The sequence below is a fragment of the Choloepus didactylus genome, chromosome 21, assembly GCF_015220235.1.
Source record: "Choloepus didactylus isolate mChoDid1 chromosome 21, mChoDid1.pri, whole genome shotgun sequence".
NCBI classification, from domain to species: Eukaryota; Metazoa; Chordata; class Mammalia; order Pilosa; family Megalonychidae; genus Choloepus; species Choloepus didactylus.
Window position 1 is genome coordinate 48,025,940 of NC_051327.1, and position 487,587 is coordinate 48,513,526.

At 44.5% G+C, this 487,587-nt stretch overlaps 2 protein-coding genes, 1 long non-coding RNA gene and 2 pseudogenes across 7 annotated transcripts; 2 read left to right on the plus strand and 3 right to left on the minus strand.

The window, feature by feature from the left end:
* Nucleotides 1-46,227: 46,227 nt before the first annotated feature.
* On the minus strand, nucleotides 46,228-48,073 carry LOC119517288 (annotated as a pseudogene).
* Nucleotides 48,074-79,081: 31,008 nt separating this feature from the next.
* Nucleotides 79,082-210,683, plus strand: XPO6 (exportin 6). Of its 4 annotated transcripts, none has more exons than XM_037814490.1 (24): nucleotides 79,082-79,689; nucleotides 113,915-114,005; nucleotides 117,085-117,197; nucleotides 118,036-118,233; nucleotides 123,102-123,261; nucleotides 125,596-125,673; nucleotides 156,460-156,913; nucleotides 160,204-160,330; nucleotides 168,672-168,781; nucleotides 176,978-177,086; nucleotides 178,558-178,650; nucleotides 180,671-180,740; nucleotides 186,930-187,089; nucleotides 190,329-190,421; nucleotides 193,824-193,968; nucleotides 195,566-195,712; nucleotides 196,418-196,607; nucleotides 200,691-200,846; nucleotides 201,980-202,094; nucleotides 202,271-202,442; nucleotides 203,856-204,017; nucleotides 206,664-206,762; nucleotides 206,927-207,157; nucleotides 209,947-210,683. In XM_037814490.1, the coding sequence occupies exons 1-24, from the start codon at nucleotides 79,687-79,689 to the stop codon at nucleotides 210,046-210,048; spliced, it is 3,378 nt and encodes a 1,125-aa protein (XP_037670418.1). In that variant the 5' UTR covers nucleotides 79,082-79,686; the 3' UTR covers nucleotides 210,049-210,683. The 4 variants fall into 4 exon arrangements, with proteins under 4 accessions (XP_037670418.1, XP_037670419.1, XP_037670420.1 ...); XM_037814491.1 differs by having other exon boundaries at nucleotides 178,561-178,650; XM_037814492.1 differs by lacking the exon at nucleotides 113,915-114,005 and having other exon boundaries at nucleotides 79,083-79,689.
* Nucleotides 167,325-167,795, minus strand: LOC119517626 (annotated as a pseudogene).
* A 16,410-nt stretch (nucleotides 210,684-227,093) lies between the features above and the next one.
* LOC119517880 lies at nucleotides 227,094-237,782 on the minus strand. Its single transcript, XR_005213649.1, has 3 exons — nucleotides 237,670-237,782; nucleotides 230,923-230,991; nucleotides 227,094-227,749 (listed from the first exon to the last, which is right to left on the minus strand). It is a non-coding gene; the product is annotated as an uncharacterized LOC119517880 (long non-coding RNA).
* Nucleotides 236,374-485,698, plus strand: GSG1L (GSG1 like). Of its 2 annotated transcripts, XM_037814945.1 has the most exons (7): nucleotides 236,379-237,015; nucleotides 319,152-319,199; nucleotides 391,843-391,995; nucleotides 440,513-440,624; nucleotides 456,755-456,922; nucleotides 471,813-471,883; nucleotides 485,235-485,332. In XM_037814945.1, exons 1-7 carry the CDS (start codon nucleotides 236,685-236,687, stop codon nucleotides 485,330-485,332), a joined length of 981 nt encoding a protein of 326 aa, XP_037670873.1. In that variant the 5' UTR covers nucleotides 236,379-236,684. The 2 variants fall into 2 exon arrangements, with proteins under 2 accessions (XP_037670874.1, XP_037670873.1); XM_037814946.1 differs by lacking the exon at nucleotides 456,755-456,922 and having other exon boundaries at nucleotides 236,374-237,015; nucleotides 485,235-485,698.
* The last annotated feature ends 1,889 nt before the right edge of the window (nucleotides 485,699-487,587 follow it).

Sequence of the window (487,587 nt, forward strand, 5' to 3'; positions counted from 1 at the left end):
AACAAAGAAAAGTTCAGGATCAGATGGCTCCACTGGTGAATTTTAACAAATATTTAAAGAAGAATTAATACCAATCTTTTTCAAACTCTTCCAAAAAATAGAGGCCAGTATTACCCTGATACCAAAGACAGGTAGGTAAAGACAGCAAAAAACAAAAACAAACAAACAAACAAACAAAATAACAAAGGAAAAAAAACAAAAAAGAAGATTACATTCTTTGCTGGTTTGAAACTGTTGAAAACCATTCTTAATCCAGTCTTGTGGGTGAGGACTTATTGTGGGTGAGACCTTTTGATTAGATTATTTCCATGGAGGGGTGACCCTGCCCATTCAGGTTGGGTCTTCATTAGATCACTGAAGTCCTTAAGAGAGCTGAGAGCCCACACAGACACAGATACTTGGCGATGCTCAGAGATGCAGACAAATGGACGTTTAGAGATGCTAAACTAAGAGATGAAGCCAGGGTTTGCCCTGGAGAAGCTAAGAGAGGACTCCCAGATGCATAGAGAGAAATGCCCCAGCAGAGAGCTGAGAGAAGCTAAGAGAGACAGAAGCCCAGAGACATTTTGGAGAAAGCCATTTTGAAACCAGAACCTGGGAGCAAAGCACCAGCAGATACCAGCCACATGACTTCCCAGCTGACAGAGGTGTTCTGGACACCATCAGCCTTTCTTTGGTGAAGGTATCCTCTTGCTGATGCCTTAGTCTGGACACTTTTATGACCTTAGAACTGTAAATTTGTAACCTAATAAATCTCCTTTATAAAGCCAATCTATTTCTGGCATTTTGCATAATGGCACCTTTAGCAAACTGGAACACAGTCCAAATACCCTTTATGAATATAGAAAATCCTCAACAAAATACTAGCAAACCAAATCCAACAGTCTATTAAAAGGATTATATACTGTGTCCAAGTGGGATATATTCCAGGTATGCAAGGGTGGCTCAACATAAGAAAATTAATCAATGTAATGCAGCCACAATAATAGAATGAGGGGGAAAAAAAACACATATGACCAGCTCAAATGATGCAGAAAAGACATTTGACAAAATCCAACAACTTTCATGATAAAAATACTCAGAAAACTAGGAATAGAAGGGAACTTTCTTAACATGATAAAGCGCATTTATGACGACCCTACAGCAAACATCCTACTCATTAGTGAAAGACTGAAAGCTTTCCCTCCAAGATCAAGAGCAAGACAATGATGCCCACTAACACCACTGTTATTCAACATTATTCTGGAAGTTCTAGCCACAGCAATCAGGCAAGAAAAAGAATAAAAGTTATCCCTGTAGGAAAGGAAGAAGTAAAACTATCCCTCTTCACAGCTGACATGAGCCTATTATAAAAAGTCCCCAAAAGTCCCCAAGAAAGCTACTAGAACAAATAAACAAATTCAGCAAAGTTGCAGGGTAAAAGATAAACACACAAAAGTCAGTTGGATTTCTATACACCAGTAATGAACAATCTGAAAAGGAAATCAAGAAAACAACTCCGTTTTCAATAGTATCTAAAGGAAGAAAATACCTAAGATTAAATTAAACCTAGAATGTGAGAGACTTTTATATTGAAAGCTACAAAACACTGAAATGTAAAAAGATGTAAATAAATGGAAAGACAACCTGGGTTAATGGATAGGAAGACTTAATATCATTATGATGTCAATACTATCTAAAGCAAACTACAAATTCCATGTATTTCCTATCAAAATTCCAGCAGCCTTTAAAAAAATTTTTTTTTGGCAGAAATGGAAAAGCTGATCCTCAAACTTACATAGAATTGCAAAAGATCTGAATTGCCAAAACAATCTTGAAAAAATATTGGAGGACTCACATTTACTGATTTCAAAACTTACTATAAAGTACAGTAATTAAAACATATTGATGTAAGGATAGATATAATCAAATGGAGTAGAGTTGAGAATCCAGAAATAAACCCACGTATCTGTGGCCAGTTGATATTCAACAAGTGTGCTAAGTCCATTCAATGGGAAAAAAAATAGTCTCTTCAACAAATGGTACTGGGACAATAGGAAATCTACAGGCAAAAGAATGAATTTGGACCCCTACCTCTCAGTTTATATAAAAATTAATTCAAAATTGATTGGCACGCTGGCTAATCTTTAGAAAACTCTTACAAGAAAGCATAGGGAAATATCTTCAGGACATCGTAGTAGGCAATAGATCCTTAGATTTTATAACAAAAGCACAAGTAACAAAAGAAAAAATAGATAAATTGGACTTCATCAAAATTAAAACTCTTGTGCATCAAAGGACATTATCAAGAAAGTGAAAAGGCAATCTACCAAATGGGAGAAAATATTTGGAAATTTTATATCTGATAAGGGTTTAACATCCAGAATATATAAAGAACTTTTACAACTCAAACAAAAGACAAACAACCCAATTAAAACATAGCAAAGGAAACTTTGTTAAGGATGATGACTGTACTTAATAGTACAGATATAAGAATGTTCTTTCATGAATTAGAACAAATACATGTCACTATTATAAGGTGTTAATGATAGGGTGCTATATGGGAAAAATGCATCTAATGCAAAGTATGGGCTACAATTAATGGTAGGTAATATTTTAATATTCTTTCATCAATTGTAAGAAAGGTAACACATGAATGCAAAGTGTCAATAATAGGGGGGTGTAAGGGGAATGGGGTTTTCCTTTTTGGAGCAATGAAAATGTTCTCAAATGGATTGTGGTGATGAATGCACAACTCTGTGATTATACCATGAGCCATTTGGATGGATTGTATGGTGTGTGAGTATATCTCGATCAAACTGCTTTTAAAAAAATTAGCAAAGGATTTCTCCACCGAACATGTATACAAATGGCCAATAAGCACATGAAAAGTTGCTCAACATCATTAGCCATTAGAGAAATGCACTTCGTACTCATTAGAATGGTTCTTATTAAAAAACAAAACAAAACAGAAAATAACAAATGATGAAGATGCAGAGAAACTGGAGCCCTTTCTACGTTGTTGGTGGGAATGGAAAATGGTGCAGCCACTGTGGAAAAGTTAGACTGTTTCTTGGAGAGTTAAACCTAGAAATTCCATATAACCCAGCAATTCCACGCCTAGGTATCTATCTGAAAGAACTGAAAGCAAGGATTCAAACAGATATTTGCAATGTTCATAGCAGCGTTATTCACAACAACTAAAAGTTGGACACAATCCAAGTGTCCATCAATGGATGAATGGATAAACAAAATGTGGCATAGCCATACAATGGAATATTATGCAGCCTTAAAAAGGAGTGATGTTCTAATACATGAGACAACATGGATGAAACTTGAAGACATCAGGTTGAGTGAAGTTAGACACAAGGGAACTGATATTGTATGATTCCACTCATATGAAATAGCTAGAATATGCAAGCTCATAAACACAGAAAGCAGAATAGTGGTTATTAGGGGTGGCAAGAGGGGAATGAGGAATTATCACTTAATGGGTGATAATTTCTGTTTGGGAAGACAAAAATGTTTTGGAGCTAGATAGTGGGAAAAATTATAAAATATCACCAATGTCCTTAATGTCATAGAATTGTTCACTTAAAATGGTTAAAATTATACTCTATGTATAGTTTACACAATAAAAAAGGTGAAAAAGAAACCCAGAAAAATAAATGGCAAACTATTTTTTAACATTTGTAATAGGAATAACAGATAGGAGCTAGTTACCTTAATACAAAATTAGCTCTTACGAATCAGAAAGAAAAGGACCATGAACCCAATAGAACAACAACAACAAAAAAAGGCAGAGAGCATGAACTGGAAGCTCCCAAACAAAGAGAAACAGCCAGTAAAAATGTGTGGCCAGATGTTTAACATGTCTCATGACTAAAGGGTCTTTGCACTTCTGTAGCTTTACCTGGAACACTCTACCCCCAGGTAGCAACATATCTTGCCACTTAGCTGCTTCAGGTCTGTGCCATTGTAAAAGTGAGGCCATCCTTGGCACAGTCTAGGGACTATGTAATGACCCAAGGGTCTGAATTGCAGAATATCTCAGGTGGGAAGGATTCTTCAAGGTCACCTGGGCTAACCTCTCTGAGGCAGGTAGGCAGGGATCCTCTACAGCAGTGAGATGAGCCTGGCAGGGACTGGACCATGCCAGCAGGTGAGGGTTTTCATCAGACACAAAGGGACAGATAATATAAGATTCCACTTATAGGAAATGGCTAGAACATGCACATCATGGAGACGGAAAGCAAAGTACAGCCTACCAGGGCTGGTGGGCAGGGGGAATGAGGAGATAATGCATCGTCAGTGTAGGGTTTCTGTTTGAGGTCATGGGAAAGTTCTGGTAATGGATGATGGTCAGGAGACTGCAACATAATGAATTTGATTAGTCCCACTAAATGGTAGATTTGGGAGGGGTTGAGATGGGAAAGATTATGTTGCATTTATGTTTCTGCAATTAAAAAAAACGAGCAACTTAAAAAAGAAGACAAAGTGCACTGGATTTAACTCAGCTGGCAGAGGTGACCTCAGTGCAGGGTTTTTCAGCCTTGGCACTGGTAGTGTTTGGCTGGATCATTCTGCTACAGAGGCTTGTAGTGTTTTGAGCAGCATCCCTGACACCCGTAGCACCCTCCTACCCCCTGGTTATGACAACCAAAATGTCTCCAGACATTGCCAAATGCTTCCTGGGGGGCAAAGTAGCCCCCAGTTGAGAACTCCTGCCTTGGCAGCGAATTGAGAATAGTGATGCAAATGGAAACAGTGACACTAGATAATTGTTTCTAGAAGGTTCCCTGGGGAGAAGAGAAGAGAAATAAGGCAGTGCCTAGAGCGGGGCCAGGGAGAGTTACCTTATTTCTTTAAAGGGGAGAACTCTGAAAATGTACAAATGTTGATGAATTGTCAAACTTTCGGACATTTTTTCTTTTGGCCACTCTTCAATATGTGAAAAATAGCTTCTCAATATGGTTGTGATGTACATTTCTCCTATGATGAGCAAACTTGGCATCTTTTCATAGGTTTAGGAATAATTTTTCCTTTGAGAACTATCTTTTTCATGTTCTCTGCCCATTTTTCTATTGATTTTCTTATTGATTTCATGAATTCTATATATTAAACAGAGTAGCTCTTCATTTGTGACATGAGCTGCAAATATTTTCCCCGAGTTTGTCATTTTTCTTTTACTCTAGTGAGGTGACAGAGGCACAGGGACTTGGATATATTTCTGATGCATTGTACCAATTGGTTCAATTCCCATAACTGACAATTTGGCATTATCTATCAAAACTACAAATGCATTTATCCTTTGGCTCAGTAGTCTTACTTCTGGGACTTTATGCTACAGAGCTACCTGACATGGATGGAAATGTGTGTGTGTGTGTGTGTGTGTGTGTATTCACTGTTGTTCATTTTTTTCTTACAAGATTGGAAATACCTTAAGGCCATCAATAGGGGACTGATTAAATAACTTATGGACCTTCCGCAAAATGGATTTTTTTTTGCTATAAAAAAAAGGAGGAAGGTCTCTATGTGCTCTAATGGAAAGATCTCTAGAAAGTACCATGGAGTGAAAAAAGCAAAGAGAAGAAGAGTGTATTTGGTGTGCCACCCTTAGTGTAAGACATGGAGGAGATGAGAAATATAAAAATATATTTGTATTTGCATAAGAAAACACTGGAAAAAATTAAAAAGTAGTTAACACAAAGAGGTTGGTTTATAGGGGAAATAGGGAACAGGGATGGCAAATGTAACCTGATTTTTGTTTTTATTTTTATTTTTTAACCATGTGCATTATCTATTTTTTTTTAAGCTAATGGGATGGATCCCAAAGGAAAAAGAAAGTGGTTGGAAATACAGGAGAGGAGTCCCTGAGAAGGTGGGAGGGGGTGGAATTCAAGGCCCAGGTGTAAGGATTTGTCCCCGTTTCTCCATCCAAGAAATGAGGATCTGCTGAGTAACCATGAAAAGCACTGACCTTCTTCGAACGTAACTCTCCATCCCTTCTTGAGGCCCAGGGTAAGCTGGGCTCAGGGTCACCAGGCAGATTTCGGCCCCAGGACTGGCCTTACCCGGAGCCCCTCCAACTGCATCCTAGGAGGACAGGCAGCGGTCAGCTGAGGGTCTGAGCCAGGCCTGGAGACTCGCTGTGGGAGAGGGAAGGAGGCACTGAGCGAAGCTGGGGGAGAGGAGGCTGCAGGCTTGGCACAGTCACTCTGAGAGTCCACCCACAACCCTCTCCAGCTACACTGAGCCCACAGAGGGGACAGATTGGCCCTAAATTTAGCCGAACAGCAGCCCCAGAGGGAGCTTTTGAGAAGTGAAACACACAACAGCAGCCAGCAACATGTTGAGGCCTTTGGTCACAAAAGAGGAAACTGAGGCTCAGAAAAGGCAGGGAGTTATTTTCTCAGAGCTGCACTGCAAAGTAGGCCTGACATCTGCTGGAAAGTGTATTTCCTGTTCATGTAAAATAAGCCTGGAGGCAGGCATTCCAATATGGTATGAACATCGCAGAGACTCAGGTCCAGCTCCGCTTCCGCCTTCCATTTCCAGGGCCAGGATGGCTGCCAGAGCTGCCTCATTCCAGGCAGCAACAAGGAAGAAGGGATAAAGCATGTGTCCCTCTCTCTTAAGGAGACTTCCTGCGAGTCCCGTGCAGCACTTATGCTTTCACCTTATTGGCTAACCGCACAGTCACACGATGATGCCTGACAGCAAGGGAGGCTGGGAAATAAGCCCAGCCAAAAAATAAGGGTCTATTCCTAAGAAGGAAGGGCAGAATTCACCTTAGGGGATACAACTGGTGGTCTCTGCCACAGACTGTGATCTCAGCCCACATACTCAAGTGTACATGAAGAACTTTCTTTGCTCTTTCCTGAACTCAGCATCATTTCCCTGGTAAGCCAGGATGGTACGTCAGGTCCTTTTTTTTTTCTTTTTTTTTTTTTAATCTTCATTTTATTGAGATATATTCATATACCACGCAGTCATACAAAACAAATCGTACTTTCGATTGTTTACAGTACCATTACATAGTGGTACATTCATCACCCAAATCAATCCCTGACACCTTCATTAGCACACACACAAAAATAACAAGAATAATAATTAGAGTGAAAAAGAGCAATTGAAGTAAAAAAGAACACTGGGTACCTTTGTCTGTTTGTTTCCTTCCCCTATTTTTCTACTCATCCATCCATAAACTAGACAAAGTGGAGTGTGGTCCTTATGGCTTTCCCAATCCCATTGTCACCCCTCATAAGCTACATTTTTATACAACGGTCTTTGAGATTCATGGGTTCTGGGTTGTAGTTTGATAGTTTCAGGTATCCACCACCAGCTACCCCAATTCTTTAGAACCTAAAAAGGGTTGTCTAAAGTGTGCATAAGAGTGCCCACCAGAGTGACCTCTCGGCTCCTTTTGGAATCTCTCTGCCACTGAAGCTTATTTCATTTCCTTTCACATCCCCCTTTTGGTCAAGAAGATGTTCTCCGTCCCACGATGCCGGGTCTACATTCCTCCCCGGGAGTCATATTCCACGTTGCCAGGGAGATTCACTCCCCACGTCAGGTCCTTTTGTATGTGAATGCATCTAATTCCTGGGTGGCTTTCCTAATTGCCAAGGTCTGGAGGGCACTGTCTGTTCCAAAGTCCTCTGTCCGTGCAGGTGTGCCCAAGACATCATCCCTCGGCTTTGACCCCTTGGTTTCTGGGACACAGTCAAGGCCCAGGGGTCACTCTGCAGCCCCCATGCCCACTGGGAACAGGAGCGCTCAGGGGAGTGTTCTCTCTGCCCTGCTTTGGGCTTCTGAGCCCCTCTGTGGGATCTCACTGCTTCCCCCACAAGAAGTAGGGTTCAGATCTCCCTCTGAGACCTCTCACATTCTCTTTTGTTTTTCATTACCTACCCTCTCTCTCTCTCTTCCTCCTCCTACCCCAGGATAATCTTCTGTATCTGGAGGTGGCAAAACATATTTTTGGCCTTTATGTTTCTCTAGTAGGAGGACTTGAGCTATTGGGACACCAAAACCAGAGACTCATGGTTTTTTATTGCTCTCCACCCTCTCACATCCCACTCCTGAGGTGAGGAGCACAGGTTTTGGCTTAACAGCAGGGAAGAAAAAAGAAAAGAAAATACCAGGAAATGAAAAAAACAAAACACCAAAAAAAAAAAAATAAGTTAACATCTTAAAAATATTATCCTGCCATATTCACAGTAAACTTTCCTGGGACCAAATTGTTTGGCCATTCCTTACCCTCTTCTTTCTTGCTACTGCCACTGTACAGTCTAGAATAGCTAAATATTTCCTTTCCTAGCCTCTCTTGCAGCTTGCAGATGTCATGTTACCCAGTTCTAGTCAACAAGATGGGAGTGGAAGGCTGCCTGGGGCTTACAGGAAGCCTTTTGCTTTATCCAAAAAAAAAGGGCCAGGTGTGGCTGGCACCAATCTTCCCGCTCTGCTTCCTGCTTAGAATGTGAATGCAATGGTTAGAGCTGCAGCAATTATCTTGCCACCATGAAGGAGGGGCCAAGAGAATCATAAAAATGCCATGGCATCATTGAACAGCTGAGTCAATATAGCATCACTTATTTACTATTAAGCGAGAGAAAGAAATCCCTATTTTTGAATCTTTGCTACTTGCTGCTGAGAGCATTCCTAATGTATGTGCTATCACTTTATTTACATTAGCACCAGTGGGTTTCTCTTTCCCATCACAAACTGTGCTCTGACAATGAAAGGCATCTTGACTTCTGGACCACATGAATGCAGAACAGTTCTTAACCACCCTGTGTCTTGCCCAGCTGAGGCCCAGCCACCATTTCTGTCTTGCTGGTCCCCTAGCCAGGCCCTATTTTTCAAGTCAGTTGCATTGGTAAGGGAGTGAGAGGGACTGGGCAGAAAGTCTTGGTATTTCAGGCAGGCTGATGGGAGGAGATAACCCCCAAATATTGTCAACCTTGGGACTCACCAAGTTCCCTTGGCCCCTTTTCCAGGCAGCAGAGGGTTCTGGTCACTGAGTGTTTGAGGGAAATCCAGACCTGTCAACTAGAGGTCTTCTACAGGGTGTGTCATGATGCATTGGGCAGACTCCTGACTGCTTGCAGGGGAGGTGTCAGACTAAGGTCTTCCTTCTGCAGCCTCCCTCAAATGAAGTCACCAAGATCTGGAAATGGAGGGGTGACACAGTGCAGATATCATGTAGCCCCAGCGTTTCAAGTCAGATTCCAGCCAGCTCAGAAGTTGTAGTCCAAGTCAAGCCAACCAGAATAAGTTGGGACTCCTTCCAGAACAATTCAGGAAGAAAAGCTCTCTTTCGTTTGGACTTAATCCCAAGAGAATGACAGTGTGGAGCAGACAAGGGGAGAGCCTGCCCAAGAACAAAGCAAAAGCTGAGAGATGGAGAGACTAAGTCCCAAGGACATTGTGGTGTTCCTGGATCAAGCTATGTCTGAAGGCCACCTAGATCTTTTACATATGTGCATCAGAATATTAGTTTAATATTTGTTAAGAGTAATCACAAGAGACTGAAAAAGTCTTGAGGATTTCAGTCCATGATAAACATTATGGACTGCAGGCAGCAAAACTGGGACCTAAAGCCCAAGCTGTCTGCTGTTGATTCCATTGTAATGCACTGATTGACCAAAGCCTGAATCCAAAGTGTCCCTGGAGAATTTGTATGTACAACTTATCTTGATGTTTGAGCTCTGCCTTGTCTCTGAGGATTTCCCAGACTACAGAGTTCAGCCCAAAGTGCATCTCTTTGCTCTCCACATTTGTCTGGCAGTGCATTTGGCACTGAAGTTTGTGCCATCTCATCTCTTGTTGTCCTCACCAGGTGCTTAAATCTTGGCAAACTTTGGTTGCTCTTTGACTTTTCTCTTTTGATGTGAGCTCCTCCAGGTCAGGGGCTGGCTATTATTGATTTCATTTTCCCACACAGCTCTTAGCACAGGACTTGGTACACAGATGAAACTTTCAGGAGGCAGTATGGGGTTATGGAAAGAACACTGGCTTTGATTCTTTTCTCTGCCACTTAATAGCTGGGTGATGTTCTGCAAGCTACTTAACTTCTCTGAACATTATAAGGGTGATTGTGAAGACTAAACAATGTAACAATATGTCATTCATTCATTGGTTTGCTCATTCAATAAATATTTATTGAGTGCACATTCTGTGCCTGGGTCTAAGAATACAATGCTGAGTGTATCAGTGAAGATTCTTTGGTTGGTTGCAAACAGTGCTATGCATTTACTCTGCTTCTTTTTTCTTCTGGGAACACAGCTCGACCAAACTTATTACCCTTCTTTGTAGTTGGGCAGAGCTATATGACTAAGTTCTGGCCAATGAAATTTGGGCAGGAGTGATATATGTCACTGTTTTAGTTTCCTAGGCTGCTTAAAGCAAATATCATGAAATGAATTGGCTTAAATATTGGAAATTCAATCACTTACAGTTTGAGGCCAAGAAAATGTCCAAAATCAAGGCATCATCAAGGTGAAGCTGTTTTAGTCAGGGTCCTCTAGGGAAACAAAATCAACAGCAGATATCTGTAAATATTATGTGATTTTATTAAAGTGTACCAAGATGGTGGACTGGTGAGCTGTATGTTTTAGTTACTCCTCCAGGAAAGTAGGTAGAAAGCCAGGAACTGTGTGGACTGGACACTGCGGAGCAGTTTGACTTTGGGCATACTTCATACAACACTCATGAAAACGTGGAACTGCTGAGATCAGCGAAATCTGTAAGTTTTTGTGGCCAGGGGACCCGCGCCCCTCCCTGCCAGGCTCAGTGGCATGGGAGGAGGGGCTGTGAGTGCTGGGAAGGAGAAGGGAGAACTGCAGTGGCAGCTCTTATTGGAAACTCATTCTACTGATCCAAACTCCAACCATAGATAGACTGAGACCAGACACCAGAGAATCTGAGAGCAGCCAGCCCAGTAGAGAGGAGATAGGCATAGCAAAAAAAAAGCAAGAAAAACTCCAAAATAAAAGTGGAGGTTTTTTGGAGTTCTGGTGAATATAGAAAGGGGAAGGGCAGAGCTCAGGCCCTGAGGCTCATATGCAAATCCCAAAGAAAAGCTGATCTCTCTGCCTCCTGGATCTTTCCTTAGTGGCCCTAATTGCTTTGTCTCTTAGCATTTCAATAACCCATTAGAACTGCAAGGAGGGCTTTTTTCTTTTTTTTTTCTTTCTGTTTCTAAAACAATTACTCTAAGAAGCCCAATACAGAAAGCCTCAAAGACTTGCAATTTGGGCAGGCCAAGACAAGAGCAGAACTAAGAGACCTCTAGACAAAAGGCAATAATCCAGTGGCTGAGAAAATTCACTAAACACCACAACTTCCCAAGAAAAGGGGGGTGTCCGCTCACAGCCATCATCCTGGTGGACAGGAAACACTCCTGCCCGTCGCCAGCCCCATAGCGCAGAGCTGCCCCAAACAACCCAGTGTGACGGAAGTGCTTCAAATAACAGGCACACACCACAAAACTGGGCGTGGATATTAGCCTTCCCTGCACCCACAGCTGGTTGTCCCAGAGTTGGGAAGGTGGAGCAGTGTGAATTAACAAAGCCCCATTCAGCCATCATTTCAGCAGACTGGGAGCCTCCTTACACAGCCCAGTAGCCCAGAACCACCCTGGGGGGATGGCACTCACCTGTGACATAGCACAGTCATCCCTCAACAGAGGACTGGGGGGTGCATGGCCTGCAAGAGGGACCCACTCGCAAGTCTCAGGGGCCATACGCCAATACGAAGGACTTGTGGGTCAGTGGCAGAGACAAACTGTGGCAGGACTGAACTGAAGGATTAGATATTGCAGCAGCTTTAAAACTCCAGGAACACCAGGGAGATTTGATTGTTAGAGCCACCCCCTCTCCCTGACCGCCCAGAAACACACCCCATATACAGGGCGGGCAACACCAACTACACACGCAAGCTTGGTACACCAATTGGACCCCACGAGACTCACTCCCCCACTCACCAAAAAGGCAAAGCAGAGGAGAACTGGCTTGTGGAGAACAGGTGGCTCGTGGATGCCACCTGCTGGTTAGTTACAGAAAGTGTACTCCACGAAGTTGTAGATCTGATAAATTAGAGATAAGGACTTCAATTGGTCTACAAATCCTAAAAGAACCCTATCAAGTTAAGCAAATGCCAAGAGGCCAAAAACAACAGAAAATTATAAAGCATATGAAAAAACCAGACGATATGGATAACCCAAGCCCAAGCACCCAAATCAAAAGATCAGAAGAGACACAGCACCTAGAGCAACTAATCAAAGAACTAAAGATGAACAATGAGACCATAATATGGGATGCAAAGGATATCAAGAAGACCCTAGAAGAGCATAAAGAAGACATTGCAAGACTAAATAAAAAAATAGGTGATCTTATGGAAATTAAAGAAACTGTTGACCGAATTAAAAATATTCTGGATACTCATAGTACAAGACTAGAGGAAGTTGAACAACAAATCAGTGACCTGGAAGATGACAAAATGGAAAATGAAAGAAAAAATGAAAGAATGGGAAGAAAAATCAGAGAAGTCGAAATGGACCTCAGGGATATGATGGATAATATAAAAGTCCGAATATAAGACTAATTGGAGTTCCAGAAGGGGAAGAAAAGGGTAAAGGTCTAGGAAGAGTATTCAAAGAAATTGTTGGGGAGAACTTCCCAAATCTTCTAAACACCATAAATACACAAATCATAAATGCCCAGCAAACTCCAAATAGAATAAATCCAAATAAACCCACTCTGAGACATATTCTGATCACACTATCAAACACGGAAGAGAAGGAGCAAGTTCTGAAAGCAGCAAGAGAAAAGCAATTCACCACATACAAAGGAAACAGTATAAGACTAAGTAGTGACTACTCAGCAGCCACCATGGAGGCGAGAAGGCAGTGGCATGACATATTTAAAATTCTGAGTGAGAAAAATTTCCAACCAAGAATACTTTATCCAGCAAAGCTCTCCTTCAAATTTGAGGGAGAGCTTAAAGTTTTCACAGACAAACAAATGCTGAGAGAATTTGCTAACAAGAGACCTGCCCTATGGGAGATACTAAAGAGAGCCCTACAGACAGAGGAACAAAGAAAGGAGAGAGAGACTTGGAGAAAGGTTTGATACTAAAGAGATTCAGTATGGGTACATTAAAGGATATTAATAGAGAGAAGGGAAAAATATATATGACAAACATAAACCAAAGGATAAGATGGCTGATTCAAGAAATGCCTTCACGGTTATCACGTTGAATGTAAATGGATTAAACTCCCCAATTAAAAGATATAGATTCGCAGAATGGATTAAAAAAAATGAACCATCAATATGTTGCATACAAGAGACTCATCTTAGACACAGGGACACAAAGAAAGTGACAGTGAAAGGATGGAAAAAATATTTCATGCAAGCTACAGCCAAAAGAAAGCAGGTGTAGCAATATTAATCTCAGATAAAATAGACTTTCAATGCAGAGACGTTTTGAGAGACAAAGAAGGCCACTACATACTAATAAAAGGAGCAATTCAACAAGAAGAAATAACAATCATCAATGTTTATGCACCCAATCAAGGTGCCACAAAATACATGAGAGAAACACTGGCAAAACTAAAGGAAGCAATTGATGTTTCCACAATAATTGTGGGAGACTTCAACATATCACTCTCTCCTATAGATAGATCAACCAGACAGAAGACCAATAAGGAAATTGAAAACCTAAACAATCTGATAAATGAATTTGATTTAACAGACACATATAGAACATTACATCCCAAATCACCAGGATACACATACTTCTCTAGTGCTCACGGACCTTTCTCCAGAATAGATCATATGCTGGGACATAAAACAAGCCTCAATAAATTTAAAAAGATTAAAATTATTCAAAGCACATTCTCTGACCACAATGGAATACAATTAGAAGTCAATAACCATCAGAGAGTTAGAAAATTCACAAATACCTGGAGGTTAAACAACACACTCCTAAACAATCAGTGGGTTAAAGAAGAAATAGCAGGAGAAATTGCTAAATATATAGAGACGAATGAAAATGAGAACACAACATACCAAAACCTATGGGATGCAGCAAAAGCAGTACTGAGGGGGAAATTTATAGCACTGAACGCATATATTAAAAAGGAAGAAAGAGCCAAAATCAAAGAACTAATGGATCAACTGAAGAAGCTAGAAAACGAACAGCAAACCAATCCTAAACCAAGTAGAAGAAAAGAAATAACAAGGATTAAAGCAGAAATAAATGACATAGAGAACAAAAAAACAGTAGAGAGGATAAATATCACCAAAAGTTGGTTCTTTGAGAAGATCAACAAGATTGACAAGCCCCTAGCTAGACTGACAAAATCAATAAGAGAGAAGACCCATATGAACAAAATAATGAATGAAAAAGGTGACGTAACTGCAGATCCCGAAGAAATTAAAAAAATTATAAGAGGATACTATGAGCAACTGTATGGCAACAAACTGGATAATGTAGAGGAAATGGACAATTTCCTGGAAACACATGAACAACTTAGACTGACCGGAGAAGAAATAGAAGACCTCAACCAACCAATCACAAGCAAAGAGATCCAATCAATCATCAAAATTCTTCCTACAAATAAATGCCCAGGGCCAGATGGCTTCACAGGGGAATTCTACCAAACTTTCCAGAAAGAACTGACACCAATCTTACTCAAACTCTTTCAAAACATTGAAGAAAATGGAACACTACCTAACTCATTTTATGAAGCTAACATCAATCTAATACCAAAACTAGGCAAAGATGCTACAAAAAAGGAAAACTACCAGCCAATCTCCCTAATGAATATAGATGCAAAAATCCTCAACAAAATACTTGCAAATCGAATCCAAAGACACATTAAAAAAATCATACACCATGACCAAGTGGGGTTCATTCCAGGCATGCAAGGATGGTTCAATGTGAGAAAATCAATGTATTACAACACATTAACAAATCAAAAGGGAAAAATCAAATGATCACCTCAATAGATGCCAAAAAAGCATTTGACAAAATCCAACATCCCTTTTTGATAAAAACACTTCAAAAGGTAGGAATTGAAGGAAACTTTCTCAATATGATAAAGAGCATATATGAAAAACCCACAGCCAGCATAGTACTCAATGGTGAGAGACTGAAAACCTTCCCTCTAAGATCAGGAACAAGACAAGGATGCCCGCTGTCACCACTGTTATTCAACATTGGGCTGGAAGTGCTAGCCAGGGCAATCCAGCAAGACAAAAATAAAAGGCATCCAAATTGGAAAAGAAGAAGTAAAACTGTCATTGTTTGCAGATGATATGATCTTATATCTGGAAAACCCTGAGAAATCGACGATACAGCTACTAGAGCTAATAAACAAATTTAGCAAAGTAGCGGGATACAAGATTAATGCACATAAGTCAGTAATGTTTCTATATGCTAGAAATGAACAAACTGAAGAGACACTCAAGAAAAAGATAACATTTTCAATAGCAACTTAAAAAATCAAGTACCTAGGAATAAACTTAACCAAAGATGTAAAAGACCTATACAAAGAAAACTACATAACTCTACTAAAAGAAATAGAAGGGGACCTTAAAAGATGGAAAAATATTCCATGTTCATGGATAGGAAGGCTAAATGTCATTAAGATGTCAATTCTACCCAAACTCATCTACAGATTCAATGCAATCCCAATCAAAATTCCAACAACCTACTTTGCAGACTTGGAAAAGCTAGTTATCAAATTTATTTGGAAAGAGAAGATGCCTCGAATTGCTAAAGACACTCTAAAAAAGAAAAATGAAGTGGGAGGACTTACACTCCCTGACTTTGAATCTTATTATAAATCCACAGTTGTCAAAACAGCATGGTACTGGCACAAAGATAGACATATAGATCAATGGAATCGAATTGAGAATTTGGAGATAGACCCCCAGATCTATGGCCGACTGATCTTTGATAAGGCCCCCAAAGTCACTGAACTGGGTCATAATGGTCTTTTCAACAAATTGGGCTGGGAGAGTTGGATATCCATATCCAAAAGAATGAAAGAGGACCCATACCTCACCCCCTACACAAAAATTAACTCAAAATGGACCAAAGATCTCAATATAAAAGAAAGTACCATAAAACTCCTAGGAGATAATATAGGAAAACATCTTCAAGACCTTGTATTAGGCGGACACTTCCTAGACTTTACACCCAAAGCACAAGCAACAAAAGAAAAAATGGATACATGGGAACTCCTCAAGCTTAGAAGTTTCTGTACCTCAAAGGAATTTGTCAAAAAGGTAAAGAGGCAGCCAACTCAATGGGAAAAAATTTTTGGAAACCATGTATCTGACAAAAGACTGATATCTTGCATATATAAAGAAATCCTACAACTCAATGACAATAGTACAGACAGCCCAATTATAAAATGGGCAAAAGATATGAAAAGACAGTCTCTGAAGAGGAAATACAAATGGCCAAGAAACACATGAAAAAATGTTCACCTTCACTAGCTATTAGAGAGATGCAAATTAAGACCTCAATGAGATATCATCTCACACCAATTAGAATGGCTGCCATTAAACAAACAGGAAACTACAAATGCTGGAGGGGATGTGGAGAAGTTGGAACTCTTATTCATTGTTGGTGGGACTGTATAATGGCTCAGCCACTCTGGAAGTCAGTCTGGCAGTTCCTTAGAAAACTAGATATAGAGTTACCATTCGATCCAGGGATTGCACTTCTCGGTATATACCCGGAAGATCGGAAAGCAGTGACACGAACAGATATCTGCACGCCAATGTTCATAGCAGCATTATTCACAATTGCCAAGAGATGGAAACAACCCAAATGTCCTTCAACAGATAAGTGGATAAATAAAATGTGGTATATACACACGATGGAATACTACGCGGCAGTAAGAAGGAACGATCTCGTGAAGCATATGACAACATGGATGAACCTTGAAGACATAATGCTGAGCGAAATAAGCCAGGCACAAAAAGAGAAATATTATATGCTACCACTAATGTGAACTTTGAAAAATGTAAAACAAATGGTTTATAATGTAGAATGTAGGGGAACTAGCAATAGAGAGCAATTAAGGAAGGGGGAACAATAATCCAAGAAGAACAGATAAGCTATCGTGGGTAAATTTAACGTTCTGGGAATGCCCAGGAATGACTATGGTCTGTTAATTTCTGATGGGTATAGTAGCAACAAGTTCACAGAAATGTTGCTATATTAGGTAACTTTCTTGGGGTAGAGTAGGAACATGTTGGAAGTAAAGTAGTTATCTTAGGTTAGTTGTCTTTTTCTTACTCCCTTGTTATGGTCTCTTTGAAATGTTCTTTTATTGTATGCTTTTTTTAAAAATTATTCTTTTTTTAATTCTTTTATTTTTCATACAGTTGATTTAAAAAAAAAAAAGTTAAAAAAAAAACAAGGAAAAAAATATGTAGAGCCCCCTTGAGGAGCCTGTGGAGAATGCAGGGGTATTGGCCTACCCCACCTCGATGGTTGCTAACATGACCACAGACATAGGGGACTGGTTGTTTGATGGGTTGAGCCCTCTACCACAGGATTTACCCTTGGGAAGACTGTTGCTGCAAAGGAGAGGCTAGGCCTGCCTATAATTGTGCCTAAGAGCCTCCTCCCGAATGCCTCTTTGTTGCTCAGATGTGGCCCTCTCTCTCTAGCTAAGCCAACCTGAAAGGTAAAATCACTGCCCTCCCCACTACGTGGGATCAGACACCCAGGGGAGTGAATCTCCTTGGGAACGTGGAATATGACTCCTGGGGAGGAATGTAGACCCGGCATCATGGGATGGAGAACATCTTCTTGACGAAAAGGGGGATGTGAAAGGAAATGAAATAAGCTTCAGTGGCAGAGAGATTCCACTCTGGTGGGAACTCTTACGCACAATTTAGATAACCCTTTTTAGGTTCTAATGAATTGGGGTAGCTGGTGGTAGATACCTGAAACTATCAAACTACAATCCAGAACCCATGAATCTCGAAGGCAATTGTATAAAAATGTAGCTTATGAGGGGTGACAATGGGATTGGGAAAGCCATAAGGACCACACTCCCCTTTGTCTAGTTTATGGATGGATGAGTAGAAAAATAGGGGAAGGAAACAAACAAACAGACAGACAAAGGCACCCAGTGTTCTTTTTTACTTTAATTGCTCTTTTTCACTTTAATAATTATTCTTGTTATTTTTGTGTGTGTGCTAATGAAGGTGTCAGGGATTGATTTTGGTGATGAATGTACAACTATGTAATGATACTGTGAACAATTGAATGTACGATTTGTTTTGTATGACTGCGTGGTATGTGAATATATCTCAATAAAATGAAGATTTAAAAAACAAAATAGAGTGCTTCACACAACTGTTGGAGATGAATGAGTACCAATTCCATAGGGCACGCTGCAAGCTGGCAACTCTGATGAAGGTTTCAATGAATTACCCAGGAGAAGCTGGCTGGCTGAAGTAGAAACGAAAATTCTCTCTTCTGACTCCTGAAGTCCTCACCTCTCCTTTTAAAGTCTTCAACTGAATGAATGAAACATCTCTCATTGCAGAAGACAATCTCCTTAGTTGATTGTAGATGCAATCAGCCATAACTGCAATCACCTTACTGATAATTTAAGCCCAAGAAATGTCCTTGCAGTAAGAGTTAGGCCAGTGCGGGCTTGACCAAGTTGACACATGATCCTAACCATCACAGTCCATCCCTTGTTAATTTGGTAGCTATACACCTCACCTTAAACTATATGTAAAAACTCTAAATAAAAGCAATCACAGACATATTTTTCACCTAATAATACTCAACTGTCCTGCATACACCCAGAAACACACTGAATCTCTCCAGAATAGGGGTGCAAGTCCTTGGATAATATTCACTCTTAAACTTGATATCCTATACTGCAAATACCACGACATGAACAATACAACTTATGTCACATGATAAGGAGGTAAGATAGAGAAGAAAATGAAGATATCTGCTTTATGAGCATATTCAAACATACACAAAACAAAACAAGGAAGAAATATTCATACAATTACAGTCCCTGTTTCTATAACTGGTCAACTGGTCCTGGTTCATATTTATCACTACCTTCTTCCACTATCCATTCCATTCCCTTTACCCTCAGCAGGCTGTGGTTCTTTGCCTGGTGGACTGACCCAACTCTTCATTCCTGAAGTTTCTGGGCCATTGGTAGTCCTTACTGGATTGGGTTGTTGCAGTTTTCCGTTGACTTTCATCACAGGGCATGGTAGTAGTAAGAGATGCCCTAGGGGATCTCCTGTATTCCAGCTAGACTCTTCTTTACTTCCATTGTGTAGTTGCAGTCCCATTTCCCCTTGATAGTCAGGATCAATCACCTCAGCCAGTGTAGTAATTCCCTTCTTTGCCTGTTGATTCAGAGGCGTGAGGAGCCCAAAGTGTCCAGGTGGCAGGCTTAACTTCCAGTTCAATGGAATTGTTGTGTCTCCTGGCGGAAGCACTCCTCCTTTTGGAACTAAGATCTGTAGACCAGCAGAGCTTAAGGTTGTGGGGACAGGAAGCAAAAATATTTCTCGTGGATCACTAGGGGTAATAGTGAGTGGTGCCAGTCCTATTTCCATGCCTTAATTCCTGGACCCATGCATCCTGGCTGTGGGAGAAACAGTACCACAGAGTGCACTCTTATTTAGAGCATGCACAGCTGTGCTGGTTTGAATTTATTATGTACCCCACAAAAGCCATGCTCTTTTAATCAATCTTTGTGGCTGCAGACTTATTGTGGGTGGGACTTTTTGATTGGATTGTTTCCATGGAGATGTGAGCCACCCAATTGTGCATGGGACCTTTTGATTAGATTATTTCCATTCCAGGTGGGTTTTAATTAGTCTACTGGAGTCCTTAAGAAAGCTCAGAGGTGACACAGACCCAGACTCTTGGAGATGCAGACAGAAAGATGTTTGGAGATGCTAAGCTAAGTGATTAAGTCCAGAGTTTGCCCAGGAGAAGCTAAGTGAGAACCCACAGATACTTAAAGAGAAAGCCACTGGAATCGGAAGCTGAAAGCAACACAACTTGGGAGCAAAGGACCAGCAGACACCAGCCAACTGCCTTCCCAGCTGACAGAGATGTTCCAGATGCCATTGACCTTTCTTTAGTGAAGGTATCCTCTTGTTGATGCCTTAGTTTTGGACATGTGATCTAATAAATCCCCTCTATAAAAGTCAATCCATTTCTGTTATTTTGCATTTTGGCACCTTTAGTAAACTGGAACAACAGCTTCCTGGAGAACACTGCCCCAGCCCTGCAATGTATTGCCACCTAGTTAGCGGCATAATTAAATCTTCAAAATGCCGTTCCACCATTCTATCAGTTCAGCTCCTTCAGGAAGATGGGGAACATGGTAAGACCAGAGAATTCCATGAGCATGTGCCCATTTCCACACTTCATTTGCTGTGAAGTGGGTTCCTTGGTCAGAAACAATACTGTGTAGAATACCATGACGGTGAATAAGGCATTCTGTGAGTCCATGGATGGTAGTTTTGGCAGAAGCATTGCGTGCAGGAAAAGCAAATCCATATCCAGAGTATGCATCTATTCCAGTTAAAACAGTTGCTGCCCCTTCCATGATAGAAGTGGACCATTATAATCAATCTGCCACCAGGTAGCAGGCTGATTACCTTGGGGAATGATGTCATGTCAGGGACTGAGTGTGGGTCTCTGCTGCTGGCAGATTGGGCACTCAGCAGTGGCTGTAGCCAGGTCAGCCTTAGTGAGTGGAAGTCTATGTTGCCGAGCCCATGCATAAGTTCCATCCCTACCACCATGACCACTTTGTTCATGAGCCCTTGGGGAGATGACAGGAGTGGTTGGGGAAAGAGGCTAACTGGTATCCACAGAATGGGACATCTTATCCACTTGATTATTAAAACCTTCCTCTACTGACATGACCCTCTGGAGAGCATTAACATGGGACACAAATGCCTTCATGTTTTTTTTCCCACTCAGAAAGGTTTATCCACATACCTCTTCCCAAGACCTCTTTGTCACCAATTTTCCAATCATGTTCTTTCCAAGACCCTGATCATCCAGCCAAACCATTGGTGACAGCCCATGAATCAGTATACAAATGCACCTCTGGCCAGTTCTCCTTCCAAGCAAAATGAACTACCTGGTGCACTGCTCATAGTTCTGCCCATTGGGAGGATTTCCTTTCACCACTGTCCTTCAGGGACATCCCAGAAAGGGGCTGCAGTGCTGCAGCTGTCTACTTATGGGTGGTACATGCAAATCATGCAGAACCATTTGTAAACCAGGCCTGAGTTTTCTCTTCCTCAGTCAAGTGTTTGTAAGGAACTCCTCAAGAGGCCATAAATGTGGGCTGGGAAAGAGAAGGCGGGAATGGGGGTCATGGGAATTTGGCCTTTCCATTTAAGTTACTTGTGCCTTCAGGACCCACCTGAGACGTATCTCAGAAATACCACTTCCATTTTATAATGGAGTGCTGCTGTGTATGCCAGCTTTATGGCTTTGTGGGTCAGACAACACCCAGCTCATAATAGGCAACTCAGGTCTCATGGTAACTTGGTGGCCCACGGTTAAGTGTTTGCTCTCTACTAAGGCCTAATGGCAGGCCAAAAACTGTTTCTCAAAAGGAGAGTAGTTATCTGTAGAGGATGGCAAGGCTTTACTCCAAAATCCTAAGGGTCTACATTGTGATTCTCCTAAAGGGGCCAATGAAATGCTCCAGACAGCATCTCTATTTGCCATGGACACTTCCAGCACCATTGGATCTGCTGGATCATAAGGTCTAAATGGCAGAGCAGCCTGGACCTGTCACAGAGCCTCCTCTTGTTCTAGTCCCCACTCAAAACTAGCAGTTATTCTGGTCACTTGGTAAATGGGCTAAAGAGGCACTTTCGAATGAGGAATATGTTTTCTCCAAAATCCAAAGAGGCCAGCTAGGCATTGTGCCTCTGTTTTGGTTGCAGGAGGGGCCAGATGCAACACTTATCCTTCACCTTAGAAGGGATAGCTTGACATGCCCCACACCACTGGACACCTAGAAATATCACTGAGGTAGAAGACCCCTGTATTTTTGTTGGATTTATCTCCCATCCTCTGACACGTAAATGCTTTACCAATGTTTAGAGTAGTTGCTACTTCTTGCTTACTAGGTCCAATAGACATGATATCATCATTATAATGGACCAGTGTGAAGTCTTGTGAGAGGGAGAAATGATCAAGATCCCTGTGGACAGGATTATGACATAGGGCTGGAGAGTTGATAAACCCCTGAGGTAGCACAGTGAATGTAAACTGCTGGCCTTGCCAGCTGAAAACAAACTATTTCTGGTGGTCCTTACTAACAACAGTTGAGAAAAAAGCATTTACCAGATCGATAGCTGCATACCAGGTACCAGGGGATGTGCTGATTTGCTCAAGCAATGATACCACATCTGGAACAGCAGCTGCAATTGGAGTCACCACCTGGTTAAATTTATGATAATCCACTGTCATCCTCCAAAATCCATCTGTGTTCTGCACAGGCCGAACCGGAGAGCTGAATGGGGATGTGGTGGGAATTACCACCCCATGTACTTCAAGTCCTTAAGAGTGACACTAATCTTTGCAATCCCTCCAGGAATCCAGTATTTCTTTTGATGTACTATTTTGCTAGGTTGGGGCAGTTATAATGACTTCCATTTGGCCTTTCCTACCATAATAGCCCTCACTCCATAATTCAGGGAATCAGCGAGGGGATTCTTCTAGTGTCTGAGTATGTCTATTCCAATTACGCATTCTGGAACTAAGGAAATAATCATGGAATGGGTCTGGGAACCCACTGGGCCCACTATGAGATGGACCTGAGCTAAAACTCAATTAAACAACTGACCTCCATAAGCCTCTCCACTGCCTGGTGGACCACAGTGATGTTTTGGGTCTCCTGAGGTTAATGTCACTTCTGAGCCAGTGTCTAATAATCCTGGAGTATCTGATTATTTCCTTTTCCCCAATGCACAGTTACTCTGGTGGAAGGCTACAGGTCTCTTGGGAAGGCTGGAAGGAAGATTAGCAGTACAAATATTTGGCAATATAGCAGGGTCCTTCCCCATGGGGACCTGGCCTTTCCCTCATTCAAGGAGCTCTGAATCTGTAAACTGCCTCAAAGCTGGGAATTGATTTAGGGGGTGTGACTCTCCGTTTTTGTAATTCAAGTTAGACTTTTGTTTACTTGACCTAGAACTCTTCTGCCTATACAGATCAAGTAAAAATTTTGTAGACTGCCCATCTGTTTTACTTCTAGGTACTCTGTGATTTACTAGCTAATGCCATAAGTCTCTGGGAGTCAGATTATTTTGATTGCTGCTTTGAGCCTGTCATCTATCATGGTAGCTATGTGCACCTTGTCTTTGGTGATTAAGTGCTGCCACTTGGCTTCTGTGAAGTCAGGATCCAATCATCCCCTCTGTGTTTAAGGATTCCAGTTCAGTGACAGCAGTTCCCACAATAATATCTGAACTACACGGGAGGGTGATTACAGAGCTCTTCAGAGATGACGGAGTTAGTCTTACAAATGAATTCCTGACAGTCCTGTTGAAAGGTGTGTCCTCAACATTCCCGGTGTGGGTGAGCAGGTCTTACATGGTAAGTCCACAATAACCTTCCAATCTCTCTAAGCCTTTGGATTCCCTCATCTACATTATACCAGGATGGTTCTGGCATTTTGACCTCAGGTAATATAAGCCACCTGAAATATTTGTCCATATTTCAGCCAACTACTCAGTTAATGCCTTTTCTAATCTCTCGAGCTACAACCTTGAATCCAGAATCTCTGCTTAGTGGGCCCATATTAATAAATTCAGCCTGATCCAACTTTATATTCCTTCCAGCATTATCCCACACCATTACTATCTGTTCTGGTTTGCTAATGCTGCCATTTTGCAAAACACCAGAAATGGATTAGCTTTTATAAAGGGAGTTTATTTGGTTACACAGTTACAGTCTTAAGGCCATAAAGTGTCTGGGGTAAGACATCAACAACTGGGTACCTTCACTGGAGAAAGGCTATTGGAATCTGGAAAACCTCTGTTAACTTGGAAGGCACATGGCTGGCATCCACTTGCTCCCAGGTTGTGTTTCAAAATGGCATTCTCCAAAAAGTCAGTATCAGCTTCCAACAGCCATCTTAAAAATGTGTCTCTCAGCTGTAGCTAGCAGTGAGCTCCTTCTGTCTGAGCTTTTATAGGGCTCCAGTGAACTAATCAAGGCCCATACTGAATAGGTGGGGCCAAGCCTCCATGGAAATTATCTAATGAGTTATCATCTACAGTTGGGTGGGTCACATCTCCATGGAAACAACCTAATCCAAAAGTTCCAACTTAATCAATACTAATACATCTGCCCCTACAAGAATGCATTAAAGAATACATAGCTTTTTCTGGGGGACATAATAATATACAAACCAGCATACTATCCATTGCTCTGATTTCTGTCTATAGAAATTGGAAAAGCCGTATTATCTTTTGGAGTATAGCCTCCCTCCACATGGGTCACACTTTGTCCTCACCTTTTGGAGCCTGTTGGGACTTTAGTCTAGTTATAGCCTGGAAGAGAAGAGGGGTGGTGGGGGTGGGTCAGAAGAAGAGTTAGAAGTGTCTTACAAGCCAATTACCTCAGGGCAATCCATTGAGGTTTCATCTGGTGAAACAGGATTAATCTCTCCACACAGAGGAGTTAGGGCTGCTTCCTCAGGAGTGGTTTATCAGGCACTGTAGGGTTAATATCTTTAGGTGGAGGTTGGATGGCAGATTCCTCAGAGCTGACTGGAGGTTGAGTGACTCTCTCCTCAGGGCAGGCTAGAGATTGGGTGGCTGTTTCCTCAGAGCAGACCATTACATCTTCATCTAGGAAGGACTCAGCAGAATCTAGAGTTTCAATGTTCCCACTGCCATCATTAACAACCCATATTTCCCTATTCCAGTTTTCAGGATCCCATTGCTTTCCAGTCAATGCCCTCACTTTAACAGCAGATACCCTGCCAGGTTGGGAATTTAGTTTATGTTATAACTCTGTGACCAGCATAATGAAACTCTGGGTTTGGTCTTTGGAGATCTTGGGTCTGCAGCTATAGGAAATAAGATATTTCTTTCAGAGCCCAAATAGGAACTTTCCCATCTTTCATGCAGCACTTAGTTGCAAATTTGAAGCCTTCAGCTCATTCCTTTCTTTTATAACTGTATCCAGCATCTCTAGGAACAACCAGGCAACATCATTATAACTTTAACTCCACAAAACTCTGTGAAGGTATCAAAAACACTCTCAAGTCTAAAGGTGTATGTAATGGTGCCTAAGAGTCTCCTCCTGAGTACCTCTTTGTTGCTCAGATGTGGCCCTCTCTCTCTCTAACTGAGCCATCTCGACAGGTGAACTCGCTGCCCTCCCCGCTATGTGGGACCCGACTCCCAGGGGTGTAAATCTCCCTGGCAATGCAGAGTATGACTCCCGGGGATGAATGTGGACCCGGCATCGTGGGACTGAGAGTATCTTCTTGACCAAAAGGGGGATGCAAAATGAGACAAAATAGTTTCAGTGGCTGAGAGATTCCAAATGGAGTCAAGAGGTCACTCTGGTGGACATTCTTATGCAGTATATAGATAACACCTCTTAGGCTTTAATGTATTGGAATAGCTAGAAGTAAATAACTGAAACTACCAAACTCCAACCCAGCAGTCTGGACTCCTGAAGACAATTATATAATAATGTAGATTACAAGGGGTGACAGTGTGATTGTGACGACCTTGTGGATCACACCCCCTTTATCTAGTGTATGGATGAGTGGAGGAATGGGGATAAAAACTAAAGGACAAATGGGGTGGGATGGGGGGATGATTTGGGTGTTCTTTTTTCACTTTTATTTTTTATTCTTGTTCTGGTTCTTTCTGATGTAAGGAAAATGTTCAGAGATAGATTGTGGTGATGAACGCATAACTATGCTATCATACTGTGGATAGTGGATTGTATATCATGGATGATTGTATGGTGTGTGAATGTATTTCAATAAAACTGAATTTAATAAAAAAAAACAAAAAACAAAAAACAAAAACAAAAACAAAAAAACACTCTCACCCAAAGCCTTGGCTCTTATAAGCATGTAGGTAGCAGTATCCAATGGTGATATTTTCTGTATCTCCAACTCATGCCATGGACTATCAGTGCCATCTTGATTATTGGAAATAGAGTCTTTAGTGTCTTTGAATCAAATCAGAGTAGAGAACCAATCGCAAAAAACCCCAGAAGCAATTCAGAAATCCTGTTTTTAACATTCTGTTTCTCAAAAACCACTTCTGTTTCTGTTGATGCCTTAGTTGGGACACTTTGACAGCCTTAGACTCTAAATCTGGAAGTTAATATATTCCTATTGTTAAAAGCCAATCCATTTCTGGTATATTGCATTTTTTTCAGCTTTACAAACCAAAACAGGTTTTGGTACCAATAGAGTGGGGTACTGAGATGCAAATACCAAAATTGCTGGAACGGCTTTATAAATAGGTAAGGAGAACATTCTGGAGGAATTGTGAGATGCTTGATAGAGAAGGCCTAGATTGTTTTGAAGAGACTGTTGGTAGAAATATGGATGCTAAAGTTACTTGTGATGAGGTCTTAGACAAAAATGATGAATGTGTCATTGCAAACTGGAAGAAATGTGATCCTTGTTTTGAAGTGGCAGAGATTTTGGCAAAATTGAGTTGTGGTGTCAGATAGAAGGCAGAATTTGAAAGTGATGAGCTTGGATATTTGGTCAAAGAGATTCCCAAATCAAATGGGGAAAGTGTGGCCTGGCTTCTCCTTGTAGCTTATAGTAAAATGTGAGAGGAAAGGGATAAGCTGAGAACTGAATTCTCGGGTCCAAAGAAACCAGAAATTGATGGTTTGGAAAATTCTGAGTTTCTGGAAAACAAGTCCCCAGAGAATAGAGCCCCATGTGAGGATTTAACTGAACATGGAACAAGTCAGTCATTTCAGTGCGAGTCAGGATTGGAGATGATGTCCAGAAAGGATTTGTGGAAAGTCCAAGTGTCTGCTGGTTGGGGCCTGTGCCAGTTTGAGTGTATTATGTCCCCCAGAAAAAGCCATATTCTTTGATGCAGTCTTGTGGGGCAGACGTTTTAGTGCTGATTAGATTGGAATCCTTTGAGTGTTTCCATGGAGATGTGACCCACCCAACTGTAGGTGATAACTCTGATGAGATAATTTCCATGGAGGCATGGCCCTGCACATTCAGCATGGGCCTTGATTACTGGAGCACTATATAAGCTCAGAGAGAAGGAGCAAACTTGCTACAGCCAAGAGGGACACTTTGAAGAATGCACAGAAGCTGAGAGAGTAGCTGCAGATGAGAGAGTTTGAAGATGGCCTTTGAAAGCAGACTTTTGCTCCAGAGAAGTTCAGAGAGGACAAATACCCCAACAGCAACTGAGAGTGACATTTTTGAGGAACGGCAGCCTAGAGAGGAACATCCTGGGAGAAAGCCATTCTGAACCCAGAATTTTGGAGCAGACAACAGCCATGTGCCTTCCCAGCTAACAGAGGTTTTCCAGACACCATTGGCCATCCTCCAATGAAGGTACCTGATTGCTGATGTGTTACCTTGGATGCTTTATGGCCGTAAGACCATAACTGTGTAACCTAATAAACCACCTTTTATAAAAACCAATCCATCTCTGGTGTTTTGCATTCTGGCAGCATTAGCAAACTCGAACAGGATCCCTTTGTGATGCATGGGAAACTGACACGTTTGTTGTGGAATAGAACAAATTTCTGGTATAGACTAAAAGGTACAGAAAAGGAAAAATGGCTTCAAAGGCAAAACCATGAAAGCTGAAGTCTGGAGCAAAGACCCCTCAGGCCAGGAGAGTGGACCCACCCACGTAGGTGGAAAGGGTGAGTTTGCCCCAGAGCTTGCAGAGGGCGGGCCTTCTGCTTCATCGTTCACTGCCTCAGCTTTCGGAGAGGGTGGAGCACATTCCCTGGAGATTGGGGAGGTTCTGGCTGCCACCCCACTGTTCTAAGAGAGTTGAGCCTGTGACCCAGAGTTGGCAGAGAGTCCAGCCACCACCATAAGGCTCCAGGAGGGTGGAGTCTAGAGTCCGGTTGCCGCCCTGATGCTTGAAGTGGGTGGAGCCAAGAACATGGCATCTCATCTCCCCAGTGCTTGGAGATACTGGAGCCCTCACCCCAGTGTTTGGAGAGAGCAGGGCTGCTGCATAAGACCTTGGAAAGGGTGGGGCTGCCACTCTATCAAGCCCTGAGGAGAAAATGTCATTCTCAGGTCTTGAAATCTAATGAAGAATGCCCTGAAGGTTTTTTTTGGAATGGTTTGGTTCTGGTGACTCCTGTCTTCCTTCCAATTTCTCCCTATGGAAATGGGAATGTTCAGTCTATGACTCTCCCTCCATTGTATATTGGAAGCAGATAACTTGTGCTAAGTTTCGCAGGTCCACAGCCTGAGGGGAATTTTGCCCCAGGACAGACCATGCCTTTAACTGATTTTGAGGAGACTACTTTGTACTTCATATTGTTACTGAAATAATTGAAGCCTTCTGTGATATTGTGATGGAATGAATGTATTTTTAATCATATTTTTATTGTAGGATAAAACAAATATATATAGAAGTGATAACTTTCCAAATGCAATTTAACAAGTAGTTAGAGAGCAAATTTCAAAGAATATTATGGGTTACAGTTCCACAGTACCAGTTATTTCCTTATAGTGAAATATAGCATATATGTAAAAAATTGATAACTTTCAAATTACAATTTAACAAGTAGTTGTAGAACAAATTTTAAAGGATGCTATAAGGTACAGTTCCACCATTTCAGTTCTTTCCTTCTAGTTATCCTAATGCCCTAGCAACCAAGAAAAAGAAAATGATATAGAGATTCAGTATTCATAATCCTCCATCAAATTCCATCTTGTCTGTTGCCAACCCTTCCTCTGGTTTAATCATTTTCACAAGCCTCAGGGATGTCTAGGCATTGACCACCCCAACTTGTTCATGTTGAAAAGGGGTGTTAAAAGGGGGATGTGAAAGGAAATGAAATAAGCTTCAGTGGCAGAGAGATTCCAAAACGAGCCGAGAGATCACTCTGGTGGGCACTCTTACGCACACTTTAGACAACCTTTTTTAGGTTCTAAAGAATTGGGGTAGCTGGTGGTGGATACCTGAAACTATTAAACTACAACCCAGAACCCATGAATCTCGAAGACAGTTGTATAAAAATGTAGCTTATGAGGGGTGACAGTGGGATTGGGAATGCCATAAGGACCAAACTCCACTTTGTCTAGTTTATGGATGGATGTGTAGGAAAGTAGGGGAAGCAAACAAACAGACAAAGGTACCTAGTGTTCCTTTTTACTTCAATTGCTCTTTTTCACTCTAATTATTATTCTTGTTATTTTTGTGTGTGTGCTAATGAAGGTGTCAGGGATTGATTTAGGTGATGAATGTACAACTATGTAATGGTACTGTAAACAATCGAAAGTACAATTTGTTTTGTAAAAAAAAACAAAAAAAAAAACAAAAAAAAACCTGATGTTCATTGCTTTTATGTGGTCAATAAATCTTTTACAAACCCAAAAAAAAAAAAAAAAAAAAAAAAGAAAAGGGGTGTTGACTTTATGAGAAAAGGGAGCACATCTATTGCCCCTGGGTTTTGGGACTTAGCTGGCATAGGAGTTCTCTGACGGATTTAAGTTTCTGAAGAATAAACTTAGTGAGTGAAACTTTTATAGAGTCTCAGATAGGGATCTGGATATTCTTTAGGGTTTTCAGGACTACTGTTGACTTGGGCTTATCATACTGTGGTCATTTGGCACAGCTAGATGAAGCTAACATAGGAGTAACTGCCAGCCTCTTGACTCTATTTGAATTCTCTTAGCCACTGGAATCTTATTTTATTGCCTTTCTTTTCTCTCTTCTGGTCAAAAAGGCATTCTCATCCACTCGATGCCAGGGTCAGGCTCTTCCTGGAATCCGTGTCCCACATTGCCAGGGAGACTCATTCTTCTGGGGGGTCCTGTCCCATGTCAGGGGGAGGCTGATGAATTTATTTGCAGAGTTGGGCTTAGAGAGAGAAAGTCCACATTTGAGCAACGAAAGAGGTTCTCTGGAGGTGACTCCCAGGCATAATTATAGGTGGGCTTAGCCCCTGTACCAGTTTGTATGTATTATGTCCCCCAGAAAATGCCATGTTCTGATGCAATCTTGTGTAGGCAGACATATTAGTGTTGATTAGATTGGAATTCTTTGATTGAGTGTTTCCATGGAGATGTGACTCAATCAACTGTGAGTAAAACGTTTGATTGAATAATTTCCATGGAGGTCTTACCCCGCCCATTCAGGATGGGTGTTAATTGGATCACTGGAGTCCCATAAAGGAGTTCACAGGCAGAAGGACCAGAGAGCAACTGAGAGTGACATTTTGAAGAGGAGCTGCATCTAAGGGAGGACAAAACACCCCAAGAGCAACATTTTGGAGAACACCATTTTGAAATGCAACCTGGGAGCAAGCGGACACCAGCCACGTGACTTCCAAGCTAACAGAGGTTTTCTGGATGCCAGTGGCTTTTCTCCAGTGAAAGTAACTGTTGTTGATGCCTTACCTTGGACACTTTATGGCCTTAAGACTGTAAATTTGTAACCAAATAAACCCCCTTTATAAAAGACAATCCATTTCTGGTGTTTTGCATAATGGCAAACTTAGCAAACTGGAACAGCCCCCTTTACAAACATGAGTTTCTCCAGAGCAAGCCTCAAGATTGAGGGCTTGACTTATAAAGGGGGGGGGGGGAAGGGAGAGGGTCCTAACTTCACATAGCATATGTTATGTCCATGATACTCCATCTATATCTCACATTATCATCACTTAGTTGTACAATCCTCTTCACTCTTCATTTCAAACAATTCTCATGACCCCAAATACTTTGTAGCTCTTTTCAGCCCTTAATTATTTGTCCCTAGTATTTGTGTTGTACTGGTATGGTATTCCTATTAATCACAATCTCTAGTAACCAATCAAACGTTTTACTCACAGTTGTTTGAGTCACATCTCCATGGAAACACTCAAAGAATTCCTATCTAATCAACACTAACATGTCTACCCACACAAGATTGCATCAGAATAACTTGGAATAACTGAGAGCAGGGACACAAATGGACATTTGCACACTGGTGTTTATGGCAGCAGTATTCATGACTTGCAATGGATGGAGACGGCCTAAGGATACAATGACTGATGAACAGAATAGTGAACTGTGGTGTATGCATACACTAGAATATTGAATGGCTACAAGAAGGAATGAAGTTATGAGAATACAAATAGGTGAATGGATCTTGAGGACAGCATTTTGAGTGAAATGTGCCGGAAACAAAATGACAAACATTATAGCACCTCACTAACATGGACTAACTATGATGTGTAAACTCTGAGAATTGAATCTTAGAGCACAGGTTATCAGGGGAATGCTTATTGTAAGGATCCCTAGATTGTAAGATCTTACAGCAGTCACATCTGTTCCTGAGTTGTGACTATGGTTATCTCTAAATTCTGAGATCCTGAGTTCTTTGTGTATAATCTGATCAGTCTCTGGAACTTTGAGTATCTGTGTGACATCTGAAACTCAGAGCTAGAGCTTGGCAGCTATGAATGTCAGTATTAGCGCATATAGCAACTGTTAAAAAAAAGCTGAAAAACAGTCCAGACTTCAATTAGAGATATTAATGAAGTGGATCTGGTAGGATTAAGGCAAATCAGGCCAAAGGGTAAAGGATGATATTGACTGTGTTTTAAAACCTCAACTTCTGTGTGAGACCAAGGGAAGAGATGTTTATTTGGTGCAGGATCTATATTTTCTGTAGCACACTAAACAATTTATCTTGTGTGGTCAATTTATACAAAACCATAATTACATAGAACTTAGAATAGGAAGTGAGATCTGGTAGGTTTGTATAGGTTAGTGTGAAACCCCAATATATCCCAAAGTAATCTGGGCAGGGAATAAAAATGTGTTTGCAGGGGCCTCCTGAGGAACTGGGGAGAAATGTGGAAATATTAAACTTCCCCACCTGGGGAATTACTGATATTCTCACAAGCATTGAGGACTACCATTTTAGTAGGCCAAGCCCTCGATCTTGGGGCTTGCCCTTATGAAGCTTGTTACTGCAAAGGAGGGACTAACCCTACTTATAATTGTGCCTAAGAGCCTCCCTCAGAGAACTTCTTTGTTGCTCAGATGTGGCCCCTCTCTCTCTAAGCCCACTTGGCAGATAAACTCACCGCTCTCCCCCTCTACGTGGGGCATTACTCCCAGGGATGTAAGTCTCCCTGGCAACACAGGATATGACTCCCGGGGATGAATCTGGACCTGACATTGTAGGATTGAGAACATCACTTGACCCAAAGGGGGATGCAAATGAAACGAAATAAAGCTTCAGTGGCTGAGAGATTTCAAATGGAGTTGAGAGGTCACTCTGGTGGGCATTCTTACGAACTATATAGATAACACTTTTTATGTTTTAATGTATTGGGATAGCTAGAAGTAAATATCTGAAACTATCAAACTGCAACCCAGTTGCCTTGACTCTTAAAGATGATTGTATAGCAATGCAGCTTATGAAGGGTGACAGTGTGATTGTGAAAGCCTTGTGGATCACACTCCCTTTATCCAGTGTATGGATGGATGAGTAGAAAAATTGGGACAAAAAACTAAATGAAAAATAGGGTGGGAATGGGGGGTGATTTGGGTGTTGTTTTTTTACTTTTATTTTTTATTCTTATTTTTACTTTTTCTGGTACAAGGAAAATGTTCAAAAAATAGATTGGGGTGATGAATACACAACTATATGATGGTACTATAAACACTTGATTGTACACTTTGGATGGTTGTATGGTATGTGAATATATCTCAATAAAATTGAATTTAAAAAAAGTGGAAAAAAAGTGAGCAACAAAAACAACAGCAACAACAAAAAAAAACCATGGCATTTTGGGGGACATAATAATACATCCAAACCAGCACACTGAATTTAAAAAAAAAAAAAGGTTCCATCTACAATGTACAATGGGTCCACACTCACAGGAATGGATTAAATTTAAGCACATGTTTTTCTGGGGCATATACAACTTCAAATCACCACAGTCACTTCCAGGCCTGGCTCCTAAGACATCTCCAGTGGGATCTTCTCTACTGTTTTTCTGTCTCCCAGCAGATGCAGAAGAGCTAATGGAGGTCTCTAAGTACCTAAAGGAGAGCCAAGTCACAAGGCTGAAAGGGCCTGGGATCCCTGAATAGCCACGTAGAACAGAGCCCCACTGTGCCTGTAACATGAGCAAGAAATCAACTTTAATTGTGTTAAGCCACAGAGATTTTGGTTGGTTGTTACAGCAGCACAGCCTACCCTGACATCAACTGTGGCTAACTTAAGCAAAAGTGAATTTCTTAGAAGGAAATGGGTTGCTCATAGAATCAACAGAAAATTTGGAAATGGCAGCTCCAAATGCTAGGAAGAAGGAATTATAGGATGCACCACGTAGAATGGGCACTATTCCTGGAACCAGAAGTCTAACCATTTCAATCTTTTTGCTTTTATATTCAAATTCCTGGGATGGAGGGTCTGTCTGCCCTAGTTTTGGTCATGTGCCCCTCCCCTTGCCTGGAAGATGGCAGACCTTTGATTTAAATCTCCATTAACTGCATTTAATGGGTGGGGGAGAACCTCAAAAGGAAATTGAAAGGGAGATGGATGTTGGGTGGGCTGAAAACAAATGTCTCCTCCAGCGAGCACACTCCTTGTCCTCTTCGGGATCTCAGCCCGGGGCAGGTCCATGCTCATCGCTGACTCCTGCAAATGTGGTACAGTGAACTGGTGTGATCTCCATGAAGGAGAAATGCAGGGCAACCAGACCTGGGCTGTGAAGTCAAGGAGAGCTTCCTGGAGGAAGTGACATTTGAGCTGGAGCTTGAAGAGTGATGGCATCTGCTCTGTAATGAGAAAGGGAGAGACACCAATGGAAGAGCCTGTGAAAAGGCCTTGAGCTACTGCAGTGGATATTGAATAAATGCAAATTTCCCTCCTCTTCCTTTTTACTGAATATGCTGAGCATTTGCTCAGCCTGGAATGCCCTTCTTGATTTTCGACTACCTCTAAAAAAATGGAAAAGGGGCGTCAAATTAATGTAATTTGCAGATGGTACAGCTTTATACCTGGAAAACCCAAGTAAATTTGCAGAAAAACAAACAGTAAGAATGGTCAATTAGATGGCCGGGGCCAAAATTAAGATAAGGAAATCAATAACTTTGCTATTTATACCAAGAGCAGCCACTTAGCAGATATAATGGAAGCGGCGACCCCATTTACAACAGTAACACAAAAGGTAAAAGACCTAAGAATAGACGTAATAAGAATAATAAGACGTAATAAGAAATGCATTAAATCTAGATGAAGGAAACTTCAAAACACTGCTGAATGACGCAAAAGAAGACCAAAACTCATTGGAATTGCAGACCTTATTCTGAAAGAGGAAAGTCAACAGCATAAAAAAGATGTCACTTCTCTCTAAGAGGATCTATACAATTAATTCTATTTCAATTTTTTAAAAAATATTCCATTTATTAAAAGCTCACCAGTCCTTACTGCAAAGGAGAGGCTGGGTCTGCTTATAATTGTGCCTAAGAGTTTCCCCGAGTGCCTGTTTGTTGCTCAGATGTGGCCCTCTCTCTCTAGCTAAGCCAACTCGGAGGGTGAACTCGCTGCCCTCCCGCCTACATGGGATCTGACTCCCAGTGGTGTGGATTTCCCTGGCAATGTGGGATTTGACTCCTGGGGATGAATCTGGACCCTACATCGTGGGATTGAGAACATAGTGACCAAAAGGGGGATGCGAAATGAAACGAAATAAAATTTCGATGGCTGAGAGATTCCAAATGGGGTCGAGAGGTCTCTCTGGTGGGTATTCTTATGCACTATATAGATAATCCTTTTTAGGTTTTAATACATTGGAATAGCTAGAAGTAAATACTTGAAACTGTCGAGCTGCAACCCAGTAGCCTTGACTCTTGAAGACGATTGTATGGTAATGTAGTTTAAAGGGGGGTGACAGTGTGATTGTGAAAACCCTGTGGATCATACTCCCTTCATCCAGTGTACGGATGGATGAGTGGAAAAATGGGTGTAAGAAACTGAATGAAAGGGTGGGGGGGGGATGATTTGGGTGGTATTTTTTTTTACTTTTATTTTTTATTCTTATCTTCACTTCTTCTGGTACAAGGAAAATGTTCAAAAAATAGATTGAGGTGATGAATGCACAGGTATATGATGGTACTGTGAACAACTGATTGTACACTTTGGATGGTTGTATGGTATGTGACTATATCTCAATAAAACTGAATTTAAAAAAAAGCTCACCAATTCTTTAAGACTCAGCTCAAATGCCATCAACTCCTCCATGAAGCCTGCTGTGTCAGAAATTTTTTTTTAAACAGATGAATTTTATTGCATCTTTAAAATCACAAATAGGTCTGGCGTCTTGTCATTTCTGCACAACTCTTGGATCTTATTCATCAGCCTGCTGAGCTGTTCCTTTTTCAGAGACATAGATGCCATCCCCAAGTTTTCTTATATCCTTGACTTTCACTGTTGGGGCTTGCTGAATCAAAGTAGCTGAATTTGATACAAGTTCAATGGCACTTCCTTCAAGAATTAACTCATCTTTCTGGGCTTGAGATACTGAACCAGCCATACCTGGCCTCATCCGAACCCTGTGGAAATATTTTTCACCCAAGAAGTGTCAGATTCCAACCAGAGACCCACTCTTCTGACTCACAATGTTGCTGGGGAAGTGAGCATCTGCAAACCTCATCTTGGAACTTGGAAGCAAAGTGTCACACCCTTGGTCATGTTCCGTACATGATAACAGATAGTGCCAACTGTAGCCAGCTCCTTTCTATTTCCCACCATTTGTCAAGCCGAAGCCTCTTCCCAAGTACACTGAGTTCTACAGTGATATGATTGAAGTCCCTCTGCAGGGCTCCTTGGGGCCCTTCACAATAACTGTGCATCCCTGGACATTTTCTGAAATGTTGACAGTCCGGCTGCTGAGAATGGTCTTCATCCTTGCAGTAGATGCAGCAAAGAGAGCTCTGGGCCAGAATTTATTGCTCATTTTTCTTTGGACCTTTATTCTTCTTTCAGTCTTTTATTAGGAATGGTGGCTGATATATGTGACTTCCCCTTAAGAATGGAAACTTTTTGAGGGCAAGGACTCTCTCCCGCCATAGTAGTGTTTAGGGTAATGATGACCTTAGCTTGGGGGGTGGGGTGCTGCAGCCCCAGGATTTCACAAAGGTCAGGCCACATGCAGGCTTTGTCTGGGATGAGAAGCAGCTTTCCAGTCCTTCCGGGCTCCTTGTCCTTCTGCTGGCTAGGACTTTAGGCTTGCCTCTGATTCTGCTTCCTGCCATCACCCCTGCTGGGACATGGTGTTGCCTTCTGCTGATCTGGAGCCTACACTTGGCCAATTCTGGACACTTCTTTTGTTCCTTCAGGTCCTGGCTACTGGCCTGGCCTCCTTCAGGGAATTAAGTCACCTTAGTCTGTCCCTGGTTTGGGTTTGGCTTCTCCCCTTTCCTGTCTCAGCTTGGATTCCTTTCTCACACTGTTCCCCCAGACAAACTCCAAGTTGTTCAAAGATTTTACATGTTTAAAAAAAAAGCTATAAAGTTACTGGAAGAAAGCATAGGCAAATTCCTTTCTAAATCTGGCATGGGAGGAACTTCCTAATTAAACTATGACTCTAAATCCAGAGGCCATAAAAGATTGATAGAGTTCAACTATCAACAATAAAAAAATAACTTCATAGGAGGAGGAAAAAAATCACAGGCAAAGTCAAAAGACAAACGACAATTTGGGAAAAACATTTGCAAATTGTATCACAAGCAGTTGACCTCTCTATCACTAAAAGAACTCCTAGAGATCTTGACAAAAGTGCCCAACAACTCAATAGAAAAATTGGTCAAAGGCCATCAGCAGACAGTTCACAAAAAATCATGATGACACTGCGATACTATTTTTCACCTATCGGTTTGGCAAAGATTCTGAAGTTTGACAATGTATCTTGTTAGTGAGTCTATGTGGAAATAGATACTTTCTGCGTCGCAGGTAGGAGTACATGGAGGACGTTTTGGCACAGCTCATCAAAAACACGAAGGCATTTAATCTTCGACCCATCAATTCCTCTTCTGAGAATGCATCTTACAGATGTGCCTGCACACTTAAGCACCTATATGTATAAGGTTATTTTTTACAGCATCGGTTTTGTTAGTAAAAGAATGGAAATCATATTAGCTTGGGTCATATGCTCACCCCTGACATCAAGGGGTGGGATCATCCCCATTTAAACTTCAAGGACTCAGTTGGGGAAGGGGTTGGTACTTCATAAGAAAATTGAGGTTATCAGAAGAAGGAGCAGGAAAAAAAAAAAAAAAAGCAGCCTCCTGCATCATCTGTACTCTTTCTGAATAATAAGATGTGGACAAAGTAAGTCACCAGCTGAGGAAGGATTGAGGAAAACAGAAATGGAATGACTGGTTTTAGGTTGATTGCTATGGGGGTGTGTGATGTAATTTATCTCTTCTTTCTCTCTGTGAAACCTTCAGTAAAAATGGGTCTCTTTTGCTTTGGTGCAAGGGTTCTCAGCTGGGGACACCACTGTCCCCAGGGGTAATGGAAACATGGGATGTTTTACTTGTCAATGACTGCTGGGGAGGTGCAGTCATCATTGGCTTTTGGTACCAGGCTAACACAAGGAGGAGATGACTCTCACACAAGAACCACTGAGAAACACTGTTTTCTGTGTGTGGATTGTTTGGGGAAACGTAAAGATGTGCTGAGATTTTCTTTTTCTTCTTCTTTTTTTTAAAGTTTTCTTTGTACCAGAAAAAGTAAAAATAAGAATAAAAAATAAAAGTAAAAAAGAACACTCACGCAACTCAGACTCCTCCGTAGTCCCCCACTCCCAGCCCGAGGCCAAGTGCCCACCCCGCACTCTGCGGTAGTCAAGAAAAAGCCACCCCTAGAGCCTGCAACCTACTTCCTCGGGGCTCGCACCAGTCTGCGCAGCCGGATCCCAGCAGCCAGGGGCTGTCTTACCCGCCCACATCTCCAGCCGCCTCAGGCCTCAGCAGCCACCAATGGCAGTTCCCGCTGCCTCCAGAGCCCCGCCCACCGGTGCTCAAACTTCAGACTGTACGCTCCGTACAGGGGACCGCGGGGAGGGGACACAAACGAGCGAAACGCGCCGAGCCCCAGCGCCACTCTTCCTAGGAGAGAAGATGGGTAGGTTGTACTGCTGTGATTCATCACCTTCTCAAGATGCATCCCGGCTTATCTCCACACTTGCACACTGAAGAATGCAACATCTTGATTAACTTGCTAAAGGAATGTCACAAAAATGTATGAGTTCAGAAAAATGACCATGAAGCAAAAATGAAATTTAGGTACTACACACTAATATACAATGTTATCTCTATTAATGGAGGGAATGATAATGTGTTAGTCAATATGGATTTGAGAGCTTATTAAAGATTAGCAGTCGATATTTGTGATTTTTTTCAGAAACCACCTCCTTTGTTGAGTAGTAAAACTCGAGTATGACAGTTTGTAAGGGAACTCCTTAAGATTGTATGTAATAGTTGGAATCCATGTTCTTACAATAAAATGCTTTCTTCTTACTAATTATAGGGAGCTAAAACAACGTTCAAGTCTGACTCTTCTGAACATAATGAAAATAATCCAGGATTTTCTGCTTCCTTATGGTCACCATTCTATATTTAAAGTAAATTGAAACATTTTAAAATTAGATGTTAACAAGATCTAATTTATATTTGGCTTAATTTGACAGCTTCACTTAATTGTTAGTGGAATAGAAAAAAATTCCATGGTTAAAGCCAAAATAGAAAAGAAGTCCATGCTTGGAATGTATTAAATCAGGCTGATATCTTTATAGACGTAGAATATCTAGCCTTTTTTTCGTGTATTTGATGCATGACGGAGTTGTTTTAAGACAATTAATGGAGGGAATGGTTTTTCTTCAACTTCGAATGATGCATTATTTTTCTCATATTCATAAACTACAAACATATCAAATTATAATAATAGCAAGCATCATTTAAATGAGTAAAGTTTAAAGACCAGAAGTAATGTAGTAAGTAATATCCATGACCAGTGAAGTCAGGTATTTTTACTGGATCAAAACATGTCGTTGATGTTAATATACTTTAGGCAAACTATGTTCACCATACATTTGGGTGAAAAATTGGGAACTGTTCTCACATTCTCCCCACTTACTGACACAACTGAAAACAAATCACAGTACATAAGTAAAACACAACTTTAGATTTTTAAAAGGAAAGATATAAATTTTTACTTTTTTAAGACTAGGAACAGATTACTTTCATTCACTTAATATTTCAGTTTTATTTATGGTCATTTACAGGCAGAGGCAAAAGTAGAGAGGATCTGCTGGCAGTAAAAAGCACAGTGAGGAGAAGGAGACTGTCGGGAATAACATTACACTTTAGTGTTTGAGGATTTTTTCCACTATAGCCCTTTAGATATGTGTCATATTTTTCATAATACTAGACATAAATAAGGATATTGTCTCTTCATATTTATTTCGTAGGCCAATTAAATTAAGGCAAGGACCAGAAATTTTTAGTCTTTCCTTTTAAGTAAGTTTTGTTAGATGATTATATTTGCATATTGCCTTTTGGTCCGTGACTGTTTTTAAATTGGAATCAAATTTAACATTTGCCCCTTTCAAAATGATTTCTTATAATAAAGGTGGCATCTCAACTCACTGGAACTAAAGATGGACTTTTAAACAAATTAACTGTATTGAGGTTTAATTTACATACAGTAAAATGAATTTTTTTTCTCATTACTTTTATTATTCCCAAAGCATATGCTCTTAACTAAGAGTTGTCAGTAAGGAAAGAAAAGAAGACAATAGACAAAGAAGACAGAAAGACCTTCTGTGAGCATTCAGAGGAAGTTTTTAAGTTCTTTCCTGTAGCTAGGCAGGCAAAGGAGCTGTCTGGATATGGTGGAGATTATTTCTTCCAGATCTTTTCAATTTGTGGCAACACTGATGAGTTCCTCAAATGAAAGTTGGGAAGGTCTTTTATACCGTTGATGCAAATACGTTCTGTGGCTTCTTGTGGTAATAAGCAATATAATAAGAGAGATAAAATTAAAACTCATCAACCATATAATTAAGCATAAGAAATAAAAATTCTGCAATTGTATAAACACCTGAGATTAGCTTTACAAACCTGATGTGTAGAGATGTGAATTTTCCTGTATACTATATTTACAATGCATAGGTTTTTTTTTTTTCCTTATTATGCATTTTTTATCATCATTTTATTGAGATATATTCACATACCACGCAGTCATACAAAACAAATTGTACTTTCGATTGTTTACAGTACCATTACATAGTTGTACATTCATCACCTAAATCAATCCCTGACACCTTCATTAGCACACACACAAAAATAACAAGAATAATAATTAGAATGAAAAAGAGCAATTGAAGTAAAAAAGAACACTGGGTACCTTTGTCTGTTTGTTTCCTTCCCCTACTTTTCTACACATCCATCCATAAACTAGACAAAGTGGAGTTTGGTCCTTATGGCTTTCCCAATCCCATTGTCACCCCTCATAAGCTACATTTTTATACAACTGTCTTCGAGATTCATGGGTTCTGGGTTGTAGTTTGATAGTTTCAGGTATCCACCACCAGCTACCCCAATTCTTTAGAACCTAAAAAAGGTTGTCTAAAGTGTGCGTAAGAGTGCCCACCAGAGTGATCTCTCGGCTCGTTTAGGAATCTCTCTGCCACTGAAGCTTATTTCATTTCCTTTCACATCCCCCTTTTGGTCAAGAAGATGTTCTCCGTCCCACGATGTCGGGTCTACATTCTTCCCCGGGAGTCATATTCCACGTTGCCAGGGAGATTCACTCCCCTGGGTGTCTGATCCCACGTAGGGGGGAGGGCAGTGATTTCACCTTTCAAGTTGGCTTAGCCAGAGAGAGAGGGCCACATCTGAGCAACAGAGAGGCATTCAGGAGGAGACTCTTAGGCACAAATATAGGGAGGCCTAGCCTCTCCTTTACAATGCATAGGTTTTTAATATCCCCTGACAGGGTACATTAAAACGTATATTCTACAGATAATATGAAATTTTCGTATTTTTTTTCTAACTGGTTCTTATACCAGCTTCAATATGTTTTTTTTTTTTTAAACAGTTTTATTCACACACCATACAACCCATCCTAAGTGTATAATCAATGGCTTTTAGTATAATCACATAGTTATGCATTCACCACTACAAATAATATGAGAACATTCTCATTTCTTCCAAAGAAAAAAAATCCTATACCCTTTATGTCCCCCTATTATTGACATTTGGCTTTGGTATAGTGCCTTTGTCACCATTAATACAAGAATATTGCGATGTTGCTGTTGACTATAGACCTTGGTTTCCATTGTGTCTTTTACCATATACCACCCCATTATCAAAACTTGTAATATTGACATACATTTGTTCTAGTTTCCTTCTCACGTGTGGGAAGAACAAATGAACGTCAACCAAGCAAAGTGTTGAGAAAGGGAAGGTATTTGGGAAAAAAACATAACAAAAGCAAACTGGAGTCTGTGGTCAACAGTAACACTGTAGTATGCTTCCATAGAATGTAACAAGGGCAATATACCAAAGTTAAACGTGTATGAGAGGGAGATACAACGGAGGATTATGGGATTCTTCGTAGTGGTGTTGTTTTCTGTCCTTAACAACTGATTGTACCCTGTGGATAATTGTATGTTATGGGACTATATCTCTATAAAATTGTAGGAAAAAGTATGAATAGAGGTAAAAGTGCTGGAGAAAACATGGAGAGAGGGATGTACCTATTTACTGTTGATGAGGAGGCAGAATGATGTAGCCTTTCTGGAGGTCACTGTGGTGGTTCCACAAGAAGCTAAGTATGTGGGGGCCATAAGGTCCTGCAACCTCATTATGGGGTATGTACTTGGAAGATCTGAGAGCAGAGACATGAGTGGACATTTGCACACTGGTGTTCATGGAGGCAGTATTCGTGATCTGCAGTGGGTGGAGGTGGCCTAAGGGTACACTGACTGAGGAACAGAATGGTGAACTGTGGTGTACGCTTTCAATGGAATATTGAGCAACAATGAGAAGGAGTGAAGTTGTGAGACACACAAGGAGGTGAATGAATCCTGTGGACAACATGTTGAGTGAAGTATGCCAGAAACAAGGCAAATACTATAATGCCTCACCGATATGAACTAACTACAATGTGTAAACTCAGAATTGAATCTTAGGGCACAGCCTAACAGGGAGATGATTATTGTAGTGGTCCCTAGATTGTAAGCTCTTACAGTAGTCAAATCTATTCCTGAATTGTAATGGCTATCTCCAAACTCTGAGATGTTGATCCCTTGGTGTATAACCTGACTGGTCTCTGGAACACTGGGTATCTATGTTACACCTGAAACTCAGAACTAGAGCTCGGCAGATATGAATGTCAGTATTAACACATACAGTAGCTGTTAGAAAAAAAAAAGCTGAAAAAGAGCCCAGACTTCAATTAGAGGTATGAATGAAGCAGATCTGGTTAAGACTAGGGCAAATTGGACGAAAGGATAAAAGTTGAAACTGACTGTGTGTTAAAACTTCAACTTCCATGTGAGACCAAGGGAAGAGATGTTTATTTGGTGTAGGATCTACATTTTCTGAACAATATAACTTCTACAGTCAGTTTATTCAAGCACCACAATTACATGGAATTTTGAATAGGAAGTGAGATATGGCAGGCCTGTATAGGTTAGAGTGAAATAGCAACACATCCCAAAGTAATTTGGGCAGAGAATAAAAATATATATTCCGGGCCCCCCTGAGGAGCTGGGGGAGGATGCGGAGGTGTGGACTTCCTCACCTGGATTGTTTTGCTGATGTTTTCGCTGGCGCTGGGGACTGACAGCTTGATGTGCTGGGGCCTCTGTCTTGGGGCTTGCCCCTGTGGGGCTTGTGGCTGCAGGGGAGAGGCTAAGCCTGCTTATGGTTGTGCCTAAGAGTCTCCCCGAGTGCCTCTTTCTTGCTCGGATGTGACCCTCTCTCTCTGGCTGGGCCGCCTTCGCAGGTGGTCTTGCTGCCCTCCCCCCTGTGTGGGACCTGACTCCCTGGGGTGTGGATCTCCCTGGAGGCGCAGGGTGTGGCTCCTGGGGAAGGGTCTGGACCCGGCATCGTGGGATTGGGAACGTCTCTTTGACCAGGAGGGGGATGCGGGGTGGGGCGAAGTGGAGCTTCAGTCGCTGGGGGATTTCAGGTGGAGTGGGGGGCAGCTTTGGTGGATGTTCTTGCACACTGTAAAGATAACACTTTTTTGGGTTTTGTCGTGTTGGAGTGGCTGGAGGTAAATGCCTGGGGCTGCCGAGCTCTGGACCGGTGGCCTTGACTCTTGACAACTGTGTGACGGTGTGGATTGCAGGGGGTGACAGTGTGTTTGTGGGGGCCTTGTGGATCGTGCTCCCTTTGTCTGGTGTGTGGATGAATGGGTGGATGGATGGGGGACAGGGACTGAATGAAGGGTGGGGTGGGATGGGGGGATGATTTGGGTGTTCTTTTTTGTTTTCGTTTTTTGTTCTTGTTCTGATTCTTTCTGGTGTAGGGAAGGTGTTCGGGGGTGGATTGGGGTGATGGATGCACATCTGTGTGATGGTGCTGTGGGCAGTTGGTTGTGCACCATGGATGATTCTGTGGTGTGTGAGTATATCTCAGTAGAACTGAATTTGGAAAAAAAATTAATAAAGATGGCAGTGAAGGTAAAAAAACAAACTAAAACAAAAACCACCCAAATCAACCCCCCTTCTCCTCCCACTCTATATTTCATTTAGTTTTTGTCCCCATTCTTCTCATCCAGCCATACACTGGATAAAGGGGGTGTGATCCACAAGGTTTTCACAATCACACTGTCACTGCTTGTAGCTACATTGTTACACAATCGTCTTCAAGACTCAAGGCTACTGGGTTGCAGTTTGATAGTTTCAGGCTATTCCGAGGCATTAAAACCTAAAAAGGGTTATTTGTATAGTGCATAAGAATGCCCACCAGAGTGACCTCTCGACTCCATTTGGATTCTCTCAGCCACTGAAACTTTATTTTGTTTCATTGCAAGATGTGCTGAGTTTGCATCCACGTGGACATTGGGTAAAAAACAGAGCACACAGGAGCCAGGGGATAAGGGACCAGCTAGCACCTGCATTGCACCTGTATTTAAGGCTTTGTTTATATCGTAGCTCACCTTCTCTTTTGTCGGCACCATATTTTTTGATCCATTTGTAATCTTTTATTAACCATACAGTTTTTGTCTGCCATTAAAAAAAGTAATTAATGTTCAAAAACATACTGGGTTTCCTGAATTTAGATCTTGTTGGGAAATAATTTAGATAAAAATAACTATTACACACACTGTTCGGGATTGAGGTATTGCAGTTTCTCAAAATTTTATTCTATTAATGACACATGCTCTGATTTATCCCTTTATGATTTCCTCCAACATTTTCCATGCCAACAGAAATCCACTGATTCTGGCAACTAGCTAATACTGAAGGTGGGAGGTTGGGTTCAAAGTGTGTGTGTGTGGGGGGGGTTGTCTCATAATCTGAAGGTTTGGGAGACTTGGGTTGGATTGGGGATGTAGTTGTCAGGAGTCTTACAGAATGTGAGCTTCAAGCCCTTGTTTTTTTGTTGTTTTTTTTTTTCTTTCAAGGTGCCAAAAAAGTTTATTGCGCATGTGTGGGAGCAGAACTAAAAGAAAGTTACTGCTCAAAGCAAAGTGGCAGGGAAACAGTTTATAAACCTGCTTAGAACAAAGAAAGGGTATGAAGGAACGGGGAGGGGGAGGCAAGGAGGACATGAGCTATGTGCATTGTCTAGGGCAGGACATCCTTGGGTACCACAAATCTGCAAAAGCTGCCCAGGAGAATGTTTATGTAGGGATGGGCCTATTTGGTGAAGATAAACCGACTTGGTGGTGTCAGGTGACTTGTTTATCACAGTTCCTCCTTTCCCATGGAGGCAGGGGTCTCAATTAGCACCACAAGGGGTCTTTGGCAAGTCAGTCGGCCTCAGTTGCTTTTTGTTTCTTCCTTGTAGTTTTTGGAGTAAAGTGGGAGTTTAAGTATTAGTAAAGCTATTTACCATTCCAATGCCACATATTATAGTAACAATTCTCAAACTAACTGCTAAATTTATTTCCCTCAAAAGATATCATCCCTTATGACTCCCAGGGATGAACCCAGACCCAGCATCATGGGACCGAGAACATCCCCCCAACCAAAAGGGGGATGCAAAATGAAACAAAGTAAAGCTTCAGTGGCCAAGAGACCCCAAACGGAGCCGAGAGGTCACTCTGGGGGACACTCCCACGCACCATATAGGCAGCACCCCTTAGGTTCCAATGCATTGGAATAGCTAGAAGTAAACACCCGAAACTACCAAACTCCAACCCAGTAGCCCCGACTCCCGAAGACGATAGTACAACCATGTGGATTACAAGGGGTGACAGCGTGACCGTGAAAACCCTGTGGATCTCACTCTCTTTATCTGGCATGTGGATGGATGAGTGGAAAAATGGGGATAAAAACTAAATGTAAAATAGGGTGAGATGGGGGGTCTGATTTGGGTGTTCTTTTTTATTTTTATTTTTTATCCTTATTCTGATCCTCTCTGGTGTAAGGAAAATGTTCAGAAATAGATTGGGGTGATGAATGCACAACCATACGATGGCACTGTGAACAGTCGACTGTATACCATGGATGACTGTGAATATATCTCAACAAAACTGAATTAAAATAATAATAATAATAAAAAATTAAAAAAAAAGATATCATCCTTGGCAATTTGTATAAATTACTCTTCCCACAATCCTTGCTATTTACGTATACTAGACCAACCCCCTTCTGACTTCAAGGATCCAGGAAATGCAGAGTGGTGCTATTAACCTTCCAGAAGGCTTTGGGGGTGGGGATGTCTGGATAATTACTGCCTACAGGTGCTACAGATAAAAATATCTATAATTTGTTGAGTGCCTACTATGTGCTCATACTGTGTTGGTGCTTAACAAAGTCAGAGCTCCATCTGAAGGCTTTTCCACATTCATTACATTCAAAGGGCTTTTCTCCACTGTGAATTTTGTTGTCAAGATCTGAGCTCTGATTAAAGGTCTTTGAACATTCATGTTTTCTTTCTGTTATGAATTCTTTGATGCTGGATAAGTTGTGAGCTCCCTCTAAAGGCTTTCCCACATTCACTACATTTATATGGTCTTTTGCCAGCGTGGATTCTCTGATGCTCTATAAGGAGTACGTTCCAATTGAAGGCTTTTCCACGTTCACTATATTGGTAAGGTTTTTCTCCAGTGTGAACTATTAAATGTCTATTAAGATCTGAGCCACCTTGAAAGGTTTTTCTGCATTCATAAGGTTTCTTTCCCTTATGAATTCTCTACTGTACATTAAGTTCTGAATCTGAACTGAAGGCTTCTTATATTCTAGTTTCTCTCCAGCGTGAAGTCTTTGGTGTTTAAGAAAAACTGTGCACCCACTGAAAGCTTTCCCACATTCAGTGCATTCATAGGGTTTTTCTCCACTATAGATTCTTTGATGCTGAATAAGGAGACAAGTCTGCCTGGATGTTTTCCCACAATCCCTACGTTCATAGGGTTCCACCCCAGTATGAATTCTCTGGTGGGTAACAAGATGTGAGCTCTGACTGAATGCTTCCTCATAGTCATTATATTCATAGGGTTTCTCTCCAGTGTGAATTCTGTAATGTATAACATCTGAGATTTGACTGAAGTCCTTCCCACACTCACTACATACAAATGGCTTCCCTCCACTGTGAATTCTCTGGTGCAGGATAAGGTTTGAGCCTCCCATGAAAGCTTTTCCACATTGATTATATTCACAGGAATTTTTTCCACTATGAATCTGCTGATGTTGAATGAGATTGAAATTCTGACTGAAGTCTTTGCCATAGACACTACAAACACAAGGTTTCTTTCCTTTGTCAATTCTTTGATATATACCCAGGTTTGAGCTTCTACTGAAAAACTTTCCACATTCATTATACTCATAGGTTCTCTTTATGGTATGGATTTTTTGATGCTAAGTCCTGACTTTTGTTTGAAGCTCTGGCCACATGCCTTGTACCTACAGGTTCTTTCCTCTGCAGAAACTCTTTGATGTATAACAAGTGGGCTCAGATCACAAATTTTCACTTTCTTATTACATTTGAGGTTTCCCTCTCCTCTAAGGGTTTTTTTTTTTTTTTTTTTTTTTTTTCAAGGGTAATGCTCACTTGGCTGAACCTTCTGTCCTCAAAAGGGGATTGCTACAGTTCAGTCTCTGATGAGTTTACCTGTTGCCTCTCCAAGCTGTTTTCACATTACTAAGAATTTAGATCCCTGGGATATTTGTTTTTGTTCTCCTGATTCTATTTCTTCAGAAATTTTCTTCTTTAGCTTTCATTCTTTCATCTTAGTTTTCTTTTCATTATCCAGCGAGACCCGGTCTCCACTGTCATGCACGCTCCTGCTTACAGGGGTCGCCTTGTGCGTGGAGTGGTCGCCCAGGCCCCTGGGGACAGCACCCAAAGGCATCCCACAGTGTCTTTGGACATTGAATAACAGTTCTCTAGGTGCCAGGGTAGAAAGCCATCCCGCAGGTCCCCGGCTAGGAGCTGGCGGTGCCCGAGGGCTAGGGGCTGGGTAAGTGCCTGGGAGGACCCCAAAGCTGCAGGGCCCAGATGATGGGGGTACGAGTGGGAGCCCGAGTCGTGGGGGCCAGGCCAGACGAGGGACCCGGTGTTTGGCCAGATAAGCAGAGCTGGAAGACCCGTGCCGGGCGCCCAGCTCTGCACACACGGCCCCTGCCCCATCTCATCTCCAGGCCACTCTCTGTATTCCCCTCACTCCGCGTTATTTCCGAGGCCATTGCACCCAGCCCCGACTCATCACTGGGATGCTCGCTGTGATGGCTTCCCCAAGCCCTTGTTTTTTAAGGACACAGTCAACGAAGGATTAACCAGATTCAATCTTGCACTGTTGCCCAGCTGTTGAATGGGGTTGTGGACAACTGCTGTTTCATAGTTCTACAGGAAAAGAGCTGTGATGGCTGCTTATTCCATCCAGACCTTTATTCCAGTGTTCTGGTTATCTATTGCTGCATGACAAACCAAGCCTAACATTAATGATGTAAAACAACAATTTGTTATTCTCTCTCACAGTTCTGCACATTGGGTCTAGCTGGGCACTTCTCATTTGGGGTCTCACAGGTGGTTGTGTTCAGAGTGTGGCTGGGGTGAAGTCATTGGGAGGTGTGGACTGGGCTCAGCCATCCAAGATGGCATCTTCACTCATGCGCCTGGTGCCTCATCTGGGCTGGCAGGACTAGATGGAAGCTGGTCAGGCAAATCTCTCTTTCTCTGTACAGCCATTCCATGTAGCTGTTTGGAACTTCCTCAGAGCATTAATCAGACTGCTTACATGGTGGCTGGCTTGCCCCAAAGGGAATATTCCAAGAGACTCAGGAAAAAACTGTAAGCTTTTTATGATCTAACCATGAAAGTCATGCAACTTGACTTCCACTCTATTTTATTGGTCAAAAGTGAGTTCATATGAATCTGGACCTGGCATCGTGGGATTGAGAATATCTTCTTGACGAAAAAGGGGATGCAAAATGAGACGAAATATTTTCAGTGGCTGAGAGATTTCAAATGAAGTCGAGAGGTCACTCTGGTGGACATTCTTACACACTGTATAGATAACACCTCTTAGGTTTTAATGTATTGGAATAGCTAGAAGTAAATACCTGAAACTATCAAACTCCAACCCAATGGTCTGGACTCCTGAAGACAATTGTATAACAATGTAGATTACAAGGGGTGACAGTGTGATTGTGAAGACCTTGTGGATCACACTCCCTTTATCCAGTTTATGGATGGATGAATAGAAAAATGGGGATAAAAACTAAATGACAAATAGGGTGGGATGGGGGGATGGTTTGGGTTCTTTTTTCACTTTTATTTTTTATTCTTATTCTGATTCTTTCTGATGCAAGGAAAATGTTCAGAAATAGATTGTGGTGATGAACGCATAACTATGTGATCGTACTGTGAACAGTTGATTGTATACCATGGATGATTGTATGGTATGTGAATATATTTCAATAAAACTGAATTAAAAAAAAAAAGTGAGATCACACACCAAGCAGCATTATTCACAATTGCCAAAAGATGGAAGCAATCTAAGTGTCCATCAACCAATGAATGGATAAACAAAATGTGGTACATTCATACAATGGAATATTATTCAGCTGTAAGAAGGAATGAAGTCCTGGTGCATATGACAACATGGATGAACCCTGAAGACATTATGTGGAGTGAAATAAGCCAGACACAAAAGGACAAATATGGCATGATCTGACTAATATGAACTAAATATAATAAACAAACTCATGGAGTTAATATCTAGAATGTAGGTTACCAGAAAATAGAATGAAGATAGAGAATGGGGAACTGATGCAGAAGTTTTTTTTTTTTTAATTTTCATTTTTAATGCAATTTTATTGAAATATATTCACATACCATACAATCATCTAAATTGTACAGTTCACAGTATAATCATATAGTTGTGCATTCATCACCACAATCAATTTTTGGACATTTTCATTACTCCAAAAAATAAAAATAAAAAAGAACATGCAAAACATCCCATACTCTTCCTCCCTCCCATTATTCATTTACTTTTTGTTCCCATTTTTCTACTCATTTGTCCATACACTGGGTAAAGGGAGTGTAAGCCATAAGGTTTTCACAATCATACAGTCACACCATATAAGCTATATAGTTATATGATCATCTTTAAGAATCAAGGATACTAGATTACAGTTCAACTGTTTCAGATATTTTCTCCTAGCTATTCTAATAAACTAAAAACTAAAAAGGGATTTCTATATAATGCATAAGTGTTACCTCCAGAATGACCTCTCGACTCCATTTGAAATCTCTCAGCCACTGAAACTTTATTTTGTTTCATTTCACTTCCCCCTTTTGGTCAAGAAGTCTTTCTCAAACTCATCCCCAGGAGTCATGTCCCATGTTACCAGGGAGATTTACACTTTTGGGAGTCGTGTCCCATGTAGGGGGGAGGGCAGTGAGTTCACCTGCCAAGTGGGCTTGGAGAGAGAGAGAGGGCCACATCTAAGCAACAGAAGAGGTTCTCTGCGGGTGACTCTCAGGCACGATTATAAATAGGCTTAGCCTCTCTTTTGCAGTAACAAGCTTCATAAGGGCAAGCCCCAAGATTGAGGGCTCAGCCTACTAAATTTTGATCCCCAGTGCTTGTGAGAATATCAGGAATTCCCCAGCTGGGGAAGTTTAATATTTTCACATTTTCCCCCAGTCCCTCATGGGGGCATTGCAAATACTTTTTATTCTCTGCCCAAATTACTCTGGGATGTATTGGGGTTTCACACTAACCTGTACAAAACAACCAGATCTCATTCCCTATTTAAGGTTCCATGTAATTATGGTGTTTGAGTAAACTGACCATACAGGTTAAATTATATAGTGTGGTACAGAAAATATAGATTTTGCATCAAATAAACATCTTTTCCTTTGGTCCCACACAGAAGCTGAAGTTTTTTTTGTTTTTGTTTTTAAATTAAATTCAGCTTTATTGAGATATATTCACATACCATACAACTATCCATGGTGTACAATCAACTGTTCACAGTACCATCATATAGTTATGGCTTCATCACCCCAATCTATTTTTGAACATGTCCCTTATACCAGAAAGAATAATAAGAATAAAAAATAAAAGAAAAAAGAACACCTTGTCATTCCCCTATCCCACCCTATCTGTCATTTAATTTTTGTCCCCATTTTTCTACTCATCCATCTATACACTAGATAAAGGGAGTGTGATCCACAAGATTTTCACAATCACACTATCACCCCTTGTAAGCTACTTTGTTATACAATCGTCTTCAAGAGTCAAGGCTACACAGTTGGAGTTTGATAGTTTCAGGTATTTACTTCTAGTTATTCCAACACATTAAAACCTAGAAAGTGTTATCTATATAGTGCCTAAGAATGTCCACCAGAGTGACCTCTCGATTCCATTTGAAATCTCTCAGCCACTGAAACTTTATTTCGTTTCATTTTGCATCCCCCTTTTGGTCAAGAAGGTGTTCTCAATCCCACAATGCCGGGTCCAGATTCATCCCCAGGAATCATATCCTGCGTTGCCAGGGAGATTTACACCCCTGGGAGTCAGGTCCCACCTAGGGGTGAGGGCAGTGAGTTCACCTGCTGAGCTGGAAGCTGAAGTTCTAAAACACAGTTAATATCATCCTCCACCTTTTAGTCAGATCTACCCCAATCTCTAACAAGTTCATTTTGTTCATATCTCTAATTGAATTCTGATCTCCTTCTCAGCTTCTTTAACAGTTGCTGCATGGGGCAAAGCCAACATTCACAACCGCCAAACCCTGGCTCTGAGTCCCAGGCACTCCACAGATACCTGAAGCTCCAGGGACTGACCAGGTCACCCACAAACAGCTCAGCATCTCAGAATTTAGAAATAACTGTTACAACTTATGAATAAATGTGACTGCTGTAAGAACTTACAATCTAGGAATCTTTACAATAAGCCTTCCCCTGATAACCCATGCTCCAGATTCAATTCTCAGAGTTTGCACATTACTGTTAGTCCATATTAGTGAAGTGTTATAATGTTTGTCTTTTCATTTATGACTTATTTCACTCAACATATTGTCTTCAAGGTCCATTCACCTAGCTGCATACTCACAACTTCATTCCTTCTTGCTGCAGCTCAATATTCCATTGTATGTGTACACACAGTTTGCCATTTGGGTTATCAGTTGATAAAACGTATGACCCATTGATATGCTATTTACAAGAATAGGGTGTAAGTCCTTGGGTAATATTGTCTTAAACTTAATATCCTATAGCTTAAACACTACAACATGTTCTAATACAACTTTTGGTGATATGTAAGGGGATAAGATAGGGTAGAAAACAAAGATATTTGCTTTATGTACATATTCGAACATACCCACAAAAAAACAAGGAAAAAATATTCATACTATTACAGTCCTTATTTCTGGAACTGGTCATGTGTGCATAGTTTGTATTTATCACTGCCTTCTTCCACTACCCATTTCATTCCCTTTACCCTCAGCAAGCACCTCAGCAGGTTGTGGTTCTTTGCCTCATGGAATGACCCAAATCTTCATTCCTGAAGGTTCTGAGCCATTGGTAGTCCTGTCCAGTTTGAGTTGTTGTAGTTTTCCATTGACTTTATTTCTTCTTGGTTAATTGTCCCTTTTATTAATATATAGGTGTCCTTCTTTGTCTTTTAGGACGTCTTTGCATTTAAAGTCTATTTTGTCTGATATTTGTATAGCTACCCCAGCTTTATTTTGGTTGCAGTTTGTGTAGAATTTTTTTTTCCGTCTTTTCACTTTCAGTATCATTGTGTTGCAGGGTCTAAGATGAATCTCTTGTAAGTAGCATATTGATGGGTCATACTTTTTAATCCATTCTACCAGTCTGTATCTTTTAATTGGAGAGTTTAATCCATTCACATTCAAAGTTATTACTACGAAGGGAGTTCTTGAACCAATCATCTTATCCTTTGGTTTTCAGTTATTAGATAGTTTCCTTTAAGTTCTCTTACTAATATTCTTCATTTCTGTGCCCTTCTCCAGACCTCTCTCTCCTTTCTTTCTCAGCTGGTAGAGCTCCCTTTAGTATTTCTTGCAGGGCAGGTCTCTTGTTAATAAATTATCTTAGCACTTATTCATCTCCCTCAATTTTGAAGGAGAGCTTTGCTGGATAAAGAACTCTTGGCTGGGAATTTTGCTCTTTTAGAATCTTAAATAAGTCATACCACTGCCTTCTTGCCTCCCTGGTGCCTGCTGAGTAGTCAGTCCTTAGTCTTATGATGTTTCCCTTGTATGTGGTGAATTGCTTCTCTCTTGCTGTTTCCAGAACTTTCTCCTTCTCTTTGGCATTTGACAATCTAATCTGTACATATCTCAAAGTAGGTTTACTTGGATTTATTCTATTTGGAGTTTGCTAGGCATCTTTGATTTGCATATTTATGTTGTTTAGAAGGGTTGGAACATTTTCCCTGACTATGTTTTGAAACACACTTCCTAGCCCTTACCCTTCTCTTCTCCTTCTGGGATACCAATGATTCTTATATTTGTTCACTTCATGTTGTCCATCATGTCTCTGAGCTCTATTTCACATTTTTCGATTTTTTTCACCATTTGTTCTTTTGTGCTTTTGCATTCAATTACTCTGTCTTCTAATTCACCTATTCTTTCTTCTGCATCTTCAAATCTGCTGTTGCGTGTCTCTAGTGTATTTTTTTAAATTTTATTTTGAAATAAATTCAAAGTTATAGGAACAGTTGCAAAAACAATACAAACCCCATACACAGAACTCCAGCATACCCTGACCTCCCTCCCCCGATACCCCGATCCACCAACTTTAACATGCCATCACACTGCCATTTCTCTTTCGCTCCCTCCCTCCCTCCCTCCCTATCATCCATCATCTATTGCTCTGTCTTCTAAACATATGAGAGCAAGCTGCACACATCCTTGAACAAACACTGTAATTCACATATGCACTTCCCATGAACAAGAACATTCTTTTATGCAATCCCATTAAGCGCAGCTGAGAAGTTCAAGAAATTCAACATTGATACAAAGCTTACATTCTATATTTCCTTTTGTTTTTTTTCTTATGTCTCAATTGTGTCCCTTTGAGCCTCCTGTCCTCCATCCTCAGATCCCATCCAGGAACATCCTTGGCATTCAATTGTCATCTATTTAGACTGTCTTTTTTTTTTTTTTTTCAATTGTGGAAACATATATACAGCCTAAATCTTCCCATTCCACCCCCTCCCCAGCATTCCATTAGTGGGATTAATCACATTTAGAATGTTGTAATGCTATCACCTCCCCACCATCCATTACTAGAAATTTCCCTTCACCTCAAGCAGCAACCCTACACTCATTTCTTAACTCCCCATTGCCCCTTCCCCTGGTTCTTGTAACCCATACTCTACTTTTCATCTCTATGGTCATATTCTCTGATAATTTCTTTGTGTTTACTGTGGGGCTTAAAATTGGCCTCTTAATTCCATAACAATCCTGTTTTTCTTTGTTACCAACTTAACTTCAATAGGACACATGAACTGTGTTCCTATACTCTTCCATTCCCCCACCTTTATATAGTTCTTGTCAAAAATTACATATTTTACATTGAGTCCATAACCACTGATTTGCCATTAGAGTTTGTAGTATTTTATATCATGTAGTAAGTAAATAGTCGAGTTACAAATCAAAAATTATTGACTTCTGTTTGTATTCCATTGTGGTCAGAGAATGTGCTTTGAATATATTCAATTTTTTTTTTTAATTTATTGAGGCTTGTTTTATGTCCCAGCATATGGTCTATTCTGGAGAAAGATCCACGATCACTAGAGAAAAATGTGTGTCCTGGTGATTTGGGATGTAAGGTTCTATATTCGTCTGTCAAAATTCTCTCTCTCTCCTTTCTTTGTTTCTCTGTCAATAGGGGTCCCTTTAGTATCTGAAGTAGGGCAGGTCTTTTATTGGCAAACTCTCTCAGCATTTGTTTGTCTGTGAAAAATTTAAGCTCTCCCTCAAATTTGAAGGAGAGCTTTGCTGGATAAAGTATTCTTGGTTGGAAATTTTTCTCTCTCAGAATTTTAAATATGTCATGCCACTGCCTTCTCGCCTTCATGGTGGCTGCTGAGTAGTCACTACTTAGTCTTATGTTGTTTTCTTTGTATGTGGTGAATTGCTTTTCTCTTGCTGCTTTCAGAACTTGCTCCTTCTCTTCAGTATTTGACAGTCTGATCAGAATATGTCTTGGAGTAGGTTTATTTGGATTTATTCTATTTGGAGTTTGCTGGGCATTTATGCTTTGTGTATTTATATTGTGTAGAAGGTTTGGAAAGTTTTCCTGAACAATTTCTTTGAATACTCTTTCTAGACCTTTACCCTTCTCTTCCCCTTCTGGGACACCAATGAGTCTTAAATTTGGACGTTTTATTTTATCTATCATATCCCAGAGATCCATTTTGATTTTTTCAATTTTTTTCTCCATTCTTTCTTTTGTTCTTTCATTTTCTGTTCTGTGGTCCTCTAGGACACTGAGTCGTTGTTAAACTTCCTCTAATTTTGTATTATGAGTATCCAGAGTCTTTTTAGTTTGGCTAACAGTTTCTTTTATTGCCATAAGATAGTCTATTTTTTTTATTTACTGTTGCAATTTCTTCTTTATGCTCTTCTAGGGTCTTCTTTATGTCCTTTATATCCTGTGCCATGTTCTTCTTCATGTCCTTTATATCCTGTTCCATGCTCTTGTTCTTTGATTGTAGTCCTTTGATTAATGCGCCAAGTACTGTGTCTCTTCTGATATTTTGATTTGGGTATTTGGGATTGGGTTCTCAAATAATGTCTGGTTTTATCATATGCTTTAAGATTTTCTGTTGTTTTTAGCCTCTTGGCATTTGCTTTGCTTGATAGGGTTCTTTCAAGTTGTAAAAAATACAAATTGTGGGGCATGTGTCTGGGTGGTTAGGGAGGCAGGGCAGCTTTAATAATCAAACCTCCCAGGTGTTCCCAGAGATTCAAGGCTGTTGCAAGAGTCTAAGCCTTCATTTCAGTTTTGCCCCTTTTCTCTGCCACTGACCCACAAGTCCCTGGCATTGACGTAGCATCCCTGGGTTTTCTGAGTGGGCCCCCCTTCTCAGCTGTGATCTTCCAGGACCTCTGCTGAGGGAAGGCTGTGCTATGTCACAAGTGCGCACTGTCCCTCAAGGGAAGCCCCAGGCCACCGGGCAGTGCAGGGGAGCTCCCAGCCTGATGCAAAGATGGCTGAATGGGTAGTCTCAACACTTCCCCCTTTTCACACAGCTTTGCCTTCCCAACTCCGGGACAACTAGCTGTGTATGCATCCAAGGCCACTGTCCACAGCCAATATTGTGGTGTGTGCACTGTGCCATGGGATACACTCCCCGTCACACTGGCTTTCCTGGCGTGGCTCTGGGCTGCGGATATGGCCCCAGGCAGGAGTGTCTCCAGCCCACTGGGGAGCCGGCTGCAAGCAGTGCAGTCTCTTTCTCCTTTTGGTTCTCCCCTCTGCCCCTGGCCCTGAGGGAATCAGCAGTGGTCTATCTTCCATGCCAGATGCCGAGAGGTTGGCATAGCCCACTCCTGCCATGCTTCACTGCGTGGTTCCCACCGTTGTAACTGCAGCTGCTCCTGTTTTTTTTTTTTTTTTAAAGAAATAACCTTCCCCAAATGCTAGCCCCCATTTTCCCCACATCACAGCATGGCCATGGGACTTTCAGCCTGCTCACTCACTCATTTCACAATGCAGACTCCCGGTTTTACCAAGTGCACGGTCCCTGTGGTTTTAGCAAACCTTGTCTAGCTGGTGCATCACTGAAACTGGTGTTCTGGGTCACTTTCTGGTTTTTATCTAGTATTTTTCATGGAGGTGTTTTATTGCCCTGTCTCACCTAGCCGCCATCTTAGGTTCTCCCCTCTAGTGTATTTTTAATTTGATCTACAGTGTCCTTTTTTCCATAAGTTCTGCTACTTTTAAATTTACTCTTTCAAATTCTTCTTTATGCTCTTCTAGAGTCTTCTTGATTTCCTTTATGTCTTTAGCCATCTCAGTGAAGTTGTTCTGGAGATTTGTTTGTACTTCTTTAATTAATTGCCCCAAATTTTGTGTCTCTTCTGGTTTTTAATTTGTTCATTTGTGTTCTAGTTTGCTAATGCTGCAGAATGCAAAACACCAGAGATGGATAAGCTTTTATAAAATGGGGGTTTATTTCACTACACAGTTACAGTCTTAAGGCCACAAAACGTCCAAGGTAACACCTCAGCAATCGGGTACCTTCACCGGAGGATGGCCAATGGTGTCCAGAAAACCTCTGTTAGTTGGGAAGGCAGCTGGCATCTGCTCCAAAGCTCCGGCCTCAAAACGGCTTTCTCCCAGGACGTTCCTCTCTAGCAAGCTTGCTCCTCTTCAAAACATCACTCCCAGCTGCACTCCATATCCTCTCTTTGAGTCAGCTCATTTACATAGCTCCACTGATCAAGGCCCACCCTGAATGGGCAGGGCCATGCCTCCATGGGAACATCTCATCAAAATTATCACCCACAGCTGGGTGGGGCACATTCCAAGCAAATCCAACCAGCACCAAAAACGTCTGCCCCACACAAGACCACAAAGATAATGGCATTTGGGGGACACAATACACTCAAACCAGCACAGTTTGGCTTGTCCATATCTTCTAGATTCTTCAAGTGCTTTGTGATTTTTTTGTTGGCTTTGGGTAGTTTGCTTGTCTTGATAAGATTATTTTGGGAAATGCAGGATTATTTCAGCTTTTATATATAATTTGGGAGAGCGAGGGCTTGCTGGAGTGCAGTTTCTCAATCCTACCAGCAGGTGGCACTCTCAAGCCAGTCCTCCTCAAACTTCTTTGGTGCGGTGGGCGAGGTTCAAACCAACTGTGGAACCAATCAGTGCACTGGTTCTCCTTGCGATTTGGGGACTGCCTGTCCTGGGGCTGCGATGTGGGCCCTAAGCAGTTAGGCAGGGAGTCCACTCAAAGGCAGCCTGCAGATAGAACATGCCCCACTCCCTGCCTGCTGTGCACCCACCAGTCTTTGGGGTGTGGGAGGGGCTCCTGATCATCGGTATGGCACCCTCTCCTTTCCCCACCTCTTGCCAGTGCACCCTGGATTTCCGTGGATGGAGAGAAAATGCTGTCTCCTGCGTTTTCTCACAGAAGCTCCTGTCAGTCTGGCTGTGAAGGATTCCTCCCTAGCTAACTTCCATGGTAGGTGCACAGGAGTAGAGAGCCGCTGCTCACTCCCTTGCCTGGAGGCAGCCTTGCTGCTGCCGGCCTGGAGTGCGGTCCCAACTGGAACAAACTCACCCCATCCTTCAAGGTGCTGTCTCTCACATTTTTGTTGGGGTCTCCTCCATGTCCTGTGGGGGACACTCTATGGCCAGTCACATCCTGAAACATTGGTCCTGGGTGCCCTTCGGTCTCTCTCTAGTTACTTTCGTGGAGGAGAAGCCCATTCTGCCTCACCTACTCCACCATCTTCCTGGATGTCCCTCCATTGACTTTAATCACAGGGCATAGTAGTACTAAGAGACGCCCTGGGGGAATCTCCTGTATTCCAGAAAATTCTTCTTTACTTCCATTGTATAATTGCGGTCCTATTTCTCTTGATAGTCAGGATCAATCACCCCAGCCAGTACAGTAATTCACTCCTTTTTCTGTTGATTCAGATGCATGAGAAGCCCAAAGTGGCCAGATGGCAGTCTCAACTTCCAATTCAATGGAATTGTTGTGTCTCTTGGTAGAAGCACTCCTCCTTTTGGAATTAAGACTTGTAGACCAGCAGAGCTTAAGGTTGTGGGGACAGGAAGCAAAAGTTTTTCTAGTGGATCACTAGGGGAAATAGTGGTGCCACTCCCATTTCCACCCCTTGTTTCCTGGACCCATGAATCTTAGCTATGGGAGAAATATCACCATAGAGTGGACACTGATTTAGATCATACACAGCCTGCTGGAGAACATTACCCCAGCCCTGCAAGGTATCACCACCTAGTTGACACCATAATTGAATGTACAAAATGCCATTCCACCATTCTATCAGTCAAACTGTTTCAGGAAGATGGGGAACATGGTCAGGCCAGAGAATTCCATGAGCATGTCCCCATCCCCACACTTCATTAGCTGTGAATGGGTTTCATGATCAGAAGCAATGAGGTGTGGAATACCATGATGGTGGATAAGGCATTCTGTAAGTCCACAAATGGCAGTTTTGGCAAAAGCATTGTGTTCAGGGAAGGCAAACCCATACCTGGAGTATGTGTCTATTCCAGTAGGAACAAATTGCTGCCTCTTCCTTGATGGAAGTTATTCTGGTTTGCTAATCCTGCCATTATGCAAAATACCAGAAATGGATTGGCTTTTACAAAGGGGGTTTATTCAGTTACAAACTTATAATCTGAAGGCTATGGCAATGTTCAAATTAAGGCATCAACATGAGTATACCTTCACTGAAAGAAAGCCAATGGTGTCTAGAAAACCTCTGTTCTCTGGGAAAGCATGTGGCTGATGTCTGCTGATCCTGGGCTGTGTTCCAGCTCCTCTCTCAGCTCCTGTGCATTCTTCAAAATGTTGCTCTTGGGGCATTTTTCCTCTTTTAGCTTCTCCAGAGCAAACTCTTGGCTAGCATCTCCAAAGTTTTAGCAAGTGTCTTCTTTCAACGGCCATCTCCAAAATGTCACTGTCAGCTGCTCTGAGGTCCTTTGTGAACTCTTTTATAGGACTCCAGTGATTAAATCAAGAACCACCCTAAATGGGTGGGATCCATGTCTCCATGGAAATAATTTAATCAAATGTTTCACCCACAGTTGATTGAGTGACATCTCCATGGAAACAATCAAAGGATTCCATCCTAATTAACACTAATACGTCTGCCCTCACAAGATTGCATTAAAGAATACGGCTTTTGGTGGGACATAATATATCCAAAGTAGCACAGAAGTGGACCAATATAATCAACCTGCCACCAGGTAGCAGGCTGAGCACATTGGGGAATTGTGCCATATCAGGGACTGAGTGTGGGTTTCTGCCGCTGGTAGATTAGGCACTCAGCAGTGGCTGTAGCCAGGTCAGCCTTGGAGAGTGGAAGTCTATGTTGCTGAGCCCATGCATGACCTCCGTCCCTACCACCAGAACCACTTTGTTCCTGAGCCAATTGGGCAATGATAGGAGTGGCTGGGGAAAGAGGCCAACTGGTATCTACAGAACGGGTCATCTTGTCCACTTGATTAGTAAACCCTTCCTCTGCTGAAGTCACCTCTGGTGAGCATTCACATGGGAGACAAATGTCTTCATATTTTTTGTCCACTAAGAAAGGTCTATACACATACCTTTTCTTCAGACCTCTTTGCCACCAATTTTCCTTCCAAGACTCTGACCAAACCATTGGTGACAGCCCATGAATCAGTACACAAATGCACCTCCGGCTGGTTCTTCTTCCAAGCAAAATGAACAACCAGATGCACTGCTCAAAGTTCCACTCACTGGAAGGATTTCTCCTCACCACTGTCCTTCACAAACATCCTGGAAAGGGGCTGCAGTGCTATAGCTGTCGACTTATGGGTGGTACCTGCATATTATGCAGAACCATCAGTAAACCTGGTCCGAGTTTTCTCTTCCTCAGTCAACTGATTATAAGGAACTCTCCAGGAGGCCATAGGTGTGGGCTGGGAAAGAGAAGGTAATGTGGCAGGAGTGGGGGCCATGGGCATTTGGGCCACTTCCTCATGTAATTATTTGTGCATTCGGGACCCACTTGAGCCGTATCTTGTATATACCACTTCCATTTTATAATGGAGTGTTACTGTGCTCACCCAACTTTGTGGCCTGGTGGGTCAGACAACACCCAGCTCATAATAGGCAACTCAGGTCTCAGGGTAATTTCGTGGCCCATGGTTAAGCATTTGGTCTCTACTAAGCCCAGTAGCAGGCCAAAAACTGTTTCTAAAAAGGAGAGTTGTTTAAAAAAAAAAAGAAAAGAAAAAAGGAGAGTAGTTATCTGCAGTGGATTGCAAGGCTTTGTTCCAAAATTCTAAGGGTCTCCATTGTGATTCTCCTATAAGGGCCTGCCAATGGCTCCAGAGAGCATCTTTATTTGCTACTGACACTTCTAGCACCATTGGATCTGCTGGATCATATGGTCCAAGTGGCAGAGCAGCTTGCACAGCAGCCTGGACCTATCACAGAGCCTCCTCTTGTTCTGGTCCCCACTCAGAACTAGCAGCTTTTCTGGTCACTCAGTAAATGGGCTGGAGTAGCACACCCAAATGAGGAATATGTTGTCTCCAAAATCCAAAGAGGCCAACTAGGCATTGTGCCTCTGTTTGGGTTGTAGGAGGGGCCAGATGCAATGGCTTATCCTTCACCTTAGAGGGGATACCTCAACATGCCCCACACCACTGCACACCTAGAAATATCACTGAGGTAGAAGATCCCTGTATTTTTGTTGGATTTATCTCCCATCCTCTGACATGCAAATGCCTTATCAATGTTTAGAGTAGTTACTACTTCTTGCTCACTAGGTCCAATCAACATGATATCATCATTATAATGGACCAGTGTAATGTCTTGTGGGAGGGAGAAATGATCAAGATCCCTGTGGACAGAATTATGACAAGGGCTGGAGAGTTGATATATCCCTGAGGTAGAACACTAGTATTGCTGGCCTTGCCACCTGAAGGCAAACTTTCTGGTAGTCCTTACTAACAGCAATTGAGAAAAATGCATTTGCCAGATCAATAACTGCATACCAGGTGCCAGAGGATGTGTTGATTTTCTCCAGCAATGATATCACATCTGGAACAGCAGCTGCAATGGGAGTGACCACCTGGTTAAATTTGTGATAATCCACTGTCATCCTCAAAGACCCATCTGTGTTCTCCACAAGCCCAATAGGAGAGTTGAATGGGGATGTGGTGGATATTACTACCTTGCATACTTCAAGTTCTTAAGAGTGGCACTAATCTCTGTAATCCCTTCAGGGATCCAGAATTGCTTTTGATGTACTATTTTGCTAGGTTGGGGCAGTTATAATAGCTTCCATTTGGCCTTTCTACCATAGTAGCCCTAACTCCATAATTCAGGGAACCAATGAGGGGAATCTAGTAGTTGCTGAGTATGTCTATGTCAACTATGCATTCTGGAACTGGGGAAATAATCATAGAATGGGTCTGGGAACCCACTGGACCCACTATGAGATGGGCCTGAGCTAAAACTCCATTAAACAACTGACCTCTATAAGCCCCTCCACTGCCTGGTGGGTCACAGTGACATTTTGGGTTTCTTGAGATTGATGTGACTTCTGAGCCTGTGTGTAATAATCCCTGAAATGTCTGATTATTTCCTTTTCCCCAATGCACAGTTACCCTGGTAAAAGGCCATAGGTCTCTTTGGGAAAGCCTGGGAGGAAGATTAGCAGTACAAATTTTTGGCAGTGTAGCAGGGTCCTTCCCCAAGGGGACCTGGCCTTCCTCTCATTCAAGGAACTCTGGGTCTGTCAACTGCCTTAAATCTGGGAATTGAATAAGGGGGTGTGACTCTCTATTTTTGTAATTCAAGTTAGACTTTTGTTCACTAGACCTAGAATTCTTCTGCCTATACAGATCAAGTAAAAATTTTGTAGACTGCCCATCTATTTTACTGCTAGGTACCCCGTGATCTACTAGCCAATGCCATAGGTCTGTGCCAGTTAGATTATTTTGATTGCTGCTTTGAATCTGCTATCCATCATGATAGCAATGACCACCTTGACTTTGATGACTAAGTGCTGCCCCTTGGATTCTGCCAACTCTGGATCCTATCATCCCCAATGTATTTAAGGATCTAGTTCAGGGACAGCAGTTCCCACAGAAATATCTGACCTACAGAGAATGGCAACTACAGAGCTCTTCAGAGATGATGGAATTTATCTTACAAATGTATTCCTGACAGTCCCGTTGAAAGGTGTCCTCTGAACATCCCTGGCATGAGTGTGCAAGTCTTACATGGTAAGTCCATTCTAACCTTCCAATCTCTCTAAGCTTTTGGATTCCCTCATCTACATCACACCAGGGCATTTCTGGCATTTTGACCTCAGGTATTATAGGCCATATTTTGGTCCATTTTTCAGTCAATCACCTGAACAAACTTTTAAAGCCCTTTCTAACTCCTTGAGCTACAACAGTGAATCCAGAAAGTCTGGAAAACTCAGTGGGCCCATATTAATAAATTCGGCCTGTTCCAACTTTGTGTTTCTTCTACCATTATCCCACACCCTTAATATCCATTCTTACACATAGTCCCCTGATTTCTGTCTATATAAATTGGAAAACTCATGCAGTTCTTCTAGAGTATATCATACCTCCACTTGGGTCATACTATGTAATTCACCTTTTTTTAAAAAATTCATTTTTATTGAGATATAATCACATGCCATACAATCATCCAAAGTGTACAATCAACTGTTCACAGTACCATCATATAGTTGTGCATTCATCACCCCAATATATTTTTTTAAATCTTCATTTTATTGATATATATTCACATACCACACAGTCATACAAAACAAATTGTACATTCAGTTGTTCACAGTATCATTACACAGTTGTACATTCATCACCAAAATCAATCCCTGACACCTTCATTAGCACACACACAAAAATAACAAGAATAATAATTCAAGTGAAAAAGAGCAATTACAGTAAAAAAGAACACTGGGTGCCTTTGTCTGTCTGTTTGTTTCCTTCCCCTATTTTTCTACTTATCCATCCATAAACTAGACAAAGGGGAGTGTGGTCCTTATGGCTTTCCCAATCCCATTGTCACCCCCCATAAGCTACATTTTTATACAATTGTCTTCGAGATTCATGGGTTCTGGGTTGTAGTTTGATAGTTGCAGGTATCCACCACCAGCTACCCCAATTCATTAGAACCTAAAAAGGGTTGTCTAAAATGTGCATAAGAGTGCCCACCAGAGTGACCTCTCGGCTCCTTTTGGAATCTCTCTGCCACTGAAGCTTATTTCATTTCCTTTCACATCCCCCTTTTCGTCAAGAAGATGTTCTCCATCCCATGATGCCAGGTGTACATTCTTCCCCAGGAGTCATATTCCACGTTCCCAAGGAGATTCACTCCCCTGGGTGTCTGATCCCACGTAGGGGGGAGGGCAGTGATTTCACCTTTCAGGTTGGCTTAGCTAGAGAGAGAGGGCCACATCTGAGCAACAAAGAGGCATTCGGGAGGAGGCTCTTAGGCACAATTATAGGGAGGCCTAGCCTCTCCTTTGTAGCAACAGTCTTCCCAAGGGTAAATTCTGTGGTAGAGGGCTCAATCCATCAAAAAACCAGTCCCCTATGTCTGTGGTCATGTTAGCATCCATCGAGGTGGGGTAAGCCAATACCCCTGCATTCTCCACAGGCTCCTCAAGGGGGCTCTACATATTTTTTTCCTTTTTTTTTTTTTGTTAAATCAACTGTATGAAAAATAAAAAAATAAAAAAAATAATTAAAAAAAATACAATCAAAGAACATTTCAAAGAGACCATAACAAGGAAGTAAGAAAAAGACAACTAACCTAAGATTTTTACTTCCAACATGTTCCTACTCTACCCCAAGAAAGTTACCTAATATAGCAACATTTCTGTGAACTTGTTGCTACTATACCCATCAGAAATTAACAGACCATAGTCATTCCTGGGCATTCCCAGAACGTTAAATTTACCCACGATAGCTTATCTGTTCTTCTTGGATTATTGTTCCCCCTTCCTTAATTGCTCTCTATTGCTAGTTCCCCTACATTCTACATTATAAACCATTTGTTTTACATTTTTCAAAGTTCACATTAGTGGTAGCATATAATATTTCTCTTTTTGTGCCTGGCTTATTTCGCTCAGCATTATGTCTTCAGGGTTCATCCATGCTGTCATATGTTTCACGAGATCGTTCCTTCTTACTGCCATGTAGTATTCCATCGTGTGTATATATACCACATTTTATTTATCCACTCATCTGTTGAAGGACATTTGGGTTGTTTCCATCTCTTGGCAATTGTGAATAATGCTGCTATGAACATTGGCGTGCAGATATCTGTTCATGTCACTGCTTTCCAATCTTCCGGGTATATACTGAGAAGTGCAATCGCTGGATCGAATGGTAGCTCTATATCTAGTTTTCTAAGGAACTGCCAGACTGACTTCCAGAGTGCCTGAACCATTATACAGTCCCACCAACAATGAATAAGAGTTCCAATTTCTCCACATCCCCTCCAGCATTTGTAGTTTCCTGTTTGTTTAATGGCAGCCATTCTAATTGGTGTTAGATGGTATCTCATTGTGGGCTTAATTTGCATCTCTCTAATAGCTAGTGAAGCTGAACATTTTTTCATGTGTTTCTTGGCCATTTGTATTTCCTCTTCAGAGAACTGTCTTTTCATATCTTTTGCCCATTTTATAATTGGGCTGTCTGTACTATTGTCATTGAGTTGTAGGATTTCTTTATATATGCAAGATATCAGTCTTTTGTCAGATACATTGTTTCCAAAAATTTTTTTCCCATTGAGTTGGCTGCCTCTTTACCTTTTTGACAAATTCCTTTGAGGTACAGAAACTTCTAAGCTTGAGGAGTTCCCATGTATCCATTTTTTCTTTTGTTGCTTGTGCTTTGGGTGTAAAGTCTAGGAAGTGTCCTCCTAATACAAGGTCTTGAAGATGTCTTCCTACATTATCTTCTAGGAGTTTTATGGTACTTTCTTTTATATTGAGATCTTTGGTCCATTTTGAGTTAATTTTTGTGTAGGGTGTGAGATAGGGGTCTCTTTCATTCTTTTGGATATGGATATCCAACTCTCCCAGCCCCATTTGTTGAAAAGACCATTATGATCCAGTTCAGTGATTTTGGGGGCCTTATCAAAGATCAGTTGGCCATAGATCTGGGGGTCTATCTCCGAATTCTCAATTCAATTCCATTGATCTATATGTCTATCTTTGTGCCAGTACCATGCTGTTTTGACAACTGTGGCTTTATAATAAGCTTCAAAGTCAGGGAGTGTAAGTCCTCCCACTTGGTTTTTCATGTTTAGAGTGTCTAGCAATTCGAGGCATCTTCCCTTTGCAAATAAATTTGATTACTAGCTTTTCCAAGTCTGCAAAGTAGGTTGTTAGAATTTTGATTGGGATTGCATTGAATCTGGAGATGAGTTTGGGTAGAATTGACATCTTAATGACATTTAGCCTTCCTATCCATGAACATGGAGTATTTTTCCATCTTTTAAGGTCCCCTTCTATTTCCTTTAGTAGAGTTATGTAGTTTTCTTTGTATAGGTCTTTTACATCTTTGGTTAAGTTTATTCCTAGGTACTTGATTTTTTTAGTTGCTATTGGAAATGGTATCTTTTTCTTGAGTGTCTCTTCAGTTTGTTCATTTCTAGCATATAGAAACATTACTGTCTTATGTGCATTAATCTTGTATTCCGCAACTTTGCTAAATTTGTTTATTAGCTCTAGTAGCTGTATCATTGATTTCTCGGGGTTTTCCAGATATAAGATCATATCATCTGCAAACAATGACAGTTTTACTTCTTCTTTTCGAATTTGGATGCCTTTTATTTCTTTGTCTTGCTGGATTGCCCTGGCTAGCACTTCCAGCACAATGCTGAATAACAGTAGTGACAGCGGGCATCCTTGTCTTGTCCCTGATCTTAGAGGGAAGGCTTTTAGTCTTTCACCATTGAGTACTATGCTGGCTGTGGGTTTTTCATATATGCTCTTTATCATATTGAGGAAGTTTCCTTCAATTCCTACCTTTTGAAGTGTTTTTATCAAAAAGGGATGTTGGATTTTGTCAAATGCTTTTTCAGCATCTGTTGAGATGATCATTTGATTTTTCTCTTACAAATTGTTAATGTGTTGTAATACATTGATTGATTTTCTTATGTTGAACCATCCTTGCATGCCTGGAATGAGCCCCACTTGGTCATTGTTCTGGTTTGCTAATGCTGCAGAATGCAAAACACCAGAGATGGATTGGCTTTTATAAAAAGGGGGTTTATTTGGCTACACAGTTACAGTCTTAAGGCCATAAAGTGTCCAAGGTAACACATCAGTAATTGGGTACCTTCACTGGAAGATGGCCAATGGTGTCCGGGAAACCTCTGTTAGCTGGGAAGGCATGTGGCTGGTGTCTGCTCCAAAGTTCTGGTTTCAGAATGGCTTTCTCCCGGGACGTTCCTCTCTAGCAAGCTTGCTCCTCTTCAAAACATCACTCACAGCTGCACTGAGTTCCTTCTCTTTGAGTCAGCTCATTTATATGGCTCCACTGATCAAGGCCCACCCTGAATGGGTGGGGCCATGCCTCCATGGGAATATCTCATCAGAGTCATCACCCACAAATGGGTGGGGCACATTCCAAGCAAATCTAATCAGCACCAAAACGTCTGCCCCACAAGACTACATCAAAGATAATGGCATTTGGGGGACACAATACATTCAAACTGGCACAGTCATGGTGTATGATTTTTTAATGTGTCTTTGGATTTGATCTGCAAGTATTTTGTTGAGGATTTTTGCATCTGTATTCATTAGGGAGATTGGCCGGTAGTTTTCCTTTTTTGTAGCATCTTTGCCTGGTTTTGGTATTAGATTGATGTTAGCTTCATAAAATGAGTTAGGTAGTGTTCCATTTTCTTCAATGTTTTGAAAGAGTTTAAGTAAGATCGGTGTCAGTTCTTTCTGGAAACTTTGGTAGAATTCCCCTGTGAAGCCATCTAGCCCTGAGCATTTATTTGTGGAAAGATTTTTGATGACTGATTGGATCTCTTTGCTTGTGATGGGTTGGTTGAGGTCTTCTATTTCTTCTCTGGTGAGTCTAGGTTTTTCATATGTTTCCAGGAAATTGTCCATTTCCTCTACATTATCCAGTTTGTTGCCATACAGTTGCTCATAGTATCCTCTTAGAATTTTTTTAATTTCTTCAGGATCTCCAATTATGTCACCGTTTTCATTCATTATTTTGTTTATATGGGTCTTCTCTCTTCTTGATTTTGTCAGTCTAGCTAGGGGCTTGTCAATCTTGTTGATCTCCTCAAAGAACCAACTTTTGGTGATATTTATCCTCTCTTATGGTTTTTTTGTTCTCTATGTCATTTATTTCTGCTTTAATCCTTGTTATTTCTTTTCTTCTACTTGGTTTAGGATTGGTTTGCTGTTCATTTTCTAGCTTCTTCAGATGATCCATTAGTTCTTTGATTTTGGCTCTTTCTTCCTTTTTAATATATGCGTTTAGTGCTATAAATTTCCCCCTTAGCACTGCTTTTGCTGCATCCCATAGGTTTTGGTATGTTGTATTCTCATTTTCATTCATCTCTATATATTTAGCAATTTCTCCTGCTATTTCTTCTTTAACCCACTGATTGTTTAGGAGTGTGTTGTTTAACCTCCAGGTATTTGTGAATTTTCTAAGTCTCTGATGGTTATTGACTTCTAATTGTATTCCATTGTGGTCAGAGAATGTGCTTTGAATAATTTCAATCTTTTTAAATTTATTGAGGCTTGTTTTATGTCCCAGCATATGATCTATTCTGGAGAAAGTTCCGTGAGCACTAGAGAAGTATGTGTATCCTGGTGATTTGGGATGTAATGTTCTATATATGTCTGTTAAATCCAATTCATTTATCAGATTGTTTAGGTTTTCAATTTCCATATTGGTCTTCTGTCTGGTTGATCTATCTATAGGAGAGAGTGATGTGTTGAAGTCTCCCTCAATTACTGTGAAAACTTCAATTGCTTCCATTAGTTTTGCCAGTGTTTCTCTCATGTATTTTGTGGCATTTTGATTGGGTGCATAAACATTGATGATTGTTATTTCTTCTTGTTGAATTGCCCCTTCTATTAGCATGTAGTGGCCTTCTTTGTCTCTCAAAACATCTCTGCATTTAAAGTCTATCTTATCTGGATTAATATTGCTACACCTGCTTTCTTTTGGCTGTAGCTTGCATGAAATATTTTTTTCCATCCTTTCACTTTCCATTTCTTTGTGTCCCTGTGTCTAAGATGAGTCTCTTGTATGCAACATATTGATGGTTCAGTTTTTTAAATCCATTCTGCGAATCTACATCTTTTAATTGGGGAGTTTAATCCATTTACATTCAACGTGATAACCGTGAAGGCATTTCTTGAATCAGCCATCTTATCCTTTGGTTTATGTTTGTCATATATATTTTTCCCTCTCTCTATTAATATCCTCTAATATACCCATACCGAATCTCTTTAGTACTGAACCTTTCTCCAAGTCTCTCTCTCCTTTCTTTGTTTCTCTGTCTGTAGGGCTCTCTTTAGTATCTCCCATAGGGCAGGTCTCTTGTTAGCAAATTCTCTCAGCATTTGTTTGTTTGTGAAAACTTTAAGCTCTCCCTCAAATTTGAAGGAGAGCTTTGCTGGATAAAGTATTCTTGGTTGGAAATTTTTCTCACTCAGAATTTCAAATATATCGTGCCACTGCCTTCTTGCCTCCATGGTGGCTGCTGAGTAGTCACTACTTAGTCTTATACTGTTTCCTTTGTATGTGGTGAATTTCTTTTCTCTTGCTGCTTTTGGAACTTGCTCCTTCTCTTCCGTGTTTGATAGTGTGATCAGAATATGTCTCAGAGTGGGTTTATTTGGATTTATTCTATTTGGAGTTTGCTGGGCATTTATGATTTGTGTATTTATGGTGTTTAGAAGATTTGGGAAGTTCTCCCCAACAATTTCTTTGAATACTCTTCCTAGACCTTTACCCTTTTCTTCCCCTTCTGGAACACCAATGAGTCTTATATTTGGATGTTTTATATTATCTATCATATCCCTGAGGTCCACTTTGGTTTTTTTGATTTTTTTCCCCATTCTTTCTTTTGTGCTTTCATTTTCCATTCTGTCATCTTCCAGGTCACTGATTCATTGTTCAGCTTCCTCTAGTCTTGTACTATGAGTATCCAGAATCTTTTTAATTTGGTCAACAGTTTCTTTAATTTCCATAAGGTCCTCTTTTTATTTAGTCTTGCAATGTCTTCTTTATTCTCTTCTAGGGTCTTCTTGATATCCTTTGTATCCTGTACTATGGTCTCATTGTTCATCTTTAGTTCTTTGATTAGTTGCTCTAGGTGCTGTGTCTCTTCTGATCTTTTGATTTGGGTGCTTGGGCTTGGGTTATCCATATTGTCTGGTTTTTTCATATGCTTTATAATTTTCTGTTGTTTTTGGCCTCTTGCCATTTGCTTAACTTGATAGGGTTCTTTTAGGATTTGTAGACCAATTGAAATCCTTATCTCTAATTTATCAGATCTACCGCTTTGTGGAGTACACTTTCTCTAACTAACCAGCAGGTGGCAGTCCACAAGCCACCTGTTCTCCACAAGCCAGTTCTCCCCTTCTTTGCCTTTGCAGTGAGTGGGGGAGTGAGTCTTGTGGGGTCCAATTGGTGTACCAAGCTTGCGTGTGTAGTTGGTGTTGCCCGCCCTGTATATGGGGCACGTGTCTGGGTGGTCAGGGATGGGGGGTGGCTCTAACAATCAAATCTCCCTGGTGTTCCTGGAGTTTTAAAGCTGCTGCAATAATCTAATCCTTCAGTTCAGTCCTGCCACAGTTTGTCTCTGCCACTGACCCACAAGTCCTTCGTATTGGCGTATGGCCCCTGAGACTTGCCAGTGGGTCCCTCTTCCAGGCTGTGCACCCCCTGGTCCTCTGTTGAGGGATTATTGTGCTATGTCACAGGTGAGTGCCATCCCCCCAGGGCAGTTCTGGGCTGCTGGACTGTGTAGGGAGGCTCCCAGTCTGCTGAAATGATGGCTGAATGGGGCTTTGTTAATTCACACTGCTCCACCTTCCCGACTCTGGGACAACCAGCTGAGGGTGCAGGGAAGGCTAATGTCCACGCCCAGTTTTGTGGTGTGTGCGTATTATTTGAAGCACTTTCGTCACACTCAGTTGTCTGGGGCAGCTCTGGGCTATGGGGCTGGCGATGGGCAGGAGTGTTTCCTGTCCACCAGGATGATGGCTGTGAGCAGACACCCCCCTTTTCTTGTGAAGTTGTGGTGTTTAGTGAATTTTCTCAGCCACTGGATTATTGCCTTTTGTCTAGAGGTCTCTTAGTTCTGCTCTTGTCTTGGCCTGCCCAAATTGCAAGTCTTTGAGGCTTTCTGTATTGGGCTTCTTAGAGTAATTGTTTTAGAAATAGAAAAAAAAAAGTTAAAAAAAAAAAAGGCCCTCCTCGCAGATCTAATGGGTTATTGAAATGCTAAGAGACAAAGCAATTAGGGTCATTAAGGAAAGATCCAGGGGGCAGAGAGATCAGCTTGTCTTTGGGATTTGCATTTGAGTCTCAGGGCCTGAGCTCTGCCCTTCCCCTTTCTATGTTCATCAGAACTCCAAAAAGCCTCCGCTTTTATTTTGGAGTTTTTCTTGCTGTTTTTTGCTATGCCTGTTTCCTCTCTGCTGGGCTGGCTGCTCTCAGATTCTCTGGTGTCTGGTCTCAGTCTATCTATGGTTGGAGTTTGGATCAGTAGAATGATTTTCCAATAAAAGCTGCCACTGCAGTTCTCCCTTCTCCTTCCCAGCGCTGACGGCCCCTCCTCCCATGAGACTGAGCCTGGCAGGGAGGGGCGCGGGTCCCCTGGCTACAAAAACTTACAGATTTCGCTGATCTCAGCAGTTCAACGTGTTCATGAGTGTTGTATGAAGTATGCCCAAAGTCAAATTGCTCTGTGGTGTCCAGTCCACGCAGTTCCTGGCTTTCTACCTACTTTCGTGGAGGAGTAACTAAAACATACAGCTCACCAATCCGCCATCTTGCCCTGCCTCCCCAATATATTTTTGAACATTTCCCTTGTACCAGAAGAAGTGAAAAAAAAGAAAAATAAAAGTAAAAAAGAACTCCCAAATCACCCCCAAATTCTATTTTTCATTTAGTTTTTTGTCACCATTTTTCTACTCATCCATCCATACACTGAATAGAGGGAGTGCGAGCCACAAGGTTTTCACAATCACACTGTCAGTCCTTGTAAGCTGCATTGCTATACAATCATCTTCAAGAGTCAAGGCTACTGGGTTGTAGATTAATAGTTTCAGATATTTATTTCTAGCTATTTCACTGCACTAAAACCTAAAAAGGATTATCTATATAGTGCATAAGAATGCCCAGCAGAGTGACCTCTCGACTCCATTTGGAATCTCTCAGCCACCAAAACTTGGTTTCATTTTATTTCGCATCCCCCTTTTGGTCAAGAAGATTGTTCTAGTTTGCTAATGCTGCCGGAATGCAAAACACCAGAGGTGGATTGGCTTTTATAAAACGGGGTTTACTTGGTTACACAGTTACAGTCTTAAGGCCATAAAATGTCCAAGGTAACATATCAGCAATCGGGTACCTTCATTGGAGGATGGCCAATGTTGTCCAGAAAACCTCTGTTAGTTGGGAAGGCACATGGCTGGTGTCTGCTCCAAAGTTCTGGTTTCAAAATGGCTCTCTCCCAGGATGCTTCTCTCTAGGCTGTAGTTCCTCAAAAATGTCTCTCAATTGCTCTTGGGGTACTTGTCCTCTCTCAGCTTCTCCAGAGCAAGAGTTTGCCCTCAACAGCCATCTTCAAACTGTCTCTCATTTGCAGTTCCTCTCTCAGCTCCTGGGCTTTCCCCAAAGTTTCCCTTTTGGCTGTAGCTTGTCTTCAAAATGTCACTCTCAGCTGCACTTCAAAATGTCATTCACAGCTGCACTGAGTTCCTTCTGTTTGTCGTCAGCTCATTTATGTGGCTCCAGTGATTTAATTTAGACCCACCCTGAATGGGTGGGGTAATACCTCCATGGAAATTATCCAGTCATTGTCATCACCCACAGTTGGGTGGGGCGTATCTCCATGGAAACACTCAAAGAGTTACAATCTAATCAACACTGATACCTCTGCCCACACAAGATTACATCAAAGATAATGGTGCTTTGGGGGACATAATACATTCAAACTGGCACAAAGATGTTCTCAATCCCATGGTGTCAGGTCCAGATTCATCCCTAGGAGTCATATCCCCGGCTGCCAGGGAGATTTACACCCCTGGGAGTCAGATCCCATGTAGGGGGGAGGGCAGTGAGTTCACCCGCAGAGTTGGTTTAGCTAGAGAGAGAGGGCCACATCTGAGTAACAAAGAGGTACTCAGGGGAGACTCTTAGGCACAATTATAAGCAGATTTATGTAGCTCACCTTTTGGGGCCTGTTGGGACTTCAGTCTAGTTATAGGTGTGAATGAAAAGAGGAGTGCAGGTGGGTCACGAGAACAATTAGAAGTGTCTTGTGAGCCAATTACAGCAGGGCAATCCATGCAGTTTCATCTGGCGAAACAGGATTAATTTCTACAGACCAAAGAGTGAAGGCTATTTGCTTGGGGAAGGTGGTTACGCATTTATCAGGTACTGTAGGGTTAATCTCTTCAGGTGGAAATTGGATGGAAGATTCCTCAGAGCAGGCTGGAGATTGGGTGTTTGTGTCCTCAAGGCAGACCATTACGGGTTTATCTAGCAAAGACTCAGCAGAATCTAGGGTTTTGAAGTCCCCACTGCCATCATTATCAACCCACATGTCCATATTCCAATTTTCAGGATCCCATTCCTTTCCAGTCAATGCCCTCACTTTAACAGCAGGTTAGGATTGTAGTTTACTTTGTAATTCTGCCACTCACACAGTGAGACACTGCATCTGTTTTTTAGAGATCTCAAGTCTGTGACTACAGGAAATAAGATTTTCTTCCGGGGTACACATAGAAACTTTTACATCTTTCATGTGGCTCTTAAATTGCACATTAGAGGCCTTCAGCTCATTCCTTTCTTTTATAACTGTTTCCAGTATATTTAGGAACAACCAGCCAAAATCATTATACCTTTTAACTTCACAAAGCTCTGTTAAGGTATCAAAACCATTCTCACCCTGAGCCTTGCCTCTAATAAGCATTTGGGTAGCCATATCCAGTTGCGATATTTTGTGTATCTCTATTGCCAAATAACACCATGTACTGTCAGTGCCATCTTTATTGGAAATAGAGTCATTAGTGCCTTTGAATGTAATCAGAATAGAGAACCAATTCAGAAATCCTGCTTTTAAGATTCTGTTTCTCAAGAACCACTCCTGGTTCCAAACTGTATTCAGGGTTCTCTAGGGAAACAGAACCAACAGGAGATACCTGTAAATAGTATGAGATTTTATAAAAGCGCCTCATGCAACTGTGGAGATGCACGAGTTCAGATTCTATAGGGCATTGTTCCGGTTTGCTAATGCTGCCGTTAAGCAAAATACCAGAAATGGATTGGCTTTTATAAGGGGGTTTATTTGGTTGCAAAGTTACAGTCTGAAGGCCATAGAATGTCCAAGGTAAGGCATCAACCATCAGGTACCTTCACTGAAGGATGGCCATTGGCATCTGGAAAACCTCTGTTAGCTCGGAAGGCATGTGGCTGGTGTCCGCTCGTTCCCGGGCTGCGTTTCAAAATGGTTTTCTCTAAAACGTTGCTCTTGGGGTGTTTTGCCCTCTCTTAGCTGCAGCTCCTCTTCAAAATTCACTCTCAGTTGCTCTCTCAGCTCATGTGTGTTTTTCAGAGTGTCCTTCTTGGCTGTAGCTGCATCTGGGCCTGTGAGGCTCTTTTTAAAGTACTCCAGTGATCCAATCAAGACCCACCCTGAGTGGGTGGGGCAACATCTCCATGGAAATAATCCAGTGAAAGGTCTTGCCCACAGTTGATTGAGTCACATCTGCATGGGAACACTGAACCAATAGGTTCCAACCTAATAACACTAATACATCTGCCCCCACAAGACTGCATCAAAGAATATGGCTTTTCCTGGGGGACATAATATATATGATCTGGCACAGGCATGCTGCAAGCTGGCAACTCTGATGAAGGTTTTTGACAATTTCCCCAGGAAAAGCTGGGTGGCTGAAGTAGAGACGAAAATTCTCTCTTCTGATTGCTGAAGTCATCACTTCTCCTTTTAAAGCCTTCGACTGATTGGATGAAACATCTCTCATTGCTGAAGGGAATCTTTTCTGTTGAATGCAGATGTAATCAGCTATAGACATAATCAGCTTATTGAGGGTTTAAGTCCAGGAAGTGTCCTCACTGTAACAGGACAGTGCTTGCTTGACCAAACAACTGGGCACCATTACCTGGCCAAGTTGACACATGAGCCTAACCATCACAGTGGGCTTGTAGAGGGAGACAAGACTGGAGAAGTAGGCTGGGACTAGGATGGAAATTGTGATTCATAACTAAGATTTATTGAAAAACTTTTAATGTGCCAGTCCCAGTTCTAAAGACCACACTCGTATCACCTTAGTAATGATGCTGGGCTGGTTCTCTTCCCTCTGAACCTCTGGAGTCTTGCTTCTCCTTCTCTGCCTGATCCTGTGCTCCAGGAGGCCAACCTTTATCAACTGCATCACCAGGCTCCTTTGATCTCTGACTTCCAGCTGGATTCGTCCAATGGGGAGCCCCAACAGGAGGTAGGGGGAGGGAGAGGTGTGAGGCTAGTTTCTTTTATCCACTGGCTTCTTTTGCAGGATCACCTTGGAGTGGCTGCTTCTCTCAGATTCTCTCACAAGATTCTCCCTTCCCAGATTCTGGTAATCATTCCTTCTCTGGCTTAGGGGACTAATAGCCCTGCTGTTACTAGACTTGGTGTATTAGATTTTTCTTTGTAGGATTTCATATACCCTACGCTTTAAAAACTGTCCCTTTTGCAATTCTTCAAGTGCTCACTTGAGTTTCCTGATGAAACCCTAACTGATATAGGAAACTTCCCAGCTGGGTAGGTACTATTATTATTCCCATTTTATGGGTAAGGAAACTGTGGTACAGAGAGTTTAAAACCATACAGGTAGAGAAGTGACAGAACAAGGACTCAATCCAGACAGTCTGGCCTTGGAGACATCAAAGATGTCCAAAGGCCTTGAATGCCAGGCCTCTTGAAGGCCAGAGTGTGTTCCCATCCTCTACAGAGGGGGCCGGACTCTCATCCTTTCTTCTTTCATTAAATCCATGTTGAATGACATCGTTATTCCTGTATCTGTCGAGGAACCAACTTGTTTTATCATCTGTAAAAAGGGAGAATTCCCAGGCTCTCACTTCCACACGGAGCTATGGTAGGGCTCAGAGATCTTGGTCATTAAAAGAGCTATACTGGAGCCTGGGGTGGAGCTTGTGACCCAAGTCCAGCCAAACAGAGCCTCATCTTCCCCTGGCTGCAATGATTTTTTCAGGAGTGGGCATGTGTCCAATCAGAGCATATGGGATTTTTCCTCCACTGGACATTTGTAAGAGAGGCAAGCCATCATATCTACCAGGTGTAATCTCGGGAGCAGGTAAAATCTGGATATGCCAGGGGTCACCATGTAGATAAAGGCCCCCAAATCAAGGAAGCAAGAACCAAGAAATGGTGAGAAACTGGGTTCTGTGATATCGTTTCAGACCCTGAATCCAGCCATGTCTGAAATCCACCCAACCCTCTGGATGGCTCTTTTACATGGCCAACATAGCCTTTTGAGAGTTAGAGTCCCAACTCTTAGAGTATCAACCTTGCCACCTGCAACCAAAGGAGTCCTGGTTAACTCAATCCTGAAAACAGCTTGGGGTGGGAAGAGGACGGGGGAGCCAGGGAGTCTCCTATTCATCCATCAAGACCCAGTTGAAATGTTAACCATCTTTTGTTCAGACTTCCAACTGGGAGCTTTGCTGCCTCGCCACTTCCTGGTGTGCTTAGGTTTGTACATGCCTCTATCAGAGCATCTCTCACACTGTGCTATAATTGTTTGGGTGGCTGTTTCTGCCACTAGGCAGTGAGCAATCTGGCTGAATCTTCTTCATTTTGGAATTCTTCATTTTTAGCAAAAGGCCTGGCAAAAAGTCTAGCAAAGGCACAAAATTGATACTGACTCACTGAATGTTTGTTGAGTGAATAACTGAATGAAGGAGACCAGGGCAGCAGCAGTTGGAAAAGAGCAGGAGGAAATGGATGGGGGCTATTCCTGCAGTGCCAACAAAAAGTAATAGCAGCTTTAAATCTTTTTTTTTTTTTTTTGGAATAAGACAGGCTTGAGATTAATATTAATAACAAAATGTTGTTTAGTTGACTTAGATATAATCCCTGGAGTAAAATTAATAATAGCTATGATTTATTGCCTGCCTTATGTGCCAGGTGTTTTAGGTACATTAAATTCAATGTTCAGTGGAGCCTGGCAATGGAGGCATGGAAGACAACTAGTAGACCCCACAAATTCTAGTCTCTTCTGGAGAACTGAAATCAATCTCAAGGGAGGATTCTCTAAGCCAATCCCACCTTCCTCCAAAATGGCTAGTTCAGGGAAGGGAATGCCTAGGCTGCTTACTGCTGTGAGAAAGGATGTGTGGGCACAGGTGCTCTTTCTTGCTGGATGTGAACGGGGAAGTCTGTGGCTTTGAGAGTTTCTGGGGACCACCTTGAGCACAAGGCTGATATATGGAGGAGAGCAGAGGCAAGAGCATCCAAGGAGAATGGATGCAGGGCTCCCCTCACATCCAGCCTGAAGATGACCTACCTCTACACGTCCTGCTACATGAGCCTTTAAGTGAGTCTGTGTCATCCAATTACAAAGTGAGGAAACCCATACTTCAATGTCACTTGCCCAAGATACCTCAGCTAGTGAAGTAAGAGCTGGGATTCCACCCAGATCTATCTCATCCCAAAGCCTTTGCTCATCTCTCTAAATCGGGCCAAGAAAGGACTAGAAACTTGGCCTCGTTCCTCATTCATCTGTTTCCCTACCTACTGAGATGACTGCTCCTACACATGCAGTTCCCTCTGCTTAGAATATTCTATGCCCCCTCTCTTTCCCTAGCAAACTCCAACTTGCCTGGCAGGCCACAGTGTAAATAAATGCCTCTGCACTGACATCCTCTCCTCTCCACCCCCCATATTAGCTTAGATCCCTCAGCTATTAACTCTCATGGGTAGCTTGTAGTTTTCCTTCATTGCCCTTATCACAGTTATAACAGATTAGTTACTGTGTAATAATTTTTAAAATCATTTGCCCAAATTCCTTAGGGGCACAAGTGTGTCTGTTTTGCTCGGTATTGAATGCTCAGAACAGTGGTAGTCACTTAATGGGCAACAATAAATATTTGATGAAAGAATAAATGAAAGCTGTTGCTCTCTGAGGTAATGAGTTACACCAGAGAGTCTCAAAGTATGGTTCCCATACCTGCAGCATCAGGTGCTTGTTAGAAATGCAAATTATTATGTCCTACCCCAGACCTACTGAATTAGGAACTTTTGGGGTGGGGCCCAGAAAATGTGTTTCAAAAGGTCCTCCAGGTGATCCTGACTGATGCAAGCTAAAGTCTGAAAACCACTGGGTTATACAGATTTGCTCCAATCTATGTATTTGGAGCCCAGCCTAGGGCCCATCCCCTGCTGCTTGGAACTATTTCCTGACTTTTAAAATCAGCCCTTTCACAAATAAAGTGGCTTGGTGGTTAAAACGGGATCCACTACATTCTTTGGCCTCTCAAAACCCTCGTGATGTCTGTTCCATCTGCTTAGATCCCCGCTTCCTGCAGCTGACTTCATTTTTCTCCTTCAGGTCTCAGTCTACATTTTCATCCTTCTCCTCCATTTTCTATCTCAGCTACCTGAGCGTCTGCTTCATTCTCAATGCTCACAGCCCTTCTCGTTACTTACAGTTAGTTTATTCATTTGCTCTTTACTTGTGGAAGATTGCCTCCTGAGGGCAGTGTCTACAGCAGCTTTGCTTACTGCTGTAGTCTTAGCACCTTTTTTTTTAAACATAAGTCTGGATATATTTATTTCTCTCAAATGCACACAAGACAATGCAGAGCAACAAATTCTAGCCTGGTGCTTGGCACGTAAAAGGTGCTCAATAAAGATTTGTGGAATGAATGAGCTAACGGAGAAAGGGAAACCACCCCTTTACTAAAATGGCAGGCTCGCCTCCCTGTACCAAGATGGCCGCCGGCCCTCGTGGGAGCAGGGCGGGGCGAGGCTGGAGGCGGGGCCGGGCGGGAGCCGTCAGGTGCGACCCCGCCCCGCCCGCCCTCCCCCTTCCCCCTGTCCCTCAGCTCGATTCCGGATTGGTCCGGTTCCAGCGCCACAGCCCTGCGGCCGCGCTGTAGGGCCGCGCTGGGCGCTCGCCACTTCCGGCGCGCGTTGGGGCTGTTGGTCCGGGTCGGCTGTGCGGCGCCAGCGGGCGGCTTCGAGCGGGTGGACGTACGCAGGGATGCTCCGGGGGTGGTGGCGGCGGGGGCCGTGTGGACTGAGGAGGCGAGGATAGCGCGGGGCCCCGGGCTTCTCCATTGAGGGGCCGCCGGAGTTGTGCTGCCCAGGGCCCTTCAGCTTCCTCCCCTTCAGCCTCCGGAGCGGCCCCGCCGCCGCCTCTGTCCGCGGAGGCCGGGAGCCCCTGCCTGGGTCCGCAGCCTCCCTCCTTGGGGGTCGGGCCCGGGCGGGGGCCCCGAGCCGGCCGCCTTCCTTGCCCGGCCTCTGAGCCCCACTTCCTGCTTTTTCAGTTTCCTTGCAGAGAGGCGGGTGGGTCTGGATGAATTGCCCCGGGGGCCGCCGTTGAGGCGGGCCGGGGGGCCGCGCTCTTTTTAGAGGGTCCTCGCGGGGCCCGGCTGGGGAAGGGGGTTTTCTTTGCATGGGCGGGGGATTTCCCGAGCCTGCTGGGACCATGACCTGAGCTGTGCCAGCCGGACGTATCCGAAGCTCGAGAGCCAGCTCACCTGAGCCGCCCCCTTCCCTGGCCAGCATGGTAAGTGGGGCGGGAGCCGCCTTCTCTTCCCCTGGTGCCGGGACGGAGGGGTGAGAGCGGGCCTCGGTGCTGCTGAGCCATCGCTTCTCTCCCCGGGGCGGGGAGGCGCGTGCCGAGCCCGGTCGGTGACACATGCGTGCAGGGTTTGCAGCCCCAGTTCTGAGCTCCCATCCCCCCCGGGGACGTCTCAGGGCTGGGAGGGACCTGGAAGCGCAGCAGGCACAACCCTTGCACCTGGCGTTTGCCTGTTTTATCATAATAGCCCATCATGGTGAAGGGTCTCGTCTGTTGAGGGCTTACTGTGTGCTAGGCCCTGTGCTAAGTGATTGGATTATTTCCTTTAATTGTTATACCAACACTCTGCAATAGCTTACGTGGGGAAATTGAGGCACAGAGCTATTAATTGCCCAGCTCAAGGTCAAGCGACTCTTTAAGTGACGATGGCATAATTTGAACCTAGGCAGTCTGACTTCAGAGCTCCTATTCTGTATAACACATTTAGAGAGCTGGGTGCGATCTTGGGGAAACTGAGGGGATTTGTGATTTGCAGAGGTTGCTTGGGTAGATAATCAGCAGAGTCTTATTCTTTGGACACTTAGGCCACTGTTCCTGTTATATGCTTTGGCTTTTTTCTTGGTAGTGCCTGGAGAACTATTTATCCTTCCAGAAGCCACCTTTGTTGAAGATGATTTCCAAATTTTCAGACCCATAGATACTCTCGGTGCCACCTTAGATTTGTGTACTCACATCTATTTGTTAAGTATTTACTTTTTTGTTATTGCACTTGTGTCTGACTCCTCTCTGTCTACTGCAGTAGATCCAGCTCCCTCAAAGATGAAATTGAACCTTTATCTCCCCTAGCCCTTGGCCCATATTAAGCCCATGGTGGAAAGTTGATGGCCCAGCTTGGGTTTGAGTATCTTAGTGACATAACTCTTCTTAAGGCCCCTTTATACTCCTGCAAAGTTTGTGGTGTAGTAGAGAAAGAGATGTGATTGTGTCTTCTGTGATACAGATGTTCAGGCCAATGAGATTTTCAGAACATTCAAGGGGACCTGTGGGTGGTGTGTTAGGTCCTGGACATAGGAAGAGGCCTCTTGCCCTCATAGGGCTTACAAACAGTTGGATCAAGTACTATGCTTAGTATACTGGCAGATGGGTTAAGAGTTCCGGTTTCTTCATATGGAGACTGGATTATTCATTGGAGAATTCTTAAAGCATGGGGCATAACATTTAGTGATTGATGAGAGTATACTCTGTATTTCTTCCTTCATTTATTATTTCAGTGAATTTTGAGTAGCCGTTCTATGCCAGACCCTAGGGAATATACAGATGAACAAGATAGACACAGTTGCTCCTCTCAGGGAGCTTACACCGCTGCTTTAGGACCCTCAGACAGAATTTCATTTTGTTATTGACTCTTATATTCAGGTTTTGTTTTAAACTGGTAGATAGTAGAGCATTGTGGAATGACTACCTTTGAGTCATTATTTAATTGTAAAGTAGTTGACTTTATGGCCCCCCCCATGCACACTTCTTTCTGAGGTAAATTCCCAGCCAAGATTTTGTAACCTGTTCCTCAGTTACAGCGGGTGGCCACAGGATGTGAGATGGATGGGATCATCTAATCAGGACACCAGTGGCTCATCTCCTGTAGGTACCCTAGAGTTCAGGGGCGTGGGTGGGGCAGGCCTTGTCCCAAGAAAGGCAAGGAGGCATTACCTAGAGGGTGTTTTCACTGAGATCATCATAAGCTCTTATTTATTCCAAGAATTTTTTTCCTCTTCATTTCTTATTGACAATGTTATTTTTAAGAGAACTAATTGACATTTAAGTTTGAGCTTTTTAAGTATATTCTCTTTAAAACTGCAACTCTAATAAAGGACTAGAAAATGGTGTACTAGTGATAAAAACTGCCATTTATTAAGCATCTGTGATATGCTAGCTATTTTTCATTTATTCGTTTTTCTTTAGTTGTACAGTATCTGGTAACCACACCAACCCTGCTGGGTTATACTATTGCTCTTGCTACCAGAGGGGGATTTTTACAGACCTGCTTTAGCATACCTGTTTAACAAGTGATGGAACTGGCCTTTGGACTTCAGGTGCTCTATGCATGATGCTGTCTCATGTGGAAGATGATTCGGAATGTGATTCTCCTATTTTTTGTTAGGTTCTGAGATAGAGTTGTGGTGGAGGTTGGGGAGGTGGGGTGTGGGGAATTTCCTTTAAACTATCCCTCTGGGAAGAGAGATCTTGACCTACAAATTTAAAACCAGGTGAAAAAGATTTGTAGTTGCAGTCCAGAGTTACTAAAACAGCTATACCGTAACTACTTTTGGTTAAATCATCATTTTTCCTTGAATTTTCAGGAGTTCTTAAGTGAGGTAATATGTTACAAGTTCCCACTACTGCTCTGAAAGTCATTACTTAACAGTGAATGAGCTGTTGCTTAATATTGATGTTGTGTGCAAAATCGAGTTCCTACTTAAATTAGTGTTTTTTAGTTGCTTAGAAGTTACTTTGGTTACAAAGGCTTCTTATTTTTCAATGTCACCTACGTGAGTGGTCTCTGTAATGGAGGCAAAATCAGACCCTAAGTGTGGCCACTTTGATGGTGTGTCTTCGACTTGTTTATCAACAGTGTTGTACTGTACACCATGCAGTAGGAGATATGAAGGAGTCGTGGGGGTATAGGGAGATGTCAGAGAAAGGTTCAGCAGTACCCAGAGTTTTGTTGTATGTCAGTACATGATTACAGATAGTCTGGGAAGGCAGGTTAAATACCAAGGAATGACTTTAACAGCTTTTGAAAAAATTTAGTACATGACATGGTTCTAATGATGAAATTGTCTGGTAAAGTAAACAAAACAAAAACCCTATTAGTATGGTATGGAGAAGTAATTCTCTACAAAAAGCCAGAGATTTTTTTTGCCTGTTAATTCATTCATGAAATAATTTGACTTCCTGCTATCAATCTTAAAATCCTAGGTGCTGTGGATACAATGTAATAATTCAATAGTTAATATATATATGTATAGGGCTTATATATTTGCCAGATACTTTACTTTCATTAACACATTTACTCTTCCAAATAGCCCTATGAGATAGAGGCTATTTTTATTTCCATTATATAGATGAGGACATTCAAGGCACAGAAGTTAAGCAGCTTCCAATGTCACATTGCAGCCAAATGGTGGACTTGGGATTCAAACCCAGGCAGTCTGGCCCAAGAGTCAGTGCTCTTAACCATTACACTTTCACCCTAAGAGGGGTAGTACTATTCCAGCCTCTATGAGTCAGTTTGGTGGGGAAGATCATATATATATTCTGATAATCACAAGAGACTGTGGTTAAAGTAGAGGAATGGGTTAGTACAAAGGGAGCATATCTGAGGGAGATTAACTGAGGAGAGGGATCAGGAAAGGTTTTCCAGGAGGGTATATTTAAGTTGAGTCTTGAAAGATAAGGAAGAGATTGACAGTTGGACAAGGAAAAGAAGGTTGTTGGCAGACAGTTTTGAAGATCAGATATATATTAATAAAAATAATAGAAAATAACAGGTGTAAAGAGAGTAAAGGAAGGAACAAAATTTGTTGGATGCTTAGGACTTTCTGGGGCTTTATATGCATACAGACATGCAGCACACAACCATGCTATTTTTTTCTCATCATCCTCAGCCCCTACTTTGCTGACTAGCTACTACCTTTTTTCTTTGTTTCTCCTTTGCAGCAAAACTTCTGGGAAAGAGTGGTTTATACCCAGTCTCACCTTCCATTCTCTCTTAAGTCCACTTGTCAAAGTCCCTCCCACCTCTGTCACTAAATCCAACAGTTAGTTCTCAGTTCTCATCTTACTGCATCTACTGACAGTATTGGACAAGTTGAACACTCCTTCTCCCATTAAGTAATTCTTCCTTTGGCCTCCAGAACACTAAGATATGCTGTTGGTTTTCCTGCTACTCTCTCTGATCTTTATACAGCTGGAGTACTGCAGGCCTCAGACCTAGTAAACTCTTCCGGGTCACCTATAAACCAAGAACTACCAGTCCAGACCTCTCTCCTTAGCTCCAGTTTTCATATACCCAACTGCCTGTTTGACATCCATGTTTGTTTGTCAGACATGTTTAAAACTCAGCTCTTGAATTTGCCTTCCAAGTCTTCATCTTCTCTATCTCAGCCAAGAGCAGTTCCATCCTCCTAGTTGCTTGTGCCAAAACTTGTGGCAAATCTTGGAAGTCATCCTTGACCTTTCTTCTCTCACACCCCACATCTGGTCCATATCAGGAAATCTTGTTGTTTTCTGCTTTCAAAATGTAGCCTGGATTTGATGCCTTCTTTTTCCCTCTACTGCTGCCACTCCATTCCAAGCCCTCACCATCTCTTGCCTGGATAACTGCAGTTCCTTCTGATTGTTCTCCAGCTTCTGACTTGCCCTTTTATAGACTGCTTTTAAAATGAGAGCCTAAGTGATCCTTTTAAAAGTCCAAGACAGATCATGTCTTTCCTCTGTTCTAGTGCCGCCTCCTTTTACTAAGAGTAAGAGCCAAAGCCCTTGCTGTGGCCCACACAGTCTGACATGACCTAACTGTGCCCTGCTTGTTCTGGTCTGCTGTGATTTCTGAACTCAAAGGGGAGCTTTGCTCACTTTATTCCTGCTATCCTGGCCCCTTGCTTTTCTTCAAACAGTTCAGGTGCCTTCCTGCCCCAGGGCTTCTGCCTGACTTTTGCCTCTGCCTGGACTGTAGCATGACTAACTTAACCTTCTTCAAGCCTTCTCAAGAGTCACCTTCTCACTGAGGCCTATCTTTACCACCCTATTTAAAATTGTAATCTTATGCCAGATCCTCCTGTCCTTCATGTCCTGCTTTACCACTTCTTGTAGCATTTACAATTTTTTTAAACATTTTGTATGTTTAGCACATTTATGAGGTCTAGTTTTTGTTGTATCCCTCTGCTAAAATATTAGCTTCATAAAGTTAGGGATCATCGTTTTGTTCACTGATGTCTAGAACAATTCCTGGCGTAGTAGACAGTTAAAAAATATTTGTTAAAATAAGGGATGAAGTAAATTGTGGCAGGAATGCTGTCCAAGTCTTGTTCAGAGGGGGCTTTAGAGAGAGAGGGAGAAAACTAGGTTCCCTATGATGAGTAGAACTTAGAGAGAGAGGATATTTCAGAAGAGGAGGTGGGTATAACTAAATGCATAGTGCTAAAAAAGGGGTGAATAGATTGGTTTGGTCATGGTGGAGGTTTTTGTGAAAAAGCTGGAGAGAAGGGTAGTTCATGCCTAGATTATGGAGGGCCTACTCTAGGAAGTTTGACTTCATTTTTTGGCTGGTTCTTTGTTAAGGGAAAACTAATCCATCTGTAGTATGTAGGTTAGGTTGGCATGAGAAGCCAGCTATGACAACAAGCTGTGTTGATATGACAAAACCCTGTTCTTGGATGTGGAAAATAGTGGAGAGGAAGACTTGAGTAAGACTGATTCCAGATTCAAAGGATGAAAAAAAGGGAGAAGCTCAAGCTGATTTTGGAAGCCTCTAACCTTGAATAACTGGGAATAGTGGGAGGCTTTAATTGTTGGTGGTTTGGAATTGGTGGGAGTGGAAGAGATGACAGAAAAACTGACAGCAAGAGATGACAGTAAAAGGGCATGTGTTGATGACATATGGGATTTGGCTATGTTGGTAGGTGTTGGGCAGTTGCTGCTGTGTTGAGATGAAGATAATTAGCACTGGGCAGGAAGAAGATCCTGAAGATTTTAGGTAATTGGATTGTTAACATTAATGTCCAAGTCAAAGAAGATGTGTTAGCACAGCCTGGGGTGGAGAGGGAGGGAATTCCTGAAAGTGTAGTCTCTTACTTTTTCAGCCCCCTGCTTCTCCACTTCCTCACCCCATTCATTCATTCTACAGCCCATTTAGACTGACTGTTGTCTTTACCACTTTTCAAAATTCCTATAACCTCTGGATGCTGAATCCAATATAAATAGCCTGTATTCAGTCCTTATGTTCTCTGACGTCTTGTGGCTTTTGGCAGCTGTTGGTCTCCTTTTCTTTCCTTGAAACACTGTTTCCCTTGGCTTCCATGATGTTACTGCCTTGATTCAGCCTCCTTTGATCTTCTTTCCCGTGACTTTAGCTGCGACCTGTGTACCAGTGAGAACTAAACCTTTCGCTTCAGTCTTGGAGAACCACTTGAGTATTCTGTAGCCATCAAATTAAACATGCCTAAACCAAATCCATCCTCTTTCGTTCAGGTCAGCACCTCCTCCCTTGTTCTGTTAATGACCTTATCCATTGAACACTCATACGATAAACCCGAGTCATGTTGGACTTCCTCTTCTTCAGCTGCCAACTTTCAGACCTCTTGATGCTGCTGCTAACATATTTGTCTCCCAACCCTGGCCTTTCCCTCCATTCTCGCTGCTTTGCTCAGGCAGCCATTGTCTCTCGCTTTGACTGTTGGTACCTTGATGGAGCTCCAGCTTCCGGGTCCTGCCGGACCGGATAGAGCCCAGGTGTGATTGTGGCACTTGACCCAAAGCCGTTCTTCAGAACAGAGTGTCTGTTGTCGTCAGAGACCAAATTTTATCAAGGCAGAGGCATGGAAAAGTACATGGGCCCTGGATTCTCAGATATAGTTTCACTCATTTTTTGTTTTCTCAGTGTGGGTGAAGATGATTTATTAAATCCTTAAAGTGATTTATTTGAAATATCTTCTAAAATTTTCCAAATCGTACCTTGTTCTCTAGCCACCACAACTTGTTCCCGGGACATGGAGTATGCTTTCATACTTCTCTGTCTTTGTTCTGCAGTTCCCTCTACTTGAATGCTTCTTTTTTGCCAGGTGAGATCTTACCTAGTGTTTCAGGGTCCCCATAAACAACACCTTTTTGAGGCTTTCCAGCCACTAGTTAAGCACTTACTATGTTTGATTATAGTTAGGTGTTTTGGCTTTTTGTTTTGCCTTTATTATTTTTATTTTCATTATGTAAGAATTACAAGACTACATTTTTATTGTGGAAATGTCAGACATTTCAAAAGTTTGAAGAGTAAAATGTGAAGCTCTTCCATCCTTTCCTTTGCCCTGTCCTCCTTCCTCCCACCCCCACCCCCAGGCTGGGGGTAGGGGAGATTTGTTCTTTGAGTCCTTGTCAGGGTGAGTCTTACTCTTTGCTTCTCCAATGCCTGCTAAGCATTCAGTAGGTAGTGGCTAATTGAAAGCGTCAGGTGTGAAAACAAATCCAAGAAAGTCAGTGTAGTCAATGACGGTAGCAGTATTTGGAGTGTGGTAAGATTGCAATAGAGGATGAATATGGTAAACATACTTTTTCCAAAATCCATGCAACCAGCCAGCTCAGATAACTGCATTCCCCTCAATCCCTGCGGGGTGGTGGAGGTGGGGAGCAGGTGAGCAAGGAGAGTTGTTAGAACAAAATGTGTGTAGATGGTATGCTTGCTTACTAGGAGCTCCAAAAACTAATTGCTGCTGGAAGAACAGCTGGGGAACAGTTGGGAGTGGGGGTAGGGTGAGGTGCGGTAGTTGGTAGATACTAATCCAGGAAACTCAAAAGGTGTAGAAGTTGAGGGAGGTTAAAGAGGCTAATGGGAAGGGAAGGAAGCTGGGGGATAGAGGAGGAAAAAAGGTCCACATATGTTTCATAGTACACTCTGTGCCAAGCACTGTTTCGGGGGCCCTCATGTGTACTGCATACTGAACCTCATCTAACCTCTCACAGCTGCTCTGCAATCTAGGTATTTTCTGTAGGTATTTTAGAGTTGAGAAAGATTACACTGAAGCTTGGGTAGGTTAATGTTAAGTAGCTTGTCCAAAATGAGTGAGTTGGTAGAGACCCAAGATTGTAACTCCAAAGCCCATGTTTTTTCTATATCACTGTGTCTTCTTAAGCCTGTGTGTATAGGCAATACCCAGGTAGGCATATTGTCCCAGGAAAGTCCATCTAGCCATCTGACCATAAAACTCGCAAAATATGATTCATATTAGAAAGGGCAAGATGGTAAAAGTTACGCTGCTAACAAAAGAGATACCTCTGCATATCCTATAATGTGAGAGAATAGAGAAGGTATGACAGTTGAGGGCACAGAGTTCTGGTCCACATTACAGGACATCAGCAGACAGGAAGGTAGCTTGATTTCTTTTGAGTTTCAATTCAGGTAAACCCATTAGGCTTAGCATGAGCAGTAGTCAAATTAAAGCAGCCTGCTGGGGTTTTATGTGATTATAATGAAAAAGATCTCTGGTCTATGGCTTCCTGAAAAGGTAAAGTATTTATGAACTAAACGTACCTGGAAAAAAAAAATCATTGGTGTCTAAATTGACTAATAATTGTGCCTGGGAAGATCTGTTTTTAAGAGTAACAACTTTAAATTTTTAAAAAAATGACGTTTGCTCATTAAAACTAAACAAAACAAGCAGTATCAAAAGGTAAAAGAAAATGCAAAAAAAAGACCACGAAAAACCCCAAATCCTACTACCCTAAACTGTGATTAACATTATATAAACATTCCATCTGTCTTTGTACCCATACATCTATTATAGAAGGATAAATGTGATGAATACCTTAAATAAGCACTTTTATTCAAAAAAGTGATCATGCTGATTTTTCAGATTGTGCTAGTTTTAAAATAAAAAAAAAACCAATTTATCACTTGAATTTTTAGAAAACTTTTTATTTTGAAATAACTAGATTCACAGGAAGTTGCAAAAATGGTAGAGTCCCATGTACCCTTCACCCAGCTACTCCCAATGGTGACATGTAGCTGGGTGCAGTAAACCAGGAAATTGACATTGGTACATGTCAATCAATTATTAACTAGCCTACATATCTTATTTAACCTGCATTCATTTGTACATGTGCATATGGTTCTGTGCTACTTATTCCATTTATAGATTCATAAACCTGCCAGTACAATCAAGGTACAGAACTGTTCCATCTCTGGAAAAGAACCCCGTCAATACAAAGAGGTAGTACTCTTTGTATTAGCAGCCACCTGTACCCCCCTCCCACCTCCAGTCACTAATCATTTCACTATCTCTATAGTTTTGTCATTTCAAGAATGTTAAATGAATGGAATCTGTATTATGAAACCTTTTGGGATTGACTTTCACTAAGCATGTAGCCCTTGGGGTCCATCCCTATCACTTGGATAGCAGAAAAAGAAACGAGTGAAATGAAAGGAATTGTCAAATTTCAAATGAATTTTTGCTTCAGTAATGATTAGGTCCTGATAAATCCCTGTATGGTTAAAAAGGATTATGAAAAACATTAAGATGATGGTATCCTTTGTCATAGATATGTATTCCATGTTTCAGCTCTAGACAGCATGAATGAACTTCATAATAGGAAAAAAAAATGTGCATTCCTTCCACTGCCCCTCTTTACTCCTGATTATTATTTTTACTTTTGTAAAAGTCTGTTCTATAACCATAATTCTCTCCATGTTACTGTTAGTTTTATATTTTAAAGGATTTGGTGTTCCCCATGGGAAACCCTTTATAGTTTTTGTATTTCTGAATTCTTATCTCCCTGTTGACTGGATTTTTTTTGGGTGGGGGGGACCACTGGATTTTTAAAAAAAATTGTATCCTCTTTCTTTTTAAATACAGTTTTATTGAGATATATTCACATACCCTACAGTCATTCACAGTGTGCAATCAACTATTCACAGAGCCATGATATAATTGTGCATTCATCACCAGAATCAACTTTTGAACATTTTTCTTAAAAACAAAAAAAAAAGTGAAAACACCCCAAACATTCCATCCCACCCTATTTTTCATTTAGTTTTTGTCCCCATTTTTCTACTCATCTGTCCATACACTGGATAAAGGGAGTGTGAGCCATGAGGTTTTCACAATCATGCAGTCACACCATGTAACCTACATAGTTATGCAATCGTCTTCAAGAATCAAGGCTGCTGGGTTGCAGTTCGACAGTTTCAAAGTATTTCCTTCTAGCTATTACCATACACTAAAAACTAAAAAGGGTTTATGTGTTAGCACATAAGAATGCCCTTCAGAGTGACCTCTCAACTCCATTTGAAATCTCTCAGCCACTGAAAACTTTTTTTTTTTTTTTTCCATTTCACTTCTCCCTTTTGGTCAAGATTTTCTTAATCCCACAATTCCATGTCTAGGTTCATGCCCAGGAGTCATGTTCCATGTTGCCAGGGAGATTTCTGTCCCTGGGAGTCAAGTCCCACGGAGAGGGGAGGGCAGTGAGTTCACCTGCCGTGTGGGCTTAGAGAGAGAGGGAGAGCGAGCAAGAGGCCGCATCTGAGCAACAAAGAGGGTCTCTGTGGGAGACTCTTGACACAATTATAGGTAGGCTCAGCCTCTCCTTTTCAGCAACAATCTTCACAAGGGCGTGCCCCAAGATCGAGGCCTCATCCTACCCAGCTGTCAGTCTCAGTGTTTGTGAGAATACCAGTAAGATTTCCGCATTCTTCCCCAGTTCCCAGGGGTCGCTGCAAATATATCCTCCTCCTCTACCCAAATTACTTTGGGATATATCAGGATTTCACACTAACCTGTACATATCTACCAGATCTTGCTTCCTAGTCAAAGGTCCATGTAATTAATGGTGTTTGAATAACTGACCATACAAGTTAAATTATTTAGTATGCTACAGAAAATATAGATCCTGCACCAAATAAACATCTCTTCCCTTGGTCTCACACAGAAGTTGAAGTTTTAAAACGTTATCAATATCGTCCTTTACCCTTTGGCCTGATTTGCCTTAGTCCTAACCAGCTCTACTTCATTCATATCTCTATTTGAGGTCTGAACTCTTTTTCAGCTTTTTAAAACAATTGCTGTTTGAGATAACATTTACTGATTTTATTGTCAATTTTTTTAAGGTTGTTTGCTTTTTTATTTGCTGGATACTTGGCTGGGTGTAAAATTCTTGGGTTGCATTGTCTTTAGGTTTTGTAGTCATTGCTCCACCATTTTCTGGAGTTGAATGTTTTGATGATTCTTTTAATCCATTTAATCCATTTAATGTTGATTGGCTATATTATGTCACTGGTAATTTTTTTCAAAAGAGTTCATGGTTGCTACATTCCTGAATTGTTTCATGTCCAAATTGTCTGTCTATTGTCCTTATCCATGAATGATAAGGGTGTACAATACTTATGGGACGTGCATTCTTTTTCTAGGAACTCTGTAGACATTTCTCCATTGTATTCTGCCACTGATAATGATGTGTGGAAAAGCCTGGTTAGCTTAATTCATGTAACATCCTCTCCCATCCCAGTCAGCTAACTTGCCTCTTCTTCCTAGTTGCTTGTAAAACTAATGTTGGAGTTCAGTTACTCAATCAGGATATCTCTTAATGTGGATCATTTTTATCAGTTTCCTTGGAACATGGTGTCCCTTAATGCATTTGCCCAGTTCCCTAATGTTGGTTATTATGTATTTTCAGCATTTGCTGATAATACCATCAATACTACAACAAACAAATCAAGTATATCTTTGCATACTTTGTGAGACTGTAGGATAAATTCCTAGAGTGGAATTGTGGGATGAGTAAGTGCATTTAAAATTTTTGGTAGGTAGTGCTAGTCCTTCAAAAAGGTTGCAACAGTTTATTCTCTCACTGGTAGGAGAGTTTCTGTTTCCCCACACTCTTGTTAACACCATTAAAAATTTTTAAGTGGAAGGTGAAAATAGCACCTCATGAATTAAATGGGAAGTCTTTAGTTGTGTGTTAAGTGGCATATCTTTGGTTGTTTTATTGCTATAAGTATACATATATACTTTTTCCTGTGTCAACTACCATTCCTGATCTCCTGATTGTTGTATATTTTTCTGTTGGGCTGCTCAACTATTTTTTTTTTTTTTAATGTAATCCGGCTGACTAATTTTAGAATGTTGACAAAATTGGTCACATTTGGAATAGCTTGCACATATGGTCAAGCTGTTGCAGGATTACTCTCATGCCGCTGATTTTAGTCAGAATAAGAGCACTGACATTTCATGTGTACCGATAGTCTTGGTGATGGGACAAGTGTAATCTGATAGTTTTCTAAGGCATCACAGATTTACCTTTTGTCTGATTGTTTTAGTTTGCTAATGCTGCAGAATGCAAAACACCAGAGATGGACTGGCTTTTATAAAAAGGGGGTTTATTTGGCTATACAGTTACAGTCTTAAGGCCATAAAGTGTCCAAGGTAACACATCAGTAATCAAGTACCTTCGCTGGAGGATGGCAAATGGTGTCCGGAAAACCTCTGTTAGCTGGGAAGGCACGTGGCTGGCGTCTGCTCCAAAGTTCTGGTTTCAAAATGGCTTTCTCCCAGGACATTCCTCTCTAGCAAGCTTGCTCTTCTTCAAAACGTCACTCACAGCTGCACTCCGTTCAGTCTCTTTGAGTCAGCATGTTTTATATGGCTCCACTGATCAAGGCCCACCCCGAATGGGTGGGGCCACACCTCCATGGGAGTATCCCACCAGAGTCACCTCCCACAGCTGGGTGGGGCACATCTCCATGCAAACAACCTAATCCAAACATTCCAGCTTAATCCCCACTATTATGCTTGCCCCACAAGATTGCATCAAAGAATATGGCTTTTTCTGGGGGACATAATACATTCAAACCGGCACACTGATGATTCATGTTATTGAGGCATGTACTCCCACCCCTTGCTTGGTTTCCTATTTGTCATAATGTAAGAACCTTCTAGGAATACAGGCTTAATTGTAGAGTTGTGGGAAAGATGATCCATTGCCAGAAAGTTGTCCAACTCACCTTGGTGAAGTGACTTCCTGGTGGTCATTAACCAGTTTGTTGCTGGTTCTGTTAATTGGGTTTATCAACTAGAGTGTGAATTTAGGATGTGAAAGGATACAAAGTAGCTTGTAAGCGAGTTTACCAGTTATGCTTCCGGTTTCTCTGATTTTCCACTGAAATTCTCCTAATATGCAGAGAGAGCCTATGCTAGTTAAAGGAAGGCAGCTATCCTGGGACTAGCAGTTGTAACAGCTTTCTGTTAAACTGAAATTTCTTTAAGATCTTTGGTTGTGCCTTAAACGTTTATTGTTTAAAAATTAATATTTAATGTGTGTGTGTGTGTATGTATATGTGTGTGCTTATTTATCTGACTGTAACTTAACTATGTTAATGTTCACGCTCAAAAAATTAAAGGTCCAGGCACATGTGTTATGTTTGAGGAGCACAATGTGGCCTTCGTCTGTCTTACTGGGAGGGTGACTGGCCCATGTTTCCTGAGCCTGTTGAACAGGCAGTATATTACTGAGAAGTTCTGAAATATCACATCTTGGTGTATCTGTAAAGGAGAGTTCTTATGAAGAGAGAAAAACCTTGATGGCTTTTGAAAAGACCTCAAAGAAACCTATGAAAACATTTTGAGAAACACTAGCAAGCCCCCCTTTATACATCAGTAGTGAATAGATTGAAAGTAAGAGCTCTGAGTTGGCAGTTTTTATTGGCACACTCAGTAGACCCTTGATATTTAACATTTGCATTTTTGCGTATTTGTCAGTAACCTTCAAAGCCTTTGGTAAATAATTTATTTTGAAGAGGTATGACTTGAATTGCCTTTACTTGTCTAGAGCAAGCCACTTAGCTGGCTCTAGTGAGTGAGTCTACCTGACTGCAAGCTCAGTACAGAGTTCTTTACTTTTCAGGCTTATGACTTGGGAGTTGTAAAAATCTTCATTACCATGTGGAAAATAATCCCCTAAAAGTTTTTCTACTAATCGCATTGGTGATGAAAAAGAAAAAATATGAGGAAATTAAAGTCCTTAGGAAATATAAATTATGAAGAGAGAAAATTATAGAATATTAAAAGTAGGTGTCTTGGATTGATCCTCTATACAACTGTGTAGAAAGAAAGAAAAGCCGTTCCTAAAATTGGGTGAGTCCTGAGCCGTTGCAAAAATTGTCGAATTAGAGAAAGTTGAAAAGGCACTTAACTTGTAGAGTGAGTCTGCACTGGAATGTGTATAATTCTTTACTGAAATGGGCAGTCAGGAGCCTGAGGAAGCATAGTTGGTGCATTTGGGGATCCTTTGCAATATGGTTGAAAAATAACTGGGAATTCATCAAATCTATAGCTATTGAATATAAGGATGGTAAAGGGTAAATAGAAGTTCTGGAAGTTTTTAACCCTGAATGAGGAGCTGTACAGGTGAGCATGTGATTACAGTGCTAGGAGATAAGTGCAGAAATAGAACCTTTTACGGGGTGAAACAGTACTGTTATTATTTTTTAAAGCCTGACTAAGTTGGGGATGGAAGGGTTATATCAAAGAAGGCTTCCCAGAGGAGGTGACCACTGAGTTGGGTTTCAAAGGATATGTATGAAGTCACTAGGCATAGAGTTTGGGGATGAGGTGGGGAAGCAGAAGGACATTTTGGGCAGATGGTGTCAAAGATACACATGGAAGGGTAAAACAGCTCAGTGTGTTTGGGTCAGTTCTTGAGGATGAAAGCTTTGAAATGTTGAAGAACAGGGTGCCTAACAGGCAGTACAGGTGGTTTCTGTGAAGTCAGCTACTCCAGGAAAGGCTTTTGTTTAATTCATGAGGAAAGGAGCCATGTGCTTTATTATTACCCAGGAAATTATTCATCTATGCATTCTACATTTGGAGAAAAACAAATTAATCTGTCAGGAATTTATTTACTTTAAACATTTTATTCTGACATAGTTTTAGACTTACAGAAGAGTTGCAAAAATAGTACAGGGAGTTCCCGTATACTCTTCTCCCATAAAGATTTGTTAGAAAAGAAAATACTGCGGTAGCCAAGCCTTCCAAGATTTGTGGCCAATAATTTAGCTAAATCTCTGCACCTTTTTCATTCTATTACTGTTTGACAATTAAAGTAGGTATTGATGTTACTATAGAATTACAAACTCTTCTCTGTTTTGTATTGATTTTGCTAATTTTTTATTTTCCTGATTATAAAAAGTATTTTGAACCCTCTAGAAAATTCAGTTAAGTATAAAAAAAGATAAGAAATTACCACCATCTGATTCATCTCTAATAACATTTTGGTTTGTGTCCTTCTAGTCTTTTTTCTCTACTTTTAAAATATGGTTGAGATCAAACTGTAAATGCACTTTTTTCTTCTGCTTTTTCCACTTAACATTATAGCATTAGTGGTTTTCTAAATCATTAAATACTTCATAAATATTTACCATGGCTGAGTAATATTGCATTGCATGGATTCTTGGGCAGTTATATTGTTCCATTTTTGCCATTATAAATAACATGTGATTAATGTCTTTGCAAAAAGCTTTTTATGTATTTCAGAAAATTGCCTTAGGATAGATTCCCAGAAGCATCCAAGAATGTGGACCTTTCCTTTTTTTAAAATAACTTTTATTTTAGAATAGTTTTAGATTTTGCATGAACTTTTTAAGAAAATTTTTTTTTATTGTGGAATGTAACATACATACATAAAAGTGATAAGTTCCAATGTACAATTCAACAAGTAGCTATAGAGCAATTTTCAAAGAATTTTATGGGTTACAATTTCAGTTATTTCCTTATTGTGAAATATATATGCAGAAAGATGATAACTTTCAAAGTACAATTTAACAAGTAGTCATATAGGAAATTTCAAAGAATGTTATGGGTTACAGTACCATAGTTTTAGTTATTTCCTTATTATGAAATATAACATACATGGAAAGATAATAACTTTCCAAGTACAATTTAACAAGTAGCTATAGAGTAAATTTCAAAGAATAATATGGGTTACAGTTCTACCATTTCAGTTCTTTCCTTCTAGCTATTTTAATACCCTAACAACTAAGAAAAAATATATATATATGAAGATTCAGTATTTGTAATCCTTTGTTAAATTCTGTCTTTTCTGTTGCTACCCTTCCTCTAGTCACTTTCCTGATCTTCAGGGATGTCTAGGCAGTGACCACCCTAACTTGTTCATGTTGAAAAGGGGTGTAGACATTATGGGAAAGGGGGATGCATCTGGTTGAGGTTATTGAAGAGGCTGTTGCTTCTGGGTTTGGTGACTTCTCTGGCAGAGGAACACTCTGAAGAATTTAAGTTTCTGAAAAATAAACTTAGTGAGTGAAACTTTTATAGAGTTTCAGATAGGGACCAAGGTATTCTTCAGGATTTTCAGGACTACTGTTGATTTGGGCTTGTCATGCTGTGGCCATTTGGCATATCTAACGAAGCTTGCACAGGAGTAACCTCCAGGACAGCCTCTCAACTCTATTTGAAATCTTGTAGCCACTGAAACCTTATTTTGTTGCCTTTCTTTTCCCCCTTCTGGTCAAAAAGGTGTTCTCAAACCCTCGATGCCTGGGTCAGGCTTATTCCTGTGTTCTGTGTCCCGCATCGCCAGGGAGACTCACTCATAGTATGAACATTTTAAAAGTACTTACCAGATGTTTCCCAGAGCAATATACCAGTTTATGCTGTCTACCAGTTGCAGATAAATACACTCAAAAGTACTGAGTAGTCTTAAAAAGAATGGTTGCTAATTTTATAGGTTAAAAAATGGCTCCTCATTATTTTGTTCCTTAATAGCTTTTTTTTTAAAATAGGGAAAGTTATCATTGAGAAGTCTTTATTTTTCTCTCCCAAATAATAGGGTAATGGTTGTAGGAGAGAAAACCCTCATGCTTACTTTGCTTACTGTTTAATATTTAAGTATCTTATATTTAGTTTAATGTCTTAGAAGTGGTGCCTAAGCATATTTTGATTTTTTTCTCAGTGGTAAGTTGATTCTCTTTTTTGTTATAGTGGTAAAATACATACAACATAAAATTGACCTTTTAACCATTTAAAACTGTACAATTCTATGGCATTAAGTACATTCACAATGTTGTGCAACCTTCACCGCTGTCTAGTTCCAGAAATGTTGCATCACTCCGAACAGAAACCTTGTACTCATTAAGCAGTCATTCGCCATTCCCTGCTAACCCCGGTCCTTGGCTACCACAAATTTGCTTTTTGTTTCTATGGATATGCCTATTCTGTAGAGTAAATATAAATAGTTTCATGTAGTATGTGGCCCCTCAGTGTCTTTTAAAGCAGATGAATTAATTAGGTAAAATTTGTATTGAATCTGTGTATTTTAGTTTGAAAATTGATAATTATCTGTGGCAACTGTAATGAATTCAGCGTATTTAGTTGACGAGGATGCTCCGTTCTCGAACCATAAAGTAGTTTACAGTTGTTGTCAGAGGACAGAGGGCTATAGCCCTTGGGTTAGGATGGCATATGAAATCAGGACAAAGATAGGAAAGGTGTGGTACTTGGAGAGTGAAAGCCAGTGAAATGTCACACATTTCATAGCTGGGAATAATGAGGAAAACCCCTCTAGAAGTTAACCTTTAAAGCAGCATGATTTGGAGAGCTTGCCAGGTAAAGCACTTGCCTCTCTGTCATCAAAAAAAAGCTAGCCTAGAAATGAACAAGTTTGTTGGCAACAATGCCTAATACATAGGACCTCAGAACATGTGTGAATTTTGGCTAAACAACAAGAGTGGGGACAAGGACAACCAGAGAGGGTCCAGAGTAAAAGAAAACGGGGCATCTGTTTCTCAGTGTTTGATTTCTTCTTCGGGGTTTCTGCGTGGTGGGGGAGTATTGTGCTTCTAGGTGGAGTGGTTTTCATTCTTCAGGGAGAATTTTTTCCGAATTGGGAATGAGGACTTCAGAGTTTGATCAGGCATTCTTTACTGTAATTTGGTTTCCTGAGGATACTTAACACACCGGAATGGAGTACTAAGGGAGAGCTTGGTGTAGGTGGAGGACTTTATTGAAACAAAAACAACTTCTGTAGTAAATTCATAGGTGGGCAAGACAGTGTCTTGTTTATTACCCCCCCTTCTTTTTTTAATTAGTGTGGTACATTTGTTATAATTGATGAACCAGTATTACTAGAATTATACTACTAGCTAAAGTCCATAATTTGCATTAGGGTTCATTCGTGTTGTACAGTTCTGTTTTTTTTTTTTTTTAATTTTTATTGTGGTAAAATATATAGAACATAAAATTTCCTCTTGTAACCACTTTCAAATATACCATTCAGTGGTATTAGTTACATTCACAATGTTGTGCTACCATCGGCACCATCCATTACCAAAACTTTTCCATCATCCCAAACAGAAACTGTACCCATTAATCAATAACTCCTCTGCACCCCCCTGTCATCCACCCTTGTCCCTGGGAACCTGTAGTCTACTTTCTGTTTCTATGAATTTGCTTATTCTAGTTATTTTATATAAATGAGATCATACCATACCATAGCTGTTCTTTTGTTCCTGGCTTCTTTCTTTTTTTTTTTTTAATTCAATTTTATTGAGATATATTCACATACCATGCAGTCATACAAAGTGTACATTCACTTGTTCACAGTACCGTTATATAGTTGTGCGTTCATCACTAAAAATAATTTTTGAACATTTTCATTAGCACACATACACGAAAAAGAACACTGGGTGCCTTTTTTGTTTTTGTACCCCCATTTTTCTACTCATCTATCCATACACTGGACAAAGGGGAGTGTGGTCTATGTTTTGCCTGGCTTATTTCAACATGATGTCTTCAGGGTTCATCCATGTTGCAGCATGGATCAGCACTTCATTCCTTTTTTGCTGCTGAATAATATTTCATTGTATTTACCACATTTTTTGTTTATCCATTCATCCATTGATGGACATTTGTGTTGCTTCTACCTTTTGGCTATTGTGAATAATGCTTCTGTGAGCATTGGTGTACAAATATCTGTTTACGTCCCTCCTTTTACTCTTTTGAGTATATACTTAGAAGTGAGATTGCCAGTTCATGTGGTAATTCTATGTTTTACTTTTTGAGGAACTGCCAAACTGATTTCCACGGTAGTTATACATTTTACATTCCTACCAACAATGCATGAGGCTCCCTATATCTTCATATCCTTGTCAGCACTTACTATTTCCCATTTCTTTTTTTTTTTTTTTTTTTAATAGCCATTCTAGTGGGTGTGAGGTAGAATTTCACTGTGGTTTTGGTCTGCATTTTCCTAATGGCTAATGATGTTGAGCATCTGTTCATGTGCTTTTTGGCCATTTGTATATTTTCTTCCGAGAAATGTCTTTTGAAGTCCTTTGCCCATTTTTAAATTGGGTTGCCTGTCTTTTTGTTGTTGAGTTGTAGTGTCTTGTTTTGATTAACCTATTAATCATTTCCCCAGAGACTTATCCCCTCTGGGGAGATGTGAATCAGCAAAGCCATGGATCAGAAGTTGTATATGGATACTTCAGTGTCTAGTGGGCAATGTATTCTTTCATCATTGTTTATGATTAACCAGTTATGGACAGGAAAATTTTTTTTCAATTTTATTGAGATATAATCACATACATACAGTCATTCAAAGTGTACAATCAGCTGTTCACAGTATCATCATATAGTTGTGCATTTCTCACCACAATCAAACTTTGAACATTTTCATTATCCAAAAAATAAAATAAAGATTAAAATAAAAAAGAACATCCAAAATGTCTCATTCCCCTCCTACCCCCATTGTTCATTTATTTTTTTAATACAGTTTAATTGAGATATATTCACATACCCTACAGTCATCCACAGTGTACAGTTATTCACAGCACCATCATATATTTGTGTGTTCATCACCAGAATCAATTTTTGAACCTTTTCCTTAATCCAGAATAAAAATAAAAGCAAAAAGGTCTTTCCATCTCCTCCATCCCACCCTATTCTTCATTTAATTTTTGAACCCATTTTTCCACTCATCTGTCCATACACTGGATGGAGGGAGTGCAAACCACAAGGTTTTCACAATCACACAGTCACATTTTGCAAGCTACAGAGTTATACAATTGTCTTCAAGAATCAAGGTCATTGGGTTACAGTTCGACAGCCTTAGATATTTCCCTCTAGTCATTCCAACACACTAAAAACTAAAGAGTAATATCTATATAGTGTGTAAGAATACCCTTCAGAGTGACCTCTTCACTCCATTTGAAGTCTCTCAGCCACTGGAACCTTATTTTGTTTAATCTCTTTTCCCCCTTTTCGTCAAGAAGATCCTCTCAATCCCACAGTGCTAGCTCCAGGCTCATCTCCAGGAGTCATTTCCCACATTGTCAGGGGGATTTACACCCCTTGGTGTCATGAAAGACAGGAAAATTTTGCAGCAAGTATTCAGTAAGTCATGCACTTCAGTGTTTATGATTTTGATACCTTCCTAGGTATCTGGAGAGCATTGTAACCTCATGATTAAGAGCACGAGCTCTTAGGATTACTCAGGTGTGTGACCTGGGACAAGAAACTGAGAAACAAGCCTCAGTTTCTTTGTCTGTGGAATGGGGTTGTGAGGATGAAAGGAATTAATGATGTCAAGGCCTTAGGATGGTGCTTGGCATGTACTGAGTGCTAAGTAAATGCTGGCATTTTTAAGTTATCACCATTGAGTAAATTGTTTATAGCCTTGCTTAAAAGATGAGGAGTTAAAATAATTCCTGCAGGAAACATTTATTAAGTACCTACTGTGTGCCTAGCCTTGGGCATGCAAAGATGAGTGAGTAGTAAGTAGTCTGCCTGTGCACTCCTAGGCTACTGGAGAGATGTGCACATTATTAGCAGGTCATTTGTTTTTTCTCTAGTTCTCTCTCTAGCTCTGTCTGTTCTTTTTTTCCCCCCTTCTTCTTTTAAACAAATGCACTATTTACAAAGCTTAAATGGTACAAGAGGATGTACAAAGAGAAGTTAGCCTCCTTCCTTTTCCCTTTCCCCAGAGCCCCATTCACTTCTCTAGAGGCAACCACCATTACCAGTTTAAAGAAATAGATAGATACACATTTGTGTTGTGTATGCATATATGTGTGTGTGTATCCATATTCCCCATGCTTCCCCCACTGATAGATAGTATATTACACATACTTCACTGTTTTTGTGTCTTTAAAAAAAAAAAAAGAGTAAATTGGGTATAGTTCTATGTCCTTTTTTTTTTTTTTTTTTTTTAACAATCCACAAGTCTTTTGTTTCTTTTTTATACCTTTTGTGCCGTGAATTCATAGGGAATAGGCTCCAGTACCTCAGGTTCCTTTCCATTGGTTCTCACAAAATGTGCTTCTCTGGGTGGAGCAGGCTAGCGCTTCAGTTGAACCCAGGTACCTATCTCTTTGGCTTCCTTTTTTTTTTCTGACCATTTTCCTTCACATGCTTCAAGAAGCTATCTCGGCTCTTAGAATGCTTAATATGCTCAATATGTACATTAATTCTCTTGGCAAGAATCTTGCCCTTCACTTGTTTGTTTACAACGATACCAGCAGCATGCTGGGTAACATTGTAGACTCTTCCAGTTTTGCTATGGTAACATTTGTGAGGCATTCCTTTTTGAACAGTGCCCATTCCCTTGATGTCTACAAGATCACACATAGCGGGTGCCTCTCCTCTTCCCTTTGTGTTCGTCATTTTGGCGAATGACTGCAAGATGGCAGTTCAGGCCGAATAGCTCTACGTCCATTTTTATACAGCTTCCTCACTGTTTTTCATGGTTGCACAGTATTCTAATGTATGGATTTAAACAAAAGATTGGAAACAACATAAATTTCCATCGAAGCAGGATTGGTTAAATAAGATACAAGCAGGGAAGATCTTTTTACATGTAAACTTTTGCTCATGTGAAAACGTCTAGAAGAAAAGTTGCTAAATGTGTACTTGCTGGGACATTTTGTATGTGCATTTAAAATTTTGATGATGCAAGTTTTCTTCCTGTTGAGGTGGCACCAGTTTATGCACTCATCAGCATCGTGGGAAAGTGAAGAGGTAATTTCAGTTCACTGTATTCAGTGTAATGTAATGAAGACCAGAAGGAATGGCCAGCTCTGCTAGGGGAAACTGCTGTAGGCCTCACAGAGGTGGTGACATTTTCAAGGGGTCTTAAAGGATAGGAAGGGCTTTTCTAGGCAGAAAAGAGAATTCTAGACAGGAAATTTTGCATGTGTGAAGACATGGAACTATTATGTGAAGGAAAAAGTGAGAGTTAGGTCTGGCTGAGGCATAGGATGGATGAGGGGACTGGATGGGGAGTGTCGGGACAATAAAGCCAGGCGGTAGGTTAGGGCCAAATGATGGATTGATGTGATCAAATTTATTTTTTACATGGTCACCCCTGATGATCAGGTGGCAAAGACCCTGGTTGGTGGTGATATGGCTTGCAGTAGAAAGATACTTGAGAGAGACTTTGCGAGTCATTCTTTCAGCAACCATTTGTTACCCAAAGAGAGCTTTATAGACTTGGCAGAACCTGAATCATAAAAGTGGATGAGCACTAAGAGGCTATATATATATATATATATATATATAGTGCAGGGGTTTTCTGTGCTCTATAGGTCTGTAAGGTTTCTTGGAGGTATTCCAGGTACTGAGACAAGCATTTGGGACCCTTTCTCCCAGCTCCAATAATTAAGCAGTCTCTGACTGAATGTCAGTTTTATGTATATTGGGGTTCTATGCAGTATTTCTTTCTTGCTTTTTTGCTATCTTGCTTTTCTTTACTTTGCTTTTTTTTTCTTTTCTTTTTTCCTTTTCCTTTTCTTTTCTTTGGCTTTTGCTGCTAGAATCATGGATCTAGTCCCAAACCCTTAGTGTCTCAAAAACAAATGGAGGCCTAGAGGATGTGTGGAGTCATTCTTACATTTTTATTGTTTTTACTGCTGTTAAGTGATCTGAATAAAAATGAAAGTAAAGGCAGTTGGCATTCTTGGGATTTTTTTGAGCTTTTAGTTGACTTGTGTGAGATTTTTGTTTATTTGGTTTTTCCTTTTTTAAAAAATCATATTGACTCAACAGTTTTGCTCATTTATGGTTAAGGGTGCTAAAGGGATTTAGATACATTATGTCATTTAATTCTCACACATACTGGTGAGGGTCGGTACTGCTTGTTGTATGTTCATTTTGCAGTTGAAGAAATTGAGGCTCAGAGAGGGTAATTTGCTTAAGGTCATGGAGATAGTTGTAGGAATCAGGTACAGATCTGTGGCAGATTTCAGAGCCCACACCCTTCACAGTTACACAGTATGAACAGTTGATTTTAGAGCAGTCTTAGGACAGAGGTGGAGGGACACAGGTGGAATGGTGTGGGATTTCTAGTCCTTGGCTTTGCGCTGTTGCTTATAGTGAAGGAGCAGAGCTGGATGCGGACTGAGTCAAAAGCAGCACTTTATCTTTACCTCTCTTCCTCTCGTTTCCCACATATTTTAGCAGGGTTGTTTGAGAACTGTGGGAAGGGTGATACCTGTTCCTCCCCCACACTAACTATACCTGCTATTACACCTGCTCTGTGGGGATTGGAGGCCATTGGAAAACTGCATGTAAGGATGTGGGCAAGACCAAGGTTCCTGGCAGGGTTGGGTAATTGGACAGCAGCCAAGTACCTGTTGCCTTTCTCCTGCATATCGTGCTCCTCTCACCCCGCCTGCCTCCACACACAAAATAAAAGCTGCAAGCCAGTTTTCCTTCTGTTGCCACCATTAACATTCTGCCTCTCTAACCCAGTGAATTTTCAGGGGAATGGAGAAAAGGAACCAAGTTCCAATATTCCAGTATAGTTTTCCATATTGTAAAAGTTATAGCTTTATACTTGGAAAATGAAGAAGAGAGTCATAGTTTTGATCACCTAGCCTAGTAGTGAAAGTAAAACTTAAAGTTGCATCACCTGGTAGTACTGTGTGCACAACGCAGAGCACATGAGAGTCCCTGGTTGGAAAGAGGCTTTTATGTTTATGAAAAGGGAGCAGGGTGAAGATGGAGAGTTGTTCTCACCAGAGCATGCAGTGTCTTCTTCCTTTGTGGCTAGAAAACATCCACAGTGATGGGAGGAGCATTTACAACCCTTCCTGGCCCTGGAGAGTCACTTCCTACCAAATATAGATTTTTGCTTGTGAAGCTCCAGTCACACTTCCTGCATAATGCCATCCACAATCCCCAGCAGCTGTTCTCCTGGACATGATTGTTCATACTGTGTGCGGTACACATTACCCTTTGGTAATTGGTGGTGATACCTTAAGGTTCTTGGAGGAATGTGAATGATGGTGAATTAAGAATCAAAGTATTAAGGTAGTGCTGGCTATATTCTGAGGGGCAAGATGGTGACAATTTAGAGGACTTTGCCTTTACAAAAGCAAATCCACACCTGAAATTTGAGTAAGAGAAACTTGTAGTGAGGGAGGGATGTATTGGCCAACACTTGCATATACTTTTTAATCAATGACATATACACCTGATTGCATTTAATACCAAGGATGTGCCAAGAGCTTACAGAATTTGCCCGGAGTTACACAGACTGTACTCAGTGGAGCCAGGACTGACTCTAACCTGGTATTTTTTTTGCCTTTTATACTGTTGCTGTGTACTCTCTGTTTCCCATGAAGCCTATTAGTGTTCTCATTGCTTGTGTTAGCGGGTACCCTTTCTGTGTCCCCTCATTCTTGGCTTGGCCCACATTCAAGGGGTGGTTATCTGTACCTCAATGGGAGCAGTACTGGAGTGCGTACATTTGGTTCCTGTCTATCATGTTTTCCTTCTACATAGGACTGATTTATCTGATTGGTGGATAGGGGAGAGCCTAACAGCATTGGTCCACATCACCAGGTGAGAGGGTGCTGCATCAGAGTACTACCTAGTTATGTGCTGGAGTCTCACCTGCTTATACTCTGCTGCTTTCTGCCTTCCTGTTGTGGGTAGGCCCAACTTTTCTCCTAGGCCTGGGTGGGAAGGAAGAGGCATTGCAACTTTGTAAAAAGGAGCATATTATACTTTGATCCAAACTCTGTTCCTTGGGACTAGAGAGCAACTGGATAGAACCTGTAGGGGAGAAAGGAAGTAATTATGCATCCCCAAATCCCAATAGGCTGTTATATAGTCTGGAGATTTTTGCCAAAATGAAACACGTTATTTTAAATGTTACTTAACATGCCACTCCTGTCTGGGAATAAGTCAATAGGAAAGTGGTATGGGTTTTACAAAAGATACTTGCTCTTTAACAGTACAAGTGATGACAGCAGCTGAAATGAAATTTACATACGAGCTGTAATGTTATTTGTGATTTAATTTTACATTTGCAGCATGATTTTATACTGGTCCATCTACTGCACACTCATTACCTGATTTCACCTGATGCAAGGTAATATCACTCATTGGTCATTCTTACAGTCTTTGGAGCAGAAATCTTTGCTTCTTCAAGGAGTAGAGGAACTCTCATGGGCAAGGGCTCTGGGGCCCTGTTTGGTGACTTGACCAGTAACTTGCTGACTTGGAGCAAGATACTCTCTCTGAGCTTCATTTTCTTCATCGGTAAAATGAGGTTAGACTTGCTTTCCTGTAGGGTCTGTTTATTTCTGTCTTAAGATTCTGTGATTCTCACTTTAGGATTTCTGGATAGCATGCCTTGCCTTAATGTGCTCAGTAAGTGTCTTTTGTTTGACTGGGCATGCAGATATAAACATCCCTCCTCCTAGAATATGTACCTGGGAAAGAGAAGCAGATGGGATTGTGAAGAGGGAGCCTATTCTTGGGTATGTTACCATATTCTCACTTATTTTAGACTGTTTCTTACAGAATAACTATTTTTATTCTCTTTTGGCTCTCTAATTAAAGTCTTCTTACTGAACTATAAATAAATACAAATATAAAGTATACATATTTTAGCTCCTGGTGGGATATGGTTGTTACCCAGCCAGCATATGCAAAATTTTTAATGTCTAGGCTGTTTAACAGCTTTTTTCAAAAACAGTGAGTGAAAATAAACCTGACATCTGAGAGAGTTAAGTAATCTTTTTCTCACTCTCTGTTTTCCATTTGCCCAGTTAGCTTAGAGCATAGAGGAATGGGGTGGAGAATACCAATCCAGTAGATAAGATAAACAAAACAAAACAAAACAAAACATTGCAAGGAATAAGTAGTACAAAGAACACTCCTGTACCCTTTACCCAAACTTACCTATTGTTAATATTTTGCCTTGTTTGCTTTATTTGTATGTTCTATCTCTGCATGTGTATTTACACACACATGCACACATAGTATTTTTTTCTGAACTCTTTGAGAATAAGTTGCCATAGTGTATTTCCTAATAGGGATATTCTCTTACATAAACTTAGTGCAGTTATCAGCTTCAGTCAATTTAACATTGATACAGTACATTTATCTACCATCCCTATTCCAATTTTGTCAGTTGACTCAACTGTGTCCTTTATAGCATTCTTTTCCCCTCCAGTACAGGATCATAGATCAGTCTGTGATCAGGTTTTGCATTTACTTGCCATGATTCTTTGGTCTTTTGATTTGTTGTTTTAAATTTTTGAGACCAGCATACTTGTGCAGTGGTAGCTAAATTGGTAATTCTTTTTTTAAAAAAAATGTATTGTCGAAGAGTACATGGATAGGTTTTCTTAGCATTAAAAGGGCTGTCCTTTGTGTACAAGATCTTTCCTCTCATTGGTCCCTATGGGAACAGAACCTGCTGTCTTGACCTTATGGCTACCACTGTGGGACCCTTTGAGCTTTCTGTCCCAGCCACCTGGCAGTCACCCTGCTTCTGTCTAACTCATGGTCCTCAGTGGTAATCATATCCCTTTTGTTCATGGAAGAGACAGATAATCTGACTAGGTACTTTGTGCAAATCCAAGAAATACTAGGGAAATGTTCTGCTTTTTAATGAGTAAAATTTTGTTTAGATGGTGCCAAAGTATGTGTTTTAATCAAAGAGTAAGTATCTGCATGGAGAGGTTGTGCAAAGTTATGTTTATAGTTATTAAAGGGAAGATACTGTTCAGGTTTAAACAAGACAACAAAGAACGCTTCTGAGGCAAGTGAATAATTTTAATAGTTCTAGACACATGGTAAAGGAATTGTGGTAAATATGTCTGTCTGCCCCAGCCTTACTTTCCTGTTAACGTGGTGTGACTCTGTTTCTTTGCTTCAATAGAAGACTTTTTTTCCTTGCAACTTTTGCACATCATTTTTAGAGTTAATTACATCAATTTATATTTGTACCCCGATCTCCCTTCTGTTTAGTCTTGTTCCTACCCCTCTTTCAGAAAGGCTAAGGGAGATGACCTCAACCTGGGTGTACAGGGGATTGTTGTGGGAGACCTGGTTTGCCACTTGCTGCCTGTGAGTCTTTGAGCGAGATGTTTCTGGGTTTCAGTGACTGCACTTTTGAGGGAAGACTTTGAAGGTTCAACTGGTTTCATCATTTTGTCTCTAGAAAAATAAAGTGAGATTTCTATTTCAATGTGATGTGTTTATTTTTATTTTGGTTCTTTAAAAGGGGAGTGTCTGCAGGTTGATACACAAAATATTAGTGACTTATTCTGAATATCGTTCTCCTGCCTGGGCTTCCTCCATGCGCTTTCTTGTTCTCTGGCTTTTTGAGTTGAATGAGAGGGGGATAGGTAGGTGTCACAATGATTCACATCGTGTGTTATTTTAAACTTAGTGTTTCATTTTATACTTCTATGCAGGCCTAAAGGCCAAAGAGATTTTTTCTCTTTGTTTTCCTTGCAGGGGTGAAGGGTGTAGGGAAGAATGAGTATTCTTATGAGCGATTAGGCATCCATGATAATCCTTTTAGCTTTTAGGGGAAGGGTATGTGAAGTTGCATTTCTTTGCTAATGGCATCTGTTGTAATATACCAGGTATGTTTTGCATGCTTTTAAAGCAGCTAGTATAGAATCAATTTTCTCAGAAACCTCCTTTGTACACAAGTAAATAGAAGAGTAAAATTGCAGCAGGAATAGTCAAATGGGACTCTGGGACTGTAGTTTTTATTTTCGTTTGGGTTTCATATCAAGGAGGCCATGAACTTGAATACAAGAGGCCCGTATGATTCACTTCATAATAGAATATACAACATAGGCTCCTGGAAAAGGTGGCAAAAAGATACAAACTTCTTTAAAGGTAGCCATCTCCCCCCTCCCCCATCAATTTGTGAAAAGGTTATGCTGTATAGGAGAGTTGGTTTAGAGGCCATAGAGTATAAGTTATAGATTTAATCAGGGTTTGAGAAAACCATCTTCTGGGTGCATTCCCTTAGGGGACAAAGGCACCATATTATCCCCCTTCAGTCTCAATTCCTTTTGGGTAAATTGTTAGCGGTCTCCTATTTTTCAAAACAGATTCATTGAGTCTGTGAGCAAAGGTCAGTATGATCAGAACCCTTAAAGGGGGAAATTTAAGCTTATTCACATGTACTTTAAATTTGGAGGGGTTACCATTATTCCTGAAAAACTGAAAGTGATACCAATACTTCCTTTTATTCTCCTGAATTTAGTCTGTGAAATATTTGAGCACCAGTCCATGCTGGATGTTATAGAAAATACAATCCTATTAGGCAGTCTCTTTCCAGTTAGCTTACGTTCCGGTTAGGGGGACACAGTTCATGTATATGAAGTATTAACAGTTATGGTTAGGACTTCCAGCTCTTTATGCTTGGCATTGTGTTTACTAAGTACTTTGTCTACATTATTTAATCCTCAGAACAACCCAATGTGGTTGGCATTCTTACTGTCCCCAGTTGTGCACAGGAAAGGTGGCACATTAAATAACTAGCCAAGGTTGAGGCACATTCGTATTTGAACCCAGGGAACTTGATGCCAGATCTTCTGTCATTCTGAAATGACCTGAGAACTATGCTGTGGGCAAAACTCTGATACTGAATACAAGGCAGAGACAAAAGATGGAAACAAAGAAGGGATCTATGCTGTAAACTTTGTAAGATATTTCATGAAGGTTGAAGCTGTGACTTGCAGATGCAGGAGCAAATGCAGGAAAGGAATAGACATTTGCTTATGAAGCCTGAGTGTTCAGACTGGAGTGAAGGCTTCCTGTGGTGAGTAATGAGTGAGTCAGGCATACTTTCCTTCTTCTTTACCTCCCTGTAAACTTCTCGCATTCTTCAAAATCCAAAATGTATTATCACCTCCTTGAAGCTTTCCATGTCTACCTCAGGCATAGTTAGTATTCCTTTTGGGCTCCTGAAGCCCTTTATATACATGCCACTCCCGTAGGATATAACCATTCTAGTCTAATTTTTTATTCACAGGTCTGTCATGTCCGTGACACCCCCCACCCCCCAATTCTTTGAAGGTGGGATAGTCTCAATTTGGATCACAGGGCCTTAAATACAGTATCAGTTACTTAGTGAATGTTGAATTCATTTGTTCAATGAATAGCTAAGTTTCTCAATTGGTCCAGATTTAAAGTCTCTTTAGAGATAGGTTTAGAATAATTTGGGGCAGAAAATATATATTTAGGAGAATTTATCTGGTGGTTAAATACAGATTGGATTGGAATTGGAAACAAGGAGACCATGTAAAAGATTGTAATCTAGGTCTGAGGTGATTAGGGCCTGGAGGAAGTCATGGTGAGGGAAAAGGTACAAAGCCCAGAAATAGTGAAAAGCAAGAATCGGCAGACCCGATAACACTGTTTGAGGGACAGGGGATATGGGGAAGTCAAGGATGATTTCAAATTGTTTACCCTCTCCCTTCTTTCAAGTTTTTATTAAGTGATTATGGGTCTTGGCTGACTTAATACATGAGTCAGTATTGCAGGTTCTTGGTCTCTGAACTGCTGAATCCATGAGCAGAGCAGTAAAAGGAGTGGATAACAAAGTTAAGACAGGCAAAGCTGAAAACTCCTCAAACTTTGCAGATTTTAAATGTTTTTGTAACAGAAAACTTTGGTTTGTTTTAGATATATACATGGCTCCCCAAGAGTCTATTCTGAGCCAAGCTTAATTTATCATCCTGCCGGAGGATTTTAATTTTAAGTCTATAGGCCATTTGCTGTTAAGGTAAATCAACTAATTCTTGGGGGAACATAGGCTTATGGGGTTGTAATACCTTGTGTGCCACCCTGACAGGTCAAATAAATTATGGTTCCTAGGAATCTAGAGACTTCATGGTCAGACTTACCTGTCGACTTGTTGCAGGTCCCCAAACTGCCCTGAAATGTTGTGCAAGAAGATGAAAACTACATTTTCTAAACTCAGAATCTGAAAATACCAACCTAATTTTTAAAAAATATGTATGACATTAAGTTTTTTTTAATTGAAGTGTAGAACACTTACAGAAAAGTGCAGAAATCATAAGGTAAAGTGATCATCCTTGGGTACCTACCAAACAGATCAAGAAATAGAATGTTAATAAAACCAGCACCTCAGAATCCCTTCTCTCCAAAGGTAACCAGACATCATAGATCAATTCTGCTTGCTTTTAAAGTTTATGTAAAATGAACCTTGAAGGATGTGTTCTGGCTGCATTGTGTTTGTAGGTTTCATCCGTGTTGTTCCATGTAGTAATATTCATTCATTCTTATTATCTTATAGTATTCTAGGGTATGAATAAGCCACTATTTATTTATCTGTTCCTCTGGTGATGTACATTTGGATTCTTTCCATGTTTTGGATATTATGGATAATGGTGTTATGAACATTTGTTTACATTTCTTTTGGTATACTGTACAACTTTCTGTTGGGTTTTATATCTAGGAGTAGAATTGCAGCATCATAATGTATGCATATGTTCAGCTGCCAAACAGTTTTCCAAAGTGGTTATACCAGTTTAAACTCCCACCAGCAGTATAAGCAAGTTCCAGTTGCTTGACCTCCTGACCGCTTGTTACTACTGTCAGTCTTTTAAATTTTAACCATTCTGGTAGATGTGTAGCACTTCTTCGTTTTTAATTTGCATTTCTCTGATGACTAATGAGGTTGAGCATCTATTTTGTATATTTATAAAAGATCTTTTGTATACCCTCTTTTGTAAGTAACTGTTGGCCTGTCAAAAACATTGTCACCTTTTTTTTTAAATTGGTTTGTAGGAGTTATTTTATACTTTGATATGAGTTGTCTGTTGGATATCTGTATTGCAGATATCTTCTTATTTTGTGGCTTTCTTTTACACTGTCTTTATTGTGCCATGTAATGGACACTCTTATTTATCAATCTTTTCCTTTATGTTTAGTGCTTATTGTGCCCTGTTTAAGAAATTTTTCCCTACCCCCAAAATCATGAAGGTATTCTTCTATATTGTTTTCTGGGCGCTTTATTATTTTATCTTACACATTTTTTTAATCTACAATCCAACTGAAATTTTTGTGTTTGAATGTATCTTACCTGATTTTAAGGTAATTTTATCTTTCCTCAGTTCTTCAAGATCTGGGGTTTAAATCTCAAGCACAAGATGGGAATTAGTCAGGTGTAACTGAATCCTGAGTGTTCTTCCTAAACTAGTCAGTCCAGTGCAGGAGACAAAGTTTACATAAAGCCATTGCCCTTGGTTTTTGTTTTATGTTCTTTGTCCCTTTCATTAGTTGAAAGTATATTCTGCCCTGAATATTATCACTTCTTCACTTCCCATTAATTCCTTAAGCACTGCAGTCTGGATTCTGGCTTTACCACTTGCTTGAAACAGGTAGCAGAAGTTCCTGTGGCCTTCCTGCCAAAAGGAAGGGATTCTCCAATATCCTTCAATCATTTGGACGTCTTGAACACAAACTTTATGTCTTTCTGTGTCTCTTCTGATTGTATGACCTTGCTAAAGTCTCCGCTTTCTTTTCTTCCCCTGTAAACTTATGCAGTTTCATTTTTAAATCTAGTTGAAAAAGCCCCACTGGAGAGGTTTGGGAAAAGCCCTTAAGCCTGTGGACGTGAGTTTCTAGTTTCAAAGTAGGCGTGACCACTTCTGTTTTGCTTTGGTCTCTTTTCATTTGTTATTTAAGACCAAATAAAAATGATAGCAGCCAAAGCTATGACTGAGATAATTCCTTACAGTTTACATGATTGCCTCTTTTGAGCCTCGTATTTAAATTACAGAAGTGATTGAAAGTGCAAACAATGCATTATTTGTTTTCATTGAGAAGCATTTGGTGATGCCACTGGATTAGGTTTTGAAGTTTTCCTTTTTCACAGAACCATCATTTGATGGAAGTTTCCATACTGTGATTCTTGTGGGTATTTTTGTCTTTCCACCTTCTGCAGGAATCTTGGCTTCTTGGATTGGGGCAGTATGTGGGGGTGGCAGTGGGACTGGGAATGGGGATAGAGTTGAATTCCTTTGGGAGATTGCCAGGAACTTGCTGTAGCAGCCTTTAAGGCATGACTGGTAATGGACAAGTTCAGAAAACTCTGCTTCAAGAACTAGTATGAAATAACCTTGGTGGTTGGCGTGATCACTTTGCCTGAATGTGATGGGCTCAGTTTTTTCCCAGGATCTACTAAAAAATGATTCGTCTTAAGAAAAGTTTATGAAGCAGGTGTGCTTTGAAGATAGCTTTCAGGAACCCATTTTGGCTTCAGAAGAACTATTGGTTTATTTTAACAAAATAGCTGATTTTAATTAAAATATTTCTTGATTTATGTTACCAATTTTTTTGCCGGTAAGTTTAACATACACTGTTTTCCTTGATACTGGTTCTTCTAAATCTTTCCACACACTCTTCTTTTTTTTTTCCAAAACAGCAAATCCTTTTTTTCAAATGAAATAGCACACCAATCATGATTTATAAAACAGAGTATTCTTTTATTTATAAAAAATCGTCTTAGAAGTTTGTTTATAACATTTACTTGTAAAGTCAGTTGGTGAGAAAAGTGAAGCTGTTTTGATGAACATAAGTTTGAAGCAGGGCAAAAAAAGACAGTTGCAATCTTATTTTATTTAGCACATATTCCAATTTATTTCAGCATTTGAAAAAAATTGTGTAGATAGTTTTAATAAAACAGCTTGGCTTGAGATCTAAGGATATTTTTCAACTAAACTGATGAAGAGGTTTAAAAAAGGAGTAGAGAAGGCTAATATTTATCAGACAAGAAATATATAAGATTCAGACAAGAAAGTCCCTCAAACTCTCAAATACTAAAACTATAGTACCATAATTCATCACTCAGCATGTCAGAGTTCAGTTGTCATTGCATGGCTGGCATATTCTGATCGCCGTATGCGAGGGCCATCTGTGCCTGACTCAGCTTGAACTTGGCCCACATGTGTTGAACAGTGTACTTGCATATGCTAGTTGATGTAGATGGACTTGTGCAGGAAGTTCTAAGAAATGCTGGTATATCCACAGAGATGGCAGAAGAAGCTTTAGTTCCTCAGTCTCCAAAAAAGTAAAGTACCATGGGGGAGGCCTCTAATGTTTTATAATTTGATATGTAACATATCTGAGTGTGGGTTTGTTATTTTAAAATTCAGTTTTTAAAGTGGTTAAAAATATAATCAGCTCTTACTCTGAGTGTACTGGAGAGGATGTAGGAAAGAGGAGGGTTGGGGGTAAGTAGGAAGAAAGGAATTAAGAGATAATTAAAAAAATCAGAACTGCTGTTGGCTCTAGATTATCTCTGGGGTAGATTGATGGCAGTGAAGATTCAGAAATGGTCTGGGAGTGGTTTCCTTTTTGTACATGGGTTGTATGATGGAGAGTTGACTCAAGTTCACTGCTTCAACTGACGTCCCCCTACTTAAGTGAGAAAGAGGAAGCATGTGTCTTGGAGCCCATGTGGAAGAGGGGGGAAGGATGAGTGTTGGGGGCCTTGGGCCCTGTCTCCTGTCATTGTCAACCTGAGTAATTCTGTTGAGCGTCTGGTTCTCTTTGTGTGTCGGTGGTTTGGAGGGGCTGTCTAATTTTGAGCCCCTGTTTGGCTTGGCTCTCAGTTGCACCTTCATCTTTGTTGGCTGTTCCTGCAAGACTAACCCCCTACCCCCCATCCCTTGTGCCTCCTCTCCAGTTCCCCAAGAATCCATTCAGTAGTTTGACAACAAATGCTTTGAATCAAAATATGACTAATTAATCAGACAAGGAGAAATGTATTGAGGGCAGATAGTCTATAAAGAGCCCCAGCCTTCTCCCTGAATCTCTTCACTCTGCCTGTTCAAGCAGAGTCAGGGACTGTTAATTTGCTTTCGACATGTTTCCAGAATTGAATTTTGAATTTCCTCTCTTTTCATTAGCATAAGTAATTGGAAATCATCATTAGCGTGGATTTTATAGCATATACCAGAACTTTGGGTTTCAAGCCAATGGGTAAATTTCCTGCAGTTTTTCAGCTTTATATCATGTATTTGACGAATGTTGAACCAAGATGTTTTGAGGAAGTATATTGCTATTGCTGTTGACTAAGACTTGGAAGGAACTGAGGAACTGTAGAACTGAAGATGAGTTTATTGATTTATTTCAAATTCCTTTGTTAGGCATCTGAAGAAGCCTCCCTCAGGGCTTTGGAAAGTCTGATGACAGAGTTTTTCCATGATTGTACGACCAATGAAAGAAAACGTGAGATAGGTAAGTGAAGTGTTGAGTTATAAAGTCATTTGTTATGAGAAGGCCCCAGTGGGAGGAAGGAGTTGGCAGGTTTGGCTGGTCAAGCCTGCTTGTTTCCCTCTTCACTTCTTGCTCTGTGCGCTCTGGTTCTGCTGGTTGGTAGCTGGTGAGGTCTGCAAACCTAGCTAAGAGAGGCATAGGGATGGGATTTTCTTTCCTTTGGCCAAGTATGAGACACCCCCCCCCCCGTTTGTTCTTAGTTACAACGTTGTTGGTGAACTTTTATAAGAAGTATCAAAATGAATATGTTTTAGGTATGTAAAAGTCTGATTTGAATCTTATCTAGTGCCCCAGAGTTCCTTTAACTGCTATTAACTTTTGGGGGCTTCTGGCTTCTTTTTCCTTTTATCTATTTTTATCTTGCCCATTCTACAAGTTTTGATGAAGAAAGCCTTCAGAAAACTGAGAGATGTAAGTTTAATGACTTCAGGTCTTCTGGCATCTTTAGTACCTTCTAGAACTTACTTAAGAATCTTATATTCATTCACACAAACAATATTCACCAAAGCATACGGTGAACTAGAAAGTGTGTGTGTGTTAGATCTGTGCCTCAGGGACATTCTGCACTGTGGTCTTTTTTTTTTTTTTTTTTTAATCTGAGTCTTCCCTTACCCCTGTACTTAAGAATGAAACATGTTTTTCTCTGTCCAAACCTAAAGGTTGTTGTTGCCTCAGGTGTCTGACTGCTATGTACTGACCTTTATTCATTGCTTCCACTTCATTGGAAGTCTTTTTCTGTAGCTCTGGGACCCTGAAGCCCATTTCTCAGTTCCATTTGGTTTCTCTAAATTACGTTGGCCAGTTAGATGTTATGGCCAGTTCCACCTTTGTCCAAAAATCCATTGGGGTTCAGATTTCTGGGTGGCCAGTAGTCTTTTGACCATAGCCCATTTTTCCCTGACTCCCTTAAGTATCACATCAACAGCTCCTGGTAGATGCTAACTTATCTCTTTTTATTTTAAACCTGGTGGTGATCCCTTTTGGGCTTATCCCCTTCATGTCTTTCTTTTCTGGAAGAGTACACAATATAGAACTAGAGCATTTGTAAACAAAAGATAGTTGCCAGAAGCTGAGACCAACAGATGATTAGGCATCTGATTAGAAGATCCACCTTGCACACTTCGCTAGATTTGCTCTCACTACTCAGTTGGTCTGACCTTCCTCTCGCCCCCCAGAGTGAAATCCTCCTTAGTTTTATGCTACCCAAATACTTTATACTTATAGTAAAGATACCAGAAGTGATTTTTAGCAAAGGAGGTGGAGGATCTTTCCCTTGTATCAGTCTGCTACATTCCAACACGTTTAATTTCTTGTAAGTCCTGTTTTTAGCTTGTAATTGAGATGCTTTTGGTTTTTCTCTTAGGTTTGGTTTGCAGAACAAATATTGCTCACCTTGTGTGTTCATGAATTAAAAATGGAACCGTCTGAACATGTTCATATTCTAAACTAATTTTAAAACAGCTTTAAATAACCAGAGGCTACAAATGTCTAATTTAAATGCAGGCTAAGGGGAATCCGGGGGTTTGGTTCTATACAGTGGATGTGTCTTAGTTCAGTTCTCTTTGTACCTAGTCTTTGTAGCTGAATTTCAGTGTGTGGACTGGAACTATTTCGTGCTTCTTTTTTGATGTCCTAGGTTATACTAAAGGCTTTTCTAGGTGAGAGAAAGGAGGGAGGCCTTTTCTTAAAAGAGCTCTAACTCCCACCCTCTTCCTTCCAGCCAAAGCTGAGCTATTAGTGCTGATAGAGCTATTAGCAGGGAACCTCAAGAGACAATCTGGTCATTTTAATAGTGGAGAAAACTGAAACATCCAAAAGGAATGACTTGGTTGGGGCTGTGCATTAGTGGTGGAGTCTAGAACAGAGCCCAAAGTTCCTCATTTCCAGCCAGAGCTCGTTCTCTCTGGCTTGGTTTCACCTCTGGGATTCGTAGAAACTTTTACTTAATTATAAGGACAGGCCATCAGTTTCTTTTTACGGAACTTTTATTGAGGCTGCCTTGTTGTATTTGGCCTAAGTTGTAAGGAGCTAGCTAAGCAGTGACTTCAGACTAGAAAGGGATTCTGTACATCTTGCTTTTCCAAGAGTTTCTTAGAGTCTCTCAGGGTTGTTGCCTTTGTATTTTTACCCTTTTTGTCTAATATTTCATGACCAGTGCAACAGGTCAAGGTGCCTGAGGTGCATGTCCAGAAACATGGTGACAGACTGTTAATGCTAGCTGCCTTTTAGATTCTGGCTGATGCCGGAAGGAAAACCATTTCTGACTGATTTGATGAGTAGACAAGGTTGCTTCTGAAAACTTCCATTTGATTGCTACTCTTATTTAACACATGTTTCTTTATGGTATATAGAAGCAAAACCACACTCAAATGAAGACAGTTAGTATTCTTGAATCTCTTGCATTTTTCTCCTGTCCAGTCTTTATAAGGTTAGTTTTAACCTTGTCTTTTTATGCTTCTCGAGCCTTCATTTTTTTTTTTTTTTGGCTTTTATAAAGGGGGTTTATTTGTTTACAAAGTTATAGTCTTAAGGCCATAAAGTGTCCAAGGTAAGTCATCAACAATTGGGTACCTTCATGGAGGATGGCCAATGGCATCTGGACAACCTCTGTTAGCTGGGAAGGCACGTAGCTGGTGTCTGCTCCAGAGTTCTGGTTTCAGAATGTCTAGCCTTCATTTTAAGAAGGTGAAATGGTACTCTTTTAACTCTGTCCACACATTAGGTGTTCAGTAAGAACTTTTAACAACGAAAGTTTCTCTGTCTAAAAAAATGTCCGTAAGAGAGGTTGTTGGCTTTTTGATGGCTAAAAACACTGTCAGTGTTCATGGTCCCTTCTAAATCCATACTCTCAGTCAGAAAAATACTGTATAATTTGTCCCTTCTGTCTCAAAGAATTGGCTGAGCCTTGTGGTTGATTTTGATAGCATTTACCTTACATGGAGAGATGTGTTTTTAAGGGGGGGAGGGGGGAAATAACAAAGCCCCATATTAATTTTGTGTATTTTCATAGCCTTCTTTTGTTGCTATTTAACTTTTCCAGAGGAGCTTCTTAATAACTTTGCCCAGCAAATAGGAGCCTGGAGATTCTGCCTGTATTTTCTCTCCAGCACTAGGAATGACTATGTAATGATGTACAGTTTAACAGTTTTTGAGGTAAGTTGCCAGACAATTGTATATTCTTCCATTAAGTATTTTGTATTCACTTTGCCATGTTGTTGGCACTAGACTCTAGCTTTGAATGAGCAGATGGCTGGGAAACAGTGGTAACTCAGCTCAGGGATGTCTTCCCACGTACTCCCTTTATCAAGATGGCAGGTGTTTGAGGGCATCTTTACATTTTTGACACCAAAAGGGTAAGATGATGGTTGTTTTTAGGGTTTTTAAGTGGGTTCTTCATGGTAACATGTGACTTTTCCATCCCTGTTATCAGTTAAAAGAGAAAGATAATTAAAAACATTTTGGAAGGAGGGATGATACCCATAATGCCTCTATCTCAACCACAAAAATTTTCATTTCTGTCAACTCTCTTCCAGTCTTTGTCTTACTGTGCATAGCTTTTTTTTGTTTTGTTTTGTTTTAACCTAATTATAATCAGAGTGCTAATGCCATTTTGCGTTCTGCTTTTTTTTCACTTGCTTTATATTATAGCCTCCCAAGTGGTTGCACCATTGTTCACCAAACCATTCTCCTATTTTCTGACAGTAAGGTTGTTTCTGGCATTACTTTTTGGTGGCCATTAGTGAAAATGGTATAATAAAAAGTTTTTGCAACATACAGCTTTTTGTTTCTCTTCAATTATTTATTTAGCAGATCATCTGAGTAATGGGATTGTTCTATCACAGGATTTGAGTATTTTTATTGCCAGAGTACTCCAAACTTGTTTAAAGCAGGGTTTCTTGTTTATTGAGGTTATATGGCCTAACCATTGGATGAAAACCAGTTATTTTTCTGTATAGGTTGCTAACTTAAAAGATGTATCTTTGTTTTTCAGAATTTGATCAATAAAATGTGGCTTGGGGTCCCCTCTCAGGATAAGATGGAAATCCGTAGCTGCCTGCCCAAACTCCTTTTGGCTCACCATAAAACCTTACCTTATTTTATCCGGAACAAGCTCTGCAAAGTTATTGTTGATATTGGCCGTCAAGATTGGCCCATGTTCTACCATGACTTTTTTACTAACATTTTACAGGTAAGAATATACCTAAGGAGACTTTGAAAACAAACCCAGGAAACTTGGGTATCGTGTACATTGTTTGGAAGCAATTATTTTCTTCTCTTGAAGAGTAATTTTAAGATTAGCATGTTGGAACTGTAGTAGCGAGGTCATTGTAGGATCGATTATCTCATTCACTTAAACTTTTATTCTTGACATGTTTATACCTTTGTACATTGGAGAAAGAGGAAAAAAAGGAACAAAACTAATTGCTTAGTTAGCCTCTTGTAAAATTTTGTTCACCAAGTGCTTGAAAGCCTGTTAGGTGTTGTACCAGGTGTTGGTGGTACAAGGATGAGGCCTTCAAAAGTTTCATAGTTTAGTGAGGAGATAGCTATATAGACAGTAATTATCCAATGATAAAATAATTACTGTAGTGGAAATATATGCAGGATGCAGTGGTGGTTAGCATTAAGGCTCAAGGAGCTGAAGTAGTTTCAGTATTGTTGGTGATGAGGTGATGGATGGAGGAGTGGCAGAGTAAGATGCTGGACTGGTAGGCAGGGGCCAGACTTGGAGGGGTTTAAAAGTTAGTTTATAGTCCTTCTTTGGGAGCTAATGAAAAGTTTTGAGAAGGGTGAAAACATAACTGCATTTTTTATGTTGGAATGACAACTGTTCAGCAGTGTGGAGTCTGGATTGCAGAGGAGTGAGGCTAGGGGGAAGGAGATCAGCAAGGTTGTTGTTGCAGTCTGAGTGAGAGGAGGAGGATGTGAGCCAAGCAGAGACCCACCTGGTGGATGGAGGCGAGCAGAGAGATTCTAGAGGCGTTGGTCAGTGGCTAGATGGTAGGGGTAAATGGAGGGAAGAATCTAGAATGACTCCCAAGTTTTTAGCTTAAATAGCAGAGGTGAGTTTTGGTGCCATTTACCAACCCAGGGCTGAAGGAAGGGGAAGTGGGTTTGGGCAGAAGATGGTGAATTCAGTTTGGCAGAAAAGGGATTTAAGATTTGTGTGTGCCTACTGTGTGATATCTAGTGAGACTTTGGGAAATGTCTCGGGGTCAGGAAAGAGGTCTGACTAAAGTTCAGGATTTGGAAGTCATAAGGAGTAGGTCGGACCTAAAAGCCAAGAGGGAGATGCTCACTTGAATCCTGTGATTAAGATGGAAACATTTTCATGTTCTTGTAGCAGTCTTTGGTCATGCAAGGAATAGGTATTATTTACAGTTTATAGAAATAATGTTTTTGAAAATTGGTTATAGTGTCAATTCAGGATTTTCCAGAATAATACCAGCTTTTGATGTTATGCCTGCTTTCTCTACAAAGAATTAGAATGATGCAGCAATTAAAAAAAAATCAGCATCCTTATTTCTTCTCTCAGATTACCTCTAAAAGTGGCACAGAAATCCTTCATTCAAATTTGTCTAGTTTTGTATAGTGATTTATTTATCTATACACTTAGTGAAATGATGCATCAAAGGAGATGGATGCATTTTTTCAGTAAACTGTTTGCTGAGCACCAGCCGTGTGCTAATTGCTAAGCATATGGTGGGGATATAGTAATGAACAGAACGAAGTCCTGCCTTTGTGGCGCTTATAATCTAGAGGGAGAGACCATCAGTAAACACTAAGAAAATAAATGCCTTCAGATAGTTTATATGTATTATAAGTTTATAAGAATTATAAAGAAAATTATAAAGAAAACTAAAGCCAGGTAAGAGGTGTTATCTAGATGGGATGGTCATGGGCGGCTTTTCTGAGGAGCAGACATCTGAAGTGATGGAGTGAGTCATGTGGGGTGTCTAGGGGCAGCGTGTTTAGGCCAGGAGAAGAGCAAGTCCAAAGACCCTGAGGAATGGCAAGGAGGCCATTGAGCCAGGAGTGGTAGGAAATGAGGCGAGGCACATTTTCTTAGCTTCTTCTCTGATACACTTGCCTTCACTCCAAGCTGAAGACAGTTCTGGTAACTATCTGTGGCTCTCTTAAGAGGGAGCCAGGGAAATCCTTTGGAGATGGAAGAGATCAGGAAGGATAGGGTCTAAAGGAATTCATTCCTTGGTTGGGTCAGTGGCAGGGCCTGTGAGAAGAAACAAAGGAACATGACACAGAGGACCACGGTCCTGAGGTGAGGAAGAGCTATGTCTTCACCCAGCTGGAAACCAGTTTCTTTGATGAAGAACAAAACATTTCCTGCCTACTCCTGAAGTAGAATTAATTATAAGTAAGTGAGAATTTGGAAGAACATTTTTAGGTGAAGCACTTACAGAAGTTTAAAAAGTCTAGTTGTCCCTCTCTGTTTCCCAGCACTTCCCCCTTTCCATCCCTTCAAAATTGACTCCTTTAGCCTCATGGAGCCTTCATAACTTTGAAACTCCCCATAGTGGAAAGGGTTCTGGACTGGGAGGCGCAGCGGGTTTAGGTTCTGTGGCCATCTTTGTCAAAATCATTTTGATTTTAGCAACTCCTACTATTTGTGTGAGTGAGTCTCTGTTTCCTCCTTTGTAAAACAAGTGTTGGGCTAAGCAATCTTTAAAATCCTTTCCAGTTGTAGTATTCTCTACTTCTTATATGTCCATGAGAACTTGTTGGCATGGTATGTAGGCCATGTCAAAAATGATTGGTGGTCAGTTGCTGGCATTTCTGACATAAAGAAAACCTTTTCATCAGGTATTGGTAAACAAGGGCAAACTGGTTCTGGGATCAACTTAGCTGTCAACAGTCCTTTGATTAAACTTTCATACCAGGAAGAGAGGATTTAATTTGGGACCCCAGAAGGATTATTGCTGTTCTTAGTGTTGGTGGGCCACTGAAGAAGAAAGTAGTTGAGATCAAACTCACCCCATTCTCCACCCCAGCCACCCCCTACACCCCCACCCCTGCAGACACACACATTCATCTCACCTTTCTTCAGTCTGTTCTGAGGTGGACCTGTGGTTGTGTTGTGACTGGGGCCATATAATTTAGGGCAAGCAGCATAGAAAAGAATTGCTATTTCTTCTCTGATTGGGTGATGTAATAAAAAAATTATTGAACCTTTTCAGAAACACACCCTAAAAACCTGAACTTGATCTTCAATCTGAAGGTACTTATTATGGTCTGTTAAAATAAATTGTAGAGATTACCTGTGTTAAGACCCTAAATAAGATATGTGCAGACAGTAAAAGGAATCACCATTTTAATAAAAAGCTTCCTGGACACAAAGCTAGTGAGAAGAAAAATTACACTTTTTTTTTTTTTTTTAAATCAGGCTGTTCTCTCAAGTAAAGAATAACTTTCCTTTCAGCCACCTTGTTGCCTGACCTTTTCCCTTTTCCCCAAATGACAAGAGAAAGGAGAACTTTAAGATACATTTTTATTTTTTTTCCTATGTTGGAGGAACTTTTTACTGCTAGGGAGCTCAGAAGCATTCATATCTACAGGAATATATTCCATTTTGCAATAATAAGCATTCTCAGCCAAGAGAATAAGAATGAAGGCTTGGGGGAAAAATAGAGACAAAAGAGGTAGAGGAGAAATAAATGAAAAGGTAGAAGTAACGTAATCTTTTGCAAAACAGATTGATAAGCCAGAGGTCTCTGAATGGAAAGAGATGTTTACAATGCTACTTTTTTTTATGTAAAGAAAAATTTTTAGAGGTTGCGGGACATTATCTGGATATAAGCAGGTGTTAAAAATAGTCTGGACTTGTAAAAAATGAAGGGAGAACTTGTGGAGGATTGTTGTGGCTTGCTAAAGCTGCTGTTATGCAAAATGGCAAAATGGCTTTTATAGAGGGGATTTATTAGGTTACAAATTTACAGTTTTAAGGCCATAAAAGTGTCCAAACTAAGGCATGAAGAAAAGGATACCTTTACTGAAGAAAGGCTGATGGGTCTGGAACACCTCTGTCAGCTGGGAAAGCATGTGGTTGGCATCTCCTGGTCCTTTGCTCCTGGATTCTGGTTTCAAAATGGCTTTCTCCAAAATATCTACGGGCTTCTGTCTTTCTTAGCTTCTCTCTCTCAACAACTGTGCATCCTTGCTTGTAGGTGCCATGTATTCCTTGAAGTGGAGAATTTATGGTTTATACAGGTACAGTTCCTGGGTGCCCTCCTCTACCTTAAAGCTTGAGTAAATTAAAAACTTGCTTGTGTCAGGAAGTGAACTCCATTTAAAGTTAGTTATTAAAGAAAAAGGTCAAGTACTCCTTAAATTGTTGACAACTCACTTATATTTTTACTACTTCTGGAGCTAAAAAAGAAATGTAATAATAATGCTTTGAATTTTGTGAAATTAACTAGAGAGATGTAAGTAGAGTTAGGCTATTGAAAGTGTACTGCTTGTTTCTCTCGTTTAACGAAACCACCTCAGTATGGTACAGAGGATATAGCAGGTGATAGAAAAAGTAAGTTAATTTGCTATGTGGGGTATTTGCAAAATCATAACTAGTCACAGGTTAATGACATGTATGCATGTTTCTGCTCTTTTATGTTTTGAATCCTGAGAACTTTTTTGAAGTGTGCAATGTTTAGAAATGTAAAGTTGATTAAAACCTGAGTAAAATTAAAAAGATACCATGAATTGATTTATATATATTTTAATCACTAATGTGTTAACCTATGCAAGTTAACTGAACCTCTGTTGGGAATTTGGATGTGTATTAAAATTGCCAAAATAGGTGTTAAAGAACTTTGTTATCTTGCTCTTTTTAAGTTCATGGTATTAGAATTTTGTTCTTAAAATAAGATGGGAAAATATTTTGAGTTGTTAAAATAGCCACATAAATGCCATTTTTCTAAAGCATTGATTTATGTGGCCTGTTATGTAATTAAGCACATGGAGGTACTTCACAGGTTTACTGCTACTCAGTCTTCCTTGTATCTTATTAGCCAGATCTGTTCAGAACTCACTTTTTCCTGGCAGTTGATCCAGTCCCCTGTGACAACCCCCCTCGGGCTGATCATGCTGAAGACCACTTCGGAAGAGCTGGCTTGTCCCCGGGAGGACCTCAGTGTGGCTCGGAAGGAGGAGCTGCGGAAGCTGCTGCTGGACCAGGTGCAGGTAGTGCTCGGGCTGCTAACAGGTGAGCAGTTGCTTGGTGCTGTGCTCTCAGCACTGGGCTCTGTGTTTAGCACACTGTAGACCTCAAAACATTTTTGTAACTTCTTTCATAGTATTAATTGGTCCTTGTTATATCAATGATAATAGGAATGTGACTGAAATACCCGTTACTGCATTCTAAGTAAGGCGAGTGGCAAGCACTGTATTTAAAATAATTTGAATTTAAGATTAGGAAAAGTTGGAGGTGGAGGCAGCTGAGAAGATTTCAGTTTCTGAGGAGGGGAGTGAGACAAGGTGTGGAGGCAGCCCCGGGTACTAGGTTGTAGTAGTATGGAGTATTTTCCTACTTAAATCTATTCTGTTTTCTTAGAGCCTCATGACAATGGGTGAAGGGTAAGAACAGACTGAAAGCAAACCACAAAATGGACAGAAAGATGGGGTGAGAGTGAGGGAACTGGAGTCATGAGGCCACGACTGCCACACTGCCACTAGAACTTGCTGGCCCGGGAGGCTCCCGTGTAGGAGGTGCCCATACTGGGCAGGGTGGTGCTGGGAGCCTACCCTTGCTACCTCAGGGAATGTTGTGCTGAAAGGAAGTGCTTTTTTTCCTCTAGCTCCCCTACCCAGTGTTTCTTCTTGGATGTCTAACAAATTTTTTCTTTTGTACATTCAGTTCAGTGTATGTCATATAGTGGGCATTTAAAATTATTTGGTTGAAAGAATGTTCAAAAGTGAACTTGTGATTTTCCTTCAGCATCCTCCAGATCTACAGGGGGAAACCCAAACTTTAGCATTCATTTCTTCAAAGCACTTTTATTGACACCCTCAACTAGATGTTAAGTTTCTCGAGTTCAGGACCATGTCTTATACCTCTATGTCCTGCTGTGCCCAGCAGCATTTTAAATATATAAAACCTTGAGACATTCACATACATAAAATTCACTATTTAAAAGTGTTCATTTCAGTGGTTTTTAGTAGATGCACAAGGTTTTGCAACTATCACTACTATCTAATTCCAGAACCATTTCATCACCTCTAAAGAAACCCTTTACCCTTTAGCAGTCACTTCTCATTCTCCCCTCTTCCCCAGCCCCTGACAACCTGTAATCTACCTTCTGTTTCATATATATTTTAATATTAAATATTTTGAGAACAAGGTATCTTCAGAAAGTTTTATGAGCATTTTATGTGCCAGGTTCTCTACTGGGGATACAAAGAGTAATAAAACACAGTCCCTGCCATTTAGTCATTTACAGTCTAGCAGGGGAGATAGACAAGTAAACAGATAGTTAAAATATAGTATTTTAAGTGTCATAATAGAGATATGTTCTAGGTATAGGCAAAACTGAGGATAGAAGACTTCATGGAGGAGGTGACAGCTGAATGAAATCCTCGTGGACAGACAAGCAGCAGTTAGTCTGGTGGAAAGGTCAATTTGTGATTAGCCAGGAGGAGAGCAGGTTAGAGGTTGTGAAAGAGAAGGACACATGTTCCAGGAACAGCAAACAGTTCAGTGTGATGAAGCCTTGTGTGTGGGGTGGGCTGAAGTCTGGGAGAGGGTGAGCAGAGGCCAGATGCTGAGATTGGTAGGGTGGTGCCATTTACTGAATGAGAAACGTAGGAGAGGTAGTGGCAGGTTTGTGGGGGAAGGTAAGTTGAGTTTAGGACACTAAGTGGGGATGTCCACGAAGCAGTGATACGCAGGTCTATGAATGCCTTGGCTTGTTTGTAAATCTCTGACATATGACACAGAGCTTGGGATACATGGGCAAGATGAGTTTGGGCTGAGAGAGAGATGTGAGACTTCAGAATATGTTTTGTTGAAGCCACAGCAATAGATAGTCATCCCAGAAAACAGTGAAATGAGAGGACAGGAAGGCCAATGTGGGAACCTGGGGGAGATGTGCATTTAAGTGATAAGCATAAGGTGAAAGAGACCGAATCAAGTGCAAAGAAACAGGAGAAAAACCAGGAAAGAGTGGTGTTATGGGCTTTAGGCAGTAGCCTGGAGTGCCACAAAGTGGCAAAGGAGAATCAGGATCAAAGTGGCTGCTGAATAGACTCAGCAACCAGGTGACCCTGGCAAAGAACACTGTTGATGGAAATAGGGGAAGAGAAGCCACATTGCAAGGTTGAGGTTAGGCAGTAGAGATCTTGAGTGGGGACAGTACTGTCTCTAAGATAGCTGGGAAGTGAAGTAGACACAGTCATTAACTAGAAGGGGCCGTTTGGATGAGAGAGGGATGTTTAAATACTGATATTTGGTTAAAGGTACTAGTAAACATTTTTTTCTAAATCTGATTTTCATATGCTGGAGTTTATTTTTCTCTTAAACCCAGTTTCTTCTTTTTGGTAGGTATCTTGGAGACTGTCTGGGACAAGCACAGTGTAACCGCTGCCACTCCACCGCCATCCCCGACCTCAGGAGAAAGTGGTATGGTCTGCTGCCACATGTGGGGCTTCTCTTCTTAAATGCAATTGGGGGTCTCAGCAGGGTAGTAACAGCTTATCTGGGCCAGATACAGATGATTCCTCCTTAATCTATTTTTGGCCTCTTCCTCATGTTCTCTGAGTTCTAGCCTTCTTAATTCCTCATAAGTAATTATGCTTTCTCATATAACGTGCTCAGCACATTTTTGCTCCTTCCTTGTCCATTATGAAGATGGCATCTTTGATCTTCTATCTCCTCCCCCCTCCTCCCTCCCCCCTCATTCCCTTCAGCTTCCAAGTGCATTCCTCCTGGTTTGTTGCCCTGATTTTTCTCTTTTTCTCAAAATTCATGGCTGCATTTCTTTTGCTGAAGTTGATACGAGCCTGTGAGCTTGCGGCTCTGCAGGGGCTGCAAGAGGTGAACGGCAGCCTGAAGAAGAGAACATCTAAATGCAGGGTGCTTTCTTCCCCACCTGATGCAGGGAGAAGTCATGTTGGCCAGCACAGATGGGGACCAGTATGCAGTCAGATTGTTTTTCAATCATGAATTGAGTAACAGATGTATCATTTATATTTAGTCAGCATTGAATTTGTATCAGTGAAGAATAACTTGGTAATGTTTGGGCATTTGTGATGGTTAGTCAGTACTGTACAGGTTGCTAGTTATTGATCACAACATCTTAATTTCTGTTTCAAAAGTCAGAATGCAGTTTATTTAAAATGACTACTTTCAAGGAGGGATGGAAAGAGGAAATTGTGTCTGAGCAGGAACTCTTAGTTTCTAAATGCTTCTGTTTACACTAAATGGTCACAAATACATTTCATGTAGAGTACATCCTGTAAATTGGCACATGCTTCTTCCTCTACTGTAAAGTATGATGTGGCTAATGAAAAATATTTCTACATCTTTCTCCATTAACCCAAGGAAAGAGTAGTTCTTTTGAATTAGATTTGTTTTTACATTATATAACTTGAATATTAGCTTAGCATCCAGTTTAAGTTAGCAGCAGCCATTTACTCCAGTAAAACTTATTTTTTGAGATCATTTTCTAGTACCAAGAACTATGTGTTTTAGTTGGCTTCATTCAGGTATATTTTCTCAACTCAATTTATACTTTGGGGGCCAGCCAGAGGGAGTCAGATAATACACACCATATGTTTCACCTCTTTTATTTGTTGCCTAGCTTTTATTTATGAGGTTAGGGAAAATAATGTATGAGCTAACTGGACATTTCCATGCAAATAAAATCCAAAACATGCTGCTTACATCTTGAGAATTGCCTCTTAGAATCTATTAAGAATATTTGAAATCTTGAATTTTAGTATTTGAGGAAAATCATTAATAAATTGAGACTATGTGGACCTGGGAAGTTAAACTTTAAGCTGATATACTTCCCCTTTGAAAAAAAAAAAAAAAGGAAGATATTGCGTATTCATTTGTTATGCTTTTTTTTTCTTTCTCTTTATGACAATTGCCAAGTGAAGTCATCAGCTCTTGTTCATTATTTGGATAGTTTTGATGAGTTAATCAACATATATTTTGCTGCTTTTGCTCAACTGCCTTTGTGCACTCTTTAAGACACCAAGTTAAGCAGAGAATTTATTAGGTTTCTTGACCGTAAGCTCAGTTTTCTAGAGGAAATTCATTCTGAGAAACTTTAGGGTCGAGTGAATAAACAGAATTGTTCCCAAACACCCTATTAACATTCGTTCCCTTCTGGGCTCTCCCTGCCTGGGCTTCTTGTGACGCTCCCTGGCAGGTGTAGCACCCTTGGGATTTTGGTGTTCTTTCTTACGCAGTTTCTTTTAATATTGTTTTCTTCTGATCTCTTTCAAGGAACAAGGCCCAGGGACTGGTCCTCACAAAAACTGCTGTAGGAAATGGTTTGAAGGGGTGTATGTGTTTTATTTCTCAGAATATTTCCCCAAATTGTTGCCTCATCTCCTAAGCTCTCTGCAATAGTGATTACTCACCTCTTCTAGACCAAAATCTGGTGAAATAGATGATGGTTTCATCTCTCATTTACAAATGAGGAAACTGGCTTATGGAGACTAGCTCCCTAAGGTCACATTGCCAATAAATGGTGGAGTAGGGACTTGAACCCCTCACTCCCCATCTGTCCTGACTTTGCTTTCTTGGTCATTGCCCACTTGTGCGTGCCTCTTCCTTCCCCTGGTTTAGAGGCCTGCTTCTAACTTGAGAGGATCCTCCATACCTTCTCTGAACGCCTCTTTGGCTATGAAAGGAGAATAGCTATATCCTTTGGATGATATAAGGGAAGATGTGGTTACCACCCTCTGCACATTTTGTCTGTTCCTTCCTGCTGCGTGTGTAGAGCTGCAACTCTCTTCCTTAGTTATTGTCCTCTGCCCCTCACTTTTTTTTGTTTGGGCAGACGGAAAAAAGTGAACAAAATTATGTAAATATTGCAGTCCTGAGATAGCTTTGTTTGCTCTGCAGTAAAAATTACAGACGTCTTTCTCATCTACATGGTATATAGTTTCAAATATAAAGATCTGTTTACACAGTGGGGTGATGAAAAGTTTTCAAGGTGAGCATGTATTAGAGAGCTAGAATTGACGAATTTATACCTTCCTACTTTATCCCAAGCTCTTTCCAAATTGTTTACCTTTGTGCACTTGCAAATCTTTTCACATGGTCCCTTATAAGCCTACTTATAGCAAGGTGGGACTTGTGAAGGTCACTCACAAGTCTTGTGATCTCATTTCCTTCTCCCGAGGGCTCTCTGAATAGAGACTGTTCCCCTCCCCCCCCCATTTTACTAACCAAGGGTACTGTTAGATCATTGGTTCTCAACCAGGATAATTTTGTCTCCCAGGGTACATTTTACAAGGCCTGGAGATATGTTTTGGTTAACACAACTCAGGGATTACTATTGGCATCTAGTGGGTAGAGGCCAGGGATGCTGCTCAACGTCTTTTGCTGCACAGGGCAGCCTATTGTACATAACAAAGAATTATGCAGCCCAAAATGTCAGTAGTGCTGAGACTGAGAAACCCTGAGTTAGTAAACACAGAGCTTAATAGAAAACATATGAGATTTCAATCATTTAAAGAATGAAAATTAAAAAAAAAAAAGCTGAGGTGGTCTTTGCATGAAAGCCCCATTACAAAGTGTTTTAATCATATCTGGGTTGCTACTAAGTCAGTAGATAATACCAGAATCCACACACTTCTTTGAGCACTGGCACATACTGGCCCAATTCAGGGAAGATAAAGTCACTTCCCAGCTTTTATAAACAAGGTACCCTGTTATATAGATAACTTGTTAAAGCTCTCTTAAGTTTGTATTAGAAATGCTGCAGTTCACTGTATTCTGTGGCAGTTCCTTTCACTTTGATTAAAATATATTTTTGAAAAACTTTCCCATAATCAAAAATATCTTAAAATATTTAAATTTGAATAAAATAATTTTTATTGAAAAACAACATGAAAAGTTTGGTTTTTTTTTTTTTCTTTTTTAGGGGAAAAAAAAAACAAAACACAGGTCGTCATATCTCCCTAAACCGTTTTTACCTTTGCATAATCCTGGTCAGTCTTTGTCCATGTGCACCCATCCATCTATCTTTCTGTAGTTGCAGTCATGGTGTATACCCACCGTGGACATTCTGCTTGTTTCCACGTGACTTTAGATCATGCATATTTTTCTACATTTGAATGAATATTGCCTTTTTTATTTATTGCTTTTCCTGGCTACATAATCTTTTCTGTTGACTTGTCTTCTGGAAAGGAGCATAGGCTTTGGGGCCAGACCTTGGTTTCAGTTCAGCTCTACTTCTTCTTAGCTGAGGGCCTTTGAGAAACACTTATTCTGTCTGTGCCTTAACTCTTTTAACAGTCTGTAAATGTGGATAATAATACCTAACTTTTAGTTGTGAGCATTAAAAGAGAATATGCATGTAAGGTGCTTAGTGCAATGCTAAGCAGATAGCAAATGGTGGCTATTGTTATCATTTTCATTGATGTTTTGCTTTTTTTTCTCCCTTAGCAATTCCATTCTAGAAAAACTCTTCTGAGCCATAGAATAGGGCAAATTTTTAACCTTCTTTTAATAATGGAAATTAAACCTCTTGCTAATAAATCACAAAATCCTCATTTTAATAGCCTAGGAAATTGAGGTGAGAAAAGATTAACTGACTTGTTCATATTCATCTAACATTAGTATAAGACAGTGGTTCTCAGATCTGGGCAGGGGGTCCCAAAAGTCAGATATGTATTCATAAATATGCTAAGACATTGCTTGTCATTTTTGCTCTTATCCTCTCCTGAGTTTATAAACATGGTTTCGGGTCCCACATTGAAGTTAACCTTTAAGAAATTACTAGTCAAATTTTAATATAATATCAAGGAATAGCCACAGTTTATCTGAAAAGGCCGTTAAAACATTTCTCCGTTTTCCAGTTGCATGTGTGAAGCTTGATTTTCTTCATGTACTTCAATGAAAACAACGTATTGCAACAGATTGAATGCAGAAGCAGATATGAGAATCTAGCTATCTTCTTTTAAGTCAGACATTAAAGATGTATTTAAATTTTTTTACATAAAAAATGTAAAAGGTGCTGTTCTCACTAATTTTATGAGGGTATATATATATTTTTTAATTTAAAAATGTTTTTTATGGTAATATGTAATCAGTTTATTAGAAATGAATTAATAAATATTTAAAAATTTTCTCAGCTTTGATTTCTAATGTGGGCAAATATCAATAGAAATAATCCACATAAATAAAAGCTCTTTGGGGTCCTCAATACTCAATACTTTTTAAGAGTGGAAAGAGGTTCTGAGATCAAAATGTTTGAAAAGAAGCTGCCAAAGTACAAAAAAAAGGGGTGGGGGGCGGAATCTGCATACTGAAATAAAATCAGGTAACATTTGGTGATCATTCTAGACTTCTCTCTATACAATGCAGATACAGACAGGATAGATTAGATTAGATAAAAAGACAAAATGGCCTCATGTATTTTCTTTTTTAATAGAAACAACAAATTTTTAGTTATATTTGAATTTAATAGATGGTATTAAACTAAAGGAATTGCTGATCTTGATCTGCATTTTCTGTAAGGGATATTAGTTCCTAAAAGATATCTCTAAGGTCAAGAAAAAAAGATTATGAAAACAATTTCTTATTACGTATTTTAGTTTTAGACCATGTCTTTTGATACTTCTTACTTGTGAAAGATGAGAAAATTAAGCAAGCACGTCTTTCTGTAATTCCTACATTTGTTTAATCTTGATTCTGTATTTAATTCAATGCTTATACCAATCCTTTTGCCACAGTTCTCCATTCCTTAATCCCGCCCCCACTTAATTATTCATGTTGATTTATCTCTATCCGGTTTCATTGACAGCATCCTCTCTAAGAAGAATTTGTAGGTAATATATTATCTGAGTTTTTGCATATTTGAGAAAATGTCATCTGCTTTATTACTCAGAGGATAACTTAGGGCTAAGTCATAGTTTCCCCAGAACCTGTAGGCACTGTACTGCTGTCTTGTGGTTTGAATGTTACTGTGGAGAAATATGAATTAGGCATAAGTTTTCTCCTTTGTATACATGATTTTTCTGTCTAGATTCTTTCTTTATTTCTAAAGTTCTTTGTATTGATCACTCTTACCATTTTTCCTTGGGGTACAATATGCCCTTTCATCTTGTGAAGTCACATCTTTATTTCAGGGAAGTTTTCTTTATTTTGTTTTGAATATTTTTCTTCTCTTGTCTTCTCTAAAATCATTTTTTGTTTTTTTTTCCATTTCATTTTGCATGATTTACTTTAGCCCAGTGCTTCTCAGAAATAAAGCACAAGAATCAGCTGGAGGGCTTGTAAAAACACAGATTCCTGAACCCCATCCCGAGGTTCTGCAGTAGGTATGGTGTGGAATCTGGTAATGTGCATTTCGGACAAGCTTACAGATTATGCTGATGGTGTAGGTCCACAAAACACACACCTTGAGTAGCCCAGCAGTTCTCAAAGTTTTGGTCTTGGAATCCCTTTATTGCTTTAAAAAATTATTGAGGTTCCTAAAGGGCTTTTGTTTATGTGGGTTATGTCTGTTGATATTAAAACTGAGAAGATTTAAAAATATTTATTAATTCATTTAGAAATTAAAATAAGCCATCACATATTAGCATAGATAATATATTTTAATGAAAAATAATTTTCTAAAACAAACAAAAAATGTACTGAGAAGAGTGGCATTGGTTTACATTTTTGCAAATCTCTTTAATGTGTGACTTCATGAAAAGTAGGCAGATTCTTTTATCTGCTTCTGCAGTCTCTTTTGCAGTGTTACATGTAGTGTAGTCTCTCTACTTGCTGTGTATGCCACTGTATGCTTGTGAGATAATGACAGTGAGAAAGGTAAAGATGTTAGTCTTCTCATTTTTTTATTTTATAATTTTTTTTATTAGAGAGGTACATTTACAGAAAAATCATGCAGAAAATACAGGGCTCCTATGTCTCCTCACTCACAGTTTTCTTTATTATTAACATTTTGCATTACTATGGTAACTTTGTTACAGCTTATGAGAGAATATTATTACAATTGTACTATTGTTTATAGTCCATAGTTTACGTTAGTGTACCCTATGGTTGGTTTTTTTGTTTTTGCTTTTTTTTTAATTCCAGTAGCATGTATCTATATACACACAAGCTAAAATTTCTTCATTTAACTACATTCTCATACATAATTCATTGGTATTAATTAAATTCACAATGTTGTGCTACCGTCACCACCGTCCATTAATCATGACTTTTGTATCACCCCAAACAGAAATTCTGTACCAATTAAACATTAACTCCCCATTTCCTACCCCCACCATGGCCCATGATAACCTGTTTTCAAGTTGCTGACTCTGTGAATTTGCTTAATATTATTTTGTATCAGTGAGTTCATACAATATTTGTCCCTTTGGGTTTGGCTTATTTCACTCAAAATGATATCTTCACTGTTCATGCATATTATCACATGTATCAAAACTTCATTCCTTTTTATGGCAGAGTAATATTCCACTGTTTTTTGTTTTGTTTTGTTTTGTTTTTTTTTTTTTGCATAAACCACATTTTGTTTATCCATTTCATCAGTTGATGGGCACTTGGGCTGCTTCTACTTTTGGCTTTTCTTCATAATGCTGCTATGAACGTGTGTGTGTGCAATTATCTCTTTGAGTCCCTGCTTTTAGTTCTTTTGGGTGTATGTCAAGAAGTGGGATTGCCAGGTCATATGGTAATTCTATATAAAACTTTCTGAGGAACTGCCAAACTGTTTTCCTCAGCAGCTGCACCATTTTATATCCCCACCAAGAATGAACGGGTGTTCCTATGACTATACATCCTCTCCTCACTATTTTTCCCCATTTAAATATTTTATTTATCCATTCATTGGTTGAAGGACACTTAGGTTGCTTCTGTTTTTTGGCACTTGTGTACATTGGTATGGAAATATCTGTTCAAATCCCAGCTTTCAAATCTTTTGGTTCTATACATAGAAATGAGATTTCTGGGTTATATGATAATTCTGTACTTAACTTCCTGAGGAAATGCCAAACTGTCTTTCACAGTGGCTTCACCATTTTGCATTCAACAATGAATGAGTGTTCCTATTTCTCTGCATCCTTTCCAACACTTGTAATTTTCCATTGTTTAAAATAGTAGCCATTCTAATGAGTGTGAAATGATATCTTATTGTGGTTTTGATTTGTATTTCCCTAAAAGCTACTGATGTTGAGCATTGTCATATCCTTTTTGGCCATTTGTATATCATATTTGATGAAATGTCTGTTCAAGTCTTTGGTTCATTTTTTTTTTTCAAATGCAATTTTATTGCAATATATTCACATAACATGCGGTCATCCAAAGTGTACCATCAGTTGTTCACGGTATCATCACATACTTTGGCATTTATAACCATAATCAATTTTTTGAACATTTTCATTACTTCCATAAAGAAGAATAAAAATAAAAGTAAAAAAGAACACTCAAAACATCTCATACTCCTTATTCCCCCCTATTATTATTTTAGTTTTTGTCCCCCCCCCCTTTTTTTTTTTTACTCATTTGTCCATACACCGGGTAAAGGGAGTATGACCCACAAGGTTTTCACAATTACACAGTCACACTGTATAAGCTATATAGATATACTATCGTCTTCAAAGATCAAGGATACTGGATACTGGATTGCACTTGGGCAGTTTCAGATATTTCCTTCCAGCTCATCATCTCAGAATTTAGAGATAACTGTTGCAACTCATGAATAGATGTAACTGCTGTTAAAAGCTTACAATCTGGGAACCTGTACTATAAGCCTTCCCTTGATAACCTGTGCTTTCAGATTCATTTCTCAGAGTTTGCACATTATAGTTAGTCCATATTAGTGAGGTGTTATAATGTTTGTCTTTTCAATTCTGGCTTATTTCACTAGTCTCTAGTCTCTACTAGTGTAGAGACTATTTCACTAGTGTACTAGTCTCTAGTACACTAAAAACTGAAAAGGGATATCTATATAATGCATAAGAATAACCTCCAGAATGACCTCGTGACTTCATTTGAAATCTCTCAGCCACTGAAACCATTTTGTTTGATTTTCTTTCCCCTTTCGTTCAGTAAGTCAATCCCACGATGCTGGGTCCAGGCTTATCCTTGGGAGTCATGTACCACATGGTGGTGGGGGGCAGTGAGTTTACCTCCCGAGTGGGCTTAGAGAGAGACAGGCCACATCTGAGCAACAAAAGAGGTTCTCTGGGGGTGACCTTTAGGTCCCATCATAAGTAGGCTTAGCCTCTCCTTTGCAGTAGTAAGCTTCATAAGGGCAAGCCCCAAGCTTGTGGACTTGGCCTACTACAATGGTAATCCCCGATGCTTGTGAGAAGATCAGGAATTCCTTAGGTGGGGAAGTTTAATGTTTCCACATTTTTCCCCAGGCCCTCAAGGGGGCCCTGCAGATACTCCTTATTCTGTGCCCAGTTTACTTTGGGATGTATCAGGTTTCACACTAATCTGTACAAACCAACCAGATCTCACCCCCTATTCAATGTTCCATCTAATTATGGTGTTTGAATAAACTGACCATACAAGTAAAATTATATAGCGTGCTACAGAAAGTATAGATTTTGCACCAAATAAACATCTCTTCCTTCGGTCTCACACAGAAGTTGAGGTTTTAAAACATAGCCAATATCATCCTTTACCCTTTAGTCTAGTTTGCCTTAGTTCTAATCATGTCCGTTTCTTTCATATCTCTAATTGAAGTCTGATCTCTTTTTCAGCCTCTCTAACATTTGCTGTATGGGGTAATGCTGACATTCATAGCTGCTGAACTCTGGCTCTGAGTCTCACATATCCCATAGATACCGAAAGTTACGGGGACTGACCAGCTCATCATATCAGAATTTAGAGATAACTGTTGCAACTCATGAATAGATGTGACTGATGTAAGAGCTTACAATCTGGGAACCTTTACCATAAGCCTTCCCTTGATAACCTGTGCTTTCAGATTCATTTCTCAGAGTTTGCACATTATAGTTAGTTCATATTAGTGAGGTGTTATAATGTTTGTCTTTTCAATTCTGGCTAATTTTACTCAACATACTGTACTCAAGGTCCATTCACCTAGGTGTATGCCTCGCAACTTCATTTCTTCTTGCCACCGCTCAATATTCCATTGAATGTATACACCACAGTTATTCTGTTTATCAGTTGATGTAACCTTAGGCCACCTCCCTCCATTGTGTATCGTAAATAAGGCTGCCATAAACACCATTGTACAGTGTCCACTCATGTCCCTGCTCTCAGTGCTTCCAAGTCTATACCCAATAATGGGGTTGCAGGACCATATGGCAACCCCATAGTTAGTTTCCTGTGGAGCCACCCCACTGCCCTCCAGCTGTGCTGTGCCATTCTACCTCCCTGCTAACAGGGAATAGGTACATTCGTCTCTCCATATTTTCTCCAGCACTTGTATCCCTCTGCTTATTTTTTTAACAATTTTATTCACACGCCATGCAATCCACCCTAAATAAATGACCATTGATTCCCAGTATAATCACATAATTATGCTTTCACCACCACAATGTATATGAGGACGTTTCTATCTCTTCTCCAAAGAAAGAGGAAAAGGAGGAAAAAAAATGAAGAATAAAAATACAAAAGATAGAAGAAAAATAAAAATAAGATTCAATGAAAAGGTCAGACAACATCACCACCACCAAGAATCCCTTATATCCCCTTAAAGACATTTAACTTTGGTATATTGCCTTTGTTACAATTAATGGAAGCATCTTTCAATGTTACTGTTAAGTATAGACTCTAATTTGCATTGATAGTATTTTTTCCCCTATACCATCCAGTTTTCAGCACCTTGTAATGTTGACATTCATTTGTTTTCCCTCATTTAAAAATATTCTTATATTTGTACATTTAATCACCATCATTGACCACTCTAGGTTTCGCCAAGTTATACAATCCCATTCTTTATCTTCTATCTTTCCTTCTGTTGTCATAGATGCCCTCAGCCTTTCTCTTTCAACCGTACTGAGGCTCATCTTTGTTCAGAGTACTTAAAATATTGTGTTACCGTCACACAGTATGATGGTATCCATTCCATTTCTGGACCTATATAATCAGTCCTGTTTAACCTTCTTTGCTTCTTCAGCACCAAATGCCCGATTTCTAACCTCTTTCTATCTCCTGATAACCTATGTTCTCAACTCTAAAATTTTGCTCATCAATGTTAGTCCATATTAGTGAGACCATACAGTATCCTTCTTTTTGTTTCTGTCTAATTTCACTCAACATAGTGTCTACCATCCACCATTTTGTCTTTTGAATTTTATGTCATATTTTATTTTATTTTTATTTTTCCCCCTCTCTTTTTACCCTTACTAATAGTCTTCATTTCAACACTCTTCTCCAAACCTCTCTCCTGTCTTTTCCTATCTGTCTATAGTGCTCCCTTTACTATTTCTTGTAGAGCAGGTATTTTGTTCACAAACTCTCTCAGGGTCTGTTTGTCTGAAAATATTTTAAATTCTCCCTCATTTTTGAAGGACAGTTTTGCCAGATACAGGATTCTTGGTTAGCTTGGTTAGCAGTTTTTCTCTTTCAGTATCTTAGACATATCATACCATTGCCCTTCTCGCCTCCATGGTTTCTACTGAGAAATCGGCACGTAGTTTTATTGAGCTTCCTTTGTATGTGATGGATCACTTTTCTCTTGCTGCTTTCAGAATTCTCTCTTTGTCTTTGATATTTGGTAATCTGATTATTAAGTGTCTTGGAGTTGGTCTACTTGGATCTATTCTGTTTGGGGTATTCTGCGCTTCTTGGATCTATAGCTTTATGTCTTTCATAACAGATGGGAAATTTTGAGTGATTATTTCCTCCATTATTCTTTCTGCCCCTTTTCCCTTCTCTTCTCCTTCTGGGACACCTATGACATGTATATTCGTGTCCTTTGTGTTGTCATTCAGTTCCCTGAGACCCTGCTCATATTTTTCCATTCTTTTCCCTCTTTTGTGTGTAGGATTTCAGATGTCCTGTTCTCCAGTTCATGAATCCTTTCTTCTGCCTCTTAAAAATCTGCTGTTGTATGTTTCCATTGTGTTTTCCATCTCTTGTATTGTGACTTTCATTCCTGTAAGTTCTTCCAATTGTTTTTTTCAAACTTTTGAGTTTCTTATGTTTGCCCAGTGTCTTCTTTATATTCTTCATCTGTTTTGCCATATCTTCCCTCAACTTATTGATTTGATTTTTGAATTGATTTAGCATATTTGTTTGAAGATTTTAATTAGTTGTTTCAACTCCCGTATCTCCTTTGAAGTGTCAGTTTGTTCCTTTGACTGGGCCATATCTTCGTTTTTCCTAGTGTGATTCATAATTTTTTGTTGTCTAGGCATCTGGTTTCCTTGATTACCTCAAGAGACTGTTCTTTCCCAAATTGAGTGAACTTGGCACCCTTGTCAAAAATCAGTTGGCCATGAATGTAAGGTTTTATTTCTGAACTCTGAATTCTATTCCTTTGGTCTATATGTCTGTTCTGTGCCAGTACCATGCTGTTTTGAGTACTTTGGCTTTGTAATAGTTCTAAAACCAGGAAGCGTGAGTTCTCCAACTTTACTCTTCCTTTTAAAGATGGTTTTGGCTATTTGGGGCCCCTTACCATTCCAAATAAATTTGATGATTGGCTTTTCCATTTCTGTAAAGAAGGTTTTTGGCATTTAGATTGGGATTGTGTTTAATCTGTAATTTGCTTTGGGTGGAATTGATATCCTAACATTTTAATCCATGAACATGGAATGTCCTTCCATTTTTATAAGTTGTCTTTGATTTCTTTTAGCCCTGTGGTGGTGTTTTCTGCATATAATTCCTTTACATCCTTGATTAACTTTATTCCTAAATATTCGAGTATTTTAGAATTTAGAATTTTAAATGTAAGTTTTTCAGATGGTTCATAACTAGTGTATAGATATACTACTGCTTTTTACATGTTGCTCTTGTACCTCACCACTTTGCTGAATTCTTTTATTAGCTCTAATAGCTTTGTTGTAGATATTTCAGGATTTTCTCTTTATAGGATCATGTCACTTGCACATAGGGCAAGTTTTACTTCTTTTCCAATTTGGATGCCTTTTATTTCTTTTTCTTGCTTGATTGCTCTGGCTAGAACTTCCACTACAGGGTTGCATGGCAATGGTGATAGTGGACATCCTTGTCTTGTTCCTGTAGAGGGAAAGCTTCCAGTCTTTCACTATAGAGTATGATGTTAGTTGTGGGCTTTTTGTGTATGCCCTTTATCATGTTGAGGAAATTTCCTGTTGCTCCTAGTTTTCTAAGTGTCTTTATTGAGAAAAAGAATTTTGTCAGATACCTTTTCTGCATTAATAGAGATCTTTTTTTTTTTTCCTTTTGTTCTGTTAATGTGGTATATTACATTAATTGATTTTCTTATGTTGAATCACCCTTGTATACCTGGGACAAGTTCACTTGATCATGGACTATAACTCTTTTTAATGTGCAGTTGGATGCAATTTGCTAGTATTTAGTTGAGAATTTTTGCATTATATTCATAAGGGATATTGGTCGTAATTTTCCTTTCCAGTGGTATTTTTATCTTGTTTTGTAATTGGGGTGATGTTAGCCCCATAGAATGAATTAGGGTGTATTCCCTTCTTAATTTTTTAGAAGCTTTTGAGCAGTTTTGATGTTAATTCTTCTTGGAATGTTTGCTAAAATTCACCAGTGAAGCTACCTGGTCCTGGGCTTTTCTTTGTTGTGAGGTTTTTGATGACTGATTTAATCTCTTGTTATTGTCTGTTGAGATATTTGTTTTCTCCAGTCAGTGTGGGTAGTTTTTATCCTTCTAGGAATTTGTTCATTTCATCTAGGTTATCTAATTTGTTGGCATACAGTAGTTGATGGTTCCTCTTATTATAGTCCTTTTTATTTTTATGTGGTTGGTACTAATGAACCATCTTTCATTTCTGATTTTAGTTATTTGTGTTGTTTTTTCGTCATTCTTGCTTTTATCTCTGCTCTAATCTTTATTTCCTTGCTTACTTTGGGGATAATTTGCCCTTCGTTTTTTGGTTCCTCCAGTTGTGAGTTTAGGTCTCTGATTTGAGATCTTTTTACATGTAAGCATTTAGAGCTATGAATTTCCCTTTCAGCATTGCCTTTGCTGGATCCCATAAGTTTTAGTATGTTATATTTTCATTTTCATTTGTCTCAAGATATTTCCTAATTTTCCTTGTGATTTCCTCTTTGACCCTGTTATAACTAGCAAATTTTTGTGTGTGCTGCATTGGCATCCATTTTACTTTGGCTAAGCTGCTTGCCTCAACAGTGACTTTTGGCCTTGTTAATAGGTGTTTATCCAGCCCTGAGCATAAACTACTCTAGACCTGTATCTGTGGCCACCACCCACACCACTCACATATCTCACTAAAAACCCATAGCTTGTCCCAAATAATAACCATCCCCACTGCTGCTGACCCCCAGGCCCTTTCCCTTTTTGCGTGTGCTTGCTTTAAACTAGTCGATCCTTGACCCACATGGGAAATCCACAGTCTCTCTACTGGACTCCAATAAAGTTACAAGCCCATGGGTCCTCCTTGCTCTTCTTGTGTGCTCCTCACATTTTGGTTGAGCCACCCAGGCCAGTTGAGTTGCCTGTTGACCCCTCACAGCACCCCCCTCTCTCTAGGACCTCTAAATAACAGCTATCTTCTGTCATGCATTATGGCCTCAGAATCCCATCGTGTCTCACCTGAACCCCATCCAGACCCAAATTTAAAATCCAGCTTAACTAATTTGGAACAGACCCATCGATTGTTTAAGAAGGCCTTGCTTAATTTGTGAATTTGTCAGTTCTCCCTTTGCTGATGAATTCTAGCGTCATTCCATCGAGATATAAGAAGGTACATTGCATGATTTCTGAATTTTTGGATTTTTTTGACTTATTTTGTGACCTAAAGTACTATCTATCCTAGAGAATGATCCTTGTACACTAGAGAAGAATATATTCTGATGCTTTCCTATCCATTATTGAAAGTGGTGTATTAAAGTCTCCTATTAATGTAGAATAGTCTATTTCTCCCTTCAAATCTGTCAATATTTGCTTTATATATCTTGGGGCTCTGCTGTGAGGTACATATGTATTTATAATTGTTATGTCTTGTTGAATTGACCCCTTTATCCCTTCTTTGTCCCTCTTAAAAGTTTTTGACTTGAAGTCTATTTTATCTGATGTTAGTATAGCTACCCCAGCTCTCTTTTGGTTATTATTTGCATGGTATATATATTTTTCCATCCTTTCATTTTCGCCCTCTGTGTCTTCAATCTATGGTGAGTCTCTCTCTTTTTTTTTTTAAATCTTCATTTTATTGATATATATTCACATACCACGCAGTCATACAAGACAAATCGTACATTCGATTGTTCACAGTACCATTACATAGTTGTACATTCATCACCTAAATCAATCCCTGACACCTTCATTAGCACACACACAAAAATAACAAGAATAATAATTAAAGTGAAAAAGAGCAATTGAGGTAAAAAAGAACACTGGGTACCTTTGTCTGTCTGTTTGTTTGTTTGTTTGTTTCCTTCCCCTGTTTTTCTACTCATCCATCCATAAACTAGACAAAGTGGAGTGTGGTCCTTATGGCTTTCCCAATCCCATTGTCACCCCTCATAAGCTACATTTTTATACAATTGTCTTCGAGATTCATGGGTTCTGGGTTGTAGTTTGATAGTTTCAGGTATCCACCACCAGCTACCCCAATTCATTAGAACCTAAAAAGGGTTGTCTAAAGTGTGTGTAAGAATGCCCACCAGAGTGAGCTCTCAGCTCCTTTTGGAATCTCTCTGCCACTGAAGCTTATTTCATTTCCTTTCACATCCCCCTTTTGGTCAAGAAGATGTTCTCCGTCCCATGATGCCAGGTCTACATTCCTCCCCGGGAGTCATATTCCACGTTGCCAGGGAGATTCATTCCCCTGGGTGTCTGATCCCACGTAGAGGGGAGGGCAGTGGTTTCATATGGTGAGTCTCTTTTAAACAACATATAGTTGGGTCACGCTTTTTAATCTCTGCCTTTTGACTGGAGAGTTTAATCCATTTATGTTTAATGTGACTACTGATAATGCAGGACTTTCTTCTGCCATTTTGCTATTTGGTCTTTGCGAATCTTATGCCTTTTTCCCCCCCTCAATTCTTGTGTTAATGCCTACTGTTCTAGTTTGCTAATGCTGCCGGAATGCAAAACACCAGAAATGGATCGGCTTTTATAAAAGGGGGTTTATTTGGTTACACAATTATAGTCTTATGGCCATAAAGTTTCCAGGGTAACGCATCAACAATCGAGTACCTTCACTGGAGGATGGCCAATGATGTCTAGAAAACCTCTGTTAGCTGGGAAGGCACGTGGCTGGCGTCTGGTCTGGAGTTCTGGTTTCAAAATGGCTTTCTCCCAGGACATTCCTCTCTAGGCTTCAGCTTCTCTCCAAAATATCACTCTTAGTTGCTCTTTGGGCATTTGTCCTCTCTTAGCTTCTCTGGAGCAAAAGTCTGGTTTCAAAGGCCGTCTCCAAAATGCCTCTGTAAGCTGAAGCTCCTCTCTCAGCTCCTGTGCATTCTTCAAAGTGTCCCTCTTGGCTGTAGCAAGCTTGCTCCTTCTGTCTGAGCTTATATAGTGCTCCAGTAAATTAAGGCCCCTGCTGAATGGGTGGGGCCACACCTCCATGGAAGTTATCTAATGAAAGATCTCGCCCACAGTTGAGTGATACATCTCTGTGGAAACATCCAATCAAAAGTCTCCAGCCCAATCAGCACCAGTACGTTTCTTCCCCACACAAGACTGCGTCAAAGATAATGGCGTTTTGGGGGATACAATACATCCAAACCAGCACAGCCACCATTGCCACTATCTGTATAAGGATATGTCCATTTCTTCCACAAGGGAGGAGGAGGGTCAAAGAGGTAGAGAGACAGGAGAGAAAGCAAAAAAGAAAGAGAGGAGAAAAAGAAAAAAAAAAAGAAAAAAACAGAGCAAAACATGATAGCTAGGAAGCAACAAAAGGAAGGATAGCATTAAACTAAAGTAGAATAAAAAGTCAGACATCACCACCAATGCCAAGCGTCCCATACCCTTCCCCTATTTTCCCCTCTACCCCCGTATGCATTTAGCTTTGGTATATTGCATATGTTATATTAAAGGAAGCATAATACAATGTTTCTGTTAACTGTAGTCTCTAGTTTGCATTGATTGTATTTTTCCCCCAATCCCACCCCATTTTTAACACCTTGAAATGTTGGCATTCATTTGTTCTACCTCATGTAAAAACATATTTGCACCTTTTATCACAATCGTTGAACACCCTAGGTTTCACTGAGTTATACAGTCACAGTGTTTATCTTTCCTCTTTCCTTCTGGTGTTCCATGTGCTTCTAACCTTCCTCTTTCAACCATACTCATAGTCATCTTTGTTCAGTGTACTTACATTGCTGTGCTACTATCTCCCAAAATTGTGTTCCAAACCTCTTACTCCTGTCTTTTCCTTCCTGTCTGTAGTACTCCCTTTAGTGTTTCCTGTAGAGCAGGTATCTTGTTCATAAACTCTGTCATTGTCTGTTTGTCTGAGACAATATTTTAAGCTCTCCCTCATATTTGAAGGACAGTTTTGCTGAATATAGGATTCTTGGTTGGTGGTTTTTCTCTTTAAGTATCTTAAATATATCACCCCACTTCCTTCTTGCCTCCATGGTTTCTGTTGAGAAAACCGCACATAGTCTTATCAAGCTTCCTTTGTATGTGATGGATTGCTTTTCTCTTGCTGCTTTCAGGATTCTCTTTTTATCTTTAATGTTTGATAATCTGATTATTAAGTGTCTTGGCATAGGCCTATTCGTATCTATTCTGCTTTGGGTGTGCTGCGTTTTTTGGATCCGTAATTTTATGTCTTTCATAAGAGATGGAAAATTTTCATTGATTATTTCCTCTATTATTGCTTCTGCCCCTTTTCCCTTCTCGTCTCCTTCTGGGACACCAATGACACATACATTCCTGCCTTTTGTTTTGTCCTTAAGTTCCCGGAGACGTTGCTCATATTTTTCCACTTTTCTCTATCTGTTCTTTTGTGTGTAGGCTTTCAAGTGCCTTGTTCTCCAGTTCCTAAGTGTTTTCTTCTGCCTCTTGAGATCTGCTGTTGTATGTCTCCATTGTGTCTTCCAGCTCATGTGTTGTGTCTTTCATCTCATGCGTTGTGCCTTTCATTTCCACAGATTCTGTCAGTTGTTTTTTCAAACTTTTGATTTCTACCTTATGTACGTCCAGTGTTTTCATTATACACTTCATCTCTTTTGCCATATCCCTAAACTTTCTGAATTGATCCAGCACTAGTTATTTCAATTCCTGTATCTCAGTTGAAGCGTAAGTTTATTCCTTTGACTGGGCCATAACTTCACCCCTCTAGTGTAGGTTGTAGTTTTCTGTTGTCTAGGCATCTGGCCTCCTTGGTTACCCCAATCAGGTTTTCCTATACCAGAATGGGCTTGGGTCTTGGAAGAAGACAATAGTTTCAGGTCTCCCTGAGGGTGTCTTAGAAGATTGATGCACCCTGTGAGGCGTTGAGTCACTGTGCTTTTCTGCCCAGCAGGTGGTGCCTGTCAGCCTGTAGCTCCAGACTGGTGTAAGGAGGTGTGGCCTGTGGCTGTTTTCCCCCAGGCTCTGGGGTCTGGTTTGAATGGAAGGCGGGTAGTAGAGCTTGGCACCACCTCTTTCCTCTTAGGGAAGGTACAACTCCTGGGGAGACGTCATTTGCATTTGAATTTTCTCTGACTGCAGTATCCACCCTTGTCTGGGTCTGAGCTCTGGGAATTGAAAATGGCTGAGGCTTTCTCCACTGAGCTGAAAAAGGGACAGAAAGACCCCCTTCAGGGTCCGTCTGTGGACCCCCTCAGTTTCACCCACTGGGCAGAGACAGCACCCTGTCCTTGGGGCTCTGCCTCCCTCCCAGAGAGGTCCCCCAGCTCTCCAAGATCAGTTGTTACCAAAAGCCTCTGTTTGCTTGTTGGGGATTCATAGCTTGTATTGAGCTGTTCACGTGTGCTAATTAAAATCCTCGTTGGAGCTCAATTGAGCTATATTTGCTTGCTGGGAGAGTGCCGCTCTCTAGCCCAGGGAGGCTTGGCAGTTTGGAAGAGTTCTGCTCTGTAGCACCAGGAGGCTTTGCAGTTCTGGCCATGGGGGGAGGGGGCTTCTGGCTTGGATCTGCAGTTTTTACTTACAGATTTTATGCTGTGATATCAGGCATTCCTCCCAATTTAGGTTGGTGTATGATGAGTGGATGGTCATGTTTGTCCCCCTGCAGTTATTCTAGATTATTTTCTAGTTGTTCCTGGCTGTTTATTAGTTGTTCCAGGGGGACTAACTAACTTCCAGTCCTCTCTATGCCGCCATCTTCTTTCTCCTGTCTTGTACTTTTAATGTTCTAAAGTGTTAACTCTGGAATTTAGTCCCTGAGCTGTTTGTTCCTTAAATTTGTATTCATTTGACAGAGATTTCCTTGAGTGCTTGGAGCTAACAAGAACAAAGTGATGCAGAAAACACCTTTCACAGTGTTTGCAAATTTGCTGTGCCTTGGTTGGTGCTCTCTTTCAGGGTTTACCCCTCCTATCAAGAAGACCAGCCTGAGGCAAAAATCTTTTCTGAGCCTTGTCTTTTCCTGGGCTTTTGCTTGCTGGTGGCCTTAGGTAGTCTTCTGTTTACAGGAATCTGAATGTCCCCTCAACTACCTATGAAATAGACTTTCTCACCCTCCTATGTGCTGTACTGTATGACTTAAAGCAGGTAATCCTTTGCCCCTGGAGGAGGCTTTGACTTAAATGTATTTTCTGCTGTTTAGCTATCTGTAATCTGCTTCTGCCTACAGGGTAAGTTCTGGGAGGGCAGGTCAGAGATGAATTTCCTGGTTCAGTCTTTCAGGCTGATTGGCATTGTTATACAGGCAGTATGCATATAGGGGTTACTCTGATCCCTCTGGAACAGGTCCAGGGACCCAAAATGGGAGTGCAGGCTGGCTCCACACCACTGGGGAGGGATGGGGAAGGGGCTAACAAGGACACCATGAGTTTTTCCTACCATTGTTTTAATTTTTTTATTTTAAGTTTATTTAGTCTTTTTAATAGCTTGAATATATCATGAATGTATATTACTTTGAAAATACAAAAAATAAAAAAGGAGCTTGCTTTTTAAATATCTTGATCTCTTACCATTTTTAAAGCTGTTTTTTCTTGATTTGGACTCACCCAGTTACTATGATACTGATGAAAAGCAGTGAGTTCTCTTCCCGATGCGCTCAAATGATCAATTCCTGAGACACTGAGGTTTTAAAGAGAGAAAGTGTTATTGCTAGGCACAAAGCAGGAGTTAGATGGCCTATTGGCCCATAAATCTGTCTCTCCCGAGTCTGAGGAGTTCAAGGTTTTTATGGACTCAGACACAGGAAGATAGAGTCATTACTGTTTCAGTAGCAAGTTTAAGCAGAAAGTGTAACTGAGAAATTAGGATTTCAGGACTGATTCTGATTACTGAATCATTATATAGATGTTCCTTTTTATTTTCTGGTGTATTAGAGTAGACAGAGGGAAATACCTGAAACCTGAATTGTAATCCAGTTGCCTTAATCTCTGATAATGATTGTATAGCCTTTATCTTGTACCCTTGTGATTATAAAAACCTAGTGACTAAGCTTCACTTGTACTCATTTATCCAGTTTTTCAACTTCAGAGTCTTATGATCACTAAAGACAGCCCCTAATGTTTATTAATGAAGGGTCTTGGGTTAGCCCAGAACTAACCCATCCCAAGTCCAAAGTTATCTTTATAACTGAAGCTGGATCTAACCAAAATGGCCTGCCTGATGTGCGCAGTAGCTTAGACTTTAAATTACAAGTCATCTATACTGCATTATTATACTAAAAATCATGCCCATCATCATATTAAGGCCGCCATTTTCTTACAGATGTTCTGTGACTAAGCATGTAATCAGTCTGCACATGCTCAATAATTAGATCACCTCTAATTACTTCATCTGGAGCCATTGTACTCTTTCTAAAACTTGCCCATCTTTTGATGCTATAGAACTATCGTAATTACTGCAGGTTAGGGAGACAGATTTTGGACCAATAGGCCATCTATTCTTCTGCTTCACACCTAGCAATGAAACTCTTTCTCTCTTTGAAACCCTAGTGTCTCAGGAATTGGTCATTTGGGCACATTGGGCAAAAGAATCCACCACCTTGGTCCAGTAACAAAAGGAGGGGAGATGAGGTTATTATCATAGCAAGTACTGGCAGAAACAATTTACAAATGTAAAGGAGTGGAACTGTATTAGAACCAAGTCAATAGTTCTGAGCTGATTCAAGTTCCTCCATTAGCATAAGGGGTTTGTCCTTGTGATTACAAGTTTCTAAAGTAAAAAGGGAGTACCAGATTTTTACAGTCACAAAGGCACAAGATAAGGGCTTTACAGTCATAATCAGAGGTCAGGGCAGCTGGATTACAGTTCAGAGATTTCAGGTATTTCCCTCTGTCTACTCTAATATACCAGAAAGTAAAAAAGGAATATCTATATAATGATTCAGTAATCATAATCATCACTTAATTCCTAACTTCTTGGTTACAACTGTAACCCTTTAAGTGTTTTTGGAGTTTTTTCTGCCAGTTTTTGCTAGTTGTTCAAAGGTTCTATGGGGGAATACCACCCTGGAGCATCTTATACTGCCATCTTGGTCAACTGTAACATCTTCATATTCTTTTGAAAATAGTTCTGAACTTGTGGATCCTTTAAAAAAGCCTTGGCGACCCTTAGGAGTCCCCAGACCAAACTTTTGAGACCTTCTACTTTATAGTATTGCTTGGATTGTTGGTTTTTTGTTTTTTTTTTTAACCACAAGTGCAGGTAGTTAACTTAATCCTACTCCTGTTGGTTTATGAGAGGTCTCTCCTTATTTTAAAATTTATTTCCTTTCCCTCCCTTTCTCCCCGTATTTCCCCTTCCCTGCAATGAACAGCTGTTTTGTGTTCGATGCATACCTTTTTTTTTGGTGACTTGTTCTTCTAAAACCTTACTGTTTTGTATGCATGTATTTTAACATATATAAATGTTGTGTTAATACTGTAATTCTGTTTTGCTTTGTATTTAACACTGTCTTTTTAAGGTCTCTCTAAGCTGATGCCTGTGAGTTTAGTTCATTGCTAATGCTTGCTGCATAATGTGATGTTCATCTGTAGCATTTTTTTTTTAATCATTTTATTGAGATATATTCACATACCACGCAGTCATACAAAACAAATTGTACTTTCGATTGTTTACAGTACCATTACATAGTTGTACATTCATCACCTAAATCAATCCCTGACACCTTCATTAGCACACACACAAAAATAACAAGAATAATAATTAGAGTGAAAAAGAGCAATTGAAGTAAAAAAGAACACTGGGTACCTTTGTCTGTTTGTTTCCTTCCCCTACTTTTCTACACATCCATCCATAAACTAGACAAAGTGGTGTTTGGTCCTTATGGCTTTCCCAATCCCATTGTCACCCCTCATAAGCTACATTTTTATACAACTGTCTTCGAGATTCATGGGTTCTGGGTTGTAGTTTGATAGTTTCAGGTATCCACCACCAGCTACCCCAATTCTTTAGAACCTAAAAAGGGTTATCTAAAGTGTGCATAAGAGTGCCCACCAGAGTGATCTCTCGGCTCCTTTTGGAATCTCTCTGCCACTGAAGCTTATTTCATTTCCTTTCACATCCCCCTTTTGGTCAAGAAGATGTTCTCCGTCCCACGGTGCCAGGTCTACATTCCTCCCTGGGAGTCATATTCCACGTTGCCAGGGAGATTCACTTCCCTGGGTGTCTGATCCCACGTAGGGGGGAGGGCAGTGATTTCACCTTTCAAGTTGGCTTAGCCAGAGAGAGAGGGCCACATCTGAGCAACAAAGAGGCATTCAGGAGGAGACTCTTAGGCACAAATACAGGGAGGCCTAGCCTCTCCTTTGCAGCAACCGTCTTCCCAAGGGTAAAACTTATGGTAGAGGGCTCAACCCATCAAACCACCAGTCCCCTATGTCTGTGGTCATGTTAGCAACCATGGAGGTGGGGTAGGCGAATACCCCTGCATTCTCCACAGGCTCCTCAAGGGGGCACTACATCTTTTTTTTTTTTTTTTTTTCCCTTGTTTGTCTTTTTTCTTTTTTTTTTTTTTTTTTTTTTAACTTTCCCTTCTTTTTTCAAATCACCTGTATGAAAAAAAAAGTTAAAAAGAAAACAAACGTACAATAAAAGAGCATTTCAAAGAGACCATAGCAAGGGAGTAAGAAAAAGACAACTAACCTAAGATAACTGCTTAACTTCCAACATGTTCCTACTTTACCCCAAGAAAGTTACATAATATAGCAACATTTCAGTGAACTTGTTCCTACTACAACCATCAGAAATTAACAGACCATAGTCATTTCTGGGCATCCCCAGAACGTTAAATAGCTTATCTGTTATTCTTGGATTATTGTTCCCCCTTCCTTAATTGCTCTCTACTGCTAGTTCCCCTACATTCTACATTATAAACCATTTGTTTTACATTTTTCAAAGTTCACATTAGTGGTAGCATATAATATTTCTCTTTTTGTGCCTGGCTTATTTCGCTCAGCATTATGTCTTCAAGGTTCATCCATGTTGTCATATGTTTCACCAGATCGTTCCTTCTTACTGCCGCGTAGTATTCCATCGTGTGTATGTACCACATTTTATTTATCCACTCATCTGTTGAAGGACATTTGGGTTGTTTCCATCTCTTGGCAATTGTGAATAATGCTGCTATGAACATTGGCGTGCAGATATCTGTTCGTGTCACTGCTTTCCGATCTTCCGGGTATATACCGAGGAGTGCAATCGCTGGATCGAATGGTAGCTCTATATCTAGTTTTCTAAGGAACTGCCAGACTGACTTCCAGAGTGGCTGAACCATTATACAGTCCCACCAACAATGAATAAGAGTTCCAATTTCTCCACATCCCCTCCAGCATTTGTAGTTTCCTGTTTGTTTAATGGCAGCCATTCTAACCGGTGTTAGATGGTATCTCATTGTGGTCTTAATTTGCATCTCTCTAATAGCTAGTGAAGCTGAACATTTTTTCATGTGTTTCTTGGCCATTTGTATTTCCTCTTCAGAGAACTGTCTTTTCATATCTTTTGCCCATTTTATAATTGGGCTGTCTGTACTATTGTCATTGAGTTGTAGGATTTCTTTGTATATGCAAGATATCAGTCTTTTGTCAGATACATGGTTTCCAAAAATTGTTTCCCATTGAGTTGGCTGCCTCTTTACCTTTTTGAGAAATTCCTTTGAGGTGCAGAAACTTCTAAGCTTGAGGAGTTCCCATTTATCTATTTTCTCTTTTGTTGCTTGTGCTTTGGGTGTAAAGTCTAGGAAGTGGCCTCCTAATACAAGGTCTTGAAGATGTTTTCCTACATTATCTTCTAGGAGTTTTATGGTACTTTCTTTTATATTGAGATCTTTGGTCCATTTTGAGTTAATTTTTGTGTAGGGTGTGAGGTAGGGGTCCTCTTTCATTCTTTTGGATATGGATATCCAACTCTCCCAGCCCCATTTGTTGAAAAGACCATTATGGCTCAGTTCGGTGACTTTGGGTGCCTTATCAAAGATCAGTCGGCCATAGATCTGAGGGTCTATCTCTGAATTCTCAATTCGATTCCATTGATCTATATGTCTATCTTTGTGCCAGTACCATGCTGTTTTGGCAACTGTGGCTTTATAATAAGCTTCAAAGTCAGGGAGTGTAAGTCCTCCCACTTCGTTTTTCTTTTTTAGAGTGTCTTTAGCAATTCGAGGCATCTTCCCTTTCCAAATAAATTTGATAACTAGCTTTTCCAAGTCTGCAAAGTAGGTTGTTGGAATTTTGATTGGGATTGCATTGAATCTGTAGATGAGTTTGGGTAGAATTGACATCTTAATGACATTTAGCCTTCCTATCCATGAACATGGAATATTTTTCCATCTTTTAAGGTCCCCTTCTATTTCTTTTAGTAGAGTTATGTAGTTTTCTTTGTATAGGTCTTTTACATCTTTGGTTAAGTTGATTCCTAGGTACTTGATTTTTTTAGTTGCTATTGAAAATGGTATCTTTTTCTTGAGTGTCTCTTCAGTTTGTTCATTTCTAGCATATAGAAACATTACTGACTTATGTGCATTAATCTTGTATCCCGCTACTTTGCTAAATTTGTTTATTAGCTCTAGTAGGTGTATCGTTGATTTCTCAGGGTTTTCTAGATATAAGATCATATCATCTGCAAACAATGACAGTTTTACTTCTTCTTTTCCAATTTGGATGCCTTTTATTTCTTTGTCTTGCCGGATTGCCCTGGCTAGCACTTCCAGCACAATGTTGAATAACAGTGGTGACAGCGGGCATCCTTGTCTTGTTCCTGATCTTAGAGGGAAGGCTTTCAGTCTCTCACCATTGAGTACTATGCTGGCTGTGGGTTTTTCATATATGCTCTTTATCATGTTGAGGAAGTTTCCTTCAATTCCTACCTTTTGAAGTGTTTTTATCAAAAAGGGATGTTGGATTTTGTCAAATGCTTTTTCAGCATCTATTGAGATGATCAATTGATTTTTCCCTTTCGAGTTTTTAATGTGTTGTAATACATTGATTGTTTTTCTGATGTTGAACCATCCTTGCATGCCTGGAATGAACCCCACTTGGTCATGGTGTATGATTTTTTTAATGTGTCTTTGGATTCGATTTGCAAGTATTTTGTTGAGGATTTTTGCATCTATATTCATTAGGGAGATTGGCCGGTAGTTTTCCTTTTTTGTAGCATCTTTGCCTGGTTTTGGTATTAGACTGATGTTAGCTTCATAAAATGAGTTAGGTAGTGTTCCATTTTTTTCAATGTTTTGAAAGAGTTTGAGTAAGATTGGTGTCAGTTCTTTCTGGAAAGTCTGGTAGAATTCCCCTGTGAAGCCATCTGGCCCTGGGCATTTATTTGTGGGAAGATTTTTGATGACTGATTGGATCTCTTTGCTTGTGATGGGTTGGTTGAGGTCTTCTATTTCTTCTCTGGTCAGTCTAGGTTGTTCATATGTTTCCAGGAAATTGTCCATTTCTTCTACATTATCCAGTTTGTTGCCATACAGTTGTTCATAATATCCTCTTATAATTTTTTTAATTTCTTCAGGATCTGCAGTTATGTCACCTTTTTCATTCATTATTTTGTTTATATGGGTCTTCTCTCTTTTTGATTTTGTCAGTCTAGCTAGGGGCTTGTCAATCTTGTTGATCTTCTCAAAGAACCAACTTTTGGTGATATTTATCCTTTCTATTGTTTTTTTGTTCTCTATGTCATTTATTTCTGCTTTAATCCTTGTTATTTCTTTTCTTCTACTTGGTTTAGGATTGGTTTGCTGTTCATTTTCTAGCTTCTTCAGTTGATCCATTAGTTCTTTGATTTTGGCTCTTTCTTCCTTTTTAATATATGCGTTTAGTGCTATAAATTTCCCCCTTAGCACTGCTTTTGCTGCATCCCATAGGTTTTGGTATGTTGTGTTCTCATTTTCATTCGTCTCTATATATTTAGCAATTTCTCTTGCTATTTCTTCTTTAACCCACTGATTGTTTAGGAGTGTGTTGTTTAACCTCCAGGTATTTGTGAATTTTCTAAGTCTCTGATGGTTATTGACTTCTAATTGTATTCCATTGTGGTCAGAGAATGTGCTTTGAATAATTTCAATCTTTTTAAATTTATTGAGGCTTGTTTTATGTCCCAGCATATGATCTATTCTGGAGAAAGTTCCGTGAGCACTAGAAAAGTATGTGTATCCTGGTGATTTGGGATGTAATGTCCTGTAGATGTCTGTTAAATCTAATTCATTTATCAGATTGTTTAGGTTTTCAGTTTCCTTATTGGTCTTCTGTCTGGTTGATCTATCTATAGGAGAGAGTGATGTGTTGAAGTCTCCCACAATTATTGTGGAAACATCAATTGCTTCCTTTAGTTTTGCCAATGTTTCTCTCATGTATTTTGTGGCACCTTGATTGGGTGCATAGACATTTACGATTGTTATTTCTTCTTGCTGAATTGCCCCTTTTATTAGTATGTAGTGGCCTTCTTTGTCTCTCAAAACATCCCTGCATTTGAAGTCTATTTTATCTGAGATTAATATTGCTACACCTGCTTTCTTTTGGCTGTAGCTTGCATGAAATATTTTTTTCCATCCTTTCACTTTCAATTTCTTTGTGTCCCTGTGTCTAAGATGAGTCTCTTGTATGCAACATATTGATGGTTCATTTTTTTTGATCCATTCTGCGAATCTATATCTTTTAATTGGGGAGTTTAATCCATTTACATTCAACGTTAAAACCGTGAAGGCATTTCTTGAATCGGCCATCTTATCCTTTGGATTATGTTTGCCATATTTTTCCCTCTCTCTATTAATATCCTTTATTGTACCCATACCGAATCTCTTTAGTACTGAACCTTTCTCCAAGTCTCTCTGTCCTGTCTTTGTTTCTCTGTCTGTAGGGCTCCCTTTAGTATCTCCAGTAGGGCAGGTCTCTTGTTAGCAAATTCTCTCAGCATTTCTTTGTCTGTGAAAAATTTAAGCTCTCCCTCAAATTTGAAGGAGAGCTTTGCTGGATAAAGTATTCTTGGCTGGAAATTCCTCTCTCTCAGAATTTTAAATATATCGTGCCACTGCCTTCTCGCCTCCATGGTGGCTGCTGAGTAGTCACTACTTAGTCTTATGCTGTTTCCTTTGTATGTGGTGAATTGCTTTTCTCTTGCTGCTTTCAGAACTAGCTCCTTCTCTTCTATGTTTGACAGTGTGATCAGTATATGTCTCGGAGTGGGTTTTTTTGGATTTATTCTATTTGGAGTTCGCTGAGCATTTATGATTTGTGTATTTATGTTGTTTAGAAGATTTGGGAAGTTTTCCCCAACAATTTCTTTGAATACTCTTCCTAGACCTTTACCCTTTTCTTCCCCTTCTGGGACACCAATGAGTCTTATATTCGGACGTTTCATATTATCTATCATATCCCTGAGGTCCATTTCGAGTTTTTCAATTTTTTTCCCCATTCTTTCTTTTATGCTTTCATTTTCCATTCTGTCATCTTCCAGGTCACTGATTCGTTGTTCAACTTCCTCTAGTCTTGTACTATGAGTGTCCAGAATCTTTTTAATTTGGTCAACAGTTTCTTTAATTTCCATAAGATCATCCATTTTTTTATTTAGTCTTGCAATGTCTTCTTTATGCTCTTCTAGGGTCTTCTTGATTTCCTTCATATCCCGTACTAGGGTCTCATTGTTCATCTTTAGTTCTTTGAGTAGCTGCTCTAGGTGTGTCTCTTCTGGTCTTTTGATTTGGGTGCTTGGGCTTGGGTTATCCATATCGTCTGGTTTTTTCATATGCTTTATAATTTTCTGTTGTTTTTGGCCTCGTGGCATTTGCTGACCTTGATAGGGTTCTTTTAGGGTTTGTAGACCAGTTGAAGTCCTTATCTCTAATTTATCAGATCTACAGCTTTGTGGAGTACACTTTCTCTAACTAACCAGCAGGTGGCGTCCACGAGCCACCTGTTCTCCACAAGCCAGATCTCCCCTGCTTAGCCTTTTTGGTGAGTGGGGGAGTGAGTCTTGTGGGGCCCAATTGGTGTCCCAAGCTTGCGTGTGTAGTTGGTGTTGCCTGCCCTGTATGTGGGGCGTGTTTCTGGGCAGTCGGGGAGGGGGGGTGGCCCTAACAATCAAATCTCCCTGATGATCCTAGAGTTTTAAAGCTACTGCAATAGTCTAATCCTTCAGTTCAGTCCTGCCACAGTTTGTCTCTGCCACTGACCCACAAGTCTTTGGTATTGGCGTATGGCTCCTGAGACTTGCAAGTGGGCCCCTCTTCCAGGCTGTGCACCCCGGGTCCTCTGTTGAGGGATGACTGTGCTATGTCACAGGTGAGTGCCGTCCCCCCAGGGCAGTTCTGGGCTGCTGGGCTGTGTTGGGAGGCTCCCAGTCTGCTCAAATGATGGCTGAATGGGGCTCTGTTAATTCACACTGCTCCCCCTTCCCAGCTCTGGGACATTCAGCTGAGGTTGCAGGGAAGGCTAATGTCCACGCCCAGTTTTGTGGTGTGTGCCTGTTATTTGAAGCACTTCCGTCACACTGGGTTGTCTGGGGCAGCTCTGGGCTATGGGGCTGGCGATGGGCAGGAGTGTTTCCTGTCCACCAGGATGGTGGCTGTGAGCGGACACCCCCCTTTTCTTGGGAAGTTGTGTTGTTTAGTGAATTTTCTCAGCCACTGGATTATTGCCTTTTGTCTCAGAGCTCTCTTAGTTCTGCTCTTGACTTGACGTGCCCAAATTTCAATTCTTTGAAGCTTTCTGTATTGAGCTTCTTAGAGTAATTGTTTTAGAAAAAGCAAAAAGGATTTAAAAAAAAAAAAAAAAAAAAACGGCCCTCCTCAGAGATCTAATGGGTTATTGAAATGCTAATAGACAAAGAAACCAGGGCCATTAAGGAAAGGTGCCCAGGGCAGAGAGATCAGCCTTGCTTCGGGATTTGCATATGCGCCTCAAGGCCTGATCTCCGCCCTTCCCCTTTCTGTGTTCACCAGAACTCCAAAAATCCTCTGCTTTTACTTTGGAGCTTCTCGTGTTGTTTTCCTTCTATGCCCGTCTCCTCTCTGCTGGGCTGGCTGCTCTCAGAGTCTCTGGTGTCTGGCCTCAGTCTATCTATGGTTGGAGTTTGAATCAGTAGAATGAGTTTCCGATAAGAGCAGCCACTGCAATTCTCCCTTCTCCTTCCTGGAGCTGACAGCCCCTCCTCCCCCGGGACTGAGCCTGGCAGGGAGGGGCGCGGGTCCCCTGGCCGCAAAAACTTACAGATTTCGCTGATCTCAGCAGTTCCACATTTTCATGAGTGTTGTATGAAGTATGCCCAAAGACAGATTGCTCTGTGGTGTCCAGTCCACGCAGTTCCTGGCTTTTTACCTACTTTCCTGGAGGAGTAACTAAAACATACAGCTCACCAGTCTGCCATCTTGCCCCGCCTCTCATCTGTAGCATTTTATCTATTTTCTCCTTCAGCGAGGAGCCCAGATTGCCTGTGGCTTCCGACCTGCCCAAACACTGCTGTGATTTCATTCTACCAGTCTCCTCATGGACCTGTGTGAAGGTTGCTTTGGGAAGTAGACCTAGGAGAGGCATTGTCAGATGATAGAATATATGAACACTTATCAGGATTCTAGAGTCCAGTTTCCTCTTCAGAATGGCTGTTCCTCTTGCCAGCTCTGCATGACATTCTTTTTTTCCATCCCTAACCCTCAATGCTTGGCTTTATCCAACCTTGTTATTTTTCTCAATCTTATTTTGATTTGCATTTTCCTGATTACTCATGAATTCAAAATCTCTTTAAATGCTGGTTCCCCTTTTGAGTGTCTTCTGAAAATTGTCTCTTCATATCCACTGCATGTCTTTATTTTGGGGTTGTATGTGGTGTTTGCAGGATTTTTCTGGTTTATTTTTGATTTTAGTTCTTCTGGTGTTAGAAATTATGATTATCTCCTCACAGAGTGTTATCTGCCTAATAACTTTCCCTTCATTGATTAGAAACTTAATTTTGCGTAAGTACCTTTTGTTAAGGTTTGTGGTTTGGTATTTTTAAGAAGTCTTTCCCTTACGTATTGCTCAGATACTCATATTTTCAGTGTTTTTTCTTTGATCTAGGTCTTCAGTTCATTTGGAGTTCAACATTATATATGGTGTTAGAGATTTATTTATTTATTTATTTATTTATAACAGTGGTCATGTTTCATTTTTTTCAGCAGCAAGGTCATGATTTTGAGGGGCAATAGAAAGAAAAGAAAAACTTAGATGAACACAAAGTTTTGTAAGAAGAGAATTGTCCCTCCCTTAGAGTTCCTATTGCTGTCTACTGAGAAATTGCTGTTCTACACATCTCACTAAATTTAAGTGAAGACACTGAAGATGATCTAGATTTGTTTTTTCAAGAAAAGAATTGGAATTACTTATCTTAAGTTTACTATACTGTTAACTTTTTTGTAATTCATGTTTAACACTGAGCATATTGATTTTATCTTCAATAGATAACAAAGCTGTTTTTTTTTTTTTTTTTTAAAAGGAGATTTACTTTGTAAAAGATTTGATAGTGGATATCTTAAAAGTCTTTTTGATTTTTAGGTGATTTACTGAGTAACCTGTTGCAGAGTCCTAGTTCAGCCAAACTGTTGAATCAACCAATCCCTATCCTTGATGTGGAGAGTGAGTATATCTGCTCCCTGGCCTTGGAGTGCCTGGCCCATCTCTTCAGTTGGATTCCTCTGTCTGCCAGCATCACCCCATCCCTTCTTACCACCATCTTCCACTTTGCACGCTTTGGCTGTGACATCCGGGCCATAAAGATGGCATCAGTTAATGGCAGCAGCCAGAACTGTGTCTTGGGTCAGGAACGTGGCCGGCTTGGGGTTCTGGCCATGTCCTGCATCAATGAACTCATGTCCAAGAACTGTGTGCCTGTGGAATTTGAGGAGTATTTGCTGCGGATGTTCCAGCAGACTTTCTACCTCCTGCAGAAAATCACCAAGGAGAACAATGCCCATACGGTGAAGCGCAGGCTAGAAGAGCTCGATGAGAGGTAATGAAAAGAGGTGGGGCCGGTTGTGCCCTAAGAAAGGGCCGTGAGTGTTCATCACATTGTGCTGCATAGTCCCTAATCCTCTTTGATTTCAGAATCTTGGGCTCCTGGTGAGGAACGGAAAGGTAGGTGTGTATCAGTAAGTCTGAGATTAGCTGAAGGGCTAGGGGGGTTAAGGGAAATGAGCTGAGTTTGAAAAGTGACTGTGAATTGTGTAGGTTTGTTCTTTTTTTTCCCCTTCCACTTTCTGTCCTCCCTACCCTTCTTCCCCTCTTCCTCGCTATCTGGCTGCAGGTCTGAGGTGGTGCAGAAACCGAGACTGCTGTTCATGCAGAGCCAAGAACAGGAAAAAAGAGGGCCGTGGAGGTACAGGAGTTACAATCTGCCCTTTCTTACTTGGTGTTGCTGGTCAGGTTTTATTATTTGATTTTTCCCAAGGGAGCATCTTACAGAGTATAGGAATGTTGTCACCATTGTGAGCTTTACCCCAACAAGTTTTCATCAGAAGACAGGAGCGAGGTTCATGTGGGCCTTTGTCAGTGTGGCAAACAGCTGTGTTTCTTTCTTTGTTATTGTCCTCCTGGCTGGAGGTTACCTGGTGTGCTTTTTTTCTTAAAGCATTCTGAAAGCTGCCTCTGTCACAGCAGCCTGAGGCAGAGTTTAATTATTTCCCTTGCAGATGATGTCACTTACATATCTTACTACTTTCACAAACATGATGCTACTGCTATTTAAAAGCAAGAGGGAAAATTGCAGATTTATCTTAAGTGCAGTCATGTTAACTATGTTCAAAACTTCAAGTTGTTAATATTAATCTACTTTTCTCGGATTGTTTTTTGTTACTGAACTATACAGAATTAAGATATCTTTGCCTTAGAAAATATATATAGCAGGATATAAAGTCAAGTGCCTCAAGTCAAGAAAGTTTTAGTACTTGGCATTTGGCATTTTTATTGTTTTTCTAAAGTTATAAAAAATGGGTTTATAAGATTATTTTTGTTTGGTTCATTATAAACAAGCTTTGTATGAAATTCTTCCAGAAAATCACAAAAGATCTCATAATCTGATATGGTAATATTTTTCTTTTCATTATTTGGTAATAGCTTTCTATATGAATTCAAGGGTATCTATTTGAACACACGATTTTATATCCTTTTTAGGTTTGGTTTAAAAAGATTGTATTAACTTCATACGTTAAAAAAAATCGAGCTGCTTGTGAATATCAGTTGTTTTGACTTTTACTTGTAGCATAATGTACTCACAGTCTGTAAGGCCTGACATTCAGGTGGTGTAGAAATGTCATTGTGGATTATCTGTGTACTGATTTTGTTACGTGTAACTTTGTGCTCTTGGTTTTGTATTTTAATGCTATGCTTCCTATTGCCCTGTGAAAGCTGAGAGGTGCGTGGAAGCAGAAAGGTGACATAAACATACTGTGTGCTTGCTTCCTGGCTCTTGAGTCCCTTACCACTAATTCTAAACAGCTAAGTCCATTCTCAGTTGTTTAGGAGCTGCTTAACCCAGGTCCTTTGCTTCTCTTCTCTACTGCCTTTTTCTAACTTTCTACTGTTCATTAGCACCTGTACCAGAAGGTGGGCAAGGGAAAGAAAATGAGGTGATATAAAATCTGTAGTTGTAGCAATTGAACAGCTCTGTTATTAATCTATTTTTTAATTGGGTTGTAGATTAAAATAAAATTACAGTTGCTGGGTATTTTACCCATGACTTCTCTTTGTTCTTTTATGAGTGATAGAGACATGAGTACCTCTTCCTAAAGAGCAGTAAACTGGTTGACAAATTGAATATCCAAAACAAATATAATGTAATAAATAAGCTGAATGAAAAATAAGGCGTTCTTACTCTTAAGTATTAGTGATTGAAGAGGTCAGAGAGAAGTCTCTTTGTATTTTCCTATCTCTAAGAACAAATAATTTTAGTGCCTTATTAATGTTATTCTAGTATTTGGCCCTTTGATCCACTAGAGATAGCTATGCTTCTTATCAAACAAATTAAAAAAATTTTTTAAAAGCTGCAGATAAACTCATTTCTGTGTGTGTGAGGCAGCCATATAGGGGTCAGACAGGCAGGTTAGCTACCCTTAGGGTCATATGTCCCAGGAATAATATGGGAGATTTTATTTCTGGGCCAATTTTGCTCTTCTGAGGGATAGTCATCTTCTCCCCCTTTATTATTTCACATGTCTCTGCTTTAAAAAAAAACAAAAAACAAAAAAAACAAAAAAAAACTTTTTGCAGTTTTGAATTTCAGAATTGCTTTTAGCCATTATTTAATTTTTGACAAAGGCCTAGTATATTTTTTCCTTTTTTATTGGTCTCTGAAATGTGGTTTATGAAGGTATGTCCATCTCATTTTCTAATCACCTTTTGGTATTTAGGGGCTTAAAATGACAGTTTCTGAAATGTGAGAGTGATGATGTGCTGTGTATTTAATAACAGTCTTCTTATCCTTGCAGCTGTGACCCACACTCTTCTGTGAAATGATTTTGTGCATACAAATGAGCTGGGGTTCATTGTAATGTGAACAGAAAGAGCAGCGGATTGGGAGTGGATGGTGATAGTCCCCTTCTGCCTTGAGCTGGCTCAGGGAACTTGGGCCAGTCACTCTATCCTGCTGGGCCTCAGTTTCCTCATCTGTATAGTGAAAGCCCCAGACTAAATTGTCCCTGAGGCCTTTCCAGCTCTAATGGCCTTCCTCCCTTGTATGTGAAATCACTTTTAGAATGGGTTGGGATGTGTATGTTTAATTAGCACCAGGAGCCAGAAGATAGGGAAAAAAGTGAACATTTAAGTTGCTAACCTGAATATATCTTACCTGGTTGCCAAGTCCTTTGAATAGCTTTGTTTTATTTTTGTATTTCTAGCACAATAATTTTAATATTTTGGCCTCCTAGCAAAGAAAACTAGCCTTCCAGATTTCTCAGATTGAAGTGACACACATGATCTGCCCATCAACCTTTTAGCACCATTTCCTTTTACTTAATCAGGTCATATCACTAATGAGTTAGAAAATATGAGAACACTAGCTTATAAGAAGCCTTAATAGATAGTGTCTGAGGATTAAAGTTGCTTTTCTGCTGTGTTTCAGGTGGTAATGGAATGAAGGGTTGCCTCACCTGTAGGTAATTGTTGCAGGCCTTTATATTTTTAACTGAAAATACGTTATAAATTCATACAGTTCTTTATTGAAAGAATTTGGATTGAATTTAAGTTCTCTTTTAAGGAGGTGAGTAGGTTTCTTATTGTCACTTTTTGTCTTCTTGTCTCATTTAGCTACATTGAGAAGTTTACTGACTTTCTGCGGCTTTTTGTGAGTGTTCACCTAAGAAGAATTGAATCCTACTCCCAATTCCCTGTGGTGGAGTTTTTGACACTCTTGTTCAAGTACACATTTCATCAGGTAAAGCACCAGAAATGGCCCTTCCCCTCAAATGAATGAATGAATGAATGAATGAATGTCTATCTAGGTATTTTCAGGGGATTTATTTTCATAGTTACTTCCCAAACATTTGTATAGTGCTTTCTGTGTGAAGATTAATATATTTAATTATCTTAACAACCCTAAGAGGTAGGTACTATTATTATTACTATTATCTCCATTTTACAGATGAACTGAGGCATAAAGAGTAAATAATTGGTGTCAGAGTCATTCATTTAACAAGTGGTGGAGCCAGGATTTGAATCCTCAAAGTCTGTGTTGGTAACTGCTATTGTGTTAGAGAAGCAAAAATATATAGTTTTATATACAGCTTTATTGAGGTATAATTTACACACCATGAAATTTACTCATTGGAAGTACACAATTTAGTGATACTTAGTAAATTTATAGAATTGTGCAACTATCACTGCAGTCCAATTTTAGAACATTTCTATTTGAATGGGTTGGAATGTATATATTTAATTAGCATCAGGAGCCAGAGGATAGGGAAAAAAGTGAACATTTAGGTTGCCAACCTGAATATATCTTACCTGGATGCCAAGCCCTTTGAAGTGCCAATGCCCAAAAGTTCTCTTGTGCCATTTGTGTGTGTTTTTAAAATAAAATTTTTATTGGAAGTATGACACATATGCAGAAAAGTGCATCCTAAATGTATAGCTTGATGAATTTTCCCAAAATGAATGTGCCCACCACCTAACTCAAGAAATGGAACACTACCAGCACCCCACAAGTCACCACCACCCCTACCCTGTCATTTCCCAGTCACTTTCCCCCCCTTTTCTCCAGAGTTAACTTCAATCCTGACTTTTAATACTACAGATTAGTTTTGCCTGTTTTACAACTTCTATGAATGAAAGTACAAGATATATATTCATTTTGTCTGGCTTTTTTCATTTCAACATTATGGTTGTGAGTTTCATCTGTGTTGTGTGTGGCAGTAGTTTATTTATTTTCATTGCTTGTTATAAGTCATTTGATAACACCTTATTTTATTTATCCATTCCATTGCTGATTTGGGTTGTTTTTAGGTTTTGGTGGTCCTGTATCATGCTGCAGTGAGCATCCAGTGTACATATATAGCTCCTTCTGTTGGGATATGCTAGAAATGCCACTGCTGGGGACATCTGATTTTTTTTTTTAATTCAATTTTATTGAGATATATTCACACACTATACAGTCTCCATGGTGTACAATCTCTTGTTCAGAATACCATTATATAGTTGTACATTCATCACCACAATCAATTTTTGAACATTTTCATTACCACACACAAAAAAGAATAAGAATAAAAGTTAAAGTACAAAAAGAACACCCAAAACATCCCATACCCCTTATCCCTCCCTATTATTCATTTACTTTTTGTCCTCATTTTTCATTGTCCTATTTATCTGTCCATACACTGGATAAAGGGAGTGGGAGTCAACAAAGTTTTCACAATCACACAGTCATACGAAGTAAGCTGTATAGTTATACAATCGTTTTCAAGAATAAAGACTACTGGGTTGCGGTTCAACAGTTTCAGGTATTACCTTCTAGCTATTCCAGTACACTAAAAACTGAAAAGGGATGTCTATATAATGTGTAAGAATAACCTCCAGAATGACCTCTTAGCTGTATTTGAGATCTCTCAGCCACTGAAACTTTATTTTGTTTCCTTTCTTGTCCCCCTTTTGGTCCAAGAAGGCTTTCTCAGTCTCATGATGCCAGGGCTAAGCTCATCCCTGCAAGTCATGTCCCATGTTGCCGGGGAGATTTACACCCCTGGGAGTCAGGAGACATCTGATTTTAAAAATATCTTTTCTTTGTTTAAACTTTAGTGTTGTAGTGTGGCTTAATGAGGCTAGAGGAGAGGCAGGGGTCTAGGCTAGGAAGGGTGCATGTATATGATAGGGGATTTGGAGCAAGGGTCTAGCGTGAAGGGTAGCTTTTTTCAAGGAGGTACTTGGCATATAAGTAAAAATAAGAGTACCCACTGGAAGGGTGAACCATTCTAGGGAGATGATGGGGTTGCGGAGACAGGTGGAAGGGTCCAGATGTCAGATAGAAGAGCCAATGAGAGCAGAGCAGCAAGGAAAACAAGCTGAGCTTACCAGGCCCGAAATGGAATAGAGAAGATGATGAAAAGACTGGGAGTATGAGGATGTAGGAGAGAAGCATCAGAGGTGGGAAGGTTCTGTTTTGTTTTTTTAAACATTTTTTATTGTGATATATAACATGCAGAAAAGTGATAAATTTCAAAGTACAGTTTAACAAGTATTTATAGAGCAAATTTCAAAGTATAGTATGGGTTACAGTTCCTCAATTTCAGGAATTTCCTTCTGGCTGTTCTAATATACTAGAAACTAAAAAGGAGTATCTGTATAATGATTCAGTAGTCATAATCATACTTTAAATTCTAACTTCTCGGTTACAGTTCCTCCCTCTTATTTGATCCTTCTTTCAGTCTTCAGGGATATTTGGGCAATGATCTTTCTAACTTCTTCATGTTGAAAAGGGGTGTCAGCATTATGGGATAGAATACTACTGGTTGATGTTCTGGTAGAGACTGGTACCTCAAGTTTTAGGGCTTATCTGGCATAGGAATGATCTGGCGGTTTTAAGTTTCTGAGTAATCAACTTAGTAAGTAAAACTTTTATAGAGTCTTAGATCCCTGGGTTTTCTTTAGGGTTTTCAGGAATACTGTTGGTTGGGGTTTGGCATACCGTGTCAATATCTGACTGAAGCTTGCATAAGAGTAACCTCCAGAATGTCCTCTTGACTCTATTTGAAATCTCTTAGCCCATTGAAACCTTATTTTGCTACATTTCTTTTCCTGTTTTGTCAAGATGCCAGGGCTAGGCTCATCTCTGGGAGTCATGTCCCTCATTACCAAGGAGACTTATACCCCTGAAAGTCGTGTCCCATGTAATGGGGAGAGTAATGAGTTTTATTTGCAGAGTTTGGCTTAGCAAGAGAGAGAGGCCACATCTGAGCAACAAAAGAGGTTCTCTAGGGGGAATTCTTAGGCATGTTTATAAGTAGGCTTAGCTTCAAGATGGGGAAGTTTTGAGATGGATCCAGAGAAATCTTAAAGGTGATCAAAAAAAAAAAAAGGAATTAGGAGAACTGAGTATTAAACACCTTAGCATAAGCGTAGCAGAAAGGAAAGAAAGATGAGGGAGCCAGTACTGAGGTCAGAAGAAGGTGTTTGTTTGGGAAAATGGAATGGAAATGTTGATATTTTTCTCCCTATGCAGAATGGGATCTTTTTGTAAATATGGTATAGAAGAAAGCAAAAAAATATGTTTCAAAGTATACATATCTTAGGCCTACTTTTTTGGACTTGGGCCCCAAAGTTCTGTGTTTGAGCTCTGGTTATTTTTATCAGGTCTGTGTACTTGAATAAGTCTTTTAAAAATGTCCTTAAGTTTCAGTTTTGCACCTAAGAAGATTGTCTGCAGAGAGCATCTTCACGGTCTTTCCCAGTGCTCATCTTATGTAATTCTTTCACTTGAATTCTATGTTTGTTGGTTTTCCATTGAACTGAAAGTGGTGATTTTATATTTGGAAAAAGAAATAGACCTGTGGTCATGAAGCAAATGACAAAACTGCTTTCTTCCTCACTCTACCTGGAGGTTACTGTCAACTGAGTTCCCTTCTGCTCTTTTATTCTCTGGTATGTTCCTTTCTGGGGGGCAGCTGCAGTCTGTGGGAGTAGGTGTCTTTGCTGTGCAGGCAGAATGAGATTTTCAACATTGGGAAAAGGAGGGGCAAGAGTCTGAAGCATCTTCGGTCCCAGGTCACTTTTGGGTAGGCAAACCTTTGCTGGAGTGGCAGAATGGAGAAAAGATAGCAGAGTGCACTCTAGGACAGGGTCTGGTGGTAGGGGAGTTGTTTGAGATAAGATTTAAGAACAAGAATTTTAAAGAATTCTAAGTTCTCATATGCAAATAGCGTGATCTTACTTATCATAGTTTTATCTGTAAAATGGAAAAAAGGGGCTTTCCCTTTTCTTGTCTAGAGGTTTATTATGAGTTACCCAATATTTTTGCCTTTTATTTCTAAAATTCATCAAAACTAGTGCTGGTAAACATTTTTTCTTTTTAATTAACTTGTTTTTTTATTAGAGCAGTTGTAGGTTTACAGAAATACTGTGCAGAAAGTACAGAGTTCCCATCCCCCCACCTGACAGTTTTCCTTATCATTAACACTTTGCACTAGTGTGGTACCTTTGTTACAACTGATGAAACAATATTATTATAATTGTACTATTAACTATAGTTCATAGTTTACATTAGAATTCACTCTTTGTGTTGTACAGTTCTGTGGTTTTTTTGTTTTTGTTTTTTCTGGTAACATATCAGACCTAAAATTTCCCATTTTATCCACCTTCAAATATGCAATTCAGTGGTGTTGATTACATTCACAAAGTTGTGCCTTCATCACCACCATCCATTGCCAACACTTTTCCATCACTTCAAACCAAAACTCCATGCTAATTAAACATTAACTCCCTCTACCCCACTCCCACCTGGCCCCTTGTAGCATGTATTCTAGTTTCTGACTTGATGAATTTACATATACTGATTATTTCTTAATGGTGAAACCATACGCTATTTGTCCTTTTGTGTCTGGCTTATTCCACTCAACATATGTAGTACTGGTAAACATTTTGAAGAAACAGCAATAAGACAAAGAAATGTGTTAGTATCTTTCTTTAATCATTTTTCCTTTTCTACGTATTTAACCAAAGTTTCTTGCTTGCAGTCCATCCTGCTGCTAGTGCTCCCTGGGGTTTTGCTTTCCCCCTCTCTTTCCGTGCTTGCTTAGCCTTTTGAGATCTGTGTATAAGCATACAACTTCTCTGTCTTCCTGCTCTTCATCCTATCCTATCGTCACCAGTTCTTTCTTGGTCTTGCATTTTTCATTTGCTGCTTCATTCTAAAACAGTGCCAGAGATGGTATGGCATAGGGGAGGGGGCTCTGGATTTGGGAGTTTTAAGATCATATCCTAGTTCTGTTTCTTTTTCCTAATTATCTTCTCATCTTGGGCAGGTGACTTCTGAACCTTGGCTTCTTTATCTGTAAAATGGGGAGAAGAAAAAGATCTGTTCACCTTCCAGGACTGCTATCAAATAGACTAATGTAGATGAAAACTAAACACTGTAAAGCACTTGGCAGATAAGAGTGTTTTTCATTTCATACAGAAATCTGCTAGGAGTTTCAGTGATTAATCAGCCCTCAAATCTGGAAAAGTAAAGCTGAGTACAGGCAGATTTTAAAAATGGATCTGTACACGGTCTAAAAAGTTGGATGACTCTTAAAAATATTCACTCTATAATCTTTATGACCCTTACAGTCTATATTCACAGCAGTTGTCAAAGGCTAGAGGGACCATGAGCAGGCTGTGGGCAGCTCAAAGGCCACAGAATAGTGGGGACTTCAGAGATGTAGATGTGAATGGTGGTATTGCAGGTCCCACAGCAGTTTTATCTGCCTACCTTTTTCTTTCCAGCCTTGAGCCACATAGTAAATCCTCAAGTCAAAGGCATAGGTATAATTGTAAACTACATATCCATGACACTTGGCCTTAACATGCTGCCTTTCCTCAAAAGCACTTCCACATGCACTCCGATCACTTGTATTCTTTTGAGGGGGCTGGTGGGTAGTTTCAAACCAAGGAAGCAAGTCCAGCAAGTCAAAACCAGGACAAGACTGTATCCTGGATGGGCCAGTATAGTAGCCTGTGCACTGGCTACCCAGATTATTTCCCCACAGCTTATTAATTGTTCCTCCTGGTTATTCTCCTGGCTCACTTCATGTCATTGTGGACAGCCTGAGTTTTGTGAAGTAAGAAGTAGAGACAGGAAGTGGTTATTTTGTTTTTGGACAATGGCCCTGTCACTGGTTCTGACTGAGGTGTAAAAGTCTAGTTCCAGGGCTGTTCTTCAGGCTGGGAGGCTGGAGGTTACCCTGTTTTTTAAATTAATTTTCTGTCTCAGACTTAAGCTTGGGTGAGGAACTCACCCAGTGTTAGTTATTTCTTTGTATATATGACATATTTCTCATATGTACATTTCTGGATTTCCTTCTGGATCAGAAATGGGAGGAAACTGATCCAAGAAAGTGATGGTATGATTTCTTTCCACGGCTGATCTGCCGTCAAAGGTGGTTCACTGAGGTTGCGAGAATTTGAGTGGAAATATAAGGGATTGGGGGCCATAGGTAGAAACTGAGCGTGTATGGGAAGAACTAGAAGTTAGAGAGTGTAGTGCCTGAAATTTTTTTTTAATTAATCATTTAATTTAAATGCATTTTTAAATGAGCAACTTAAAGCTTAGCTTTTAAATCTCCTGAGTATAAAACAGAAATAAGTTGTAGCCTCTTTTAGGTAAGGTCACACAATTCAGAAGAATTCTGCATATCTTAAAGAGTATTCACACATCGGTGGTTCTTTTTTGTGGGTATACCCCCTTGCCCTGTGGATATTTGGCAGTGTTTATAGAGATTTTCAGCTGTCTTAACTAGGGAGTGCCACTACCATCTAATATGTAAGTCAGGGGTGCTGCTTTTCATTCTGCAATGCACGGTCAGCCCTCTGCAGCAAAGAATGCCTGGCCCAAAATGTTAACAGTGTTGAGGTTGAAAAATTGACAGAAGTACAATCTACATTAGATATTTAGAAAGCTGAGGTTTTAACTACATTCTGCTTTCCTGTTTTACTATAGGTAATTTAGAGCCTACTGTTTAATGAAAATACTGAGACCTTTCTAGCCAGTAGGACTTGGCAGGATCCCAGAGCCACTGGGACACTCAGTCTCAAGAATCAACACTCAGATAATATTATAGTAATAGCACATCATGGAAACATTATCAAATGTGAACGTCAATTTGATGCTTAAAAACTGTTTAAATTATTGGAATAAAATTCAACAATTAAACATTAGTTCATATTTTTTATTAATCCACACATAATTACTTGTCTTCTGGTTTGTTGAAGCAATAAGTCAGACAACACTTGCCACAGTAATGTCTGTCGAAGTGGCTGGCCATAAAAAATCCGGCACCACATTGATCTGAAGGGCCCTCCCGATGAAGGCGACTCATTTTGCCATTCTCATCCACCTTACAGTATTTCAGGACAGCCAGCTTAACCTTCTTTCTCTCATGCTTATTCTCTTTGGGAGTAGTGCAAGCCGACTTCTTCCTTTTCTTAGCACCACCATGAAGTCTCAACACAATATGAAGAGTAGACTCCTTTTAAATGTTGTAGTCAGACAAAGTACATCCATCTTCCAGTTGCTTGCCAGCAAAGATCAGTCTCTGTTGATCAGGAGGAATTCCTTCTTTATTCCGGATCTTGGCTTTTACATTTTCTATTGTACCTGAGGATTCAACCTCAAGAGTGATGGTCTTTCCCATCGGAGTTTTTATGAAAATCTGCATCTTGGCAGTGGCTCCATCTGAGGATGAGGAAAAAGAGAAGAAGGGTTAGACCTGGGAACACAGAAGAGAGAAGCGGGAAGGTCCCTGGCGGGAGAGTGGCTAACACACTGTAGTACCTGAATTTTGCATGAAATAGAATCTCAAGGCTTTTGAGAAAGTTAAGCAGTGCAATGGTCCAGACACTAGGACCTTGCAAGGATCTGCTCTTCTCTCCTCCCTTAGTTTGTTCTTATCAACACTTGGTTAGAGGGTTAGAGGTTGCAGTTAGCTAGCTTGACACCTTAACTTTTGCAGATGAGATAATGCCCTGAGGGTCAGATTTAACAAGCTCATTGTCTGCCTATTACAGAGGAAGACTGCAAATGTTACTTTCCTTATATATTCTAATGTGCAAAGCTGTCACCTTTGTTGTCACTGCAACTTATTTTTGGTTCTGAATGGGCAAACAGTATGGTATTCAGTGGAAAGAGCTGGGTGGGGGTGTCTGTTCCTATCCCAGACCTTGAACATATCACATCTCTGAATCTCAATTTCTTTCTCTCTCAAATAGTTTTGAATTGGATGATTTGTGAGCACCATTTCTACCATTAAAATCAGTCTGATTTTAGGATAGTTTTTGCTTGGCTTATTTTGTAACTTAGTTTGTCCTGTGTGATATCTCCTTAATGAAGTGTTCTCCAGTACCCTTGTCTTGTTCGGTTCTTCAGGGCCCAGTGGAGAGGACTGACTAAAACTCACCAGTTGTAGATTTCAGGAAACTGAGAGAATCTAGGCTTATGGTTTTACCATTCTGGTGGAAGTAAACCCTGGTGTGTGTGTTTCTAAGGAATAGTTACATTAAATAATTTCATTGTCTGGATTTCTTTTGTACCATAGCCTACTCATGAAGGTTACTTCTCTTGTTTGGATATCTGGACGCTCTTTTTGGACTATCTGACAAGTAAAATTAAAAGTCGTCTGGGAGACAAGGAAGCAGTTCTCAACAGGTAAACTCTAGAACATTGATAACTAGAAATAGACATTTTCATCAGTTTTCCTCGTGGTCGGCGGGGGGCAGCCCTGCAACCGGATCCTTAAAGTGAAATGGAGTTGTGTGAGCTGTCTAGACAGTAGAGCATTGAACAAGTGTTTCTTTTTCCCCCCTTAAAACTGTTTTAAGGAAATAAGATATTTTTTCCTGACTAAAAAGTAATATGTATTGTGCATTTTTTAGGTGTGTTAATGCTTTTGTGATGTGTTTAAAAACAAATTGCTCTTATCTTTAGAGATACCAATGGGAGGATTTATTGGAAGAAATGCTATGACATCTGCTTTAATAATCCACTGGGGGTGGAGGGGAAGTGAGTTGGGGTATAGTAGAAACCATGTTGACCATGTATTGATAATTTGTTGTAGTTGGTTGATAGGAACTTGGAGGTTTATTATATTATTCTTACTCCTTTTGTATGTGTTTGGAAATTTTCAAAATAATTAATCTTTTTCATGAAAAAAAAATTTAAAATAAAAATCTAGGGAGAGATTTAGAAAAATGTAAAGTAGCTAAAGTAGCCATAATCCCACAACCCAGAGATACTACTTTTGTACTTTTCAGTGTATTTTTTTAAAACAGAAAACGAGGAAATGTTTTCCTCCATATTTTTCTTAAGCCGCATTTTTCTTTCTCGTAGGCAGAAAGTACTTTTCCTGTATGATGTGATCCTGGTGCCACTTTGGTTTTTGTTTTTCATTATCTAGTCCTATATTTGACCAAAGCTTGTTTCTAGATGGGGAGAAGAGGAGGGGTAGTTAGAGATTCAGCATTCTAGAAAAAGAAGTGCAAGAGCCATAAAACGGGAAAGTATAATGACTGCTTTTCTTAGCAGAAATGTACCCATCATATTCTTAAGGCTGGATTCCAGTCATGGACTGACTAGGCACTTAGGAAAGCACTGAAAAACTACATTTTATACTGTACGATCAGAGCAGTTCCCTATTAAACTGAACCAGATTTTTATATTTTAAGGGTACAGTTATGGTATGGGATTACAAGTTAGGTGATCTAGCCCTTGGTACTTTTATTATACTTAATTAGGAAAGTGCCTATAGATTTTACCAGCTTGGTTGTGGCCATTGTGTGTGAAACCTAGCCAGTGAATGAGAGAGGTTCTGTAATGTGGAAGCCAGGACTGGGAATCAGACAGACCTAGTTTTGAATCTGGGTTTATAGTCCTAACTGGGTGTCCTTGGGTGAGTTACCAACCTGGGGACACTTCTGTTTCCTCATTTGTAAAATGGAGGTGAGGATGATGACAGGTTGAGATACTTAAATGAAACAGTGAGCTAGTGTATCTAGAACACTTGGCATATGTAAGTGCTTAGGAAATGGTACCGGTGGTTGATGATGGAGTCGGTGAACCCCCCTTCCCCAGAAATGTGCCAAATGGAGGAAGGCAGAGAGGAGAATCCCTGCCTGGGAAGAAAGGTTGGACTAGACCTCTAAACCCCTTCCAACTGCTGAGGGTTTATGAGTTTTTTATTCTGACCAGAATTTGCACTTTTGTTCCCAAAACATTGTTTTTGTGATTGCAGAAGAGCTTCCAAGTTGCTGGTGTTAGGTCAGTTGTGGTTATGGGTAGCACATTCTTCAAAGAAAAGGTACTTCTGCCAAATTCTCCTTTTTGTATGCCAAACAGGCATGTGTCCTCTGGTCCAAGGGCTCTTCCTGATTTTGCTCTAGTTAATGGTAGAGAATTCCTTTCCATTTCCCAGAGTTATTGGGAAAATAAACTGAGGAAATGATGGACATGAAGATGTTTTTTTAAAGCACAGTACAAACAGGAGGTGTGAAGAGTATGGTTCCATTGAGGAAATGTACACTAGCAGATTACTGTACCCAAGAGAAGCAGCAGTGGTGTAGATGGTTTGAATTCCTTTTTTGCCTTGTCATAGCAGTATTACTTGTTGTCAAGTTAAATGTTCATCCCACTTCCTCTTGCAAATGAGCATAATACCTCTCTTGCAGGGTGGGGTTTAGGAGTCAAGGAAATCATTTATATAAAAAACCTGGCACAGTGCCTGCCATGTATTAGGCACTTGATGAGTGGTCACGGTGATGACAATGATAGTCGTAAGTACTGGAAGGTGTTACTGCCATTTGACTATGGTGATGACCATGGAGTTGAGTGACAGGGCCCCTGGACAGCCTAAAGACCTGTAGCTCACCTATATATGTTGATCTGCCCTGCCCATGCGTCTGTCACCTAGCATCACAGTTGTCAGTGGTTCTGACTGACTTTTTTAAACACTAGGAATTTTTCTCAGGGATAATTTCATTGTCATCTTAAATGACGCTTTCTAATTTTTCATGACGTACTGAAAAAAACATAACCTTATACCACTTTTCTGCCTTAATAAAACACAAAACCGAAACATTCCTCAAAGCTCATTAGTGGTTTATGCTGTTAAATAGTAACCACCATCTGGGGAACTGCTTGTCCTATCAAGACACCCACTAGTGGTCTAAAGCAATAAACTACAAAGGAGGGGTTAAGATTGTCAACTGGGGTGCATGAAGAAGATTTTTGAACTTCAGCTTATATGTTACACTCTTTTTGGTGATATCCCTTACATTGTACACATATATGAGTGTGTGCTGAAAATTTTTTAGATGATAAGTTGGAAAGTTTGGCAGTCACTACTCGGGCATGAGGGTCCTTGAGATATCGGAGATACACTGTTTTGCAGGAGCAGCTGACGAAGAGCAGTGGCTGCTACTAATTATCACATTCTTTTTAACAAAGAACCTGGAAATGTGATTGAATGTTTTTCAACTGGTAAAATACATCTGATAGAAGTTGGAATGCTTTTGGAATCACATTTATGTCTTGAGCCAGAATTTCAGAAGTGGCTGATCTTGCAGGAACTAGTCAAGAATGTTTTCTTGCTGTCTGAAAAGGGAGACGTAGGTGTGGTTAAGGCATAGAGGCAGCACTCAGTTCCTGTCTCTTGTGGTTTAAAGGTTTTGCATCATTCATCACAACAAAGTGGTAGGCCTTGTAGGCTATAAATTTAGAAACACAAATGTGCATGGGTTTACTTTTGTTCCTAGAAGCTTGGAATTGGAGCTCTGCATGTTTTTTCTCAGTGAGAATGCTCTAGAGTTTCTTGATCATAGAACATGAGAGCTGGTGGGACCTTAGAAGAACTCGAGTCCCAGTGTTAATGAAATAAATTTGCTCTAACATACCCAGCCATTACTGTGTTTTGCTGAGCAGAATTGCTTTTGGGGTTGATTGTCTTCATTTGCCATTCTGAGATCCAGGTGGAAGTATGGAACGATCTGAATTTCAGCCCCCTTCTCCTCACTTGTACTTTGGGGATGGTTATGCCTACCTCATAGTTGCTGAGTAAATTAACTAAACAATGTGTGTACCCTACCTTGCGTACTAGTAATTACTTCATATATAAATATTAATTCTCTTCCCTTTTCTTTTTCTCTCACTCCCTTCCCTTTGTGCTCATCAATGTGAAGGGAGCTGCTTGTGGAGAAACTTATTTTTACGGAAGATGAGGAAACCTGAAGGGTGTTAAGCAACCTAAAGTCAAAGAGTCATGTCCTGTGAACCCCTTTGTCATGAAACACTGGCAGGTGCTGGCCAGGGACCAGCACAGGGGCTATGGGGCACATCAGGTTGGACTGTAAACAGATGGTGGATGAGCGTGAGAAAAATTGCTGCTCTCTTTTTGAAGTGGGTTGTGCTGTTGATTAAAGAGGAAGTGCCATTGTGACACACGGCATTTTGGTACTGTTAATAAAAGGTATAAGTTAGGGTTAGATCAAGGTTCCACTAGCTTTTTAGCTCCTGCTAAGAGAAATTCATGAATTTGACTGGTCCAAAGAGCCAGCAAATTGGGGTTTAATTATTTCATTGCTTTGAAAAAGCTACCTAGGACACTGCTTTAATCCTTTGTAGTTATCTGATTTGGAATTTTCCCCATTTATCTCTTGAGTGTTTATTCGTCTCTTCATTCATTTGTTCTTTTCTTCATTGATTCATTTATCATATATTTATTTAGCACCTTTTATGTGGTTTCCTTAACATGCATAATTTTAACTCTCAGAATTTATGAGAGTGATAGATTTCTCTCCATTGTATATGTAAATATTTAATGCTGTAAATTTCCCTTGAACATTACTTTAGCTTTTGAGTGGTGCTTTAGCTTTCTGACAACTATTAATATGTTGTATTTTTCATTTTCATTCAATTCAAAATATTTTCTAATTTCTCTTGAGGCTTCCTCTTTGTTCTAAATTTCCAAATGTTTAAGGGGATTTTCCATATATCTTTCTGTTATTGTTTTCTAATTTTGTTATGGTCTGTGAACATAGTTTGTGTGATTTCATTTCTTTTAAGTTTGCTAAGCTTTGTTTTATGATCCGATCTATCTTGGTGAGTGTTTTATGTATTTGAAAGAGTATATGTGTTCTGTGTTTGTTGGGTGGAATGTTCTTTAAAGGTCAGGTTGGTTGGTAATGTTCCACGTGTCTTCTTTATCCTTGCTCATTTTCTGTTCAGTTACTGGGAGGGGTGTAATTGTGGATTTGTCTATTTTTCCTTTCAGTTAGATCAGTTTTTGTGTCATGTAGTTTAAGATTGTGTTAGTTGCATACATATTCAGTTTATTGAATGTTTATTTCTCTTTTTATAGTTTTTTAATGTTGCTTTAGGTATTATAATATACATACTTAACTTTTTACATGAGCTTTTTACTACTTCAAGTGAAATATAGAAACCTTACCACCATGTAGGCACCTTTACCTTCTCCTCTTTATATTGAGGTTACCATATGTTTTATGTCTACACACATGGAAAACCCCATCAGTTGTTGTTGTCATTTTTGCTTTCATCCATCATTCACATTTTTAAAGATCTTAAGAGGAAAACACTCGTCCATTATATTTGTCCAGACATTTTCCTATTCTGTTGTTCCTCCTTCATTCTTGAGGTTCCAGGTTTCTTTCTCATGTCATTTATCTCCACCTGAAGAACAGCATGGAAGATGATTGTAGTAACTGCTTTAAAGTCTTTGGTAATTCCAGTATCTGTGCCATCTGAAGATTGACATCTGTTGTCTTTTCCTTTGAAAAGTGGTCCAATACTCCTTGTTCTTTGTATGTTGAGTAATTTTTTTGCTTTCTTTTATCTGTTTGTTCTACCAGCCTTAGGCATAGCTTCCATTTCCACAGTCAACTTACGGTTAAAGATGGCTGCTGAATCTTCAGACATCACGCCCATGATTCAGGCAGCAGGAATGAGAAAGGGGAGAGATTGGGCAAAAGAAGGTTTCCCAGAAGTCCCACCCAATAATTTTTTTAATATCTCTTTAACCACCCGTATCTGAAGGGAGACTGAGCAATGTTTCCTTTTGGCTGTCCTTACCGCCCAGTGTGCTTTTACTAAGGCAGAGGGGGAGAATGGATACCGGGTAAGCAACCAGAGTCTCTGCCACACCCACACACTCCCATATTCTTGCTCCAGCCTGGCTCCTGGTTGAGTTGAATTTTCTAAGTGATATGTTTGTATAGCCAGAGTTGCTAACTGCCAGGCAGAGTTTTAGGTCTAATTCAGGGTTATCCTTTGCATATAAAGCCTCTAAATTCCTTGTTAGCTCAGCAAGATAATTTATAGATGACGGATTTCTTTTAGCTGAAATTTGCCTTTTCAATAAGCAAATTGCCCTCTGGTCTCATGTGAATTTTCTTTCCTAGCAGAGTTATGAAAAGGTTTTGATCCACCATGGCAATTTATAGCATGAAACTTCTGTAAATTTAGGAATTCATGTCCAGAGAAAATGGCAAACATAAGCTCCAGGCCTAAGTATTTGAGCTTATCCTTCTGTGAAGTCTACTGAAGTGGGATTTCAACTCTAGCTGCAAGTTTCCCTACAGATGTTGTGAATTTTATTAGTAATTTATCCTACCAGCATCTTTTCTGGGTCATGCTGAGTTGTCAATCTAGTGTAGGCCTGGAGTTTGTTAGGTTTAAGCCATTTGCAGACACTAAGGGACTTATTGTTGAGGTAGGAGAAGGGGAGGAGGGCTGGTGTCCCTGTCTCTACTCAAGAAATGAGCTGTTGTGCCCACCAAACTCTGAAATGTGATGGTCCGGGAGGATTTGTAAGTGATATTTAAACTGTTCTACAGTCTCATCAGATGGGCTCTTACTGGATGGAATATGTTTGATCTTGGCATTAGATACCTTGTAACTTTGGTTATCTTGATATCCCAGTCCTCATCTATGTAAGTTGGTGTATCAGTCAGGGACCCTTCAGGAAAACAGAAACCACACTTAATTGACAGAGGAGTAAATGTAAAAAACTGATTAAATAGGTTTTAGAGGACTGGAAAAGCTAAAAGGGAACAGTGAGATAACACAGATGTTAACTATCAGAAGCAGCTCCACCTCTAGGTATAGGGGCACAAAGGAAGGAGGTTGGGGTTATCAAAATGGGGGAGATCAGAAGGATGGCCCCATGGAGCTGGGCTCAGACCTGGGGAGATGGCACCATTTGGTTGCCACAGGAGCTCGGAGGAGGGGCCCTTATGGAACTGGGGCTCCTTCCTCTGAGGAGGGCTGTGGCCTGGCTGCTGCCAGTACCTCTCAATGCTGGGAATGTGGAACAGAGCTGGAAACTGGACCCAAGTGCTGCAGGGGTCACTGCTGGGGTGTCACGGCCAAGACAACAAGCCCACAGGAAGAATGAAATTCCTTTGCACCTTCCAGGCTTCCTCCTGTCTTCTTCCAGTGCCTTCCTGTCTTCCTCCCGTGCCCCTATTGGCAGAGTCTAATGAGAATCTAGCTAGCACAGGAAAAATGTACTTAGTCTCAGCCCCAGCATCATGAAGTATAGAGAGTAGATTGGAGCTGAGAGACGATAGCTTAAAAACCAGCATGGATGGTTGTGCTTTAGGGGTGGGAACAGTCCCTTAATTTCTCTTAGAAGCATTTCTGGAAAAGCAAGAATTTAGAGAATATGATTTATTCTTGAAAATTATGGTCGGTTGGCTCTTATGGTAGCAACTGTTGCACCTAATTTGGTATCTTCTGAGTTAGGTTCTTATGACATGTGGGAAATACCCAAACCTAGGGCTCTTGAGTATTTCTTAGAGAAATTATTTTTAGATACAGATAAAAAGGGTCAGGGAGCCCCCAGGTTTTTTCCGTTTCTTCTTTTAGTTTTTAGTCATCTTCAAATTGACTATGAAGTCAAGGTATGGGGGAGTAGATGAGAGAGGCTCAAAGCCTTTAGGTGGCTTGTTGTATAGAAAGAAGAACATGGGGTTTTGAGTCAGGCAGCCCTGGGTTCAAATCAGCTAGCTGGGCAACCTTGAGTAGTTTATTTAACTTCTGTTAGTTGTAGTTTTCTCATTAGTAAAATGGCAATGATACCACCTAATCTCCATGACTGTTAAAAGAATTGAACCATTGAATTAATTCATATTTATATATGGTGCCTGTAATCCCCAGGGAAACCAACAAAAAATAATGCATTAAAAAAATAATTCAGTAAAATAAAAGTCAAGGGAATTAAAATGGTATAGTAGAAAATAATCTGTTTCTAACACAAAAGAAGGCAGTAATGTTGGAATTGAAGAACAAAAAAAATGAGATAGAAAACAAATAGGAAAATGGCAGAATTAAGTCCTTCTTTTAATTACATTAAGTATGAAGGATTAGACTCTAATTGATTGACAGTATGGATAAAAACATGGTCCACTACATGCTGTCTTCAAGAGACTGACTTTGGATCCAAAGACTTAAATAGATCAAAAGTAAAAGAGTGGAAAAAGATATCCCATGGATATAGTAACCAAAGAGAGTTGGTGTGGCCCTACTGATATCAGACAAAATAGACTTTAAGACAAAAATTATTATCAGAGACAAAGAAGGACTTTATATAATGCTAAATGGGTCAATCGTCAAGAAGATAAATGGTGCCTGGGGCATAGTTAGATAAATACCCTGCTATAGCCCACTCAGACATACTTGCCAACCCGTAAACTAAGCATCAGGAGCTTAAATCCTTCTTGTACATGGTAATCCAACATGGATGCTACCCCCTTTATAGTGCAAGAGGCCTTTTTGAAATCCTAGGCTATAAGCCTCCTCTCACCTGATGTTGAATTTCTCCCTGCCACATAGGTACGAAGATGCCCTGGTCCTCTTGCTCACCGAGGTGTTGAATCGAATCCAGTTCAGATACAACCAGGCCCAGCTGGAGGAGTTGGATGATGAGACTCTGGATGATGATGTAAGCTGCACACCCTGATTGACCTTAACTCATCGTCTTGTTGTGGTCTGAATCAGAATGGCGACATGGAGCCTGTAACCCCCCTGCTTTGGAGACCAGTTTTAAACCAGAGGGGTGTTATGGTTTGAGTTGTACATTTGAAAATTTTCCATCTTTGAAAATTTTCCATCTCCTACTAGTCTCTGTGAAAATTTGACAGACGTTTTTACCCACATGGAGTAGGGATGCGAGTAGAGGAAACATATGTATGGTGAAAAGTGATTTAGTGAGAATTCTTTATCCTTCCTGTTTCCCCTGTCTTGCGCCCCCACCTCCACTCCCACCTCTGCTCCCCACCCACACTCCCCACCCCAGGCAATGAATAAAAGCTAGTGGATACTAGTGGAAGTAGTTAAACTGAGATGCTTAAATAATAAGGCTTGAATGAAATGAAGACTCTTGAGTATATTTTATTTATGAACTGATGTCAATTAAACTTAATTTTAATTTATTGATGCTGATATGCCCAACACTGATAAGGAAAATGTCTTAAGGATACTACCCCAGCATTTTTCTTAACTACCAGGCGCTTTAAAAAGTTCAGTTCACTGGTATAGTTCTCAAAATAAGAGGAGCCATGGCATGGTCAAGAGTTTGAGAGTAGCCATGGTTGGGGTGGAAATAATCAACCTTAGAACCAGACAGCCTGAATTTGAAACTCTGCAGCCCTGGGCATGGAGGAGATTCTGGGCATTGAATTTGTCTGAACCCCAAAAGGGAATGATATGTTTTACTGATTCCGTGTGACAGTTGCATGAGATAACACATGTGGAGGGACCCAGCTGAGTGCCCTGTACATAGTAGATGCTTAATAAACTTTAGTTTCACTTCTTGTTGACTGTAGGATTTAGGCCAGTGCTCTCAAACTTTAGCATGGATAAGAATCACCAGGACAGCTTGTTAAAAGAGATTGTGGCTCAGCAGATCAGGGTAAGGGTGTTGCAGGGTAGAGACTCTGCAGTTCTAACAAGCTCCAAGGTGCTGCTGGTGCTGCCTGTCAGGGAGTCACACTTGGAGTAGCCCTGATGTAGTCAGTGACACGAGAACATAGCAATGGACTGTCCCAGAACAAGTGACCAATTACTCCAGGTGGGATGACATTGAGGGCACTTAGCATCTCACAAGTGGCTCTTTTCACTCTGTATTCTTAGAATTCTGTGGGAAAAGTAGGTTATTCTGTTAAGTGGATCATTTGCAATCATTTTGCTTTCTGAAGAAATAGTTTTTTATGAAATCAATCCATTGGATTCTTAAAAATATTGTAGGCTGGCCTTTTTAAAGTACCAGGTAACCTGTTTGCATCATTTTCCATTTCTTCCTAGTTTTGTGTCTGAGAGTGGACTTGAGGCCAAGGACAGATTGGCAGGGATGATGACGGTAGACTGTGCCTGTCCGGGAGGCTGATTGTTTTGTGTTTCCCCTCCCCTCACAGCAGCAGACAGAGTGGCAGCGGTACTTACGCCAGAGCTTGGAGGTAGTGGCCAAAGTGATGGAGCTCCTTCCCACCCATGCCTTCTCAACACTGGTAACTAATCATTTGGAGGGGAATGAAGAGTCCAATTATTTCCTAGTACATATAGCATGATGACAAAGGCTTTTTTGCCTACCTGTATCACACAATATTTCAAATCAACCTTTGGAAAGTCTGTTTTTCTTTCCGAGACTCTTGGATATAATATGAAGTTTACTGATGTTTTAATGCCTTCATCAGTAGCTCGAAAGTGGCCAGAGCAGGTAGAGGAGATACTATTTATGAAAATTTAGCCTTTGTAAATCCCACTTTCGGCAAATTGCTAATGCTCTCTGCCTGTCTTTATGTGTAGAATATTTAGTCATAAGGACTGATTCCATTTACTAAGTGGTGCTTGTGGAGATTTCATTGTTTGAGGAGCTTTTGTTAAGTTTATCTGTTCTTCAAAGGCAAGATAATTTATTGGGGTTGGCTTTTGTATTGTTCAGCCCAGCTGTATCTTATCTTCTCTGTCACAGAAAGTGCCATTTCACTTTGCTATCTGCATTTCTTAGGAATCTGTCACAGTAAAGTCTTGTTTTTGTCTTAATGTATGGCATTGGTGAGCATAGCAGTTTTAGAAATAAAAAGATACGCCTATGTTTATAAATTCTTGTCAGTAAATCAACAGGAACACTGACTTCCAGATAATTTGTTCCATCTTTTCACTTTGCCATGCACTTTTTTTTAATTAACATTTTTTAATTAGAGAAGTTGTGGTTTATGAAACAATCATGCATAAAATACAGGATTCCCATACACCACCCCACCAGCACTTTGCATTGGTGTGCACCATTTGTTACAGTTGATGGCAACACTTTTTTATAATTGTACTTTTTTTTTTTTAACAGTAGTTACCTTTGTTCCAATTGATGGAATATTATTAGAATTGTACTGTTACCTATTGTCCATAATTTATGTTAGGTGTATTTTTTCCCTGTAGACTACCCTATTATTAACACCTTGTATTAGTATCAGACCTTTGTTATAATTCATGAAAGAACATTCTTATACTTGTACTATTAACTGTAGTTCATTGTCTACAATAGAGTTCAATACTTGTACTATTAACTGTAGTTCATTGTGTACAATAGAGTTCACCGTGTTGTACAGTCCTATGTTTTATCTTTTAATTTTTGTTCTAGTAATATATACATCCTAAAGTTTCCCCTTTTAACCACTTTTACCTCTGTAGTTCAGTGCTGTTGATTACACTCACAATAATGTGCTACCATCACCACCATTCATTTCCAAACCTTTACCATCAGCCTATATAGAAAATCTGTGCAAGTGAAGCATCAGCTCCCCATTCTCTAACCCCAGTCTGTCTCCTGGTAACATATATTCTAGATTCAAACTCTGAGTTTACATATTATAATTAGTTCATATCAGTGAAGTCATACGCTATTTGTTCTTTATTGTTTCGCTTATTTCACTCAACATAATGTCCTCAAGGTTAATCCATGTTGTCACATGCATCAGAACATCATTCCTTTTTACTGCTAAATAATATTCCATCATATGTATACATACCACTTTTTGTTTATCCATTCATCAGTCAGTGAACACTTGGGTTGCTTCCATCCTACTGCAATTGTGAATAATGTTGCCACGAACATGGGCACTTTAATAAGATGTATCTGGTATTTCTCCCAAGGGTTAGAGTTTTCCTTGGATTTGAAGGGAGATCTCCAGAAGGTATAGATCATTTTGGGGCTTGGTGCCCTCTGCTTGGAACATAGTAATCACACCTTTGTATCCTTTGCTTTGCTTGAAAAAAAAGAGTATCAAATTGATGTGTTGTTTTCTCTCTTATTCCAAATGGTAATTGGGAATTTCAGTGGTAGGAATTGTTGGGAGGGGATTGCCTTGAGGGGAGCCACCTCTTTTTAGCTGCCATGAAGGTTCCCAGAAAATAGATTTTGATCCTGCCTCTCACCCCCACCCCATCGGTACTTGTAATATTGTAATGTTAAAATGCTGTTAAAACTTGTATTTATGATTTTTAAAAAATCTTTTGTTTCTTTGTTTTCAGTTCCCAGTTCTTCAGGACAATTTAGAAGTTTATCTGGGGTTACAGCAGTTTATAGTTACTTCAGGGTCAGGTAAACTGGTTTTTATTTTCTAATTTAACAAAATATTTTTAAAAAATTAGACTGATATTTAATTACTGCCTCTTTGCTGTCAGAACATGATTTCTCCACTGCTACCTCCTTGCCTCTCCATCTCTCCCCACTTCTAAACAGGGAAAACTTGAAAAGAAAAAAAATCATGAAAAAAGGAGCTCTGGGAGGAAAAGATAAGGTTATGACAATATATTCCAGAGGCATTTCATTGAGAGAGAGAAAAGGAGCTAATTTGGGGCAAAGAGGTAGACTTATTACGACCCTAGCAATTAGAGCATTTTCTTATGTCCTTTACAACAGCAAGTAATATAAGAAGAAAAATAACCTTTGACTTTCCTAAGGATGTGCTCCCCCTCCCCCCCCCCCACAAATCAGGAGGATGTAGGAGCAGTTCCAGAGCAAGCAAAATAATGATAGCTAGTACTTGTTAGCTCTTCTATTGTAAATGGCCTGCGAGAAGTTCTGAATGTAACTAGTTGAAAAGATTTTGGGCTACCATTTTTTAGGTTTCACATTTTGTTATTTTGTTAATATTAATAACAAATAGCTTCCATTCATAGAGACTTCGTTACATGCTAGGTGCTGCATTATATAATTTACTTATGTTATCTCATTTAATTCCTGCAACTGTTCTGTGAGGTATCGAAACTATTACTAGTTAATCCTGTTTTACAGAAGAGGAAATTGATGTTCAGAGATAATAATTTACCTAAGATCACATAGTCCATTAGTACTAGTCCCAAGATGGTATAAAGGGGAGTGATAAAATCTGACATTCATTTTGCCAGCTGATAACACCAGGAACTTAATATTGTGTTTGCAAGCTCACGTGTCCTCTGCTGCACAGTGCATCTCCTACACACCACTTCACACTGTTCCTCATGGGGTTTTCCTTATAGGAGTTGTGCCTGGTCTTGACTTGCAGCCCCCCTGTTGTATAACTCAGTTGTTTCTGCCTGGCACAGAACTGCCCAGAGTGCAGCCCATCTCGGGGAGGAGCTTGTTATTTATGGCAGAGCCTCCATGGGAGGCTCTTCTGAGGCTGCCATTCTCAGTGCCCCATGATGGCTGGTTTCCCCGACTGTGGGCTCCAGGAGGATGATGGGACTTGGCATGCCCCAAGTACAGGCCCTGGCTTTGGAGACAGGGTGAGAATAGCTTATAGAGAACTTTAAAAAACACTTTTCAAGGCAAACTTGCTTCTAAAGCATGCTGTCAGCACTAATGAAAATTATTTGACTGTGTACAAATGCTACAGATGTTTCCACAATCCATTCTTGGGAATAATCATGCCCAGGTGGTCTCTCCCTCAGGGCCACTCTTTAAATTAGAATGTCCTCAGGACTGTAAAGACATTATTCTTAATCTTGAAAAAAAAAAAAAAAAAAAATCAAGTATGTACCCTCCCTCCGAATCAACCCCATACATTTTCTTTCCATTGTTGTAACTGACTTTTACATTACATTGAGTTTATCTTCAGGTGAAAATCTGCAGTGATTCTTAAATCCTTTTTCTGAGATATAAATGATAACTCAGAGATGATAACCTGATTTACTTTCTTCTAATTGAAATATCTCATACCTGCCCTCATTGAAGTTCACTTATTGAGTGTGCTTTGCTCTTCCAGCATTTATAAATCTCATCCCTAGCATTGGTCCTTGGTGCATACTCCAGTGGCAAAACCTCTCAGGCCAGAGAAACACTTACTTCCTGTTTTAAAAAGAATTCTCTTACCCATGATGAAGCATTCCTCCATTTCTTGGTCATAGGAAAGCCAAGTTTCCAGTGCATAGGCTATTAAAAAATTGAAACTCTGAGTTCATTTTGTTCTCTGGTTCCCATGGCCATTTACCCCCTCAGCTAACCTCCATGCTATATTCATCACCCCTTTTGCTGCTTAACAGAAACCATGTTCTCTTTTCTGCTGATAGGCTCTGGCCCACTCTTTCATCTGCATTTCCCCTCGAGGCCAGTCTGTAATTCTCAGTTCACTCTGGAGCCAGTGTCGGCAGTCAGCCATGACTCTTGCCCTCTTCTTGTGCTGTGGTCATGTATAACACCGGTTAGCAGTGAACCTGCAGGATTGTTAGCCAGCCCAGAGGGCCTCCTGCTGATCCTCTTGCTTCCAGAGAGGAGTTGGATAACTCAATTCCTCAGTAAACTCCAAGGCAAAAATGTTCTGTGTCTGTGGCACAGCAGTTGCCCTGTGCCTCTCTAGCCCCTGGGATTAAGAAATCGTATTGATTGTTTCCTTATACAGCATTTATGTCATTACTTGGCCCTAAAGTATCCATTTTATGTTTGATTTCTACCATTCCTCATTGAGATATTCTCTTGTTGGGGCAATGTCTCTGCTCCAAGTAACCCCTTTAACTTTTCCAGTTAGCCATATAATCTTCCCTGCCTAAGAGATCTTGTCATCTACAATATATAAGATTTTCTGACCTAAATTCTTTGTTCTGCCAGGGTTCAATTTTGACTTGCTTGTTCTCAGAGTTGAATACCTCAAATGCTAATTTTCTAACACTCTCTTCACTCTACCCCACCAAAAAAGGGGCAGACTGGATTAGGTTTAACATTAAGACTTTTTTTCCTGGGCAGTGATTTACCGGGAGCTTTTCTTGGAATGTGGCTTAGAGTACACCTGGCAGCTTCAGGATGTTTTCGTCTCTGGAAGATAGTACTTCTTTTAGTGTTACCTTGATATCTTATCTCTAAACCTATATATAGCAGTATTCTTATTCAGAGGACTTTGCAGATGTTCTATGCTGTTAGGAGAAAAATCTAAACCTAAGCCAAATAGAAGAAAATGTGGGTGGATCTGAACAGCTTTTCGCAGTGGGAGCTCTGGCCCACCCCTCAGGTTTACTTGGTGCCTTGCATGGTTTTGTGGTGGTGGTGATATTAAGTTTCTAGGTGGGGGTTGGAGTGGGGGGAGGCGCTTTGATTTGGGGTACTTTATGCCTGTATTTGTCCTGCCTTGTAGACAGAGTAGGAAGGAACCAGCTGCAGTCTAGACTAACATGAACCTTAGATGGCACATATGTATTAAGTTGAACTGTGTAGAACTGCAACTTTGTTAGGTCAGTAATGGTCAAATACCAGCAGTTTCATATGGTTCAAATTAATAGTTACACACATGTGCACACTCACCAGGAATTCCAAACTTTTCCATTCTGTGTATGCACTTCAGCAGACAAATTAGGGTAGATTTAGAGAGGAGTGACAGGATGATAAGGGTTCTCAGAAGGAGGGTGACATGGGAAATAGAAAGGAGGAAGTGTCTAAGTTGAGAGGAGATTTGGAAGAATGCCACAACTGTATTCACATTTCCCCATGGCTGTCATGTGTCAGCAGACTTATGCTTGTTTTGTGTTCTCCCTCAAGGAGTGGGAGTGAAGATAAAAAGGTGGAATTACAGGGAGACCGATTTTCCCTGCATTTTTTGACCAAGTTGTCCAAAGATGGAACGGCTCCATCAAGGGCCATTGTGCTTCCCAGAACCCACTAGAGATGTCCAGCAAGAGGCTGAAGGCAGTGAAGGGCAGATGCCGTGGGGAGGGCTGATGTACCCGATGGATCTGCGGATTCAGGGAGCAAAGGGGTTGAGGGGAAGATCTGGTCAGGATAACCTTTAATCTGTCTTGTAATTGCCTATTAAGGACCACACTCAAATGGAGACTTGATTTAGTGTGGTGCTTTGATTTGGTTTTTAAGAGAAACACAATGTTTCTCTTATATGCCTAAAATCTTTAATAACTGTATACCTAGTCCTAGGTATTGAGTACAATAAAGAAGTTGAAAACTAGTAAGAGCCTTGTGGGAGATGGAGCTGAAGATGAAGGAAAAGTGAGGGACTGAGTCCCATTGCTCTTTGAAAGAGAAGCCATCCTCACCTCTTTTGGGGCCTGTACTATCCCCACACCCAATTCTAGTGTATGATTTTCACCTAAGGGTTTATTTTGCATAGAGCCCTAAGGCTTGGTTGATGTGCCAGAGAACAACAGGTTTTTCAGAAGTTTACTGTGGGAGTCCATCTACATAGCTTTAACACTGGGAAGGTATTTGCCACTCAGAAGGTGATAACTGTGGTACCTTTGTTAACTGGGAAATTAGGGCCTTCTCGTCCTATGCCCACGAAGGCAGTGTTTGCTTTTGCCCACGAAGGCAGTGTTTGCTTTTGCGTGACCAAAAATACCTCCTGGTTCTGCCTGGAGCAACTAGCTGCCTCTTCCCTGGATGCCTCCTCTGACAGCCTACACAGGGCTGCCTGGAGGCTGCAAAGCCTGTTTTCCGCACTCTAGCTCTGTTCTCCACAGGGACTGTAGGAGGAGGGAGCACGGCAATTTGTGTCAGGTTGAAACTGGCCTTTGCTACTGGCTCTCTCTCCTGGTAAGGTCCTTTCCTGGGTTGGCCCTTCTTTTTTTCTCCTGTTCCTTGGAGTGTGAACCACTGTGGCCCAGCTCTGGCCAAAGTTTCCCCTTTGCCCGGCTCTGCCCAGGGGATATCCTGCCCTCCCTCGAGGACTGTCACAGGCTGTCTTCCTAGCCTTGGCCACTTGGAAGTGGTGTAGGGTCTGTGGCATTAAGCTTGCAGCTTCATGTACTGCTTTCTTCACAGGTGTTCAGCCTTGCTGTTTTCCTCTCTACAAGTATTGCTTATCCATAGTCACCTTTAATTATATAAATGAATATACCCAAGGACAGTATGAGGAAATGAATCCCTTGAGACTTGCCATCCAGCTCTAATTTGCTGTCTGTTATGTTGATTCATCTGTGTCTAATTGATTCATTCATTTATGATTACCCATTCTGTACCAAGCACTGGGCTGGATGCACGATGCTGGATGCATAGCCCCTTACCATGTAGGAGTTCCTAATCCAGTTAGGAGATAGACTTGCAAACCATTAGTTTATCTCCTTATGTGCACAAGATACCACTGGGGGATGCAGGAGGGGAGGAGGCACATTCCCGCTGTTGGGGAAGTTGGGAGGAAAACCTTTGCAGAAGAGGTGATACTTACGTGAGTATGAAAGATTTGTAAGAACTGGCCACGTTTGGGTGGGAAGAGGGTGAAATGAAGGGGGCAGTTGGAGAAGAGAAAACAGCTTATGCAGAGGTACAGAGACGGGAGGCCCCTCTGGGTCCAGGTGATACAGTGCAGTGGTAGAAGGAAGTGAGGTCATGATGCTGGGAGTCTGGGTTTTCCCCCTGTAGCCAAAGAGAGCCACTGAAGAGGTTTACCACCTTGCATAAGGGGAACTGTGTGCTTAGCAGTCTCTCTTCTGGTCTGAAAATTCTTATTGTCTTTGTGGACAGTAGTGAGGAGAGATCCAAAGGGCATGGAGGTGACCGATGGTGGATGGCTTTTCCCTTCATTTTTGCATCCTCCTTGCCCAGTTGGAAAAAATCATTTTGAAAAGGTCTTAGAAAATCACCAGCTCTTTGTATGGAATTACAAATATTGAATAATGCTTTGTAGTTTGCATTCTAATTTAGCCCTTACAATAGTCCTGTGAAATTAAACAGTAGCATTTTTTCCCCCAGGATTAAATGAGGCTGACAGCCAGGAAGTGACAGGGAATCTACACTTTCTGAGTCTACGTCCTGGACCTTTTATTCCATACTCTGCCACTTAAAAACCCTCTGGGGTGGAATGTTGAATGCATCCCTGTTTCTTGTAGCAGGACTGAATCCTAGCTATCAGGTGATGGAGGTTTCATTCATAGACAGAACCATATGGGAAAGGCAGCAGATTTGGAGTCGTGTAGACTTAGTATAGGATCCCAGCTCTGCCTGGGATGTGTGATCCATCTTGAGCAAGTTCCTGAGCCTCCTTGGGTGTGTTTCCTTAGAGGTAAAATTGGTGGTACCAGTGCCTCACAGGGGCAAGAAGAATCAGATCAGGTGCTTATTTAGTCCATGGCAGCACACCCCAGCACATCTGTCCTTCCTCCACACTGTGTCTCCCTCTGGATTGCATTTGGATATGGCTTTAGGTGAGACTATAACTAGTTTCATTGCTTTGTTACTGGGAAGCAGCTTATGGATTGCTTTGTTTGAAGAATTGGCTTTACTAATATGTAGCTTGCCCCACTGAGCTCTGATCTATAGTGGTAACTAAAGTGTGTTCTTCTGTGAAAAATTGTCTGAGGTGTTGTGTTCCAGGACACAGGTTGAACATCACAGCGGAGAATGATTGCCGGCGATTGCACTGTTCCCTGAGAGACTTAAGCTCCCTGCTGCAAGCTGTGGGCCGGTTAGCCGAGTACTTTATCGGGGATGTGTTTGCTGCGCGGTTCAGCGATGCACTCACGGTCGTGGAGAGGTAGGCTGTTATGTTATGGAGCTGTTCCTTCTTCAGAACTCAGCCTTACCTTCTAGTATGGGAGGGCAGCTTATTGCCAAATAGCTTCCACTCTGGCATCAGGTAATTCTAGGCTGTGCCACATACAGGCTGTGTGGGCTGTGGGGCAAGTTACTTAACCTCTTCGAACTTCAGGTCCCTCAGGTCCCTCATCTGTAAAATGGAGTGGAAATAGTATTTGTAGGTTTATTGTGAGAATTAAGGTGCTTAATGCAGTGTCTAGCACAGGGCAGAACACTCAATAAATATAAGCCATCTGTTAATTTCATTGAAGAACTTTCATCTAGAAAGAAGGACAGTATTAGTCTCGGAAAAAACCGGGTAAAGTTAATCTTCATGTCTTTCTTCATAGGATAGAGACATTGGGAAAGCCTGTTACTTAATAAGGCAACAGCACACACTTTCCTAGTAGGCAACCAGGTGTCAGAGCTGGGGCTTCTTGTGGTTTTCCCAGGCCCACCAGGATCCTAAGGAGTTAAAACTTGGCAGCCTCCTGGACTGTGGTGGTCCTTGGCCTTTCCACCACCAGGCTCCTTTTACTGCCTCTTCCCTTTGGGTCTCACCAAGGGTTTATAGCTGCATTTGAGTAACATTTCATTCTACCCAGTTCTACACCATCCCACCCCAGATACTCTTTTAAAACAAAAAACAAAAGTACGATGTGATAGGAGGTTCAGATCATTTCAGGGTAACTGGCAAGTTGATTAGCTCTAAACTGAGTGGGTGTAGGTCTAGCCCAAAGCCAAGACACTGGTAGCCATTACCCTGGTGACACACAGAGGGGAAAACTGAGCTCCAACAGCCCAGTTACTTGCATGCTGGATTTTTCCTTAACTATTATATCTTAGCTTAAAAGCAGAGATAATGAAAAATTACAAATCCTTGAAAAGCAAATCCTCAAAAAGTGAGATTAACATTAATAATAAAAGCAGCATATAGTAGTATGAAATATTCAATATTTTTGCATATTTTATTGCATTTTTTCCTATACTTTGAGAGACAGATATTACCAGTTTACTGTTGAGGAAACTGGCTCAGAGATAAGTACCTCACCTAATGTCACACTGTTCCTAAGAGGCAACCGCATGGGTTTTAACCAGTTTCCTGATTCTAAATGCTGTGCTTTTTCCAAACTATACAGCTTCTACTTCCAGTGTCTGTTTTTTCTTTTCTTCCTGTGCTAGGCCTGTTTCCATTGTATGTTTAGCAGGGATAGGACATAGAATATGTCTTCCTTTCTGAAATCCACGGATAAGACATTCATTATTTGAATTTAATATAGGTATAGGTATTACATAGTTTAGGTATAGTATAGTTTAATATAGGTATAGTATAGATATAGCTGTCATCTCAATGTCATAACAAGATGATTTACCAGAGATCCTGAATCATTATTTTATAGATCCTTATATATTTTTTTTTCTGTGCTGCTTAGGTTTGCAAGTTCAGCACTTTACTATTTTGTCTTCATTTAAAAAAAAGGTTTTGAGAGGCAGCTCCTTGTTATGGCTACATGATCTTAATAGTGTGATTAGCCATGTTTTCACTTATAGGTGATGTAAAACTAAACCTAATATTAAAACCTATTAAGCACAGAAATATTAAAAGACACATTTAGAAGACCATTCTTAGTTAGAACAAGACTTGAAGAATCAAGCGCTAGGTGCACGCTGGTATATTTCTTACTGAGAGTAGTGGCTCTAATTCTTAGTTGTCCCCGCCACCATGACCCCCCTTTCCAAGGCCTCACAATGAGAAGCTGTGGCTGTTTCCCTTCACTTTCTTGGTTGACTGGAAGTGCCCCTTTCTGACTGCTTCCTACCCCTGAGCAATTTGTGGCTTAAGCCTGTGGTTTTCTACTTGGAATAAAATCCTGCTTTCTGCTCCCCATCAGAGAGGAGCATTTTTCAGAATGTGGTCCACAGACATCAGTCCTCTGGATACTTTTCAAAGATGTAAATTTCCAGACCGCTTCTCACACTTACAGAGTTGTTCTGTGGGGATAGGTCCTGGGAGTTTGCATTTGTAATAAGGTCTCCAGTTGGTTCAATGCTTAGCAGAGTTTGAGAACTTCTGCTCTACTGGATTGAGAGAAATACATGCTGTCTTCCCATGTTTCCTTACAGAGTAGGCACAGAGAGAAATTAGCCAGGTCTCGGGTTTTTTTCCTTCACTCAGAAAGGAATGACTTTCTGTCTCTAATGGGAGAGGCATTTTCCATTTTCCGACAGTGATGGCTGTTAGTTTTGTATTTAATGCTCACTGGTGTACAGTTAGTCCTTGAGCAACCAGTGGGCTCAGCAGCTTCTGAAAGACTTGTACTTGAAGTTTAAAATGTCTCAATTTATGCTAGAAACATTTACTCCTTCCTGTGCCCTGAATGTTTTATCATAAAACTTTTCAAATCTTCAGAAAAATTGAAAGAATTTTACAGTATACAAATACCTACCATCTAGATTCTATACTGAACATTTTGCTATATTTGTCTCTCATATTTATCCATCTGAAACATTTATTTTTAAAAATGATTTAAAATGAAAGCTAAGATGGTTTTATCATCTTATAGAAAGGTCTACACCAATCCTATTTAGATAAATTGTCATACTTTTTTAAAAAACATTTTTTTTCTTTTCCTGATTTGGAAATGTATCATATATTCATTGTAGACAATTTGGATATACAGAAAGGTAGAGGGAAAAAATGATCCATAATCCTCTACTCCATTCTTTCCCCAAGCAAGTGGTGACCTGTAAGCTTATTTGTGATCAACATTGTTCTAGCCTTTTTTGCTGTTAACACACACATTTTTTAAACAAAACTGTCATTCATTTTGTATATATATTTGTTGTAGCATTTTCATGCTTCAGATTTGAATATTTGCCATTAAATATTCTTCTAAACGTGGTTTTTATTTGTTTGTATTGCATTACATCATATTACATCTTTGTGTTGGACGCTTATGTGGTTTTTAAAACTTTTGGCATTGTAAACAATACTTTCGTTGGCATCCTTGTGTGCACATCTTTATGCACATCTCAGATTATTTCATTGGGGTAAAATTGAAAGCCTGCCCCGGTCTTGAGTCTTCTTTGTATGAAAAGGTAAATCTGGGCTGTTTTTGGGGCCTCTGCACTGTGCCTGTTTTGACTATCTTAGTCCATAAGCTGATTGTTCTTTCTGACCTGCTTCTTTGTCAACAGGTTGGTCAAAATAACTCTGTATGGATCTCAGATAAAATTGTACAACATTGAAACTGCTGTGCCATCAGTATTGAAACCTGACCTCATTGATGTGTAAGTATAGAGTTTGGGGCTTTGTGCAGTCTCAGGAAAGACCTTGTCCCCATTCCCATATGTTTTTATAGATAAAAAGGAAAGTAAGCGGCCTCCATAAAGGGGAGAAAATCTCCCAACTAGAAAGAGGGAAAGATTGTATGTCTGGTGGCAGGAGTGTTTAGAGTGAGAGGAATTCGTCAGACAGAGGAGAACTGGGGGTGGGGGGTATGTGGAGTAGGCATTTCAGGAGGACAGAACAGCACTGCAGAGTCACACGTTTAGGGAGGTGGTGAGCAGTTAGTGTGTTGGGAGAGGAGACTGGATGGTATGTTGAGAGTAAAGTAGCAGCTCCTTGAATGCCATGCATCTTTTCCTGTAGACCGGTGACCGGAACTGTAGGGTACAATAGCATTATACTTGGGGAACACATTTTCCCAGAGATTATGATTATAGCAGGATGGCCTAAGAGTCAGGTATTTACATATTAAACAAGAACCTCAGGGCAGGGCATTTTGGGGTCACACTTGGAGAAACTCCATAGATAATAAGAGGCCATTAGGAAAGGCCCATGATGGAAGGAGATGGGGGGCAGTTAGAGGGTGGAGGGGTAGAGACTGGAGATGAGGCCAGATCCAGAGACTATCCTGCCCAGAAGGCTTGCTCTACACTAGAGCAGGGGTTGGCAAGCTGTGACCTGTGTCAAATGTGGCCCACCACCTGCTTTTATAAATAAGGTTTTATTGGAGTGCAACCACACCCATTCATTTTACATATTGTTTGTGGCTGCTTTTCCACTACAATTGTCAAGTTGAATATAACTCTGTAAAATTATATGGAAAAATAAAAACAGGAATACAAGTCCTGGTGAAAGCATGGTGAGAGGGATATACCTATTTACTGTTGGTTAGGAGGCAGAATGGTAATAGCCTTATTGGAGGACAGTGGGGTGGTTCCACACGAAGCTAAGTATGTGAGTGCCTTAAGGTCCTGCAGCCTCATTAGGGGGCATTTACTTGGAGGATCTGAGAACAGGGACATGAATGGATATGTGCATGGCCTGTAACACCTAAAATATTTACACCCTGGTTTTTACAGAAAATTTTTGCTGATCCTTGCTCTAGAGGATTCTTGAGCTATAAATTAGATAAATGATGGCAAGACAATATATTTACTGTAGAGGTTTTAAACTTTTTTTGTGGGGGCTAGAGAAAGCTCTGAAACTTTTCCTCAGAAAGATACTACTCATAAACTCAACATCTAGCACACAGGTTCTGAAAGTTTTAGGGTCCTGCCCTCCAGCCTAGAGAAGCTCTATAAATTTGATAAATTGAGATTTTCAGACTCCAAAGCCAGACATTGATCTCCTTCCTCCTTCCTTTTGGGACTTGGAACTTAAGTAAAGGGCAAAGTGATCAATGAGTTCTAAATATAAAATACAAAGTAACTGCCTGGTCACTATGGATTTGGAACTCCCAACATCTATGTTTTCTTACCTTAAGATACTTAGTATCTTTTATTAATCTACTTCTTGTTTGGAAAAAAGTTCAAACATAGCAAAGTTGAAAAAATGGTAGAATGGATGCCCTTATAACCTTCACTTAGAATACCATACCCTTCAGTTAGATTCATCAGTTATTAATATTTTGCCATGTTGGCTTTTATTTCTAGTACAGTCTCTGTGTACATAATTGCAAATCCATCAGTTTTTTTTTTTTCCTGAGCCATTTGAAAATAAATTGCAGGCAACATGACACTTCATCCATAAATCCTTCAGCATGTATCTCTTAAGAGCAAGGTCATTCTCCTATATGACCAGAATGCCATTATCACACGCAAAAGATTGAATGGATACAATAATACCTAAAATTATCCATATGCAGATTTCCCCATTTGTCCCAGGAATGTCTTTTATAGCCTCCCTTTTTTTGGACTCAAAGTCTAACGAATTATGAATTGCCCATTAAATTTAATGTATCCCAGAATCTAGAATCGTTTTTCCGATTGTGTATGCTTACGTGAAACAGAGGTGGGGAGTGGAGAGAGGGGGAGAAGAGGGAAAGAAACTGAGACCAGCTGACCTTTAGGAGATCCATGCCTTAAAGTTTTGTTTATTTATCTTTTATTTTTAGGATATCCCACAATCTGGATTAGTCTAGTTGTTTCCTCTGTATTAGTCAAGTTAAACATTTTTGGCAAGAATTTTGCATAAGTGGTGGTGGTCCTTCATCTTGCATTATATCAGGAGGCACTTAGTTTACCTTATGATTGGTGATGCCCAGTTTAATTTTAATGCGGAGTCTGCCTACATGCTAGCTCTGGCCACTGAAAGGTCCTGGTAACAATGACACCTCCAGTGGCAGTGCTACCCCTAGTACCCAGATCTTGGTTTCTAGAATATATTCCCCACTGAGAAGAACTAGGTCTCAAATGGCCAGTTCCAAGTCTGGGGAAAGTGGAGAATCTTGTGGAGCTAATAAGTAAGAAAAGGCTCAGTGTATTTGGAATATAAGAGGACAAGGAACTGGCCTGAAACTGGCAGACTTGAAAATTTGATCAACAAGAAAAAATAAGGATGATAATGGATTATAACACTGAATAAAAAGAATCCATGCATCCATAGTGATTTTTCAAAAATAAGATGGAGGGAGGGAAAGCCCCGTTTTACAGAAGAATGCCAGTTAATCAACAGAAGAGAAAAAATAGAATCAGAAAAATCACCTAAGTATCATCCCACAGATTACTTTTTAGTTAATACAGAAAGGAGAGAAATTACATTTAGAGTTTTTAGAATGTTTGTGTTTTGAAGCTCTTAGACAATTAATTTTGAAGCTCTTAGACAATTAACCTCACCTGGTGTAAGAGTGTATTGTCTTTGATGAATTTTGAGCTTTTATGAAATGTATATTTTGTTGCAATATATGATGCAGTACAAAATTTACAGAAACCAACACAGTCATTGCCACAGTGAGTTATCCTCTAGCCAGATATAATGCATGGTGTAACTTGAACATCTTATTTCAAAGCATAAAGCTGTAATTAATACCTGGTAGTTGTCTATACCCTACTCTGCAGCTATGGATGTTATATTTTCCTAGTTCCAAAGTCAACACTTTATCACTTAAAGTTCTTTCTGTTTTTATCATTTTACCATCCTCTCAGGTGAGCTCATGTGTCTCACAGAAAGATTGAACAAGATCCAGTAAACATTTACTAACCACCTACTGTGTTCTGGGCAGTGGTGGCAATATTCATATGGTGCGTATTTTAGTTGTTAGGCCCCATGTGAGCAAGGAAATGATGTTTATGCTGTTGGCCATGTCCTGGAACAGGACACGCACAGAGGATAGAATTCTTGTCTCCTCTGCAAATGGGCTTAATGCTAATATGTTTTTACAGTTACACCTTCTTTCCTTTCTGCAGGCATGCTCAGTCCCTGGCTGCTCTCCAGGCTTACTCTCACTGGTTAGCACAGTATTGCAGTGAAGCTCATCGACAGAACACCCAGCAGTTTGTTTCACTGATATCTACTACCATGGACGCAATCACACCTCTCATCAGCACCAAGGTGTTGACCAGCAAAGCCCATGTCTTTTATCTGTCTGTCCTACCATCTGTATAGCCATTTATTATAAAAAAAATTATACAGAGCTAGACCCATAATTCTTACTACTATGATACAATTATGTTTTATGACATTTTAGTCCCCCCAAAATCCAAATATAACTATTTTTTTAGCAGAATACATGGTCATTGTGAAAAAATCAAGTATTGTTCAAATTTATAGATTAAGAAATTATGGTCCTCTTCAGTCACTTCTTCCCAGATATTTTCCTTCCCAAGGTAACCACTTTCAGCAATTTGTTGTGTATCCTTCCAGGCTTTTTTTATTTCTTTACATACATAAGTAAAAGTTAGTAGATAGAGATATAGCTTCCTTTGCTTAACAATATGCCTTGGAGATCTTTATATGTATAGAGGAACTTCATTTTTTTTTTCAGTACTATTCTGTAGCATTGAAATTTAGATTTTTAAAATTTCAAATGGCTATAGTGAACATTCTTGTATGTACATCTCTATATGTATATGGTAGTGGGTCTGTAGAATGGATTCCTGAAAGTGGCATTGCTGGGTCAAATGTGACATCCTTGTAAATTTTGATGGATTCTGTTAAATTGTCCTCCAAGAAAACTGCCAGTTTATATTACATAGAACATAGATGTTTATTTCTATTATTTTTTGTAGTTTTAATTACACATTACCATTTTTACCACGTTTAACAGAATAATTTATTGTTTTTCATATATTTACATTTTGCTTATAGTTGTAATTTGTAAAAAAGATTTATAAGACATCCCATGAAAGGGATGTTCCGTAATTTATCTAGTCATTGATAGACTTTTAAGTTACCTCCATTAAAAAAAATATATTACAAATAATTCTGAAATGTACATATTCATGAATATAGCTTTATCCTGGATTTTAGATAATTTTCTTAAAATATGTGGGGGTTACAGGTCAAGGGTTATTTTGGAATATTTTGTGGTCCTAGGAAATTACAGTAACATTTCTTTGCTAAGTAATTCTACATGCCCCCAACTCTCTTTTGGTGTCCTGTTTTCACCACAGTCTTACCATTGTTAGGACCTATCTGTAAAAAAGTTTTCTCTTACTAGAACCAAAGTCTTTGATAAGCATATGGAGGTGAAGGAAGTGGGTGAAACGGGTGTGGGTGCCGGGGTGCAGAAAGTGGGGAGGGCCCAATAAATATTTTGGCTTTTATTGTAGCAGGAGGAGTGAGATGAAGAATCCCAAATTGTTCGAAGGGGGAGAGGATGTTGAATGATGTGCCAAGGGGTTTGCCCTGTGATTTAATAGCTAACTGATAGGGAGCACCTATAGATTCTTGGGCTGGGGAGAAGCTGGAGGTGGTGATACTGTCTCGAAGGCAGGAGCTGTGGACATGGCAAAGAATATCGGGTACCCTATTGCTGAGAGTCGTCATAGGAAAAATTTTTGAGACTGCCTCTGTGGTGTAATTTGGCAGCCAAGAACTGTATTAAGCTTGTGGTTGCCTTTTGAGAAGGATGCATTATCACAGAAAGTTCTGATACTAGCCTCTCAGGGACGCTGTAGCGAGATGACAAGTCTTCTTCCTTCTCCAGGTCCAAGACAAGTTGCTGCTGTCCGCGTGCCACTTACTGGTCTCACTAGCCACTACTGTGAGGCCAGTCTTTCTAATTAGCATCCCTGCAGTACAGAAAGTGTTCAACAGAATCACCGATGCCTCTGCCCAGCGGCTTGTTGATAAGGTGAGGCTCCAGGGTTGTCCTGGGACCCTCAGAGTTGTGTGGCTCAGACCCAGGCCATGCCAAGAAATCTTAGACCTGTGACATTGACGTGGTCTCAGTGCTGCCTTGCAATGCCCTTCCTAACGCAGTCAGTCAGTGTGCCTGTTCTTTCTTTGCATTCTTTTTGGTTCAAAATGGGTTTTTTGTTTGTTTGTTTGTTTTGGTTTTTTTCAGGGTTGAGAAGCCCCAGAGAAGCATATTTTCTCAGATTCCTCCTCAGAGGCCCAGGCTAGAAGTTTGAAAACAAACAAAAAGGGTGTGGAGTGGGGATGGGAGGAGTTAAAGCATTTAGCTAATTGCACCTGGGATGTGAGTGTATTGCTTCTGACCTGATGCCAGAGGCACGTTGATTACAAGAGATTCTTTTAGCAGCTGAGGGACAAGTTAGACTCAGTGTCCACACTGTGATTTCTCCTTCTGTAATGTTTCAAGCGGACCATATCAGAGACATGAAGGTGCCAGGAATGAATAGTGAGGCTGGCTCAGAGTTGGGTTAGACTCAGTTTTGATGTTTTTGCTTCCTTTCTTTTTCCTCCCTGAGTTGCCTTAGAGTTAGCTCAATCCTTAGGCCCAGGTTATAAGAAAGAGTATGCAGAGGGTGCCTAAGGCTGGGTGGGGTGGGGACCACTCAGCTGTCTGACAGATGCCCTTGGTGGTCTCTTCCAGGCTCAGGTGTTGGTGTGCCGAGCCCTCTCTAACATCCTGCTGCTTCCGTGGCCAAATCTTCCCGAGAATGAGCAGCAGTGGCCCGTGCGCTCCATCAACCACACTAGCCTCATCTCCGCCCTCTCCCGGGATTACCGCAACCTGAAATCTAATGCCATCACCCCACAGAGGAAGGTGCCACTGGATGGCAGTAAGTGACTCCTTGGAAGGGATAGCCCGGGGAGAAAGATGGCGCAGGCATTATTCTTCCTTGTTGGCACCTGAGGTTTGCACCTGAAGCTCATGAGGTGAATCACACCGCTGCTAAGGGAAAGAGTTAGACTCAGGGTAGCAGAATCCACTTTTCCATGGAATGCAGTGCACACATCAGCTGGACATATTTCCTCAATGCAGGGTGACTCTTCTCTCATTTAAAATGTAAAATATGCCAGAGACCTAAGGGAAAAGTCCTAAAAGAAAAGTCCATGGAAAGCACTATTGGTGGTGCTTTCCACCAATAAAATAAACCCTATAGTAATTATTGATCTATTTCTGATACTTGATAAGCAAACAGAGCAGTGTATCTATATACTGGGAAAAATGAATTTAAGAACTCTGTCTTTTGAAGTTTTTTTTTAAACTTATAAAAAGTTTAATTAGCATCCCTGCAGTATTTTTAGAGGCTTCAAGTTTGGTATCTTCACAAATAGCACTTTGAATTTAATTGTTTTGAATTAAGAGAACTTGGTATTTCAAGTAGAAGGTATAAGGTTTCTCCAAAAAGTCTTCTTGAAATAATAAATATTACAGAAATATTTTTTAAAATATCGTCAATTTTCACAATAAGAAAATAGTGGAACATCATTAGATGGTATCATTTGTACAATGACAACAGAAATACTTTGTGAAATGTCAGAAATGGTAATAATGGTAATAAATCTTCATTCATTTTTAAAGCATTACTTTTATAATCAGGAAAATTATAGGCTCACTATCAAAAATACTAAAATAGAATAAGATAAAGAAGGGGAAAAATCTGCTAAATCCCACTAGTTTTAATATATTAGAAAATAACCATTAAAAATTTTTTTTGTATTATCTTCCTTTTTTTTCTATTTTAAAGTATATTTTAAAGTTGCATAATTGGAATAGGGATAGCTAACATTTATTGAGAGCATACGTGTGTGAGGCTCCTGCCTTGGCAAGTTCACATCCATCATCAAGTATCTGGTATACCGGCATCAGCCTTCAAGGTCTGATATCCTGGTTCTAGGTGTTTTACATTCAGTAATTCATGTAAGTCACCCCTCAGCCTTAGGAGTTAGATACTGCTAATTATCCCGCATGAGCCTAAGGCATGGGAAGATGAACTTGCCTAAGGGGTCATCCAGCTGTTGTGGAGTCATGTTTTATGAACAGTTTAATGGTCTGCTTTTCTAATGTCATCTTACATGGTAATTTTATATCAGCATAAGTTAGGTTAGGCTATGTGGTAATAATCCCAAAAGCTTAGTGGCTTAATGCAAGAAAAGAATTGTTTCTTGCTCATACTACACATACAACTTGGGTCAAAGGCAGGGGAGGTCCTGCCTGTTGTGGTTAGGTCAGGACCCAGGCTGATGAAGGCTCCCTTCAGTGTGCAGCTTACACAGTCACTGAGGCACTGGGAGGGGACCGTGGTGAATCGTGTTCTGAAAGTTTTTGCTTAGAAGTCACACACATCACTGCCCCTCACATTTCATCAGCCAGAGCCAGTTACATGGCCAGGTCTTAACTTCATAGGGGTTGGGGAAGTGTGATGCCACCATGTGCAGGAAATAGAGAGCTAGAAATATTTGCTGAAGAACATTACTGATTGCCACAGTGAACATAATAAAAAACATAGTTAACATTTGTTGAGTGTCTATTGTGTGCCAGGCACTGGGCTAAGATCTTATAGCACCTGGCAATTAGGTCTTATTTTCCTCATTTCACCTGTGATGAAATGGAGGCTTAGAAAATTTTCTTTTTCTTATCCCAACTTTATACTTTGAAAAATTTTCACATCTGCAGAATAGTTGAAAGAATAAGAAAATTAACAACTGTTCATCTTTCACCTAGGCTCACCAATTATTTTGCCATGTTTGTTTTTTCTCTCCTCTCTCCCCTTCACTGCTCACACACACATTTTTTCTTTTCCTGAGCCATTTAAAGTAAGTTGCAGACTCTATCTGTGAATACTTAACATTTGTCTCTACATAGGAGAAAAAGATACTCTCGTATAGAACCAAAACACCATCAACACACATTGTTTTTCCCAGCTGGTACCACATGTCCTTTTTCACTTTTTCAAAATCCAGGATACAATCAGTGATCATGTGTTGTATTTGAGTTTGTCACATCTCTTTAATCTCCTTTAATATAAAAAAGTAGTCCCATTTTTTTATCTTTCGTAACATCGACCGTTTTGAAGAATGCAGGCCTGCTTTCTTGTGGAATGTTCCATCATCAGGATTTGTTTTCTCTTGATTATATTCAGGTTAAACATTGTGGGCAAGAATACCGCATAGGTGGTGATGTGGACTTCTTGCTGTGTCGCTTCTGTGTTTCCCACTATGGGTCAGCTTCTCTCTTCACTATAAAGGAACCTCTTCCCCCAAGGCCTGGGACGTGTAAATTGCCAGGATCCTAGGGAAACTGGTGGGATCACAGTCAGATTTGGATGTGAGTGGCTCCCATCCTGTGCTCTTAAACACTATGCCACATTGCCCCTTTCTTTCTTGCCCCTGAAGGTTTCTTGAAAACTGTTTTTAATGGTTGCATAACAGCCTATCATGTGGGAGTACCACAATTTATGTACCTATTCTCTCATCATTACGTGTTCAGGGTGCTTTCTCTTTCTCATTTGTATGTTTTTATAAAAAAATCTTGGTTCTTGTAATTTCATTAAATGTCAGAGCTCAGATTTTGGTCTTTTGACTGTTTGCTCTTGCTCCAAACTGCTTTCCCTGTGCCTTACATATTTTGGGGCAGTTCTGCCCCAAGTGTGGTTTCCTGGCTTTAGTAAAAGTCAACATGCTTGTAGAAGTTTTCAGTGAGTGGATTCTTACTGTGTATGCCACAGTAGTAAGAATTATGGGCCTAACTCTGTGTAATATTTTATTTTTATAATAAATGGCCTTTTGGACAGAAGGACAGACAGAGTTAGATAAAAGATGTAGGCTGGTGCCCTCTGGAGTTGATGGTGATCAGGGAGTGCTGCTGGCTGGATGGCGCACTCTCCGCCCAGCTCTGGTTCGGCCTCTGGAGGTCTGTGAGGCTCAGGCTGAGCCTTGGGGAGGCTGGTGGGAAGCTCCATGTCCATGGAGAAGAGAGACCCTGTCAGACCCACGCTTGGGAGTGGGGTGCACTTCCCTCTCGTATGCCAGATTCTCTGTTAGACTTGCTCTGAACCTTGTCTGTAATCCTGACAGCAACCTTGCAAAGGTGGGGCTGTCTGCTGTCCCCAGGGTACTGATGAGGATCCTGCCCGAGGTCATAGAGCCATCTAGTGACCATCTGAGGTTCATATCCAGGGCTCTCTGACCCCAGACTCCTGCTGTTTCATCTGAACTGCTGCCTTGTTTGTGTGTCACCATCTCATTTTCCCTGTGTTCTGTCTGGGAATCATAAAATGAGCTCATGCATCAATGTATTGTTAGAACTATGTATTGTCAATAACACACAATGCAATACAATATGGGAACATTTTATGTATTGCCAGGCCACAGGCCTAACAGGCCAAGGATTGATCAGACAACTTATTCCTGTACCCAGCACCATGAGATGTACACAGCAGGGTATCTGTGGATTACCAGGCTAGAGTGGTATCTAGAGGTGAAGAAGAAGTTTGATCTGCAGGTGTCCATTCTTGCCTGTGATAACCAACTTGTGATGCTTATTTTCTCATTAGTCTATTGACTCGCCTTATAGTTTCAATTAAGTCCAAGGCACCTAACTGGAGGGCCAATTTGATCTGATCTCCTCTGTGAAGTTGCTTTTGGTGGGTAGAGGCAGAATAGAGGCAAAACACTGAACAGGCAGGCAGGCAGGCAAGCACCTGGAGTCTTGACAGTAAAGAATACAAAAAAAGAGAGGGATACTGAGAGACAGATTTATAACTTTATCAAGAGAAACTTGATGTATTTCTTTAGCAAGACTTCTGTGTGATTGTCCTCTTAATACCTTTGCAAATTTCTTCCTCTTCTTTATGTTCTCTCTCAAGTTGCTTCATCCTCAGACAAGTTTTAACATGCAACTTAACCTTGATTTGCAGCCAAAGTGATTATCCACCAAACGCTTAGTGTCTTAGAAGATATCGTGGAGAATATCTCTGGGGAATCCACCAAGTCCCGACAGATCTGCTACCAGTCGCTACAGGAATCTGTTCAGGTCTCCCTGGCCCTCTTCCCAGCTTTTATTCATCAGTCAGGTAGGCACTGGCTCAGAGGCCTCACTGGTGGATGATGCTAGCAGAAGCAAGAGTAGCTGCTCAGCTCTGTGGAGCCCACTGAGTCAGCACCATGCAGCACTTGGCTTGCCTGAGTGACTAGAAAGCTGATCCTGAAGGCAGAGGGGGGTGATGTTCATCTGGGGAGCCTGGGGCTGAGGCCCCCTGGAGAAGTACAGCAGAGCCCACAGGGTGGGCCTCAGCCCCTGTTGCTTGGCACTGAGTCACTTTGGGCCCCTTTCCCCATCTGCATTTTTGCCTTCTCCCAGTATAGAATGTAAAGAGATGAGAGTGATTAGGGGCATCGGACAAAGAGGAAAAAGAACTTTTTCAGATGAGTGCTTTTTATAGAGTGGGGTGGTGAGTTTTGCTGAGATTGTTCCTCTCGCCCCACCCCATCGCCGTTGCTGTTAGAGGCTCACTCTGGCTCTGGGGAAGTATGTGCCTGACTCCCACAAGGGTATGCACAGTAGTCTTGTCAGTCTTACGAGAGTTATAGTGGGGATTTTCAGTCAGCAGATATTTACCAATTGCCTCTTGCCAGCAGAATATGTGTGGTTAGAGTCAAAATGTACTGTACAAGGTGATTGCTTAGATCTGGAAGTGGAACTGCACGAAATATAATCAGAATTTTCTACAATTAATCCATTTAATGGACCAGGGCCATGCAATCTGAATATACCCTCATTATCCACTTTTGGCCACTTAACCCCTGACCTAACTGGCGGGGATTATTGGTCATGGAAATGGCTGAAGCTCTCAGGTGTTGACCCAATTGAATAGTTTCATCAGTTTGAGCACAGAGTGATCCACCTGCAATGAAAACTCTGAGTGCTGCTTGATGCTGGGCAGCGAGAGAGGCTTCCGGATGACCTTCATTTCCCATAGGGAGCCATCAGGCAGAGTTTTATTGTACCAGAGCTATTTTCTCAGCATGTCCTTAATAATTTTCCACTTTCCATCACTGGCTCTGATGGTGTTGGGGAAATTTCTTCCAGCAAGATGCCTTAGAGGGAGATGATAGTGCAGATTGCAAAAGAAAGTTGTTCAGGCCAAGGGCTTCTGCTTATCCCTGTTTGCATATTTTTGATCATTTGCTTTGTCCCTCTATTTAGATGTAACTGATGAGATGCTGAGCTTCTTCCTCACTCTGTTTCGAGGCCTTAGAGTACAGATGGGTGTGCCTTTCACAGAACAGATCATACAGACTTTCCTCAATATGTTTACCAGGTAACCACAGACCTGCTCTCCACAGTTTTCAGATTCCAAGTGAGAAGTCGGGGGACCTGGCTACAAAGTGTGGCACATTTTACCCTTTTTCTTCACTTGCCACAAGTGTTGGTTTTCTGTGCTTGTCCCCAAAGAACCATTTCCTTTGGTACTATGTGGTTTCCTCTTGACCTTAGAGAACAGTTGGCTGAGAGCATTCTCCATGAAGGCAGCTCTGGTTGCCGGGTGGTGGAGAAGTTTCTGAAGATCCTGCAGGTGGTGGTCCAGGAGCCCGGCCAGGTGTTCAAGCCTTTTCTTCCCAGCATCATCGCCCTGTGCATGGAGCAGGTGTATCCCATCATTGCCGAGGTAGGAGGGGCCAAGGTGCCCTGCGCTGCCTCCCGTCCAGTAACTGGGGAGGGGATGAAATTTCGAGGAGAATGCTTTAAAGTTAATAGTTATTTAAACTTTTTGTAAGATAGTTATTTTGTTTGATTTTAAAAAAGCTCTGTACTGTCTTTTTATATTAGTTAACTAGTACTAGCTTAGTGCAAACATAGTACGATAGCAGGTTAATAATCGCAAGCTTGGTTGGTGAGCAAGATCAGTCTATGGCAGTTTTCTGACTTCAAATGAGTATATGGTTTTCTATAGCATACATAACAAATGTACTTTCTGATTAAAAACATTCATAGTCTTAAGGATACAAGGCAAGTTTTTGGAACCATTCAAATAAATCTTTCAATGTTATAGAAATGCTCTTTGCCCTTCTTAGAAAACAGATACAGAAAATAGCATGGCAAGATGCAGAATAAGTATACATTTGGCTTAAATTTTATGAGAATGGTTATGTAAAGAAGAGCTGAACTTTTTATCTGTCTAAACTAAGCCCTACAGTAAGTCCATTTGCTTTGCATTGTTAAACAGGCTGGGGTCCTGGAAGGGTTCTTGCCATGGAATCTTGCGACTTGGTCTCAATTTCATTTTAATCAAGGCTGAATTAAATATATCTGTACCTTATAATTTTTAATTCTACAGACATTTGGAATAATGTGACCTGTCATGATTTAGAGATCTTTGGTTAACTTAGAAAATACTGCTGAGCCCTGCCTCCCCTCTCTTCTCCAGCTTCTCCCAGAATCCTCGCTGCCAGTAAGAGGAGACAGGCCCAGAGAGCAATCGGTGTGGCCCACCACCTCCACCAAGAGGCCCTCTTACTCATTTCTCTTTGTGGTTCCTAAGTGCTCTTTAATCATAGACTTTCCTTTTCTGTAGAGGGCAGAACTGCTTTTAAGGCATATAGTTCTGCATCTTATTTGTCTTTAGCCTCAGATTACATAAGACCAACAAGTTACCTGGAACAGCATTTTTTTTTTTTTTCTTTAATCCTGGGAAAAGGAACAATCAACCAAGGAGATGACAGATCAAATCGTCTTTCTGAACAGAAAAATCCATATTCCTAATTGTTTTTCCACTTACAAACCTTTTTCCCAGCTTACAAACCTGAGTGCTTCCATCAGAAAAAGGGCCCCTTGGCACTGACCCACACATTCTGTCTCAGATTTGGGCCCAGTCTCTGCCGAAGCACTCTTGGTTTAAATGGCTGACTCAAGGCAGGGCTTGATATTTTTCACCGCAGGAAATGACAAGAGTGTGCGTGGAATGCCTGGCACTCTGCTGTTACCAGGCGTCTCTTAGGCTTCTTTGTTCCTCTGAGCCCGGGCTGAGTGGCTCCCTAAGCATAGAAAGGGAAAGTTTGAGAGTCTGTGTGTGTCTCCACAGCGCCCCTCCCCTGATGTGAAGGCTGAACTTTTTGAGCTCCTTTTCCGGACGCTCCATCACAACTGGAGGTACTTCTTCAAGTCCACCGTCCTGGCCAGTGTCCAGAGGGGCATTGCCGAGGAGCAGATGGAGAACGAGCCCCAATTCAGTGCCATCATGCAGGTAATGGGGAAGAGCCAGCGTGGCTGCCACATGATCCAAGAACCAACGAGTCTTATTCTGGACACCTCCTGGGTCCATCGGCCTGTCTTTCCCTTGGTTCGCTTCTCTGGCATATGGTGCCTCTTCCTCTAACCTGGCCACTGCCATAAGTACCATCTTTGTAGTCCCTCAGTCCTGTGCCTGAAGCTCAGCCCTTCCTGCTGGTGCCTGTGAAGTCACTTAACTTCTTGGAACCTCAGTCTCTTCATCTGGAATACTGAAATACTGCCTATTTCATGGATTTGTAGTGCGGTTAAATGAGATAACATACACAAAGTACCAGGGACACAATGGGTGCTCCACAAGTATCAGGCATCTCTCCCTTCTAGCAGTGCTTCCCAAGTCGAGAGAGGCTGCCTCCACAGAATCACCCAGGACCCTCCTTAACTAGAAACTTGACTGATTGAAATCTCTGGGAGAGGGGTCCAGTGATCTGCAGTTTAGAAAGTCCCCCAGTAAATTCTGTCTCATACCATCCTGAGAGAAGTGCTCTCCTGTGAGTTAGTTCTCGCTCTCAGATCATGTGCTGCTTCTGTACCCTGTCAAGTGAACTGCCTGGGGGGCTGACTGTGGAGGACTGTGGGATGGCCTCCCCCTGCCTGGACAGCACATTGTCGTGTGGCTCTTCTCAAGTGCTTTCTATACTTGGCTTTACAATTTTTCTCTTCTAAGCTCAGGTCTAAATAGAGTGTTCTTCCCCCCCCCCCCCCCCAACCTCAGTACATGCCTTTTCCTCCCAGGGAAAGCCAGAGGGATTTCTACCAAGTGCTTGCTTCCCTCCTTCTTCTGTCTTAAATTCTGACCTTGTGCTTAAGACTTTCGACAGACTAATTCACCTGACCCCCCCACTCAGTATTCGTAAAAGCCACTTTGAAAACAGTTTCACAATTTTGCAGTTTCTTACAAAGCTAAGCACACACACTTACTATATGACCTAGCAACCTCACTTCTAAGTATTCTACCCAAGATAAATAAAACATGTGTTCATATAACCTGTACACAAATTGATAGCAACTTTTTTCATAATCGCCAAAAACCAGAAACAATCCAAATATCTATCAGCTGGTGAATGGTTAAACAAACTGTGGTACATGCATACAATGAAATACTACAAACAACATAGATGAGTTCCAAATGCATTATGCTAGGCAAAAGAAGCCAGACCCCAAAGGTCTGATTCCATTTGTATGACATTCTGGAAAAGGCAAAACTGTAGGGACAGAGAACAGTGGTTACCTGGGGGTGCAGAGAGAAGACTGACTACAAAGGGGCATGAGGTAACGTTTTAGGGAGATGGAAATGTTCTGTCTTGATTGTGACAGTGGTTAAATGACTCATGTGCTTGTCATAGGTCACACAATGGTAAACCTAAAAAGGGTGAATTTTATTGAATAGGATACTTCAGTAAACCTGATTTTTTTAAAAAAATGAATAAATAAAACCCATTAGTCATCATGGTGTTCCCATTACTATGGTTTGCAGGGTCCCTTTCTCATAGCTTAGGAGGACCAAGGAGAAGAATGGTATTCCGGTTTGCTAGAGCTGCCCTTATGTAAAATACCAGAAATGAATTGGCTTTTATAAAGGGGATTTACTAGGTTACAAATTTACAGTTCTAAGGCCACAAAAGTGTCCAAACTAAGGCATCAGCAAGAGGATACCTTCACTGAAGAAAGGCCGATGGCATCTGGAACACCTCTGTTAGCTGGGAGGACATGTGGCTGGTGTCTACTGGTCCTTTGCTCCTAGGTCCTGGTTTCAAAATGGCTTTCTCCAAAATGTCTGTGGGCTTCTGTCTCTTTTAGCTTCTCTCTCTCAGCCTCTATGCATCTTTACTTGTTCTCCCAGGGTGTTTCTCTCTAAGCGTGTGGGGGTCCTCTCTCAGCTTCCCCGGGGCAAACTCCGGCCTTCTTTTGTTAGTTTAGCATCTCCAGACATCTTTCTGTTTGCATCTTCAAGCATCTCCAAGTATCTGTGTCGGTTCTTAACTTCTCTCCAAAATGTCTCCTCTCAGCTTCTCTTAAAGGACTCCAGTGATCTAATTAAAACCCACCCGGAATGGGTGGTGGTCACACCTCCATGGAAATGATCTAATCAAAAGTTCTCACCTACAGTTGGGTGGGTCAAATCTCCATGGAAACAACCTAATCAAACATCCCATCCTAATCAGAAGACTAGTAAGTCTGCCCACATAAGATTGCATTAAAGAACATGGCTTTTGTGAGGGACATAATTGATTCAAACCAACACACAAGGTTTATGGAGTAGGATTGGTTGGCTTGAGGGGAGGCAGGCCAGCTTTGGTGTTTGATAAGATTACTGAGATATTTGACTAGAGTTGTTAGGTCCCATGAAGGGTTTCTGGAGGTTTGTCACAAAATGGGCAAGATGGGAGTAAACTAAAAGGTGAGGCCCAGAGAGGAAGACTGAGCTAAGACCAAAGAAGGGCCCTCTGAAGACCTGGTCATATAGGCCAGAAGACTTGAGACAGTGGGTCCCATCCCCCCAGCTGTCGGCACAGGGAGCCACTCATGGAGTGTCAGTTCTCTTGGCATTAGGTGGGCAGCCTAGAAGAGCGCTTTCTGAAACAGTGCTCTTATGTCCTAGGCTTTTGGACAGTCCTTTCTCCAGCCCGACATCCACCTGTTTAAACAAAATCTGTTCTACTTGGAGACTCTCAACACCAAGCAGAAGCTGTACCACAAGGCAAGTGCTCCATCTCTCCTGAAAAGGTTTCTCCATGAGAGTGGGCGTGGGCTGGGGCCGAGCCCTACCCTCCTCGGGTCCCTAGCTGGGGAGCATGATGGGAAACAGGTTGGGACCTGGGACAGGCCCTCATAGCCACCACTCCCCATGGTCTCTGTCTGCAGAAGATCTTCCGAACCACCATGCTGTTCCAGTTTGTGAATGTGCTGCTCCAGGTCCTGGTTCACAAGTCCCACGACCTTCTGCAGGAGGAGATTGGCATCGCCATTTACAACATGGCCTCTGTCGACTTTGATGGCTTCTTTGCAGCCTTTCTCCCAGAGTTCCTGACCAGCTGTGACGGCGTGGATGCCAACCAGAAAAACGTGCTGGGGCGGAATTTCAAGATGGATCGGGTGAGGAGAGAAAGGCTAGCCTAAAGGCAGGGCAGGAGTGGGCTCCCGAGCCTGGCGCCTGTTCAGTGGTGAGAGGGTAGGCTGCCTTGGGGGGCATGGAAGGGTCTACCCAGTGGCATCGGCCACTGCTCCCGCAATGCTGGGGTGACTCAGGGCTTTGGGTGCTCAGTTGGATTAAGAGGTACATGCTCTTTTCCCAGCCTCAGCTTCTGCAGCAAATTTGTTCTTAGCCTCGGCCTTTGGGGCCCCTAGTTCTGGGCCCCAGCAGTCCATTCGAGTGTCTTAGTCTTGGCTTCTTTATACTTAGCTGCTCCTTAGGAGCACACCTCTGGCCAAGGTCCTGCCGCTATTGTTGCTTCGTAAGTGATGAGCCACCACAGGAGTAGCATGAAAACGTGGTTGAAGCTGTGTTTCTGGGGCTCCAGGAATAGAGATGGGCCAGGCTCCATGGGCTCCCCTGGCCTCTCCCAGACTGGCCGTTGCCTCCCTGTGCTCATTAGGTGGTTTGGATAGGCTGGCATAGCACTCGCCCTCTTGCACCCGCTGTGCCTCCTAGGGATGGCCAGGTGGGCCGTCCTGGCCTGTGCAGAACCTCGAGTGGGAGCTGGGGTGGTGGTGGCTCTGGAGGCACACTCGCCATCGCTGCTGGTGTATTTGGCTCTGCCCAGTCTCTCCTGTCCTGGGATCCCCTTCCTGGAAATTCACGTGCCCTTCCCCACCTCCTGTCAGATGTCCTTCATAGAAGCCTCTGCTTGGCTGATGGCCTCTTCTTGGAACTTTTCCTTATGAAATAACTACTTTTCTTCTTTCACCTTCTGACCCTTGATGCAATTAAATCTCATCTTTCTACCGCATCTTTCTTGGTGTTCCTGACTTGACTTCTGTTGCTTTTTGCTGACTCTCTACTTACACTTTGCTGGGTCTCTATAGCTTGACTTTTGTTATACTGCAGTGTTCAGATTTATGTGTTGCTCTTGCTGGGGCAGACTTCACTTGTTCCTTGCTATTCCCATCTGTGATAAGTGTCAGGGTAGTTTTTTTCCTGGACTGAGCTCCTAGTCTTGATCTTAGAATCTTTTCCTGGAATCTACCTTGTTCTCTTCTAAAGCTCAGCCACTTGGGTGTTTTTCCTTCCTTTTCCTTGGAGCCAAATCCCAATATTTAATGACCAGTTTCTAATGGTGTCATTTGTAATTTTTTGATTGAAAGTAGTGGTTACCAAACCTAGTTATGCATCAGAAGCACCTGGGATGCGTATTAAAAATATAGAAACAGGCTTCTGTGTTCCTCCCTAGGAAATTCTGACTTGGCACTTGGAAGCCATTGATTTAAAGACATTCCTTGATTTCTTTTCTAGAAGATGAAACAAATCAAGAGACCACTGCCTCCCAATCATGCAGTCATTCTCTGGGCTGCTTTGCAGGCCCTGTGCCAGGTGCTGGGACCCCAGCCCTTGCCTTCAAGAGTCTTGTGGAGAAGAAGGCAGTACAGCCTCTGTGGCCACACTGTGCCAAGCACTTTACTTTGCCTGTTTCACTTTAGTCATGTGAAGTGTAGGTGCTATTGTTAACCCATTTCACAGATGTGTCTAGGCACAGAAGGATCAGCAATAAGTTGGCAGTTACAGAACTTGGAAACAGGAGAGCTGGGAAGTAGCTTCTGCCCCTAGAGCCTGCACACATACTCCCAAGACAGGGTGGGCCAGAGGTACTTTGGCAGCTCAGAACAGAGGCGCTGTCTTAGGCAGCTGGGGCCAGGCATTGGGAGGTATCTGAGAAGCCTTTTGGGAAGAGGCACACTTGGAGCTGAGTTCTGAATTCTGAGTAGAGTTCAGCAGGGGGTGGTGGTGAAGTAGAAGAGAGCTGGGAGTGCCTTTAGCTGTTTTCTGAGCCTAGTCCTGCCACTGGGTGCTCTCCTGGGTCCCCTTTTCCACCTCATGGATTTAAGTAGGGAGCAGCTTGACACTGCCAGCTGGGGCAAGGATCCATCTCTCTCTGTGGCAGTGCTTTGTGTCTACCGTTTGACCCCTCATTTGGACTTACACATTGGGCATTCAGTAAGCCCAATGTAAAGATGAGGAGATGGACACTCGATGGGCTTATGGTTGTATGTGTTGGAGTGTGAGATTCAGACTGAGAGGGGTTCTCCTGTTTCGCATTTGGATGCTTTCCATGGCAGGATAGGTGGGGGCGGCATGGGGGCTGCTGCTTGCATGTCCCTCTGATTGGTCGGGGCTGCCTGGAGCCCTGGATGGAGGCTTCTGCAGGCATTGCTGGAAGTAAGTGCTGTCACCTCGATGGACCTGGTGAAGGAGAGGGTGTGTCAGCAGCCATCCCTGTGCTCAGGAGCCAACTTGCTGGTTCATATCTGAGACTCCCCTCCCTTCTTGTCTGTGTAACCTGGGGCAAGTTTCTTACTCTCTCTGTGCTTCAATTTCTTCCTTAAAATGGTGGTAATAATAGACCCTGCATCCCAGGGTTTTGCGGGATTAAATGAGTTAGTGGCTGTAAGTCACTTGGAAAGTGCCTGGCACATGGTAAGCACGGGGAAGCATCCGCTGTTCTCCTTTAATCTAGCAAGGCCCCGCACAGAGCCCTTGCTGACCCACAGTGCAGGAATGAGTAGAAGTTTTGAGTTTTGTAAAATGTTCTCATAGCTCCAAAGTATACTCTGGGATGGAAGCAGCTGTTGGGGTCAGGTTGAGTGGTGGGAGGGGGGTGATTTGAGGTGTTTGGTCAGGCAGGAGGGTCTGCACGGGGCTGGGCTGCAGCTGTGCTCCTGCCTTCCAGGACCTGCCCTCATTCACCCAGAACGTGCATCGGCTGGTCAACGACCTACGTTACTACCGACTCTGCAACGACAGCCTGCCCCCTGGCACCGTGAAGCTCTAGGCTTGGCCCTGCTCACCTGTGCGGCCTGCTTACCGCCCGAGAGACACAAACCTCTGCCACTGCTGCCACACCACCTCCACCCTCTGCCACAGATGTCTCCCAGACAAGTCGTGGTTACTCCTTGGATTCCCACACCCGAGCAGTGTCGCCATCCCCTGTCCCTCCACTCTTCCTTGCCTGCCGCTCACCCAGCAGAACTGACTTCAGGGTGTATCTTGGCACTGGCTGGAGTTCCCAGGGCATTGGGAGCAGGTGGAGGACCATGTGGCAGGAATCGGGGAGGCTCCAGGCAGTCCCTGGAGGTGGTCTGTGCAGGTCATTTGAGCATCAGTCACGAAGAAAAAGCACCGAGGACAGCTTCTGACAGCGGCACCTTTGCACCATTCCACCTCTCCGCCCTGCCCCAGCCCGGCTGGCCAAGGAGAGGCATGGCATTGGAACTGTTCTGGCACTTCTGTCGAGCCTCTTCTCCACACCCCCACTCCACCCCAATTGCCTTGAAGTCTCTGTTCTTTGTCAGAGATTTGCAAAGACTCATGTTTTTGTTGTTCTGGTTTTTTCATCATTCCATTGTGATACTAAGAAACTAAGAAGCTTAATGAAAAAATAAAGTGCTTATGTTGTTGTTATATAAACGCTGATTAGGGAACTTCTTTCCACTCGGAGCCTCGGTAAAGCCAGCATCCAGGTGAGGGGGTCCATCCTGGTGCGAGGTGGGGTACATGAGGCCCATGTTTGTGCCTCAGGAGAGCATTTCAGAGGACTAAATTGTTTAGAGTTCCTGCCACTTCCCACTTGCTTCTAGATAACATCCCCTGGAAGCCATTTGAAGAGCGAGGGTCCCCATTTCTCATACTTGGAGGGGAGGTGACCTGGTCTCACACTTCACTGGAAGTGGAGGTGAAGGTGGAGTCCAGGCCTGCCTGATGCCCGGAGCCCCCATGGCGCCACCACCCTGCTCATCAAAGTGGGAAGCAGGGCTCCAGGGGGACGGAACCCTTCCTGGATACCCAGCCAGGAACTGTCCCCTAGTGGACTGGAGTGTCCTTGAGGATGGCGGGCAGCCACGAGCAAGGGCCGCATCACTTGATGGACTGATGGAGGATGTGAGGGTTGGGGAGTGCATGGGACACGAGGCCTTCCTGTGGAGATGGTGCTTGTCCTTGAAGCCTCTGGGATGACGCTCAGCAGCACCTCTCCTGCTTTAGGCGTCAGAATGACCCTGTGGTCAGGCAGGACTAGGCAGTACAGGACAGATGATAACTGAACTACAGCACCTGGCAGCAAGAGGCTTGCTCACCTTAAAACGAGGTGAGAGTTTTCATGCAGGGGCAGGGTGGGCATCGTCTAGTTGGTACAACTGAGGAGGAAGGGAATTGGGGGCTGATGGCCTATTCTTCCCAGGCCTTTTGAGATCCTGGTGGTGGAAGGTGGGGACCTGGATGGGGTAGGAGCAGTGTGTGTGTGTATGTGTGATGGGGTGGGAGCAGTGTGTGTGTGTGTTTGGCACCCCTTGACAATCAGCCTCCCAGCTGCAGCTAGCTCCATTTCAGAGTTCAGAAAGGAGGGAATTAAAGCACCACTTGCTCTTCTGCAGAAAGAAATTAACATCCACTTATTCCTGGGCTATAAATACCTCCTCACCTGCCTGCTGGGGAAGGCCAGGAGTGCTGTCTCTGCCTGAGATTGTGAAGGGGCTTTTTGTGTGCCTAGAGATGGAGGGACTGAGGCGATGGGATTGGGCATGACTCAGGAGAGTAGAGGCAAGGCCGTGGGGAGTAAGGTGGGGTGGCATGGAGGTTTTCTGTTCCAGCACTGATGGGCCTGGCGTCAGCTGTGCGGGTACAGTGAGCGCATCTCAGGCTGAGGGAACTTTGGAAGGGAGGAAGGGGGGATGAGAAAGATAGATCAAGATCCCTTTTGTCCACAGTGCCCCTGTAGGGCCCGATATAGAGCAGGCCTCAGGAAGTATGGAAGGGAGTTGATTGAGTTCTCAGGCCCTAGAGAAATTCAGACACTGTATTCTGAGGCAGGGGATGGGGAAGGGACAGAGGTGGATAATGGTGAGCCTTTAGGCTAGTCCCACATGGGGCAGGGCCTGGCAGGGGCTTCTTAACGAGGTGGGGCTGCTTTCCGTTGCTGCCTTCTTTGAGAGTGACATGGGCTGCCCTGGCTCCATTCTTTTGCCGAGGCCCATTTTCTTCGGGTTTGTGTAATTGCCACCTGCCAAAGCCACTGGCTTCCAAGAGGAAGGGATCTGACAAAACCTATTATCTTCACCATTTCTAGCATTTTCCTCCACTGCTTACCATTGGCCTCACTGAGCTGGAGGACTCATTTCTTGTTTTCAACAGCATTTATTTTTCTCCTGACTGTAGAAGAATATGTGAAGAATGCAGAAAATTCTTAAAAAATAGTTACATAATCCTACTACTCAAAGAAAATCACTGTTAATATTTTAGTGGCTTTTCTTTCCATATTTCCATATATATATGCAAATATATACGATTTTGCTTTTTCCTTTTTTTGGTAAAATTGAGCTCCTGTTGTTTTTCAGTCTCTTTATTCACTTAAATTTTCTTAGGCTATTAAATATTCTACAAAAACATGATTTTTAATGGCAGGTGGTATACTCCATCATGTGGATATACCATAATTAGGTTGCTTAAATTTTTTCTTTATTACAAATGATGCTGCAGTGACCATCCTTGTACATAAGTCTTTGTGCTTCTCTGATTATTTTTGTAAGTTAAATTCCTACACAAGGAATTGCTGGATCAAATGTTTTTGAGACTGGTAATAGATACTGCTGAGGCCTGATTTCTTTTCCTAAGAAGGATAAAGTTACAGACTTTGGAGTTGCAGAATGTCTGAGGCGTAAGGCTCTGTTGAGCCCGTTTGACCAAATCAAGCCCTGGTTTTGTGGCTCTTGGAGTCTCTGAGGCCCAGGGCCTCCCAGCTGGTTGGTGGCAGGGCCTAACGAGGGTCCCAGATGCCAGACTCCAAGCCTAGCCCAGGACTCCTCCCCATTCTGACATCTCTGCAGAAAGGCAGGGACCAGGGGGAGGGAGGGAGCTGTTCCAGTTTTACTCCTTGGACCTTGGTGAAAGAATCATTGACTGATGGCCGTTTATTAATTTAGCAACTTTTATTTATTAAATACCTCAACTAGGCAGTTCCTGGGCACTTGAAGGACTTGGAGATTAATAAGATGCTTCCTATGCTTGTAAGGCATTCCCAGGAGAGTGGGGAGAAAGGAAAATAGATTGTCGCAAAAGGATGTGTTAAGTACCGGGGTGGGGAACTGGGAGCCCAGGAGCTGGATGCAGGGAACTGGGTGAGGGTCAGGGAAGGCTTCACTGCAGATGACATTCGCTTGAGCAGGTTCTTGGAGGATGTGGAGGAACATGCCAGTGGGCAAGTGGGTGGGGTGGGGTGGGGGCTCCCCAAGAAGAGGGTGAAGAGGCAGAGGTATGATGGAGTCTTTTCAAGGAGGACAAACAGATTGACACTGACTGGAATCATTTGAAGATTGCCCTGAAGCTTTAATGGGGTCACGGGTAGGGTTTTTGGATTATCCCCCCAAACCAGGACGTTTTGACTGAGAGTGAAAAGACACGTTATCAGTAATAATTCTGGGACAACTGGTGTAAACAAACGGACACATCTGGTCACACTAGTCATGGGAAAAAAGCACGTGGCTCAGGGAGGCTTGTTGAGTCCTGGAAGATGAGAGATCAAGTCCCACCTGCTTTCTGCCTTTCCACTTCAAATGCAGCAACCGGGTTCTTCGGGAGGAATCACCTCCGAGCTGGGCACAAGCTCAGAGAGATGATGGGCAACCCAGTGTTCTGTGCACCCAGCATTCCTAATGGGTCACCTATGAGACTAGCTCTTGGGGAGAGCTGGCTGCCCTTGTCCAACCCCGCCTCTTCCAATTCCTCCTCCTCTGGGAAGCCCTCCTGAACTCTCCTGGAAGGGGACACCTGTGCCCTCTCCTGTCATTGCACCTGCAGTGCCTGCCCCCTGCCTGTGGGTCCCCAGCTCTTGGCACACGGCCTGGTTTGGAGCAGGTATCCTGGGAACTACTGAGTGCATGAGGATTTTTCAGATTTATCCAAATGGGATAACAGTAAGAAGCCTGGAGTTGCACTGTCTTCTGACTCATTATTAATATAATGAAGCCACATCCTTTGTGTCTGCTCCGAATGCCTTGGACTTACCTTCCAGGGCTCTTTGGGGAAAAGCACTTGAGTGAAAGGCTCTTCAGTGAAGAATTTCTTCAGCTCAAGGGCTCCCTAGTCTTCCTTTGCCTTCCTGTATCATTTGGAAGCATCTTAAAAAGTCATGCTAATTAACTGGCGCAGGCCCTTGGAGGTGGCAGGGTGGTGGGGTTGACAACAGACAGAGGCCATGTCCTCCCCGTGAGGCCAGAAGCTGGCTCTGCAGCCCAGAAGATACTTTTTCGGAGTCAGAATTGGGTGCCAGCCTGGGGATGGGGTGGGGAGAGTGGAAATTATTTAAATGAAACATCCTGGATCTCCACAGGCTTGACATGGGTGGACATTTTGGCAATTGCTAGGTTTTCTTTTTAAAAGCTTAGTTTTATTCCCCCCTCTTTATTATAGAAAAAATACATGTGCCTTGCAGATAAACAAAAAGAAGATTAAAATTCATAAGTCATTTAATAACCTCTTGGTGGGTGGCCTTCCAGAACTTCCCTTGCCTTTATGTACAAATACTGGTGCATACACACACTTCTTCCTTTTCAGCAGGAGTAAGATCATGCTATGTGCGTGGGGGTTCAGCTTCCTTGGCCTGTCTGCACGCCTGCATCTTTAGGTGGGTCACATGCCCCCTAGAGACCTCAGCTGTCTGTGGCACTTTCAGCCCAGACAGGAGCCAGTTAGGCAGAGGCAGCCTCTGCGGAACACGGGGCGGGGGGAAGGACTGGTGTTGGTGTCTGAGGCTATCCCGGGGAAATGAAGCCACAGATGGGTCCAGAGGTAGAGGCTCCTGCCTGAAAAGCCAGGGCAGTCCAGATGCCGTTGTCATCCCCGGAGCCTGAGGCCCGGAGCTGCTCCCGGCCGGCGCCCGCCCCTGCCTGCCTGGAGTCCCGGTGCTCCCGGGGAGGGGCGGTGACCTTGCTTCCAGCCTCTGAAGGGCACTTGAATAGAAGCGGATGATTCAGACTCGAGAAGGATGTGCACAGCATCTCAATCCCCCCTGGCAGAGCCTGCCGAGGGAGGGCCCGGGAGCCCGGATGGAGCTTCGGGGGCTTTTGTTACGTTAATGATCTTCAGAAACGGTTCCCAAAACCCCCGCTGCGGGGTGGGGGGAGCCGAGTCGCTGCCTCCCAAGCGCAGCCCGGGTTTGCCTTCCGCAGGCGGCCATCCACCCTTTTAGGATTCCCCTTTCCTTCAGAGCAAATGCTTACAGCGGGGAAATTGAGGCTCAGAGAGGCGACGTGATTTGCTCAAGGCCACACAGCAAGTCGCTGGCAAAACTGGGGACCAAATCCAGGTCTGTGAGGTCCAGAGCCCGAGTTCCTTCTGCTGCGCCTGTGCTCGCTCAAGTCTGCCTCCTGTCGGCAGCACGGGGGGGATCCAGAGTGTTTGTGGGCTTGGGACGCCCCCTTTGTACTCATGTCAGTTGCTCATAAACCCTGCATTCCTATGAGTCAAGGAGACAGGACGTTTGTCCCTGTTCCCATTGAAGCAGATGGACATGGAGGACCAGAGGGGTGACAGGACTTGCCCAAGGTCACCCAGTTGGAAAGTGGTGGAGCAGGAATGCACACCATGTATGTGATTCCAAATTCTACTCTTTCCTGTTCCCTGTCTCCCACCAGAGGTGCTGTGGCTGCTGTGCTTTTTTCCCCCCCTGCCTAATGAAAGGCCTGAGTGGGGCGGCTGTGGGAAGAACATAGGGCTGAGCACTTGGGGTTTGAGCCCTTTGGGGCCCCAGATTCCCATGTCTGCTGGGTCCCTTCCCTTTCTTTTTCTGGGCCACGGTTTCCCCACCTGTGACATGGGGACCTTGCCCTCAGGGCAGGGTGGAACTTGGGGAGACCATGCCGTGAAGGGCACCTTGCTTCCTGGTGCAGTCAGGATCTGCTTCCCCTGGCTGTTTGCAACACCTGCTCTGTGGGTGGGGCTGCCTTGGGGGGACGCCCTGGGCACTCGGCAGATCTAGGGGAGCCCAGGGCCAGGGCTGTCTGCTGGCCAGCCCCCAGGCCCACCTGTGCCCCATGTGCCATCCCTGAGGGCAGGGCTCCTTGGGGCCTGTCTGTGTTGAGGCCTTAAAGACCAGCTGTTGAGGGGGGCATGACACTGCTCTGACCTGGTGCTGTCACCCTCATTTATGCTGCACCCACTTATTCAGGGATTCGGCCGGACACTGAGAGTCTGCTCTGGGACAGGTACTGCATAAAGAGCGAGGTGTGAAGCATGAGAATGCAGGGCTCCTGCCCTCAAGAAAGGCAGGGGAGGACCCTCACTGGTGCCAGGTGCTTTACATAGCAGTGTGTGTGTGTGTGTGTGTGTGTGTGTGTGTGTGTGTGTGTGTGTGTGTGTTGGGGGGGGGTGTTTTACAAATGTACCCATTCTGACCTGACTCAGATGTGCATGTAATGTTCCTGTTTCCGTCACTGATCCCATTTTGCTCTGGAAAATTGATAGTAAAAAATCTGCCTGCTTAAACAGATCTCATTCTCTCCACATTTAAAGCAGCCTCTTCTGGGTAAAATATTCAGTTAAAGCTTAAACTTTAGACAGGTTTTATGCAAATTGAAGAAAAATGGGCACCTCTTCTTCCAGTCGGGAGAGCTCTGCACCAGCTGGTGGGGTGCAAGCCCACACTTACCCACTCTTGGACAGTCAACAACCTACCCAGCTGTACGTGGTGGCTGTGACAGACTCCCCATAGAAACTGTCCCTCTCAAAAGGTCTCCCTCCCCTTTCATCCCTCCTCTTTCCAAGATGACTTCAGGGGAGGCAGCTGCTGTGTCTTTACCGGTTTGGGGAAGGGATCTCTAGTCCTTGTTTTGGACACTAATAGTTTGGGCATCTCACAACTCGTGGCTGTGTCTGAAGCCAAGAGTGTCTGCAGGCTGCAGTCCCAGCGTCTGTAACACCTGGACTTCCCGCCCCCACCGGGACAGGGGAGCATGAGGTTTTAATTGAAGTTGTCATGGGAACCTGAAGCCTCCACCTTCCCTGCCAGAGAGGGGAAAATCAGAGCAAGGGGCTCATGGCTTTGATGCCATTGGGGTCCCCACAGATAAGGCCCCCCAGGGCACCCTGAAACCTGGTGCTCCTCTGAGCCACTCCCGGAGTGCAGGGCTGGGCAGTGGGTGGGGCGATGGGGCCTGCTGCCTGGGGCCGGCCCGAGATCCCCCGGGCCCCTGGAGCAGTGGCTTTCTTCCCCTCCTGCTGGAACTGGACCTTGCCCTCCTGCGGGTGGAGCTCTGCAGCCTCCCTTCCATCCACCCAGGCCTTGCGGGTTTGGGGCTTTTCTTCCCACCGTCAGCTGCCCCACCAGTGGTCCAGCTCCTACTGCCCTTCCAGTCAGTCTGTGCAGGCTGTGGCCATTGAAAAGGGAGTTGGCAACCGCAGTGAGGTTGGGAGGCAGGGCCAGGGTGCGGGAGGCAGATGGGTGCCAGCCATGCCTGTCAGTTCTTGGGCACCATGCTGGCTGCTGCCCACGGGAAGTGTTCCCGGCGGGCACCCACGAGAAGTTCAACCGGGGTGGTCCCGGAGGGGTCCGGTGTTCTCTCTCCAGTCTCCTGCCCGGCAGCCTGGCCATGGCCACAGGTGATGGTCACGGGGCGGCGGCCACAGGCCCACGGATGTCAACGTGTGGTCCCTTTCCATGCTGGTCCCCTCCCCCTCCTCACGCTCCCTCCGTCTTCCCTCTCCTCCTCCCCAACCCACCGCCTTCATCCGGTCTCCCAGGGGCAGATTTGGGGGGTCACTCCTGGCCTTGCCTCTGCAGGGACCTGCCTCCTTGAAGGCTGGGGGGCCTTGCTGCAAGCTGCCTGACTCAGGATGCTCCATTCCTGGTGGGGAGAGGGATGTTTCCGTTGCCAAGCCAAGAGATTCCTTCCCCTTTCCGTGCTAAGCTGCAGACCCACTCTAGGTAGCTCAGGCCTTTATTAAAGAACATTAGGCCCCTCAGAGAATCCTGGGAGGTCCAGAGAACCAGGCTGGGAGCTCTACACAAAGGAACTTGACGTCCTCCACCAGGCTCTGCCTCCTCCTCCAGGAAGCGATTTTCCTTGAGCCTCTCTCTTCCAAACAGAAGTCTCACGTGGGTGCATCTGACAGTGGAGGACAAGGGAGGCTGGGACACGAGCAGTGACGTCTGTACTGGGGAGATGGGACTCCCTGCGAGGATATCCTCAGACACTCTACAGAGGTTATTTAAAATATGGTGGGCAGCAAGTGAGACTAATGTCCACCAGGCGGCCACACGAGGATCTCTGGGTCCCCAGAACTCCTGCTAGAGCCACCCGTGGGGCCCTCCTCTCAGGTTAGGGGAGCAGTGCTGGGGAGCTTCCTGGGACTGTACCCTCTGTCTTCTTCTCACTCCCGGTCCCAGGCCCCTGTGGAAGTGCCTGGAGCAGCCAGAGGTGGGTTCAAGTTCGTACAGTACTGCTGCCTGCTGCGGGAACAGACTCTCAGTGCGGGAAAAAGCGTCAAATCCCTCCGCTCCTAAGTAATTCAGAATAGAAACAGCACAGAATCAGATGTAATATTTCAAGGTGATGCTGCACCCACGGATGGGCTGAGTGCTCTCTTCCGAGCTGCCACAGGCCCCTTTGGTCAGCCCTGCTGTGTGACTGGGCAAGTGGCGCAGGCTCCCTGGGCCCATGCCCTCCTCCCCAAGGTGGGGTTGGTGCTGGTTCCCCCCAGGGTGCGGCAATGGGTGTGGAGCAGTTGCATCCAGCTCGGGGCACAGTGGCCCTTGGGACTGTCATTGATAGGGTCTCCCTGGTGTCACCCACAGGCAGCCTGAGCAAAGCCTCAGACACGTGGGGCCAGATGTAGTCAGGAACGGAGACCACCCCCCAGGCTGAGCCCCAGTGCCTGTCTCTTGGCGTCCCCCAGGTCCCTCGTGCATTCCCCAGACCCCGGCACTGTGAGAGGTGAACTGTCATTCTCACTTCCAGGGGCAGAAATCCAGAGACGCGCACAGAATTGTGACGGTGGAGCAGGAGGCGGCCCGCGTGGCTGGTGGTCGGGGCTCTGCCTGAGGACCCCCCACCTGTGCCCAGGCTGCCCTCCCGGTCTCCTCCCCGGTTCTAACAGCTGCCACCCTGGGGACACAGCCTGTGAATCCCCCATGAGTCCCCACCACACACACCATGCCACACACACCACAGGCACCACAAACACACCACACACAGCACAAACACACCACATCACTCCCACTACACACACACATCACACATATAGCACACACACCATATACACTTCACACTTACACACACCACACCACACATACACCAAACCACACACACCACATACCACACCACACACACACCACACTGCAAACACCACTCACACCACAAACACACCACATACACCACATATATACCACACATGCCACGCCACACATACCCCAAACACCATACCACACACACAAACTACACCACACACACACCACACACAAACCACACTGCACACACATCACACATACCACACCCACCACACCACATACACCACAAACACACCACACACAGCACAACACACACCACATACACACCATACCACATACACCACGCATACACCACACACACACCACACACACCCACATATACCACACACACCACACACACTCCACACACACACAACACACCATACACATACCACACACACCATTCCCAGCACAAACACACCACAGCACATACCACACACACCACACACCACACATAGCATACATACCACTCACAGCACACACACCACAGACACCACACCACACACACCACACCACACACACATCATACACACAACACACACACCACACACACTCCACACACACCACACACACACAGACCACTCAGACCACAAACACCCCATACACAGCACAACACACACCACACACACCACACACACCACACCACACACTCCACACACACACCACTCACACCACACACACCACACCACACACACTCCACACACATACCACACCACACACACTCCACACACATACCACACCACACACACCACTCACTCCGCACACACCACACATATCACACACACCACAGACACCACATACCACACACAGCACACACCACACCACACACACCACACATATACCAAACCACACACACCACATACCACACCATACACATACCACACCACACACACCACAAACACACCACACTTATACCACACACACCACACACCACAAACACACCACACAAGCACACCACAGACCATACACACAACACACCACATACACCACACACACCACACACATCACACCAAACACCATACACACTCTACATCCACAACATACAACACACATACCACACACTACACATAACACAAACACACCACATCTACTACACCACACACATCACAGACACAACACACACACCACAACACACATACCACACACACCACTAACATACCACACACATCACACCACATATACCACACACACACACAACACACATACCACACACACCACACACACCACAAACATACTACACACACCACAGACACTACACCACACACATTACAACACAGACCACACACACACACACCACACCACACCACACACACAATACACAGCACACACACCACTCACACCACAAACACACCACACACACAGCACGCCACAGACACCACACCACACACACAACACACACCACACATACATCATACCACACACACACAGACCACAAACACCGCACACAGAGCACAACACACACAACATACACCACACACACCACATACACACACTACACCACACACACCACAGACACCACACATATACCACACACACCACACACACTCCACAGACCACACACACACCACACAATGCCACACATACCACACATACCACACACACACACCACACACACGCCACACATGCCACACACACACACACCACAGACACTACACACCACACACACACACACCCTCCACCTGGGACTCTGGGAGAGCAGGAGCTGTTTGAGGAGGCAGAAGAGGCAGGACCAGGAGGGGTTTTGACAGACCTTCCCCTCCTCGCTCCCAAATCCCTTTCCCTGTTTCACACATGAGGAATCTGAGCCGGTGTAGCCACGGTCACCACCCAGAAGGGAAAGTCAGGACTAGAGCCTGGGATCCAGCTCACAGCTCAGGGTTCCCTCTGCCACATCGCTGCACAGCCCGGGACGGCAAACACGGCAGCCAGGGGGCCCAGGCTGGCAGAAGCAGAAGGGAGGCCACTGACATTTCTTGAGCACCTACTAAGTGACTGGTTTATGGGGACATTTAACTCACTGGGGCATCAACATGAAATGGTTTCATGTCTTAAAAAGGAGAAAGCAGAGCCACTCAGAAATCTGACTGGCTGGGGTCAAATCTGGGCTCCTCATGTCCTGCTGTGTGACCTTGGGCAAGTTACTGAACCTCTCTCTGCTTGGATTCCTCACCTTTAAACTGGAGGTCATAATATCACCTACCCATAGGCTGTCCTGACGATTAAGAGTTAATGAATCTAGACCCCGTGGCTGGCAGCGAGGAGGCAGTGTGTGTGCTGGCTGCTGCCTCAGTTTCCCGGGATGCAGGGACAAAGTACCACAAACCGCATGGCTTAAAACAACAGAAGTTTATTGTCTCGCAGTTCTGGAGGCCGGGGGTCTGAAGCCAAGGTGCCCGCAGGGCCACGCGCCTCTGAAACCAAGAGGGGAGTCCCCATTCCTTGCCTCTGCCAGCCTTTCTTGGCTTGCAGCCACCTCACTCACAAAGCTGTCTTCTCTCTTGTCTATCTGTCCATATTTCCCTCTTCCTATAAGGACAGCAGTCACATTGGGCCAGGACCCACCCTCACCCAGTGTGGCCTTGTCTTAACTTGGTCACACCTGCAAAGACCCAGTTCCAATGAAAATCACATTCTCAGGTGCCGGAAGTTAGGATTTCAGTATCTGTTTTTGGGTGACACATTTCCACTCACAACCGCTGCTATTATTATTCTCAGTTTATTTTTATTATTCAAAGAATCGCCCTCCACTACATTCTGCCCCCTAGCGGCAGGTTGGGCAGACCCCACAACTTCTCGTCCCTCGCGGTTTCTGGAACAATCTCATTTCCTCTGCAAGGCTCAGGCCTGGTCGTTTTAAACATTGGTCTTAAATTCCATTCAAAGCTCCTGTCCTCCCTGCCTGCTCCCAACGCCAGCTGCTTGGAGTGTGCATGTGCATGTGCGTGTGTGTGTGTGTGTTGCTGTCAGGCTGTATTACACCATCCGTACCCTCTTTTGTTTATCGGTTCCTAGGCAGGGAGGGGGGAGGGGATGATCACGCAGAGAGCCTGCAGGTGGGGGGGTCCCTGCCCACATCGTGGGCCTGGTTTCCTTGGAGCAGGGCTCAGCCTCGGCCTGGACCCCTTGGCACTGGGGTAGCAGTTTTCCTTCCCCTGGCAGTTCCTGTTGTGTGTCCGTCCCCCGATACTTTCTCCAGGTTGGGGGTGTCTCTCGGCTCCATGGCCCCTCTAACTCCTTATCTACCCCTCTGAGGGTCACAAAGAAGAAATATGATTTCCCCTCGTTCTCTCTGGGAACACACCCCAGAGGCTGTTCAAATGGAGAGCAGCTGGGGGCTGGGGGCCTGCAATGGGTGTCCCACCCAAGGAAATCTCTGGGCCAGAAATTCCCAAGGCCTTGTTCCCAAACTCCAAGGGTCAAGCACCTGCAGTAGAGAACATCACTGACCCTGATTCCTCGCCAGCATGGCCAGGACTTAGAGAGCGTGGCGTGAGATATTAGTTCCTCACTTAGATATGTACATGTATTATTTCGAGATGAATTGTAAACAAGACTTGGAAAAACAACAGCAGGACAAAAGTGTGCTCCCCAACGCCCCCACCGCTGCCTGTAGCAGGGCTGATGTCTCCCTCTGGCTGCTGGCTTGGGAGGGGTTTCCATCTTGATGGGGCCTCTGTACCCCGCACCCCCAGCCTAAAAGCCCCCCAGCCTCTCCCGGCTTCCCATGGGGAACAGCGAAGGGATGGCGGCTCCGAGATTCTGCCAACTGCCTGCCAGAGCGCCAATGGTGAGGGCTGTTTTCCAGGATAATTGACCTCCTTGAAAGTCAAAACAGGACAATCAGCAGGCCCCCTCCCGAGCTCCTCCAAAGCCTCCTGCTGTTGGAGAAAACATGTTTGTTCTGAAATCTGGGCGAGACTCTCCTCCCTGGTTCTTCTTTCTGTTGTGCGAAAGCCCCTTGGGGAAAAGGCTGTGAGGAAGGGGTGGGAGGGGAGCCTGGAAATAACCCTGCAGCTTGGGATCCCAGCATTGTCGCCTACTGATTAAGTGACCTGGGACAAGACAGCGACCTCCTCAAGCCTCGGTTTACTTATCAGGGCAATGGGGGGAGGGGGTGGGAATGATCATAATAGTTTCCAGTTAGCTTTGCTGTGGGAACTAAGCGAGACTCGCCACCCTGAGCCCAGATGCATAACAGAACTGCAGTAAGAAGTTGTTCTTATTATGAGGGGGAAGATTCTGGAACAGCGTAGACCCCGAACAATGGGTACCTGAGCAATGGGTAGCTTCTCCCCTTCCTGCTCACTCCCTTCCAGGCTCCCGGCTCTCCTGCTCCTCTCCCTGAGATGTCTGCAGGGCTCACTCCCTCCCTCCTTGGGGCCCTGCACAAGAGGCCCTCCCCGACCACCTTACACCTTACGTGAGTGACAACTCCTCACCGTTCTCCACCGCCTTCACCCTGCTGCAATTTCCTTCATAGGTCTTATCAACACCTGGCATTTTGTGGATAGTTTTGGGGAGGCGCCTGGGGTTGTCATTTGCCTTCCCTCAAAAGAACAGACATTCCCAAAAGGGAAGAAACCACTGTATCGCCAACACCCAGAAAGGGTCGGGGGTGTAGCAGAGCAGGGGACGGCGAACCCTATCTGGGAAGGACCACATAGGAAGTAGCTCTGGCTTTGCTGGTCTCCACCGCAACTACTCAGCTCTGCCGTTGGCGCCATAGACCGGAGGTGAGTGAATGAATACGGCTGTTCCAATACGATTTAATTTATGGACACTGACGTTTGAATTTCATATCATTTTCATGTGTCACAAAATAGGATTCTTATTTTGATTTTTCCCTCCCCCAACCATCTGAAGATGTAAAAACCATTCTTAGCTTGCGGGCCGAATAAAAACAGGTGGCCGGCAGGACTTGGCCTGTGGCCATGGTGTGCTGCCTCCTGCAGCAGATGCTCGATGAGTGTTTGTTGAAGGGTTGAAGGAACATTAGTGGCAGCAGTTGGATGTTCCAGTGGAGCAGCCTGGAGCCTGTGATGAAGCCATTTGCAAACTCAAACTCCTGGAGAATTAAAATAGACTTGGATTCTGGGGCTGTGCAAACTGCTTAAGTCAGAAGCCCAGGCCCAGGACCTCCAGCCACGGAGAGCAGGGAGAAAATTTTAGGGCTGAAGGGTCACCCAGGTGCCTGGCTAGGGCAGTTGTTCCAGGTCCTCAGTGCTGAAGTAATAGAGGAGACAGAGGGAGGCCATGGCCTCTGCAGGGGGCTGGACTTGTTGAGCCGTGGGTTTCATGAGGATGAGCAGTGGGTGGAGTTCTGGAGAACAGTGGGGCTGACACTCTCACCCAGGGATGGCACACTCCACTGCCTGCTGGCATTAGGCCAGGAACAGACAGGAGTAAAGTAGGGTTGACGTAAGACGATAGGGCATGGTAGGGACTGTGGCAAACTGGAGAGACCATCTCCTATCTAAAGTGGTTACTCAGTTCTGGCCAGTTCTGCCATTCAGAAAGGCAAGTCCAGTGCTGGCAGATTTTTAGATGGTTTCTGAGAAGCTGGAGAATCTGATTGTTTGCATGAAGTCTCCTGATTTAAAATCTTGGCTCAAGTTTAAAAAACCAAAAAAGCCATTGCTAAGCCCAACAGCTCTGCACACTGAATCTGCCATGTGCACCCAGTTTGCAACCTTGCCCCTTGGTGAACTTCTACTCGACCTCATCCACCCTGCTCCGACCCATCCAAATTTTGCTGTCTCAGTTGGGTTCTCCAAAGGAAAGGGGATGGAGCTGCAGGCTGGTGAGAGCTACTCTCTCTGCCCATCAAACCCACTCATTCCCTTCTGATAACAGCCTCTGCCTCAGCCACGAGGCAGTCAGGTGACCCGGGCCTGGCCAGTAGGGTACTGAGTCTCCCTGGAGCAGCAGGTGATCCAAGAAGTGGGCACCTGACCCAAACCGGGCCCATCAGCACTTCTCCCTGGGATTGATATACTGATCCTGGGAGACAGTCGCTCTCCTTTCCCCACCCATTGCTGAGCTGGGGCTGCTGTGGCCGTGTTCCCTGCCTTGCAGAAAAGGCCTTTCTGCAGTGGGATGCAATGAGGACAATTAGACAATTAGTGGTAGGATGAGAAGCAGATGGGGTGACAGAGTGTAAGAGTGCTGGTGGCATGGGGCCCTCAGTTCACCCCAGAGACCCTGATTCCTGCAGCTCTTCCTTCCACACTGTCACCCACCCCCGGGACTTGCCTGCTGCATGGACCAACAAGCCCCTTTATTGCTTAAGCCGGTGTGAGTCGGGTCTCTGATCCTTGCCACCAAGACAAGTTACTGTGGAGATTAAATGAACTAAGAACAGTGAGATAAATGAGGTTATCACTCAGTGACTGTTCACAATGATTGTCACTACAGAATCTAGCACTTTTTGGGCACTTCTTAGGTATGAGGGCCATGTCTGGAATGTTCTGCATGTTCAGTGAAAATTGTTACACTGTCTTGCAGAGGGTTCAGAGGGGTTAACTTGCTAGATCAACATCATTCAGCGATGAGATGGCCAAAGTGGGTGTGGGTGGCTTCACAGCTGTCTTCCCAGTGATGTTTCTGTGTGGCTCCATTCGATGGATGGAAGGGGAGTGGGTCAGAGTGTCCCTCCCCAGCTGGCAGAGCTGGGGCCCCGGTCACCTTCAGTCAGATGATGCAGTTCCCAGAGGGACGAAGCCACATGGGTCCCACGTTGGTTGATGGAGAAGGGATCGGGGAACACACATGCATGTCTGATGGAAGTAGCTGTTACTCAGGTTTGCGAAGGAGGGAGACCTTCTGCAAAGAAACCTTGAGAAAATGGATGAGGCTGCGGTGCCTGCTTTCTTAGGTGCCTGAGAAAGTTCTTTGCATGCATTTAGCAGACTCGGTGGCCCCTTTTGCAAATCCTCCTCCTGTCCTCACTCTCATTTCACAATTCCATCTGAATCAGCCAGGGCGCTGGTGGAGAAGGATTTGCTCTTAATGAGCCAGCCCTGAATCGCCTTATTTTCTTGGCATTGACAAACTATATCCCCTAATAAAAGTTTCATGACTCAATTTAACATGGAAGATGTCTAATCCCAGCCCCTCCTGTCCTGATCGCAGATTATCTCTAGGTATCGGTTCTGGGAACATTCTCAGACATTCAACACAAGCCCTGTCTTCAGGGACAATGGCAACTGAGCTTGGCCAGGGCACCCGTGGGCAGAAGGTGCCACCCACTCTCTGGGGCAGCATCTCTGCCCCTGCCTCTTCCTGCCCCCTCGTGGTGGTCACAGGCCATCCTGGCTGCCCACATCTGTGCTCCTGGATCTGCCCTGATCACCTGCGGTGGATTGTTTGCAAAGAAGACCACTGCTGTTCCTTCTGTCCTCTAAGCCCCTTTGCAATTTGACATTCTGCTCCTCCATTTGGAGGTGGAGTCTATCTCCCCTCCTCTTAAATCTGGGCTGAGTTGCTTTGCCCAAGAGGATGCCATGGAAGTGACTCTGCATAGTGTCAAGGAGAAAACTTGAGAGCTCTTGCAGTTTCCACCTGAGTCTGCTGTGCAAAAAATAAAAGAAGGCCAGTCCAGCTTACTGGAGGGTGAGGGGTCATGCGGGAAACTGAGGCAGCTCAGTCAGTGGCTAGAACCAAGTGCCAGATGTGTGGGGGAGGTTCTCCTGGGCCCTAGAGTTCTGGGCTCTCAGAATGCTGCAGGCGCTGCATGATCCAAGGAAAGAGGAGCAGAAGAAATGCCCACATTCCAACTCCCAGAATCATGAAAAAATAATCCATGGTGTCTTAAGCCACTAAGTTTTGGGAGTTTTTAATGCGGCAATGGGTACGAAGGAACTGGCCGATCGACATTTCTACCTCGTGCTATTGGCCAAAGCGAGCGACACAGCCAAGTTCGAAGTCAAGAAGCAGAGAAGTAGGCACTACAAAATTTCAGTGTGTTTCCCAAGGACTTCTGTAACAAAGTACCACAAACTGGGTGGCTTTAAAACAGCAGACATTTTTCTCTCACAGTGGTGGAGGCCAGAGGTCTGAAACCGAGGTGTCGGCAGGGTTGGTTCCTTTCGGAGGCTCGAGGGAGGTTCCATCCCATGCGTCTCTCCTGGGTTCTGGAGGCAGCCGGCTGTCCTTGGCTTGTAGCTGACATCACTCCATCTCTGTTCCGTCTTCATGTGGCTTCCCTCCGTGTGTGTCTCTCCTTGTACCGACATGAGTGTTTGGATTTAGAGGCCCACCCAGTATGGCCGCATCTTAACTTACCTAATTACACCTGCAAACACCCTATTTCCGAATAAGGTCATGTTCTGAGGTTCTGGGTGGATGCGAATTTGGGGGCGGGTGCTACTCAACCCAGTGCACCCATTTGTCTCAATGATAGCGTCCTTGCCTCTTTTATTTTTTTAAATCTCACCCATTCCCCCTGGGGAGCACTGGAGCTAGAATAAACAGCCCGGAGCAGAAAGGCCCCTGTAGCTGCAAAAACCCATTACACTTCTCCCCATTCACCAAGAGGACAGGTTCTGCCTTCTCTTAAGGCTGAGTTTCCCCCCACCCCACACCCACATGGCCCCACTGAGTCACAACCACCTAAGTTTCCCTACTCTTGTTTATAACCACTTTAAAGGAAGATCCAATAGACTAGTAGTACCCAAGACATCCCTGAGCTGAAAGACTTCCTCAGTTTCCTCATCTGTGAAAGGGGACTGCAAATACACCTGCCCCATAGGGTTGTTATGTGGGTATAATGAGTCAGTAAGATGTGAACCTGCCTGACACAGAGTCAATCTCTTCTATTATGAGTTATTTTGTTACTACTAAAACAAGCCCTTAAAACAAGAGACTCTTGGATGATACTTTGTCATGAGATGGGGAGTGACCCCAAGGTTGACTTAAAACAGCTGCTGAGCTTGAAGATGGATTGTGTGGTTGCTTTTTTTTTCTTTTAAAGAAAAAGACAGGCACTCCACATTCAATGATTGCTCTGGGGTGACACATGACTGGCAGTGTTTTGCTCCCTATGGGGAAAAAAACAAAGCACCAAATCTGTCCCTTCGAGATGAAGGTTTTAAAACAATGAGTGAGAATGTAACCGCTTTTTGAAAGACACTTATGTTTTTGGAAACAGCATTTTGAAAACAGATGTCTGGAAATGTTTCCATTGTTATGAGCTCTTATTGCCCCAAAGCAGTGAAAGTGTATTTCTTTTAAAATCTCCCAAGTCTGCACACTTGAAGCACTTGGAAACTACAAATTCCAAAAAAAAAAAAGCCTCAAAGTCATTGAAAACGTAACTTTTATGGGGGTTTTGAAGCCACTTGTTTTAAAATACAAAAATACTAGTCTTCCAATTTGTTTGCAAAACTAAGTGATGGACATCAAAGAAGATGGACATGTATTAGCCAAATTACACCCAAAATGGTCCTATATTGGTGAATGGGATTAAAATATGAGTACTGTTATTCTGAAAGCATAATGCACGAGGCTCTTTTTCCATTGGTGAGGCATTGTTGTCAGCTCCAACAACTATTCAAACCAAGTACAGAAATGACCCTAGAATTGCTGCAGCCCTAGTGTAAACCATGCTTTTTTAAAAATTAAAAAGGCATATCCAGCTGCAACACTGTCACTAAAAAATATTATGAATGGTTTCATGAAAGTCAATAGATTTCTTGTATTTTGAGTAAATAAAATAAAACATTAAAAAAGTTGAGTATATTTCATCATTTTGTCCTTTTTTTTTTTTTTTAGTTTTAATATATGCTTTATACTGTTCATAATATATTTGGGCACTATTATGTAATTTATAAATATTTTTACCGAGTTGGAGACCCCTGCTCATAACTGTTCTCCGTGAATCCCAGGTCTCTCTCTCCCTGGGGGTCTTAGCTTTTTGGTGGTGGGTAGGTGGGAAGGGACTTTTTCCCAGGTCCTGGGAAGCAAAGCGCGCTGTTCTGCTCCTGGCCCCTAGGGGGCAGCAGAGGGAAGCAAATAGCAGCTCAGAAAAATCGACTCAGAAAAACAGCCAGAGAAAGACCGGTTCCGGAGACACCTTAAAGCATCCCTCCTCGTCCCAACCTCCCTCATTGTCTCCTCATCATCCCTCCTTATCTCAAGCTCCCTCGTCGTCCCCTCATCAGGAAATGGAGTTAGATTAGCTCAGACCTCGAGGACTGAGGGTTGGTACAAGGAGGGGAGCCAGTGACTCCCCAGGCTGGGGGTCTTTAGCCTGGACACGTGGTTAATCTGAAGACGAGAGAGAGACATCATGACAGACCCAGGGATCACAGGGCAGACCTGGACTCAGACCCCGCCCTGCTACCTCTCGATCCCCCGATCCCCCGGAGCCTCCGCTCCTCCAGCTGTAACTAGGGTGCTTGCACAGTGGGGTTTGGACTTGGGGCCTTGCTCTCAGTGAATGCAGCTGGGTAAGGAATTTAGGGTCCCTTCTCACTGTTCCAGAGCAGACTTCAGTGCGTGGGGTGGATCATGGCAGGAGCCTCCTAACACGGCCCTGAGGCGCCTTACCTCCTGGCTGCCCGCCCCTCAGGCCCCCAGGAGGAACTTCCGGAATCGCAGTCCTGGCAGCGCCCTGCTCCTGCCCCACCAACCCTCACAGGCAAAAATCAAAGCTCCTTGGCCAGCATTCGAGGCCTCCCCCAGCCCCCGCATTCTTGCCCCTTCTCCTGGGTGCCCTGATCTTCTGCCAAACCAGCTTGGTGCTGGGCAGTCGGCGCCTCTCAGAGCAGCCTCACTTTCTTCTCTGTGAAACGGAGGCAGCGCACCCCAATGACAGGAGTTGGAGGCCCTCACACACGTTGATGCTCCCTCCCCCCACCCCTGTTTTGCAGGTGAAAAAACCGAGGCCCTGAGAGAGAGGGGTGGTGACTCACCCAGAGGCTGCAGCCCGGATGTGGCAGGGCCAGGATCAAAATTCAGAGCTTCCCACCCACCCCTGGGACACCCTCTTTCTCCAGCCCAAATATCCTTCCTCGGCGAGGCCGTTGCTTCACCCCATCGCTCCCTCCCATCCCTCTGTTTTCCTTTCCCACTTCATCTAGCATCATTGGAAATGACTACATTTCTTATCGGTGTTCTTGTTTGCGATCGTCTCCCCCTTTTAGAATGTTCAACCCCAGGCGGGCAGGGACCCTGTGTCCCTTGTTCACCAAATGCCATGTGAATTGGGCACAGAGGAGGGGCCCAGTAACTGCTTTTGAATAGAAGAAACAACAAATGTAGAGAGAGCCAAGGCAGTTTCAAAGAAACCACGGAGCTCCGACTGAACATTTCCTAGTGAAATGGGTCCCTTTCTTCTCTGGAGAAGCCACCCCTGGGACTTCTTGATTGCAAACAATCTGAGGGTCCCCTTACCCCTGGGTGGCTGGTGGAGCAGCGAGCAGTCTCAGGAACATACCTGCTCTGCCGGACCGTTTTCACCACCTGAAAAATAACATACATACGGAAAAGTGATAACTTTCAAAGTATGATTTAATGAGTAGTTAGCAAATTTCAAAGAATGTTATGGGTTACATTTCCACAATTTCAATTATTTCCTTATTGTGAAGTATAACGTAAATACAGAAATGTGATAACTTTCTAGCGATTCTAGCTGTTCTATACAATTCAGTATTCATAATTCTTTGTTAAATCCTATCTCATCAGTTGCTATGCCTTTTTCTCATTTGATCACTGTCTCAATCTTCAGGGATATCTGGGCCATGACCCCCCAACTTGTTCATATTGAAAAGGGTTGTCAACATTATGCGGAAAAGGGATGCATCTGGTTGATGTTCTTGAGAGGCTGTTGCATCTGGGTTGGAGACTTATCGGGCATAGGAACACTCTGGAAGATTTAAGTTTCTGAAAAGTAAACTTGATGAGTGAAACTTCTATAGAGTCTCAGATGGGGACCTGGGTATTCTTTAGTATTTTCGGGACTACTGTTGATTGGGGCTTGGCATACTGTGGGCATTTGGGATATCTAGCTGGAGCTTGCGTAAGAGAAACCTCCAGGATAGCTGCTTTACTCTATTTGAAATCTCTTAGCCATTGAAACCTTATTTTGTTACCTTTCTCTTCCCCCTTTTGGTTAAAAAGTCATTTTCAATCCCTTGATGCCAGGGCCAGGCTCATTCCTGGAAGTCGTGTCCCATGTTGCCAGGGAGATTGGCTCCCAGGGAGTCATGTCCCACAAAGCGGGGAGGGTAATGAATTTATTTGCTGAGTTGGACTTAGAGAGATAAAGGCCACATCTGAGCAACAAGTTCTCTGGAGACGCCACTTAGGCATAATTTATAGGTGGGCTTAGCCTCCCATTTATAGCCATAAGTTTCACTAGGGCAAGCCTCAAGATTGAGGGATTGACTTATTAAGTAAGGGGGTCCTAATTTCACACAACATATATTCTGTCTAAGATAAACAACCAAAGTCTCACATTATGGACTGTCATCTTTAACCAGAGGAGTAAAGAAGATCATTGGGCCTCGATACCTTGGGAGCCACTGTTTAAAAAAACTTCCCTGATAACTGGAAATCGGCTAATCTCTTGCCATAACAAGAAGGGCCTGCTCTGGTTTCCCAAACTCTATTTTGAAGATTTAGGAAACAGGTAGTGACTCTGAGAACCCAGAAGCTATCGAGTGTCTTTGTAGCAGTCGACTTAAAGGAAAAGTCCAAAGTGGAATGCATTTGGGACATGTCCCTTCAAAGCATATTTATATTCCTGAAAAGTATGACTTACATAATTAGTAGCAACAATTTTCTTTTTCTTTTTTAGTAAATTCTGTTGAATACAAAAATGTGCTCAGTTCCCAACCATTCAGCTCAGTGAGGTTTCATAAACTGAACTTGTCCGTGTGACCAGCCCTCAAAAGCCCCCCGTGGTCCCTCCACCACTGTTCCACCTCCCAAGGATAACTGCCATTCTGATTTTTAACATCGTATATTGGTTTTATCAAAAATGTTTTGGGCCTTGAGTCCAGGTTCTCAAATTCCAAGGCCCCCAGGGCCCTACAGGTGTCCTTAACAATGGAAGGGCCCTGGTGGTACCCTGGCCCCTTTGGAGCACAGGCTCCCTTTTGGGGTCATTTGCTGATGGTTGCCAGGCCCAAACGTGGGTCCAGTATTGACTGATAATTTGATCTTGCAAGAGTAACTGGAAATCTGGGTTTTATGCGAAATCTCATGAGTCTCGAACGTTGGCAACTCATGAAAATTTAACATACTGTAAAGCTCCATCCAGGCTAAACAAAAACATGTTTGTGGGCCAAATTTGGCCTGCAGGCTGCCAGTGGGGGTGCCCTGAGAGGCCCCCAGTCCACTGGGACAGATGTGAAGACCGATTTCACAGTTCAGTGATTACACTGAACCACAGATCAGAGGAGGGGATGACAACAGGGGGGGCGGTGGGCAGTGGGGGGCAGGGAAGACTCTGCTGTGAAAGGCATGCTTAAACAGCACTCGGAAGGAACCAGAATAAGAAGAGAGCATGGGCATTCCAGGTGGGGGCGGGGGGAGGCGTGCAAAGACCTGGAGGTCGACCTCAGCCCGGACTGGTTGGGATCTGCAGAGTGATTTGGATGCCCACAGCTCTGAGTGGGTGGCAGTGGGAAGGGCGGGAAAGGGGCTGGAGGTGTGGGCAGAAGCCAGTTCACATAGGACCTGGAATGGCAAACTCAGGCATTTAGACTTTGCCCCCCAGGGGAGTGCTTGGAGAAGGTTTAAGCAGAGGCGTGATGGGGCTGATGCCAAGGCGAGGGGTGGATCCGGGTGGGAGGGCTGGGAGATGGGAGGCTGTTGAACTAAAGAGGAGGGAACCAGGGTCTTGGGTCCAAATTTCTGGCTTCCTAAGCAAGTCCCACCCCCCACCAAGCTCCATCCAGCAGGAGGTAATTCCAACTGTATCACTCTTTGGGGACAAAAATACCCATCCTATCCAAAGGGCTTGCTATTGAGTCTGGATTCATTCCAGGAAGGGGGTGTAGACACATAAAGTGGCTCCCTCCAGTGGCGTAATTTCCACCTGTTGCCCAGATCTTCAGCTTGAGTGTAAGGCCCAGCATGGCCAATCAGAGCTTTCGATCTTTTCTGCACCCTCCAAATCTGCTCCCCCCAAGGAGTTCCAGTTCAGCAAATGGCAGCCCCGTCCTTGCGGGGGGTGCTGACCAAATACTTTGGGGTTGTCTTTCTCTCACACCCCACATCAGATCCTTGAATGAATCCTGTTGGATTTGCCTTTACAACAGGTCTGGAATCTCCACTGCCCTTGCTGCCACCCGGGTCTGAGCTACTAGCATCCATCACCTGGATTCACTCACCTGCTCCCTGGCTGCTCTCCAGCTTCTACCCTTCTTAACCTCAGCCCGAGGGACCTGGTTATTCCCAAAGTCAGAGCATGGCCCCCTCTTCAGAACCCCCCGGGTTTCCACCTCACTTAAAGTCAAGGCCAGCTCCTTAAAATGGTCTGCACAGGCCTATCTGCTTGTCTCCATCCCCTCTGCCCCCGCCATCTCCCCGACCTTGTCTCCTTTTCCAGTCCCCCTTGCCACACTGGTCTCAGCTTTTTTAGTAAATTTTGTTGAATACAAAAATGTGCTCAGTTCCCAATCATTCAGCTCAGTGAGGTTTCATAAACTGAACTTGCCCGTGTGACCAGCCCTCAAAAGCCCCCCGTGGTCCCTCCGCCACTGCCACTCTGAACATGCCAGGCAGGCTCTTGCCTCAGGGCTTTTGCACTGGCTGTTCCCTCTGCCAGGAAGTTTCTTTCCCTGGAGAGGCCCATGGCTTGCTCCCATGCCTCCTTCAAGTCTTTGCTCAAATGTCACCTTCTCAGCTAGGGCTTCCTCCAATCCCCACTTCCCATCTACCTTCTCTGCTTTGTTTTCCTCCCTGGCTCTCATTGCCTAAGAGCTCTAACACACTCTACTGACAATTTGTTTATTAATTTTGGTCTCTCTTTTCCCTAGCACAGAGTGGGTGCCCAATGAATGAGTGATGGGTGTTTTTACAGGAAATTTCAAACCTCTCTGTGCTACCTCTGGGTATTTCTTAAGAGGTGTGGTCTCAGAGACATAATTCACCTGGCCTCTCCTGCTTTATATGCCCAGAACAGCATCCCCAGTCTGCCTGCCTGCCCATCAACCCCAGTCTCCAGCCCAGAGAAGTACCACGTCTCACATCTGAGGGGCTAGTTTTCAGATGTGTAACAGACACTCTTGTGAGGGATATTGCTCATCTGCTTGAAAGTGTTACTGAATTCCTTGCAGCCATTTGGTTGGTATGTATTTTCTCTGTCCACTGATAATCTCGGTGCCACCATGATTGTATGGAGGTCCTCCCTCTCAAACTAGCTGGGAGCCCTTTGCCTCGGGCAGGGAAAGGGCTCTGAGAAGTGAGCCTGGGGTCCCCTGGCTCTCCTGCACATGGGTTCCTGCCAGGGATGTTGCCCTAAATGCTTTACTTTCACCTACCCCGGGCAGTGTGGCAGCAGCTGCCAGCCAGCACAGGCTTCCCCACTGGAGTAAGGCAACTCATCACCCATTAACCTTGAATTCTGCCAGCCCTGCCAATCTGCAAGCTGGGGGGTGTCAGAGCAGCAGAATTTTGAATTCTGCTTGGGCAGAATTCAAATGAGCTCTTGCAATCAGCCTGCAGTTAATTGTTGCACTCGCTGGGCCTTGGGGCACCACATACCGTACAATATGAAGGGAGTTCAGGGAACGTGGTCATTTTAGAGAAAAGGGGGATGGGGCAAGCCCCCTTCACACCAGAGATCCTGAAAAGGTTTTCCAAGTGTGGTCAAGTGATGCTGGCTGAGATGTTAATAATAGTGGCTCCTATTTATTAAGCGCCTCCCCTGTGCCAAATGGTTTTTACAGGCATGAGCTCCCCCTTTTACAGATATGGGAATTAAGGCTCAGGGAGGTTAAGAGACTTGTTCAAGGCCACACAGCTGACCAAGCCCCAGACTTTGTCTGATCCCAAAGTCAGTATGCTTGATCACTCTGCTCCCCTTCCCCATCCCAAGAAGCTCCTAACAAGGGATATACTGCTGATTTATTTTGCTTTCCACATTACGAAGATTCTTTCTGCAGGGTTCACGAATATTTCCAACTTAATTTTTTTTTTTCAAACACATTTGAATTCTTAAAGATTCTGGGTTGGCAGCCCCTGTGGGGCACCCCTGACTGTGGCTACAGCAGCTGCATGTCCAGCATGAGACTTTCTTGAGTCATGCTGTTCAGGATCTCAGGTGGGGATGTCCTGCGTGGGGAACACCCATTTGTCATACTCAGTGCTTGGCATCTTATTTGGGGCCCCTCTTTGCCACCCTCCTTTCTGTTTCACATTCATGATAGGGAGCCCCAGGGAACTGCAGCTTCATTTTGAGGGGACCCCTTCCCACTGGTTCATACAGTCCAAATCCACGTGGGGGGACCCCCAGGGAAAGCTCTGGGCCCCTCTGCATTCGTGGTGGGGCACCCCTCCTGACTGGTCCCTTCTGGCCTGTCTCACCGGCTCTGCAGCTGAGACCTTTTGGGGAACTCTCTCCGTGGTCTTCCTTGGGGCCCAGTCCTGGGGGTGGGGGTCCTGCTGTTCTGTGCCCCTAACGGGGAGCCCCAGCAGGTTTCCACCCTTGTCTCTCCAGGTCTCGCGCGGGCTGCCCCCTCCCGGTCGTTTTGTTGCCCCACCTGCCCCTCGGGGATCCTCTTTCTCTGGGAGCGCTCGGCCTGGGCGTCCCTAGGGGGCGTCCCGACTCTCCGCGTCCCACGCCCGCGCCCGGCGTGGGGCGCCCCCTTTTCCCGTGCGGGCGGGCGCCGGAACAGTGTCGCCGGCCGCCTGCAGGTGTCTCCCCGCGGAGGGGCGCGCGTCCCTGCGCCGTGGCCGCTGCCAGGCGCCGGCGGCTGCTCGCCGAGGTGCACTCGCGCTCTGGGCTCGGGGCGCGCCGGAGCCCCTCCGCCGCCGCCGCCCGCGCGCCCCCCGCGCCCCCACCCAGGGGGGGACCATGGGCCCGCGCCGCGACCGCCGCCGCCGATCGCAGGCGCCCGAGCCCCGGGGCGCGGCGGGCCGCGGCCGCTGACGCGGGGCGCCGGCTGCCAACTTCGCGCGCGGAGCTCCCCGGCGGCGCGGGAGGCATGAAGACGAGCCGCCGCGGCCGAGCGCTCCTGGCCGTGGCCCTGAACCTGCTGGCGCTGCTCTTCGCCACCACCGCCTTCCTCACCACGCACTGGTGCCAGGGCACGCAGCGGGTGCCCAAGCCCGGCTGCGGCCAGGGCGGGCGCTCCAACTGCCCCAACTCGGGCGCCAACGCCACGGCCAACGGCACGGCCGCCCCCGCCGCCGCCGCGGGGAACGGCCCCCCTGGCGGCGCGCTCTACAGCTGGGAGACTGGCGACGACCGCTTCCTCTTCAGGAATTTCCACACCGGCATCTGGTACTCCTGCGAGGAGGAGCTCGGCGGGCTCGGTGAGTGAGCGGCCGCAGCGGGCTCGGCTCGCGCTTCCCCCCCGGGGGCGGCGCGGCCCCGGCGGCCCGAGCCCGGGCTCCCCGCTCCCGGCAGGGCGAAGGGCCCGCGCCGCCGCCAAGGCACCGCTGCCCGCGCTCCGCAGGGCGGGCGGTCGGGTTCGCGGGCGGAGAACGCGTGGGGCAGGTCCGGAGGCAGGATATTGGGCGTTTGGGACGCTCCGCCGTTTGAGGGTTTCGGGGCAGACCCCCTGCCCCTTCCCAACGCCAGGCGGCTTGGGGGACGTTGCCGCGCCCTGGGGAGGCGCGTCTCCCGGCCACCCACCCGAGCGGCGGGGCCGAGGGGCGCGCGTTCCTTCCCGCGCCTGAACTCGTCTCCGAGCTCTCCCCCTCCCCCTCTTTCTTCCGCGGGGCACTACATCCCCCCTCCAGCGGTCCCTCCTCTCGGGGGCCACGGGCTGCTGCTCCAAGCCTAGCTTGGCCGCCGCTCCCGCAGCAGGTCCCCGGAGCCAGGAGCCGGGGGAGTCAGTCTTCTCCACCCCCTGTACTCAGCCCGCCTAAGCCGCTCGCAGACGGGGCTCGAGAAGCACGGGAATAGGGACCGTCCCGTGGGTTCCCGGGAAGCGGGTCCCGCCCGGGAGCCCTTCTCCTCCTGACCTCCTCGCCGGAGAGGATGCGTGCGAGTGGGAGACGAGGCAGTCGGGAAAGCGGGGCCAGCTCGGCCAGCTCGGGGTCGGGGAGTCCGGGAGGGCGTCTCTGGCAGCAGAAGCCTCGCATCAGAATTGGGGGTGGGGAGCGCTGACTTTTCCGAAGGCGGCTCGCTCTGCTCCCTTGGCGGGGCACCCGTCCCTCTGCCCACGGGGGGCGGAGAGGGCTGGAGGGAGTGCCCCGGGGTGGGTGGGTGAATAGGGGGGGGCAGCCAGGGTATGGTAGGGCTCAGGGGAGGGACGCTGCCACCAGCCGGTTGTGCCAGATGCCCCCGCCTCCCCGAGGGATGTTGTTTCAAGCCTAGGTGTGGGGACCCTACTGAATGAGTGACCTCTCTTCCCAAGGTTAAATCTCCTTGGAGCACACACAGCTCTTCCTCAGGTGCAGAGGGAGTGGGTGCCCATCTATGCTTGTCTCCAGCAAGCCTTCCAGGCTGACCCTGTTGGCCTCACTGGTTTAAAGGGTGGCGGGGAGCAAATGTGAAATAGACCCCAGGAGGAGCTCCAGGCCAGGCACTAGCTGCTCCCTGGGCCCGGAAGCCCCTTCCCCACACCTCTTTCATGGCACTTGGCACCACTTGGTATTTTCTGATGCACGACTTTGGTCATTAGTTGACTGTCTGCGTCTGTTCACAGGCTGTCACTCTGAGAGGGCAGGGCTGTGTTGGCTTTGTCCCTGTCATGTACCTGCCTCCCTAAAGTGTCCGGAGCATAGTAGGTCTTCAACAAATATTTGCCGAGGAAGTGTTGGGTGAAGCCTCACGGTGAGGAATCAGAGGTTTCTTTGGGTGCTGCCTGCCCAGTCTTGCCTCTGGAGGTGACTGATGGAACTTTCCTGTGACTCTTACCATCCGAATGAAGCTGGTCCTTTGCCAAAGATACACAGTGTTTGAATAGGGTTCTGCCCCTGACCTGTTTCACCCCATCAGACTGGCCCTTCTGTCCACTCAGGACTTAAATTTTCACTCGAGGACTTAATTTAAAAAGAAATTCTTTTTTTAAAAAACGTTGAAAGGCATTTTGGCTAAAATTCTCTACCTTCTGCAAGCTTCCGTGCTGCACGGTCCTAACCAGTCAGCACTAACCTCTCTCCCTAATGCCCTGTCATGGGGGGACATTTGCCACCTTCAGGCTAGAAGGGTGGGGATCCCACCTATATTTCTCCCAGCTCAAGAAGATGCCTCCTAAGTTTGGGAGAACCTGTGCCTCCTGCCAAGTTTCTCTTTAGTGAAGAAACACAGCCTCCTTGCTGCCTTCTTTGTGCACACGCTTAAAAACACAGCACTGTGCCCCTGTCCCAGCCCCCACGGAGTGTCCTGGCCTGTCACTGGTCACCTGAGCTCTCTTCTGGCCTCTGCCTGAATGTCACAGACCCGCCTCTTGCAGTTATTTCCCTGTAGCCTACCCAGGGCTTGGCACAGAATCTTTGAGCCTGAGGATACATAAAAAATGTTTTAATTATTAACTTAGCAAACAAGTGGTAACTGACATTTATTGAGCAGTTGACATGGCCCAGGTTAAGTTAAAACTTTTCACCTGCTGGATCTTAATGAATCCTTGCCATGAGCTTAGAGACAGAGACGTCCACAGTGACCACTTATAGATGAAGAATTGGAGGTTCATAGAGGCTTGGAGATTCATCCAGGGCCTCTCAGCTAGCGAGGGAGCTTGAATCGTCTTCTCAGAGGCAGGAAGGAATCAGGGTGAAGCGAGGCAGGAGAAGGATGGTGCAGGTAGGGAGCCAGAGAAGAGGGCAATTTGGGGGCCTCAGCCTAGGACCCATGGTATGGGACCCTCGGCCCTCACCCCTCTTGTAATTCTGTTGGTAAAAACATGGGTCATTGGTTCATCTGCAAAATAAGAGACTCTCCATTTTCTTTTGATCACTGTTGGCTGGAGATACCCCTCCCAGAAAATCACAATTTTTCTCCCTGGGAGCTTGGAAAATAGTTATCAGCCTGTCAGTGCTGGTGAGAAGTTTGGGAGATCTGAGTCAGCTGGGTGGTTTCACCTGCTGAGCACCAAGGGCCCAGTTCCTGCCCCTCACCGCTGCAGTCTCGGAAGGGTTAGGAAGTACCTGGCCTCAAACTTTTGTTGCCATGACAACTTTTCTTCTGGGTTCGGTGATAACTTTTTTTTCTGATTTTTACTCTAAAAGAAAAAAAAAACAAAAGAAAACACCCCAACAATCCCCAAACAAAACCCTGCCCTCCTCTCTCCCCATCCCCAAGTACACCGAGTACAAACCTCCTTCCCTCCCGTGACACCCCAGGGAAGGTTTTCTCTCCTTCTCTGCGTTCCACGTGCACCTTTCTTCCTGCCAGATGCCTGTTCTGTAATTTCTTTCTGAGCTCGAGAAAACCTCTCCCCACTCTGGGCAGCCACAGGGAAATCTAATAAGCCCTTTTCCCCCGACACTAAAAACCCACAGCATTCACAAAGAAAACCACAGCCTGTTTAGACAGATGTACTTTCACCAGACCTGGCACAAAGAAACCTATTCTCTTTCCTCCAAGAAGGGGCAGCAAACCTTCTTCAACAGACAAAAGGGGAAGTGTGGCCTTGACACAGAATTACCCCAAGTCCTTAAAGCAAATTGGATTTCTCTTCTGGTTTAGACCCTTGTAAGGGTTTGGGTGGTGCAGATGCCGAAGGACAGGCCTGGAGAAGGGAAGGATGAAGGTGTTGGGGGGTAGCGTAAGGGTGGGGGGAAGGCTTGTGCTAACTGGGAACCCAGGCAAGGCTGCAGGGCCTTGGGCCCGTGTGTTGGGCTTGATCTTGTACGTTTTTGAAGACATAAGTGATTTGGGGAAGACTGCTGGGTAGTGGGATCTAGGATGGGCTTGAGAGGATGGCTGGAGAGAGGCAAGAGACGGTCAGAGAGGAGAGGGGAACACAAGGCCCAGGGCTTGGCGATGGGCTGGGTGTAAATGGCACAGGCAAAAGAGCCACGTGTGACCCAAGCTGGGGAGCCTTGAGGCCCGGACAACGATGGCCCTGCGGACAGTCCCAGAGACCCTGGGAAAGCAGCAAGTTTGGTGTTGCAGATTCTAGAACTGCTCTCTCCCTTGTGGAATGGATGCAGCTGGCCCACTCGACCTAAGGGGGATGGAAACTTGGCTGTGCTCTTTCTCTTACTAGCAGTGTGGCTTCGGGCGAGAGGCTCTGTTTGCTACCCCATAGAATGGGGGATCAGGGCAGCTAATACCTGCCCAAGGTGTGGGATCCAATGAGGCAGTGCAGGAAAGGTGTGGACACCTGGTCTGAGTTACCGCATCTCTCACGTGGATTTCTGCAGCCGCTTCTGACCTCACTGGCATCCTCGTCCTGCCTGGTGTCAGAGTTAGATCCGGTCCCTCCTTTGCACAGCACCCTCTGATGCCCCTCACGCCCACTCAGAGTCCAGGCCAAGTCCTTGCCATGGAAGCTACCAGGCCCCATGTGGCTGGCAGCCTTCAGCCCCCTCCCTTGGATGCTCACTGTTCCCTCTTCCCGGAAGGCTCTTCCCCTACGCAGCCACCAAGAGCACTTCCTGCAACTTCAAGTCTATGCTCAGTGAGCCTGGCCCGACCGCCTGATACAGAATTGAACCCTCTCCCTCCACCTTCTACCCCCCCTTTCCTGTTTAATTTTTCTCTATAGCGCTTACTGCCATCATCCTTACCTAAATGTTACTTGCTTGCCTGTGTATCGTCTGTCAGCTTCGTGAAGGTGGGGACTGAGTTTTATCTGCTTTGTTCACTGCTGGGTCCCCAGGGCCTAGAAGGCAGCGTGTAGTAGGTGCTCAATAAATACTTGTGGAATAAATGTTAGCTGTTGTTATTACAACTGCTCCTTGTCTCTGGTTCTTTCCCCCAGCTCCAAGTTTCTTCTTATGATGCAGTGAGGCAGGGGACCAGCTGGGACCCCTCCCCTACTACCAAGGTGCCTGTGTCACACCACCCCTCCTGTATACACACAAGGGGGTCAGGGCAGGTCACTCTGGCTCAGGAGGAGACAGCTCCCAGTTGGCCTCCACTCGCCTTTCCAGCTTCTCCTTCTTTTCTCCCTTAAACTATACTGCTACATTTTCACAAATATGAGGACATATGTATGATGGTCACAACCAGGGGGTTTCCAGTACTTGCGAGTATCTAATATTAGATGGCTTCATGTTAGGGGCATCTGATGGGCAAAGATTCCAACTCTGAGAGGTGTTCTAAGCCCTTCACCCATGTGTCCTTATTTCATCCCCATAAAAGCCCAGACAAGGAAAATGGAGGCACAGAGAGGTAAAGTGACTTGCCCAAGGTTGCACAGCAGATAGGTGACACAGCTGGGGCTGCACCCAGGCAGAAGGTTCCAAAGCCTGGCTCTTGCCTGCTGGGCTGCTGGCTGCACTGCTCCCCCCACTGCAACGCCTCTAACCCCGATTCCCTTTAGGATCCTCTGACACCACCTCCCTGGGAAGAGCCCTGTACCAGGAGTCATGAGCCCCTGGTTTGAGTTCAGCTCTGATGCCAGCTTGCATGGGATAAGTCACACTCCCTCTCTCTTTGGATTTCGAGGTTTTGTTTTTGTTTTTTGTTTGGTGATGGAGGCAGCAGAGCTCTACCCTCAGGACCACAGGCTTTGGGGCCAGGCAGTCTGGCAGTCTAGGTGGCAGTTCCCACACACTGTCCCCTGCTGTGTGGCCTTGGGTAAGGACCTGCCCTCTCTGGGCCTCAGCTTCGTTGGCTGGGGCATGAGGATGATAACATCTGCCTCACAACAGCATCGCGGGTTAAACCAGCTAACTTGGGGTGCACTCTGCCTTGCCCAGCAAATGCTCAACAAATGGCGCTTGCTATAATCTGACGCTTGTGTCAGAGGCTGCAAACCGGGTGGCCTGTGGGCCAGATCTGAACTGGCCATCTGTTTTTGTTTGCCCCCTCTGCCCCCAGCATGTACAGCGTCTTGGAATAGTTGCCGGCATTTAAAAATTTGGATCCTTTCCAGAAACATCTGGATTTATGGCTTTTCTCCAAAACCTGGCAGAGCTGTCCTCCAGGGAGCCAGACGAGTCTGCAGCAGCCCCACCTGCCCCATTTGTCCTCCTCACTCCTTCACGACTTGCCCTTCCAGGGGCTCAGGCCTCAAGCCTTGGCATCCTCCTCGATGCCCCTCTCTCTCATGCCCACATATGATCTATTGGCAGATCCTGCTGTGTCTTCATTCAGAATTCAGCCCCATCCAGATCACGTTCCCAGAAGCTCCACTGCCGCCCCTCTCTGAGCCCCAGCACCTGTCACTTGGACTCCAACAGTAGCCTCCCCCCTGGTCTCCCTGCTTCCGCCCTTAGACCTTGTGGTGGGTTGAATTATGCACCCCTAAAACACAAGTTCTTAATCTTAACCTACTTTCCTGTGGTCTGAACCCACTGTAAATAGGACTGCTTGAAGATGTTCTTTTAGGTAATGTTTGGCCCAGCTGAATGGGGGTGGCCTCAACCCAGTCACTGGAATCCTGTATTAGCAGGATAAATTCAGATATAGTTAGAGAAAGCCCCAGGGAGGTGCGGGAAGCTGGAAGTCAGTGGAACTCGGAAGAGAAAGTAGAGGACATCGTCACGTGATGCGAGGTGGGGAGACAAGCCAAGGAACCCCGAGGATCACTGGTGAGCCAGCACCAGAATGTGACAGGCTCTGGAGAGAAAGCATGGCCTTGCTGATGTCTCAGTTTTGGACTTCTCCAAGCCTCAAGCTGTGAGCCAAAAAATTCCCATTGTTTAAGCCAACCCGTGGTATGGTTTTTGTCCTAGTGGCCTCATAAACTAAGTGGATCCACGTCTATCCTTCACCTAGCAGCCAGAGAAGTCTTGCTAAACACTGAAGTCAGATCACCTCCGTCCTCTGCTGGAAACCCTCCTCTGGGTTCCTTCTCATGCCGAGTAACAGGCAAATGCCTTCCTGCATTGCCTCAGGGCCCTCCACCCCCTCTTCTCTCCCTGTTCATTCACTCAGCTACACTCATACCCACCTCCTTGCTGGGCTTCTGGGCCTTTGCACTTGCTGCTCCCTCTGTCTGGAAAATTATTCTCCCAGAAACCCACAAGGCTTCCTCCCTTCTCAGGCAGGTCAAATGTCCCGTTCGCAGTGTGGCCCTCCCGGACCCCCGTCAGAACCGCATCCCCTCCTTCCCCCAGCACCCCATTCTGCCCCTCACCTTGTTTTCCCTATTGCTCTAATCACTGTCTTACCCACCACCCATCACACTCATTTATCTCCCCTACTAGAATGCCCGCTCCATGAGGGCAGGATTGTGTCTATATCACATAATGCCACTTCCCAGAACCTAATGAGGCTGACACTCAGGAAGTGTGCAAGAAATATTTGTTGAATGCATGTGGGATTCTCCGAACTTCTCGGGACTTCTGTGTGCAGTGAGAGGCCCCGTGCTCGGTTCTCTGCGTCTGTCATTTCCTTGGACTTGTTGGATGTTCATTCTTCCTTCCTTCCTCTTTTGCCCAGCTCTCTGAAGAGGGGTTTCCTAGGGCACTGAGGAGCGGAAGGAGTTTGCTGTGGTCGCTTCCACCCACGTTTAAATTCTCAGGATGCCAGACTCAGAAACTCATGGGGCCTCTGAGTCGTCTGCAGGAGCACGGTGGTGGTTAAGCTCTTTGGGTCCTGGCCTCCAGAAACAGACACAAGGCCAAGTAAGAACAAAGGGGGAATTTTCACCAGGCAGAGGTGAAATCGCCAGGCCTCAGGGCTCAGAGCCAGGCCCACGTGGTGTGCCGGAATGATGAGGCTTCCTTCCGGTCCAGGGCTACCAATTAAAAACCTATGAAGGCAAGACTAGAAGCCAACAGAAGGAGGGTGCGGTGGCACTGTGGGGAACTGGGGGGCAGCCACCTCATCTAAAGGGCCTCTGCTCAGCCGCAGACATCTGCTCTCATGCAGGATGGGGGCCCAAGAGGTGCCAAGTTGTCCATTTTGTCAAAACTCCAGGTTTTTATACGAAATCTTTGGGTGGTTAAATTTGGCAACTAATTGCATTGGGGAAAATAAAAGAAGAGGAAAGAAAACCACACTCCAGGGCTAAAGTCAAACACTTCTGAGAGGTGGGTAGACACTTGCCTCGGCAGTTTGGAACTTCTAGGCCAGAGCTTTGCTACTAGCATGATTCAGATCCCAGCCCCCAGTTTCCACATCTATGGGGTCACATTCCTGAAAGAGAATCTGATGGGACGGCATGGATCAGGCAGACATGGCTGGTCCAGTAAGCTCTGGTCAGGGAGGGAGGTGTAGGCTTACCCAACCCCATCCTGTGGGTAGGAGGGGAGGGGAACAGAGACAGAGGAACAGGATGGGGCTTAGGCAAACAACCCTAAAGCAGGCAACCCTTTTAGGCAGGGCCCTTTCAGTTACAAGTGACCAAGTGTCTGGGTCTAGCAGTGCCATTGGGAATTTGTCTCTTTGCATCTCTTGCCTCTGCATCCTTTGGGTTAGCTTCATTCTCAGGTAGACTTTCGCTATGTGGAAGTCTCTGGAAGCTTTGTGCTTATTTCCTATCCTTCCAGTAACTTTAGTAAAAAAAGGAGAGATTCTCCTCCCCAAGTTTCAATCAAAAGTCCCACGATGGACTCTTGCCGGTGTGACTTGTATTATGTCACCACCCATGAACCAATCAGTGTGGCCAAACAGAATGGATTGTGTTGATTGGCCAGGACTTGGTCACATGCCCACCCTCAGGACAGACGATAAGGACATCTCCCTCTAAACCATGTGGCCTGAGGGTGGAAAAAGGAGGTGTATCAGTCAGCTGTTGCCACAATCCTGCTGTGTAACAACCACCACAAAACCTCCACAGCATACAACAGCAGGTATCTACTCAGGTCATGGGTCTGTGGGTCAGTGATTTCGATGAGGTCGGGCTGGGCTCACTCACAAGACTGATGGTTGATGGCTATTGGCTGGGGTGATGGGGACACCTGGGCCACATGCCTCTTATCCTCCAACAGGCTAGCCTGGGCACGTTCTCATGATGGCGGCAGAGCTGTAAAAGCCAGAGCAAGTCCAATTGTGCAAGCGCCTCTGCTTACAACCCATTTGCTCACATCACATTAGCCAAAGCAAATCATGTGGCTGAGCCCAGAGTCAGAGTGGGCCCAGGGCATGGATATAGGGATGGGTAAAGAATTGGGCCCTCTGGGGGAACTTGTGAAAATACAGATTCCCAGGGACTTACCCTTGGACCTTCTGCTTGATGGGCCTGGGGTAGGCCCAGGAATCTGTATTTCTAGCCAGCTCCCTAGGGGCTTCTAAAGCACAGCCAGGCTTGGGCACCAGTATTCTAGATCCTACTCTCTCCTTTGGATCTGGTGAATGAGACTGGAGTGGGCTGGGCTGGCACAGGCTTCTGCAAAAACTGGGGCAGAGCTGAGATAAATGCCAGGGCCCCTGACATCTAGCCCAGAGCTTTTTCTTGGTCTAGCCCCTATCTACTGCTCTGAGCTCTTCTTGGACCACTTTTACTCACTCTGTTGTCCCACACTGGCCTCCCTGAAGTTCCTGGGACACACCAAGTTAATTTCCCATGCCAGGGCGTTTGCTCTAGCCAACCCCTCTGCCTGGAGGGGTTCCCCCAAATATGGGAAGCTCCCTTTTGGTCTGAGCTCTGCTATCATACCTGTAGACACTCTCTAACCCCCAGCCCTGGCTTCTTCTAATCCCAAGGCTTCTTTTCTTTACATCAGGCACCACCCTCTGAAATTACCTTGCTTATTTATTTCTCTGTGTGTTTATTCCTCTCTCCCAATCTAAAGTAAGTACTTCCAGAGAGGAGAAGAGATGGTGCTTAACTTCCCCACCAGGGTATCCCTGGGACCCTGGACACTGTGGGTAGTTAATAAGAGACGGAATCCCTGTGGATGGGACACTGTGGGTAGTTAATAAGAGACGAAATCCCAGCATCTTGCCACCATCTTTGGAGATGCTCAAAGTAAAATTAAGTGTGGTTTTAAGAAGTGAACCACTGAAGTCTGTTGGGGGGCAGGGAGCAGGTTGCACATGCCAGGGTGGGGAAGGGAGAAAGTGTCAGGGGCAGGAAGGAGCCCTCCTGGAGGGTCCCCAGGTCCTGGTCAGAGTTGAACGGGGGCCTCACTACATGCTGAACTGAGGCCTTGGCAGGTGTAAGGACCGAGGAAGGAAATGTCCTCTGGGTGGGCTTGAGCTGGTGAGGACAGCAGTTCAGAACGGAGTGAGCCAGAAGTTTTTTTCTTCTGGGCTTTCAGAGGACCCGGCATATCTCAATTTTCCTCATCTGGTAGTACTGAGCCCTTGGTTCCTTCCTAGGATTGCCGGTTGCTTTATATTTTGGGCCAGAATTCCTGCTCCCAAATCATCCACTGACTGCAAAAATTAAAACAATGGAAACTGAACTGTTACTGGCTTCTAGCTGTTTGTGTATGTGTGTGTGTGTGCGTGTGCCCACTCACAGCCCAGGTGTTGGACAGGTGTGACACTTGGCCTGGCCCTAACCCACTCAAGGGGAGGCTACCTCCACCTCCCTTTGGGTGACGTGGCTGTAGGATGCAGGGGTCCTGCCTGGAGTGGGGGGCGTGGGAAGGAGGGGTCAGTACCCCAGTTCTGGAAGCAGAGCTGGGGGGATGGCCGTGTTTAGGCTGGAGGCTGGGGAGGGGGCAGTCTGGGGGAGAGGCAGCAGCAGAGGCAGGCCTTGTGTGGCCAAGGAGTGGGTCAGGACAGCCAGAGAGAGAGAGAGAGACAGAGAGAGAGAGAGACAGAGAGACAGAGAGAGAGAGACAGAGAGATAAAGAGAAAGATGTTGTGAGGCGTTCCAGAGACGGAGGGAGAGAGACACAGAACGTGACAGGGACACAGAGGAAGACTGGGGGAGTCAGAAAGGACGCAGGAGGGGCACAGGGAGAAAACACACAGAGGGAGAGAGAGGGAGGGGGTAGGAAGGAAGAGACAGTGACAGACTCGGAGGGATACAGAGAGGAACAGAGACACACACAGGGAACGAAACATACAGAGAGGAACAGAGAGAAACGGAAAGGGAAAGCTACAGAGAGCGGGAAAGACAGAGAAACACGCGCCACACACGTACACATTTGCATGCACGTACACACACGTGCATACACACACGGGCACCTGCACACGTGCCCATGCACGCGCGCACACACGCACGGGGAGAGAGCACGCCGGAGTTGCTGAGAGGAGAAGGGCGAGTGAGTGGAGCTTGAAATAGCCCGGGGGGGAGGCGGGAGGTGCATATATGGCTCCTTCCCGCCTCGCTTTTTCCCAGCAGGCCTGGGTCCGGGGCAGGAGGAGGCGCCTTGTCCGGCAGGGTCGGCGGCTCCGCCCAGGGGCGGGACTTTGGGGGCCTGAGCCCCGGGGGAGGGGCGGAGTCCAATCCTGCAGGTGGGGAAGGCGGGGCAGCCCGGCAGGTGCTCCCTCCGTCTCCCTCCTCCTCCCTCCCCCTCCCTGCTGGGTGGCAGTGGGCGGGTGTGGCATTGCGGGGCGGAGGGGTTCAGCCCATCACAGCTCATTAGCCCCTCCCCAAATTAGCTCAATTAATAAACGTCTCATGTGAAGTATGAATAGAATAATAAAAGCATCTTAGGAAAATGTGCTATTTTTACTAGTCACTTACAATCTAAGTAAAATCAGTACGTGGGAGGCAGCTCTCCACCAGCCAACTGGATTTGTGCCCGCGCGCCCTCGAGTGTACACCGTGACGCCACCACTCCCCGTTGTCCAGGTCTGTTTGTCTTTCCTTGTTGACTTTTCCACACCTCCTTTTCTCTGTAGAATGGAGTTCTGCAAGAGGGGAGGGAGGAAGCGTCGCTCCACCCCCACCCCCGGGACGCCACCGGCCGCGCTGTCTGCCCCCTTCCCACCCCCCGCGCTCTGCCGCCGGCCTTGTCCCGTGCGACTTCGCGGGGACACTTCTGGGCGGTCCTGGAAAAAGCGCAGAGGGAGGCGGGGGAACAGGAGACTCCGCCACAGGTCACGGTGTCTTCCTGCAGTTGATGTCTCCGCTTGGAGGCCCTACAGGCGCCTCAGATGAATAGGTGCCAAACCGACCGCCAGACCTTCTGTCCTCATCACTCAGGACAGGCTGGGCGGTGGGGCTGTAGCAATCCGCAGATCTTGGAGGTTTCCAGCAATCCTGGTGCATTTCTCGCTCACATGACAGGCCCATGGTGGGTCAGCTGGGGGCGCCATTCCATGTTGCCCTCATCCGGGACCCCGATCACGGGGCTCCATCTCGATGTTTTGTGGCTGTGGAGGCACACTGGCTCTGAAAGCTTCTGTCCAGAGGTGGCACATCCCGTTCCGCCTGCATTTCATTGGCCGAAGCGAGGGGGGAGGTGGGGAAGATTGGTGAAGACGCCAATGGCTGGGCCATCTTTCTAGTTTGGTGCCATCTCTGACTCTGCTCTCTCTCACATCCGACGTTCAATCCCTCAGCAAATACAGCTGGCTCCTTTTCAAAACACATCCAGGCTCCTACAACTTTTGCCGGTCTCCTCAGCCACCCTGGTTCCAGCCGGCACCACCTTTCATCTGAACGACTCTGACGCCCTCCTCACTTGTCTTCCTGCTTCCGCTTGTCTCCCCCACCGTTGGCCCGAGGGATCCTGTTTCACAATGGATGGCCGCCTCTGCTCAAACCCTCCAGTGGCCCCCATTTCAATCTGGGTAAAGACACTGTAAGATCCTACCTAACTTGTGCCTTTTTGTCCCTCCTTCTCCTCTCCATCACACTCCCCTCCTACACTTACCCCCTTCCACTCTTCCTCTCACCACCCTCCTCCTTGCTTTCTCTGCACCAGCTCCACTGTCCTCCTGTCCCAAGCTCCCCAGGCATACTCCTGCTTCAGGGCCTGTGTATTTTCAGTTCTTCGGCCTGGGACACTCTTTTCCCAGATTACCTCTCCTTGATGTTGCTAAAATGTTCCCTTTACTGTGAGGTCGTCCCCAATCATTGTATTGAAAATCATGATCCCTGCCGCCAGCACTCCCTCTTTCCATACCCAGCTTATTTTTTTTTTTTCTCCCTATAGCACTTCTCTCTGTCGGAAATAAAGTGGTACCTGTAAGGGAATAAACGCTCTCTCGGTTCTGGAGGAGAAAAGAATTTATTTACAATCTTGCAAGATAGGGCGTCCAGCCAAACACATGGAAGGCTGGCGCACCAGAGGAAGAGAATGGCGATGTTTAAATCTCCTACTCCTAATTCGCAAGTCCCTCCCCTGTTTCCCCATTGACTGGGTACTACAGAGGTTACAGCCTATCCGAGAACACTAACTAATTCATCTTTTGAGATTTTAATTTGTACAGCCAATCCCAGAGAGCCAACTAGCTCATTATTGAGATTTTGAACTGATTAGCCAATGCCCCCCCCAAATTTTTATTTTTTTGCTGTGAGTTCCCGCCTCTGATACTACCTCATGTCTCTTTACATCAGGCAGATTCTCTCTTCTCTTTGTCTGGGGCTTGTTTAGACTGGTTTTGCCTCCATTTCCCTTATTCCATGCTGTCTCTATGTGAAAACGAAACTTATTCCTTTCTTACATCTCCATCTGATATTCTGGTTCTACCTCAATGCCCCAGTGATATGTAACTCACACTTTGAGAATCATTGATCTTCATCAACTCTGTTTTTTGGACAATGTAACTCAGGTCTCTGCAGGAAAAAGAATTGGGTCAAAACCATTCCCAAGTCATTTGCAGAGCTGGTGCTTGAACCTGCAGTGTATCTCCTTCTGCCCCACCTTAGGTCTGGGGTCTGGTTGCTGACCCTTGATTATCCCTTCAAGCTTCACAAGACCTGTAGCATTCTGTTTCAGAAGAACTGTTATCAAAGAAACCAAACCAAACCAAACAAAAACCCAAAGCTCCTGGGACCGGTAGGAAATTAACAGTTGGGATTACCCCAAAGGGAAGGTTAAGGTTCTCATTATTTCCTTAATTCATTGTTATGCACACTTCCTATGTGCCAGGCTTTGTCTAGGTGCCAGAAACACGACAGATGAGGTCCTTAAACTTATGGAGCTTGCATCCTAGAGAAGGAAGACAGACAACAAAAGGTTGTTTAGTGGTGGACAAAACAGACAAAACCCTTGTCCTCTTGGAGTTTATGTTCTAGGGGGAGGGACAGATGATGAGAAGTGATTTATCAATTATGTGGCTTCTATGGCACCAGATACAGGCCACTATGGCCCCTGGAACTCGGGGTCAGGGAAGCAGTGGCATATCTGAATGGGCAAAGGCTAACCGGACTTCCATGTAGATTCTTTTTTTTTTTTTAAATAGTTGATTGATTTTTATTTATGGTAAAATATACATAATAGACAAATCATTTTAACCATTTTAAGTGGACAATTCTTTGATAGTAAGTACACTGACAATAATGTGTAACTTTCACTACTATTTCCAGACTATTTTCATCATCCCAAACCAAAATGTGTACTCATTTAGCAATAACTCCCTATTCCTTCCTCCTCCCACCCTTGGTAACCACTGTTCTGCATTCTGTCTCCATGATTTTCTTATTCCAAGTATTTAAAGTAAGAAAAACCATAGACTATTTCTTTTTGTGTCTGGCTTATTTTCTTATTTTACTCAACATGATGCATTCAAGGTTCATTCATTGTGCAGCATGCACCAGCATGTCACTTCGTTTTATAGCTGAATAATATTCCACTGAATGAATATACCACCATTTTGTTTATCCATTCATCTATTTATCTGTAGATGGACACTTGGGTTGCTTCCATTTTGGGGCTATTATGAATAATGCTGCTATGTACATTGGGTGCAAATATCTGTCTGAGTCCTTGCTTTCAATTCTTTTGGGTATATACCTAGGAGTGGGATTGCTGGATAAAATGATAATTCTATGTTTAACTTTCTGAAGAATCTCCAAACTGTTTTCCACAGTGGCTGCACCATTTTATATTCCCACCAGCATTGCACAAGAGTTCCAATTTCTCTGCATACTTGCCAACACTGGTTATTTTCCCTTTTGAAAATAATAGCCATCCCTAGTGGGTATGAAGTGGTATCTCATAGTTATAGTTTGAATTTCTTTAATGGCTGATGATATTGAGCATCTTTTTGTATACTTATTGGACATTTGAATATTTTGTTTGGAGAAATATCTATTCAAATCCTTGGCCCATTTTAAAATTGGTTGGTTTCTCTTGTTATGTGGAGTTGCAAGAGTTCTTTATGTATTCTGGATGTTAAATCATATATCATCTATATGGCTTCCAAATATTTTTTCCCATTCTGTGACTTTTCACCTTCCTGATAGTGTGTTTTCATGCACAAAGGTTTTTAATTTTGATGATGTTCTCCATTTTATCTATTTTTTCTTTTGTTGCTTGTGCCGTTGTTGTAAAATCTAAAAATCCATTGTCTACTATCAGGTCCTGAAGTTTTTTCCCTTTATTTTCTTATGAGCACTATAGTATTAGCTCTTATATAAGGTGGTTGATTCATTTTAAACTAATTTTTGTATATGGTGAGAGGCTGGGGTCCACATTCATTTTTTATTTGTGGTTGTGGTGGTTTGAGGCTGTATGTACACCCCAAAACATGTACTTAAATCTAATGCATTCCTGTGGGTAAAAACCCATTGTAAGTAGGAACTTTTGATGAGGTTACTTCAATTAAGGTGTGCCCCACCTCAACCACGATGGCTCTTAATCCTATTGCTGGAGTCCTTTATAAGAGAATGAAATTCAGATGGAGAAAGCCATGGGGGCAAGAAGCTGAAAGCTTTGGAATTGGTTAATGGGTAGAATTGGTTAATGGTTAGAGGCTGGAAGAATTGTGAGCTGTTTGGTGGAAAAGGCCTAGATTGCTTTAAAGAAACTCTTGGTAGAAATATGGACACTAAAGATATTTCCAATGAGGCCTTAGACAGAAATGATGAAAGGAAAGGCTGAGGTCTTGGGGACAGAGATATACAATTCTTGGTTGACAGGAATGCAAGGATGGTTCAACAAAAACAATCAGTGGAATACACTACTTTGAAAGAATGGAGGAAAATACCATGTGATCATCTGGGCTCCATTGCTGCATATATTTGTATGCTTAGTGGTGCCCTATGGGTCCTTCAGGCTTTGTTCATTTTCCTTCATTTTGTATCTTTTTCATCCTCAAACTGGATAATTTCAATTGTCTTGATCTTTTCTTCTGCCTATTGAAATCTTCTGTTGAGTCCATCTAGTAATTTTTTCATTTAAATTACTGTGCTTTGCAGCTACAGATTTTCTGTTTGGTTCTTCTTTTAAAAAATAATTTACATCTTTTTATTTCATTTAGGCTACATTTTCCTAATTTCCTTTACATCTTTGCATATGCATTCCTTCAGTTCATTGAATAGATTCAAGATGATTGATTTCAAGTCTTTGACTAACAGTTCCAATTTATGAGCTTCCCCATGGGTGGTTTCTGGCAATTTTTTTTTTCCTGGGAAAGAGCCATAGTTTCCTGTTTTGGAAGTGTATTTTAAAATTTTTTGTTGAGAACTGGACATTCTGAGTATTATGTTGTTATAATCCTGGAAATCTAGTTGTTCCACTCCTCTGGGAGTGCTAGGTTTTTTGTTTTGTCATTGTTATTGAGGGCTGGAGCCCTCAACATGTGACTTCTCCAAATTATTTTTCCTCCCAAAAAGGGAATGGAAAGACGCAAGGTAGAGAAAAAAAATACTGTCTCTTTAAGACTCCCCTGCCACTTTTGCCTGAAGATGATTGGAAAAATGGCTGCTGGTCCCTCAGAGATTTGAAGTAGCTGATCAAAAACAGTGATCAGTGATCAGACCACACACCCCTGGATTTTGGAGGACCAGATCCTTATAGCCCACTCTGGCAACCAGCAATCTGCACCAGGAATTTGGGGAGCAGTCCCCACTGCTGCCTGCCGCATGGTTGGAGGATGGGGGATAGTAGTTGCTGCAAGAAAGATGAAATTCACCAATAGTGACCACAATTTACCAGTCTCTTCCTCCAGCTCTTCCCTGGATACTGAATTGTGTTCCACTAGATTATAGAGTTTCAAAATAGTTGACTCAGTTCCTTCTCTTTCAGTAGTTGTTTTGGTGGTGGAGGGGACTAATTCCTGAAGTTTTCTACTCTGTCATCTTCCCACAATTTTTTCTCCACATGGATTCTTGATAGCGTAAGCCAGTAAAATGCCTGTGAATTTTCAAGCATGATTTAAACTTTTTGTCTAAAAGTGATTGAGTAGAATTTTAGACATTTGGATTTCTATCTATATATTAACTTCCACCTGCTTGGTTGAGTGATTCTAATCCTCTAAAGTATTTTCCAAGATAGATATTTCCATCTTTTAATGATTTGTCCTTCCATGCAATAAGAGATTATTTGGAAGAATTTTCCAGAGGCTGTCTTGTCTCCTTTGGTCTCCATCCATTCATTCATTCAAAAATATTTTTTGCGGGGCACCCGCTGTGCTCCAGGTATTCTGCTAGGCAGAAACACATGGTGAGCTTGAAAAAGGTCCCTGCTCATGAGGAGCTTACATTCTAGAGGAGAGAGAGAAAATAAGTTAAAAATAGATAAATCAGTAATTTCATAGAGAGATAAATGCTATGAAACACAGTGTCAAGACAGCACTTGAGGGTGAAGCTTTTTAAAATTTTTAATTTATTTGATTTATTTTTCCAACAACCACACCCCCACCTCCCCATTCCCTGGTAACCTCTAATCCACTTTCTATCTCTGCTAATTTACTATTGCTAGTCATCTTTTATAAGTGATATCATACACTATCTGGATATATATGCCCTGTTTATTTCACTGAGCACAGTGTTTTCAAGGTTCCCCCAGCTTGTATCAGGCCTTATGGCTTCATTTTTATGGTCAAAGAATATTCTATTGTATGTACCACATTTTGTTTATCCATTCATTTGTTGATAGACATTTGGGTTGTTTCCGTCTTTTGGCTATTGTGAATACTATTGCTATAAACATTGGTTTGCAAGTATGAGACACCGTTTTCACTTTCTTTGGGTATATACCTAGAAGTGGAGTTGCTGGTCATTCTATATTTAACTTTTTGAGGAACCACCATATTGCTTTCCACAGTGGCTGCACCATTTTACATTTCTACCAACAATGCACAAGAGTCCCAGTTTCTCTGCATCGTTGTCAACACTTGTTGTTTTCCATTTAAAAAATAATAGCCATCCTTGTAGGTATGAAGAGGTATCTTGTGGTTTTGATTTGCATTTCCCTAAAGGCTAATGATGTTGAGCATCTTTCCATGTGCTTGTTGGCCATTTGTATATCTTCTGTAGAGCAATGGATATTTAAATTCCTTGCCCATTTTTAGACTGGGTTTTTGCACTGCACACTTTTTTTTTTAATATATTCGGTATATTGTCTTTATCTGATATATGATGTGCAACTATTTTCTCCCATTCTGTAGGTTTTTTCACTTTCTTCCTAATTATCTTTGATGTAAAAAGGTTTTAAATTTTGATGAAGACAAATTTATCTATTGTTTCCTTTGTTTCTCATGCTTATGGTGTTATATCTAAAATTCCTTTGCCAGGGAGTTCCCAGACCCTGCCCCTGTGTTATCTTCTAAGAGTTTTATAGTTTTTAATACTTATGTTTAGGTCCTGATCCATTTATAGTTGATTTTTGTATGTGATGTGAAGTAGGGGTCTAACTTCATTCTTTTGCACATGGAGCTCCAGGTTTCCCAGCACCATTTCTTGAAGAGACTATTCTTTTCCCATTGCATGTACTTAGCACTCTTGTTGAAAATCAGTTGGCCACAGATGTGTGGGTCTATTTCTGGACTTCAATTCTGTTCCACTGGTCTATTTGTCTCTCTTTATGCCAGGACCACAATGTTTTGATTACTCTATCTTTGTAGCACAATTTGAAAATGGGAAGTGTGAGTCTTCCAACTCTGTTTTTATTTTTCAAAATTATTTTGACTATTTGGGGGACCTTTGTAGTTCTATATGAATTTGAAGATTTATTTTTCCATTCTGCAAAAAAGGCTGCTGGAATTTTATTAGGGATTATATTGACTCTGTCGCTCACTTTGGGTAATAATGGTATCTTAGTAATATTAACTCTTCCCTTCCATGAGCAAGGGATAACTTGCATTTATTTAGGTCTTCTTTAGTATCTTTCAGCCATGTTTTGTAGTTTTCAGTTTATAAGTCTTTTATATCCCTGGTTAAATTTATTCCTAGAAATTTTTTCTTTGGGTGCTATTGTAAATTGAATTGTTTTCTTAATTTCCTCTTCAGGTTGATCATTGCTGGGGTATAGGAATACAATTGAGTTTTGCCTGTTCATCTGGTACTCTGCCACTTTGCTGAACTCGTTTATTAATTCTGATAGTTTTCTTATTGATCCTTTGTATTTTCCATGTATAAGATCATATTGTCTGCAAATACAGATAGTTTTGCTTCTTACTTTCCACTTTGAATATCTTTAATCTCTTTTTCCTGTTTAATTGCTCTGGCTGGAACTTCTAGTACAATATTGAATAGCAGTGGTGACAGAGGGCATCCTTGTCTTCTGCCTGATCCTAGGGAGAAAACTCTAAATTTTCACATTGAATATAGTATTAGCTGTGAGTTTTCACAAATGGTCTCTCTATTCCTAGTTCTCTGAGTGTTATCAAAAAAGCATGCTGGACTTTGGCATATGTCTTTTCTGCATCTATCGAGACAATCATGTAGTTTTTTTCCTTCATTTGATGTGTGATGTGTATTACATTGATTGATTTTTGTATCTTGAACCACCCGTAAGGTCCTGGAATAACCCCCATTTGATCATGGTGTATAATCTTTATAATATGCTGTTGGGTTCAGTTTTCTCGGATTATGTTAAGGATTTTTGCATCTATGTTCATAAGGGAAATTGGTCTGTAATTTTCTTTTACTTGTGATGTCTCTACCAGATTTTGGTATGAGGGTAATGTTGCCCTTAGAGAATGAATTAGGAAATGTTCCCTCCTCTTGAATTATTTGGAAGAGTTTTAGAAAGATTGGTGCTCTAGTTTGCTAATGCTTCCAATAAGCAAAACACCCGAAATGGGTTGGCTTTTATAAAGGGGTTTTATTTGGTTACCAAGTTACAGTCTTAAGGCCATAAAGTGTTCAAGGTAAGGGGGTACCTTCATTAGAGGATGGCCAATGGCGTCCAGAAAACCTCTGTTAGCTGGGAAGGCATGTGGCTGGCGTCTGCTCCTGAGTTCTGGTTTCAAAATGTTTTTCTCCCAGGATGTTCCTCTCTAGGCTTTAGCTTCTCTCCAAAATGTCACTCTCAGTTGCTCTTGGGGCATTTGTCTTCTCTTAGCTTCTCCAGAGCAAAAGGCTGTCTCTAAAATGTCTCTGTAAGCTTCAGCTCCTCTCTCAGCTTTTGCGCATTCTTCAGAGTGTCCCTCTTGGCTGTAGCAAGCTCGCGCCTTCTGTCTGAGCTTATATAATGCCCCAGTGAACCAATCAAGGCCCATGCTGAATGGGCAGGGCCACACCTCCATGGAAATTATCCAATCAGAGTTATCACCTACAGTTGGGTGGGCCACACCTCCATGGAAATTATCCAATCAGAGTTATCACCTACAGTTGGGTGGGTCACATCTCCATGGAAACACTCAATCAAAGAATTACAATCTAATCAACACTAAAATGTCTGCCCACACAAGATTGCATCAAAGATAATGGTGTCTTGGGGGACATAATACATTCAAACTGGCACAATTGGTGTTCATTTTTCTTTAAATGTTTGGTAGAACTCACAGTGAAACCATCTGGTCCTGCACTTTTCTTTGGTGGCATGGAAGGTTTATTTTATTTTTAATTTTAAAAAATTTTCATTAGGTCAATTGTAGGTTTACAGAAAAATCACACAGAAAATACAGAGTTCCCATGTTACCCTCCTCTTCCCCCAGTTTTCTGTTATTAACATTTTGCATTAGTGTGGTATCTTTCTTATACTTGGTGAAACAATGTTATTGTAATTATACTATTAACTGTAGTCCATAGTTTACATTAGGGTTCACTCTTTGTGTTGTACAGTTTGGGGAAGGTTTTAAATATTGTTTCAAAATCTGTATTTATAAGGTTGTTGAGGTTTTCTATTTCTTCTTGAATCAATTTAGGTAATTTGTGTATTTCTGGGCATTATTCCATTTTGTCTAGATTAATTTGTTGGTGTACAATTGTTCATAGTATTCTCTTATAGTTTTTCTATTTCTGTAAAGACAGTAGTGATTTTATCAACTAAAATAATTTCTGATTTTAGTTATTTGCATCTTTCTCTTTCTTTCTTTGTCAATTTTATTGAGTTTTTTCAAAGAACCAACTTTTTGTCTTGTTTATCCTACTTGTTTTTCTATTTGCTATTTCAGTTAGCTCCACCCTAGTCGTATTTCCTTCGTTTGTTAACTTTGGGCTTACTTTGCTCTTCTTTTTCTAGTTCCTCAATATGTGAATTTAGGTTATTGATTTGAGATCTCTTTTCTTTTTAAATACAGATGTTCATAGCTGTAAATTTCCCCCTGAGCACACCTTCACTGCATCCCATAAGTCTTGTTATGTTGTGCTTTTGTTTTCATTTGTTTCTAAGTATTCTATAATTTCTCTTCTAATTCTACTTTAACTCATTGGTTGTTTAAGAGTGTGCTGCTTAATTTCCATACATTTGCAAGTTTCCAATTTTCCTTATGTTATTGATTTCTAGCTTCATTCCATTGTAGTCAGGGAAATTACTTTGTATTATTTCAATATTTTTAAATTTGGGGGACTTCTATTGTTCTCTAACATATGGTCTATTCTGGCACTTAAAGAATGTGCATTCTGCTGTTGTCGAGTGAATTGTCCTATATATGTTTGTTAGATCTAAGTGGTTGTTGTACTTCTGTCTAAATGTTCTATCCAGTATTAAATATTGTTTATTGAAATCTCCAACTATTATTGCAGAACTGTCTTTTTCTCCCTTCAATTCTGTCAATCTTTACTTCAAATATTTTGGGACCCTGTTGTTATATGTATATATGCTTATAATTGTTAAATCTTTTTATTGAATTGACTCTTTTATCAATATATAATGTCCTTCTTTGTCTTTCATAACAGTTTTTGAATTAAAGTTTATTTTGTCCGATATTAATGTAGCCATCCCGGATCTCCTTTGTTTACTATTTTCATGAAACATTTTTTCCATTCTTTCATTTTCAGTCTGTTTGTATCCTGGGATCTAAGATAGGTCTCTTGTAAACAGAATATACTTGGATTATGCTTTTTTGTTTATTCCTTGTCTCTGCCTTTTGTTATAGAGTTTAATCCATTTATATTTAAAGGCAATTACTGATAAGGCAAGACTTATTTCTGCCATTTTGCTAATTCTTTTTTGTAAGTCTTATACCTGTTTTTTGTCCCTCCTTTCCTCCATTACTGCCTTCCTTTTTGTTTAGATGATCTTTCATAATGAGTCATTTTGATCACTTCTCATGCCTTTTTTGGTAGTTTTTAGTTATTTTCTTTATGGTTATTATTAGGGTTACATCCAACATTCTCAATCTATTACAATTAAATGTGTGTTGATAACAGCTTGATCAACAGCCTACACAGATTCTGTTTCTATATCCCTCTCCCCCTTTTTATGTTTTTCTTGTCACAAATTACATTTTTATGTATTGTATGCCCTGTAACATAGGTTTTTATGCACTTGAATTTTAAGCCATATATGAAGTAAAAAGCAGTATAACAAAAGAAAAATCCAATAATATTGGCATTTGTATTTACCCATATTACCTACATTGGAGTCTTTATTTCTTCACACAGCTTTGAGTTATTGTCCAGTGTCCTTTCCTTTCAACATGAAGGACTCGTTTTAGCATTTCCTGTAAGGCAGGCCTAGTGGTAATTAACTCCTTCATCTTTTGTTTGTCTGGAAATGTCTTAATTTCTTCCTCATTTTTTAAGGAGAGAATTGCCAGATATATTATTCTTGCGTAACAATTTTTTTCTTTCACATTTTAAATATGTCCTTCCATTGCCCTCTGGCTGCCTGGTTTCTATTGAGAAGCCAGATAACAGTCTTATATGTCACACATCGTCTCTCTCTGGCTGTTTTTAAGATTCTGTCTTTATCCCTGGCATTTAGACAGTTTGATTATTGTGTGTTACCATGTATATCTGTTTGGGTTCATCTTGCTTGGATGTTGAGCATTTTGGATTTGTATTTTGTATTTTTCATCAGATTTGGGAAGTTTCAGCTGTTATTTTTTCAAAGGGTGTTTCTTCTTCAGAGGGTGGAGCTTTTGATAGTGCATCAGAGAAAGCTTCTGTGAGAGGTGACATTTGAATGAAGACCTGAATGCCCAAAAGGAGGTCACCACACATGTTCTGGAGAAAAGTGTTCTTGGCAGAATAAGTTCTTACTGTTAATTGGTCACATCAATTTTCTACTTCTTGAGTTAGTTTTTAAGTGATTTATGCTTTTTCAGAAAATTATTTCTTCATCAAGAGTTTCAAACTTATTTTTCAAACAGAAAATTTTACATGGCATTTTCTTCTAATTAAAAGAAAAAATCCAGTTTTGTTAGTTTCTTTTTCTCACTCCTAATTATGTGCATTTGTGATTTCTCTTTCTCTTGATTTGTTTTGCTCAAGATTGCTAAGGGTGATATGGGCCCAAGTGGAAATTACTTTTCAGAAAACCTCTAGAAAGAGCAGAGTGGCTTGAAATCTTTACATGGCATTTGTATTGATATTTTACAGAGTCAGGCCTGAGACTCTGGAATTTTTGCCAGTTTCCTCCCCTTTGTTCAGCTCTGATTGTGCCAGTTTTGCTTATTTTATTGCCCCCTGACCCTTTTTAGAAAAGAATAAGTGCTCTCATGTTTATTAATCCTAGTTTCTCATTTTTTCTAATTCAGCTTTGTTTCCTTTGGCCTACTTTCCAGTAGTTTGTTTTGTTAGTATTTTCAGATTTTTGAGTTTAAAACTTTGTCATCAAGTTAAAAAAAAACAACGCAAAACAATGGATGCATCTAATGCTAGGACTTTGCCTCTGAATGCTGTGGACATTTCATTTGAGTTTTTAAATGCAGTGCATTCATTGAAATGATTTTCTAAAGATGCTGAAATTTCAATTTGTTTCTATGTTGATTGAAGAGTAATTTAGTAAAGTGTTTTAAAAATTTTTCAACATTTTGACTTATTTGCTTACATTTGTGTTACTAATTTCTAGTTTTACTGAATGGTAGAGAAGTTGGCCAATGCAGTTTCTGCTTCATAATTTTTGGTAAATATTTTATTTAAAAAACCAAGTATATTTCCAGTGTGTAGGTTGCAGCCTTGTAGATAATATTATTCAAGGACCGTATATTCTTATTCATTACTTTTGGCTTTTTTTTTTTTAATCTTCAAAATGCTGGAAGAGGAAGTCAAGGTCTTTCTCTTCAATAGGATTCTTTCCATTTTACTTGTATTTCCAATAGTTTTTGTTTTTATAAATTTTGCTTCTATGTTAACCATCACAAAAAGATTCATGACAGTTATATTTTCACTGTAGAATTGTGGATTATATCTTCTGTCAAGATAAAATGACTATTTCCCCTTGTTAATGCTTTCTACTTTGAATTTTATTTTTCTCTACTTTGATACTGTTATCCCTGCTTTCTTTCGTTTTTCCCATTGATATGTCTCTTACTAGATTTTTTATTTTAACTTTACTATGCCTTTTTTAACGTGTATATCTGTTAAGAACACTATAGTTCTTCTTTCTTTTGGTCCAACCTGAGGGAATTAATCAAATAACATCTATTTCTATAATAAATATATTTAATCTCATTTCTCTCTTTTTGTTGAATGCTTTCAATTCTTTATTCCTTTTTCTAAAAAAGTTTCTTTGTATTTTATCCTTAATTATGTAGATTAGGTTTTGTTTCTGTTTTCTTTACTAATGATTTAAAAAATGTACATGCTGTTGTCAATTCTGTTTCTAATACTTGGGCTTCTATTTCTCTAATAAATATGAAGAACAAAATAGCTTCTATTGCATCTTCCCAGATATGAGGAAATCCCTAGCTCTTGAATTCTGTTTTTCTTACTCCTATTTTTAAACAATAATTTCATCTCATTCTGTATTTAGCTGCTTTAGTGCTAATTCAAGTTCCCTTTGCTTCAAATTTCTCCATTTTTATTTCTATCTTGTTTGGCTTTGAGTGCTCTACGTGGTGGCATATGTGCTGGCCACCAGTTAGGAACTAGATTGTGTGCTAGATGCTAGGGTCCCACGGTGAGGAAGGCACTAGGTGCTTGCCCTCAAGTGTGTGTGTGTGTGTGTGTGTGTGTGTGTGTGTGTGTGTGTGCAATAAACAGGAAGCAAACCCATCCCCTTCTGAGTTGGTGACATGTGAGTGAGACCTGGAGAATGAGAGGAAGTGTCCATGGGATCCAGGTGCAGGCAGCACAGTTTCCATCCTTAGGACAACAAACAAATGCAGCTGGAGCACAGGGGAGAGAACGCAAGGAGGAGCCCTCTCAGTCTGTGCAAAGTTATCAGCAAAGTCCCCAAATTCCCCATGAAATTTCAAGGACAGACACCCTTAGAGCAAACCCACGAAGAGACCCCCTTCAGGACCATCTCAGAGGCCCCAGAACCTCACTCAGAGGGATCCAGGCAGAGGAAAGAGGATGTGCCAATGCTTTTCACCGGGAAAGGGCCTGGTGTGTTCCCAGAGTGGAAAGAAGGCTGGTGTGGCTGGAGCATTGTGACCAGGGGGTGAGGGGGTGGAGTGAGGTAAAGTTGGGGGGATGGGGAGCAGAGACAGGATCAGTGTTTCCTCGGCCATGGAGGGGTAGATTTTACCCTCAGTGCCCATGATACTTCTTCGCTCTTATAGACCTGAGAATGTCTTTCTGTGGCCTTTGGATCTGAAGGGCACCTTGGCTGGGTATAGAATTCACAGGCTTAAAACTTTCTCCTGAAGATTCTATGGGCAACTTTCCATTGTTTTCTGGCATGTCCTGTTGGGGAACAGATGTCTGAAGTCAGTCTAATTTTTCTTCCTTTGTAAACAGTTTTTTCCTTCCTGAATTCTTGAATGATTCCCCCACCCATTCCCATTCTCAAAATAGAGAATTTCATCATGGGATATAGAAGTGTTGGTTTAATTGGCTCAGCACTTAGAAAGGCTTTATTATATTGTGTTTAAAATTATTTCTACTATTCCATTGGTTCCAGGCTCTTCTTCAAGGAACACCAAAAATTTATGGGATATGTTTCTGTTCTCCGACCTCTTATGTCTATCCTTCTATCTCTCATAATTAAAATTTTCTTTTTGGCTCATTCTTTTGCCTTCCATGATGGTTTAGAAAATTTGTTCTCCAGCTGTCAGTATCTCTGAATGTTCAAGAGAGAGGACTACATATCTCCAATCTGTAATAGTTTTCTACTATTACAAGGCTAGACGACATGGGGACTTTGCTGATAACTTTGCACAGACTGAGAGGGCTCCTCCTTGCGTTCTCTCCCCTGTGCTCCAGCTGCATTTGTTTGTTGTCCTAAGGATGGAAACTGTGCTGCCTGCACCAAAGCAAGGGGAGGCTCTCGGCCTTTATCCTGTAAGTACTAGAGATAAAAGGTGGACAACACTCGGCCTGGGTCCTGAGAGGAGTCCTTCCACCATCAGCTCCACGTGACCTTAAGTAAATAACTCAACCTAGGGGCATCTCATTTTGCCCATCAGTCAAATGGAGGTAATAAAACAATATCTTAAGGGCTGTGAGGCTGAGAGGTTGCAGCAGGAAGGCAAAATCATAGCGCTTGGCCCAGGGTGAGTGGGCAGTGCACATTTGCTCATTTCAAGTCCGAGTTAAGCACTTGGATTACAGAGAGAGGGTCTGGGGTGGGAACATTGGAGGAGAAAACAGGGCCTGTCTAGATCTGAACTGATTCTAGGAGACATCTGGGCAGTTAGTCAGCACTGTCCTGCCTGGGTGTGGGAGGCTCTGGGCATTTCCGGCAACTCCTCCCACCTGCTTGCATGTCCAGGATCTGGAGCCCAGTGGAGACAGGCTCTGAGTGAGGTTCTGGGGCCTGTGAGATGGTCTTGAAGGGGGTCTCTTCGTGGGTTTGCTCTAAGGGTATCTGTCCTTGAAATTTCATTCACGCACTTATTAAACATTTTTTTAAGTGCACTGCTTTTTTGGTACTGAGGATACAGTGGTGAACAGGACAAAGTCTCTACTCTTGTGAACTTTTTTTTTTTTTTTAATTTGAAAGAGATTTACTAATGAAGACTAGCTAGGGGAAATATACATTATTTATTCATTAAATCATCACAATGCATTTGCCCCACACTGTATTAAGGAATATTCTCTATTTCCTTACATCTATGCCTCTTTATCGTGCATACAATGTTGCATAAATCTTAAGACTTAGTTTGTCTTAAAAATGGAAGATGGTTCCTTAATCTTTTTCAATCTTTTTATTATGAAAATCTTTAAACTGATATGCTAAACGACAAATAATATAATGAACTCACACATACCTATAAACCAGTTTCAACAATTATTAAGTAGTGGTCAATCTTGTTTCAGCTATACCCCCACCCTCACCTTCACGTTGTCTATTCTCTGTTATTTTGAAGCAAATTCCAGACATCATACTTCATCCATAAATATTTTTAGAATATACCTCATCATTATCTTGTGTATAAATTAATGGGAGTTTCTGAAGCCATTGATATTAAGACATATATTTGATGCGTTCTGTCATTGTTTAAATTGCCAATCACCCTATGAATTTTTTTTTTATGGTTTGTTTGAATCAAGGCTCAAATAAGGTCCACTCACTGAAATTGGATGGTATGTCCCTTAAATCATTTTTAATTTACAAATTCCTTCTCCACTTTTTTTCTTGCAATTTTTTTGTTGAAAAACCACACCATTTTTTCTTTAGTACTTCCCACAAAATGGATTTTACTGATTTCTCCCCCTGTGATGTGATGGTGTTTAACATGTACTTCTGCCCTCGGAATCCCTGTAAATCAGGAGTTAGATCTAGAAGCTAAAGCAGATGCATATCTGATCATTGTTTCGGCACAGCTGCTTTATAGGTACTGTGTTCTTCCATCAGGAAGCCTGAAATATCTGGTTATCTTTCCTCCCATTTCTCTTAATTAAATAATTAAGATTATTTAATTGTTCCACCTAAGAAGTTACAGTCAGCATGTGGTAGGTTGAATTATGTATCCCAATGAAAGACATGTTCTTAATCTTAGTCCATGTTGCTGAGGGTGTGAACTTAGTTGTAAATAGGACCCCTTGAAGATGCTATTATTAGTTAAGGTGTGGCCAACTGAACCAGGATGGGTCTTAACCCGTATTACTGGAGACCAGATTTTATGCTGTGTTCTCGGGCATTTCTCCCAAATCAGGTTGGTGTATGATGAGTGGATGATCTTGTTTGTCCCCCCGCAGTTATTCTGGATTATTTACTAGTTGTTTCTGTTTTTTTGTAGTTGTTCCGGGGGGACTACTTAGCTTCCACTCCTCTCTATGCCGCCATCTTGTCCCGGCACCTCTTGTGAACTTACAGTTCTTTTTTGGGGGGTGTTGGTGAGAGGAGGTGAGGCAAACGAAAATAAAAAGATGGTTTCAGAGAGAGAGACCTCCAATGAAAGAGGGGAGAACATGGTGACGGGATGGAGGGTGACGGAGGGACTTCTTTAGTTTGGGTGGTCAGGGAGGGAGGCCTTTCTGTTGAGACCTGGAGGTGAAAAGGGAGCTTCCCGGTTGAAGACTCGAGGGACAGCAAGTGAAAAGGCCCTGCGGTGGGAGCAGGGAACTGGCAGAGGCAGAGAACTGGGGGAAGATCAGGGTAAGAGGGCACGGCATGGAACGTGCATGAGCTGATGGTAGCTTGAGCTGCGATGGTGGCAGAGGGATGAAGAGAAGGATGCTGGGCATGAGAGTTATTGTGATGGAAGGACTAACAGGACTCGATGATGAGGCCAGACAAGGAAGGAGAGGAGGCAAGGATGACTCCTATGTTTTTGGGCTGAGAGACTGGGGGATGGTGCCATTAACTGAGATGGAGGGAAATGGGGGAGGATTTGGATTAGGGAGAAAATCAGGAATTCTATTTCTGGACATATTAATGTGTCCATGTTAAGGTGACATTAAGTCAACTTATGTTGGCTTCTTACCCTTCTGTGGTCTGCTGAAGACAAGAACAGAAACTCATGGTGTTTTGTGTTTGTGTGCATGCATGTGTGTGTGTGTGTGCATGTGTGTGTTCTGCTAAGGGGTCCTCCACCTCAGCACTGTTGAAATACTGGGCTGGATCATCTTTGTTGTAGGAAGACACTGTCCTGTGCTTGGTAGGGTGTTTAGAAACCTCCTTGGCCTGGATGCCTCACCAGATGCTGATAACACCCACCTCCAGCCGTGACAACTGAGAATGTTTCCAGGCATTGCCAAATGTTCCCCAGGGGGAAAATTGCTCCTGGCTGAGAACCAACATGAAGTCTTCATAGGGACATTTACTATTGCTATAGGAAGGAGTGGAAAACACACAGGACATGTGCCAGCACCGCCTCTTCCCTCTCCTATGGCTGACATCCTTAATTGATCACAGTACTTTCTGTTACAAATCTCAGATACTGCTTGAGAATCCTTCTTAACACAGCTTAGCACAAGGGAATCAACACAGTTATTACCAATGACTAGGGCTGGCACTTGAGCTGAAACTCATGTATTCTCCCTGTTTTAGGGAGTTTAAAAAAGGAAACCAGAATGTTCTCTGGCCCACTTGCTGATTTGCAGTGAAATCCTAGACAGCTCTCTTTACCCATCTGTGCCTCAGTGTCCCTGTGCGTAAGAAGAAAGAAACCCTAACTGCTTTCTATGGATCAGAAAGAGCCTTAAGTGGGAGGATCAATGAAATAATCTCGGTAACTCAATTTGAGTTTTTGGAGGCAGGCAAAGTATCACAGAAATGTGCAGCAGGACCATTATCTCCTGGGGTGCCGTGAAGGTGAACCTGTAAATAATTAGAAAACATTTAGCTGTTATAAAGTGCCAGGTTTAATAATGGGAATAACGAAAAAGAGGCCCTCCGAAGCGGGCGGGCAGGTTGGAAGGCCGGGCAGTCGGCTGTCTCGGGCTGTTGCTGAGAGGACAGTGTGGAGATGCTCAAGGCTACGCTAATCTGTGTGTGATGTTTTGTTCAGGTTCAGCGTAACCATGGAGACAGACGTTTCCCTTCTTTCCATGGAGCTGATTCTGCACACACACACTCATCCCCACCTCTCTTCAAGCAGACTCCTTCTGACCTGGGTGGATGGGAAGAGTCACAGGAGACCCCAGAGAGGGGCAGCGTCTGGTATCTGGACTCCAGAGTCGTGGGTTCAAGTCCTGCCTCTGCTCCTTCCTGAGTGTGTGATTTTGCATAATTCACTTGGCCTCTTGGAACCTCAGTTTCCTAATCTGTACAATGAAGATAAAGACCCCCACTCTCACTTACTGCAGGGTTATTGGGGAGTTAAAATTACATCACTAATGGGGAAGAGCTCCAGAAACTCAAGTACCATAGAATGTGGCTTAACTTGATATATGTTTAAAGTGGACCTTAGGAACCCAGAATTACAATAATCAAATCCTTGGTGAAGAAAACAAAAAAAAAATTAACAAAACCAAACTCTTGGTTCATGATATACTCCCCTCATAGGTCTGTGCGTGGCCTCACTGTGTTTTGTTTACATATTTAATAAGATCCCCGAGAACCCATCACCTGCCCCAAGAACTAGGACACTGTGCTAGCTATAGCTTGGTGCGGAGTTGAGTGCTGGGTTCTGGGACCAGCCTGCCTGGGCTCATCTCTTGGCTCAGTCCTTCTGGACATGTAACCTTCTCCATGCCTCAGTTGCTCACCTGTAAAGTGGGATAATAGTACCTTCAGGGGAGTCATTATGAAGATTAAATGAATGAATATTTGGAAAACTTTTTAGCACCATGTTTAAGTAAATAAATTTTATTGAGCCTGATGCTTCATATCTGATTCCAGTAGAGCATATTTTATAGCTGTGGGCAGGATGGACAGAGATGAACCAATACGAGCATCGGAATTTGTTCTTGGGTACAGGGGGCACCCAAAGCCTGCTGATTAGTGGGGGTCCTGAGGGAGTGGTGGGAGCTGTCCTTGGTGCTGATCGAGACACATTTAATCCGTGACCTGCAAGAGGGAGTGGGGCATTCTGATCATATGTGTAGGTATGGGGGAGGGGGGTGGGGCTTAAGGTGGAGAGAGATGGGGAGAGGCTAGAGGTAGCTGTATCCCACCAGGGGAAATATGAGATGGATACATGTAAAGCCCAGCACTCAGGTCCAAAGAGCAAACAGACAAGATCCGATGGGCAATTCCTGACTGATACAGCAATGTGTGAGAGACTCAGCAGGACTGGTCAACTGAGAATTTGCTATGAAAACAGGGCCTGGCACATCATAAAGGTATATATGGGTCTTAAAAATACTTTTATTGCTGTTGCTACCATCTCTGCTGCTTTTATTGTTATTATGTGTCAACTGTGAATAATGGCTTCCAAAAACCAGAATGTGACTTTGGGTTACATCAATAGAAATATTATATATATAGGATGAGGGAGGTGATGGTGCTCTCTTTTCCACTCTAGAAGGGGCACACCTGATGCATTTGGGCTCAGTTCTGGGTAGCTGCATTTAAAAGAGACGCCAGTGAACTGGAGTGGGTCATCTGGAGAGGAACCTGGAAATGGTATTCCATGAGGAGTGGCTGGGGAAACTGGAGCTGTGTCTTTTTCACCCATTAATGACTTATGGATCTGAGAATTAAGAAGGATACAGATTCTGCTGTTGTGGGCTGCACACACTCGTGGGGAGGATAAATCATCACGTGGTTCTCATACACAGTGGGAAATGTGGTTACAAGGGTGGGGGAGTTCAACCATAGGGAGAAGTATTTTAGGCTGTCTTGAACCATTTTAAGATCATCTGTGGGGGAAAGGGTGAGAAGGGAGACCTAAGAAAGAAGCTGCAGCTCAAATCAGACTGGGTTTCTCGGGGGCTGAGACACAGGGAAGGGAAGGCAGCCAGTGCAATGCCTGTCCCTCAGCACCTGGAGGCAGTGAGAGCTCTGTCCCCCTGGAGAACCCTGCGAGGCTGCATGGAGCACAGCTCAGAGCTGGCCCCCCACCCCGAGGCGAGAGAGTTGGGGCGTTTATCCACCAACTCTCATTGGCCGTTGGTTGAGGGCGGCTACCCGGTATTGTTAACTTCCCACCTGCTCTGTCTGCTGGAAGAGCTCATGCTGGGGGCAGGGAGGGTGCCCGGCAGAGTCCCAGGGCTTGCAGTAAGGAACCCGTTGTGTCGTGGGGAATGGCAAGTGCCAGGGGGGCAGAGTGACAATGGGACTGGTGAATTTCCTGACGTCAGGGAAATAATACCTGGATGACCCCTTCGTGGGGAATCAGGCAGAGCCGCCTCTGAGCCATGAGAAATTTCTCAAGCATTTTGTACATGTTGCCCACTGCAGAGATGATGTAATCCCAGACCTTGTAATCCCACGGATGATTTGGGGAGTTTTGAGGTGGGTGGATGCGGAGGAAGAATAACTTTTTTCAAGCTCTGTTTTTTTTTCTAAACCACCCACTCCAGCCTCACTCTCAGGCTAACTCCAAATAGGACAGCCTGTCGGGACGCTCAGCTTTTGGTCCAAAGTGCCTGGTTTGCTGACCCAATGAAGCCCACACTGATCAACAGTGCTTCCCGGAGGAAGTGGGTCTGGTGGCAATCAGACTGGCCCAGTAAACCAGGAGGACTGGGCTCTGGTCCCAGCTTTGTCCTTTAGGGGCTGTGAGGCCTCAGACAGGTCACTTTCCCTTGGGGGCGGCAACTCAGAGTTTCCATCTTTAACATGAGGCATCGGATGAGGAAATCGCTCATTCTAGAGCTGACATTTCCAGTCTCTGGAAAAGCTTGAATAACACCTTAAAGCAATTTATTGTTTGAGCTGCCATGAAACTACAAAGACCCCAGCATGGAAATCGGAGCTATTAACATAATGGAGCACTTTCAAGTAGTAAAGTGTTTCCTAATATTTTATTAATTAAATGTGGCCTCATTAACATCCCTTCCCCTCGCCCTTGTGCTATAAAACCAGACCAGTATATGTGATGGTGTGAGTAGATAAGTAATAATTGTCGCTGAGATTTGCTATGGAAAAGTGAGCAGTTGGAGCCTCACCTACTTGATTTTCATGTAAAGGCACCATAAAAACCATTTAAAATACATGTACATTAAAAAAATATAGCTGTAATCAGTGTGTACCCAGGGAGGGGAGAAAATAATCTATGTGCGGGGTATACTCCCTGCTCCCATCTTACAGATGGGGAAACTGGCAGCTGGAGAAGTTAAGTAACTTGCCTAATATAGAGAGTGGGTGGTTTAGAAAAATGAAACACCTTGAAAATGCCCCCCCCCCCAGGTGTCATTTGGTAATGTCTGGAGACATTTTTGGTTGTCATGTCATGATTGGGGTGGGGAGCACTACTGGTATCCTGTGGCTAGAGGCTGGGGAGGCTGCTTCTCATCTGACAACACACAAGACAGCCCCCCACTGCGGAGAATGATCTGGCTCCAAATGTCTACAGGGCTGAGGCTGAAAACCCTGGACTAGTACCCACCCCCCCACCGGACCTCCTAGAGTCCCAAGCCCGGGCTATCACCTGCTCTTGTTGCTGCCCCGTGTGCTGTGCAGGAACCCTTGAGCCTCAGTCTCTGATCTCGACAATGGGCACATGGTTAGAGCTGAGATGTTACCAGCATTTTTTGTGTCGTGGGCTCGCTTGGCAAGGTGGTGAAAGGGATGGACCTTCTCCCTCCAGCAATTTTCTGCTTTCTACCACACTCCTTTTGCTTCTTAATATACTCTTTTATGATCTGCTTTCCCATTAATTATCATCGTAAACACTTCTCCCCATTTCCGCAGTCTTAGGAATGCTCATTATTGGTAGCTTCAGCTGCTCCATCCTATTCACAAAGCACTATTTCTTGAGTCATTTCTGCATTGCTGGGCATTTATTTTATTTGATTTTAATTTTTGTTTCCTTTAATGCTGCAATGGTTATTTTCTTGAACAGAACATTTTTGTTTGTTGAATTAGTTCCTTAGGACAATTTCCCAAGGGTATTTCTCCACCCACATCCCTCCCTCCCTCCCTCCTGTCCCTCTCCCTCTCGCTCTCTTCCTTCCTTCCTTTCTTTCTTTTATTTGCTCTAATTAAATTTTTTTTGGCTTAATGATATAAGGATTTAAAATCCAAAGGCACAAAACAATACACATTAAAATGTCTCCTGCCTCCCAGTCACCTACTTTTTTCTCAGGATCAACCTCTGTAGCAGCATCGAAGTGTACTTCATCCAGTTTTTAAAACTCTGCACACCCACCTGCCTCTGTGGGGGAGCAGATCTCCTGTAGATGGGGAGATGTCACTCTGTAAGGAGGTGACACTGGAGAGAGTGGAAACACAGAGGATGGTAAGGACGGGAGACAGAGTGGTCCAAGAAGAAGGGACAGCACATGGAAAGGCCCTGGGTTAGGGCTCTCTTGGCAGATTTGAAGAACTCCAAGGAGGCTGCTGGGGCCGTTGCAGGATGATATGGGTCCAATTACTTGGGAGGGACTGAGCTGTGCAGGGCCCTGTCAGCCAGAGTATGAACTTTGGACTTTATTCTGAACCCACTGGGATGCCTTTGAGGGCTGTTAAGTAGGGAGGTGATGGATATGATTTGCATTTTAAAAAGAGCATTATGACTGAACGAGTGGAGAGACTGGCAGCTTGGCCTTGGAGGGCAGAGGGGAGAGAAATGGACAAATTCAGGATATATTTTGAAGGCACAGCCCACGGGATCTGCTGAAAAATTGGATGTGGAATGAGGGAAAAGGGGCACTGAGGACAACTAGATTTTTGGCCTGAATAAATGGTTTTGTCCATTACTGAGATGGAGGAGATTGAGGTGGAAATAGATTTCTGTTTTTGTGTGTTTGTTTGATTATGCTGGTAAACGTCCTACAGTGCACGGGATCTTTAGTTCAGACCCGGACATGTTAAATTTGGTCCATCTGTACGACAGCCCAGAAGCAATGTCAAGTAGACAGGGAGGATAGACAAAGGATGTCCTGGGGATCAGAGGTGCAGTCCAGACTGGAGACAAATTTAGAAACCATCAGCCCCAGGACCAGCTGAGATTACCTTGGGCGTGCTTCGAGCATAAATCAATGTAGGAACCTATTAGCTTCACCCTAATGACACCACCTCTGGAAGTTATCATTCGCTTTCGTTATTCATTTTGTAAGTTTTTAGTTTTCAAAGTCAAATAAGACCTGCAGCATGTTTAAAGAAATTATGTGGCTGCCTGTATTTGGATTCTTGGGACTGTCTTATTTGGTTTAGTGGCTTTACCCAATATGGGGTGAGAACTGAAGTTTGACAGATACCAAATTAAGAAGGGAAAAAAAAAAGCCTTTCTGTTCTTCCCGTCTTGTTCATGCCTTCCAGCCGTTTCTGCCCTGACAGTTGGGGATGCTCACTGGAGAGGAACCTACCCCTTCTGAGAAAGAGTCGGAGCTGTCTCGTTTCTTCTGCGTGTCTCTTGCATGCCCAAGAGACAGAGCTTCCACGCTGATCTCGCGCGAATGAATTCTAGTTGCTTTTGCATACTTCCAGATGCTTTTCCTTTCCAGTCGGGGTTATAATTCCTTGTCAAAGCTCAAAAAGCCCCAGGACATATATATTTTTCCCTGTGACTTAAAGGCACAGATTCAGGAAATGCATGTTCTCCTTGGAGTGGCTGCTGTTTGGAATTTGGCATAGATTTTGCCTTTTTTTTTTTTTTTTTTCAGAAAAAGGCCTGCAGACATCCAGAAAGGGAATCTCATATTTATGTTAAAGTTTCCACAAGGCAACCTGAGCTAATTCATCTAGTAGATACTTATAGAGGACCATCTGCATGCTGTGATCGGAATGGAGCTTGTCTCTGAGGCAACATCTGCTTGCCATGGAGAACCGGGGGTCTTAAAGTAGGTGGGAAGTTATAGATCCCCACTGTGGTCAAGCTTCTCAAATGGACACACCCATTTACAACCCAGAGGGGGCTTTAAGCTCTTGGACACCCCACTTTAGGAAAGTTAATGGGAAAGTCAATGTTTATACTCCCAGTATAGGATGGGTGTGGTCACCATAATGGGCCAGGCTGAATCCTTTCCATTGCCTCCCATCCCATCCCAATTCATCCCTTCTCATTCAGTTCTCATATTTTGAATTCCTAGTATGGGTATTGGGATATAAAGATGAATAAAGAAACTTGTTTTATTGTGAGGGATAGAATCCAGCTCAAACTGGCTTAAGCAAAAAGGAATTTTTATTGGCTCATGTAGCAGTGTGGCTTCAGGCTCAGTTGGATCCAGGTGCTCATAGCTGTCATCAGGATTAAGTCTCTCTCCCTGCCTCCCATTATCTCCCTGTCTCTGTCACTCTCTGAGTTTTGTATCCTCTGTGTTGACTTCCCTCTCTGGCAGTCCTCTCCATGTGGTGAGCCCCAATAGCTCTATGTTTTTATCACTCCAGTTCAGCACCAGTACAGATCCCAGGGAAGGCTCTTATTAGCCAGATTTGGGTGACTTGTCATCCCTGAGCCTGCCACTGTGCTGTGAGGGATGTGATTTCGTGGTCTGGGGCCTGTGTTCACCTCTGGAACTGGGAGTGGGACCAGCCTCAAAGGGACCTCACGATCTCAGCGTGGTGGTTTTCCAAAGTAAAACTAAGATGCTGCTTCAGAGGCTGGCGGAACCACAGATGGACACACCCCTACATCTACCTTCAGAGTGTCTTCATGCCTCTGTGCCTCTTACAAGCAGTTTCCTTCTAAAGTGCTGCCCTCCCCCCATCTGGTCTCCTTGAAAATTCCTTCTTCCTCTTCCTTCGAGTTTTTTGAGGCTCTCTCCATCTGTGATGTTTCATCTGACTCCTCCCCAAAGCCCCTCCCAACCCCATGCCTCACCACTCCTTGTTCTGTGTCCCCATGGCTCGTAGAGAAGAGTTATATTATCTCACTGCCCACGCTCTGTCACAATTATCTATTTATCAATGAATGCACAGTATGCATGAGGGAAGCCTCTGGAATATTTTGTACTGTGGGTTTTGCTTAGCTACTCTAAGACTTCGTGGTGGTCTCTTACTCATCTGTCAAGTCTTAGCTCAAAGGCAAACATTGCTTCCTTTATAAAGCTCTCTTGACCCCTGCCAGGCATGGGGTCATTTGCACTCCTATTAGTGAGGCTAGAGAGGAGGGCTGCACAGTCAAACCTTGCTTCCTTGACAAAGCTTTTTCGAGCACTTATACAGGTGGGGTCGTTTGTGCTCCCATTAGTGAAGTTAGAGAGAAGGGCTGCAAACTGGTCTATATTAGGTTAGGTCACTACCTATTGAAAGAGAAGTTATTGCCCTGTCCTCACCTCTGGCTCAAGTAGGCTCCAAGAGCCTTCCAGTGAGGCAGACAAGCTCTGAGATCACCACCCTCAGAAGGATGCTGCTTGGAGGATGGGCCACTCCAGATACCCCAAAGCTCTGGACAATGGAGAGTTTCTCAGAGGGCTCTCATTTGCAACAATTTCGAAAATCCTTCTGAGATAAATTAGTGCACCTTGGAGCTGTGCTGAAAAGCACCAGGGATGCCTTCTTAGAGGATTACCCACCTTGATGGGCCTTGATGACAGCCTTCTGAACACAGCAAGCCTTTCCCACATGGGCCTGGGGGTGTGGCTGGAGTAGGAGACTGGGGAGAACGTGGATTCACAGAAGGCATACTCCCGAAACTGTTCTTAAAATACATTCTTGTTTGAACAATTTTTCCCCTACATACCACATCCTTATCCAAATTCTCCCTCAGGACAGCACAGCCAGTCAACACACACACACACACACACACACACACACACACACACACTCACACACTCAATCCTTGTAGTTTGAGAGCTTTGGGTAGTTGGGATCTAGTACTGGAGTAAGATTCTGATCCAGATAAGGGAGGGTTGTATCTTAAAGTGCATTTGGATTTAATCATGCATCCAACATCCATCAACTTATCCATCTATCTTTCATCCATTCATCCACTGTACATCCATCACCCACCATCAAGCCATCTTCTTTCCATCTATCCAGTACCACCCATCCATTCACAATCCATCTATCCAGCATCCATTCATCAATTAATCCATTCACCCATCTGTACATGTCCATCCATCCACCCATCCACCCATCCATCCATCCATTCATCCATCCATCCATCCATCCAACTATGCATTTTTCCATCACTCATAATCCACCCGTATAACAAATATTAGTGTTTCCTCTGCTGTATGAGGTACTGTCTCAGGCAGTGGGTTACCCAGATGGATAAAAAGATCCCTGCCCTGGAAGAGCAAACTATAGTGAGGGAGACAGATGCAAAAACAAAGAAAGAGAATTAAAAAGGTACAGGTGATCCTACCTCCCCTTAGTGTCAACCAGTGACTTTAAGCTGATGACTCCCACTTATTAATCACACACTTTAGCTCAAATAATGAAAATGACAACAGTTCACAGTTCAACAGTGAACAGCTCACATTTGTTCAGGTCTTTAGAGTTTACCAAGTGCTTCCTCATGCATGACCTCATTTGTTTCTCAGAACCTTTTTTAGGGGTGGGTATTTTATGAGGCATCTGAGATCCCAGAGAGGGAGCTGTCCAAGGAAGTTCTGGAGAAGGTACTGAAATGTGGGTCTTTGCCTCCTAATCCCATGCTATGAGGTGAGGACCTTTCTGCAGTTCACTCACCGCAGATTTAGGATCTGTCTATCAGCTGACGCTAGTTCTGTGCTCTGGTGGTGTCCTGCCCTGTTGTCACTAAACCCCTCTTAAATTTACATGGACTGGGGATGAGGGCCTGGCTGACTTTTGGTACCTGTGACCTCACCACTGCAGGCTCAAGTTGCTGAAGCTTCTCCTCTTCAATCCCTGCCTTTCTGGCCCCAGGGAGCCACAGCACCTCTAGAGAGAGGGCATTCCCACATCTACCTAGTGCATGTAGCCTAGAAGTTGAGTGTAGGTCTATTAAATTCTCTCTAGACACTGCGGTCTGTGCCGAGCTGAGGCTGGCGCTTTCTTCATTCAAAAGGGAGATTAGCAAGTGCTAGGGAGGCATCAAAGACAAACCAGCACCAAGCTGAGACTTTCTCCTTTGTAAAACTAGAAGGACAGGGAGGACACTAAAAGGGATCATTTTCTTTTTCCGAGAGTTGGAAGCCTGGGCTCTGGATTAAAACTGCCCAGGGTTTAAATTCTTGGGCACATGATGAGTGCTGACTTTCCTCCGTCTCCTCCTTCTCCTTCCTCATTATTACTAAGGACAGACTTTAAGAGCCACGAACAGAATAATGCTGTGGTAATGAGCTGGCACTCTGTAATCAGACAGGTCTAGGTTCCAATCCCAGCATTGTCACCCATGACCTTTGGCACCTTGTGCAAGTGACAGCCTCTGTGCGCCTCAGTTTACTCACCAGAGGGATCTGCCAAGATGAGGGGTCATTGACTGCAAACCTGGCACAATTCTAGGCACTGGATGCTGACAGTCCTGAGAGGTGGGGACCACCATATCCCCATTGGACAGATAAGAAAACTGAGACAGAGAGAAGTCCAGGACCTCACCCAAAGCCATCCAGCCAGTAATTGGCAGAGGTGGGATTCGAGTCTGGCTTTGAGTTTCTCATGGGCTTATTTGGAAAAATCAATGAGATGACCCAGGTACAGCAATCAGCCTGGTCCCTGGACACCAGGAGGACAAATAGATAGCAGTGATACCACTGCTGGTGGCATTAGTTGATACTTCTTCCACTTCTAGTGATGGAAACCCTACTGCCTTCAGCAAAGAAAAGCAGTTTATTGGTTCTTTTAAGCTGTATAGTCTAAGCGACATCAGGTTCAGCTGGATCCAGGTACTCAAAAATTCACAAAGGCTAGTTCTATTTCTATTTTTCAGATAAGTGCTCTCTCTATCTGCTGTGTCCAATATGGTAGCCAATAGCCATGTTTTATTAAATGACAATTAATTAAAATCAAATAAAATTAAAATTAAAAAAATTAAAAATTAAAAATTCACTTCCTCATTTGTACCAGCCACATGTCACATGTGGTCAGTAGCCACTGCATTGGACAACTCAGAACATTTGGACAAGGCTGCTCTTTATCAAGGACAGTATGGCCTCTTGTAAGCCAGGCACTTCCTTCCTACCTGCTTTGCAACCCTAGTGGGAAGAGAACTTCTTTCCTGATAGCTCTGGCAGAAAAGACACAGGGAAGGCTCTCATTGGCTTGGTTTATGTCACATGTCTGTTCCCGAACCAATCACCATGGCCTGGAGGGTGGAAATGGGGTACTCTGATTGGAGGCCTAAGTCATGTGCCTCCCTCATATGGTGAGGATGGTCAACCTGCTCTTGACCACATGGAATATGTCCCCAGAATGGGGTAGAGAGGAGGCTGGTGAGCCAAAAATAACATGCTGTGGTAGATTATATCATTTGTTCACAATTATTCATTGCCTCCCCATCGTTGTCATGCTTTCCTGAAGCTGTGCATACTTCCCCACCCCATGGACTTTGATGTTGGGTTTGGTGGTGTGATTTGCTTTGGTCAATGAGATTTGAGCAGATCTGACATGCTGAGGCTTTGCCCTTGTTTAGCTTCTGCCCTCTGTTTATGGGAAATAATGCCCCAGAAGGGGGCTGCTCCTGTTTGGTTCCAGAATGAAAGACACATGGGGCCCAGCCTGCCCAAGACCAACTGGGCTAGCTAAGCCCTGCTGAGTTGCATCCAATCTGTTGCCCTCATGGAACAAGAATAAGAACTAAATGCTTGGTGTTGAAAGCCATTGAGATTTTGGGACTCTTTGTTGTTGTAGGAAAAGCTGACTCATACCTGCTCTAGTTGACTTTGGGCTTTTGTCGTGGTCACATGATAATATGTCGCAAATGCATGGCGGCATCAAACTCCAACAAAGAGCAAACTCAAGTCAGAGTGGAATTGTGCGAGGCATTTCTGATGGCCTCCTCTCCTGATTTCTCTTAAGCTTGCTGTCATTCTGTCACTTGTAAAGACTTACTGAGCTCCTGTAATTTTCTGGATGCTGGAACTGCAAGATCTTACAAGACCCATTCCCTACCCTCAAGGTAGCCATAGCTCATGGTGAGAGAGACCAGTGAGCAGGTAATGAAGACATAGCAGGTCCAGGGCTCTGGCAGACCTACGTCCAGGATGACCTGGGAGCCCAGCTTGGCTGTAAATCTGGCTGGCCTTGACCCAGAGCAAGGTGGCTTTTTTTTGACTAGTTTCTTTAAAAATGACCCTGCAGTAGAAGTGCAGTTCTAACAGTGCAGATTGTCCAGTGAGACTGAAGGACTCCAGAGATTTTTCTTTTTGTAGCAGGGAGCATTCTTCCCCGAGCTCATTATCCTGCAACCAAAGCCTGGGATGGCATTTATCTGCCTTGGCAGTGGGTCACAGTTTATTCCCCTTGCAGTCCCTGGGGCCATCAGAATGACAGGAGTGTCACATCCAACTGCCAGCCTCTCTTGTCCCAACACACTGTTCTCTGACTTCAGATCTTTCCAGTCCTAATTATGAAAGGATAGGACAAGGGTGGGGGTTCCCTGCTCTTTCAAAGGGCCCTTGGCAAAGGCCAGCTTTCCCTCTCACTCATTTATTCATTTATTCATTGATTCAGCAGACATAAATTGAATGCCAACTCTGTCCAGTTGCTGGGGGCGTGGGTAAAGAGATGCTTAAGTTACAGTCACATCTTCCAGCCTGGGTGGGGCGTGGAGCCTTGGGGAAGGAAGCTGGGAAGGTTTTCTGGAGAAGGTGGCAGTTGAGCTAGTCTTGGGAGGATGGCGAGCTTGATAAAGCGGGGGACAGACGGAGAAAGCATTTTAGGCAGAGAACAGTACAAGTAATAGCATGGGGGTTACCGTATCAGAGTGCAAGTAAGTCCTTTTGGGGGTTTGAAGATGGCCCTTTGAGGGTTGGATTCATGTCCTCACAACCACTCATCCTCAGGGTCAATGTCACAAACCCCATCAAGAGTTCCTATATGGGAAGGTGTCAAGCTGTCCCATCATCCTGAGATTCTGGCATCCTGGAGCATCCAGCCCCAGCTTTAGTCCAGGCAGGGTGGATCTCTCACCTCCCTTTTTCTGGACCCACTTTCTGAGGATGCAGCTCACCGTATGCTTCTCCTGACAGGCACAGAACACTGCTGACTCCTGCTTCATTTGCTTTTACTGGAGCCTCCAAGCATTTCCAACGTGGGTTGATCCACAACTGACTCTGCTCAGTCCTCCGAGGTTTGGTTTCAAGGTGCACGAGTGGGGCTTTCTCCAGGGAGGGGCTCTTGACACAGCAGTGGTTGGAATGGCCCAAGCCACTGGGAAGACAGGCTGGTCATAACACTGCTATTTAGGAAGCACTTCTTATGTACCAGACACTTCCAGGGCCGCTGCAGCCCATGGCAGGGCTTGGGTAAATTGGAGAAAGGCTCCCCCACTGGGTGTTCAGAGGTTGGGCTTGATTGAAGCTCCACTCCCAGGCTCAGCAAAGTGGTCTTGTTTACGCACAACCTGAACAACTGTGCTTGGTGGCCCTGGGCCCTCTACAGCAAATATCTCATTTAATCCTCACGACTGCCCTATGAGGTAGGTAGGTTCTGTTTTGATTCCCATTTGACAGTCAAGGAAACTGAGTCTTGAGTGCTTGAGGAACTTGCCAGAGCTCACCCAGCCAGCAAGTGTGGGGGGAGCCACTCCTCACCCAGACATCTCTGATGACAAGATCTGCCCTTTCTCTGCCACACGTTACCATCTCTGGCTGCCAGCAGCTAAGGCCTCCCCCCGATGGGCTCTTAGCTGATTTTCCAATAATTCTCCCCTGCCATTCCGGGGCCTGTTATCATTCATTATTGCATTTTGTAGCTTCATAGAGTGTTTTATTTTTCACTCCCAGTGGTACGTTGCTTGGGAGCAGCTGAGAACCCGGCAGTGCCCCTGCTGTAAATGCATCATGTCAGATGCAAGTTTATCTAATTTGCTCTCAGCATTGGCAATGGCGCCTTGTCGATTCCGTTCTGAGCTAATTTCCTCCCTGATGATTCCCAGGGAGGTGGTGGTCTACCTGCCTCCTGGGACCTCTGCCAGCCCCTGAGCCAGGCTCCCCCAATCTCATCTGGTCGTGAGCCCAGGAGATGTTGAGCTGCCTTCAGCCCCGGTACGGGGTGCTTTGGCCCATCTCAGGTGCATGTGGTCTTTGAGGAGCAGAATCCCAGTATCTTGACAAAAGCCTGGGTCTGGAGGCAGAAGATCTGAATTTGAGACCTCTTGCTGCTACTTTCTTGCTGTGTGATCCCGGGCAAAGCACTTAAGCTTTCTGGGCCTCAGGTTTTCCATCTGTGAAATGGACAATAATTGGACACTGTTTTTCTTCCCCAAGGTGACAAAAATTTGAACACTCTGATGATATCACAGATCAGTAAGGATGGAATCTTAGACATGGAAGCTTCACACAATGTTGGTGGTGGGGAGATGGGGACAACACCCTCTGATAAAACCTATAAATGTTCATACCCTTTGCCCCAGCAATTCCACCACTGGGGGACATCCCTGGAAAAACACACACGTACACAATGCTCAGGGCAGTCTTGTTCAAAATAGACAAAAATGGGAAACAAACTACAGGTTCTTCCATAGAAGGATGGCTAAATAAATTGTGGGATATGCGCTGTATAGAATATGCTGCAGCTGTTAAAAAGAATGAAGCAAATCTATAGATGATAAATGGATAGACTTGCTGTCGAGTGAAAAGTAAGCAGTATTTAGAAAGATAATTATAGAATGATGAATTTGATAGGCAACAAAAATAGAGAATATTATATATTTTCTCAAACAAAAACCTACTTAAAATTATGAATTATATCATATACACAAAACATAGATACCCTGCTTAGTGATTTATCACTGAACCCGTTACCATCTCTGAGATAAAAAGAATATTGCAACCATGCCAGGAACTCCCCTTTGCCCTGACGATTACCCCCAGCTTTTCCCTGAGAAGGAGGTCACTTCCTTGATTGGCTTTATAATTTTGCCACCTAAACCTGCAACCCTAAACACTTTAGTATAATTTTGCCTGATTATACTGATTTGCCTGATTATATCGCTGGTGGCGATGGTATAGTGGAGCAGTTCCATGCATGGACTCCAGAACATGGGGCTTGGGTTCGAGTCCTGGCACCACTTTTTGGGGGGTCAAGTTACTTAACTTGGGTCTCCCTCCCTCAGCTTTCCCATCTGTATTAGTTAGCTACTGCTGCCTAACAAATCACCCCCATACTTCATGGCTTAAAACAATAATGATTGGTTATTATCTCTCATGGTTCCCATGGGTCAGGAATTTGGGAGCAGTTTGGGTGAGTGGTTCCGGCTCAGGGTCTCTCATGAGGCTGCAAACAGATGTCTTTGGGGACTGTGGTCCCTGGAAGCCTTGACTGGGGGGTCTGCCCCCATGGTGGCTCACTCACATGGCTGGCAAGTTGAGGCTGGCTAGTAGATTCTTTTCCACAGGAGTCTCTCCATGGGGCTTGCTTGAGGGTCCTCAGAACATGGGGGCTGGCTTCCTCCAGAGCAAGCGATCTGAAAGACCAAAGCAGAAGGTGCAGTGCTCTTTGAGATCTAGGCTTGGAAGTCACACATGGTCATGTCTACAAGTATTTGCTTGAGCACATGGACCATCTCCAGTTCAATGTGAGAGGGAAATACCAGGGATGTGAGTACTGGGAGGTGAGGCTCAGCAACAGAGACAATAGTATCTACATCGTGGGTTTTTTTTTTCTTTTGTCTTTTGTTTTTTTTGTGAGGTTTAAGTGAGTTGATCTGTGTCAAAGTACTTAGAGCAAGGTTGGCACATGGTCTACTTCATCTTTCTTCTTTCAGTCATCATTCTTCTTTCAGAAACACTGCAAAATGCATCACCTTCATGCATTCTTCTGGGTTTCACTTCATTCCTAATTTTCTCAGGTTTCCTGGAATGACCTTGCATGCAACCGTAGTCACCAAGAGCAGTGCTTTGGAGTAACTGCCGGGCCTGTGTTTGAGCCACGGAACAAAGATGGCACCCCACTTAGCCATTTTGCATGTCTGCTTCACCGTGTGGACTGAGTCACCAAAAGGCCCAGCGGGACAGCAGGGCTGGATTTTAATCTCTTTGGGAATGAGCATTGAGTGTTTGATTTCAATCACTTACCACATCAATGCCTCCTAGCGAATGAAGGCACTGACGTGAAAGTAGACTTGTCATTTTCTTCATAGAATGGGAAACTTGATCATCTTTGGTGCTTTAGTTCAAGGGTCCAGAACTCAAGTGCCCACAAGACCAGACCAGGGAACTCAAACTTGGTGTATGCAGCCAAGAGTAAGAAGAACCATGCAAGCATGATGATAATCAGCAGCTGACTCTCAGCCTCCATGTTAGAGATACAGTAGGGAGTGGTGGGGTCTGTGGCTAACAGGAGAGCACGTGACCTGCCACGAGGGCCATGGTCTTCCAAGTTCCAGCTAATTGATGTCTGCAAGATTGTGGGACAGAGTTGCCTGGATTTCTGTTCCTTTCTCTCTGTGTTTTGCTGCCATGCCCTACCTTCATGGTGAAACTTTGGGCATTTGATATTGGTCTGGATTCAGCAAGAGTCATCCAGTTTATTTGCATCCAGTGTGTCCCAGTGGCTGAGGCCAGTAGCCTCCTCAGACTAGCTGCTCCCTATGATAAAGGCCTGTAGCACATCCCATCCTGCACCAGTTCAGCCTGGCCAGCCCATGACAATGGGGGGATTTGCTGACTTCTCCATCAACCAGCAAAGTGAGGTTTATCACTCTGTGTCAGGCCCAGAACTGGGGGCTGGAGATAACAAGGCAATTCAGAGCATCCATCAAGCAACTAATGGAGGAAACAGACACATCTCCAGAGTTCATTCTGGTTGCCATGCGGAGTGGGACCTGGGTTATTTGTCAGCTCTGAGAGCATCGACAGTAGGACAGACACACTTAACTTGCCTAGGGGTATGGGTGGGTTGTGACAGGCATTGTTGACTTCCTGCTCAATGGCCCTTCCCTCATCTTCTTTGTCATGCTCTGATAAGGAGGCTGAAAAGGGTATAGTTTGTCCGACTCCCTTGCAGCTTGCAGTGGACAAGTGACACAGTTCTGGCCAATGAGATGTAGGAAGGACTCTGCTTGCTTGGGGCTTTTTGGGAAACAGTTTTCCCTGATGAAAGGACATGGGCATATGAGGTCACCATCCTACATATTCCCTACTTCCTGTGTTTGAGAGTGGATGAATAAAGATGTGGTGTCCGGAGCTGCAGCAGCAATTTTGTGCCTCTAGGAGAAGACCCAGAGAACTCCAGAGTTCCTGACCAAGATTCTTGATATCGCTGAGCCACTGGATCAACCCTTAATCACCTATTTCCAGCCTTCTTGTTATGAGAGATAGTTGAATGCCTTTATTATTTAAGCCACTGCTGGTTGAGTTTTATGCTGCAGCCAAAATCATTCCTAATTTATATGGAGAGTGTTAGAACATGTTATCTGAGGGTATGGGATGGAGAATTGGGTGCCCCTTAAACACCCATAGGGGTTTGAATTTGGCTAGGCTGACCCCCATCCTACCCATTTGCAAAACATATCATCTATGCAAAAGAGTGTATAAAATATATCTGTATAATCTAAAGAAAAGTAATAAAATAAACACTTGTTGAGGATTAGAATATCACCAAATAAGACATTCCCTGCATGCCCCTCCCCGCCTCACCCCCTTCCTCTCCCAAAAGTTAACCACTATCCTTAATTTTGTTCATTGTTCTTCTGCAGTTCCTTATAGTTTTACTACCCACTTATCTCCAAACAGTATACTGTTTAATTTTGCCTGTCCTTGAATTTTATGTCAGTGGGATCATACACTACACATTCTTTTGTAACTTGCTTCTTTTGTCCTAAATGCTCTACATTATGTTGCTGAGTTTCTGGCATGGTGACACACGCAGTCGTGGTTGTGGCATTCTCACCACTGCATGGTCTTTCGTCATCAGATGAGCTTGCAGGTTATATACTCAGTCTACAGTTGACAGACATCTGGGAGGCTTCCAGTTCTTGGCCGTTACCAGCGAGGCTTCTCTGAAGGTTCTTGGCTCATGGTGCACTCGGGCAAGAGTTGCTCTAGGGCATAGCCCTTGGAATGTAGCTGCTAGAATGCAGCTGTAGAATGCACACTACCTTCGTTAGGGAATGCCAAACAGTTTTCCAAAGTGGTTGCACCAATTTATACTCCTATCGGCAGGGGCCGGATGCTGTGTTGCTCCCTGTCCTCGCCAACCTTAGGTCCTGGACATGTTCTGTTCCGAATGGCCCTGCCTTCCCGGAGAGTTGACCTCTGAGCTTTGAAGCTGCCCTGCCCCATTCATTTGCTATTAACTGTCAGCATCCGTGCTTGCTTACGTGATCAGCCCAGAATGACTCTGTTGTCCTGAAATAAGATAAAGCCTCACGCATAGGCTTTATCTCCGGGTTTTCCTGGTTTCATAGTTTCCAGTCGGGGAAAACAACAATTTGATATTCACTGTCCTCAAAACTGCAACTGGTTCGTTTTGCCCACATCTCACTGAGAACTTTTCTTGAAGGTCAGCATCCAATTTCTCCCTGTCTGTTCTTTCTATCTGTTTTGAATAATCATCTCTAAAAGTGGAGGCAAATTCCAGGATTCTCAGACATGTGCCCTGCAGGAGATGAGGACGTTGTGGACATTTGGGGACAGGCAGAAAGATTTGGAAGGAGGCAGGAGAATGCTGTCCTGGCTCTGATGACTGACCACAGTCCTCTCTGAGCCTCGGTTTCCTTTTCTGCTAAAATGGGGATGATAATACAGGGTTCTTATGAGAGGGTGGTGTATAAATGAATCATTTATCCCAATGCCTGGAGTGTGGTAAACACTTAATAAACATTAGCTGCTGTTAGTAGGAGCTCTCATCTGCAAATTGGTGTGTGGAGTTGAGAATAGGACCAGGCATTAACACTATCCTGCCATGTTTGCATCCCTATAAAACCCCGTGACCTGCAAAACTGTGTTCTAGAAAGAACAGGGCTTATGAGAAAACTAGACCTGGGGTAGATGGCTCAAAACCTAGGGAAACTTGTAACCAGAGTACCAACAAAATCAATGACAATCCTAATAAAAATTTGAGCCCAGGCAAATTTCCCAGGGCATTTGCGCCCAGCTGCACAAGTTGCTCAAACATTTCAGCCTTAAACCCAGAGGCTCCTGCTTCCTTCTTTTGAGATACAGGTCCTGGAGGGCATTTGCTTCTAATTGGGACCATTTTCGTCAACATTCAAAATATGATTGCAGGTTTAGCCTTCATCATTAGGCCATTGTTTCAATAGAGGTGGAAATGACTTTGTAGCTTCTTCATCTAAACTTGCCGTGTCCCCAGATAGTCTAATCCAGTGGATGGTGTAAGGTTCTCGAAACCACTAATTTGGTCACTACTTGTTACCAAGGGAAACACTTCTGTAGGCTTCCAGTTTTTTAAATTCAGTTCTTCAAATCTGCTTAAGGATGCTTTTTCCATTGTGTTTGTTCCTGACTATTTAAAAATATTAATGTGCTGGGGAAAATCACATATGAGCACAACTTCCACCTTATTTGACATAATTCCCCTATTTACCCATCATAGATAAGATAATCTGTATCAGAAAAAAAATCCTGCATTAGAGCAGAAGAGACTGTGCTCTTTAAGGGTCTTTTCAGATCTGATATTCTGGAACAGGAGCTGGCAAACTACAGCTGGGAACCCAAATCCGACCCACTGCCTGTTTTCATAAATAAAAAATTACTGGCACACAGCCGTGCCTATTTGTGTGTCATCTGTGGCTGCTTTCTTGCTACCGTGGCAGTTAGGTAATTGTGACAAGAGACCATGTGGCCCAGTCTTCACTCTCTGGCCCTTTACATAAAAAGTTTTCTGACCCTTATTCTAGAATTATAAAAATATCAATATCCGATATCCATGCCCTTTTCCTCCTCTGAGTTCTCAGAGCCCTGTCGCTTTTTCAGAGTCCAGCATTAGTAAGGATAAAGTTCTGCTGCTACAACAAAGAGGTGCTACAATATGGCAGGTGAAAGCCATTGCCAGCCAAGTTGCCTCAGTTTCCCCTTTGTGACTGAGGACAGAAATGAACCTGAAGAGTTCATAGCTGAGGCAGCTGTGATTGACCTGGCCATCTTTTGTGTATGTGAGCTCCCTGTTCTGAGTCACCCTCCATCCTGGTCCCATTGGGAGACAAGGGACCCACCCCATCTTTGACTGGCTGTTCCTTCACTGCTTAGCCATGTCCTGGCCCCATGAAGTCAAATTTCCTTGCTCCTGGCTGGGCAAAAATTCCCTGCCTCTGAGACTTTTGTCTCTGGAAGACCACTGAGCTCAGACTCACCAAACTGGATACTGATTCCTAAAACCCCAGCAGTGGTCTCTGTCCTGGCAGAACCTGAATTCCACATGGGACTCTGAAGTCTTGTAATTACACAAATGCCTCCTCTTCCAGCTTATGTCCGGGACAGGGCAGTGTGTGAACAATTACTGAGAAGAAGCAAATTTGCTTTATAAATATGAAAAAGTTGTATTATAACCTAATAGTTATCCTTTCTCAAAAGATGAAACAGCCCTGTAGGATAAAGAAGTGAAAGTGAGAATCCCCCTCTTCTGCCTTTGAGCTGTAGCCCCACCCCTCATTTTAGTCTGTATTTTTTGAGTTGTTTCATCTCCTTATACAACCACACGCTTAGGTAAAGCAACAGAATCATGAAAGAAGGGTTCTGCACTTGGCTTTCTTTCTGCAACAATAAACCCCAGACATTTCCTCATGTCTGTGCCTACTGATCTACCTCTTTGACAGATGTTTAGCAACCCCCAGTGGATACAGCTTTATTTATTCAGATTATAGATTTCCTTTCATCCTAGGGCATATGCCATCTTCCTCCAGGAAGTCTTCCTTGCTTCCTGCAGCTCAAGATGGTCACTTCCTGCTCCAAACTCCTGGGTCCCTGTCCCTTTCTCAATACTTGTATTAGTCAGGGTGGGGCTCTGATGCTGTAACAAAGAGAGCCTGCAATGCGGAGGCTTAAAGAGCATGGACGCTATTTCTCTCTTAGGTCATAGTCATGGTCAGTGGGGCAGTGCTGCTCCTTCCCGTCCTTCTAAGACCCAGGCTCCTACTGAGTCATTGCTCTGCCATCCCCTGGGGCATCTCATTGTCTGCGTGGTTGAAACAAGGACACCCAGGAAGTTGGGAGAGAGTGTGACATCTTTAGCCTCAGCCCTGGAGGGTCCACGCCCAAGCCATCGGTGAGGGCTTTGCCTGGCCACACCTGTCTGGGGGGCCTGGACTGTCTTCAAGACTATGGAAGAAGGGAAACAGATGTTAGTGCACAATGGCCAGTCTTTGCCACTGACCTTGACCCCTTCCCCTCGTGTTTGGGTTCCACACGCCCATGTCTCCTCGCTGTGGGAGTGGAAAGGCTGAGAGTGCAGGCTCCAGGGCTAGTTCATCTTGGCAGCTTCGTCCAGGCCCAGCCACAGTGCCTGGCACATGGTTGGCTTTTGAATCAGGAGGTGGTGGGCTCTGAACGTGATCACTCATTCGGCAGCTACTTCTTGACATTTATCATGTGTGGTCACCATCTGGGGCCCTGGAGACCCAAAGGCATGGTTGCTCTGCCTTGAAACGTCATTGTCATTATTGTTTTGGGTTCCCAGAAAGGGACACTCTCCTCCTGCCTCAGGGCCTTTGTTTATGCTGTTCCGGCTTCCTGAACTGCATCCCCACCTCCCGCAGCCTCACCTCACTTGCCCAGTCACCTCCTATGTCAAGTCTCTTCATCACCGTTACCTCCTCAAGGAAGCTTACTCTGACTCCCTCCCCTAGACTAGCTTGGGTTCCTTCATTTCCTCCACACATACTTTTCCTTTGCATTGAAGTAATTTTTTGTATATGATTTTATTTCCCATCAACACTCATTGCTAGTTTATAAGCTCCATGATGACAGGTGCATTTTTGTCTGCTCAGAACCTAGCAGATGCTTGGCCCATTGGGTGCTCTGTCTGTACTTGGCAGCTGTTTAATCAGGATCATCACCATTCATAGATGAGGAAACTGAGGCTCAGAGAGGTTGAGTGACTGGTCTAAGATCACACAGGACTGAGATTTCAGCCTGTCTACCTCTGGAGCTCTTGCTTTTACAGCATAATGCAATTAGAATATCACATGGTGTGTGCTATAATAGGACATAATAGGGTATGTTTAAGGGGTGGTGGGAGGGCAGAGGAGGGCTTGACTGACTCAGCCTTGGGGGTGGGGGTGGGGATGGCTGCCTGGAGGAGGCAGTGACCTTGAAGGCTTAGAAACCGGGGGTAGTTTGGAGTAGCTATAGTGACTGTGTAGGCAAGTGAAAAATGCACCCAAAAGCAAGGCTGATTGTAAAGCCCCTGCTTTGGGGCAGCAGGGAGTTTGGACTTGGTAGAGCCGATGGGGAGCCCTCAGTGGTCCAGAAGCAGGGGAGTGACATGATCCAGAAGAACATCCTCTTTGACCAGAGTTGCAAACTGGCATTTGCCAGCTGACAAAGTTGACTGAACTCACTTGATATTTTAAAATGGAATTTGTGGCCAACCGTATTAATTAGGATTTAAGTCTGACTGCTGAGCCCTCCCCCCCTCCACACACACAAAAAAGGGTGGCTTACATGAGATAGAAGCTTATTTCTCTTTTGCCTAAAAGCCCGAGCCAGTCAGGTATCCTGGCACCACCCTGGGGGCTCAGGATCCTCCTAGCTGGTTGCTCTGCCATCTCCGAGGTGTGGCCGACAAGGCCACTCCCACAGCCAGATTCCAGGCCCCGAAGGAGAAGGAGGATGGCCACTGGGACGAAACGGCAGTCTCTCTCATTTCAAACTTGAAAAACCAGGGTTTCTGGCTTCTCTTCAGCAATAGGAAAACCCCAGCAGCACAGGGTCACATGCAGCCACAAGTTGGATGGGGTCTGTGCTGTCTGGTTCGCTGCAGCCCTCTCAGATCCCTGAGGAGGTGAGTCAGCAGCCATCAGTCAGGTCACCCCAGCCCCTTCCCCTTCCCCATCACCCCACTGGTCCTTGAGGCATGTGAATTCCCAGCCCCTGCCCCAACTGGAGGCGTCCCACTGGCTGCTGAGCTGGGAGGCTGATACTGGCTTTAGAAAGACTCACTGTAGGCTTGACGCCAAACATCTATCCTCCCTGTGTCCACCTCGGTGAATGCAGTCCCAGCTTGCCTTCAGAAACTTTGGCTCTCCAGGCATCCTGGTTGGAAATCCTGGCAAGTTTCTTTCCCCGGTGGCCGTTTTGGGCTGTATATGGGGTTGCACTTGAGCCTCTCGGGGGCCCTCTCTCGTCTCGCAGAAGCCAGGGCCTCCCCTCTTGGCTCTGCCCTCAGAGGCTCCCAGACCCGCTTTGCCCTTCCCAGATGGCCGTGTGGGCTGGCACTGAGGGAGCCTCCATTGATCCTGGGCTGCTCTTCAGACCCCGTGTCAGAGGCAACTGTAGACAGTCCGGGCCCAGTGGAAGCTCTCGATCACATTGTCCCTGTTCCTGTTGGGGACCAGCTGCCAGGAATGATTCCCTTTGTAGACATATCTGCCACCATCTTTATCCAGGATTCCTCATGCTGGATCTCCGTGGGTGGGTGAATGGGTGGGGATAAATAGCTTCTCCTTTCAGAGGCAGGTGCCAATGAACACACCAGAGATGGAGAGCAAGGGGCGTGCATGGCTCACGGAGATGGAAGGTACGTGTGGGCATGAAATGGCATTGGGATGACAGCGCCTCAAGTTCAGAGAGCACATTACAGTTATAGTTTACAAAAAGCTCTCCCATAGGAGTCTGCTCTGATTTGGTCTTTATGAGCCCCAGATGTCAGCTGGGGCCCCTCTGCCCCTGCAAACCAGGGACAGTGGGCCCAGTTCCCCCACGGGACCCTCCCTGCTACTTCCATGTGGCCAGAGGCCTCTTCTGCGTTTGGGCTCTGGGTTGCTCATGGCTGACTTCCTCCACGGTAAGATGCTGTCCCTTCTTTGGTTTCTATAGTGATAAATCCTCTCGTGAGCCTCTGAGGATTCAGGTGACTTTACTGAATATTTGTGGGAGGTTACTTCACACAGTCAGAGCTTCTGTCATCTGGCTGGTCCCTCCCTCCTCCTCCTCCTCCTTCCAGCTCTTTCTCTCCTTGCACCCGGGTTCCCCAAGGAGTTCTCAGGCCCCTCCCTCTGCTTGCAGAGCCCTTTCCTCTCCCCTTGCAGCCTCCCTGTTGGCAGGCAGCATACGGCCTCATATGCCTTCCTCCTCAAGCTCAGGCCAAAATATTTTTCCCCAAAAAGTCATCTCTGTCCCCAGGAAGAGTTCTGGTGCCAGCGGCTAGGACAAGGCCGTTTCTTCACCTGGCCCTGCTGAGAACAGCTGCAGAGTGGGCTGAGAATTCAGTCATCAATCCCCTTTGACAGATGAGGGATCAGGCTTGGAGAGCTGCAGTGACCCACCCAGGGCCACCGAGCTGAGTGAGGTGCACCTGGGTCTCAACTCTGGACCTGCCGACTCCAAATCCAGTGCTCTTCCTGCAACAAACACCTCTGCCTTCTCAAAGCCTCATTACTGGAGCCCATTGCTGATTTTGCTTCCATAGTGAATCTTGGAAATGTGTGTGTGTGTGGGGGGGGGGTGGGTTAACAGCAAAGCATCCCTTTGCTCGCTCACCAGGTACTGATTGGGCTGCGTTGTCAGTGCTGGGATCAGTGGTAAGGAAGGTGGAGACCCTGCCCTTGTGGAGCTGACAGTTTAGTGGGGAGCCCCGATAAGCACATGCACACGTGCATCTGCTCCACCTAGCTAGGTCTGAGGACTGCTGGGAAGAGTACAGCAGGGTGCGGGGGTGGTGGTGGGGTGCCAGCAAGGCCTCTGTGAGGGATCAAGCCCTGCAGATATCTGGGGGAAGAGGACAAGCAGGTGCAAAGTCTGAGTTGGGATGGTGCATGGCGGGCAAAGGAGCCGCAGGCCTGGAGTAGGGTGGGTGGGGTGGTGGAAGGGCACCTCCTCAAGGGCGCCTGTTCTCCATCCTGCCTGAACACTAGAATCTCCTGGGGAATATTAAAAAAGTGCTGATGCCTGCAGCCCGCCTCCTGGCCATTGGCACTTCTTAAAAACGCGGGCAGCAAAGCCTGAGAACTGGGGTGTAGGGCCCTGCAGTTCACCGTGAGGACGCGGGTTTCGTTCTGAGTGTGATAAGACATCGTGGCAGGTAGGCAGGGGACTGGCCTGATCTGATTTACATTTCTGAAGGTCTCCATGGTGGCTGGGTTGGGACAGATAGACAAGGTAGAGACCCTGTTGGTGAGAGGGGAGGCAGGGAGGCCGCGGGGAGGCTGCTGCCAAGGCCCAGGAGAGGGACGGTGGAGGCTGGTAATGAAATCAGTCAAATCACCACACACGCGGTGGACTGAAGCATCGCAGACTTATTCTCTCACAGTCCTAGCGGTCAGAGGTCTAAAATCAAGGTATCGATGGGAACTGCGTTCTTCCGGAAGCTTCAGCAGAGAATTGGTTTCCTCGCCTTCTCCAGCTTCTAGCGCTGCCTGCACTCCTGGGCTTGTGGCCCTTCCTTCACCCTAAAGTACACGGGGACCCCTGTGATTGCATCAGGACCACCTGGAGAACCCAGGATCACCTCCCACCTCAAGATCCTTAACTTAATCAGATCCGCAAAGCCTCTTTTGCCATGGAAGTTTCCGGGGATTAGGACGTGGGGCCGTTATTCTGCCAACCATCCAAAAGGACAATGATGACGGTTATAACGACAACTGCACTTACTCAGCGTTCACTATGTGCCAGGCTTGCTGTGTCATCCCTCACCGGATCCTCAGAATGAACCCCAGAGGGAGGTACTAGTATTGTACCCATTTTACAGATGAGGAAACTGAGGTGCAGAGAGGCTAAGTAACTTGTCAGCAGTTGTGGCACCTGGATTCGAACCCAGGCGGTACGGCCACAGCATCTGGTGAGGTCCCTGTGGTGTCTCTGCTACCTTTTCTCCTGCTTGGTTCCCCGTCTTTGACTTTCTGACAATTTCTGACTAATTTTTAGCTTCCGTCTATGTCTCTCTCTTTTTGCTTTCTTTTGTCTCTGCCTGCCCCCCCTCCCGGCCTTTCTCTCTTGTCCTCTGTCTTTTTCTCGCCCCTCTCTTCCTGGCTCCTGTTGCTATTCTGGCCCCTTCCTTGTTCTCCCATCTCCCTCCTGCCTTCCTTCTGGCCCTGCTTCGCCTGCTCCCCCAGCCTCAATGCTTCTGCATCCCCCTCCAGCCACTTCCTACTAGAAAACCCTGTTTTCTAGGACATGCACACTGGCTCCTCTTGGGGTATGGATGGCAGCAGCGTGGGGTTGGCGGGCGGTGGGGTGAGGGGCAGCAGGCCCTGAGGATGAGTGGGCTCAGAGAGGAGGCCGGGAGCTGCAGGAGGAGCATAGCTGAGCCCCTGCCTGCCCCGCACCACTGTGGGCTTTCTCTCCCCGCTCCCCCTTGAGCCTGCTGTGCCTACCGGAGCCTGGGGCTGAGGGGCGTCAGCCCAGCTACCCAGCCGGGGGCACCTGCAGCCGTTCAGCCACCGTCCTGACCCTGCAAGGTGGGTGCTTCTTTTTCCACTCCTAGTTTCTTGGTTTCAGGGTCTTATTATGGCATATCCAGTGTCCTGCCCTCCAGACCGTTGCCTCTAGCTTTTGCATTGGGCCCTTCCCCTCTGTTGACCCTGTTTCTGGGGTCCCCTGTTGCCTTGAGTGGGAGACCCCTCACCCCCTACTCCCTAAGCTCCAAGGAGCACCGGTGGTTTGGCCCAGGCCCCTGGTGCCCCAGCAGAGTTGGGGGTGGGGATGCAGTTGGGGACAGGAATGGGGGAGTCGGAGCAAGGCTGCCGAGAAGGATGTCAGGGAGCGGCCGAGGAGCGAGTGGACTGCTTGGCGGGGTCTGCCAGCCCAGGCCTCCTCCTGCCCTGAGATCCGCCCCGCTGGGGGTCGTGGACACCTCAGGTGTAACCCTGTAACCGCTGTTGTCCCTTAGGAAAAGTCTCTGGTTCCCCGTAGATCATATCTGCTGACTTTAACTGTAAATGTTACTTTAGTTTGCTTTCATTCCTTTCCTTATTACCTTATGTTTTATAACGGTGCTGTAACCGGTTAACTATATGTATTGCCCCAGCTGGCTTTTGTCAGATCTTATAGCCCTGTTTGTTTAGCTTAGTTCAATTCCTTTACTTAATTAAGCGATTTACAACCCTGTTGTAACCTGTAACGTGATGCTTACCGCCCCCACCCCACCCCCGCTGGCTCCTGTCAGTCCTCCGGAGCCTCTTCTTGGGCCGCACTTACCCACTTCAATTAAAGTCACTCAGTATCTCCCAGCATCACAATATCATTATCTCCACCTCCCTTTGTTGGAATCTCATTAAAACTTCAGAGTTTCTCCAATTTGAGGAGACAGATGGGCAGCTTTGCCCCCTGCCTCCCTACACAGAGCTCTGTAATAAATCTCTGGGGGTCTCTGGTGGGCTTGTGTGTGCAACGGGCAGTGAACCTGGTTTGGCAACACAGGCGGCCATGCTTTCCTGGGCAGCCTTTTTTTGCCAGTCCCTGGCCGTGGCCGATTGGCTGGTAGGACTGGACAGCCAACCTGAGCTGGGCTGGGCAGCTCTCCTGGGAACCTGGAAGACTTGGAGGGACAAGTCAGGCTCCAGACAAAGGGCAGGGGCTCCTCTGGAGTTCTTGAGTTAGGCTGTGTTCAGGGGGGCTGAGAAGAGGGACCTTGGAGCGGAGAGAGCCAGAGAGGGGCTGCCCTGGCTGCCGACAGGGTTGCAGCTCCCTTCTTCCCACTCATGGGTTCAGCAAGATCCTTGCACATCCTTCCATCTTCAGCTCTTTGGAAGGGGCTCTGTCTTTTGAAACCACACAGCCTCCAGGTAGAGCTTTAAAAATACAAATCAGACACCCTATAAAAAATTAACTCAGAGTGGATCAAAGACCTCAATGTAGGAGACATAAAACTCCTAGAGGATAATATAGGAAAACATCTTCAAGACCTAATAATAGGAGGTAGTTTCTTAGACCTTATACCCCGAGTACAAGCAACAAAAGAAAAAATAGATGAATGGGAATTTCTCAAAATCAAAAGCTTCTGTGCCTCAAAGGTCTTTGTCAAAAAGGTGAAGAGGCAGTCAACTCAATGGGAGAAAATATTTGGAAACCATGTATCTGATAAGAGTCTGATATCCTGCATATATAAAGAAATCCTACAACTCAACAACCATGGGACAAACAGCCCAAATAAAATGGGCAAAAGATATGAAAAGACATTTTTCCGAAGAGGAAATACACTTGAAAAAATGTTCATCTTCACTAGCTATTAGGGAAATGCAAATCAAAACCACAATGAGATATCATCTCAAACCTATAAGAATGGCTGCCATTAAACAAACAGGCAGCTACAAATGCTAGAGAGGATGTGGAGAAATTGGAACTCTTATCCATTGCTGGTGGGACTGTCTAATGGTACAGCTGCTGTGGGAGACAGTTTGGTGGTTCCTCAGAAAACCAAATATTGAGTTACCCTATGATCTGGCAATTCCACTACTTGGCATATACCCAGAAGATCTGAAAGCAGTGACATGAACAGACATTTGCACACTGATGTTCCTGGCAGCATTGTTCACAATTGCCAAGAGACGGAAACAATCTGAGTGTCCTTCAACAGATGAGTGGATAAACAAAATGTGGTACATACATACGATGGAATACTATGTAGCAGTAAGAAGGAATGAGGTTCTGAAACTTGTGACAACATGGATGAACCTTGAGGACAGAATGTTGAGTGAAATAAATCAGACACAAAAGGAGAGATATTATATGTTATCACTAATATGAACTCCCTGAAGAATGTAAAATCAATGTCTTGAAATGTAAAATATAGGGGACCTAGAGATAGAAGCTAGAGAAGCAGGAGTGATAACCTAATATGTACAGACCTGTTAATGAGGTTGAACTTGAATGGACAGGGGTGATGATGGTTCATTAATGGGATTATAAGTATCAGTGCTGTATTGAAGGCAAACATGATTGAAAGGGGTTGTTGAAGGGCATGTATCCCACAGATTAGCACAACAAATATAAATAAGTGCTTGCATGATCTACTTCTAAGGTATGACACTGGTACAAAGAGTTAACAATAGAGTGATACATGGAAAAAACTACCTATTGCATACTATGGGCCATATTTAATAGGAATGCGTTATTAGTGCCACACTAATACTAGGGATAAATAATTAGTGGGTGATAAGAGCTTTGGGGTGTTTGGGTTATGAAAATAGTTGAAAATTGAGAGTTGATGGTGATTGTACAACTAATTGAAGATAATGTGAGACACCGACTGTTTGTCTTGGACAGAATGTAGGCTATGTGAAATTAGGAACCCCCTAATTAATAAATCAAGCCCTCAATCTTGAGGCTTGCTCTTGTGAAACTTATGACTGTAAAGGAGAGGCTAAGCCTCCCTATAATTACTCCTAGGAGTCACCTTCAGAGAACCTCTTTTGTTGCTCAGATGTGGCTTTTCTCTGTCTAAGCCCAACTCTGCAAATAAATTCATTACCCTCCCCGCTACACGGGACACAACTCCCAGGAATGAGTCTGGACCAGGCATCAAGGGATTGAGAGTGACTTCTTGACCAAAATGAGGGAAAGAAAGGTAACAAAATAAGGTTGCAGTAGCTAAGAGATTTCAAATAGTCGAGAGGCTGTCCTGGAGGTTACTCTTATGCAAGCTTCAGCCAGTGGCCACGGTATCCAAGCCCAAATCAACAGTAGTCCCCCAAAGAATACCCAGGTCCCTATTGGAGACTCTATAAAAGTTTCATTCACTAAGTTTATTTCTCAGAAACTTAAATCCTCCAGAGTGTTCCTATGCCAGATAAATCCCCAAACCTGGAGGCAATAGACTCTTCAAGAACATCAACCAGATGCATCCTCTTTCCCCATAATGTTGACACCCCTTTTCAATATGAATAAGTTAGGGTGTTCACTGATATCCTTGAAGTTTGAGACAGTGATCAAACAAGAGGGAGGAGTAGAAACAGATAAAATAGGATTTAACAAAGGATTATGAATACTGAATCTTTATAGAAATATGTATATATTTAGTCTCTAGGGTATTAGAAGAGCTAGAAGGCAATAACTGAAATGGTAGAACTGTAACCCATACATTCTTTGAAATTTGTTCTATAACTACTTGTTAAATTGTACTTCAAAAGTTATCGCGTCTCTGTATATATGTTATATTTCACAATAAAAAATGTTAAAAAACATGCAAATCAGAGCACAATACTTTACTGCTGGGATTCCCCCCAGTGGCTTCCCAGAGCTCCAGAATAGCCCCTCACACCTGCCCCAGCCCAAGACCTTCCGCGTCTGGCCCCTGCCCACTCCTCCAGCTCCATCTCCTGCTGTTTGTCCCCCTCAGCCTCAGGCCCTCGGACCTCTTTGCTGTTCCTCTTTCATACTTGATGTGCCTCCTGCCTGGGATGCTCTCCCCCTGCTTCCTTCCATGGCTGGCTTGTCCTCATCAGGTTTCAGCTGAAATGAAGCCTGGTCCACCCTGTCCCTCCCTCGCAGCACGTCACCATGCTGTATATTTATTTGCTTACTTGCTTACTGTGTCTTCCTGCTGGAATGAAAACCCCACCTCTTGTCCCACACTGCATCCTCAGTGCCTCCAGCAATTCCTGAAGGCATAGTAGGTCTTTTAATGAATATTTTTTGAGTGAATGCAAAAATGAGGGACAAGAGCCCAGAGGAAGTTTGCCTGGAGCTCTGGTGGGTTTTCTGGGAGGGAGTGAAGGGCCCCATCTCATTTCCCCCACCCAGGGTGCCTGCGACAGGCCAGTGGCTGCTCTGACACTGTGGGTAACAGTTCAAAAGCTTCCTAAGCAGTGACCAACGGGTACGAGTGGAACTGAAGCACATCCCTTCTTGGACGAGGTGGGGAAATGTTCAGGGTGCCCTCCCCAGACCCTCTCTCCCTCATGGAGCAGCTTCGCCTCAGAAGGAGCTTGGGCTGTCAGGCTGGAAGGGGGCTAGGGACTGTAGCCGAGGTGACTCTGTCCTGCCTAGTCCCTCTCGCGTCCCCTTCCGGGCTGACGCAGACTCTGTCCCAGGGCCTAACTGTCCTGCTGTAGGCCCCAGGGGATGGCCCTCAAAGCCCTTCAGGAAGGGCCCTTAATTTGAATCCCCCAAGCCTGGGGCTTTGCCTGGGGCAGGGCCTCTTGTCTACAAACCAGCCCTTCCTTGGGTAAGCTGCCAAAGGAGACCACTTCACATGAGGGTGAAGCTGCCTTCCATCTCTTTCTCTCTCTTGTTTTTAAAAATCCATTGTATTTATTAAATGTGCCATTACACAAAGGTCCCTTGACATGTTTCATGCTGTAAAGAGATAGCCCTCGCCATCAAGCTGTCTGCTTTAGCTGACAACCTTGTGTCTCATACACACACACACACACCACTGTCACTGTTGTCAGGCACACAGTTGTCATAGGCTGGTGGGAGAAACCCCAGGGATGAGCCATCCAGAAGGCACCGGCTGTTGCTCCTTCGCTTTCCTGGAAAAACGAGTGGAAGCTCTAAATGATCTACGCCAATGGGGAAGAGGAAGTTCGAACAGGGGACGTCCAGAGCCTTAGGAGCCTCCCCCGCCAACGGAAATAGTTCCCTCGCAACTGGTTTTGAAGGATGGGACGTCGGCAAACTTTCTTCCCCTTTCCAGCCTGCTGATGGCAGTGCTGCTGAGTGGTCTCTGAGGCTCAAAGAGAAGGTAGCAAGAAGCCCGAATAATCCACTCCCTGAATAATTGAGAATCGACTTGTAATTGCAGTTATCTCAGCCTAAGGGTGCTGAAACTGGAAGACAAGGAAGGGACAGGAGAGAAGATGGGGTTTGGAGAGAGGGCACCAGATCTGGGATGGATGTTGGGGAAAGAAGCTAGGAGGGGGAGTTGTTTGAAGAAATTTTTTTATTATGATTTTAATATACAAGGGCAAAGGGCTCACAGTGTTGGGGAAGGCTGCAGGGAGGAGGAGAGGACAAGCATGTACAGGGAGGAGCAATATTTCTTTCCAGACCATAAACAACTGCCAAATAAACCCCAGAAATGACACGCCGCCAGCGTCTGTGGGAAGCTTAGAGAGCTGTGTGTCCTGAAAGAGTTATTGGTTTTGTTCAGGCTTCATCTGATATTCGCTTAAAAAAAAAAAGATTTTGTTTCCCCTCTTGCAACAGTCTGGAGGGGAAAATCAAGCACGTAACATCTGCCTCGTGTCATCATTTAGACACTTACGAATAAACTGACTCTGGCGGGGGTGAGCAAATGGATCGGGAAACCAGCCAGCTTTCAATGATCCCTGTGGGGATTATCCACTTTGGGGGTTGTCCACAGGAACTGGTCCCTCCCAGGTCAACATCCTTCTGGCCAAGCCACAAAATCCCAGGTCTCTACCCAACATGGTGGCCTAACTTTTGAGCACACAGATGTACCCATGTGAGCAAGCAGTGGTTAAGGGCTTGGGCAGGCAGAGGGGCCTGGGTTCCTGGGTTTCGATTTGTGTTCCCTGCACACTGGCTGAAGGATCTTGGACACTGGAAACTTAGCCCTTCGAGCCTCTGTTTCCTTATCTATGAGATGGGGACATCCATGAGCTCCTCTGTAGTCAGATTGGCCATGGGCCTAGTGTGGCCAACGGGGTACAGAGGAAGTGAAGCATGTCCCTTCTGGATGAGGGGGGGAAGTATTCAGGGTGCCTTCCCCAGACCCTCTCTCCCTCATCCATGGGACAGCTTCGTCTTGGAGGGAGCTTGGGGCCCTGAGTCACCGCAAGGATGGGAGACGGGTAGGAGAGGTGTCTGAGAAGTAGGCCTTTAAGTTAAGATTGTGGGGTGGTTTGTAACACCAGCTAGCAGTAACTACCCAAACTAAGACATGACTACCTCTCTGAGAGCTATTGTGAGAATTCAGTGAGGGAGGCAGAGCTTATGAAGAGCTAAGCAGAATTCTGGGACCACAGAAAATGTTTAGTGAATAGTAGGTAGAGAGAGGTTGTTTACTGAGGAAGTAAGTACTGCCCTCTTATCATGTGCCAGGCATGTGCAATAATGGCAAAACACACCTAAAATCATCTTTTGGGATAGAAATTGTATTGTTCACTCCCCAGTACAATAGAAAGGCTTCCATCATTCATTCCTTCAGTGCTTACTAAACCCTACTATGTACCCATCTCTGTGCCCAGTGGTGAAGATGGATGGTTGAATAAGTCAGCTTTTACTCTCAAGTTGCTTGCAGGCTACCGAGAGATGCACTTGTGGGCAAATAATTCAAATGCCAAGTGACAAGTGTCACACAGAAGGGTTTTCAAAGTGCTATCAGTGTCACAAGCTCTGCCTGGAGGAATCAGGGAGGGCTTCCTGGGGGAGGGGCTCTTCTGAGTTTGGCCTTGAAGGTCTGAGTGGGAATTGGGAGAGTATTTCATGCAGAGGGACCTGTACAGAGGCTGGAGGGTGTCAGGAGGTCTTGTGTTTGATGAGATGTGATGGTTGCTTTGATGGCTGGGGTCTGGGGCATCTTTGGGAGGCAGAATAATGCTCTACCCCTCCCCCAACCCAAAGCACCCATGACATAATCCCCCAAACCTGTGATTACATTACCTTTCATGGTGAAAGGGATTTTTCCAGATGTGACTAAATTAGGGATCTTGAGATAGGGAGATTTTCCTGGATTCTCTGGACTAATCCCATGAGCTCTCAAAAGCAGAGAACCTCTCCCAGCTGTAGTCAGAGAGGGAGATGTGTCCTTGAAAGAAGAGAGGTTCGACATTGCAGGCTTCGGAGATGGAGGCAGGGAGCCAAGAGTTGAGAAAGCTGCAAAAGGCAAGGAAGCGGGATCTCCCCTCCAGCCTCCCCATCCCTTGAGCTTAGTCCGGTGAGACCCACGTCAGACTTCTGACCTACACAACTGTAAGATAACAATTTTGTATTGTTTAAGCCTGTAAGTTTGTGATAATTTGTGACAGCCGCCGTAGAAAACCAATATGGTCTCTGATGGACAATGTCAAGAGACCACACTGGACAAAAGGGGCAGGCAGAGTTGTTTGGGCTTTATTCTGTATGAGCGATGGATCTTGGTGGGGTTTCTGCTATTTATTTTTTTTTATTTAACGTTAATATTTCCAATCTATCTATCTGTCTATCTATCTTTCATCTATCTATCCATCCATCCATCCATCTTGCCAGCTCTCACTCTATCTTTCTCATCTCTCTCTCTCTTTCTTTCTATGTTCTCTCTATCTAATCATCTATCTATTGTGGCCTCATTTGTTTCAATGGGTGAGAGTCTTCCATAGATTAAATGTACATTTCTTATTTAATTAATGGAAATTTAGGTTATTTCTAGTCCTTTGCTATTAAAATCATGCTGCAATGAATTACTTTGACCTTGTGTTATTTTGCTCAGGTGTATCTGTAAGATGAATTCCAAGAAATGAAATTGTTGGGTCACAGAGAATGTGCATCTTCAGGAGTTTGAATTTCTAATAAATGTCTGAGGGCGTGATGACTCTGATGGGGACTGAACAGAATTCAGATCTGAGCTCTACAGACATCCCCATGGCTGGCTGTGGAGGCAGGGAGGCCGGGGAAGAGACTAAGGTGGTGGTCTTCTACAGAGATGTGTGTGTGTGTGTGTGTGTGTGTGTGTGTGTGTGTGCGCGTGTATCTGAGGGGTGTTTGGGACTGGCCACGTGAGGGTGAATATAAGTTGATTTTCTTTCTTTTTTTTAAAATCAGCATGGGAAATTCCCAGGGCATGAGAAGATTTTCCTCGTGCTCCTGGTTTAGCAGAGCCACGGTGGGGGTGGAGCTCCTGAGGACAAGTGAGGTCCAATTTTGTGTTCCTAAATCAGGTCTGAATTCTGATCTCTATTCTGTTCTGCCCCATCATTTTGACCTGGGTAGATAAGTAACTTGGTGATTTTGTGGAGAAGGCAGATGAGAATGGGTTATCACAGCCTTTAAACAAGATGTTTACAGAGTTAGACCCCTTCCAAGAAGGATAAGGTGAGTAGCATTCAGACTGCCTGTGACCTCCTGATTTTTTTTCCTCTAGTGTAATTTTTTTTAAATTCAGTTTTATTGAGATATATTCACATATCATACAGTCATCCATGGTGTACAATCAACTGTTCACAGTACCATCTTACAGTTGTGCATTCATCACCCCAATCTATTTTTGAACATTTTCCTTATACCAGAAAGAATCAGAATCAGAATAAAAAATAAAAGTAATAAAGAACACCCAAATCTTCCCCGCCCCATCCCACCCTATTTTTCATTTGGGTTTTGTCCCCATTTTTCTACTCATCTATCCATACACTGGATAAAGGGAGTGCGATTCACAGGTTTTTCACAATCACACTGTCACCGCTTGAAATCTACATTGTTACACAATTGTCCTCAAGAGTCAAGGCTATTGGGTTGGAGTTTGGTAGTTTCAGGTATTAACTTCTAGCTATTCCAATACATTAAAACCTAAAAAGTGTTATCTATATGGTGCGTAAGAATGTCCACCAGAGTGACCTCTCGACTCTGACCTCCTGATTTTTGATGTTTATCTGATTTTTACATTGTCAAGGCGTTACATCCACAGCATCCTCGATCATCTCGTCTTGGTCGTATATTTACATAGACTCCTCACTCACCATGGTCTTTTTACTATGAATTCTCTATTCCTGAATTAATCTTTATTTTCTCCTGGAGGGCTGGATTTCAGTGTCAGCTAGCTTGCTCAAGAGCAGTTCATGGATGCCATATTCTCTGAGCGCTGTCGTGTCTGGAAGTATCTGCCTGCTCCCTTCACACCTGAACGTGAGGCTCCCTGGCTGTTCACTATCCCGCAGCTTCGCTGGGATTCCATTGGTGTCTCCCCAGAGAAGGACGCTGTGCCTGTGTTTCTCCGTCCTTCCTGCTGAGGATGGGATTGGGTACCAGCATGGCTAGGGCTGCTTCGCCATCCCCCTGAGCACGTGGATGCAGTGCCAGGATGGCGAACAGTGAGGGCTATCATTCTGGCTGAGGAACTTCGGCTGCCAATTTCAGGGCAGCCGACCGGAGGATTAGTCCCCTTCCGTCATAGATTTGGGATTTTTGTTCCTCTAAAAATAGCCACAGTTGCTGTGGACAGCCGCACAGGCTGTGCACTGCATGACTCCAGGGAACATCATCCACACAAACCGCGATGTGGATGGTGCTCCCACGGTTGTGCAGTGTGGCAGCTCTGCAAGCTCACAGCCTGGGGTGGACTGCAAGTGTAAAATTCATTTTTATTCAGTGGTTCCCGAACTGGTCATTTTGTAAATCACGTTTGTGAATTTGTTCCTAGCCACGTACCCTGTTCTTCTATGAATATTTCACTCACTTTTGAGCTCATGTTTTGAGCTCACATTGGATCACTTTTTCCTTACATAGATGAATTTAAAAAGGCTGCTTTACATCGTGATTGGAAATGGAAAACCAGTACATGTGTGTGTATGAAATAAAACAATGTTATCAAGTTCTAGCTAGATTCTTTTGCCTTTTCTCTCTTTATTGAAGTGGGAGATGAGCAAGTGTTCGAGTGAAGTTAAGGATAGGCTAGCACAAAACTGAAAGTTTCTCCTGGAAGTGATCTGAAGGGCAGGAAGGGTTCTCCGTGATATGACTCAGTGGCTTTTAATGCTGCATCTGCTATCATGGGCACATACTCTGCAAGGGAAGAAGTACTGTCCCAATCCAATACTGCAGCAGCTGCTCAAATCTCTTGGCATGTCTCCGAGTGGTGCTTCAAGGCTTTTCATACATCCTTTCACCAAGGGGAAGTTTAGGACCACCCCAGAGGGACTTTGGTACGGGACAGAAGTCCTGCTGGTTGGACCCACTGGGTTTGGCTCTGCCCCCTGGAGTCAAGCAGAATAAATCAAATCCTTCCTGTAAGTTCCTTCCTCCCAAACGTGATTAAAGGTGAGGACTCTGGGGTTAGAGTGCCTGGTTGGAATCCTTACTATCTCTGTGCCTCAGTTTCTTCATCTGAAAAATGGGAATTTTATTATGAGTACTTCCTTCATATGGTTGTAATGAGCAGTAAACAAGTTAATGCCTATGGAGATGCAGACAGCACCTGGCACGTTTGCTAGTTAGCTGTGTCTTCTATAGCCAGGGAGTGTGGGGCCTTGTCATCTCATACCTTCTGAATTAGCAGACGGAGGATTTGGGTCCCAGTTGTAGCTCAATGTCTGACTCATGATGAGACCTCGAGTGACTCTTGACCCCTCCATCTCCATGGGACTTGGTTTCCCCACCTGGAAACTGAGGATGGTGGGCTTCATGGTCCCTAAGCCCCCTTCCCATCTCTGCAGGGCTGGAGAATTCTCTGCCAAGGGAGGAGAGAGGGAGAACCAGAACACTTACACTCCCAGGCCATAATCTCACGGTGTCAGCCACACTATGCCACAGAAAAAGCACCCGGCAGCCCCTTCCCTCCTTTGTAATTTCTCTTTCAAAACATGCTTTTGGGGAGTGAGGTAGGGGCACGAAGGATTCCTGATAGTATCAACAAAAGGCAGAAATAAGGCTGGGGTATTGGGAAGAGCAGATTTGCTTTGCTTTAACCAAACCCAACTTCTGGAGTGACATTAAAAAAAAAAATCACGTTATCCTTTATTTATCATGAAAGATGATGATGATGATGATAATGATGATGATGAAGGTAGTGAACACTCCCTAAGTCCTTATCATGCTCCAGGTGCCTCACATGTATTATCTCATTTGATTCCCAGCTAGCCTATTGTTCTAGTTCGCTAATGCTGCCAGAATGCAAAACACCAGAATTGGACTGGCTTTTATAAAGGGGGTTTATTGGTTACACAGTTACAGTCTTAAGGCCATAAGTGTCCAAGGTAATGCATCAACAATCGCGTACCTTCACTGGAGGATGGTCAATGGCGTCTGGAAAACCTCTGTTAGCTGGGAAGGCACGTGGCTGGTGTGTGCTCCAAGTTCTGGTTTCAAAATGCCTTTCTCCCAGGACGTTCCTCTCTAGGCTTCAGCTCCTCAAAAATGTCACCCTTAGTTGCTCTTGGGTCGTCTGTCCTCTCTTAGTTTCTATGGAGCAAAAGTCTATTTTCAAAGGCCATCTCCAAAATGTCTCTGTAAGCTGAAGCTCCTCTCTCAGTTCCAGTGCATTCTTCAAAGTGTCCCTCTTGGCTATGGCTCCTCTTCAAAATGTCACTCACAGTTGCACTCCGTTCCCTCTGTCAGTCAGCTCATTTATATGGCTCCAGTGACTCAACTTAGACCCACCCCAAATGGGCAGAGCAACACCTCCATGGAAATTATCCAATCAGAGTCATCAACCACAGCTGGGTTGGGCACATTCCAAAGGAACACTCAAAGAATTACCATCTAATCAACACCGACAATGTCTGCCCACACAAGATTACATCAAAGGTAATGGCGTTAGGGGGGACATAACACATTCAAACTGGCACACCTATGGATAGGCCAGCACTAGCTGCTATGACAAGTAAAGCCTGAAATCTCAGTGGAAATTTATTTCTTGCTCATGCAACACATCAATGCAGGTGACACTGGTGGGTGGCAGCTCTCTTCCACCAAGGGACTCAGGGACCAGGGGCTTTCCCTCTTGTAGTTCCGTCATTTCCTGGGGACTCGGAGCCCTCTGCATCTAGAGCAGCACACCCGCTTCCTAGCAACCCTCTCCAGGAAGACCACACAATAATCACACTCACATTTTATAGACCAGGACCAGTCATGTGACCTCACCAGGATGCAGGGGGTGCTGGGAAATATCGTGTCTGGCTGGGAGGCCACTTTCTTGCAATAACTCCACACTGCAGAAGGAGCAGCAAAATGTGTGGTGGGTGGCCAGCTGTTTTGGTCATCCCTTTTGCAGTGGAGATGCCAATTACACCCATTTTATGGATGAGGAAACTAAGACCCAGATTGTAACTGGCCCTGGGTCAGGGTTTGTAAGTGGCAGAGCTGGGACTTGAATTCAGGACTTGGTGAGTTCAAAGCTCTTGCACGTAACCAAGAGGGTGTTATGTCTTAGCAAAGCATTTAGGTTCTTCCAGCTCTAAAATCTTTAGAACAAATTCCTTCCTTTCAGTTTACCCACAATGCCCCAAACGTCTGTGCAAGGTACGTCGGAGGCCACGGTGATGCATTCATAATGCGAAGCGGGATTTTAGTCTTCGGTATTTTAGCCACTTGGAGAAACGATTATCCCCAGAAAGTTGACCCACATTTTGGACTCCTGCCAGAAATCAAGGCAGCATACCATCTGTAAGAGATAAATAAATCAAAATATCATCAGCAGATAAGTGTGTGCCATCTGCTGCCCTGTCAGTTGAACTGGCAGAGGCCTCCGGAGAATTCCAGGGAAGTGCTTGCCAAGCCTCCACTGCCAGTTCCAATAGCAAAAGGAGAAGCTCCATGCAAGATCTGTTGGTGTTTTCCTCTTTTCCCTGCTCCTGGTGCTGAATTCCTTGAATTCAGACACTAGAGGTGTATGAATTTATTGCTCATCGGTCTCATTTGTTGGCGGCCAGGACCAATTCTTCTCTGCCCTCCCAGCAAGTTGAAAGCTCCTAATGGAGGAAACTAACCGTGTGCCTGGCAAAGAGTTTCACTGCTCATGGATTGTGGGTCTCAGAACCAGAATCAAACTCAGTACTAGCCAAATTTGGTTCCCTTTGATGGGGCATCTCGAAGCCTGCTGACTTCTCCACCACCGTGGGAGTCCTCTTTGGAGGGCATCTGGGACTTCCCTTAGAAAGGGCAGATTTTTCTAGAACTTGCCTACTCTGCTATGAGGTAGTATAGGCTAGTACTAAATGCAGGGGCTCAGTGCCGGACTGTTATCAATTTGAATCTTAGCTCAATCTTCCTGTGCCTTGATCGCTTCATCTGTAAAATGGGGGTAGTAGTAGAACCTGCCTTTTAGAGGGCTGATATCAAGGTTAAGTGAACTGATGCATGTAAAGCACTCAGGACTCCAAATATGTGTCCAGTGTTAGCAAATATTATTTGTTGGCTGATTTAGGCAGACCAGGGTTACTGCCTCTCTCTGTCCTCTCTGCTTTCCCCAGCCCCTCACCATGGGTCCCCTGATGCCCTTCTCCCCACCTCCTGCTCCACAGAAACCTCAACATGCACCATCTGCTGGGGACTGGAATTAAATCACGATCCTCAGACACAGGATCTGGGGACCCAGCCAAGGATGCTGAGCTCCTAAGGGCCTTCCCTCTCCTGCTATCTCTCAGCTGCCCTGCAGATCTGGGATCCCCAGGGTTCATGACAAGGACAACCTGGCTAACCCTCAGTGTTCCTCTAACCTTCTGCACCTGCCTTTGGCCACCTTCCTGGCTTCTGCCGGAGGCCCCTCCAGGTTCCCCTTACCTGGTCAGGCTGACGTTTGCAGAATTGCAAACCTTCTGCTCCTGGCTTGGGAAAATTTACAGGCTCTCCCAGGGAGCAGTGAAATGTGTCTGTAACCTAGGATACCAGGAAGGGGATAATAATAATAATAACAGCTCTTGTTTGTAGAGTTAAGAAGGGGCAGGCTTCTTTGCACACTCTCTTGCTTTAATCCTTTTTGCAAGCCTGGAAGGCAGGTTCTCTGATGGTTTCCTCTTGACAGGTGAGGAAACAGACTCCTACGGTGAAGCCACTTGCCGAGGTCATGTGGCGAGCAGGCAGCAGGGGATAAGAGTTGTGCTCCTGTCTTGTGGTTTCTGCATTTGGACACTGCCACTTGCCTTAAGAGCACCCGCCTTTCAAGGTGGGAGCCTTGAGAGCTGTGATGAATGACATTGGGGCATGGGTGTCAAAATATGGAGCTGATCCCTTTGTGGATGTAGCTTGATTTAAATCCTATCTGAAGATTCATCCCGTGGGCCAAGTCCTGACTTGGCTATTTTATACCCATTCCCTCGTTTAGCTGTCACAGCAACCGCACGAGGCTGCAATGATTATTTGCCAACACACAAACAAAAAAACCCCAAACCAAAAAATCATTGCTTACCCACAGTCAGAGCTGGGGTTTGAACTCAGGGCCCTGTGAAGCCATACCCACAGTCAGAGCTGGGGTTTGAACTCAGGGCCCTGTGAAGCCAGAGGGCAGGCCTTTGACCACTGCCCTGCCCTGCCTCCCTGCCACCTCTTGTCGCCTCCACACCCACTTCTTCCTCAATTAGACCAGACCTTGAGGAGAGAGACCTTGGGGTAAAATTCCTGGAATCAGGCGTGAGTGGCGAGTCAGAGCGGAGGAAGCTGTGACCGGTGGATTTCTGGAAGCCTCATTTCCGCCGGGGGCCTGTGCCAAGCGCTCTCCCCTCATGCCTGCGGACAAGTGCAAGCTGCAAGTTTCTGAGCATCCCTGCCTGTCCTTAACTCAGCCAGGCCGCCGGAGACGTGGGTTGGAAGGGGTCAGCCATGAGAGGAGGTCAAGGCCTTCTGGCTTGCGTGTTTTATGCTCCTCCCCTTTGCAAAAAAGTCAACAGCTCTGTGAGGAGATGCCATGGGTTTGAGGGAAAAATGACCTTCCGTTTGTCTTCTCTGAACAAGCGAGAAAGCCCGTCAAAAGGACATTTTAGATATGACTTCTGGGATTTGTTTCAAAATAATGCCACGGTAGGGGTGTAGCTGAGATAAAGCTGGCCATGAGTTGATAGTAATGGAAAGTGGGCTAGGGACTTGGGGCTCTTTGAACTGCTTTTTTGACTTTTGTGAAACATGAACATTTCCAACAATAAGATGCTTAAAAGAGATACTTCAGGACACTGTTGACTTGCCTGAGCTGGGATGACCTGGTCTGGCAGATTTAGAACGGGGCATGTCCTGAGCCCCTGCCCACCTCTGGACAAGTCAGAACCCTGCATGATGGACAGGGCTTTGGAGAGTCACAGATCTGGGCTGAGGGTCTGATCCTGACACTTACTGGTGGTGGAACTGTGGGTAGGTGGCTTTGCCTCTGTGGGCCTCATTTTCCTCAGCTGTCAAATGGGGATGGGTACCGACCCCCTAGAATTGTTGTGATGCATGCCGAGTCCTGGGTGCCTGCTGTGGCCTCCCTGGGGGGAGGGGAGTCATCAGATCTTAGGCATCGTGACAAACTCTAGCTTCCTGCTGGATCTGCCACCACAGCCCAGAGGGGGGCCAAGCCAGGGAAGTAAATACACTGCATTCAAGGTAGGATATGACAATATCATGACAGATATTGTGATAAAACTCCAGGGAAACTCAGAGCCGGGAGAGATTGCTTTGGGGTGGGGCAGGAGATTGGGAAACAAGGGGGAAGAGGGTTCCAGCTGCTGGGATGCTGCAGAACTGGAGACAGGGAGGGTGGGGAGGAGTCGAGATAGAGGGAACAGCGAGAACAAAGGCATGGGGGCGGGAAGATGTTAGAATGCAAATGGGAAGCCATGGGGGCAAAGCAGCGGGGAAGGAGGCTGGGGTTGAATGGTGTAGTTCTCTGTAGCTGCGGAAGAACCTGGTTAACGGCCAAGATATTATGTCCGAGGGGATCTCCAAGTCCTTGTACTGTGGCAGATTCGAGGCTGGAAGCGGCTGCTCAGGGGCTGTCCTTTTCCTGACACCATAGACACCCCTCTCTGCTTGCCTCTTCCCTATTAGATCTGTCCCATGAATCCCTTGCTCAACTTTCAGTCGTGCCTTTCTCGCGCGTGTGGCACCCACACCTTCGGGATTCTGCAGAGTAGACTCCCTTTGATGGAATTCTGGATGAAGAATTTATGAACTGCTCATCATTTCTTCATTCCATAATCATTTCTGGAACAAGATCCTTCTTCCCAGTTTTGAGGATACAGCACACGTGGTCACAAAGCTTATATATGTTGCAGAAGACGCGTGTCTCTCCAAGTTGCAGAGAGGTGCTCTGGGCTTTATTTAGAAGAGCAGGGAGTGCCCTCCTCTGGGGAGAGGTTTTTAAAGAGTTGCTTGTGGCAGGTTGAACTTCAGCCCCCAAAAGACGTCCAAGTTCGAATCCCTGGTATCTGCGAATGTATCTTACGTGGAGAACGGGACTTGGCATGTGTCATTAAGTTAAGGATTTTGGGATGGGAAAAGCATCCTGCATTATCCAGGTGGAACCACAGTGTAATGACAAGTGTCCTTAGAAGCGGGAGGCAGAGGGAGCTGGGGCCACAGAAGAGCATTGCAACCTGAGACAGACTCGATTGGTCATTGCCAGCTTTGAAGATGGAGGAAGGGGCCACAACCCAAGGAATGGAGGTGGCCTCTGGAAGCTGGAGAAGGCAAGGAAGCAGGTTCTAGAGCCTCCGGAAGGAACACAGGCCTGCTGACACACTGACTTTAGCAAAGTGAGACCCATTTCGGACTTCCGACCTTCAGAACTGTAAGAGAATAAATTTGTGTTGCTTCAACCCACTAAATTTGTGGTAACTTGTTACAGTGGCCATAGGAAACTGATACATTTCTGATACGTAGAACATGTACATAGAACATTAGACTGTAAGCTCCACGAGGGCAGGAGTTTTGTCTGTCTGGTATCCCCAGCACCCAGAACAGCACGTGGTGCAAAGTACGTGCTCAGTAAATATTTGCCGGAAGCATGAAAACAAGACACTGACATTGGTAACCTAAGAGAAGTGAACTTTGGGGGACCGAAATTAATTCAAACATCCCCAGATATCACTGACCAAGGTTGTTGAGGTTGTGGCTTTTATGAGAAAGAATGAGAGAGAGTAGGAGAGAATGAGGGAGAGTGAGGGAGAAAGAGGGAGAGAAAGAAAGGAGGGGAGAGCGAGTAAAGGAGAGACAGAGGAAGAGAGGGAGGGGGGGAGAGAGAGAGAGAGGGAGAGAGACAGAGACTGACTACATTTCAGTCTTGCAACCCCTAAGTGACCCCACTACATGGCCCATAGACCACAATCAGGTGATGTCTACGTGCAGATAGAACCTAAAGCAGAGGAAAAGTCCATCGTATGTGCTGTAGAGGACACAGACGATAAGCAAGTAGACAAATGCACAAACCAGATCCTTTCCGATCGGGCTAGGGCTCCATGCTATGAAGAAAAGGAAAGCGGATGTGAGGAAGAGAGCGAGGGGTGAGGAGGGCACGTGCTGCTGGCTCTCCTCAGTTCCCCTCCAGGTCTGTTCCCTGCCCTTCTCTGGGCCTCTGGAGACTGACCCGTGCAGACGGCACCCCTGGACTTCTGCGCCTTCTGCTTTCTCATCAGTTTTGGCCCATGGGAGGCACTGACAGGGAATCAGAGGGCGGAGAGAGAGAAGGTCAGGGTACTCTCCCCCTCCCTCTGCCTCGTTCTTTCTCTCACTTTTTTTTTTTTTTATGTGAATTGGTTTATTTCTTTAAAATATGTAAATTACTTAATCAGTGTCACTTAACATTTTATACTATGAGCTTGAAAGTGTCACTTGTCACTATCAGTTCTCCAATTTTGAAAAATGTTTTTGGAAGTGTTTTAAATAATCTTATTATAGTCTGTCTACCTTAAATGTTGCCAAATATGAAAGTACAGAGAAAATACTTAAACTTTATACCTAAATCTTTTTTAGTAAGCACCGGAATAGACTTTGAAGAAAATAATCCTAACCATGAAACTTGGTATTCTTACTAGCTTTAAAATGCATTTAATAGATCTTCCAGCTGATGTACATCTGCCATAATCACTACTTTCCCTCCCATTTTAAACGGGCAAACTGTTCTTGCTCCTTTCTAAGGCTCATCTCTCCACCTGTAAATGAGTTCTCATCCCTTTTCTACTCTACACATTCTCCTCTCCTGCATTCTTTTTTCTCTCCACTGGATTATCACCACCATACAAATATACTATAATGTCTACTATTTCTCTCACTTTTGAGGTTTGGGTAGTGATTCCCTCCTCTAAGGCAGTCATTCTCAAAATCGGGTCCCCAGACCCCATAAGCATCACTTGGGAACTTGTGATAAATGCAAGTTCTCAACCCCCTTTCCAGAATCTTGTTTTCTGTTGCTGGTTGAGTTGGAGAAGCAGGCTGGTGGCTGCAGCTCCTGTTCTTGGGCTCCGTTCTCTCCCTGCACCCCAGGTCTGGGGGTGGTCAGGGCTCCCCACTGCTGCTAGCCCCTCAGTGCTGTCCCCACATCTAGAAATAATCCCTTCACTAAACGGTCTTGGGTGAGCCCCTTGGAGGGTGCCATCTGTTTCTGGCATATCGTTTAGGTGGAGGGCACCTCTCCAGTTACCACCCTCCCTGGCCTCACTTCAGTCATTGCCTGGCCATGCGGGTTCCTTGAGTTCGTGACTCTTGCCTTAAGGCTGGGTTTCGAGCCCCATCATCTGTTGGCCACTGGCCTCAGGGCAGGGGTCGATGGTGAGGACCCCTCCCAGGCCACGGTGAGTATGAATAAACAATCTCCCTTCTCCTATGCAAGAAATGTCCCATTACTTCATTCCTTTAGACCCAGGGAAATGGGTCTCTTGAGCTTCCATGCCCCAAGCCAGTGAGAAATGCAGTCTCCACTGAACTGAGGTTCCCTTCCAGCCTGTGGGTCATAGGAAGTTTTCAGAGCTTTTGGAAGAAGCCTCTGGCCTTTGCCTGCACCCCCTTACCGCTCACTGTTAATGGTTTCCTGAAGCCATGGAGGCCGTGGGACCCTCACTGTGGTGCAGGATTCTCACTGAGCTTGTGATCTCTGTCCCTGGAGTCCAGGACATTTTCCTCAAAGGTCCCGACATCTTCAGAGGTCCTGCTTCTCATGGAACTCCAAACCCCTGCTCCCCTGGGGCCTTCTGGCTGTACCTTCCTCTTGCACTAATTCCCTCTCCTGTCCCCGCTTTGGGCCTCTAGGGAATGCTCCCTTCTGGGGGAGGAGGTGCTGACTCCCATTCAGCTTCTCCGTCCAGTAGGTCACTGTGGGTCATAGGGAATTGCACATAGAAGGGGTGATGGGAGAAAGGGCACCTTCAAGGAGCAAAAACAAGGCTACCAGGCAACGTTGAATGGGTATGGGGGAGACGTGGGAGGAGCAGGCCGTGCATCAGGCAGGGGTCCACAGCATCCCCACAGCTGCTACTTGGTGGTTGGGGCTCTGGCCACTGAGCCGCCATAATGGTCCCAACTGGTAGTTGACACCCATCCCTGCTGGGACACCCTGATGAAGTCAGCTTTCCTGGGGCCTGGGCCTCACAATTTGATAGCACACAGGACATTTACTACTTGCCATGAACTGTAATAAGTACTAGAGAACTATTAGCTCTGATGATTTTTGCATTTTACAGATGGGGAAACTGAGGCTCCAACAGGTGAATGTTACAATCACACATCTAGTAAGTGATAGACCCAAGAATGAACCCACCCAGGGCATGACCCACCCCTCTGTGCTGGTCTCTGATGGTGGTGCGTGTGTCAATCTTGCCTCCCCCTCACTAGACCACAGAGGACCATGCCCCACATTTCCTTTGCATCTCGCATGACCTCTGGCCCATGTGTAGGAGATGAGTGATGATGATGGAGTCACCATCTCCTGAGCGCCCACTCTGTTCCAGGCTGTGTCTAAACTTTTTGCCTGCATTCAGCCTTCACAGCACCCTGACAGGTGCTGTGCCCATTTTACAGATGAGAAAATCAAGGCACAGAAAGACTGGGGACTCATGTGGCAGTAAGTGGCAGAGACAGGATTTGAACCCGGCTCTGACAATTCCAGAGCCTGGGCCCTTAGACACTCTCTATCCTGTCCCATAAATGCTGTTGCTTGTGGGGGTGTCCAATACCATAGCATGAACTGTCACTAAAATGACTTGGTTTTCTTTTTCTGATATTGAAGTCAAATTTATTTGCAAGTCAGATTGGAGTGTGATTCTCACCCTGGTGGCACAGTGGAATCACCTGGGGAGTTTTAAAACAGTATGTAGGCACCATGTAGACCAAGGAAATACTATCTCCATGGGTGGGATCTGGACTCCCCAGGTGATTCTAGTCTGCACCCAGGGCTGAGAACCACTTAAACTGGATAACCTCTGGGATCCTTTCCAACTTTTGAGTCCCATGGTGCCCGGAAGGTACGCTGCCACCAGGTGGCGGTAACATGCCACAGCTCCGTGATCTAATTGTCAACCTCATTCTAAAGTGTGTGACAGAGAGATAAGTGCACTTGCCTTCAATTTTATATCCAAAATAAAGCTCTTAATTAAACATATAAACTTAACAGTAATTGACAAAGATGTTGATGTGTTAAGGACCTCTTTTAAAAGCTGTAAGCCCATATGGTATAATTTGATATCTTTCTCACTAATGCTTAGCTAATCTTTATCATGGAGATGAAGATGATAATCCCTTCCATGTTTGGATTTGAGATGTTGGGTTTATTGTTCGTTGAAGTATCCTGCCTTCCTCATGTCATCTTTATGATTTTTCAATAAACCTCAGCTTTATTCTGCATAGGGCTAACTTTGATCACCTCTGCTCAAACTTCTCCCTTTTGGCTTTGTCATTGTAGCAGAAATAGAAGTATGAGAGTCACTTCTTTAGTCCCTTGTGGATTTTCCCTGTCTGCATGGAGGTATGATCCCAGGAGATTCCCATTCCCAGCAACTCTACACAGTGGGAATAGCTGGCCACAGTAGGGGACACTGACACAGCAAATGGGAATAGGTACTGGGAAGATTTTAGGGGATGGAGTTTGGAGTTGACAGACTTGGGTTCGAGTCCTGAGCCACCACTTATTGGCTGTGTGGTCTTGGGCAAGTCACTGAAAGTTCAGGCTTCTGTCTGCTTCTCTCTAAAATGAGGACCCTCAGAGCTACACTGAAGGTTATGTGGGATTAAAGAGAAGGCAAACACCCTTTTGTGATAAAAGCACTCCACACTGGGAGTAGCGGGACCCACCTCAACCCGATAAAGGGCATCTATGAAAAGCCCACAGCTAACATCATACTTACTGTGTGAAGAAAGCTTTCCCTGTAAGGTCAGGAACAAGGCACAGATGTCCACCCTGGCCACTTCTATTTAACATTGTACTGGAGGTTTTAGTCAGAGCAGCTGGGGGAGGAAAAAAAAAAGACATTGAGATCTGAAAGGAATAAGTAAAACACTTTCGATTTGCAGGTGACATGATTTTGTATATAGCAAATCCTAAGGAGTCTACTAAAAATCTATTAGAACTAGTAAGTGAGTTCATCAAGGTTGCAGAGTACAGATCAATATACAAAAATCAATTAAATGTCTATACACTAGCAATGAACAATCCAAAAATGAAGTTGAGAAAACATTTCCATTTACAGCAGCACCAAAGAGAATGAAATACTTAAGAATAAATTTAGTAAAAGAAGCACAAAACTTTCAAGCAAAAACTATGAAATGCTGTTGGGAGAAATTAAAGAAGATATAAATAAATGGGAAGACATCCCATGTTCATGGATCGGAAGATGTGATGATGTTAAGATGACAATACTTCTCAAATTGATCTATAGGATTTTGCAGAAATTGACAAGCTGGTCCTAAAATTCATATGGAAATCCAAGGAACCCAAAATAGCTAAAACAATCTTTAGAAAGAAGAACAAAGTTGGAAGACTCACATTTCCCAATTTCAAAACTTACCACAAAAGCTATGGAACCAAGACAGCATGGTACTAGTTTAAGGATAGACACATAAATCAATGGAATAGAATTGAGAGTGCAGAAATAAACCCATGCAGATATGGCCAATTGATTTTAGATAAGGACTCCAAGACCGTTCAATGAGAGAAAGAATAGTCTTTCAACAAATGGTTTTGGGATAACTAGATATTCACCCACAAAAGAATGAAGTTGCATCCCCCTTTTCTATACCATACACATAAATCAACTCCAAATGAAGCACAACTTTAAATGTAAGAGTTAAAACTACAAAACTTTTAGAGGAAAACATAGAAGTAAATCTTTGTGATCTCGGATTAGCCAAATCCTTCTTAGATTCAAAACTACAAACATGAAAAGAAAAATTATATAAATTGGACTTCATTGAAATTTAGAACTCTTGTATTTTCAAGGATATCATCAAGAAAGTGAAAAGATAACCCACAGAATGGGAGAAAATAATTGCAAGTCACATATTTGATAAGGAAGTTGTATCCAGAATACATAAAGAACTCCTACAACTTAATAATAAAAGCACAAATAACCTGAAAAAGATATACAAATGGCCAATAAGCACATGCCCAACATCATTGGTCATTAGGAAAATGCAAATCAAAGTCATGAGGTAGCACTTCACACCTACTAGTATGGCTATAATAAAAAAGCAGACAATAACAAGTGTTGACAAGGATGTGGAGAAATTGGAACCCTCAAACATTGCTGATGGGCATGTAAAATGGTGCAGCCTCTTTGCAAAAGAGTCTAGCAGTTCTTGCAAAGGTTAAACATAGTTACCACATGATCCAGCAATTCCACTCCTTAGAATATGCCCAAGAAAGTGAAAGCATATGTCCATGCAAAAACTTGTACATGAATGTTCATAAATAGCCTAAAAGTGGGAACAACTCAAATGCCCATCATAAATGGATAAATAAAATGTGGTATATCCACAGAACAGAACGTTATTCAGCCGTAAAAAGAAATGAAGTACTGATACATGCTAAAACATGGATGAACCTTGAAAACATTATGCTAAGTGAAAGACAGCCACATATTGGATGATTCCATTTACATGAAACGTCCAGATTAGGCAAAAAGATAGAGACAGAAAGTAGATTAGTGGTTGCCAGGGGCTAGGGGGAGAGGGGAAATGGGGAATGACTGCTAATAGGTATGCGGTTTCTTTTGGGGTGATGAAAATGTTCTAAAATTGATCGTGGCAATGGTTGCACAACCTTGTGACCATACTAAAAACCACTGATTCTGTACTTTAAATGGGTGAACTGGATGGCATGTGACTTATATCTCAATAAGGCTATTAAAGAAAAAGAGGAGGCAAAATGCCTAGCACACAAATCATAAATATTATTCAGGACCCCAGTCGGTGGGGGGAAGACATTGATGTGGGAGCCAGGAGACTGGGGTGCTGAGAGCTGATCTCCCCGTCAAGCAAGAGAAATACAGAGCTGACAGCCCATAATACTTGTAGGGGCTCACGTAAATGTTTTAATTTCATTTTAAAATCAGAAGCAAAAACATGAGCTTTTAGGCGAAGAAAATGTTTTACTATAGAATATTAATGTATTCATCTCTATGGCAACATAGTGATAAGATATCATAATAACATTTTAATAAAATAATTAGTATTTTTTTCATGGGAGAAGGGACCCATGAAAGCAAAAGTGTCTCAGGTCCACAGATGTCACAATGTGGCTTTGGGTGCTGGTCTGAACTTGGCTGTCAAGCTTTTCTCCCCCTCCAGCTTTCGGGAAAACAATGGAACATTAAAAAAGTTTAAAATAATTCATTCAAAACCCAGCCACCCTAGCGCAACATCTATTTTCATTTTCTTAAAAAAAGATGTTCCCTTTCAGTTCTGGGCTGTCTCGGTACCAGTAACTTGCTGTGTAACCCAGACTGCTCACTCAGCTGCTCTGAACCTCACTGTCTTCAGCGGCAAAGAGAGGGGAGGGTCCTTCGAGTCGGCAGGGACCATCAGGGGAAAGCACGTGTGACAGAGCCGCCAGAGAGGTGTCAGCCACCTGTGGCCTCCTGCTTCTTTGGGAGGGGTGACAAAAGCAAGAGGAGGCAGCTCCTTGGCTTGGCACTCAAGACCCTTTGCGATCTAGCCCCTGCCTTCCTTCTCAGCTCATCTCCTACCAGCCCCTGCTCCCCGTATCTGCCTTTGCATTTATATGGGGCTGGAAGGAGTTTCAGGAGCCCAAAGGGCTTCCAGTGGCCTCAGAGAAGAGTTTAGGAATCACCGAGCAGACACGAAAGCTGAGAATGCTGGAAGCTTCCAGATCTTCCTTGCTCTTATGCCTACACTTGTTCCATTTTGACCCAATCTGTGTCCTTGCTGGGTTCAGCAGTAAAATCGTTAAAGCAGGGATGGCTAAAGCACCCTAGAGGTAATCCAAGCTAGTATCTTAGGTGCCAGCTGGGTGTTTTAAATGCAGCTAGAGGGAAAACAACAGGGAGTGGTGGAGACAGGGGCAAACTAGACAGTGCATGCCCCATCTAAAGGGCAGCCTCTGTTTGGCTCCATTTGAATGTTGCTTTGTGGGGTTTTGGGCTCAGTGTGGCTAGTTCTTTTGATTATTTGAGAGAAAAATCAGACATCTGAGTTTGTAGGCAAGATGTTTCCTGTTTTCAGAATCCTGTGTGGGCCAAACAAAATGTGTGTGTGAGCTGGGTCCAGCGTGGGCTCCCAGCTTTCCTGAGAAAGGATCTGGAGGGGGTGTGGGGACCATGTCTTGCTTGTCAGTATGTCCCAGGGAGCCCGGGGAAAACACTGAAGGGTTGAGGTTTCTTATAGCCATAAGGTTTGGGTGGAAGGCATTCATTCATTCATTTGTTCACACTTTAGTTCACTCATTCGTATGCTCCAACAAATGTTTATTGATCGCTTACTATGTACCAGGCACTGTTCTAAGTGTCAGGGATCTGGCAGGAAGCGGGATGGGGAGTGCCGGAGGTGGGGCCTTTAGAATTTTATGTGGATTGATTAGGGAAGCCTCCTTGAGAAAGTAAATTTGAGTAAAGTAATAGAGGAGAGGAGGGGCAAACCATTCAGCTAGCCACGGGAAGGGCACTCCAGGCAGAAGAGCTAGCAAGTGCAAAGGTCCTGAGGCAGGTGGCATGTTCAAGAGCCAGCAAGGAGAGCCATGTGGCTGGAATGCAACAAGCAAGAGAGAGACTAGGAAATGGGGTCAGCGGGGTGATGGGGGTATGGATCCCATGGGGCCTTGTTGGCCATGTGAGGACTTGGGCTCTAAGTGGGAGGGTTCTGAGCAGAGAGGGGACATGGTCTATCTTAGGTTATGAGGCTCCCCCTGCCCACTGGGTGGATAAGGGCAGAAGCGGGAAGACCAGTGTGGTGGCTGCTGCAATAGTCCAGGTGGGAGGTAATGGCAGCTGGGGTCGGGGTGGTGGCAGCACAGGTGCTGAGCAGTGGTCAGATCCCAGGTACCTGGGGCCCCAGAGCTCAGATCAGAGGCGGGTGTGTGGGAGAAGGAGAGGAATCAAGGATGACCCCAAGATTTTGGCCAGAGCACCAGGGGGTAGGGAGCTGCCAGTTGCTGAGCTGGGGATGCATGGAAGACACAGCCCTGCCCTCGTGATGCATGCAGCTTATGGGGAAACAGACATTAATAAACATCCATCGAAGAATTGCACACACAGGTAGACTCATACCAGAGACTGGGTGCCCCGTAGAAGAAGGTCAAGGTGCAGGGAGAGCTGGTAACAGGGAACAGCATGAGTGAAGGCCTCATGGTAGAAGGAGCCTGGGGGAGTATAAGGGAGAGAAGGAGAGGGGAGGGGAGGGGGCGTGGGGGGTGTGTGGGTGCAGAGGTGGGTGGATGCCAGGCCTGGGTCTATGTGTAGGAACTTGGGCTCTATTCTCTGGGAAGTCATCAAAGTGTTTTAAGCAGGGGTGTGTGTGTACATGTGATGTGATCAGAGCCGTGTGTTTTGAAAATACCCCCCTGGCTGCAGGGTGGAGAATGGATTGGAGAGAGATAAGAGTGGGGCTCTGGGGAGACCAGCCAGGAGGGTGAGAGATGCTGGTGGCCTGGATCAGGGAAGAGGCCCTGGGGACAGACTCGAGGGCCACTGGGGAGGTGGAATTGGCAGGACAAGAGGGATTAGTTGTGGGAGGTGAGAGAGACGTCACAGGGTGCTGTCCAGCTGAGTTTACACGTTTGCCATCTACATTCACTGGGGACATTGGCTTTCCAGGAACAGATCAAAGAAAGATGCCACTTGGGTTAGAGACACGGGGCTTTGCGCCCTGCTCGGCTCCAGGGCTCACAGCGGGGCGGGGGGGGATGAGAAGAAAAAATCTGAAACCCCCATGTCCTCTCACGTTCTGAAAACCCTTCTTTTCTTTTCAAAGGTGAAACATGCCGCAGCTTCATTGACCTGGCCCCAGCATCAGAGAAAGGTAAGTGTGGCCCCAGCTCAGGTGTGCAAGCCCCATCCTCTCTGGGGGGCATCTTCCCTGCTGCAGGTGGCTTCTCACAGACCTTTGGGTGCTCCTCTTTCAGCCTGCCTGGGCGCTGGTGTCCCATGAAGTCTGTTGTAAAGCTCTGAGTTTCTTGAAGTGGGAGAGGCAGGTGGAGGTAGATTGGCCTGCCCTCCCTACCCGGTGGGGGTGTCCTGAGGAAGGGGTACTGTTCCCTTAGTTCCAGTGCATGCTGGGACCTTGGGTGAGGTATGATGGGGAGTGTGGAAGTTGGGGCCAGGCATGACCAGCTTTGGGAGCATTGCCCCCAGCTCTGGGGCTTGACCTTGGGGGAGGGCAGCCAGCTGTCTCTTCTGGTTGTCTCACAGGCATGGGGAGGTCCAATCTGACTGGATACTCTGAGAGGTCTTAGTGCTGTGCATGGCCCAACGGCAGGGATTCTGAGCCCAGGTCATGCTCAGAACCATGCAAAGCGGTCATAGGATGGTTAAGAGCAAGTCACAGTGGAGGGGTTTGGGGAATATCAGTCCAGATTGGGCTTAGATGCAAGTAATAGAGACCTCAAATAACTGGCCTCAACAGAGGTTATTGCTCTTTCTTATAAAAGTTTGGAAGGAGGCAATCCAGGTGGTTCTGCTGCGTTATGTCCTCTGGGCCCAGGCTCCTTCTAGCTCCCTCTGCATCATTCCTGTGGGCTTTGTCTTCATGATCAAAGATGGCAGCCAGAGCACCAGCCATCACATCTGCATTCTAGACTTCAGGGTAGAGGAAGCACAAAGAAGAAAAGTGCAAAGTCTGCATATCAACTAAGGCTTCAGAAATTGTCCTACAACACTTGCATATGTCTCCTTGGCCAGAACTTGATCACATAGCCACACTCAGCTGCAAGGGAGGCTGGGAAATGTGGCCATGATGTTGGACAACTGTGTGCCCAGCTAAAAATCAGGGTTTTAAAATTTGTATTATTTTGGGAGAACAGGAGAATGTTACTGGAGGATAGCCTTCCTCAGGAGCATAGGGGAGCAGGGCCACTGCTGAGGTGTGTGGACCTCTTTGGGCAGCATGGAGGTTAGGAGAGGGTTCTAGTCCTCTCCAGAGTGGGAGTGGGGTGAAACTGAGGCAGAAGTCCAGTCATATAAGCTGTTCCAACCCGGGAGCCATTGTGCTTAGTGCAGGGGAAATTCTTAAGGCCAGGATGCCTGGCCGCCCACGACCCTGCTGCTGGGACTGAGATTGCGGCTCCCCTGCTGCAGTCAGGAGGCTCAGGGATCTGGACAGACTGGGGGTGCAGGGGTACCTGGGGGCACAGGGATACCGGGAGTGCAGGAATACCTGAGCCCGTACCATTCTGGCCTCTGACAGCTCTGTGAGAGTTGGGGGTGGGGGGCAAGAGAGCGTGTCCTGCTGGTCATGGAGGCTGGTTTTATAGACAGTGTCTCTTTGGAGAGAGCCAATGGCAACTGGGAGAATGAGGGGGCAAGTGACAGGGAAACCACCCAGCTCCCCCTCCCCCTCATCCTCAGGAAGAGGCCAGGACCCCTGCGGAGCAAGGGCTGTGGGGACTGCCTCCTCTGTTCCCCGGCTTTCCCCCTGGTGACCTCCTCTTTAATGGCTGAGTGTAGCTATCCGGAGGCATTTGGCTGGGGAACTTGCCACGTCTTTCAAATTGCCATCTCCTGGAACTACTACTACTACTAAATGGTCGACATTTATTGAGCAGTTACTATGTGCCAAACTCTTACACTTAAGTGAGAAACCTCTCCAGCACTTTGGGAGGAAGGAATTGTTATTTTCACCCCCATTTGTTGGCAGTTGAGGGAACTGAGGTGTAGAGAGGTTAAGCCACTTCTCATAAGGGGCAGAGCTGGGGGCAGAGCTCACGCCCCATGCGCCTGACTGCAAGGTGTCTTAGGTCCGGAGGCACAGCCTTTGAATTCCTGGGTCAACTCTGCTCCAAATCTGGCTTCAAGGAAGCAGGGCCTCTGGGTGTGCACACATGCATGTGTGTGTGTGTGTGTCCGGTTGAGTGTGCCTGTGCCCCTGTGTCTTGTATGTGTGCACACGTGTGTACTGGTGGATGAGCCTGTGTGTAAGCACCCGTGTGCCTATGTGAGGGTGTGTGCCTGCATGCACCCATGTGAGCATGTGTTCAATTGTGAGCATGTGCGTGGATGTGTACACATGTGTGTGTGTCCGTGTGCAGCACAGGCAGGTTGCTCACGCCACACCCCACCCCCACCCCCACCCCCACACACACTTTGGAGGCAGTGGACCTTTCTGCTTCTTTTATGAGGACAGAGGGTCCCAGAGAGATTGTATTTTTGTGTTTTACTGGCCTCATGATTTTACTTTTAGGGTTTGGCAGCCACGCAGAAGAGAACCTTCTGGCTGGGTATATAAAATGTTTACAAGCCAGGGTCTGATTCCTGGTTTGGCTACTAAATTGCCGAATGATTTCCATGTAATCACTGCCTCTCAAATGCTTTAGCTCTTCCTCAGGGTCAGTTGTGGTTTTGTCCGTGGCAGCCCCCTGTGGTCTCTCCCTGAGCCTCTGGAGCCCCGCTGCAGATCGGGGTGTTCTATGCATGTACTCACCATCTTCTCCAATGAGGAAACTGAGGCACAGGGCCCTCAATTGACCTGCCCAAGCTCTCAGAGTTAGGCAGTGGGGGAGCTGGCATTGGCACCCGAGCAGCCAGGCCCTTAAACGCCTGGTTCTTTTCCTGCCAACACCTGCATGTCACGCCTCCTTCCGCCTTCCCAGAGACCTCCGGGCTGCATTCAGGGGCTTCTCTACTAGTGCTTCTTAGCTGCCTTCCATTTGGCAAACTTCAGTCACGTTTTCAAAGCTCTTCTCCAGTGTTACCTGTCCTTTGACATTTTCTCTGATACCCTCTTGCCCCTTTCTCATCTACCTTGAGGCAAGATATTTGTCATGGCGCTTGGGTTTCTTAGTTTGCCTCACTGTACCTTTTGTGCTTCACATGGGGAATGTCTTTTCACTTTACAGCAATCGAAGCCACCACCATTTTTCATCTGCATTCCCGCCACAACCTCTGACCTGGTTACCAGAATGCTCTTTTTAAAGCAGAGACCATGCCACGCGATTCGCTTGCAAAAAACCCTCCCACAGTTTCGATCTCACCAGGAGGACAAGTCAGCATCCTCCCTGTGGCCTCTGATGTCCTGTGTGCCCTGCACCTCTGGGGTCTCGTCTCCCACAATCTCTGCCCCCCTCCAGCCCTCCAACTTCCTTGCTGTTCCTGGAGTTGGCCCAGTTGGTTTGTGCCTCAGGGCCTTTGCACTTGCTGTTCCCTTCTTCTGGAACACTGTTCGCTTAGCTCTCTGCACACCTGGCCCCTTCCCGTTATTCAGATCGCAGTTCAAATGTCACATCTTCAAAGAGGCCTTCCTTGAACATCTTCTTTAATGTACCTGCCCCCCTCCCCGCCCCCTGCCAAGACTCTTCCATTCCCTTAACTGGTTTAATTGTCTTCCCTTCACTTATTACTACCTGCAGTCATCTTACTTATTCAATGGTTATGTGATTAGTGACCTTCTCCCCAGCAGACCATCAGCCCCATGAGGGCAGGGGTTTGTCTTGTTCTCTGTGGTATCTCCAAGGCCCAGAACAGTGCCTGGCACTGAAGGGTGCCCCAAAGTGCTTGTTGAATGAATGAAAAATGAATATTGGTTTTACACATTATACCCACTTGTTATGAACATTTTAACAAGCTCTAAATTTATAAACTGGAAATGAAAATCTCTTGTAGGTCCACCTCTGGGTAGTCACTATTAACGGTTGGATGTTTGAGCATTAAAGATGCACACACATGCACACATATACACAATCAAATTTAACAATGTATCATGGATTGATTTCCATATCAATACATAGAACTTGCCCCCATCTTTTTAACAGCTGTATAATATTTCATCAAATGAAGGTAAATAATTTATTTCACCATAAATACATTTGGATTATACTCCTGGAGCACTTTGAGCATCCCATCCTTCACCCCCACAAGACTGGGCCCTCTGAGGGTGGCAGTAGTTTCTTACTCACCTCTGGGCCTCCAGGGACCAGCCCAGTTCTGGTGCACCACTTGCAAAACGATATAATAAGAGCCTTGATAAAGGTCTCACAGCAGGCCTGAGAGAAAAGAAGGAAGAATTAATTAAAGGTGGCTGAGCAATTTATGAAGATGTAATGAAATGTACAAATGCAGATAAACAGCAAAGTCTGCATACTGTGAATTTGATACTGAAAATTCAGAGAAAAAGCTTCTTATGCCCAGCTTGTCTTATTCTCAAAATCTCAGTCTCTTTTAACTGGCACAAGATTCTCCTAACAAACAACTGTAATGAACTAGGTGTGATGGGTAGGTTCATGTGTCAACTTGGCCAGGTGATGGTGTCCAGCTGTCTGGTCAAGCAAGCACTGGCCTATATGTTACTGCAAAGACATTTGTGGCTGGTTAATAAGCCAGAAGGCTGGTTTATTAAATCATCAATTGACTGCACCTGTGACTGATTACGTCAACAAAGGGCATGTCTTCCGCAATGAGAGAATTCAATCAGCTGGATTTAATCCAATCAGTTGACGACTTTTAAGGGAGAAAGAGAGAAGACCTTTACTAACCAGTGTCTTCTGAGGTGTTCATCGAACACCTTCATTGGAGTTACCAGTTCACTGCCTGCTCTACAGAATTTGGACTCGTGTATCCCCATAGTTGTGTGAGACACTTTTATAAAATCTTATATTCGCAGATATCTCTTGCTGGTTGTTTCCTTAGAGAAACCTAACTAATACACCAGGTTTTCTTCAAACCTGATGAAATATTTAGCATTATTTACAATAGTGCTGTGTAACAAGCCATCCCCCAAACTCAGAGGTAAACAAGCATTTATTTTTTGCTCACAAGCCTGTGGGTTGACTTGGGTCCAGCTGATCTAGGCTGGTGTGGTTCCAGAATGTGGATTAGACTCAATTGTACTTTACGTGTGTTCATTTTGGGGCTGAGGATGAAGGGGTTGCAGCTGTCGGGTGGAAGCTCTTCTCATGGTAATGGCAGAAGATAAGAGGGTGAGGCTAACTGCACATGCACATTTTAAACTTTTGCCTGTGTCATTTCCACTCACATCTCATTGGCCAAAGCAAGTGACATGGCTGGTGCCACTGACATCAATGGGGCAAAAAGTACACTACGCTCATGGAGGTATGGGGTGGGGCAGGAATTAGCTAAAGGAATATGGTGGATGTCACCTAAACTCCCTGCAGAATCCGTGAAGATGTTTGGGCTTTCCTCCCTTTGTTATGTTACCAGGATCCCCGTTAAAGATTTGTCCCAAGTGGTTTGTGAAGGTTTGACTTGGGGAAAGTTCTCAGTACCTAAGTCCTAGATTGGAGCTTAATCTCACAGGCAGATGGGCTCTCACTGTGAATGAATGAATGAATGAATGAATGAAGCCTCTCATAGTTCATATTTACTATCAAGGCTACACCAGTGACCTCCAAACTGCCAATCCAACTGCTTTTTTTCAGTCCTTGTTGGTCTGGATCTATCTATAGGAACTGATGGCATAGACCAAGCAAATGCATTTATTGAGGGCTAACTATGTCCTAGGTCCATCTTCTGGAAATTTGCTCACCTCTTACCTTGCATGATTCCTTCCCTTCTAGTCTTTTGGCCTCCTCCTCATTCCTCTTCAGTTTCACTCACCTTCTGTAGTCTGTGTCCCTCAGGGTTCTGTCCCACCTTTTCTAGTCTCAGGCCAGTGCACTCTGCTTCATGGGTAATTTTATCCACACTGTGGCCGCCAACCACTATCTCTTCATTTAAGATGCTTTACAAGTAATTTTAATTTTTTTTCAAAGTTGTGCATCCCCTGCCTCCCCCCCTCACCTTCTATTTACACTCCCCAAAGGCAACCCCTTTCACATCCTTTAGCTCATTCTTCTATTAATCTCTATACTTTTAAATAACATGCTTATTTTGCTATTTGTTGATTAGGCAGCTTTAGATACTAGTTCTCTTACAACACCTCCAACATTCTCCCTCTCTTTTCATCCTACCAATATGGTATGTCACAATTTTGGGTTAACTCAATGGTCAGTTGTATATATTATCATGACTTGTAAATATTATTGTAATTATTATTCATTTCCTTTCTTATATAACTGTTCTTCACCTAGAGTTAATAATTAACTGTTTTTAAATTTCTTTAGTTTTCTTTTTATCTACCACAAATTCATCTTCAAATTCTCTGCAAAAGTATAAATATTCTTTCAATATCTTCAAACACACCTGGGTGTTCATGATGCTTTCCTCCTCCTTCCCTCCCACCCTTCCTTCCTTCTTTCCTTCCCTTCTGTCTTACTTAGACACATCTCTTAGGAGTTCATTGACCTCCAACCCCAATTTGGACTGGAAGTTCTCTTTGGCTGTTATTCTGGAAGTGTCCTTTACCATTATTTTGGGAATTCTCTTCCCCTTTCTTGTATTGGATCCCCTCCTTCTTAACCCCAGGCAGTCCTCTTGTCTGATTTACTTCCTAATTCCAGGGAAACATAACTTCTAGCAGCTTCCTGAGAAAAAGAAAATAGTTGGTTGAGACTTTGCATGCCAGACAATGTCTTTATTTCTCCAGCACACTGACTGATAGTTTGACTGGGTATAGAATTCTAGATTGGAAATAATTTTCCCACTAAATTTGGAAAGCTTTGGTTGCTCCATTATCTCCTAGCTTCTACTGTTGATGATAAGTCTAATGCCATTCTGTTTCTTTCATGTGACCCGTTTTTTCCTCTCTGGAAGGGTTTAGCATCTTATTTTCTATTTCTATATTTTTGCCTTTTTATTCTCATCCTGATATATTTACTCAATTATCTTCTGACACATTCTATTGAATTTTTAAAACTGTTGCAGCCATATTTCTAATTTTAAGATTTTTTTCTTTTTATCTTAATGTTCCTTTTTATGGACTCCTGCTTTTGTTTTACAGATGCAGTATCTTATCTCTCTGAGGATTTTTTTTTTAAAGTTTCTTATTCACCCTTTAATATCTGTTTCTTTCAATTTCTTTTGCCTGTTGTATTTTATTTTTGCCTCTTCCTTTGATATTTCAAGTTTTCCTCAGATATCTGATGTTCACATTCAAGAATGAGGCACTAACATGCTATTTTGAAGCTCAAGGTGTGTTGGGGGTGGGGGTGGTGATATTGGCCAGTAGGCTTTCTAATCATCTGGTCTATCAACCTTCTCATCCACAAAGACCCTCTGGTCAACTCATACCCATGCTCAGCAGGTCTTTTCTCTTGGGCTGGTCAATTTCCCAAAGAGGAACCCTCCCATCTCTAGTGTATTAGTCTAGTTTCTACCATTCTGGGATTTGAGTGAAGGAAGGGTGCTGGGGGGAGGCTGTGCATGTGTGTCTAACTGTCCCAAATGTAGACTTTCACTTAATTTTAGGTTGTAAGTATGGAGCTCAGCAGGACTGGTACCTCCAACCTGGTGTGCTGGTTTAGAGCTGCTACGTACCCCACAAAAGTTCATGTTCTTTTAATCCATCCTTGTGGGGGCAGACCTATTGTGGGTGGACCTTTTGGTTCAATTGAGATGTGACCCAGACCATTCAGGGTGGGTTTTAATCCCTTTACTGGGGTCCTTTATGAGGATAAGAGAGAGAAATGCTGAGAGACATGGGGAGAGAGCCATCATTGAAACCAAAACCCAGGAGAGAAGGACCAGCAGACATCGCCAAATGCCTTCCCAGTGACAGAGGAACCCCGGATGCCAACAACCTTTCCTCAGAGAAGGTATCCTCTTGTTGATGCCTTAATTTGGACATTTTCACAGTCATAGAATTGTAACTTGTAACTTAATAAATCCCCATTGTTAAAAGCCAAACCATTTCTGGTATGTTGCATTCTGGCTGCTTTAGCAAACTGAAACACCTGGGTCATTGTGACGTTGCCTTCTCACCAGCTTTCTCCCTGAAAGTGATCAATTTTCAGCTTTCTCCTATCTGCTGAGTCACTGTCTACCTATCCATGAAGTTTACAGCTTCCAAAATGTTGCTGACATCTTTCATCTGTTGTCATTTCCTCTCTCATCCTTTTTGTTCCTGTGGATTTATGCCTTTCTTATTCCTCTACTATAATTATTGAAGGTTTTGGAAGGGAGCAGAGATAAACCTTTGCTTCAGCCATGTTCAGTCCCACTTTTAACTGCCTAGACCTATCTATCTCTCCTGAGTGCTGGACCCTACCTCCAACTGCCTTCTGGACACCTCCTCCTAGATGCCCTCAGTTCCACAAACTGAGCTTGTCCACAACAGGAATCACTATCTTCTCCCTAAACTTCTCTTTCTTCTTCACCTTTTTTTATGTCTTTAGCAGCATCCTCTCTGTGTCTCAAGCCAGGAACCAGGAATGCATCCTCAACTCTTCTCTCTCCAAATTCAATTATTTAAGGAGAGTTTCTTTTGTCTCCTAAATATCTTTTGCACCTGTGCCTCCTCTGTCTCTCCACTGCTGCTGCCTCATGCAGCTTCTCATCACTTTTCTCTTAGCTGACTTCCCAGTCCCTATCTGTGCTGCTTAAAATCCATTCCTCAATGCCAGCAACACGATGGAATATTATACAGCAGTGATAATGAACTGTCTACAACTACACACAGAAACATGGCTGTTGAGTCAAAGAAGCCAGATGCAAAAGAATACATGTTATATGATTCATTTGCATAAAGCTGAACAGGCAAAACTAATCTCAGCTGTTAGGACAGTGGTTGTCCTTGAAGGGAAGGCCAGGCTGAAAGGAAACATGTGCAGGGCTCAGGCTGCTGGCAATGTTCTGTTTCTCAGTCTTGGTGCTAGTTACACAAATGTGCTCAGTTTATGAAAATTCATTGAGCTGTACAGTTAATGAGATATGCATTTTTCTGTGTGTGTGTTATATTTCAATAAAAATTTAAAAATAATTCCTCACATTGAATTCTAAAGTATCTTTATAAAATGAAAGTCTGATTATATCAGGACCTTGCTTAAAACCCTTTTATGGCTCCCAAACATACACAGGACATTTTAGGATGGTATTCATGGCCCATCATGATGTAACCCTCGTCTACTTTTTTCACCTTACTTCCTGCAGTCCTTGTCATGAACTCTGTGCATCAGCCTGGTTTCTTTACTTGCATGCATCCCCCCCAAACTGTCCATATTTCCTCGTGCTTCTGTGCCTTTGCATGTGTTATTTCCTCTGCCTGACTTGCCTTTAGCCTCTCATGTTTGCTTTGAAAACTTCTATTCATCCTTCAAAACCCAGTTTAGACATCATCTTTTCTGAAGAGCCATCCCTGAAGCCCCAGAGGTGCCTCCAGTGACTTGTCCTATTAGCACCCATCACCCTATGTTGAAATGATCTCTTCCATCAGACTGGACACTCCCTGAGGGCAGGTACTGTTTCTTGTCCTTCTCTGTAGCTCCTGTGCCCCAGAAGGGGTTGGCACAGGGTAGGAGTTCAGTAGAGGTTTGTTGAGTGAATAAATGAATGGATGAAGAAATGAACAGGGGCCATGCTATAGATACTGGGTGGCCTACTTGGGTTTGGAGACTTGCCCTCCTCTACCAGCCTGGACTGAGCTCTGTTTGAAGTCATCCTGCTCCCTGCCTCTGTTTCCCAGCGAGCTGGGATTTCTGACAGCCTCCAGCTAGCAATTTTTTTGTAAAACAATTTCCAAAGCTTGTAGGTTTCATTTGTTTAATATTTCAGGGATGTGTAACAATGTGGTAGGCTCTGTGGCCATAATCCTGGGTCTTGCGTGAGTCATTTCTCACTTCAGTTCTTATAATAGTTTCTTGTTGGTTCCCTCAACCTCTCTGTTCTCCGCTTGAAATCGATTTACAATTCTGCTGCTCACTTAATTTATTTAGTACATTTATTGATTTATGTCATAGAACCGAAACGTGCATAGATCAGAACATGCTGAGCAGGGAACGGAGAGGGGAACCCAAGTCCACTGCTTCCCGCACGCTGACACTGGAGTGCAGCATGGGTCAGCGTGTCGGCTGCAGCCTGGACATGCCGTGACTGGCGCATCCCTGTGCTTCTGCATTAATCCTGGTGGTCCTTTCACCCCCGGCAGCCTTAGGAACTCTCCATCAACGTTCAAGAGCCCTCCCTTGACCCCAGACCCCATTAGTTCCTCCCTGCTCCATGTTCCCCGGTTACTGAGCACGTGTCTGCAGTCCAGCCCTGACAAAAGAGGAACTCTGCTTCTTTCCATCCTGATGACATGGACATTTGAAGCCACCAAGAGGCAGGAGACTGGTCACGGTGGCTTGCATGCCCATTATTCCCTCTCATGTGGTGTTCCCAAGTATCTGGCTAAGGGTGGGAACCTTCTCTCACCCGAATGACCCTGGCCTGTGCAGGGAGGCAGCAGTGTTCTGGAACCTCCCCCAGAAGGAGATTAATTTCCTGGACGTTCTCTGTAAGCTCACAACACAGGTGGGCCAACCTGGTGCCGTTTGGTCCTTGACAGTGGGGCAGACTGTAGCCTGGCTCCTGGGACTGGGCTGCCATGACCTTGGTCTGCCTGGCTGGAGGTTAGTGCTCAGCATCTGTTCTGGCTTGCTAATGCTGCCATTATGCAAAATACCGGAAATGGGTTGGCTTTTATAAAGGGGGTTTATGTGGTTACAAAGTTACAGTCTTCAGGCCATAAAAGTGTCCAAGCTAAGGCATCAACAATAGGGTACCTGCACAGAAGAATGGCCAGTGGCATCTGGAACACCTCTGTCAGCTGGGAAGGCACGTGGCTGGCATCTTCTTCCTTTGCTCCCAGGTTGTGTTTCAAAATGGCTTTCTCCCAGGATGTTGCCCTCTTAGTGTCTGGGGGTTTTCTCTTAGTTTCTCCAAGGCAAACTCTGGAGTGGCAAAAGTCTACTTTTAGTGGCCGTCTTCAAAATGTCTCTCTTGACTGCAGCACTGAGCTTCTTCTCTCTGAGCACTTATAGTGCTTCGATGATTTAATTAAGACCACGCTAAATGAGTGGAACCACACCTCCAAGGAAATAATCCAATTAAAGGTATTACCCACAGTTGGGTGGGTCACATCTCCATGGAAACAACCTAATCCAAAGATTCCAAGCTAATCAACACTAGTAACTCTGCCCCCACAAGATCCCATTAAAGAACATGGCGTTTTGGGGGACATAATACATTCAAACCTGCACAGCATCCGTTAGTGCCAGGCTTGAGGTGCTCAGCCCCTAGTGGGGCAGACAGACAAGGTGGCAGAGAATCCCAACCTATGAAACAATAGCTCAGAGAGGGAGGACAAAGGGCTGCAGAAGGAATGATGACAATCTGGGAGGGCTGCATGGAGGGACGTCATTTGGGAAGGGTCTGGAAGGAGGAGTGGGGTTTCTTCTAGTGCATAAGGGGCATCTGGGGAGGGCAGTCCAGGTGGAATGAACAGCATGAGCTAAAGTGTGAGACCAAGTGTCCCCACGCCGGGCACAGAGCAGTTGCTCAATAAACATTTGCTGGATGACTCAAAGATGGAAGAAAGGTAGAGACCAGAGAGGTTAAGCACCTGGCCCAAGGTCACACAGCAGGATTAGGTCAGAGTCAGGCTCCTTGCCCAGGTCTGCCATGTGTGCTCTGGAGGTCTTTTAAGCAGTGCCCTGCTGGCCCCTGCTGGGCCAGCCCCCCTCATCCAATCCCTCTTCTCAGCCTCATTTTCTCCAGCGACACACAGTCTTCCCACCTCCCTAACTCTGAAGTGTTGGTTCTGCCACTTTCTTTTCTAAAATTCTGGATTCCTCTAATTACCAGCTCTTATTAAAGGTGATTAAATCCCTACGCCTTGTGAAGCCCTGTGCCTGGAGATCACAACATCTAGTAATTGCTTTAGTTGCTCTGATTCCAATTATTCAGGATTATCTTTCCAGGTAATTGGGTGTCTGGGTAGCCTCGCCTGCTCACTCTCTTGGAGAACAGTGGATTAGCCCCAAACAGTGACCAGCTTTCATGTTTCATAATTGGAAACACTTTCTCCGTGGTGAGAAGACTCTGTTAAGTGTAAACAGTGGTAATTTAAATTTCTAAATGGCTCTGTGGTCTTATCCTATCTCGATGAAAGAAATTACCTTGGACACTTAAATTTAGCCCTTTGCCCTACAGAGTGGAGGTTTTCACAGTGTCAGGGGAATGGAGCTCTCTGAGCTGCACAGGTCTGAGGAATTTGAAGAGTGGCTCCTTGCCAGATTCCAGAAAAGTCTTTTCAGGGCCTGGTTCCTCCGGGGCCTCTGCCTGGGTGGGGAGCCCTCACCGCGGGTTGTGGCTCTCTTATTCCTGGGCCTCGAATGGAATTTGCAAAAAAGACCCTTCTATTTGACCCAGGTTCCGAATTCTCAAAGGTCCTCAGCTTTCATGTTTGGTGAGTTTTGAAGTTAGACATACAGCTGCCAATCAGGGCTACTATTACAGTTGTGCAGGTTACATATTGGGCAACTCTGGAGGTGATGATTCATATTGCGGCTTGTGGGAAGGGCAGAGGGTGGCCAGTGCCCATCCTGGACAACAGTACAGGGTGGTTAAAGATATAGAGATGGGGTTAAACAAAGTCAGCCTTCATCATACAGGTTTATACTTGCACGTCATCACTGAGCCTCATGGCCTGTGACGCACTGTGAATTTGTAACCCTATTTTCTCATGCTTCCTTTTTTTTTTTTTTAATTGATATCGTTTAATTGGCATAATTTACAAACAGTGACATGGACAGGTCTCGAGTGGACAGTTCAATGAATTTTAACAAATGCATACATCCACGTCACTCATGCCTCTATCAAGATGTGGAGCCAGCATCAGCTTGACGGGCATGCAACCTATGAAGTCACACAGGGCCACACACCTGGAAGGCCCCGCATCTGCTTTAATGCTTTGGTGTCACTGGCTTGAAATCTTTCATAATTTTTGAACCAGAGGCCCCAAGTTCTCATTTTGCACTGGGCCCTGCAAATTAGGTAACCATTCCTGGATAGGGCATTCCTGCCACTCCAGAAATTTCCCTCATGTCCTTTCCCAAGCAATCCTCCCTCCCTCCCCACTGAAACAAACACTGTTGTGATTTCTATTACCTTCCATCCATTTTACCTTGAACTAGAACATTGTATAAATGGAATAATACCATATGGAATCTTTTGTGTCTTGCTTTTTTTTTATTCAGCATAATGCATCTGAGATTTCTCCCTGTTGTAATGTGTATCAGTAGCTGCTTCCTTTTTGTTGCTGAGTAGTATTCCATCGTGGGGCTGTATGCCTGATTTATTTATCTATTTGTTGCTTCCAGTTTTTGGCTATTTGGAAGAAAACTTATATGAACTTTCTTTCTTTTATACATCTTTGTGAGGACACATATTTTCATTTCTCTTGGGTAAATACCCATAAGTGGAACTGCTAGGTCATGTGATAGATGTATGTTTAGTCTTACTAGAAATTGCCAAACAGGGCATGTGTTTCCTTTCAATCGGAGCAAGAAGGTAAAAAATGATGAAAGGGTCCAGGGCCTCTCGGAATCTCCAGGAGGCCTTGGCTTGGTTAAGTGACATCCCTGAGAAGTGGTGCCTGGGGGTGGTGGCCTTCCACCTCTTGGGGCCCTGACACATCACTCTTGCTCCCAAATTACAGGACCTTGGTGAGAAGCAAGTTGGGGACTAAGGGTGGGAAGATTCATGGGGAGTGGGAAACTCTGCCCTTCCCAGGGAATTGTAATGGGAAGCCGGTGGCTGGGAATGGTGAGGGTGTCAGAGCAGAGCACAGAACAGCCCAGAGTCCGGAACTCTCTTAGTCTCGTCTGGACTCAATTTCATTGGTGAAATTGGAGTAGCCTTAGAGACAATACAGTTTCTCCCAGGCGGTCCTAAATGCCCATTCCTCTTATGTCTGATTCCTGGACATCAAATTCAACGTTCATTCCTTCATTCAACCCCAAATATCTCATTCTTTACTTTTCTCATAACCATTCCGTCTCCTGATTGGGCTGGGCAGTCTCTCTCCTGACATGTTGTGAATCACTTAATATTTATCTTTCTAACGATTCACTTAAAAAGTCCAATTAATTTAGCCTTAGTCTGAGCAATTATACCTGTCACCTCATTCTTGTGCCAGTTTATTTTTTCTAACATGCCTTAAAATAAAGAATAATAATAGCAAAAGCTTATTTCTGTTTTGCCAACATGGCAAGCCCAGTGGATTTCCAACAACCTTATGAAGTTTGCGCTGTTGTTATGCCATGTTACAGATGGGGAAACTCAGGGTGCTTGGGCCCTGGAGTCCTGTTCTTCACTGTACACTTTCTGCCCCAATGAGGGCTATTAAAATAGAAAAGAAACCCAAAGTGAGCCACAGTCTGGGAAGGACTAAAATCTAGCAAGAGGAAAAGACGACGTAAGTGTCAGCAGTGCAGGGCTGGGAGGAGGCAGGAGCTGCCATATCACATGGGATGACACTTACGTTCTCCAAGGACCTCATGCCTCATGGACTTTCCTCTGCTTCCTTCTTTTTTATGCTTCCAGTTCCAAGAAAGGAGTCTGACCCTCGTGCACAGATTGTGAGGGTTGGGAAAGCTCAGAGATCTGGTCTCACCTGCTCCATGTTAGAGTTGGGGAAACCGAGGTCCTGAGCTAAAACTCTTTGTGGCTGCCATGGACTGAGCTGAGTGAGTATGTCTACTGCATACCAGTCCCTAAGAAATGGAGACTCCCCCAGTCCAGCCCTGGTACCTACAATGAGCACTCATTGAGTGCCAACTGCATACTGGTAAGAAATGGGGTCCCCACTCAGGGGGAAGTTTCTCCTAGCACCAGCCCTAGTGCAGACAGCAGGCCCTTATTGGGCACCTACTGCATGCCTTTCAGGCATGTTATCCCATTGAATCCTCTCAGCAGTCCACAAAGGAGGTGCTATTATCATTGCCCCTTTGCAGATGAGGGGGACGAGGTTCCCGGAGGTTAAGAACCTCGCTCCAGGTTCAAGTGCTGGCAGAGCCGGGATCTGAACACAGGGCTTCTGAGTGTAATGGCAAAGAGCCTGGGCTCTGGATTCAATTTCAGCTCTCTGCCTTGTTAGCTGTGGGGCTTTGTATGCTACTCATCCTCTTTAGGGCTTGATTTCTTCATCTGTAAAATGGGGAGAATAGCATCCACTTTGTGGGATTTTTCTGAGAATCAGATGAGATAATTCACATGAGAGGTTCGCACAGGGCCTGGCTCAATAAATGCCAGCTTGTTGATTCCGTTGTTTCTCCCGCATATCCTTAGCCTGACCCTGCCAGCTGGAAAGCTACCTTGGAAAGTAACTCAGTTTACATTTATTTCTACTCAACTAACATTCAACTAACCTTTGTTGAATAATGCACAGAATTCCGTCTTCTGCCAGATACTCCCACACCCCTTGTTTCATTTAATTCTCACGGCAGGCATGTCTTTGGGGTAGAGGCTATTATCGCCAGTTTATACCCGGAATCAGAGAAGCTGAACTACTTGCCGAGGCCACACAGCACAGTGGTGAACCCCTTCAGTTCCATGGTTTAACCCCTCACAGGTTTTTCCACCCCACCTGGTGCCTCCTGACCCTTGTTCCAATCCTCAGGCTCAGCTTTGCTGTGTGTTTTCACCTGGCTGGGCAGCCCCATTGGCACACAGCTGCTGGGGGCTGTGTGGAAGAGGGAGGTTGCTGCTGAAGGGACCTGCTGCTGCTCCTGCACCCAACACCCTCTGCTCCTCACGCATCCCATCTGTTGGCTCCTGCAGCCTCATCATTTGCAGCCATCTGCCGGGCTCCCTGGAGGCGCTGCAAAGTCTGGGCTGTAATGCAGAACCCCCAAACACACTGCCTTTAGTCTGTGGGAGGAGCAGAGGGGCCCAAGCCCCTGAGACCCCTCCGTACCCACATCTGGAAGCAAAGGGAAAGTTCCAGAGGCTTGAGCCCCCTCCCCAATTTGCTGCTCAGGAATTGGCTCCTGCAGGCCTGGCGTGGGTTCCCAGAACCAGCCTGCCTCTCACTAGGCTTCGCTTCGCTTTGGCTTTCACTTGAAATTTCAGTTTGAGTTTAGAAAGCCCTGTCTGTAGTGGCAGCGTTGGCCTGACTTCTGATTGCCCATAGAAGCTCTGGCCCCTGGGGCTGCTGATTTTCAGCATGAGTTTTGCCAAAGGCAGAGGAAGGCACTGATAATGGAAGGTGAAGGGGCTTCTGGAAGCAGAAGGAAGGACAGGTGGTTTCTCCAAAGCAAGTCTCTGTTTGCTTCATCGCTGGCCCCTTCCCGGCTCCATTTCTGGTGGGGAGGGCAGAGATGTAGATTATGCTCATTTATTTGTTTATTTTTTGTAACAGCTTTATTGTGATATAATTCAGACCATACAATTTTCCCATTTAAAGTACAGAATTCAACAGATTTTAGCATTTTTGGAGTTGTGCAACCATCACCACAACCGATTTTAGAACATTTTAATGATCTCCCCTAAGAAACCCCATTTCCTTTATCCATCGTCTCTTGATCCCCCCCTCCCCGCTCCCACCACACACACACACACACAGCCCTGGACAACTGCTAATCTACTTTCTGTCTCTATAGATTTGCCAGTTCTGGACACATCACATAAATGGAACCATACAATATGTGGCCTATTGTGACTGGCTTCTTTCCCTTAGCATAATGGTTTCAAGGTTCATCGATGTTGTAGCACATACCAGCACTCCATTGTTTTTATTGCCAAATAAATATGGATATGCCATATTTTTATCCATTTGTTATTTATTTATTTATTTATTTATTTATTTATTTTTTTATCATCATTTTATTGAGATATATTCACATACCACGCAGTCATACAAAACAAATTGTACTTTCGATTGTTTACAGTACCATTACATACTTGTACATTCGTCACCTAAATCAATCCCTGACACCTTCATTAGCACACACCCAAAAATAACAAGAATAATAATTAGAGTGAAAAAGAGCAATTGAAGTAAAAAAGAACACTGGGTACCTTTGTCTGTTTGTTTCCTTCCCCTACTTTTCTACACATCCATCCATAAACTAGACAAAGTGGAGTGTGGTCCTTATGGCATTCCCAATCCCACTGTCACCCCTCATAAGCTACATTTTTATACAACTGTCTTCGAGATTCATGGGTTCTGGGTTGTAGTTTAATAGTTTCAGGTATCCACCACCAGCTACCCCAATTCTTTAGAACCTAAAAAAGGTTGTCTAAAGTGTGCGTAAGAGTGCCCAGCAGAGTGATCTCTCGGCTCGTTTTGGAATCTCTCTGCCACTGAAGCTTATTTCATTTCCTTTCACATCCCCCTTTTGGTCAAGAAGATGTTCTCCATCCCACGATGCCGGGTCTACATTCCTCCCCGGGAGTCATATTCCACGTTGCCAGGGAGATTCACTTCCCTGGGTGTCTGATCCCACGCAGGGGGGGAGGGCAGTGATTTCACCTTTCAAGTTGGCTTAGCCAGAGAGAGAGGGCCACATCTGAGCAACAAAGAGGCATTCAGGAGGAGACTCTTAGGCACAAATACAGGGAGGCCTAGCCTCTCCTTTGCAGCAACCGTCTTCCCAAGGGTAAAACTTATGGTAGAGGGCTCAACCCATCAAACCACCAGTCCCCTATGTCTGTGGTCATGTTAGCAACCATGGAGGTGGGGTAGGCGAATACCCCTGCATTCTCCACAGGCTCCTCAAGGGGGCACTACATCTTTTTTTTTTTTTTTCCTTGTTTGTCTTTTTTCTTTTTTTTTTTTTTTAACTTTCCCTTCTTTTTTAAATCAACTGTATGAAAAAAAAGTTAAAAAGAAAACAAACATACAATAAAAGAACATTTCAAAGAGACCATAACAAGGGAGTAAGAAAAAGACAACTAACCTAAGATAACTGCTTAACTTCCAACATGTTCCTACTTTACCCCAAGAAAGTTACATAATATAGCAACATTTCAGTGAACTTGTTCCTACTACATCCATCAGAAATTAACAGACCATAGTCATTTCTGGGCATCCCCAGAACGTTAAATAGCTTATCTGTTCTTCTTGGATTATTGTTCCCCCTTCCTTAATTGCTCTCTACTGCTAGTTCCCCTACATTCTACATTATAAACCATTTGTTTTACATTTTTCAAAGTTCACATTAGTGGTAGCATATAATATTTCTCTTTTTGTGCCTGGCTTATTTCGCTCAGCATTATGTCTTCAAGGTTCATCCGTGTTGTCATATGTTTCACCAGATCGTTCCTTCTTACTGCCGCGTAGTATTCCATCGTGTGTATATACCACATTTTATTTATCCACTCATCTGTTGAAGGACATTTGGGTTGTTTCCATCTCTTGGCAATTGTGAATAATGCTGCTATGAACATTGGCGTGCAGATATCTGTTCGTGTTACTGCTTTCTGATCTTCCGGGTATATACCGAGAAGTGCAATCGCTGGATCGAATGGTAGCTCTATATCTAGTTTTCTAAGGAACTACCAGACTGACTTCCAGAGTGGCTGAACCATTATACAGTCCCACCAACAATGTATAAGAGTTCCAATTTCTCCACATCCCCTCCAGCATTTGTAGTTTCCTGTTTGTTTAATGGCAGCCATTCTAACCGGTGTTAGATGGTATCTCATTGTGGTCTTAATTTGCATCTCTCTAATAGCTAGTGAAGCTGAACATTTTTTCATGTGTTTCTTGGCCATTTGTATTTCCTCTTCAGAGAACTGTCTTTTCATATCTTTTGCCCATTTTATAATTGGGCTGTCTGTACTATTGTCATTGAGTTGTAGGATTTCTTTGTATATGCAAGATATCAGTCTTTTGTCAGATACATGGTTTCCAAAAATTTTTTCCCATTGAGTTGGCTGCCTCTTTACCTTTTTGAGAAATTCCTTTGAGGTGCAGAAACTTCTAAGCTTGAGGAGTTCCCATTTATCTATTTTCTCTTTTGTTGCTTGTGCTTTGGGTGTAAAGTCTAGGAAGTGGCCTCCTAATACAAGGTCTTGAAGATGTTTTCCTACATTATCTTCTAGGAGTTTTATGGTACTTTCTTTTATATTGAGATCTTTGGTCCATTTTGAGTTAATTTTTGTGTAGGGGGTGAGGTAGGGGTCCTCTTTCATTCTTTTGGATATGGATATCCAACTCTCCCAGCCCCATTTGTTGAAAAGACCATTATGGCTCAGTTCGGTGACTTTGGGTGCCTTATCAAAGATCAGTCGGCCATAGATCTGAGGGTCTATCTCTGAATTCTCAATTCGATTCCATTGATCTATATGTCTATCTTTGTGCCAGTACCATGCTGTTTTGGCAACTGTGGCTTTATAATAAGCTTCAAAGTCAGGGAGTGTAAGTCCTCCCACTTCGTTTTTCTTTTTTAGAGTGTCTTTAGCAATTCGAGGCATCTTCCCTTTCCAAATAAATTTGATAACTAGCTTTTCCAAGTCTGCAAAGTAGGTTGTTGGAATTTTGATTGGGATTGCATTGAATCTGTAGATGAGTTTGGGTAGAATTGACATCTTAATGACATTTAGCCTTCCTATCCATGAACATGGAATATTTTTCCATCTTTTAAGGTCCCCTTCTATTTCTTTTAGTAGAGTTATGTAGTTTTCTTTGTATAGGTCTTTTACATCTTTGGTTAAGTTTATTCCTAGGTACTTGATTTTTTTAGTTGCTATTGAAAATGGTATCTTTTTCTTGAGTGTCTCTTCAGTTTGTTCATTTCTAGCATATAGAAACATTACTGACTTATGTGCATTAATCTTGTATCCCGCTACTTCGCTAAATTTGTTTATTAGCTCTAGTAGGTGTATCGTCGATTTCTCAGGGTTTTCTAGATATAAGATCATATCATCTGCAAACAATGACAGTTTTACTTCTTCTTTTCCAATTTGGATGCCTTTTATTTCTTTGTCTTGCCGGATTGCCCTGGCTAGCACTTCCAGCACAATGTTGAATAACAGTGGTGACAGCGGGCATCCTTGTCTTGTTCCTGATCTTAGAGGGAAGGCTTTCAGTCTCTCACCATTGAGTACTATGCTGGCTGTGGGTTTTTCATATATGCTCTTTATCATGTTGAGGAAGTTTCCTTCAATTCCTACCTTTTGAAGTGTTTTTATCAAAAAGGGATGTTGGATTTTGTCAAATGCTTTTTCAGCATCTATTGAGATGATCAATTGATTTTTCCCTTTTGACTTGTTAATGTGTTGTAATACATTGATTGATTTTCTTATGTTGAACCATCCTTGCATGCCTGGAATGAACCCCACTTGGTCATGGTGTATGATTTTTTTAATGTGTCTTTGGATTCAATTTGCAAGTATTTTGTTGAGGATTTTTGCATCTATATTCATTAGGGAGATTGGCCGGTAGTTTTCCTTTTTTGTAGCATCTTTGCCTGGTTTTGGTATTAGATTGATGTTAGCTTCATAAAATGAGTTAGGTAGTGTTCCATTTTCTTCAATGTTTTGAAAGAGTTTGAGTAAGATTGGTGTCAGTTCTTTCTGGAAAGTTTGGTAGAATTCCCCTGTGAAGCCATCTGGCCCTGGGCATTTATTTGTGGGAAGATTTTTGATGACTGATTGGATCTCTTTGCTTGTGATGGGTTGGTTGAGGTCTTCTGTTTCTTCTCTGGTCAGTCTAGGTTGTTCATATGTTTCCAGGAAATTGTCCATTTCTTCTACATTATCCAGTTTGTTGCCATACAGTTGTTCATAATATCCTCTTATAATTTTTTTAATTTCTTCAGGATCTGCAGTTATGTCACCTTTTTCATTCATTATTTTGTTTATATGGGTCTTCTCTCTTTTTGATTTTGTCAGTCTAGCTAGGGGCTTGTCAATCTTGTTGATCTTCTCAAAGAACCAAGTTTTGGTGATATTTATCCTCTCTATTGTTTTTTTGTTCTCTATGTCATTTATTTCTGCTTTAATCCTTGTTATTTCTTTTCTTGTACTTGGTTTAGGATTGGTTTGCTGTTCATTTTCTAGCTTCTTCAGTTGATCCATTAGTTCTTTGATTTTGGCTCTTTCTTCCTTTTTAATATATGCGTTTAGTGCTATAAATTTCCCCCTCAGTACTGCTTTTGCTGCATCCCATAGGTTTTGGTATGTTGTGTTCTCATTTTCATTCGTCTCTATATATTTAGCAATTTCTCTTGCTATTTCTTCTTTAACCCACTGATTGTTTAGGAGTGTGTTGTTTAACCTCCAGGTATTTGTGAATTTTCTAAGTCTCTGATGGTTATTGACTTCTAATTGTATTCCATTGTGGTCAGAGAATGTGCTTTGAATAATTTCAATCTTTTTAAATTTATTGAGGCTTGTTTTATGTCCCAGCATATGATCTATTCTGGAGAAAGTTCCGTGAGCACTAGAAAAGTATGTGTATACTGGTGATTTGGGATGTAATGTCCTGTAGATGTCTGTTAAATCTAATTCATTTATCAGATTGTTTAGGTTTTCAATTTCCTTATTGGTCTTCTGTCTGGTTGATCTATCTATAGGAGAGAGTGATGTGTTGAAGTCTCCCACAATTATTGTGGAAACATCAATTGCTTCCTTTAGTTTTGCCAGTGTTTCTCTCATGTATTTTGTGGCACCTTGATTGGGTGCATAGACATTTACGATTGTTATTTCTTCTTGCTGAATTGCCCCTTTTATTAGTATGTAGTGGCCTTCTTTGTCTCTCAAAACATCCCTGTATTTGAAGTCTATTTTATCTGAGATTAATATTGCTACACCTGCTTTCTTTTGGCTGTAGCTTGCATGAAATATTTTTTTCCATCCTTTCACTTTGAGTTTCTTTGTGTCCCTGTGTCTAAGATGAGTCTCTTGTATGCAACATATTGATGGTTCATTTTTTTTGATCCATTCTGCGAATCTATATCTTTTAATTGGGGAGTTTAATCCATTTACATTCAACGTTAAAACTGTGAAGGCATTTCTTGAATCGGCCATCTTATCCTTTGGTTTATGTTTGCCATATTTTTCCCTCTCTCTATTAATATCCTTTATTGTACCCATACCGAATCTCTTTAGTACTGAACCTTTCTCCAAGTCTCTCTGTCCTGTCTTTGTTTCTCTGTCTGTAGGGCTCCCTTTAGTATCTCCAGTAGGGCAGGTCTCTTGTTAGCAAATTCTCTCAGCATTTCTTTGTCTGTGAAAAATTTAAGCTCTCCCTCAAATCTGAAGGAGAGCTTTGCTGGATAAAGTATTCTTGGCTGGAAATTCCTCTCACTCAGAATTTTAAATATATCGTGCCACTGCCTTCTCGCCTCCATGGTGGCTGCTGAGTAGTCACTACTTAGTCTTATGCTGTTTCCTTTGTATGTGGTGAATTGCTTTTCTCTTGCTGCTTTCAGAACTTGCTCCTTCTCTTCTATGTTTGACAGTGTGATCAGTATATGTCTCGGAGTGGGTTTTTTTGGATTTATTCTATTTGGAGTTCGCTGAGCATTTATGATTTGTGTATTTATGTTGTTTAGAAGATTTGGGAAGTTTTCCCCAACAATTTCTTTGAATACTCTTCCTAGACCTTTACCCTTTTCTTCCCCTTCTGGGACACCAATGAGTCTTATATTCGGACGTTTCATATTATCTATCATATCCCTGAGGTCCATTTCGAGTTTTTCAATTTTTTTCCCCCATTCTTTCTTTTATGCTTTCATTTTCCATTCTGTCATCTTCCAGGTCACTGATTCGTTGTTCAACTTCCTCTAGTCTTGTACTATGAGTGTCCAGAATCTTTTTAATTTGGTCAACAGTTTCTTTAATTTCCATAAGATCATCCATTTTTTTTATTTAGTCTTGCAATGTCTTCTTTATGCTCTTCTAGGGTCTTCTTGATTTCCTTCATATCCCGTATATGGTCTCATTGTTCATCTTTAGTTCTTTGAGTAGCTGCTCTAGGTGCTGTGTCTCTTCTGGTCTTTTGATTTGGGTGCTTGGGCTTGGGTTATCCATATCGTCTGGTTTTTTCATATGCTTTATAATTTTCTGTTGTTTTTGGCCTCGTGGCATTTGCTGAACTTGATAGGGCTCTTTTAGGGTTTGTAGACCTATTGAAGTCCTTATCTCTAATTTATCAGATCTACAGCTTCGTGGAGTACACTTTCTCTAACTAACCAGCAGGTGGCGTCCACGAGCCACCTGTTCTCCACAAGCCAGATCTCCCCTGCTTAGCCTTTTTGGTGAGTGAGGGAGTGATTGTGGGGCCCAATTGGTGTACCAAGCTTGCGTGTGTAGTTGGTGTTGCCTGCCCTGTATGTGGGGCATGTTTCTGGGCAGTCGGGGAGGGGGGGTGGCCCTAACAATCAAATCTCCCTGATGATCCTAGAGTTTTAAAGCTGCTGCAATAGTCTAATCCTTCAGTTCAGTCCTGCCACAGTTTGTCTCTGCCACTGACCCACAAGTCTTTGGTATTGGCGTATGGCTCCTGAGACTTGCAAGTGGGCCCCTCTTCCAGGCCGTGCACCCCGGGTCCTCTGTCGAGGGATGACTGTGCTATGTCACAGGTGAGTGCCGTCCCCCCAGGGCAGTTCTGGGCTGCTGGGCTGTGTAGGGAGGCTCCCAGTCTGCTCAAATGATGGCTGAATGGGGCTTTGTTAATTTACACTGCTCCACCTTCCCAGCTCTGGGACATTCAGCTGAGGTTGCAGGGAAGGCTAATGTCCACGCCCAGTTTTGTGGTGTGTGCCTGTTATTTGAAGCACTTCCGTCACACTGGGTTGTCTGGGGCAGCTCTGGGCTATGGGGCTGGCGATGGGCAGGAGTGTTTCCTGTCCACCAGGATGGTGGCTGTGAGCGGACACCCCCCTTTTCTTGGGAAGTTGTGTTGTTTAGTGAATTTTCTCAGCCACTGGATTATTGCCTTTTGTCTCAGAGCTCTCTTAGTTCTGCTCTTGACTTGACGTGCCCAAATTGCAATTCTTTGAAGCTTTCTGTATTGAGCTTCTTAGAGTAATTGTTTTAGAAAAAGCAAAAAGGATTTAAAAAAAAAAAAACAAAAAAAAAAACGGCCCTCCTCAGAGATCTAATGGGTTATTGAAATGCTAATAGACAAAGCAACCAGGGCCATTAAGGAAAGGTGCACAGGGCAGAGAGATCAGCTTTGCTTCGGGATTTGCATATGCGCCTCAAGGCCTGAGCTCCACCCTTCCCCTTTCTGTGTTCACCAGAACTCCAAAAATCCTCTGCTTTTATTTTGGAGTTTTTCGTTTTTTTTTTTTTTCTATGCCTGTCTCCTCTCTGCTGGGCTGGCTGCTCTCAGAGTCTCTGGTGTCTGGTCTCAGTCTATCTATGGTTGGAGTTTGAATCAGTAGAATGAGTTTCCGATAAGAGCAGCCACTGCAGTTCTCCCTTCTCCTTCCCGGAGCTGACAGCCCCTCCTCCCCCGGGACTGAGCCTGGCAGGGAGGGGCGCGGGTCCCCTGGCCGCAAAAACTTACAGATTTCGCTGATCTCAGCAGTTCCACGTTTTCATGAGTGTTGTATGAAGTATGCCCAAAGACAGATTGCTCTGTGGTGTCCAGTCCACGCAGTTCCTGGCTTTTTACCTACTTTCCTGGAGGAGTAACTAAAACTTACAGCTCACCAGTCTGCCATCTTGCCCCGCCTCCTCATTTATTTTTAAAGCTTTAAAAAGATTGTGACGTAGTACAAGTCAGAAAAGTGCGTGCGTGTGTGTGTGTGTGTGTGTGTCTGTGTGAGTGTGTGTGTTGGGGTAGAGCTCAGGCCCCTACTCTGAGAACCAGCCCAGCAACCATGCTTTCTTTGCTTAGTGTATTAGTAATACTCGCTGCTACAACAAAGAAGTTCCCAAATCTCAGTGGCCTTACATGATGAAAGCTGATTTTTGTTCACACAAAGTGCAGTGCAGGCGCTCCTGCTGCAGGCACCCTTGCACGTGATAATTCAGAGACACAGACTTTGCCCCCATCTAGGGCTCTGCAGTCTTCTCCATTTGGCCAGTGCCTTGGGGAAGGGTGGAAGACCGTGTGGGCGGCTCCTAAGGGCCAGGCCTGGGAGCGGCTCACTTCATGAACGCCCACATGCTGTTGGCCAGAACGCAGTCACATGGCTGCACCCAACTGCAAGGGATGCTGGGAAATGTAGTTTAACTGTGTGCCTATGAGGAAAAGGAAAAGGGGGAGCTTTACTTAATGTAGAATGGGAGGGAGGGGGGCAGGAGAGGGGAGCTAGCCCAGACCTTCATCTCTTCATTGAAACATATTTTTCATGGAAACAGTGAGGCTTAGGCTTTTGAATGTAAAAAAACCCAGACACCTGCAGCTCAGAAGTCCTATTCTTGTGGCCTGAGTCGCTTTGTTTTCCTCTGTACCATGCCTCCCCTGTAGCAATGAATACTTCAGACTGAGTTAGGGGGGTGGGGAGAGACAAGGGGTTCAAGGAAGGGTGATGGAATTCCTCATGCAATTGTCACCAAATATTATCCGACTACAGTGAACTCAACCGCAATGGCTGGAGTGTATGCCTTTAGCTCTCAGACTCTAATTTCTTTCTCTTTTTGAATTTGGGAAGCTGTTACCTACTTTCAGGTCCCAGTTTCCTTACCAGTTCCCCAGAATTCCCCAGTGCACCCCAACAAAGGCTCCATCAGTCTCACTAGGGTATCCCTAAGCCTCATTTCGTGTTTGCTTGTGCCAGGATGTGAGACAAATTCAGAAAACACAGAACCCAGGCCTCTGTTTTGACTTTGGTTCTGCCTTGCCTGTGCTCACTCGGCTCTTTTCAGTTTAAATCCTTTTTCTTGCCAGAGAAGTCAGAAAGCAGAATATGGGGAAGTTCTGCTCACATCCCATCATGCTTTTGATGTAGTACCTTTGGCTCTGAACAGCCCGTTCATCTCTGCCTTTTATTCTTATTCAGAACATACCCAAGAGCCCCCTTTTTTTGCTGTCCCCAGCAGTTTTAGTCATCTTAGCCCCTCATGGTGGGCGTTTGCCTACCTGAACAGGATTCTGATGGTCTTTGTTGCTTTCTTATGTTCATCCTGACATCCTGCCTGCACAGCCTTCTGAAGTCTCCTTCTCCATCAGGACATTGGTATCTGGATAAGTAGAAAAAATACTCAATACAATTTTGTAGCTGGAAAATGCTTAGTATAGTCTTTGGTAGCCAAAAAGCAAAACAAAAACAAAATGAAACAAAACAAAACAACAAAAAACCAAAAACATTTATTAAGATCACTTTATTCAAGCAGCCTTGAGTTATTCTAAGCACAAAAAGCCCTTGTTAAAATAACTTACTGCTTTTGTAATCTCAACAACAAAAAACTTTCTGTTCCCAAAGACTTCACCAGCATTGCCTGCAGGAGAATTCAAGAGATATCACCATATAGTATGATAACCAGTATCTTTTTCTTGAAAAACAAGCCTAAATGAGGGGAGAGCTTCAAGATAACAGGAGACATTAACCAAACAGCTTTCTCTCTTCTATTTTTTCCCCTTCTCCTTTCTTCTGGGTCCTAGCCATTCCTTTGTGTGTTTGGGGTTATAAAAGCCCAAATTACTCTTCTCACTCTGAACTGGTCTTGGAAAAGTTTTTTTCTCTCCAGTTCCTTGTTGATGTATCTTCAATAAACTCACCTTCTCATCAAAGCAAAGAGACTTATTTCTCTGTTTGTTGTGGAATCAGGCAGGCCTGATTATTTAGGACCGTGTTTTCTGACAGAAACAACATCATGAGACACCAACCCGTGTGTTGAAGGACCCTTGCCTCGATGGAAAACTTTGGGGAGCCTAGAATGTTGGACTCTTTAGAAGCCGCTGATCACCCTGTTTGACCTTTTGCCCTCTGGGGAGACCATCTCCCTGTTGACAGGGAGTCTGCAAATGGGCCACCGTTCACCTCTAGGTCACTCTCAGAGTGAGAATGGCAGATGGCACCATTGTTGGCCTGGGGGCCCCTGGGGGTTTTTGGACAAGAAGGAAGATGGGGCTGCAAGGGTTGGGAGCCCATTCAAAACTAGTTGAACTGCAGAAGGAACCATGAGAAGCTGCAGGGGAGTCTCACAGGATGCAGATGAAGGGTGCTGGAAGACCAGAACCAGAACACGAAAAAGGGACTTCCTCTCTTACTCTGACCCCCAGAGGTCTACTTCCTCTGCACACCTGCTTCATTCTTTTCTTGTGGCAATCCCCAAATAATGCCGGTAACCTTCCAGCCCCCTCCCTCCAGAGTTAACTGGGTCTCCACCTCTCATTTGCAAAAATCCCAGGAGAAAGATTTGATTGGTCCAGCTTGGAGCTAGTAGCGGCTCAGGTCCAATCAGCTGAGGCAGGGAGTGGAGTCACACAGCCCAGGGCTGGGGTCAGTTTCGTTAAAAAGTAGGTGTGGTCAGGAGGGTTGATTGGCACCGTTACTTGGGTGGAGGGATGGGAGTGAACCATTGGTTTGGTTTAGTAGAAATTGGATGACTTTGAGCCGGACAAACCCAAGATCTGGGTTCAAATCCAAATTCTGACTTTCAAGCTGTGCAACCTTCCTCCCTTGAGCCTCAGCCTCCTCATTTGTCAGGTGGGTGGGACTGCCCCCCAGGAAAGTTTCCGTGAAGATTACCTCTGGGTGTGTGAAATCTTGTGTCTTGGGCAAGCTGGAGGGGGCATGTTTGATTCCCTGGGCCTCAGGATCCAGGGGTCTTAGATTCTGGTGCAGTTGCTGTGTGGGTCCCAGAGCTGGACACCACTGGCTCAGGTGACCAGGCAAGGGTTCCCCAGGTGATGTCATGTGCAATGGATCTTGCAGTAAATAACCAGGAAAGGGAAAGTCATTCTATGTGAGTGGAACAGCCAGTGAAAATTCAGAGTTGGATGCTCATGGCCTACTGTGTCCACAGCAGCTAACTGGGTCTAGCTAGACACCGAGGTACAGGGAGCAGTGATGACTGATGCTAGAGTGGTCAGTGAGGCCAGATCACAGCAAAGCTCAAAGGTCACCTCAGGAAACTTGGTCTATTTTCTAGAGGCCACCTGGAGGCAAAGCAATGGGATCTGAGGTGACACAGTCCAGTTCAAGCTCTAGAAGTTGTGATTCACAGCTGGCCCCAGGCAGGCTGGCAGCATTGACGTGATGCAGCTGGGGTTGCTGATGAGGAATCTTCTTCATCTCCCACTCTCTAGTCTGTGGCTGAGAGCCTGGCCCCGAGTTAGAGCTTAGTTAAGGTATTGGTTAAATAGCCCACACACTCAGGTTTGAGCCGTCAGTCAGACAGTCTTAGTTTGCCAGGGCTACTACAACAAACACCACACAATGGATTGGCTTAAACAACAGGAATTTATTGGCTCACAGTTTCGGAGGCTACAAGCCCAACGTCAAGGTGCTGACAAGGTTGAGCTTTCTCCAATGTCTGTAGCATTCTGGGGACGGCTGTTCTCTGTCACATGGTGAACTCTCTTTCTGGCTTTCCTCTCCTTCTGTGTCCAAGTTCCTTTGCTTAGAAGGACTTCAGCCATATTGGATTAGGGCTCATCCTGGTTCAGTCTGGCCACACCTTAGCATCTTCAAAGGTCCCATTTACCAGTGGGTTCACACCCACAAAAATGAGGATTAAGACTTGAATGTGTCTTTTGGGGGTGGTTAATGTTTCAATCCCCAACACAGGCCCTGTGTCATAGACACCAACTGGCATCAGAAATAAAAACCCAAGGAGAGCCCCCATTGTGGCCTAGGAAGCCCTCACCCCACCAGGCTGTGACTAGCCAGGGAGGGCAGGATGGAGGCTGCTTTCAGGGGCACCCGTGGGTGGGGTCTGCTCTCCGCAGCCATCCTGGACTCTGGCTGCCCCTCCCAGGGCAGGTTGCTATTTGCTGATGGGAGCGGGAGAACTTCCTGCTCCCTATTGCACAATGCTTTCCCAGCATGGGCTCTGTATTAGGGTTCTCCAGAGAAACAGAACTGACAAGATAATATAGATGAAATTTATTATAGGAATTGGCTCATGTGAACTTGGGGTTGTTGAAGTCCAGATTGTATAGGGTAGGCTGCAAGTTGGAAACTCTGATGAGAGTGATATTGAATTTCCCCAGAGAAGGAGGCTGACTGAAGTAAAGACAGAAATTCTTCTTTTCTGACCTCTGAAATCTTTAGTTCTGGCTTTAAGATCTTCAGCTGAATGGATGAGGAGACTCCCCTCATTGCTGAGGGCAGTTTCTTTTGTTAAATGTAGATGCAATCAGCCGTAGATGCAATCAACTATCAGTGCAAATCCACGTATGAAATCCCCTCATGGTAACAATCAGGCTTGCTTAACCAAAGGTCTGGACACCATCACCTAGCTGAGGTGACAAAGGAAATCAACCATCACAAGCTCCTTCTCAGCTTCACTCTCAATTTCACCTCCTGGGAGAAGCCTTCCCTGACCATCCTGCCTAAAAATAGAACCCCGACCCCTCCCCATCACCTAAGCTTTACCACCCCTTGCACATTTATGTGTGTTCTTGTTTTCTGTCTTGTTCTCTTCACACTACCATGATCTTCACGGGGGCATTGCCTTGCCTGCCTCACTCAGTGTCAACCCCCCAGCCCAGTGCTTGCCACCCTACCAGGTATTTTCAGAGCTCCTCCTTGGAGCCATGCACCATCTCACTGAATTCTCCCAACTGCCCCACGAGGTGGGTGCTATATTTATCTTTATTTTGTAGTCAGGGAAACTGAGGCTCAGAAAGGCTGAGCACATGACTCAAGCTCACACAGCTCTGAAATGACCAAGTCAGAATTTGGACCCAGGGCCTGCAGGACCTCAGAATGGGGGCTGGACCGCTGGGCGCTGGCTCTGCCCCTTCTCCTCCTCATGCTGGTTTCCCTTGGAAATGAAATCCACAGCTCACTTTCTAAGCCTGCCTGCCTTCCCTTCCTGCACCTCAATAACTTTCCTCCCCTGGAGACTTATTTAGAATTAAATGAGCTGGGAGGGGCAGCGTCAGAGGTGGAGTGGCCCTCGCAAATGGCGCAGTGACCTGCTGAGCTCCAGAAGGCCATCCTGCCTTCTCAGCAGCCGCATACCTTCCCTCTGCTGTCTCATTATTTCCCGTGGAGTTCTCATCAGCGTGTCTTTAGGACTGAAGTTGACAAATAAACTGGCTGAGGTGGTGAGGAAGATTTAATTTAGTTCAGCTGAGTGCCGTTCAGCCTCCCTGGGCTATTGCCAGCTGAGAGCACGGTGGGCTGGGTTCAAAACAGGGGCTTTGGCTCCTAGCAGATGTGCGTAGAGGGAAACCCAGGGCCCACCGCGTGGCGGCTGTGTGACCTCGGGCCTGTTACTTAACCTCTCTGAGACTGGTTCCTACTCTGCGACTAACTGTGACAAAGGCCCCTCCAGGCATTCGAGTTTGCCCTCGGGCAAAGTGGTGTAAAGCTTCCTTCCAGAGGGAGAGTCCTGGGTTTCGGCAGTCAAAGAAAGCTTCAGATTTTTAAATTTTTTATTATAGTCTTGGTTCATTGGGCATTTATTGAGCACCAACTGTGGACCTCTGCAGTGCTATTTTTAGTACCCTGTTTCATGGACCTGTTGTGGATGAGGCAGAAACTCCGGGGAAGAGAGTAGAGATGGTTTTACTCGTGGAGCTCAAGGCAGCGATCTTTTGCTATCTGTGCAAGTCTCTGATTGACTAATTGCTTTCTCTTTTCCCCCATTCCCTTCCCTGCCATTCTGCCACCATCCAATTCTGTTTAAAGAGCTTGCAGCATTCATGTTTATGTATTTTTAATTTCTATAAGTAGTATGTGTATTAGTCAGCTATTTCTGCCATAAGGCTGTGTAACAGCTCACCCTGTAAGCCGGTGACTTACAGAAGCAAGCATTACTTTTCTTGCTGGTGGGTGTGGGGGATGGCTGGAGTGACTGGCTGCAGGTTGCAGGCTGACCGAGCTTCACTCTGGGCTGCAGTTGGGTCCAGGTCTGGTCCATGCAGCTCCTGTCCCTCTGGGGCCAGGGTCTGCACGGAGAATATTCTCATGGCAGTGGCCAAAATGCAAGAAGGATGAGCAGAAACATGTGATGCCTTCTGTGATGGTTAGGTTCATGTGTCGACTTGGCCAGGTGATGGTACCCAGCTGTCTGGTCAAGCAAGCACTGGACTAACCCTTGCTGTGAGGACGTTTGAGGCTGGCTGATAAACCAACAGGCTGGTTTATTAAATCATCAGTCAATGAGCTGCAGCTGTGACTGATGACTCAACGAAGGGTGTGGAGTTGCCAGTTTGCTGCCTGCCCTACGGAATTTGGACTTATGCATACCCACAGTTGCATGAGACACTTTTACAAATCTTATATTCATAGATATCTCTCATTGATTCTGTTTCCCTAGAGAACCCTAACTAATACACCTTCTAAGCCTCAGCTAGGGAGTATTATGTGGTCCCTTTTGCCCATAATCCTCTGGGCAAAGCAAGTCTTGTAGCCATGCCCAACACAAGCAGGGTGGGGAGCTGAACTATAAACCAGCTTATCACGTCACGTGTTCTAGACGTCAGTTTGTTTCCTAAGGTTTTCATTAAGTTTAAGATCCATCCATATGGCTGTGTGTCTGGCTAACCCAAAACCTGTAGAATGCTCCATGCCAAACAGCTTCTATTTGTTCCTTCTGTTTTCCTAGCAATGGACACCAAGGCGGTTTCCAACTCCCTGGCACCAGAAAAGATGCAACCAGAAAATCCTCAGGACTGTCCCCTTCAGGACCTTTGGGAGAGCATTCTGGGGATATACACCCAGGCACAGAATCACAGGTCACAGGCCATGATATATTTAATTTGCAAAATTAACCCCAGCATTGGCTGACAGTCCCACTCCCCCATATCAGGCCAACACTGGGCAGTATCCAGCTTTCTAATATTTGCTTGTCTAGTCAGTATGAAGCAGCAACAAAGCCTACGGTGACATCTCCTTGCTTTAATTTGCATGTCTCGTATCAGCAGTGACTCTGAGTGTCTTTTTGTGGTCTCCTCTGGTTGAGGTTTCTGCTTCTGTAAATTGTCTCTTCACATGCTTTGCCTCATGCTTTCCATGAGGAGAAATGCCGAGGGGCTGGGATGGGGAGGTGGCTGGGGGGCAGTGGGATTGAGGCTCTCCATTTGGACATATTGGGCTTGAGGTCAGAGCAGGATGTCCAAGGGGCCACGTCCTCAGTGGGTGCAGGCTGGGAAGATGTCAAGGTTCACCTGCATTCATTAGTTACCCTTTACTAACAGCTGTGGGATGGGAAAGTTGTTCCATGATTGGCCTCACAAAGAACCTGAGTGAAGAAGTGGATGTCAAATTATTTGCGTCATTGTGAATGAGCCAGAGAGAAGGACAACAAAGACATCTCCAAACTCTTCTTTCTCAGAAAAGCTCTGGAAATCAAGAAAAGAGCCTTTCTGAGCAACATCAACTAAGGCCCTACTATGTGCCTGCCACTTCCAGGGACCTTCTATGCATCAAATATTCATGACCACCTCAGTGATAATATTAGGAACTACCTCATTTGTGGGTTGTGAGGGTTGTGTCCATTCATTCAGTCAACAGGTATTTTTCAAGCACCTACTATGTGCCAGGCACTGTAGCAGGCCCTGGGGATACAGCAGTGAATAAAAGAAAAACATTCCTACCTTCCTGGAGCTCGCATTCCAATGGGGGGTATCCGACAATAAATAAATATGTGACACATAAAGTTTGTTAGATGGTGTTAAGTGCTCCAGAGGAAAATAAGGAAGGGGGTGGCTGTGGTGTAAATAGGGCAGTCCTGGAAGGCCTGGCTGGGAAGGTGTCATTTGAGTAAAGACCCAAAGGAGGTGATGGAGCTGGCCACATTGGGAAAATGAGGTATCACAGGTAAGCAGCTGACATCCAGGAGGCCCTCTGTGAAAATAATATAGTTTGTAAAGGAGGAAATGGAGATTCAGAGGTCACTTGGCTGCTAAGAACAGGCTAAGACTAGGGTGAGGCGCCCTAGGGTACAAAATTTAAGGAGGCCCCCTCTTTCAGGGGCACGCAAGTGCCAACCCTGCCCTCTTGGTGCTTCACTCATCTCACCCTACTCCTGGTCCTGTCTAAGAGGTGGAGCCGAGATCAAACCCAGGTGAGGTGGTTTGGAGCTATGGACCCCAGAAAAACAGGTTCTTCAACTTGATCCATTCCTGTAGGTGTGTAGGACCTTTTGATGAGGTTACTTCAGTTAAGATGTGACCCAACCCAATCAGGAGGGGTCTTAAATCTATTACCAGAGCTTATAAAAGTATAAGTAGAATGCAATTCAGACAGATGGAGAGAAAGCCATGGAAAACAAGAAGCTGAAGGTCACTGGAACCCGGAAGGGATAGGAGAGGCCGGGAGAGGCTGCCATGTGCATTGCCGTGTGACGGGGGAGCTCAGAACTGGGGATCACCAGCAGCCAGCCCCAGAATGCCAGTCTTTGGGAAGAAAGCATTGCCTTGATGATGTCTTGATTTGGACTTTTTCCTAGCCTAAAAACTGTGCCCTCATTAACTCACATCGTTTAAGCCAACCTATTACATGATTTTTGCTTGACCAGCCAAGGAAATTAAACACTGGGTCTCTGACTCTGTTATGCAGAGTGGAGCAACCAGTACACAATCACGCAGTGTCTTGGCTGCTGTCTCTTTGCAGAGGCTCTTTTCTGGGTATAACCCATAAGACCCATAAGAGCAGGAAAGAGAGATAATAATAAGGAAGAGGGTACCGTGGGGAAAGGACAGAGAGCCAGACCTTGCCCACCCATTCTCCATTTTCTCCATCTGTGCTGGGTGCCCTGGGGGAGGTGGAAGGGAATCCAATCCCCCCACCAACCTCACCAGGGAGCAGTAACAAATGGACCAGTCAAGACTTTTTTAAAACCATAAGTGACAGAAAGCCAACTCAAATAGGGTGAACGGAAGAAGGAGATTTATGGGCTTGAGTAACTGAAAACAACCTTCAGGCATGGCTGGATCCAAGACTCAAGCAACATCACTAGACCACACCTCACTGCAGCTCTCGGTTGTCCAGTTCCTCTGTCATGGCTTCATTTGCAGGCAGACTCTCTCTAGCAGGTGGCAAAATGACTGCTGAGGCACCATACTTAGGAAACCCAGAGGGAAGAGAGCTTTTCTTTCTTAGAGGCATGAACAGAAGCCCCAGAGTTGGGGCTGTGTCTCATTGGTCTGACTTGGGTCACATGCCTTTCCTGAACCAATCACTTTCATTAGGGAGTTTCAAGACTCTGATTGGCCAAGTCTGAGTCATGTGACCATCACCGGGGCTAGAGTTGTGAGATCAATCCCAAACCATGTGGACTGACACTTGGGGAGGGGGTTCCCTTTGGAAAACTGGTCAGCTGTTGCCAGAAGAAGGGAGAGTGTATGGGGTGATTTCACCCCCACAGATTACAATTTTGCCAGCACCTCCAAGGACCAGTTTATCCTCTGGTGCCTTGGTTCTCAAGTCGGGGTGCACATTAGAAACACCTGGGGAGTTTTTAAGAATCTCCCAGGGAGTACCTGGGCCCCACCTGTAGAGATTCTGGTTGGATAGGTCTGAGGTAGGGCTTGTGCATCGTTATTTCTTAGCTCCTCCAGTGAGTCTGCTGTGCAGCCAGGGCTAAGAACCACTGCTCTCCCGGATCCCCACTCCTTCCTGAAAGCTGCGTGTTATCATTCTGTGATTAGGAAAGACTTTTCCATCCCCCAGTTCATGAGGAGGAAAGCTAGGAGGGTCAGCATCCATCACCAGGCTCTAAACCCCTTCTACCTTCTCTGGCTTGTATAAACATGGGCTTTGGGCTGGTTTCTTAGTCTCCTGGGATGGAGCGTGTGGCCTCTGACAGGCATCAAAGCTGCCCAAGGTTAATTTCCTGCAGCTGGGGCCTTGGGCCTGCTCCCTGGCAGGGCCCTGGACCTAGCCAATGTGGCGACCCTCTGACCTGGCCCTTCCCTGCTCTGATCTCCTCCAGACAGATGTCAGCAGGCAGCTTGTGGTCGGCTGAACTGGTTCCAATTAGAGGCATCTGCCTGGCGTGAGGCAGAACCGAGCTAGAGACCTGGGCTAGGCTTGGCTTTATTTTCACTCACAAGGATTTTTTTTTTCCCTATAGACTTGGACTCAGAGGCCTTCTCGGAAGGGTCAGTTGGCTTCAGGGAACAAAGAAACTGAGAAGGACAGGGCGAAACACCTAATGAGAGTCTCACTCAGAGGAGGCATTCTCACAGACGTTATTTTTCATGTCTTGAGGAGCTGGGCAGAGTTGGGGAGAGTTCTGAAAGGCGGGTCCTGGAGTCAGAGTGATTGGGGCTGGAATCCACACTCCAGGACCCACTTCTCTTTGTGACCTTGAGCAAGTTGCCTGTCCTCCTGAGCCTCACAAATGGAGGCAAATAAGAATTCCTGCTTTATAGGGTTTGGGGGAAGGTGAAACAAGACAACACATGTGAAGTCCTGGGCCTGGCATATAGTAAGTGTTCAGTTAATCCTGGCTCTTATTGCTACCCTTACTTGCCTAATAAAAATTTATCTAGTGCCTACTCTCTCGGGAACTGTGAGAGGTCCTGCAGGCAAGCTCTCTGTCCTCATGGAGCTTCTAGTCTAGTGGGGCAGACAAACATGAATAAAATAATCCTAGGAATGACACAGATGGAGAAAATGAAGATAAAGCACTAATTTGCATCTGTGGCTGCACATTGGAATTACCTAGGCAGGGTTAACAAATCCTGATGTCCAGGCCCCACCCCAAGAGATCCTGATTCACAGAGTCAGGCTGAAGTCTGGGCTTCAGTGTTCTTTAAGTCCTCTGTAGTAATTCTGAAGTGTGGCCAGGGTTGAGAATCACTGGTCTTAAGAAAGGATGATCGGTAACTGTGTTGCCAGAACTGGAGTCAGTGAGGATGTCTTGGAGGAGCACGTGGGCTGAGAACTGAGGGATGAGTGTGAGTGGCTAAGGTAGGAGCTTGATGGGTGTGCATGTGGGGAAGAGTGTTGCAGGTAGGGGGAGGGGTGGCAGCAGGTGCAAAAGCCCTGGGGTGCCAAGGAGCATGGCAGTGGGGGATCTGAGAGAATGTCAGGATGGCTGGAGCACAGAGGGGGTGAGTGTGGAGGGGGGAAGGAGCCGTGAAGTCCATGGTGAGGAGCCTTTCCTCTATCTGATCAGAAACAGAAGCCATGTAAGGATTTGGGCAGGAGATAACAAGGTCAGATTCACATCCTTAAAAAGATCCCTCTGGCTGCTATGTGGAGAGTGGATTAAAAGGGGTCCAAGTGGGCATGGGAGCACCACTGGGAGATTACTGCAGTCATCTGGGTGAGCAGTGGTGGACGAGGGAGGCGGATTGGTGTAGAGGTCAAGAGCTTGAGTTTGAGCATCAGACTCCAAACATGCTCCTTAACGTTTATGAGCCTGTTTCCTCATCTGAAAAGCAGGGGGAATAGTGCCAATAACTATATCACAGGGTTGTTGTGACAATGACATCTGAATAAGTGCTTAATTGAAGGCAGTCTTCTGGGATACCTCTACTTACGTAAATCCCTCTTACTCTTCAGCCCTCAATGCAGAGGGCATGTCCTCCAGGAAGGTTACCTGAGCCCCAGAGTCAGGACTAGTTGCTTCTCCTCTGAGGTTCCCTTGTCAAAGCATTTTTTCCCACCATATTGCACTTGTCTGCACCCCACACTCCCACCCCATTGCATGACCTTGAGCTCTACAAGAGCAGGGACCATAACTACTTTGATTAACACTCCATTTCCAGCTTAGTGTCTGGTATAGAACAGGTCCTTAATAAATATTTGTGGATATATGAATGAATACCTGATGAATGAATTAATAAATGGATACACCAATGTTTACAGCAGCATTATTTACAATAGCCAGAAGCTGGAAGCAACCCAAGTGTCCATCAACAAATGAACAGATAAACAAAATATGGTACATACACACAATGGAATATTATTTGGCCATAAGAAAGAATGAATTTATGAGATAGGATGCAACATGGAAAAATCTTGGAAACATTATACTCGGTGGAATAAACAAGGCACGTGAAGAAAAATGTTGCATATCACTCACAAGAAATGACTAGACATATCAAATTTGCAGTGACAGAAAGTAGATCAGAGATTACCAATGTGTGGGAGAGGGGGAAAGGAGAGAGTGTATGTTTGGAAAAATAAAAAATAAAATAAAATAAAAAGTGAATGGATAACTCCTTCCTCGATTTATGGAGACAGAACTGAGCCTAGACAGCTTGGGGTCAGGCGGCTTGATACTTCAGCAATGCCTCCCCATGTGCCAATGTCTTTTCTTGGGGAAGATGGGACATTAGTGGAAGATAAGCCTTTGCCATTCCTTTGCTCTATTTTCCTGTTTCTTGTTTTGAACGTTGGGAAGGTTGGAAGCCCAACCTTCATTAATGTAAAAAAACTTTCATAAAGCACACCTCCCAAACCTTAACACACACCATTTTATTCAGTTAATTTTTCCCTTTCCCCTCTGGTGTTGGCATAAATGCATTTTTTCTTGGATCTCCTGGGCTGCTCTCTGCTGTCGCTGTGTGAGGTTCTGGAACCTTGCCTGGGAATCCAGGACTCTATACGCACCATAGGAGGGGCAGTATCCTTGGTGGATGCTTTGTCTTCTTTTCTTCACTGGCTTGGCTCATGTTGCCATCATTCATCTTGTCACCTGTCCCCCAGCACCCGTTCCCAACATGGAAGCCCTGCTGGTCCTGTGGACCCTACCTGTCTGGGATTGGTAGGCACTGTCATTTCCTTCCCTTGAGTCCTGGTAGGGGCCAGCCTGCAGGATCACCCTTACAATCATGCCATCTTCCCAACTGGTCTTTTTTCATCTGCTGTCCCCCTGCTATGCATCCTATATCCACAGCCAGGTTTTTCTTTTCAAAGTTCAACTTTTCTGCATCTCTTTTCTTCTCTGAAATCTTTGGTGGCTTCCCATGGCCCACAGAATTTTGGGTCCAGCCTCCTTGAATCAGCATTTAAATGCTTCCCCAAATTGGCCCCTGTCTAGCTGCACTTTCCACCCTCCTCACATCTACCACCCAAGACCCCAACCTCCCAGGGTCACTCATTCTTCCTGGAAAATGCTCCACCATTGACTGCCCACTCTGACTCTGCTTGTGTTGGAACTTCAGCCTGAAATACTGGCCTTCTCCCACTATTGACATTTATGCATCCTTTAAAGCCCCAAGCAAATGCCACCTTAATCCTTCCACTCAGAATTAATTGCTCCTTCAAGTTGGAAGTAAGTGAAATGTCCAACCTAGGAGCCTGACAGATACTGTTAGCTGTCTCTCTCATGTCTGCCCATGCCACTCTCTTCCTTTCAAGAGAAATTTGGTTTTGTTCAGAAGTCCACAGGCATCCACTCTCAAGGAACCTGACCCTATGTCCCAGCCCCAGAATTAACTCTGGTTGGTCTCAATCAACAAGATTATCCCGTCCCCTTGGCAGTGCCTGGTTTAGAGGTGGGGGTGCAACCAGTTCTGCAAGGAAAAATCTCTGGAACAGTTTGCAAAGCTTTTCTTGCCAGTCTCTTCTCCCCTCCAGCCTGGATTGCTGCAGCCAGATAATGACCACATGGGTTGAAATTAAGGACATCTGCCACCCTCAGGACAGTAGAACACAACTATGGAAAGAATCTCATCCATGCTGATGTTGGGCAGTTAAGTTAATCAACCTTACAGAAGTTTTCCCTCTAAGGTTTCTTTTATGTGAGATAAGAAAATCCCTTATTGTTTTAGGTAGTTGAGTTAGGGCTTCCTGTTACTTGCAGCCTTAAGCACCCCTAGCAGAAACTAGAGAAATAGCTAAGAAGACTCAGGTCTATCTATTCACTGGGTATCATGCAGTCATTACAAAAGAAACCCTAAGGCTGTGTAACCACATGAAACAACATTTATCATGTTGCTTATGCAAAAAACTCAAGACACAAAATTAAAGGTCTGGCATGATGTAAAAATATATGCAAATGAAAAAAGAATCAGAGGACATTGAACTGAAAAATGATCATAGCTTTGTTAGGGTAGTAAATTTGTTCATTTCTACCCCTTTTCCTTGAAACCTTTAGGTATGTGCATGTGCACACATAATACATGTACCTATATACACTTTATACTAAATATATATACTATATAAAGTATGGGTTAATAATATGTGCTATATACTATATAGTCTACTAAATATATATAGTATATACTAGATAAATAACACTATATATAATGATATATTTGTAATTTATGGATAGGTACACATTATATATACATTTATATATTTGTATATATATAATTTTTGCTTTTACTGATTAAGCACTCCATAAATACTAAAGTGAATTAATCCTGACAAACTGCATGAGGTAGGTACTATTTTTATTTTTATCTACATTTTACTTCGAGGGAACTGAGGCCTAGAGATTAGGTAACTTGCCCAACATTGCCGAGCTAATATATGGTAGCGCCAGGATTTGAAAACAGGCATCTAGGTTCCAGACTTTGAGTCCTTAACTCCCATTGTACACTTGCTTCCTCTGAGGTGGTATCACTATAATTTCAAAATAAAACTGAAAAAATGGCTCTCACTATACTATCAGTGATAGGTCTTTTGGGCACTTTTTGTAGCACACTGCATACCATAAATTTCTGGCTAAGCCTCTCCACTTGCTATACACTGTGGACGTCCTGAGGGCAGGGCTTTGACAGAGTTCGTCAGGGATCTGGGAGAGAAAGGGGATCCTTGCTCAAGGCAGCAGCTCAGCAACAGTTGTCTAGAGGACTGGCGTGTGTCGGGGAGCTACATAGAGGCCTTGCCCTGGCTAGGAGCAGCAGAGCAAAGCTTGATGATCACATCCATTCCAACTCCCAGCACCAGGAAATATGGGTTGGATTTGTCAAATCTGTTTATGCAAATAGTATGTTTAGATGATGATATATTGAAACAGTTTAGGAGGATTGGGGGGGGCTAAGGGGGTTCATGAGCATCGACATTGCCTGGCCTCTACCAGTTTGGGGAGAAAGCTGGTATGTAGGGTTGTCTGCGGTCCACATTGGACTCGATCCTGGGGGCAAATGGTGCTGGGGAGCTGTCCAGAGGGTAGTGCTGAAGCCTTGGGTTATGGGAGAATGCAGAATGCAGAGTGAACAAAGGGAAAAGAAAGGGGGAGGGAACCACAGGGACTGGAAATCCAGGTCAGCAACTGCATCAGAGTCCTATTTTCCCACAGAGGTGATTGGTGATATTGAAGGGGGAGAGGGGAATCTATTGTAATCGAGTAGGGAAAATTATTCATTTAATTAATAAATATATAAAATGTATTTGGTCATAGGTATGTGAAGGAAGAAAGTATATTTATATGGCCATGTATGTTGGGAAATATTGTGTACTTTTGAAGAAATAGAATTTGTTGGATCAATGGAATTAGACGAATATATGGAGCAGCAAGATACTTGGAGATACAGGAATGATGAAGAGGGAAAAACTGTGGTTTTGACATTCTTGTGGCCACAAGAGAAATGGAGGAACTAGGGTAATGCAGAGGAAAGAGAGAGAAGTCATTTCTGGGATGGGAGGACGAGGATGATGGATAAAAGGGGTGCATATGCCCATGCTCACAACCAGTGTAAATAAATGCAATACAGATGAATCTCTGCTGCTAATTACATCCTATTCATTGGTCACCCTGATCGGAGGACACCTTGGACTGGGAGAAGGCAAGAGATACTCTCCTGGTGGTCTTTGTGTGTGTGTGTGTGTGAGAGAGTGCTGGCTTGAGTTACTAGAAATTGTGACATCATGATGCCTCAGTCTCCCTCCTTTCTGTTACTTCTGCCGAAAATGGTTGGTGAATGGTACAAGCAAGGCAAGCTCCTCATCTTGGGAGGGAGCTACAGTATAAGACACACCACCAAAACAGGAACTTGGCACAGAAACTAAGACAGAGACCTGGTTATACACAGGGCAGGATCCAAACTATCAAGCGTGTCCCCCGGGTGGACAGAAGCCCTAGTATACGAACTAGAGCACAATTGAGAAGACTTCAGAGGATGAGTAGGAGTTCTGGAGGAAAGACGGGGGCGAGGGAGAAGGTGCAAAGTTATGGCTTGTTCGGAGAATGGTGGGAATTCATGTAACTGGGGTTCACTGTTGTTGCATTGTGAGATGAGGCTGGAAAAGTTGGTAGTGGTGAGGTCAAAAAAGAATATGCTAGATGAAAGGCTAGGGACTTTAAGAAGAGGCAAGAGTGCTATGCAAAATGTTGAACAATTCACAGGCACTAGCCCATGGAAACAGATGCTAGTCTTGGTTCTGGAACCGAGTCCTGGAAGGGAGACATAGGGGTTTTGGAGAGGGGCCAGAGCAGCATGTATGTGGGATGCTTTCGGGGACTCAAGGTAGCAAATACTCACCGGTATGAACTGGTATGAAAATATTTCAATACTTGAACCATCAGAATGGCCGGATCACTGCATGCCAGCTGCCCATCAGGCCTGAGTTGAGAACAGGGAAGTGATGTGATTGGATTTATGCTTTAAAGTAGTCTCTGGTCACAGCAAATGTTTGCTCACCAGGTGGACTGATGGGTAATAGAATTTTAGAACTGGTAGGGACCTGGTCTGATTTCTTTCCATCTGACAGAAAGTAAATGTTCCCAGTCTTTCTCAGCCTGCACCTGGCCAGAAATCACCTGTTTTCATCTGGCCCCCTCATTCCCAGCGACCAAACATATCCCCTCCCCAGCACCCTGTTTTGTCTGCTCGTGGCCACTTCAACCCGAGCTGCTTCTGTCTCTGGCTGGTTGTCTCTGCTCAGCCCTGTCTTGACCCGCCTGCTGTGCCTTGCTCTTTTCTCCCTTCGCCAGCTGAGGAATTGGCAATCTTCTGGGATTTAATTATAGGTTCCCCGAGGGCCTTTCAGCCCATCACAGGGCTCCTGCAGGCAGCTGGCTGGGAGGGTGACAGGCGTGTGCACTGAGGAATGGCGATTTCTCGGCATGGCGGCTGTACCCAGTGGCCGGCCCACGCTCCTTGGGCTGCTCTGCATTTTCCTGAGCAAATCGTGTCTCACTGGCATTTTGCAAGATCAGAGAGTGAATGAGAAACACACTTGCAGCTGGGAAGATGATGAAAGAGAGAGGGCTGCGCAGCCAGGGCGAAGGACAGAAGGCACAGCGGGTCCCCTGGAGGTGGTGCCTGCCTCCTGAGGACTATTGGAAACTCTTTACATCCGTTAAATAATGACTTTGCAATTCTGTTTGCTTTAATTAAGTCAGCCTGGTGTGCTGACAGCTCAGGTCCGGGTGGGGATCTTTTTGGCCTCAGGCAGCCACGCTGGAGTACAAGGAAGTCTGTGGACAAGGAGCAACAAATGCACAACAGGCATGCCACGCCATTTCCCACCCCTCTGCCCTCAGCAGACATCGCTAAGTGATCACGGCACCACCAAGCCTGATTGACGTGGGATCCCGGATGTTCCTGTGGGCTATTTGGGGTTTCGGGGGTAGCTTAAAATAAGACAATGGAGATACTATTCTTGCCCCCTTGAAGCACAATGGCTACATGGAGGAAAGCAGTGTGAGGATTTAAGCCTCAAAGTTGGACATTCTGACCCCCCGCCCCCCCAGTTAAAATTCCCCAGTCTTTTCCAAAATTCATCCCCTTCTGAACATGTCATTTGGCTTGGGGTACAATGAACCTCATCGGGAGAGATGGGATAAATCCAGTCACCTCTGTAGCCTACCTCCTTCGTCCTGGGAAAATAAATAGGCATCAAAAATCTGGGTTTTTCTAAACAACCCCATCTCTTATGTTCCTCCTTCCTCATGTCCTGGTGAAAACCAAATGGTAGGTTGTCCACATTATCAACTAGTGTGTAATGTTGAGCCCTACTCTGCCTTCTTTTGCTAATGTCATGTAATTTTTTTCTTTGAGGAATCACCTCCCCTTCACTTTCAGTCTGTGGGTTGAGGTGTGATGAACAGACTCTCCAGAGGTGGTCAAAGGATCCAGAATTGGCCAATCAGAGTTTTCCATCTTCTTGGCTACCATGATGGTTCCTGGATTCTAGTGGCTAGTGGGACTTGGGTCTAGAAGTTTTGCTAGACTTGCTGAGAAACTGGAGCTGTCCTTCTGCTAAGCTTGGAGGGTTGTTAACCTGGAGCTGGTGGTGAATGTTTTTGTCACCATGTGGGGAGATCCTGTGAAAGCCCAGAGTTGGGACTGAGCTGGGCATGTTTTGATGAACAGAAAGACAATAGTTGGGGCACAGGGAGGAGGGATCTAAGGGGAGAATTGTAGGAGAGGAAGTCAGAGAGGGAAGCAAGAAGTAGATCATGCAAAGCCTTGAAGGCCAAAGAAGGGAATTTGGAGTTTATTCTAACAGCAGTGGAAGCCAAGACTGTTTTGGGCATCCCACACCCCCAAACTTCTTTGCTCCTGAAGCATCCCTCTATATCAAGCCATCTTGGATATTAAAAGGATTGATGGAGAATTGGGTGACTCAGGCTAACCCTAGGCTCTGCCGATACTTTGCTCAGTGAAATGGGCAAGTGGCAGCCCGCATCTGGCCCTTTTTTCACTCTGACTCATGATGGAGTTGAATAAGTTCAAGGATAACAAAGGATTTCATCTTTCTTCCCGTTGGCAGTGCCTACTTGCGTGCAGGATTGTGAGGCATCTCCCAGGCTCCATGGGAGGGTGCTGTGATCAATTAGCAATGTCTGCCACAGGCAGAGAAAAGGAAATGGTGAATCATTCATATCAAGACCACATGGTTCCTGAGGTGTCTCCCGTAGCGTTTTATGATACTTTAAGTCAGATGCATCAGGAGCTCGGAGCACCAGACCAAGAATAAAAATGTCTGGCAAGTTGGAGAACGTACACAGGGCTTCCCATTTTACAAAGAGTCTTCATGTCCTTTTTCTCATCAGCTCCTTACAGCCGCTTCACACTTATTTTGATAGGAAACAATTTTCTGTGCTTGTCTCCCCTCCCCAGCATCCTTTCATCTGGTCCCTTCATTGGGTAGCCACACTCCAATTTTTATCTTGAGCTCCAGTCCCTTTCTGTGCTCAGCTGATGTGCTTTGAGCATGTCCATGGCAGGCTGAGGAGTTGAGCAGGTGACCCATGGGAGGCAAGCAAGGCATTGCAGACCCCAGGCCATGGTGACTGGTTGAGAGATGGATCCACGACCGAATCAGAGGTTATGAGATGTAATGAAATGTTTGCTGCCACTTCCAGGGAAGGGGATGGTACTCAGTCGATTAAGAGGGTTGGATATGGGCCCAGGCGTGCTAGGGCTGATTCCTATCACCTCAAGAGCCCATTCTGAACATTTCTGCTATTCAGTGACATCGTATGGTGGCTCGATATTGGCCATAGTGAAAGTATTTGCTAGGAATCAGGGCTTTTTGCTTTTTGTTTCTCCTGAGTACCGGCTTCCCTGTTCCAGGGGCTGCCAGTAGCTTCCTTGCCATGGCCTGGAGCCTGACACCCAAGTCATGCACTGGAAGGTGGAGCCAAAAGATAAAGACTGAGTCCTGAAGCAGCTGTGCCTGAAGCTGGATCTGCCTTCGTGATTTTCAATTAAGATTGCTAATACATTATTCTTCAATTGAGACCTGTTTGAGTTGTATTTTCTGTCCTTGCAATGAAAAGAGGTCTAGCCAATATACATTTTAAATTCAGCATGCAAAACACAGCTAGTTCAACATTCATCTATTCAAAGCTCTGTGAATGGCTCCCTTGCTGCCTGGGAAGGAAAGTCTAAATTCTCTCTTGGCGCCCAATATTTCCCACAATCTGGCTTCATTTTTTCTCTCCAGCCTCAGTGAAGGCATCCTGTGCTCCAGGTTGGTTGAATTTATTACCTGTCCTCAACAAAGTTTCTTCCTTCCACACCTCTGAGCCTTTGCTGGTGCCATCCCCTCTCATGGGAACATGGCTCTTCCCACGTCCAAATCCCCGTCATCAAGGCTCATCTCCTCCCACCCTGCCCCCACCTCCACCCCATTCCCTTCCCTGAGCTCCCCCAGCTTTCACCTGCCTCCGTCTGCCAGTGCATAGCACTTTATAGACCGCAGAGTGTTGATGCCCAGATTCACTGCCCTTCTGGAGTTGAGCAACTTGAGGTCAGGGACTGCGTTGGGTCTACCTTTGAATCTTTCAAAACACCTGTTATGTCACCTCACAGAAAACAGGCCACGAGGAGGTGCTTGTTCAGCCAACAAATCCACTCTCCACCCAGCAGCCAGAGTGATCCACTGTAAATGCAAATCAAACTAGACCACACCTTTACCTGAAACCCTCCGATGTCCCATCCACCTTGGCCTTTGTGTTGTAGGAACAAGGTGCAAAGCAACCTTGCTCTCACCACAGGGCCTTTGCACTTGCTAGGTGTGATGTATCTTCATCCAGCTCTTGCCTGGGTTGACTCTTCTCTGTCATTCGAGACTGAGTTCAAATGACACCTTCTCATAGACACCTTCCCTGGTCACTCTTCACTAATTTGACCCCCTTCTAGAAACTTTATTTTGCATTAAATGGCTTTATTTTTACATTAATAATTCCCAGTGCTTATATAGCATTTACCATGTGCCAGGCATGGTTAAAAGCACCTTCTGTAAATTAACTCATTTAATCTTCACAGCAACCCCATGAAGGAGGTGTTACTATTACCCCCTGGGCTGGTTTGAGTCTATTATGTACCCCAGAAAAAGCCATGTTCTTTAATGTAATCTTGTGGGGGCAGACCTATTTGGGGTGGGATCTTTGGATTAGGCTGTTTCCATGGAGATGTGACCCACCCAACTGTGGGTAAGACTTTCTGATGAGATCATTTCCATGGAGGTGTGACTCCGCCCATTCAAGGTGGGTCTTGATTAGTTTACTGGATCCTTAAGAGAGCTCAGGGGCCAACACAGGCACAGACATGGAGAGATGCAGACAGAAAGATGTTTGGAGACACTAAACTAAGAGATAGAGTCCAGAGTTTGCCCCGGAGAAGCTAAGATGGACCCCCAGGTGCTTAGAGAGAAATGCCTTGGGAGGACAAGCAAGGATGCACAGGAGCTAAGAGAGACAAGCTAAGAGACACAGAAGCCCAGAGACATTTTAGAGAAAGCTATTTTGAAATGCAACCTGGAAGGAAAGGACCAGCAGACACCAGCCATGTGACTTCCCAGCTGACAGAGGTGGCCTTTCTTCAGTGAAGGTATCCTCTTATTGATGCTGTAGTTTGGACACTTTTATGTCCTTAGAACTGTAAATTTGTGAAGTAATAAATCCCTTTCATAAAAGCCAATCCATTTCTGTTTTTTCTGCATAATGGCAGCTTTAGCAAACCAGAACACCCCCATTTTACTAACGAAGAATAAGCTGGTTCTGGAGACAGAACCTGAGATGAGGATTCTGTTGCCCATGATATTTTGAGGAGGTGCTCCTGGGAAAAGGGGGTGAGGGAAGCAGGATGGGGCAGGGAAGGGTTGAAGCCAGAATATGTCCTCAGCCGGAGACCGGCTTCATCCTGGTCCCACGGGGAGTTCTGGAGTGTGGATTACACCAGACAGTGGGTCCGACCTTCAGTCAGAGCACCGGGCCTTTCTCCCTCCAAAACATTAGTCTTTGGCTGCCCCAGGAGTTGGAGAGCATGTAGCTTTCCTGGTGAGGTGGCTCCAGGTCGGCGGAGAGCAGTTCTCCAGGGAGGGGTCACTGGGAGCCTTTGTTGGCCTATGCTGTCAGCAGCCAGCGGATAATGTACCTGCTGTAAAGGGGATCAGGGTGGGGACCAGCAGTGCTCACTGCAGCGGGGTTAAATGACCTTCCCGAGTGCCCCACCTAATACGTAGTGGCAGAGCCAGGCTGCCTGCCCCACCCACTCTGCTAGCCTGCCACCATCTGAGATGCTCTCATTTACTTTTTTTTTTTTGTGGTTAATATATATATATTTTATAATAAATTTTATTTTGAAATAAGTTCAATCTTACAGGAACAGTTGTAAAACAGTACAAACCCTATATATAGAACTCCATCATACCCCGACCCCCCTCCCCCTCCCCCATCCATCACCTTTAAGATCCTGTCACACCACTGTCTCTTTCTTTCCCTCTCTCCCTCCCTAACACCCATCATCTATTACTCTGTCCTCTGAACATATGGGAGCAAGCTGCACATATCTTTGAACAAATCATATAATTCACATATACCTTTCCCATGGACAAGAACATTATTTTATGCAATCTCATTAAACACAGCTAAGAAGTTCAAGAAATTCAACATTGATATAAAGCTTACATTCTATATTTCCTTTTTTTTTTTCCCTTGTGTCCCATCTGTGTCCCTTTGAGTCTCCTCTCCTCTGACCTCAGATCCCATCCAGGATCATCCTTGACATTTAATTGTCATCTATTTAGACTGTCTTATTTTTTTTTTCAATTGTGGGAAGATATATATAGCCTAAATCTTCCTATTCTACCCCTCCCTAGCATTCCATTAGTGGGATTAATCACATTTAGAATGTTGCAATGCTATCGCCTTTCGACCATCCATTTCTAGAAGTCTCCCTTCACCCCAAACAAAAACTCTATTCTCATTTCTTAACTCCCCATTGCCCCTTCCCCCACTTCTTGGAACCCCTACTCTACTTTTTCTTTGTGTTTACCATGGGGCTTAAATTTAACATCTTAAATCTATAACAATCTTGTTTTTCTTTGATACTAAATTAACTTCAATAGGACACGTAAACTGTGTTCCTATACTCCTCCATTCCCTCACCTTTATGTAGTTCTTGTCAAGAATTACATATTTTACATTGAGTCCAAAACCACCGATTTATCATTACAGTTTATGTATTTTAGATCCTGTAGGAAGTAAATAGTGGAGTTATAAATCAACCATACAGTAGTATTGGTCTTTATATTTACCATGTGATCTTTCCTGGAAATCTTTATTTCTTGATGTGGTTTCAGTCAATTGTTTAGTGTTCCTTCCTTTCATCCTGCTTAGGACTGATCTACTGGTGATGAAGTCCCTCAGCTTTTGATTATCTGGGAATGTTTTCATCTTCCCCTCATTTTTATCCTTCAGGTGTTTGTGAATTCTCCAAGTCTCTGATGGTTATTGACTTCTATTTGTATTCCACTGCGGTCAGAGAATGTGCTTTGAACAAATTCATTTTTTTGTTTCTTATTTTATTGAGGCTTGTTTTTATGTCCCCACATACAGTCCATTCTGGAGAAAGATCCGTGATCACTAGTGAAGAATGTGTGTCCCAGTGACCCGGGATGTAATATTCTATATATGTCTGTTAAAAGTCTCTATATCTGTCTCTCATTTCTTTGTTTCTCTGTCAGTGGGGCTCGCTTTAGTATCTGAAGTAGGGCAGGTCTTTTATTAGCAAACTCTCTCAGCATTTGTTTGTCTGTGAAAAATTTAAACTCTCCCTCAAATTTGAAGGAGAGTTTTGCTGGATAAAGTATTCTTAGTTGGAAATTTTTCTCTCTCAGAATTTTAAATATGTCATGCCACTGCCTTCTCGCCTCCATGGTGGCCACTGAGTAGTCATTACTTAGTCTTATGTTGTTTCCTTTGTATGTGGTGAATTGCTTTTCTCTTGCTGCTTTCAGAACTTGCTCCTTCACTTCAGTATTTGACAGTCTGATCAGAATATGTCTTGGAGAGGGTTTGTTTGAATTTATTCTATTTGGAGTTCGCTGGGCATTTATGCTTTGTGTATTTATATTGTGTAGAAGGTTTGGGAAGTTTTCCCCAGCAATTTCTTTGAATACTCTTTCTAGACTTTTACCCTTCTCTTCCCCTTCTGGGACACCAATGAATCTTAAATTTGGACGTTTTATTTTATCTATCATATCCCTTAGATCCATTTCAATTTTTTCAATTTTTTTCCCCATTCTTTCTTTTGTTCTTTCATTCTCTGTTCTGTGCTCCTCGAGGAGGCTGACTTGTTGTTCAGCTTCCTATAATCTTGTATTATGAGTATCCAGAGTCTTTTTAATTTGGCCTACAGTTTCTTTAATTTCCGTAAGATCTTCTATTTTTTTATTTACTCTTGCAATGTCTTCTTGATGCTCTTCTAGGGTCTTCTTTATGTCTTTTATATTCTGTGCCATGCTCTTCTTCAAGTCTTTTATATCCCGTGCCATGCTCTCATTGCCTGTCTGTAGTTCTTTGATTAATTCTGCCAGGAACTGTGTGTCTTCGGATCTTTTGATTTGAGTGTTTGGGTTCAGGTTTTCTATGTCGTCTGGTTTTATCATACGCTTTAAGATTTTCTGTTGTTTTTGGCCTCTTGGCATTTGCTTTACTTGATCTTTAACTTGTTAGAATTGCAGTTTGGTGACATACACTTTCTCTGACTAACCAGCAGATGGCATCTGTGAGTCACTTATTCCCCTCAAGTCAGTTCTCCCCAACTTTGTGTTATGTGGGGATCTGATTCTTTTGGGGTCCAATTGGCGCACTTAATTTGGGTGTGTTGTCGGTGCTGTCTGCCCTCAATGAGGGGTGTGTGCCTGAGTGGTTAGGGAGGAAGGGCAGGTTTAACAATCAAACCTCCCAGGTGTTCCCAGAGATTTAAGGCTGTTCTCTGCCGCTGACACAAGTCCTTGGTATTGGCGTAGGTTCCCTGGGATTTCCGAGTGGTTCCCCCCTCCCTGCTGTGCTTTTCCAGGACCTCTGTTGAGGGGGGAGGGCCGTGCCACGTCACAAGTGAGCACCGGCCTCCAGGGAAGCCCTGGGCCGCTGGGCTGTGTAGGGGCGTTCCCAGCCCGCTTCAAAGACAGTTGAATGGGACGCGTTACCTTCCCCCTTTCCGCACAGCTCCGCTCTCCCAGCTCCGGGAGAATCAGCTGTGGGTGTATTCAAGGCCACTGTCCACAGCCAATATTGTGTCATGTGAGCGGTGCTGTGGGAAAGACTCCCTGTCAGGCTGGGTTTCTTGTCTCGGGTCTGTGCTGTGTGCTCGGCCCCGGGCAGGAGTAGCCCCGCCCGCTGGGGAGACTGCTGCAAGTCGTGTGTCTCCCCTTTGTTTCCCTGGACCCGAGACAATCAGCAGTGGGTGTGGGAAGGGGTATCCTCCACCCCAGACACCGAGGCGTTAGTCCAGACAGCTCCCGTCTTATCTGCAGCTATTCCCGGGCTTCTCTTTTTTAAAAACTCCAACCCACCATTTCCCCACACCGCAGCGTGGCCGAGGGATTCAGCCGACTCACTCACTCGTTTCAGAATGCAAACTCCTGGTTTCACCAAACTCACGTTCCCTGTGGCTTTAGCAGAACTTGTCCGGCTGGTGCTACTCCGGAAGTGGTGTTCTGGGTAACTTTCTGGCTTTTTATCTAGTGTTTTCCAAGGAGGTGTTTTTTTCTCTGTCTCACCTAGCCGCCATCTTAGGTTCCTCCCTCATTTACTTTTTAAATCTTCTTTACTTCTAATCTCCCCAAAGAGCGGACTCAGTTGTCTCATCCACAGTCACATCCCAGCACTCCAATAGGACCCGGTGCAGAATAGGTGCTCAGTAAATATCTGGGGAGCGAATGAGGGAGGGGCGGGGACTGGCTGGGCCCGGCCTCTAGGAAGCCAGGGTGGCTCTCTGTTTGCTCAGAGCCCTGCCCTGCCCTGCCTGGTCTTTATTTATGGCCCCACAAGGCCTTCTGCTGTTCATGGATTTCTTTGCTTTCATATATTTCTTTTATAACTGAGATGGAAGTCAGGAAAAATCCCCCTAAATCACCCACCTCCGTTGGCTCTGTGCAGTGTCTTCAGACCCTGGCCCGTCCCTCCCTCCATATTTACTGGTGAATTTTCAAAGCCAAGGTCAAGTGTGTGTGTTTGTGTGCATGCATGTGTGTGCATGAGCATGCATGTGTACATGGATGTGCACACATGTATGTGTGCACACCTTGCATGACTGTGCATGTGCACAAGTGTGCTGTGTGTGCACATGTGGACGCATGCATGTACGTGTGTGTGTGTGTGCAAGCGTGCACATCCTCTTGGGGGAGAGATGCCTCTCACTCCACCGTCCCCAGCGACAGGTCCCTCATCACTCACCTTGGGCTCTGCCTCAGCTCTGATCAATACCAGCTTGGGAGCGGCTTAGTTGTGTCTGCTGTCAGATCCATTTGCTCCTTTCTTGATTGCAGGCAGTCTCACTGAAGCCCACTTGGAGTCACAGCCCTTCAGATTTCACGGGAATTATAAGATAACAGCAATTGTGGAGCTCTAACATTGAATGGGAAAGGAGTGCCTCCCGCTGCTGGTCTGGGGTCCCTTCTAGATTCTGGTTATTTTTGCTGAGGTGTGGGTGTAGCTGGGGGTGTAGCTGGGGGTGATCTTCACCATATTTTTTTTTCCAGTTTTTTTTTTATTAAATTCAGTTTTATTGAAATACATTCACACACCATACAATCATCCATGATATACAATCCACTGTTCACAGTATAACATAGTTATGCGTTCATCACCACAATCTATATCTGAACATTTTCCTTACATCAGACAGAACCAGAACAAGAATAAAAAATAAAAGTGAAAAAAGAACACCCAAATCATCCCCACATCCCACCCCATTTGTCCTTTAGTTTTTATCCCCATTCCTCCACTCATCCATATACTAGATAAAGGGGGTGTGATCCACACGGTCTTCACAATCACACTGTCACCCCTTGTAATCTACATTATTGTATATTTGTCTTCAGGAGTCCAGACTGCTGGGTTGGAGTTTGGTAGTTTCAGGTATTTACTTCTAGCTATTCCAATACATTAAAGCCTAAGAGGTGTTATCTATATAGCGCATAAGAATGTCCACCAGAGTGACCTCTCGACTCCATTTGGAATCTCTCAGCCACTGAAACTATTTCGTCTCATTTTGCATCCCCCTTTTGGTCAAGAAGATACTCTCAGTCCCACGATGCCGGGTCCACATTCATCCCCTGGAGTCATACTCTGCGTTGCCAGGGAGATTTACACCCCTGGGAGTCGGGTCCCACGTAGCGGGGAGGGCAGCGAGTTCACCTGTCGAGATGGCTCAGTTAGAGAGAGAGAGGGCCACATCTGAGCAACAAAGAGGTACTCAGGGGGAGACTCTTAAGCACCATTACATACAAGTTTAGACTCTCCTTTGTGGTAATGAGCTTCATAAGGGTAAGTCCCATGCTCGAGGGCTCAGCACATCAAACCGCCAGTCCCAATGTTTGTGACAACATCAACACCAGTCCAGGTTAGGATGTCCAGCACATCCGCACCTTCCCCCAGATCCTCGGGGCTGGGGAGGGGTAGGCTGTAAATATACTTTTTATTATCTGCCCAAATTACTCTAGGATGTGTCACTATTTCACTCCAGCCTATACTAACCTACCGTATCTCACTTCCTATTCAAAGTTCCATGCAATTGTGGTGTTTGAACAAATCGACTGTAGGGTTGTACCGTTTAGAAAATTTAGATCCTGTACCAAATAGATATCTATTCCCTTGGTCTCATATGAAAGTTGAAGTTTTAAAACACAATCAGTTTCAACCTTTACCCTTTGGCCTGGCTTGCCCTGGTCTTAACCAGACCTGCTTCATTCATATCACTAATTGAAGTCTGGGCTCTTTTTCAGCTTTTTTTTTTTTTTTTTTGACAGTGGCTGTATGCACTAATACTGACATTCATATCTGCCAAGCTCTAGCTCTGAGTTTCAGGGATCTTCACCATATTTAGGAGGTGGTAGGATGTAGGACTGACTGATCAGCCTGGAGGTGTCTCTTTCCCCCCCATTGATATGTTATTATTTTTAATAATAATAGCTCCAGCCTAGAGAGTGAGACTTTTTAAAGCATTTGACACATGTCTTAATTCTCCTATAGCAACGCCATGAGGCATTATCCCCATTTTGCAGAGAAGGAAACTGAGGCTCAGAGAGATGACCACTTTTTCCAGTCTTTGTGATTATCACATTAAGGGCTGTGGAACATTCCAGCCAATGGTTGTACCAAGTTCACATAGCAAGTCTCCTGCTTCCAGGCCTTCACCTTGCTTCTGTTCTTCTTGCTTGTATAAATTATGCAGCCATGGCAGTCTCTATATCATTAAAAATTCCTTGAAGAATTCATTTTGGACGACTAGGTAATATTTCATATTGTCGACAAACGTGTGTACGAGGATGCTAATTGCATTGCTACTTAAAAGAGCAAATTTTTGAGGTAATTAATCTACACTCCTGGAAAATGCTCCTGAGATGATATTAAGTGAAGGCAGCAGGGTGTGAAATTACATAATCAGCATGCTCCTGCTTGGGTGTGGGGGCTGGGGGGGAATGTCATGTGTGTAGGAAAAAAAACTGGAAGGAAATATCCCCAGATATTACCAATGGTTATTGCTGGGTGGTGGCCTTATACGTAATTGTTATTTTTTCATGTTTCTATATACAATACAGGAATCAGTGGACATGGCTGTGTTCCAATAAAACTTTATTTACAAAAATAGGCAATGGGCCAAATTTGGCCTGTGGGCCATAGTTTGCTGATCCTTTCTCCGGCCTCCCCAAATCATTGTTTTCCTTTGTAAAAATTGACTTTATTAAATATTGAAATAGATACCAATGCCCATAAAGGAGCACCAGCTCCACGCCAAAGTGGTGCTGGGATGCTCTCTCAGCCCCATGGGTCCTGTCCTCTGTAAAAACTCTTCCACTGCAGGCCCTGGAAATTCCATGAACTACATAACGTGACTCAAATCCCAGCTCTGCCATTTACTACCTGTGTGACCCTGTGCAAATCACTTAAGCTGCTTTGCCTCAATTTCCTTGGCTGTAAAACAGGGATAAGCATAATATGTAACTGTCTTTCTGTGAAGATTGACTCCATAGCAATGCAGTCAAATGCTCAATCAATATGAGCAATTATTAGTACTAATAGTTCTCCTGCAAAGAAGCTTCCCTTTCTCCTGCATGTCCCTATGTGGACCAGACCAGGAGGGTCTTGGAAAGATGTCCAACACTTAATTGCTGTGTGACAGGAGGCAAGCTACCTTGCTTCTCAGAACCTTGGTTTCCATAGCAATTAAATAGGCCTCCAGATGCTCCCTTCAGAGAGCCAGCAATAAAGGCTTATCTAGAGCTGCGTGCGGTGTGGGGTCCTGGTGGGTGTTCATTCAGTCCCTTTACTTTCCCAATCATCATATAAGCATTGCCTTCTCCGGGCCAGATGATGGGCAGACAGAGGTGAGCAAAGTGTGGTCCCCGGCTTCTAGGGCCTATTTCTCAAAAGGGAGGAAAATAATTGCATCATGGTGTGATAAGGCCCATGTTAACTAGACTCAGTTTCAACCTCGTCTATGGAATATCTGTGAGGCAGGTGCTGCTATCATCAGCCCCATTTTCTGATGAGGAAACTGAAGCTCAGAAAGCTAAAATGAGGGGCCAAAGTTACCCAGAGCTGTTAAGTGAAGGAGCCAGGATGTGAACTGCACTCCCTGACTCTGCCCTGTTTTTAACACCCTGCTGGGGTGGGGTAGCAAGAGGGAGTTCCTGAAGGCCTCCACTGGATGAGATGCTCGAGTTGGGTATTGAAGGATGTGTAGGAGTTCGCCAGGCAGACCAACGTGGGAACAGAGAGGGTGGGCCAGGCAGAAGGAAGAGCACTTGCAAAGGTTCCAGGTGTTTGGGGGAAGGGGAAGGCTTATCAGTTACCGATTGCCATGATAATGCTGCTTAGAAGCCGCATGCCTTGGAGGCGTGTGACAATATCGTCTATTTCTCAAGCATCTGAGAAGTTAGTCTAGGTGGTTCTGACCATCTTGGCTGGCTCACTCACACGTCTGGGCCTGGGCTGACTGTTGGCTGATCTGGGCTGCGATGATAGGGGGACTCGGCCCCACCCCATGTGTCTCTTGTCCTCCACTAGGCCAACCCTGGGCAGGTCATTGTGGTGATAATAGAGACTCAGGTGAGAGATAAACTCAGGGTGCAATATGCTTGTGCCTCACCCGCTAATGACCCATTGGCCAAAGCAAGTCACCTGGCTGAACCCAAAGTCAGAGGAGAAAGGCATGGCCAAGGGTGTGGACTTGGGAAAGGGATGAAGAATTGGGATCATGTTTGCAATCTATTGCAAAGGGAATTTGGAGGATTTGAAGGCTGGGGTGTGGGGAAGCTGCAGATGAGGTTGCAGAGGCCATCGGGGACCAGTCCGTGGAGGATGGATGGGAAGGGGCTGATGGGAGGTGGGAAATAGTTAGGAGGCTGTTGCCACCACAAGAGAGGACTCAGGTCTGGACCAGGGCAACTGCTGTGGGGACAGCGGAGGTTGATTTTGCTACACTTGTCCTACAAAAATCCAGACAGTGAGGCTGAGGCACTTGGTCTGTGGCACAGATATCACAAATGGCTCTGGGGATATAATTGGCCTTAGCCTCTGCAGAAAGGTTAATTGCACAGATCACACAGTCTCGAGCTTCCAGGACTGAAGGGACAGCTCCCCAATTAAGGACCCAGAGCTAAGAGCTTTCTGTCTTCTCTGGTCACCTGGTTGGGACTGTGGAGGACAGTGAAGGGACAGAGAGGCTGGGGGCTCCTTGCCTGGGAGGGAAACTAACCGACAAGCATGCGCTCCAGGGGCTGAGACAGATGTCTTTCCAGGGACAGTGATGGCTAAAGGGCTGTTCTGGTTGCAAGAGACAGAAAGCTCATATCAAACAGGCTTGAGCAACTGGCTCCCGCAACTCAGCAGTTCAGGGATCGTTGTCGTTTCATGCACAGCTGACTCTGGGTGCTCAAATGGTGTTCTTGGGAAGCGGCCTCTCTGCCTCTCAGCTCAGCTTCCCTGTGTCGGCTTCACTCTCCCGCAGGCTAAGTGGGGGCAGAGGTACTCCCAGCAAGTCCAGGTTTCCATCCCCGCCCCCCTCCCCCTGTGTAGCCACACCTCTTTCTCAAAGATGGCAACAAAGTTCCAAGATGGACTCTGATTGGCCCAGCTTGAGTCACGTGCCCAGCCCTGAACCAATCACTGTGGACTCCGGTTAGCTAGCCTGGGTCACAGGCCTGACCCTGGAACTGGGAGGGGGTGGTTCCTGGGAGGAAAGTGGGTTCTCTTACCCAGAGGGCTGCTGGGCTGTCCCAGGACACACGAGGGGCAGTGGTGGTGGAGTTGGGGTGCCGGTACCCACCAGTGTGGCAGCAGACGTGTCGGAGAGAGAAGGGGCTTAGGAATTCTGAGCCTGACTGCCCATTTCACAGGTGAGGAAACTGAGCTGGAGGTATGCTAATTCCAAAAGGGGAAAGCTGCCGGGAAGACAGTTACACCAGGTGCCAAAATCCAGAGTCCTGGCGAGGGGAATGTTGCATCGGTGGATAGGTTGGGACCTTTTTGGAGCCTTGCTGAAGAGGTGACAGTTGAGCTGAGACCTGATTAGAAAAAAGGAGTTAGCTGTGCGAGGACAAAAGGAAAGAAGGTTCCAGAAAGAGCCGCTAGGTGTAGGGGGCCCAAGGCTAAAGCAAACTTGGTCACTTAGGGACCTGCCAGATTGACACCCCATTGCTACGTGGGGCCTCCTCAGAGCCCCCCAGAAGGGCCAGTGGTACCTTCTGCTCATGGCTGGCAGCCAGACCTGGTCACGTGGCCCTCCCTGTCTGCAACGGGTCCGGGGAACATGGGATCACACGACTATCAACTGAGAAGTAAACGTTTCTGCAATACGGAATAAAACTACTTTCCCTTCATCATCTTCTACCAGAAATTCCTATTTGAAAAATCTTTGCTTAATAAGCCAGCTAGAAGTGGTATCTCATGGATGTTTTCATTTGGATTTTATTACTAGTGAGGCAGGATATATTTTTCCATATGGTTTTAACTCGCTTCATTTCTTCTTTTGTGAATTATCTGGAAGCATAACCTTTTGGGCCTCCTTAAAAATCTTTTTTTTTTTTTTTTCCAACCTGAAACATGAGGCATTTGGAAGCTATGATCTCAGAGGCCCTGTCTGGCTTACATATTCTCTGATTCTCTGAACTGTAAAAATACCAAAGGAAATGCCATTTATATTGGCAAAAGCTTTGTGGCTGCCTCCCAGATGAGAGAATAAACCGGAAGTTGCTAAGTCCAGAGAGATAAAACTGGGATCCTTTGGGCCAAGGGGCAGAGAGGCGGGAAGAGAAGGTGCCATCTGATTGCAGGGTAAGAAAATAAAATGAATGTCCTACGTTGATAGAAGGAGTCCATCTTTTGTGCTGGAACAGCCCTTCATGCATTCTTGCAGATAAGCTCTAAAATATTTCTCCCCACAAATATTTTTTTTCATTATTTTGTCCATGCCTTAAAGATGCAGAAATGAAGTCTGATAGCATTTCCCCTTATGTGTGATTAGCATATTTGTGAGCCTCACGCCTCGAAGGCGTTAAAGAAATGTCTGTTGGCTAAGAAACACAAGGCCCGGTGGAGTCCCAGTATGTTGCTAGAAGCTGTGCGATCTTGTTGGATTCTCATCCCCTCTGGGGTGAATTTTTACTATTCTGAAAAATGAAGTGGAATGGATTCAGTTATGACAAGGTTTTGGCTCAGTTCTGAGAAAGGTGGTAAACTGGTGCTCCCTGGCCCTGCCCAACCACTGGGCCATATTTAATTGACTCAAGTGGTGTTTTTAAAACATTTGAATTCTTTGCTGATGTTTCAAAATGGGGAGATTTTGCATAAACATCAGGGTTTCTGGCTTCTTTGGAAAAGCCCAGGTTGCACATTCTCACTGGTCGGTGGAGCTGAGCGCAGCCTTTTCCCTGGACCCTGGAGGGGGGCGCTGCAGACTCTGCAGATCCCGCCACCTCCCATGTCCTTCCTGACGTGGAAACAAGGAGTCAGTTCCCACTTATTATTGTGCTTGTGCCTTCACTTAAACAGGAAAGAATGAGATTTTTTGGGCCCATGTTTCTGTCAAAGGTGGCGAAAGCATGTGCAAAGGCCCTGAGGTGGAAATGAGTTTTGTATGTTTGTGGAATGGAGGAAAGGAGAGAAGGGTGGAGAGGTGGACAGGGGCCAGACCATCTAGGGACCTGGAAGGAGCCTGGGTTTTATTTTGAGTGTCTTGGGAAACCACTGGAGCATCAGAGAACTTTAAGGAGGGGACATTTGATTCATGTTCTAGAGAGATCCCTTTGGCTACTGAATGGTGACAAGTGCTCTGGAGAAAAATAAAAGAGGGAAGGGGGCTTGGGGTTAGTGGGGAGGGAGTGTTGGCAATTTTAAATAATTGGATCAGGGAAGACATCACCTCACTGAGAAAGGAGGTGAGGGATAGCTGGAAGAGCTTTGCAGATAGAGGAAACAGAAAGTGCAAAGGCCCTGGGGCAGGACTGTGACTGTTGCATTGAAAGATGAGCAAGGAGGCTGGTATGACTTGAGAGAAGTGAGAGGGGGAAAGGGATAGGAGCTGAGGTCCGGAGATGAAGGGGGGTTAAAGGTCATTGTACTGGTGGTTGCTGACCCCGACAGGTGAGTGAGTGCTGAGCTGGAATACACACTCAGCATGGCTTCGCCAAGGACCCAAGGAGTCTCTGAGTGACTAGGGCGATACCTTCCAGGATGCACTCTGTCCTCTAAGACCCTGATTCCCGGTCTGCTCTGCAAGAGTTGGACCCCTTGTGGCTCATTCCAATGAGGCCACTCTCCCTCCTCGGTTGTTGAGGGGAGGTCTAAAGCTGCAGCCCCCCAAACCCCCCAAAATGCACTATGAATAGCCTGCATCTATAGCCATTAGCCACGAAGGAGTGGCTGGAAGGAGGTCGATGGAGTTGGATGGGAGTGTGATGGTCACTTTAGATAACCGTCCCCACAGGTCATATGTCAGACGAACACGCTCTGGTGTCCACAGAAGGCGAGCCTTCTGCCACTGTCTCCTAGGCCCTTTCAGTGTTGCTCATTGCTGTCTCGGCCTCGGTTTCCACCATTCAGGCTACTGCTTTCTTCCAGGCTCTCCATGGTCGGGTTGACCCCCTTTTGCGACTGCATGGCAGCCAGCATGGACATTTGGACACCCAGCTCTGACTTGGCCGCTCCATGGGTGGAAGGTCCCCCGAGGCTCCCCGCTGCCCTTAGGTCAAAGCCGGCCTCCTCTCCCGGGTCTCCAAGCCCTTTATAATCTGATCTCTGTCCAGCTACCTCTACCCCCTAACTTCGGCTCCCTTGTTCTGGCTCGCCTTTCCTGAACCTCTTTCTTGTCCTTCAAGACACATCAGAGTAGCACCCCAGAAACCCGGCGGTCTCCCCAGCATGGGCTGGGCTGGTTCCCTCTTGGTTCCTCCAGTCCCGGCTTACCCTGGCTCCCCGATGGGTCATCAGTGCTTTGCCAGTCTGTCTCCTTGTCTGTGCGGTTCATGCCAAAAGGTGCCTTTCACCGCCGTGTCCTGGGGCCCCAGTATAGCCCCTGACACCAAGCAGCAATAACGAAGTGAAAGTTTATACTTAACCAGAGCCCACTGTGAGCATCCTGGTCCCTGTTACCATATAGGCCATTGAATTCCCGCTACAACCCTTGAGGTGGGTATTGCTATCTGTCCCAGTTTGCTAATGCTGCTGTTATGCAAAATACCAGAAATGGATTGGCTTCTATAAAGGGGGTTGATTTGGTTACAAAGTTACAGTCTTAAGGCCATAAAGTGTCCATGCTAAGGCATCAATAATAGGGTACCTTCACTAGAGGATGGCCATTGGTGTCCGGAAAACCTCTGTTAACTGGGAAGGCACGTGGCTGGCATCTGCTTACTCCATTTCAAAATGGCTTTCTCCAAAATGTCAGTGTCAGCTTTCAACAGCCATCTTTAAAATGTCTCTCTAAGCTACAGCAATGAGCTCCTTCTGTCTGAGCTCTTATAGGGCTCAGGTAAACTAATCAAGACCCATGCTGCATGGGCAGGGCCACACCTCCATGGAAATAATCTAATCAAAGGTATTACCCACAGTTGGGTGGGTCACATCTCCATGGGAACAACCTAATCCAAAGATTCCAACCTAATCAACACTAACACATCTGCCCCCACAAGATTGCATTAAAGAACATGGCATTTTGGGGGACATAATACATCCAAACTGACACACTATCATTCCATTGTACAGACAAGGAAACTGAGGCCCAGCTAGGTTTAAATAACTTGCTCCAAATCACGCAGCTGGTAAGTGGAGGAGGTGCAGTTTGAGTCCAGGCAGTGTGGCCTTGGAGCCTTGCTCTGGCTGCCCCATACTCCTGCCCCCTCCCCGCTGTAAGTGAATGAATGAATGAGTCTCTAGGACCAGCTGACCCCCACCTCTCCCTCGTCTGCTCTAACGCCTGAGACCCCCCCCCTCACCCTGAGGTCTTCACATTCTCATCATCAGTTCCCATGGGGTCTGTGTCTCCGACCCCACCCTACCCTCCATCCCCAGCCCCGGAAGTCAGATTCTTCTTGGCGACACCCTTTCTGAACAGTCAGCCTCCCTCCCGTGAAATGTCACCAGAAGAACTGGCATTGCCAAAGCCTTTTCTTTTCTCATCTCTCAGTCCTCGTCCTTGACCTTTCAGTGGCATTCATGACAGCCACTCACTCCTCCTCGAAGCAGCTTCTTCCTTAGCCTTTTTGCTGCCGAAGGAGTCTGGCCCGTCTCCTCAGTTTCCTCGTGGCTTGTTTCATGTCTTCATTCATTCATTTTACACATATTTACTGAGCACCTTCTGGGCCTGAGCCAAGCATTGTCCTAGAAGACAGCATGAAACGAAACAGACGAAATCCCTGCCCAAGTAGAGCTCTTGTTGGAAAGGAGACAGACCAGACATCGGTGGACAAATAAATAATACAATTCCAAATAATAATAAGGGCAGGGAAAAAATAAAATAGGGTGAAGGATAGATCGTGTATTGGGCATGGAGGGGATGGGGCATCTGAGCTCTGAAGCAGGCAGCCAAGCAAAATGCTGGGGGAAGAGCAGTCCTGGTTAGAGAGTGCAGTAAGTGCAAAGGCCCTGGGGTAGCTTTGGTGGAACAGAACAGCCAGTATGGCTGGAGTGTGGAGGTTGAGGGGATGTCAAAGGGTAGGTAGGCAGTAGCCTGACAATCTGCTGGGACCTCGAAAACCGAGGTGGGGAGTTGGAGTTTATTTCAAGTGCAATGAAAAGTTGCTAGAAGGATGCAGCAGGGAGAGACCAAATGTATTTACATTCGTAAAAAACACCTCTTTCTCAGCATATGACCCTGCATCAGAATGACCTGGAGCATTTGCTTGAAATGCAGATTCCAGCCCCTTTCCACACCTGCATCATCAGATTCCTCAGAGGGCAGACTGGGAATCTGCATTTTAGCAAGCTCTTACAAATTTGAGAACCATTGCTTTAGGTGGACACTCTTAACTGGGACATGGCTAAGAGGTCAGTGGGCAGAATTTAGGGGATCCAAGAACTTGGGTGGCAAAACAGCATCTCACTGGCTTTATCATATCCAGGTAGAGGTGCAAACCTCAGTGGGAGAGGCCCCTCCTGGGACTTGGTCACCCATAGAAATCATAGACTTTTCATATCGCATTCCAGGGTTTGCAGATACCTTGAAATCTCATCTCCCTTCTCACTACTTCAAAGTTACAGTGGTTATTAGATTTGCACTAGATCCTGTTATTTAATACACTAGTAAAGAAGCATGTATATTAATATTATACAAATGATTTTAAAAGTGTTTTGATGACCATATTTCAATATAATTGGTTTCCTTTTGCTTTCCTATGTGTATTTGTTCTCTGCACTTAAAAATATTATTTGGGGTAGGGGTCTGTCGGCTTTACCAGATGCCAAAGGTGTCCATAGCCCAGGAAAGGTGCAGAACCCCTGCAAAGAGCTGGAGGGGAAAGAGGCTCTGCCAGACCCGGGGCCACTCCTGGCAGCTCTGTCCAATGCTGGGTGACTTTGGACAAGTCACTGTCCTACTCTGTGCCTCAGTGCCCTCACCTGTCAGGAGCCTGCAGCCCCCACCTTGTGTACTTGTTGGAAGGAACCAGCCGGGCCTCCAGCAGGCATCTGACAGGCTCTGCCACTTCCTTACTGCGATCCGGTGCTGGGCACTTGCCCTCTCTGTATCTCAGACTCCTCTCAAGGGTTCAGCACGGTGGACGGCACTCCTTGGGTGCTGTTTGCTGTTACTGGGTGTGTGTCTCACCCCTCAGGTTAGATTTGGGGTTCCTGGGGGGCTGGATTTCAGTCCTGTTCCCCTCTATGTCCCGCATGGTACCTGACACAGACCCTGGCTTTGGGAAATTTGGCTGGTGCAGTGACTATGAGTTCTCAGGTCAGGATGGGGGGAGGCTGCTTAGAATACCATCAGGGCTGCAGGGACCCCAGGATTCAGCGATGGGGCTGGGGTTGGCAAGGAGGCAGAAGGCAGGGCTAGAGCTTGCCTAGGCTTGGATACCTGGGCAAGGGCTGAGTCTGCCTCACCCAGTTGGACAGGATCTTCGTACCACCCACCCAGCTTGGCTCTATCACTCGAGGTTTCTTTCACTCCCTTCTTTCCAAGCCTCTAGTTTCTCATCTGTTAAATGGGGCCTCTAGCATATATTGAGGGGTATCCTGAGCTAAGCCTGGCTGTCTCATTTAACTCTCACATCTGCCCTCAGAGATGGAAGAGGAAACCAAAGCTCAGAGAGGTAAGGCAATTTCCCCAAGGTCACACAGCACTTTACTAGCAGAGCTGGAGTTGTCCTGCAGGTGTTCTGGCTCCCTAGGCCATGCCTGGAGCTGCTGGGGTACCCCACCACCTCAGTGCTTTTCCTGTTTTCCCCTCCATGGAGACCAGCCTCACTTGATGTTCCCAGAACGGTTTTCAGGGGCACTGCTCTTCCTGCCAGGCAGCAGGTGGTGGCTGGAGTGGAAACCAGCAGGTGTCCGGGAGGCCTTCAGATACAGTGCCTGCAGCCAGCTTCCTCGCTGAGCCCTGCTCACCCCTGTTCTCCCCGGCTGCACAGCACCTGGCTTTTTCTTCCGTCCCCAGGCTTCCAGACAGTTCTCACTGTGAAGGGTCCTGTCTGCCCTTTGGGATGATTCCCTGGGCTGTAGCCCTCAGCCTCAGTGGCAGGAAACGATAGGGAAGGGTGGGGACTGTGGCAAACCAAAGCTCACATGCCCCACTGAAAGGAGCAGCTGCTACTTGGCTCCAGCCCATCGTCTTCAGATGGAAATGTGGCCCTGTCAAGGTAGATTTTCAAAAATACCTGGATTTTCATGTGATTTCCCCATATTTAAATGTTAGCATCTAATTTAAAAAAATTTTTTTAAATACCGTGTGTGCTAAGAGAGAAGGAAGGAGGGAGACAGAGAACAAAACAAACCAAAAACAAAACAAAATGAAACAAAAATTAAAAACGTGTCTTTAGGCCAGTTTGCAACTTCTGACTTACCTTATCTGATTTCATTTGCTGGCACAGCAAACCCATTTTAGATGTGGGACAACAGAGGCCTGGAGAGACGAAGCACCTTGCCCAAGAGGGCAGGGAGAGAGGGTTTGGGACCAGAACTCAGCCTTGACTTTCCAAGTTCTTCTGGCTACCAGTCTCCAGCCCAGGCCTCCTGCCACCTTTGCTTGTCTGAGTGGGCCGTGCTTAGCTTCCAGGCTGGCTCTGGATCCTGAAGGGAGAGAAGAATCGCTGACATCCAGTGCCAAAGGCCAGGTTCACTGTGACCACCTCCAATGCTCAGTGACTGTCCCTGGATTCTGGCAGAGCCGTTTCTAAAGGGCATTCCTGCCAGCGATGCTTCTAAACTGACAGGGACGGAGCCTTGTGGAACTCTGGGGGCAATAAGGCAGGTCAAATTCTGTTCCAATGATAAACTAGTTTTGCCTGTTGGGAGCACAGAGGAGAGGGGCTCATGGCTCTGGGCCCAGCTTGTTGGCTTGATGGTACCCAACATCCACCGAGGACCCACCGTGTGCCAGGAACTAGACCGGGGGTTTTGCAGCAACCGTCTCGTTTAACTGGCCCAGAAAACATGTGGGAATGGTAGTGTTGACTCCATTTCATAGATGAAGAGACTGAGGCTCCCAGAGGTTAGGTAAGGGCCCAAGGTCAAATCCGGTCCTGTTTGACCTACAGCGCAGGCTCTTTCCACCCCATGGAAGGGGCAGAGAGGCTCTGTTCTCTGCTAAGGTCTGTTTTAGGGACACAGTGGGGGCTAGTTTGCCAGAAGCTTCTTGGAGGAGGTGATCTTGAGTGAAGAAAGGCATTGTATTAGTTTTGTATTGCTGCTCTAACACCACCAACTTAAGTAAGTGGCTTAAAAGAACACACGTTTATTATCTTACATTCTGGAAATCAGAAATCTGAAATGAGTCTTATGGGACTAATATCAAGGTGTCAGAAGGGCTGTGTTCCTTCTGGAGCCTCCAGGGAAGAATCATTCCCTTGCCTTTACCAGCTTCTGGAGGCTGCCTGCAGCCCTTGGCTTGTGGCCCCTTTCTCCATCTTCAAAGGCAGCAGCGTTGCATCTTCCAATCGCTCTCTGATTCTGACCCTCCTGCTTCCCTCTTTGCCTTATAAAGAGTCTTGGTGATTGTGTTGGAGGAATCCAGTTAATCCAGGATCATCTCCCCATCTCAGGATTTTAACTCAGTCACAGCAGCAAAGTCCCTTTTGCCATATAAGGTAACAAATTCACAGGTTCTGGGGGTTAGGATGGGGACATCTTTGATGGGGGTGGGGGGAGCATTATTCAGCCTCTGAGGGGTAAGGTCGTGCCTGGAAGCTGGGGAGGGCCTGGGATGATCTGTGAGCCACAGCACATCCGTATGGCTGGCACTGAGGGTGGGCAGAACTGCTTGGGACCTGCTTGTCTGGGGCATCGAATGCCACACGAAGACACTTGAACTCTTATTGTCTAGACCAGCACTCCTCACACTTGAACATGCACCAGAATCACCCCGCTTTGAATAGTGAGATTCTTGAAAAGGGAGAACCCCTGAGATGGTTGGGGAGCACCTGAGATGATTACACAGCCAATGGTCACATCCAGGCTCTGTGTTTCCGAAGTAGAACATTGGCTGGCATTTGAACTCCTCCCATCTTCCATTACTGAGTGAATCCACTAGAACAGTTGCTGAGGGTCCCTATGGTGATCTCAGTCAAAGCTTGAAGGGTTTTCTGACTCATCAAAGAATATTCCCAGGGCTGTGACTGTGGGAAACTCAGTTACACTCTCCAGGCTTTGTGAAAAGGCCATGGGGCTGGGGGTGGACAAGGCGACTCTCAGGAATAGCTTTTGGCTCTTGTGCTCGGCCAGTCTGGGCACATTTTGAGAGCCGAGTGCCTTTGAAAGTGGACACTGTTGGGTGTGAGGTGGCGTGGTGTTTGCTAGAAGCCTGGTCCCTAAGCAGGGTGGACAACTGAGCATTTGCTAGATGTTTCACCCATGCAGATGTCAGGACACACCGAACAGGGTTTGGAAATGCTTCCTCGCTGCAGAATGTCAAGGATAGTAACGACTTCAGACTTCGTCGTGTATGGGGGCTGTAAACGCAAATGCTCACAAGGCCCCGGTGGGATCCGTTAAGGAGTGAAGGGGGCTGGGTGGGTCTGTGCTGGCCAGGGAGTGGGTGCCCTGTTTGGGGGTGCAGCCCCAGCACAGCCCCGTGGCTGCAATCACATGGGGATGCAGGTCCGGGATTGCTGCAAAAGAATCCAGAAATCGGGATTTTTATGTAGTGTCTCCTATTTTTAACTGTTGATAATGAATTCAGATATTAAGAAAATACTGAGTGGGCCAAACAAGACATTTCTGCAGGCTGGATTCAGCCTGTGGGTAACTTGTTTAACAATCCACTCGTTTTACTGAGACAGAAACTGAGGCCCACGGCAGCAGTGGGTCCTTCCCAAGGTTCTGCAGCACAAGACCCAAACTCAGGACCACTGGCATGTGGTGTAGCAGCTCCCTCTTCGAACTAGCCCCTTCCCCATCCCCAAAACCTCAATTCCTGTGCCTCTGACAGATTCAACGCACTCCGCCTTCATCAGCATAAAACAGCTGTGGGGGCAGGCAGTGTTGTTGGAAGCGCCCGCTTCTCGTCTAGACTCTGCCCCCAGCCCGCTCTGTGACGTGGCCGAGTCCTTCTCCTTTCTGGCCTGAGCTTTCTCCCCTGCAAAATAAGGGCTGGGGACTCAGAGACCCCCAAAGCCCCTCCCTAAAGTTCTTCGAGGCCTCGCGCATTCTCCAGGCCCCCAAGCATCTCTGCCTCTGAGCTGCCAGTGTTGACATTTCACAAACAGCAGCTGTCACCGAGTTGCTTCCAGCCCCACAGGTCCCGGCCCACGTCGTTTACATGATTTAGCATGCTCGGTGTGGAGGCGTGGCACAGCCAGCGGCCGTGACTTATTGATTTGACATATTAAACTGATGGATTTTTGGGGGAAAAAATTGTTTGCTCTCAAAATGGTGTTGTTTCTTAGGATTTCTTATGGCTTGGCGACAATTCTCTGTTCCCCATGAGTTCTGTTTGTCCACTGGCTGATGTGTACTTGTTCTAGGCTTCCCAGTCCTCCTTGGCTACATCATATTAGGAAAAACAACAACAATAATAGTAACAGCTAACACTTAACTGGCACTTTACTCCTCCATTAAGTTATTTAACCCTCATGACAGCCCATGAGATGGGTAATATTTCTTCCCATTTTATAGGCAAGAAAACTGAGGTTCAATGGGAATATAGCACTTGCCCAAAGTTTTGTGGCTGGTAACTGGCAGAATCTATACCCTCCACCCCTATGCCTCACCGCCTCTTATAATTATTATAATTGCTAATAATTATACTTATTACTAATTAGTGGTAATACTTAACTGTTTTGAGCACTTTCCATGTGCCAGGCTTATGTGATTTTTAGATGTAACCTCATTTAATGCTCACAAGCCTATTACGCACATTTTTCCAAGGAGGAAACTGAGGGACAGAGGGCTTAAGTCCCCCACCCAAGGCCACACAGCTAAGACACGCTTTGGGCCCATAGTTTCCCACTCAGTCCAGGAGCTGGCCCAGGAAACCATCTTAGCAAGGAAGGGACTGGGCAAAAGGGAAACTGTTCTTGCAAAGTCATCAATTTCATCCATCGAGGGTCAGAGTTGGCGTCACGAAGCTGTTTTTTAAAAAGGTGAAAAAAGTGCAACTAACAGGATTAGCTTCCACCCCGCAGACCCACACCTGATGAGAAATCATTTCATTTCTTTTGCCCTGGGAGGTCACCAATTCTCTGCTGCAAATCGAGCCATTAGCGGCAAGTTTCGGAGACTTGAAACACTCATCTCCTTTGTTGCTGAGCCTTTCCCTAGCAGTAGCCAGAGACCACCGGCCACCTGCCCTTTCTGCTCGCTGCACGCGTGCGCATTCCACTTTGTTGATGATAACAGTGAGCCTTCAGTGTGCAGCAATTACCATTTCAATTACTCCCATACCACTTTCACCAGACCCCAATATACAGTCTCCCACCATTGACTCAAATTTTCCTTAAGTTAATCCACTTTTTTATCCGTGTAAAAGGGGCTCTAGAGAATTGGTTCTTGTATTTTCACGTGCATCAGCATCTCCGAGAATGGAGAATCGAGCCCCCAGTTGGGTGATGCAATTGGGAGGAGGCAGTCCCGGGGCACAGGGTAGGGCAGAGAAGGGAGGAGAGTGGATGCCGGGGTGGGAGGGTGGGATGGGAAGGACGGAGGGATGGGGGGCGTGGTGGTGGTGGACAGTTACCATCACAGAGGGTGCCTGTCCACGTGTTATTCAAAGCCAGCCAGGAACTGCTGGGGATTCTGAGCCCTCTTTGCTTTAAAAAAAAAAGTCACAAGTGTTAGAAAGGTGTTAAGGACAGTAAGCACCAAGCGGAGCCTCTTTTGATTGAGATAACAGGAATTAAAAAATAATTGAAAAGCAAATAGCTTTTTCACTCTTTGATTCAGACAATTTAACGTGATGGCTCAACACCTCTAAAACCACCACTCTCCCCCATTGGGCAACACAAATTTGTAGATCGTACCCTTTGCATTACCCAGCTCAGGTAATACACACGGAAGCACTGGTGGAGGGCTGCTGCTGGGGTGGGAAGGAGAGGGTTTTAATGCTCTAGTATTTGTCTGGCCTGCCCCATAGGTGGGTGGAGTGGGCCCTGGGGCCCAGAACGAGCTTCCAGGTAAAAAGCTGCAGGTGCTGGCAGGTGGAGGTGTGCACGGAAGCGCTGAGGGCCAGGGGGGCATGGGGCAGCCACCGAGTGCTGCACCTTCACTGCCCCCCTGCCCGTCTCCTCTCTCCTGGATTCCACCTTCCGCCCTCTTCTCTTTTGCCCACATGCTTTCCAGAGTCCCTCCCTCCTCCTCTCCCATGCCTTTAGCTGCTATCTTTTGCCAATAACAGCAAATATTTAAGGGGTGCCTACTTCTCGCCAGGGCCCCTGAATCTCTATGTGAGCTCCGCTGCCTCCTGGACACTCCTGCATGATGACTTGCAGCTAATGCCAACTCTGTCTTCCCAGAAGTGGCCTCGTTGTCCTCCTGCCATAGCGTCTTCCCATTCTCGGTGGAGGACGTCGCTGTCTGCCCAGTTGTCCAAGCCACAGACGTGGCACCATGCTGGGCTATCCCTGTCCTCCACCCTCACAGGTCAGCAGCCCACTGAGTCCAGCCCTCAGATGTCAAGTTTGCTCACTTGTGCTCACCTCCTTCATTGCCCCAGTGCCAGCCACCATCTTCTCCCCTGTAGAGTGTGGCAAAAGCCCCCACCAGGCCTTCTCATCTATACTTCCTTTCTTTTCAGTCCCTTCTTGGCTTTCCTGCTAGAATGATCCTCCAGAACCCCCAAAATCATGTCCTTCCATTGCTAAGACCCTTCAATGCATCCTTACTTGCCTCTCTAACATGGGTCAAGTCCAGCATCTTCAGCCTGGCTTCCAAGAACCCTCAAGACCCATCTTCTCCACTCTATGGCCTCCTTCCCCATCGCACCCTGTGGTCAGTTGGGCTCAGGATTGCTGAGAACCAAAGGACCCACCTCTTCCACTCATTGGCCATCCTCTTCTAGGAATCCCAGACCAGGAATTGCTTGGGATGCTGGAGAGCATCTAGCATGAGGGTGTTGGCCAGGGAACCCTATGTCCCCACACCCAGACAGGCCACTGTGGCCAGCCCAAGAGCAGAGGAGTGACATGAGCTCAAAGTGGCCACACTATCCTGCCAGCTTACTACCTCTTGGGAGAGTCTCTGGGGGCAGAGAGGCCTGGGTTTGAATCCAGCCTATATCTATACCCAGCTGTGTAGACCGGCTGCTTCATCTCACTGAACCTGAGTTTTCTCACCGGTAAGGGGTTGTTATGAGAGTCTGGGACCAATGCATGTGAATTCTTGTATCTGAGGTCAGATCCCCTAGAAGCAGACCCTGAGATGAGGATTCATGTGCAAGTTGTTCATAAAGGAAATGGGGCCAGTGGAGACCGGAAAGGGAATTGGGGAATGAGGGGGGAGGCAAGTAAGGGTCAAATCTAGGAAGGGGAGCTTTAGACTGAGCCATCTCAGTGTGAATTACTCCCAGATTTGTCCCAGCAGAGGCTAAGGGCAGGGCCCTACTGGGTAGCCATTGGTTGACAACAGCACAGAGAGGCAAATGTGATTTCCCAGGCACTTTCTGAATGAAGATGAGTACGGGGTGCTCCAGCTGCCCAAGAGCAATCTTCCAAAGGCAGAAACACTGCAAGAGCCAACACTGTCCATGGGAAACACTGAACAGTTGGCCCTTCTTGTAATAATTATTATTATTATGAACATAACAAGAAGCATTACTATTATTGACTTCCTTTGCTTGGGTGGGCTGAGGGTTTCAGGCAGATGATCCTGAGCCCAGTGGGAAGACAAGGAAATCAATCTAGTGGGAATAAGAAGAACCCAGAACATCCCACGCCCTCCCCAAAGCCCCATCTAATCTTCCATCTGGTCTGAAAGAGCAGAGCTGAGCCCTGCTATGTGGGAAGGTGGGAGGGATGGAGGCCTGGCCCTGGGAGAGTGGGGGTGGGTACAGAAGAGGCAGCTGGATCAGCAACCTGTGCCATGAGGTAGGGGTAGGAGGTTGTGGTCTCTGGAGAGGCAGTGAAGAGGGGCCACAGCAGTCCAAGGTGAAGCTTGCTGGTAGGGCCACAGGGTGTTGGGGAGCTTAAGGGGCATTGTCCTCCAGGCTCAGCCAGGCCAGCCCACCCTTCTGGTGCTGGCTCAGCTCACCCTGCCTTTCCTGCTCTCCTCCCTGCTGTCAGGTGGGCCTTAGGCCCAGCGAAGGGCCTTGGAGGCTGTGGGTGTATGGTGCCAGGGGGTGTTTTAACAACATTGAGGCCACCAAGAGTACATTATTCTCATACAGAAATCCAAAGGATTGCCCAAGAGAGGTGATGTTTTTGTAGCCAAAAAAATTATTCAAAGCTCTAAAAGCCCTGTCATGCTGGGAATGATAGTGGAAGTTTCAGAATCTGGATTCTCCATCAGGGAGCAGATATGGACTTGGAATTTGCTGCTTTTTTGTTTGCTTCATTCAATAGATTGTATTGAGTGCTATTTATTCAATAGTGTTTACTTAATGTCCCAGGACATTTCAGGTAGAAAGAAGGAAAGGACAAGTTTGAAAACTTCAGAGAATGGAAAAGCTGAAGATCAGGGCTGTTGGTTGCAAGTGATAGAAATTCTGCCTCAAATTGGCTTGGGCAACAAGGAGACATTAATTGGTTCATGTGATTGAAAGAAAAAGGGATGGGCTTCAGGCATGGCTTGATCTGGGAGCTCAAACAATGTCATCAGGACACAATCTTCCTCCATCTCTCAGCTCTGCCTTCCCTGGCATTGGCTTTACTCTCAGGAAGGCCTTTGCCACCTGGTGACTCAACCAGCTCCATCTTTACATCCTCCCAGCCTCAAACCCAGTGGAAGAAAGAGAATCTCTTTCCCAGTGGTTCCAGAAAAAAGTTCTGTGACGGACTCTCCTTGAACTGACTTGGTTCATGTGTCCTTCCCTGATTGGCCAGGCCTGGTACATAGTCACACTCCACTTGGTTAGTGTGGCTGGAAGGTGGGTCACGTGAACTTGTCCCTGGTTCCATCTTCTATCCTCCATCCTTTTTCTCAGAAATCTTATCTGCTCCCACAATTTTGTTTCTCTCTCTTGACCTTGTCTCTAGCCTAGACCTCACTCCGGAGACTTTGAGCTCCATTTCCAGTCACCATTGGATAAATCCCACCACGTATCTCCCATACAATAGTAATAATGTCTATAATAATAGCCGAAGTGAATTGGGCTCTCACTCTACGCTAGGCACAAGCTCTTTACACTGCTGTATACTTGAACCTCACAGCACAATACTGAGACCAGTGTTATTATCCTCATTTTATAGATGAAGAAACACAGGCTCAAAGAGGTCCATTCCTGAACCAATGACAGGAATGGGGCAAGGGAGGGGCATGGAGCTCTGATTGCCAGATCTGAGTAGTGTGCCCAACATGGAGCTGGGATGTGGGTCAGCCCCAGTGGAACTACATAGACCAAGAGAGGACAGGGGCTTTCCAAAGAAAGAGCACAGAGAAGAAGCGGGGAATGATGTTGAGTAGGGAAAACAATGATACTAGGTTGCAAATGACCAATTCAGGAGGAAAAGATGCTGAGCTGTCTCATGGAATACAGAGAAAGGCTGCACAGCCCAAATTCTGGAGGACAGGGGAGACAGTGGCCTTCAGGAACAACTGCAACCAGGCGTTCATATTGTCATACTGCTCTCTTATTTGAGCTTCCCCCTCCCTGTCTGCTTCAGTGGTTCCAAGATGAGATTCCTGGAGAAGGGCTTTGATTGGCCAATTCCAGGTCAGATGATCATATCGAATTGCCTTTGTGTGTCAGGATCACATCAGAACATTTCTCCAGGGAGAAATGCAAGGTTGAAACAGTGGGAATAGCAGAGTTGGTTTCTAGAAAAAAGTGGGGTAAGGTACAGGCAGGTAATAATCTAGGTGTCCCCTGAGGGCAAAAATGATGTGTGTATGAAATGCGATGCTTCTAGCTGCAGATAACATAGAGACTGACACAAGCCAGCTTACCAGTAGGGAAATTTATCTCCTATAAGGGAGGTCTAGAGATGCTTCAGGACCCAGTGAAGTCATCCTTGCATCACTCTACTAGGCCACTACCCTGTCAGTGTCACCCTGAGGCTGGTGTCTTCCAAAGCCATCAGATGGCTACAGACAGCAGTCACCTATCAGATGAGGAGAAAAGAAGGCCTCTCATCCAGCCGCAGGATAAAAGTCTTCCCCACCCCAAATCTGAATGGTCTGCTTATTGGTCACGTGACTCCCTGGACTAATAATAATTGTCAGCCAGAGAAGGTCATGCTCTGATTGGCTTAGGCTTGGGCTCCTGAGCCAGTCACTGGTGAGGAGATTACCACGACTGCCTTAGGCCAATCAGGACCCACCCTTAGAACTGAGGTTTATCCTGAAACAATTTGTTGCCATGGTGGGCGTGGGATGGGATGGTCACAGGGAGAGTCCCCACCTACCATCTCTCTTCTCATGGCCTTTCTGCCTGTGTCTCACAGGGGTTCTGTGGCTGTCGGTGGTCTCTGAGGTGCTCTACATCCTCCTGCTGGTGGTTGGCTTCAGCCTCATGTGTCTCGAGCTCTTCCACTCCAGCAATGTCATCGACGGGCTCAAGCTCAACGCCTTTGCGGCCGTCTTCACGGTGCTCTCGGGTAAGGCCGTGGGTCTCGGGACAGCAGGCAAAGGCCTGGGCAGCCAGGAACGCCATAACCCCATGCTCAGAGCAAGGGAAAAAGCCAGGCACTGGAGCCAACCTTGGGTTGGCAAATTGCTTTTCTGCTCAGAGCCTCCGTTTTACCACGTGCAAAGTGGGGTTTGTTCACTCATTTATTCGCTCATTCAGCAAGTCTTTACCAAGTCTCTGTTGTGTGCCTGGTCTGTGCTCAGCACTGGGTTTATAATAATGAACAGAAACAGACAGTTGGTTGCAGCACTCACAGAGCTTAAGACTTGTGGGGGAGAGAGGTGGGTTAACTGAGAGATGTATTTTGGACATAAAAGCTTAAGGCTTGGCGGTGAGTTGGATTTGTGGCACGAGAGGAGGGAGATAGCTGTGAAGCACTGGACGGACAGTGGTGCCACTTGTAGGGATATAAAAGCAGGAAGAGGAGCCTGTTTGAGATGGCATATATCACACATCTGCTTTACCTGGTTTGCCTTTGAGACGTCTAAGTGGAGACGTTCAGTCGGAAATTGGATGAACAAACAGACCTGGAAGCTCAGAGGCCAGGGGGAGGGGCAGATATCTTGGAGGAAAGGACATGGAGGCGAGGAGTGTGAGGATTTTAGGAAGAATTGGGATGGTCAACAGCATCATATGCCTCAGAGAGGAAGAGACAGAGGAACCCAAGGAAAGGCCATCGGATTAGATGGCCCGGTGCCCAGAGCACAGCGTCAACAGATCCAGGTCACTAGGGGTTAAATGGAGAGTGCACCGGAAGGGAGTAAAGAGAGCTTATAAACTATAATTTCAGGAGGCCTGACAGATAGAGTGGTGACTTGGCTGCGGAAAACATTTGTTCCTAAAAAGCCAAATGCAAATTGAATTTCTATAAATCTAATCCTATTCTTCATGCAATGGAAGAACTCTGTATTTAATGAAACCAAAATGGTGAGCCTTATGGTAAGGGAAATATGCAGTCCTTAACTGAGGAGTGTATATAATATAACAGAGGGATCCCTCAGAGAAAAGAGAAGTGAATTCGGGGAATTATGGCACATATCATAGATCAAAACACACCCGACTCGACATTCCCAGGGAGTGGGGAATTGGGCAGTAATTGAAAGAAAAGAAAAGAAAAATCGAATGTTTTTCATTGCACAGCATCCCTTTTGGCCCCTGCTCACCCCATTCCCAAGTGTTCAGGACTCAGAGGCTGAGTATTCTTTTTTTTTTTTTTTTTTGGTCTTATCTTTGTTTACTCAACTAGTATTCATTGAAGGCCCACCCACTGGGCACCTAGCACTGAACTAGGTTTGGGGGAGTTGAAGGAAAAAAGACCTAGTTCTTGCCCTTAGGAAGCTTACAACCTCGTGGAGAGACAGATGTGTTGAATGATTATAACATCATACGTTTGCTTGGTGGATAACTTGGGGAAGACATTGCAGGCAGAGGAACTGGCACAAAGGACTGGTGTATTCTGGGGGTCTCACGTAGTTCAGCATGGCAGGTAGAGTGGGAGTGTGGGGAGATGGGGCTGCAGGGCTGGATGAGGGCCTTGGTGCCTTGCAAAGGCTGTTGGATTTTGCCATTTGGCGATGTAGGGAGCCATCGAAGAATTCAGAACATGGGGTGACGCAGCAGGTTTGCATTTTGGAATGATGTCACTGGGTTTGGGGTGGAGGATGGGTGAAGTGGAGGTGGGGAGGCCTGCTAGGAGACTGCTGCAGTGGTGGATGAGAGAAACAATGAGGCCCCAACCCAGAGCAGGAGCGGTGGGAATAAGAAGGTTTGAGCAGACGTGCCCACCATTGAGGAGGTAAAATCACCAGTGCTGGGGGCTGCTTAGGAGAGGTGAGTGAGAGAGGACAGTGCAGGCAAAACAGAGTATCTAGGTCAAGGGTTTCCAGTTTAGAGTCCATGCAATTTAAGGAGTCCATGAACCTGAATGGGAGGAAAGTGATCTCTTTATTTCTCTAACTTCTAACTGACATTTAGCATTTCCTTCCAGTATGGGAGGGAACAAACTGTGGTGGGGGCAGCATCTGGGACGTAGTCACCAATAGAAACCCATATTTTCCATATCACACTACAGCTATTGCAGGTATCCTGAAATGTGCTCCTTCAAAAGTACAAAAAGTGCTTCATTACTTAGAGCTTCCAGTGAGTCTTGCTATTTAATGTGCTAATGAAGAAACACTTATAGTCCTGTATCACACATTTGTTTTAATATTTTGCTACCTATATTTCATTATAATCGGTTTCTTCTGTCATGACAAATACCATGCAATGGTTGGCTCACAGTTTCAGAGGCTAGGAAGACTGGCATCTTCCGGGGGTCAGTTGCGCTCTGGCTGGCCAGCTGTCAATCCTTGGGTTCCTTGGCGTTTCCATTGCATAGTGATGTCCTTTCCTTTCTCTTCTGGGTTCCATTGACTTACAGCTTCTCTGGCTCCTCCCCATGGCTTTCTCTCACTATTTCTGAATTTCTTCTCCTTATAAAAGACTCCAGTATTCTGGATTAAAACCCAGTCTCATTTGGTTGGGCCACATCTTAACGAAAAATAACATCTTCAAGGGGTCCTATTTACAATGGGTTCACACCCCTAGGAATTAAGACTAAGAATGTATTTAAATTGGAGGTACATAACCCAAGCCACCACAGTATCCCTATGTATTTTATTTGATGCAGCTAAAAACATGATTCTGAGAAGGGGTCCATAGGTCCAGATGCCAGAGGATCTGCAGCATAAAAGAGTTAAGACTCTCTGATGTGGGCAACCCCTGGGCTGGTTTGGGCTTGGGATCAGATGAGCAGTGTTCTCACCAAGATGCACATGCCAGTTTGAATGTATTATGTCCACCAAAATGCCATTATCTTTGATGTAATCTAGTGTGGGCAGACTTATTAGGGTTGATTAGATTGTAATTCTTTGGTTGTTTCCATGGAGATGTGACCCACCCAACCAGAAGTGATCACTCTGATTGGATAATTTGCATGGAGGCATGGCCCCACCTTGATTAGTTTACTGGAGCACTATATAAGCTCAGACAGAAGGAGCAAACTTGCTGCAGCCAAGAGGGACACTTTGAAGAACACACTGTAGCTGTGTGCTCCTTCAAAAGTATAAAAAGTGCTTCATTACTTATTAGAGTAATGAGACAGACATTTTGAAGATGGCTATTGGAAATGAATGCAGACATTTTGGAGAACACCATTTTGAAACGCAACCGGGGAGCAAGTGGATGTCAGCTACATGCCTTCCCAGCTAATAGAGGTTTTCCTGATGCCAATGGCCTTTCTCCAATGAAGGTTCCCTTTGTTGATGGACACTTTATGGCCTTAAGACCATAACTGTGTAACCAAATAAACCCCCTTTATAAAAGCCAGTCCATTTCTGGTGTTTTGAATTCCGGCAGCATTAGCAAACTAGAACAATGAGGAAGAAGGAAAAGGGCGGTTGGGGTTGACGATGGGTTCCATGTTGGCCAGGTTGGGTATGAAGTGTTGTGGGACATCCAGGATCCTCCATCTGGCCAGTGGCTTCAGCTCTTCTCCTTTGCTTTCTTCTACCAAGCATTGAAGAACCCCCCCAATTACACCAAGCATCCTGCCCTCCCCCCTCAACTTGCTTACTCCAGGCACCAAACAAAAGTTGGTTGTCAGACAAAAGCAGCCAACTGTAGTTCTCCTCCCAACCTCAAAGGGCTTTTCAAAGTTTTCACCCAGTTTTCCTTCTAGTAGGGAGTCCCACTGCTAAAGAATATAAGATTTTTCCGTCATTTCAGTCAAATAACCAATCCATAGCTCAGAGAGGTTAATGGACTTGCCCAAGGTCACCCAGCTGGTAAGTCGTGCTGCCAGGATTAAATCCAGCTCCAGCTGGCTTCAAAGCCCCATGCTCTTTTCAAAGCACCCCTCAGTGGAAGTGGTCAGGAGGGAGAGAGCAGACCTTTAAGTCCTCAGAAAACAGTAACTGAGAACTATGTACCAGCCGGATGATTGTAATCAGAGCAAAGTAGCAAGTGGTGGAGAAAAAGGATTTTGTACCCACACTTGGAAGAAGATAAACATTAGACACAGCAATGTGTCTGACCTGCTTTGCCGGGAAGAAACGGAAAGCTGTGCTGAAGTTTAGGGAGTCTCCTGAGAACAGGGCAGGGGCTGGCGAGGGCCTTGGAGAAGGTGGGTGGGCCTCTTGTTTGCTGGTATGGAAAGGGAGGTGCTGCTTCCTTTCCAGAAGGAGAGGGCTGGTGATGCTGGGGAGAGGTCTCTTGGCTGAGAACTCCTGGGCGGTGGGTTTGGGTTCTGCCATCTCCAGAACCAGCTCACACCAAAGGATCCTCAGGCCAAGGTTGAAGGCTTCAAGAGTAGGGGAAAGCAGGGTTTGGGGCAGGCTCTAGGGGAAGCAGACTGCCACCGCTGATTAATTTTAGTAGTCCCCACTGGCTGGGGTGCTTCTATGAGCCAGAGCTAAGAGGCCACAAGCCTTTATGTCTTTTTAGTCCTCGCACTCCCCTCGAGAAGTGCATCTCCACCCACACCTTATCTCCACCCCACAGATGAGAAACCTGCTGGGGACTTGCATAGCTAGTGTCAGCTGGTGAACCCCAGAGCCTGGCTAAGGTGCTTGAGCAGGACTCAGTGTGGTGAGCTCAGGCTGTCCCTCTTGGTTTGGTTATTCCCCAGTGACCTTGAATAAACCGAGGGACAGAGACTCTTCCTAGGGGCCATCCGGGTCACAGTGAGGCTGGTGCTGAGGGGGTCGGGTCTAGACTCTTTGGGGAAGGGAGAAGCAGTGCCAGGGCCTGGTCAGCAGGGCTGTCTCCCCAGTCCAGCATCCTTGGCAGAAAATGGGTGTTTGGACTGGGACGGGGCGAGGGGGGAGGGCTGTGATTGATAGCCCACTGGCCCAGGGCCAATTTTCCCAGCAGGCACAGCAGAAGCTGTTCTTAGACCCCAGGGTTCTTTTTGGGACCCAAGAAGTGTGAATACATAAGAATAAGCCTAACCTGGATTTTATTCATCTTTATACCACTGCATTCACAAAATGTAATTTTTCATATTTTGCTATGGAGGCAGGGGCCCACGGAAGTTACAGTGTGGCCCTTCTGGACTCTCAGGCCTGACCTAGACAGAGTCCACTTGGGGAGTGGCTCTGACGGCCAGTGTCCCCCATGCCCCCTAAGTTTAACTGAGATGCTGGGGCCGGGGTGGGGTGGGGGAGACAGGTCTCCCTGGGCCACTGTCTTTTTCCCCAGTGACCAAGGTCTTAGATCCCAGAGGGGATGTGAGAGCACGCTGGGAATATTTCACTCCTTCCCCAGTTCCTCCAAAAAATGAGGCCAACCCACTTAGGAGAAAAAAGAAACCCATTTGGAAAATTCCCACATTGTCCAGCTACAGTCAGCATGAGGAGAGCATATGCATTTCTGAGAAATCATCAGTCCCCACGGAGAAGTCAGCAAGGGTCAGTTTTGTTCAACAATAAGAAAAGAAAATTTTGTGATAAAATAAAACAAAACAAATTGCCAAGTGTTCTAGTTTGCTAATGGTGCCAGAATGCAAAACACCAGAGATGGATTGGCTTTTATAAAAGGGGGTTTATTTGGTTACACAGTTACAGTCTTAAGGCCATAAAGTGTCCAAGGCAACACATCAGCAATAGGGTACCTTCACTGGAGGATGGCCAATGGTGTCCGGAAAACCTCTGTTAGCTGGGAAGGCACGTGGCTGGCGTCTGTTCCAAAGTTCTGGTTTCAAAATGGCTTTCTCCCAGGATTTTCCTCTCTCGGCTGAAGCTCCTCTTCAAAATGTCACTCTCAGTTGCTCTTGGGGCATTTGTCCTCTCTCAGCTTCTCCAGAGCAAGAGTCTGCTTTCAGTGGCCGTCTTCAAACTGTCTCTCATCTGCAGCTCCTGTGCTTTCTTCAGTGTCCCTCTTGGCTGTAGCAGCTTGCTTCTTCTGTCTGATGTTATATAGTGCTCCAGTAATTTAATTCAGACCCACCCTGAATGGGTGAGCCAACACCTCTGTGGAAATTATCCAGAGTCATCACCCACAGTTGGGTGGGGCACATCTCCATGGAAACACTCAAAGAATTACAATCTAATTAACACTGATACATCTGCCCACATAAGATTACATCAAAGATAATGGCGTTTGGGGGGACATAATACATTCAAACTGGCACAGCAAGGAAAGAGTTACTGTGGAATCTGGGTTCTAGGAGCAATTTTTTTTTTTTTAGTTCTTTTTTTTTTTTTAATTCAGTTTTATTGAAATATATTCACATACCATACAATCATCCGTGGTGTACAATCAACTGTTCACAGAACAATCATGTTGTGCATTCATCACCACAATCTATTTCTGAACATTTTCCTTACATCGGAAAGAATCAGAATAAGAATAAAAATAAAAGTGAAAAAAGAACACCCAAACCATCCCCCCATCCCACCCTATTTTTCATTTAGTTTTTGTTCCCATTTTTCTACTCATCCATCCATACACTAGATAAAGGGAGTGTGATCCACAAGGTTTTCACAATCACACTGTCACCCCTTGTAATCTACATTATTATATAATCATCTTCAGAGGTCCAGACTACTGGGTTGGAGTTTGGTAGTTTCAGCTATTTACTTCTAGCTATTCCAATACATTAAAACCTAAGATGTGTTATCTATATAGTGCATAAGAATGTCCACCAGAGTGACCTCTCGACTCCATTTGAAATCTCTCAGCCACTGAAACTATTTCGTCTCATTTTGCATCCCCCTTTTGGTCAAGAAGATATTCTCAATCCCACGATGCCAGGTCCAGATTCATCCCCAGGGGTCATATCCTGCATTGCCAGGGAGATTTACACCCCTGGGAGTCAGGTCCCATGTAGAAGGGAGGGCAGTGAGTTTACCTGCCGAGGTGACTAAGTTAGAACGAGAGAGAGGGGCCACATCTGAGCAACAAAGAGGTACTCAGGGGGAGACTCTTAGGCACAATTATATGCAAGTTTAGCCTCTCCTTTGCAGTAACAAGCTTCATAAGGGCAAGTCCCATAGTCAAGGGCTCACCACATCAAACCGCCAGTCCCAATGTTTGTGACAACATCAACACCAGTCCAGGTGAGGATGTCCAACACTTCTGCACCTTCCCCCAGCTCCTTGGGGTGGGGGGAGGCTGTAAATATATTTTTTATTCTCTGCCCAAATTACTTTGGGATGTGTCACTATTTCACTCTAACCTATACTAACCTACTGTATCTCACTTCCTTTTCAAAGTTACATGTAATTGTGGTGTTTGAACAAACCTACTGTAGAGTTACACTGTTTAGAAAATATAGATCCTGCACCAAATAGACATCTCTTCCCTTGGTCTCATATGGAAGTTGAAATTTTAAAACACAGTCAGTTTTGACCTTTACCTTTTGTCCTGGTTTGCCCTAGTCTTAACCAGATCTGCTTCATTCATATCTCTAATTGAAGTCTGGGCTGTTTTTCAGCTCTTTTTTTTTTTTTTTTTTTTTTTATCTTCATTTTATTGAGATATATTCACATACCACGCAGTCATACAGAACAAATCGCACTTTCGATTGTTCACAGTACCATTACATAGTTGTACATTCATCACCTAAATCAATCCCTGACACCTTCATTAGCACACACACAAAAATAACAAGAATAATAATTAGAGTGAAAAAGAGCAATTGAAGTAAAAAAGAACACTGGGTACCTCTGTCTGTTTGTTTCCTTCCCCTATTTTTCTACTCATCCATCCATAAACTAGACAAAGTGGAGTGTGGTCCTTATGGCTTTCCCAATCCCATTGTCACCCCTCATAAGCTACATTTTTATACAACTGTCTTCAAGATTCATGGGTTCTGGGTTGTAGTTTGATAGTTTCAGGTATCCACCACCAGCTACCCCAATTCTTTAGAACCTAAAAAGGGTTGTCTAAAGTGTGCGTAAGAGTGCCCACCAGAGTGACCTCTCGGCTCCTTTTGGAATCTCTCTGCCACTGAAGCTTATTTCATTTCCTTTCACATCCCCCTTTTGGTCAAGAAGATGTTCTCCGTCCCACGATGCCAGGTCTACATTCCTCCCCGGGAGTCATATTCCACGTTGCCAGGGAGATTCACTCCCCCGGGTGTCTGATGCCACGTAGTGGGGAGGGCAGTGATTTCACCTTTCAAGTTGGCTTAGCTAGAGAGAGAGGGCCACATCTGAGCAACAAAGAGGCATTCGAGAGGAGGCTCTTAGGCACAATTATAGGGAGGCCTAGCCTCTCCTTTGCAGCAACCCTCTTCCCAAGGGTAAAACCTATGGTAGAGGACTCAACCCATCAAACCACCAGTCCCCTATATCTGTGGTCATGTTAGCAACCATCGAGGTGGGGTAGGCAAATACCCCTGCATTCTCCACAGGCTCCTCAAGGGGGCACTACATCTTTTTTTCCTTGTTTTTCTTTTTTATTTTTTTAACTTTCCCTTCTTTTTTAAATCAACTGTATGAAAAAAAAGTTAAAAAGAAAACAAACATACAAGAAAAGAACATTTCAAAGAGACCATAACAAGGGAGTAAGAAAAAGACAACTAACCTAAGATAACTGCTTAACTTCCAACATGTTCCTACTTTACCCCAAGAAAGTTACCTAATATAGCAACATTTCTGTGAACTTGTTCCTACTATATCCATCAGAAATTAACAGCCCATAGTCATTCCTGGAAATCCCCAGAACGTTAAATACCTTATCTGTTCTTCTTGGATTACTGTTCCCCCTTCCTTAATTGCTCTCTATTGCTAGTTCCCCTACATTCTACATTATAAACCATTTGTTTTACATTTTTCAAAGTTCACATTAGTGGTAGCATGTAATATTTCTCTTTTTGTGCCTGGCTCATTTCGCTCAGCATTATGTCTTCAAGGTTCATCCATGTTGTCATATGTTTCACGAGATCATTCCTTCTTACTGCCGTGTAGTATTCCATCGTGTGTATATACCACATTTTATTTGTCCACTCATCTGTTGAAGGACATTTGGGTTGTTTCCATCTCTTGGCAATTGTGAATAATGCTGCTATGAACATTGGCGTGCAGATATCTGTTCGTGTCACTGCTTTCCGACCTTCCGGGTATATACCGAGAAGTGCAATCGCTGGATCGAATGGTAACTCTATATCTAGTTTTCTAAGGAACTGCCAGACTGACTTCCAGAGTGGCTGAACCATTATACAGTCCCACCAACAATGAATAAGAGTTCCAATTTCTCCACATCCCCTCCAGCATTTGTAGTTTCCTGTTTGTTTAATGGCAGCCATTCTAATCGGTGTTAGATGGTACCTCATTGTGGTCTTAATTTGCATCTCTCTAATAGCTAGTGAAGCTGAACATTTTTTCATGTGTTTCTTGGCCATTTGTATTTCCTCTTCAGAGAACTGTCTTTTCGTATCTTTTGCCCATTTTATAATTGGGCTGTCTGTACTATTGTCATTGAGTTGTAGGATTTCTTTATATATGCAAGATATCAGTCTTTTGTCAGATACATGGTTTCCAAAAATTTTTTCCCATTGAGTTGGCTGCCTCTTTACCTTTTTGAGAAATTCCTTTGAGGTGCAGAAACTTCTAAGCTTGAGGAGTTCCCATTTATCTATTTTTTCTTTTGTTGCTTGTGCTTTGGGTGTAAAGTCTAGGAAGTGGCCGCCTAATACAAGGTCTTGAAGATGTTTTCCTACATTATCTTCTAGGAGTTTTATGGTACTTTCTTTTATATTGAGATCTTTGGTCCATTTTGAGTTAATTTTTGTGTAGGGTGTGAGGTAGGGGTCCTCTTTCATTCTTTTGGATATGGATATCCAACTCTCCCAGCCCCATTTGTTGAAAAGACCATCATGACTCAGTTCAGTGACTTTGGGGGCCTTATCAAAGATCAGTCGGCTATAGATCTGAGGGTCTATCTCTGAATTCTCAATTTGATTCCATTGATCTATATGTCTATCTTTGTGCCAGTACCATGCTGTTTTGGCAACTGTGGCTTTATAATAAGCTTCAAAGTCAGGGTGTGTAAGTCCTCCGACTTCGTTTTTCTTTTTTAGAGTGTCTTTAGCAATTCGAGGCATCTTCCCTTTCCAAATAAATTTGATAACTAGCTTTTCCAAGTCTGCAAAGTAGGTTGTTGGAATTTTGATTGGGATTGCATTGAATCTGTAGATGAGTTTGGGTAGAATTGACATCTTAATGACATTTAGCCTTCCTATCCATGAACATGGAATATTTTTCCATCTTTTAAGGTCCCCTTCTATTTCTTTTAGTAGAGTTATGTAGTTTTCTTTGTATAGGTCTTTGACATCTTTGGTTAAGTTTATTCCTAGGTACTTGATTTTTTTAGTTGCTATTGAAAATGGTATCTTTTTCTTGAGTGTCTCTTCAGTTTGTTCATTTCTAGCATATAGAAACATTACTGACTTATGTGCATTAATCTTGTATCCCGCTACTTTGCTAAATTTGTTTATTAGCTCTAGTAGCTGTATCGTCGATTTCTCAGGGTTTTCTAGATATAAGATCATATCATCTGCAAACAATGACAGTTTTACTTCTTCTTTTCCAATTTGGATGCCTTATATTTCTTTGTCTTGCCGGATTGCCCTGGCTAGCACTTCCAGCACAATGTTGAATAACAGTGGTGACAGCGGGCATCCTTGTCTTGTTCCTGATCTTAGAGGGAAGGCTTTCAGTCTCTCACCATTGAGTACTATGCTGGCTGTGGGTTTTTCATATATGCTCTTTATCATGTTGAGGAAGTTTCCTTCAATTCCTACCTTTTGAAGTGTTTTTATCAAAAAGGGATGTTGGATTTTGTCAAATGCTTTTTCAGCATCTATTGAAATGATCAATTGATTTTTCCGTTTTGACTTGTTAATGTGTTGTAATACATTGATTGATTTTCTTATGTTGAACCATCCTTGCATGCCTGGAATGAACCCCACTTGGTCATGGTGTATGATTTTTTTAATGTGTCTTTGGATTCGATTTGCGAGTATTTTGTTGAGGATTTTTGCATCTATATTCATTAGGGAGATTGGCCGGTAGTTTTCCTTTTCTGTAGCATCTTTGCCTGGTTTTGGTATTAGATTGATGTTAGCTTCATAAAATGAGTTAGGTAGTGTTCCATTTTCTTCAATGTTTTGAAAGAGTTTGAGTAAGATTGGTGTCAGTTCTTTCTGGAAAGTTTGGTAGAATTCTCCTGTGAAGCCATCTGGCCCTGGGCATTTATTTGTGGGAAGATTTTTGATGACTGATTGGATCTCTTTGCTTGTGATGGGTTGGTTGAGGTCTTCTATTTCTTCTCTGGTCAGTCTAGGTTGTTCATATGTTTCCAGGAAATTGTCCATTTCTTCTACATTATCCAGTTTGTTGCCATACAGTTGTTCATAGTATCTTCTTATAATTTTTTTAATTTCTTCAGGATCTGCAGTTATGTCACCTTTTTCATTCATTATTTTGTTTATATGGGTCTTCTCTCTTTTTGATTTTGTCAGTCTAGCTAGGGGCTTGTCAATCTTGTTGATCTTCTCAAAGAACCAACTTTTGGTGCTATTTATCCTCTCTATTGTTTTTTTTTGTTCTCTGTGTCATTTATTTCTGCTTTAATCCTTGTTATTTCTTTTCTTCTACTTGGTTTAGGATTGGTTTGCTGTTCGTTTTCTAGGTTCTTCAGTTGATCCATTAGTTCTTTGATTTTGGCTCTTTCTTCCTTTTTAATATATGCGTTTAGTGTTATAAATTTCCCCCTTAGCACTGCTTTTGCTGCATCCCATAGGTTTTGGTATGTTGTGTTCTCATTTTCATTCGTCTCTATATATTTAGCAATTTCTCTTGCTATTTCTTTGTTAACCCACTGATTGTTTATGAGTGTGTTGTTTAACCTCCAGGTATTTGTGAATTTTCTAAGTCTCTGATGGTTATTGACTTCTAATTGTATTCCATTGTGGTCAGAGAATGTGCTTTGAATAATTTCAATCTTTTTAAATTTATTGAGGCTTGTTTTATGTCCCAGCATATGATCTATTCTGGAGAAAGTTCCATGAGCACCAGAAAAGTATGTGTATCCTGGTGATTTGGGATGTAATGTCCTGTATATGTCTGTTAAATCTAATTCATTTATCAGATTGTTTAGGTTTTCAATTTCCTTATTGGTCTTCTGTCTGGTTGATCTATCTATAGGAGAGAGTGATGTGTTGAAACCTCCCACAATTATTGTGGAAACATCAATTGCTTCCTTTAGTTTTGCCAGTGTTTCTCTCATGTATTTTGTGGCAACTTGTTTGGGTGCATAGACATTTACGATTGTTATTTCTTCTTGTTGAATTGCCCCTTTTATTAGTCTGTAGTGGCCTTCTTTGTCTCTCAAAACATCCCTGCATTTAAAGTCTATTTTATCTGAGATTAATATTGCTACACCTGCTTTCTTTTGGCTGTAGCTTGCATGAAATATTTTTTTCCATCCTTTCACTTTCAGTTTCTTTGTGTCCCTGTGTCTGAGATGAGTCTCTTGTATGCAACATATTGATGGTTCATTTTTTTTTGATCCATTGTGCGAATCTATATCTTTTAATTGGGGAGTTTAATCCATTTACATTCAACGTTATAACCGTGAAGGCATTTCTTGAATCAGCCATCTTATCCTTTGGTTTATGTTTGTCATATTTTTCCCCTCTGTCTATTAATATCCTTTATTGTACCCATACCGAATCTCTTTAGTACTGAACCTTTCTCCAAGTCTCTCTGTCCTTTCTTTGTTTCTCTGTCTGTAGGGCTCCCTTTAGTATCTCCAGTAGGGCAAGTCTCTTGTTAGCAAACTCTCTCAGCATTTGTTTGTCTGTGAAAAATTGAAGCTCTCCCTCAAATTTGAAGGAGAGCTTTGCTGGATAAAGTATTCTTGGTTGGAAATTGTTCTCACTCAGAATTTTAAATATATCGTGCCACTGCCTTCTCGCCTCCATGGTGGCTGCTGAGTAGTCACTACTTAGTCTTATGCTGTTTCCTTTGTATGTGTTGAATTGCTTTTTTCTTGCTGCTTTCAGAACTTGCTCCTTCTCTTCTATGTTTGACAGTGTGATCAGAATATGTCTCGGAGTGGGTTTATTTGGATTTATTCTATTTGGAGTTCGCTGAGCATTTATGGTTTGTGTATTTATGTTGTTTAGAAGATTTGGGAAGTTTTCCCCAAGAATTTCTTTGAATACTCTTCCTAGACCTTTACCCTTTTCTTCCCCTTCTGGAACACCAATGAGTCTTATATTCGGACGTTTCATATTATCTATCATATCCCTGAGGTCCATTTCGATTTTTTCAATTTTTTTCCCCATTCTTTCTTTTATGCTTTCATTTTCCATTCTGTCATCTTCCAGGTCACTGATTCGTTGTTCAACTTCCTCTAGTCTTGTACTATGAGTGTCCAGAATCTTTTTAATTTGGTCAGCAGTTTCTTTAATTTCCATAAGATCATCCATTTTTTTTATTTAGTCTTGCAATGTCTTCTTTATGCTCTTCTAGGGTCTTCTTGATATCCTTTGTATCCCGTACTATGGTCTCATTGTTCATCTTTAGTTCTTTGAGTAGCTGCTCTAGGTGCTGTGTCTCTTCTGATCTTTTGATTTGGGTGCTTGGGCTTGGGTTATCCATATCGTCTGGTTTTTTCATATGCTTTATAATTTTCTGTTGTTTTTGGCCTCTTGGCATTTGCTGAACTTGATAGGGTTCTTTTAGGATTTGTAGACCTATTGAAGTCCTTATCTCTAATTTATCAGATCTACAGCTTCGTGGAGTACACTTTCTCTAACTAACCAGCAGGTGGCGTCCACGAGCCACCTGTTCTCCACAAGCCAGTTCTCCCCTGCTTAGCCTTTTTGGTGAGTGGGGGAGTGAGTCTTGTGGGGTCCAATTGGTGTACCAAGCTTAGCATGTGTAGTTGGTGTTGCCTGCCCTGTATATGGGGCCTGTTTCTGGGCAGTCAGGGAGGGGGGGTGGCTCTAACAATCAAATCTCCCTGGTGATCCTAGAGTTTTAAAGCTGCTGCAATAGTCTAATCCTTCAGTTCAGTCCTGCCACAGTTTGTCTCAGCCACTGACCCACAAGTCCTTGGTACTGGCGTATGGCTCCTGAGACTTGCAAGTGGGTCCCTCTTCCAGGCTGTGCACCCCGGGTCCTCTGTTGAGGGATGACTGTGCTATGTCACAGGTGAGTGCCGTCCCCCCAGGGCAGTTCTGGGCTACTGGGCTGTGTAGGGAGGCTCCCAGTCTGCTGAAATGATGGCTGAATGGGGCTTTGTTAATTCACACTGCTCCACCTTCCCAACTCTGGGACAATCAGCTGAGGTTGCAGGGAAGACTAATGTCCACACCCAGTTTTGTGGTGTGTGCCTGTTATTTGAAGTGCTCTGTCACACTGGGTTGTCTGGGGCAGCTCTGGGCTATGGGGCTGGCAACGGGCAGGAGTGTTTCTTGTCCACCAGGATGGTGGCTGTGAGCGGACACCCCCCTTTTCTTGGGAAGTTGTGGTGTTTAGTGAATTTTCTCAGCCACTGGATTATTGCCTTTTGTCTCAGAGCTCTCTTAGTTCTGCTCTTGTCTTGACCTGCCGAAATTGCAAGTCTTTGAAGCTTTCTGTATTGGGCTTCTTAGAGTAATTGTTTTAGAAAAAGAAAAAAAGGATTAAAAAAAAGGGCCCTCCTCAGAGATCTAATGGGTTATTGAAATGCTACGAGGCAAAGCAATTAGGGCCATTTAGGAAAGGTCCACAGGGCAGAGAGATCAGCTTTTCTTCGGGATTTGCATATGAGCCTCAGGGCCTGAGCTCTGCCCTTCCCCTTTCTATGTTCACCAGAACTCCAAAAATCCTCCGCTTTTATTTTGGAGTTTTTCGTGTTGTTTTTTTCTATGCCTGTCTCCTCTCTGCTGGGCTGGCTGCTCTCAGATTCTCTGGTGTCTGGTCTCAGTCTATCTATGGTTGGAGTTTGGATCAGTAGAATGAGTTTCTGATAAGGGCTGCCACTGCAGTTCTCCCTTCTCCTTCCCGGAGCTGACAGCCCCTCCTCCCAGGGGACTGAGCCTGGCAGGGAGGGGCGCGGGTCCCCTGGCCACAAAAACTTACAGATTTCTCTGATCTCAGCAGTTCCACGTTTTCATGAGTGTTGTATGAAGTATGCCCAAAGTCAGATTGCTCTGTGGTGTCCAGTCCACGCAGTTCCTGGCTTTCTACCTACTTTCCTGGAGGAGTAACTAAAACATACAGCTCACCAGTCCGCCATCTTGCCCCTCAGCTCTTTTTTAAAAAGTTGCTGTATGCGCTAATACTGACATTCATAGCTGCCAAGCTCTAGCTCTGAGTTTCAGGTGTCTCAGAGATACACATTGTTCCAGAGACCAATCAGGTTATACACTAAGGGATCAGCATCTCAAAGTTGAGAGATAGCCATTACAATTCAGGAATAGAGTTGACTGCTGTAAGAGCTTACAATCTAGGGACTGTTAAAATAATCATGTCCACTTTAGGCTATGTTCTAAGATTCAATTCTGAGTTTACACATTGTAGTTAGTCCATATTGGTGAGGCATTATAGTGTTTGCCTTTATTTCTGGCGCACTTCACTCAAATACTGTGTACAGGATCCATTCACCTCGTGTGTCTCACAGCTTCACTCCTTCTCGTAGTTGCTCAATGTTTCATTGTATGCATACGCCACAGTTTACCATTCTGTCCCTCAGTCTATGTAACCTTAGTCTAGGGGCAATTTTAAGAGCAAGGTTGGAGCCAAAAAACGAGCTCCTCCAATGCCTCAGTGCTGGAAACTATAAATGTGTCTTGGACAGAGGTTTGGGGGCCTGGAGGCCCAGGGCTGTGGGACTGAGCACGCAGATCCCATTTTGGGGCAAAAACCAGTGGGGCCAGCCAAAGCCTCAAGAGCTGAGTCGTTAGGAGTGCAATAGGCTCCTCCCCTGCATCCATTTGGGTTACAGGAAGCATTTGGGTTACAGGAAAGCAAGTTTGCAGAGCCATTTGCTCACGACCTGGTCTGCCACTGCCTTTTCTGAGCGAACTTGAGATGTGTATACAGTCAGGGGCTCAGGTCTGTGTTCAATCACAGCCGCTTCCTCCAGGTGAGGTTTCTGGTGGTCTCAAATTCCTTTCCCATTCCATCCCCTCTCTTCTTTCCTTGTTTTTTTCCTGGATCTTATTCTCATTGTAATGATTTTCGGTTTTATTGTGTTGATGCTTCTTATTGTAAACTGCCATAAACTATTTTAGGAGGAATCCCTGGGGCCCTAACTCCACTGACACCCCCAATACCCCTAGGCTTTTGCTGAAAGAATCCCCTTCCATGGCTTTCTCTGTTCAGCCACTCTTGCCCTGGCTAGGCTGGGTCTCTTGCCTATGGGTTAGAGGACAAGGATGTTTATGTCTAAAAATGCAGCTATTCCAGATTAGTGAAGATTCTTTTGATGGCAAATGACAAGAACCCAATTAAGTTAGCTAAAGAAAAACAAAAAGGGAGGAGGTGGAAATGTATTGGTTCACATAACTAAAAAGTACAAGGTGATGAGATTTCAGGCATAGCTGCATCCAGGTGATCAAATCGTATCATCAGGAATCCATCCTACATCTCTAAACTCTGCCTTCTTCTGCATCAGCATCATGCTCAGTCACATGTGGAGAGAAGGATGGCCACAGCAGCTCCAGGCTTATATAGGATTCCAGAGGAAGAGAGTTCCTTCTCAATAACCCCTGCAAAAATTCAAGGAGGTTCTGCATGGTTTTTTTTGTAAACCTACAACTGCTCTAATAAAAAACAATTTAAAAAAATTCAAGGAGGACTCATTCCTGAACCAATCACCATGATCATAGAGGAAGAAATGCTCTGAAAAGCCAGGCAGGGTTATGTGACAGCAAGATTATTATACAATGGTAGACAAGTGATTGCCCACACAAACTTGGTGATGATGAAAAGCCCAAATGGGGTGTCAAATGGGACATTATCAGTGGGCTGGTGGTAGAGCTACCAGCAACTATCTTCATTTGGGGTCCTCCAAAAGCAAACCCTAAGATGACAATTTGGGTGCAAGTTGTTTACTTGGGAGGTGATCCCAGGAAGTTTGATGTGGGAATGGAGAAGTAAAACAAGGACAGGAAGAAATCCAAGAACGGGAGGATAGATGAGCAAATGACCATTGTGGGCAACTGGGGTTTAATCCTACAGGGCACCCTCTGATAGAATGTGTAGAGCACATCTCAGAACTTATCACCCAAGAGGATCACCAACTGCCATCCATTATTGATTGAGGCTCAATCTTTGGGTATTAATGCCCCAAAACCCCCAGCTTTCTCACCTAAGAGGGAAAGTGCCTGATGAAAGAAGCCACCGACATGAACAATATCCGTATAACCAAATCTTCAGCTAACCTCTGATGTGGGCCAAGGGGATACAGATGAGGGACTGGTGGCATCTGCCACAAAAAGTCAAAGCAGGACAAAGAGGGGGTCTGAGTGGACAGATAGGAGCATGTACCTGTAGCAGAGCTGTCACCTGCCCCCACCTCTGTTTTGCTTGGGCAGAGTGGAGCCACTGATAAAATGTGAGGTGGAGAGGGGCCTAGACAGTCTTCCCTGATTTGGGACAAATGCCTTATATACCCCTTGGGGAGTCCCTGGCAGGTTTTGGAGCTGAAGGCTTTGTCCCTTACCAGATCCCTGTATCAGCTCCCTTCCCATTTGCTCATGAGGTAGTAGATAAGCCAAGTCTCCCCAAAACTCCCTCCTCTAGAATGGAAAAAGATGTTCCATGCAAAGAATAACCAAAAGAGAGCTGGAGTAGCTATGTTAATATCAGACAAAACAGACTTTAAGTCAAAATCTGTTACAGGAGACAGACAAGAGCACTATTTATTAATAAAAGGGTCAGTCCACCAAGAAGAAATAACAATCGTAAACATTTATGCACCTATCCACAGTGCCCCAAAATACATGCTGAAACACTGGCAAAACTGAAGCGAGAAATAGATGCCTCTACAATAATAGTTGGATACTTCAATACACTACTCTCGTCAATAGACAGAGCATCTATACAGAAGATCAATAAGGAAATAGAGACCTTGAACAATAAGATAAGTGAACTAGACCTAACAGACAAATATGGAACACTCCACCCCAAACAGCAGAATACACATTCTTCTCAAGGGCACGTGGACCATTCTCCTGGATAGACCACATCTTAGGTCACAAAACAAGTCTCAATAAATTTAAAAAGATTAAAATTATACAAAGCATCTTCTCTGACCACAATAGAAAGAAGCTAGAAATCAATAACTGATGGAGAACTGGAAGACTCACAAATATATGGAAGTTAACACACTCAAACAATCAATAGGTCAAAGAAGAATCACATAGGAAATCAGAAAATATCTTGAGACGAATGAAAATAAGACAACATATCCAAACTTATGGTATACAGCAAAGGCAGTACTCAGTGGGAAATTTGTAGCCCTAAATGCCTGTATTAAAAAAGAAGAAAGAAATAAAAGCAGAAACCAAACTGCACAACCTGGAGGAACTAGAAAAAACAAAACAAAACAAAACAAAACACAGCAAACTAATCACAAAGCAAGCAGAAGGAAGGAAATAACAAAGATTAGAATTAGACCAGAAATAAATTAAATAGAGAATAAAAAATACAGAGAATTAACAAAACCAAAGTTGGTTCTTTGAAAACATAAGTCTTTAGCTAGAGTGACAAAGGAAAAAAGAGGACACAAATAATTAAAATCAGAAAGTGAAAGGGGGATTTACTACTGATCCTACAGAAGTAAAAAGGATCATAAGATGACACTATGAATAACTGTAGGCCAACAAATTAGGTGACCTAGATGAAATGGGCACATTTACAGAAACACACAGACAACCTATACTGACTCTAGAAGAAATAGAAGATCTCAACAGACTAATTATAAGAGATTGAATCAGTCCTCAAAGCCTCCCAGCAAGGAAAAACTTAGGATCAGACGGCTTCACAGGTGACTTCTACAAACAATACTTACTCAAACTCTTCCAAAAAATTGAAGAGGAGGGACTACTCCCTAATTCATTCTATGAGGCCACTATCAGCCCAATATCAAAGCCAGATAAAGATACAAGAAAAGAAAATTACAGACCAATATCCCTTACGGCTATAAATCCAGAAATCCTCAACAAGATAGTAGCAAACTGAATCCAACAGCACATTCAAAGAATTATACACTATGATCAATTTGGATTTATCATAGGTATGCAAGGGCAGTTCAACATAAGAAAATCAACTAATGTGATCCACCACATTAACAAAACAAAGGGAAAAAAACCACAAGATCATCTCAATTGATGTGGAAAGGCATTTGAAAAAATCCAGCACCCTTTCTTGATAAAGACACTCAGAATACTAGCAATAGAAGGAAAAGAAGAAAACTTCCTCAAAATGATAAAGGACAGTTTTGAAAAACTCATTGCTGGCATATTCAATGGTGAAAGACCAAAAGCTTTCCCTTTAAGATCTGGGATAAAACAAAGATCCCCACTGTTACTACCATTATTCAACACTAAACTGGAAGTTCTAGCCAGAGCAATTAAGCAAGAAAAAGAAATAAAATGCATCCAAATTGGAAAGGAATAAGTAAAGCTTTCACTATTTGCAGATGACATGATCCTATATATAAAAAGTCACAAAAAAATCTATGACAAAGCTCATAAAGCTAATAAATGAATTCAGCAAAGTGGCGGGGTACAAGATCAATATGCAAAAATCAGAAGTGTTCTATACAGTAGTATTGAACAATATGAAGAGGAAATTAAGAAAAAAATTCCATTTGCAATAGCAACTAAAAGAATCAACTATCTAAGAATAAATTTAACCGAGGATGTAAAGGACTTTACACGTGGAAAACCACAAAACACTGCTAAAAGAATTTTAAAAAGACCTAAATAAATGGAAGGACATTCCATGCTCACGGATTGGAAGACTAAATATTGCCAATATGTTACTTCTACACAAAACAGTTTACAGAAGCAACACCTTCCCAATCAAAATTCCAATAGCCTTATTTGCAGAAATGGAAAAGCCAAGCATCAAATTTATTTGGAAGGTCAGGATTCCTGGATAGCCAAAGCAATCTGAATAAAGAAAAACAAAGTTGGAGGACTCACACCTCCAGATTTTTTAAAAGTTATTGCAAAGTTACAGTGGTCGAAACAGCATGGTACTGGCACAGAGATAGACATATGAATCAACTATACGACTATCCCGTAACTTAACAACAAAAAGACAACCCAATCAAAAAATGGGCAAAAGACTTGAGTAGACATTTTTCCAAAGATACACAAATGGCCAAAAAGCTCATGAAAAGATGCTTCATATCATTAGCTATTAGAGAAATGTGATCAAAACCACAATGAGGTACCATTTCACACCCAGTAGAATGGCCATTATTAAAAAAAAAAAAGTGTTGGAGAGGATGTGGAGACAAGAACACTCATTCATTGTTGGTGGCACCATAAAATGGGGTAGCTGCTGGGGAAGACAGTTTGGTGGTTCCTCAGAAAGTTAATAGAATTACCAAATGACAATTCCACTTCTAGGTATGTGCCCCAAAGAATTGAAAGCAGGGACTTGAACACATATTTGTACACCGATGTTTCATGGCAGCATTATTCACAATTTCCAAAAGATGGAAGCAACCCAAGTGTCCATCAACAGAAGAATGGATAAGCAAATCTGGTACAGACATGCAATGGAATTTTATGCAGCTGTGAAAAGGAATGAAGTTCTGATACATGCGCCAATGTGGATGAACCTGAAGACATCATACTGAGTGAAATAAGCCAGACACAAAAGGACAAATATTGTATGATTTCACTGATATGAAATAATTAGAGTTAGCAAATTCATAGATTCAGAAACTAAAATACAGGTTATCTAAGGCTGAGGCAGGGAAAGGAAATGAGAGTTAAATTGGTACAGAATTTCTGTTGGAGGTGATGGAAAAGGTTTGGTAAGGGAAAATGGTGATGAGAGGACAACACTGTTAATGTAATGGATACCACTGAATTATATATTTGAATATGGTTAAAGGGGGAAATTTTAGGTTGTATGTATGTTACTAAAATAAAACTTTAAAAAGATATTAAAAACCATATATTTTTATAAATCAGATATAGCATTCAGAGAGTTCTTTGGAAATAAGCTTAATCAAAATCCTTTGAGATGTTTTGTCTAAATTTTTTGAATAGCATTATTATCTTTGTTTTGCACGTCATCAGACTGTTTACATTTTAAAATTATCAGTAATAAATTATATACAGTTACAAGGAAAAATATACTCCACTAAAGCTAATATGGCCTGTGTGATTTTCTCCCCATGAACACAGGGGTGAAAGGAACACTGCAGTCTTTTAGTTTCTAGAGAGGAACTTAATTTTGATTCTACACTCTCATCCCACTGGACTGGGATTTTCGGGTTATCTCACTACTGACTTTAGGGCTGTGCCGTAGTTTTATGGTCTTATGCAATGTCAGCTGAGGGGCAAAAACGGAGGCCGGGGTTTAGCCTTTGTCATCATCATTTTCGTCAAACAGGTAACAGCCCATTACCTGAAACCCTTGGGGCTGGAAGAGTTCCAGACTTCAGAACTGTTCAGATTTTGAAAGGTAACATAATACATAGACTGTCCATTACAAAGCACCCCAGCAGGGTCTGGGGCAGCACCCTGTATTCAAACATTTAAATATTTCTGCAATAAAATGCATGGATAGTCATGCCACGGGGTGGGGATAAAGAGACAATAAAACAGCCTCATATCCGTCCAGGTCAGGCTTTGCTGCTAGAAGAGTTCAGGTCAAGTCAAATTTTGCAGCCAAATGAGTTATGAAAAGGTTTTTGGTTTTCAGAACTTCTGGGAATTTGAAATCACAGTCAAGAAATTGTGGACTTAACAGCTCACATTTATTGAGCACCTGCTGTGTGCCAGGCACTGTTCTATAAACATTACCTCTGCCCAGTCCCATGATGGTAGATGCTATTATTGTCCCCATTTACCAGTTGAGAAAACTGAGGCACAGAGCTAGATAGCCCATGTGCTTTACTACTACACGGTCCGTGTAGGTTGCTGAGCCTCCATACCCCATCCATGTGGTCCCTTCCGGCTCCCTGGGCCAGATCTGAGATGGGAGAATGAGGCTGGTAGCCTCAATCCCTGTGATCCCATCACTCCAGTTCAGGGGTCTCAAATCAAATGTCCGCAGAGACCAAGTAGATGACATAAATCAGTGCGGCTGGCCTGGTGTGACCCAATAGGGAATGTGGGGACTGTGGCAAACTTGAGAGTGCATGCTGCCACCAGCCCATTGTTAGAGGAGAACCGAAATCTGGGTTTTTATGGAAAATCTGATTTTTAATTCAAAATGTTTCTTAAAAACAACTTTATAGAGATATAATTTATTCTTAAAGTTCACCCATTTAGAGTGTACCATTTGATGGTTTTAATATCTATCACCATAATCTGATTTTATAAGTTTTCATCACCCTGCAAACCCCATTCCATTAGCAGTCACTGCCCATTTTCCCCCAATGCCCCCCGCCCCCCCCAGCCCCAACCCCAGGCAACCACAAATCTGATTTTTGTCTCCATAGATTTGCCTATTCCGGACATATCATATACATGAAATCAAATACCATGTGGTCTCTATGCCTGTCTTCTTTCACTTAATGTTTTCAAGGTTCATCCATGTTATAGCACATATCAGTACTTCATTTCTTTTTATTGCCCCATTATATTCCATTATGTGGCTATAATGCGTTTTGTTTATCCATTCATCTGTTTATGGACATTTGGGTTGTTTCAACTTTTTGGCTATCATGAATAATGCTGCTGCGAACATTTGTGTACAAGTTTTTGTGTGCATTTTCATTTCTCTTGGGTGGATACCTAGGAACGAAATGGCTGGGTCATATGGTAACTGTGTTTAACTTTTTAATTAAGATTATTTTAAACCACTGTACTAGCTGACAAAACATCACTCCAGACCTTCAGCTCCCTCTCAGCAGCTCCAGCCAAGGAAAATCCAATTGCATTCTGTCCTGATGGCTAAAATACAACTCATTCCCTCCCTCCCACAGAGGCCCCTGGCATAATCTTCTCAGTAAATTTAGGCTTTTGAAAACTGAAACCAGGAAGGGAAATATTTTGCAGACATCCTTTACTTACCCCTTTTCCTGAAAAATCTCCAAGGCAAGGAAGTCTCTGGACCTCTTCCCTGTTAAAGGAAGGGAAAGTGAAGGGGGAAAATACAGGGGGAAAAAAGAGCGAATGTAAATTATCATCTCAAAATACTTTCCAGCCACACCCATTTGCCTAATAATCAACTTGCATATTAACAATTGGGCTAAAGTTCGTAGTCCTCAAATACACAACTCTCTTCTTGACCACAGAGTTTCAACCCCTTTAGGTACTCCATGAAATATTTGTTGAGTGGATGAAAGCACTTACATATTAATTTGTCTCCTTGTCTGCTCTCCTCAACCAGGTTTTCTCAGCCTTGGCATGACTGACTTTTGGGGCCAGATAATTCTCTTTTTGGAGGATTGACTTGCCCAGTGCAGGATGTTTAGAAGCATCCCTGGCTTTGACCTACTAGAAACCAGCAGCATCTCCTCCCCAAGGATACAAATCACACAATTCCATTTATGTAACAATTGTGAAACATCATAATTATAGAGATGGAGAACAGATTAGTGGTGCCAGGATGGGTCTGGCTATAAAGACAGCACAGGAAGTCTGGGGATGGTACGACTGGGTACAGTCGATTCAAGTTGTTCACAGTAGTTATGTTCTTTAAAGTCATCACCAGCATTGAATTTTGAACCATCACTCCTGAGAGAAATGCAGGGTTAGGTTCTGGCGAGCCTTTGGTCACTATATTTTGGCTGATCAATCAATGCATAAATTTGTTTGATGAGTATTTCTGTTAGGTAAGATACCTTATTTAATATTTATCATTAACTCATTAACATTGAATTCATGGTCAGCGGCACTGTAACTTGTGCCTGAATGAAGCCTATCGAATACGATTATTTCCTCTGTAAGGCATATCGCAGTCTCCTTGTTCTTTGGAGCACTAGACAGCACTTCAGTACTACACTTGGGGACCATTTTAAACCACAAAATCCCCAACTAAAAGCACAAAAATGTGAAAATCATTGTACCAAGTATACTGCAAAAAGAATGCTTGTTTGCAGTATGAGAGCTGAAACAAGAAGGCAGAGGGAACACACAAGCTGGGCAAATCAAAATTTTTCACCTTTCTGCGCATGTCTGTGAGTGACCACAAAATCACTATGAGTATTGATTTGGGGGATACAGGTAAATTTTGGTGAATAGGCAAATTCACAAATATGGAATCTGTGAATAATAAGGATCAACTATATCTTAATTCGGGTGGTGGTTACACTTGGCTATATATGACAGAATGGCATACAGCTACACACACACACACACACACACACACACACACACACACACACACATGCATACACACAATGAGTGCATGTATAACTGTGAAATCTGCATAAGCTCCAAGGATTGTGTCAAGGTCAATTTCTTGGTTTTGATACTGTACTGTATTACCATACAAATTGTATAAGATGTTAACTTTGGGAGAAGTTGGGGGAAGGGTGCTTGAGACTTCTTTGTACATTTCTTTGCAACCCCCTGTGAATCTATAATTATTTTCAGAATGCAAATTTAAAGAAATATTCCAGTTATCAGAGTTCAAAGATCCCTTTGAGATGACCTAGTTGGAAACTTCTCCTTTTTATGTCCACTGTGCCTCTGTGGCCTGCACTTAACTGCAGCCCAGTTCTCACCTGTTCATGGCAGGTCCCAGGAGATCCAAAGCAGAACTTGGACAGTCTTAAGTCAGGAGTCCCAAGCTCTGGCAGATTGGGAGGCCCAGAACTGAGCTCCTCTCTGCTGGCTTTGCTTTTCGTTCTTCCCCTCCTTTCCCTGCCCCCTTCTTGTGTACACATGCTGATCTTTCCAGATCCAGTTTGAAGCTCACTTCCTCTTCGAAACTTTTACCCAAGTCTGGGTAAAACTGATCTCTCTCTCCTTCAGGCCCCGCTCAGGGGTTGAAAACACAAATGTCTTCAGGGACCTGGGAGAAAATGTAATGAGTGAGTGAGCTGGGAATACTGCAGCAGTGTGGCTAAGGGCAACAGATGGGGAGGCGATTGGGCAGAGTGGGGACTGCAGGGCTTGGAGAACACAGGCCCTGACTAAATGGGACAGCTCCCATTCAGCTCCAGCTGAGTGTCACCTAATGGAAATGTGGACCCAGGATTGCCTGAGTTTCTGACTTTTGTAAAAGAAACTCCAACCCCCATATTTTCATGGAACTCCTCCAGATTGTTTAAACACATAATTTTTTAGAGCTCTAGCCCACATCTGCAAGTTGGATTCAGCCCATGGGCCCCCAGTTTTTAGATCATGGTTATACAGAGTTTTGCTTTAATATTTATAATAATTGATTTTACTTCACCGTTTATGTCATTTTTCTCATTAGCCTTGAGGGAATGGCTATGCTATATTCATGGCTCTATCCCCAGTGGCTAGCTCAATGCTTTGCACATAGAGGATGCTTAATAAATGTTGTTGACTAAATGAGCAACTCAGTGAATTTTAGAAGCAAGTCAGTGGTCTTCAGAAGTGTCTGAAGATTCTAGAAAGGAGCCAGGATCTGCCAGTTGGGGGCTGGTGGGGCAGGCAGTGTGTCTTCAGGGCCTTTAGTGATGGGATGGCAGTCTGCATCCTGTCGGCTGGCCTCGCGGAGGCTGATCAGCCCATGATTTAAATGCCACCACATCCTCTGCACACTCCTGGAAGCAAGGACTGGGAAGTGTGCGGGTCACCGGGCCTGTCATATGAATGAACCTGGTCCCAGGCACAGAAATTCTGCCCACAGGCAGAAATTGTGCCTGGGGGGATGGGAGGAGGTACGAATTTTAATAAATTTAATAAAAATTGGAAGGAAAACCACCGGTCCTGAAACTGCTCCTTTCTAGCAGTTTTAGCCCAGTTAGTGGCATGGGTGCAGCAACCAATGCTGGGAATGCGAAGGCCTAGTTTCCAGGGAAACGCAAGGAGGGCGGGGCAGGCCTGGAGAGACGTTGAGCCCATTGGAAGGCTGGACTCTGAGGGGCGTGGCAAGGAAGTGACGGCTCCCGAGGGGCGTGGTCTCAGGCGGAAGTCAGGTCGTTGGGCAGGGCAGCCTGAGAGCTTCAGGATGGGTTCCTTGATCCGTCCGTGGGCGGCCAGAACCTGTCCCAGCAGGGAGCCAGCTGTGGCTCCAGCTCTTTGGAAGTGGCTTGAGTAGGGAACGAAGTAGGGAAACTGAAGCCAAAGCCAGGTTGTAAGGGAAAAGGCTGAGCTTCTAGAGTCGCTGGGCAAGGGCTAGCGGAGAGAGGCTTAACTCCAGTCTCTCCACTAACTGGAGGGAATGAGGAGGCTCTGAGGATCTTAGGACAGCTCATGGGGTGGCGCTTGCAAGTCCACACTGCTCTGGACTGATACAGGCGGGAGCCAGGTCCTTCCTCTGCACCCCAGGGGTTCCACCTCTTCCCCTGCCAGTGAGCTCCGCAACACCAGGCACTTTATTTGGGCATCTCAGCCCCATTTTAGTGATGAGGCCCGAGAGGTTAGTTAACATGCTTATGGTCACACAGCTACGGGATGGGGTTGCCAGGCCTGGAAGCATGCAATGCTTGCCTTCTTAAACATGACATCACTTACTCCAAATGAGTGCTCAGAAATGAGCTTGCATGTAGACTTGAGAACATGTTTCTTCCTGCCTCTTCACTAGAATGTGAGCTTTAGAACAGGGCTTCGTCTGTCTTGGTCATTACACAGTCCTTGGCACAAAGTTGGCCTCCAGAAATGCTTGTTGGAGGAATGAGTGTAACAGAAACTTCCCCTCCTATAACCCAAGGGGTATCTCTGCGTGGTGAGGGGTGGTGATGGGGACATATTCCTGCCCCCTCAAATAGATGGCTGTTTCCTTGGCCCCTGGGCTAGGGTGGGTGGGCCACTGGTGGGGAACGGAGGGGAGGGCATGAGCTGCATTCACCAGTCTGACTGCATTCTTGGGAGGGGAGCTGGAGACTTCCAGGTCTGGAAAAATGAAGGTGAGAAGCAGCATTGGGTAGGGGTGAAGGATAGACCACTTGGGGGTGGATCCTGGCCTCAACACCAGCTGTGTGCTTTCGGTCAATTTCTCTATCTTCTCTGAGCCTCAGTTTCCCCTTATCCAAAATGGGATCATAGTCCTACCTCCCAGGTGAATGTGGAGGGGATTTAAGGACTGAACATGTGCCCAGTGCTTAGCACGGTGCCTGGCACAGGATGTGGCAGCTGTAATTATGACTGTAACAGAGCTGGTGATGTTCTGGTAGCTCAGGGATTTTCATGATGTGTAGTGATTTTACATTACAGTGACAGTGTACGTGGTTCATGTCATTGGAGAGGGGAAATCAGACCAGATCAGACACAGAGAGGGAAGCAGAGGGACACATGCAGAGAAAAACAGGAGGGAAGAGAGAAAGACACTCACAGAAAGAGACAGTGATTGAGAGAAATTGACACCAAGAAAATGCATTTGCTGCCTGTGGTTAGAGCACAAACAGAGATAAAGGGATAGAGAGAGAGGGAAGGGGACATCCAAGCCCTGGTGTTCACGTTTATCCTGTGCAGCCGTCTCCACTTCTACTCCCACCATGTGCCAGTCGTCTGAGCCCCATGGGGGCTAAAAAGGCCTGTAGGGCTCCCAGTCAAGTGGAGAAAATATCCAGGGATTGGATCCCAGGTGGCACTGGGGCAGGGGACCCTCCCTAAGGTGACCAGGAAAGTATAAAGCCATAGGGACTCCTGGATGACTCTCAGGTTTGATGAGTCCAGTTTAGGAAAACAAGTTCCAAAGGCCAGGGCAGGAGCTGGTGGACCTGGTGTAGAGCAGGACTGAGGTCAGGAGGAAGCAAGGAGGTCTCTGGGAGACTGCAGGACTGGAGCTTAATGTGGCCAAGAGCCCAGTGTTGGGGTGGGTCAGGCTGGCTCACAAGAGAGTGGGTGGGTTGATGCCATCTTGGTCTTAGACACCAGACATAATGGCTGGACCCTAGTCCAAGGAGGTCCAACAGCTCAAACCTGTCTTCCCAAACAGACCTTAAGCTTCCCAAAGGCAGGGACCATGTTCTGTTCATCTCTGTGTCTCTGGAGCCCTTTGGGATTCCAAGGGAGGCTCTGAGAATGTTTGTTGAGTGAATGAATGACTGGATCTGGTGTTGTGGCATTGGAGGTGGCACACACACATCATGGGCTGAGTTCAGCACTTTCCTGGGAGTTCACACATGGGCTTTGTGATCTCCTTTTTGCTGTTTTTCTCATTCCTGGTGTCTGTTTGTCTTGTGGTTCCCAGGGTTGAGATTTGTTGGATCTGGGGCAGAGCTATATTTTCCTAAAGGTCATTTTATAATTTAACTTCTCAAAACTTTTCCTGGGGGTGGGGTGTGTGGGGGCTGCAGTTGGGCAGATGGGGAGGGCAGCCACCCTTGAGAAGATTAAGGCCAGTTGACGACCTCACTTTTGGGAACTCCTTTTCTGAGAGCTGCAAGAATGTAACTGTCTTAGGAAGGGGACGAATGTGTACACTCAGCCTCTGACTGTCTCCATGCCATAATGTTCAGAGTGGGTATGTATGGTTTTGTGTTTCTAATATCTTTTCCCCCTTCTTCAGCTTAGAATGCCATGTTTTTTCCTTTGGAAACTATCTCTTCTCCAATCCCAGGCCGTGTTGACCCCACCTCTTCCCCAGAATTCCATCCCCTTGGTCACAGTGATAGGTTCAACGATGGGCATGTGATAGAAACCAGGCAAATGCGGTTCAGTTCTGACATATTTGCAGCAACTGTTGGCAAACCAGACACTCTGTCTTTGAAAATGAGAGGATGTGAGCTTGGAGCTGAAGGGTCCACCATGTGAAGGGAACCTGCATTAGAGTGAAACCAGCACAGAGGAAAGCAGAGTTTTAGAGGGAGATGTATCCCTGATCTCATAATTTGAGCGCCTGGATCATGCTGTACCTATAGCCAAATATCCATGGATTTTTCAGTTACATGAGTCCAGTTTGAGCTGTGTTGCCACCTCTTGTGATTATAAGAGTCTTAATACAGCTGGGATGAGGCTCAGCCACCAAGCACTGTTGGTCCTCAGTACAGGGTAAGTGGGAGGAGTTGAGTATAGACCATGGGATTTTTCCAGGCTGTTGGCTTTATTTTCCCTGACCTAACCTGGAGGAGCTTGGGCTCTCTTTTGGCCGTCACCTCAAAATCATGACATTCCTCTGAGCTGACTCAGAGCATTGCCTATTTCTTTGCCAGAGTGTGCTGCTAGGATATTGGTGGCATAATTAGGAAGTGCTGGAGTTGGTAGAAATAAACCAAAATTGTAATAAATGTAACTGGGTTAAATTCATCAATTAAAAGTCCAAGTTCTCAGTTATATAAATAAAAACAGATCCAACAATACGTGATAGTCACTTTAAAAGACATAGAAAAGTAGAAAATAAAAGGATAGAAAAGGATATACCTTTTGTAAATATGGACTAAAAGAATTGTGGGTTGACAATTTTGATATCTGACAAACAGAATCTAAGATCAAAAAGTCATAAGGAAGGTGATGGATCGGGGTATCGGGGGAGGGGGGTCGGGGTATGATGGAGTTCTATGTATGGGGTTTGTACTGTTTTTGCAACTGTTCCTGTAAGATTAAACTTATTTCAAAATAAAATTTATTATTAAAAAAAAAGTCGTAAGGGACAAATAAGTTATAGACAGGCAGAAGGAATAACAAAACAAAATTTATCCATCATAAGCATATATTTGCGTAACAATATAAGCTTAAAAATCAAGCAATAACAGAACTGGAGGGAGGAATAGATAAATCAACAGTGGTGGTTAAAGATTGTTAACACACATACACACAAACACACCATAGAAACTGATAGAAGAAATGAAAAAGTGAGCTGAGCTAAAAACTAAAAACTCAAATAATACAGTTAATAAGCTTGAGTTATTAAGTATAGATAAAACTCTATACCCTACTTCCCCCAGAAAACCCCCCAGAGAACATACATTTATTTCAAGAACATGCAGAGAACATAAACATGCTGGAGCCAGTATTCAAACCCAGCTTTTTTTGTTTTCAAAGCTCTACATTATTCCTCCTTGTGTGTGTGTTTAACTGGGGTGGGGGTGGGGTAGGAACTGGTAAAGAGAAACTGGCTGGAGCTTGGCTGAAGTTAAGGACTGTGTCCACCAGGCTGACCCTGGGTTTGAGGGACTAGTCCCAGGCTTGGTGGTTAGGTGTGAAGGCCCTGTGTGTGGTCTGGGGTGGGAGATGAGCATGGCTCCCCCAACTGAACCAGGACAAGTCTCAGCAGCCACCCACAGCTGAGCCCACAGATGTCCTGCCTTCCCTGGTCAGGCCTGGCCCAGGGCCCCCAGCTGTAGTTTCCAAATATTTGCCTGTGTATTAATTATCTATTGCTGTGTAACAGTATTGTCACAAACTCACCATTTCTGGGGGCCAGGCATCCCGGCATGGCTTCAGTGCAATAAAGATGTCAGCCAGGGCTGGGTTCTCATCTGGGGGCTTGACTGGGGAAGGGTCTGCTTCCAAGCTAACCTGGCTGTTGGAAGATTTCAGGGCCTTGTGGTTCAGGGCTTCAGTTTCTTGCTGGCTGTTGGCTGAAGGCCACTCTCAGCCCCTAGAGGCCACCCTCACTGAGTTCCTTGTCGTGTGGACTCCCAACATGGCCACATACTTCATCAAGACATCAAGGGAGAGAAGAGTCATAGCATTATGTAACAGCGTGATGGACATCATTGAAAAAAATGTCTTGGAGGTCATTCTTGGGCAGCACATTTTAATCTACCTAATTCTTTTTCACTAAGTACTAACTTAGTCGATAGTTATTGAGCACCTGTTGTGTGCCAGCTACTAGAGATGTGCCAGTGTACAAAATGGATGCTGTTTCTGCTCTCAGGTAGCTGATGTGCTAATAGGGGAAGATGTTTAATAAATAGATACACAAATAGCATATCAGGTGGTGGTAAATGCTATAAAAATTTGGGGATGGTTATTTTTTTAAATTCAATTTTGTTGAGATATATTCATATACCAGTCATCCCTGGTGTACAATCAGTTGTTCACAGCACCATTATATAGTTGTGCATTCATTACCACATTCAATTTTAGAACATTTTCATTACCACACACAAAAAAGAGTAAGAATAAAAATTAATGTGGAAAAGAACACCTAAAACATCCCATCCCCACTCCATTCCTCCCTATTATTCATTTACTTTTTGTCTCCATTTTTCTATTCATCTGTCCATACACTGTATAAAGGGAATGGGAGCCACAAAGTTTTCATAATCACACAGTCACACAGTGTACATCATCTTCAAGAATCAAGGCTACTGGGTTGCAATTCAACAGTTTCAGGTATTTCCTTCTAGCTATTCCAGTACACTAAACACTAAAAAATGATGTCTATATAATGCATAAGAATAACCTCCAGAATGACCTCTCGACTCTATTTGGGGAGGGTTATTTCTTACGTGGTGATGAGGGGAGGCCTTATGGTAAAGGGACATTTGAGTAGAAACTCAAAGGAAGCTGTATTTGCCATCTACTGCTGTGTAACAAATCACCCCCAAAATGTAGTAGGTTAAGCAGCACACATTTATTATCTCAAAGTTTCTGTGGTCAGGAATCCTGGTGAATCTGTGACTCTGGCTCAAAGTCAAGAGGCTGCAGTAAAGCTATTGGCTGGGACTGCAGCCATCTCGATAGTTGACTATTACTGCTCATGGCTGTTGGCAGGCCTGGGGTCCTCGTGGGCTTCTGGACTGAGGGTGTCAGTCTTGCCATGCCATGTGGGCTTCTCTGTAGGGCTGCTCAGAGCAAGATAGCTTGTTCCCCTCAGCACAAGTGATAAGAGAGAGGGAAAGCACGCTAAAAGGAGAGAGAGAGCAAGAGCCCAAGACAGAAGCCAATGTCTTCCGAAAATCTAATGTCGAAATAACATTCCATTACTTCTGCTATATTCTGTTTGTTAGAAGTGAGGCTGTGTAAGTCCAGCTCACACTCAAGGGGAAGGGATTCCACAGGAGCACGGGATCGTTGAGGACCAACTGGAGGCTGCATACCACAGAAGTGTAGTAACAAGACCTGGATATCTGTGGGAAGAATGGCTCAGCAGAGGGGATAGCATGGGCAAAGGGCCTGGGGCAGGAACACGCCTGGCCTATTAGAATGACAATGAGACCAGAGTGGCTGGAGAGGAGGGAGATTGAGGAAGAGGGATAGGAGGTGAGATGAGGGATGGAAACACAGATTTCTGTTCATGGATATGCCAAAACTTAATCCATTCGTTCCCTTCTTAAGGACTTGTATGGCGTTTTCAGTCCTCTCCTACAATGAATATCCTTTGTCCATGTATCTCTGCCCACACGTGTAAATATAGATGAGGGTAAATTCCTGGAGGTAGAATTGCTGCTGGGTTAAAAGGAAGGTGCATTTTCCATTTTGACGGCCACTGCCAAATTCCCCTCCCAAGAGTTGACAGTGCCTTTGAAGGTCCTGCATGCCTTTGACTTCCTTGGTCCCTCGCTGGGCCCGGCATCCAGCTCTGGTTATTTCACTCTGAGATGCTGTTGCTTTGTCTCCCGGGGCTCCCAGCTGTCCTCCGTCCCCGGCCCCAGCCCTGCAGACAGCTGTTCTGCTGCTGCAGATGGCTGGGGAGTCTAAGCTCCTCGGAGGACACTTCCCATTGATGGAAATTCTCCACGCTGGGAGAATTCTCACAAACAGCATCTTCCATGTGCTTTTCCCAGGAGTTGGAAAATCCCTGATGGCTATTTTGAGACAATGAGTGAGTTCGTGCTTGCCCACATTTGTCTCTGCAAGGATGCCCGGCTGGATTTGGGAGGCTGGGATAATTTGCCAGAGGATGGAGAATTCCTGCCTGGGATGAGGGTAGCCATCCATCGTGGTCCTTCCTCTGGGTAAAGCCAAGCCCCACGCTGCCCAGTGGACATGACAAGGACTGGGGAGACCTGGGGGCTGGGATCACTGGGATGGAGACCACATACAACTCAATCAACATTTATCGAGCACCTACTGCATGCTCCGTGCTTTTGACACGAATATAAATGGGGATGTATTACTCCCTTGTTTAAAATCTTCCAGGGGTTCCCCACTGCATTCTGCATAATATCCCACCCCTCTTCCACAGCTTCTCTGAGCTGGTCCTTCCCCACCTCCTTGTACTCCCCACCCCCCACCCCTTACCCCGTCGCTCACCATGCACCAGCCACCCTGACCTACTTTCAGTCCTTTGATGTGACAACTTCTTTCCCATCTCAGGGTCTTTGCAATCACTGTTCCCTCCACCTGGGACTCTTCCCAGGTTTGTTGCTTGACTGACCCTCTTTATCTTCTACTTCCAGCCTCAAAGTCCCTGCTCTTCCCTGCCCCCCCCTCCCATTACTCTCTTTATCCTCACTCTGTTTCTTCCTTAGAAATTACATGGTTATCATCTGTTTCCCCCACTCAAATGTCAGCTCCATGAGGACAGGGACCTTGTCTGTCTTGCTTTCCACTGTGTCCCTAAGGCCTAGAACACTATCTTGCACATGATAGATGCTTGATAAGTATCAGCTGAATGAGGGAATGCAGCTAGGTGTTTATCCCATTTGCCATGTGACAAGATGGAGGCTCAGAGATGTTAAGTGATTTCTCTATGGACACAGAGCCAGGAAATTTAAAAACTGAGATTCAAACCCAGGTGTACCTGACTCTGACCCAGTGTTTTTCCCCTGCTGGATGGCCAGACAGATGGACAGAGCTGGCTATGCAGAGATTGTGGGGCCAGTGTGGGAAGCTTGAAGCCCAGAGTGTCTGGGCAGGCATCTGGAGGGGTCTGAGGAGCAGGCTAGCAGCAGTGACAGAGCAGGCAATGTCTGGGTCCCCACCCATGTCACCCCTGGACCCCACCTTTGACCTGGTCCTCCCGATCTCGTATTCCCTGGGATTCCATCCCTTGCAGCTTGAGGCTGCCCCTGCTCTGACAGTTCACAGTCCCTCCCCCTCCCCCCATCAGATTTCCATTCTTCTTGTCATCATGCTATGGTCACACCCCTTCAGGTTGTATGGGAGGGCAGTGACGGTGTCATTTATCTGGAGAACTTGGCCCTGTGATGGTTTGGAACTGTATGTACCCCAGAGAAACAGAATGAAATTGAGACACACAAGCACACAGAGAAAGCCACAGGAAGCAAGAAGCTGAAATTCAGTGGAATTCAGAAGAGAAAAGAGGCCAGAAGATGCTGCCACGTGCATTTCCATGTGGCAGAAGAGCCCAGGACCAAGGATCACGAGCAGCCGTCCCCGGAACGCCCGTCTTTGGGAAGAAAGCATCTCCTTGATGATGGCGTAATTTGGACTTTTTCCTGGCCTCAAAATTTTGAGCCCTTAAATTCCCATCGCTTTAGCCATCCTTTGCACGGTATTTGCTTGAGCAACTTAGGAAACTAAAACAGCCCTTCAAGGAGCAGCAGAGAAATGTTTAAGGTGCCCCAGAGTGGGCCCACTTCCACATTCACCCTTAACCTGTCCGAGCCTCGGCCTCCTTCCCTATGAAGTGGGGATGATAACAGCCCCTCCCTCCTAAAGCCACTGTGCAGAATCAATGACACAGTGCATTTAGAATTCTCACTTGTGCACACATAGTCACGCACTCCCGGATGTTGGCTCTGTAGTATCATTTGCCACGTAGCCCAGGAGCCGCCCCGCGGGGCCTTCCTCCTTCCCCTGAGTGGGGTGGGTGCCCCCCCTCTGCAGCCTCTCTCCATTGCTCACCATACTTCCCAGTTCCTTGCTCCCTCATCTCCATGGGCACAAACACACCATTCCCAAATCCCCTTAACCAGGACAGTGCATGGCCCAGCAGATGCATCAGTAAGTTTGCTGTCAGTTGACCCGGGACACAAGGGGTCCTCTGCTCCTTGGTCTGGTGGGGCACAGGGGAAAGCTGGGAATGGCAGGTGGGAGCTGGGAGGATTGCGGAACCAGCAGGAGGGGACTAGCAGGGTCCCGAGGTATGGGGAGGACTTGGACTCTGTCTGGGCCCACGTCAGCCTCTGAGGAATCTGAATTGGCAGGTAGAGCCTTGCAACAGGGGCTCCCGACTCTGGCGGGGGCACAGGCGACGGGAGCCACAGCAGCCAGCACCGGAGAGCACTTTCTCTGCTCCAGGCACCATTCTACAAACCCACGATTCCTTGTCACATCTAAGTGGGGAAACTGAGGCATGGAGCACTCAGTGGTGTCCAGGGTCACAAAGCCAGTGAGTGCTGGAGGTGGGTCTTGAGCCCCACATCCTGCCTCCCATCACAGCTTCTGGGGGCTCTGCCATTTTGGGGGAGAGGCCTACCCAGAAAATGGGGATGGGGAGAGATGGTCTAGCTCGGGGCATGGGGAGGGGGCAACAGCTGGGGGAGGGGGTGCCATTCCCAGGGACCCAGAGGATAATCAGAAGTTGGGGCAGAACCGAGCAGTTGGGCTTTGGGGGTGATGTGCCAGCCCGGGGCCTGCTGAGAGCCGCCTGCACTATGGAGCCTCTCCCCTCATCGCCGCTGCTCCTCAGTTCTGGATGAGGAAATGCTGGTGGGAGCCGACTTCCCTGAGTCGCAGGCCTTCCTCAGAAGAGAGTTTCAGAACAGAGGCAGGAAAACCAGCTCCTGCCCAAGGAAGGTGACCGATGGGCAAAGGTGACCATCTTGGGCGGGGACTTTGGGGCTGGCAGGAGCAAAGATGGTGATGTCCAGAGAAGGCAGGGGTGCTCCTGAGATACCCCGGGCTCACAGGAGGCCCTGGCCCAGAGTCCTCCTTGGTGCTCCCCCTGCTCCTTGATTTACTCAGGAGGACACTCTCGGCACTTGCCAGGTGGGGTATGGGTGGGAGAGTGGACTGCAGGGACGGTGCCTGGGCACCCACTCTGTGCTTCGCTGCACTGCCTCACCCCAGCTCTGGCCTTCCATCACCTGTGCCAACTGTGGCCTGGGTCTCTATCTTAAAGGCTCCCATCCTGGCTCCCGTCCCAGGACAGAGGTGGGCTGTGTGGGGAATGCAATCCAGGGGCATTGGGACTCTCCTGGAGAGGTTCTTCAGACCCTGGAGACAGAGGTCAGGAAACAACAAGGAGTTAACAGAGCCAGCATGCTCTGAATGAAATACGTCTGACTGTGTCATCCCACTGCCCCTGCCATGCACACACCTCCCCAACCTCCCACACCCCCCAAGGCTTCCTCGCAGGGCACAGTCCACCTCCTAACCACGGCTGCCCACACACCCGCCTCTCCTCTAACCTGGCCTCTGGGTTCACTGCCAGCTCGAGGCCCCTGGACCTCTCTTCCCCTGGATTTCACACTTTTCAGGTCACAGCTTCAATGTCACCTTCTCAGCAAGACCTCACCTGACTCGCTTGGCTAAATGAAGAACCCTATGACTCTCTTCCACCTCTTCCACATTCCCCTGCTTTTCCTTTATAGCTCTTATTAAATCCTGAATTTTTAAATTTGTGTGTTTATTTTCTATCTTCTTGCATAAAAATACCAGCTCTGTGAGGGCAGGGATCTTGTTTGTTTTATATACTGCTTTATTCCCTGAACCATGATGATAGCCTGGTGTACAGTAAATGCTTATGAACATTTGTTGAATGCATGAATGAATGAATGGAAGAGGCTATGATGGAATGGGAAAACATCTGGATGTGGAGTTAGGCAGACCCAGACTCAAATGTGCTTCTTTCTTGCTGTGTTACCCTGGGTGGGTTGCTTTACCTCTCTGAGCTTCTCTCTCTCATCTGGCAAATAGGGCGTAACTAGACTTGACTTTCCTGGTATAAGGCAGGAAATACATGAGATGGGATGGCTGAGTGCTTTGCAAACTGCAAAATGCCCGAGTATGAGAGGAGCTGTCATTTTTCGCTTTCCAGAAGTTTTCCAGCAAGACTGATGCCCCTTCCCCCACTTCCATTTTCCTGGCAACTTCTGGGCGGTGAAAGCAATCTGATGGCATCCCGGCATGGTGGCGGGGGAGTGTGGGGACTCAGAAAACTTAAAACCTAACCAGCCAGAAGAGTGGTGTTTGCATTTCAGCTGATGTGATGGAGCTCTAGGAGGAATGTTCTCAAGGCTGTTGATGAAGAGCTGGTGGCAGAAGGAGCAAGCTGGAGGGGGTGAGGTGGGGCCGGAAGTCTTGGGTCCAGACCTGTCAGAGGCTTCTTGAAGGTCCTGCCTGGGTGAGATGGGGGGTGAGGGGGAAGCCCACTGCTTGAACCCTGAACACAGTGACTATTCCTGCTTGGGCAAATTTAACTAGACATTCTCGGGAGGAGGGAGGGGGGGAGGGAGGGAGAGGGAGGGGAGGGGAGGGAATGGGGAGAGGGAGAGGCAGGGAATGAGAGACAAAGGCAGAGGACAGAGAGTAAAACAAAGAGTGACAAGGAGACAGAGGGACAGAGGCAGAGAGAGAGAGAAAAAAGAAGCCAAGGGGAGGGAGCGTCTGCCCGGTGTCCCCCAGGAGCCAGAGGGAAAGCGAGGTGGGAGAGCCCAGCTGCTGCTCCATCCCACTGTTGATTCCTCAGCACCCAGAGCTTGGCATAGCCTGAGCATTTTGCTTCTGGTGTGTGGCCCTGCAAAGTTAAGCCAACTCCTGGGGGCCCCCAACCCGAGAGAGTGTCACCCACTGCCAGGCGGGAGGACAACAGCCTTGAATTTTGCAGAGGAGGGGTGTGCTCGCCAAGACAGCCCCTCCCCGGGGAGCCACTCGTGTCATATTTAAAGCCCACCCCATGGGGCTGGCCGTGGGACAAGCCAGCGCATTTGACTCCTGGGGGGCCTCCCGCCCCCTCTTTCCCTGACTTGGCATTTCTCACACTTATTTCCCGTGCATTGTGGAGATTTCACAACCTTCGCCATGTCCCAGTGCCTCAGGCACCATCACATACTTGGCGTTTTTTCCTCCAAGTCACTCATTTTAAAAAAAAAGAAAAAGAAAACTTCAGTGTGTTCAGAAGGGAAGCTTCAGATCGCTACAGGAAATGAAAAGCCAGTCTCCCTTGCAATAAATAGAAGGGAACTGTAAAAATAAAAATATTACTGTTGTAAAAATGTTTGTGCAGCGTCTAAAACAGTGGTTCCCAGCGGGGACATTTTGCATCCCAGGGGACGTTTGGCAGCGTCTAGAGACATTTTTGATTGTCGTGACTTGGGGGAGGTGCCCTTGCAGCTGGTAGGCAGGGGCCAGGAGCTCTGCTGAACTCAGCGCATAGACGGCACCCATGACAAAGGATTAACTGGCCCCAAATGTCAATAGTGCCAAGGTCGAGAAATCTTGGACTTACTAAAAGAAGCTTGAGCACCCCCGAGGGGTGTGCCCCCCACTCCGGGCAGCTCTGCCCTGGCCAAGTCCTCCTCCTCTTTCAGGCTTGGCTGACACACGTCCACGTCGGGGAAAGCTTTCCCTCACCCCGGGACAGAGGACTCCAGAAAGTGGCTCTTCTGCTCCTCTACCTCCCATTTCCCAACTCTCAAGACTGATGACAGTTATTTCTTGCTAGTGGTTTGTCTCCCCCGACCTAGATTGGAAGCTTCAAGTGGGCAGGGACCCCCTCTGTCTCCTCCATGTCTTTCTCCAACCCTTGACACAGTGCCTGGCTCACTGCAGATGCTCAGTCATTATATGGGGAATGAATGAATGAACGTTGAGCAAAAAAGAGAAGTGAATTCCACTCCTGGATTCACCACCCTGTGTCAGACACGTAACCTCTCCTTTCTCACCTGTGAAATGGACGCACTAACAGGACAGCTGCAGGATTCAAGGAGACAGTGAGTCTGAAAGTCCTGGTAGAGGATAAGCACGGGATAAAGGCTAGGGCACGTCCCCAGGGGAAGGGATCCCTACTAAGATGGGGAGCTCATTCATTAATTAATTCATTCATCCATTCATCCATTTATTCATTCTACCATGATTTATTGAGTACCGTTTACTGCTGTTGACGCAGAATAATGTTTAATAGGGCCCCTTTCACTCTCAAAAGTGTCCTGGCTTGGCAGTCAATGATATGGTCCCCATAACCCTGAGGCTGTTATAGTCTAGGGGGGCAAATGGAGAGCTAAACAGGTAATTATGGCTCGAAAGAGCCGTCTGTGCTTGTTTTCTGCTCCGCCCTGCAATCGGCTTGTTGCTCCCTTCCCTTCCCGGCCCTCATCTTAGTAGGTTCACAGGGCTCTCCTATTAGCAGCAGGTGTAGAGGTTGGGGCTGGGAAGGGGTGACCGTGTGGCCCGCTGAGAAGGCACCCCACAGTGGACTGGGCCTGGGATTCCACGCCTGGGGTCAGAGGGTGTCCCCACAGAGGCTGCCGGGGTCCAAAGTCCAAGGCTTGGGCAGCATGTCGAGACCGCAATCGTGGGGTGTGTGAATTTCCAGGGTAGAAATGTGGGTGAAGGAAGATGGGGAGAGGGACAAGGCCAAGACTTGGGGGCCGTGCATGTCAGGGGTGCCTTCCAGCCCTGCCCTGACCGTGTGCGTGATCTCCTGCTTGGGTTATTCGTTCCCTCCCAGCAGAGGCCTCTTCTTGGTGAGGGGAGCCACCTGCCCTCTTGGGGGGTCTTACTAGCACCCACGGCCATCGATGTGGGGCTTGGTCCTTGTGAAGAGTCATATGGGGAGTAAAGATCGGGGCTTGGGTGGACATCTCTCTCTGCATAGTCCTCGAGGGTGTTCTGGTGATGTCCACCAGTACATGCCCCACCCCAGGGTCTGCTGTCCCTCCATGGATGCTGGATTCCATTGGCCCGGACCTCTCTGGGGCATATAACGGAAGGGCTTGGCAGTGGAGACTGGGGCCTTTCAGAACCGGCCCTGCTCATGTCTATATAGTTCAATTCACTCTTCCCTGGGACCCGCCATCCTCTCCTCCTCCCCACAGCAGACAGCCTCGCTCTCTCCAGGTGGAATGGGAAGGGCAACTGCTCTGCTTGATCATATATTCTTCTGACCCTTTTTCACTGACCACCTGGATGTTGGCTTTCGAAAGCCCAGAGCTAGGAGTTTGACTCTTACTTCCCCGATCTTCTGTGACAACCATGCCCTGTGGTGATGGATGTCTTATGTCGTGTTACCCAAATGAAGGAAGGGAGCACAGAATGCTGACGGTGTGGGGACATGTCCATTAATGTAAAAAATCATCCCACCTCCAGTTTCTCCTGGGCTACCCCCAAACCCAGCAGGAGCCTTGGCTCATCAGAGACTCCCATCTGAGGGGAGGGAGAGTGTGTCTGAGCCCACAGCTCGCTGGGTTTCCGCTGTCAGCATTGCCCCAGGGCTGGGATGGGGTGGCTGGGGTGGACAAGGATGGTGGCAGATCAGTAAACTGATGACTGGAAGCGGAAAGGTCCACCATTAAATGCCACCCCTGATTTGGGCCACTTCATTTTAAATAGAGAAATGGGCAGAATTCATAAAAGAGCGAAACTAACGATGCACGTGGTCTAAAATGAGCCCTTCTGAGAAAGGGCAGAATAATTGGAATGATCTAGTGCAGAAAAGATGAGGTTGAGGGGCGGCTCAGTAATTGCTGAGCTCCCGAAAGGCTCCTCTCAAGAAGATGCCAACCAGCTCACCCCTCTTGTCCTCAGAGGGCAGAGCAAGAAATTAGCTTAAATTGGCACTAGAAAGATTTGGGTTATGTGTAAGGAGGAACTTCTTAAACTCTGAAATATGCTACCAAGAGAGGCTGCGGGGTTCTGGGAGAGAGTCTAAAAATAGCCTGTTCTTTAAAAATAGATCTGGGCAAGCTTTAAACATAGCATCAGCTCAGTTTCTTGGGGATGCTTTTAAGTGCAGGTGTACCTGGCCGTGTGGATCTACCCCAGGCCAAAGGGCAAGAGGAAAGAGTCAGCTTTTTGCCCTTTGGCACGATGAACATCTGGATATTTTAGGTATGTCTGAGTATTGGATTTATTTTTTTCCCGTTTGCCCCCAGATGACTTGTGTCATGAAAAATCAGCCTTTGGGAAAGCAAAGTTTTCTTTCCGTGGGAGGATGTTCCAGTGCTGATATTAACTGGGTCAGTCCCAACAACTTCTCCCAATTTCTCCCAGTCCCACCCCATTCCTGAGTCAGATCTCTCCGGCTCTTGAGGATTTGCTGGGAATCGGTCAGTGTTGGGGGTACCAGGCTGTCTGTGGCTCCCCTGCACCCAACCAGCCCACCCACAGCCTGCATCTCAGCACCGCTGATCCAGCCATGTCTTGTGCTTGGAGGACTGCACTGGCACCCACCCTGGGTGCCCTGCCTTTTTTCCAGTCCATTCTCCACCCAGCAGCCATGGGTTCTTTACAAAACAGTATGTCTGAGTCTCACTCCCTGGCTTACAATTATGTAACTCCTGCCCATTGTCCTCAGGATCAAGTCCACACACCCTAAGACAACCTCATGAAGTGTCCTTGCTGATCCCTCCAGCCACAATGCGCCCACCCACAGGCTCTACCTGAGCTCCTAGGGCAGCCACACCAAACCACTTTTGCCTGCGGGCTTCTGCCTGAGCTGGTTCCGCTGCTCAGTGCACCTCCCTCCTCCCTCTGAGCTCTCAGCTCTCAGCTTGGATGTGACCTCCTCTAGGAGCCTTTCCTGATCTCCCCACCCCAAGCCTGGCTCAGCAACCCTGATCCCTGGACTTCTCCTGTTGGCCGCCCTGACCACCCAGCAGTGTCTGGTTTGTCTGTCCCTCCCCTGTCCCCCTGGGGGCACTGGAAGGACAAGTTGCTTCTTCCCAGTCATATCTCCCCCATGTAGAACAAAGCCTGGTACACAGCTGGTGCTCAATATATGCTCAGTGACTAACTGAATGCCAAGCTGCCCTAGTAGGGGTTTTTCCTTTGCTACCATCCTGTCCCCATCCCTTCTGTTGTCAGCATCCTCCAAGTCCCCACCTGCCACTCTTCTCATCCACCTGAACTGAAATGCATGAAATGCTGGCAAATTCCAGATCAGGGCCCAACAGAGACAAGAATATTTGTTTAGACATGCATGCTTCCTGAGTGTTCTGAGTAATAACTTAGATAGCATCTTTAATAATAAACTCTATTATAAATTAATTAATCATCACCCTCCCTGATGTCTCAATTAAATGAAGCATAGCATTAGCGCAATATGACCCAGCCCTGCAAAAGAGAGCTGGCCCAGAGGCAAGAGAAGCTCTGGAATTTGATTCAGCTTCATCACTCCATATCCTTCTCCAGGTGGCATCTCCACCCTGGGGACTGTCCCTGCGGGAGAGGTCACGGGGCCGTGGTTCCCCACACCTTGCAGGATACCCAGGAGCCAGCCACCCTCCCTCTCCCAGGGATGGAACAAAGAATGATTTGGGGCATCCAGTTGGGCAGCCCCCTCTCAGGAGGCACCAACTGCATCGCCAGGCTGACTCCTCTCTCGCCACTTGAATGTGACTGCAGAAAATCCCACAGCTGCACTGCCTGGTCTCACTTTAAATTCGTGAGCGCGGATCCCATGGGGCGTGCCGTGCTGCCCGGCAAGTCCACTGCACTTCCACAGTTTGTTTGTGCTTCCCACTCTCTGAAAAGACTATCTCACACCTTCTCCTCCCTCCTCAAGCCTCCCCTGCCAAGTTGGTCTGGTCTCACCTCCTGCTTGGTGGGGAGGAGAGAAGTGAATTAGGCAGGAGCACCCTCCTCTTGCACCTGCCAATCTGCCCGTGTCCTCGAATCTGTGCTCCACGCGCTCTCTGCCTGCCCCCCATTACCTCCAGCGAGGTTTCCCAGCTCCCATTAAGCGCCCCCCTCATGCTCCAGAACCCTCACCCCTCTCGCCTTCTTATGACCTCACTCCCACAAGTGCCCTCTCCCCTCCTCTGCACAATCAGTCTCTCCCACTCTCCTGGGCCAGTCCTGGTGAGCATGGACACACTCCAGCATCTCCCATCTTCAAAATCCCTTCCTGAACCCCATGCCCTTCCAGCTGTCACCCCATTTTTCTGCTTCTAGCAATAAGCTTCGAAAGCATTTTCTGTCATCATTTGACTGTTTTCTCCCCTCATCTTCTCAGCCTATTCCAGTTGAGCATCCGTTCCCACCACTGCAATTGTCAAGGTCAAAGTCACCAGTGACCTCCAAAGACTGACACTCAGCTCTCTAACTACATCTTTGACCTAATGGGTCACTCTCTCTGTTATGGGTTAAGTTGCATCACCCCAAAAGATAAGATGAAAACTTAACCTCCGGTACCTGTGGAATGTAACCTTATTTGGAAATAGGGTTATTGGGGGTGGAATTAGTTAAGTGAAAATGGCAGTCCCCTTGATCCACACGGCCAGTGTCCTTTAAAGAAGGGGAGAGGGGACACAGAAGGACACGGAGAGAAGATGGCCATGTGACAACAGAGGCTGAAGGGCTGCAGCTGCGAGCCAAGGGACAGCAAGGACTGCCGGTAAACCTCCAGGGGAAGGAACAATGAAGGCATCTCCTCTACGGGTTTCAGAGGGAGCTTCGTCCTGCTGACACCTTAATTTTGGATTCTTAGACCCCAGAACTGTGAGACATTAAATCTCTGTTGTTTTAAGATACCCAGTTTGTGGTAATTTGTAGGACAGCCATAGGAAATGAATAAATCTTCCTTCTTGAATACACCTGCCTTTCTTCTCCTGGCGTTGGCCACCCACCCTCTGTTTTTCCTCCCACTTCTTTGGCGTTTCCTCCTCAGCTTCTTTTGTGCCTTCTCCCGCTCTAAATGTTGGCTCATCCCAGGGCTCGATCCTGGGAGCCTTCTCTTCTCTTCCTGCATCTCTCTTTAGGTGGTGTCTACTGGTCCTATGTATTACATGTCATCTACATGGGAATGACTCATGCATCTAAATCACCAGCTCCGACTTCTCTCCCCAGCCTCAGCTTGTACATCCAGCTGCTTACTTGGTATCTCTGCTTGGATGTCAGATGGATTTTTCAGACATCATGTGGCCCAAACAGGATTCCACCAACCCAAACTTCTTCCTCCATTAGTCTTCTTCATTGCAATAAATGGCATCATCACCTGTTCAGTTGCTCAAGAGAAAACCTTTGCAGTCATCTTAAATTCTTGGTCACCCACATCCACTTCATCAGTTCAACCTGTTGATCCTGCCTTCAAAAACCTACCCCAGATCTGCCAGAGACTCTAAGTCCAAGCAACAGTGGCTCAGCCCAGACCCCCTGCAATGGCCTCCAAACTGGGCTCCTTTCCTCCACCCTGGCCCCCACCATCATCCGTCACCTCACGGGAACGTAAATTAGACTCCTGCGTAAAGCCCTCTAACAGCTTCCCGTTGCCCTTAGAATAAAATCCAGCTCCTCAGCCTGGTCTACGAGGTCCTGTGTGACATAGCCCCTGCCTGCTTTTCTGATCGCAACTCTAGACATGTCTCCCTTTTTTCCCTCTGCAACACATGCCTTCTCTCCCTGCCTCCAGTGGGGCAAGCTCTGCCCTGACTTGCTCTGCTTTTGTGCCAGCCATGCCCTCCATCTGGAACGGTCACCCCGGACTTCCATGGGGCTGCCTCTGTCTCCCCATTCAAACCTCTGCTTTGATATCGCCTCTTCAGAGAGACCCTCCCTGGCCACATGGTCTTCACCGCTTTGTCCTATTTTATTTGCATCATGGCACTTTTCATTTCCTGACATTTTCTTGTTGGCCTACATGTTTATTATCTGTCACTCTCCGCCAGAACCTGAGACCCTTGAGAGCAGGGCACTTGTCTGTCTGTTCCAGCCACTCCACCGTCTGGCAGGTGAAAAGCATTCGATACAAATTTGTTGATTGATTGAATTAATGAATGATGAATGAATGATAACTCTGATGTTGGTTCACGTAGACAGTTTGCTCTCCAAAGTTTTAAAGTCTGGTCTTATCCTAGCTCATTCTCATATCCCAGACCCTAGACTTTTGCACAAACCAACCTAATTCCCCAAGCACCTTGCATGCAGTGGTCATTTCTTCATTCAACAAACACACATTGGACACCTACTGGATGCCAGGCACTGTGCTAGGTGCTGGGGGCTTGGTGGAGAGCAAAATAGAACTGCCCCTGGACTAGCGTGCCTATAGAGTGAATCTCAAGCATTTGTTCATTCATTCATTCATTCATTCATTCAAGAAACACTTTATAGGGGCTTATCATTGCCAGGCACTCTACTAAGTATTTTACAAATATAAATCACTTAATCCATGCACCAACCTATGAGGTAGATGCTATTATTACTCTTGTATAAAACTGAGGCACAGAAAGGCCAGGTAACCTCAAAGTCACACAGCTGGTGAGTGGCAGAGCTGGAAACCAGACCCTCTCTCTCACTTGGCTTTCACCCTTGCTCTACTCCAGGATCCTGTTCTGACCCATTTGACACTGTCTCCTAGTTCTGGCCCCACACCAGCTCCTCTGGACCCGACAACAGAATTTCCTCAGTCTGATCAGTGAAGTTTTGTGGGGTAGGGCTGGGATCTACCGCAGCCCCTCCTGCTCTGAGTTCCAGGTGGCACCACACCTAGCCCAGCTCTGGCCCAGGTGCAGAGAGAAGGCCATACCTGCCTCCATTGTGTGGATTGGGATTCCATTTATGGTGTCAGGAAGATGGGAGATTCTGGAAACCACCAGAGAGATTTATAGCCACGAGTTTCCTGGTGGGGGTCCCAGCCAGGAACCAGTAGCCGTGGGCAGGAAAGCCTCATTCATTTAGTCATTGGTAATTTAGGAGTGGCAGCAACTCAGTAGAAAGTCACTTTTTTATTTGGACGAGTTGAAAATGATTCCTTTTGCTGAGGAATCTCAGCCCAGAAGCTTACGGGTGGCTCTTGCTTTGTAGAACAAACGTGCTTCCAGAAGCTTGGGTGAGGGTCAGATTTTAGTGTTTAAATGCAATCAGGGCTCTCTCCAATCCTCTCTTTGTGTGAACTGGGATATTCATTTATTGAATTTTCTTAAAGCAGGGCTTTTTATATTTCAGAATAAAGGGAGTTCAATTTAGGAATCGATGCTTTTCTGGATTAAGAATTCAGAGAAGTAATTATTCTGTCAATGGGCTGGGCCCAGCTTCTGGGTCTCATGAATATTTTCTTCCATTAGTGGACAGTCACTGGATTTCCCACATCTACTCCTCTTCTCAATTTTATAGACGAGGAAACCAAGGTCTATGTAGAGAGTTCGAATAACTCAGGGCATGTGGACTGGCATAGAGAGGAAGCAATTGAAGAAGTTGCAACAGCTGAGGGTTTGGAGAGCAAGGTCCAGCTCTCGAAAGAGGGGCCAGCAGAGGCCAAGGAAGGGCTTGAGGCCCTGCTGAGTGGCATCAAAGAAAACGCTGCCCTGGACAACGTTAAACAGGCAAGGATGATTTTATTCAGGGACTGCTATAGTAGGGGAGAGAGAGTAGAACTCAACTCCATCCAAACAAGACAGCCAGCTTTATAAAGGCTGGGGGGCGGGTTGGAAGGGGGTTGATCACTGGGCTGGGTGCAGGATTTACTGAAGCTTTGATTAGGACCACTTCGGTCAGAATGTTTTCCTCTGCCATAATCAGGCTGACTGGAGCCTGTAAAGTCTGGGAGGAGAGAGGAGGGAGATAAAGAATTCGCCAGTTAGGAGCCTCTCAGGTAGTGCAAGAGCTGGGTTGCAAGGGAAGGGGTAGGTTGCAGGTGACACTGATGTTTAGAATGGTTAGTGTCCTATGTTGTCTTTTTATCCTTTGTTTTGCTCTGCAGTCCCACATCTGCAAGATTAGTTTGGAGGTAGCCAGGAGCAGGGAGGGAGCAGGTAGGAGGACACAAGGCTGGCAACTTGATTGAGAGAATTGGTCAGTGGGCAGGGCTTCTGGGTAGGGCAGCAATTCATCTATGAAATGGGAATAATCATCACCGGGGCTATTGTATACAGCCTTGCAGAGAGCACCGTGTACCTAGACTACGGTGCGACTGGTGCCCTGTGGAGTTGTGCAGTGTGCAACCTGAACATTGTTACATGGCCCTGATCATCATACGTCAGAGGATTGTTAGGAAGATTAAGTGAGATAAGCATGGATGTGTGAGAGTTGACAGAGTGCTCAGCATACAGTAGGTGCACAGGCATTGTCGGTTTCTTTCCTTCCTCTTGTCATCTCCCCATTCCCTCTCCCCCAGCATTCCATCTAAGGTCGGGTCTATGTCTTTAGTCACAAACACAGGGAAGGCTCCAGATGCCACAGTCTGCACCTGGTTTAGAATCATTGGGTAGCTGCCATTATTTCATGTCCACTAAGCCCCAGACCCCAAGTGCTGCCTTGCCCAATTTCACTGAATCTTCACCATACTTGTCACAATCCTCGTCTTAGGGTTGAAAAATTTGAGGCTCAGAGGAGTGAGGTGCTTTCCTCAGGGCCACACAGCAAATATGTGGTCGATGCAGGATTCAGACTCAGGTCTGGCTGCCATCAGATCCCTCGGGACCAAAGTTCTCCAAGCCCATGGGCACAGAGATTTTTGACTGTGAGCCACAGTAAGAAAAACATTTGATATTACAGTCACTACCCACACATACGTGCACAGATCTGAAAAGCTTCCCAAAGCAATACTTAATTAACCCTTGCTAACTTTGATGGAATCACATATTTCTATTTCTATTCTATTGTGTTCCATTCCATTCTGTTCTTCTTTTTTTTTTAAATGCTGGTTGCATTCCATGAAGTTCACTTCATGACTCATGAATCCAGGGGCTCAAGACCTGCAGTTTGAAAAACACCCTCTAGGTTGCTTCCCCAAAATGCCCTTGTAACGCAGGTGTCTGCGTGTCTGCAAACTACAGCCTATGGGCCAAATCTGACCCAACATGGGTTTTGTAAATAAAGTTTTATTGGAACACAGCCATGCTCATTCCTTTCTTTATTGTCTATGACTATTTCATGCTACAGCAGCAGAGTTGGATAGTTGTGCTGGAAGCTGTATGGCCCCCAGAGCCTAAAATATATACCTCTGGCCCTTTACAGACAAAGCTTGCCAATCCACATGCCTCTTCCCTGCCTCAGTTTCTCCACGGCTCCCTTTGGCCCTCAGAACCAAACTCAGGCTCCTCGGCCTCACCTAGAAAACCACCAGCCTCGGCCTCCCGCGTTCTGGAGCTGCCGACCTGCCTTGGCCAGGGGTTCCGGCTCCCCCCAGCGCCAGCCAGCAGGGAGGCTGCCGGAGGGCGGACCCAGGCCCTGCCTTGCTCTCTGACGCCACGTTCTGCTCCCTGCCCCGCAGGACTGCTGGGAATGGTCGCCCACATGATGTACACGCAGGTGTTCCAGGTCACGGTGAGCCTCGGCCCCGAAGACTGGAGACCCCACTCCTGGGACTACGGGTGGTCCTTCTGGTAAGTGGGTTTTGACCTTCAGGGTGAGAGCACCTTTGGGCACTCGAGGCCCCAAACCTGCTGGGAATGGAGCAGCTCAGTCCAATCGGGGGGCTCAGGAAGGGGGGCCTGGGCAGACTTCGAGGTGGGGACACCCACAGGCCAAAGGCACTTTGAGACCCAAGAGCAGGGATCAGCAAACTATGGCCTGGGGGCCAAATCCCACCCCCCACCCCCCAGTTGTGTGCAGTCCTTGAGCTGAGAATGGTTTTCATACTTTTTTTCTTTTCAATCTGCTAATTCAGTTAGCTTGATTGTTTGAAGTATAAAGAGAGAGATAATTGTTTCCCTGGGTTCTAACTAGTAACTGGGATTCTTCTTGTTGATGATGATGATAGTCAGTCCCTAGATACTGTGCAATCAGATTTGTAAATTCTCTAACTGGGCTTTTGTACTAGAAATATTTCCTTGAAAGTTTCTATCCCTGCCATGCCTACAGCCTTCTTTTAAGGAAAGCAGCACCACTCTGCCCTTCTCTCTTCCTAAAGTTGCCAATGTGCAATTTAAGGTGCAACTGTTCAATCAGTCAATCTGTCTCTGACCCTCAGACAAGGACTGACTGGAAATAAGGGAGTTGCTTAACAAGAAACTTTCTCCCCAAATCTTGCCCCATATTGGACGGTAACTAACGGAGCAGTTCAGATTGTCCCTCCTGAAAAGCATAAATGCCAACAAAAAAGATGGGCCTTTAAAATTCAGGTTGTGTCTTGGTTTTTATATTTTTAAATGATTGAAAAGAATAAAAAGAAGAAGATTTTGTGACATGTGAGAATTTTCTGATATTCACAGCTGCTCTCATTCATTTTGTATTGTCTCTGGCCGCCTCCATGCTACAAAGGCAGAGGAGAGCAGTTGCAACACAAACTTATGGCCTGCAATGTCTAAAATATTTTCTGTCCGACTCTTTATGGAAAAAGTTTGCTGACCCCTGCTTTAAAGGCCTGCTCTGGGAGGTGGAGACAGGAGTTGGGGATACCTGAAGTCAGGCGGGCTATGGAGGGTTCTGGGGGGTGATAGGACTCCAGTGAGGTGCCCTGGGTAGAGGAAACGAGATATCGTGTGCAAAGGAAAGGCAGAGTTAGCCGGGATTCTTTCAATTGTGCCTTGTAGAATCCCACCTACCTGAACTAAATAGGAGGCACAGATGAGATCATGTAACTGAAAAGTCCAGGTGTGTCAGCTAGGTTGCTTTGGTAATGACAGAAAAATCCACCCACATCAGTCTAAATAATAAGACACTATCCTGGTTCATGTAAATGAAAAGTGCAGCTGTTGCAGGGATGTCAGTTACGTTTGATCCAGAGGTGCTGAGGTGATCAGGACTGAGTTCTCTTCCTCGGGAATCATCTGAGCATTGGCCCCCTCCATGTATTGACTTTGTTCCTGGGCTGGCTTCCCATGTGGTGGTGAGAAAGCTTCCAGCAACCCCTGAGGGTGGTGCTTCCTCCTTCATATGTAGGAGTAGAAAGGGCTTCTCTTTCTCCAACCACTGACTAAAGTCCCAAGCTTCCTTCTGACCGGACCAACTCTTTCCTGAATCACTCACCATGGCTGGGGACATGTCATGAGCTTATTGGCTCAGTTTAAACAGGCCAACCTCTGGAGCTAGGAACAAATAAAAAAATCTCAAATGGTGAGAGAGAGGAATGGATGGTGGGTGAGCTACCACAGAATCTGCTTCAGGCACAGCTGGATCCAGGTGATTGGGTCAATGTCATCAGGAACTCAGTCATTCTTTTCCACATTCCTGTCTCTGTTTCCCTTGGAAACAGGCCACTTTTTCCCAAGTGGTAGTAAAGATGGTCAACACACACAGCTCTAGGTTTACATCTTAAAAGTGAATCAATCCCAGTAGAGAGATGGGGCCTCTTCTTTCCAATATTTCCAACTAGACTCCTGACTATGACTTTCATTGGCTTAGCTTCGGACATGTAACCATCCCTGAACCAATGACTTAGACTTGGGAGGGACTGGAATGCTCTGATTGGTCAGGCCTGAGTCACATGCTCTGTCTGCCCTTGGGGCCCTGGGCGGGGTTGGCTCCACCCACCTTGGACCGCGAGGAAAGGAGCCGTGGTTCACCGGCAGCGAAGGGGTGGGTTGTTATCAGAAGAGGGAATGCCTGCGGGGAAGGCAGTCATGGGTGCCTGTTACAGGGGGTGCTGGTCCTCGTGCTGGTGTCCGGGGACCATTTAGCCACTCATTCATTTAACACGGATTTACTGAGCACATATTCTGGAACAGCCACCCTTCTAGGAGCCGTTTCCAGGGCGAGTGTGATAACAGGGGACAGAGACCAGTGAATGAGCTATATTCTGAACGGGGCAGTGATGGGTGGGGGGATGTCCCACAGCAGTGGGAGCATAAAGAAAGGGCCACTAACCCAGTCTCTAGCGAGAGGGTCCTTAGGGAAGATGCAAACTGGGGGAGGATGGGAATAAGATACAGCGCAATAGGCCTGGGCTCGGTGAGTGCAGACTCGGAGGTGAGGGAGATGTGAGGGACAGCATCTTTGGGGAAGGGTGGCCAGAATGGAGCAGGAAGGACTATGATTAGAGAAGACCCCACAGCAGACCACGGAAACTCCAGCCCCCTCCCACCCTCTGCTTGGCTCCACCCCCTTAAAGCCAAATGCCTACCCCTTAAAGGGACCTTGACCAGATAACACCATCCCCAAGCCTTTTGAGTGAAATATTTCCAGGGAAACCACCTAAGGCCCCGAACCCCGTTTCCCCCACACGTCCTTTCCATCCCCCATGCCCTCCCCACACACTGGCATTTCTTTCTTAAAAACTTTACCTTGGAGGGGAGTCACCCTGGGCTAGAAAAGAGGGCAAAGCAAGGGAACTAACACTTTTGAGTGTGTACTGTGTGTATGATAATCTCTTGCATGTATTGATCACCTATGCATTATCAATTATAACAGTGCTATGGGGTAGGTATTTTCATTATCCTCATTTTATGGAGGGTGACATCAAGGCACAGAGAACCTAAGTCATATGCTCAAGGAAATCCAGCCTGTGAGTGGCAGAGCTGGGATTTGAACACAGGTAGCTTCATTCTGAGGGCCTTGCTCTCGACCCCTATAGCCTGCCTGTGTGAGATGATACTGTAATAGTAAGATAATTCATGGCTGGCTTAGCCCAGTGTGTAACACGTCATCCATGCTTAGTAAAGGATAGCTCTTCTTGCGTTACTGTTACTGATACTATACTCTGCTCCCCTGAGTTTTGCCTCCCACAGGGCACCGATTCCCATTTGACTTATTTAAGGCCGGGGCCCAGTGTGCAGCCCTATTAGGGCTGATCCATTTCTCCCTGTCACTGAGGCCCACAAGATGGATTAGTCCCATTTTTCATCTCTTGCCTTTGGGGCCTTTCCAGGGCTGCACAGCATCATCCCTCTTGGTTAATATATGTGAGGCCATTTGTCAAAAATCCAGCCTCAGAGTCTCCCCTGCCCCCACCCCAGGCACCAGAGGCAGGGCCCAGCTCTGAGGGAAGACGGCGCCAGCCTCTGTCTTCCCTCCAGCAGGGGAGGAGATAAAGGCTGCAGGAGCTCGGACTTAGGGAGGTTCTGAGGGGCTCTAACCTCAGTTGCTTCTGAGCCCTGGGAGACCTAACAGGAAGTGGGAAGTCCCCGTGGTTAAGAGTCAGACCGTCCAGTTAAAATCCCACCTGATGCTCACTGCTGGGCAGCCGTGGGCAAAGTGGAGGCCTGGTGTGGGGGTGCAGCCTCTGGGGTTGGACAGCTTTGGTTTCAGGTCCTGGCTCTGACCCTCAGCAGCTGTGGACCTTGACCAAGTCACTCATCCTTTCTGCACCTCAGTGTACTCATCTGTAAAATGGGGATAGCCCAAGTGTTCTGGTTCCCTATTGAAGTGCAACAACCATTCCCAAATTTAGTGGTTTAGAATAAAAATGTATTAATTACCTCCTGTGGTGTGGTGGGCTGGTGGGGCCCAGCTGGGTGGTCCTTGCTTGGGGTTTTCCACGGTGTCCACTGGGCTGGGGGTCATCTGGGCGGATGAGTGGGCTGGGCATCCAAGATGGTGCCCTCACAGTGCTGGCAGTTGGTGGTAGCTGTCAGTCGTGAGCTCAGCTGGGGCTCCCTCTGGGAGCGTGGCTTCTGTTGGGGCTTCCCCATGTAGCTGGGGCGTCTCGCAGCCTGGGGGCCAGGTTCCTGGGGGAGTGTCCCTAGAGCAAGCCTTGGGTGGAAGCTGCAGGGTTTTTCCTTATGACTGCTCCTCAGAAGTCACGTGGCCCCACTTCTGCTGCATTCTGTTGGTCAGGAGTGAGCGAAGATGCTGGATGCAAGGGAAGGTTCTATATGAAGCCATGAACCCCAGGCAGGGTGGCTCTCTCGGGGCCATCTTTGGAGGCAAGAGACCACAAGGAGTGACTGAAATAATGCATGTGAGGCGCTTGGCACAGAGTACATGTCGACAGACGTTAGCTGTGAAAGGCAAACCACCCAGCCTTGCAAGCCTCAGCTGCCTCATCTCGAGAATAGGGAGATAATAACGCATATCTAAAATGGGATTGCTGTAAGGGTTGCATAAGACAAAGCTCTTAAAATGCTTGGCGAACAGTGAGAACTCATTAAGTGGCAGTGATTGTAAATGATGACAATGGCCTCGGACCTTTGAAAATGGCACTCCGAGTTGTTGAGAGCACAGGAGCCAAACATCCACGAGGAGGACATCTGGAGGGCTAGCAAGCAGCCCGGTGTCTTTTGTTCTCCCCAGCACCCAAATCCCCTGGATTTCCCACTCACATTGGGGTTCCCTCAGGATCCAGTCGCCTCCCAGCTCCCTCCTTTGACCTCACTCGGCTTCGGGACCCTGTCCCAGCCCTGAGCCTGTGACACTCCAGCCCTCGTACTGGGCAGCTCCTTTCGGCTCCGTGTCTCAGCTCTCCCTTGTGACAATGCCAAGGAGAGAACTAGGCAGACGCCTGGGCAGCTGCCTGGCATGAACGATGGGTGGTGTTAGGATAAGACTAAGCTTGGCCGACATCTACCTAGTGAGTTTCCCACGGCTGCCGTGACAATGATTACAGACCGCGTGGCTTAGAACAACAGGGATTTGTTCTCTCACGGTGCTGGAGCCTAGAGGTCTGAAACCAAGGCATCAGCAGGGCCCGCTCCCTCCAAAAGCTCTAGGGGAGAAGGCTTCTTTGCCTCTCGCAGCTTCTTTTGGCCCCGAGTGGTTCTGGACTCGCGGCAGTATGGCTCCCACTTTTGCCTCTGCCATCACATGGCTGTCCTCACTGTGTGCATCTCTGTGTGTCCTCTCCTCTTCTTATAGGGAAGCTAGTCATTAGATTTAGGGCCCACTCATCTTAACTTAATAATCTCTGTTTCCGAACAAGGTCACTTTCTGAGATTCCAGGTAGACGTGGATTTTGGGGGATGCTATTCAACCTACTGCACCTTCTTTGTGCTGGGCACAGTGAGAGGCACTTTCCAAGCTGTGAGATGTCTGGTCCTGCCCGTGACTCCCCACAGGAGTTACCATCTCCATTTCAGGGTCTAGGAAACAGGGTCACAAAGGGTAAAGTTGGTTTCTGGCTTCTCTTGAATGCCAGCAGATCTGTCAATGCCTAACTGGTATTGCCACATGGCAGCAGACAGCTAACCAGTATTGCCACATGGCAGCAGAAAGCTAAAGTTGAGTAGTGGCTACCCCTTTAGATGAGGTGTACGTTCTCCACTTTACCCCACTCCTCACTACTCCCTATTGCCTTTCACTTCCCCCCAATTTGCTCACTTAGTCATCTGCTTGACCCATGGAATTGTAGATTGTAAGAGCTGGAAGGCCCAGAGAGTGTAAATAATTTGGTCCAGGCCACACAGCAAGTGAGTAGTAAAGGGGGGACAATTCCCAGGAAGTTCTTCCCCCTGTTGTGGCAGTGCCTCTGCTTCCCTCTGGGGCCCCATCTGTGGTCGCACCACTGCCCTCCTCTGTTCCCCTTCCCCTCCTTTCCAGCCTCCCTGACTCTATGGAAACAGCAGGCTAGTGTCCTCCTTGGGACCCCAGGCTACCCCTGCAGGTATCCAGGTTTCTCTGCAGGTCTTGGGGTTTCAGCAAGCTGATCCCTTGCAGGAGGGAGGGGTGTGTGTGCTGCTGTGACCCTAGAAGATTCTTGGCCCAAAAGCCAGTGGAGAGGGATGTGTTTGCCAGTGTCACCACCAACAGACGGCATGTTCAGCAGGATATGCTCATTCTCACTTGTTTCTCCCGAGGCAGGTGGCTCTGGCCTCCTTTTCTTTAAGACCCAGGTGGGGACAAAGAGATGTGGCTGCCCAAGGCTGTCCTGCTATCCACGGGTGGACCAGCTGGGACCCCAGAGCCTGCAGTGGCCCAGCTCCTAGTCCCATCAGCCCCTGGACACCAGGGGTGGCCCCGACTGAGCATCTGCGCCTTGCCCTGCCCAGCACAGTGACTCTGTGCCCCTCTGACCTGAGCATCAGAAGGTGAGCGAGGGCAGCCTCCCTCAGTGACCAGTTTCAGTCTCCCCACTGAGCAGGTTCTGAGTCGATTCCAAGGTGGTGTCCAGGTGTCTCTGAATCTGCTCCCCCAGCATTCTGCTGACTCCACTCCTGAGGTCCCAGAGGACAGAGTACCGGTTGACAACCACCCCCACCCCATCACCCTCCTGTTTCCTCCCCACAGTGTCCACTCTGCTCTCGGTTTTGAAAACCAGGCCAGCTACCCATGTAGTTCACTGCACCAGCTCAGAAATTCGAGCTGCAAACCTCAATGAATGTTCCCTCAATGAGGCTTTCAAACTGCACCTTGCAGATGTCCGGGGTTGGGGTATGTACGGAAGATGAAAGCTCAGGGATGTAGTTCTGAGCCCTTTGTCCACAGTCAAACTGAGACAATGTTTCTATATCTGTTTTTACTTTATCTGTATTTATTCAGACACTCGTTTATTACACAAATATTTATTGAGCACCTACTACATGCCAGATACGGCTCTAGGTGCTGAAGATTCAGCAGTGAACAAAACGAAGCTCCTGTTCTCAACAGGGTGGCATTCTGGTGTGGGTGGGAAGACAATCAAAAACAAGATGATAAGGATTTCCATTTCTAGGATGATAAGAGAGATGTACTACTTCCTATTCCTCCTGCTAAATACAACTAGAGTCCGTGGACCTCACATACAAAACAGACAGAAGAAGACTGAAAGGTGGGGAGAAGATGACACACCTGCTAGGGACCTTGGGGCCTGAAGAACACCTCAATGGCGAGTTCCCTGAGTTTTCTTTTTGCTTCGTGTATCTCTGACTTGGAGCTGAAGAAGCTGGCAAGCTGGAAATGCCAAAAAACACAGGCAAAAAAATCCCAAGAAAAGCCTGCTTTCTTTAGTCAAAGGACCAGGAAAGAGGCAACCTACCAAGACAGAAAACTGAACAAAACTGTTCTACTCCAGCCAAATAACACAGAAAAAAAAAAAAAACAAAAAAAAAACAAAAAAAAAACTGTGGCTCTTCCCCAATCCACGCCATCAAAGTAGGAGTGGGGGCCTCAACATCCACCCTTGCCACGCTGTAACGAGGGACCCCAATATCCTTGCTGGGATGGTGTCAGAAAAGGAGCCAAGTTGGAGCCGGGACTTTTGTCCCAGTGAGCAGTAGCAAGTCAAGTGTCAGTGGAGACCATATGGGTTGCCTTCCACCCACACCTGGCAGTTCCACGATGCCTGCCTCCCTCCCTGCTGGGCTGTTGTCAGAGGGGACCTGGTAGGATGTCAGGTTTTCACCACCACTCAGCAATAGCGAGTCCACCACACACCTCCATGGTGTCAGTGGAGTCTGTTTGGGGAGCAATAACGAGCTACTGCTCCTCCAGGTCAGGGTGGCATCAGTGGAAGCCCAGTGGGGAGCCAGAACCCCAACTCTGCCCACCTGTAATGAGGAGCACCTCTCCACCTCAGACGTCAAAGGTGGCCGAGTGGGAAAGCTGGCCTTCTACCCCCACCCGGCAGTGATGAGACAGCACTCCTCATTCTCATGCTAAAAAAGTGTTAGAAGAAGCCAGGTAAAACAGAAGGTTTAAATAAGATTAGAGTCTCATAATAATACCCCCCCCCACACACACACACCAAAATCAAGGTATCAATTGAAAATCATTCCTCATACCAAGAACCAGGAAGATCTCAACTTGAATTAAAACAGTCAGTAGACACTAATACTGAGATCATGGAGATGTTAGAATTGTCTGACAAAGATTTTAAAGCAGCCATCATGAAATGCTTCAGCATGCGCTTAATGAACACCCTTGAAAAAACGAAAAAAATAGAAAGTCTCATTAAAAAAAAAATAGAAGATATAAGGAAGAATCAAATGGAAATTTTTAGAACTGAAAATATAATAACAGATAAAAACTCATTGGATAAGCTCAACATCAGAATGGAGGAATCAATGAACTTGAAGATAGGAAACAGAAATTTCCAACATGAACAATGGAGAGAAAAATGAACAGAACCCTGAGGACCTCTGAAACTACAACAAAAGATTTAACATTTATGTCATTGGAGTCCTGGAAGGAGAGGAGAAAGAGAGCATACTGAAAAAATATTCTGAGAAATAATGGTTGAAACTTCCTAAATGTAGAAAAAGACACAGACCTAAAGATACAAGAAGTTGGATGAACCCTAAACAGGATAAACCCAAAGAAATCCATGCAAGATGCAGCATAGTCAAACTTCTGAAAAGTAAAGATAAAGGAAATATCTTGAAAAGAGTGGCAAAGAAATAATACCTTTTCCACAGGGGTAAAGCTTTTGAATGACAGCAGATTTCTCATCGGAAACCATGGAGGCTAGAAGGAAGTGATACAACATTTTTCAAGTGCGAAAAGAAAAAAAACCTGTCAACTCAGAATTCTGTACACAGCAAAAATATCCTTCAGGAATGAAGGGGAAAATCAAGGCATTCTCAGATGAAGGAAAACTAAGGGAATGTGTTGCCAGCACACCTACCCTAGAAGAACGGTTAAAGGAAGTTATCTAAACAAGAAAAGAAATAATAAGAGGAATCCTGGGACACCAGGAAGGAAGAAAGAACAATGGAAATAGTAATAAAACATTTCCCTTCTCCTGTTGAGTTTTAAAAATCACAATTAAATTTTGCTGGAGCAAAAGCAGTCTGATGTGGTTCTAAATATATGTAGAGGAAATATTTAAGACAACTGTATTATAAATGGGAGAGGATAAAGGAACTTAAAGGGAGCTGTGGGTTAGGGTTAAGGTTAGGGTTAGGGTTAGGGTTGTTTAAGCCAACCCATTGTACAAGATTTGTTTGAACAGCCAGGAAACTAAAACACTATAGGAAAACAGGAAAAGAAAACAGAAATGAAAAAGAGAGAACACAAAACACAAAACACAAAATAAAATAGCGGGTTTAAACTATAATATATCAATATTTACATTAAATGTAAATGTCTAAATATAACAATTAAAAGAGATGGGCAGAGTGGATTAAAAAATTATCCAACTATATGCTGTCTACAAGTAACTAATTTCAAATATGATATAGGTAGGTTAAAAATAAAAGGATGAAAAAAGATATATCATGAAAACATTAAGCAAAAGAAATCAGAAATGGCTATATTATATCAGATAAAGTAAACTTCAGAGCAAAGAAAATTACTAGAAACATATCATTGCATAACGATAAAAGGGTTAATCCACAAAAAAGATATAGCAATCTTAAATGTGTATACACCAAAAAAACAGGAAAAATATATATGAAGCAAAAATTGATATAATTGAAAGAAGAAATAGACAAATTACACAATTATAGTTAGACACATCAACATTCCTCTCAACAATTGATAGAACAATTAGATAGAAAATCAGCAAGGATATGGAAGAACTCAACAACACCAGCAGCTAGCTGGACATAACGGACATTTATAGAACACTCCACCTAACAACAGCAGAATACACATTATTTTTAAGTACCCGCAGAACATATACCAAGAAAGACCATATCTTGCACCATAAAGTCAACTTTGACAAATGGAAAAGAATTGAAATAATACAAATAGTATTTCCTGATGACAATGGAATGAAACTAGAAAGCAATAACAGAAGTATGAAAGGAAAATTTCTAAACACTTGGAAACTAGACAACACACTTCTAAATAATCCATAGGTCAGAGAAGTCACAAAGAAAATAAAAAGATACACTGAACTGAATGAAAATGAAAATACAACACATTGAAACTGGGGATGTAGCTAAAGCAGTTCTGAGGGTGAAATTTATAGAACTAAATGTTCACATTAGAAAAGAGGAAGCATCTCAAATTAATAATTGTGCTGGTTTGGATGTATTATGTCCCCCAGAACGCCATTATCTTTGTTGCAGTCTTGTGTGGGCAGGAAATGTATTGGTGTTGATCGGGTTGGAGACTTTTGATTGGATGTTTCCATGGAGATGTGATCACTTTACTCTGGGTGAGATCTTTCACTGGATGGTTTCCATGGAGGTGTGGCCCTGCCCATTCAGCATGGGCCTTGATTAGTTCGCAGGAGCACTATATAAGCTCAGACAGAAGGAGCAAGCTTGCTACAGCCAAGAGGGACACTTTGAAGAATGCACAGAAGCTGAGAGATTAGCTGCAAATGAGAGACAGTCTGAAGATGGCCGTTGAAAGCAGGTTCTTGCTCCGGAGAAGCTAAGAGAAAACGCACAGCCCAAGAGCAACTGAGAGTGACATTTTTGAGGAAGTGCAGTCTAGAAAGGAACGTCCTGGGAGAAAGCCATTTTGAAACCAGAACTTGGAGCAGATGCCAGCCATGTGCCTTCCCAGCTAAAAGTGGTTTTCCAGACACCATTGGCCATCCTCCAGTGAAGGTACCTGATTGTTGATGTGTTACCTTGGACACTTTAGGGCCTTAAGACTGTAACTTTGTAACCAAATAAACCCCCTTTATAAAGGCTGATCCGTTTCTGGTGTTTTGCATTCCAGCAGCATTAGCAAACTAGAACAATAATCTACGATACAACCTCAAGAATCTAGAAAAAGAAGAGCAAAATAAACCAAAAACAAGCAGAAGAAAGATAAGAAATCGGTAAAATTGAAAATAGAAAAGCAGTAGAGAAAATCAAAGAAGTTAAAAGCTGATTCTTTAAGATCAATAAAATTGACAAACCTTTAGCAAGACTGATGAGAGAGAGAGAGAGATTGAAAGAGAGAGAGAGAGAGAGAGAGAGAGAGAGAGAGTTCACAGGGTGAAATGACATAAAACATAAAAGAAATTATATTTGGTGTCTCATCATCCTGCCTTAGTCATAAATTTTCCTTTTGAGTGACCACCCCAGTTATCCTTGCCGTGGGCATAATTGCAATTAGCAAAGCTTGCACCTCTGCATGGTTTGGATGATAAGAGCTGCCCCTAGCTTCTCCAAAGGGCCCCTGCCAGCTTCTGCCCTTTTACACTGCATAATTTACTACAAGAGCAAGTATTTCCATATGGTTTAGAAGATAAGAAGCTGCCCTCAGCTTCTCCAAATGGTCCTTACCACTTCTGCTTTTCATGCTGTATACTTTGAAACTTCAATCCCCAGTTCCTGTGGGAAAATCCTACCCTTACCCTCTGGGTCACAATAAAGGCAGGACCCACATGTGCCTCTTCCCACCCTCCTCCATGGAACTTTGCATGGGCCCAGGTAACGTAAGCACAGAGGGCCCCTCCACCACCCTCCTTCTCTTCTCCCCACTTCCAGGGCCTTTGATCTAGCAAAGCTGTCCTTTCAGTCATTCTTGGCTGGCTGGTTCTCTCTGGTTGCACTTCATCACCCAAAGAACTTTCACATAACATCTAAAACACAGGGATTATCACTACAGTCTCTGCAGGCATCAAAAAGATGATAAGGAAATACTATAAACAACTCTACACACATAAATTTGACAACTTAGATGAAATGGACCAAGTCCTTGAAAAGCACAAACTACCACAACTCATGTTATATGAAATAGATCATTCAAATAGCATTATAACTATTATGGGAATTGAACTTGTAATTTAAGAGCTCCCACAAAAGAAATCTCCAGTCCCAGATAGTTTTACTGCAGCATTCTACCAAATGCTTAACAACTATTAAAACCAGTTTTATACAATCTCTGTCAGAAAATTGAAGAGGAGGGAATACAACAAAGTACAAAAAGGAAAACACAGACCAATATAAATTGAATATAGACATAAAAATCCTTAAAAAATAACAGCAGATATTCAACTCTATATGAAAAGACTTATGCACCATTGCAAATGGGGTTTATTCCAGAAATGCAAGGCTGGTTCAATATCTAAAAATCAGTCAGTGTGATTCACTATAGTAACAGGCTAAAGAAGAAAAATCACATGATCATATCAATTGATGCAGAAAAGGCACTTGACAAAATTTAATGCCCATTCATGACAAACAAACAAAAAAAACTCTCAGAAAATTAGAAACAGAGGGAAACTTCCTCAACTGGATATATGACAGATACAAAACACCTATAGTTAACAATGTACTTAATGATGAAAGACTTAATGCTTTCTCCCTAAGGTCAGGAAAAAGGCAAGTATGTCCACTGTCACTATTATTTTTCAACATAGGGCTGAAAGTGCAGTAAGGCAAAAATAAATTAAATAAATAAATAAATGAATGAATAAATGGAAATAAAAAGCATACAAAATGGAAAAGAAGAAATAAAACCCCTTACTATCTGCAGATGACATGATTGTTAACATAGAAAATCACAAGGAATATATAGAAAGTGCTTAGCCCTAATAAGTGAACTTAGCACAGTCACAGGTACAAGGTAAAAATTTAAAAATCAATTGTATTTCTACATATTAGCAATGAACACATGGACAACGAAATTAAAAATGCAACACCATGTAAAAATCATCCCCTCCACCCAATAGAATGCTTAGGTATAGTATTAACAAAACCTATGCAGGATTTGTATGCTGAAAATGACAATTTGCTAATGAAAGAAATCAAATAATATCTAAATAAATGGGGACACATGCTATGTTAATGGATTAGACAACTCGACATAACAAATGTGTCAATTCTCCTAAAATCAATGTAAAAGTTTAATACAATTTCTATCAAAACCCCAGCCAGATGAGAGATTTCAAATGGAGTTGAGAGGTCACTCTGGTGGACATTCTTATGCGCTATACAGATAATACTTTTTAGGTTTTAATATATTGGAATAGCTAGAAGTAAATACCTGAAACTACCAAACTCCAACCCAGTAACCTTGACTCTTGAAGATGATTGTATAGCAATGTAGATTACAAGGGGTGACAGTATGATTGTGAAAACCCTATAGATCGCACTCCCTTTAGCCAGTGTGTGGATGGATGAGTAGAAAAATGGGGACAAAACCTAAGTGAAAAATAGGTTGGGATGGGGGGGAGTGATTTGGCTGTTCTTTTTTTATTTTTATTTTTTATTCTGATTGTGATTCTTTCCGGTGTAAGGAAAATGCTCAAAAATAGATTGGGGTGATGAATGCCCAACTATAAGACGGTACTGTGAACAGTTGATTGTACACCATGGATGACTGTATGGTATATGAATATATCTCAAAAAAACTGAATTTAAAAAAAGAAAAAAACAACAACAAAAACACACACACACAAAAAAAAAAACCCAGAAAGATTTCTTAAAGATATAAACAAGACTATTCTAAAATTTACATGGAAAGTCAAAGGAGCTAGAACAACTAGAATGACTTTGAAAAAGAAGAGTGAAGTGGTGGTGGTGGTGGGGATTAGTCTGCCTGATTTTAAGATGTGTTATATTGCTACAGTAATCAAGACTGTGTGGCATTGGTGGAGGGATAGACCCGTGCAAATAAGCCCTCTTGATTTTTGACAAGGTGCAAATCAATTCAGTAGAACAAGGTAGCCTTTTCAACAGATAGTGATGAGCAATTGGACACTGATAGGCAGAAAAAAATAAATCTCAATCTTAACCTCATGTCTTATACAAAAACTAACTTAAAATGGGTCATGGATTTAAATGCAAAACATAAAACATTTTAGAAAAAAAAATAGGAAGTCTTTGGAATCTAGGGCCAGGCAAAGATTTCTTAGACTTGATACCAAAACTACAATACATAAAAAGAAAAAAAAAAGATAAACAGGACTTCATCAAAATTTAAAACTTTCACTCTGCAAAAGACTCTGTTGAGAGGATAAAAAGGTAAAGCTACAGATGGAGAGAAATATTTGCAAAACCCATATCTGACAGAGGACTAGTAGTTATAAAAAAATACTCTTAAAACTCCACAGTAATAAAACAAAACAAGCCAATTAGAAAATGGACAAAAACCACGAGCACACATTTCATCAAGTAGGATCTACAGATGGTCAATAAGCAAACAAGAAGATGTTCAACATCATCAGCAAAAGATGTCAACATGCAAATTTAAGCCATAATGAAACACCTCAAAGCTGTCTATGATGACACTCAGGGCCTCTAGAAGACCTAAATTAGCTCCTTATCATGAAAGAACCAGGGGAATTACTTCATTAATGGGTTCACATTAAGGGAAATAGGTGATTATGGGACTCCTTTTGAGAAAGACTGAATCCTCAGATTTTCCCATTTTTCTTCTGGGATGCTCTGAGGCTGACAAAGAGAAGCACAGTGGGTGAGGGCGGTGGGCTGCTCCTGACCTGAAATGCAGGGTCAGTGGTGTTCAGACACCAGATGAGTGGGCTCCAGTAGGAGCTCCTGAGGGTCTGAGATAATCCAGGCAACAACAAGACTGAGCCCTTGATTTGGAGGAAACCAGATATCAAGGCAGAGTTGGGAAACGGGGACCTGGGTACCAGATCAGGTGAAACTGGAGCAAGGTGGGTACCCCACTCCTGGTACTAAAACTTAGTGTACTGTCTTGGTCATAGGAACCAGGTAGGAAGCAATTTCTAGAACAAGAACAAGGAGCCAGGCTAGCTGAGTCTCCCAGCTCTGTACCCACTTTCCCTTCTTTCCAGATATGGTTAGGACAGATTTTCCAGCTTTGGGCTGGGCTCAGCATACACATCAGATGAGACAGCCTTGAGTCTCTCCAGCTGTGGATAGAAAACATGTCCAGTAGAAAGGTAAGCAGGTCATTCAACTTAATCTCCCAGAAGGAAAGCTTTGAAACCAAGTCATATAGAAGTGGGTAGTAAAACAATGTTACTACTAATAATATAACACATTGTCATATATTACATAGTTAATTATATAATTAATATTAAATAGTAATACAATTAATATCAATACTATTAATATGATAATAATGGTAATTATTAGGATTATCAATTAATATTGATAATATTAATATAAAAATAATGATAGTAAACCTTTTTTGAGCACCTACTATGTGCCTGGCACTGTTCTAAGATGTTTTTAATGGTTCATCTCCTTTAATTCTTGCAACCACCCTATGAGGTAGTACTATTATTATGCCAATTTTAAAAATGGGGAATATGAGGCAGAGAGGTTAAGCATCTTGCCCAAGTTCACACATGAACAAAGGTAATTTAATCCTCACGAAAACCCAACTTTTAGGGTGTCTGGCCCCCACTTACTCCCCCCCTTCAACTCAAACTATTTTCCTCATGCATCCTTCACTCCAGCATCCCAAACCTCTTAGAATTTGTGGAATGCTCCTTAGTGTTTCGTGCCTCCATTCCTTTGTGTGTGCTATTCCTTCTTCCTGGAGTGCCCTTTCCACTGGAAAACTCTTACTCATCTTACAAAACCCAGTCTAAATGTTTTTGCATTCCATGTAAACTTCCCTGATGCCAGTCCTCTTGGACGGAATGGCTTGCTCTCTTCTTGCTTACTAATAATGAACTCTGTCATATCTGCACCACAAGGTACAGATAATTCTCTGTCTCCCAGACCAGAATGTGAGTAGGCAGGGACCAAGTCTTATTCTTCTCCACTGTGGCACCTGCTCAGTGTCTGGCCCAGAGGAGGCAACAGTGCAGGGGTGAATAGGTGTTTGCGGGTGGGGGGATTTTCTGTCCCCTGCCCACCCTCACTGTGACATCTTTCTCCTGATCTCTTGGCAGCCTGGCGTGGGGTTCCTTTACCTGCTGCATGGCAGCCTCTGTCACCACGCTCAACTCCTACACCAAGACGGTCATTGAGTTCCGGCACAAGCGCAAGGTCTTTGAGCAGGGCTACCGGGAGGAGCCGACCTTCATAGACCCTGAGGCTATCAAGTACTTCCGGGAGAGGTCAGTGCACACAGGGTCACCTCCCGCAGACTCTGGGAATCTGAAGCCCCAAGTCTAGCCTCTGTGGCCACAAGGCCTCAGCCAAAACCCGGAATGTGGGATCCGATGGAGATGTTCTGGAGGCCTTTGGGGTGGAAGAGGCAGGCTGCGTGAGGAGGGTTTGGCCCTGACTGTGTTGTAGTATCTGGGATGTTTTAACGTGTTATGGGATATGGGGTCACCCTGGGCTTAGGGGATTAGAGGCCTGAGAACCTCAGAAGGGAACCAAGTTCGTGTTTGCCATTTGGTGCCATGCTTCTTGGGACCATGATAGTGGCATAAAGGAATGAACCAAGGTTTCATTCTTGGGCTCTGTCATGGTGCTGAGCAAAAAAAGGACCCAACATTGGGATTGGGATTGGCTGCTAGAGGAAGCGGGATCCTCAAGATCAGGGACCACATCTCATCACCTGAGTCCTCAGGGACCAGCTGGGAATGGAGGAGGTGACAATAAATGGTGGGTGGATGGAAGGAAGGATGGATGGATGGAAGGAAGGATGGATGGATGGAAAGATGGGTGAATAGGTATAGTTTGGATGGATGAATAGGTGGGCAGAGGCTAGATTAATAGATGAATTGATGGATGGATGGACGGACAGGTGAGTGGATGGATGGATCAGTGGAAGGATGGACAGCTGGATGGATAGGGGGATTTCAGAAGTTAGAGATCTCCTTAGGCAGAACTCCCTCTAAGAAACCTAGTGAAGACACTTAGAGCACAGCAGCCTGAAGCCTGGGCTTTCTGAGCCTTCTCTTAAGGCAGCAAGTTCAATGGTCCTGCCATATTTGCCTCACTCTCTACTCCTCTCCTCCTAGATCCATCCAAAAATGCTCTTATGGACCAGCCACTACCCAATGTGGCTCCAATCTGTACCCCATTACCTACTCTAGTCTCTTCTGGGCTGTAAGGGGCAGCTGTTGGGCCCGGCCATTCACTCCTAAGTCCTCTTTTAGAACATCCCACATCCCAGAGCAGATGTGCTCATGTGCATAGCAGGCCCCACATAATAGCAGCATATGCTACTCTCTGAGCTCCATCTGCCTCCCAGGCCTGTCTCAGTCAGTGGCAACAGAGACAGGGACAGGGCTGCTTGACTCACATCCCGGCCGTGTTCCAACTTGTCCTGCCTGGGCCCTTGTCCCTGGAGGGCCCAAGAATTGTATATCTGGGCCTGGGGCCCCCATATGCTCCCTAGCTTCTCATCTTGGGAGAGGAGAGATGGAATAACAGTCCTCAGCCAGAGTCAACCATTTCAACTGCCATTTGTTGAGCACTAGTTGTGTATCATGTCCTGAGCCCAATGCATTCAGTTTCATCCTCAAGAACTCCCGATGCAGTTAGTACTGTTGGCCTCATTTTACAAATGAGGACAGGCTCAGAGAAGTTAAGACACTTTATAAAGGTTGCACAGCAATGGATTGAGAATTGGGACCCAGTTCTACTTGGCTGTCTCTGGGACTAAAGAAAGTCAGAGCTGGCAGTGCTCCTAAGGATCAGGCCATCCAGATGGAAGAGGCAGAACCAGGGTCAAACGCAGGCAGTCCAGCTTGAGTTCATGCAGATGCTGCCATGCCTGCCTGTTTCTGCTCAGCACTCAGCTGCTGGCTTCTTACTGCAAGTACATGTGTCTCCTGGCCCGAGAGCTCCCTTTGACCCAGGAGCATGCTCTGTCCACTTGTGAGGCTCATTGGACGCTCCGGGAAATTGAGCAACCCTCCAGGAGCAACCTTCAACCTTCCGCTGGTGGGAATTGGTGGGTGAGACACCAGCCTCCCCACCCTTGGGTGAGACGACTCTGAGGCATGCTCTGTACCGCCCCCTAGAGGTCCCCAGCGGCACTGAGCCCCAGTTGCCCTCAGCAGGAACCTGCATTTTAACACACCCCTTCTTGGCTCCTTGCCCATCTCACATCCCCTCTTTCCTACACCGTATCTCCTGGGACCACCTCCCAAATAAACTACTTGTGCCCAAATCCTTATCACAGGGTGTGCTTGTGGGGGAACTTGAATTGGACATGCAGTCTTGCCTTTCAGCGGCGGTCGAGGAACTGGGCTCTCCGAGGGGCACCGGGAAGGGTTTTAAACAAGGAATCACATGGTGGGATGTGGCGGGGGGCATACAAGGTCTTCTCTCTGACTGCTGCAGATCCCGTCACCTCTCCGCTGCCACGTGAGCCTCCTTTCGGTCCCTTGAACATGCGAAGCCCATTCCCACCTCAGGGCTTTTGCACATGCTGGCTCCCCACCCCTGGAGTGTTCTTCCTGCAGATCCTCACACAGCCGGCTTACTCGGGTTTCAGTTCGGATGTCACCAGCTCAGTGAGACTTCCCTAATCTCTTGGACTGAATCTGCACCCCGCATACACATGCACTCTGTCCTGAGCCCTTTTTACCCCATTGCTATTTTTCCATAGCATCTGACTCAACCCAGCATTATCCTATTTGTTTATTGGTTTGACAGTTCACTGTTTATAGACTGGAGGCTCCATGATGGAAAGCCTTGGCTGCCACATACTAAGTGCTCATTAAATGTATTTTGGTGATTGACTGAATTCTTCTCTTGGGAGCTTTCAGCCCTGACTCCCTCATGGCCTTTCGGCTCCAGACCCCACTGTCACCTGGCAGATTCAGCCTCCTGACACTCCCTTTCCAAAGTCCCCGAGAGAGATGGCGACTGCCCAGTGTGTGTCGGGCATCCGGCCCCCCGTCAGTTGGCCGTGGCAGGGGGAAGGGTGACTGGTATCCAGGCTGGCCTCGCCTAAGATCGTGGACAGAGCATGCTCACCCCAAAGGGGCGATGGCCAGCAAAGCGCAGGTCCATAGAAAGTACTCAGTAAATGTTTATTGCAGGAATATATATAGCCTGGTGTCAAAAACCACTTCATTAACACAGAAATCAGTTGTTGCCTTGGCTGGGGAGCTCCACCTCCTTGGGCATCCGGAGGAGAAAACAGCACTTCTCTGTACCCCTACAGCAGGAAGCTGCCATGTGTTGGTGCCCCAGTTTGGACAGTTCCCCAGTGATGTGGGAGAAGATGAATGCTTCCTAGCAGAGGTGTATGAGGTTGCTTTGCATGTTCATAGCTTGAACATGTTATGCACAGGTTCACCAAATTTGATTTCCCTTCCCCTCTGAGGAAAGCACTTTGGCTTAGCCCGACTCTAGTGTGTGTGTGTGTGTGTGTGCCTTCCCTACCAAGAGCTCAGAGTGCGTAGACAGATCTTCACGGGTCTGCAGGGTGGCTCCGAGCAGGGCTGAGGTCCCGCAGTGACCAGTGTCCCTGAAACTGCAGCCGGGGACACAAAGGAAGGAGACCCATGGTCTCCTCTGCCCAGGTTTCCAACTCCTCGGGGGACATAGAAGGGTATTGCAGAAAAGCAGGGTGTTTGAAGGCCCCCAGACCTAAGTGAGGATTTCAGATCCACTGCTGTGTGACTTGGGGCAAGGCACGGAGCCTCTCTGAGACTGTTTCCTCTAACCCATGACGGGAGAATCCGGAGCTCCCAGAGCCTTGGGAAGGCTTCAGTGGGAAAATCCATGTCAGGTGCTGGGATAGCCTGGCCTGTGGTGGGTGCTGTGTGAGCGTGAGTCCCTGTCCCTCCTGGCAGATTCCAGAGGGAAGTATGAGCTTGTCAACGATTAGCTGTGACTGGAGATGGAGTTTTAAATAATACTGCAGACTCTTATATTAAGAACCCCAGCAAATGCTTACATCGTGTTTACCCCATGCCAGGTACTCTTCTAAATGCTTTAGGATGTTGCTCAGTTCATTTCCACAGCAGCTCTGTGAGGTGGGTACTATTGTGGCCATCCCCATTTATAAATGTGGAATTTGAGGCACAGAGAGGTAAAGACACCTGCTGCAGGCCACACAGCTGGATAAGTGGCAGAGTGGGATTTGAACCCAGGTGGGCTGGGTCTCTGCCTGCACTGAGGCAGGGCCTGGGCGTCCACGGGTGAGTGAGGTGAGTCCCACCGAGGAGCCACTGACAGTTGGAGGGGGCGGGAGAGGTGAGAGGGCTGACTGCGGAGTGAAGGTGTGAGATGACGAATTGGGGAAAGGGAGCGTGGCCTCCCCCCTCCCCACCCCCTTCCCGCCCACCTGCACCTCTTGTTCCCATCAGCAGGGGAGGCCGGGGATCATTTGGGGGATGGAGGGGGGGCGTTCACCCAGGCCCCTCATGCTGCCCTGCTGACTCAGGACAAGATGGTGCCATGTGAGATGTGGGGACAGGCAGGGCCACCCTGAGCCCAGTGCCACTGAGTCTTTTCTCTGCAGTGTCCTCCGGTATATCTGGGCAGAGGCTGGGCAGATTCTGAACGGTTCTAGGGGGTGAAATGTGGTGCTGTGTAGAGGGAAAGGTGTGAGAGTGCACACACATGGATGTTGGGGTGAGGGGTGGCGCCCACATCTCCAACTCCATGTAGCCCCACCTGTGCCAACTCCGAGAAACGTCCAGAATTAAACCCACCTGGCGTCGCCCTGCCTGTCGTCCCCAGGGAGGGCATCTTAATCAAGCCTCCCGAGGGGAGGGTCGGAAGCTGCTGAATAAAAGGTAAATATTTGCAGCTCGCGGCTGTCTCGAATACTTAATGTTCAGGTCTGGTTTAACAACGTGTGGAGATGAGACCTGTTGGATTGGACCCTGGAGGGAATTCGGCTGCAGCGGAACACACATGCCCGCCTCACGCGGGAAGGCTGTGGTGCTCTGGGGAGCAAGAAAACACCCTTGGAACTTTCTAGAAGGGCGCTCCTGCTGCTCATTGAGCCTCCTCGGAGAGACCCTTCCAGCCTCCCCCTTCACCCTGGATCAGTTCCTCTGTCGAGTCACCGTCCTCCTCACTCTGAAATTACTTGTTTATTTACTTACAGTTGCATATGTCTGCCTCCCCCCCAGGTGCACTGCATGAGAGCAGAGAGCTGGTCTTTCTCGGTTTCCACTCTGTCCGCCTGGAATATTATATGGGCTCAATATTATATTATTAATTATTATCAATAATGAATTATTTTGTGAATTACAGCAAAAAGTTATACAGTGCTTCCTGTTGCCAGGCGCTCTTTTAAGCACCTTACATGTTTAACGCTTTAGAGTCACGAAGAAGTAGAACAGGGTTATAATGAGCTCTGCAATTTACTAGCTATGAGTCCCCGGGCAAAGTCACGCCACCTTTCCGAGCTTCGGCTTTTCTGCTTGGGAAAATGGGCTAGTGCTACTCAGCTCCACTGCAAGGCGGGCATGAGATGATGCAATTAAGTTTCTGGCACAAAGCGGGTGGTCCGCCTCTCCCCAGTGCCCCGTTCCCCTCAGAGACCTTTCTCTGTACTGGGCAAACAAGAAGGGTCACGAGAAAGGGTCAAGGCACAGGCTGTAAATGGCGGCCCTTGGAGAATCCTGCCCAAAGATGTGCTTTGTGTGGCCCCCCTGGTGGTTTTAAACTTCTTAATTGTTGGTTTTGTGCTCTCACTGGACTCCAAGGCTAGGCACAGAGCAGCCGGACACCCAATCCCGGGGGAGACTGGCATGGATGCAAATCCCTCCCAACCAGTGAGGGGCTGACCCACCTCCTGGCTCCACGCACGTCTCAGGGTTGGGTTCGAAGACGGGCACCCAAGCCCCACACCCCACCTCCCAGTGTTCTCTCACTCCTCTCTTTTGCAGAGAAACTTTCTGAAGGGCTCATCTTTACTTCTTCACCTCCCACTCACTTCACAACCCACGCCAATCTGGCTACCCCACTCCCACCCCACCAGAACAGCTCCCAGCAGCCAGGGCACTGCAGGCCCCATCCTTGAATCCCTCTCTTTCCCTGGCTCCCAAGAGCTGCCCCTCCCAGCCTTCTCTCCCCTCTCCCACAGGTCCTTCTCTGTTTCCTTTACAGGATTGTCCTCCTTATCTCTTCATCTAAGTGCTGATGCTCCCCGGGTCCAGTGCTTTGCCCTCTACTCTCTCCTGCATTAGCCCCTGAATCCTACAGCCTCAGTGGCCACACAGGGGCCAGGGACTCCCCAAGTCCACTCCAGACTGCCGTCTCTATGTCCAGTGGCCCCCTTGGTGTTCCTGCTTTGGATTCTTAAATCCATGTTAAATCAATCTATCCAAGCCTGAACTCATTCACGATATTCTCCCCTGCCCTAACCTAGTCCTACTTCAGCATCTTTCTCTGTAAATGGCATCGCTTGTGCAAGCCAGATAACCTGTAAATCCTGACCAACCCCTCCCTCTTCTTCGCCCCCCATCCAAGTTCAAATCATTGCAAGTCCAATGGATTTTCTCTCCTACACATTTCTCAATTGGTCCACGTCTCCATCCCAGCCCAAGTCTGCATCAGCTCTTACCTGGATGAATTCAACAACCTCCTAGGCGCTCTTTGCACATCCATCTCTGCCTGCCTCTAATGGTCCTCTACACAGCAGCCCGGATGCCACTTCAAGACTAGGCAGATATGATCAGGGTAATGTAACATTCATCTTTCTGCCTGAAACACCTGGGGGACTTTCCAGAGCCCCCAGGACAAAGACCCAACGCCTCACTGTAAACCTGCAGCACTTCCTCCATTCCCAGACTCCACGTGGCCACCAACCAGCTTCCTGGCTTCCTTGTTCTTGTAACTACCCATCCTTCTTCTCTCAACTTAACTGTCAACCCCTGACCTGACCAAATACCCCTTGCACGTCCTCTCACAGGCCCCGGACCCTCCTTTGCTGCCCTAGTCACAGGTTAACGTTGCATTTATTTATCATAAGCTCCACGGGGCAGGAACCCATGTCAACTCACCTTGCTAGTCCCAAATAGTCAGATGGCTGGAGACAGTGACGAAATGCAGAGAGGAGGGCCTCTCTGAAAGGGCCTTTGGGTGTGTCGCCGGCCAGTCTGTTAGGCTTGAGTGCCCTTGACCCTCTGGGAGCTGCCAGTTGTCCTAATTCATGACACTTCCCACCCTTTCCAACCAAGCTAAAGAGCGTCAGGCCTCAGGCGTCCCCGTCTCTGTCACCTTGCTCATCTCTCTCCTTCCTGTAGCCACATCTGGGCTGCAGAAAAGACCTTTGAGACAAAGTAAATCTGAAGGTTTTCCCGGCACCCGCCAAGCACTTGTAGTTGGAGGAGCCTCCCTAGAGACCGTGGAAGGTGGGGATGGGAATTTGGGGTGGGGGCTTCACGAAGGCTAGTGAATATTTATGTTGCAAGTAATCATTTCTAACCTGGGTGGTTCTGAAAATAGCCTCTAGATGCTCATATCTTGATGTCGCTTTTTAAAACCCAAATTGGAAGAAAAGGAGACAAGAAGTCTAAACTGCACAGAAAGATTAGGCTTAAGCCCCAATCTCGTGGGTAGCTTTATCTCCTTCTCTGTTATTTTCCAAATGTTTCACATTATGATTATATTATCCAGAAAATGGGCAAAGGGAAAACAAAAAAAAAAATCGTTTTTAAAAAAACACATTTATTTCCTCTTATCTCGGGATGGCACTTTGACATGATGTTATGGAATCTTAATTTACTACCTGTGGTCATTGATTTGCCAAAATCCCTTTTAATTCTATTGCTCACTCCACTGCAAATGGATCATTTAAAATCAGTGTGTGCTTTGTCCTCTGCAACTGTTGCCCAGATATTGGAACTCGGAGACGTGTTCAATCACAGCTCTGCCTACCTCATCTGCTTTCACTGCTTTGAATGTTACTTCTCTGCAACCCCTTGCACTTCATCATCACTCGTCGCTTTGCTGTTTATTCTTGAGAGGAGCGCGGTGCCCAGGAGTTAGAGACGGCGCCGTGGAGGTTGCAGGGACCTCACGCTGTGAGATCACTGGCCCACAGCAGCGTGGAAGGAATCCGAAGGGGACATAATGGCTCTCAAAATGGAAAACCGTGAAAGGAAAGTGGCAGGAACAGCTGGAGTGGTTGGCCACTCCCTGGATGCCCATGATTTCTCCAAAATATCAGCCATTTGGAGGAAAATGCAGGATGGGTGGGAGTTGCCTTGGAGGGCTCGGAGCTGGTCCTCGTGGTCCCTTTCAGTCCTGCTGGCCCTTTGATGATGCCCATTTGTGACCAGGACTTGTGGGGAGGAGATTGGGGGCCTGGGACCCATGGGAGGGTGGCGGGGCTGGCGCTCGGCAGTTTCCCACAGGTGTCCAAAGCCAAGGTGCTGGGCCCAGGCTGCAAACGTGATCTGCAGACCAACAGCATCGGCCCTACCTGAGCACTTGTTAGAAATGCAGAATTTCAGTCCTCCACCCCAGACCTTCCGAATCAGAATCTGCATTTTAATAAGCTCTGTGGGTGATTTCAGGTACATTTAAAGTTTGGGATGTGCTGGACCAGAGGACAGAGCAGACACAGCCCTGGTCATGGGGTCAGGATGTGGACGTGGCCTGCAGAGGCCAGTAGATAAAGAAGGGTCCTAGAGCACAGTGCTACTCAAAGTGTGTGCTCTGGACCGGTGTCCGCTCGCAAACATCCGTGAGGAGTTAAGTTCAGAAATGGAGGATAAGCTTTAGAAACTTTTACAGCAATTTGACATTGCTGGGATAGCCACACCTGCTTTTTGGGTGTGGTGTCTTTTTTTCTGTTTTGTTTTCTAGTAACTCATTTTTATTGTGCTTTATATAAGAATTGGTCCACATGGATTGAAAATTAAGGGATAAAAACCCACGAGTCGTTTATCGCAGAGAGTTTGAGAAGCACAGCATATGGACGGTCTGTTCCTGCCAGTCAGTGGCTGGAGAGCTGGGGAACAGAAGCCAGCCCGGGGCCTGGGAGAGCGGGGCTGGCTTTGAGAATGGTACAGACAGGACCACGTGGGGTGTTGAACATGCCAGGAGCTCTGTGCCAGGGAGGAGCCTGGCACCCATGCCCTGGCACCCGGACATAAGGTCTGGCGGGCAGCCTGCTGATGTCCCCGGCTGCCGATGCCCAGCCCGCCAGGACCTCGTTGGGTTCTGGAGTTAGGCATGCTGGACTGCAGGGGCCTCCGGAGGGGAGAACAGCTCTGGTCCACCATCGATTGTTGTTGCTCCAAAAGCGTCCTCCTTGCTTCCGTCACTTACCTGCATCCTTCTCTTTTCTTGCAGAGAGTGATTGCGGTTGTGGGTTCTTCGGGTCAGTGGCTTGGTGGCTGTGCATTCACCCCTGAGGGCTGTTTGCACAGCTGCTGGCAGCTCTGGGACAGTCAGAATTGGGCTGTTCTGAATCCCACTTTCCCCTGGGACTTCCTAATGCAGGGTGCACCCAGGATGGGTCTGTTGGAAAGTCCTTTGCTTGCTGGGTGAAGAGGAAACAAGCTCAAGCTCCAGGGACAGAGAAGCCTAATTTCTAATGCCAGCCCTGCTGCTGGCCAAGCTGCAGGCATGTGCTGGAGCCAGCTCTGACTGTGTACATCTCTTCCCAGTTCTACAGTCAGTGATGTCATGTTGGTGACTTCAAATTGGCATGGTGGGGGAACTTTCACCACGGAATTCGGCAAGCTCTGCAAATTGGAACTCTGTTTTTTGTTTTTTGTTTTTTGTTGTTGTTGTTTGTTTTTTCTTAACCTCAATTTTCACATCCATAAAATGGGGATGATTGTGACGGTGAGCACACAAGTTTGAAGAGGTGTCAACAGACCCAAAATAACAAAGGCTTAAACAATTTAGAAGTTTATTGCTCTCTCTCCCAAAAGACGATAACAGGTCCCTCTGTTATCGTCACTTTTCCCTGGGGTTCCCACGCCTTCCTGGGTGAACAGCTCACTCTTGGCTTCCACTCTGACTGTCCTTGCCCCCACTTTTGGGAGACTCTGACTCTCCAGGTGCACAAGACTGGGCTGTGTCTCCCTGTGGGTTCCCTTAGCCCTGAATCCAGAGCCTCTGGATACTTTGAAGCCTCTTCTTGCTCCTTCCAAAACATCTCTTTCCTGAGGCAACGGTGGTGGCTTCAAGTCAAAATGACCAAAAGGAAGAAAGAGGTGTGTACCGTGGCGGGGGCGCAAGTTGGTTAATATATTCAACTAACATCCTTCCGCAGCTGGAAGTAGGAGGTGGAGCTGAATGTGGAGTCACAGAAGGTTCTACAGATGAGGAAGATGAAAACAGCAGTAGTAGTATTAGTAATAATAATAATAATTAATAATAATAAAATTTGTTGAGCACTTACCATGTGCCAAGTGGTATGCTAAGCATGCTAAATAGAGCTTTACAATTATTAGCTCTTAGTCCCTAAGACGTAGGCACTATTATCATGCCCATTTACCATATGAGGAAATTAAGACTCCGAGAGCATGGCGGGGGGTCCCAGCTCAGAGAGTGGTAAGTGGTGGAGCCGCCTCTCCAGCCCTTCAAAGCCTGGAAAACCGTGGCGCGGAGTGGGAAGCCACACGGGATGCAGTGAGTGCACCCAGCACCCATCTTCTGGCAAGCAACACGCCATCAGCTCTTCAAGCCCTTGTTTGGATTGGTGGGTCTCCTCATGTCACCATTAAAAAAGAAAAAAGGCCTGGCTTCGGAAGGCACGTGGTATGTCCTGCAGTAAATGCAATCAAAGGAAATCACCTAGCGGCATTTGCAGTTGTGCTTTCCTTCGCACCCAGAGCTCGGCAGCCTCGGACGACCCTCACTGGCCTCCCCATCTGAGCCCCTCTTGGCTTCAGGCTGTTCATCCTCATTTTCTTGCCTGCCTTCTTCCTTCCCTCCCTCCCTCCTTCCTTTCCAGCGGGACTGGAGGGACTTTGTGCCAGGCACCGTCCTGGACCCTGCGGCTGCAAGCAAAGAACGGGATAAACTCCATCCCTCCTCTCTCTGAATTTACACTTTCCTGGGGAAGACGGGCTATTGAACAAGTTGAAAATAATAGCAATTAGCATGTTCTGAGCCCTTACTCTTGGACAGGCGCTATGCTTTGGTCCTCACAAGAGCCCAGTGGGGTGGCTGCCGTGGCTATTACAAGTATTATTGCTTCTACCATACGCCCATGGCACACAGAGAAAACTTGACATCCAGGGTGGTCACAGAAGCTGCACAAGGTCAAGGAAGCTGCACAAGGTCATGCTGCCCATTGATTGCAGAGCTAAGGTTCCAGCTCCTCACTCCAGAGTCCAAGCTGTCGATCATGCTGTGCTGGTTTGGAGCTGTTATGTACCCCAGAAAATGTCACGTTCTTTTAATCCATTCCTGTGGGTGCAGACCTATTGTGGGTGGGACCTTTGGTTGGGTTGTTTCAATTGGGTTGTGAACCAGCACAGTTCAAGGTAGGTCATAATCCTTAACTGGAGTCCTTTATGAGAGGATAAAAGGCAGAGAGAGAGAGAGAGAGAGAGAGAGAGAGAGAGAGAGAGAGAGAGAGAGAGAGAGAGAACAGGGAGAAATAAAATATACTAGAAATGGATTGGCTTTTACAATGGAGGTTTAATAAGTTACAACGTCCAGTTCTTAGGCTGTGAAAATGTCCAAATTAAGGCATCAGCAAGAGGATACCTTCTCTGAAGAAAGGCTGCTGGCATCTGGGGCTCCTCTGTCAGGCAGCAAGGCACATGGCTGGCATCTCCTGGTCCTTTTTTAGCCTCACCAGGGTGTTTCTCTCCCTGCTCTCTAAGTGGGCTCAGCCACTTGCCTGACTTCTGCTGAGATCCTGCAGAGCTGTTATTTTCACCGAAGATCAGGAGGAGAGGACATGGCTCAAGGAAACCAGCTCTTTCCAGAATAGCAGTACAGCATGGTAGTAAGATGGACAGACCTGGGTTTGGATCTCAGCTCCCTCTGCAAGAAGTGAGCTTCAAAATGCAGCTCGAGCATCGCTTCTTCTCTGAAACCTGTTCTGGTCCCCTCCATGAGTGGGTCTCAACCCTGGCTGCACATTAGAATGAATCACCTGGGTATTATTTTTTTAAGAACCCCCAGCAATGGGTAGGTGTGGTAGAGCCACCAGGGGTCGGCAAGCTACAGCCCGTTGGGCCAAATGTGGCCCATGGTCTGTTTTTATAAATAAAGTTTTATTGGAACACAGCCACACTTATTTGTTTACGTCTTGTCTATGGCTGCTTTCCGGCTATGAGGACAGAGCCGGCTAGCAGTGACAGAACTGTATGGCCTGCAAAGCCTCAAATATTTACTCTCTGGATCTTTACAGAAAAAGTTTGCTGATCCCTGGGCCATGGAGTTGTTCTCCTTGCTAACTTTCTTAACAACTTCCTAGCTTAAACCTTAGCACCTTAAGCTAAGATTGTCCATGTGTAAAACAAACACGAGCATCTCCAGGGCAGGGGCGTCTCTGAGACATCACTGTGGTCCTCAAACACCGAACGAGGCGTGGCCCACAGTTCGGTGCCACTATTCAGTGGCAGGGACATTGTCTATGTTAACTGTTGAACTTTGGTCTTCTTGGCTGTCAGGTTAGGGTGACCAGGGAGGGGGTCCCTGGGCCCTTCTCCCCAGGGTGGAGGCTCCCTGCAGAGCCCAGGGGAGTGCTTAGCTTGAGGCCAGGAGGAAGGGGGAGCTTGAGATAAGAAGTCATGAGAATTGGGAGCCTGGGGTGGGTCACAGAATGGGCTCATGGTTAGGGCTGGGAATTGTGGGAGGAGTGGCATCTATTAACCCAAAGGTGCAGGAGACACCAGGCAGCTGGCTCTCCAGGAGGAGGGTGGGCTCAGTCACCTGGTTTCATCTCCCATCTGATGTGTGAATCCAGTTCCAGCTTCAGGGAAGCTGACTCTGCTTGAACACCTCTGGTGATGGGAAACTTACCACCTCACTAGATAGACAAGGATGTTCCTCACAGTATTGTTTGAAAGAGTGAAAAACTGGAAGCAATTAATTACCTGTCAGTTGATTAAAGTAACTATTCTTCTCATACAAACACGAGAAAGAGAATGAGATCTATGTGTACTGATACAGAAAGATGATGAAAATATGTGTAAGTAAAAAATAATGAGACAAAACAGTATGCTTAATTTGAATCTCCATATTTAATAGATATTAAAATATATTTTTTGTCTGTGAATTGTATACAAATTATAATACATATTTTATATAATAGTTCAATATATATTAAAAAGTAATAATTCTGAAAATGATAAATACCAAACTACTAACAGTAGTGAAACCATTACGTGATGGTGTATTTATAGGATGACTTTTGCTCTCTCTATGCAGTTGGATTTTTTTTTTTTTTTTTTTTTGCAACAAGCCAGTGTTATCAGGAAAATAACAAAGATGGTTCCATTAAAAGACCAAAAAGGAGAGAACATCTGCCTTTAAATTGAATTGGAAATGTGCCTTCCTGTAGCATCAGCAGACAAGCCTTCATTCTGTCATTGGGGCCACCCCGGCCATAGGAGACATTTAATAAAGAGAAACTGTTCAGAGTCTGCTCCTGGGAAGCACAGGCCTAGCCCCTGGCACAGTCAGCCTGGACAGTCCCTGCATGGTATTATTCAGCAGCTGTTCTTTTCTAAGTCGTGGTGACAGCTTGCCTGCCCTACTGGACTAGAAGCTCCCTGGAGGCAGACATGAAGAGATAGACATTTCTGCCCTCAACGAAGCATCTGGTGCAAACCACACAGAGTAGGTGTCTCCTTGCCCAGCTCCAAGCTCTGGATATCACTTCGCAATTAGGAATAAGAGGTGAGGGGAAGAGCCAGAGAGGCAGGGATGGGACATTTGCCTTGGAAAGGACTGAGACTTAACTTGCATGAGAGAAAAGAGGCTAGAGGTGAACGAAAGGAAAGACAGTGCTGAGGGCGTTGGAGGGTTTTGGGGAAACATTGACAGTGAGACATGGGTGAGAGGTTTCAGGAGGGCTGCTAGGCATGGAAAGGATGAAGGTGTCATGAAGTGGGGCTGGAGATTGAATTGGAGAACGTCCATTGTTCTTTAAGAACTGCAATAATGACTGGAACTGTTTTTACTTGAGAGGACTAGGTTTGGTGTCTATAAATGTGATGCACGTTTGAGCTGCGCCATGTGGAGCCCTGGAATTTATTTGAGTTACAGATGAATGAGTGACACAAGTAAACACGGCTCCACCATGCGCTGGCCCCGTCATCGGCAGGATGGGGACCGAGGTCTAGAGCTGGGCATGGAACTGTGTCAGAGAGTGTGCAGCTGCTCCACCCTTATGTGTCCTTGACCAAGAGCGAGATCCTCAGCTCTGATCCATGTTTACAACATAGAGGCAGAATCCACTGGAATGCGGGAGTCTTCAGATGTCAGAGAAGAAGGAAACCACACAGTAGAAACTGTTGCAGTTTCGGGTAGGAAGGGTCACTGTGCTGGAAGTCAGGAGACCAGGGCTTTGTTTATGCATAGAATTGTCTTTTGCATGCACTTTAATTTAATTAAGAAAAATTACACAGCTAATGAAAGTCCATGGCCAAAACAATCAGAAAATAGAGTTAAGCAAGAAGAAGGCTCCACGTTTAATCCCCTACATTCTCATTATCTGGAGATAATCACCATTAACCTTTTGGTGTATATCCTGCCAAATAATTTTGTTTGCATATCAGTATATAATTTTAAAAACAGAAATGGGATCGAGCAGTACACATTCTTTTGTAATAGACCATTTGCACATAACTGAACATCCTTTTGCAAGAACTTTTGGGTTTGCTTCCCCGTTCTGCCTCTAGGGTATTAGCTGGGTGGCATGGGGCCGGTTACCTCACCTCCCAATGCCTCAGTTTTTTCATCAGTTGAATGGAAATAATGACACCCATCTCATAGGGTCAAAAATCCCACGGGGTGGGAGGGGTGGAAAGTTGCTTTACAAAATGTTCTCCAAACTGGGGGAGAGGGAGGGGACTGTGCCTTTCCAGGTTCTGGGTCCCTGCTGGCTCAGTCTGCCCTGCCTTACCCTGGCTTTTGTTTCTTCTTTTCCAGGATCCAGAAGGGGGATGTGAACGAGGAGGAGGACTTTCGCTTAGATTGCCGCCATGAGAGATACCCCACCCGTAAGTGGCTTCTCTATTCTGCAGGAGCCTGGGGCTACGGATCCGTGGGCTGTCCTACCTAAGAGAGAAAACCCCAGAGATGAGCCAGGCCGACCTCCCCCCATGCCTGCATTCTCCCCTAGACAAAGATGGGGAACCTTAGCATGGGAAGTCTGTGTAGCCGCAGCTGCCCCCATCACAGTGGAAGTTAGAATGCTGGGAAAGGAACAGGAAGATCGGGGTGCATTAAGGGCAGGCTGGCCAGAGAAAGCAGAGCCCAAGTCCAGGCCTGGGTGAGCTTCTGAAGGGAGAACATCTCCTGGGTAGAAGTAGCCAAGTCAGGGAGGTGACAGCGGGCAAGATTTGGGGGAGCACCAGATGCTTTTGGCAGCTGGGGGTGCATCGACTTCATGTGCCTCCCTGTGGGGGATACCCTAAGACAGAACACAACGTTCCAATTAGGAAAACAAATGTCTGGACCAGAAAGCCAAGAGAAGGTAAAAGGAGAGAAGGGGATGGATAGAAAAGCAAAGCGCCAATCTGAGCTTGAAGTTAAGATGTTAAAACCCAGCTGAAGGTCTACCACGTGTTTCCTGGTCTGCCCTGCCCCGTGCCAAGGGATTTTCATGCTGGCCAGAGAGTTATTCTCCTAGCTAACTTTCTTAACATCTTCCTAGCTTGAAACTGAGCACCTTAAGCTGAGATTGTTCCTGTGTAAAACAAACACGAGCATCTCCAGGGCAGGGGCCTCTCAGAGACGTCCCTGTGGTCCTCAAATCTGTACCCAGACCTGGTCCCCAGTAGGCACCATTTGGTGGCAGGGCATTGGCTTTCCTACTCTGACCCCAGCCCTTGCAGCCAGGCTTTTACTGTCCACATTTTGCAGATGAGGAAATTAAGGTTCAGAGAAGTGAAGTAGCTTGCCCGTGGTCACACAGCTTAGCTAGTCAGCGGGGAAGCAGTTTTAGAGGATGCTGTCAGGGAAGCTGCAGTGACTTCCACCTGCATCTCTGTGCCTGACGTTCCCCCACCTGCACCCACAGAAGTTGTATAGATACCCCAGCCTCTTCTCCCCCCCGAATGAGATCATTCCTTGTGTACAGATTCCCCCCACGGGATTAAGAGTCACTTGCTCTCTGGTTTGATCATCTTCCCTTTGTTGGCTGCCTTCTCTCACCTGAGTCACCTCCCCTCTCCCTGCCCAGTTTCCGAATGCGCCTCCTTCGTAGGTCACCTACACTCCAACCCTCATCTCAGGGTCTGCTCCTGGGGACCCCGAGCTAAGGCTCAGGTCTGTCTGACTTCAAATCCTGCAATGCTCGTAGCTGAACAAGCAGTGGCTCTGCTTGGAGAGGAGAGATGCTGGTGAGCCTAGGAGCGTGGGAGCCGTCTGGCTGGAGAGGAGGGTGTCTAATCTTCACTATGAGGAAAAAGGAGCCTCCAAATCGCCAATTACCTGCTCGAGGAGCAAGATGGCAGTGGCCTGGGCCCTGGGCTCACACACCGTGGTTTCACACCAGGTGTCTGAGCTGGGGTCTGGGGGCTCCCTGGAGGAAGAGGTTAGGAACCAAGGCATGGGGGAGGCAGGGGAGCGCCTGCCTGAGGGGTTACAGCTGGGAGCATAAATCCGCTAGGGAGGCGCATTCAGCACGCACACAGTGGGAATAAAGATCTATTCCGGAGCTTCCCCAGCTCTCCTGTTTGGGACCCTAAATAGGGAGCAGGCAGGAAACCCTGGATGGGAAAAGACCCCAGGGCTGGCCTCAGAGGCAGCTGGGGAGGGGGGAGGAGGGAAGGCCAAATCCCTGAGGCTTGAGAAATGGAAGAGGGTTCAAGGGGAGCCTGTTTGGCCCTAAAAGCAAGCCCCAAGATTAGGAATGAGGGGACCCAGGGTGAGGGGGAGCTGCAACCCAGTTCTCAGAGCCCTCACCCCTGCCCCGCCACCCAGGTCCTCTCCTAGGAAGCATTTCTCCTTGAAAGCGTCATCAGATGCGTTCAGTACCTCAACAGCCTGTGGATAATCCCATCCTTCATTCCTTCAGCAAAAATTTACTGGGCACCCTTCCTAGGCCAGCGCTCTGCCTTAGGGGGCTCTCTGTCCAGGGGGCAAGGCAGCTGCTAAATAGGTGAAGACAAGGGCTGAGGAAGACACGTTTATGGTGAAGAAGAATCAGAGGGAGGGGCTGCTTGTGACATCTCCCTGAGGACCCGTGGGAGCCGGGACCTAAGGATGAGGAGTTGCTAAAGAGAACTTTCCAGCAAAGGGCCCAAGGCAGGGGTGAGCTGACCGGGTTTGTGGAAGAGCCAGGAGGCCGGCTGGCTGGAGCAGGGAGAGCAGTGGTTGAGGTTCGCGAGGTGACAAGACCCGGGAATGCGGTCAGGAGCTGGGTTTATGTGGTGGGGAGCCCTGGAGGAAGTTAGGCAGGGAAGACACGCGCCCGGATTTGCAATATGCATATCCTAGCTGCAGAGGGGGGGAAGGACTGGAAGGGAACGAGACTAGAGGCCTGTAGACTGCTGCGATGCCACTTCCGTCACCCCAGCAGGAGATGATGGTGGCCTGACCTGTGGCGGGTTCCAAGACTGTTTGCTGGTGGAATTGGATTCCCTCCAGAAGCAGATCACGAGACGAGGCTTCAAGAGCGAGTACTTTATTTTGGAGTGATGCCAGGAGGTGCAAGTAGAAGGTGGGAAAGGCAGACACCCCACCAAAGGCTCGTTAACAAGGCAGGGACCACCGTGAGCACCTGGAGCTGAATCCCCCCCGGGAACTGGGGGAGCCACCCCACCTGACCTTGGGTCAACCCTCCCCAGGCAGTGTTGGAGAGCGCAGGGCGTGGGTGATGCGTGAATCCCCCGGCACTTCCGGGCAGGGCCTGCAGGTCTGGGACATTGGCCAGGGGGTACACTGCCGGGTGGGGTGGGGGCTCCAATAGCACCCACCCCACTGGTGACCAGTTGGAGGTGTGGGATTGGGGTGCAGATTTTTTTTGCTCTAGCAATCGAGGACATGCTTGCTCCAGCCTGATGGTATGTGGGAAGAGGACCGGCCGGGTCTGTGAGATGCAGGGATGCCTGGTCCGTGCTGATTCTGAGGGGCTTGTGGGGGTGCCCAGGAGGCAGCGGGAGAGACGGATGAGTGCTTAGAAGGGCGGGGTGTGTGTAGGACTGTGGGAACGGGTGAGGTCATCTTTGGAGACGGTGTGGGGCTGGGAAAGGCAGGGAAGCAATAAAGTCATCACACCTGGGTCTCCAAGAGGAGCTGGGAAACCTGCTGGGAAGGGGCCGCTGGAAGCTGTCAGCTGCCCCCAGAGACTTCTCGCATCCCAACTTGTTAGGGAAGAAAAGAACCTCCGATGCAACAGCACCTCTGCCAGGTGTGCCTTTTACAGGGTAACCGAGTGTCAGCAGGGAAGGCTGGCTTTCCCTGGGGGCCAGCAGAGGCCCCGAGGACTCGAGTTAAAACAAAGAGGAAGGAAAAAGCCCCTTGGGGGAGGGGGATGGCCTGACCTGTCCTGTCCTCTCACCGGCATCTGGGGTCATTGGAACTGCCCTGAGCTTGGCTGCCTCTGTGGTCATTCATTTATTTAACAAATTGATACTATCACTGCTGTGAAACAATGTCACTGCCATTCACTACTATTATTTAGAGATGCAGCCATCACTCTCATGTGAGCTCTAAAGGGGTCAATAGAGGCACTGTGGAAGCAGAGGCGTTCCCCAGGAGAGCAGGGTGCAGAAGTGCAGGGTGGGAAAGGGTGATGCAGAGTGATCTAGCTTGGTAGAAGAGGTCGAGAGAAGTTAAATAGCTTGCCCAGGAAATGGCAGAGCTGGGATTTGAACCCAGCCAGTCTGGCTCTAAAGCCCATACCCTTAACCACTAGGCCATGCTGCCCTGTATCAGGCAGAAGCTCCCCTTGCTGGATACACACCATCTGCCTGGCTCCTCAGGGAGCTACATTCTAGAAAGGCAGCCCGATCAGGCCGTCTAGGGTGCCCTCCCCAGAATGCAGCCTCTTAGCTGCTAGCTGGTCTTCTGCCAAGGAAATATTTTGGAAATGCCTGGGCGAGTTTTGCAATATTTCTGCATCGAGCAGCTGCTCAGACCTTGCGATGGGCTGACTTTCTAGCAGGAGGAGCGGGGGAGGAGGGATGTCAGGGAGCTGTGTTGTGGAACCCTCGCTGGGTGCACGTCTGGCCTAACTTGGCCACCATCTCATTTGAGGGCTGAGGTGGCTCTGGGAAGGAGGGATTATGATTCGTATTTTGTAGCTAGAGAAACTAAGGACCTGAAAGGAAAACTGACTGTGCTAAAATCTCGGACCACTCAGCGATAAAACTCAGCTCTCTCCCCTTACTGGTGATGACTTCATCCCTTCCTACTCTTTCCCTCTTTGTGCTCCAGCCACGCTGCCTTCCTCCAACATACAAAACTCACTTCCTTCACAGCGCCTTTGCTGCTTTCTCTGCCTGGAATGCTCTCCCCCTGCAACTTTGCATGGCTGGCATCATCCCTTCTGTTAGGTCTCAAACTGAAAGGTCACTCACTCCCTAAGAGAAGCTTTTCTGACCTAAACTAGCTTCCCCACTCTCCACCCATCACATTTTCTTTCCTTCATAGCATGTATCTCTGAAATTATCTTTTATATCCATTTACTTGTTTTGTTTCTTGTATTTTGTTTTTGCTGCTTCTCTCCATTAAGTTCCAGGAAAACAGTCACCTTGTCCATTTTGTTCACATCTAAGTCCTGAGAGCCTAAAAAGTGTGTGGTACACAGTAGGTGCTCAATTTTTGACTCTAAACTTCCAAGTTTCTCCCACCACCTTCCGTCTGAGCAGCCACTTGTACATAAACAGTTACAGGAAATTTTGGTTGCCTCAGTTGATCCCAAAGTTGCTACTTTTTCTCTGGCTGCTGTGATTTGGATTCTGCCAAATTTTTTTTTTTTTCTGAGGATCGTTTGCTTTTGAAACCTGCCTTTGGGGCTTCGCGGTGCAACTTATAGCTTGAGAGCACACTAGATGTGACATTTGATGGAGGCAGTGGTACCATATGGTCCAGGTTGCCTGCGTCTTCCTTTCAGGGGACACTGGGGTTTGGAGCTGATTGCAGCTGTCAAGTTCAATGCCCAAGACAAGCTTTTGATTTTGCCAGGTGTGTCTAGAAGAGCGGGCCAAGCAAGAGGCAAAGAGCTGCCTTCTGGGAGCTCTGTCTAGACGGGTCTCTGACACTGCTGTCCCCAAAATAGCAGGGGAATTTCAAGGAAGGCTTTTTCTGGGCCCAGAGCAACTTGACATTTTTATTAGATCAAAATCAAATCTAATAGAGTGCTGCTCAAGTCACTTCCTTTATTAAAATGGAAACAGACAGTATTTCTGAAACAAATATCAATGCCAACTTGCTGTGAGCTTAAAGACATTGGAGACCCTGGCACTGGGGGAGCCAGGGGTCCAAATCAACTTTAGCATCAGAATCACCTGGAGGGCTCCTTAAAATAGATTGCTGCCTCCCTCCCCAGCTTTCTGAGTCAGTAGGTCTGGGGTGGGACCTCGTATTCTGCATTTCTAGTAAGTTCCCTGTGGTGCTGTTGTTGCTGATCCACAGACTGCCTTCTCAGTAGCCAGGTTTTGGATGGTGCCGGCCCTGGGCCAATGCTTGTCCCTCTGAAACTGCGTTTAGTCACTAGCTCAGGCTATTCAGCAACTTCTAGATGGAAACTGCTGCTCCTGGATCATTGCTCCTCCAGTCCATCATCCTAAGACACAAACTTGATCATGTCTCCTTGCCACCGCCCTCCTAGCTCTAAAACCTACTAGAATACCATACCCATTGGGTATCAGGCACCGTGCTAACCCCTTCAACACATTCCCACAGAGCGCTTCTCTCACCATCCTACCTGTTTGAGTTTCCTTGACTACTCAAGCAAATACCATGCAATGGTTCAGCTTAACAATGGGAATTTATTAGCTCATGGTTTTGAGGCTGAGAAAGTCCAAATCAAGGGGATGCTTTCTTCCCCAAAACTGGCGTTCTGGTGACCCTCAGTCTTGGGCTCCTCTGTCACATGGCAATGCCCATGGCGGCCTCGTGTGGCCTCTCCAGGTTCTGTTGATTTCAGCTTCTGGCTGCTCTCTCTGTGGCTTTCTCTCCTTTGTCTGAATTTCATTCTGCACATAAAGGATTCCAGTAGTGGAATTAAGGCCCACCCTGATTGAGCTGGGCCACACCGTAACTGAAGTTACCTCATCAAAAGGTCCTACTTATAGTGGGTTCACACCCCGAGGAATGGTTTAAGTTTAAGTACATATTTTTCTGGGGTATATACAGCTCCAAACCCAAACCACCACACTACCCCTGCTTTAGTTTTCTTTCAGTCATTCGTCACTCTCTGAACCCTTCTTTGCTGACTTGTCTGTTTCCAGTCTCCACCCTCTGGAATGGAGATTTCATGAGGACATGGTCCTTGTCTGCCTCATTCTGGCCAGAGCCAGGGTCCAGCACAAAATGGGTCATCAATAAATTTCTGTTGAGTGAATTAGCTCATTTAGTCCTCCTATTCACCCTATGAGTTTTACAGCTAAAGATAATTGGGTTTTAAGAGGCAAAGTCCCCTGTCTTGGGTGACACAGTCTTTCTGGGTCCAACCTAAAGCTGATCATTGTTCTGCTTTATGCCCAATTTTTTTTTTGCCCAAGGCGGAGCTACCCCAATTGTGCCAGATCCAAAGAACACCTGCAGCAGTTGTTAAAATACAGATTTCCCTGGAGAGTCCAACTGCTCGGTCTGGGGCAGGGCCCAGGAATCTGCATCAGATGAGTCTGAAGACAAAGCAGAAACCCCCGAGAAACAGGATGAATCCAATACTCACTAGAGGGGCCCTTTGGTCTTTTATATCCGGCACCCAGTGATTTTTGCAGTGCAGCCCTCCACTCCTCACCTCACCAGCCCCATGCCCCTGCCTTCCAGCCATACAGTGCTTCCTGCTTTCCCCAAACACCAACACTGCTAGATTTTTCACACTTTCTGAAAACCTCACTTACCTGCCAAGAGCCTATTTCACACCCTGTTCCTTCTGCCTGAAATGATTTGCCCCCTTCCTCGGTTTGGTGCAAAAAACAAAACAAAACAAAACAAAACAAACAAAAAACAAAAAAAACTCTACAGTGGAATTTTGTGCTTTTGTAAGTGCTTTCAGAGTCCCCCATGTCTGATCCTGGCAACCAGTTCCTCTCTGCTGCCTGGCAGCAGAGGCCATGTCCATCTCCACATTTTCATGTCCTGGCACTCACATCTGAGAGGCAAAATTTATGGTGGTTACAAGCCTGGCTTGTGGAGCGAGGCTGCCTGGGTTCAAATCCCACCTGTGAGGCTGTGGATGAGTTACTTAACCTCTCTGGGTCTCATTTCCTCATCTGCAAAATGGGAATAGCAATGGCACCTGACTCATGTTGTTGGAGTTTAAATGAGCCATTGTGCATGCGAATGGCTCATGGCAAGCAGTGAGAGCTGTAGACTTGTTTGCTCTCACCATCTCTTCCCACATGTATGAGTCTGCCTCCCTCACTGGCTTGTGAGAACCCAGAGGGCAGATCTGTATCTCACCCATGTCTGTAGACCCAGCAGCCAGGGTGGCTGCACAGTAGGTGCACAACAAATGTTTAATAAGGGAGCAAAGGAGTCAGTGACTCAGGAGAGGTGGCAGATTAAACAGATGCATACCAAGTGTGTGTGGAAAAGAGACAAAGAGAATGTCTTTGTCCATTTGCCCAGGAAGCGTGGGGTCCAGAGAAGACGGACCCCAGTGTAGAGAATGGTGAGTTCCCATTCAATCTGCCAAGACAACTCACACCCCAAGATGGACCAGAGGACCCAACCTTCCCCTCCATGTGGATTCCACCCAAACCTGCTCTTGCTCCTGAATCCCCCATTGCTCATTCATTCAATGGCTATTGCCATCAGCGTCGTGCCTGGAATTGTGCTAGGTGCTGGAAATAAAGCAGAGCTCTGTCCCCAAGTTACACACAGCCTATTAGGAGAAACTGGGAGGAACAAGTAAACAGATATTACCAAATACGGTAGAGTCTCTAAAGCCCCCTCAGAGTGGAGATTTACAAAGCAGAGTCTACTTAGAGAGGCAGCTGAGCTGTCCAAGGTTGTGGCATTTTGGTTGATGATGTCACCATCTAGTGTCACCATCTGATGTCACCACTTGCCGGATCTCCAAAGCCTGACACTTCAGTGCCAGCTTTGATTAATTTCTCCATTCCCACATCCCATCTCTATCTAGGGGGCAGGGTTCAAGGTTGGGTGGCCAGACTGGAGACTCTGGAATGGCCCGCTAGTCCTGGACAGAGGCCTTCAGCACCTTGGACAGCGGGCTGGCAGGTCGCCAGCTGCCCATCCCTAGGCCCTTTCCACTCTGATTCCTCTAAAAGCTGCAGAGTGACCCTGGGCAAGTCACTTCCCCTCTAAGTGCCTTGGTTTTTGTACCACATTGCCATTCTTGAAGGGCCCTTTCAACCTGATGAATCCATTTTGGGCCAGTGTGATTTAATTCAATTCAGTATACCTGAGAGCTGGTCCCCTGGGATCTTGGAACCCTGGAGAAGGTTCAAAACAGTGATTTTTTTCCATTGAAGGATTAGGAGGTTAGGAGTGGAAAAAACTGGATGTTAAATGTTTATGTTTTGATATCTGAATTAAAAAAGCAATGTCAGATGGCATATTCTGAGAACCTCCTTTGTGCTGAATACTCTGCTAATCCCCAGGGCAGAGGCAGTTTCCAAGAGAATTTAAAACAAAGTACTGTACCTGCTACCGACTCTCCATGTGGGATCTTGGACAAGTCCCTTCCTTCTTTCCCACCAATGGGCTTTGGTTTCCCCATTTGCAAAGAGGGTTGGTGGATCCCAACTCCCTCCCTTGCTGGAACTTTGTTATTTTTACATCCATCCAGAGTCTAAAGTTGGATAACAAAGGGCTTCCACACAGAGGGCCCGTGGACCTGCTGAAACCATTAACTAGCTAACTTTTTAATAACTCACATCCATTTGCAGACTCAGACAGAAGAAGTTGTGTGTCAAAAGTCATGCAGCTTGATGCAAACATTAGGGACTGATGGCTTGATGTGCTGAGCCCTCTGTCTTGGGGTTGGCCCCTATGAAGCTATTGCTGCAAGGAGAGGCTAAACCTGCTTATAATTGTGCCTAAGAGTCTCCCCCTGAGTGCCTCTTTGTTGCTCAGATGTGGCCTTCTCTCTCTCTCTCTCTAACTAAGCCACCTTGGATGATCTTGCTGCCCTCCCCCCTACTTGGGACCTGACTTCCAGGGGTGTAAATCTCCCTGGCAATGCAGGATATGACTCCTGGGGATGAATCTGGACCTGGCATCCTGGGATTGAGAACATCTTCTTGACCAAAAGGGGGATGCAAAATGAAACGAAATAAAGCTTCAGTGGCTGAGAGATTTCAAATGGAGTCAAGAGGTCACTCTGGTGGACATTCTTACGCATTATATAGATAACACTTTTAGGTTTTAATATATTGGAATAGCTAGAAGTAACTACCTGAAACTACCAAACTCCAACCCAGTAGCCTTGACTCTTGAAGATGATTGTATAACAATGTAGTTTACAAGAGGTGACAGTGTGATTGTGAAAACCCTATGGATCGCACTCCCTTTATCCAGTGTATGGATGGATGAGTAGAAAAATGGGGACAAAACCTAAATGGAAAATAGGGTGGGATGGGGGGGGTGATTTGGGTGTTCTTTTTTTATTTTTATTTTTTATTCTTATTCTGATTCTTTCTGGTTTAAGGAAAATGTTCAAAAATAGATTGGGGTGATGAATGCACAGCTATAAGATGTTACTGTGAACAGTTGATTGTACACCATGGATGATTGTATGGTATATGAACATATCTCAATAAAACTGAATTTAAAAAAAGTCATGCAGCTTAAAAAAAAAGTCACCCAGCCTGTAAGTGGCAGAGCTTGGGTCTGAACTTTTGACTGTCAGATTCCAAGTATGCCCCTCCCCCCCACCTCCTGATCCTGCAGGCCAAAGGAAGAGAGGCTGAGCAAAGAGCCTCTTAACTGTGTGCAGAATCTCAGGACAGGAGGTTGGGGGGAGCTCAGCCAGCTCCTAAGCTCAGGAATCACCCCATCTTCCTCCTCCATGGTTTTCCTATCTATGACAGTCTGTTCAGGATTTGTTTTGTGCTGGGGGCACAGCACACCTGGAGATGAACATGGTAGTGGCTGCCACGGCATCGAGTATAGATAAGCACAGGGAGAGAAGGATAAGTAGAGTGTTGAAGGGGCACCAAGGAGGGAGTCTGGGAAGGTTTCCCAGAGGACAGAACATTTGAAAGAGGAGTGGAGGATTTCACAGCCAGAGAAGAGCAGGGAAGGGTCTTCCTGGCAGAGGGACCAGCATGTGCAAAAGCCAGGAGTCACGGAACAAAGACCAGGTTGGGAAACAGTCCGAGGCCACAAAATCGTCTCCCGTGTTCTGAATGGGCTCTGGCCTGAGAGATCTGACCGGGCCCACTGATTGTTGAAAACACTTTTAAAATCTTCAGTTGCTGTCATTAAAAAGCCAGGAGATTTTATTGTGAAATCCGCATTTTCAGTTTCAATGAAAAGTTTGGAAGATCAGAGCCCACATTCCCCATGGCAGCAGTCGGCGGGAGCTGAGTGCTGGCTGGGTACTGGCTGCCTCGGGCCCTCTTCACCCACTCACATTTGGGGCTCCCCAATCTACAACACAAGGCCTTTTTTCGGGCCCGTGATTAGCCCCAAAGTAAAAGGACTGGGGGAGAAAGGAAGTGGGAGGGGGGTCCTGGTGGGCTGGTGGGATGTCTTGAGCAGTGATGGATGCCCCTCAGGCCTGGTGAGGACAGAGCTCCCCCTTAAATGGCTCTAGGCCCCAAGACCTTCCTGGAAGGCCAACAAAGGGGAGCAGAGCCCCAATCCTCAGTGATTCTGGATCCAGGCAGAAAGAAGGTGGCCTTTCTTTTTCCTTAAAAATACATTAGTGCCTTCTAGCTGTTCCACTCAACTCTCCAAGGTTCTGCCTGTTGGTGGCTGTAACAGCAGCTACAATCGCTTCTAAATACTCATTTAGAAAAACAATCAAACCCTTCTGTGCACCAAATATTTGCTTCTAGATTGAAAAGAAATTCCCAAACACCTTTATGTTGGCAGCAAGCACTTCCAAAGATGCAACTATTTCAGTGACTGGGGCCAAAACAAATGCTTTTTTTTTTTTTTTTTTTTTTTTTTTTTTATGAAGCCAAACAATTCCAGAATGTTTGCAAGGGGTTTTCCATCCCTTTTTTAAAAAATAGTAAAATTAGCCAAGCACCAACATTAAGAATATTAAAAACAGAAAAAAAGCTAAATCAAACAAAAAATACATACACGTACCACAACACTGGTATAACCATTCTCATCTTTGCCTGTTTCCTTCCGGCCTTTGTTATCAGGAAGACTCTCCCAACAGGCAGAGCTTTCTTGAGGGTGAAAGTGAGCTCTCTGTTCTTGGAGGCATGCAAGCAGAGCTTGACCTCAGCAGGCATTCCCTCCTCAAAGGGCTTTCTACAAAGAGCCTTTCTTTACTAAAGAGTGTCAAGTGTGTCTGCTCATTCACTAGAGCCCAGAGCAGGAAAATGAAACGACATGGAACAAAATTTTTTAATGCTAAGAGTTTGGAATCAGAAAGAAATTATTTCAATCCTGCTCCATTGTAGTCATGAATCATAAGACACCTAGTTAGCCTTGCTGAGTTTCAGGTCCATCCTCTCCCTCCCCTACCTTACAGGGTGCTGTAGGAATAGAATCTAGTAGGGTGTGTAGAGCTGTAAATGCTCAGCATGTGTTGGTTTTCTCCATCCCACCCCCTGGCCTCCACTCCCACCCCACCGGCCAGTCTTCTTTGGTTTTCCTCTTTCTGTCTCCCCCTCCACCGATCCCCCATGGAGCGGCTGCCATGGGCTCAGCTGTGGCTCTCCTGGTTGAAAGGGGCAAAGCTGGCAATGTGTGCTGCAAGGGTAGATGTTCCAAGATGAGGGGACCCCAGAAAGCCGGGAGAGGATGTTAGGGGAGGCTTTCTGTAGGACGTAAAGCTTGAGCCTGGCAGTGAGGTTTTGACTCAACAGTGGGCACAAGGACATTTGAGGAAGGGGCACAGCATGGAGATGGGAATAGTTCTGGAATGACCTTGAGGAGACCGTTGAGGGAAAACAGAGGCATAGTCTTTTGGGAATCACGGAAAACACCAAATGGTGAGCATATTGGATGAGGAAGAACTTTTCCAGTCCTCGCCCTGGCCCAGGCCATTGAGAGCAGTAACGGTGGTGTGGAGGTGGCAGAGTGTCTGCCCACTGCCTCGGCCCAGGGAGCTGCTGGGAGTTGGCTCTGGGCACACCCGTGCACATGTGCATTGCCCCACAGGTCAAGTAAATACTAGAGGGAAGGGGTGTCATCCACATGTGCTCTCCTTCTAGCCTTCTCCAAGCTCCTTGAACACATTTGGACACACAACAAACCTGGGAAAACTGGGCTGGGTGGTTGGGTAGATAGGTGGAGAGACAGCTACAGGATGACTGGGAGTGGTGGGTGCACAGATGAATGGGTAAGAGGGGCACTGAGCGGATTAGCTAATGGGATGGGTGAGTAAAGAGAAGAGTAGATGAAATGGCTGGGTGGATGGCCTGAGTGGGTAGATGGTTTGGTGCAGGATAGGTGAATGCGTGGGAAGGTAGGTATGTATGGCTGGTGGTTGAATGCAGTGATGATTGTTGGGTGGGCATGTTGGTGAGTTATGGGGTAGATAAGAGAGTGGGCAGGAGATTGGAGGGTTGGTGGGTGGGTGGAGGCATGGTGGGTGGGCTAGTGGATGTGTCAGCAGGTTGGTAAGCAGACAGTTGGGTAGGTGGATGGGTGTGATGGTAGGCGTGCTGGTGTACTGACTGGTTTGAGGTGGGTAAGTGGATTTTTGAGTTGTGGGTTGGAAGAGTGTGTGAGGTGGATAGATTGGTGAGTGGTAACTGGATGGCAGCGAATGCTGGTAGTTGTATGAGGAGTTCACAGATGTGTTGATCTGGTAGGAGATGGGTAGATGATGGGGGGTTGGGATGGGGTGGAGAGTTGGGTGGGTGAGCTGATAGATAGATGGGTGGGTGGGGTGAGATAGTGGGGGTGAGAGAGTTGGATTGAGATTTGGGTGGAGTGGTAGAGAATAGATGGTAGGCCTGGTGAATGGGGGTGGGCAGATGGATGTGCTCATGGGTGGATGAGTGAGATGTTGGGGTGATGGGTAGATGGGGTGAGGGTGAAGGCTGCACTGACCACCTTGTCTCTTGGCAGGACACCAGCCGCACATGGGGGAGTCCTGGCCCCGGAGCTCTGCACAGGAGGCACCGGAGCTGAACCGCCAGTGCTGGGTCCTTGGGCACTGGGTGTGACAACACCCCTTCCTGGCCCCAGGCCTCGGGCACTGCTGGCACCACCCCCCTGCCACAAGGCCACCACTCTGGTGCCACCGGGAACCTGGCCTGTGCGCTGTGAGCTCAGCCAGCCTGCGTGGGAGACACCGGGCCTGTCTTCCTGCGGCCACCTGAGTCTCAGAGCGTTGGAATGATGGAATGCACGGAGCTGCAAGGGGGACTTCGGGACAGCAGCCCCTAACTCTTTCTACCATCACATGCAGCGCCTTGTTGGGTGCGGCTGGGGTGCCAGGGAAGACATGGAACGCAGCCCCTGAATGTGTGGGCACCCATAGCCAGCCAGGAAGTTCATGAGGTGCCCAGGGGTGCAGAGCCCTGTGGGGGAGGGGGAGGGAGTGGGGCTTCCTGAAGGTGGGGGCAGCAGCGCTGGGCACTGGTACTGTAGGGGGTCACACAGCAGGCACACAGCAGGGGCTCAATAAATGCTTGTTGAACCTGTTTTCTTGCTGTGTGTGGAGGCCAGTTGCTCTCTGGGCTGTGGCTGCCCCCTCATTTTCCCCCCATCTGCCCCTCAAGGAAACTAAAGGGCAGACAGCCTTGAAGCCAGATGCATAGGGTTTGGGAACTGGGGAGCTGAGGCTGGGCCTGGGGGAGTGGCCAGTGAGGAGCCAGGCTGGCAGGGGTGGCCTTGGATTCCAGAGTATCAGAAAGGCAGGGTTCAGGCAAGCAGAAAATATGGGTGGTCAGGATATAGGCCCTTGAATCCAGGCCCTAAATGGGAAGGTGGAGGTGCCACATCTCTTCTGAGTTCTTAGCAACATTATACCACCCTGACCCCCATGGGGACCTTTTGCCCTGTGTCTTGGGCCACCTTTACATAAAATCCTAGAGCTTAGATGCCTGGGGAAGCAGATCCTCTATTATGAAGGTGAGAAAACTTAAGGTCACTGGGATAAAGTAACTTGCCTAACATCAGAGCTAGCAAATGGCAGAGTCAGATTTGCAAGAAGACTCTTGACTCCAAGTTCAGTGATCTCCCAAGAGGCCTCATCCATACAAAGGATTTCTAGAGGTCTCCTTGAAGTAGAGCATTTTCTTCTGCTTCATGTATCCATAAATCCATCATCCATCCATTCAGCACCCATCCTTTCATCCATCTGTCCATCCATCCATCCATTCAACACCCATTCTTTCATCCATCCATCCATCCATCCGACACCCATCCATTCATCATCCATCCATCCTTCCTTGTATCAGACATATACCCACCATCCTTCCATGCATCACCCATCCTTATTATTCAACCATTCATCCTCATGTCCATTTAATTTATTGTGCCCCTACCATGTGCCAAGCACTGTGGTGGGCACTTGAGATAGAATGCTGAACCATCTGGAGAGTGTGTCCTCACAGAGCTCACCGACAAGCAGGACAGACAAGTAGATGGACAATTACAGCCAGCATGGGAAGTGCTGTGGGGCACAGCTCTGGGGCCAGACTGCCTGGGTACAAATTCCAGCTTCTCCACTTGTGACATTGGGCAAGTGTCTCCACATCTCTCCACCTCAGTTTCCTCATTCTTTCAATGGGGACAACTATTATACCTACCTCTTAAAGGTGTTCTGAGGATTCAATGAGCTGTTGTACTTGAAGCATTTAGAACAGAGGCTGGCACATTGGTAAATGCTTTGTGGCTGTCTGATATTATGACAATGAGGGTAATTTGGGTGCTGTGGTGGCCCAAGGGTAGCCCCAGCCAGGATGGGGAGGTCAGGGGAGGCTTCTTTGGGAAAATGACATCTAAGCTGAGACACAAAGGTTGTCTAGATGCCAGACACGCAAGGATGCAGAGGAGAAAGCAAATTGGAAACATTTAGAAACTGGAAAATAATCCCAAAGGCAGGTGTGGCGAGAAGGAAGGGGGTAGTGAGAACAAGGCTGCCGGGATGGGTGGAGACAGGCCGGGAGGGGGCTCAAAGCGACTTTAGGAAGCTTTGTCCTGGGGACAGTGGGCGCCTGGGCATGCCTTCAGCAGAGCAGAGATGTGCCCAGGCTTGCATTTTAGGAGGATCCCTGTAGCTTCCCGGCAGAGAATGGAATCCCTTCCTCATGCTGACTACGCTCCAGGTGAGAGAAGAAGGTGGTCTGGTTTAGGAAAGTGACCCAGGGCTGGGGCCGTGCAGGCAGATGCAGGGCTGGTTAGGAGAGAAACTCAGCTGGGCTTGGGAGGGGCTGGTGTGGAGGAACAAACCTCTGAACGACTCAGGGGCTGG

Bases quoted from the DNA above. Each gene is read 5' to 3' on its own strand.
- XPO6 (XM_037814490.1), top strand. The intron at 123,262-125,595 runs GTGAGCAGTTGC...TCTTTTTGGTAG, and splicing joins AGTGCTCGGGCTGCTAACAG to GTATCTTGGAGACTGTCTGG. The intron at 156,914-160,203 runs GTAATGAAAAGA...TGTCTCATTTAG, and splicing joins CTAGAAGAGCTCGATGAGAG to CTACATTGAGAAGTTTACTG.
- GSG1L (XM_037814945.1), top strand. From the start codon at position 236,685: ATGAAGACGAGCCGCCGCGGCCGAGCGCTCCTGGCCGTGGCCCTGAAC. The intron at 237,016-319,151 runs GTGAGTGAGCGG...TTCTTTTCAAAG, and splicing joins GGAGGAGCTCGGCGGGCTCG to GTGAAACATGCCGCAGCTTC. The intron at 471,884-485,234 runs GTAAGTGGCTTC...GTCTCTTGGCAG, and splicing joins CCATGAGAGATACCCCACCC to GACACCAGCCGCACATGGGG.